Source organism: Budorcas taxicolor, chromosome 6, assembly GCF_023091745.1.
Source record: "Budorcas taxicolor isolate Tak-1 chromosome 6, Takin1.1, whole genome shotgun sequence".
NCBI classification, from domain to species: domain Eukaryota; kingdom Metazoa; phylum Chordata; class Mammalia; order Artiodactyla; family Bovidae; genus Budorcas; species Budorcas taxicolor.
Genome location: NC_068915.1, coordinates 12,705,729 through 13,282,444, shown reverse-complemented (window position 1 = coordinate 13,282,444; position 576,716 = coordinate 12,705,729). Strand labels below are relative to the sequence as shown.

The following is a 576,716-nucleotide window of genomic DNA, read 5'->3' as shown; positions in this document are numbered from 1 at the left end:
GGCCATGTATCTTTGAAATCTAGTTCTTGAAAGAAAGGTCAGGTTTTACCTTTGTCTTCTCAGCTGGGCACAGTGGCTGGTACAAGATGTTGCTTGTTCTCGGAGGGCAGTTCTTTCAAGGTGTAAGGTTAATGGTTGAAACTTCAAAGTAGAGTTTCGTTTGATTTTTTAAGAGAATACATTGTAGAAAAACAGAAAAGCATCTAAGTAATCCAAACTGAACTGCTTGTGCCTTGGTTTTTGGCAAAGCAATCTGACAAATCCTTTCATGCTAGCCGTTCAGGATAACTACATATTGTTGCCTGTCTTGTTTGTGACACAAGAATGCCCTTGAATGTGCTATCCAAGAGCTAATGCAAAATAGGTTTCTGAAAGTTTTACATATTAGATCTTTTCCTCATCTTGGTGTTGGAACATCAACTCTGCCATTCATAACTTTTCCTCATAACTCAATATCATTGGTTTTATAATAAAAGAAGCATTAAACCATCCCTAATGAAGAATGAAGCTGAGTTGCAAAGTGGATTTTGCACCATTTTACAGTCACATAATTATTTTGTTTTGCCCAGGAAAGCCTATTGGTCCTCCATGTTGTATATTTTATGCTTACTAAAACTGTCGGTATATAGAAAAGCATATTCTTTCCAGTTGTAAAGGGACTTTTGGAGTAATACTGCAAAATATTAAATACCACATCCTAATATTGTATGGTATTTAATTTCAGAATAAATTAAATCCTATAAGAACATATGACCCAGATGTTACTAATAAAAATAATTATTATTCTAAAATTTCGTACAGGGAATCATAACATTCCATGATTTTCTATTTGTTATGTACTCTGACTTCATTTTTCATTAGTGATTGAAAAGAAATTTGGAAAAAAAATTTTAAGAAGGAAGCGTCTTTGTGCTTTATAATCTCCCAATATGCTGCCTCAGTTAAGTCTAAATTGTTGCTGTAAAAAGACAACTATGCATTTGTGTTTAGGCACTAATCTATTTAAATTATTTAAAATTAAATTTGGGAAAAAGGCAAATCTTCTCTAATGACCCCTAGCCTGGTGTCTGTTAGCTGATCCACAGTTACCTGGGTTGAAAGGACACAGAATGATCTGTAGTAGCTGGATTGTATATAGGTCTCATTTGAATGTGGGACAGTTTTTAGTTTTTCATTTGGAGGACAATAGCTTTACAATACTGTGTTAGTTTCTGCTGTACCAACAATATGAATCAGTGTGAAAGTAAAAGTGAAGTCGCTCAGTCGTGTCTGCCTCTTAGCGACCCCATGGACTGCAGCCCATCAGGCTCCTCCGCCCGTGGGATTTTCCAGGCAGGAGTGGGGTGCCATCGCCTTCTCCGATGAATCAGTGTAAGTATACGCATACTCCTTCCCTCTTGAGCCTCCCTCCCCCAGCCCGTCCCCACCTGTCTGTCACGGGGCCCTGAGCTGAGCTCCCTGTGTCATGCAGCAGCGTCCTACTAGCTGCCTGTTTTTACACAGGGCAGAGTATATACGGCAGTGTTACCCTCTCACTTCACCCCACCCTCTGAATGGTGGTCTTGCTTTCCGCTTAACCACTGAAAAATAAACAGAAAAGATTTGCTCTCCTGAAGGAGGGCTGGAACACAGAAATATAAAAAGGATTGAACAAGAAGCAGCCAAACGTGAGGGAGTAAGTAAGGCAGATGATAGTAAGCTGAAGTGGCCTTCTTTTAGACCATAGTAGCTTTAAAACACAATACACAATATTGGATTTAACAGATGGCTGGAGATATCTGATTTTAGAGACATCAGGGCAATTTTCCAACATAATTGGAAGGATCCCAAAGTTAGATTAGTTTAAGCTGTGGCCGATAATCACAGTTAATGATTAATTTTGATGATACATGATATACCAGATGTCTATACATTGCTTTTTTTTCCTTTTAATTTCTGATTTATGTTTTTGAGTATATAATATAATATCTTAAATTTTCCCCTGTGGCTCAGTGGTAAAGGATATACCTGAAATGCAGGTAGCTGCAGGAGACATGGGTTCGATCCCTGGGTTGGAAAGATCCCCTGTAGAAGGGCATGGCAACCCACTCCAATATTCTTGCCTGGAGAATCCCATGGACAGAAAAGCTTGGCGGGCTGCAGTCTGTGGGGTTGCAAAGAATCAGACATGATTGAAGCAATTTGGCACGCATCCTAAATTCAACAGATACAAAAGGACAAACACATCTTCTTTCTTCCGTGTGCTGTAGTTGCCCTCTTCAGAGACAACTACTGATTTTAGTTATATGTGTATTTTCTGATTATATTTCATGATTATGTATATATATGTATATACTCAATGTGTACATATATATTAGCATAGTACATACACTTTTCTGTTTTTTTCACTTAATATGTCTTGAGTATTGTTCTATATCAGTATACACAAAGTTGCCTTATTCATTAAGCAAATATTTTATCGTGAAAAATACCAAATGTATACAAATTTAGGATATATAAGGAACTCCAGGTATCTATTATCCAGCTTCAACATACATATTAATATTTTGACAGTTTGAAAATATTGAGATTATCATTAACTTTGTTTCAATGATACTGGCCTTAGTTATTAAGTTAAAAAGAAAAATTCCTTATTGATTAGTGATACATGCTGATGTATTTATAAATGAGATGATATGTTGTCTAATGTTTGAAATTTACTTTAAAATATACAAGAAAAGATATCTGTAGGAGGAATAGCTTGAATCAAGATTGACAAAATGTTGAAGTTGGATGAATGCAGATTCATTGTATTACTTCTCTGCTATTGTGTATGTTGGACAATTTCCATAACAATACCTTTGATACTCTGATTTCATCTCTGCTGCTGCTGCTGCTGCTAAGTTGCTTCAGTGGTGTCCGACTCCTAGAGACCCCATGGACTGCAGCCTACCAGGCTCTTCCGTCCATGGGATTTTCTAGGCAAGAGTACTGGAGTGGGGTGCCATTGCCTTCTCCGGATTTCATCTCTAGCTCTCCTTTTTTCTCTGGAGTGTTTTAAAATAAATAGAAGATATCGTGTAATTTCACCTATAAATACTTTAGTTTGTATTCCTAAGGCATACTGAACAAAAACCCACTACAATGCTATTATCACACTCAGAAAATTGATATCTTTAAATATAATTTATGATAAAATCCAGTCTATTTTTACATTTCCCTGATTCAAGGATGTCTTTTTAAAGTTGTTTTGTTTAAATTAGGAGCCAAATCAAGTCCACATATGGCATTCATTAAAACTTTTAAACTTTAATAATTCTCTTCCTTTTTTAAAAAATAATTCTCTTCCTTATTCATTTAAGAAACTAAGTTATTTATCCTAAGTTATTTTGCCCCACCATCTGGATTTGACTGTTCCCTCCAGGTGTTGTTCAGTTTGTTCCTCTATCCCCATATTTGGGCTTAATTGTATTCAGATTGAATATTTTTGGCAAGAATCCTTCCTGGGTGGTGCCTGCTGTGTTCTGCTGTGTGGATACATCAGCTTAGGAGGCTCATAGGGCTCACTTTTCACTTAGAGTAATTCAGAAATTGAGCAGAGGGTTTGGGTGGTGTCGGTCTGATCTGCCTATTGTAAAGTTTCCCATCAACATTTTATCTAATGTTTTTGGCATCCTGTGATTATTACTGCCTCAGTCTCGGACACGACTGAAGCGACTTAGCAGCAGCAGCAGTCTATTATTCCATTAAGGTGGCAAAATGATTTTCTAGTTCTTCCATTCCTTTTTTGCATCTATTGCCTGCAAGTGTGTACAAAAATATTTCTCATATCAACTTTTTGGTTAATCTAAATACAGTTGGCTTATTCTTTTAAAGACCATATGGCATTTTGTTGTTGTTCAGTTGCTAAGTTGTGTCTGACTCTTTGCAACCCCATGGATTGCAGCATACCAGGCTTCCCTGTCCTTCACTGTCTCTCACAGTTTGCTCAGACTCATGTCTGTTGAGTTGATGATGCCATCCAGCCATCTCATTCTCTATCACCTACTTCTCCTGCCTCAAACTTTCCCAGCATCAGGGTCTTTTTCAAGGAGTCGGCTCTTTGCATCTCGTGGCTAAAACATCGGAGCTTCAGCCTTAGCATCAGTCCTTCCAATGAATATTCAGGGTTGATTTCCTTTAGGATTGGCTGGTTGATCTTCTTGCTATTCAAGGGACTCTCAAGAGTCTTCTCCAACACCACAGTTCGAAAGCATCAATTCTTCAGTGCTCAGCCTAAGGTCAACTCTTATCTCACTAAGACCTCATCTTAGTGAGGTCTTCATCTTAGATTTATGCCTCCACTTACTGCTACACTTACACTTTTTCTCTCTCACCCCTGTGGACTTTGGCTTCTAGCATCTCCGCTCCTTACTTTCTGATCTATCTTTCGATTCTCAGAAGCACCAAATGTTGATGAAGTAAGGAGACATTCTGCAGTACTCCTTTGTCCCTGTTACTGGATAAAACTGGCCTTTCTCAGCATTACCTCATTTCTTTTCTCCCATGTTCCTATATAATAGCTGACAAGCGCTTTTCTTTCACTGGCCCCAGGTTTTTCAGATATACAGTGTACAGGAAGGTTAAGTGATTTGAAATGATATGTTGACGATAATAACGGAGTCAGCACTGCGGACTGGAAAAGAACAGTTGGCTCCCTGATGCTTGATCAGGCCGTTTTCAATGAAATCTGCTGAAGGGGCACACTCATACTTTAGTAACAGTCTGGGAAACAAGAGGTACTTTTGGTAATTCTAGCGATACTCTATCTGCTTTGACAGAAACATACCATGAACATGTGCTAAGTCTTTAAAAAAGTGGTGAGGCTAAATATTTTGACAAATTTAAATGACTTTTAAGTATTGAAAAGTGGTTTTGGTTACGATGAATGGTGTATTAATGAGATTTGGAGCAATCACAAACTCTCACAGAATGGTTTTGTTACTTAAATGAAAAATAAAATATAAAGCAGAGGAAAAAGATCAGGAACATGGAGGCTGCTTATTTTTTCAGTGACTTTACAGTTAATCCATGACAAGTTAGTTGAGATGCAAATGACCAATGTTAAACAATAATGACCCATCTCTGCTCTTTAAACAAAAATTTTATGTGCCTAGGATGAAGGATGATATGAAAAAATTTATATGTAGTAGTTGAAATTTTGTCTTGCACATTCTTAGTACCTGGGACTTCTTCAGAGGAAAACCTCTATAAAATGCTTTCATGTTGTGTGTTCAGTTACATGACTAATCATTAACAAGTTTAAAAAATGTTAACAAGGAAAAATACTTCTGAACTCTGAGCTTCTGACATCAAGAGTTATTAGACTTGAGTTCTTTTTCAGGAGCTATTTAACATTCTTTCACATGTTGTACCAGCTGTCAGAGACCTGGCTTACAAACAGATCTGGAGTTCTCTTGAATCCGAAGGAAACTGATGAATAAAGGTGGCTCTCTGTCTCTTTTTTTCTGTAGAATGAAGACCAAGAGGTCTGCCATTTCTTGGACATTTTGCCCAGTGGCCTGGTAATGTAGACATCTTCCAGGCCTTCTTGTAGGAAGAATTACATGCACAAACCGTTATCCAAAACTGACCAAATCATTCTTAGGCATAGCTTTGCAGCATAAATACTTAGTCCTACATTCAACAATACCCCTGCCTCACTGGGCCAGCTTTTGTAGCTTCACTGAAAGGCGTGGTTGTTTCTGTTACTTCTGACTGTGAAGAGATGCATGAATTTCTGATAGCCCCCACTGAATATTCATTTTGTTAATTTCAGCTGTTTTCCATTAAAATAATATGTGCTCCTTATTAAAAACATTCAACAGAATACGACTCAGCTTTGCCAGCAGCTTTTGTGTGGGAGAAATTCGTATTAAATTAGAGCTTCTCCCTCAACTCTTCTGTTTTCATCCAAATACCAGAAGTTCCACTGAGGTCTCCCATTTGACTTATCTGAGGACACCTGACAGAGATGAGAAAAGGGCCCTAGAGCAGAATCTACCAAACTGGAGCTTTAGAGGTCCATGAAATGTTAAAGATGCTCTGTATCAAAGAGTGTTCTGAGGGAGTTCCCTAGTGGGCTTGTGCTTAGGACTTCCCACTTTCACGGTTGTGGCCCCAGCTTCAGTCCCTGGTCAGGGAACTAAGATCCCGCAAGAGGCAGGACACAGCCAAAAAAAAAAGTATTCTGACTTGAATAAGATTGAAATACATTGTATGTGCCTTCCCACACGCCTTCCTCTTTAATATACATTAGCATAAGGGAAGCTAAGCTAAGTCACTTCAGTCGTGTCCGACTCTGTGCGACCCCATAGACGGCAGCCCACCAGGCTCCCCGGTCTCTGGGATTCTCCAGGCAAGAACACTGGAGTGGGTTGCCGGTTCCTTCTCCAATGCATGAAAGTGAAAAGTGAAAGGGAAGTCGCTCAGTCGTAACCGACTCTTAGCGACCGCATGGACTGCAGCCTACCAGGCTCCTTCGTTCATAGGATTTTCCAGGCAAGAGCACTGGAATGGGGTGCCATCGCTTTCTCCGAGCATAAGGGAAACGTACTGACAATTCTTGCTATTGGCTATGATTCTAAATACATTTGACAATAAAAATTTTTTTCTATTTTAAAAAAAAATAATTATCAGTAGTCTTCTCGCGAATATCAGTGTATCATGTTCAGTAACTGTTGTTCTTAATGTGGTCTTTGATTCTAAGACTTAACTATTTTGCCCTGAAAAAATAAAATAAGAAGCATATATTAGAGTTGACTCTAAGTATCTCCTAAATGACATATTTCCTATTTAATTGTCTACTTATGTGGAACTTAGTTTATTTATATATATTTTTTAGTTTATTTAGATTTTAAGGCAACCAACTTTCATAATTGAAATTCAAAAACTGATATTAAGAATAACTTGTATTTCTGTTAATAAGTATTTAAAATAGTATTACATGCATACAAATGTTATGTGACTGTGACCACACAAACAAAATTAAGAAGGGAGATAGTATCTTGATTTTTTTCAAGGTGTGTAGAAAAATTGACAATTTCTGAATCACCAGACTACTTGAATCTGTTAATTTGTTGAAAAATTATATTCATCTTTTTCCTGTTTTGAGAAGACAGTTTCTCTAAAGGGGTCCAGAATGGTACTGGTAACTTATGTTGATTCTCCTGAAAGCTTCCAACAATGCTGTGAAGAGAGCTTTAGCCTCCCCTTCTGGGTTCATGGAAAGATGGTCCTTAGCATAGGTTGGCAGTGCAGTCTTTGTCAGATAAGACTTTCATTGTACTTTTTTGTTTCTTTCTTATGACACCAGTCACTTTTTAATCATGCATTATTAATTGTGTTTTATAGTTTATCTGTACCAAGTAAAGTTCCTGAGAGTATATATCCGTCATGTACCTGTTTCAGTGCTTTTGCCTTAGCCTGGACTGGACCAGTGTTTGTCAAATGAATGACTCAATGAATGAATGAATGCATTAATTTAGAATGGAAATCCTAGCAATATCAGGTGTGTATGTCAATTATCCATCAGTTGATCCATGCATTTTTATCCTTCCCTACTTAAAATTTGAGGAAACTCCCAAAGATACATATATAGAGAGATTAAGGAAAAAGCTAAATTAAAATTAGGTAAGATAATTACAGCAAAGAAAAGGGTTGGAAAGTAAAATGAGTAGGACTGAACCTTGTTCTGAAAAACATATCCCATAAAATCTTATGCATTTGCAAGGAGAGAACTTTGATTTGGTGTTAAACTTACTAGAAGTGTATGAAGGAAGCAGTTGATTTTCTGTATCTAGAAAACTATGTTGCCAGTTGCTCACATGAAACAGTTATTGCTGAAAGTATGACCAGAGAGAAATTCTTCTCATGGTATATCAGAAGGAGTTTACTGTGTAGTATAAAGAATAATGTATTCAGCTTGTCTTTAAGTACAGCAACGCATTTCAAAGAGTATTATATTACCCTTGGTTTATACTGGTAGCATCTTCACCATGACTTATATAAAAAGTACAGCTGTGGAAAGGGATAAACAGTGGTGCATGAAATCCTGTGATAAAGACAGAATTGGAAAATATCTGTTAAAACATTTTTTGCAAAATCTATATTTAGCAATTAATGTGGATATAAAGTTTCACTAGCAGGTAAAAGAAAAAAAATGTGGAAGAGTATAAAATGTATTATATCATTATTAGAATAAATTATAATCAAATAATAGAAACAGTTGTCTGGAGATGGGGCTCTAATATTGATGAGCATCATTTACTTTTTTTTTTTACTTTTCTATGTATAACTATAGAATGCAGCAAGCAGAGCTAGTTGTTAAACAGCAGTGAAAATTCAGTTAAATAGAGAATATATTTCTTCTTTAGGTTGTAGTTTAAGCTCCTTTTCAGTAGAAGGAAATGGACTGTAGTGAAAATTCAGATACCAGTTTTCCCAGAAAATGATTACTTAAAGAAAGGTGAGAATAGAAACCAATTAAAGAAGACCAGGCACCTGGAGTCCTCTCTTGGGGATGGGGAAAGTTGGATAGAAGTGTTGTAACTGCAGGGATGTGATAGCAATAGTATGTCTTTTGGGAAATTAACCATCACTTTCTTATGTACTTGTGTGGATTTTATATTGCCATCTTGTAACAGAGGCACCACCAATGTCAGTTTGGAGGTATTTGTCCACATGCAAAAATTTACTGAGGGCTTCCCAGCTGGCTCATTGGTAAAGAGTCTGCCTGCCAGAGTAGGAGCCGCAGGAGATATGGGTTTGATCCCTGAGAGGGGAAGATCCCCTGGAGGAAGAAATGGCAACCCACTTCAGTATTCTTGACTGGGGAATCCCTTGGACCGGAGAGCCTGGCAGGCTGCAGTTCCTGGGGTCACAGAGTCAGACACGACTGAGGTGACTGATCACACACAAAAATTTGCTGAAGCGTTTGATAAAATGTGACATCCCCAGAGTTAAATCTTGGGGACTCTTTTGGCTTGTTGTCTTAATATTAGAAATTCTGAGGTTGGGGTAAAACCTTACTCTGACCTCCGTCCTTACTTCTGACTTGTGGCGCTGGTGCCGGCAAGGGTAAGCAGACAGATTTAGGATGGTAAATCAGCCTTCTTATTTGGTTTCTGATTTCTTTGAGTCACCATACATTCAGGAGTTTTAAGCCACATAAAAAAATTTTAATCCTGACCCTCAAAATATTTTCTCCATCTCTCTTCTCTTTACTTTTTGAAACAGTAGTCTTGCCCAACTGTATCTCCTTCCTTCGTATTAACTTCTAATAGGCCGACCCCTACAATTTCACTGACTTTGTGCCAGCAAAAATCCCCAAGTTTATTAGCCTCTTTAAAATCTCCATCTTAGTTTTCCTGTGCCCCATTTTATATTTCTAAACCAGTCTTCTTCCTGTCTGGAGTTCTCTCCTCTCTCTTGACCTTCTCCTACCCCTGTGGTTATTTCTTTTTGGCCTTGTAAAGTGCCTTTCTTTACCTTTTAGAGATTATTCTTTTGTGTATTTCCCTAGGTTTTCTCTTTTTCTGGAAATCTCATTCATCCTGAGGTTTCCACTATATGCTGATGATCCCTGCAGTAGTTAGAGTGAGGCTAAGCTGCTGCAACAGAGAGGTAGACGGGTGATTCTGCTCCATCTGGTCAGCCAGGATCTCAGTTTTCTTCTCTCGTGTACCTTCACCATCTGCTAATGTGCTGTCTTTATTTGTACTGTCTGCAGTAGCCCAACAGCACCAGGAAATGAAGATCAAGAATGGCCTAAGGAAGTGACAGGAAAAAAAAAAACCAAACTATGCAGTGTTTCTGCTGAAATTGCATTGATGAGGATGTAGTCTGCTGACCCCCTGTAGTATCTAAAGGGGTTGGGAGTGAGCTTAATGACTAGGAGGATGAAGGGGGAGAAGGCAAAATTATTGGGCCCCAGAAAAATACCTTTAGCCCCACTCTCTGATGTTCCACATTCTCAGATCTGTCTGCTGTTTGATGTCTTCATTTTAAAAATATATTTCATTAGTTTTTTTTAAAATTTCAACTTTGTTGAGGTGTAATTGACATAAAATGATAAGATATTTAGAGTGTATGTTGTGGTGATTTGATTCCATAAACATTGTGAAAGAATCTTCTCATTTAATGTGATGTCTTCTTCTGTGTATCCTGTAGACACCTCAAACTCGTCGGAATGAAACAAATGTGAACTAATTGTTTTCTCCAAGTCTACTCCTCCTAGCAGACTTTCTCATTCTTAGTTAGTGGTCATTACTATGTTGCTTGAACTATAAAAAACTTGTTGTTCGGTCACTAAGTCCTGCCTGACTTTTTGAGACCCCATGAATTGCAGCATGCCAGGCTTCCCTGTGATTCACTGTCTCCTGGAGTTTGCTCAAACTCGTCCATTGAGTCGGTGATGATATCTGACCATCTCATTCTCTGCCCCGCCCCCCGCCCCCTTCTCCTCCTGCCCTCAATCTCTCCCAGTATCAGGGTCTTTTCCAATGACCTTTCTTTTTTTTTTTTTTTAATTCCCCATGGCAAATTTGCGACCAGGTTCTATATATTTTATTTTGGCCATGTTGCATACAGGATGCTAGTTCCCTGACCAGGGATAGAACCCTGCTCCCCTGCAGTGGAAGTGCAGTGTCTTATCCACCAGACCATCAGGGAAATCCCTCCAAATTCCATATATTTAAATTATTGAATCCATCCTTCTACCACTGTCCATGTCTATCTAGACCCTAAGAAACTTTATCTTGGGACTTCCCTGGTGGGCCAGTGGCTGGGACTCCACAGCCTAGTGCAGGTAGCCTGGGTTTGATTCCTGGTCAGGGAACTAGATCCCATATGCCACAACTAAGACCTCACCCAGCTAAGTAAATAAATAAAAATAAATATTTAAAAAGCTGTATCATGTATTATTTCTGAAGCCTTCTGACTGATCTCCAGTCCAAAAGTTGTTTCCTTAAATGTCTGTCCTCTCCACACAGCCACCGTATTTATTTTTCTAAAACACATATGGATGATTAAAATTCTGTAATGGCCCTCCATTTGCTGTGGGTTTTCTTGAAGTATGATTTTTAGAACTGGAACCCCTTTTCCCTTAAAATAAATACTATTCCAAATTCCCCCTATAAAAATATGCAGAATTCTTGAATGGGCATTGTCCTTAGAATGTCATTTGAAAATTACTGGCCTCGGGATTTTAATTCAGATTACTTGTTGATAATTAGAAGTCCCTCACAACCCAGTCCTAGCTGACCTTCTCAAACTTACCTTTAGCCAGTATTTCTATCATCTCTGTTCTAGTCACGTGGCATCAATCACTCCAACACGAGTCAGGTTCTCCTGGGTCTGATTTGCTCCTGTTTCTTCAGTCCTGAGTGGTGCCTCCCTGTTTGCTGGCCACACCAGTACTCACGTGCAAGAGCATGAGCTTTGGAGCTAGATAAACTTGGCTTCAGAGCTCATCTGAGCCTTGATTTCTTCTTTGGAAGAATGGATTAAATAAGAGAATCTACACAAAGTACCCAGGCCAAAGAGAACCTCAAAATGTCAGTTTCTTCACACCCTTTCTCAAATGTCACTTCTGTATTTCTGTGTGTGTGTGATTACTGCAGGAAGAAGTTGGTTTCCCCAGTCTGTGTTTCTATAGTGTTTGATAATGCTTCTGTGGGCTTCCCTGGTAGCTCAGTGGTAAAGAATCCATTTGCCAATGCTGGAGAGTCAGGTTTGATCCCTGGATCAGGAAGATCCCCTGGAGTAGGTAATGGCAACCGTCTCCAGTATTCTTTCCTAGGAAATCACATAGACAAAAGAGCCAGTGGGCTACAGTCCATGGGGTCACAGAAGAGTTGGGCATGACTTAGCAACTAAACAACAACAATGCTTCTATAAAAGAACTTTAAATTATTATATTTATTTATGTACATGGTTGTCTTACCTGTTGGACTTTGAGCTCTTTGAAGACAGGAGTCCTGACTCACTCACCTTTTATCCTCGGTGCTATGGAAAAACAGATATAAAACAAGTGTCTTTTAAGCTGATGTGCATTGAATTGAATTGAAATGAAATGGATTTGTAGTAGACCAATAAAGGTCAATCAGTTTTCTTGGCTCCGACTTACCCTTCCCATGAGGAATGGTAAAGGAATTGGATGGATGTGCATACGCTGTTTTGTAATAAAAAGGAGCAGACTTATGATTTTGAACATGAAATGGCAACTGCTGGACTGTGAAACAATCTGCAAAATTGCATTTATTCTGAAGTGTTTTGTTTTGGCATCAGTAGGGTAGAATGTTGTTTCATAGTCCATGTTTATTGAACCATGTAGGGAATTTACAGGAGCATCTGTTTGGAGGCCAAAGTTGAAGTGGGGCACAGTCCCAAAAAAGTGACATGTAAGACAAATTGATGTATTCAAGCATTCAGAGTTGACAACATAATCTGCTATTTTTATAGAGGGCATTTTGGCACTTGAAGCAGGGTATATATTTATGTGACAAAATCAGGCTTAACATCAGCTTCCCCCTATCAAACAAATAAATTATTCTTCTTTATTTCTTTTTTTTAATGTAGTAAAAAAAATATAACACATGATTTACCTTCATAACTGTTCTTGTGTGTGTGTGCTTAGTCACTCAGTTGTGTCCAACTGTTTGTGACCCTATGAACTGCCTCCTGTCAGGCTCCTCTGTCCATGGGGATTCTCCAGGTAACAATAATGGAGTGGTTTGCCATGTGCTCCTCCAAGGGATTTTCCCAACCCAGGGACTGAACCCATGTCTAGCTAAAAAAGGCAGATTGTTTACCGACTGATCCACCAGGGAAGCCCAAGAATACTGGAGTGAGTATCCTATCCCTTCTCCAGGGGATCTTCCTGAGGAATTGAACCGGGGTCTCCTGCGTTGCAGGTAGATTTCTTACCGGCTGAGCTGCGAGTGAAGCCTTCATAACCATTCTTAAGTGTATAATTTAGTGGTGTATATTTACAATGCTGTACAACAGATCTCTAGAACTTTTTCATGTTGTAACAGTGAAATGCTACACCCACTTAACAGTAATTATTCTTTTTGCTTTTTCCCTGCCTTTGGCAACCACCCTTTTAGTTTCTATTTCTGATTTTGACTTCTCTAGATACTTCACATGAGTGGTATCATGGAGCATTTGTCCTTTCGTGACTGGCTTATTTCACTTATAATATTCTTGAGGTTCATCCATGTGGTAGCATGTGACAAGATTTCTTCCTTTTTAAGGCTGCATACTATTTTCTTATTTGTATCTGCCACATTTTATTTATCCATTCACCTGTCAATGAACTTTTGGATTATTTCCATCTCTTGGCCTATTGTGTTAATGCTGTGATGAACATGGGTGTGTAAATATCTTGGAGATTTTCCTTTGAATTCTTTTGGATAAATACCCAGAAATTGGATAGGTAGATAATATGGTAATTCTGTTTTTCATGTTCTTTTCAGTAATGGCTGTACCATTTTGCACTCCCACCAATGTGCACAAGTGGTTTCAGTTTCTCTTCATTTTCACCATGTTATTTTCCTTTTTTTGTAGTGGCCGTCCTAATGGGAGTGAGGTAGTATCTCATGTGATTTTGATTTGCATTTCCCTAATGATTAGTGGAGAAGGAAATGGCATTACTATGAAATGGCATTACTGGAGAAGGAAATGGCAACCCACTCCAGTGTTCTTGCCTGGAGAATCCCAGGGACGGTGGAGCCTGGTAGGCTGCCATCTATGGGGTCGCACAGAGTCGGACACGACTGAAGTGACTTAGCAGCAGCAGCAGCAATAATTAGTGATGTTAAGTGTCTTCTTTGGACAAATGTCTATTCAAGTCCTTTGCCCATTTTTTAAATTGGATGTCATTGTTGTTGAGTTTTTCCTTACATTGGATATTAACCCCTTATTAGATATATGATTTATAGTTATTTTCTTCTATTCTGTAGGCTGCTTTTGTCACCCTATTGGTTGTTTATTTTGATCTTCAGGAGATTTTAAGTTTGACGTAGTCCCACTTATCTATTTTTGCTTTTTCTGCCTGTAGTTTTGGTGTTCTATTTGACTTTTTAATTTCTTTCAATGGCATTATCAGTCTTTGTGTTATATGGGTCTGAAGTTTTGAAGTTAGCCCTCTCTATTCTTCCTTGTCCCCTGTACTTAGTAGTTCTCTAGTACCCCTCAGTTCTGTAGTAGTTCATATTATACCCATTCTCTCTCTCTCCATCCACTGCACAGCTGGTCCATCAGTCCTCTCAGGATTTCTCTGTCTCCCCATGTGTTGTCTCTCACTTTCCCAGGCTAGTTGATTCACTGCCTCTAGCTTACGCTTCTTAAAGAAGCATGTGTCTCGTCATCGATCTGTTTAGAATACTTAATGTTTGCCCATTGCTATCCAGAAATGTCTGAATTTTTCTAAAAGCTGGCTCTGACTTACCTCTCTAGCCTATCATTTGTTCCTTTCTCGCGTTCCCTACACAGACTTTATAGTTTAGTCAATCAGGATTAATCGCCTTTTTTATGATGCCCCATAGTTTTCCGATTTTGCCTGTGCTGGTCTTTCTGCTTGGAATGCTGTAGCATGCGTTAGTGACCTGTGTTTGGTTATTCATCTCTCTGTCTGCCACCTTCTGCGCTTATTTCTTTATACTCACTCCTAGGGAATTCAGCTTTAACTATAACCTATATGTTGCTATTTCTTAAATCTGCATCACTGTGTATGGTCTCATTGCCTGAAGAACATTGCTGAGGTTTTAAGGGACTAATGACTGGCACTCAACTGCCACACCCAGATATGAGCTAGGTAAGAGAGAGATTGGGAGTAAGTCAAATGAAAGCAAAACACCATCTTTACTATTAATAAAGTTGCACCTGGAAAAAGTGGCTTATACTTAGAAATCCAGTTCCTCATACTGGGCCTGAAACTAGACAGTCCACTTTAAAACTTGAACAGGTGGAGGATCAGCAGGATGTACCTCCTCCTGGTAATTGCTGCCCAAGATAAGCAGAAAAAGGAGAGATGTGGGACTTGTCTAACTTTTACTCTCAAATTCCTCAATCAGCCTCATGTGGGAAGGAGTGAATGAGGAGGTGGAGTGAGGCTGGGGGATTGCACTACTGGACATTCTTCCACATGGAGGAAACGTCGGGAGTGGGAGGGACATTTCTCCTTCTCCCCTCACATACTTATCTCCTTATAAGTATCTCCTTATAGCCCAGGCTCATCCCAGATCCATGTTCATCACGTCCTCCTCAAAGACAGCTTTCCTTCTTGACTACTCTTATTACACTAGAACTTCTCAAGTAACTTGACTTTGCTCATTTTCCACAAGTATAATATCATTCAGTTCAGTTCAGTCGCTCAGTCATGTCTGACTCTTTGCAACCCCATGGACTGCAGCACACCAGGCCTCCCTGTTCATTACCAACTCCCAGAGTCTACTCAAACTCATGTCCATTGAGTCGGTGATGCCATCCAACCATCTCACCCTCTGTTGTCTCCTTCTCCTCCTGCCTTCAGTCGTTCCCAATGTCAAGGTCTTTTTAAATGAATCAGTTCTTCACATCAGGTGGCCAAAGTATTGGAGTTTCAGCTTCAGCATCAGTCCTTCCAATGAATAATCAGGACTGATTTCCTTTAGGATGGACTGGTTGGATCTCCTTGCAGTCCAAGGGACTCTCAAGAGTCTTTTCCAACACCACAGTTCAAAAGCATCAATTCTTCGGCACTCAGCTTTCTTTATACTCCAACTCTCCCATCCATACATGACCACTGGAAAAACCATAGCTTTGACTAGATGGACCTTTGTTTGCAAAGTAATGTCTCTGCTTTTTAATATGCTGTCTAAGTTGGTCATAACTTTTCTTCCAAGGAGCAAGTTTCTTTTAATGTCATGGCTGCAATCACCATCTGCAGTGATTTTGGAACCCCCAAAAGTAAAGTCTGACACTGTTTCCATTGTTTCCACATCTATTTGCCATGAAGTGATGGGACTGGATGCCTTGATCTTATTTTTCTGAATGTTGAGTTTTAAGCCAACTTTTTCACTCTTCTCTTTCACTTTCATCAAGAGGCTCTTTAGTTCTTCACTTTCTGCCATAAGGGTGGTGTCATCTGCATATCTGAAGTTATTGATATTTCTCCTGGCAATCTTGATTCCAGCTTGTGCTTCCTCTAGCCCAGCATTTCTCATGATGTACTCTGCATAGAAGTTAAATAAGCAGGGTGACAATATACAGCCTTAACATACTCCTTTCCTGATTTGGAACCAGTCTGTTGTTCCATGTCCAGTTCTAACTGTTGCTTCCTTTCCTGGATACAGATTTCTATCATTACTTTTCTTTAAAATGCTTCTTTTCTTTGTCCATTCTTCAGTATTGCTATCACTAACTCATGACAGGCCCTTATTTGTAAGCATTCTCATTTGCTTCTTATTGAAGACTGTTTACAAATCTGGGGTATTTTGGATTAAATGCACATTGGTATCTAAGTGGTTCTTCATTGCATGACATTCTTTTGTGACAGACTACAGCTTACCAGCAGCACTTTAGAAAGGAAATGCTTTTGGAACATTTCATGCTCATTCCTATTGCATCTTTGCCCAAGTGGACATTTATGCTTGGAAAAAAGTCCCTTGACCCTTTATATTCTTAAATTTCCAATTCAACTTCCATCTCTCCTGGATAGCTTTCTGTGTACTCTAGTTGGCATCTCTGCCATGGTACTTAAAAAATTTTATATTTTATAATTTCAAAATACTATTATTATTCTTGGTTTTAATTTTTCAACTAATTTTCTTGAAGTCAGGAGGATTTCCTTTGCTTATGTGTGCTCAACCTTACCCTACATATCTAGTATAGACTAAAAACAGAAACAACAAAAATCAGTGAAACTGATTAGTAGAGAAAGTTAGGATAATGTGAGTTACTTGATATATTTGAGATTGAATTTCCAGGCTAAATTGTGAGTCTTCCACATTTTAAAAAGTAAAAAAAAAAAAAAACTTCTCTGTTTTCTAGTTATGAATTTCTGTAAATGAATAGGCGTTTATAAGTGTCCTATTTAAAGTTCTGATGCATTCCTTGCTGGATTATAAGACTCTAGACCCTTTTCTTTGTTGGATCCTGAGAGAAGTATTGGAATGGAATATTGACAGGAAAAAAAAAAAAAACAAACCTCTCAAGATAACACATGGCCTCAATCAAGAAAGCATCAGAAGGAATCAAGCAGGAATTTGGAGAAAAGACATATTGTCATCTGGGCTCATTGATTTTAAAAGAAAACATTTGGGTACATTTAATATTTAAAGCCACCTTCTCGACCATTCATCTTGGAAAATAAAGTAAGGTATCTATTTATAATGACTCCAGTTTCTCTCTGCTATATGTAGTGATGTTTGAATGGACTGTAGAATAGCATAAAGCATCTGATGGAAAGGCCGACAAGTGCTCTAGAAATACCTACTACAATTTAGTTTACTAAAGCGAAATAGTAAAAGAAGGAGATTTTGTCTTACTTCAGTTCAGTCACTCAGTCGTGTCTGACTCTTTGCGACTCCATGGACCGCAGTATGCCAGGCCTCCCTGTCCATCACTAACTCCCAGAGTCCACCCAAACCCATGCCCATTGAGTCGGTGATGCCATCCAACCATCTCGTCTTCTGTTGTCCCCTTCTCCTCTACCTTCAATCTTTCCTAGCATCAGGGTCTTTTCAAATGAGTCATTTCTTTGCATCAGGTGGCCAAAGTATTGGAGTTTCAGCTTCAACATCAGTCCTTACAATGAATATTCGGGACTGATTCCCTTTCGGATGGACTGGTTAGATCTTCTTGCAGTCCAAGGGACTCTCAAGAGTCTTCAACACCACAGTTCAGCAGCATCAATTCTTCGGTACTCAGCTTTCTTTATAGTCCAGCTCTCACATCCATACATGACTACTGCAAAAACCATAGCCTTGCCTAGACAAACCTTTGTTCGCAAAGTAATGTGTCTGCTTTTGTCTTACTTACATCCATATAGTTGTTTTTTTCTGATAAATGCAGAACAGCTTGAGAGATTGATTCCCTAAGTTTTTATTGTTCTTGACTTTTAGTTGTTCCTTTTAATAGCAGAAGAACAACTATTGCAAGTTATCTCATCAGTTGAGTCTCCCATCTGTATGAGTGTTTTGGACAGCTAAGAATAAGAAATCTTGGAGAAACCTGGAATGTTTCTTAATGCACAGGATTTCAGGATCTTGGAGCAGGTGCCATGTCTAGGAATGACTACAAGAAGGTGTAGAAATAAATACCTTAAACATACATAAATGTCATTCATTCACTCAGTAAACAAGCACTTATGAGTCCCCAGCTATATACCAGGAATAATGTTAGGCACCAGAGATACTGAAATTGTTTAGATACAGTTCCTGTCCTCAAAGAGCCCAGAGTGTATTAGAGGGAGATGTGCCTGTAAGGAACAGAGGGCGATAGGAGTGTCATAGGGATTTAGCTAGGACTGTTTATTTATTTATTATTTTAGGTCGCTGGGTGTGGCTTGCAGGATCTTGGTTCCGCAGCCAGGGACTGAACCCCATCCCTCAGCAGGGACAGTGCTGAATTCTAACCACTGGACTACAGGGAATTCCTGAGGCTAGAACTCTCTATGACCAAGACTAGGGAACTGAAGGAAGGAATGGGCACTTCTGCAGAAGTTGTGGGATGAAGGAGGGATTGCAGGTTTGTAAAGGCACAGCAGTGAACATGATTCTTAAATAGAATCATATAAACTTGGGGTGAGGGTTTACTAGCAAGAGATTATGTAGATTGTAGAACTGGAGGAGGTGGGGTCTGGGAGCAGAGGAGGGAATCTTTCAGGCAGAATAAGATGCGTGCTTGAAGAACCAAAATTTTAAGAATCAATCTGGCATGTTTAAGGAACTTTAAGCCATTTGGTGTGATTAAGGCAGGCGGTAGGAGAGGAGAGGCTGGTTGTGCGGGGCAGACGACAGACAGACTGCTGTGCTGTGGGGACGGGATCACCTTGTGTTGCCGCTTGGTTGCTTTTGTAGAAGTGCTCTCGGTGGTGGCAGGCAGGCAGGAGATAAATTGGGAGAGTGTTGTAGACTCCAAAGAGATGATAAGGGCCTTTGCTGTAAGAATTCGAGATTAAATCCACGTGGTTCGGCAGTTTACCTGTCTGGAAGTGGTTCCAGGTTTCAGGAAAGTACCAAAGGGTTCTTGCTTAACAGAGTGAGAAATGGTTGACCAGACTGGAGTCTATCTTGGAGATTGGCTCTCCAAGTCAGTTGGATTCAGGAGCAAAACAAGATGACGGATTCATAACGAACTTGTGTCTGGGGGGTTCAGTTAGGACTTGGTGTGCACAGGTTGGGGGTGGTGTGAGGAAAAGAAGGGGAGGACTGTGTGCTGAAGGGAGGGGCTTGGCATGGGAGGAGTCGGGTAGCATGGAGGCGAGGTGCTCTGACTTAATTTTAATTGCTTACATTTTTGTATTACTTGTGTTTCTGATTGGGTGTTGAAGAGTTAGGTTGAAGGCATATAGCCAAACCTAAAATTTTTTTTTCAGTTTGTTTTTGAACTTTAAGCTCCGATTGAGACAAGTGTTGATTTTGCAGTTTAGTTTCTTAATCTCACAAAGACACTGAAGAAGACAGGCTGTCCACTCTCTGAGTATGGACCACAGCCTTGGCTTCTGAATGGCTGTCTGATGTTGGGCAAGTTAATGAGTTCTTTTCTCAATTACCTCATCTTGAAATGGGAAATTTTAGGGAATTTCCTGGCAGTCCAGTAGTGAGAACTCCACATTTTCACTGCTGAGGGTCAGAGTTCATTCCCTGGTCTGGGAACCAAGATACTGCAAGCTGCACAGCACGACCAAAAAAAATAAAATAGGAAAGTATATTAAGCAGGAATCTAATGTATAATACTTCTCTTTCCTGCATGAGTTATACATTAACTCGGTGACAAAGGATTCAGGCAAAGAGATAGCAAACTACTAACTTCAGTGCTGAAAAAACTGGGTGAAAGGATGTGGCTTACATGTGTGGAAACAGTGAGCTTCCTAAGCTTCTTTCTCTCAGTGAAGACCCTGGAATAGGTCAATTGCATTGTTGGCAGGGATGCTTTCTGCTGTATTTTGTGAAAATTAAAATCATTTGTCTGGGCTGAAGGCTGCATTCCCCGATGGACACACCCCTGGCCTCATGCAGTTGATGACTCCTGGTGGGTCACACTGCTTTCTGGGATCACCTCAGTGGCAGCACCTCTGGTCCAGAGCCCTGCGCCCATCTGCATCCTCTTGGCACCTACCAATCAGTCTGCTCAGACTGAAGGATGGCCCACATTTCCACTCGGTTGTCTTTGTGCAGTTTAAGCACCTGCTGGGGCAACTTTCAGCTCTGTTCTTTCCTACTTGGGAAATTGGAGCAATACTAGTTACAGTTTTTGTAGTGCCCTGATGACAGGTTACGTACGTTTTGACACGCACCTCTATTCCTCTTGTTTTCCTCTCATAAACTATATTTTTAGAGCACAGTTGGGTAGAATACAGAGTTTTTTCTCCAGAATGTTTATCAAGCTGCAGCAAAAATACTGTAATGATGATAACTAATATTTCTTGGTACTTTCTGTGTGCAAGGCGTTGCCATATTGAGTTATACATAATAGCTTCGCAACAAGCCTACGACATAAGTGTATCATGTAGGTGTGTCTGATATTTGTGAGGAAACTAGAGGCGCAGAATGGTTAGCGACTTATCTAAGATCCCACATCTGGTGAGTGACAGATCCAGGGTTCAGACTCTGGCAGTCTGGTTCCAGAGTCCCTGAGCTTAACCACACATCTTCAAGGTAATGAGTGAGTGAATGAAGTCTGACTCTTTTCGACCCCATGGACTGCAGCCTACCAGGCTCCTCCATCCATGGGATTTTCCAGGCAAGAGTACTGGAGCGGGTTGCCATTGCCTTCTCCAGGGGATCTTCCCGACCCAGGGATTGAACCCGGATCTCCCGCATTGTAGGCAGATGCTTTAACCTCTGAGCCACCAGGGAAGTCCTCAAGGTAATAGCAAGTGGGGAGTAATAGTGGGTGCAAAGGTCGCTTCCATTACCCTCCCCGTTCTTTGCTTTCTCCAGTCTTCCTGTTTTTCTAGTGCCCTCAGTGACTGCATTTTGTCTTTCTGAATAAATGAGATGTTTTTGTAGCTGCTGCCACTGGGCTGGACTCTCTTTGCCCTGGTAAAGAGGTATCTCCCCCCAGCCCCATGCACTACATGGAATGCCTCTTCTTATCCTCCATGCCTGTCCTCACCTCCTGTCACCAGTAGGGCCTCTTCTGCTTGACAGCACTTGACCGCTAAGCTCTCCACCTTCAAAGGAAAAGCAAAATTTCCCTAGTATTTTTTTGAGAGATGAGAAAGTAATGATGGTGATGTGTGAGAGTGTGTGTGTGTGAGTGTTGTGAATGCCAGGCCTTAATCCTTTCCTTTATAAAGTTCGCTGACTATAACATACCTTTCTTTCTCATCTCCTCCTTCTTTTCTTTCCCCAAGAAGTTGAAGTCCTCACTGTAACTTCAGCCGTTTTCAATGAGTGATACAGACTATAACGTTTAAAAAGTGGTTCTGTGGCAATTGTCATTTGGGAAAACTGTGGATTAAAGAAAGTTATACAAGCTCCTTTCCTTCAGAACTTTTCAGAACCGTAAATGCTAATATGGTTTAGAATCTTTAAAATTTATGTAACTATTTGATTGCACTGGGTCTTCAGTTGCAACATGTGGGGTCTAGTTCACTGGGCAGGATATGCTAATGAACACATGGGATTGTTTCAAGGAGGATAGAACATTCATTCTTTTCCAAGTTTATTTGATCAAGGTACCATTGTTTGGTTTTCGTTTTATGTATTTATTTATTTTTGAGAACATATCATTGGCTTGTGTTATATAGAATGCAGCCTTGGGAAAGACACTTGTGGATAAGGAAGCACCCAACCAAGGAGATGCCTACGACTTCATCTACTTTGACCTTTTTTGCTAATTTTTAGACTTGAGAGTATTTAGAGGTATTTTAAAGATTATCCCTAGTGAGGTGCTTGATGTGATGGGGGTCTTGTTATGTAGAGTGCCTGGACCTTTGTAAATGAACCACCCTGTCATCATTTTTATGGCCTTTGGAGGGACATGAGAAGAGTCCCCTGTTGTCTCATTGCTGGGCTTAACTTGAGCAGTAAGAGTGAAACTAGATGTGGGTACCTGCCCAAGAGATGAGTTAGTGCAGGATTAGTGGACCTCTGTTCAGCTTGCTCATTTCTGCTTATACTGTTGATACAAACAGAGATAGATCATTAGTATTTTGGGACCTCACATTTTTTATTTAGATGTCTGATTTTACTTAGACTGCATTTAGCATTCTGGGTAAAAATCACAACCTTGCATAACTTAACTTGTTTTGTTTTGGGTTAAATAGTCTCAGATATACTTTTAATGAATTCTGTTCAAGTTTCTGTTCAATTTCTGTAAATTCTGTTCAGACTGTTCCCAGTGTTTTACAGTTCTCTCTGTGTATGCCGAAGTTCTCTGAGTATGAATTCTTGACAATGTCTCTGTGTTCTGGCTGCTTCTCATTAAGAATTTTAAAAAAGTTTATTGTTAAAGACAAAAGTATTTTGACAGGTGTTAAAAGGGTGAGGAAGACTACTTAGGACTATTATGAAAAATGTCACGACTATTGTAGCAGAAGTGTGAGTGAGATCAGGCTCGACTTCCAATGTAGCAAAGAGAGCTGGGGATTTGAAGCCAATGAGCAGAGTGAGGGAGTCAGTGGATGGAAAGTAATGACGAGGAGACATCAAGGGTAAGAGAATTCTTGCAGAACTGACTTAACAGGAGTCTTGCTGAAGACAAGCTGAGGTGACTAGATATCAAGAGTGGGAGATGAAGTATTTGGTCAGATATGCAGGGTGGGAGATTTTCTAAACTCACTTAGCAGAATTCTTGCTGAAACTGATCTATCCAGTCCTAACAAGGATGGGGCCAAGACTAAGACTTAGTTGAGGGCTCAAAGGAACCTAACTAAAGTTTGGTAATGAGTTGTTGGTGTTTCCTTGCTAAGTTGTGTCTGACTCTTTTGTGACCCGCATGGACTGTGGGGCTTACTAAGCTTCTCTGTCCATGGGATTTCCCATGGACAAAAAACTAGAGTGGGTTGCCATTTCCTTCTCCAGGGAATCTTCCTAACCCAGGGATCAAACCTCCGTCTCCTGCATTGGCAGGTGGATTCTTTACCACTGAGACACCAGAGAAACCCTTGGAATGAGTTTTTGTCAATCAGTGTGAAAAAAAAAAAAAGACTTTAAAAGGACTGTGAGCAATAGATATGTGGATGAAATTACTTTTCTAAGAAATGAAGGCAGGTATTCCTTACACTTACTGAGCTTTTGTATTTCAAGAAGTCAGGAAATGTCAAGTCAACAGTGTCTACCTTCTGAGCTCACCCTCAGCTTATTATGTAAACTGTATTCTCTGCTCCAGAGACCATAGCCCAAGGGGCAGACGCTCATGGTTAGGCCAAGGCAGCTTGAAAAATCCATTGACAAGAATTTATTTGTTTATAATTTGACACCATGGATATTCTGAGCCTTGTACACATTGTACAAGGCTTGAGCTGGGTTTAAAAGAAGAAATAACAGATTACTATGCTGCAGTGACTGACTTAGTCACCTCCTACTGATTAGAAACAGTAACAGAATGCCCACCACTCCAAGTGCCATTAAATATGCAAGTAGAGGAATATGGGGGCTTCCCTAGAGACTCAGCAGTAAAGAATCCACCTGCCAAGGCAGGAGACACAGATTTGATCCCTGGGTCGGGAAGATCCCTTGAAGGAAAAGGCAACCCACTCCAGTATTATTGCCTTGGAAATCCCATGGACAGAGGAGCCTGGTGGGCTACAGTCCATGGGGTTGCAAAGAGTTGGACATGACTTAGTAACTAAACAATAACAACAAAGAGGATAGTTAGAGGTCCAGTGTCCCTCAAACTTTAGTGTCTATACACATCACCTGGATGTTGTTAAGATGCAGATTCTGATTCCATAGGTCTGGAGTAGGGTCTCAAATTTTGCATTTCTGTCAACCTCCCAGGTGATGCTGATTCTGTTGGTTTTTGGATTTGTAGCAAAGATCTAACTCAAAAGGAATAACACTAAGTGCTCTTTCAAGCGATTTATTAATATTTACTTGCCTCCCCTAAAATTAAAATGAGTACTTCCTAGTTTCAAACCATATATGAATTTGTAGAGAAAGAAAACCCTCTTCCTTCAGTTATTGGGATGTTCAAATTAGACTAAAACTGACAAAACAATTAACAGGAGAAAAAACATACACATTTTATTTGGTGTTAATGTTTTAATTTTAGGACACAGAGCCCCTTATAGAAAGAAAACAAAAATTTAAAGAAGCACTTAGCCTCATATACCATTTTCACAAAGCGCAATAAATTGTGGAGAATTGATTAAGTGAAGGAAAAAGGCTTTGGGTTTCTATGGACCGTCTTTTGTGGGAGAGTAAATATATACTGGGGGGGTGGGGTGGAAATAATGGAATATAAATGGGCTTCCCTGGTGGCTCAGTGGTAAAGAACCTGCCTGTCAGTGCAGGAGACACAGGAGATATGGGTTCAATCCTGGGTTGGGAAGATCCCTTGGAAAAGGAAATGGCAACCTACTCCAGTATTCTTGCCTGGAGAATCCCATGGACAGAGGAGCCTGGTGGTCTATAGTCCGTGCGATCACAAAAAAGTAAGATGTGACTTAGCGACCAAAGAGCAACAATAATGAAAGATAAAGGCTTTAGTAAGGCTTGTTTGTGCAGATCAGTCTTGGTGTTAAAATCTTTCTGTCTGCAGTAATAATGCTTGTTTTCCATTTCCTGGTATGGCAGAGGGAGGGGAGAACACCTTCCAAAAGGGAAACTTATGTTCCACTTTTAGGCAAATAAAGTGAGGGCAGAGATCTCTTTCTACATCCCATATTTGCTGTTGTTTAACCGCTTTCAGCTCAAGACAATTTTTATACAAAAGTGGCGTATTTTATGACAGGATAGTTTGATCTCCTTTGTGTTCTTATCACATGGTGAAGAAAATCAGAATTTTAATTTATTTCTCACTTCCAGGCAGTGAAGATGACTACTATTTCATGGAAATTTCATGAATTGTTTATAAGTATCGCTGCTTCCTTCATTCTAGGATCCCTTGTTAAGAGGAAGCATTTTTATGGACACAAGCTCCTAATGAGTGATAATATTATTGCTCACAAAAATAAGGTCAATAAGAAAAATAATAAAACTGTCATATATTGAGCACGGATTATGTGCTAGGCATTCTTTCAGGTGCTCTTTATATATTATCTTTCTAAGTCCTTATAAACACATTGCAGTTTAGTATTATTAAATGTATTTTGATTGATGGATGAGGAATCATAGTTCAGAGAAGTTAGGTACCTATAATGAAAGAAGGGAAATTTGAGCTCAGATGTGCTTGACTCTAAAGTTGTTTCTAATCATAAGAGCAGATTTGGGGGCGGTAATGTCAAAATTTGGGGGAGTGATGTCAAGGTCCCTTATTTTCTCAGGAGGATTCTATCCTTCACGCTCCATCTTAGTTCTTGTGTTGATTGAAACAGAGGGAAAATTAGAAAAGAAGACCAGCTTGGTTTAAGGATTTTGTTTGGGACCATGACTGTGAGTAACATCTTTGAAGACAAAGATGATTTAGAGAATATTTACCATCTTATTTTGTCTCCTTTGAAAGTTTCTCTTTTTTTGACCTGGAATATTGCTTCATGATCATGTACTGCAAATGCTAATCAGCCACTTCTGAAGTATATTAATACACATGCACAAATATTTTCAGTAGATTGCCACACTGGCAGCAAAATACTCTGCATAATTTTTTTTTTTTCTGGTGAAAAACAGCAAGAAAACTTGCTATATAAGCTGACAAGGCCTAAAGACAAAACACAAAGCAAAGGGCCTGATGGATCCTATCTACTGTAAGTTTTCACAGTTGACTCAACCTTCAGAGGCCATGCCTCCAGTCATCCTAAAATCCCACGATGCTTATCTTGTCAGCGATCAGTGAGATCTATCCGAGTACACCCACCATCACCACACGTCACTCGTGTATGGCATTCTTGTCTGTACTGTTTTACCATGCTGCTAACACACTTGGGAGTTATAGAAGTAAATGTCACTTCATAGCTTTTATAGGATTTTGGTTTAGAGGGGGACATACGTGTGGGAAATTTCCCACTTAACTTTGAGGTGGGCGGTGGTGGCTTCAGTGGTGCCTCTCTCTTGCGGTGTGGCCAGTCAGAGTTCTCAGGCTCTTTTTGTGCAGAGAGCAGTTCCTGCAAGCGGAGGAAACGAGTGAAAGCTGTCTTCTCTCCCATCTACAGCATCACTACCATGTGATGCGATACAGTGAGAGCATGTTCAGACCAAACGGTGTTCTGTGAACACACATTCAGCGGCTGGCAAGTACAGAAGCAGCCAGACAACCTGAAATGCAGCTGCTGTTCTCCACTCTTCCGTGCTTTCCTGCAGTCACCGACATGCGAGTTCTGTCTGAGGCAGTGTTATGCTGGTCTGGCAGCAGCGTTCCTGCCCGTGTAGTTGGCCCAGGTGACAGAATTCTCTGTTATGTGACAGATGCAGGAACACGTGAAGTTCTGCTTATAAGAGCCACCTCATAATTTCTATGCCACTAGGCTAGACGGGTGCTCGGCTCTATAGGGTAGGACTGTCCATCCCACGTTTCCAGCCCGTCCCCATTGCCTGAGCACCACGCAGTTCACCAATAACAGGTTGTATCGAAGCCCTTTGTGTTCATTTATGATGCCTCTTGCATAGACTCAGATGGAGATGCTTAAGTGTTTCCCCAAATAACCTTGGGAATGTTGACTCTTGGTGAGGGTTTCTCCAGTGCAGAAAACGAGCCCTAGGAAATGTGGCTTAGCTGCCCTCAGAGTGTGGATTAAAATCAGTTTGCGTGTTTGCATGCTAAGTCGCTTCAGTGTACAACTGCATTATCCCACCACCTACCCTGAAGTCTTTGAAGTAAAATGACAACCGAATATGTCTTGGCTGAGGGCTGTATAATTGCTGGGCTAAATAGTTCTTGGGCAAAGCTAAAGAGAGAACTTAGGGGTTTTCTGAGCACAAAGCATTTTCTCAAAGCATTATACTTTTGGATAAGATAATTACAAGCATTTGTTTCAGTATCTACATTAAAGCACCATGCCTTTTACACTCCTGGTACTCTTCTTTTATGCTTTCTGGATTTGGGAAAGAGTAAGGGCAGCTGGGTCCAGATAGATGTTGGTCTCTCTGGGTTTTATCTGGCCTCAGCAGGCTCCTCCTCCTCATGTCTAGGAAGGCTTCAGCCCTCAAGGGAGCTGTCTTGGCCCATGTTTGTCTCTTCTATTGTCTCTCATTTGCTGCCAGCTTGTATGGCAGGAAGCCGGGGATTTTTGTTCTGCTGCCTGAGGTCTTGTTCAGAAAGTCTCTGCTGAGGATCCAGTGTGTGTGCTCGTGGGTCAGCGTGGTGGCAGTTGCAGCGCTCCTCATCTGTGACCACCCTGCCTGGCCACAAGCCCTTTCTGGAGTTCCCTCTCACCTGGCTGACTTCCATTTAGTGGCTAAGAGCTAGCACTCTCCTGAATTGATGATCTTGATTGCTTGACAGAAAAAAAGCAAAAACCTGAACAGATGAAATTTTAGTACTAAGTTTGCCCTGGTTTCCATGGTGTTCGTTCCCTAACAGCTGGGAATACACAGGCTAATCTGCTAATCATGGGCTGACCACTCTCTGCAGGATGCAGAATACTATTCTGTACATCCATTGGGTGGTGTGGGCTTCCCAGGCGGCCCGCTGGTGAAGTCTGCCTGTCGTTACAGGAGTCACTGGAGATGCGGGTTCGATCCCTGGCTCCCCATTCTAGTATTCTTGCCTGGAGAATTCCCACGGACAGAGGAAACTGGTGGGGTCACAAAAGAGCTGGACACGACTGAGCACGTGTATCCTTTGGGTGGCACATCCCAGCAAATCTGGTCCATTCTGTGGGGAAAAGAGCTGTAGTGAAAGTAAGATTTGTGTCAGCGTTTCTTTCTTACAGTGTTGTAGCACTCGGAGAATAAAACATTTATTTGATTCAGTGCCGTTGACTGTGCTTCTTTTCTCAGTCACCCTCTCCTCCCACAGTCTCTTGGAGTCAGATTTACCATTTAAACTTGTGACTCAAGTTTTTAACAGAGGGTTTTTTTCTTCCTTTTTTTTTTTTTTTTTTTTTAAGTTTTAATTTGAACACTAAGAAATAATTGAGAAGATCTGGGTTTTGGACACACCCTGCTGCTAATGGAAAAGACACTTGAACCCTCTGGGCCTTAAGTTTCTGGAAAAATGAAGCATTTTGAGAAAATAATTACTGTATCTTTAGGTCTAAAATTGTGTAGTTTACATATACCATATAGTTACAACATAAGGCAATAGTTGCCAAATTAGGAGCTTCTTTAGTTTTGTGGGTTTAATAAGTATCAGTGGAATCTTAAAAAAGTGAACATTTTTTGAGTGAAAAGATTTTACAACAGCTAGTTTTTCAATGTGAGTTTTGCCTTCCAAGTTTGGGTGACTGGGGCTATTGTGATCTGGGGTCCTGAGCCATAGGGGCTGGCAAAGGCTACAAAAGAATTGCTGCACTGTTAATTCTGCCAGACTTTTCTAATGGTAAACAAACTTCCTTTGACATGCCCAAGTTTCCAAAGCGGTGCTTTCCTTAGGGAAGGTAGTTGCAGCAATAGGAGCAAAGCCTTTCGATTTAATTCAGTGGCTGAACATGAAAGCCAGGCATAAATCTTAGAAGAACTGTGCTTTGCTGGCAGGCAGAGAACTCTCCCTACACTCTGATGTGGGGATATGCAGGAGGAGCCCAGGAGGTCCCTGGGAGGGTGCAAACCAATTAAGTAAAAGTCTTGAGCTGAAATAGCTTTTTATCATCTGGGTGAGAAGCCACAGATTTAAAGAAAAGGGCTATTGTTTGACAAAGACCTAATTAGCTGGGCTACACTCAAGCTCTTGGATTTCTGTCTTCTTGGGAAAAGGAAAGGTTGAAATTGCATATGGACTTCTAATTAGGTTGGAATTCCTTGAAATTTGGAACTTTTAAATCTATTTCTGAGGAATTTAGGATTCTCCCAAAGGCTGATCATATTTGACTAACAAGGATTTAGATTGAGACCCAAACTAAACATGTGGTTTACTGAGGGTTGTCTTAAATATGCTCTTTACTGCAGGCATGGTAGCCTACATATTTTAGCCTCTTAAAGCACATGGACTCTGAAGCAAACAATAGGTGGGTTTCAAATTCAGCTGTACAAAATCTCAACTTCATAGCTACTAAATAGCTGCTTTGAGGGAAGCTACTTGAGTTTATGTCTAAAATGGGGTAAGTAAAGAGTTAATAAGAGGATTAAATAAAATTCAGGGACATGATCTGTGTCCCAAGGGACATGATGAGGCTTCTAATCTTTTTTTTTCTTTTCTTTTTTTTAAAATAGAAGTTTATTTATTTTAATTGGAGGCTAATTACAATATTGTATTGATATGATGTTTTAAAATGGAGCTCTTTCCTGGTGGCAACATTGTATCATAAATGTGCATTGAGATAATTCTTCGTTCAAAACAAGCAAACAAAAAGGTGCTGAGAGAAAGAGGAAAGAATAGGGGGGTAGTAGTCAAAGCTACATGGAGAACATAAAGAAAATTTTCCTTTTTCTGTAAAAGCATTGAGAACTCAGCGCTGAGTTCAAATCCAGAGTCAAATCTAGAGTGACTGGGGCAAGTTATTTAGCTTATCTGCTTCATTTTCCTCATCTAAAATGGTGAAGGTTAATAATACTCCTAGTGTTGTCAAACCCAGGCTTGTGTGGGGTCCAACAAACTGGAATGTCTGCGTTTGGAGCAGAGATTTATTACAGGACCAAGCAAGGAGAGCAGGCAGCTTGTGCTCAAAAGATCCAAACTCTGGCTTTCAGGAAAGGGTTTTTAAAGATAGTGTTAGAGGAGAGATTCATAGGATGTGTGAGCAACTCATGGACATTCTTCTGATTGGTAGCTGGTGAGGCAGTGGGGTGATGTATCCGGAATCTCACCCTCCTGGTTCCAGCCAGTCTGAGGTGTTTGTAGTCAGAATGCAGTCACCATCCTTCACCGGAGTGGGTGGGGGTCCTCAGTTTCTGCAGAACAACTCTGATATTCATCAGATCTATCTCCCTTCAGGAGGAGTTAGGAGTTTTGTGACTGTTGTCCTAATCATTAACTGCTTAATCCTGCTCTTTGGAACTCAGGGAAGGCCTAGGAGTCTAAAGCCACCCCCCTTTTTTTTCTAGAAAAAGAACAGGGGGGCACAAAAGGGATTTTGTACCTGGAAGGGCCTTGTGAGATCCTGCTCAGTTTCAATCCCCCTTTCCTTTGATACTCCTCAATTTTGAAGGGGAACAGCTGTGGGACAAGAAAGGAAAAGATTGGGGTAGAGAGGTTAATTATTAATTTGACAGAGGAGCTGAGTTTTAGGGGGTCTAGTTTCACTGGGGGTGGTAGTGAAGATGAAAGAAAGGTTGGAAAGAGAATATCTGGCATTTGCTCAGCGCCCAGTAAAAGTTAGGGAGCATCATCCCCTCCACCACTGTCATTAAACTGCTGAGCTCTCAATATAAAAAATAGGAACAAAGAGGCTTAATACAATGGTGCTTGACAAATGTAAGGAAGGATTCCTCCTCTTGGAGTAAATTTATTTCATTATTTTTTTAACATCTGATGATTACTTTTTGATTTCATAGAGATACAGATGGTTTGTCCAATGAAAGGAGTTCTAAGCTATGTTTTTAAACATGCTAATCTTCCATGTGAGAGCTGGACTTCATTATTTCTAGAGTGTTCCTGGCCAAAGCAGATCAGAGGTTTAATTTTTGGAATGCTAACAAGGGCAGCTGTATTCCAGAGTCCCAGTTGTTTTTATGGAATTTTAAAAAAAGCTCAGAAACAAAACTAGTGGGGAAAATGTTTATGGACTCTGCTTTGAGTCTGATTTCTTTGAGAAGGGTTATTTCTCCTCAAAGTAGATGGCAATGAAATTAGTCAATCAAATACTCAAATGTGAAGTCTTATGACCTAATCATATTGTTAGATTAACTAATTTATTTCTTTGCAATTATTTTATATATTTGATTTGGAAAACATTCATAAGGCATGAGATAAATGTTTTTCCTATGAATAAAAAAATTAAATGAAAACCATTTACTCTAGAGGATTCAGGCAATTCCAGAACTTGAATTTTCATATAAATACAGTTTTTATACATAAATTATCATGTGTACCTTTAGTAATAAAGCAAAGATTTTGGAATCTGTTAAATGTTTTACTATTTTATAATTTCTTCTAATTTATGTTTATGTTTTATTCTTGGAACAAAAGGTTAGCAAACTACCTCTTCCCTCCCCAAATATGCTTTTCTATTTAAAAAAATGACTTAGAGAGACAATAATTTCTACATAATGTGAGTGTAACTATGAAAATATAAAGAATGTTTCAATAAAGAAAAAGGCTAGGAGGAAGAGTGGCTATGTTTGGGTAGCAGAAATATTGATGGTTTAGTTTTTTTATCTTTCAAATAGTATCATTAAAAAATATTAATGGTCATGTATTATGTCCTAATTAAATAATTTGTAATTTTATGTAAGGTATAATAAATTCAGTGGCCCAAGATTTCAGCATTATCTTAAAGGTTAGAAAATTTTGTTTTTTTATTTTTCACTCCTGCACTGCACAATTTTGGGGAAAATATCTAACTTTGGGGTATCTTTATATATTTTTCATGTAGTGATGACTATTTTTTGTATTGTAAGGAAAACAATCAAATATTTGTAAACAAAGGAGGGTCAAATACTATATGATGAAATACTGTTTTTAAAGGAATTCAGTTCAGTTTAGTTCAGTTGCTCAGTCATGTCCGACTGTTTGCAGCCCCATGGACTGCAGCACACCAGGCGTGCTTGTCCATCACCAACTCCTGGAGTTTACCCAAAATCATATCCATTGAGTCAGTGATGCCATCCAAACCATCTCACCCTCTGTCATCCCCTTCTCCTCCTGCCCTCAATCTTTCCCAGCATCAGGGTCTTTTCAGACGAGTCAACTCTTCGCATGAGGTGGCCAAAGTATTGGAGTTTCAGCTTCAACATTAGTCCTTCCAATGAAACTCAGGACTGATCTCCTTTAGGATGGACTGGTTGGATCTTGAGAGTCTTCTCCAACACCACAGTTCAAAAGTATCAATTCTTCAGCACTCAGCTTTCTTTATAGTCCAACTGTCGCATCTATACATGACTACTGGAAACACCATAGCCTTGACTAGATAGACCTTTGTTGATAAAGTAATGTCCCTGCTTTTTAATATGCTATCTAGGTTGGTCATAACTTTTCTTTCAAGGAGTAAGCATCTTTTAATTTTATGGCTGCAGTCACCATCTGCAGTGATTTTGGAGCCCCCCAAAATAAAGTCTGACACTGTTTCCACTGTTTCCCCATCTATTTGCCATGAATTGATGAGACCAGATGCCATGATCTTAGTTTTCTGAATGTTGAGCTTTAAGCTAATTTTTACACTGCCTTCTTTCACTTTCATCAAGAGGCTCTTTAGTTCTTCACTTTCTGCCATAAGGGTGGTGTCATCTGCATATCTGAGGTTATTGATATTTCTCCCGGCAATCTTGATTCCAGCTTGTGCTTCATCCAGCCCAGCATTTCTCATGATGTACTCTGCATATAAGTTACATAAGCAGGGTGACAATATACAGCCTTGACGTACTCCTTTTCCTATTTGGAACCAGTCTGCTGTTCCATGTCCTGTTCTAACTGTTGCTTGCTGACCTGCATACAGGTTTCTCAAGAGGCAGGTCAGGTAGTCTGGTATTCCCATCTCTTTCAGAATTTTCCACAGTTTCTTTTGATCCACAAGTCAATGGCTTTAGCATAGTCAATAAAGCAGAAATAGATGTTTTTCTGGAACTCTCTTGCTTTTTTGATGATCCAGCAGATGTTGGCAGTTTGATCTCTGGTTCCTCTGCCTTTTCTAAAACCAGCTTGAACATCTGGAAGTTCATGGTTAATGTATTGCTGAAGCCTGGCTTGGAGAATTTTGAGCATTACTTTACTAGCATGTTAGATGAGTGCAGTTGTGTGATAGTTTGAGCTTTCTTTGGCATTGCCTTTCTTTGGAACTAGTGGCCACTGCTGAGTTTTCCAAACTCGCTGGCATATTAAGTGCATTACTTTCACAGCATCATCTTTCAGGATTTGAAATAGCTCAGCTGGAATTCCATCACCTCCACTAGCTTTGTTCATAGTGATGCTTCCTAAGGCCCACCTAACTTCACATTCCGTGATGTCTGGAATTTTAAAGGAATTAATAAAGGATAAATCGACAGTAGAGCCAGGGGTCCCCAAGAGGCTTACATTTATGTAGGAATGCATACAACCAGGAAAACTGTCTAAATGAGGCAGTCACAATAAGAAGAAACAGAGATTGAGTACAAGGCTCATCTGGAGGTGAGCCAGAATCATTTGTAGAAGGAAGAAGACAGATTCAAGATGATTCAGTTCAGTTCAGTCGCTCAGTAGTGTCCGACTCTTTGCGACCCCATGAATCGCAGCACGCCAGGCCTCCCTGTCCATCACCAACTCCCAGAGTTCACTCAGACTCACGTCCATCGAGTCAGTGATGCCATCCAGCCATCTCATCCTCTGTCGTCTTCTTCTCCTCCTGCCCCCAATCCCTCCCAGCATCATAGTCTTTTCCAATGAGTCAACTCTTCGCATGAGGTGGCCAAAGTATAGGGAAGACCTAAAATAAGGATTCTGGTTAAGAAATGAGTATTAGCATCCATTTAGCATTCAAGAAAGATTTTGTTCCAGGTGGGATCAAAATATCCTTTCATCAGATACATCACTGATTCTCAGTGCTGTCCCATTATTGTGATATTATTACATTTTGGGAAAGACCGATAACGTTTTCATTAAATGGTAAGGATTTTTTAAACCTAGGTATAATCAACATACAAAATGGTGGAATATTTAAAGTGTACATCTTAGTGATCTGATATACATATACATTGTGAAAGGGAACTTCTTTCTAGTTAATTAACATATTGATAAGGATTTTTAAAGATTTTTTTTTTTAAGATTGGCATTGCCAACATCTGCACTGATGACTTTCCTTTTGTTTTCCCACTATTGACGAATTATAGTTTGAAACAGCACATAGCACATTCTTACTTCAGGTATGTTCATATCTTAAATGAGATGTCAGAGTGTTAATGATCTCAGAGACTGCCACTTATTAAGTATCAGGCACTGATCAGGGCCCGGGAACAGGAGATATGACATTCCCTGTCTTGAACTTCTGCTACTCTGTCTCTAAGAAGAGTTTGCATTATGGGCTGATTTTATAGGTTAATTTTTGTGACTGTTGACATTATTTACGCCAGTAATAAAAAAAAAAAAAAGGCAATAACTTTTATTAGGGTTTTGAGCCCACACCTCCAAGACTTTTTTCTTGTGTACATGGTCGAAAGTGATTCATTAGCTCATGCTATATTTTGAAATTATATAAAAGCAACTAGGTTCTATGCTGATGACCCTTTATTTTGAGGGACTATTAGGAGTAACCTGGGGATTCGTTAGCCTTAGGAATGGCACTTGCTAAGACCTGTGCGTGATGATGACTCTGATCCACCCAATGGTACAGGTGACTTCACTTGCTGCCAAAGTAACGGGGAGAACTGTGGCTCAGCATTTTGAGTCATAATCTCCCCAAAGCTTTGTAAACAGTCCTGAAACTTAATGTAGAGAGTTTAAAAATTACAGTAAAGAAATTAACCTTCCCATCTTTTGTTTTCTCAAAAATTTGAAACCTAACTTGCAATTACAATGAATTTTGGTTTATACCAAACTCACCACTGTAGAAGGTCTCAATGGGAATGTTTGTGTACTGTTTTTAACTCAAGTTTTTTTTTTTTAATCTCTTTGAATCTGTGAGAGAATATATATGTATGTATATAACTGATTCACTTTGCTGTACGTCTGAAACTAACACAACATTGTAATTTAACTGTCTTTCAATCTTCACAACCCGGGGATCAAACCCGGGTCTCCCACATTGCAGGCAGATTCTTTACCACCTGAGCCATAAGGGAAGCCCAATTTAAAAAATGGTTAAAAATCTCTTTTTGAAAGATACTGGGGTATAAGTATAATATCACGTGTGTTTGTGCATGCACGCGTGTTAGTTGCTCAGTCATGTCCGACACTTTGTGACCTCATGAACTGTAGCTGTCCAAGCTCCTCTGTCTATGGAATTCTCTGGGCAAGAATACTGAAGTGGGTAGCCATTGCCTTCTCCAGGGGATCTTCCTGATCCAGGAATTGAACCCATATCTCCTGCATTGCAGGCAGGTCCTTTACTGTCTGAGCCTTTAGAAAAGCCCAAGTATAACATTACTGTGTTACATAAAAAGGGTGTGTTTTGTGGCAGTAATCTCTCTGTAGGTACTGCTAGGTTCACCCATGAAAAACAGATGATTGAACTGCTTACAGAATGATGAGGGCAAAGCATAATGTGGTGTGGAGTTGGGGAACAGAGTCAATAGAATGAAGTTTTGCTGCAGTTAGAATTCATAAAAGGTGTAATGATAGAAAACACTACAAGGTGTCTAATTTCATTTTATACCATAACCTTAAAAATACAGATATTTTCATTTACCTAAGATTTATTTTCTGACATATATACTTGAAACATTGAAGATGGATGCTTCACAAATTTCCTTGCAGTTTTAAAAACATCTGTTATTGTCAGAGGATGATCCACTAGATTTCTTATGTATTCATTCCAAAAAAATTCATTGCTCCAAGTTTTAAAGAAATTAATTACTCAGTTATTTTTCCATAGCAATGTGCATTTCAGTTATTGAATAGTGTTTTGTGGGAATCACTGCAGATGGTGACTGCAGCCATGAAATTAAAAGATGCTTACTCCTTGGAAGAAAAGTTATGACCAACCTAGATAGCATATTCAAAAGCAGAGACATTACTTTGCCGACTAAGGTCCGTCTAGTCAAGGCTATGGTTTTACCAGCGGTCATGTATGGATGTGAGAGTTGGACTGTGAAGAACGCTGAGCGCCGAAGAATTGATGCTTTTGAACTGTGGTGTTGGAGAAGACTCTTGAGGGTCCCTTGGACTGCAAGGAGATCCAACCAGTCCATTCTGAAGGAGATCAACCCTGGGATTTCTTTGGAAGGAATGATACTGAAGCTGAAACTCCAGTACTTTGGCCACCTCATGCGAAGAGTTGACTCATTGGAAAAGACTCTGGTGCTGGGAGGGATTGGGGGCAGGAGAAAAAGGGGTCGACCGAGGATGAGATGGCTGGATGGCATCACCGACTCGATGGATGCAAGTCTGAGTGACCTCCGGGAGTTGGTGATGGACAGAGAGGCCTGGCGTGCTGCAATTCATGGGGTCGCAAAGAGTTGGACACGACTGAGCGACTGAACTGAACTGAACTAATAACTAATTTATTAATTTAATTTACTGATTAACTAATACACATATATGTGTGTACATATATGTACACACGCACACTTTTGACTTTGCTTGATTGTTTGGTGAATCATTTTGCTACATTTATGAAGCATTCTGTTTTAAAAAGTCAGCACTACTGTTTTTCTTAAGGAAATACTACCCGTAATTGTTTTTAAATTGGGGTATGATATATGGTACAGCAAGGAAAAATTATCTTTTGGAGAACTAAATATTCTTAATTATTTGTTATTGGGCATACTTTGTGACTATAATTTATGTTCTCTTCAGTTCAGTTCAGTTCAGTTCAGTCGCTCAGTCGTGTCCGACTCTTTGTGACCCCATGAATCGCAGCACGCCAGGCCTCCTTGTCCATCACCATCTTCCGGAGTTCACTCAGACTCACGTCCATCGAGTCCGTGATGCCATCCAGCCATCTCATCCTCTGTCATCCCCTTTTTCTCCTGTCCCCAATCCCTCCCAGCATCAGAGTCTTTTCCAATGAGTCAATTCTTCGCATGAGGTGGCCAAAGTACTGGAGTTTCAGCTTCAGCATCATTCCTTCCAAAGAACACCCAGGGCTGATCTTCAGAATGGACTGGCTGGATCTCCTTGCAGTCCAAGGGACTCTCAAGAGTCTTCTCCAATACCACAGTTCAAAAGCATCAATTCTTCGGCGCTCAGCCTTCTTCACAGTCCAACTCTCACATCCATACATGACCACAGGAAAAACCATAGCCTTGACTAGACGGACTTTTGTAGGCAATGTAATGTCTCTGCTTTTGAATATGCTATCTAGGTTGGTCATAACTTTTCTTCCAAGGAGTAAGCATCTTTTAATTTCATGGCTGCAGTCACCATCTGCTGTACCTCCTGTAAATACTAGACAGGAAAAATCCTTAAGCAGCATGATGCAATAGTGCTGCTTATCCAGCTGCTGGTAAGAACATCAAAATCTTTACTGTGCAGAGGTCTAGTTAAGATCTTAGTCCACGTACCCAAGGGAACAACTTATATGAGATTATATAATGACATTAAAAAGACAGAGTTACTAAACCCAAACTGCAGAAGAATAATGATAAGAAGCAGAATACTCTTCAGGTACATAATTATATTTATATAGCACACAATATATATCATTGTTCTTGTTTATACTTTTTAAATTTAGTTATTACAGAAAATTGATATTAATAAAATATTTAAAATACACAAGCAAAAGGAAAATAATAAAGTTCATTTATTATCCAACCACCCAGAAATTAAGTTAATTTTTGATGTTAACACTGGTGTAAACTTTTTACGTGTTTTTCTTCATGTTTATTATTATTTTTTAAAGATATGGAAGCTTTATGTTGCGGTCCCAATGTTAAATTCTTAACTTTTTTCATAAGTAGCTTATGTCTATTATCCATCTACCTACTAAAAGACATCTTGGTTGCTTCTATTTTGTGGTGATAATGAATAAATCTACTATAAATAAACAACAAAAGTCAATTATATCTAGCAGAAACTATGGTCTTTTCCTTTTCCCTAACAATTCTACATTGTCTGCTGATAAACTTTTGTGGTAGTTTATCAGTCTTGGTCTGTGTCAGAAGAGTTACTTCCTTGTATCAAAGCTTGCCACAAATTGTAAATACATCTAAGTTTGTGTAATTACTTCAAATTACTTTTCCATACCATATAAAATTATTTGTATTTCTATAGGTCTAGCTATTTTCTAGATTTATGCTATACTGGATTTCTAAGTTTTCCTTTATTATACTCTAAAAAATCTTATGTTTTCTCTGTAATGTCCCCATTTTTCTGCTTTTATAATGATTTCCTTTTTTGAGTTCTGTTACACAGCTTGTGACCCTACTCCAGTACTCTTGCCTGGAAAATCCCATGGACGGAGGAGCCTGGTGGGCTGCAGTCCATGGGGTCGCTAAGAGTTGGACACGATTGAGCGACTTCACTTTCACTTTTCACTTTCATGCATTGGAGAAGGAAATGGCAACGCACTCCAGTGTTCTTGCCTGGAGAATCCCAAGGATGGGGGAGCCTGGTGGGCTGCCATCTGTGGGGTCGCACAGAGTCAGACATGACTGAAGCCACTTAGCAGCAGCAGCAACACAGCTTGTGGGATCTCAGTTCCCTGACGGGGATCTCAGTTTACTGACCAGGGATTGAACCCTGGGCCCTGGCAGTGAAAGTCTGGAATCCGAACTACTAGGCCACTAGGGAACTCCAGAGGGCTTTTAATTTTTTCTTGATTTCTACCAGCTCATGTTTTATCTCCTTTGAAAGTATTGATATCTCCTTATCTTCCCTAAGTACTTGTATTTTTAGTTTGTGCTCTTATTTTATAAATGCAATTAGTTTTAAAAGTTTAAAAAGGATATTAATATTTTTGATTAAATCTTGTCTGTTTGGGGGAGCATTTTTCTGGTGAATGATCTTAATTTGTTATTTCTGCTGTTTTTCTTCTTTTTTTGCATTACTTTTTGTATAAATTCCTTTTTTTAAAAAAAATTGAGTTATAATATGTATACCATAAAATTCACAATTTTAAAGCAGTGTATTTTTTAAAGCATATTCACAGAGTTGTGCAAATAACTCTATTTAATTCCATTATAATATTTTAATCACCCCCAAAGGAAACTCTATATCTGAAAACTCTGTACCTGTTAGCAGTCACTCCCCTTTCCCACTCCCTTCAGTTCAGTTCAGTTCAGTCACTCAGTTGTGTCCGACGCTTTGCGATCCCATGGACTTCAGCACACCTGGCTTCCATGTCCATCACTAACTCCTGGAGCCTACTCAAACTCATGTCCATCGTGTAGGTGATGCCATCCAACCATCTCATCCTCTGTCGTCTCCTTCTCCCACCTTCAATCTTTCCCAGCATCAGGGTCTTTTCCAATGAGTCAGTTCTTTGCATCAGGTGGCCAAAATATTAGAGTTTCAGCGTCAGCATCAGTCTTTCCAATGAATATTCAAGACTGATTTCCTTTAGGACTGACAGGTTCGATCTCCTTGCAGTCCCCTCTAAACCATGTTCTTTTTCAGTACTGTTTTGGCATTTTGGATACTCCTTTTTTTTTTTAATCCTCCTTTTTTATTCCTGAGTTTAGTAATTTGAGAATCCTTTTTTTTTTCTTGGTCAATCCAATTAAAATTTGTCAGTTTGTTGATCTTTTCAAAGAACCAACTTTTGTGTTTTTTTGATATTTTTTCTGTTGTCTGTTTTGCTTAGTTATTCTCCAATGTTTATTTCTTCCTTCTTTCTGTTTGCTTTTGGTTTATTCTGCTCTTCTTTTTCTAGTTTCTTAAAGTGAAACATTAGATTTTTGATTTGAAATATTTTTAACATGCATGTATACAGCTATAATTTCCCCCCTGCTATCATTCCAATCCATAAGTTTTGTTATGTTGTGTTTTCATGTTAATTCATCTCAAAGTATTATCTAATAACCCTTGTGATTTCTTCTTTGACCCATTGGTTCCTAGAAGTGTGTTATTTATTTTCTACATATTTAAAAATTTTTAATATTATCCTCTGTTATAGGTTTCTAACTTCATTCTCTTGTGGTTGGAGAATATTCTTCATATACTTTCAGTTCTTTTAAATTTAATGACTTGTTTTATGGCAAAATATATGGTGTATCTTAGAGAATAGTCCATGTGCAAAATGATTTGAAAAACATTTTTAGAGTTCATGTTTTTAAATTTGAATAGGATAAATATGGATAGATATAACTCATAAACTAAAGTTCTTTGAGGTTCTTCATAACTTTTCATAACTGTGAGAGGGTCCTAAGATTAAAATGGCTGATAACCACTGACTTAAAGTATTGGTGACAAATGACCCTAGACTCAAATTTGACTGTGATTATGAAAGATGATGATTGCCTTGCCAATAAGTATAGACTTTCTTTGTAATCTATAGGAAGTCCGTGGGAGTTTTTAGCAGGAATGAATAATTACAGTATCTCCTGCATTTCTGGGGCATGGAATAGTGCCTTCTACTTAGCAGCTCAATAAATATTTGTTGGATGATTGTTTGAAGTGTGGATTGAAAAACTGAGAGACAGGCAGGATAACTAGTCTGTTTTTAAAATTTTAGGCAAGACATGCTTAGACGAATGAAACCCTTTCTGAGAAATTATGTTTCAACTCTCTAATTACCTTTTCCCCTGTATTTATCATTAAAGCAAAGGTGAAATGCTCCTTGAATATTTGGAATTTTTTTTTTTCTGTAGCGTGTTCAGTGTCTTTCCAACAGTTTAAAGTGGTTTCATGAATGTGTATGGGCTTCCTGGGTGGCGCTAGTGGTAAAGAACTTGCCTGCCAATGCAGGAGACAGTGGGACGTGATTTCCATCCCTGGATCGGTGAGATACTCTGGAGGAGGGCACGGGGATCCCAGGCAACCCTTTCTAGTATTCTTGCCTGGAGAATGCCATGGACAGAGGAGCCTGGTGGGCTACGATCCGTAGGGTCACAAAGAGTCAGACATAACTGAAGTGACTCAGCACGTACTCATGCATGTCTGTAGTCAGTCCTTTGCCAATGTTGCTATTCAGATGTTGGTTGTTTAAGTAAAGAGAAAGCCAGTACATATAAACTGAGCACGAAACAGATGAAAGGGATTCATAAAACCCAGGGCTGATCTCCTTTAGAACGGACTGGTTGGATCTCCTTGCAGTCCTAGGGACTCTCAACAGTCTTCTCCAACACCACAGTTCATGCATTATGGTTGATAGCAAATTATTCCTTGAATGAGTAAATGACCATGCTTGGATTTTACTCAGTGGATTCTCATGGTGCCAACTGTCCTGTCACTTATTCCATACCTTAGTGACTCCAGATTTTCCTATAAGTGTGTGACTTCAAAATCTGTATGTAAACTGGTAACTTCAAACCTATATGTCTAACTCTTCCCCTAACTTTAGATACACACATACACACACATATAGACACAGAAATATATATTTGCTGCTTCTGAGATAGCTTCACCTGGTTGATCAGTTGAGTACTTCAAATTCAGCATTTTCCAAACCAAACTGGTTCTTTTCTCCATGATTTCTCTTTTTTCAGTGACTCTAATTTTTAATGGCATTCTGGGCATAAAATACTAAGGGGGACTCATTGAAGGAGAGATTATATTTTCTGACCAATATGAGAAGTTCAGGAAAGATGTCAGCTCTGAAATAGGACTTGAAAGGTAAATTTGGAAAAATAAAAGGTGGAAGTTGCATAAAAGATAGAATGGATAGGATTATGGTAGCCAGTTTCTAAAACGGCCTCTAAAGATTCCCACCTCCTAACATTTACGTCCTGTGTAATACTCTCCCGCACTGAATGGGGCTGGCTCCTGGGCACGGCATTGCCAAAACTTGTAAGGCTGGGTTATAAAAGATATGTGGCTTCTATCTTGTTCTGTTGCATCAGTAGCTCTAGAGGAAGCCACCTGCCTTGGTGTGGGCCCCTCAAACAGCCCCATACCTGTAGAGAGGTCCATCTGTTGAAGAACTGAGGCCTCCAGACAGCAGCCATGTGTGTGTCCCTTCCTGGATACAGATCCTCTGTCCTAACAAACTTCAGATGCTTGGAGTCCTAGCCTGTGTTTTGATGCAACTTCCTCAGAGACCCTGAGATAGAACCACCCAGTCAAGTCACTGTCCATTCTCTGACCCACAGAAACTGTGAAATAATAATTGTTTATTATTCTAAGCCATTAAGTTTTAGAGTAATTTGTTACATAGCAGTGGAAAACTAATACAGAAGGCTTTTTGCTGTATACATTTTAATAGGTATTGCACTCTTGAACCATGGGAATGTATTATCTGTATAAACAAACATAGCAACTACAAAGGGAGCTCTGAAAATTAAATCTCTGCCTAAATCCCCCCGTGGTTTCCCATTACGTTTCGAATTCCTTGCACTTAGCCAGTCTGTGTGATCTTGTTCCACTTCCCTCTTCAGTGTCTCCAGCTAGGAGGTACTTGATGCTGGTTTCCCTGGACTTTCGTCTGTATTCTGACGTTTCAGAATTCTTGGATCGACAAAGATCAGCTTCATGAATTGAGACCCCAGTTGTACACCCTAAAGCAGCTCTTTAATTGGTGAGAGAAAGAGAAACTTTCCTTAAGACAGGAATGAGTTTGGCAAATACTGAGTTTGAAGTAGCGATTGATCAGCCAGGTGAAGATACCTCAGAGGCACCAAATATAAAATTCTCTGTGTGTGTGTGTTTGTGTTGAAAGTTAGGGGAAAAGTTAGACATATAAATTTTTTAATAGAAGGGATATATCCTATGTGTTTCTAGCACAGTGGGATACACACACACACACGATTTTATAGACGTGTAATTAAAATGTAATAAACGGTACATATTTGAAATGGCAACCCACTCCAGTCGGGACTGGGGAGCCTGGTGGGCTGCTGTGTATGGGGTCGCACAGAGTCGGACACGGCTGAAGCAACTTAGCAGCAGCAGCAGCAGCAGCAGTACATATTTAAAGTATACACTTTGATAGATTTAAGATAAATCTGAAACCATCACCATAGTCAAGATAGTGAATATAGCCATTATGCTTAAAAGTTTCTTCCAAACCCTTTCTTCTCACATCATCTCTCTCTTCTCTTAATTATTTTGAACAAATTATACTTCTTTGGGGAAATTCTAAATGTTTCCATCATTATAGAAAGTTCTACTGGAAAGTGCCTGTGCAGGTCTGGTAAAGAATACCCCATTTTATTTTGTTGTAGTTAATATACTGGTTGTTTACAAAGTCCGTGAGCGTTGCAACCTAATCGTGTAGGGAAACAATTCTGTCTATTGACAGTTGTGATGAGATAGCTCTTGAGTTTTAGGGATGTGTTTGCCAGATTGACTGAGATATAGCAAGCTTACCCCATTATGCAGAGTGTGAAATGCTAACAGCAAATCATCATCTTCTTCCAGGAAACCAGCTCCTGACTGTAATTAGAAAAGTTAGCTTTATAGGTTGAAGAGAGATTTGTAGTTTTTGATTGAAGTAGGAAAATAAAACTTGCTGCTTCCATTTAGTTATCACATACAAATATGATCAGGGGATTCCCTATCTGTATCCTCTGATCCTCTTTCCTTTTCCTCTATTTGATTAGACTAGAGGTTGGTAACTTCCCTATAAATTCCTCAAAGAGATTGATAAATTAGGATTAGGTTAGGATTGATGAATTAGGAAGGATCTTAGTCCTTTTCACCTTCACCCGAAGCCCTCGACTGAGAGGAATATGGCATAATTCAGTGTTTCCCTGGAGAATAGCTCCAGTGGTTTGTTTCTTGGGGAATAGCTCCAAATCAGATGTACAGATAAGGTAAAAAAGAAAGTAAAAATCATAACTATGCCTAACATACAAAAATAGTTTTTCTTTTTTTTTTTTTAACAATTACAGTGTTATTAACTATTTTCTTATAAACTGAATTCTCATTCTTTATAAGAATGAAAATACACATTTTAAGTGTTATTTACCTACTGTATCATAAATTATTATGTTATCAAATATATTCTATAGCACAATTTAAAATAGCTAATGTATACTTCTTTCCTTTATTTTTTAAATCATGAAAGTATGATAACATTTATAGGAGACTTGGAAAATGCAGAACAAAGTTAGCTAATATATATTTTTGTTTAATGAAATTTGAATATCAGCTGTTGTGAATAAAGACATTTTTTCCTCTAAGCTTTTTACCCTTGAATTGTTTTTATAGTCCCACATACAGGGGAAAAAGTACAAAAGTAATTTCAAGCAATGTTAGGGTCAAGGTTGCCAGCTTAGTTAGAAAAGAAGAAAATATTAATTTTTAGTTGCTGAAATATTCATTTGTAGTTTAAAATGTGTTTTTCATTTCAGGTTCTGAATGATGTTTACTAATTGGAATGGCTGGAAACCTGATCTGGTAAATGGAATTTGGCAGCTGGACCATGGTTTAAAACAATAAGAATGTTGATTTAGGATCAGAATCAAAGGATACCATATCTAATTGAAACTTTGGAAAAATTGATGTAATTATCCACATTAGAATTGAGCAAGAATACTAGGTGTAAAGCATCAATAACTGAAAGATTAAAAAACAAAGCAAAGCAAAAAAACTCCTAGATTCTGTTGATTTCATCACTTAATATAAACAGAAAATATTTTAGGTTTTTTAGGAAATCTGAGAATATGAAATATTTCTAGACAAATTCTATGAAAATAACAGTGTCTTGTACAAAGGATGCAAGCCTTTCTTAGCTTGTGGCAGAGTACAGTAGGTGCTCATGGAGCCCCAGGCTGGATTAATTTATATAGTCCTTTCCCCTGGAGAATATGGTGAAGGGGGCCATGATGTGCTGAACGCATGTGGTGAGAGCCCACTCTCTGGTCTACCTGGGAGTTGTATGCGTACTCACGGTCACTTGTGTTTCTATTTGTATTTGTGATTGTAGTTATGCAAACATATGTGTTACAAAAGCAGATGAAACATATTTGATAAAAGTTATTTTTATGAAAAATGGAACGCTTTGGAAAGATAATAAAGGTGAGTCAAGGTGGGCCTGAAAACTAAAAGATTAGAGAGAATTTCCTCTTTGATCATGAAAGATCTATATTCAGATTGTCACACATCTGGCTTGACACTTTCCCTCCGCTTACACTGAAATCTGAAGTAGTAGACTCTCCTTTGAGGCTGTGGTGTATGCAAGGAAGAAGGCTTAAAACTTGATATTGCCGTCATGAAATTAATCAAGGGCTCTTGGCCTTACACAATGGTGAATAAATGACGTTTAATTAAGTTAAAGTGTTTAAGTTATTATATATACTTTAAACTGATTCTCCATTCTGACTTTTTCAATTTATCAGTCAATACTTGGACCTGATTTGTTTTAGATAAGGAGGTAAGAGAGTGAATTTAAACTGTGAGTGATTTTCAATAGGGATTTAAAAAACAAGAAGATTCTGTAACAGTTCAATCAAACTTGGTCTCATTTCATAAATTCCCCTGAGTAACTATAAAAATGTGAGTTAGACTCATCAATACTTTTGGTAATTATAGAAAAACTTGGAATTCTGATAAAAGGTTTCCAAAGCAGTGATAGATAGGATATAAATTTATAGCCTTTTAAAAGCTTTTAATTATTTTCTTGGCCTTGTCACACAGCATGTGTGATCTATGTTCCCTGACTAGGAATTGAATCCTTGTCCCTTGTGTTGGAAGCACAGAGTCTTAATCCCTGCACTGCCAACTAAGTCCCAAATATGTAGTCTTTAAAATTCTCTCTAGTAGTCTTATCACAAAAATGAAACAAACTGGCCTCTTTTGACTAAATAGTTAAAATTGTTGTTCTGTGGTTAATAGAATAGATTAGGAGTTTCATTATTTTTTGCCTGTGGGTTGCAACTCTTTTGGTGAAGAGCCAGATAATAAGTCGTTTTGACTTTGTGTATTATATGGTTACTACTCAATTTTACTCATACCCAAAGCAGCCTCAGACAACATGTGATCTACTCAGCATGGTTGTGTTCCAATAAAACTTTACTTATGGGCACTGAAATTTGAATTTCATATAATGTTAACATGTCATATATATTCCTCTTCTTCAGATTTTTTCCCAACCATTTAAAAATATAAAAACTATTTTTGGCTCGCAGTCTGTTAAAAGACACGTGGGTGGCTGGATTTAGCCCTTGGGCTCATTTGCCAATTCCTGATCTAGCCCTCATTCTAGTTACTCAACACTGCCTTTTCATGACCTAATCAGGATCTTTCAGCATCACAGAAACACATTGTGTTTATATTTGCTTACACTTTTTTTGCTCATATTTTTTCTTGCCTGGAATAATCTCTTTGTGTCTCCTAATCCAGAATTAGCTTAATTCCTCTATTCTTCCTCGTAATGTTCCCAGCTTCCCTCAGGTGTCTCCTTTGCCTTCAAATTCTTTTAAGTACCTTTGTTCTCTTTCCTATGATTCAGTTCAGTTCAGTCACTCAGTCCTGTCCGACTCTTTGAATCGCAGCACATCAGGCCTCCCTGTCCATCACCAGCTCCAAGGGGTTCACTCAGATTCACGTCCATCAAATCAGTGATGCCATCCAGCCATCTCATCCTCTGTCATTCCTATGATTAGTGTGAGTCAGTCCTTTATTATTGCAGATCTGTGAGCTTTGATTCTTTTGGTTATAACTTTTTGGACCAGGCTCATGTATTATACTCCCTCTAATTTCCCTCAGCATAGTAGGAAGCATACAAAAGATAAATACTTATTAGATTGGCATGTTTCTTGTCAAAATATAATATTTATTATTTTTTCACTAAATTTTAAAGCACTTTTGAGTCTTTGGTCTCAAATATCCTTTTCCCCTCGTCTTAATCTTTTCCACTGCCTTTCTTGTCCATCAGTTCAGTTCAGTTCAGTCGCTCAGTCATGTCTGACTCTTTGCAACCCCATGAATTGCAGCATGCAAGGCCTCCCTGTCTATCACCAACTCCCAGAGTTCACTCAGACTCAAGTGTCCATCGAGTCCGTGATGCCATCCAGCCATCTCATCCTCGGTCGTCCCTTTCTCCTCCTGCCCCCAATCCCTCCCAGCATCAGAGTCTTTTCCAATGAGCCAACTCTTCGCATGAGATGGCCAAAGTACTGGAGCTTCAGCTTTAGCATCATTCCCTCCAAAGAAATCCCAGGGCTGATCTCCATCAGAATGGACTGGTTGGATCTCCTTGCAGTCCAAGGGACTCTCAAGAGTCTTCTCCAACACCACAGTTCTAAAGCATCAATTCTTCGGCACTCAGCCTTCTTCACAGTCCAACTCTCACATCCATATATGACCACAGGAAAAACCATAGCCTTGACTAGACGGACCTTAGTCGGCAAAGTAATGTCTCTGCTTTTGAATATGCTCTCTAGGTTGGTCATAACTTTTCTTCCAAGGAGTAAGCGTCTTTTAATTTCATGGCTGCAGTCACCATCTGCAGTGATTTTGGAGCCCCCCAAAATAAAGTCTGACACTGTTTCCACTGTTTCCCCATCTATTTCCCATGAAGTGATGGGACCGGATGGCATGGTCTTAGTTTTCTGAATGTTGAGCTTTAAGCCAACTTTTTCACTCTTCTCTTTCACTTTCATCAAGAGGCTTTTTAGTTCCTCTTTACTTTCTGCCATAAGGGTGGTGTCATCTGCATATCTGAGGTTATTGATATTTCTCCCGGCGATCTTGATTCCAGCTTGTAATTCTTCCAGTCCAGCATTTCTCATGATGTACTCTGCACAGAAGTTAAATAAGCAGGGTGACAATATACAGCCTTGATGTACTCCTTTTCCTATTTGGAACCAGTCTGTTGTTCCATGTCCAGTTCTAACTGCTGCTTCCTGACCTGCATACAGATTTCTCAAGAGGCAGGTCAGGTGGTCTGGTATTCCCGTCTCTTTCAGAATTTTCCACAGTTGATTGTGATCCACACAGTTAAAGGCTTTGGCATAGTCAATAAAGCAGAAATAGATGTTTTTCTGGAACTCTCTTGCTTTTTCCATGATCCAGCGGATGTTGGCAATTTGATCTCTGGTTCCTCTGTCTTTTCTAAAACCAGCTTGGACATCAGGAAGTTCACGGTTCATGTATTGCTGAAGCCTGGCTTGGAGAATTTTGAGCATTGCTTTACTAGCGTGTGAGATGAGTGCAATTGTGCGGTAGTTTGAGCGTTCTTGTCCATAGTCATGCTCAAGTCTGCTCTTTATAGAAAAGCTAACAACAATAACAGTAAAATGTTCTGCTTATTTTGGTATATGTCTATTCTGTATTGAATTAAGGAATTAATTTTTTCCTAAGATAATATATTTTGGATATCTAAAGGGATGGGGATGAGGTGGCCCTGGTTTCTTTCTGGGAACACTTTCCTGCCATGACGTAAGGAGGTGGAGCCACATGGAGCACCGTCTCATAGGGCTGAGAAGGCAGAGATGAGAGCTTGAAACTGCTGGAGCAGCTGGGCTTTGTAGGGCAGGACTCTGGGGGAGTGTCATAGAAGTCTTCTTGGGGACTTACTGTGCATCCTTGACCAAAGGCAAGCCTGCATCTCTATAAGGCAAGATTCCAGGGGGTCCAGCGGAAATCTGCTGCAGGGCAGAGAGGTGAATGTAATACAGAGCTTGTACTATGCTGGGAGGTGTTCAAGTTCTGGTCCAGTGAGCATGGAGATACCACATTGGACACTTTGTGTTTAGTTGAGATTCCCTAAAGACCATGCTTCAGTGAGTGTGTGAAGCAGGGATACGAGCTATGGCTTATCCCTTCTCAAGTTTAAGTTCAAGATAGACTTGCCCTGACAAAGAATGCAAAATGGATCCTTATGGGACTAAAAGTGTTTGTGAATAATTTAACTGCCTTCCAGAAACAAAGTACAACATACTTTACGTGAAGATGACGTAATCCAGACTTCCTACAATATATCACCCACAATGTTCACCAGACATTAAAAATATTACTAGTTATGTGGAAAAGACGAACAAGATCCATGATCAAGAAAGAAATGCAGTCAAGAGAAAGAGAGCCTGAAACAACCCGGCTATCGCCAACCCACAAAAAATCTGTAGTGCCTTTTCCCATGTTTAAAGTTGATATTTAATACATCCTTCAAGATTCTATTTAAATGGTAGGAAAATTTCAAGAGGCGTCCCTAAATTCCTTCAACTTGAAGTAGTTTATTTCTCTTTTGACTTCTGACTGTTTTCTGTCTCTTCCACGCTACCTGATTATCTTATATTGTGGTTACCTTGTCGTATACTGATGTGAGAGTTAGGCCATAAAGAAGGCAGAGTGCCGAAGAGCGGGCGCTTTTGAACTGTAGTGCTGGAGAAGACCCTTGAGAGTCCCTTGGACAACAGGGAGATCAAACTAGTGAATCCTAAAGGATATTAACCCTGAATATTCACTGGAAGGATTGTTATAGAAGCTCTACTACTTCGCCCACTTTATGCGAAAAGCCCACTCATTGGAAGAGACCCTGATGCTGAGAAAGGTTGAAGGTACAAGGAGAAGTGGATGGCAGAGGGTGAGATGGTTAGATAGCGTCACTGACTCAGTGGACATGAATTTGAGCAGACTCAGGGAGATAGTGGAGGCCAGAGGAGCCTGGCATGCTGCAGTCCATGGGGTTGCAGAGTTGGATACAGCTTACCTACTGAACAGCACCCATCTACATGCATATTTTATTTTCTTGGTTGAGGTCAAGGATTGTATTTCCAAAAAGGTAATTGCTAATTATTTTTATCCTAAACGTTGAATAAATTTATTTACTTCTGTCTTCTCCTTTAGAATGTAAGCTCCTTGAAGACAGAGACGTTGTTTTTATCACCAGTATTTTCAGCAATTTGTGGCAGGTAGTAAATGCTGATAAATAGTTATTAAGTTTCTTATATTTACTGGTATTTGGCCAAACTTTGATAAATATATGGGCTTCCCTGGTGGCCCAGGTGGTAAAGAATCTGCCTGCAATGCCAGAGACCCAAGTTTGATCTCTGAGTCAGGAAGATCCCCTGGGGAGAGGAATGGCTATCCACCACAGTATTCTTGCCTAGAAAATCCCATGGACAGAGGAGCCTGGCAGGCTACTGTCCATGGGTATCAAAGAGCGACTAATACAACACCAGTATGGTACTCATTTTAGGGTTTCATGATAATTTATTTTAAACCATTTGAGTGTGTCAAGAAAAATCTTCAGAGTTTCAAATAATTTTTGTCTGAAATGACAATTGCAATATAAGGCCTATTAACTGACATCTACATTAAAAAAAATGAAATATTCATTTCCTTTACAAGATGATTTTAGCTGTAGATTTTTTTGCTTTATATGTATATCATACTGATGGTAATTTTATTCTCTCTTTAATAACAACTCACAAATTAAAAAAAAATCAGTGGGTGGGGAATTGCTAGTTATAAAAACAGTGGCAGTGGTTAATAGAATGTTTAATGTCCTCATATTTTAAAGTTAAAATGAACCCTGTAGACTCATCTAATTATCACATGTGATAAAATAAATTAATTCCAGCAAGTTAAAGAGAGTGGTTCACAGTCAGGAAAAGTTGATATTTTGGATAACTAATAAAACTTTTTTTAAACAAAAATGTATCAGGAAGTTTTTGGTTTTTTTTTTTTTTTGCATTCTGAGATTAAAGACATGTTTGTGTTTTACAATGTAACTAAGATAGATACTCAATATGAAAACATTCTTTTGGGGAAAATTTTAGCAAAATAAATAGCTCTAAATAATTTTAATTTTGAAATTTTCTTTCAACTTTACAGAAAAAGAGTCCTGTCTGTTTTCTAACCTCTCACCCTTCCACCCCCTCAAAAAGAAACTAACAATGCTCAAAGAGATAAATCCAGTCTTTGTTCCTCCAGATTCTTTCAACCTAGAACTGGCACAGCCCCTGGCCTGGTCTGATTATAGTTAATCCACTGCCTACAGCATGACAAATGTTTTCGGTCCAAGTTGAATGGCAAAGTCTTTTCAAATAGGAAAAGTAGTTGTCAGCTGTCGTTGTTGTGGTACCAACATGTATCATGTCAGGATAGCGAAACAAAGAAGAGGATGATTCAGAATGCTGACCGCAGTGCACTGAACCTTATTGACTCTGGTGGGGTTTTTGGAAAACTTGTTAGTAGTAATGCAAAATAAACACCAAAAAACAATCAGGGCATAAGTTCCACATTCTATTTGGTCCCTTTGACTGATACAAATTTATCTACTAACTTATATTGAGTGGTGTTACAAAAATGTGAATTGCAATTCCTAACTGTCCTATGAATGACATGTTTCTCTGTAAAATCTCAACTTATGAAGGTTTCCTTAAAATAATCATTCCTCAGTTTTTTAAGCTTGTTAAATAGAAACGACTTCAGTTAGCTCCTGAATTCTTTGAGTGCTATTTCTCTCGAAGTTCTCATTTAAGAAGATAAACTATAAATTCACTTGTACACTGTGGCTACTGTCAGTCTTCTCTTTCATGGAATATATTAGCTTTTCTCTTTGGAGTGAGTGATGCATGATGCTGCTTCTTAATAGAGTACTGTATAGACTGTCGCACACATTTATAGATGGGTGCTCCATCCTGCTCCTTCTAGGTACAGTGGGGCCCATAATTCTGTAGCGCTACACTGAATAGAACAGTGTAAACACTTACCTCAACTGTATTTTAGATATCACACTTTGGATTTCGGGGATGTGTTATTTTTTTTATATTTCTTTCTTTCTTTTTTTTTTTTTGCTTGGTTCCTGATTTTTTCCTTTTTTTCCTTTTAAAAAATAACCAGTTATTTCTACTTTACAAAATTAACGTGAGAAGTGAAAGTACACCATGATACTTTATTTATTAGTAAGTAATATGATGCAGTCAGTTTATGTTTTAATTTATCCTTGGAAAGAACTAAGTTTATGGCCTTTATTTCACATCCCAGTTGTTAGGGAATTACTGAATCCATAGGGAGTTACATGAATTAAGTAATAACAGGAATTATTTGAGTTTAAAGAAACACAATCACTCCCCAATATAATGATAGCCAATGCTGGATAAATCCACATTCTTCAAGGATTTAGGGTTCCAGAGGTTGGTGGGACTGTGATATTTTCTTAGTTTAGTGCTGTTCTAAACTTATTTCTTCTTTTATAGTTTGTTAGGTGAAAACATGTGATTCTTTGGCATCTTGCCTCACGGCTATCTAGCTAAGCCATGCTATGAAGAGAGACTACTGCAAAGATGAAATAAATATTTTTTCCTAAATAATAGGCTTAAGAAATGTTAACCTCATATTTAGTGGGTTTTTATGCATTCAGGTCCCCTCCATTCTTTCTTTCTTCTTTTTCTTCTTTTAAACATAGTACAAGGAGGTACAGACACAGTATTCCTTACAGAGTAGTTTTGCTCTTTCCTAGTGGGAGAAAAGGAAAGAACTTCATTTACCTTGCTGCTCTGGGATTTCCTTTCCTGTTCCCTCAAGATGTCTTGAAATTTGGTTCCTCAGTCTTTGAAGTCCCAGATTCTAGAATTAAAATGTGTATCCAAGAGTGTGGTGTGGTTCTGCTACTTCAGCCTACACGGTAAGACCACCTACAATGAGTGGACATTCCGGCTTCAGAATAATGTGTGGCCTTCAAGGAGTGCATTATGTAATGGATTCATTTTCATAAATAATTCCCAGTACTGTAACTCTGAAGAATAAAAATTATTGCAGGAATAAACGGTATAAATTTCTCTTGGCTCTTAATGTTAAATTCCTATCCCAATCCTGTTTAATTCTTCTAAGAATTCTTTTCCATTTGTAGTAGAAAAATCACATGGAATATAAGAGAAACTGTTCCAAGGAATAACTAAACATGTACTTTTTTTTTTTGAGAGCTTATCATATTCCACGTACTTTTCCAGCATAATCTTATCTTTGCATCATAGCCATGGGAGCTGGTGTTTTAAACTCTATTTTACAGAGAATATTAGCTGAGACTCAGAGAGGTTACACAACTTGGCCAATGCCACATAACTAAACTATAGCAGAACCTGGTCTTGAATCAAGGTCTATTGACACCTGTTTTTCTGTTTTTCCTTCCTCTCCATATTCCCTTTGTATCTTAATGACTGTTGTAGAATATTCTTGTGCTGTTTTCTCTTCCAGCCATGTCAAGTCAACTATTATTTTTTTATTGGAAATAGGATGACACTATAATTTATTCTTCAAAGAAGGACACTTTTGAGAGTGAAGTGGGGTGCTATTACTTATTCTGGGAAAATAGACTAATCCCAGAATTATCACAGGCAAATTAGAATGTATACATACTTTAATTATAAAAACAAACAAAAACCTCTCAAGCTGGTATGGCTCATTAAGAGGAGCAGCCCTCACGATAGAACTTAGTCAAGCAGAACCATGATTCTGCTATTTATTAGCCAAATAATTTTTGTGACAGTATCTCACCAGTATGCCTCAATTTTCTCATATATAAAATAGGAATAATATGATTAGTACCTGTTTTATAAGGCCATTGTTTTAAATGAAGTAATACTTGTATAGCACTAAAACAGACTAAAACATTTGGTGAGCATTATCTGTTTTTATACATAGAGAACTTTGAGTGCCATCCAAACACTTGTCAGATGATAAATATAGCTTCATTGGTTCTTAGAATTTAAACATTAGTTTTTGGAAAGTATTACATAGTGAGTTCTCAATAAATGTTAATTAAATGAATGAATGAATATACTATTCCAGATAAATAAAATGTGCTAGCATCCGTTTGTGTTATAAGGATAATTTGTATTTTAAAGAAACTGAAAGGAATGGAGATGAGCAGATAGTTTTTGATGGTGGGAGTTTGGGTGGGAGGAATGTGTGCAGCTCCTGGGGGGCAGACTCAGATGTGATGTGGGAGTTCTAGACGTGTTCTCTGGGCCAGTAAAACTTCTAGATTTCAGGTGTCATGAAGGGGTGGAAATGGAAGAGGCTTTTAGATAAATGTCATTTGCACAAACATTTTATTGGCATCATATGCTGGGAAAAGAGAAATAGCTCTGGCATGGTAGGAAAATTTGGCTCTTGAAATCAGACTGTCTTTATTAACCTTGAGCAAGTCCCTTGAGCAGGCAGACTCAGCTGCTTCACAGGAAAGCTAGGGATAATAATATTTCCTTTATAAGGTTGTTGTAGGATTAGAATGAAGTATGTGTGTGCGTGCATGTGCGTATACATGAATATAATGTTTGCTCATAGTAGAAATTCAGCAAATGACAGCTTTGTAATTTTTAAGGATCATAGCAACTACCTGCCTCATAGAATTTTGAAGTTAAGTACTTGAAAGCTCTTTGTGACTGTAGAGTGCTTTACAAAGATGTGGCCTTGCTATGAATGCTGACGTTGTCCTAGTTACAAGCCCTGGTCCTTGGGTGTGCTGGCCTTCGGAAACAGCAGTGCTCCGTATTCATGTGGTCAGAGTTGAGGCTGTGACTGATGTGTTTGCTAAGCGTATATTGAGGTTAAACTTTAAAGCATACTTACTTTTTAAATTCCCTCAAAAAAAATCCCTTAGTGCCCTGAGATCATAGGATATGGGGCTTAAGTGGTTTTGAGCTTAATTACAATCTTTGAAAAACCAGTTTGACGACACATATTCAACTATCAAATGTTGCCACATCAGTGGCCTTTAAGGTGAGAAAAGATGCAATCTTCATGCATTTACTTGAGCTTCAAGTATCTTATTTGTATTTTTTCTTACAAATTATTCATTAAAATAGATAATAGATCTAAAAAATAGCCATTTCAACTGCATTTTGGATAAATGTTTAAGGTTTTTAACTGTTTTTTTGTTTCCTTTAGAGGATTAGATTCTGAGATTCAAATTAATTTTGTAAATATACTTAGGAATATGAACATCAGTTTTTTCTGATATAAAATGGAGATACTACTACTTCATTTGGTTGTTGATTGAGTTAACACGATAAAAGTTATGAGATGCTTAGAAAAGTGCCTTATACCTACAAGTGTGAGATATTATTATTATGAATATGAATAATGATGCATCTTAAATCTTAGCATGCTATAAATAACCTCAGGAAGTGATAGTATCATAATAATTACCATTTATCAAATTCTACATTTTGCATATGTTCTTTTTAATGGTCTTCAAGGAAATATCACTGCAGTGGTTGAGATATTTATTCAATACCATACAGACAGGAAGTGGTAAAATCAGGATACAAACACAAGCCTGTGCAGTTTCCACCATGTCGTGTTCCTAGTCTCTAAGCTCAGTGATGTCCGAATTCAAGATGTCCTAGTTGACTGCATATGTTTTTTAGCCTAATTCTTTCATTTCTTGAGCATCTACTGTATACGAGGCATGTAAGGCCCAGTAATTCAGAAGTGAGTACAACACTGGCTCTATCTCTGGGAATTTCTGTGAGAAAGGAGGACTCCATGCATTTGTATAAATAGCTTCTGCTGGCCTTTTCTTTTCAAGGAGATAACTGTTATTGAGTGACATAAAATTTGGGGGGCTACTTATTTTCTCTGGGTGTGCTATAGAATGTTTCACAATTGCCAAGGAGATAGATGTAGAAAACACAGGAAAATGCAATTACTTACAGCTCCCTGTCGTTTCTCATTGAAGCATGATGTTTTCTTGGATTCAGTAGCTGCCCCAATTTTTCCATCATCCCTTGGCCATTCCACTGTGAATTCACCGGAATGGAAACAAGGGGGGAGTCTGTGATGCTCATGATTTAGGTGTGGTTTCTTGGAGTCACATTAATGAAACATGCTTTAGAACAGCCAAGCTCAAAGATATGATGAGGCTGCATGGGATGGGTATATATATTTTTCCCCCTCAGTTTTCATGACTAACAAGTGATAAAATTTCAAGAGTTCACTAAATGCTTGGCAGGGTTAATGTACCAGTTATGCCACTGGTGACATCAGGATGCTGCTGCATTAGACACATTTTGTGCAGTAGTTTTATGAGGTCACTTCCAATGGAGCCTCTTAGAAATGAAGCATCAATGTTCTGGTAAGTGACCTAAGAGTAATTCAGGTATCCTGAGTACTCTTAAACATATTTTCCTAATGGAAATTTTTATTGTGATAAGCATTGAACCACTTAGTTTCATTGCTATCATATTCCATTTGTCTGAGTGAAAATACAGATGGGACTGAAAACAGGCATAATGCCTAATTAGCCTAATGCCACAGTGCATGACATCAGTACAGTACTTAGGGAGAATTTGATACACTCACCGTAGAGCCTGTGAATCTTCTCTTTCACAGATTTGAGGAGGTAAGCCTCTTTTCAGTTTAACAGAAAAAAATAATCATTCAAAGCAGGATTTGCAAAAGGAATTTTCCTTCATTAGTGAAGATCAGCATTACTTTCCCCACCAATTTTATGGCCATTAAGGTGAAGAAAGCCATCTGCTTCTCCCCAGAGTAACAGAAAGTTATCATTGTCTGTTCTTCAGGGGAATTAAATAGATTTTTTAAATGCTCAAGTGAGGTCACCATTTTATGCCCATAGAGTGCCAGAGCTTGCAGATGCTGGCACTTCTGTAGTTTTCAGACAAATGATAAAACCCAAAGGAACACTTTTAATTCGTAAGCAACTGCATCGCATAGTTGCGTTACTTTGAAATTCTCCCTAACTGCGCCCTCCCGCAATCATGAGTCCCCAAACTGTTGAGAAATGCAAGATTCTAATGTTTAAAAAGTGCTGGCAAAGACAACAAACCGGGCAAAACATCCAGTCAAATCTATCTTCCTGAGTATTCATGAATTCCAGAATCAGAATATAAGTTACAGTGATTTAAAAATCATTTTCTTGGTTGGCAGTAATTTCCGGGGGACTGTTGGACTCTGAGAGTGTGTGTCAAAGTGAAAGTGTTCACATCGTCTGTGTTTCCATGTTGGCCCATTGTGGCCTCTACACTGCCTCTGACTGTGTTGTGTTTGTGAGTCAAAGTCTCATTTTTGTCTCGGCAAGCTGCACAATGGAAGCGTTTGTTTTCAGCCTCTTGTCACTACACTGCTTCAGTTCCAAGCCACTGTGTCCACACTCTGAGAAAGGAACTGACTTTAGAAAATGCTTCGAAGGGTCAGCAGAATTGCTGCACTTGGAGTAAAGCGCTGACTTAATTTACGCCAACTGGTTATTTTGAGAGCTTACCTGTTTGTATGTTGTTTTCCAGCCATAGGGGAAGTAACGTCAGTATACTTTCAAAAATTATTTCTTTTGCCACGGGTGATACAGACCATGGTTTGAAAAAGTTCTGTTTAGAGCAAAGCCATTTATTCACCAGGGTTGTAGTCTCAAGTGCAAGCAGGAATTTCTCCTACATTCCATGTGTTGCCAAGTCCTTTGCTTTGTCTAAGCAAGTAACATTCTGAGAGATAAATCTGTGCATTGGAAAGAAGGTTCAAACTGTTTTCACCAGAATAAAATAAAGAGCAGGGAGAAAGAAGGTTGAGGAACTCAGCACGAAGCTTCTCAGCTTGTTGAGACTTCTCTGTCCTTGTAGAAAGGATAAGTGAGTATCTGATGCTTTTTTGGGGGTGGGTTAAGACAGCGGGTGAGTTCTCATTTAGGGCATCTCAGATGCTGAGAAAGGGGTTAGAGAGCTTTCAGCCAGTTTTTATTGCTGCTATGGGGCTGGTTTGGACGAAAACTAGGAATGCTGGGCTTTGTCAGTTGTCACTCAGTTGTCATCAGCCTGAGACCTATTAGGGGCTTCCCCCTGTATTCAACCTTGGAATGTTGGCCATGGGCACTTTCCTGCTCTGCCTGGGTCATCACTGACTTTGTAGTCAAACTGTCCTTTGCTGCTGCTGTTAAGTCGCTTCAGTTGTGTCCGACTCTGTGTGACCCCATAGACGGCCGCCCACCAGGCTCCCCCGTCCCTGGGATTCTCCAGGCAAGAGCACTGGAGTGGGTTGCCATTGCCTTCTCCAATGCATGAAAGTGAAAAGGGAAAGTGAAGTCGCTCAGTCGTGTCCGACTCTTCGCCACCCCATGGACTGCAGCCCACCAGGCTCCTCCGCCCATGGGATTTTCCAGGCAAGAGTACTGGAGTGGGGTGCCATTGCCGTCTCCGAAACTGTCCTTTAGGGGAGAGCAAATCGCTTAACTCCAAGTGCGAGGATGCCGACGGAGCACGCGTGAACTATATGCAGAGGTGTCAGTGAAAGTGCGGCCTCTTGTTTCCCAGGTGGAGATCGTTCCTCAGTCACAAAGTCCTTTTTTCAGCTTCCCTTCTCCAGTGTGCTCTCCCACTGGTTCTTCTCCAGGCGGTGATATGACAAGTCTTCTTTCTTTTGCAGCCAAAGCTTGAGTCTCCTCTCCTTGAGTTTCTCTGGTCACTGGTCACTGAAGAAGGGGCCAGTTCTTTAGGGATTTGGCAGTGAGTATTCAGGGTTTCACTCAAGCAAAACAAAAACTGTATCTGCCTCCAAAAACATTGTATGACTCTGGCTTCTGGAGTTCATCACAGAAGTTAATCCCCACTCCTGGATTTTTCCTTGAGCCTCAAGTTTGCTGACTTAATCTGCCAATCCTCTCTTTCTTTGCCCAGTGCCTCTTATTGTGTCTTTGTTTTTGCTACTGTTTCTATTTTCCCCTTCTTGTTAATAGAAGTTCCAATGGAAAAAATCTTATGTCTCAAGCAAAAATTATTTGCGTACACAATAAAGAAAAGAGGCTGATTTTCTCTAACCTCTTAGAATCAGGCTCTTTAGTTTTCATGTTTCAGAAAAGTGTGGAGAGAACTGCTTATTAGTTGGCCATTAAAATTCCCTCATCTGTGAAAATGAAGGGATGAGAGCAAAGAATCTCTTAAGGTCTTTCTTGTGCCAAAAGTTGCCATGCACTGATGATGCTCTGTCTCCTTGTGGGAGAGGACAGATGGATCTCAGCTTCCATACTGCTCATCTTTTTGATCAATGCATTGAACATCTGTTTGAGATTTCTGACACCACTGGGCTACAGTTCCCACCGCTCTCCCTTTCAGCTGGCAGCAACAGAATGCCTGTCCAGAAGGGGTCGTGCCTCTTGTCTCTGGAAGAGTCTTTTATTCTTATTATTTCTGAGAATAATATAAGAGACACATACATGCAGGCTAAGTCACTTCAGTCACGTCCTACTCTGTGTGACCCTATAGACTGTAGCCCGCCAGACTCCTCTGTCCATGTGATTCTGCAGGCAAGAATACTGGAGTGGGTTGCCATGCCCTCCTCCAGTGGATCCTCCTGACCCAGGGATCGAACCTGTGCCTTTTATGTCTACTGCACTGGTAGGCCGGTTCTTTACCATAGCGCCTCCTGGGAAGCCCGATATAAGAGATAGTTTCCATTATATTTCCTTTTTGAGACTGGGAAATCTGTTTTGGGTAATGGAGAAAAAAAGATATATATTCCTCTCAAGTAGCTCAAAAGAACAGATATTTAATATCTAGTATAGTATTAATACATAAAGTGAAATGTCAATTTAAAAGGTAAGAATATATTTTGATTTATTTCATCAAGGAAGAAGTGAACCATTTTAAAAATTAACAGACTTTGTTTTTTAGTCGTTCTATGTCTACAAAAAAACTGAGCAGATAGTGCAGAGAATTTCGGTATAACTCTCTAACCCATTTCACCTATTGTTAACATCATACAGTAGTGTAGTACATTTGTTACAATTAATAAAAGAAATGACTATGAATTATAGTTCTTAGTTGTATTATTAATAGTGGAGTGGGTAGCCATTCCTTTCTCCAGGGGATCTTCCCATTAGGGAAGCCCAATTATTAGTGATAGTCCATAGTTTACTGGGTCCCCAACCTTGGCTCAGAGGGAAAAGAATCTGCCTCCAATGCAGGAGACCTGGGTTCAATCAATGGGTTAGAAGAGCCCCTGAAGAAGGGAGGCAACTCACAGCAAGGAGATCCAACCAGTCCATCCTAAAGGAAATCAGTCCTGACTCTTCATTGGAAGGACTGATGCTGAAGCTGAAACTCCAATACTTTGTCCACCTGATGCAAAGAACTAACTCATTGAAAAAGACCCTGATGCTGGGAAAGATTGAAGGCGGGAGGAGAAGGGGATCACAGAGGATGAGATGGCTGGATGGCATCACCGACTCAATGGACAGAAGTTTGAGTAAACTCCGGGAGTTGGTGATGGACAAGAAAGCCTGATGTGCTGCAGTCCATAGGATCGCAAAGAGTCGGACACGACTGAGCGACTGAACTGAACTGGACCATCATCTACATCTTTCTAAAAGGAGTTCTCTTAAAATAAAACCCATTGCACAGATTAATGTGCATTTACGTATTTTTGGTGTCATGCAAAATTATTTTTGTACTATTTATTTATATATTGCTCCATAAACGTTTTTTCTCATTTTGTCAATGAGTATTCACATTACTACTGCTTTGCGCATGTCATGTACAATTTCCTTCTTCCTTCTCTGGCCCACATTTATCTATATCATTTTCTTAGCCATTGGCACAAATGACAGGTTCAGAAACATGATTTTCTTTACAGAATTGGGTACAGAGTAGGCACCTAATAGAGGTAGCTATTTTATTATTATTAAAAGAAAGTGTAAGCAACGTGAGAAGTCTGTTTCTTCCTTAAAATTTCTTGGATCCACCCCTTGTGTAGTGCTACTACCTCGGCTCCTGCCATTATTTTCTCTGCTTTTCTTTGCTTAAGAACCCTGCAGCTAGAGTGGGCTTTCTCGATATTAAGTTTCGTTACATCCTTTGTGTCTGCACTGTAATTTGTTTTCATCTGTGTATCATGATGACTGTAGATTTGCTATCACTATTCTTCGTCCTGCCTCCCTACACGATGATGAGATCTCTGAGGCAGGGACAGTGTCTCATCCACTTTGAATGACAGCCCCAGTACATTGTAGACTCAAAAACCGTGTGTTAAATGAATAAATGAATGAGTTTAACTGTATTTGGAGGATATCTAGTGGACATCTTCATGCATTGACTAAAATATTAGCATTTGTTTTTATTTTATTGCCCACCTTTCATAAGCCTCTGAAACATCTTTGATGAACATTTTCAAACATGGATCAAAGGAAGGAGAATACTATAATGAATCCTCATGTATCCAGTAAGCTTGAAACTCAATATCATTTTGCTAATTTTGTTTCATCTATCTCCCATCTTACATATTTTGCATTTGATTTTGCTGGAGTATTTAAAAGAGAACACCAGGAGCTTTCCTGGCAGTCCAGTGGTTGAGACTTTGCCTTCCAATGCTGGAGGTACGTGTTTGATCCCTGGTCAGGGAGCTGGGATCCCACATGCCTCATGACTGAAAAGCCAAAACATAGAACAGAAACAATGTTGTAACAAATTCAATAAAGACTTTTAAAATGGCCCACATCAAAAATTTAGAAAAGAAAAATAAAGACTCCAAGACATCAGGTCATTTCACTTGTAAATATTTCAGTATGCCTCTTCTTGGTAAGTTCTTTTTTTCCCCACCATGCCATTAACACAGCTCTTTAATATAACTTAATACCAAATATCTAATATTCATATTTCCGTGATGATCCCAAATCTGCCTTTTTTTATGGTTGATGTGTTCAAATCAGAACCCAGATAAGACTTGTATGTTACATTCGGTTTTTATGAGGTCTTGTTTAATCTTCACTTCTAGAGGAGTGTGATTTATGTCAGTTCAGTTCAGTTCAGTTGCTCAGTCATGTCTGACTCTTTGTAACCCCATGGACTGCAGCACACCAGGCTTCCCTGTCTATCACCAACTCCCAGAGTTTACTCAAACTCCTGTCCATTGAGTCGGTGATGCCATCCAAACATCTCATCCTCTGTCATCCCCTTCTCCTCCCGCCTTCAATCTTTCCCAACATCAGGGGCTTTTCAAATGAGTCAGTACTTCACATCAGGCGGCCAGAGTACTGGAGTTTCTGCTTCAGCATCAGTCCTTCCAATGAGTATTCAGGACTGATGATGGACTGGTTGGATCTCCTTGCAGTCCAAGGGACTCTCAAGAGTCTTCTCCAACACCACAGTTCAAAAGCATCAATTCTTTGGTGCTTAGCTTGCTTTATAGTCCGACTCTCACATCCATGCATGACTATTGGAAAAACCAAAGCTTTGACTAGATGGACATTTGTTGGCAAAGTGATGTCTCTGTTTTTTAATATGCAGTCTAGGTTGGGTCATAACTTTTCTTCCAAGGAGCAAATGTCTTTTAATTTCATGGCTGCAGTCACCATCTGCAGTGATTTTGGAGCCCCAAAATAAAGTCTGTCACTGTTTTCATTGTTTTCCCATCTATTTGCCATGAAGTGATGGGACCAGGTGCTGTGATTTTAGTTTTCTGAATGTTATTTTAAGCCAATATTTTCACTCTTCTCTTTCACTTTCATCGAGAAGCTCTTTAGTTCTTCTTTACTTTCTGCCACAAGTGTGGTGTCATCTGCCTATATGAGGTTATTGATATTTCTCCCAGCAATTTTGATTCCAGCTTGTGCTTCATCCAGCCCAGCATTTCTCATGATGTACTCTGCATATAAGTTAAATAAGCAGGGTGACAATATACAGCCTTGACGTACTCCTTTCCCAATTTGGAACCAGTCTGTTGTTCCATGTCCAGTTCTAACTGTTGCTTCCTGACCGGCATACAGAGGCAGGTCAGGTGGTCTGGTATTCCCATCTCTTTCAAACTTTTCCACAGTTTGTTGTGATTCACACAAAGACTTTGGCATAGTCAATAAAGCAGAAGTAGATATTCTTCTGGAACTCTCTCACTTTTTTGATTATCCAGCGGACGTTGGCAATTTGATCTCTGGTTCCTCTGCCTTTTCTAAATCCAGCTTCATCATCTGGAAGTTCGCGGTTCATGTATTGTTGAAGCCTGGCTTGGAGATTTTTGAGCATTACTTTGCTAGCGTGTGAGATGCGTGCAATTGTTTGGTCGTTTGAGCATTCTTTGGCATTGCCTTTCTTTGGGATTGGAATGACCTTTTTAGTCCTGTGGGCACTGCTGAGTTTTCCAGATTTGCTGGCATATTGATTTATGTCAAAGATAGGTAAATGAAGGTCTGCATAAAAAGTGTATTTCTGCTTCGATTTTTCTCTGTTCTACTTAAACATTTAATAACAATAGGCCTAGAATTAGCCCTTTACATGATTGAGCATTCTGACTCAGGCATGCATTTCTTCAATAAGTATTTACTCATGCCTACTCAGTGTTAAGCACAGATGTTCATCACTTAATGTAGCAGTAGCTAGCAATCCCTACCTCATGGAACTTGCATTTGGGTGGCCAGAGCCACTGGAAGTGATAGCCCTAGACTTGACCTGGAGGGAAGAAAGGCACGTTTACCAATAAGGCCAGAATATTTCACTGATGTAGATTTGGCATTTAGGAATTAAGATGTAATTAAGCTTTGAAGTATTTTGCAGTTGACAGGTCCTTAAATCATTATTTTCATTGCAGTTACTTATCTCTAACTCTCATCCAAGCTGTCTGCCTACCTACTAGATGAATCTCTTTAAGACTCTATTTTGATCCTGTCATTTCCTTACTGAAAAACCTGAAGTATGATGCATCATATTCTATCAATAAAGGTCAAACTGCATAGCTGGACACTGAAGACCCTGAAGTCCAACCTTAGCTTAGGTTTTCAATTTTATCTTTCTCTTCTGTTAGCTCTACCTCAGCTAGTAATAACTCTGCTAGTCTCTTCAGCTTGCCTTGGATATTTGCTATGTATCTTGCTTGTTGTTGGTTGCTCAGTTGTGTCTGACTGTTTTGCAACCCCATCGACTGTAGCCTGCCCGGCTCCCCTGTCCATGGAATCTTCCAGGCAAGAATGCTGGATGGGTTGCCCTTTCCTTCTCCAGGGAACCTTCCTGACCCGGGGATTGAACCTGTGTCCCCTGCGTTGGCAGGCTGATTCTTTACAGCTGAGCCACTTGGGAAGCCTCTGTGCGTCTTGTGTGTGAGTTGCTCAGTCGTGTCCTGCTCTTGCAACCTCATGGACTGTAGCTCGAAGGCTCCTCTGTCCAGGAATTCTCCAGGCAAGTATACTGGGTGGGTTGCTGTTTCCTCCTCCAGGGGATCTTCCCGACCAAGAGACTGAACCTAGATCTCCTCCACTGCAAATGGATTCTTTACCATCTGAGCCAGCAGGGAACTTTAGGCCAAGAGTAACACATCACATGTTACATTTTCCTTTGGGTCTTTCTCTTCCCTCCCATCTCCTTCCCTCCAGTTCTTTTTTCTGTTCTCTCCTCTTAATTACTTCAAAGTTCAGCTTCATCACCTCAGTAAAGATTACACACCACCAAGCCATTTAATGCCTGCTCCACCAGTGATGATGGTGGTTTAGTCATAAGTCGTGTTTGACTCTTTGCAACCCCATGGACTGTAGCCTACCAAGCTCCTCTGCCCATGAGATTTCCCAGGCAAGACTAGCGGAGTGGGTTGCCATTTCCTTCTCCAGAGGATCTTCCTGACCCAGGATCAAACCAGGGTCTCCTGCATTGGCAGGTAAATTCTTCACTGCTGAGCCACCAGGGAAGCCCACCAATATGTCACTTAATTTACCTTGCCTTCATTTATAACCAACTGTGGCTAAGACCTAGGCTTTATAAGCCAGAGACCTGGATTTGATTTTCAGTCTAATCACTTATTAGCAGTACAGTCTTGGGCAAGTCCTTTTATTTCTCATATTTCTCTTTCCTTGTCTTAGAGTAAAAATATAAGATGATTTCATGGAGTTGTTTTGAACAGTAGCTTAGATAATGTATATAAAGTAGTCAATGTAATTTTTGGTACTTGGAAAATTCTATAGGCTCTATTATTATTGAAATAATTTTAGAAAATTCTACAAGTTATTGTTATTATTAATTTTTGCTTAATTATGTCATCTCTAGCTAGACTGAATGGCCCTTAAATAATGCCTAGTATACTCTTGATACTGCATATCATTTTATGGGCAATCATTTTTTCAGGTTCCTGACCTACCACCTTTAACCCTGGGGTTCCTCTACATAGTCATCTAAATATTGATCCACCTGTCCAGATATTATTTTTAGTAGTCAGTTGTGAATGGACAACTATAATGTATGAACAGAAACATACATTGTGAAAAATGACCAGAACATGAAGGAAAGCAACTGTAGCCATTTTTCCTATTTAAGGAGTTATTAAAATGAGGTCAAAAAGATTAAATTTGTGAGTCTTTGTCTTTACATGGGGTTTTCTATTAAGTTTAGGGAGGAAAGAGATGTTGAGAAACTGATGCTGAGAGATTCTGTCTTGTTAATATTTTATTTGTTGCAAATGGTTTTCTGAGTTGTTTCCTTGCCAACCTCAAAGCAAAATACTCTCCTTTGAAAGAAGAGAAATCAGAGTGTGATATATTTCACTGCAGGAAGCTATTCACAGTCAGAGGCCAAGAGAATCCAGTTGAACTATATATTTGGAAGAGGCCAAGAAAGTGCATTTTAAACTCAGCTAAGCACAGGACACTGCCTCATTAAGCGAGGAGAGTTACAGGCTCACAGTGAAGGAGAAAGCATGCAAACTGCTTTTGATTTTCTTGGAGAAGAATAAACACGTATGCAAAGGCCCAGGCACTGGTTTTCGGTTTCAAAAGGAAATCAGGCGTGTTCTTGTCAGAGGAGCTCAAACTATTCAAAGACTCGACAGAACAGCCCAATGGGAGCTAGATGCAAGGACTTCAAGCTCTGTGTTGGTGGCAGTCTCTTGAAATTGGGACAAAAATGAAAAGTAGTTGAGTGCAAGCAGTTCTAAGTGTCAGATGGAACACTTTGCTCGGTGTGTGGTGTACTACATTGGTTTTTCTGTTGTGTGAGATGTTGAATCAGGTCCTTGTGAGTACATGCATGAGTATTAAGAGCTGGAAAGCAACCCAACCCACAATTACTATTCTGTGATGTTATTGGCTATTTGTCTTGAACTTTAATTGGACAAGGTTTCTGTGAGCTTGTTTTCTTCTTTTGACACCTGGAGACGATGTTTTCCTTCTTTCAGTTTGATTGGCCCTTTCCATGGATACATCTTATGAATGCTTAAATGTTATACTTTCTAAATTGGTGCTAAGGCACAGAGAGGATTGCTCACCACAGACAAAGTGGACGAGGGGAGACTTTTTCTAAACAGCATTATGCAAACTGTGTGACCTCTATGGTTAGGTACATGATTCTAAAGCACTTTGATGTGATGGTTCTGGTTTAAGTGTCTGAATAACTCTGTATGATTTTGTCAGCTCCTAAATGATTGTGTGAATACAGACACTACAACTGTTGAAACTTTAATCTCTTCATCTAGACATTATTATGAATTATGATGTCACTCAGTCATGTCTGACTCTTTGTGACCCATGGACTGTAGCACATCAGGCCTCCCTGTCCATCACCAACTCCCAGAGTTTACCCAAATTCATGTCCATTGAGTCAGTGATGCCATCCAACCATCTCATCCTCTGTTGTCCCCTTCTCCTCCTGCCCCCAATCCCTCCCAGCATCAGGGTCTTTTCCAATGAGTCAACTCTTTGCATGAGGTGGCCAAAGTATTGGAGTTTCAGCTTTAGCATCAGTCCTTCCAATGAACACCCAGGACTGATGTCCTTTAGAATGGACTGGTTGGATCTCCTTGCAGTCCAATCTAGACATTATTATGAATTATGATGTCACTCAGTCGTGTCTGACTCTTTGTGTCCCAGGGACTATACAGTCCATGGAATTCTCCAGGCCAGAATACTGGAGTGGAGAGCCTTTTCCGTCTCCAAGGGATCTTCCCAACCCAGGGATCGAACTCAGGTCTCCCTCATTGCAGGTGGATTCTTTACCCACTGAGCCACAAGGGAAGCCCTAGTCTAGACATAGGGTAGATGAAATAAATAGGGCAGGGAAGAGAAATGGTGGGCATTTGATAGTATATGTATCAGAGAAGGCTCTTTCTTATTGGGAATTTTAAAGAGCCTCCTGGGAAAGTGAAGAATGACACTGCCTTGGCTCCATAATGGTTCTAGAATAGCCTGTAAGTAGGAAGGCTTGCTAAAACATATTATTAGGCCCATTCCCCAAATTTCTAATTCAGAAGACCTAGGGTGGGGCCCAGTATTGTGCATCTCAGTTCCTAGGTGATGCTGACATACTGCTGGTCAGAGATCACTGAAGTAAGGTAATGATTCTTGCCTTATTCTCTCAAACTTAAATATGCAGAAAGATCACATGCAGAGGTTGTAGAAAGTTGTTAAGTCTTAAAAAATTATACTGGAGTGAGACTCAAGGCTCTGTGATTTTAAAAAAAGACTTTAGTGATTCTGTTCGGTGATTTTGTAATTGGTCCAGGGAGACCAGTCTATGGGCTCCATGCCATTGGAATATCACTAACCCTTTAGTACTTGGGTCCTTCATATATTCCTGTTTATAGCTCAACTGTCAGTTAAAGACTGTTAAGAGTTCTAATATACCTTGAAGAGTAAGAGATAATAAAATGAGAACATTATACTATTTGTTTTATAATATTTTAATGGTTTAATGATACAGTAGGCCAAATCACATTTGATAAAAATATGATATATTGTGATATAATATGATGAGCATTTAGCAAAACCTGATATAACAAGACTTTAGCATGAAAAAGTTGCCTAATCTCCTGATATCAAGTAAAATATAAATAAATTTTTTGAAAGAGGCAGCAAAATGTAACAAACGAGTTTGCAGATGGGCAGCTCCTGACTTCAGCATTCAGCGCCTAGGCATATTATTTAACCTTCTGTCATCTGTGAAAGGGATTTAGTAATTCCTGTCTTACACGTTGGGCTTCCCTGGTGGTTCAATGGTAAAGAATCCTCTTGCCAATGCAGGAGATGCAGGTTCAATCCTTGTATCAGGAAGATCCTCTGAAGAAGGAAATGGCAACCCACTCTAGTATTCTTGCCTGGGAAATCTCATGGACAGAGGAGCCTGGCAAGCTACAGTCCACGGGTCGCCAAAGAGTCAGACACAACTGAACGGCTAAACAATCTTACATGTTACAAAGAATTAAATAGATGATACATAGAGAGACATATTGTCGATATTTAATAAATGGTAGTTATAAGGGAAGAGGAAATGACAGGACACAGGCATCTCTCATTTCAGTTTTTCTCACTGCAGTTTAGCTGTGAGACAGGAGATGCCTGTTCAGCTTAACATTCCTCGGGCAACAATTTCAGTCAATGCTTTTGTGTGAATTTTAGACCGACTCTGCAAGTAAACATCATTCCTCATGTTTCTTTCCTGTGACAATTATAAATGCAAAAACTTGAAGATATAAAACTCAGAAAATTGGAAACTGATTTTGGATATTATATAATAGAAAGCATGTCTTTCTTTGATTAAGTAGAAATATGGTAGATGCATATTTTCTGGAATGCTAGAAAATATTTAAACAAATGAAATGAGTTTTTAGATATTAATATTGGCATGGCTAAGGACCATGAGGCAAAAAACAACGTTATATAATAATCTAGTATTTATGAAAGTAGCTATGTGTATGTATATAAAGGGATTCTGGGAGTAGTGTGCCTCCTGTTAAGCCCGGTTCTTCCAAGAACAGTTTCCTCATTACTTTCGTATCCTTTGTGCATAGAATGTTCTTCTTTGTACTTTTTATGCTTCCATTGTTTTTAAAGAGAAGGAATAGGAAGCATTCAGCCAGGATTCTTTTTTTATTTTTATTTTTTAAGATTGCACCTTGTGGCGTGCAGGATCTTAGTTCCCTGACCATGGATCAAATCGGTGTCCCTGGCAGTGGAAGTGTGGAGGGGACTTCACCACTGACTGCCATGGAAGTCCCTCAGCCAGGATCTTGAAGAGATTTTAATGAAGAGATAGTTTAAGAAGATCTGAGTCAGGTTAAGGGAGCCATCAATGGGTGGTGAGGTATTGTGGGGGCAACCACCATCACCCTCAGGTTAGACCTGAAAGACTAAAGTGTGGAAACTGTGTTACTTGAATGTAGAATGGAATCTGTTGAATCTGATGGAATCTGTTGGTGCTAGAAAAATGCAGCTCTTTCTGGATGTCAAAGTAGGGAGGGAACATGAAGAATACATATGTTAATATCTCGCCGATTCTGCTTTGGGATCTGTTGCTGGAGCATTGTGCTGAGCAAACACAAATGGAAGTCAGCTGGTAGGAGAGCTTGTGAGACACACTGTGGGGTCAGCCTCATAGAATGAGGGAAGGGTAGAGAAGAAGAGAGAACAGATGGGAGCTCAGGGGTGCCTAGGAAATAACCAGTGCAAGCAGTTATTCTTTTTTAACAAGTTTAAAAAAAATGAATTATCTTGAGATAAAATATGGAGACAGGAAAAGGAGATAAACTTTTCTAAGTATGTAAAGAGGAATAGCAAGGAATTTGGTCTGTTTGTAGGATGAGTAAAGGGAATTAATGATAATGTTGGAAAAGGTATTTTGAGTCAAATAGATGATAAGTGGTTTTAATGACAGTTTCAGCATTATGGGCATTATTCTGTGGATTTTAAAATTAATTAGAAAAGGGGCATTCTTGATCATTTCAGTTAAAAAGAAATCTGTAGACTATTATGGAAACCCAGATATTAGTAGGAAAAAGTAATGAAAACAGAAGATAGGACAGAGAGCATTGTCAGCGTAGAGAGAACACTGAGGACCAATGTCAGTTGACTTTTTCTAAGCATCAGTGTTAACTGTGACCATGAACTTGTTCAGTATAGACTCTGACCTCATTCCTCATGGAAAGAGGTATTTCACATGGCTATTGTGAATTTAAATAAGTAAAAATATATAGAATGCTTGGGATTGGGTCTAGATATGGTCTTCTGTTATTGGATGATGATACCCACCAGTTTTTGAGTGTAAAATTTATGCCAGGTGCATACTATCTCCTATGTCTAAGCCCCCAACTAACCTCATTTCAGGAGGAGAACTCAGGCTCAGAGTTAAGCCATTTGCAAAGGGCCTATTGTCAGCAAGTGGCCAAGTCAGACCTTGAGACTGGACCAATAAGATCCCAAAGCCAGGCTCTTCCTATTAAATCACAGTTCCCGTGCTTTGGCCTTTTCTCCCATAAGGCACATATGCACTTAAAGTAGCTTTCTGAAAAAAGCCAAACCACATAATTGTATAGTTAAGTTTTATCTGAAAATCTGATCAGTTAAAACGATTTAGGTTGGTACTTATAGACTCCTAATGAAAAGGTATAAAATGTTTGAATATTATGTGGGAGGCAGCATAGTTTATAAGGTATAAAATGTTTGAATATTGTGTGGGAGGCAACGTAGTTTATAACTGGAAGGACCACTAAAATCAAAGGCTGCTTTGGAGATGCATCTCAGTAAGTCATGTTAATTGTCCTCATTGTCATGAACTCCAGATTGGTCTGAACACCTTTGTCTAATTATATTAACTTCTCTAATGGGAATACTCAGGAAGAACTTGTGAATTTTTCTTATGGTTTTAAAAGCTGTGATGTAATTAGAGAAATGTTAAAAATTTCGAGGAGCCAAGAAACTTTCTAAAGAGAATAAACACAAAAGTATATGAGATAATAGTAGTTATGTATATCAAGGAGAAAATGTAATGAGAGAGAAGTTCCTTTTGGAAATAGCAAGAAAAAGTATTAAGTAATTCAGAATGAGCTTAGCAAAGGGTGTGCCTGGACTATGCAAAGAATACTGAAACTCTTTTGGGAGATGAAAATAAGGGATGGATCACATGGCAAATAATTGTTAGGATGTCAGTTCTTATCAAGTCTGTTTATAGACTGAATGCAGTCCTAATAAGCCTAGTTGGAATTTAAGGACTTAAACTCTCAACAAATTGGCACTATACTTCAGTTGGAAAATACACAGGCATGAATCAGTTCAGTTCAGTTCAGTTCAGTCGCTTAGTCGTGTCTGACTCTTTGCGACCCTATGAATTGCAGCACGCCCTATGAATCCTATGAATCCAGCACCCTATGAATCCATCACCAACTCCCGGAGTTCACTCAGACTCGCGTCCATCGAGTCAGTGATGCCATCCAGCCATCTCATCCTCGGTCATCCCCTTCTCCTCCTGCCCCCAATCCCTCCCAGCATTAGAGTCTTTTCCAATGAGTCAACTATTTGCATGAGGCGGCCAAAGTCCTGGAGCTTCAGCTTTAGCATCATTCCTTCCAAAGAAATCCCAGGGCTGATCTCCTTCGGAATGGACTGGTTGGATCTCCTTGCAGTCCAAGGGACTCTCAAGAGTCTTCTCCAACACCACAGTTCAAAAGCATCAGTTCTTCGGCGCTCAGCTTTCTTCACAGTCCAACTCTCACATCCATACATGACCACAGGAAAAACCATAGCCTTGACTAGACGGAACTTTGTTGGGAAAGTAATGTCTCTGCTTTTCAATATGCTGTCTTGAAACAATAATAGAGAAGGATGTATCGTACCTGATGTAGGGACACGTAAATCAGCAAAAGTTAGGACCAAAGTGAAAAGGGATGAAAAAATGTGTATACACACATACTGAAATGATAATTTATAGAAATTTGACAAAAATTTTTCATTAGGACAATGACTTGAAACAGCACTGCAGTGCACACACTTGCAGATGTTAAAATGACATGTATGAACAGTAGATACAAACATGGGGAATAGTTATAAGTGTAAATTACAGGTAAAAAATGAATACAATATTTTGTAATTATAGTGTATTATATGTTCTCAATTTAAAGAAGAACATATTCATGCCTGTTTAAATGAATACCTGTTTAAATGAGTACTTATTCACATTTGTAGGTTTAAAAGAGAAAGAACATGAATAAATAAACCTGTTGACTTTAGTAGTGGAATAAGAATGATTTTTGTTGTCACTAAAATTGTCCTATTGTTTTTATAATGTTTTAACAACTTACTTAGAAGTTTTAGTATAGATTATGTAAACTTTCATATAGATGGTGCCTAAAGCATCAGCTGAAGCATATTGGCTAAATAATGTTTGTCATACTAAACGTGAACCAATAAAAAACAATTTGGAAGTATGAACACAGAATTTAATTTTGCTCTCAATTATCTTGACCATCTCAAATCTACTAATGTCGCTTAAAGTTCTTTATAATTAGATGAACATTTTCATAATTTTTAAAATTTGTTTTGCTTACTTTTCTGAGCTCTTGGAAGATTTAAATATTTTTGGCTGCTCTTTCATACTTCTAATAGAGTACAATTTTCTTAGTAACAGGTTTATCAATGTCTGCGACAAAACTTATTAGAAATGTGAAAGCTGTTCCTTAAGATAAATTGACATGATTTCAGACTTATGTTTTCTTTTTTGTTCTTTTAGGTAAGTAACTGAACAGGGACATGAAGAACTGACATTTCAAATGACAACCATGTTGCAAAAGGTACTTTTGGTATTTTTAATATTACTGTAGAAGGAATGCTATAAAGAGACACAGAGGTTGAAATGCATAAGTTCTATTTTGGTAAAGATTTGTGTGTGTATGTGTGTGTAAATAGATTTAAAGGGCTTCCCAGGTGACACAGTGGTAAAGAATCCGCCTGCCAATTCAGGAGACCCAGGTTTGATCCCTGAGTTAGGAAGATCCCTTGGAGTAGGAAATGCCAACCCACTCCACTATTCTTGCCTGGAAAATTCCATGGACAGAGGAAGCTAGCCATGGGGTTGCAAAGAGTAGGACACAACTGAGCATGCATCCCAATGCAAAACAGATTTAAAGATGTTATAGTTTTAATAATTTAAACATTTTAATTATGGGAAATGCAATATGATAGGGCTTTTCTTTCTGAGTCTGGGAAATTATTGTCAGTATTATTTAGGATTGGAAAGCTAAGTAAATTGATCACTTTATCTCATATTCATTGGTAGAATGAGGGAGATGGTGGAAAGAAATTAGATACAGTGGACAAAGTGAATACATTGGGATTTGTGCATCAAAATTGTCTGTTTTTCTCCAAAGGGTTATGGTTTGTTTTCTGTGATCAAAAAATTATCTTCAGAATTGCTCATAAAATTGATTGCTCTAAGTTTGTTAGTAAGACAATTTGATTTTGGGTAATTCAAACAGATTGCATCGGTGCGGAGAATTTTCCAGATTCTGTTACATGAAAAAAATTTTTAATAGAGGAAGAAAGAAATAATGCACTTAAAGAAATAATAGACTATAAAACTTTTAAATATCTGTCACATTCGTGATTTGGGGAAATCCAATTCCTTTTTGAAGTTATGAACCTTGTTTAGAAGAATTTCTTTATTTTCAAGAAGGAATCTTTAAAATATTATAGAAACCATGATGTCTGGTTACAAGGGAAACAATTGCATTAGGAACTATTAGATGAGCTGTGTGACTCCATCAGTGTTGGCAATTATGCACAGATCTGTGACATTTAGATGCAATGAAGCATGTATTGTCCCTTTATACTAAATTAAAAATTCATTCCAGTGAATAGAAGATACATGAGAATACTAAAAGAGGAGAAATTAGCTTAATGTCTACATAAAACCACAATTTATAAAACTTTTTAGTTTTGCTGAAGGACCTTGCAAAACCCAGGGCAAGTGCTCTGAAGAGGCTTAATTTGAAGCAAAGTTTAAAAAAAGTTAGGGAAATAGCTTTACATCAAAAAGTTCATTCTTTTCCAATGATGATTGTTTAATTAGCAAGAATTTTCTCTACTTTGTGGCTATTTTTTGAATGTCAAATGAGAACCAGGCAACTTTATTAATACTGATAATAAGAGAGCCCTAATTAGCTTGGGCTATTTTTAGACAAGGCAGCTGTTACCCTGTCTTATTATATTAATATATTATGATACAATTTGCTTCACTCGAAATACCAGTGATATTTCCAAGCATAAATGCTAAGCTGGCAGTTGGATAGATAGATGAGTCTTAGAAACTCAGAGCAAAGATCTATGGTAGATTTTGGAAACCATTGTCTCACAGTTGGTAACTAAGACTGTGGGAATAAATGAGACAAATTTAGTAGAGATTATAGTATGATGAAGAACAGAGGACCAGTTCTAATCCTTGAAGAAAAGGAGAGAATGATGAGACAGGTCAAGGAAGATGAAGACTTCGATAAACCCACTGGAATTTTCCACATAAATGTCCTTAGTGACTTTGGCAAAGGGAAATTTTGGGGGAATGGTGGGGGCATATGCCATACTGGAGTGGTTTCGAGAACAAATGTGAGGTAAGGTGATAAAGTTGGCAAGGAGATAGTTCTTATGAAAATTTTGTCTGTGAATAAAAGTAAAGAAAATCCAGTAGCTGGAATGGGATGGTGGGACGATAGAGTTTCAAACGTGTTTTAATGTTACTGGGAACAGTGGAGAGAAGGGGATGGATTTAAGGTGTGAGAAGGAAGGAAGGGACGGAGTAGCGGTGCAGGAAGGAGGACTCCCCGTATCTGATGGGAGGAGCCCCTCACGTACCTAGGGCAATGGCAGTAGAATGTGAACAGACACAGTTAGGCTGATAGGTTTGATAGAGGAAGTTTCGGGGAGTGTCAGCAAAGATTTCTGTTTTCTCCATCATTAGGGTGTGGCCAGAGTAGTTAATAGTGATTTGAGGAAAGAAGAAAAGTTTGAAGTAGTGTTCGTGGAGAAAGGGAGAGGGAATGTTGCCTTGGGTTGGTATCAATGACTGAAATTTGTAGTATGATCAAATTCCCTAAATTTTATCAGTGGACTAAAGTTTCCAATCTGTTTACAGTTCTCAACTGACCACTGTAGATCGTGACAAGCCTTAAGGTGGTGGTAGGAAGATTTATTTAAATCTAATATATAATGACCTCCTCCCAAAGAATTAAAATAGAGCCATATTTGAAGACATGGACCTAAGTGTGGTGTTTTCCCTTAACTTGCATGAACATATGTGTGTTTGTAAGTGAACTATATGTTGAGTATTTCTTCCTAAAAATCAGAAATCTGAGATATTCAGCTTGTAGAAAAGGGATAAAAGAAGTTATTGAGTCTTTTCTCAGGCACTCATTTTTGGTGTGTGTCTCCTAAGGATGGTGTTTTTACGGCAAAATTTAAGAACACTGTTTGACCAAATGATTTCTTTTTTTAATCCAAAATTTTGTCTTGTGTGCCATGACTGGAGAGAGCCTGCTGTCTGAAGCCACTCAGGCATGTGAAAGTATTAAACAGGCCCAAAGATGAAAAACTTCAGTTTGTTGACTTTGAATTGGGAGTATGTTAATATATCCATTTAATGAGAAAACTCTAAACTTCTATTTCCCATTTTGGTTCTTTTGAGTGTTTACTTGAGAGTGTAGAGATTTTTATAAAACTCGAAAGAGCTCTGGTTGAGGGACTGTCAAATGTTGTTTTAGCTGCAAAACCACATTGAAAAATAAAATCTGTGTAAATAAAGATAAAAAGAGAAGTATTCTGGTTCCAGTTGGCATGGGGGACCTGAACCCAATTGCTCTGGTCACCTCTTCCCCTCCTTCTTCATCCAATTTTGTGTAAATCCCCTGAGACATCACCATTGACCATTGTTTGAAAAATTGCACTTGTTTGAAGTGGAACATTGTTTGAAAGTTACAATTCTAGGTAGTCTCCACAGCCATACTGAATTTCACTAAAATATAAAGTTCTTAAGATAAACTAACTGTGACTTTAATATAATTTTTCTCTCTCCAACAGTCAGGTTAGTATTTACTTGGACTTTATTACTTTGTTAGTGCATAATTATCTTATATTGGTAACTTTAGTGATAATAGATACTGATTTTGGCCAAGGAAACTCCATAAAAAACGTTGCTATATATGTGCAAATCTGGAGTTTGAAAAGCCAGGCACTTAGTTTAATTTAAGTTTGTACATGGGGAGCCTTTTACTAAGTTCAGGCGTAGTCATCAAAAGATGGACATAGGACTGTGGCAGGGAGGATTTAAGTGCCTTGATCTTGAGCAGCCATGAAAGTATGTGATATAAGTTATAAAGATGTTGTTCTGTTAGGATGTGACTTTATCTAGGGCTGACAGTATTCATAGAAATAGAATGGGATGTTTTAAAGAAAACAGTAATAACCTTTTGGGAACTAGAGCATGGATAAGGCAGATACAGGGAATGGCCAAAAGAAAGCTAAATTAGTGTATGTAGAACTTGCTAGTAGAGTCATGAAGTCAAACTAATATGCGACAGTATTGAACGTATGAACAAATAGTATTTGTGCCACATGCTATTTCAAATTGTGCACTTCAGTTATTTTTGATAGTTATAGCACCTGAATGAGGTAAATATTATAACTTGATTTTGTATTTGATGAGTCTCCCAGAGGTTGAGCAGTTTGTCCAACTCACACAGTAAATGACCAGCAAGTGTAGTGGAGTCAAAATTGAGATCCAGATCATTCCACCACCGCATGGCCTATTGAAGTCAGACTCAACAGCCAGCTGGGATTAGAAGTAACTGAAGTGAAAACAATGCCCTCACTGCTGAGACACAGCAAGAAGACGGCTTGTCCTCCACACCAGTGCTTCTCAGGAAGTTAGGCGTCTCCACTAGCTCACCAAGAAAGAAGTGACTCTGACAGTCCAATGAGGATTTTTGTCCTTGGAATCTACTGTCTTTCTCATTACCTCCAGACAATCCTTCCTCTAAATACTGTGGTGATTAGAGGACTGTCTCTTCACGGCTCAGGTCACTTGGGGCTTTGTGCCACCAACAACTTTCAATAGTGAGTTCAGATGGGAAGAACTCTGAGTGGCGCAGGACTCCCCATGGTGTCCCTGACTTGAGAGTCTGCCCATCGATGGTGAGAGCTTTGTCTTTTTATTCCAGAATTCATTTCCTGGGGAAGGAAAAAGAGCTCAGCTCTGGGTTGTGCCCTGACATCTTTTATTCCGGTGTTGATCCTTGAATCACACACTGAGATCTGAATCTCCTAGTATGTGAAATCTTGTTCTGGCTATACAGAAGTAAGTAGCAAAAGGAAATAGCAATTGAAAAGTTAAGTATGATATCATGTGAGCCAGAGATAAAATTTACCATCTTCAGTTTTCAAAAGGCTTTTCAAGACTTGTTTAAAATGTGTAGGGTTACTGGGAGAAAGTAGCAAAGACTGATAAACTTCTGAGATGTTAGGGGATAGAATTTCCTGCATTGATACGATTATTGATGATGTGTGTTTTTGTTTGCCTGTGATACCAAATTTTTTATACTTAAGTGGTTCCAATTTCTTTTGTATAAATCAAATATAATATTTGAGACTTTGCTACAGTGCTGGAATATTGACCCTTTGTTCTGATCAGTAACTATGATATAATTTGCTTTAATTTAGAAAACTCAAACTCTTAAGCTCTGTATCTTCTGGAATACTTTTTTCTTGGAGAATGTATGTAATTAGGAGTAATGATAAAATTAGATTTGTTCATATTAATCCCTTAGAGTGTTACAAAGCATCAAATCAATGTGGCAGCTTCCTAGATGCTCTCTCCCTCTCCCCACCCCCCCACCCCTCGCCGGCTAAATTTAATAGATATATAATCTTTGTATTACTGGAATTGTATTTTACATACATTCTTACAACTGAGGAATATCCTTTTGTTTTATACTATTTCCTATTTTATTTTGGTTTTGGTTAAATCTATTTACAGTTGGCAGAAAATCCCTTTTTCTGTCCTCACTGCGAAAGAAGGGGAATATGAAAACTCAGTAAACCAAAGTACTACTGATTTTTCTGAAAGAAAAGAAGAGACTTTGGTGGGGGCGAGAATGGGTTCACTCCATGACAAGGTTTCTGGGAACTAATCAGTTCCCATGTCTGCGGTTAGTTTATGTGCAACACAACCATGGAGAAAGGATTGATATCTGGTATAATGAACAAAGCTCTCATGAGCTAATTATTTTTTTCCAAGCAAAATTTGCCTCCCCTACCCCCACAATTCCTTCATTTAACTTGTATAAATTATTCTAGCTGTGCTAATAATTCTTTATTACAGTTACTATATTGATCACATAATCAGGGACACAACAGTAAAATTTGTGTTATCTTTTTTATCAACCATATTCTCTAGTTTTTAAAATTTTGCAAACAAAGGAACAATAGAGTAAGCATGTTTGTCTTGGACAAGTTGGAGAACTTTTTTTTAAAATCACAAACTGATATGAATCACAGCGATCTACAGTGTCTGAGTCCACATGCTTAAGGGCAAAGGATATGAGGAAAGCAGGACCTTCCCCTTCAGTGGACTAAAGCTGGAAATCCTGATCTCACAGCAAAGATCATGCCCTTCTCAGCATGCATCTGGCCCTTTTCGTTTTGCTTTCATCAGCTGGAGCTGTTCAGTGGTGCAAAGAAAACATTGTAAAATGATTACAGCTTTTAGAAGTGCTTCTGAACTCTTCAAATAATGGTAAGAGTTGCAAATCTTATAGGAAGAGCCTATCATAGAAAAGCGTTATTCAACTCCACAGGGAATGGTGAATGCCAGACAGTGCGAGCTGCTCTAAAGTGAAATACTTATAAGAAGGGGATACTGAAGTGTGCTTTGTTGAAAAGCTTACAGGGAACAAATGTGTGTTTCATTGCACGTCTAAACCTAGTGTCTGTAAAGGGTGTCTGTGGCCGCCAACAGAGGGAGAGTGAAATTTTGCAGATGGATAAAAGAACTTTCAGCAGCCTAGCTTAGTTCTTTGGCAAAAATCCAGTGCACTGGGAATTCTCCAGCAAAATGGGTTGAACTTGGCAGATCTGCAAATGTGCATTTTTCTACTCAGAATAATCAGGCAAACATAAACTTCCAGAGGAACTAATTATCTTTTGTCTCTTTTACCTTAGAAAGAGGGTAATATTTGGAAGACAATTAACTCCTAAGAGGTTTTAGAAGCAACATTTGCAAAATGTTGAAAGAAAAATCTATATTTAACCTTTATCAAAATATTTTTAATACCCATTTATGCTCTTTAAATAGTTTATCATAATTAACAGAAGCCCAAGTCATATGGTTTCTAATTTGAAGACATTTATTTACTCTTTGCCATTTTACCCCAAAATTCTATTTCATTATCATTTGTTTTCTTGCTGTTTATTGCTTTAGTTTCATTGTTATGAAACCAATGCCATCATTTCTCTAAGTATGTATCTGTATGAAACAAATCCTGTCTACATGACAGAAAAACAAGTTATAAAAGAGTTGTTCAGTCACTTAGTCATGTCCGACTCTTTGTGACCCTGAGGACTGCAGCTCGCCAGGCTGCCCTGTCCATCACCATCTCCCGGAGCTTGTTCAAACTCATGTGCATTGAATCGGTGATGGCCTCCAACCATCTCATCCTCTGTCATCCCCTTCTCCTCCTGCCTTCTATCTGTCCCAGCATCAGGGTCTTTTCCAGTGAGTCGGCTTTTCGCATCAGGTGGCCAAAGTATTGGAGCTTCAGCTTCAGCATCAGGCCTTCCAATGAATAATCTCATTATAAAAGAGTAGAATGAGTTTACTCCAAAGAATATTTTCTAGAAAATGTTGGCATAATGAAAATGTGTTACATATATATTTATATAAATATTAACATACAGAATATACTTTATAGTATATGTGTTTGTGTGAAAATATATGAGATGGGTGATGACATGGTCTTTCCGAACAAATTATTATAGCAATTTAAAGTAATTTGATACAAGTGTTTTAAATTCAATATACATATTTTAAGTGTTTTTTTTAATCATACAGAGTTAAATCATACAAAACAGTAGAAAGGACTGACTTGTTTGAAATGTAAATCTTTGATTTTCACATATTATAGAATTTTTAGTTACAGTTGGGGTATTACAAAATATTTAATGTGGTTAAATTATAGGCATATTAAAAGAGAACATACATTTTTAAGAATGGATGGTGGATGAAGAGTTGTTAAAATAAAATGAATAAATTTATGTATTCTGAGGTGAAAAGATGGCCAAAGTAAAAAAAAAAGAAAAATGAAAGAAAAGAAAGTTTTGTAATGCTATGCTTGAATCAATTGCTGTGCCTGGCCACGGTAAATATCTGAAGGACACCAGACTGTTAATGGTGGCTGCCTTTGGTAAATAAGACTCTGTCAGTGGACATGGAGATTTTAATAAATAGATTCTGTATTGTTTGGATCTTCTTTCAATGAGTGTTTATTAATACATATATATTCAAATATACACATACACACCTATATATATATATATTTAAGAAAATACGTATATATTTTAAGAGGAATAACATAGTGGAAAGATTACTAGTCCTGACTTTGTAATTGAGTGTGTGACCATTAAAAAAAGTAAATAGATTTGCTTATTTTGATATTACGATTATTATTATTATTTTCTCTTAATATTTTATGATTATTAAGAGAATCATGGATAAGGAAGAGAAGATTAACTATTTTATTGTTAAATAAGGTCACTGACAGGTAGAAAATATAGCAATTCTATTTAGATAATTAGTCTAAGAACTTTGCAATTAGTGTAGAGTTATGATGGTGTCGAGAGTAGCACTGAAATAAAATTGTTTCTATTTGTAAATGTTACTCTGAATGAAAGTAATGAAACTGGAGAGTCACAAAAACGTCATGTGATAGAGAAGGTTATCTGTGATAGAGTGACAAAATTCATCATTAGCCATTGCTAGTGAGTGGGAAAATAATTAGCATCTAGCTTTTTTCCCTCATAACATATGCAGAGTTTTGGTTTGGGTCCATTAGTTTCACTTACTATAAATCTACATTAAAATTCCATATGGTCTGATAATGAATGCATCTAGGAAAGCATATTAGGGAAAAAATGTACTAGACTGAATATTCATTGAAGTCTCAAAGGTTTCTTCCAGATCTATACTTTTCTGGTATAAGAAGTCAATAAAGGGTTGGAACAAGATGCACTACACAGGCCCAGGTTACCTATGTCACAGCGAAAGAACTAATATTAGCTTGTAGTCAGAACTACATAGTTGTTCCCATCTATTGTTGCTGGTTCATCCCACTGTAACTATCCATATTATCTGGTATCATTCGAATAGTGCCATTTAAATATTGCCTGAATAACAAATATTTATATAATATAAAATATTTCGGTAAAATAATCAGTCATCAGCACTTCAGCATCTTTTTGCAGTACAATTTTTTGGCAAAATGAAGCTCATTGTAAAAATCTTTTGACCAGTATAATTCCTCTCCTTTTGAACAGGTAAAGTTATTATCATTCCTACTTTCTGAGCAAGGTAACTAAGATACTGAGAAAAAAAGAGATTTGCTCAATATAATAACTCTTAATAAAAGGTTTTTAAAATGAATCTGATCTCTGCCATTCTAAAAACAAACAAGGTGAAAAGGGGGGATAGGAGAAATGGAGGGAATGAGAGAGTGTATCATGAGTACTCTGTCAAGTCCAGATCTACCCCTTTTAAATGGAATATGTTAATGCTGAAAATTGATTTTAGCTTGTACTTTTAAATTATTTTCCTAACACATTGTTTTTGATCAGGGTTAGTTTGAATAATACCTTTGGAAAAGTGCATATTCTTGAATTTTCCCAGTTAGACTTTCAAATTTGTAATTAATTCCAACACCTTGAATTCTCTAAATGTTTCAAAACTCCCGTATCCTTTATTCTCTTCATCTGTATTGTTCTTATCTGTAAACTTGTTAGACTTGTACAGATGTAGGTGTTTTTATTTAGTAGCTTGAAAGCTCTGCTTGGAAACTAGAGAAGTTGTAGTGCAAGTCTTAATACACATGGTACAGTTTGCTATGAAATTTAGATGTAATAACATCTTCAAGATATGTTTTCTGTATTTATGTTTTCTTATATTAGGGAACTTTTCACAGAAACTATTCTGTGTTCTTTTCAATGGAAATGTTTTATTGCAGTAACAGCTGACATCTTTAGTACTTGCTGCTAAGGACCTCAGGCACATCTGACTTTGAGGTAGATGCTTACACTCATCTTGTAGAAGTGGAAACCAAGGCTTAGCATGGCTATATAGCTTGTTTGGATAACATCAGTTGTGGCATAGCTAGGCTTCAAATCCACATCTGTCTCGAACATAAACATAATAATGAAACATCCATTTGTGTAGCACTTACTAACCACATCCACTCGATGATAGAATTAACGTAGTTATGTGATGGCATACGGTTTCTAATATGAACTACAATCTGATTCCACACTTGCTTACTGTTGTTTCTGTCACCTGAGGGGGGAAACACCCCAGCTTATGCGTGTTCAGATTGAGAGGCAGTGGCACCTGTTGCTTCCTGTAAGTTAGAGCTTATAAGGGTCTTACAGAGCAGTCCAACCCCTGTTATCTTTAACATTCAAATCCCTAACTCACGGTTGAAATGATAGTCTAGGAAGAACATAATAATGTGTCTTCTGTTGGAGGTGAGATCTGTTGAGGATACATGAAGGAACATGTAAATTTGAAGATGTGAATCCTATTTTTGGAAAGCTTAATGCAACACTGTATTAATGGTAATGGTAATCACTGGGGCTTCTGAGGCTGAGTCTCAGTGACTGCTAGTTTCTTCTGAATAGTTAAAGAAATTACATCTAGACTAAAGGGTGTGACTAAATTTAGTGTCTTTTCCCAAGATAATGTCTATGACTTTTAGTGAATTGAATTGAGCTAAAAAATTAGATTTTGATTTCTTCTCTAGTTATTATTGCTCTTTCAATTTCCTGGTTTGTTTTCTAGAGAAAGCTGAAGAGCAAGAGTCTTGTCCATTTTCTTAACCTCAGGATTCTCAGTGCCTAGGAGCTCATGATGGAGCTTGGTAATCATATTGGGATAAACAAACGGCAAATGGCAAACTAGATTTAAATAAATCTTTGCCAAGAAACAGATTTGACAGGAAAATTAGACTCCAAACAGATTTTTCTTAAAAGAATAAGTTAAAATTGTCAAGCATAATATAGGATGGAGTTTATCTTGAATAATAATTTTGAGTTTTAAAAACTGATAACAATATAGTATAAATTATTTTTCAGTTTGTGTTAGGTTTTGGTCTTGCATTTGCTTTCATGATGTAGGCTTTGCAGTTTTGCTTCTGGGCACATGACTTTGCTTAGTATAATTACTAAGTTTAAGTGTACTTAGTATAACTTAATGTAACATTTGGCTGTGTATATATCCTTAGCTGCTCATTTGTGTCTGACTCTTTGAGACCCCATGGAATGTAACCTGGACAGTTTCTCTGTCCATGTGGATTCTCCAGGCAAGAATACTGGAGTGGGTTGCCACTCCAGGGGATCTTCCCAATTGAGGGATTGCACCCAGGTCTCCTGCATTGCAGGTGGATTCTTTACTGTCTGAGCCACCAGGGAAGCCCAAACATTTGCCTGTTAGCACAGAATTTTGTACCCAGGCCATCAAAATTAGCATATGGAAATTTTTTCCTTTCATGTATACTTTTTAGTGTTTTTCATTAATATTTAGCTTCTGCATTGAGAAAAACTGATGTATGACTTTCATTAAGATAAAAAAGTTGTTCAACTGTCCAATAAATATATTTGTTTTAGAGATCAAGTGACACTTTTGGTTTGTGGATTCTAAATGTTACAATTCCTGAATTAATAAAGCAAGCACATGAGTCTGTGGAATTTTTGTGTTCCAATGTGATTTGATGAGGAAATGGGCTAATATTAATATCTAATAGTTTATGGACATTGGTAATAAAAATCTGCTTTTGATTTCGTTATTGAAGGTTAATGCACTAAATGTACTGTTGCATCTTTACCACTGCGCAGGACTCTGAACCTCAGTAATGGAAACTTTGAAAAGTGGGGTCCTTTATTGAAAACTATAGTTATGAAGCAGAGGAAATTGATATATAAAAACTTGATGAATAACCAATGCATAAATTAAAATTTCTACCTTTAATCTATTAAGTATACAAGTATTTAATGAAATATATGTAGTTTATGTATATTTTATAGGAATTTGGTAATGAGAGTAAAAGTATCAGCTTTCTGCTAAGACTGTACTCCCTGTATATTCTTACGGTACACAGAGTACTGCAATGGTCAAGGTCATGTCACTTTCATATCTTCCATTCCCAGCACCGGGTCTGACACATTTAAAGGGTAAAAAACTAAAATCTCAATACGCATTTGTCAGATAAGTGAGTAAATGAACATATGTGAGAATATCTTCAACCATTATAATAGCATCAGGATTTCCATTCAGTGTATTTGAATGAATAATTCAATGATCAAATTACATATTTCCTTACTATATATTAATACAAAGTAATGTTATAGCACTTTAGTGGAATTAAGATGACTTAAACAGGGCTCTGCTTTTAAGGAACTTACAATCATAAAGGAAATATACAGGAACAACTTAAATTCCAATTCCATAAATGCTGTGGGAGCAGACAAGAGGGAAGCCTTGAGTGAAGGACAGTGGATATTTCAGAGGAAAGGAAAAGCGTTTGCAAAAGCGCAGGAATATGAAGGAAATGCCAGTTCCAGAATAGCAAGTGATTCAGAACAGTGAGTCCTCTGGGCCTATGGACAGGGTAAGTTTGAGTAGAGGGTCCAAGAGTCACATAGCTGCTTTCAGCCACCGTCTTTCTGCACAGCACCAAACACCACGTAAAAAAGAACTCCTAAAAATCTCTTTACTGATAGCTCTCTTGGATATAAACTACATTTAACATCCAGTTCTATAAGCTTTTGATGCTCCTGCTTCTAATGTTATTTCTCATTCTCCTATTTGAGATGTTGCTTCATGACTTTCGATATAATGCATCCTGTGCCCCACCACCAACGCTGCCATGAGTGGTACCCCTGCTGTTGGTACTAACTGTAGGAGGTAAAATTATAAAAAAGATGGGCTTAGATCACAGGGGACCTGTTTTCCATGTTGAGAGTCTGGTGAGAAAGAGGCAGCATTAGCAATAAACTTCAGCTGTTTGGTTGTTATGATGCATTATAAGATGGCATAGATCTCAGTGAATCCATCATGGTCTTGTATTGAATCCTTACTTTGTAGGATCAGGAACTAAGTTTGTTAGGACATCAAGAGTAAATCTCTTAGGGGTGAATTTCATGTTAACTGAACTCACAGAATGTGATATCTAAAACAGGATTCCACTATATTGTTACAGCTTTGGAATAGTGCTAACATGAGTTTGATATTCTAACTACTCGCAAATGAAATTATATGGGTGTCAAATATTTACAGAAGATTTTTCCATAAGCGTGAGACTAGAGGAAGAGGAAGATACTTATATAATTTAATTGTCAGGGGCATTAGCCTAGTATCCCAAGACACCATCTGCATAAAAGCGTTATCTGGCTAGTAGGGTAAGCGTGCAGGTGACCTGGGATCCATGCATCACTTCCCTTGCTTGGACTGGCACTGTCCACGTGTTTCTTCTTTGACTCTGCTTTACCTGTGAGGCCACCGTTGCCCAGACCCTCCTCTGGTCAGAGCATTCTCCTGATTAGCAGATAAATAGGTTTTATTTCATGGGCCATCTCCAGCTGATTGGAAGTTGCTATCTGGAGCTGTCTTGAGAAGGACTTGGAGACTCAGACAAGCTTAGAGGACTAGCGTGCCTGGAAGATTGTGATTGAAGAATGTTCTGGGCTCCAGGAGGGGAGGGTAGAGATAATTCACTATATTTTCTTTCTCTGCATGAATAATTCATATTATGTACTAGTACCTGAAAGAGCATAAACAGAAAAGTGACCTCATCAGATTTTCCTTTATGGAGGAACCAAGATAACGCAGTTGCCTCTGCAGTTTTGATGTACCCAGTATCACTGAGGGTAAGCTACTTGGGAATGGGTACGCTACTTGGGAATAGCCAAGGGAAATCGCAGAAACATCTAACCTTGGAGACTAGTTTTCTATAGTTGCCTTCATCATGATGGCATTTGTTGTGCGAGTGAATACTGTTTTTCCTATATGAAGAATAAGGAAAAACATATTAAAAAATATTGGCTTTGTTGAGCAAAGCTGAGGGCCTTTTCATAGAGGCAGCACTCCGCTGTTTAGTGGGAAATTCTTGCTTAATTCTGAGTAATGGTTAACTGAAAGGCAAGCCCATCATACTTCATGGCCTAAATCTACTGGCGCCTTTTAATTTGAACACTGCTAGGTATTATTCATGCCGTTCCGCTAAGTGCTTTTAATGCTCTCTCCCTCACTCCCATGTCCACATCTGAGGATTTATAGTTTTGTTTGTTGCTTTATTTTATTAGTAAGCGGACTCAGTTTGATAAAGCACTACCTAATTGATAAAGAGGGTCGTTTTCATCTGTTTTGCTGTAGGCAGAATTAGGCAGTCCCTGACTGTAGCAAGAGTTGAGGGCGCATCTCACTAACAATGTTGAGACTCTTTCATGAGCAGCTTTTTTTTTTTTTTTTTTTCAGACATAGACTTTTTAATGACTTGAGTCTCATTTGTCTGTTAAAGAGTATTTTTGTATATGAGGCACCTGGCTTAGGGATATAATTTATTGTAAGACATGGTGTTTTTGCAAGTAACTACCAACTAGTAGACTTGGGCCTTTTATGATCCAGAACTCTTTTTGTTTTTTGTTGTTTTTAGTTGATGAGCCAGACATCATAATTGATGCCTTTTTTTTTTTTTTCAAAATATTTGTATGTATTTTTGGCTGCACTGGGTCTTCGTTGCTGCGTGGGCTTTCTCTAGTCGCAGTGAGCAGGGGCTCCTCTTCACTGTGGCACACAGGCTTTCCATTGCTGTGGCTTTTGTTGCATAGCAGGGGTTGTAGGACACAGACTTCACAGGCTCAATAGTTGGGGTACACAGGCCTCGTCGCTTTGCAGCATGTGGGATCTTCCTGGTTCAGGGATCAAGCCCATGCCTCCTGCTTTGGCAAGCAAATTCTTTACCACTGAGCCACCGGGGAAGCCCTAATTGATTATTTTTGTGTGCTAGACACATAGAAGATACCAGAAGGTATACTAGCATCTTCCATTATCTGCTGATGGGCATTTAGGTTGTTCCCATGTCTTGGCTATTGTGAATAGTGCAGCTAGGACAGTAGGGATACATGTATCTTTTCAAATTACAGTTTTGTTTGGTATATGCATGGAAGTGGGGTTGCTGGGTCATATGGCAACTCTATTTTTCGTTTTTTGGGGAACCGCCATACTGTTTTCCATAGTTGCGGCACCAACTTATATTCCTACCTGTAGTGTAGGAGGGATCCCTTTTCTTCTCACTCTTCATCATTTGTTATTTGTAGACTTTGTAACAATGGCCATTCTCATTAGTGTGAGGTGATTCCTCGCTGCAGTTTTTTTTTTAATTAATTTTTTTAATATTTAATTTTAAAATTCTTATTTTGTAATAGCCGATTAACAGTGTTGTGGTAGTTCCAGGTGAACAGTAAAGGGACTCAGTCAGACATATACATGTATGCATTCTCCCCCAAACCCTGCTTCCATCCAGGCTGGCACGTAACATTGAGCAGAATTCCATCTGCTATTCAATAGGAATTTGTTGTTTATTCATTATTATTATAGCAGTATGTACATGACCTGATTTGCATTTCTCTAATAATTATTGATACTGAGCATTTTTTCATGTGAGAAGCATCTTTTGTATTAAATGATAGCAGCTATATGGAAGTGTAGTTTATACTTCCATTAACTTTAGTCAGAGTTCATTTATCACAGATCTTTTTCTTTATAGGTATTAACTATACTTTTAAAAAAACATGATATTTTAAATAGAAACTTAACATGAGAAGTCATTAATTGTCGTTATGTTGATTGAAATCCAACCTTTCAAGTGAGGAAATAATTAGTTTATTTCATGAAAGCCAATAGAGGATAATTGATGTAACTAACTTGGATATATATTATATTATTTTTAATTTTCCTAAATCCTAAGAATTTGAGTTGCATAGAGTTTTTAATAGTCTCTTTATTTTTCCTAAGACAAATGGAATAAGTGCATTATTTTGCTAAATAGCAAGCAGAAAACACATAAGCCAGCATTTTGCTCATACTTCTGTAATAGGAAATAACCTTTTATTTGCTTTAGTCATATTGTCTTGCTAATGCTTGAAAATGTAAGTGGAGCCAAACTAAAGTTCTAGTTGGGAAATGAGAAAAGTGAATTTTAATTGCATGAAAATGTTTGCCATCAATGAAAATTGAATGTCTTAATGAAAAAACTATTTTGTCTAGAAAACAATAAATATAGTTTTAATTAATGAATATATCAATCTGCTTATAGTATTTTCTCATGCAGATATTAATAAAATTTATTATATTTTAGAGTAGATAATAATAATATTATAGGATTTTAGTTCTCCTAGAAAAGACCCTTATAGATCATTCAGTCCAGTCATCTTATTTTAAGTGCATTAGCAGTGAAGGTTCTCCACTGGGCTAGCTATTGACAATGCTAGGTTTAGAACTCACACCTCCCATCTCTAATCTCAGAATGTTGTTCCTCACTCAGTGCTGCCTCTGATTATGGTATATAATATCGATGAAACCTTTCATACGACACAAAATCAGTCTGCATTTCTAATGTTGAGGAGACTCAACTCACTTTTCTTTCCTCGAATATTTGTAAAATACATTATGTATTGGCAACAACTCCTGAAATGGTGTCAGGTGAGAGACGTGATCTCATGACATTTGAGTCAGAAATGTCAATGTATACATACACCTTCCCACACTCAGACAAAATGTGTTCCCTATGGAAAAGCAATTAGCTAAGAAATGATAGATGTTTCAAAGATATTACACACATATCAGAGGATATAGAATGTAGCACTAAAGATTTGTTTTTTTATTAAGAGCCATGCTTTTAAAATCTGAACAAAATAAAGCAATCTCAATGAGTTTTGATTACAGATATACATTATTTTCAGTTATGAATAGTAATTTCAGCTTGAATATTTTATATTCTCTTGGAATTTTGAAGGATTTACCACAATGGTTATAAATAATGTGCAGACTGGCACAGAGAAGCCAGTTATTGCTTTCCTTCTTCATAGATACAATGTGTATAGACTTTTTGATAATCAAAGATGGTCTGTTCTTTTTTATTTAATTGAATCGTCATGTTTACTGTAGACTTGCTTTAATCCTGACTATGCCTATTGCACACATACATACTTCAGGGTAAAGAATTCTCCTTCCACCTTCTCTCGCTTTCTGTTCAGGGTTGCTTTAAATGCCAAATATAAAATTGTTAACTTTTACATTTAACATGCAACCTTAAATCAAAACTTTGGCTTGAATAGCTTAGGGATGTCTGGTTAAGAAATATTCAGGCAGTCTCCTTTATTTAAATACATCACGTTATCAGAGTGTTTTTAATGGTGATTAGCCCGAATGAATAATTCTAAGTATTGCCTTCTTATGAGAAAATTTTCTGCTTTAGGTTTCTTTTTTTTTTTTTATAGTCACTATTATATGCTCTGATTCAGAGTTAAGTAAGGTGCCTTGAGAAATATGAGATACCATCTCTCTCTAATTTTTATTAGGTTTTTTAAGAGCGACTTTAAATACAATTCCACATTTTTACATTTCTATTTGTTCCTGTGTTTAAATGTTTGTGGCCATGGCAACTAACAAGAATTTATTACTTGTTTCTTGTAAAATGTCCAACAGCATGATCTCCTATGTATAGTGCTTAGAATGCACAGCAGTTCAGCTCTGGGTCTCTTGATCTTGTATACATCTGCCTGGGGACTATTATCTGACACACAGCGGAGGGAATAGAAGTCTGGTCTGGAAGCTGGAAGACTAGTTCCAGCTGCAGAGCTGTTTAATATTGTGGCCTTGAACACCTGACCCACATGTTTAGGCCTCAGTTTCCTACATTGTTAAATAAAGGTGTAGGGCTGGATGATGGAAGAAATGCGAAGGGCAATCCCTGCGGGAAGGGGAGACATCTCACTGTTCACCAACCCAGAGGAAGCTCTCCAAACCCCCTATTTTGGGGATGTTTTTGGAACTTCATCATGTCGTATGATTCTTCATGAACTCCATTTTCAGCCCCTCTCCCTTCTCTGGAGAATGGGGGATGGTGGAGCTGAAAATAACAAGCTTCTAAACAAGGCTTGGTGTTTCTGCGGATCTGCCCCCATCCGGGATCTCACTAAGACTCACCTTTTTAGAACAAAAGGCACTCCTGTCTCACAGGGAAATTCCAACTAGTGTCAGAAACTGGGGCCAAAGATCAACTATTAGAACAGAAAGATTATCTTTTTCAGTTCTTGTTATTTACATGGATTTTAGGCTCTCTGTTCCAGGAACCAGTGAGAGACCTATATATATATATATATTCTATTATCTTACAACACCAAAGTGTCTATTGATTAAAGTGTGTTTGACTTGGAAATACTTGAGATCGTAGCAAAAACTGCTCAGTCTGGTATGATAGATTCAGAGATGGGGTGAATCACTTATTTTGAGCAAAGGTTTTGTAAAGAGATTACTTAAAGTTTCAAAAAGGTCTTGAAGTTTAATGCTGACTTAATACATTAACCGGTTCAGACAGCTCAATATCAATGTCGCATTTTAGTTAAGTATGGCCAAACTGAAAAAACAGCTGTAATTAAAAATGACTGTCTAATACTTATTGTCACTGACATCAGCCTAGCAAAACTCAAGATACAGAAGCGGAGGCAACAGAGTTACTTTTGGTTGTTTCTCTTTTTTCTAGTATTATAAAAGATAACTTGTTTTTAACGTTCCTTTGAAAAAAGAAAACTTACATAATGCTAGGATTATTTTTCTAACTTCAAAGAAAATAATACTTTGAATTTGTTGTTAGAGAAGCATCCCTGTAAATGTCATCGCCAGATAAGTATTAATAGTTTCAAAATGGAGGTCTGGTTTTTCATTAACCAATATATTCTATTGGACTTATTCTATTTTTGGCATTTTTGTATTTTGACATATAATAGTGCTAGAGTCAAAGCCAATCCCACTTAACACATTAATACTAAACTAGAGATTAGAGAAATGAAATTCATTTCTATTCCGATACTTTAAATAATTCCTATGGAAGATAATAATGAAGACTTTTTAAGAATGTCTTTAATGTTGTTGCTTCTTTGCCTTTCCAAATAAAATGCTAAAGCGATCGCTTTGGTAGAGAGTGTTGTATGTTGGAGGTACTTAAACTGCTAACTGAAATGTTAAACTCTATAGTATGGAACTCTATAGTATAGTTTTGGAAGCTGATTATTAGGCTAATTGTTGCCATTTTGTTTTAAATGAGTGTTGGGCCAATAAAATGCTAACAAATAGCAAGCTCAAGTTGAAGATGAAGTTGGGGGAAAATAACATGAACTAGATTTTTTTTTAAATAAAAAAGATTTGTGTTTTGCAAATATGAATTAACTATTAAGTAAAAAACGTGCATGACTGCTCTAAAATTAGAATGTTTATTTTAAATACTCCTAAGGGCCAAGTGCTGAGATTGGAACAAAATGGGAACCAAAGTATTAATATTAAGTCATCTCTTGAGTAAAGTTGTAAAAAAAAAAAAAAAGAATTGGTCACTTTTTCTATGTTGTTAAGGCATTTTAGGTATTGAAATAGAGAGGAATGAGGATTTGGAAAGAAATACAATGCAACGCCCAAATTCTTGGAATCTGACTCAGACCAAAAGGAAATCATCTCTGAAGTTTAGCACAGATTTAAAAATGATGGTTCTCCCACTTGTGATGCACTGTCACACCGCTGTTTTAATGGCCTCAAAGATACTTCTAGAAGTCTTGGTGTGAAAAACTAAGAGATGATATGTGTAAAACACACCTCTGTTTTAATGGCCTCAAAGATACTTCTAGAAGTCTTGGTGTGAAAAACTAAGAGATGATATGTGTAAAAATGTTTTTTCCTGTATAGTTAATTTATTTTTTAAAGAATCTTTCCCCCAATTTATTAAGAAATATTTGACATACATCACTGTGTAGATTTAAGGCATCCAGCATGATGGTTTGGTTTACATACAATGCAAAATGATTACCGCAATAGGTTCAGCTAACCTCTATCTCATATAGATACAATAAAAAGAGAATAAAGAAGAAAAGGGAAAAATTCTTCCTGTGATAAGATCTCTTATAATTTGCTTTCTTAACAATTTTCCTATGTCTAGAAAGGCAGTGGCACCCCACTCCAGTACTCTTGCCTGGAATATCCCATGGACGGAGGACCCTGGTAGGGGTCGCTAACAGTCAGACATGACTGAGCAACTTCACTTTCACTTTTCACTTTCATGCATTGGAGAGGGAAATGGCAACCCACTCCAGTGTTCTTGCCTGGAGAATCCCAGGGACGGGGGAGCCTGGTGGGCGGCCGTCAGTGGGGTCACACAGAGTCGAACACGACTGAAGCGACTTAGCAGCAGCAGCAGCAGCTTATAGCAGTGTTAACTCTAATCATCATTGTATATTGTATCCTTGTGCTTATTTATCTTATAACTGGAAGTTTGTAACTTTGACCAACTTCCTCTAATTTTCCCTCACTCCATCCTACATGTCTGGTATCCAGAAGTCTGATCTCTTTTTCTATGAGGTTATTATTATTTTTTAAATTCCACATGTTAGTGAGATCATACAGTGTTATCTTTCTCTGTCTGATTTATTTCACTTATCATAATGCCTTCAAGGTCCATGTTGTAGCAAATTCTTATTTTCTTTACAGTCGAATGAGATTCCGTTGTATTTATTTGTGCTGCAGTTTCTTTATTCATTCGCACTGATGGATGCTTAGGATGTTTCCATAGCTTGGCTGTTGAAAATAATGCTGCAGTAAACCAAGGGGTGCAGGGATCTTTTAGACTTAGTGTTGGTGTTTCTTTTGAACATATTCTTAGAAGTGGACTTGCTGAATCATATGGAAGTTCTGTTTATAATTTCTGAGGAGCCTTCATACTGTTTTCCACAATGGCTGCACCAGTTTTCAACAACAGTGCGCAGTGGTTTCCCTTTTCTCTACATCCATGCCAGCAATTGTTATCTTTTGTTTTTCTGATGATGTCCAGTCTAACAGGTATGAGATGGTATCTCATAATGGTTTCTGTTTTGATAAAAATGATTTTTAAATTAATTAAAAACTATATACTGATTTTTTAAAGCGATGAGCTCCTTAGATTTCTTGAAACATCTCCAGAAAATTCAAGTACTTTATCCATGGATAACACTTAGTTTTAGATGACTAGTGTGTAATATGGATAATGCTTGTTGAGAAAAGAGCTTTTTAAAAGCTGATTTACTATTTTATTATGACTCCAAATTAAAAATGATCATATATTTAATAATAAAGTGAAGTCGCTCACTCGTGTCCGACTCTTTGCGACCCCATGGACTGTAGCCTACCAGGCTCCTCCGTCCATGGGATTTTCCAGGCAAGAGTACTGGAGTGGGGTGCCATTTCTTTCTCCAGGGGATCTTCCCAAGGAAATTGTTAAATAAATTATGGTTTATCTTTATCCATGAAATGGAGTATTATGCATCCATTCTTAAAGTATCTTTTAAAAGAAAAGTTAATGACATAAAAATGCTCATTATTTATTAATTTTAAAATTCAGGATGAAAAAAATGCATCCAATATGCCCTCAACTATATTTTTCATATGCATAGAAACATACAAAAGAAATATGTATGTAAATAGTGGTTTTATTGGATACTTATCATTTTTCTTCAACTTTTTAATTTCAAATTTTCTTAGGATGAACACATTATTTTTTAAATTGCAAACTGCATTTTTTAAAGCTTATTTATTCCAAATCTTATTTCAAGCCACAGTGGTGAAATAATCATTATCAATAGTATATGTTAAAAGCTAGGTATTTTTCTGAATTGTGTGGGGGAAAAGCAACAGTGAATGCAAAAACACCTTTGTGAGACTGAAACTGGGATCAGTTGCTTCAGCTTACCTCTCAGATTAGCAGTCATGATCTTAGAAGAATAACATTCATCCGTTTCTATCTGCCATGGGAAATTGTATGACATTTTTCCATTAATACAGAAAATATATCAGCCTAAGGTAGGTTCCATTGCTTATATGAATGATGTTCTGAAAGGAAAATTGCACATGGTTGGAAGAAAATAATAGCTTAATTCTGGTAAATCCCCACCAAGATGAACCTGGCATAGTCCTCCTAATACATAATGATAGTGATAGTAAGTAACTCAAAGAAATTCTTAATTAATAAAATCTGATGGTGCAAATACCCTGTAAACCTTTTAGGGTTTATTACCTGAGTGTAATAAACTTGGAAGAACCTTGAGAGGTTATTCAGAAGAGTTACCTGGTACAGAATATAAAATTAATTGAAGTTGTAGAGCATGGAATAAGTTTCTTTCCTGGGCTTCTCTGGTAAGCAACACATTTATCTACTGTTGACTATAATTACGATAGTTACAGGAAGAAATTTGTAGTGATCATGAAAAGAAAATACAGTGATACTTTGCTTTTAATAGGATAGTTGCAACTGAAGTCAGCCATTAGTTTGTGTTCTGGACTCCCGCACAACAAGTTCAGAAATAACTTCTTTGAACTTTTTCTTTTCTGTCAATTAACAGTGTGTCTTTCCTGTGGTCACACATCAGGATCATTAAAAAAGTCCAGAGACTTGGACCCTATGCCTGGAGAACCGGATTCAGTAGATTTCAGTAGGATCAGAGTGACTATATTTAAACAAAACAAAACAGAAAATCCCCTCTAGTCATTTTGAAGTGTAGCCTAGATCAGGAATGACTGGGCTGTATGTGCAGATTATTGAGAATATGAAGAAGTAAGACGTCCACTCGTCCTCAAAATTGTTTACTCTCTGAAAGAGTTCAGAGTCTAATAGGTAAATACTTATTTTTTTCTAATAGAAAATATTATCTTTCTTTCATGAGTGCTCATCCCGCATATTGATAGTTTTTATGTCTATTGTCTAAGGTTCTACCGTGCCAGGAATACAGTGACAAAGAACAGGCTGATTGATTCAACTATGTCAGAATAAATTGTCAAAGATCTGAAATGGGCAGGAGAGATTTCTGGGTGTCTGTTCAGTGAAGTGGTAGGTGTTATCAAGGAGACCTTCCTAGAATTATCTGATGTTGTAAGGCTTTGCATATTTAATTCTCTTTCCAGGCCATTTTATAACTTTGTAGAGGTCGAAGTTAATTTGTAGAAAACTGATAGGAATGCAAATGATTCTTTTCCTTAAAAATGCTAAAAGACTTTGTCCAGTTTGAATATGATTAATTTCTGTTTTATATAAAAGATAATCCAAAACAATGTTTTTGTGTCAAAAAGGATAGCAACCAGTTTTGTGTATGCCAGCCAATTATCTCAGCACTTAGTGTACATAGTGATCCATGTGTAAGTCTGTTCTTCAGATTCTCCTCTGAACCAGTTTTACTGATCTTGTCATTAATTAGATACATAAAGTCTGACATGTATCATCAAATATTTGAATGATAGTTATGATTTTACCTTTTCAAAAATAATGCTTTCTCAACTGTAAATCCTCGCATGAGTTAGATTTGCCTTTGGAAAGGATTTCCTATCAGAAATATTTCTATACCTGCTGCTCTTCCAAGTGGTGGCTGTTTTCTCACTTAATCACTGCTTGGGACTGGAGTTGGAGATAGAATATATATCTTTCTTGCCTATCACTGCTTCTTTCATAAGCTGAGATGAGTCTGTCTCTGATATCACACAGAAAAAATTCTCAAAATCATCTACCTTGTCGTTTTCTAAAAACCTATTCTGGCAGATTTATTGACAAAAAAATCAACCATCCTGCAGCTTTTAATTACATCATAATCATTCTAACATCTTTTGCTAAGCTATAGTCATAAACCCCATTGTATTCACTAGAGAAACTTTCCTTGCTCCCATGGCAATAAGCAAAATATGTCAAAGCTATATGTAAGTTATAATTATTTCTTTGACCTGTTGTGTGGAGATGTGACTTTGCTTTTGAAACAATTCAAAGATCCTCTCTTGCTTTCCAGACCAGTAAACCTTCTCATACCAAATGATCAGAGCCATTATAAGGCTATCTCTAGATATTTTTCATGTTTAATTAAGAAAGTCTCTGCTGTGCTATTAGCCTATAAAATGTATAAGCATTTTCTGATTTTCTACTTGTCTTATTGGTTCATTTTATCTTAAAAAATAAAATAAATTAATATGTACACTTTGGGAAATATCAGGAAAAATTCTGCTGAAGAATAGAATCACCTGTGACAACATGTTTAAGTTTTGAAATAATAAGTATAGCTGCATTTTTAACTAGTGCAAATATAGAGAAAATAATAATACATTGGAATTCACAATAAAACAGTTGCTGTGGGGTGTTTTTTTGAATTAGCTTTTGCAATAATTATAATTGATAGGAGGAAGTGTGTTATTTTCCTAAGCTGATGCAGTTAGGAAGTGTTTTAAATAGAAAATGAATATATTCTCAAGTCATTAGCACTTCCAATAGAAAACACAAATGACATTATGAGATATTTCCATTATCAATCATAAAAATGTACATTTTTCTTAAAACATCTAAGGTAGAATATTTTGGAATAGTAACTATTATGGACTGAATTGGGCCCTCTCAAAATTCATATGTTGCAATTCTAAGCTCCAGTACTCCAGACTATATTTAGAGATAGATCTTTAAAGAGATAATTAAAATGAGATCATTAGAGTGGTCCTAGTCCAGTAGGACTTTTATCTTTGTAGGAAGAGATTAGGACACAGACACATCCAGAGTGAAAACCATTTGAAAATCCAGGGAGAAGACAGCCATCTATAAGCGCAGGAGAGAGGCTTCAGAAAAAACCAATCTTGACGACACTAGACTTTGGACTTCTGACCTCCAGAATTGTCAGGAAATATTTTTTCTTGTCTAAGCCACCCAATCTTAAGTTTTGTTTTGTTTTGTTTTGTTTCATTGAGTTCAAGATAGTATGAGGAACCATGTGTATTTAAGTTTATAAGTCGGTTGATTTGTGCTTACCAGTCAACATTTATTTGGCTCATCCTTTGGTCAAAGTTAACTTCTGTATTTAGGGAGTCCCTGATTTATACTGCTATATACCTCTTCATTTAAAGATGATCATATTATTCTGTAGGCAGATAACTATTCTAAACAGTTTGGTATGATGAAAGCAAATTGCTTTTAGGATTAGGGGAAAAATGAAGAAGTGATTGGAAGGGGCGTTCCTGACCTAGTGGCCTTGCTGTGACGAATACATATCCTGTCCTTTGGGCTCAGCCTGGAACTGTGTTCATGTGCAGCCAGTGCATTCGTCTTTCTTTTTTGTTTCTGTCGTGATCAGCCTAGACACTAGCCAGCTGGCCAGGCCGATTTTCCCCTTACCAATCTGTTTCTTTACCTCAGTGACTCTCTCTAGGGGAATGCAGAGATAAACGAGTTTGGATTACAATGAGCCATTGTTCTTACATCCCGATGCAGGCTCTCACCATAACCACCTGATCCACAGATTAAACCTGGATTCTCTGATGACCACAGGTCTCGTGATATCCTTCCATAGGATGAGGACTGGCATGGTGGCCTGTTCTCTCTTGTTACCAGAAAGTAGAGGCTTATATAGGTGTTGGAAGAACTCTCCTATACCCATTTACGATGAGTTGTTACCCAGCGAGGAGACTGTGATGGAGTTTCTGACTCATGAAGTGCAATCTCTAAGTGACTCTCTTGCCACTAGCAGAAGAATGCATTTTTTTGCTTCCAGACCTATAAAATGGAGCTGGTGAATAAGATGGCACTGAGAGGGTAGAGGAATAGAATATTTGGTGGTGGAAGTTCTTATCAGGATGGGAGCCCACCTTGTACAGTCATTTTCCTGATTATTGACAGTACTCAGGTGTTGTTTAGGGTGCCACCTATGAATACCAACCAGGGTATGAGGGGCAGAGAGAGAAGGTGAGATTGGACTGTATATGGGGGAAAAAAGTGAGATGTAAGACTGAGGCTCAAATTGATAAAGGACAGCAGGTAGGAATAGCAGGTGGGGTTGCCTTTGACAAGTGTAAAATGTCTTAGTGGAGAAACTATATTAAGCAAGGATTGAGAATAACTGCTAGATTTGGTCAGAAGAACACATGTGGAATAGGACACTGAGGTTTCAAGGTGTCAGGTGGAGATGAACAGAAAGTTTGATGTTTTGTAACAGTACTGTAATCCTTTCCTCTTGGTGATGGTTAAGAACTTTTAAACCCTTTATGGACTCTGCATGTGACTAGGGAGAAAGCCTGGGGCCATTTCTGGGAAAGTGGTTGAGCAGAACCAAGCCATGGAGACCAGAGTCTTAATGGTTGGAAATAGAGAGGCCGGAACCTGCAAAGTTGGTCTTCTCCTCAGTCCCATGTTATCATTGGCTCACAGCATCAATGAATGGGGGTGCGAGAAGCCCTGTGTTTTTGCTGGTTAATGATAACCTTGGTTGCATACTACTAATATTATGTACTATTGCAGGATTTCTACTTTAACCAGTTCCATAAAGGCTCTTCTCTCACTTGAAGTTACTGCAGGTTGGTCTTGATACCTTGATTAGAGAATCAAATGATGATTCCATCAGACAGCATCCCATACTGATTTATATCTCCAATCCTGCTATCTCTAGTTATCTTAATAGGAATTGCATATTTTTCCTTATAGACAAAATTATTTTTCACTCATATTTGGGAGTTGTGATGAAATCAAACACTCAGGCTTATAGGGACTCTAAAAAATTGGAAACTGCTGCTTAATATAGGTGCTGAATATTTGGTGTAATTCATATTTTAAAAGACAACAGAATATCATAGTGTTCCTACTGCCATTGACTAGCTGTCTATCAACAAGTGTTAATATGTTGTTTAATAAGTGCAAGGTTTAGCCTCTAGCCTGATGAAAGTGATAAAGGTAAAACATTTGGCTGAAATATTGAACAGTCTTAAACAAGCTGCTGCTGCTGCTGCTGGTAAGTTGCTTCTGTCGTGTCCGACTCTGTGCGACCCCATAGACGGCAGCCCACTAGGCTCCTCCGTCCGTGGGATTTTCCAGGCAAGAGTACTGGAGTGGGTTGCCATTGCCTTCTCTGAATATAATTTTCCTTCATTTAATCAAAGGAGTTAACTTCATGTAGCCTTTGATATTCTCCTATTTCTTCCTATATTCAGGAAAATGTAAATATCAGTTAATTGATTAATCAGTCAGTTTTCCCTTTCATCTTTGCCTCCTTAAGCATATCTTTTCCCGTTTTGTTTATAATTTCCATGGAATAGAAGAAATAAGAATGGATCAGGAGTTAGGGGTAGCCTGACAGGCTCCTGTGTCCATGGGATTCTCCAGGCAAGAATACTGTAGTCATTCCCTTCTCCAGGGGTTCTTCCTGATCCAGGGATTGAACCCTGGTGTCCTCCATTGAGGGCATATTCTTTACTGTCTGACCCACCAGGGAAGCCCCAGTTAAGGGCTATGACTCATGAAGAAAATTCATTGTAAAAAATCCAGCCATTTTGGATATAAGCAGAGAAATTAGAATATGGGGTGGATAATTAGGTGATATTGAGAAGTTATTGTTAATTTTGTTAGATGTGATACCAGTTCATGGTTATGTGAGCAGAAGTCCTTATAGTTCAGAGATGCATATTAAAAAATTTAGTGATGGAATGCCAGGATGCATATGCCTAGAATTTGTTTTAAAATACTACAGAATAAAATAACTTAGATGAAGCCAATGTTAATGATTGTTAAATGTAAGGAAAGAGATATGGGTGTTCACTTTATAAAACTCTCTGCTTTTTGTATGTCTTGAAATTTTTCATAATAGAAAGCTAAACAAAAACAAAACTAGAGACAGGTGTTTGATATTGGACCCACACTCTGGATATGTTAATGAACCCTTCTGATTCTCAGTTTTTCCAACTTAAAACTGAAAAAAAAAATGCATTGTACAGTGAGGATTGACCCATAGAACTCATGTAAAGAACTCTGAAGAAATAGAAAGTGTTTTCGTAAATGAGGTACAAGCTATAAACAATCATTTAACTTTAACTTATCCTTGTGCAAATTTTTTTTAAGCAAACTAGAAAATTATGATAGATATAAAGGAGATTGACTAAGAAAAAAAGGATGACTGGAAATTATATCCTATTAGAGTGGCCAAAGACATTGTGGAGATTTAGCCTAGAGGGAGAGTGTTTGGGGGAGATGGGGCCAGTTTGTTGCTTTTGAATATTTGGAGATTTGTGGAAAGAGAATCAGTACAGTTCTGGAAAGCAGAATGGGACCAGTTTATGGGAGTATAAAGTGGAAGGTTTGGGTTCAGAATTAGAAAGGTCTACTTAATGAGAATTTTTCCAGATAGAATTTGATTATCTTGTCAAATAAGACTATTTCTGTGGTTGAAGCTTTCAGTGGAAGCTAGTGACCTACTGTCAAGCCCCTTAGCAGGGGTGGGGGGTGGGGGTTGGATGCTCTTGAACCTTGAGAAAACTTGCAGCTGTTTGTGGTTTTGTTGATCCCTGTAGCTCCATATTTTTCTATTTTTCATTTTATCTAAGTCGTTATTCTCTCTCAACATTCTTTTCTTCTCCCTCTGGTCTCCTAATTCCTCTCTACTTGAGGTTTTAGTCAACATCTTTTTTTCCAGCATTTAAGTCAATTCAATGGTATTTTATTAGGTTCCATATTTTCTCTTTCTGTCGTTAAGGGTCACTGTCAATTCCCCTCCTTCCTTCTCCCAGCATTTACTGAATTTATTTATTCATATTTTGTTAAACACATAGTTATATATTAGGAAGATGATGGAAAATAAACTTAGAATAAATAACTATTGGGCATTTTCTACATGCCAGTGATATTTTAGGTATTGGAGGTACAGCACTGAACAAAATTAGCAAAAGATTCTTGCTCTCATGGAGTTTATATTCTTGGAAGAAGACAGAAAGCAAGCTAATAATAATATATTTGTTAGATAGCAAGAAGTGTTACATGTGAAGGATAGTTTATATGGAGGATATGTAAACTATATATGTGGGATAATTGTCGGTTTTTTTTTTTTAACATATAAAATGGACAGGAAAGTCCTTTCTGATTAGAAGACATTTAAGCAAAGATGGGGGCTTCCCTGATAGCTCAGCTGGTAAAGAATCTGCTTGCAATGCAGGAGACCCCCATTTGATTCCTGGGTTGGGAAGATCCCTGGAAAAGTGATAGGCTATCTGCTTCAGTATTCTTGGGCTTGCCTGCTGGCTCGGATGGTAAAAGAATCTGACTGTCATGTGGGAGACCTGGATTCAAGCCCTGGGTTGGGAAGATCTCCTGAAGGAGGAGGGCATGGCAACCCGCTCCAGTATTCCTGCCTGGAGAATCCCCATGGACAGAGGAGCTTGGCGGGCTACAGTCCATGGGGTTGCAAAGAGCTAGACACAACTGATTAACAAAGTGCAGGACAGCACAAACAAAAATCTGAAGGAAGTAAAAGAACAGGGTTAATGTTGGAGGAAAGAATATTCCATATGCAGGGAACAGTGAGGGCGAAGTCTTAAGTTGGAGTGTGCTTGACTTGTTCCAGGAATTCCAAGGGGTCCACCGTGGTTCAGTTCAGTTCAGTTCAGTCGCTCAGTTGTGTCCAACTCTTTGCAACCCCATGAATTGCAGCACGCCAGGCCTCCCTGTCCATCACCAACTTCCGGAGTTCACTCAGACTTGCGTCCATCGAGTCAGTGATGCCTGCCATTTTGCCTTTTCCTACTGTTCATGGGGTTCTCAAGGCAAGAATTCTGAAGTGGTTTGCCATTCCCTTCTCCAGTGGTTGGAATGGGGTAATAAGCAAGGGATAGTGAAGAGACCGCAGTCAGAGAGATGTGTGTGTGTGTGTAAGGGTACAGCTGGGGTGCTGTAATGTACAGAGTCAGGCAAGGTCTTTAGCTTTTCTCCTAGTGAGATATAGGGTGCCATCGGAGATTGCCAGCTGAGAAGTGACAGGAACCAAATTGCATCCTTTTTTATTTTGGCCTCACCAGACAGCATGTGGAATTTCCCTGGACCAGGGATCAAACCTAAGTCCCCTTCAGTGAAAGCTCAGAGTCTTAACCACTGGACCACTAGGGAAGTCTCAGATTGCATTTTAATGTTTTCTTTACTGAAGATTTATATTCTTGGAGGTGAAAGTAAAAAAACAAAACAAACAAAAAACTTAAGAGTAAAACTGTGAAGGCAAATATGATACAACTTCTTGTTTATTTGAATAAATATTTCGGGGCACAAACCATGGGACTATGGGGCTTCCCTGGTAGCTCAGCTGGTAAAGAATCCGCCCGCTCGATTCTTTGCCAGGACACCCGGCTTGATTCCTGGGTCAGGAAGATCCCCTGGAGAAGGGATGCGCTACCCACTCCAGTATTCTTGGGTTTCCCTGGTGGCTCAGAATGTAAAGAATCTGCCTGCAATTTGGGAGACCTGGGTTCAAAACCTGGGTTGGGAAGATCCCCTGGAAGAGGGCATGGCAATCCACTCCAGTATTCTTGCCTGGAGAATTCCATGGACAGAGGAGCCTGGTGGGCTACAGTCCATGGGGTCACAAAGAGTCAGATATGACTGAGCGACTAAGCACAGCACCATGGGACTATAGCGCCTACAACAATATCAGTCCTGAGAGAAAAAGAAGTCTAAGCCACGATCCTGCCTTTGAGACCGTCCACCTTGTCTTCTCAGTTCTGTGAGTTTTGGAGGCTGCGCTAAGCATAACAAGGATGACAACAAACGCCCTTTTGAGGTTTTTCCATCTATCATGACTGCTCTCAGCATCTATCAGTGACTGCTCTCAGCATCTATCAGTGGTGGATGCTTTTCTTCTAGAGCGTTAGGTTGTCATCTCTGTAATTGTGTTAATAGAAAGTTTGTAAATGGAGGAGCTTCTCTATTGTACAGCACTAAGTGGAAGATGATTTGACCACTAAGTGCAAAGAGTTCCTGTGATTTGAGAAGCGGAAGCAAAAAGAATATTGTTAACACTTATTAAGCTGTTACTAGGTGCTAGGTCCAATTCTAGGCGTTTTCATGTATTAACTCATTTCACTGTTGCAACCTGAAGGGATACTATGACTACCCCTATTTTACAGACGTGGGGGGTCAATAACTTTCCCTCAATCTTTTAACTGGCAAGTGGGAAACCAGAATTCTCCAAAATAGTCCACACTCTACAGAGGTCATGTTCCAAACTATTATTTGTACTTCAACAACTTTTTAAAAAAAATTACAAACAAATAAATCTGAACTTGCTTTCAAAGAGCTTACACGTATATGAAGGGTTGGATGAATAGTGGTAGTGTAAGTCAGGAGGCAGATGCCCCCTCCACAGCCAGCATAAAACAGCTGGAGATGCATTCCCTATGGACCGAAATTCCAGAATGAAGATAGCAGGACGGTTAAAAGCGGGGAGGCTGGGCCCTCCTCAGACCACACATTTCTCTAAGTCAGGAGATCTCTCTGACCACACATGCACAGAAGACGCTCATTGGAAGTCAAAGGGGAGTTATGTGTAGGGATGTTCTCTACCCATACGCCTTTTTAGTAAAACCCATCTTTGCTAAGAGATGCAAGCACACACATGGGAAGATCCTGCTGCTGCTGCTGCTGCTGCTGCTGCTGCTAAGTCGCTTCAGTCGTGTCCAACTCTGAGAAGATCTCAAGATGTACCAAATATGGACTGTGAACCAGGCAAATCAGAATGACTGGCCAAAGTAAACCCAAAAGAAATACTCCATAAAAGTAGTTCAAGCTGCCATGAGGTTGTGAGTCAGCTACTCTCCCTTTGCTTCAGTCCACCAGCGTGCCTGTCCACACATACAGTACTCTTTTCCTCTTAGTAAATGCTTTGTTTCATTACTTTCCGTCTTCTTGGAAATTCTTTTCTGCAGAGCTGAAGGCCCAGAGCCCTTGTCACTGACCACTGATCTAGGGGCTAGGATCTGGTGCTTCACTGCTGCGTCTCGGCCCCAGTCACTGGCTGGGAGCCCAGGCCCTACTCCAAGGTATTGCAGGATGAGGCCCTCTGAGATAAGTAGGTGTTAAAAATCTTACCTTTCATTTCTTACCTTTGGGATGGCAGCTGTATGCTGAAGCAGCTATAAAAGTACCCAAGATACGTGAGTAAGACTTTATTTGTATGATCACAGTTCTTATCTCTTTCAGTTTGGGCATCTTTAGGTCTGAATAGCTTGATTTCTGTATATGAAGCATTCATTACACTGTCATGTTCTGGAAGAAATTCCTGTTCTTTAGTCCTAGCATCAGAGAAGGCAATGGCAACCCACTCCAGTACTCTTGCCTGGAAAATCCCATGGACAGAGGAGCCTGGTGTAGGCTGCAGTCCATGGGGTCGCTAAGAGTCAGACACGACTGAGCGACTTCCCTTTTACTTTTCACTTTCATGCTTTGGAGAAGGAAATGGCAACCCACTCCAGTGTTCTTGCCCGGAGAATCCCAGGGACTGTGGAGCCTGGTGGGCTGCCATCTATGGGGTCGCACAGAGTTGGGCATGACTGAAGCGACTTAGCAGCAGCAGCAGCATCAGTCCTAGCATACCCTAAGTGTTCTATTGGCTATGATGTTTTCAGTGGTACAGTTCAGTTCAGTTCAGTTCAGTCACTCAGTCATGTCCGACTCTTTGTGACCCCATGAAAATAATAGCACGCTAGGCCTCCCTGTCCATCACCAACTCCCGGAGTTCACTCAAGCTCATGTCTATCGAGTCGGTGATGCCATCCAGCCATCTCATCCTCTGTCGTCCCCTTCTCCTCCTGCCTCCAATCCCTCCCAGCATCAGGGTCTTTTCCAATGAGTCAACTCTTCACATGAGGTGGCCAAAGTATTGGAGTTTCAGCTTTAGCATCATTCCTTCCAAAGAAATCCCAGGGCTGATCTCCTTCAGAATGGACTGGTTGGATCTCCTTGCAGTCCAAGGGACTCTCAAGAGTCTTCTCCAACACCACACTTCAAAAGCATCAATTCTTCGGCGCTCAGCTTTCTTTACAATCCAACTCTCACATGTATGGATGACTAGACGGACCTTTGTTGGCAAAGTAATATCTCTGCTTTTCAATATGCTCTCTAGGTTGGTCATAACTTTCCTTCCAAGAAGTAAGCGTCTTTTAATTTCATGGTTGCAATCACCATCTGACACTGTTTCCACTGTTTCCCCATCTATTTCCCATGAAGTGATGGGACCAGATGCCATGATCTTCGTTTTCTGAATGTTGAGCTTTAAGCCAACTTTTTCCCTCTCCTCTTTCACTTTCATCAAGAGGCTTTTTGGCTTCTATTCACTTTCTACCATAAGGGTGGTGTCATCTGCATATCTGAGGTTATTGATATTTCTCCCGGCAATCTTGATTCCAGCTTGTGCTTCTTCCAGCCCAGTGTTTCTCATGATGTACTCTGCATATAAGTTAAATAAGCAGGGTAACAACATACAGCCTTGACGTACTCCTTTTCCTATTTGGAACCAGTCTGTTGTTCCATGTCCAGTTCTAACTGTTGCTTCCTGACCTGCATATAGGTTTCTCAAGAGGCAGGTCAGGTGGTCTAGTGGTATTCCCATCTCTTTTAGAATTTTCCACAGTTTATTGTGATCCACACAGTCAAAAGCTTTGGCATAGTCAACAAAGCAGAAATAGATGTTTTTCTGGAACTCTCTTGCTTTTTTGATGATCCAGTGGATGTTGGCAATTTGATCTCTGGTTCCTCTGCCTTTTCTGAAACCAGCTTGAACATTTGGAAGTTCTAAAACCAGCTTGAACATCTGGAAGTTCACAGTTCACGTATTGCTGAAGCCTGGCTTGGAGAATTTTAAGCATTACTTTACTAGCGTGTGAGATGAGTGCAATTGTGCGGTAGTTTGAGCATTCTTTGGCATTTCCTTTCTCTGGGCTTGGAATGAAACCTGACCTTTTCCAGTCCTGTGGCCACTGCTGAGTTTTCCAAATTTGCTGGCATGTTGAGTGCAGCACTTTCACAGCATCATCTTTCAGGATTTGAAATAGCTCAACTGGAATTCCATCACCTCCACTAGCTCTGTTTGTAGTGATGCTTTCTAAGGCCCACTTGACTTCACATTCCAGGATGTCTGGCTCTAGATGAGTGATCACGCCATCGTGATAATCTGTGTCGTGAAGCTCAGTGGTACAGGGGCTCCTCAAACAGCTCCTGTAATGGTTGATTTATAGAAATGAGGTAGTCTTTGGGAAGAGATAAGCTCTGTCATTTAATAACTGAGTGACTTCTGGCAAGTTATTCTTGCTGTTTGTAACACAGTTTCCTCGGCTGTAAATGAGGATAATAATAGTATCTACCTAGTGTTACATTGAAAATATTAAGTGAGTTGATATTTTCAAAGCAGTTCAAACAGTTCAAGATAGATAGTAGATAGTAAACACTAATTAAAAATGCTATTTATTATGGTCATAATTCCAAAAATCATGTATCTTGTCCTAGCCAAAATATCTTATCAGAACCATATAGCTAAATGTGTTCTAAATAGCACTTTCACAGATTTTAAATCATTTGATCTTTACAAGACCCCCTTAGATGAGTAAGAAGTTCATGGTGCTTAGGTGAGTTGTCCCTGGTTGCTCACCTAAAGGTGGGTTAAAGGTGGGTTAAAGGTGAGCTAAAGCTAGGACTTGAACGCACAACTCTAGACACCTTCTGCTGACTTCTCTTCCATCATTCTAGACTAGTTTTCAGGGGTTCTATCCATTTGTGGTGAAGAGTCTATCCACTATTATATGCGTTGGGGTGTGGTTAAGTGATGGACCATACCTTATGTTAGAAGGTGGAATGTGTCAGCACACTTAGTCTGATAGGTCTTCCATTTCTATACTTTTTGTTTCCCCCAAATGGTATACTTTTAAATTGTGTTTTGGTCACAAAAAATGCAGGTTAAAAATAAAACCAAAGGAGAGACAGAAAGAATACATTGTGAACAACTAGTTACATTTATTCTGATCAGTGAAAACAGTGCCACCCAGTGGAGTTTTTCTAGACAGCTCTGCACCAAGAGGAAAAGTGGAAATAATGGAAAACAACGAAGGAAGGAAGGAAGGAAGGTCGCTCAGTCGTGTCTGACTCTTTGCGACCCCATGGACTGTAGCCTACCAGGCTCCTCTGTCCATGGGATTTTCCAGGCAATAGAAGGGGACATGTAATCACCGAGTCTGTTTACCACCTTAGAATCTCTAGTGTACTTTTAACCACCCATCAGTGAATATTACACTGGAATGTAAGCACAATATTTTTTCTCTTCTGTTCACTACTGTATCCCCAAATCCAGAACAGCCCATCACACGTCACAACTCAGTATTCATTAAATGAATTAATTAATGAGCTGACTTCTCATTTTTACATTAAAAATATTATTTGTATATTTTCTTTAGCTGGACAATTTTCTATAGTTCATATATAAAAACAAGATTGAAAGTCTTATTTGTACTTTAGAATTTTGAATTCTATCTCCTTTTGCACAGTCACTTTGCTAATATATAAACTTGAAGCATATTTTTTCAAAAAAACCAAAATAGGGCTTGTGGAAATGACTAGTTCGTTAAATTTGCTTGGAGAATGGCAAGTCAGTCAGTAGAAAATGGGAAAGCTCATGGGCAAAGTAATCAAGTACAGAGGAGTCCATTTAAAAAACAAAAGGTTAGGGAAAAATCATTCTTTAAAATTACAATTTTATTTTAAAATTGGGCAGTCGTTAAAGTGAGACTACCCAAGTTAGACTCAAAATTCAGAAAGTGCGAAAAATGTGAAAATCCTCCCTCCCTGTCTCTGTCTTTGAATTTCCCAGCTCCCTTACCTGGAAGCCACCCGTGTTGTTTTGCCGTGGTCTTTCCTGAGTCGTCTTAGATGTTTGCAAGTGAATACGCCTGTCTATAAGATTGTACCTCATATTATAAAACTGCTAGACAACTTAAACCTATTATTATAAAGAACAAAATTTGATGGAAAACTTAGTTACTTAGTCATCTTAACTTTCATAATATGCTTTTAATTATTAAAAATAGCAGTGTTTTCCCACTGAAAAAATTCCTTTAGGTATTCCCTGAATTATGTTTCAACAGGAGTTCTTATTTTAGTTTTGTCAATTTCTTAAGTCAGTTGTCACAGTACATTTGTACTTGCATGTACGTTACTTACACAGAGTCTCTGTATGTTGTTGGACAGTTTTACCAGGCGGTTGCGAATGCCCAGCAAGCACTTCATGTTTCCAGCGTCTTGGTAATTTGCTGCAATCATAGCAGCAGGCGGGAGAAGCACGGTTCCAGGCATTTTACCTTATCAAATGTTAGTTGCCTGTTAACCTGGCGAGGTTTTTGCCTAATTTCTTTATTTTCCTATTAAGAAACTAGGTGAAGACACAAGATACGTATTCATTTGACAAGTCATTCTTAAATATGCCTGTAAACCTAAAGCTATGCTAGAGACTAAAAATCACTTAGTTATTATGTAGACTATTTGTGGTAAAAATTCTACCTAGGGACACGTAAAAAAAAAACAAAAAACTAGTGACATTTTAAAACTTGGCTATATTTGAACACACACACAAGGAATGTCTAATTACTTAAAAAAAACGTACTGACACCAGATCACTTTCAGTCTTTGGATAATGAGAAGTGATGTCATGAGCTTTTTAAGACTCTTCCAAATGCTGGCAGCATTGTGCAGAAAACTTGGGTACCTTTTAATATCATGCAGTGAGTTTCAGACTGTCTGACACAGGGTCAGTTGGATAACTATTATGGGACTTCATTTAACACAACAGCCTCTGAATCATACCTGCAATGCCAGCTCAGTATTTGTATTTTGAATAAAGAACCCAAAGTTAGGGAATCTATTGAGAATCTTTGAACTTTTTTTTTTTTTTTTTTTGGTCTGGTTTGTTTTTGCATGGGAAAGCATTTTTAGTTCAGAGAGCTTAAAGCACGTTGATTTGTCCCTGACACATCCATCTGTCTTGGTGAAAGCATAGCCAAACAGGGATTCTTGTGTGAAGCTGTAAGATTTATTTATGAACTGGAGCACAAATCTTAATGCTTGATTTCCCATTAAGAACTTAAGAACAACGGGTGAAAGGGACAGATAAAATAACGGGTGAAAGGGACAGATACTTTCAACCCACCATACTGCTGTAGATAATATTTTGGCGTTTTAAAGGTTGAGAAAACATACTGAAACACCACTGTCGGAGGAGTTTGGCTACTTTGCCATGAATGTATTAAAAGCATCTTTAAGATGTTTATGGACTTCCCTGGTGGCGCAGATGGTAAAGTGTCTGCCTATAATGCAGGAGACCTGGGTTCAATCCCTGGGTCAGGAAGATCTCCCGGAGAAGGAAATGGCAACCGACTCCAGTATTCTTGCCTGGAAAATCCCATGGACAGAGGAGCCTGGTAGGCTACAGTCCATGGGGTCGCAAAGAGTTGGACACGACTGAGCGACTTCACTTCACTTCTGGTGGCTCAGATTGTAAATAATCTGCCTGCAATGCAGGAGACCCAGGTTTGATCCTGGGTCAGGAAGATCCCCTGGAGAAGAAAATGGCACCCCACTCCCGTATTCTTGCCTGGAGAATCCCATGGACAGAGAAATCTGGCGGGCTGTAGTCTATGGGGTCACAAAGAGTCGGACACGACTGAGCGACTAACACTGAGATATTTGTATTCTTCATTTATGTAATATGTACTAAAATTATATGGTACTAAATTATATGTTGGAGAAGGCGATGGCATCCTACTCCAGTACTCTTGCCTGGAAAATCCCATGGATGGAGGAGCCTGGTAGGCTGCAGTCCATGGGGTCGCTAAGAGTCGGACATGACTGAGCGACTTCACTTTCCCTCTTCACTTTCATTCATTGGAGAAGGAAATGGCAACCCACTCCAGTGTTCTTGCCTGGAGAATCCCAGGGACGGGGGAGCCTGGTGGGCTGCCATCTATGGGGTCGCACAGAGTCGGACATGACTGAAGTAACTTGCAGCAGCAGCAGATTATACGTACTAAAATTATAACTAAGAATAGTTAATAATACGGGAAAATGTTCATGCTATGTTGTTGAGTAAATAAAATGTATCAAAACATATTAGAAAAGAATATAAACTGTGTTAATCTCATCTGGTTAAAAAGAAAAACACTTATACATGCACAGGAAAAAACTGAAAAGTGTATATCAAAACTTTGATAGACAACTTCTCTGTGCCTCAGTTTCTTCAGTTTAAAAGTGAGATTAATGACAGGACTTATTTCATGGGGTTGTTATAAAGATTAAATAAAATAATAGTTATAAAATGCTTAGAATAGTGTCTTCTATAAATAATATCTATTATTATTGTCATCTTTGTTGCTATGAATAGTTTTATAGATTGTTGTGTAGACTTACTTTCTTTTTTTCCTTACTTTACTTTTTAATTTTTCTATAGTCAATATGTTAATTTTATGATTGTTATTTATTATTTAAGGACTTCCCTGGCACTCCAGTGGATAAGACTTTGCCTTCTAATGCAGGGGATGTGGTTCGTTCCCTGTTCAGGGAACTTAGATCCCTCATGCCTCATGGCCAAAAAACCAAAACATGAAACAGAAGCAATATTGCAACAAATTCAATAAAGACTTTAAAAATGGTTCACATCAAGAAAAATCTTAAAAAAAAACATATATATATATATATATAATCTATTTCTAGGAATTTTTTTAGTTCCCAAATGCTGTCATCCAAAGCTTAGTGAGGTAGCTAGGCCCTCATCACTCTCCTTTGCAGCCTATACTGATACTGTAATTCAGTATCTGAGGTTTGTTGTCAGTGAACCGTACACTTCACTGAGAGGGCAGTGAGAATCTTGCTGATTTTGGTTTCCTTTGTGTCTAATGCTCTTCCAGTTCCTAGTCTGTGCTCAGTAAACATTTGTTGAATGAATGAAAGCTAAGGATATGTTCAAAGGCATTTGTAGCCATTTAGTACTTTGTGCTATGTCATTTAGTGATATTGCTCCCACTTTACAGATGAGAAAACGATGCTGACTCACAATAAGCAAGCAGTGGGGTCAGGATTTGAACCCAGGTAATGTTATTAAAGGGAGCTGTCTCTCGTGAGAAAAATGAGGAAAAGTGATTAAAGCAATACTATTAGGAATTGCACCAATAATGTAAGACATTCTTGAAATATCTGTTGGTATTGAAAAAAATAAAACCGGGAAGAACAGAACAGAATGTGTGCCTATCTAGCATGCTTTCCAGATGGGTTTGCACGTGTACACATGCCACATTCTTTCCGTATAATTTCCCAAGCAAATCATTTCTATTTATGTCAACTTTATATTTATCTGCGTATCTCTTTATATTACCTGTTTCATAAGATATAATTAAGAAAATAATTTTCTCCATTAATTTCTTACATGCTATCTCTTCTGGGGGAGGGAAGCTTTTAAAATTCACAGTAATCAAAGTATTAGCAACAAGACAAATGGCAAAATGGAACCTTATTTTACTTGCCCGAACATGTAAATAATTAAACTTGGTAGCCATTTTTAAACAGACTCATTCATTTAACTATGGCTGTGCTGGTCGTCGTTGCTGTGCAGCCTTCGCTCTAGTTGGTTACGGTGGGGGCTGGACTGCAGCTGTGGTGCGCTGGCTTCTCGCTGGGCGGCCTGTCCTGCTGTGGAGCGCAGACTCCAGGGCCTGCAGGCTTCCCTAGTTGTGACACGTGAGCTTAGTTGCACCATGGCACGTGGCATCTTCCTGGGACAGGGGATGAACCTGTGTCTCCTTCACTGGCAGGCAAATTCTTTACCACTGAGCCACCAGGGAAGCCCAAAACACAGTAACCATTTGGCAGCTCTTAATCTTCGTTTTCTTTCTCCAGACTGCTGTGTAGAGGGAGATGGCAGAGTCTTAAGTCTCATATTCATTCTGCTGTGTGCTCAGTCACGTCTGACTGTTTGCCAGCCCGCAGACTGTAGCCCACCAGGCTTCTCTGTCCATGGGATTTTCCAGGCAAGAATACAGGAGAGGGTTGCCATTTCCTCCTCCAGGATCTTCCCGACCTAGGAATCGAACCTGCCTCTCTTGCGTCTCCTGTATTGGCAGGCAGATTCTTTACCACTAGGGCTACCTGGGAAGCCCAAGACTCATGCTGCTGCTCAGTCGCTTCAGTCGTGTCCGACTCTGTGCGACCCCACAGACGGCAGCCCACCAGGCTCCCCCGTCCCTGCGGTTCTCCAGGCAAGAACACTGGAGTGGGTTGCCATTTCCTTCTCCAATGCAGGAAAGCGAAAAGGGAAAGTGAAGTCACTCAGTCGTGTCCGAGTCTTAGCGACCTCATGGACTGCAGCCCACCAGGCTCCTGCGCCCATGGGATTTTCCAGGCTAGAGTACTGGAGTGGGGTGCCATTGCCTTCTCCCTCATAATAAACCTTTAAATCTGAGTTCAGATTTAAGCAGAAAGATGGGGCTCAGGGGGTAGCTAAGTCTTCTTATCCTAGATGCTAGATGCTGATGTCTCAAATGCACAGCTTGAAAGGAAAGTGTATCCTCTGTGAGAACTCATTATAAACATAGTTTCTCTCTGTGTCTCCTCGCTTCCTTCTTCCTCTGTTGGAGAAAACTAGAGGTTATTGGGAGAACCAGATTCCTGTTAGTCTCCTTTCTGTTTATTTTCACTTTTGACCGTTGTGCCCTGTTGGGAGTAACTCTTGACTAGAAGTCATATGATCTGGATTCTAGTCCTGGATTTGATTTCTGTAGGATTCTGTCTTCTCATCTTCACAATAACAGCATTAGGCATCTGGAGATCCTTTCAGCTTTATACTCTTCTAATTTGATTGTATATCAAAGGGGTGTGTATGTGTGTGTGTGTGTGTGTACACAATAATGTCAAGATTAATGACATTTTACAAAAATAACAGTAAAGTGGAGCCTATAATAATTTTTTCCTGTCTTCTCCTCTACCTCATTTTGCTATAAACATTTGGAAGATGGAATTGGGGTGGTGGAAAGAGATGATTACTCAGAGAATATAATTTAATTCATTTTCTGGCATTCTTGGGTAATATTTTTTGATTAGGAAGGCAGAGTTGGCATTCAGTAACAGGCTTTATGGATTCAAATCTAATTTGTATGTCCGATATAATTTAGATGACTTCAGACTACTTATGTGAAATGAGAATGGATTTTGGTAGCTCTTCATCAGAGAAGTCTAGGTCTTGTTTGGAGAATTTTCAGTCCATTGAACTAATATTTATGTTTAATGAGGACTAGGGAAAACATGCATCAGGGTTACCTACATAGAAATCAGCTTTTAAACCCACTTTCCATCCTGGACAAGCCTTTCACTTTATTGTTCTGAGAGGGCTTGGTCTCAGATGAATCTGTTTGTTACAGTCTGTTCCTAATTGACAAGATGATGATATATGGTATTAGCTGCTTTGTCTATTTGTCTACCATAATCTCACCCGCAGACGACTGTGTAAGTATTTCCATTTCCAGTTAATAAACAGGCAGTGATTTTTGCAGTTGATAGACCTACCAGACATAGTATTTTGTTTAACTTGGGTAAGCAAAATCTTGGGCTAATTTGGAATTTTTCCAAAGATGTAAACATTCTACCTCTTTGTGATGGGATAATGGGAAATTATTATGAATAAATACATTTAGTGAGTGATGTAGCACATAAAAAGTATCCTTAACTTTAAGAGCCTGGGCCTTATAAACTCGAATTTTCTCTTTTATATTCATTTCCTCCGTTGTTGATGGTGTAAATGGGTGAATTCCTGAGGTCTGATGAGCCAGGTGATTGCTTGCACATGGCAGTTGGGACGTGATTCCAAGGTTAAGGTGCAACGTAGAACAAGAAAGGAAATGACCGCTTATTTTCAGCAAAGAGCTGAGGCAGATAGTGTAGAATAAAAATGCGGCCTGTAGAGGACATTCAGTTCAGTTCAGTTCAGCTCAGTCGCTCCGTCGTGTCCGACTCTTTGCGACCCCATGAATCGCAGCACGCCAGGCCTCCCTGTCCATCACCAACTCCCGGAGTTCACTCAGACTCACGTCCATCGAGTCCGTGATGCCATCCAGCCATCTCATCCTCTGTCGTCCCCTTCTCCTCCTGCCCACAATCCCTCCCAGCATCAGAGTCTTTTCCAATAAGCCAACTCTTCTCATGAGGTGGCCAGAGTACTGGTGCTTCAGCTTTAGCATCAGTCCTTCCAAAGAAATCCCAGGGCTGATCTCCTTTAGAATGGACTGGTTGGATCTCCCTGCAGTCCAAGGGACTCTCAAGAGTCTTCTCCAACACCACAGTTCAAACGCATCAATTCTTCGGTGCTCAGCCTTCTTCACAGTCCAACTCTCACATCCATACATGACCACAGGAAAAACCATAGCCTTGACTAGGCGGACCTTAGTAGGCAAAGTAATGTCTCTGCTTTTGAATATACTGTCTAGGTTGGTCATAACTTTTCTTCCAAGGAGTAAGTGTCTTTTAATTTCATGGCTGCAATCACCATCTGCAGTGATTTTGGAGCCCAAAAAAATAAAATCTGACACTGTTTCTACAGTTTCCCTATCTATTTCCCATGAAGTGATGGGACCAGATGCTATTCCAAAGTCAGAGGATCACTTTTGGGGCTTTTCTAGGTTTGGAATACTGAATGCAAGGGGATGAGAAAGAATTACTCAGTTGCCTAGGTTGAGGATGGATTTTAAGTTTGAGACCCTATATTCTTAGAGAAAGTAATTCTGGGTTGCTGAAGAATTTTTGGAGGAGGGCCTAGAGGAGCTATCCCACGTTGAAGGTCAGGAATGGTGGCGGTAAGGAGATACCCCTCATCCAGGGTAAGAAGCAGTGGCTGTGCTTTGCTGGAGCAGCCGTGAAGAGATACCCCACGCCAAGGTAGAGGACATTAGAGGGAAAGAAAGGCAACACAGCCATCAGTGGACTAGTGAGGACGACGCCTCACCTTTGAGGAGTAAGATTCAGTGTAGGTATTTCTCCCTCTAGTGGCTGATTACCTTTTAGGAAAAAGCAGCTTATTGAAAAGGCCAGTGCTACAGTGAAAGCTAACATTCTCAGACCAAGGATTTGATAGCCAAGGTTTTATACAAGTTATTACACAGCATTGAACCAGCTGTGTACCAGTCAAAATGGACAGGGTTATCCTGAAATAACAGATGACGACAAAACTTAGTGATTGACAGCTACAAAGATTTAGCGCTTGCTTTTGTCACATGTGCCTCTTGGATTGGTGGGGCCTCTGCCTCACACTGCCCTCTTTCGAGGCACGGGTTCATAGAGCTTCCACCATCTGCAGTAGCACCGTGTGCCGTGGCACAGGTGCCGTGGCTGTCGACTGAGAGGCTGCTCCTTAGAGTAAAGGAACGTTACTTCTCCTCATGCTCTGGCTAAACCAAGTGCAGGACAAGGACAGATCCACCTTGGGCCCGGAAGGAGGAGAACCAAAAATACTGGTGAATTGCACCAAGCTCAACTGAAAAGAGCAAAGTTTACTTCCAATTATATTTAGTATCAAGATTTAAGGAAAAAAACAGACATAGTGACTAATCACAAAAAGTTATTTAATAAATCCCTGAGTCAAGGCTATTTCTTATCAGTAACCACATGGCAGTCACTTCGAGAAGTGTACCTGGGAATGCCTCCATGGACAACAGACTGAGGAACCCCAGTTTACGAAACTGAGGTTTTGTTTTCTGAAAGTATTAATTGCAAATTATCACTAAGGAAAAGTTTGTTTCCTTGGGAAAGGGGTATAATAATTCAGCATGAGTACAATAGCAGACACAGGACTGCACTCCCACCTGCAAGCCCCAGCCTCAAGAACTCAGATCAACAGACTCTAGTTTGAGAGATACAAGGCTGTATCCCATCGTGCTTATAATAAGTGATGGTGGTGCTGTGATGCCTATTTTATGGACATGGAGCCCAGGCTGGAAAAGGTCAAGTCACATCTCCCGAGTAGCACGGAGCTTTGTCTGTCTGGCCTCAAAGCACATGTGTTTAACCACACACTCCGCTAGCTTGCAGCAAGCCCAGCGGCATGGGACACCTGGCTGCCGGGGCCCTGGGGAGTCAGGAGACTGCCTTGGTATGGCCGGATCAGCTGACTCCCTGGGGAAAGAGTGACCGATCTTGGCACTCTGTAGTAGTTGTGCTCATAATCTTACCAGAATAAAGTGTTTTTAAATGAGTGACTTTCTAGACTCCTGCTACAGAAGCCCAGTTATTGTTGTTGTTTGTCCTGGGCCTGGGAGAAAGGCCTTGTCTGAGGCTGGGAGCCAGGGATCTCCCAGAAGGTGAAGACCAGAGCCCTTCCTGGAAAGAAGCCCTTGCCCGGCAGAGCTGGCTTCCTGATACTTGGATGTGGTGGGGTTGAGGGCGAGGTGGGCTTTTAGGAGTCAGAGCTCTGGGGAAATGAACAGGCTGACCGGTATGCCCTAAGTGCTGCCAAAGTGAGAGCAGGCGTGTAAATAGCAGAGGCTGTGAGGGTTCTTGTAAATTGAAGACTGTCTGTAATTTGATTAAGGCACAGTCAGCTAATGGACCTTTAAAGGGGTGCTTAAAGCAAACCAAGCGAGGAAGATAGCACTCAGGGAGGATTAAAAGGCAAATAGGGTGAAAGTTTCAGTCATCCAGATGTAGGTATCTATTATTCACCATTTCTAACTTACAGATAAATGAGGTCTATATCATATATATTGTTGTTGCTGTTTAGGTGCTACTGCTAAGTCGCTTTAGTCGTATCCGACCCTGTGCGACCCCATAGACGGCAGCCCACCAGGCTCCCCTGTCCCTGGGATTCTCTAGGCAAGAACACTGGAGTGGGTTGCCATTTCCTTCTCCAATGCATGAAAGTGAAAAGTGAAAGTGAAGTCGCTTAGTCGCGTCCGACTCTTCTCGACCCCATGGACTGCAGCCCACCAGGCTCCTCCGTCCATGGGGTTTTCCAGGCAAGAGTACTGGAGTGGGTTGCCATTGCCTTCTAAGTCATGTCCAATTCTGTGACCTCAAGGACTGTAGCGCACCATGCTTCTCTGTCCCTGGGATTTCCCAGGCAAGAACACTGGAGTGGGTTGCCATTTCCTTCTCCAATGCATGAAAGTGAAAAGTGAAAGTGAAGTCGCTTAGTCGCGTCCGACTCTTCTCGACCCCATGGACTGCAGCCCACCAGGCTCCTCCGTCCATGGGGTTTTCCAGGCAAGAGTACTGGAGTGGGTTGCCATTGCCTTCTAAGTCATGTCCAATTCTGTGACCTCAAGGACTGTAGCGCACCATGCTTCTCTGTCCCTGGGATTTCCCAGGCAAGAACACTGGAGTGGGTTGCCATTCCCTTCTCCAGTGGATCTTCCCAACCCAGGGATCGAACCCCATCTCTTGCATTGGCAGACAGAGTCTTGACCACTGAGCTATCAGGGCAGCCCTATATCGTGTATATATATACACCAGGAACAATATCAGTCCAACTAATTTTGGTGTTTGCAATAGTAAAAAAAAATCTGCTTTTTCTTAAAACTACTAAACAACGCCAGGTTCAGTTCAGTTCAGTTCAGTCACTCAGTTGTGTCCGACTCTTTGCAGCTCCATGGACTGCAGTACGACAGGCCTTCCTGTCCATCTCCAACTCCTGGAGTTTACTCAAACTCATGTCCATTGAGTCGGTGATGCCGTCCAACCATCTCACCCTCCGTTGTCACCTTTTCCTCCCACCTTCATTCTTTCCCAGCATCAGGGTCTTTTCAAATGGGTCAGTTCTCTGCATCAGGTGGCCAGAGTATTGGAGTTATGCCAGATATAGCTTGTTTTATTGACTTCTCACAGCAACCCTATGAGAGTTGTTGATTATGATTCCATTTTATAGGTAAGCGGACTGAAATTTAAGCAAATAGTTTTCTCTACAGTTATACAGCTGGAAAGTCATGGTTCTAAGCTTCAAACATCAGCTTTTCTTGGAAATACACTTGCCTAGGTGATTATTTTCAGTGCATCATTTCTACATTTAAGTTGAAGAATTACCTCTTTTCTCAAAGTCTCTGCTCACCCCACGTTTCTAGACTCCCTTTCCTAGTTAACACTGATATGAAACCAATGCAAAAAGAGCAGTATTTTCTCTCGAATGATTCACTCTTATGAATGGGTGCTGCATTAATTAAGTCCATATTATCTTACTCATAATATGCCCTTTGGGAGTAGGAACCATAACTAAGCAGTTATTTAACCCCATTATTAATCTCAGTGTGGTGCCTTTCAATTAATGGCTGATTTTATGAAGTGTAGTTCTTTTATGGTTGGCATTTTACTTATTTCATTAACTGATGACATATGCCCAAAATTTAAATAAAAATCTTTGCTTTGGGATCTTGCTGTCGAATATGGTGCTTATACTTTGTTCTGAGTTATGCCAAAAAATGAGTAGAATTATTTAATTTGCTTTCATAAAATCAAGATATGAGTGGTGGCACCAGTGGTAAAGAACCTGTCTGCCAATGCAGGAGACATAAGAGGCTCAGGTTTGATCCCTGGGTCAGGAAGACCCCCTGGAGGAGGGCGTGGCAACCTGCTCCAGTGTTCTTGCCTGGGAATCCCATGGACGGAGGAGCCTGGTGGGCTATGGTCCATAGGGTTGCAAAGAGTTGGACACGACTGAAGCCATTTAGTATGCAAGCACACAAGAGAAGCACGCAGGCATCTAGAACAAAGCCACAGAGGGACAGCCTCGGAAACCTGCACAACTGAAGATTGTCATCTTACTGTTTCCAGGCAGTTAGATAGTATATATTTAGCATAGATGTTATATTGATAATATATGTATGTATGTTTATATGTGTGTATATATATATACACACACACATCCCATGTCCACTTTTTGTTTATAGTTCATTTTTGTGAGAATTGATGTAAAATTTTAACTGTTTGGATTAAAGTTGGACATATTTGCTGTTTGTGATTGGGCAATTTTAAAGCAACAGTAATTCATCATTGAAATGGTCCCTGGTAAAGGGAGAGACAGACAGATCAATGAGCCAGGATAGAATCGAGAAAGAAATCCGGTTATATGATAGATGTGTAGCTGGCTTGATTCAATGAAGGGGTTGCACACAGGAAACAGCTTTGACTTTTCCCTAGCATTTCATTCAAGCTCTGTCATCCTTAGCTCTGGGTATCATCTCAAATCGACTGATAGCTTTTGGTCGCTTTCAGGGGCCCTTTTTAAGATCTTATTTTCAGACCTTTACAAGGTCTAGTCTATGTATATCGAAGCTTTATTTTGATATCTAGTCTAAAGGCGCTGTCTCCTTTCTGCTCAGGCGTGACTTTTGCTTGGATGTGGTGTCAGCAGGGGGTAAGGAGGAGTAAGGCCTGTGCTTTCACTCTTCTTGTTCCATATTACCCTCACCTCAATCTTCCCGGGTTGGGAGAAAAAGGGTAATGAGTCATGTCGTTTGTGGCACTTTCATTTTGTATCAAGCGTCCTCTTTATTTCAAGTACTCAGCTGCTGCCTCTTTTGTGAGGCCACTGTCAATAGAATTCTTTGAGGATCTTCCATGAGATTTCTCCAGTGAGTTTCCGAGTTTCTCTCACCCCTCAGCTTTTGTCCCAGACAATTCAGCCCCCACCATTTCCTGTTGGGTCCTTCTGTCCCACCAAGTAGCAGCCTTCTTGACAATGCCTGTTAGTTACTTAAGCTACTTGAGTCTAGTTTCATTGGTCTTAGTGTGAAAGAAAAGGTTGGTCTCTCTTTAGCTGGGTAGAACTTGGAGCCATCTCCCAGGTGGTTCTCTTGGTCCCTCCTTTTCCTACAAGGCTTGGTGGAGGGGAGATATCACAGAGGATTCTCTTCCCAAAACTGTCTTCAGAGAAACAGCCTTAATGTGTCTAGCCATCTTGTATATATTCACTGGCTGACTCATGTATTTTTTGATTCTTGAATCTTTTTATTGGTTATTTTTAGAATATTTGTAGACACCGCTGACCTACTGGGGCTTTGACTTAAATTCTGGGCCAAAACAAAGAGTTTTATTCCGTGGTATTTTTCGAATATAATAACCATACATGTTAGAGAAAGTTCTTTCCAAATGTTGTGGTATATCCTGCTGACCATTTGGAACAAAAATAGTATGATCTCTATTTTAATACCACATGCAAAAATAAACCTGAGGTGGCTTCATGATTAAAATGGTGAAAAAGTTGATAATAAAATAAATATAGTACAGAAAAAGAGATATTGATCATTTTAGTCTGGGAAAAGCCTTTCTAAATTTGATGCCAAAGTTAAGAAACTATAAAGGACAGTGATGCTTAATGAAGATATGCAAAAATTAAAGACTTTTGTACGATGTGCACCGTTTAAAAGACTAATTATACAATAGATAAATAATTTGCAAAATAGGCTAATATTCTCAATATATGAGATAAAAATAGAAACATGATAGAAAAATTAACAAAGGCTAGAAATAGGCAACTCGATAAAGATAAATATAGCTGTGATTGTATGTTCAGTCTCACAAATGACTTGCTGTTTGGTTTGTATTAAGTGTTTCCTTCCTTCCCTCACGAATTTTATAGGCTTGATCCTTTTCCTTCAGGTCTTCACTGTAATGCCCCTCAACTCCGTAGCACTCTGTGTCACAGCCTGCCTGCCTCTATTTGAATAGAACTTTCCAAGATCAGGAAGCTAATCTCTGTTTTGTTTTTTTTAACATATGTCTAGTGCTTGGTCAGGGTAGATTCTCAAATGTTTGTTGAGTAATTGTATAAATGAATGAAGGAGTTGATAGAAGGTGAATTGAAACATATAATATTTACCTATTGAATTGAAAAAGGTTGAAAACAGAAGGTGCACAGTGTGGGTGAAATAATGTATTCTCATAAACTAGCACAATATTTCTGCAGGAAAATTTGGTGGATGGAATCAAATTTTAAAATGTATACGTCATTTTAATCAAGTAATTTCACAACTTGGAATTTATTCTAAGAAAATTACTGGGCAAATTATGCACGGAGATATATGCATATGGTTGATTATAAAAGTATTACCTATAATAGGGAAGGGTTATTAGTAAGTAAATTAATAAATAGGAAATTGATTTGTTGTAGCACATCCAAACAACCTAATATTACACAGTCACTAAAAATGATGTATAGATCTTATTTCTTGGCAGAAAACAATGTTTGTGATACAGCAGGGGGAAAATAAAATTATAAAAAAGTATGCATAATATGATACTGTTTTTGTAAAATGTATACAAGGATTTTCACCAAAATATTGATAGCAGTTAATTCTTCAGTCATTTTATGGGCCATTTTACTTAATTTATATGGCCTGGTTCATTTTCTCAATTTTTATACTGAATGTGGATTATTTTGATAACTAGCTACTATACAGGCAGCCTCAAAAATGGTCACAATTTTCTTTCCCAGTATTATTTAATGAGTCAATTGAAAAAAAAAACAGATGAAATAATTTCTTTGTAAATTCCTTGTTCCTCTTAGTTTTCCTGTGATTTTCATGATTCTTGTTATTGCCACCTAGTGGTTGAGGAGTTGTTTACCATTTTACTATTTGAGATTATAGCTTCTTTTTTCTTTCCCAAAGATAGCTCTATTTTTAAAGCAGTTTTTTAAAAAAATGACCAGGGGTGTACTGGTAAATGTTTGACAACAAAATTTCCAAGAAACTATATATATTCATAAATTTTAACAAATTCTACTCACATAAAAGAAGCACACAATTAACGTAAAGGTAGCACACAATGTACAAGTGATAATAAAGTAGGAAATACTGTTTATTTGAGCTATACACGCCTAATGGATTATCACAGAATGCTTTCATTGATTTTTTTGCTGACATCATGTGTCTGTAGCTAAACGATGGCTGCAGTTCAACCATAACTTGAAGTATAATTGATTTACAATATTGTGTTAGTCTAGGTGTACAAGAAAATGATTTTGTTACATACATATGTGTATATACACACACATATATATAATTCGTCCCAGATTATTTTTCACTAGATGTTATTACAAGATGTTGACTATAGCTCCCTGTGCTACACACTAAATTCTTGTTGCTTCTCTATTTTATATACAGTAATTCATTTCAGTTCAGTTCAGTTCAGTCGCTCAGTCGTGTTTGACTCTTTGCAACCCCATGAATCGCAGCACGCCTGGCCTCCCTGTCCATCACCAACTCGCGGAGGTCACTCTCACTCACGTCCATCGAGTCCGTGATGCCATCCAGCCATGTCATCCTCTGTCGTCCCCTTCTCCTCCTGCCCCCAATCCCTCCCAGCATCAGGGTCTTTTCCAGTAAGTCAACTCTTCACATGAGGTGGCCAAAGTACTGGCATTTCAGCTTCAGCATCATTCCTTCCAAAGAAATCCCAGGGTTGATCTCCTTCAGAATGGACTGGTTGGATCTCCTTGCAGTCCAAGGGACTCTCAAGAGTCTTCTCCAACACCACAGTTCAAAAGCATCAATTCTTCGGCGCTCAGCCTTCTTCACAGTCCAACTCTCACATCCATACATGACCACAGGAAAAACCATAGCCTTGACTAGACGGACCTTAGTCGGCAAAGTAATGTCTCTGCTTTTAAATATGCTATCTAGGTTGGTCATAACTTTTCTTCCAAGGAGTAAGCGTCTTTTAATTTCATGGCTGCAGTCACCGTCTGCAGTGATTTTGGAGCCCCCCAAAATAAAGTCTGACACTGTTTCCCCATCTATTTGCCATGAAGTGATGGGACTGGATGCCATGATCTTCGTTTTCTGAACGTTGAGCTTTAAGCCAACTTTTTCACTCTCCTCTTTCACTTTCATCAAGAGGCTTTTTAGTTCCTCCTCACTTTCTGCCATAAGGTTGGTGTCATCTGCATATCTGAGGTTATTGATATTTCTTCCGGCAATCTTGATTCCAGCTTGTGCTTCATCCAGCCCAGCGTTTCTCATGATGTACTCTGCATATAAATTAAGTAAGCAGGGTGACAATATATAGCCTTGACATACCCCTTTGGTGCCTGTTAATCCCATGCTCCTAATTTATTCCTGCCCCTTTCCTCTTTGGTAACTATAAATTTGACTGTCAGGTCTGTGAGTCTGTTTCTATTTTGTATATAGGTTCATTTGTAATAGATTCTCCATATAAGTGATATCATATAGATTTGTCTTTGACTTATTTCGCTAAGTACAATATTCTCTAGGTCCATTCACGTTGCTAAAAATGGTAATACTTCATTCTTTTTTGTGGCTGAGTAGTATTCTGTTGTGTATATACCACATCTTCTGCCAGTTGTCAGTTGATGGGAACTTGGGTTGTTTTCATGTCTCACCAGTTGTAAATAATACTGCTGTGAATGGTGAGGTACCTATATCTTTTCAAATTAGAGTTTTTTTGGATATATGCCCAGGAGTGAGATTGCTGGATTTCATGGTAGTTCTATTTTTCATTTTTTAAGGGAACCTTCATGCTGTTCTGCATAATTGGCTACACCAATTTACATTTCCAGTGATAGTGTAGGAAGCTTTCCTTTTGTCCACATTCTCTCCTGGATTTTTTTGCAGACTTTTTGATGATAGCCATTCTGAAGGGTGCTCATTGTTGAGTTCAACCATGATTTGATACATAGAGTTGTGTTCCAATCCACTCTTTTCCCAGTTATATGTGATTTACTCCATAACTGTTTATCACTCTTGTATGAATTATGTTCATTAAACTCACATCTCACCTTTAGCACTAAACCAAGTCCCCTTTGTATAGCAATTGTAAATTTCTGCTGTGTAAATATTCCCACATAGTCAGTCTTGATCTAATCAATGTGGCCTTTCTAAACACAAATTTAGGAACAGATGCACAGTAGAACACCATTATACAGTATTTTCAACATAAACAGGTATAATAGTACAATGTAGTAAATGTGATAAATAGGAAGAGATAAGTTTGAAATACACAGTTTTCTTTAGTTTTAATATAATATTAAATTTTAATTGTTTTAAAATATTATTAAAATTAATAACTAAAATTATTATTAAATATTTCATTGCAAGTTACCATAACCTCAATAATTGTTACAGCTGACTTGCAAAATTCTTGAAAAATCAACACTTGGCTCTTGCAAGCCTGTGTTAGCCAGTTCCAGTACATCATTGAATATAGCTTTTATCTTTGCTTTCTGAGTTATCTTTATTGTTCTGGGAAAACTGCAGAACCATGAAAGAGAACCATTCTTTGAATTTCTAATTTGTGCAGCATATTATGGCTTGTCTTATTGTTATGTGCCTTTAGTACATGTTGAAGAAGAGTAATTACTTACTTAACATGCATTGATTAAGGAGAAGACTCTTGTTTGACTCATGTCTTTTAAATCTCTGAGCTTCTTGTTAAAACAGAAAGGTGGGAGGAGCTTCCTTGGTGGTCCAGGGGTTAAGAATCCCACCTTGCAATGAAAGAGACACCGGTCCCATCCCTGGTTTAGGAAGATTCCACATGCCTCGGAGCAACCAGACCCACGTGTGACCACTACTGAGGCCAAAAGCCACAACTACTGACTCCCACATGCCTAGAGCCTGCCTGTGCTCCGCAACAAGACAGAACCCACCACAAAGAGCAGGCTGCAAAGTTCAACTAGTGCAGCTAGTGCTCACAGCAACTAGAGAAAGCCCATGTGCAGCAACAAAGACCTACCACCATCAAAAATTAAATCTAAATTTAAAAAGGGGGAAAAAAGCATAAAGATACATGCAAAGTTCTCAGTTACTGAGTGAAATTATTTTCATGCAGACACAGTTATCCAAAATAAAATATCTCTTGGGGATAGTTTTATGAAATCTTTTACTTTTAAAATTGTTTCTTAATGTTGTCTCATTTGATCCTGTTAATACCCCATTAAGAGGGTATCATTACTCCCATATTATAGGTTAAGAAATGGGAATACAGAAGGTTAAGTGGCTTGACCAAGGTCAAGAGAGATTAGGAGAATTATAATAATAAAGATTATAGTAGTAGTATGTGAACCGAGAACTTCCAGATGTTCAAGCTGGATTTAGAAAAATCAGAGGAACTAGAGATCAAATTGCTAACATTTGCTAGATCATAAAGAAAGTGAGGAAATCCCAGAAAAACATCTATTTCTGTTTCATTGACTATGCCAAAGGCTTTGACTCTGTGGAACATAACAAAATATGGAAAACTCTCAAAAAGATGGGAATACCAGACCATCTTACCTGTCTCCTGAGAAACCTGTATGTGGGTCAAGAAGCAGTAGTTAGAATCTTATATGGAACAGCTGGCTGGTTCAAAATTGAGAAAGGAGTATGACAAGGCTGTTTATTGTGACCCTGTTTATTTAACTTATATGTGGAGCACATTATGTGAAATGCTGGGCTGGATGAGTTACAAGCTGGAATCAACAACCTCAGATATGCAGATGATACCACACTAACGGCAGAAAGCGAAGAGAAACTAAAAGGCTGCTTGATGAGGGGTGAAAGAGAAGAGTGAAAAAGCTGGTTTAAAACTCAGTAATAAAAAACTAAGATCATGAAATCTGGTCCCATCACTTCATGGCAAATAGAAGGGGAAAAGGTGGAAGAAGTGACAGATTTCTCCTTGGGCTCCAAAATGACTGCAGATGGTGACTATAGCCATGATATTAGAAGACAATTGCTTCTTGGCGGGAAAGCTACGACAAACCTAAACAGTGTATTGAAAAGCAGAGACATTTTGCTGACAAAGATCCATATGTTCAAGTCTGTGGTCTTTCCAGTAGTCATGTGTGAATGTGAGGGTTGTGCCATAAGGAAGGCTGAGTGCTGAAGAATATAATGCGTTTCAACTGTGGTGCTGGAGAAGACTCTTGAGAACCCCTTGGACTGCAAGGAGATCCAACCAGTCCATCCTAAAGGAAATCAACTGTGAATATTCACTGGAAGGACTGATGCTGAAGCTGAAGTTCCAATACTTTGGCCACCTGACTGAACCTCTGACTCTTTGGAAATGACCCTGATGCTGGGAAAGACTGAAGACAGAAGGAGAAAACAGTGACAGAGGATAACATGGTTGCATGGCATCGCCAATTCAATGGACATAATCTTGGACAAACTCCGGGAGATGTTGAGGGACAGGGAAGCCTGGCGTGCCACAGGCCATGGGATTGCAGAGTCAGACACGACTCGGCGACTGAACAACAACTGGAACAGCAGAAACAGTGTCACTACAGGACTTGTTGGCCACCAACTGGAGATACACTAAACGTTGTAGGTAGTGTTTCATTTAATCCCTTCAGCAAACCAATAAGTCTCCATTTTTCAATTAAGGAAATCAGATCATAGAAGAAGAGCAATTTGTGCAAGATTATAAAAGAAGTGACAAAGATAAAGTTTCACAGCCAGGTGTGTCTGACTCCTGAATCTAATTCCAAGAGTCTCAGCTATCTCCTGCCCCCCCCCCCATTTCTAACCTGTACTCTGTTTGTATTCTATGCAGATAAAGAACTGGAAATGTTTAAGATCTGACTCATTTCTCAGGCAGGTCTAATTTACTATTTATTTGAATGTTACAAAAATAGCTCCAGGGAAATATCATTAAATACTACCTTTCTCCTTAAACAGGATTGTTTTTCCTTTTTATTTTCCCAAATTTTGGTTATTTAAAGAGCCTCTGAGGAATGTTTAGTATCTTTCCTTTAAATAAATAAAGAAATCATGATGGATGGCTTTTAAAAATATTTTCAAGTTTGCGATAGAGATAATAGTGCCTAAAACTTACTGAACTATTTTTGAACCATCGTTTCTGTTTTTGTTTTTAACAGTATTCATACTTTTTCCCCCCTTTTCTTTCTTCAGACACTTTTAGCCTTATCTGAGTGTCTTCTTATCCAAGCTTTGATATGTGTAGTAATTTCTCTTCTTTAACTATTTTAACACCCAGGGGTAAAATACACCATAGCTGTTTTTTTTTTAATATCTAATTAAAGCTGATTTCTTGTAATAGATATACTTTGTTGTACCACATCTTTGTAGAGTTTTGTTTGCTCATTGACTTTTGTTGCATATGAGTTTCTCTCTGCTAACTTACTAAAGTTAATATTCTGCTATTTAGAGGATTGTATATTTTCAAACAATTAGCCACTCAGTAATACAGCTTCATTGTTCTCAGTTTCTATTTTGCATCATTCCAGAAAGAACGTGCTGAATTCAGGTATTTGATTCTTTGTGAAACTCAAAGGCTAGAGTTCTTTTCTGAGGGTCCAGTGAGGGAGATGGTCACACATCAGAGTGGGAGGCCACTCTGCCTCCCATTCCTGAGCCTCCTCACCTGGATGTAGGGAGAATCCCACCATTAGCTGTTGAGAGGATTACTTGTTTCAGTTCAGTTCAGTTGCTTAGTCGTGTCTAACTTTTTGCGACCCCATGGACTGCAGCACGCCAGGCCTCCCTGTCCATCACCAACTCTCAAACAGGATTTAAACCCAAACAGGATTTTATTGCCTAATTGCTATTCCTTTATGAATAATTTGGTTCATTTTTATGGTATTATATTAGTCAATGGATATTGATACCTCCCTCTGCTGTCTTCCTCCATCTCTCCCCCTTCCTTCCTTCCTTTCTTCCTCCCTTGCTTCCATCCATTTATCTATCCATCCCTTCATCCCTTCCTTCCTTCTTCAGTTCAGTTCAGTTGCTCAATCGTGTCTGACTCTGTGACCCCATGAATTGCAGCATGCCAGGCGTCCCTGTCCATCACCAACTCCCAGAGTTCACTCAAACTCATGTCCATCGACTCAGTGATGCCATCCAGCCATCTCATCCTCTGTCATCCCCTTCTCCTCCTGCCCCCAATCCCTCACAGCATGAGGGTCTTTTCCAGTAAGTCAGCTCTTCATATGAAGTGGCCAAAGTATTGGAGTTTCAGCTTCAACACCAGTCCTTCCAATGAACCCCCAGGACTGATCTCCTTCAGAATGGAATGGTTGGATCTCCTTGCAGTCCAAGGGACTCTCAAGAGTCTTCTCCAACACCACAGTTTAAAAGCATCAATTCTTTGGTGCTCAGCTTTCTTTATAGTCCAACTCTCACATCCATACATGACTACTGGAAAAACCATACCTTTGACTAGACAGACCTTTGTTGGCAAAGTAATATCTCTGCTTTTGAATATGCTATGTAAGTTGGTCATAACTTTCCTTCCAAGGAGCAAGCGTCTTTTAATGTCATGGCTGCAGTCACCATCTGCAGTGATTTTAGAGCCCGCAGAAATAAAGTTTGACACTGTTTCCACTGTTGCCCCATCTATTTCCTTCCTTCTTATATTTCCATAAATCAATTCAGTAATACATCAGCCCTAAAAAGGCATAGTTCCCTCTACAGAGTTAAAATGGCAAAAAGCACTTCCATTAACTTATTTCCTGAACTGAGGCAGAATATTATTTGAACTCAAGTTATGCCATTTATTGTCCATGAGAATAATGTGATTAAGTGTTTAAATGGAGGGGATGGTGCACCAGGAGCCCTGATGGCTCATATCTAACACACAATTCAAATATAAGCACAGTAGTAAGAGCTCTAAACTGTTAAACAGGTGGTTGTTTCTGGGCTTCATTCAGTAGAAAATTGTACTAGCTATCTAAACTAGTAATTCCTGGTTTTTAACCTCCATTGATTTCTTAATAGATTTAATTTTATTTGACCATTAGCTGGCATTTACTTCTAAACAAAAAGAATAGCAGTATATAAGTATAGTCTCTAAGAAGACATCTTGATAAACTAGAAAGGCACTAGATTTAGAAATGAAAAAGTTCAGAGAATTGAAGAGTAATCTCTGCTTTTTGTTTGTAGGTACAAATTCTGTGTAGATAAAGTATTATAAATAGGGTTTGCCCCCTGGCATGAGCATAAGATGGGTAATATTTTTGGATAATTATTTTGAAATATGTATTAAAAACATGAAAGTGTACACAAGCAAGAAGTCAACGTCTAGGAATCAGCTCTGAGGAAATAATCCCAAATATATTTTAAAAAACTCTACATGGCTAAATATGTTTATAATTGTGGAAAATGTAGATCTCTGGCAAGAAATATGAAGTCACATTACCTGTGCTCATATTACAATTATATTAACACAAGCAAGGCAACAAAATGAAAATTTATGGCAATGTAAGTAAAAAAGAAGGCAAAAATCATTTTCTTTGATACAAATGATATAAAGGCTCACTAAAAATAGGCAAAAATTTAAACTTTGTATGGAAGAAAATGATGTATTTAATAGTGATTGTGGCCTAACATTTTTTTTATTAAAAAGATCGTATTACTTTTATAATAAAGATCATGAAAAATAAGAAGCTGCATTCCTCATTCAGAACTAGGCATCTGATTAACCTAGGCCTAATGATTTGTACAAACCATCTTTCATCCCTATAATAATTTAAGATTATACTGAAGGTAAGAAGTTTTAATAGTGAAAGGGCCAGAACTTTAGAGATCACATATTCCAAATTTCCATTTGATATGTAGATGTGACAGCAAAAAAGGCTAAAACTTTAGTCTTTTAATTCTTAGTCTAAAATCTTTTAAACCCCAAAACATCTTATTGTAAAAACCTTTTTAAATGAAAACGAAGTTTTACTTGATTGCATAAGGAATTACCAATTTACTACATGCATACTTATAGCCTGATACAATGGGATTCCAGTTTGTAATGTCATGAGTGTTATTTACTAAAAACAAGCATAGTATATGCAGTAATATGCTGGGCATATAAAACATCAATTATGTAATTGCCAATATTTATGTACTAATCTTTAAATAATAGGATTTGAGGGATGAGGGAAAATGAAGGATCTGTGTCTCTAGTTAGGAAAGTTTGTATGGACGCCACCTTGTTTCCTTAAGAATTTTTTTTGTTGCAGCAATACAGGCATTTATTAATTTATTCATTCACTTAATAGGTACTTATCAATCACCAGTTGCTGTATTTAGTGCAGGAAAGATAATTATTGGCAAAAACATTAAAATGATTTTTATTTTTATTCTTCCTTCAAAGAGAACTGTTGCATTTTACAAATATTAGGCATCCCAAGATAATAATTGTGGATGATGTCTAAGTCATTTTCTCTTGGGGTCTTGGTGAAAAAGCTAAAATTCAAAGAAGGGAGTAAAGTGGATAAAGACATTGAGTGCTCTGGGTATCAGTTAAGTATAATGGCTGAGGATTGGAAGGTGGACACTATCTATACTATGTAGTTGATGGCATATTTCTTTAAAGTGGCCTCTTAAATTTCAATATAGTGTATCTGCAATATTGCCCTTGTCTTGAAGATTTAATATGTACCACATAAGGTTGAGTTGATTACTCTTGAAAAAGAGTTAATGATAAATTACTCTTAATATATGGAGCCAAGTGTTTTTCCCTATCCAGTGATAATAGTTTCTCTTATTGGGCGAAAAGGAGGCTGAAATTCAGACTTAACCCCTAAAGAAGCAGATTTTCTGGGGAAAAAAGTGTCAGGATATGAAATGTTATTTTATTAATGAAGTGTTCCCTACTGCCACAAATAAGAGGATGTTCCTTAGGGATATTAATAAATTATTTTTGATTCTCTAATGCTTTAATCAATGTTTGCCTAAATGAAGTGATGCAAAGGTGAAAAATAAAGGCCTAGGATCTTCATGGAGGTATCATAAGACACATATATGCATATGGATAGCTAGATCGATACTAGCTTATTTTACTTGAGTTAGTCTCTAACTCAAGTACCACTTTTTATGATCAGAATTCTTTCAAATTTGTTGATGTTTAGAAACATATGTACATTCAAGTTTTCTTGTTTGCCATTACTGAAAGTGCTGGCAGTAAGATTAAAGAATGGAAATAAGAAATACTAGCTGATGAACTCTAGGAATATTGGAGAAGAATTGTAAAGTCCAGGCACCAGTACTTGTGTGGTCCATGAGGAGCACCTTGGGACTTCCCTGGTGCTCCAGCGCTGCCCTGGTGCTCCACTACTCTGTGCTTGCAATGCAGAGGGCAAGGGTTCATACCAGGTCAGGGATCAAAGATCCCGCATGCTGCCTGGAACAGCCAAAAAAAGAAAAACGTGAGGAGAACCGTATGTCAACCCAGTTTGAGACACTCCTGTTTGATATCTGCCTCAGAACTGTCAGCCATTACAAATGCTCCTACAATCTGGAGGTCAAGGCTTAGACTGATTTAAGATTAGACAGCTGAAATGCCTTGAAACCAGACAGAGAAAGTGCATAATGGAAACTCTGATGAGCCTTCCATTGTGTTGATCTCCTATGGTGACATTGGTAATAATTAAGAATTTATTTCAAATAACCTGCTGCTGCTAAGTCACTTCAGTCGTGTCCGACTCTGTGTGACGCCATAGATGGCAGCCCACCAGGCTCCGCCGTCCCTGGGATTCTCCAGGCAAGAACACTGGAGTGGGTTGCCATTTCTTTCTCCAGTGCATGAAAGTGAAAAGAGAAAGTGAAGTCGCTCAGTCGTGTCCGACCCTCAGCCTAGGTGAAGACAAAAGACTGCATATCCATGCCTAACGACTTGGATGCATAGTATCATCTAAGAGGAAAGCTTTTGAGAAAACCTCACTATAATAGTACGAAGCCCATCTGAGTCAGGAATGTCAGGAGGTGCCCCTAGGCTTTAGGGCCTACATGTATTGTCAGAAAGCCACTTTCTGAGGGCAAGGTTGTCTAAACACGATGACCGTAAATGAAATGTGTGTAGATTCTGGTAGATTCCAAACCAGAGAAGGAACAGTGTGAATGCTGCATTTTAAAACATACTGTTATCTTTTGGTATCTCATTTCCAAAGTGACTCAAAATGACAGAAAATAGTTGACCTTTACACCAGACACATTTGTTATTCAATTACTCAGTCATGTCTGACTCTTTGTGACCCCATGGACTGCAGGATGCCAGCCTTCCCTGTCCTTCACCATGTCCCGGAGTTTGCTCCAATTCATGTTCATTGAGTCAGTCATTGCCCTACAGCCTTGTCCTGTGAGATCTCATCCCATCCACCAGACACATAGAAAGTTTCTATTTTCTAATATGGTTTCTCTGGTTCCCAAGTATAATCCCTGTTTGCTTCTTTTCTAATTTTTTAAAATGTTATTTATTTACTTTTGGAATTTTTAGAGATATCCTTATTTCTTTCATTCTCAAGTATGTCTCTACAGCCATTAGAAAAAGTATGTGATCTCTATTCCCTGTTATAACTGTTTGCAATGCAGCTTGCAAGTACCATGTTAAAAAATGAGATATAATTGACACCAGGGCATTGCAATAGAATGGGGCATAAGATGATGGTCATATCCCAGGTCTCAGGTGAGTCCCTGAGACATGCCACCAAGTAAGGGTTCTTGGTTTCTTGCTGGAAAGAATTCAGGAGTGAAGTAAAATGAAAGGAAGTTTATTTAGAGAGATACACATTCTATATATAGAACATAGTTCAAGTCAGAAAGTGAGAGTGATTCGTTTGTTTTTTTTCTGCTTTTTTTGTTGTTTGTTTTTTTAAGAACCAGAACTCAAAACATCTTTTATTTTAGAAGAAATTACTAGCCCTAATCTTGAATGCAATCATAATGCCTAAAATTAGATTGTGTTTAGCTCAAGACCAGAATTAAATCAATTTAAAATAAGCAAACACTATTAGGTTGATAAATATATTCTTTAAAATAATAAATTAGTGATAATTCTTAAAATAAAATTTAACTCTACCAATATTTTCCTTAACTGCACCATTTTTATAGTATTAAGAGTAATTTATTTTATATATTGGCTTGCTAAGTTTCCTTCCGTGCTTTTTCCCTCTTAACCTTTGTAACATCCCCATGAGGATATTGAGGATAGGTATCATTACTCTAATTTTACCAAAAACACCAAGGTTCCTCAGAAAATAATAATTTGCTTTTTTCCTTAGGATGTAAGTTCCAGGTTATTCTCAGTTTGCCACATTGCCTTATCATCAGATGCTTTTACAGATCATCAGATTTGTAAGCTATTTGCAAAGCTCAAGTTCTATGTGAATCTGTATAGCATGGTTATTTTTTAAGATTATTGTTAATTCTTTAGCTTATGTAAATTATTTAAGTAATTGCTATTATAATAGTGGGCTAAATTGAGGCAAATAGGTTACAGATAAAATTCCTTTACAAAAATTCCACTACAGAGAAGAGTTCTGTACAAACAGCTATTTCCTTGCTTGGGCAAACAGCCCATGGAAAGTGTTTGTCTGATCTAGTTGCAATGAATTCTGTGTGAAGAAAAGCAAGTGCAGTACATCATATGCAGCAACACTCCTGTGTGCTACCTTCAACATTGGTGGGAAAAGGAGAACTGACTTAAAGGATTTTTTTTTTTAGGTATACAAGTGATCGTTACTTCTTTCCATCTCAAAGATACTGTCAAGCAATCTGTTTTTACACCAGAATTACCAAAACAAAGTTATGAACATAAAGATTCTGAACATAGGATGGAGAAGGGAAAATTCTGTATTTAATCAGCTTATTTCTTTAGTAGGTTCTAAATGCCTTAGAGACTGAGCATTGGCTTACCTGTAGGTACTGTAGCTAGACAATAAAATTTGCTTTTTGCAGACTATGATTTCTATAACCAAGATGAAACCATGTTGCATTTGCCTTCATTTTTAGACCATTGAACCATGTGTCTTTGGTCAACTTCTCGTTAACAGTTTTCTCCCATTTTTCAGTTAATGTAAGATAATATGCTGATGGAGCTTTCCAGGTGGTGCTAGTGGTAAAGAACCTGTCTGCCAAAGCAGGAGACGTAAGAGACTTTGGTTTGATCCCTGAGTCAGAAAGATCCTCCCTGGAGAAAGAAATGGCAACCCACTCCAGTATTCCTGCATGGAGAATCCCATGGGCAGAGAAGCCTGGTGGGCTACAGTCCATGGAATCCCAAGAGGTGGACTCGACTGAGCGACTAACACTTTCACATTCACAGAGTAGACTTAAAAGCTTTCAAGAAAACAAAAGAATGCAGTGGTTCTCAACCTTGTGTGTCCATTGTAATGACTTGAGGGGCTTTAAAAGCTACTGGTATTTGAGTCCTTCTTCAGAAATCTCTGATTTAATTTGTCTGGAGTGGGACCTGTGCCTAGGAATTTTTGTGAAGCTTTCCTTTGGAAGCTTCCTACCTACAATATGCTGTCAGAGTTAAGAACCATTAATCTAGTCTTTAGTCTTCAAACCTTGGTTCCCTGTAGATGAAAGTTACAGCGAGTGTTAGTTGCTCAGTCTTGTCTTAGCCATGACTCTTTGCAACCCTGCAGCCCGCCAGGCTCTTTGTCCATGGGATTTTCCTGACAAGAATACTTCCTGTAGATAATTGGAAAACTAAATATGGAATATATATCTAGTTTAGGTCAGTTCAGTCCCTCAGTCATGTCCAACTCTTTACAACCCCATGATCTGCAGCATGTCAGGCTTCCCTGTCCATCACCAATTCCCGGAGCTTGCTCAAGCTCATGTCTGTTGTGTCGGTGATGCTATCCAACCATCTCATCCTCTGTCGTTCCCTTCTCCTCCTGCCTACAGTCTTCCCAACATCAGGGTCTTTTCCAATGAGTCAGCTCTTTCCATCAGGTGGCCAGATGTTGGAGTTTCAGCTTCAGGATCAGTCCTTCCAGTGAATATTCAAGACTGATCTCCTTTAGGATGGACTGGTTGGATCTCCTTGCAGTCCAAGGGATATAAAAATTTACTATTATAAAATTTAGAAAATTATTCACATTAGTCACATTAGCCACCTAAATTAGTGTTAATGTTTTATTTTTCTTTCTAGTCCTTTTAAAATTATATATATATAGGTCTCTCTCTCTATATATATAATTAGGTCTATATATAGACCTATATATATACTTTTAAAAGCAAATTTGTGATCATGTTGAAAATTAATCTTTCAAGTTAATTATATAATAGGAATTTCTTCATGTTTATAAATATGCTCAGAAAATGTTATCAGTATTGCTTTTTTTTTAAACTATTTCAAGTAGTGCTACAGTGAATATTTTTGTACATAGAGTTGATTTTTAGAAAATTAAAAATATCTATGCTTGAGTATGACTGAAAACCATAGCCATGTGTAAGATGGTATGTGTAGAAAACCATGTATTCTATATAAGACTGAAAATCTATTATGAAATTGTTTTATAAACAATTGAAAAATCTTAATTGGTGGTATTTGGTTGACAATGCATAAAATGTTGTACAACCTATTAAATAAAAGTGTTACTCTTCTGGCCCTTTCCTGTTGGAATGGCAAAATCTCATTTTCAGCCTGAACAAGCACTGTCAATAAATGTAAGAAAGCTTGATGAGAGCCTTGGGGTTAGCATGTCCAGCAAACTGCAGGTTCTTTTGGCATAATAGTTGTTTGGGGATGTTCTTAAGACACACTGAGCAGCTTTGAGTGGTAGGAGAAAATATATTCTCTAAGATAATTTAGAAATATCCTTAGTTGATCTCATCATGAAATAAGAGATCTCTTAATGAAATAATTTTATTATTTTAAAATGTTGCAATATTATGGTATTGTACTGAGTTTCAAATAAGAAATATAAATGATGTCATCTCCACCCACCAGGAGGGTATGCTTTGCATGTTTGTGCACATGGCCTGGCTCTCCTTTGTCAGGTACAAAGGCTGGATTATGGTTTTTGCCTTTCCAGGGCTGAAAACCAAGACTCAAGATCAAGATTAAACTAATCCAGATCTTTTTTTTTTTTTTTTGAACATGATTTTTAAAGAGGTGAAACAGTCTTCCCCCAAGCCACATTATTCTGTGTCAGAACTGAGACTTGCATTTAAGGACTTGACTTTGCCTCGTTTCCTCTCCCCACCACTTAGACGGAGGTTCAGAAGTCTCTTTCCTTTATTTGATAATCCAAATAGTAATTTAGATGAGAAAAGTTGTCCATTTTTAAATGACTTTTGCCTTTTTAGAAAAATCTGTGAAAATGACTACTGAAATGTTGTATACATTTCCAAAGATGTAAATAATAAAAATGAACAGAGATGATACCAAAGTTGTAGCAAGTCGAAAGGATTAATCGTTTCATATTTCTCCTTAAAAACTATGTCAAGCCAATATGTTTTTAATGGTATATTGATTTTTATTTTAGTTCAATCCTTTATTTTTAGCTTATTAGTCATACTCAGACAGCCCTTAAATGCAAAATCCTTAGATGTGGGTGGCAGAGAGACAAGCTTGCTTATTTTAAATTTAATCATTTCCCCTCTCAGTCTGAGGTGAATAGACAGATACGTGTGGACATATCAAGGAAGACTGTCAAATCCATTGTCTCTCAAAATAGATAAAATCTAACTGATCCATTTTGTTTAGCATCCAGACATTTCCCTAGAAGTTGATGGTAAATTACATATGTTAGGAAATAAAATTAGATGATTCTTAGAGTGATTTTTATTCATTTTTGACATTTTAAAATTTATTCCAGAGAGATTTATTTAGTCATAAAATATGTAAATTTTGAAGGCATTGGACTTTCAGTTGATTATTCGTCTGAAGGACCTTCCTATGAATCATTAATTATAATTTAACATGAATTATTAGTGGGTTAGTGAAATTCTTAAATTAAAATCTGTATCACTGCACAGGGTTCAAAGAGGTAGTAGTACTATTAAATCATGGTTAGATGCATTGATCCTAGCAGGCACAGATTTTATTCTCAGATGTTAGAGCAGTTGACTGGGTATCTGTCACCTCACCATTGACAGGGCTCGTCAGACTGGCTGGTCGGTGCTTTTCCCTGTCTCAGCCCTCCTATGCCATGCTCTTGGCTGAAAGGGATGGCCATCCCAGAGAAGAGCCTGAGTCCTTGGTTGAGGAATTGCTCATGTAGCCCTAGGCTTGGTTTTTTCTTTTACTTCTCTTTAGGAAATTTATCCTGCCCCCAATATGAAGAACAGAGGGATAAGGATATAGAATTTCTGCCAAGAGAGATTCCCTATAGAATAACCTCCTTTTTTGTTTTTCCTCTTTTCCTACATTGTGACCACTGTTGCCAATAGCAACTACTGTTATAACACTCAAAGCAATTTTTACTACAATAGGAAGGAATCCCAAGTTAGAAATTACATGCTTTTTCCATAAGGGACACAAACATTTATTATATAATTATCTTAGTATAGGGTTAAAGCATTAAATGATATATCCTAGAGAGTTTAATATTTAACTTACTGTTTAGGTGCTCATTTGTTTATTGATACTGACCTTTCTTGATTTTTTTAAACTGGTCCTAGATATCTGGAGGAGCTGGTTTTTGTGTGTGTGTGTGAGTCTTGGCCTCAGATTCATCCCGGTAGCCTGAACTCAGAATGGCTCTCTTCCTTAATAATAATTACAGATTAAAATTGTTTAACTAGTAGTTTGAATAGCACAGGAACTACACTATAAGTTCTGCATACGTTGTCTAATCTTCACCTTTATATTGCAAAGTGTGTGTGATCACCCACATTGTACACATGGGAAAATGAGGGTCTGGGCCAATGGTGGTGGTGTTAGTGGTAAAGAACCATCCACCATTGCAGGGACATAAGCGATGCAGAATTCTGCAGAATTCTTCCAGATTCCCTGGGTCTGGAAGATCCCCTAGAGGAGGGTATGGCAATCCACCCCAGTTTTCTTGTCTGGAGAATCCCAGGGACACAGGAACCTGGAGGGCTGCAGTCCATAGGGTCTCAAAGAGTTGGACACGACTGAAGGAACTTGGCAGGTACACACATGGTTAATAAATGGTGGTATCTAGATCTCTCAGACTTCAGGCACTGAAGCTCTTTTTTCTTGACTCCACAGCTCTCTAGTGAGAGCTACTTGCGTCTCCACTTAGATTTCAGGCCATAAAAATGCCCTGAATATTTTTTGCCCTGGACATGCAACATTTCATTTTTCCTGGGGAAGAGGCTACCATTTCCTCAGTGTCCTGGGAAGAGGTATGGCCTTTTCCCAAAATTTTCCTTCTTATTTTCAGATCTCTCATTTTAGTTCTTAGCCTTCTTTTTTGACTTCTCATGCAATTGGCCTTGCCCAGGACTTGCATATTGAACAGTTTATGCTGTTTCCAAACTATGTTTAGATGTTTCAAGGATAAGACTTAAGGAAAATGAAGTGGTAGGGAGGGAAAGAAAAAATGGAAAAGAGAGCTTGAGGCTGATGTTTTGGAAAGGTGGAATATGAGCTGAATGGTGTGGAGGAGAAAAACTCAAGCAAACCTCATCTCAGTTCAGTTCAGTCGCTCAGTCATGTCCGACTTTGTGACCTCATGAATTGCAGCACACCAGGCCTCCCTGTCTATCACCAACTCCTGGAGTTCACTCAAACTCATCATATTGTTTTAATTGACAGTGCTGCCAAACTATATATATATGTACATATATGTATGATATAAATCTCTTTTTATATGTTATCTCTATATAAATGATATATGACACGTAAATGCTAAATGATTCAGGAGAGCTTACGAAAGTACATATAACAAAATGGTAAAGCATACATGGAGATTTAAAATCTTGATCACATAAAATATCTTAAAGTGATTTTAAAAATGAAAAACCCTAATTCAAGAACGTATAAAAGGAATGCATATTACAGATGTCATTCATCATATTAATTGATGAGGGAGCAAGTAAAATGTTAAGAATCAGTCCAAAGAACATTTGGGTTTTACTAAATTTATTGCAATTTATTAGATTACTAAATTAGATGCAAAATCGGTGGCTGTCCAACAGGGCTATAAACCAAGATATTCTGGTTCCACTGGACAGAAGTTATTTGCAAGTCTATTGACAGAATCTACATTTTAACTTCTGTCTCTACAGAGCTGTAAACAGTCACTAAGTAGAATGTCAAGCACAGTACTGCACAAAATCATATGCAGCAGTTTCTTTTGCCTATTTCAAGTTTGATAATTTTTCTTTACGATAATTCATAAAATTAGTGTAAATGATCAAGTTTAAAGGTGGGACATTGACTAAAAGTTCATAGACTAGCTGTAAGGTCCTATATAATTGATATGTTTGAAATCTGTATTTAGTTATAGGTCTTCTCGGAGAAGGCAGTGGCACCCCACTCCAGTACTCTGGCCTGGAGAATCCCATGGATGGAGGAGCCTGGCCGGCTGCAGTCCATGGGGTCGCGAAGAGTCGGACACGACTGAGTGACTTCACTTTCACTTTTCACTTTCATACACTGGAGAAGGAAATGGCAACCCACTCCAGTGTTCTTGACAGGAGAATCCCAGGGATGGAGGAGCCTGGTGGGCTGCTGTCTATGGGGTCGCGCAGAGTCTGACACAACTGAAGCGACTTAGCAGCATAGGTCTTCTGGTATGCAAAGAGAATAGAAGATAAGAAAGGGTGGAAGATTTTATGGCTGAAAAGAATACATCAATTCATAAAAAAAAAGACAAATTTATCCTGGGGAGCCTCTTATTAGGGGTCAGGGAATGGGAACTTGGAATTTTACATCTCAGTCCTCGAAACAGTTCTCCAGAAAATGCAATAACAGATGTCATAGAGCTGTCTTCTTAGTGCCCTGTGATGGAGGCCTCAGAAATGATGTTAAAATCCACCCAAATAAAGCAGTTCCACCGGGACTGACATAGGGTGAGAATGGAGTGGAAACAATAATTATAGTCCAAGGATCTGACTTTAAGATGGCTTATGCGATCTACCTCTAGTAACGATGCTTTTCAAGGAGATGTAGAAGAATCACCCAAGGTTCAGTGAGCTCTTTTTACAGTTGAGCCAGGAGCAGTGTGAAATTTAAGGGAAAGGAGTGAACGCTTATGGTGAACGATGTCGGATTTGTTATCTCCGAAGCAGAAGATTTAGCTTCGGGACAAGAGACCCGTGTTGATCACTCAAGAGCTTCTGTGTAGCGGAGTTTCATTAAAGTTAAAAAGGGACAGAGAATACTTCTGACAGACATCAGAGGGGGCACGGAGACTGCCTCCCTCGCTAGCCGTAGCAAAGGGAGTTATATACTTTTTCGATCGGTTATTACAATAAATCAAAAGACTGTTTCAAGGTTGTAAAAGTCTTACCAGACCCATGCACACAATATACATTTTAAGATAATGGGATTAGAACTAACAATAGAAAGGTCTTAGCAGACCCACTCCCATAATATACATTTGAAAATGACAGGATTAGCTGGAAGGTTTTCAGGAAGGAGAAACTGTCCTCAAGCAGGATACCTTGTTGTTATATAATCCTTAGTATAGAGTTTAAACTGAGTTGTTTGTTGTGTAATCATCAGTTCCCTTAAAGAAAAAAATTTCTTTATGTGACTAAGACTAAGGAATGTAGAGAAAAAAAGACATGTGTCCTTTCCCCCTCCTTGAGAATTCCAGACCCCTTTCCCCTCCTGCTATCAACCTGCCTAGGAATTGCCTCTCTCAGGAGGCCTGCCAGGGCAGAAACAATAAGGTGGTATTGAAAACCTATGTTGTACAGTGCCTGACATGAGGTAAGGGCTCAGTAAACTAACTGCTTTTTCATCGCTGTCATTATTATTCTTATTATAAGGTAAGCTTAGCCGTGCTTCTTAGATATGCAGGTGGGGATGTTAGGTGGACTCAACTGACTGAGGTTCAGAGCAGAGAAGGGATCTGGTGGTGAGTGTCGAGAGTCGTCAGGCAGAGATGCTGCTCTCGGCCAGGGGAGGGCCTGGATGCGAGGGTGAGCGGGCGGCAGTGGCCTCGGCCGTCGGGTGGCACAGGTGATGCAGACAGTCTTCCATAAATGTAATTCCCTCCGTAAAACTTCCATATGAGTAGGGCAACAGAAAACCGAGGTCATTTTCTCTGGAATGCATGCTTTTCATGGCTTTATTTTTAAACTCGAGTGAACAGATGCAGTTTGAGTTTCACAAAACTCTAGCAAATAGGTGTGGTAGGGTATTTTTATAGTTTATAGTTGACAGATTATAGAGAAGCAGAGTGATACACTCAAGACTCATATTTAAATATATGTTTAAAAATATATATTTGTGCTATATAATTATAATGATAGTAAATAATGTATTATATATTTATCTGTAGATGGCAGAGTTAGGCCTTGACCTCAGAGCTCTGACTAGCTTAGTGCTTTTCTCTCTTCTCTTTCCTCCTCCGCTGTGTCTATCTGTACTCTCCTTGCCTAGTTCTGTTGTGTTGCTTTTGATAAGGACCCAATGAGACATGATCCCAGAGAGCTGATTAGCATTTTCTCAGGTGCTGGCCACTGCCTTCCTCCAAACCTGGCTTCCTCTTCAGACTTAATAAGCATGCCCTTCGTGCTGTCATTTAGGATACTGTCTGAAATGTTAGCTCATCCAGTTGCGGGCCACTTCTTGCCATTGTTCCTTCGGTCTCAGTTGTCACACTTTGGGTGATGGGTTGTGTGATGTAGGTTGTGCTCTATTGAGGAACAGGATTAAAATCGGAGATGTATTTCTTACAGGCCACTGCACTGTTGTTAAGGGTCAGTCACTGTCCATCTGACTGGATAGATAACTGAAAGTAAGAAATACTTCATTATAATCTTAGGAAAGCCTCAAATTACTTATGCCACCAGCTCTAATACTTGAAAAAGCAAGTCATTGAAAGGTACAATAATTAAAGCAGTGCCTCACCGTGACCTTGTCACTTGATTCTCTGAGACATAAAAATTGTTTGCAACCTCAGTCAGCTTTTGATTCGTGGTGTCTTTGAAGAACAGTTCGAATCATGTATTGGAAAGAGGCCAGGAGACCCATCTGCTTAGAGTTTGTCCTTCTAAATTGGGTGCAATGCGTAGTGCTGAGGGAAATGGCACACCTCTCTTATGCATGTTTTCATGAGCCTTCTCAGTCTCTAGAGAATCCACCCATGCACTGTTAAATTGTGTCATTTGTGGAAGCACAATGACAAGGGCCTAAAGTGGAAAGCAATATAGAGTTAGCAAGAAAACATTTTCCTTTAAAAGAGGACCTTGCTAATTTCCTATGTCCAATATAAAGAGCCTAGAGGGATCAAATAAACATAAAATGCTAATTCGAAAGGCCTACTTTCTCTTGTTGCTAAATTAAAATACCACTTGACATTTCATATAGATCATCACAGTGAAGTGGAACTGTAAATGTTTGCAAGGAAAGGGAAAAGAAAATTAAAAGAAGAAAGAGGGGATATAGATGATTCTGGACTTGTCTTATTTCTCCTTCTACCTCCCCACTATAAATAAACAATAGCAATAATAGCCAGAATTTATTAAATGCTTTCTATGCAGCAAGGCCTACATATGGATTATCTCATTAATCCTTGGGATAATTTTATCATTTCACATTATAGATGGACACAGTGAAGTTTAGGGAGATTAACAAACTGGTCTAGTCTCATTTCCCTAATTAGTGTTCTTTAAAGAACTCACAAAATCCATAGAAATGTCATGTCTGTTTCTTCTCTCCAAGTTAGACCCCAGTCTTGCCTTGGCAAATGTAGAAAAAGGAGAGAGGAAGTTAGCATAGGTGTATCCTGTGCTTACTTAAAAGTGGAGAAGCAGGGTTATCAAAAGAAGAGAAGAAATATCATAGGAAGGAGTTTTCAGTTTCTGTAATCCAACATTTTCATTTTCAGATGTTTTAACTATACTTTCAAGATAATAAAATAAAACATTTAGTTAGAAGTAAGCCTGGACTTGAAACTAGTGTTGCCCATTTCCAGTCTAGTACTATCCATATACTGTATTACGTTGCTTTTCTTAATTTCAAACTGAGAAAATGCCCCCTTCGCAGACAATTTAAGTTAGATGTGGTTATGTATCTGTCTGACATAGACTTTTTGTAAAGGCATATACTGGTTAGGAACTTCCATTCAGTTACTTGTATCAGTATATTTTATTGATGTTTATGTTCACTTAGCAGGAATTGTAATTTTCTTAAGTTCATGATGATTATTTTTTACAATTTTTTCTTGCTAGAGTAAATTTGAAGTTGCCATTGATGCTTCAAATAAAATAATATAGTTTGCAGACTGTCAAATATCATTGAAGTCAATATAAACTTGGAAGGAAAAAACACTGGATCCTAAGAGATTTTTTTGGAAAACATTACATAGAACTTCAGATGATTTTTCCTTGTTTGGTAGTATGGAAGGGCTTCCCTGGTGGCTCAGCTGGTAAAGAATCCACCTGCAATGATGGAGACCTGGGTTCAATCCCTGTGTTGGGAAGATCTCCTGGAGAAGGGAAACACTAAATACAGAAAAAAAATGGGTTTAATTAAGCTAGAGGAAATAAATCAAAAGGAAGGGCTGACAGTTTTATCTACAGTGACCTATTAATTGAAGGCAAACATCATCAACCACTCTAATGTTTATTCCCTCCATAAATAATATACAGCAGAATTGGAAGCAAACTCTCTTTTAGTGTTCTCCACTTTTTTTTTTTTTTTTTTTTTACACAAAGGCTTTTCTCAGTGTTGACAGCAATCAGGAGGCATGGCTTACAGTAGTTCTTCTATATTGTGGTAATCAGATAATTTCAATTAAACTATTAGATTATTAGATTACAGCAGCAATTAGTTACTTTTTAGAAAATTCTCTACACATGGAGAATGGCTACCATTTGTGGGTATATTTGAATATGCCAAATCTGTGTCTAGTGTTAGTTAATCTTTCTTTCTTTTTTTTTTTTAATTCAGAAAGCCTCAGAAGGATAAGGGGTTGTTTCCGTTTACTTTTAATTGATGTTTCTCAATTTGAAAATATGATATACCAAAATTTGCTTCTGACATTTTTTTGTTTCTTGCAGACTTGTTTCTGCAATCCACAGTTTCCCTATGCCTTTGTTTTGTGAATATGTTGGTGTAAGTGCAGTGAGGAAGCAGTTTAGGAATTAAAAGAGTTTATCGTGAACAATCCTGGGCTTCCCAGGTTGCTTTTAGCGCTTCCATGGTGGCTTAGATGGTAAAGAATCCGCCTGTAATGCAGGAGACCTGGGTTCAATCCTTGAGTCAGGAAGATCCCCTGGAGAAGCCAATGGCAACCCACTCCAGTATTGTTTCCCAGAAAATTTCATGGACAGATGAGTCTGGAGGGCTACAGTCCATGGGGTCGCAAAAAATTGGACACGACTGAGTGCATGCACACGCGTGCACACACACACACACACACACACACACACACAGAGGCCTCCATGGGTTGTTTATATCCAGCAGTGTGTGAGGAATTGCTTAATAAATTTTACGATGAAACATAAGGTGATATTAGAAATGTAAGGTGATACTACTATTTATATTGGTTTTTTTCTAGACATCCATTCCAAACTATGTACTGTGCTGTGCTTAGTTAGCTCAGTCATGTCCGACTCTTTGCGATCCCATGGCCTAGAGCCCGCCAGATTCCTCTGTCCATGGGGACACTCCAGGCAAGAATACTGGAGTGGTTGCCATGCCCTCCTCCAGGGGATCTTCTCAACTCAGGAATCGAATGCAGGTCTCCCTGATTGCAGGCAGGTTCTTTACCGTCTGCATCACCAGGGAAGCCCATTCCAAACTAGAGAGACTTGTAATTTTGATTTTTTTCATTTGCCTTTAAGAGGGCTCCAGAATCACCGTCTTCAAGGTCTTCAAGCTGACTGCTTCTTTGGGTCCCTACTGTACTTTGAATCTACCTCTGTTGTGAAGTCTGCTTCTTTGAATCTCTGCTCACAACATAGAGATGCATTTACATGCATGTTTGTATTTTCCAGAGACTTAGTTCCTTGAGAACAGGGAGAAAAGGCCTTAGTCATCTTTGTAGCCCTAGAATTTCATACTGGGTTTTGCCAATTGCATGCTCTTGCAAGTCTCTGTTGAGTTAGATTTAATTTGCAAGACAAGAAAGCAGGGATTATGTATTCTATTCTTCCACTTGTTTATCTTTTCTTAAATAAAACAGAGGTTTGCTCTGCTAAAAGAAAGTTTATATTGAGCCAAATTTATTTTAAAGATTAGGTGTTTATGGAAGCAGAAGCTAATAGCAGGTGTTAGACTAATCACTGGAGAAGGAAATGGCAACCCACTCCAGCATTCTTGCCTGGAGAATTCTGTGGACAGAGGAGTCTGGTGGGCTGCTGTCTGTCCATAAGGGCTGCTGTCCATAGGGTCACATAGAGTCGGACACGACTGCAGCGACTTAGCATGCATGCTTGCATTGAAAAGGAAATGGCAACCCACTTCAGTATTCTTGCCTGGAGAATCCCAGGGACGGGGGAGCCTGGTGGGCTGCTGAATATGGGGTTGCGCAGAGTTGGACACGACTGAAGTGACTTAGCAGCAGCAGCAGCAAACTAATCTTATAGCTTTCTTTCATCTTTATTGTAATCTTTAAAGAAATGAATTGATCATGTCAAATATGCTGTTTTGATATGGAAATAGTTACTTTTAAGTTATTTGTTATGGATAATTACCTTTCTCCCTTAGGGAATATTGTTGAAGTTAACAATAGCAAAGTACACTTTTCTTCATCAACAAGGTACAAGCTGTTTTGAATTCAGTTTCAAGAACAATTTATATTAACTCTAAAACAAAGAAATTTGAAGTTAGTTTGAATCATTGACTGTAATGTCTTTTCTGAATTTCTTTTAAATGTGATTCTTTTTCTAATGTCTGTCATCATTCTTCTTTAAGTACTTAACATTAATTTGTTCATTTTTTCATAAAATTCTGATAAAAAGTATTTATTAGTCTTTTTTGAAAGTTTGTTTCCTGTTACTTTCATTTAAAAATTCCTCTTACTCTGAATTTGCAAGGTAGTTTTGATCTATTTTTAATTTTATTTTTTAAATTTACCATTTAAGCATTTTTCAGTGTATAGTTCACTGGCATACCACCATTCCTCTCTAGAACTTTTGCATTTTCCCAAACTGAAGCTCATATCCATTAAATAATAACTGCTTTTCCTCCATTTTCTCAGACCCTGGCAACCACCTTTCTTCTTCGTACCCGTATGAATCTGATTATACTATATACCTAATGTAAGTGGTATGATGTTTGTCATTTTGTGACTAGCTTATTTCAGTTATTGTAATGTCTTCAGAGTTTATCCATGTTGGAGCGTGTGAGAATTTCCTTACCCTTTAAGGCTGAATAATATCCCATTGTCCGTGTATACCATGTATTGCTCACTCATTCGCCCTTCAGTGGACATTTGTGTTTCCATCCATGTTGAAAGGAAAAACTGGGAACTGTCATTTTTTTAGACTGAAGTGGGCATCTTCATGGAGGACATTTTGGAAGACATGGTGAAGGATGAGGTCATTGAAACAAAAGATGATAGAAAAGAAAATTTATCAAAAGAAGAAACTTGAAGACATGTTTCTGTTTTAAAGGGAAAGGTAGAGAAAGAGGAGAATGGAGGAGGTATGATCACTGAGAGGTACACGGAGAAGCAGAAAGCTGATAAGGGGAAAGGCTTGCGTTAGAGGTCAGTGATCTCAAGGATTAAATTTTGAAAAAGGATCGTCATCTTTGACAGACACTGAAAAGCCACATTATTGTCTCATATACAGCTATCAATGTGAAATAATCAGAAAAACAGAATAATCTAGTTTGTATGACTAGCATAAATTGAACTTGTCCTGTAGATGGGGAGACAGTGACATAAAAGCTGGCCAAATTTGAATCGAACCACCAAGAACACACTGTTTACACCTTTAGCAGTTCTAGAAAGTACCATCATTTAGTGTATATTCTGTTACTCCTGACAGTTGAAGGAAAAAGCAGATATGGAAAAGCTGTTTTGCAGTCTGTGCAGTGGAGTTCATTCTTTCAGTCTTTGTTATCATTGCAGAACTGTTTCATCCTCTTTTTGGAGAATGCAACAGTCTGCACCATGGCAACCAGTATACCAGACCCACACGGTATTTCAGCCACTCCAACAAGACTAATAATAGGAGTCATTTTCTCTTCTCTCATTAACTCTAAGTGATATTTTTAGCTATCTTTAAAGTCAAAATACTCTTTATTATCTTGAAGGAAAACTGTCATGCTGAATTAGAAAAGAATACTCGTTTCTCAATATAATGTGTTTATTTCCTCGCATCATTATATATTTTATTTTATTCAGCATGCTAGATTTTTCTTATTTTATAGATCATGTATATTTATATAATTATTCAGATAATGACAAAAATGATTATGTTTCCTTGGCATTTGTGTGCATTAAATCTCTATCTGAGGGGCATAGACTTCTAACATCAGAGTGTAAAATGTGGGCTAAAAAAATTGAACTTCCTTTATAAATTTATCTCCTGCAATTTCTTTTCCTCTTTCTCCCTATTTTAATAGATAAAATGGAACAGACAGAACTGAGTTCTAGAAGAGTGAACAGCTGTTTTCCCCTTTTGTCCCTTTCATCACCATGATTCAGGAGCCACTTTAGAAATTTTGGGGACCTCAGGGCCATCATTCAACAACCCAAATATTTTTCAGTAGATGTATGGAAGTTAATATAGAGTCTCCTTAAAAGAATTTATCTATATTTCTAATATTCTGAAAAAGAAATAGTGATGGTAATTTGATATCCTACTGCCCAAAAGGGATTTTAACAGTTCTATACAGTCCTGGGCAACACTCTGCTGCTGCTACTGCTAAGTCGCTTCAGTCGTGTCCGACTCTGTGCGACCCCATAGACGGCAGCCCACCAGGCTCCCCCGTCCCTGGGATTCTCCATGCAAGAACACTGGAGTGGGTTGCCATTTCCTTCTCCAATGCATGAAAGTGAAAAGTGAAAGTGAAGTCGCTCAGTCGTGTCCGACTCTTAGCGACCCCATGGACTGCAGCCCACCCGGCTCCTCCATCCATGGGATTTTCCAGGCAAGAGTACTGGAGTGGGGTGCTATTGCCTTCTCCAGGGCAAAGCTCAGTCAATATCAAATCATAACCAAACTTCTCCTACTCTGTGTTCAGTTGTGTAGAATTGAAATTAGTGCAATACTATTTACAATAGCCTAGACTTGGGAGCAACCTAAAAGTCCATTGACAGAGGAATGGATGAAGAAGATACGGTACACATATGCAATGGAATATTAGCCATAAAAAAGAATTAAATAATGCCATTTGCAGCAATGTGGATGGACCTAGAGATTATCATACTAAATGAAGTAAGTCAGACAAAGACAAATGTCATATAATTCACTATGGAATCTAATTAAAAATAATACAAATGATGGTGGTGATTTAGTTGCTAAGTCACGTCTGACTCTTGCAACACCATGGACTGTTGCCTGCCAGCCTCCTCTGTCCAGTATTCTCCAGGCAAGAATACTGGAGTGGGTTGCCATTTTCTTTTCCAGGGGATCTTCACAACCCAGGAATTGAACCCAGGTCTCCTGCAGTGCAGTCAGATTCTTTACTGACTGAGCTACGAGGGAAGCCTCTGATACAATACAAATACAAATGAACTTATTTATAAAAAATAATAATGCAAAGGAACTTATTTATAAAAATAAGCAGACTTGTAGATTTCAAAAACAAACTTATTGTTATCAAAGGGGAAATGTTGGGGGGAAGTTTAAATCAGGAGTTTAGGATTAGCGTACACACGCTACTGTAAATAAGATAGATAATCAACAAGGACCTACGATATAGCACAGGGAACTCTACTCAATATTCTGTGATAACCTAATGGGAAGATAATCTGAAAAAGAATGAATATATGTATATGTATAATTGAATCACTTTGCTGTGTACCTGAAACTAACACAGTATTGTAAATCAACTATACTCCAATAATGTTTTTTAAAAAAGGAACATCAAGAATGCTTCAATAAATTAAAAATATATTTTCAGAGGAAAAAATAAAAATTAAAAAATTGAAATTAGTGTCTTTGTTTTTCTGATGTATGGGGAGAGGATCAGGAAGATTGAGAGTGTAAAGTGGCAGAATCAAGATCTGAACTATGATCCAGAGCCCAGGTTTTTATTACTAGATCCCTGCTTTCCATGTAAAGAATAAAGATGACTAGGTGTGTAGAGCCCCAGAAATTCATCTAATCCAAGTAGGTTACTATTTTTTTAAACTTTCAGCTTTACTGAGATATAATTAATGAATAGTGATTTGATATGTGTTTTAATATACATTGCAAAAGGATTTCCCTTTTTATCCGTTAAAGAAATTTCTATTGTTGTTGTGAACGTTTGTGTTTTACTCTCTTAGCAAATTTCCGTTATATAAAATGTTATAAACTCATAGTCCCTATGTTTTACGTTAGGTCCTAGAACTTAGTCATCTTACAGATGAAAGATTGCACCCTTTTGCCAACCTCTGCTTGTTTTCTCACCCCCTGGCCTCTGGTAGTCAGTTTTCTACTTTCTCTTTCTGTGTGTTTGATTATTTTTTAATATTCCACATATAAGTGATAGCATTCAGTATTTGCCTTTGTCTGGCTTTTTTTTTTTTTACTTAGCATAATGGCCTCAAGATCCATCCATGTTGTTGCAAATGTTATTGACTGTTATTAAAGTTCATCCTAGCAGTCAGGAGTGAGCTCATACATGCCAACCTGCAGAGAACATTCAGCCCGCCTTTAGATTCGAGCTGCTCAATTGTGTTACCAGTATGTACTGAGCCACATGTAGCCCTAGATAAACAAGCTCAGTGAACTAACTCCTCTGTAGTGTGGTTTTTCCTCAACAGTGTCTAACATTTTATTATGAAAAATTCAAATATATAGAGTAATTGTATTGTGAATGTTCATATGCCTACAACCTATATTCTATAATTAAATTTTTATATAAATTTATCTATATCTGCTGTTATCAAGTTAGCAATATTTGTATTTCTAGCCTACCTACTGAATCACTGAAGGGCCTCCCACAAAATACCCACATTTTTTTTTGGCAGTGCCATCTGGTTTGCAGGATCTTAGTTCCCCAATTAGGGGGTTGAACCCATGCCCCTTGCAGTAAAAGGGCAGAGCCCTAGCCACTGGACCACCAGGGAAATCCCCAAATCTACTTTCGAATTCTGTTCTATGCCTAAGCCTCTCCTACTGAGATGTGTGTGTGTCTGTGTGCCAAGTCACTTCAGTTGTGTCTGACTCTTTGTGACCCAATGGACTGTAACATGCCAGGCCCCTCTGTCCATGGGATTCTCCTGAGTAGAACACTGGAGTGGTTGCCATTTTCTCCTCCCGGGGATCTTTCTGACCCAGGGATCAAACTTGAGAATCTTATGTCTCCTCCATTTGGCAGCCAGGTTCTTTACCACCAGCACCACCTGGGAAGTCCTACTGAGATATAGTTCCAGCTATTACCAGTTGAGTGTTTTCTGCAAACTTGTCATGTTGCACTCTCACAGGTAAGAAATTTGTATTACAATTGCAACTACCACACAACACCCACCTGTACCAGCATACTAAGAATGCTAACACAAGCCTGTTTTCTTACCCCCTTCTCTCTAGTCATTTTTCTAAGGGTGAAAGATAGGCAGTGAGTACAAAAGGGCTTCTAGAGAAGGCTCTCAAACAGTGATGTGCTTTCCCTCTGAAGCTATGTTGTGGTTTTAACAGAAAGAAACCTCTTTCTGAGCTTTTATTAAGAATAGTCCTTTTTAAATTATTAATAAAATGGTTCTCCTCTGGAGGTTTATAAAGATATTCACTCTTCCACAGGGACCTGATTGGTTTAATGTTAGTTCTTTGAAGCTACTAGCTTCAGAAGACATCTGTATATTACTTTAGTAATATAGCAGTCTACCTGTAGTCTCATTATTCAAGTTGTTGGAGGGCCGTTCTGATTAGGCTTCACAGCTCCCTTAGGAGGGCAGGATTTGGGACTGAAGATCTAGGGACCCTAGGCTCTGATTAAAGAAATATACTCTGGTCTAAGTTAATAGAATCAGGGTTTAAGATCCCAGTAAAGTCAATTGGTTTCTGTTTGTAACTAAGCTGTACAATATATTTAGAAAAATGTACAATTCCTGTATCAGTTTTAGTTCAGTTGCTCAGTTGTGTCTGACTCTTTGCAACCCCATGGACTGCAGCATGCCAGGCCTCACTGTCCATCACCAACTCCTGGAGTCTACTCAAACTCATGTCCATTGAGTGGATGATGCCATCCAACCATCTCATCCTCTGTCGTCCCCTTCTCCTCCTGCCCTCAGTCTTTCTCAGCATCAGGGTCTTTTCAAATGAGTCAACTCTTTGCATTAGGTGGCCAAAGTATTGGAGTTTCAGTCTCAACATCAGTCCCTCCAATGAACATCCAGGACTGATCTCCTTTAGAATGGACTGGTTGGATCTCCTTGTAGTCCAAGGGACTCTCAAGAGTCTTTTCCAACACTATAGTTCAAAAGCATCAATTCTTCAGTGCTCAGCTTTCTTTACAGTCCAACTGTCACATCCATACATGACTACTGGAAAAACCATAGCCTTGACTAGACAGACCTTTGTTGGCGAAGTAATGTCTCTGCTTTTTAATATGCTGTCTAGGTTGGTCATAACTTTCCTTCCAAGGAGTAAGCATCTTTTAATTTCTTGGCTGCAGTCACCATCTGCAGTGATTTTGGAGCCCCCCCAAATGAAGTCAACCACTATTTCTCCATCTATTTGCCATGAAGTGATGGGACCGGATGCCATTATCTTAGTTTTCTGAATGTTGAGCTTTAAGCCAACTTTTTCACTCTCCTCCTTTACTTTCATCAAGAGGCTCTTTAGTTCTTCACTTTCTGCCATTAGGGTGGTGTCATCTGCATATCTGAGATTATTGATATATCTCCCAGCAATCTTGATTGCAGCTTGTGCTTCATCTAGCCCAGTGTTTCTCATGATGTACTCTGCATATAAGTTAAAGCAGGGTGACAATATACAGCCTTGATGTACTCCTTTTCCTATTTGGGACCAGTCTGTTGTTCCATGTCCAGTTCAAACTGTTGCTTCCTGACCTGCATACAGATTTCTCAGGAGTCAGGTAAGATGGTCTGGTATTCCCACCTCTTTCAGAATTTTCTAGTTTATTGTGATCCACACAGTCAAAGGCTTTGGCATAGTCAATAAAGCAGAAATAGATGTTTTTCTGGAACTCTCTTGCTTTTTCCATGATCCAGCAGATGTTGGCAATTTGATCTCTGGTTCCTCTGCCTTTTCTAAAACCAGCTTGAACATCACGAAGTTCACGTTCAAGTATTGTTGAAGCCTGGCTTGGAGAATTTTAAGCATTACTTTTCTAGCGTGTGAGATGAGTGCAGTTGTGCAGTAGTTTGAGCATTCTTTGGCGTTGCCTTTCTTTGGGATTGGAGTGAAAACTGACATTTTCCGGTCCTGTGGCCACTGATGAGTTTTCCAAATTTTCGGACATAGAGAGTGCAGCACTTTGATAGCATCATCTTTCAGGATTTGAAATAGCTCAACTGGAATTCCATCACCTCCACTAGCTCTGTTTGTAGTGATGCTTTCTAAGGCCCACTTGACTTTACATTCCAGGATGTCTGGCTCAAGGTGAGTGATCACACCATTGTGATTATCTGGGTCATGAAGATCTTTATCTACAGTTCTTCTGTGTATTCTTTCCACCTATTCTTAATATCTTCTGCTTCTGTTAGGTCCATACCATTTCTGTCCTTTATCGAGCCCATCTTTGCATGAAATGTTCCCTTGGTATCTCTAATTTTCTTGAAGAGATATCTAGTCTTTCCCATTCTATTACTTTCCTTTATTTCTTTGCACTGATCACTGAGGAAGGCTTTCTTAATTTCCCTGCTATTCTTTGGAACTCTGCATTCAAATGGGCATATCTTTTCTTTTCTCCTTGCTTTTCACTTTCCTTTCTTTCACAGCTATTTCTAAGGCCTCCTCAGACAGCCATTTTGCTTTTTTGCATTTCTTTTTCTTGGGGATGGTCTTGCTCCCTGTCTCCTGTACAATATCACGAACCTCTGTCCAAATTTCATCAGGCACTCTATCAGATCTAGTCCCTTAAATATATTTCTCACTTCCACTGTTTAATCATAAGGGATTTGCTTTAGGTCATACCTGAATTGTCTAGTGGTTTCCCCCACTTTCTTCAATTTAAGTCTGAATTTGGTAATAAGGATTTTATGATATGAGCCAAAGTCAGCTCCTGGTCTTGTTTTTGCTGACTATATAAACTTGTTCATTTCCAAGGCAAACCATTCAATATCACAGTAATCCAAGTCTATGCCGCAACCAGTAATGCTGAAGAAGCTGAATTTGAATGGTTCTATGAACACCTACAAAACCTTTTAGAAGTAACACCCAGAAAAGATCTCCTTTTCATTATAGGGGACTGGAATGCAATAGTAGGAAGTCAAGAAGCACCTGGAGTAACAGGCAAATTTGGCCTTGGAGTACAGAATGAAGCAGTTCAGTTCAGTTCAGTTCAGTCACTCAGTCGTGTCCGACTCTTTGCAGCCCCATGAGTTGCAGCACGCCAGGCCTTCCTGTCCATCACCAACTCCCGGAGTTCACTCAATCTCATGTCCATTGAGTTGGTGATGCCATCCAGCCATCTCATCCTCTGTCGTCCCCTTCTCCTCCTGCCCCCAATCCCTCCCAGCATCAGAGTCTTTTCCAATGAAGCAGGGCAAAGACTAAAAGAGTTCTGCCAAGAGAACGCACTGGTCATAGCAAACACCCTCTTCCAACAACGCAAGAGAAGACTCTACACATGGACATCACCAGATGGCCAACACTGAAATCAGATTGATTACATTCTTTGCAGCCAAAGATGGAGAAGCTCTATACACAGTTACTGTATATAAATAACCAAGTTTTTCTAACCGAACACAGTCATGACTGTATATTCCATTCATATGCATTTTAAGGCTCAAAAGCTTCATTTATAAAAAAAATATGAATTTATAGTATTTGAAATGCTTTCAATTCTAGTTTTAAATGAGGGCATGTATTCTGGTAACCAACATGAGTATAAAACCAGCGAATTGTAAAAACCTCAGAAAGGTGGTTAGCAGAGGGTTTTTCTCCTACGTTACTCTAGCCAGGGAAGTGCTGAGAGTGGAAGAAGAAACACATGCATAGAAAAAATGGCTTTGACTTTGGAGAAGACTCTTCCTAGTTACATTCTGCTTGGAAAATCCTCAACATGTCTGAGATGCCCTATATATGTGTGACTGACTGCAACATATCTCTCTGTAGGTGACATTTTTCCAGAAGACAGTAACAGAGTGTTTGCTTTTAAGGTGTTTCACTATTAAGCATTCCAGTATTTTGGATTTGTGAGACATCAAATTGCTAAATGGTATTATGGGTGTACTATCTATCTATCTAGATAGATAGTAGAGTAATAGTATTTTGGGTGATAAAGTTGGTATAGCTGTTCAGAGGGAACATTTAGTGCTTGTAGACAACAACACTGTGCCATGTTCCACCTTTTCTGTTCAAATTTCACTTGCACTTTGATACACTAGATGGTATCAACACAGATTGCATATATCTAATTCAGTTTTTCACAAATCAGCTGCCCAGTTATTTCAAGATCTTGCATGGTTCTCTGGTCCCGTCTTCCCATCTTGTTCATCCTAGGTTGGCATACAGGGCAGATGTCTGCTCTTCTGGCTGAGACTCCCTCTCCTCTCGTGGGCAGTGCTGGGCTGTAAGCAGGTTACGTGCTCACCTCTCTAGGTGAGGTTAGTGGAAGAAGAGGGCGATAGAAGATGAGATGGTTGGATGGCATCACCGATTCAATGAACGTGAACTTGGGCAAACTCTGGGAGATGGTGAGGGACAGGGAAGCCTGGCATGCTGTAGTCCATGGGGTCACAAAGAGTCAGACAAGACTTGGAGACTCAACAACAACAACAGCAGCCACTTGTCCTTTGTTTCAGGTACTAGCCTGGTTCAGATTGGAGGTTGGCTTTGGGACCCGCCTTTGTTAGAAGGTGTCCTGTCTTGGGGAAGGGAATGCCTGACTAAATGTGGCAGGACACAGGAATGACCTTCATTTACTGGATAATAAATGAATTGAATGATAATAATATCATTTCAGATTCCAGGAAGTGACAGTATTAGTGTGCAACAGAATAGGAAATAGGCCAGGGAAGGTGACTCAGGTATCAGAGCAGAAGTAGCGTAAGAAAGAAGGAATGGGCTCCAAATTAGGATTTTATTTATGCTATAGTGCTTTCTCAGTGCCCTAGTGAAAAGAAATCAGTCCCTTGCACTGCAGACTAATAATAGCTACACATATGTGACTGCTATGTGAGAAAAGAATCTTTTCGAAGTTGCTAAGATAGCATACTTGAATAGGTTAATTTGTTCACTAGACATTCACTGGGCACCTTTTATATGCCAGGATGTTCTCTGGTGGCGCAGCCTGTAAAGAATCTGCTTGCAATGCGGGAGACCTGGGTTTGTTTCCTGGGTTGGGAAGATCTTGGAGAATTCCATGGACAGAGGAGCCTAGCAGACTACAGTCCTTGAGTTTGCAAAGAGTTGGACACAACTGAGCAACTTTCAATTCACTTCTGTGTGCCAGGCTCTATTCCCACAGCTGGGTGCGACATTAAACAAAACAGAGAAAACCCTGTGTTCACTGGCCATTTACATTGTGGTAGGAATCAAGTGTCCTCAGCAGAGCTTGTCCCTGTTATTCTGGTGACCACATTAGAAGCATTGCTTACAGGATGATGGCTGAAGTACTCTGAGTGGGGGATCTACTTCTTAGTTACGTGGACTTGTTATTCCATGTTTTACTCTAACCCTCCCCTTGGGTAGATTCTGAGATGTGGAAGTGAGGCTTTATGAAACCAGCGGAAAGAAGGATTGAACTGAGAAGAAATCCAGCATATACTTACTCTCAAAGCAAGAGGAAACAGTTTACTACAGGGCAAGCAGTCACCTCCAGTCTCTAGACTTAGGCATGGAAACTGGAGAATCCTATCCGGAGAAACAATGACTGATTAACTTGGGATATATTTTAGCTTTGTTTACTTGTTGTTTGTTAAATTGCTGTTGTCGTTCCATCACCGTGTCATGTTCATGTTTGTTAAATAGTAACAGCTAAAATACATGCAGTGCCTTATGACCTACAGTCTCCTTTCACCTAATTCATGCTTTTAGAACCTAACAGAAACCCTATAGGTGAATGGAAAAGGTCTGTTAACCTGTATGTGTGTATGAGAACATACAGATGAAATAAAGGTTAGAGTCTTTATTCTGCTTCTAACTTTTAATCAACTTTTGCTGGGTAACCCAAATGGTTAAAAAAATCTGACGGGTGTCAACTGCAAATAAAGCACACCCTAATATTTGAGAATTATTATTTTTAAAATATTGATTTATTTATGTATTTATTTGGCTGTGCCAGGTCTTAGTTGCGGCACTTGGGGTCTCTTAGTTGCTGCATGCAGGATCTAGTTCCCTCATCAGGGACCTAACCCAGGCCCTTTGCTCTGGGAGTACAGAGTCCCAGTCCCTGGGAAGTCCTGAGAATTATTTTCTATTCAGCAGACATACCAAGAGGACTTGGAAGACCGCCTCTCAGACAGCTGTGAGGGACTCTTCTGAAGAGTTAAGGAGCAGCCACGATATACAGGCATTTTTGGCAACAAAACACTGGTGGTCCGAACATCAGAAGATTGTTGTTAATTAAAGAAAAACCAGACATCTCAGGTTAATGAACTTCGCATTTTTCAGTGCATGGGAAGATTGCAAGAGTCTGTGCTCTCTGAAATCATTCTTTTGATATGCACCTTTACTGTCTAGGGTCAGTATCCTGTTTCCTGGTTTTTTTTTTCCCCAATCTGAATCCCCTCGGGTACACATGGGGCAACTTCAGTTGCTAATGGCTTGATGGACTGCAGCGTCCTTTGATTACTGACATGGGAGGTGACTTTCTTCATCCACCTGGGAGAGAAAAAGAGCTTGGTCTTAGTCTGATGGGAGGAGGCAGATTTTCTAGGTGAGCCACATGCCAAGAGAATGATTGTGCTCAGCTCTCTGTAGACAAATGTTACTTTCATTTACGTGTAGATGTATCTCCATGTTGTGTTTTTCTTAAAGAGGATAAAAGCCAACACATGACTAGAGGTAACCCTGGAGATCTAGTTCTTCTCATACTTTAATAAGAAAACTGAGACACAAAGAGGTCATCAGTTTCCCAAGTTAAAAATTTCTTAATAGTATAACAGAAACTCATAAAATAGGACAATTTACATGATAATATTGATGAAAATGAAATCTGTAGACACAAACATATGGTAAAACATGTGGTCTTACCGATTCATTGATTCCTCTTAGCCATAATGTTTACCTACCAAATTTCTTTCTCTTTGCGGTGCTATTTTATATTTTTTGTAGCTAATTGATTCTGGGGATAAAAATAAGCCCTAGTGCCTCTGACTCAGTAGCCTCATACAGTTCGTTCTCACTATAGTTTCATAAAATATGTCTCAACTGGGCAAATTTTAAATGAGTAGTTTTAGAAAATACCCTGCAGCCTCGTGGTGTAGTCTTGTCAACTCCCCAAAACGGTGGAAATTCATGAGAGGTCTTGGAAAGAGAAGAGTTTTAAAGGGAATGGTGAGAGGCCAGTGAGCTTGATGGTTTAATGGTAGTATAATTGTGTGCCAAGTTTTGTATTGTGGGAATAATACCGGCTTTTAAACCAATGGATCATAAGGAAATATTTTTTTTTTAACTTTGGATAATTCATGACTGTATCCTTCCGAGACGAAATTGAGAATTAACATTGAATTCCATAGCTCAATAGGTGTTGTTGAAATTACAATATATTAGCAAACTGAATTAATAATTTTTGACACTAATGTATGTATTAAGCCAAAACAAGAGCTTTGAGGCCCTGAGAAGGCTGGCCTGAGCAGAATCTCTAAGAGGGTAGATGACACTCTACTCTGACTATTATTTTTGGATTAAGCCCAGATACTTCTTTGTTCTCTGATATCCAGCATGTTTGTGGTTGTATACCTTCTATATGTCATGCATTGTCACGAGTACTAGGAACACAGGGATAAGTGAAACAAAGTCCCCAGGTACATTGATCTTATGTGTTAGCGGCAGTTGCAGTCCTGAGCTCAGCCGTGCATACAGACATATTTCTGTTCGATGGACTGTCATCTTATCGGAGCATCTAATTCATTGCTAGGTAGATCTGCATGCTGATGCTTGGACCTGAGTGGATCAGGGAATGCAATAATAAAAACAGATATTAACCAATTTTCTAGTGGTCGTTTTCACTTTATCTCAGAGACATCTTTACAGGTTCTCTTTGACACTGAGGAAAGGAATTTCTTCTTCCACGCTTTTGTCACATATTGCAATAAACAAGTAGATAGATAAAATCCCTTTCACTGGTAGATTCATTACAATTAATAGCAAAAAGAAAAATGATGTGACTGTTTACAGAATTTGAAATTCATATTCTAGGGCCAATAATTCATGAGAAAATTAGCGAAGATTACTTTGGGTTTCCTCTACTGTTAATAATAAAGTTTGGCAGCACTCAGACTGCAAGATTTTATGAGTAAGTTCTTCATTAGTTAAAAAAAATTCTCTGTGATCTATATGTTGAATTTTTGATAGTATGGTCTATTTTCATGGGATATTGGTGAGGATTCCATGTCTTTTCCAACTTTCATACAATGCTGGTGGGAATACAAAATGGTACAGTCACTCTGGAGAAAAATATGATTGTCTCTTAAAAAGTTAAACACACACCTACCATACTCAGCCATTTCACTCATAAATATTTACCCAAGATAAGTGAGAGCATGAATCCATACAAAGATTGCTGCTGTTGCTGCTAAGTCGCTTCAGTCATGTCTGACTCTGTGTGACCCCATAGACGGCAGCCCACCAGGCTCCCCCGTCCCTGGGATTCTCCAGGCAAGGACACTGGAGTGGGTATGCAAATATTTACAACAGCTTTATTTGTAATAGCCACAAACTTGAAACAAGCCAAATATCCATCAACTGGCAAATGGGTAAACAAAAGGAACAGACTATTGATTTCTACACCAACATAGATGATCTCAAAATAATTATCTAAGTAAAAAAAACCAGACATAAAACAAACACATACTGTATTATTCCATTTATATAAAACTCTAGAAAATGCCAACTAATCCATAGTGACAGAAAGCAGAGTTGTGAGTTTCTGGGGACAAGGTTGGGTATAGAGAGGGTCGGATTACAAAGAGACATCAGGAAATTTGGGGGAGTGATGGATATGTTCATGATCTCAACTGTGGTGATTGCTTAACATATGTTACATGTATATACATAAATTAAAGCTTCTGATTGTATACTTTAAATACATGCAGGTTATTTTACATAAATTTTACCTCAATAAACTATATTAAAAAGGAAAAGCATATATATTTATTTTACACATCAAACACAGACTGGGCTCATAGAATGCAATAGGAATATTTTCTTTTATTGCACTATCCACTTAATTTGTATCCTAATATTTCATTCATTTCAACCCACATAAATTTTAGAGTTCTCTTCTAGTGCTTTTGTGCTAAGTGTATCTTCACGAGTCAAGAGTGTCAACTAAAAAGATGCACAATGTGAGAGTTGTGAGTTAAGTTTTATTGGGGGCAAAAGGAGGACTGCAGCCTGGGAGACAGTGCCTCAGATAGCTCTGAGAGAGGAGACTGCTCCAAAGAGGGAGTGGGGGAAGGTCAACATATAAGATTTTGGTGAAGGGGAGTTCAATGCAATCAGTTACTTGCTTTACAAGAGGTTTTCTGCTGGTCACAAGGAGCTGATGTCACCATGAAGGGATTTAACGCTTTTCTAGATATGAGGAGATGCAAGGATTGGGATCATGAAATCAGTTCCTGAGAATATCTAACCGTCTAAAGACCTGTCCCATCAGTGTCCCTGGCGCACAGAGTGCCTCAGTCTCCAACCTGAACTCCCTTCAGGTCATGCTGAAGGTCAGTAGCTGCAGTAGCATAGGGTTCAGTCTCCACAGAGGCAGACGGCAAACGTCCTTGAAAAGCGCATTTGTAGGTGACAGGCGTATGATGGAGTTTCTTTTCCAGTAGTAAGAGTAGTAAAAATTTTCCAATCGAACATGTATCGCACTTTGTGGAATCTGGCAGAATCAAATCAAATCTAGGAGCTTGTCTCCCCTAGCCCCCTCTCCATTTCACCCCTCCTCCTTCCCCCAGGAAACCGCTGCTAATACAACAAGCTTTAACAGTGTCAACCAGGTCTTCATCTTGAAACCCTTCAGAGGCTGAGGTGATTTCTCCATCACAGTTCAGTTCAGTTCAGTTCAGTTGCTCAGTTGTGTCTGACTCTTTGCGACTCCATGAATCGCAGCACGCCAGGCCTCCCTGTCCATCACCAACTCCTGGAGTTCACTCAAACTCATGTCCATTGAGTTGGTGATGCCATCCAGCCATCTCATCCTCTGTCGTCCCCTTCTCCTCTTGCCCTCAACCCCTCCCAGCATCAGAGTCTTTTCCAATGATTCAGCCCTTCACATGAGGTGGCCAAAGTACTGGAGTTTCAGCTTTAGCATCATTCCTTCCAAAGAACACCCAGGACTGATCTCCTTTAGAATGGACTGGTTGGATCTCCTTGCAGTCCAAGGGACTCTCAAGAGTCTTCTCCAACACCACAGTTCAAAAGCATCAATTCTTCAGTGCTCAGCTTTCTTCCCAGTCCAACCCTCACATCCATACATGACTCTTGGATTTTTCACCCTTGGGAACTCATTTCTACTCAAACACTAAAACACTCAAACACTAAAACACTCAACAGAACTCCCTTGTTCTTAGAGGGTATAGCGTTTTGTTTTATTCTCATGGTATGCATGTACACAAATACTTTGGCCATTATTTTCTAATTGTAGCATCAGTTTTCACAAAACTTTTTTGAATTTTATAGCATGTGGAAAATTGTAACGTACACCAAGGTCATCTTTTGGGCATGATGGTCTTTTTTTTTTTTTTGACTAAACATGGTGGTCTTAATTCCTCATATTTTATTCTCAAAAGTTAAAAGAAATTTTAAAAGGTCCATTAGTTGAGACTAATATTTTTATAGAGTCTGGCACACTTTGAGTTTTTCATAAATCTCAGAAAATCCATTGGTAATAAATAATTGCCATTTTCAAGGTACATTTGGCTGTTTTGCCAAGGGCAAACTGACTATTTCAAGCAGAAGTCAATTATGCTTGCCTCATATTAGGTGCAATTTTCCCCTCACCCCCTAGGCCCTGAGGGTATAATTCAGAAGCGGTTTTGTGTCCAAAATGACTGATGGTGTTTAACAACTGTAATACTTTGTACCATTTGCCAGAAGTGTCCCTCTGCCTTTCCGTTCGATCTCAGTCACGTGGTGGCATGTTTCGTTTGCATTTGTCAGGGTTTTCCAGGATGACTTTTAGGTTGAAATGTTAGTGAGGAAAAAAGAGCTCAGCAAGCCTAGTGTAGAGTCAACACTGGGTGTCTTTTATTTTATAATGACTGTTTCATATTTTGAACAGGTTTCTGCATTTCCTACATTGTATTATGCCGAATACTGGAGGTTCATAAGCTATTAGTAGGCGGTTAGTTTAAAAAAAATGAGTGTCATGGTTAAATAAATTTGGGAAACTGTGTTAAATGAAGTTGAACAGATTCCTCTGTTGCAAGATTTCTTGGAACCTTTCATAAGTTGCTGTATTTTTAATCTGTAAAATAAGCATAGAGTCCACAGTACAGACTAAACATATTTGATCACAGCACATTTTTTTAAATTAAAAAATACCAATTTTCATCTTGCAGAAAATAAACACACGTCTAAATTAATTTGGAGAAATCTTTCTATATATGCTCCTTTTCCTATATATTTTGTTGCAAATAGAAAAAAGGAGAAATCAGGAAGATAATCAGGAATTTAGCAAGAGTAACCTTGTTTCTATTCTTGTATATGTATAAGGTATACACATATATAAACTATTGCAACACATCTATTAGACAACTCTGTATGTGCACGTTATGCCTTTTTAAATATTAAAATTGACATGCATTGTACTCTGCCATTTTCCTGTGTGATGCAGATAGATGCTGAGATCATTCCTCATGGTTGAAAATATTTTGCTCTATTTTAATAATAAAATAGTGATAAAGAATATAATTTCAAAAGAGTAACTAATACTCTATATTGAAAGTGAAAGTGAAGTCACTCAGTTGTGTCCGACTCTTTGTGACCCCATGGACTGCAGCTCACCAGGCTCCTCCGTCCATGGGATTTTCCAGGCAAGAGTACTGGAGTGGCTTGCCATTTCCTTCTCCAGGGGATCTTCCTGACCCAGGGATCGAACCCGGGTCTCCCGCATTGTAGGCAGACGCTTTTACCATCTGAGCCACCAGGGAAGTCCTATACTCTATATTAGGATGTCACAGATTACCAAGCAATTTTAAATGTATCTTAGTCCTTGAAATCAAACTGTGGAGTAGACAGGTCCAGTCTGACTTCCTTTTACAGTTGAGGAAATGGAGATCAGAGAGGTTAAATGACTTGCTGAAGACCACACAGCCTGATCTAGGCCTGTCTCTCAGGAGGCAAAGGGATAAAAATTCCTAAAGTCTATATATAGCTTTGAAATACTCAGTTCGCTGTTTTGGTTCACTGAAGAGTATCTAAAATCGCATACTGCAAAAGCAGTAGGAGGCTTCCAGCAATATACCGTCTTCCCTCCTCTCCTCCCTCCACTTCCCCTTCCTAAAAAAATTAAAAAAAAGAAAAAGAGAAGAGCCCATGGAATACCAACCACGAGGGGTTTTGCTGTGAACTTTAATTTTATTTGAGCCTCCCGGAATCCTTTCTGGCTTTTCTTGACAAACATCATAAGAAAGTTGATTTGGGGCCGTGAAATCTAGAGGGTCTTAGAAATGACTACGGGCTAGAGAGCTAAAGAGACTTACTCAATAACATATAATAAAGCTAGGGCAATCTAAGGTTCTTAATACACCACCCAGTATTTTCCTCATCATACCACACTGGCCAGGGTGTTAATGGAGGATGATAATCTGATAAGTGTGTGGCAAGTTTCAGGGATATAGAAAGAAATGAAGAAAAGTTGAATCTGGTAGCTAAAGACAGAGTCAAAATTTGAGTAAACCAGGAAAACTAGATTTGTGCACACAGCTTCTGAGGAAAGCATGTGGGTGGTTTAGATCAACTACCAACAAATTGACTCAAAACTCCAGATGCCTTCACGTGGCTCCTTGTTATAGGTTCATGACCAAACAATGTTGATTTTATGATTCTCTGTATTACCCAAACCATCATCACTGTAAGGAAGATCGTAAAGACATAATTATTTGTCACTTTTTCTAAATGTTTACAAAAAACACAGGAATAATTTCTACAAAATTTTGGTCTCATGTCTGTGATGGTAAAGATATGAGATGAATGTTGAACGTTTCTTCCTTTCCATTGCATTTTTCTTGCTTCTGTTCTTTAAAAACAGTGTGAACCGTTTAATAAAAATACTTCTTTTATACAGAAAAACATAAAGCAAATGTAGTTTATGAAGCAAAACTACCAAAGACAAGACTGCAATCAAATGATTGACATATTCTTGAATATTCTGAGAGTGTGTCAGATTAATAAATATTTAACTAAGATTTTTCCTTCCCCATCCCACTCCACCCCCCAGAACTAAGCCACTCAAGTGCCCCTATACTTCTGATGAGATGAAAATTATTCAAATATTATTTTACCTTTGATGTTGGTGACCACTCACTCTTTGTGAGTTTGGTCCTGCACTGGATTCTGAGACACCGCTGAGTCAATTCCACTTACAATTCTGCCTATTCCTCAGTTTCACAAGGATTCCCTTCCTCCACTGGACACTTAGAGTCTGGAATTTCCTAGGTCTCTGCTGTCACACCTGTCCCCTCTACCTCACCACTCGAGTGAATGGTGATGAGGTAAACCACCACCAAATGAGTATCTTGACTTTGACAGTGTGTTTCATCTGTCTCCAAATATTTACTGTCTTGATGTTCTCTCTCTAGTCCTTGCCTGGTACATGCTCAAGGCAGAAAGCTGGAATCTTCCTTCTTTCTTTACGTATTCTATTATTTATAAGTCCTAAAATTCAAATTCTACTTCCTGAGAATCAATTTAATACGTTCATTGAACTCCATAGTTCAGATCTTTGTTATTTCCTATCTTTAAGTTTGAAATATTCTCCTATTTTCCTAATTTCTGGGCTAGCCCCTAATTTCTGGGGGTACTTTGGACCTTTTCTGTTTCTAACCCTTAATATCTATCAAGTTTAAACACATTGCAAGGACACAGAGGTCCCTTGTGATTGGACTCTTACCCACCTTTTCAGCCTCATCTCCTCCTAACTCTCTCTAAGGTTCTGACAGATTTGCTCTGAGAAACTATTTACAGTACATCAAGTCACCTCTCTCTCAGGCATCTGTACAGATTTTTCCATCTGAAATGCATTTGGTCTTTGGGGACTCCTCTGTGTGCTAATCTCCATGGTCCCATTTTCATAGAGTGCTTTTACAGACTGTTTAAATGGCACACATCACATTATAGGAGTTAAACTCTTTTTAGATATCTTATCGTGCAATTCTTTGTACTCCCAATTAATAATAGCAACAGAAAAGATAAAATACTTTAAAGTAAATAAAACAAGGAATGCATGAGCTTTTATGAAAAAACAAAAAGTTATATCTATTCCTGAAGTATCAAAGATATGAACAAATGGAAAGGCAATACCATGTTTTCACATAGGAAAATTCAATATCATATACATTTTTCTCAGGTTAATCTATACATTTAACATGATGCCCAAAATAATATTATTGTTTCTTTTTTCTATTTCTTTTTTGAGCAAGACAAGCTGAATCTAACATTCAAGTGAAAAAATAATCAAAAATTGCCTAAAAGCTTCTATAAAAGGTGAACAATACATGGGGGAAGAGAGCTGTGCGTGCGTGCTGAGTTTCTTCAGTCGTATCCGACTCTGCCCACCAGGCTCCTCTGTCCATGGGATTCTCCAGGCAGGCATACTGGAGTGGGTTGACATGCCTCCTCCAGAGCATCTTCCAGACCCAGGGATTGAACCCACGTCTCTTACATATCCTTCCAGTAGCGCCACCTGGAGCCTGGATATTTAAAATATTATATTAAATATTTAAAATGTTAAATATTTGAAAATACTATAAAAGCATGAAACACAGAACATTAGTTTTGGAATACGAAAAGAAACAAGTCAATGAAACCAACTGGAAGATGAAGAAATAGACTGGAATACATATGAGGACTGAATATATGATTAACATGACATCTCAAATCTGTAGAGACCACTGATCAGTTAGGAAAAAGAATCTTATGTGATACCACAATAAATGGCAATGAATTAAAGATTTAAATATGAAGAATGGAAGCATAATATAAATCCTTCAGTAAGCCACAGGAGAATATTTTTATACAACTGGAGTAGGGAAAAATCTTTCTAAGTATGACATAAAAACAGTAAGCCATAAGAAAGAAAAATAAGTTCAACTACATATAAAGAATTTCTGCATGCAGAGATCACCATAGTCAATTCAAGAAATAATCTCTTAATAAGGGAAACATTTGCAACTTGTGTCATGGACTTAGGACTTATTTAGGAAATATATAAAGGACCCTCATATATGAATAAGAAAAAGTCCAATGAGCCAATAAAAATAGGTAAAAGAAATGAGATAGTTAACAGAAAATGAAATGTCTTGGACATATGAATAGAGGCATGATTTCACTCACAAGAGTGGTACACATTGAAGCTTATTGGTCTATCATGTATCATCTTTCTGATTAGAAAAATGAAGAAAATTCTGATAATTGTGCTAGAAGATGTGGGAAGACAATTTTTCCCATGGGTTGTTGGTAGGACTGTAAGTGGGTACAACTTTTATAGAGGGTAGTTGGCAAAATTTGTCAACATTACAAGTAAATATGCTCTTTGATTAGGTATTTTTACATGTAGGGATTAAATTCACAGATATAGTTAGAACTGTGTTAATGTATTTCCTATATTAAAATATAAATACAACTTTATTTTATTTTTAAAAACCTTTATTCATAAGATTTTAGTCCAGCATTGTCCTTTTCTCCCTACTACATTTCTCCACCACCAGCTAGGGCAATGTGTCTCCCTATATTTTGCTTCAAACATGTAAGACTCTCATGAATCCACCGTGAATCTGACGAATGCATTTCCACAGAAACTCATACTTTAAAGACTGCTAGCAATTAGAAAATTTACAGAAGGAAAAGAGTTGCTCTTCCTATCTTCTATTTTGAAACTGAAATGCTAGCATTTTATTTAGCCTGAGCAAATAAATGGTCTAAAAATTATAGGTACACCATACACTGGCAGGTACTATCCATTGCTTTTCTAAAATATCTGTTTTTAAAGAGAGTTGTGTCTTTTAGGGTACATGCTTTGATTTTATAATACAAATGGAAAAATATATAATACATGGAATTTCTTGACTTGTTTTGTGGAGCTGTTGGTTGTAAATACTTTGACCTTGGTCATGGCCTCTGGGGAGTAGAGTAAGCTTTAAGCTTTTCAAGCAGGTGGCTAAGTCTGACCCTGGCCCACAAACCCCTAAAGATTTAGCCCTACCTGACAACTATATTCAGAAACTGTGAAGAATCAATAGTTCCATTACAGGACACCCAAAGTGCCATCTGCTGAAGTGGGTATATGTATTTTTTCCATGTACTTTATTCAGAGTGTTTTATTCTCCCCATCCCAGGAGAAAACTATTACTCAAAGAAAAGAAAGAGCTCTGAAGGACTTTGATGTAAGAAAATATTATTTAGCGTCACATCACATTAATGATTTGGGTTGCTAAACAGAGAACATGCATACTGAATTTATGAACAGTGTGCAAGTTTGTATCTGAAAGTACAACATTAAGATTTAAAAACAGACACAAAAAGATAGAAGTTAATAAAAAGGCAAGGTTATATAAACACAAGCATAACTCAACTGAAAGCCAGTATTAAAGTAGGTTGCAAAATAAATGTGGAACAATACCATCATATGGTAGTAATATGGCATGAAAAAATGAAAATGCAGCATACAGAAATTATAGAGTGCCATTTCTCCACACCATATAAATCCAGCTCGTGAGCTTCAGGATTCCAGTTCAGCTACTCTAAAATCTTCCAGGGTTAAGAACAGCAAATATTTTCTTCCTTGGAGCCACCATCATGTACAGTTTTAATTAGTACATTTTAGAGTAGTTTTTACCCTGATAATATTGTATCTGCACCATTCACTTCTTAAGCTTTTTTATTTTCATTTTTTTCCTGAATGGAATTTTTTCTTTTTCCTTATGAACTAAGTTTTAATGGAAATAAACTCAGGTTATGACTTCAGGATTTCTCATTTGCATAGGACTGTAAACACTGCTTAAAGCCTTGTGTGCTACGCTTTATTGGCTATTAAAGGCAGTTAAGTGGAGGTTTTTCTACAAAAGTCTTGTATTTGTAATTAGAGGAAAACCTCACATGGTTGTCATCTGTTTGTTTTTGCAAGTGTAGCCTTAGCATTTAGTTCTGATACGCCAATAGGAATGTTATTTTAGCTTTAGTTAAGATTGAAGTTTTTAGACAGGAAATTTAATTCTCATACCAGAAAGAGTATTTTTGACCTCTGATTATAGCCAGTTTTAGGCTAAAAGTTTGAAAATCATTTACAAAAAAAATGTAATAGGTGATGAAAGAATTTAGTTTAATTCATGCTTATTATGTAGTTGGGGGGGGAGTTCCCCTGAAATAAGCCTTTGGTATTTGGTATTTTAATGTGAATTTAAAAGAAATGAGGTCCTCTGTAGAAAAGTTAAACATAAGTGTATCCAAATACTATTGGGAGAACATTGGGCAGAAAATTATTGAATCAAAGGTGATTTTTCATTTTGTATCATTAGTGGGACAATTTTATTATCTAATATCCCAGACACGCCATTACTTAAACAGCATGCTCAGTGGCCGTTGGCAGGTGTGGCTCTGGGGTTCTGTATTCCACGTCTGGGGCAAATAGGAGCAGTGCCGTCCAGATGCTCCCCAGCCCCCAGACCCAGCCTGTTCATTAGGGAAAAGGGCTCAGTGACCAGAGCTAACAATGACACGCTCGGAAATAAAGCAAAAAACTTGCAGCTGCTGGTCTTCAGCTGCCTCACTTAAGGGGCCTCAGAGAAAGAATTCTGTGTTCTAAACAGCACGTTTTAAATAACAATGCAACACACCTGCGCACCATAGTCTAGGCAGAGGGCTGGCGGGAACTGATTTCTCCACCAGGCCTGAGCCAGAGATGTTTAATTATAACCATTGCAGACATGCAGATAAAGGAGAACTCTGTTCTGGTGAGTGATTTGGTTTTGTTTTGCTTTTTGAGCCGCTGTTAGAGAAAGACCTAAGTGAGATAGATGTGGTGTCAAATGATTCCTCAAAATGATAGCAAATATGTGCCGTTCTTGATTTAAACGTATCCTGGAAACTATAGTGTCCACAAGATCCGGAGCTGTTTTAAATATCATTAGTTATTTTAGAATTTGATGTGTTTAGGATGTATTTCTTCATTGTCCTGATACCTTTTCAGTTGAAGTACCTCTAATTTCATAGCAATGGTCCCAGGTACATTAAAGGTACAAAATACAAAACAGAGTGTGCAAAAAATACAAAACAGAATGTGTGGAAAACAGTGTGTGGTAAGTCTGCAAACACTGGGATATTTCCAGGTAGTTTCCTGAAAATGCTTTGGGAGGTTGAAGGAAGCATATTGAGAATGTTTTGTGTAAATGTGGCTGTAATATGATGTAGCTTTTCTGTTTCCAGACGCTCTGTAGTTCTCGAGGCTGTGGGTGGCTGGGTCAGAGGACAGGGCGCTTTCTCTTGCTCGGTGCTGGACTGCTTCTCAGGATAAAATGGGTCTTGGCAACGAATTTGGAAATTTTAGCATTTGGTTGTATGTGTCCTTTGTAAAATGATCCACAGTAACTCAGCATGATGAATCCATTTTAGAAATGCCTCCTTGTGGATTTTAAAAATGTTTTACCTTTATGAAGTAGGTTTGTGTTTCTAATTCTCAGCCTCTCTTCATCAATAGGAAGAGAGTTGTTTGGCCCAAGGTTTTTGGTAGATTCCGTGGTTTTCAAGGCCTTGTTGTTGGGAGAGATCGCATATACACATGTACACACACCCGACATGCTGGTGGTACAGTATGGGGGTAGTGCTTTGGTTCGAGAATTAGGCAGGAGAGCAAATAACATAATAAATCCACAGCTGGTGAAAAAGTGACAGTTGGAAACAGTTGAAGAAAAAATGTACAACATCTAGAGAGGTTTACTTTTTTGTTGTTGGAGTAAAATCGCTTGACAATGTTGCTAGTTTCTGCTATACCACAAAGTGAAGCAGCTGTATGTACCTTAAGAGAGGCTTACTTTTATCTTTCATTTTTATTCTGTGTGGTTTCTCATTTTGGTGGAGCTGTGCTGTGTGGTCCTGACTTGAAGAAATTCTTGATTGTTGCGACCTTTTTGTAATAGTAAGTGTTTTCAGAGAAGTGTTTGGTGTGAGTGAAAGTCGCTCAGTCATGTCTGACTCTTTGCGACCCCATGGACTCCATGGGATTCTCCAGACCAGAATATTGGAGTGGGTAGCTGTTGCCTTCTCCAGGAGATCTTCCCAATTCAGAGATCAAACCCACATCTCCGGCATTGCAGGGAGATTCTTTACCAGCTGAGCCATCAGGGAAGAACGTTTGACGTAATGTGAATCAATTTAATCACGGACAAGCATGCGTGTGTGCTAAGTTGCTTCAGTCATTTCTGACTGTTTGTGACCCTGTGGACTATAGCCTGTCAGGTTCCTCTGTCCATGCGGGTTCTTCAGGCAAGAATGCTGGAGTGGGTAGCCATGCCCTCCTCCAGGGGATCTTCCTGATCCAAGGATCTAACCCAGATCTCCCATATTGCAGGCAGATTCTTTACTGTCTGAGCCACCAAGGAAGCCCAGTTGTGTGAGGCAAATAAGGTCTCTGCCCTCCTAGAGCTAGTTAGGGGGAGACAGTCACTAGATTGCAAGCCAAGAAACAAATGAGATCACCAATGGTTATAGGAAGAACCGTGAAGGAAGAATAACCAGCATGTGTGGTGGAGAGTAACTACAGGGGTTTTCTTTAGGCTTAGATGGGAACCAACTCCGAAAGGAGACTTAGGAAGTCCAGACCTGAGGGATGAGAAGAAGCAAGTCATGTAAAAGTCAAGAAGAGAGTATGTCAGGCAGAGAGAACACCGGGTATATCACTGTCCACATTTTCTTTGTTTTGGTATAGAATTGAGGAATTTTTAAACTTTTGAAATGTAATATGGTTAAATTCAAATACTAGGAAACATTTTCAGCAGTGTCTATGGTAGCACTCTGCAATCAAACACATGAGTATTTCTGCAGTGAACCATAAGAATAATCACACTGTGTGAGACAAATAAAGCCTCTGAATAGTCTCACTTCCAGTTAGATTTTGGTGTTAAATGAGTCTGATCAGATCAGGTTTTTCTGCCAGTTAAGTTATATATAAACTTTCGATTTTTCATACTTTTTAGGTTTCAAGATGACAGGTAAGAGGGTTGTGGAGCAGGATTTCATGATACAAGACACCATAATTAATTTAGTCAATGCCACGTTTTTATATATTTAGACTGTTTCCAGTGAAGTTATTTGTTATTTTTGACTGCTGGGTTAAACATTCTTCTAACCATGCGTATGTGCACGATAATAATTTTCTTATATTAAATTTTTATATAGGGATGTGCAAAAAGTTTTCAATGCAGAATTAAGATAGAATTGAAAATTTAAGATAAATATCAAAATTGGAGACCTCTCAGAAGGGTTTTCTAATTCTGTCTCTTAGCTGAGAGTCATTATTTTCAGAATATTGTATCCATGTCTTAAATTTAATAACTTTCAAAGGCAATGACAACAGCAGCAAGAGATTCTGATTATTTTTCACCTTAATTCCTTCCCACTGTACTCCTCTATTTATAACAGAAATGGTATATATATGGAGAGACTGGGTTATTAACTGCCAGAGTATAGCCATTCAGGGGAGGCTAAGAATGTAATTGGGCTCTTTTCCATATCAGAACAGAATGATTCAGAATCTCAGTTTATAGAAAAGCATCCTTTATTTAGCTATAGAATCATGGACTGTGTTTGTAGCTTTCTGGGCTGTTGTTTTCTTTTCTGAGCCTTCATAGATCTGATCCTGCTTTTGACCTTCCTGTTATGATCAGCCTGGAGATGACTGCAGAATTTGGTCTTCAAAATCTTATCCTGCTCAGGATGTGACAGGTCCTTTCCTGCAGAGCAGTAACTCAATCCATCCCTTGTATCAGCTCTGGCTTAAGCACATGTGATAAAGGCAGTATTTTTGCTGTGCCCCCTCATAATTAGCCATACCCTCAGTCTCATTAGTGGCTGTGGTTTTTCAAGTGTGATACCAGTTTTGATGAAAGCTTTAGAATCAAAATGTCAAATTGTTGCTGTAGGTCGCAAACATGAAAGTTTATTGTTATCTCTGTTAATTCAATATGAAATATACTATTTGAGAAGCATGTAAACTTTAGTTACTACAGTATGAAATTGAAAGATTCTGCTGGTTTACATATACTCCAAGGGCCAAATGAAACATCTTCAGTTTTTAGCCATGTGGAATACACTTTTATATGTGCTTATTGTATGCATATAGGATGTGTTCAAGGCCCAGGTATATTATTTATTTACTTGCTATTTCATTGGATCTCACAGGCCTCTCTCATCCATAGATGTCTGTCACTGAATTCTGTATATTTTAGAGATTGGAATGTCAACATTATTCTTCTTGGAATAAATGAAGGGACTCCGTGGGTGTGAGTTGTGGCTGGTTGCTAAGAATATCTAATCAGGTTGCATTGCTATAGCAACAGTGTTGCTAGGACTTTAAAGTTTCCCTGCAATCAGTTGGAATTCATAAGTGAAAGACATTATTTATCTCAGTGGTATTTTAAAGTGATCCTAGCTAGCATAAGGCAGGAACTCCATACTTTGGAAAGGAACTGATATCCCCAGCGAAATGCACTCTAGTTTATGGTTAGTTCAGAGTATGTAATCTTCAGTACCAGGGTGGTAACTTAGCAACCTGTTTTTTGGAGTGTCTTTATTTCACAGATACTACCTAAGTCAAGGTCAGTACCATCTGACTCTTCTAAGGGCTCACAAAATAGTCAGACCATCAATCTTCACACATTGATTATTTGAAAGCAAAACTATTATTTCATATGCTGTCATACATCAGAATGCTTGAGGACTCCAAAAATAATATTTGTATTTCTCTCTTTTTCAAAATGAAAGTGATTTTTTATTTTTAATTATACATATTACATATTTTTAACCTAAACTATAGAAAGTTTAGATTAAATAAAGCAGATAAAAATCTCGTAGAGCTAACTGCTTTGTGCATCTTGTGGTAAAAATCATGTATATCTGTATCTGCTAAATAAAGAGATGTACAATATGTATTTGTTTCCATGGCAGTGTGTTTTTAAAAGATATCTACATTGAATTATCTTGTGGTTTTGACATTGTTTTCCCTTCACAAGTACAGTGAAACATTGAAATGGTCAGAGCTTAGTCATAAAGTTGAAATCCTTTATGTTTACTAAATATCTGTTCTGTGCTGTTTCAAGAGGTATTCAAAATATTTGGCTTAAGGATTTGGTTAATCACCATCTTAATAGAACACAAAGCCAGCATTTTTTCTTGTTTTTGTCACTAAACTTTTGAACCAGGGAAAGAGACTATGCAACTGTTTTATTTCAACTTTGTAATGAAGAATTTTAGTCAATTTATGGAATTAAAATAAGTACATATTTTAAGAGGTTGAGCACTGAAGCCTGGAGAGTTGGTTTTAGGTTGACTGAATATGGGGTTGAGTCAGCCATGAACCAGAAGTGGCATCCTCTATCTGTTGTTTGTCATTTCATGGAGACCATGAATGAAAAATAAAACAGCATATCTTTGATGATTTCATAGGATGATTGGCTAATCAACAAAAATTGAGATGCTTGTGAATCGAAGAGAAGTTACTAATAGCCAGTATTTTTTGAGAACTAAGTATGTGCTGTGAAGCTCGCTCAGTCGTGTCCGACTCTTTGTGACCCCATGGACTGTAGCCTACCATGCTCCTCCGTCCGTGGGATTCTCCAAGCAAGACTACTGGAGTGGGTTGCCGTTTCCTTCTCCAGGGGATCTTCCCAACCCAGGGATCAAACCCGGGTCTCCCGCATTGGAGGCAGACGCTTTACCATCTGAGCCACCAGGGAAGCTCTAAGTATGTGCTAGACACTCTTAAGAAGATTCCATCTCTATTAATAATAATAACCCTAGGAGAGTTCTATTATTATTCCTATTTTACAGATAATAACACTGAGGAAGAGTGAAGTCGAACACCTTTCCAATGTTACATGACTACTAAGTATTAGAGCCAGAATTCAAACCTGGAGTGTACTTCAAGACCCCTCTTCTAAAACCTCTGTGCTTTGCTCTGAGGGATACTAGATGGTTGTATTAGGCCAAGCCATTCATTCTCTTGGGGATATTCATGGCCCATAATTTTGTTCGTAGTTTTGCTTGTACAGACCTTAGTTTTTGTATTTTTGTTAATTCATCCAGGGGCATACTATTTTTAATGGTGTGCTCACAGTAAGTACACGCACAGGGTATGGATTGATTAAACCATTCACAAAATAAGATACCACTTTTTCGGATAGACACGTCATCTTCACACCTTGTTTTTTTTTTTTTTTTTTTTTTTGTGGAAAGCTACTCAGGGAACCAAATTACAAATCAGAAAGTTCTGATGAAAATGAAATTAGAATGACTATTTCTCAAAGTATGTTTTTCAATTTCACTGTATCTGGTTTTCTTTAACTCTGGGGATGTATTACTATCAAAGAATAAAAAGTTCATGTAAGACCAAAGCACTTTCACTTCACAATGGTACCGGATAAAAACTAGCCAATTCGTATTAACTGGCTGTTCTTCATGCATTTAGCTTACTTTCTGTTATGAAAAATGAGAGTTCAGATCATTTGCTGACCTACCTGAAGAGGTAAAAGCAATATTGCAAAGTGGTTTAGGATCATGGCTATTGTGGGCCAAGAGACTGGGTCCAGTCCTGACTCTGCCACTTAGTAGCTACGTGTCTTTGATGAAGCTACTTCTTTCAGCTGTTTTTGGACATTTTTATATATTATTTTACTGAAGTTAGTTGATTTACAATGTTGTGTTACTTTCTGCTATACAGCAAAGTGATTCAGGTATATATATATGCATATATATACACATACACATTCTTTTTTATATTTTTTCCATTATGATTTGTCATAGAATATTGAATATAGTTCTCTGTGCTATACAGTAGGGACCTTGTTGCTTATCCATTCCATGTGTAATAATTTGCATCTCCTCACCCCAACCTCCCTCTTTGTACCCCCCGATCCCCACCAAGGCCCATCCTCCTTGGCAACTACAAGTCTGTTCTCTATGCCCATGAGTCTGTTTCTGTTTTGTAGAGAGGTTCATTTGTATCGTATTTTAGATTCCACTTCTGAATGATATCACACGGTATTTGTCTTTCTTTATGACTTTACTTTGTATGATAATGTCTAGTTGCGTCCATGTTGCTGCAAATGACATTATTTCATTATTGTTTCTGGCTGAATAATATTCCATTGTGTGCATGTACGTCATCTTTATCCACTCATCTGTCAGTGAACATCTAGGTTGCTACCATGTCTTAGCTATGTAAATAGTGCTGCTGTGAACATGGGATTGCATGTATCTTTTTGAATTAGAGTTTTGCCTGGATATACATCCAAGAATGGGATTGCTGGATCACATGGTGATTCCATTTTATTTTCTGACGAACTGCCATCCTGTTTTCTGTAGTGGCTCTACCAAAATATGTTCCCACCAACAATGGAGGAGGGTTCCCTTTTCTCTACATCCTCTCTAGACACTAATTCTCAAAGCCTCAGTTTTCTCATCTTAATAAATGGAAATAATAAGTAACTTTCTGCTATGGATTGGCTGTGTTTCCCTTGTCCCCATTCATATGTTGAAAACCTAATCCCCAAGGTGATGATATTAGGAAGTGAGCTGTTTGGGAGGTGATTAGGTGATGAGAGTGAAGTTCTCATTAGTGGGCTTAGTGCCCTTTAAAAGAGACCTCAGAGGGCTCCCTTACCTCTTCTGCCCTGTGAAGGTACAATGAAAACTCAGCAGTCTGCAACTCAGAAGCAGGCCCTCACCAGAACCCGACCATGCTGGCTCTCTGATCTTAGACTTTCAACATCTAGAACTATGGAAAGTAAATTTCTGCTGTTTATAAGCTAGTCTAATACCCAGTCTGAGTATTTGTTATAGCAGCCTGAAGGGACTAAGATACTCACTTACAGTTACTGTAAAGATTAAATTAAAAAGTGTATATGGAAACCTTTCATTATTTCTGTCACTCACGTAGTGCTCTTAGTACATAGGAGCCAACATTCTTGTCATATGGATTAGACTTATGAGATATCATTTCTGTAAATAGAGAGCATGAAAAATTTTATCTATTGTTTATGGAGGAGGTTTAAAGAAATTTTAGAAAGTATATGGCTTCTGGCAAACCCCTAGCCTCTTTTAAGCCTTAGTTTCTTACTTTCTTTGACAAGATGTAGTAATACCTGATTTTCAAGGTTATAATAGAGTTTAAGGATGAGATGAGAATAGACTTAGCTCAGAGCCCTAAATACATGGTTAGGACTACTTTTTAATAGTGTTCAGTTCAGTTCAGTTCAGTTACTAAGTCGTGTCCGACTGTTTGCGACCCTGTGAATCGCAGCACGCCAGGCCTCCCTGTCCATCAGCAGCTCCTGGAGTTCACTCCAACTCACGTCCATCAAGTCGGTGATGCCATCCAGCCATCTCATCCTCTGTCGTCCCCTTCTCCTCCTGCCCCCAATCCCTCCCAGCATCAGGGTCTTTTCCAATGAGTCAACTCTTTGCATGAGGTGGCCAAAGTACTGGAGTTTCAGCTTCAGCATCATTCCTTCCAAAGAACACCCAGGGCTGATCTCCTTCAGAATGGACTGGTTGGATCTCCTTGCAGTCGAAGGGACCCTCAAGAGTCTTCTCCAACACCGCACTTCAAAAGCATCAGTTCTTCAGCACTCAGCCTTCTTCACAGTCCAACTCTCACATCCATACATGACCACTGGAAAAACCATACTAATTGAAATTTCAAAGGCTCTTATGTTCCTGATCATATGCCCAAACTTTGAGAGCGTCTAACTCAGCCCTCTGTGTGCTGCCCATTGCATTTTCAGCTGTTGAATTAAATGTCATGATTTAATATGTTCATGAGGTCATTAATATGAATTTATTAGTTTCCTTTTTTGCTGCCTGCAGTTTTGTTGCTCTTTCTTCTACTTCATGAATAGTGTAAAGTATATGGGCTGTTGGAACATATTGAATCATGTTCTGCTTTCCATGCAAACTACATGGTCTAATGATTACTGTTAGGGAGGATGCCATTTCACAAAAGCAATTTCGAAGTCCTGTGAAAACTTGACAGATTTTAAATTCTCAATTGTGCATATATTTTTTGGTCCATATGTTTATTACTTTCATGAATTTTTGCTCATTTTCCTAGAGAGTTAAAGACAACTTAGCATAGATTTTAAAGGTTATGCTCAAGGTTTGAGGAATAATGTCCTGTATAACTGGTGAGACAAGCAAATGATTAATAAGGAGATGATGGTATGGCCTTTTAAAAGTCAGCATTTGCAAAACACACATGTAATATTTTTCAGGGAAAAAAGATGTAGAAGCATTTGAGAGAATCATCAGAGAAAATGATGATTTTCCTCACATTGTTTTGTTTTTTCCAAGCAGGCTTCAGTCTTTAAGGGTTGTTGGAGAATGATCAAGTGGGCTTAGCAAGATGGAAGCCCATAGAATCTTTCATGTGCATTCTTAATGTTCAGGAAGCACAAGCTCTTGTAGATTCTTTATCCACCAAGTTTCTGTTCAGCAACTGGTAGCTTTTATGGTGATGCAAGACAGTTGTGGAAATGGCAACATTGTCATGTTGTTTTGACAACCACCTGTTTCATTTTCAGAGCTAGAGTCGGACACCACTGAGCGACTGAACTGAACTGAACTGAATGTCTCTTCTCTGCTTCAGGATGCTCTTCCCAGGCCTCCCAGTCTTCCCTGGGTTGCCACCTGGGCCCTGCAAAGGCTATATACTAGTGAAGGGTTAAGTGATAGTGTGGCACCTCCCTCTGCCTCTGGTGGCCCGGACCTTTCTCCTCCACCACAGGGGTTTTGCTTCTTAAATGGTCAAGACCCAAAGGAATGAAAAGTTACACAATAGGAAAGTAGGCCCAAGGTAGCAGTGTGAAAAGGAAGCTGGATCCTGGTTCTGTTGCAGGAAAGGGGACTCCTTCCAGGGTCCGAAGGGCTTCCCTTGTGACTCAGCTGGTAAAGAATCCCCCTGCAATGCGGGAGACCTGGGTTCGATCCCTGGGTTGGGAAGATCTCCTGGAAAAGGGAAAGGTTACCCACTCCAGTATTCTGGCCTGGAGAATCCCCTGGAGTGTATAGTCCATGGGGTCGCGAAGAGTTGGACACAACTGAGTGACTTTCACTTCACTTCACTTCCAGGGCTTGAAAGGGAGCGCTTGTCTAACACTCGGAAATGAATTGTCCGAGGAGACACATGTGCTGACAAAGGAAAAGATTCCTGAGCCGAGAGCAGTAGAGCGAGGGAACCCAACCCAAGAGATCTGCTCTGCCGAATGGCTCGACGGTGATGGGATTGGTTTCTGTGTTGTCTTTGGCCAATCGTTCTGACACAGGGTCCTTCCTGGTGGTGCTCACATTGCTCAGCCATGATGGATGCCAGCGAGAAGGATTCTGGGAGGTGGTCAGACACGTGCAGTCTCCTTTTGAACGTTTCCTGGCTTGTTAGTTCTGTGTTCCTTACCGGGATCTCCTGTTATAACTCATGCAAATGGTTACTATGGTGCCTGGCCAGGGTGGGCTATTTCAGTGAATTTGCTTCTCTAACAGTTCTGTAGAACCCACCTATACGTTCTGCCAGAGAGGCTGTGGGAGGTGTTGAGGGAGAGATGAGAAGAGGCTCTGTCTCTGAGGGTCAGAAGCGTGTGGCTTGCCGCTGATCGCCCTACCTCACAGCAACAATAAAGGCTTAGGGGCCACGTCTCCATACCCCCAGCCCGACTCCTCTCTCCAGCAGACAAAGGAGGATTACCATTATCATTCTCTACCATCCCCTTCATTTCTAAGCAAGTGTGTACTTAGAAAGGTGGCAGACCACTTCTGAAATAGCAAATAAGCAGCTCTTAATTTCTAATGTAAAAGTATCTCAAAAGACTGTGTGGCTGATTTTTGATCTCTATGTACACTACTGAATTTTCTTTTTGCAAGGGTTAATTTTCCTGTTTTGTTTAGCTAAATATTAAACTTTCATATTCTTTGAGTACATTGTGTAACCTAAAATTTCCCAGTACCCATTGTACTTTCAAGAAGTATCTTGGTTGTTTGGAAACTCTGACTTGATCAGTTTTCTGTTTTTTGAATAACTATGGTTGTTATGACCAACCTAGATAGCATATTCAAAAACAGAGACATTACTTTGCCAACAAAGGTCCATCTAGTCAAGGCTATGGTTTTTCCAGTGGTCATGTATGGATGTGAGAGTTGGACTGTGAAGAAAGCTGAGTGCCAAAGAATTGATGCTTTTGAACTGTGCTGCTGGAGAAAACTCTTGAGAGTCCCTTGGACTGCAAGGAGATCCAACCAGTCCATCCTAAAGGAGACCAGTCCTGGGTGTTCTTTGGAAGGACTGATGCTGAGGCTGAAACTCCAATACTTTGGCCACCTCATGCAAAGAGTTGACTCATTGGAAAAGACCCTGATGCTGGGAGGGATTGGGGGCAGGAGGAGAAGGGGACGACAGAGGATGAGATGGCTGGATGGCTTCACCGACTCGATGCACATGAGTTTGGGTGAACTCTCGGAGTTGCTGATGGATAGGGAGGCCTGGCATGCTGCGATTCATGGGGTCGCAAAGAATCAGACACAACTGAGCGACTGAACTGAACTGAACTGAATGGTTGATGGTATGAACTGTGCAAAAAATAGAAAAAACAAAAAGTGAAGCCTAGTGTGCTGCATGTATAGCCTGGTAGTCTTTGATCCTTTTACATTAAAGAGAGAATTTTGCAAGACTAAGACTTCTACTTTGGCCTATCACAGAAGAGATAAGCTAAACCAACATTGCAGAAATCAAAGAACCCTAATACATTTCCCAAAGACTCTGTAATTTAGTTGATGGAGTCTCTCTTCATGAAGTATGCTGCAAGTATAAATCTTTTAGAGACTCATATTATTTGGGTTCCATCCAAACCTTGAATTTGCATCTCTCATTAACATGCAGATTTTCATGTGGACCTTTAATGCTTCAGTTGTTTTAAGTGCACCTAAAAATGGATTAGAAATACTTGGCTAATGGGGTTGAATTTTAGCTGCAGCATGCAGTTTTTACAAAAGCCCTTATTAACTACACACTCTGAGCCAATGGTATATGATGCAATGAGATCCATACCAATTGCTCTGAAAAGCTTTTTCTCCCTACGTTTACTTCAGCGTCAAATGGCCCAGCAGACCTGATCATTAGATACAGAAAACATTCACTTTCTAGATAATTGGATGTGGTGAGTGTGAGGGCAAAGGGCCACTGAGGCACTCCTTCTTATGTGAATTTAATGGATACAAAGAAGAAAAGTTCAAAGTCATACATGTGAAAACAATGGGGATTTATCACAATTCTCTGTCATACTTCCCTTGAAAATAACAAGATGAAATGTTCCATGTTTGGTTTTTAAAGAGCGTTTTATTTGTCAGTCATTCTCGATGTCTCTGTGTTCAAACTGACAAGACCAGTATTCTGCTGCCTGAGGCAGCTGGCTGAAATTAATGATATAAAACACAGGCAACTTTACAGGAAGCCATTTTGCAAAGCTAGTGGTTGTGACTTGGAGGAAATTTGAAATTAAGTCTGTCTTGGGGTGAGGGCCATCCTTTGAGGGATATTAATCATTGACCATCCCTCAAAACATCAGCTTGCAGTTAAAGTGCATAATTTTGCTTTGGTAGCACAATTTCTAAGGCACCATTGTGTTAAAAATCAACATCATAGGAGTGGGTCCTATTCTCTTAGGAGCAAAGCCTGTATGAACGGAAGAAAAATTAAACCATTCTTTACTCTGTGATAGCTCACCAGTCCAGAAACTTAAGAGTTTAAGTTTAGAGTCGAAAGGGTGCTTCCTTTAGCACTTCTGCCAAATGTGGTGAGTGAGATGATTTTTTTTAAGGCCGTAGCCAGGGCTAATCAAAGCACAACTGTAAGAAATAAAGCAGTTCTAGCGTCAGCATGGTTTATCTCTGATCATGTCACAAATCAGCGGAGCCCAAGTCTTGGCGGCTGCTTCTTCAGTGTGTCCCTGGGTGGCACTACTCTCCTCACTTTCCACATTTCCTTGGGATGTAAATGGACAGAGTTGGGTTGATGATTCTTGCAAGAATATAAATTTCTTGTTTCATTCTGCAATTCCCTCTGATTATCTATTATTCTTTTCATCCAAGTAGACACATAAATTCAGGGTGTAGCTGAATGTCCTAAAATATTGGACTTCTCAGATTAACCAACTGAGGAGAACTATGTGACTTCCTTATTCTTGAGCATTTATGATAGGATTTCAAACACTTTTATTTAGGGTAACAATTAAAGGTGTATGTTCATATTTATTTTAAAGATATCTGTACTTACAGATTCTGTGTTTAAGAAAAGGTAGTTAACCTACTGCCGGTAGGTTTGAAAGAAATTAAATATTTTAGTTAAGATATTCTGTATTTTTCAACAATATTTATTTAAAAATTCTCATCAGTTCTCTGTCACTATACTTATAGTGTGAAATAGATACACAGATACTTTAATCACACTTTTAAATAAAATTTGAGCACACATTTTATATCTAAAATCTGCCCTATGTATAAAAAGTCAGTTCTTCAAAGCAAAATATTTTCAGTTAAATGTTTTTGTTTGATTTTTTTGAACAGAAAGAAATCAGGTGAAACAAAACACACAAAATATTACAGAAAAAATCATTTTAGTTTTTAATGACTGAGTAAATGCAACTATTTTTGCTCATATTAGTACTTGGATCCTTTTTTTAAAAAATTAATCTTAAAAAGGAATGAAAATATGGATGTGTATTAAAAATAATTTTGAACACAAAAATACCTTCTGTATATGAAAAATTATAATGCTATTCAAAAAAATTTGAGTACTTCAGAGAATCTTGTTTTGTAGCTTTATAATGTTTTAGGGAGAAAAGTCCCAATTTTCTGTTTTATGAAAGAGATCACTAACTTAAAATCTGAAGTAGCCAAACTTTTTTTTATGACCATAAAAATCCAGAAAAATAGTGAATATATTGCTAAATACAACTAAATATATTTATGCTGTAGATTTTATTTCTGAACTAAATATAGATTAGTAAAGTGTTCTCTATCATCTAATAAATATGTAGATGCAATTGTATAGATAAGGAGCAAACTACAAAGACTAGATCTTATTAGTTGCATCAATGATATATTGGTCCTCCTGTGATTCGGAACATCTGGGTAACTGGTTAGGCTTTCAGTGATAAGATTGTACTAGCTGTGCAGAATTCTTCTGTTTTGAATGTTTGTCATTTAAAAACTTTATATGCAAGACATTTCCCATTTTCACAGTCTTGAAATTTTCTTCTTTATATTTTTTGGCTCCCTGAGACAAAGAAGTCTTTTTCACTTTTACTTATGAAACAGCTTTAATGATAAAATATTTCTGGTCTGTATTGTAGCAAAAGACAAGGAAGGATTCTTAATGAATTTATTAGAAAAATGGAGAGAATAACATAGCAGTTCATTTAGAAGATAGGGATGAAAAATAAGATATTTCTTTGGGTTGGGGAAATAGAGAAAATGTAACTTTTCTCCTTTTTTTTTCTTTTTGACATATTCGTTCACTGTAAGGCAGGAGCTATAGCATTAATTAATAAATAATGACGGAATGGAACACATTCTTTGGAATGCAGTTTATGGCTTCTTGCCCACGATGGCAGAACAGCTGTTTCTGCTGAATTATTGGAATGTGAGAAGAAATGATGTAAACGCTTCAAAGCACAGAGAGTAAAGGGGATTTTTTTTTTCTCTTAAGTCCCAGTGAATAGAAGCTTTTATACACAAAGAAAGAATTCAGAGAGCCCTGTACTCTTTGAGCACAACACTTCTCCTTGTGCATTCCCATTATTCTGCCAGATCCTCAGGGTACAATGTTTCAGGGGCTTCTGGTTGCACAGGACTATTCTGTTCTCCCACGGATCACTCAGAACCAGAAGACCCTATATTCACCTTCGGGTGAACCTCTATAAGATCTCTGCAGGGAGAGGGTGGGGAGCAATGGCAAGCTGGGGCAGGGCTGGCAGGGGATGCAGTGGGGTAGTTAGGGGCTCTGGAGTTGAAAGACCTCCAAGCAGACCCCAGATCTGCTTTGTAACACTGGGACCTCTGTCAAGTTAATACAGAGAGCATGTTACTCAACTGTACCTCTATGCTTTATCAATAGCATGAGGATAATAATAGAATTGATCTCATAGAGTCTTTAATGAGTATTATCAGAAATGATTTATGTAAGGGAAAATGTCTGGCTCATGTAAACACTGAATAAATGGTAGTCATTTTTATTAGGCATTTTATTCCACAACACTTCTGAATAGGTCTGTTGTACAGAAGGTGACATTTATGGCATTGAATAATTTCTATACTTTTAAAAAAAGATACTGAAATGGAAGTCAAACCAGATCCTGATCAGACACCACTAAATACTTGCTGTGTGATTTAGCAAAGTCATTTAAATTCTTCAAATCTCAGTTCACTTACCTGAAAAATGAAAGTAATGATTTCTATAGATTCTATGCTTATTACATTCTAGGTGCTGTGCTAAGTGCATTATAGGGCTTAACGAGGTTTAATCGCCTTAACAACCTTAAATAATAGGAACTGTTGCAACATTTTACAGAGAAAGAAACAAGTACAGAGAAGGAACCTGACTCTATTCACTTAAACAGTATAGGCTGAGGCCCTGTTACCTGTTAGATACCTCTTCTTGATGCTCGAGATGTAGCCGTGAACAACTCAGACAAAAAAGGCAGGGTCTTATAGGCCTGTGTTCTAATAGGGAAGGGGAATGAAGAATTAAAAAAAAAAAAAAATATATATATATATATATATATATATCATACATTGGAGTGATAAGTGCAAAGAGGACAGAGAAAAAAGAAAAATAAAGCTGTGAAACATGTGGGATGACTTATAATTTTAGGTAGGGTCACCAGGGACAGTCTCACAGTAAAAGGTGGCATTTTGGAGGTAAAAACCTAAAAGGATTAAGGAAGAGTCCCAGAGAAAAGAAAGAAGCAAGTGTTTGCATTTTCAAATGCTCCCTTATGTTGCTGGTATAAATCTACCTACCTCTTGGGGGTCTTGAGAAAATCAAGGGAAATAATATGATTAAACTGTGTAAACAGTAAAGCACTAGGTAAGTGATAATTATTACTATTCAAAAGAGGAAGAGAACATTGCGATGCAGTTTAGTATCAGACAGAGGTCTATCAGGTTTTCTCTACTGTTTTCCTGTCCTTTTGTTCCTTAAAACTACATTTTCAAAAAATGTTCTAGTACACACGATGTGAATTCACTTCCTAAGGCAATCACAATAGAAAAAACACATCACTGCTGTTCCACCTGATACAGACTCATCACTGAATTTCAATAGCTCTTTAGAAACATTCAGAATAGTTTTCTGCCTGTAATGGAGACCAAACATTTTTTTATAAAACCATTCTTGGTTTCCCAAATGAAGGCCATTGGGGATATCAGAGATTTCCTCATCCTCTTGCTGATATTAGCTTCAGTGAGACAGCTTGTTCAAAGTGACAGATTTTTATTAAAATGCTCCATTAATTGTTAGGTCACCCATATGATTCAGTCAAGCCTGACTGAAAACTAGCACTGAAAACACTTGTAAATTTTATTTCATGATTCTCTAATGACCCAGTTGAGACCAAGTTATTCAAAATGACTGACAGCTTACTCCTATGATTGAATCTGGGATCCTCTTATTTTCTGTTCTTGTTTTCTTTTTTAAGGTAGCTTTAAGTAAGAATTCTTCCAATATATTTTCTGAAGTTCAGGAGTCTCAAAATAAAGGGATTCATTAAAGAGAAACTCATAGAACTGAAAGAAGGTTTTCTTTCAAGGGTGCAAAACTTGCAGGTCATGTAACCTACAAGGTACAAGCCCTTGTTTTAATTCTAAAAATAGTGAGTACTACTCTCATTTAAGTAACTGTTAATACCCAGCGTGATGCTTCATTTCTTTTATTTTATTAAAAGGAACTTAAAATATAAATATTGATTTCAGTTTTGTGGTCAAAAGGCCTCCCAAAGGCTGGGAGAGGATGATATAGAGAACTTTGGTGATGGATCCTGAGCTGAGAAGGCATATTCATGGTAGAGTCAGGAAGGAAATTCAGCCTGGATTTTGGAGGAGAGGGAGATGAGTTCTGTGGACATTTTTTATTTACCCTAACTGGGTTAGATCTCATTTTATCTGTTTTGTATGATTTTTTAAATGTCAAGAAACATTATCTTGAGAAATAACTTTGCCATCTTTATAAGGAGATGCCTTTCTGAGACATGTATAACTGTTTATTACTCATTGATTGGGACACAGTATTATGTGTTTATGGCAGCCTTTCTCCCTATGTGACTGTTAAAGCTGGCTTACATATAAGTTGTATTAGGTAATGTGAGCCATGGCTTTTGAGGAGCTTGGAACCTAAAGGGAAAGAAAAGACACTTAGATAAAACTGTTGTAAGAATTAACTATGTTTTAAAATATTAATAACAAGTTATGTTTAAACAATGTAACACTAAGCTTCCCACTTTGAAGTCAATGGTCTGGATTGCTTTCTTTTATTTCCTCCTTTTCCCAATCTTTTAGAACTTAGAAATTTTCCTGAAGTTTGGATAATTTTATATTAATAGATAAAAGCTTTGGGATTCTTTGGTCAGGGCGTCCAGCAAGGTTGCTTTTACAGAGGATATATGTGTGTGTACCTGGATGAGTTTGTTTGTGTTTTCCCCCTACTGGGAAGGAAAACTAGGGTAGATCATCAATTTGTCCATGTGATGTTACTGATCATATGTATTTGATACCATACATGAATTAACTGATCAGTGTGTTTGGGCAAGTTCAGCAACATTGCTCCTGTCATTTATGAATGCATGTTTTCCCAGCTTGCAAACTAAAGCTTAAGAGAAAAAGCATTACTTTTATTAAAATCTATTCTAATTCCTCATCCTTAAATTGGACATTCCTAACCCATATTGTGTTTGATAATCAGTTCCAAGATAACAGCATTTTCCAACTGGAAAGGGGCTCAACTGCAAATTCATCATTTTTCACAGTGACTCAGAGTGGTTCAGAGATTTTTCTAGTTCTTGGGAGCCCTAGAATCCTGGTTACATCCTACAGGCACTTGACCATTCCCTGCCAGGAGACACTGTCTTTATGTGAATGAATTTTCAGTTGAGTTCAGTTCAGTTCAGTCATTTAGTTGTGTCTGACTCTTTGTGACCCCATGGACTGCAGCACGCCAGGCTTCCCTGTCCATCACCAACTCCTGGATTTCACTCAAACTCATATCCGTTGAGTCGGTTATGCCATCAACCATCTCATACTCTGTCGTCCCCTTCTCCTCCTGCCCTCAATCTTTCCCAGCATCAGGGTCTTTTCCAGTGAGCCAGTTCTTCACAACGGGTGGCCAAAGTATTGGAGTTTCAGCTTCAGCATCAGTACTTCCAATGAATATTCAGGAATGATTTCCTTTAGGATGGACTGGTTGGATCTCCTTGCTGTCCAAGGGACTCTCAAGAGTCTTCTCTGACACCACAGTTCAAAAGCATCAATTTTTCTGTGCTCAGCTTTCTTTATAGTCCAACTCTCACATCCATACATGACTACTGGAAAAACCATAGCCTTGACTAGATGGACCTTTGTTGGCAAAGTAATGTCTCAGCTTTTTAATATGCTGTCTAGGTTGGTCATAACTTTTCTTCCAAGGAGTAAGCCTCTTTTAATGACATGGCTGCAATCACCATCTGCAGTGATTTTGGAGCCCCCCAAAATAGTCTGTCACTGTTTCCACTGTTTCCCCATCTATTTGAAGTGAATTTTAGGGTTATATCATTCATTTAGGGCTAACTATGATAGAAAAATTTAAAAATGTAAAAATATAGTTGCTCCTTGTCTCAGTGTGGCTGACACTATTTCACTTAACCTTGAGGGGGTTCAGGGAGTGGCCTATTTTTAGCAGAGACTTCATTGCACCTTTCATTGGGTAATGCAGTGATGATGAGTCCAGAAGAATTAGTCAAATTTTTATCATTATGCTTTCTTCTATCCTGACAGGAGCCGTGTTGCTAAATTTCAAGAGGTTAGCATAATCAATACAGTGAAGCTATAGCAAAAGAGATGATTTCTCCTTCCATTACTTGAATTTTTATAAAAGTAATACATGTTCGGATTAATTAAAAAAAAATCTGTGTATAGCTCCGGTGATGTCTATTATTAAAAAATGGTTTAAAGTATGGGTGGGATAGGAAATTAGGAGTGAGTCAGTCCAAGAATATGGGGCACAGAATAGAGTGAATTCAGATCACAGCTTACAACACTGTTCTTTCTCATTAAACCCCCATCTCATTTCACAGGTTCCACACCAGCAGTCTAACCCAGCAGGAGCCAGGCTCTCCATGGATGGCCCTGGCTACCTCAGCCCCATCACTCTCTGCCTCCTATCCTTCACTCCATCCACCTAGACTTTCTTGGTCCTCAAGTTCTCCATGCAGGCATATTCTAATCTGCTGCTTGGAACGCCCTGTAAAGAAAGATGTGCTGGTGGCTGGTTCCCACACTCCATTCAGGTCTTTGAACAAAAGCCGCTTTCTCAGAGCCATTGTGTCTGAATACCTCATCTAAGACCTCTCCACCCTCACCACACTCTTACTGCCTCACCCTATGTTGTCTTCGTGTCACCACTGGCCATATTCCATCTTCATTTGTTTCCTGTCTCTTGGCTCTGTTATTCCAGCTTCATGAGTTGGGGTCTTTGTTTTGTTATTGTTATATCCCCAGCATCTAGATCAGTTCCTGGTACTTAGTAGGTGCTTAATAATAATTGGAGTAAAATCAGTGAGTTCCTTCATGAGAAGATAATTTTGAAAGGCAAACAGTGAAGGAAACCAGCAAAGTTCCTTCCTTCATGGAATTTAACATATTTAGCCTCTTATTTTAGTAACTTTACCTACATTCTAGTCTATTAAAGCAGAACATATATCAAGCGTAGAAACCAGGAAATGAGAATAGAAACTGAGAAGAATACATATAAAGGATTTCTTTAACTTATTAACAGCAGAAAATTGTATATTTACTCAAAGAGCATCTTCTTCCGCTGCAGAAGCAGGGCTTAGTAATGAACAGTATATGTTCATCAGTTTAATTTAAGGATTATAAACATACTAGATCTTCTCTCAGAGACACAGGTGAGATAGTCTGTTGTTCAATTTTAGGGTACCAGATTTCTTTTCTCCCATTAAAATGTTTTTCTCTCTACTAATTTATTTTGTTAGTTTGTCACATGAAGAAAGCACTCTTAAAAGGATGCAGAAAATTTCTTTTATCTACAAAAACAAACAAACAGTAAAAGTTAAAAAAAAAAAATACAGCAGTAGTCACCTGACCCGTGACCGGCAAGATACTGTGAAGGTCGCCAGGACAAACAATTCTCTGTGTCTTTGTGAGGAACGCAGAGCTTGTAGATTAATGACCCTGAGGACATAATGCAAATTTAAATACACCTCCGGGGGAAAAAAAAAATACACCTCTGTTTCCTAGCCTTACAAAGAACATACAGGGAACGCCATGTATAAGTAATTGTTTGAGACTGGAAGCTAGTACAATTTATGTTATTGGTTCTAAGTATTTGTTAGTCACAAAATTTCAGTCCCTGTGATAATAGCAAAAAGTATGAAGAATGTATTATTCAAAATGTTAAAGGTTAATATTTTCCAGCATGTACTTTCGTTTATGTTTCAAACTAAAGGGAATTTCTTTATTTAAAAAAAGAAAAAGAAACTATTTCTTCATTTTGACTACACCATGCAGCATGCAGCATCTTTAGTTCCCCAGCCAGGGGTGGAACCCGAGCCTCCAGCAGTGAAAGTGTGGAGTCTTAACCACTGGCCTACCAGGAAAATCCCCACACTGTTTTTTTAAATTTGTTTTTAACTGGAGAATAATTGCTTTACAATGATGTGTTGGTCCAAACTATTTCCTAAAAGCAGTTCTAGGTTCACGTCAAATTTAAAAGTAAGGTACAGAGATTACCCAAGCAACCCCTTATCCTTACGTTCATGGTTAATCTACTTGTGTCAACTTTTAGAAATGAATATTTTATGTTAGTTTTGTATCTTTTTTTTTAAGCATACAATTGGTTTATAACTCTGGGAAAGTTATTTCATTATTATTCAAAAACTAAAATTCTGAAAGTCATCTTTTCCCTCCTAATTCCTATTATATCCTCAATCCTTGTTCAAAGTACCCCTCAATATTCCTCCAACTCTTTTCTACTTCTTTTCTTTTGCTCTTTTTCTGCTCTCTTTCCCAATTTCGGACTTCCCTGGTGGCTCAGACCGTAAAGCGTCTGTCTACAATGCGGGAGACCCGGGTTCAGTCCTTGGGTCAGGAAGGTCCGCTGGAGAAGGAAATGGCAATCCACTCCAGTACTATTGCCTGGAAAATCCCATGGACAGAGGAGCCTGGTAGGCTACAGTTCATGGGGTTGCAAAGAGTCGGACACGACTGAGCAACGTTCCTTCCCCAATATCTAAACATAATAGCCAGCATCAATCTTCAGATGCCACTCTAATCACATTGCATTTTTTTTTTTTCAACAAGGCAACATGGCTAGAGTGGTTGCCTCTGTGAACTCTCCACTCTTTATCCCTAGCCACACACACCGGAAATGTAAGAATCATGATGTAAGAGTCGTGACAGAGCAAGGAAGTCTGTACGTACTCGTGGACTTGGAGAATCTCCTTGGTTACTGTGTCTTTTTTGTTTTTAGAGTTTTTTTTTTTTTTTGATGTGCACCATTTTAAAATCTTTGTTGAATTTGTTACAATAATACTTCCTTTTTAGGTTATTTTATTTTTTTGCCTCAAGGCCTGTGGGATCCCAGCTCTCTTATCGCACCCCGTAAACTGGAAGGAAAAGTTTTAACCACTGGACCACCGGGGAAGTCCCTCCTTGGCTGTTTTTTACATCACTTCACTGCTGCCCCCTCCTTCACACGTGTTTTACCTGACAGGCCCATCTCCAGTTGTATTCTTCATTTTGTTCAAGCAAATGTAAATTTTTCTTTTCTTTGAGCCTTTATGGATAATATCCAAACTCCTGATAACATAATGTTTCTCCGATTCAAAGCATTGCTAAAAATTAATCTCTGTGACACTTTCTAAAGCTTCTTTTTAATCATACTCACATTCTTTCAAAATGAATGTAGCTATCTCCTTACGCAATTGTAATTAGCTCTGTTCATTCTTTCTTGGGCTTCTATGAATGGTTAATGAGTGCTTCTTTCTCTTTGTGAAATCTGTAAATATAAATTGTTAAGGGGATCCTAGGGGGTTGGGGGGATGGGGAGCATCTCACTCTGATGGAGCGATCAGGGATTATTTTCTGGGAAAAAATGGTTTTCAGGGACGTGGAGATATGGCTGTATAACTAATAGCTGTGTAACTTTCAATAGTGAGCAATGATACATGGCTGAACTTGTGTGCGTGCTGTGTGCTTAGTTGCTCAGCCCTGTCCGACTCTTGCGACCCCATAGACTGTAGCCTGCCAGGCTCCATGGGATTCTCCAGGCAAGAGTACTGGAGTAGGTTGCCATTTCCTTCTCCAGGGGATCTTCCCGACCCAGGAATCAAACCCAGGTCTCCTGCCTTGCAGGCAGACTCTTTACCGGCTGAGCTGCGAGGGAAGCCCATCGTTGAGCTTACGTAGGTTATTTCATCTTTATGTATGTGAATGTCCTAATGTATAAAATTAGGAGGTCAGGAATATAAATTAAAACAGAAACAAGCATGTTAAATAAGCAAATGAAGCTGCATGGGCATAAGAAGCATTTCATTGTTTGTTGATCATTTTGCACTTTGACATTTAATAGCCACAAAGGATGAAATAAATTTCTTAAGGGAAACCGCCCCACAAACGCAAGTGCTATGATGTATGGCAGCTGACACTTGGGACCTGATATGTGGAAAGCAAATGCCCTGTCTGAAGGAAACTGTAGCAATTTAGCTCTACTTATTGTTGTCATGTAGAATTGTGAGCTCAATGTGTCTAGATCTGAATTTTCAAAAGAATTAAGAAATTGGAATTTTGATACAAAATCTCTTGATTTTTTAAAGTGACCTCTAACAAAACAAAGCTGTGTAGACCAAACTAAACCCAATGAGGTCACACAATGAAGGCATACCCAGCTAAGGGCCTGCCATGATATGTTTCCTAAAGACTAGATCACTCTAAGATTCATTTCGATGCTAGAGAGGTCCATGCTAAGTTCTTTGAGGGCAGGAACTATCTATTCTTTAACTATATAAAAAGCATTGCTACTGTGGATCAGCAACTGACAAAAATACTTAATCAGAACTTTCCTTGGATTGAATTTTTATGGGGAAATTTGACCTATAAAGGTACTTTTAGTGGACAAAGAACACTGATAGTTATGAGGGAAGCCATTTTTAAGAAAGAGCCCAAGTGATAAACTCTGGAACCTATGTTAGAATCTGGTTAGAAAAGATTTAACAGGATGCAAAGGAAAATGACAAATAGCTGGAGTATGTCTGGAAGTACAGGACAATGGGGAATCAAGGAGAAGGGAGTTATTCATAATACTGGACTGTGCTGACCGGCTTTTGGGAGTGAAGAAATCAAGTGATTAGTCCAGGGAAGAAGCAGTTTGATTTGGCTGAGAGGCGGTTATTGGAAACCTTGGAAACGGTGGCCCTTTGCATGAGATGAGACGGAAGCCAGCTTGGAGAAGGTTACTGGAGTTAGCGGTGAGAAATTGGAAGCTCCGGAAGTATGCGACTTTCTCAGGAGTCTGGATACCAAGAGACTTAGGAGAGAGTAGCGGGGAGTAAGGGAGAGTAGCGGAATCCATTGGTTTCAGGGAAGACAGTGTGTTGGAAATGGGGAGTCCCTGTGCTCGCTTGAAGCTGGATGGTGATACACTCTCTTCATTGTTACTGGTATACTGGACAGTAAGTGACCTCTTTTGACTAGCATGCCTGGTGACTTATGTGAACCCCTCTCTGGTGTGCAGAGTTGAAACATAAAATTTCTTGCTAGCCTCTGCATGAGATAATTAATAAAATTATGACTCATCACTTGAGCATATTTGGAGTATATTCACAAGTTCAGTACCTTCACTATCTCACAGGTTGTCAGAAATCAACTGTCTCTCCTATGTTTGAAAGTCACTTTAGCATGTAATAGTGTCTCCAGACCCATGGGTTTAGTTCATTAACGGTGGCTTGTACTTTAAGAAATTGACTGTGGGGCCAAGCTGAGCCCAGAGCTTTCTGTGGTTATTTTTGCAGGCTGTGCAGAACGGGATCTCTACCTGTCTATGCATAGCCCTTCCTCTGAATTCCATGTCTGTCCCCTTCCTGGGGCCACTATTACCTAAGCTGACCCACATGCTCTGGCCTTGGACTCCATCATAATATCAGGTTGCTAAGAGCTACGGAAGAGCTCACATCCTCAGGTGTCTTACAGCCATTTCTTTTTTTTTTTCTTCTACTGAATAGTACAACACACTTCTGTTTACACAAAGTTTAAAGTTCCTGTTAGCCTATTTGCAGAAATTAAACATAAATCCTGTGTTGTATGGTATATAGGCAATACATAGAAATAGAAATCTGTCTTTTTGGTTGAAATTCCCTAAAAAACACATAAATAAAACTTGTATACAGGAGGGGAGACTAGTGGATTTATCTTGAAATGGTGACTTTGGATGAAATGATTGATTTTCTTGGTTATACTATTGTGTTGTGTAATGTGACATAGTTTTATTGATATTAAGAATAACATAAATGTGATGGTGTAAAAATGTGCATTCCTCCAGCAAATCCATTTATTTATTTCAAATTTCAAATTAACTTACTTCAAATTTATTTCTTCTTTTCTGGTAAAGGTATTAAAACAGGTGACTGGGAATTCCCTGGCAATCCAGTGGTTAGGACTTTGCACTTTCATCCCCGATTGGGGAACTAAGATCTCACAAGCTGCCTTAATGCAGCCAGAAAATTAAAAAAAAAAAAATAAAAGGTGACTGATAGTTATCCATCCAACTAGCATTTACTTAGCACCTTTGTGGATTATGCCCTGGTGCTGATGATAAAGCATTTGAATGTATTTATGTGTATCTAGCAGGGGACATGGTCAATTAAGTGACTGCAATGGAGTGGCAGGTGCCGTTCCACAAGAACACAGAGTGAGCAAGCAACTAATCCTACGGGACAGGGCTTTCTCAGAGGAAGTCCCCTGTGGCAGAAGACCTGAGGAGCATCGGAGGGAGCCAAATGCGGGGTGTCGGGCGAGGGTTCTGAACAGAGGGAGAGGCGGATGACACCGTCCCAGACTCCAGCCAGACACAGCAATTCAGAAAATGCAGAGAACGTTTGTTAGCTCTCATTCATCCAACAAGCAGATATATTAAGCACCTACAGTGTGCCAGGCACTATGCTAAAGTCAGTTATAAAGTCAAAGCAACTATCTTCACGTGTTTGCTCTGTAGTCAGGAAGTAGTATTAACACATTAACAAATAATTGCAGGACAGTATGTAAGTAGTGGAATAGACAGACATGTACAAAGGCTGCAGTGGAACAAAGGAGGAATAATCAGTTATGTTTAGAGGTTTGAAGGAAGGCTGGAGATTCTTTTTTTTTACCACGGTCCAAAAGTTAAAGGGGCTTTTTGTTCAGTTTTTACTTAGGTGCTTAATTCTGAATTCAAGATTGTACTACCCAGGTAATATGTTTGCTTTCAGCTGGTTTCAGAATAAGACACCTAGAGTAAGTGCTTGTGGAGTCTACTCATTCTATTTGGGAGATTGTTTCCATAATGGAGAAAATGATTTGCTAACTCAGATGTTGCAGGAGAAACTTTAAAGGCCATCTACTTCCATTGCATTTTGCTTTATGTAAACCCAATACATGTAGTCTCCTTAGGAAGAAGATTGAAGTAAATAATCAACTCAAGTACTCTGTATTAATATAAATTAATATCTTGGAATGATGTGTTGCTCAGAGTTTTTTTTTTTTTAGTACATTTCAGCTTCTAAAAGCTTGATCATACCTTGTGTCAATACAATTGAATTAGTTTAATACATATTTAAAAAATATTTATTTATTTACTTGGCTGTGCCAGGTTTAGTTGTGGCACAATGGATCTTTATTTGCAACAGGCCAACTCTTAGTTGCGACATGTGGGATCTATTCCCTGACCAGGGATCCAACTCAGACCCCCTGTATTAGGAGCATGGAGTCTTAGCCATTAGACCACCAGGGACGTCCCACAATTGAATGAATGTAGATGGTTAAAATGGAAACCTGGATTCAGAGTAGCTGGGAAAACTATAAGCACTATTAACATATAAATAAGAGTAAATTATGTTGATTCCTAGAAATTAATTCCTAGACAAATAATATTTTAAGTAAACAAAATTATTCTAAAGCAAGGACTTTTTTTGTTTTCTTCTAAGGAGCAAGCGTCTTTTAATTTCATGGCTGCAGTCACCATCTGTAGTGATTTTGGAGCCCAAGAAAATAGAGTCTGTCACTCTCCACAATTTCCCCACCTATTTGCCATGAAGTGATGGGACCAGATGCCATGATCTTAGTTTTTTGAATGTTGAATTTTAAGCCAGCTTTTTCACTCTCCTGTTTCACTCTCATCAACAGGCTCTTTTTCAGTTATGGTTTCCTCAGGGTATATGCCCAGTCATGGGATTGTTGGGTCATATGGTAGTTTTATTCCTAGGTTTTTAAGGAATCTCCACACTGTTTTCCATAGTGGCTGTATCAATTTACATTTCCATCAACAGTCGAAGAGGGTTCCCTTTTCTCCACACCCTCTCCAGCATTTATTGTTTGTAGACTTTTTGATGATGGCCATTCTGACCGGGGTGAGATGATAACCTCCTTGTATTAATAGTTCTGATTCACATTTCTCTAATAATGAGCAACGCTGAGCATCTTTTCATGTGTTTATTAGCCATCTGTATGTCTTCATTAGAGGAATGCTTGTTTAGGTCTTTTGCCCACTTTCTGACCGGGTTGTTTGTTTTTCTAGCATTGAGCTGCATGAGCTGCTTGTATATTTTGGAGATTAATCCTTTGTCAGTTGTTTCATTTGCAATTATTTCTCCTGTTCTGAGGGTTGTCTTTCCACCTTTGTAAAGTTTCCTTCACTGTGCAAAAGGTTTTAAGTTTAATTAGGCTCCATTTAAAATTTTTTTTATTGTCATTAATATAGGAGGTGGGTCATAGAAGATCTTGCTGTGATTTCTGTCAAAGAGTGTTTTACCTATGTTTTCCTCTAAGAGTTTTATAGTTTCTGGTCCTACATTTAGGTCTTTAACACATTTTGAGTTTATTTATATATACGATGTTAGGAAGTGTTCTAATTTCATCCTTTTACATGTAGCTGTCCAGTTTTTTCCCCAGCACCACTTGTTGAAGAGACTTTCTTTTCTCCAGGGTATATTCTTCCTTCCTTTGTCAAGCATAAGGTGCCCATAGGTGCATAGGTTTATCTCTGGGTAAAGAAAGGACTTTTATGATTTATGGGGATTTAGGGATTTGACAGAAGGTACTGCAAATAAATATGGCAGACCTTTCCCTTAAAAAATGGACCTTTAGCACTTAAGAGGCCAGAGTGATTAGTGAGGCCCATTGAGACCCAGCAAACTGGAGTTTCCTGTTCAGAAAGACACATCCACGGTCGGGCTCACCTGCGCACCTCCTCGCTTTCGCCTGTGCTTGTCCTCTGTGCCTCCAGGCTTCAGAATGACGTCCTCATCTTGACAGCCCAAGTACCCAGTAGAGGAAGGAGAGAGATTAAAGAGGTAGGGTTATAGGGATGTCTGTTGACTTGTTCTTACATTTAAAAGTGAGAGAAATAATAAAATGCACGTACCTTATCAATTAATATTCACACAATTTTACATGGTTTTCTCCTTGTTCTATTTGAAATTGGTGTAAAAATTTCAAAAATTTGAAATTTAGTGTAAAATCTGGTTTACTTAAAAATTTACCTGCTACTAAAGTATATTTTTTCAATGAAAAATAAATCTATTTGTTATTTAGAATAAAAAGATATATTAAAAATAATGTCAAATAGACTGGCAGTATGGAAAATAAAGCATGTATTTCATCTGTGGAACTAAAGATCAGAAGAAAAAGTACAGGCTTTATATTGTAGTAAAAACCATCAGATAACTTAAAGGAGGGGTCAACCATCTAGTGGGTGGAAAGTCTTATGTTTGACATCACTTGATAGGTGACTCAGGAATAAAGAGTCCTGCCGATGCAGGAGGCACAGGAATTGCGGGTTCAGTCACTGTATCAGGAAGATCCCCTGAAGAAGGGAATGGCAGCCTGCTCCAGTATTCTTGCCTGGAAAATCCCATGGACAGAGGAGCCTGGCAGGCTACAGTCCATGGGGTTGCAAAGAGTTGGACACGACTTAGTGACTGAGTATGCATGATAGCTTCCTAAACAAAGCAGTTGTCTCCAGCCAGGCTGACTGTTGGGCAGAAGAGTGACCTTGAAGCAAGAACCTACACAGTTCTCAGTAGCACATTTCCTTTCTTTCAGAATATCAAGCAACTGGAATGAGTTTGGGGCCACTTGCTTTAGCATCTTTAGAGAGGACCTAGAGAAAAGAATCTAGATTATATTTGTCAGGTTTGTACTTGATGTAAGGCAAGACGCCAAAGGATAGAAGTAAAGTTCAAGTTGTTTTACATACAGAGAAGTATGGTGCTTTTGTAATTTAAACATATAATTTGACTCAGCAAAAGAAAAGAAGGAAAAGACCAGGGGAAAGATCTGGTATAAGTTGAATCTTAACAATACAATGTCATTATTTTAAAATGTCTGTTTCATGATGATTGTAGTTTTTGTTAATTCTGTATTTGTGAAAGGCCAGTGTACTTTAAGAACTAACAGGTAAAACTGAAGATTGCTGAAAAGTAACCCAAATGATATAAAAGAAAGAATAAGAAGGTCACACATGAGTACATATTTAAGAAATCAGGATGGTTCAGTCCAGAAAATTAAAAAAATAACAAATGAGCTTAAAAATTACTTAAATAGATGCTTTTAAGTACAGGAAGGAATTTTTTAAGTAAGAGGAAGATTGATTATTTTGTCTTTAAATTGAAATGGAAGGAAAAGAGTTTCAGTAAAGGCAAAAAGACACTTTGATGACTATCAGATTGATAACTATTAGAGAAGACAAGGAGAATAGTGAAATTACCGTCCTGGAAATCTTGACTGAGATAATGAATGGTTGTTTTTCCTGAAAATTTGAGATATTTACTTACTTGAAAAATACTTGGTAGATGACTTGAATTGTCTTGTCTACCATTCCTGAGACTATAATTTGAAGTTTGCCAAAAACTCTGAAAAAAATGATAAGTTTTAATTGAAACAAATGAAATGCAGAGCTATGTAATGTTACTTTTGAGACTCCTATGAGATGCATTAGGGAAACTTACATTTTATAATTAATTTCTTAATTGCCTGAAAATTTCCCTTTCTTTTATCCTTTTTTGGGGAGATACTCATCTCTCTGTGCAGTAGTCATATATCTTGCCTTAGGTTTATTCATTTAAGGAGAGGGAGGGTGCCCTGGGGACTGTTGGAGAATAATGGGCAGATGGGCTGATTTCTAGCTTATTAGTAAGCTGGAATGGTTTGACTTTAAACTTCTTCCTGAGGGAGAGGAGCCACTTAAAATGAGGTTTACTCAATCATGGAAATGTAATTAAAAATAAAGATATTATTTTGTCTCCCCCAACCCTCACTTATTTCTAATTTTTGGTATTCTGGCTTGATTTGGTGACTTAGTGTTATCACTGATGAATCCTTAAATGGACCAGTGGTTTGTTCTTTTGTTCTTTTGTTATCAGGGTAGGACAGATGTAACTGCAGGGTTCAGCGGGAGGTAGCTGGGAGAAGCCTCTCATTAAAGAAGAACTGGGAAATCCCATCTGAACGTCCTTCCTCCTATTATTTTGTGAATGTAGAACACATGATGAATAAAACAGTGAGATCCTTAGAATCAAATGCAAGGGTGTGTGAGAACTCAGTAAACCCTGTGCTTTCTTCCTTCTTTGTCTTTCTTTTTTCCTTCCCTTAAACAAAACCTTCCTATTTACTCAAGCGTAGCAGGATTTGAGGTAGTCCCATTTGATGTAATTACTGTGTGATCAAATTGAAGTGTAATCCCTCTATGAGCCCAATAGAGTACTTTAGAAATCAAGAGCTTCTCAAACCAAAGCATCCCAGATATCCTTGGCAGAGATGTTAATGCCCTCACACATGAATCAAAGCATTATCTTGACTCTAATCAACAGTTCTATTTACTGTACTACTCTGGCTACAAACACTATTTGAAAACCATTTGCAACTGTGGTTTGGGGGAGGGAGAAACACATGAGGAATGTTTTGAATCTCTTGTTTTATTCTATAATTCCAGTTGGCTTCTACATTTAGAAAACCCGTTATCCCGTGGATTTGTTCCAGACCTGGGGCACATGGAAAGTCAGGGGCATGGGTTAAATATAAGGAAGGTGAAAGAGTGGAAATGGGAACTGGAGGACCTGCATTGAAGCCTGTCTCTGCCACTGACTGGGGTTTGCTTTGGCTAGTACTTAACCTCTTTGAGCTACAAGTCTCCTCCCATGTAAAATGAGAGAACCAAAGAGAACCTCTTCATAGAGGGTTCTGGTGTTAGACCGAGGGCAATAATCTAGGTGAAGTCACCTTGTGAATGCCATGTGCTATGATACCAGTTTGGTTTCTCACTGGGGAACTGAACTCCATTTTCCCATTGGGGCATAAGAGGGATTCCAGAGCAACAACAAATCAATCTTTCTTTCTCTGAGTCCTTTTTCTATTACCAGTTATTCTTCATTCCTGTTTTTACACTTACTCATTTTTGATCATCTCTAAGTTTTATTTCTTAATTGAATTATATTCGATTTACAATATTGTGTTAGTTTTAGGTATAGTACAGCATAGTGGTTCAATATTTTTATAAACTCCCTTTAAATTTATTACAAAAGCATGGCTATGTTTCCAAATGCTGCATAGTATATCCTTGTTGCTTACCTGTTTTATACATAGTAGTTTGTATCTCTTAATCCCCTACCCTGTCTTGTCTCCTCTCTCCTTCCCTCTCTGCAATGGTATCCAAAAATTTGTTCTCTATATCTGTGAGTTTGTTTCTGTTTTATTTTTCAGATTCCACCTATAAGTGTTAACATACAGTATTCGCCTTTTAACTGTTTTCCCAAAGGGATTCACTGAGAGTATAGATTATTAATTTCCCAATCTGGTAATTTTGGTGTTGAGATTCTGGAAATAGATGGAGAGATGTTTGTGTGGTTCCCAAATCTTTCCCTTAGCAATGAGGGAAGGCTGTAACATGTCTGTGAGGTGTTTTCAAAGGTAGCTGCTTCTGTTTTCCAAAGTCAGTGCTACCAGTGAAAGATGTAAGAATCGGTTTAGTACAGCCACCCATACTGTTTTCTTTCTCATAGGATAGTGTTCCTAAGCTGAGTTAGAATACTCACTTAAACACTTAAATATCTTTTCTGAAAATATCTGCTATCAGACAGGTGAAATATTGTTCTCTTACCCAGGAAAGCAATGAGTTTCTCCCAGAAGAATCAAATTTTAGAGTGAGTTTTGGAAGAGGGTCCAGTTGACATTCACTATACTACAAAAGAGCTTCCATTAGCAGAAGCATCTGCACTCTGGTGGAAAAGCAAATGCTGCTGTTTGCCCACGTGGGTCATTTAAATTAGATTACACTTGAGAAACATCAACCAGCCTCTTTCTGATGTTTGAAAAACCAGTTATTATCTGGACTTCAGAGACATGGTAAATAATCATGCAAGGAATACCATGTGGCCACCAGTGTGACGCAGGATACATCATGATCTTGTATTACATGAGGTGAGAATGATTGAGTGTCTTCCAGGGTTACAAGCTTGTAGAACAACCCTGGAAATCATACCTATAGTTTAACTTTCTTATTTCAGAAATAAAGACACTGAGCTTCAGGTAAAGTGACTTGCCAACCATCATAATATCATTAGTGGTTGATCCAGGAATGAGATTCTTGAGTCTTGACTGCTTATCCTGTGCGTGCACGTGTGCGTGCTCAGTTGTGTCCAACGCTTTGTGGCTGCATGAACTACAGCCCTCCAGGCTCCCCGTCCATGTAGTTTTCCAGGCAAGGATACTGGAGTGGGTTGCCAGTCCAGGAGGTTGTCCTTCCTCCAGGGAATCTTCCCAACCCAGGGATCAAACCTGCTATCTAGGTGTCTCCTTCATTGGCAGGCAGATTCTTTACTGCTGTGCCACCTGGGAAGCCTTGCTTATACTGTACAGCAGACCAAAAACTCAAGGTGAATAATGGATGATAGGGGGGGAAAAAAGGGCTCTCTAGGGAATTAAACCTTAGAAAACAGAGAAATACTATTAAAGACAAAGTCAAACAAAACTCCACATCAAATGTGAACTTTGTATTATTATCATATGCCTTTTATTATATTTTTGGAGAGAAGAGATTTCTTTGCCTAGTAATAGCTACTGACAATTTGAAAAAGAAGTTTGTGGATTCGATTTCAAGTTGGGTCAGATGGAAGTTGTCATCTTCACGACTGCTCTCATTTAATAGTATCCTGAAGCCCAGCCAAGTATGTGACTCTTTATGGTAAAAAGCAAATTAAGTGGGCATTTTCCATTTGTTTTAGGTGTATAGGGTCTAAGACAGACAGCACTGTAGAGACAATCTAACTGCCATGTGTTACTGGCATTTGACCCCTATATTGACAGTCTCCAGCAGTCATATGCCTTAACCTCCTACATTGTCTCATTACCACATCTTGGATGACTGGTTGAGTCATCCAAGGAATGAGAGAGTGTCGTGACTTCCTCATTGAGCCTCCTGGTAGAATCCAGTGTGTAGATCTGTTTTCCTGCTTGCTGAGGCCAATCTGTTTTCCTGCTTGCTTCGTTTTTTTCTGTCAGTATGCTGTCATGTCAGATTAGCTGGAAGAATGGAATAAGTAAATTTGCTGCTGCTGCTGCTGCTAAGTCACTTCAGTCATGTCCAACTCTGTGTGACCCCATAGACGGCAGTCCACCAGGCTCCCCTGTCCCTGGGATTCTCCAGGCAAGAACGCTGGAGTGGAATTACCAAAAAATTTCTAGAGGAAGAGGCTCTGAATTCAAGGGAAGATCCAGGTTGAATGTTGAAACAGGAATGCCTTAAAGATGGGTGAATTTGAGAATGAAATGATACTGAGGGGAAATCAAGATTAATGTAAGTATGTCACAGATGTTCTCTAGATAGGCCAAAAAAGAAGAATCTCTGCTGTCTATTTGTATTTTTAAGTAGCTTATAACCAGATGGAGTTTTTTCAGTTAAACTTATAGTAACTAAGTAGTCTAGATTTATCTGCTGTCTATTCAATTGATATGCATATTCAAGAAATATGCACTGTCTGCTGAGTGACCAGCATTATTGGAAAGAAAATACTGATGAAAAGATACTGTGACCAATACAAAGGCACCTCCTGGAGGTGGTTTTAACCTTCCTAATTTATAGCGAAGGTGGGAACAGAGAGTTTCAATGAGAAGAAACCACCTTTGTATGTACCCTTGAAGGCAAGACATATTTCTTAATTATCTTTGCATCTCTAGAATGGAGAACAGACCCCAGCACTTAGCAGGTATACAATAATGTTTGCTGAAGGAGTATTGACATCTTTTTTGGACAAATGTAAAGAATGAGTAAATGACTTGATTCTTTTCCACCTAATGACCTCCCTCTCTCCATTTCCCCCTATTTCCCTGCTCAGGCTACCATGTTGAGGAAGTGCATTTTGGCATCTCTAGTGGAAAATGAAATTCACTTTCCTATGGAAGACATGTTTAAAACAGCAGTTTGGATGTAATTGAAAAACCATTTGGGGGAATGCAAAGAGTTTTATGGGTTATCCATCAGGTCACATATATTTTCTGGGACCAAATATGTTCAAACTTGGGAACCCAATCCTTTTTATAAATTAGGGTCTCACATCCACCTTTTATATATATATATATATATATATATATATAAGTTTTTCTACTGTTCTTACTGCTTTGACTGTAGAGGGAATAAAAATATCAAGTGCCTTTCACTCAGGATAAAAAGATATTCATAAAGGGATAAGTGGTGGTGTGGGGAGTTGTTCCAAGTTCATCCATTGTTTTTTTTATTCAACATTGCAAGGCATTTAGTTGGGCATAAAAGATAGATATATATCAAACAGTTAACTAGCTTGTGTGATTAATACACAGAAGTAGCCCAGTAATCTTGAGAGAAAGAAAGTTCAGTGTACTTTGCAGTTAGAAAAAGCTCCATGATCAGTTTGGGACTCGAGGTGGGTAGATTTTAGGTAGAAAAAAGAAAAGAAGAATAGGTATTTTTTTAAACTGGGAATTATTCACAGACCCACCTTATTGATGCAATTCATAAACGCTCATTCTAAAAAATCTGATAACATTTTCTTAAGAAAAATGTGAACACATTGTATTGTGATATATCTATCTCCTTTAAAATAAACCATTGAATAAAACGCTTGAAGACAGAAATATATAGATGAATTTGAGTAATAATTGAGGGTATTCAAACTTTATTCTGAGGATGATGAAGACTAGAAAAAATGTTTTATGAACAACAGAAGTACAATAGTCTGCAGGTCAGATTGAAGGAGGAAACCGGAAGGTAATGAGGCAGCCAATTCTGTTGATTTAAATAGTTCAGGTGGGAAAAAGAAAGTGGTGGCACAGTGGCGACAGGAAGGAGGGGAAGACAGAAGAATACATAAGATTTCCAGGGTAGAGACAAAAGACTTTACTTCCTGGGTATGAAAACCTGAACAGAGAGAAGGGGGAAGTGACAAAAGTTTCTAGCCTAGTAGACATTTTCTTTCTGTCCAGACTGGTGGGTAAAACTCCACAGCATCCTTATGAGTGCCAAATTTGTTTTACAGCTCCACATAATTTGTATTATAACTGTCAGCATTTCTGTTTTCCCTAGTTATTTCTGACTTCATTTGTTGACCTTGAGTAAAGTTAGGTTCTATAGTCTCATGTGTTTTTCAATGTCTCTGTTTTCTATTAGAAGAAAGAAAAGGAAATGGAAAATAAAGACAGCCACACCACGTTCTGATTGATACTGAATCACTGGCTATTTAATCTGCAATTAAATTCTCTTTGAGGCATATTTTGTCCTCTAAAATGTAGGTTCATAGATTCAAGGACTTGTGGCAATAAAAAAGAAATAGAGAATTATCTAGGAGAAAAATAAGAGAATGAACATATATTCAGAGATGTGGAAACTAAGGTCCAGGTAAATTATATGATTTGCTGTGAGTCATGTTGTCAGTTGATGACAGCATGCTGATGAAAACCCAGATGTGCTGACTTTCAAACCGTTGCTCCTTACTGTGTGTTATAGTAATATTGGCAAAACTACAAATAATGTGTGCTGCTGCTACTGCTAAGCCGCTTCAGTCATGTCCAACTCTGTGCGACCCCATAGATGGCAGCCCACCAGGCTCCCCTGTCCCTGGGATTCTCCAGGCAAGAACACTGGAGTGGGTTGCCATTTCCTTCTCCAATGCACGACAGTGAAAAGTGAAAGTGAAGTAGCTCAGTCGTGTCCGACTCTTCGCAACCCCGTGGACTGCAGCCCACCAGGCTCCCTTGTCCATGGGATTTTCCAGGCAAGAGTACTGGAGTGGGTTGCCACTGCCTTCTCCAACAAATACTGTGTAAAATCTTCCAAATGTTTATAACTAAGATAACTGTTAAAACTTATTGCACAGACATGTATGTAGAGAATTTGCAGGAAATCTTGTTCAATTTCCACTTAAATTTAGACAGTCACAAAGAACAACTTGGCATTTATCTCATCTGTATTTTTTAAAAAACTTTCTGTTGAAGAGAGAATTTCTGTTGGTTTCTTACACTTCTTTACATTTCGTCCTGGTTTTCTTTGTTTAGATTATTTTTTCCAAGATGTTGGTATAGCATACAGCCCTAGAAGATAGCAGAGCAAAGATCAGACTTGCTTATTATCCAGTATAATAAAGATAATGACTCCCTGTGGAGCAAAGTACAGATATGCTTATTGTCTGCTATAAAAGATTCAGGATCCTAAGAGTTCCTCTCCTGTGTATAACCCATTGAGTGTGCAGGTATGCATTTGAGCCTCTGTGAAAATTGATAGTAAGGAAAATTGACACAAGTATATTGATGTCCCTGCTGCTTGCTATGCCATGAGTAATAAAGTTCTTTGTCTTGGACCCAGGAATTTCATATCTTCTACCAACATCCATGAACCTGTAGCAGGCTAACTTGTTAGCTTGCAAGTAGGATCTCAGACCCTTCACAATTCTTAACAGTTTCTAGGTAGAGAGGTTAATGGACCTTGGAAAAGTCTGATAATTGGTTATGCATAAAGGAAATTTGCCTAGGCATAAAGGAAATTTGCCTAGGCATAAAGGAAATTTGTCCATCATGTTGATAGACATGAGTTTGAGCAAGCTCTGGGAGTTGGTGATGGACAGGGAAACCTGGCATGCTGCAGTCCTTGGGGTTGCAAAGAGTCAGACACGACTGAGCAACTGAACTGAAAGGAAATTTTAAGTGCTGTATATCAGTTTTTACTTGTTTAGACTTCTATAATTTTAGATAGAATAGTCATAGATCCATGTGTGGCATTAATATCCTGGGATTCACTGATAGAAGCATTTGTGAAATAACACTTTCTTTCACCCTTTACAACATATAGAGCATTGAATATATTATTCTTGTTATATTCTAAAGGTTTGTGTGAATTGACATAGTGAAAAAGTTATTTTGGGACATTTATGCAGGATCAACTGGCAAGTAGATATTATATAGTAATTTATATAGATAGTCAGTGTGATCAAAATGGATGGATTGACTATACCCTGGTTCCTGAATTTTGCAAAAAACTTCCTTGAGGAAGATTTTTCTTCCTACCTGAATTTGGAAACTCTCTTTCACTTAAGCTTATCACTATACTATCAAGACCCAAGGCACAATTTGCTCTTGATAGTTAAGCAGATTGAATAATTAAAATAGATACTGTCTGTTTTAGTTCTACCACCAAGCCATAAACACTAAATGTGAGGCCTAATTAGAATAGAACACTAAGAATATAGATTGATAAAGAAAACCCATTAGACACTTAGAATTTGTTAGGGCCCTGAACAAATATAATATCCAGCATTTATATATATCAGCCCTACAGACTAAATTTTGGGCTGTAGTAACAGTGCAGTTAACAAGTTAATAATCTTGTCTCCAGTTATTTATAGGGTTTAAACAACGAATATGGGTGCAGTGCACACCTTTCTCTTTAGACATTCAGTTCAGTTCAGTTCAGTTCAGCCGCTCAGTTGTGTCCGACTCTTTGCGACCCCATGAATTGCAGCACACCAGGCCTCCCTGTCCATCACCAACTCCCAGAGTTCACTCAAACTCACGTCCATCGAGTCGGTGATGCCATCCAGCCATCTCATCCTCTGTCGTCCCCTTCTCCTCCTGCCCCCAATCCCTCTTTAGACATTAGCTGAAGTTAATTCTAAACTATAACATTTTCATTTTCTTTTTAAGCTTTTTTATTATCATATTTTTTATACTGTGAAATTTAAGGTTGTTATGAGGCACATTGATCTTATATGGAAGGATAGAATGGATGTAAGAGTGAGTGAGAGGTCAAGGAGAATGGAAAGAAAGAGTAAAAAGAGGAAGTACAAAACAAGCTGCACTTCAAATATACAAAATACTTCCTGTGAATTTATTAGCCACAGTGGGTCACAGTCAGAAAGTGTCATATGTGAGACTCATCTTCAGTGTTCAACAGAGACTTTGCTTTAAGAGGAAATAGTCCAGTTTGACTCAGTAATATATAGTTAATCATTCCAGAAATTAATATTGATGACTTTTTTTGTAATAAAATAAATGAAAGAATGCAGAATACAGCATTTATAGCTAGCAGAGTCTGTTCATTTGGGAAAAGACCTTGTGTTTATAGTGTGCAGAATCAGCCCTTGTACTTCACCTGCCACATTGCCTATGTTACTTGCCAGCCGTCTACGGCAGGTTGCATTTTCCAAGATGGCTTGGAAAATGGTCCCATATGGTCTTCTGTCAGGTGACCTTGCCACCCTTCTCATCAGGAAGTGGAGTCCATTTCTTTACCTTCTGAATCTGGATTGGCCTTGTGACTGCATTACAATATGGTAGCACCCTTAATTGGCACTTTCCACAGCCTACCTCTTAGAAGCCGGCTGTCACAGAAGGATACAGTCACCTTGAGACCACCACACAGTGAGAAGCCACAGCCTTGTGCGACCTGGAAAATGAAATGCCACGTGGATAGAGAGAGACCAGTCAGTACCAGATGTACGAGTAAGGATGCCAGTGTGGGAGTGGAGCCTCCAGCCCTAGCTGTCTCACTTGATACCGCATGAATACGAATGGATCCGTCAGCTGCGTGCTTCCTGAACCCCAGGCCCACAAGTCTGTGAGCCAAATAGAACTATTGTTTTAAGCCACTTAGTTTATGAGGTGGTTTGCAACAGCAATAAATATTTGGAATACCATCAATCTGGACAGGATGGTAGTTACAAGTCAAAGCACTAATAGATATAAACTCTTCACTTTGACCTTGTTTTAAATGGACGGAATAGTAGTGGTCATTCATTAATAATTCATTCTCATCTGCCTTTTTAAATTATAGCCATTTGTTTAATGTCTCTTTGAAGCTTTAAAGTTCATAGTATCACTAATTTTCTGTCATTTTTTTAGTCTTTGGAGAAGAGCAACATTGTGGGAAGAAACATTCCTCCTTTGCCCTCTCCTGTGATTCTGTTATAGTAGATGTTATACTAAACTCTGGTCCAAACTTGGGATATTTTGCAACATTAGAAAATATTTTGTCTCATTTAGTTCTCTACTTCTCATGCCTGAAACATTTATGCCTGGTGTATAAGGAATCATATAATTTTTTCTCTGTTCTTTGAATAACTGGGCCATCACTGGGCCTATGTGTTTGCTGAGGAGGGAGGGCTTCTTGAAGTCTGTTTTAGTAAAGAGACACCCCACTGGAAGATATCAGTCCTCGGTTAGGAATGAGAAAACTTCAAGTTGAATTCGAAGCGCTAATAACTGTAGGTACAGCATTCAGTAAGTAGCATACAAAGTTGGGCTTCAGTTTTCTTGTTAAAAGCAAGGAGCTGGATACAACAGTCTCTAAATTACCTTCTAACACTGTAATTCTTTGTGGTTTGTCACTTGTGACCACTGTGGTTACACAACTTCTAAAATATGATTTATATTTGTATGAGACTTAAGCCTCTGGATTATTTTAATGTGGGGTATTTATCAATGGCCACACGATTTCTCTTTGTAGTTTAAAAAATTGTTGTAACTTATTTTCAAGCTGGGTTAGGTTAAGGTTTAAAATGTTTACAATAATAAAGTTAAATTGCACTGGGAAAATGTCTGTCAAGGACACAGCCTGCCCGAATGTACCATTTGCATCTGCAGAGAAACTCAATTATAACAGCTATTTTCAAGAACTCATATCACTGGAGACTGAGCAGAGTCACCCTATGAGCAAGCAGATAACAGTGAGTCCTAAAAAACTGACCTAGACAGGGACATGTACATGGTGAGCTCACCCGTATTTTGTTATTCGCGCATAAAATTCTGCCTTTGATCTAAAGTATTGTTGCTGATATTGATGTAAAATGAGACTGTAATTAATCACTATGCTAATTTTTGGGCTTCCCAGGTGGCTCAGTGGTAAAGAATCCACCTGCCGATGCAGGAGACACAGAGACACAGGTTTGATCCCTGGGTTGGAAAGATCCCCTGGAGAAGGAGACTCACTCCAATATTCTTGCCTGCAAAATTCCATGGACAAAGGAGCCTTATCAGCTATAGTCCATGGGGTTGCAAAGAGTCAGACATGACTGAACACACACACAGACACACGCTAATTTTAATAATTAGGTTCTTCAGGTTCCCTGATAGCTCAGTTGGTAAAGAATCTGCTTGCAAAGCAGAAGACCCTGGTTTGATTCCTGTGTCAGGAAGATCTGCAGGAGAAGGGATAGGCTACCCACTCGAGTATTCTGGGATTCCCTTGTGGCTCAGCTGGTAAAGAATCTGCCTGCAATGCGGGAGACCTGGGTTTGATCCCTGAGTTGGGAAGATCCCCTGGAGAAGGGAAAGGCTACCCACTCTAGTATTCTGGCCTAGAGAATTCCAAGGACTGTATAGTCCATGGGGTTGCAAAGAGTCGAACATGACTGACTAACGTTCACTTTCACTTTGCAGGTGAAGTGAGGTACTCAAATTGTTTGCCGGGGGTTCCCAAAGCTCCTTTTTATGCTGGACATGGTATATTTAGCAATCAAATATCTCTTTGGTAAACCCTAAAGGGGAAGAATTAGGTCCCTTATCAGTTGTTGCTGATGCTTCAAGATACATCTCAATGAAACATTTAATAAACCTGCTTCAATCCAGGCTGAACACATACCATTTTACATGAGAAACAAGGGTCTTTCTTTCCAATCATTCCCTGAGAGTCGTGGTTGTTCAGTGAACTAATTTCTCTCTAATTTCTGTTACATCTTCTGTAAATAATAAAAATAGCTAAGATTTGACATCAGCTTTCTAAGTGCACCCATGTGAAGATTACCATGGTATAAAGGCTGCTCAGTGAGGTGGCGTGAGTCCAGGATCCTGGTCTTCCTTCAGCTACTAACTAGTCATAAAAGCTTGGGGACAGTTTCTAATCTTCCTGAGTCTTGTTCTTTCTTTGTTAAATGAAATGGATTTCCAAAATTTTTCTTTGAGGCCTTTGCTAAATATAAATCTTCACTGAAGAGGAGGTCTCTTTCTTCTTGTGTTTTAGGCAGGATGTCTCCTCATTGCCCCCTTCTCACTTCCTCCCAGAACTTTAATTTTTGTTGGTGTTGTTGGGTTGCTCAGTCATGTATGACTCTTTGTGACCCCATGGACTGTAGCCTGCCAGGCTCCTCTGTCCATGGGATTCTCTAGGCAAGAATACTGGAGTTTTTGCCATGCCCTCCTCCAGGGGGTCTTCCAGAAACAGGGATCGAATCCGGGTCTCCTGCTTTGCAGGCAGATTCTTTACCGTCTGAGCCATCAGGGAAGCCTGAGTATATATTCTTCCTAAGCTAAAAGGGTCAGGTATCATACTTGGATGGAGCTTCCCAGGTGGCTCAGTGGTAAAGAATCCACCTGCCAATGCAGGAGAGGCAGGTTTGATCACCGAGTTGGGAAGATCCCCTGGAGAAGTAAATGGCAACCCACTCCAGTATTCTTGCCTGGAAAATTCCATGGACAGAGGAGCCTGGCAGGCTACAGTTCATGGGGTTGCAAAGAGTCAGACACGACTGAGCGACTAAACACACAGGCATGATCGCACTTGGATACCTCCAAGGGGCAATAATCAGCCTGTGGACAGGTAGATTGGTTGAAACATTAAGGCCTAGGATGAAGTGGTTACTACAGGCCTGACTGGGGCGACCATACAACAAGTGGTCCTTGTCTCAACTGCAAGGGTGTTACATAGCGTTACTTCAGGCCCACCTCTATGGTTGGGGCTATTCTCAAAGAATGGCAGTTGTGAGCTGGGAATGAACCTGATTGGTATTTGATATAATAGGTATTCCTATTAATTCTACACAAATGATTCTCTCCAGTTGAAATGAAAAGCCTGAGGGCCAGCTGAGTTCTGGGCACCTTGCTCCCTCAGCGATGACAACTGGGAAGGGTCTGGGATCCTGAGGGTGCCACCAGTTGAGATCTGCCTCTTTAGTCATGCCTGGGCACTGGCAGGAGGACCCAGACTGGGTGCTGAATGAATGCTTTCAGACAGGGTAACTGGTCTGTACAGGGACTCCCCTCATCTTAAACGAAGACTGGACCTCAGAGGGTAAAAGTTGAGCCTCAGGACCTTGCCCTTTCTGCTCAGTACAGAGCATAACATTTGTTTTGGTGGAGGTGAACAGAGCATCGTGACCTGGCTGTGACCTGACCTCAAAAACAAAGGATCTGACACCAAAAAGTTTACAACAACTAACCACAGCCTTCCCTCACCTTTCCTATAAAAGGGCTTTGCTGAAAGCTTTTGGGTAGTTTGGGGTTTTTAAGGCACGACTCATTGGAAAAGACCCTGATGCTGGGAAAGATTGGGGGCAGGAGGAGCTAGGGACGACAGAGGATAAGATGGTTGGATGGCATCACCAACTCAATGGTCATGGGTTTGGGTGGACTCTGGGAGTTGCTTATGGACAGGGAGGCCTGGCGTGCCACAGTTCATGGGGTTGCAAAGAGTCGGACAGGACTGAGCGACTGAACTGAACTCAACTGAAGGCGTGATCCACTTGTTTCCTTGCATGGCCCTGCAATAAACCTTTCCCCTCTGTAACTCTGATGTTTTAGTGTTGGTATTTGACCTCACTGTGCAGTGGGCACATGGACTTGTGTTCCATAATGCTAGAACAAGTCATATGCCTGGGTGCATTTGCCAGGGTGGCTGGTAAGTGTGGTTGTATTAGTTTCCTAGGATTGCCATAACAAAGGACCATAAACTGAGCAATTTAAGATAACAAAGCTTTATTCTCTCACAGTTATGGAGGATAGAAGTCTGAAATCAAGGTGCTGTTAGAGCCTCACTCCTTCTGAAAGCTCTAGAGAAGGATCCTCCCTTACCTCGTCCTAGTTTCTGGTGGCTGCTGGCAATTGGTCTTTCTTGGCTTGCAGCCGTATTACTCCTATTTCTGCCTCGGTCTTCACATGGCTGTCTTCCTGCTGTGTGTCTCTGTGCCCAGATTTCTCCCCCTTTATAAGGATACCAGTCATTGGATTAAGTCTAACTCTAATCCATCATGACCTCATCTTTACATGATTCTATTCACAAAAGGCTCTATTCCCAAGGAAGGTCACATTCACAGGTGCTGGAGGGTAGGACATAAATCCTTTTTTTTTTTTTTTTGGAAGAGGGGACAGTTCAACCCAGGACAGTGGTCTAATTGGCCAGGAGGAAAAGAGATTTTCTGATGAACCACTGTCCAATCTCTGCCTAGTTGTTAAGATTCTCTGCTACAAGTATAGTGAGTAGGAAAGATTTTTGAGAATTTTGGAGAACTAAGCCTTTATTGATAGCATTGTTTCTGTGAAAAAAATATTTTTAACACCAGGCAACTTTAACTGACAAACTTTTGGAAGATAACCTATCTTTAAGACACAATTGCCTACATTTCAGGGAAATTCTCCCCACTCAAATAATGCTATAATGTGTCAGTATGAGTGTGTATATATGTCAGATTCTGTAATGCTGTTAATTCAAGTGGTTTTATAAAACATACTAGGCATATTAAAATTAATATAATTACCTCTAAAACTCCATGCTTATAAAATATGCTTAAAATAAAACTAATAAAGATTTCCTTTTTCTACTTGGATCATTGTCATCTGACTATGGTTTCTGCTCTTGGCATTTTCCATCTTACTGTACTTGATTAAGTGGCTGCTCTTCGTTGAAGCAAGCCATGATTTAATAAAAGAATAGTGACATTAGAATTAGGAGACGTTGAGCTCTGTATCTTATTAACCTTGTTACCTGGGGAAAGTCACCCAAACTGCTTTTTACCTCGGTTTTTTCACCTGCACTGTATTGATGTTAATCTTTTTCCCTGTGTGGTTGTGAGAGCCCCATAAAGTCACTAAATAATTACGTCATCTGCCAGTATTGTTATAAGCCCTCAGGACAGATCAGTGAGCAAAGAACTCAGTCTTTATGGACCTTCCATTTTGGAGCTACAAAGTATATAAATTGTAAAATGCTTTAAAATGTAAGGTAATATCAGTTCAGTTCAGTTCAGTTCAGTTCAGTTCAGTTGTGTCCGACTCTTTGCGACCCCACGAATCGCAGCACGCCAGGCCTCCCTGTCCATCACCAACTCCTGGAGTTCACTTAAACTCATGTCCATCGAGTCGGTGATGCCATCCAGCCGTCTCATCCTCGGTCATCCCCTTTTCCTCCTGCCCCCAACCCCTCCCAGCATCAGGGTCTTTTCCAATGAGTCAACTCTTCGCATGAGGTGGCCAAAGTATTGGAGTTTCAGCTTTAGCATCCGTCCTTCCAGTGAACACCAGGGCTGATCTCCTTCAGGATGGACTGGTTGGACCTCCTTGCAGTCCAGGGGCTCTCAAGATACTATCATCCCTGCTGTTTTATGTGCTGCAACTCTAGCTTCTCAAATATCTTTAAAAATCTTACTTGAAATTATGCTTAGCTCCTAGATGTCAGAAAGTACACAAAATATGAAGAATTCACCCACTGGAAGTTTAGCCATAAGTATAAATTCATGGTAAATATTTAAAATGTTTCCTTATTGCATTTAAAAATCAGCCATGGGCCCCTATTATATACCATCCAATGTCTTAGGTTCCACGTGGAATGCAAAGACAGTAGTCTTGCCTTCAAGAAGCTTCATGTCCAGCTGGACAGATGCCCACAAAAATTGCACTATAAGATTGGAAAGGGAAGAGTGTCCATTAGAGAGGCAGAGAGAAATTGATTGAAAGCTTCAAAAGAGAAATCCACACACTCACAATACTATAACACGTTGCCGATAACCTCTATGGGTATAAAATTCACCTTCTAATATTGTAATGCATGTAATAGTACTAGCACCTGTTTATCTACTTGCTGAGAGGTTTATTTAACACTCTGGATATGGGTGCTTACCTCTGCGGTATGCTGGTCTAGTATGTGTACTTTACTTTCACTCTGTAAAGACAGTGTATTATGGAAAGGCTTAGCATTTCAGAAGAAGCACACAGTGTCCAAATCGGAGGCCCGCGGGTGTGTGTCTAAGCTGTGTACTATGTATTTGGATATTGAGAGAGAAGGCAGTGTTACAAGAGGTGGGTTCAAACACAATCAAAAGTTGCTGATTCATGAAGTAATGAAATATGAAGTACATCTGTTTGTGATTTACATTGCAGAGATGATATAAAAACAATGATTAGGTTCCCAATTGGGCTACCAAACCCATTGATTGAAAAGCACATTCTGGCATCAAATGCGAATAAAGGGTATTAATAACATATCTCTCCTATAGATCCAGTTTCTGGAAAAGTTTTCCTTTTTCCTTTTTTTCCCCTTTTGGAGTATCATAGTTTTTCTAATGTGTTTGACAAGAAATTCCCATTTCAGGACTTTTGAACTGCTTTTCTCTTTGCCTTGAGGGCAAGATTAGCATCTATCTATAAATCCCACATGGAACCTAACACATTGCATGGCATATAATAGGGGCCTAAAGTTCGTTTTTAATGCAATAAGGAAACATATTCGTCCTCCAGATAACTGCTTTGCTTGGTTCCTAACCTCATTCAGGTTTCTAGAGACTGTTCTGTCAGCAGCTTATCTATAATAGCATCTGTTCCCCATCATTCTTTACCCTACTTCTCCCCCACCCCCCATAGCTCTTAGCACTGTTATTTGTGTTTACTCTCTGTTTTCCCTGTTAGAATATAAGCACCATGATTGCAAAAAACATTGCCTGTTTTGTTCACCATTGTATCCCTGGAGGTTAGGACAGTGTCTCCCTAGTGGTTAATTCCTAGCACATGATAGGCATTCAATAAACATTTACTGAGTAAATTAATACAGTTTCCAGGCTGAGGGTGCTCCTAAGAAAGGTCAAAAAGGAGTTACTATGGGAACAGGTGAGGGAATGAGTGAAGAGCTGGCTGAGGAGATAGTGGAGGAATGGGGGGATATTGTGAGGGATTTTGGCGTGGGCTCTGACAACAGTGGGGGTCAGGCTTTTGAGGCTTTTGTAGAAGTTCTTGTAGGATTTCATTTAGGAAAAAAGAGTTCCGTTGCCTCTGTCCTGTCTGTGGGATCTGAGGAATCATGAGGGACGCGTTTGCTCCCAATTTTGGTAGCCATTTTCCTGTAGGAAACATTTTTAAGGTAGATTTTTCTGAGTTGAAAAGTACCTATATTTGTAATAATAATAGGATTACAAACATTTATATGAAGTGAAGTCACTCAGTCGTGTCCGACTCTGTGCAACCCCATAGACGGCAGCCCACCAGGCTCCCCCGTCCCTGGGATTCTCCAGGCAAGAACACTGGAGTGGGTTGCCATTTCCTTCTCCAATGCATGAAAGTGAAAAGTGAAAGTGAAGTCGCTCAGTCGTATCTGACTCTTAGCGACCCCATGGACTGCAGCCTACCAGGCTCCTCCGTCCATGGGATTCTCCAGGCAAGAGTGCTGGAGTAGGGTGCCATTGCCTTCTCCAACACATTTATATAGGAGCCTTCAGTTTTCAAAGTGTATATATATAAAATCTCACTGATTTAATCCTTTACTCCATTTTTTACATTTAAGTATTCTTTGTGTTATCCTTTGAGTTTGTTTTCTAGGAATAGAGATGAGTGTTAAGTATGTGCTTGTGTGTGTTTGTACAACACATGTTGGCCTCTGGTTGTATCCACAATTTACAACAAATTGTGACCACCTCAATATACAAATATGGCCACCACAATCCAATAGGTGAAGTTGTTTTTTTTGTTATAAAAACAAACGGTGATTTCTTTTCTCATCAAGAAGAATTCTGGAACTTTATAAACTCCTGGAGAGCAGGAATTATGTTTTGTTCATCAGTTAGTAGAGAGAATTAGGTTAAGAAGACATTTAAGATCAGCTATAAAATGTTTCAGCTCTACGACTTTCTTATATTTATGTTACACACACACACACACACACACACACACACACACTATATCTCTGGCTGTAAGAAGCTCCTGGCCTGTCAAAAATAGACAGCTGGGTGAACAGTTGGATAAGCTGTTACAGGTGCTATGTCAGAACAGTTCAGGGGAAGGAGGAGGCAAGGAAGAGGAAGTGGTCTGAGCTACCTGGTTGCTGGGGAGCCTGCTCACAAGGCTTTATAACAGAAATCATCTTTGAGCTGAGTTTTGAAAGATTATCATCTGGAATCAAATGAATAACATCTTAAAAATGTAGCTTACCGTAACTTTAGAATAATAATGGCTAACCCTTTTCATCGAGTAGCCTGTTCGCCAGCTAAAATGTACCTCTTCAGGTTCGGAGACGCATTCAAGGATGTCACAGTTTTCTCATTACACATTGTGTCTGCTTGGTGTTGAAGTACCTGTAGGAAGAAAATTAAGTGCAGGTTTTGCGTGTGGGTGGAAAGCCGATCGAATTGCGGGTGTGTCAAAAACCAACCAGCAGAGTCCCCAATCATTCGAGTCCCTGGCGGTTTTTTTTTTTTTTTTTTTTTTTCTGAAGGCTTTCTTCATTGTAACCGGTCCCTGATGGTAATTGGTTGAATCAGATTTAACAATGCAGTCAGATAAACAGTTGTGGCAGCTGCTGCCATGGCAACGTCACCGTCCTCACCCTCCCAGTGCGCGCCCCTTCCCCACCCCTCGTCCTCCGCCTGCTTTCCTCCAGTAAGTGCATACTCGCTAGTGGTCTGTGCCGGCGGCAGGGTTTAATGGCAGAGCTATTTTCTTTCCAAACTGTTCAAAATGATGAACGAAGATGCAGCTCAGAAAAGCGACAGTGGAGAGAAGTTCAATGGCAGTAGTCAGAGAAGAAAAAAACCCAAAAAGGTAAATTGCTGCCGTATAGAGGTGTGGTTGTGTGTGTGTGTGTGTGTGTGTGTGTGTAATATTAGTGAGGCTGTAGAAACCGTGGAGCGTTATGAGTAACTAGAGACTATAACTGTGCCAAGCATTGCATTTTAAAGAGGCAGGTGCAAGCTGCTGCTTTTTGAGAAGAGGAAAAGAACTGGGGTTCATAATGGATAGGTTGACTGGAGCATGGTGAGGAGCACAGAGTTAAGGTGTGTTCTGCATACGTATTTGTGGCCGCAGATGCTTCTGGCAGTAACTGGGTACAGAGAGAGTCATTTTATGTTTTGAATGGGTGAGTTCTTTAGGAAGGAATGGGTTAAGCAATGTGGAGCAGAAGGAAGATTTGGGGCCAGATGTGTTTGCTCCGTGGTGATCTTGAGATGGCTGGACAGCGAATGCCTTTTGCCTCTGTGCTAGGTGTATTCTTCCTAAAGAGAAAAGACTGTTGTGACAGGAGAAATTTGATCCCCACCATGATATTTCTTTGGTTTGCTTAGCTCCTCTGCAGTTTTCCCAGACATTAATGTGATAGCTCTTTCATTGATTAAGGTAAACAGCTAACAGTGTTATGGGGGAGGGGGTATTGGGCACACAGAGCGATATGTAGGATTTCTTACCCTGGCGTACATTCCCACATCTGTGATTATCATGGAAATGATACCAGTGAGAAACAGTGGGAAAAGATGCAAACTATTCGGCCCCACCCAATGCCAGCACTTCTTTCTTTATGGCCTGACTCCTGGTAAACTGTTGCAGCCTCACAGAGCTCTTTGAGCTCCACCTCTGAAAGAGATGCCTTTTAAATAGTCTCCTAAAATCTTTTATTTCCTGAGTCAATAATATGGGCCGGATCTGTGATTCTAATGTAAATGGGTTCCAGTGCTAGATGGTTTAGGGTTTTGAATGAGCAGATTAAAAAAATAAGTATCTTGAAGAAGTGAATATTTTTTTATTTTAATAATGTAGAAATTACATGGTGTTTGAAGTGATAGATCTGTGATGTACTAAATGTCTCATAATTAAAAAAATTCAAAACCTCTGATATCAAAAGATCACTGTATAAGCAAACAAGGGGTTAGTATATTTGTACAATGCCATGTAATTTGATAAAAATAAGTATGCTCACCTATGACAATTTTTAGATAATAGCATGAGGATAATGATGCAATCTGATAAAGGCAAAAGGATAATTCAGGGCAGGCAGGAACATTGGTAGAATATGCTTTTGTACTTAAAGATTCTGGATACCCCAACCCTTGAGGTCATTTTTATAGTGTTAGCTAACTGATCAACATTAAAAGAAAACAATTAGAAAAGAGAAAGAGAGCAAGAGAGAGGGAAAAGGAAAAAGGGAATTTTTGCTTGAATTCACAATATCATTCCAAAATCCTCTTAATTTCTCTCTGAAGGGCCTGGCCTATATTAGAAACAATATACTCAGAACTATTAAAGGGTTTGAGAATGTATCTCAAGGAGATTTTAAGCTCTGAGTGATGATACTAAATTCATACAAGCAAAGCCATCTTAAAGTGTTTGAGGGGACAGAGGAGACAAAATCATCATATGTGATAACTAAAATATTTTTAAAGCTCCACCATTTTCTCAAACATATTTACTTTAAGAATAAATTCTCTTCCACACTTGCAGTCAAAATGATAGCAACTGATAGCAAGCTTTGAATATGTGTATGTTTGTACATACATTAATAGGCATATATTAAATGAACTGTTAAGATAGTAAATTTTGAGTATTAAAAGTAATTTCATCTAAAAAGAACACATACACACGCATAAAGATCCTTCAGTTTGGTAAATCAGACATAAGTGGGTTGTAATCTTAATTCTGTCCTTTCATATTATGTTTGGAGTCTATCACTAATTTCTCTGATCCAGGTCCTCATTTGTAAGATGTGAATACTTTTTGGTATTTTGTGAGGGTTAAAGATAATGTATATAATATTGTTTGAGCAGTATTTAATATATTATTGACAGTAACTTTTAGGTGTTGTTGCTGTTCCCTTAAGTGGAAATTATTTATTGGAATAAAGCATATAAAAGGAAAGTCTATATATAGAGACTATAGAGATTATTTTAGAGAGGCATAATATACTATTGGTACTTTGCAAAGGCTTATAGTCACTTTTCAAAATGTCACAAGTTATATTTAAAATCGGAAACTTTTGATTTCATACAAATTATTGAGATTTACAGAAATGTACCCTAGGTCTTCAGAATCCTGCTTCACATCTTTTGCCCAGCAGGCAACTTTAATTTAATATTTAGAAACTTTTAAATTGTCCAAGCCAGAAAACACCAGCCATCCCTCTCTCCTGCTAAATTCAACAGACCATTAAATGTGCTTTGATGAGGAAATAATAATCAAGAAATAAGCATCCCTAATAAGGATGAAATCTGAGAAAAGGATGAAATCTGAGAAAAGCAAGAACTGGAGCAAAGTCAATGCCGTATATCACTTTAATTCAGTTGTCTGCTTTATACTAGAGGTTTCTATTGAATCCTCCATAGGATTCTATACAGTATCCAGGATTACAGACCACCAGGCTCACTGTGGCCTGGGTGTTGATCTAATATGTTGAATCTTAATTTTTGGAAATATGCCTCTTCCTCAAGTAAATATTTAACAGATGAGCGCAATCCACCTGTTTATTCTACGGCTCACAAAAGTAACTCTTCTGAGGGTCGAAACTAAAGGGTCCTTTGCCATAAAACCCACCATGGGAGAAAATAAACTCAGGTTTATTTTGTATTAGAAATTTAGTGAGTATCTGGAAGTTAGAAATTCTTTTAGCTTTTGTTAAGAATGTCTGTTCTGACTTCAGTCACTGAGTTTGTTGGTGCTCTCCTGCAAAGCCCCCCAGGAGCACACATGTGGTTAGGTGTGCTGGGATTACAGCCCATTGCACTGAGGATGGATGTTCATCATGGGGAACTGAGTGTGAAATGACCCATTAGATTTGGGCCTTGAATGAGTGATCTGGAGGAGGGTCCAAGAAAATGAGGACTCACTCTGGGTTGGGTGTTCTCAGGAAGCAGAGGCAGTTTTATGATTGTGTATCCCAGTAAATCTTAGCTCTAGGAGAGCAGACTAAAGCTGAATCAGTAAAGAAGTGGCAGTCTCTCAGAAGTCTGGAATCTTGTGGCTTGGACAGTATTCATGTTTTGTCTGTGTTTAGACATGATAAGAGAGTGGTGTCATTTTTGTCCCTCTCCATCACGGTCACATAGTGGCCTGGTCTGATGATGGGATGCTCTGGGAAATTATTTATGTTCAGCAGCAGAACACCAAGGTCACGCTGATAGGAACAGACCAGTTCCTGGATGTCAGTGATAGCTTTTTCTCAGGCTTGTACACAAAGATGCTTTTGAGAGAGACAGATGTATTTATTATTGGCTGCTCCTTAGTGTCCAAAGAAAATAAATCAGATAGTGTTGTTGCCAAATTATTCATAGAAACATTTTCATTTAATGCTCCATCAAAATAATTTCCTTAAGGCCCAATTATTTCACACAAATATCAGTGAATCTTAGCTAAGGCACAGATTTGGGGTTGATGTTCTAGTGAGGTTCAATGGAGAAGAGGACATGGAAATGCTGGAGTTCTCACCTGGTATCCTGAACGAAAAGGAAGCATTGACACTTGTGTGATGTATCAGGGTGAGTGTTTAGCCTGTTCTAAATCCCAACCAACTCTATAAAAATTTCTTATCCCAGATAATATTTTGGCAGATTAGATGAAAATAATCCAAGACCATATTCATGCGCAGCATCCCACACTTTTCAATTCTGTGTCAATGACGTTACAATGGATTTGCCCTGAAAGAGGCTGCAAGAGCCTTAGGTGATTTGCATAAATGGTAATGGAAATGCCCAGACATCAATCACATATGGCAGAGCCATCTGAAGCCACTAGGTTTGGTGAGTTCTTCTAAAACAAGTAAATAATTAAATGGCTTTATAATTATTTTCCTTGTTTGGTGAAATGAATATAAAGATGAAGTTGAAATATAAATGTGTACTGTAGTTTTTAACAGAATAGTAAGATAAAATGGCTTTATATATACCTTATATTCATTTAAACAGGTTTGACCTGGACCATTATTTGAGAATATTTATGAGCATTGCAACGTTATTTTGATTTTATATAATTTTATTGCTGTTTACTTGCCACTGCCTAAATGGAGAGATGAAAGTAGTGCCAGACATATGATTGAAATGCTGCCATTTTAAATTCTGCCATTGAAGCATGAGTGACAAACCTAGTGAAAGGTTTATTTTTATAGCAGCCACAGCAAGCATGACTTTTTTAGTGGAATCAGGTAGCAGATACAGTGTTTGGGTGTTGGCTCTGGCAGTTGTCTGGCAGTCAGATTAGTTTTGATTTCAGTTAGTGCCTGATCTTGTTCAACCAGGACTAGAAAGGCTTCAATGTATAATTCTCCCAGAATAATACCCCATTTCTTCAATTTTCCAAAAACTTATTATTTACCCTTTATTTTACATTAGTTTATAATCCAAAACAGTGTGTGTTGCTGGAAGACAGCAGTTCCCCATCAGTGAAGGTACTTAAAATGACCATCTGTCAGAGATGATGGAAATATTTTTACTGGATGGAAAAATCCCGTGCAACTTGATATTCCATGATTTTCTTTCTATATCTGTCACTCATTTCTATTTCTTTGGACTCACCTTCATGATGCTTATTTTTTTTTTCCACTGCTGATTTTATATGCAATAACTAGAAAATTAATCCTAAAATGTGCTTTTTAGAGTAAAATGCTGTCTGCTGACCACAGCTACCAGAATTACCTGGGTTGCCTACTAAAAGAATAAAATTCTTAGGATCCACTTTAGATCTGCTCAATCATTTTTGGTGAGTTTTGATAGGCGTCCCACTTTTTTTGACGTGTGCTGGAGTTTAGAACCATTGCTTTAGAATGTGGTCAGCAAGCTGAGTTCCTTTAGAAAGAAGAATCTTTGATTTCAGTTAGATATGTTAAATTGCTTCTTGGCTATTACATTTGTTTATTTTAAGTCTAAATGGCAATAGTAATGATACAAGAGAAGAGAAAGGATTTTTCTCCTATTGTGTTCTTATTCTACGTCTAGAACCTTGAATGCTTCACAATAACTCCTATCGGAGGACTGTTATCCCAGTTTTGTAGATTAGCAACTGGAGACTCAGAAGCTTCATATAGAGATAGTGATAGAGAAATGATGGACATTTTCCCCACTAATCAAGAAGTGACATATTTTGAACCATTTTTCCCATGCAAACCAGATGCTAAGTTATTCTATGCTAAGCTATTCCTGTGTCTCTAGCAAAGCTTCTAAGCTATCTATAGTTTCGTCTTCTGCTAAAATATCCTCCAGATTTTTTCCCCCAATGTTACTTCCTATCTTTCATCAGTTGATCACGGTTTCCAAAATGCCCACTCTAATCCCTGGAAATAATATGTAAAGAGGATATTTGTCCTGACTCTCTGAAATATTCTTCTAAGCAGGACTTCTCTTCCTGTTCATTTTGCTTCCATTACATCTTGTGGCATGTTTGTGTAGATGTTCCTTTCAGTTTACACAGACAATGTACTGGACTTCGAAAATCCACAAAAATGAATGGAACACCAAAAAAAAGTAAACAGGTATCTTGACGTGGTTTAGGTGTGTTAAATTAAGCTAGCATAAAAAGTTGATCCTACTTTCATAATGTGAGTTCTAATTATTCTTTTGAGGAACTTTGTTAGCATGATATTCTCAGTAATTATTCTATAGAAGACTGTTCTTCATGTACTCTTTTATGAAGTGTTTGAGGTTTCTTTTTCCTTCTTGATAAAGTTTCTAAAGAGACAAGTGATTGCATATTGAAATAGAATTAAGATCTTTAATCTGCATTTGTTAGAACATGCTAAATTATAAATGAGTCTACAGTTGTGTTTCTTTCCTGCTTGCATTCTGTAGTAGCAGAAACAAAATCACTATTTTTATCTTAGTTGGCACTGAGCAGATTCATCACAGCAAATAAATTTACCATCTCAATTTCCTTTGACTTTGGAAAGTCAGAGTTGGGATTGCTACCAAATGAAACAATTTTTTGATATAAAAAAATCTTTTGTATACTTGAGACCAAGTAAATATGATAGGGCATTTCTTTTCTTTGAAATCCATTAATGCCTTCCAACCCTTCAGGGAGGGTGAATTTTTTAAAGCTGCTGGTGGTGATGGTTTAGTCGTTAAGTCATGTCTAACTCTTCTGACCTCATAGACTGTAGCCCACCAGGCTTCTCTGTCCATGGGATTTTCAAGGCAAGAATACTGGAGGGGGTTGTCATTTCCTTCTCCAGGAGGTCTTCTCGACCCAAAGATTGAACCCGTGTCTCTTGCATTGCAGGCAGATTCTTTACCACTGAGCCACCAGGGAATGAGATAGTAAGAAATGTTCTAGTTAATGATACACCTAAATCTAGAGGGTAAGCTTATGCTTAGTTACCAGACCTGTTTTTTTTTTTCCTCCTGGTAGCTCTTAGACAACTATCATCTTCTACCCACTAATTTGTGTTTGTGCTCATTAAGACAAAGACCTTGATTTCTAACACTTACTTAACGAGCTTCAATTTCTAGGAATCAACTTGTTTAACTTAGCTTAATTTAGATGTTTCTTCCTTTTGCATAGAAAAGTTCCTTTAATTCAACAATGGTTTGCTAGGTGTATAGTCCTGCAATAAATGCTGTGGTATTAACTAAACTGAAAGTCGATGCTTGATACCCTTCCTTTGAGTTTATAATCTGGTTGAGCAGACATTTCTATTGAAAAATAAGCCATTTGGAGAATTGTGTAACCTATGAATAATATGTATAACCTATGTTATAATAATTATTATGTTGTACATTGCCAAAAATTAATTCTATAAGAGCTTGGAGGAGAGCAAGAGATCAGTGTGATTTTGTTAAAACACTAAGCCGTATGAGTGGATGAGCAATAGCCCTAAGCCTTGGATTTCAATGAATACTTCAGTATGAAGGAACACAGGCAATCAGATGAAGCAACGTGGGCCATATAGTTTCAAGTTACACCCGTGGCGGATTCATGTCAATGTATGGCAAAACCAATACAGTGTTGTAAAGTAAAAAAAATAAAAAACAAAATAAAAAATAAAGAGCAAAAAATAAAAAATAAAAATAAAAAAGTAATAAAGACTAAGAAACTGTTGAGCCATTGGTGGTAGCTCACAGCTATAAACTTTGAGAGTGAACTCTCGCTGTCGTGTCCTAATGCTCTGAACCTTGATCGGTTCTGGGCTGGCATCTTGCAATCCATTTTCTTTGGGGAATTTTACTGTGTCCTTCTCTTCTATATCTCTAGTCACTTATTTATGAAGGCCTTGCCCCATATATATTTATATTTATACATTATTTCTGTCGTCAGTAGTAAATTCCAATAAATAAACATTGAGAACATTTTTATAAATTATCCGAATTATCAGTTTCTGCCTTTACCTTAAGAGATACTGATATGGTGAACTCAGGACTGTAACTACCTAGAACACTTATACAGGAATTTCTAAGATTTTGCATATTAGCTGAAAATGGCTTTTCTTATTTGGTTATTATTATATCCGTTGTGCATTAGCCTGCTTTGTGTATTGGCATACTTCTGAGTTCTCTCCGCATAGCTAGGTCCTGTTGTATTTTCAGATCTTCGACTATGAAATTCATGACTTTTTCCTTTGTTCCCACTTACCTGGTCTGTCTACAGGTTTCTGCGCTTGGTCTTTGTCCATCTTCACTGACAGGCAGAGTGACTCATGGCCAATTATTTTACCTCTAGCTGCCTTGGACTTTCTATCCATAAAATAAGGACAGTAATAGCTACTGCTACTTCAAAGAACACTTAAGGTTTGAAGAGGAAGAAGTAAGGGAGTATTTTCTAAGTAAAACTATGAAGACAGAAATAAGTGTTAGGATCTGTGTGGATTTTGCAAGTTTGAAGAAGTTAAAAATGAAACGTGGACCATTCTAGAATGTTTAACCAAGTTCTAGTAAGTGATACCTTTTTATAAGTATTTTAATGTAATCATTTATTGTCATGCTGATCTTTAGTAACAAATATCTCTGGCAAAGTGAACCAGTTTAGACGAGGGTGTTCTAACTTTTAAAAAATTATTGAAAGTTTTAAAAATCAAAACATTATGAGAACTATATATGAGAAGTCTGGTATTTTCTGTGTCCAGATTTCGGTTCTCTTTTCATAAAATGTGTATCTCTAAAGATTCCTTTTCCTAGGTGTTCTAAATATTTGCCCTGATTTGAGAGGGTGTTGTGGCAAGATGCCCTCCTCTCTTATTTTATAGCATTGTCTCATTGTAATCATTACATAGAAAGGTGGCAACAGAGCTAAAAACCAATATTCTAAAATGAAAATCAGGAAGAAAAGAAAAAACTAGAACAAGTACAGATACTTTATATTCAGTAATTTAGAGATACAGTTAGAACCATCCATCCTATTGGCTTATTAAAATGAGTCTGAGTATCTGCTTTCATTAACTCACATCCAGTGAAATCTGTGTTAGATGTGTTTCACTTGCTACAATTGTATAGTATTTTCCATGTAAGACACAATAAATCATTTCAGTGCCCTCTTAAATCCGTCAGATTCAAAAGACAAGAGGAATTTGGTATGCATATGTTGTCAAGAACTGTAGTAATATAGTCCAGTTAACAATTGTGTATGCAACTGAGGCTTAGTGTGATTTATCATGTATCATCATTTGTGTAGAAAAGTTGTTCCAAAGCTTGTATTTAATGGCCAAAGAGTAGACTTGGTAAATAGCCTATAGGAATCAGTTCTGTTCTGCCTCAGCATGCAGATGAGAGGGCTATCATCATAGTGTGTCTGTATGAATTATTCCTCTGTCCCAGGACTTTGATGTGGCTGTATGCCACACACCTGTTGATTGCTGGGTCACACAGCATGTACTGGGGATGTGTGCCTGTGACAGTATTGACGCAGATTTGTCATATTCAGGGTTGTGATGTTTCTTCTGAATCTCCTGAAGAAAGCTAATATGACTTTTAGTATGATTGTCAGCTTCCCATCCTCTATAGAAAGTCAAGGTGCTGCTCTGCCCTGATGATGCTTTATCCTATGTAGTACAGGTAAGGAGAAGGATGGAGGGAATGTCCCATGGCCTCTTCCACCCATATCAGAAGACATGCATCAGAGTTTGTAGATTCAGCAGGATACAATACATTTGCAACTAGAGTTTATCTGCACAGCAGATTTTTTTCTTTTGGTATGGGTTTCAAGGTACTATAATTGTTCATTTTGAACAAGTAAATCTGATATTAGAATAGAATCTACATTACAGAGTTTACCCTCTAGTTCTAACAAAGGGATTTGGTTCTCCCAGGACAACATTCAGAACAAAATGAAACAAGTGATGGGGATAAAATAAAGTACATATGTAAAATTCTTTTTGGAGAGTTTTGTATCTGTACATTGAGAATTCCAAAATTGGCAACAGTTTCCTCATAGCCTGTAATTTATAGTAGTGATTAGGAAAAGTCTTAATGTCAATTACCCATTTATTTTAATAAATTTAGACTATTTTGAAAACCGTATTGGAGTAATATTAATAAAATGTTTGTGAGTAATACATCAGTCTGTTCTAAGACTCTGAATAAGTCCATATACTGAGCTTAAGCCTTTGACTGTGTAGATCATGACAAACTGTGGAAAGTTCTTAGAGAGATGGGAATACCAAGACATCTTACCTGTCTTCTGAGAAACCTGTATGCAGGTCAAAAAGCAACAGTTAGAACCCTGTATGGGACAACTGATTGGCTCAAAATTGAGAAAAGAGTACGACAGGGCTGTCTGCTGTCACACTGTTTATTTAATCTATATGCTGAGCGCATCACGAGAAATGCCAGGCTGGAATAAAGATAGGCGGGAGAAACATCAACAACCTCAGATAAGCAGATGATCCCACTCTAATGGCAGAAAGTGAAGAGGAACTGAAGAGCCTCCTGATAAGGGTGAAGGAGGAGAGTGAAAGAGCCAGTTTAAGACTAACTATTAATAAAACTAAGATTGTAGCATCTGACCCCATTACTGCATGGCAAATAGAAGGGGAAATGGTGGAAGTAGAGACAGATTTCCCCTTCTTGGGTTCCCAAATCACTGCGGATGGTGACTGCAGCCTTGAAATCAGAAGACAACTGCTTCTTGGCGGTAAAGTGATGACAAACCTAGACAGTGTGTTGAAAAGCAGAGACATTACCCTGCCGACAAAGGCCTGTATCAAGGCTATGGTCTTCCCAGTGGTCACGTCGGTTTTGAGAGCTGGACCGTAAAGAATGCAGAACACCAAAGAATTTATACCTTCAGACTGTGGTGCTGGAGAAGACTCCTGAAAGTCCCTTGGACAGCAAAGAGATCAAACCAGTCAATCTTAAAGGAGACCAACCCTGAATATTCACTGGAAGGACTGATGCTGAAGCTGAAGCTGCAGTATTTTGATCATCTGATGCGAACAGATGACTCGTTGGAAAAGTCCCTGGTGCTGGGAAAGATCAAGGGTTGAAGGAGAAGAGGCCATTGGAGGATGAGATGGATGAATAGCATCACCGATGCAATGGACATGAACTTGGGCAAACTCTGGGAGATAGGGAGGCTTGGTGTGCTGCAGTCCATGGGGTCGCAAAGAGTCAGACATGACTGGGTGACTAAACGACAGCAATAATGACACTGGGGTTTTAGGATTAATAGTGACTGGGTTTTGGTTTGAATTGCTCAGCTATTTAGGGCATAGTGCTAGTCTAGCCACTATATTCCATATAGACCAATTATCTGTAGCTCAAACCTTGGACTTCATTCTTAACCTTAAAGAGTAGTTGATTGAAGGGAGGCAGAGAAGGAGAATACTGCTAGATATGTGTAAATCCAAATCCATTACCCAACACATACACTTTAAGAAATGGATATTCTGTTGAAACATTTATGTATCAGTATTCCTCCCTAATTACTATCTTTCTCTTCAATAAAAATGTTCTCTTTTGTAGAGGATCCACATGAAGAGTAAGTTCTCTATGACTTATGTTTGCCTAAGTCAATTAATTATGCTTTTTCCAAGAAACTGAGCAATTTAATAATAGAAAAAATATTCATTAAGAAAAATAGTTCACCTCATTGTAACAACATTTTACAAGAATAAATAAAAAGCAATAATTAAAAGTACTGAGAGCTTATAGTATTAGGTGCTAGCCACTGTGCTGAGTTCTGCATAGATTAATTTTCTCTTCACAATTATTCAATGAGTGGCTGACCATATAATCTTCATATTAAAGATGAGGAAATTGATCTAAATGGATTGAAAACTTCCAAGACTGAATCTGTGTAGCTATCCCAGATGTAACCCGAGGTCAAACCTACCATTTTGCCCATCTCCAAAACCCCCTCATATGCTGATAGAACAGTTTAAATAATTAAGATAGGACCCAAGAATGAAAGAGATAAAGGTTTCTTTATGTGCTAAACCCATTGTTACCAATATGCCTTCACTGATTGGCCAATGAATCTAAAAAGCTATTTTGATTGAATTTTTTCAAAAATAGTTCAAAATAAAAATATAAATCAAAATAGGAAAATGTTTTTTATGTAGTTGTTGACTAAAATTCTCAAAAGCTTTCATAATATCCAAGCCAGAGGTGAATTCTTAGTCTTAGCTCTGGAACACTGAAGAATGAAGCTTTATCCATTGGTATTTCCATCTGTGCTTCAGCTATTTTAGTCAAATGACTGACACTATTAACACAGCCTCTCCAATATAAGGAGGAATTTGTTAGTGAGTTTCTGTTGCTTGTCCTAATTTGAAAGGTCACTAATCTATCATGTGTTCCATAATCTCATTACACAGCAGGGACCTCTTTCCAGTTGTTAAAGAATCAGTAGGAGTGATTGCACTATTACACGGGGCCAATCAGGCCCCTGGCCGTGGAGTAACCTGGACCTTTTGAGAGGATAGGAGGTCCATTTCCATACTCTTCCAAATGGCCTAATCCCAAGTGGCTTCCATGCCTGATTTGTGAAGATAGTTCTTAGGTAACAGCAACAAGTCCATGTGATTTGGGTACTTTTACTTTTGACAGAATACCTTGGTAAGACAAAGAACTACTCTTGGAACAATTTTCTGAATCACTGGCCAGAGTTCACTGAGATACTGCAGGTCCTTTCCTTATTGCTTCTTTCTGATTATAATATTAAGGGATGATTATTTTTTATTGTAACATCTGACTTATACTTTATCTACATGTGAAGACAATTAGTAGAGTGGAATTATTTTTTCCTTTGCAAAGAAATTAATTTTTCTTTTCTAAAAGGATATTAGGAGATCAACTTTTTATAGGTTGCCTATACAGCAATGTCAAAGGGTCTAGGAAAAAATTGTATACACACATACATATACATTTTTATTATTCTGAGTTTCAGCTATGATACTATTGGAGATGGCTTAGAAACTTTTGATTTGAAAAAGATGTTATAACCATACTCTAACTCACATTTGCCTGGATGTTTGAAATACCTTTATTATTGGTGTTGTCCTAAAAAGTTTCTGTAATGAATTATCCTCATTCTAAAAAGCTAGTGCTATGCCATATACAGATTTTAGATTCTTGTGTACAACCGGATTATTAATTTGGAAGTAATAAATTGAATTTCCAAATGTCCAACAAGTCTTCCTTCCTCTTATGGTGGGTTAGACTACTTTTATCTGTGTATGTTGGAACCTATGAACAGTCTCAAGTTCCAACCCAGGAGTCAAGATCATGTGGAAACTATCATGGGATAGCCTATGATTCAAATATCATGTACAGCTCACCTTAACACTTTAAAATAAAGAAAGTAACATTAGTGTGCGCTATGGAATTTTTACTGTCTGGAATGATTTCTCATTCATTTCAAGGTGATCAGTGAGTTTAGGTTTTGTTATATTCTTTATTGGCTACAAGCTCTTTGTATATTCCTATATGAATACATATCACCTTTTCATAGTACCTTTTTTTGACCTCCAGAGGAACTTTATTTTGAGTAAAGATTATTTAATACTATATGAGATGCAGATGACACCATCTTTATGGCAGAAAGTGAAGAGGAACTAAAAAGCCTCTTGATGAAAGTGAAAGAGGAGAGTGAAGAACTTGGCTTACAGCTCAACATTTAGAAAGCTGAGATCATGGCATCTGGTCCCATGACTTCATGGGAAATAGATGGGGAAACAGTGGAAACAGTGTATCACTTTATTTTGGGGGGCTCCAAAGTCACTGCAGATGCTGACTGCAGCCATGAAATTAAAAGACGCTTGCTCCTTGGAAGAAAAGTTATGACCAACCTAGATAGCATATTCAAAAGCAGAGACATTACTTTGCCAACAAAGGTCTGTCTAGTCAAGGCTATGGTTTTTCCAGTGGTCATGTATGGATATGAGAGTTGGACTGTGAAGAAAGCTGAGCGCCAAAGAATCGATGCTTTTGAACTGTGGTGTTGGAGAAGACTCCTGAGAGTCCCTTGGACTGCAAGGAGATCCAACCAGTCCATTCTAAAGGAGATCAGCCCTGGGATTTCTTTGGAAGGAATGATTCTAAAGCTGAAACTCCAGTACTTTGGCCACCTCATGTGAAGAGTTGACTCATTGGAAAAGATTGATGCTGGGAGGGATTGAGGGCAGGAGGAGAAGGGGACGACAGAGGATGAGATGGCTGGATGGCATCACTGACTTGATGGACGTGAGTCTGAGTGAACTCCGGGAGTTGGTGATGGACAGGGAGGCCTGGCGTGCTGTGATTCATGGGGTCGCAAAGAGTCGGACACGACTGATTGACTGAACTGAACTGAATTGAGCTGAAAAAGTGAACAGAATTCAATAAACTGAGAATATGGGACCCAACATGGAACTCCTAGAACCTTTTTGATACAAATAATTACATCATGGAGGTGGTTGATACTTGAGCAGATATGGCTGACTACATATTTCTATATTTCTACATTTACTATACTGAATGTTCTGGAATATGAAAATGATTCCTTGCATCTGCTCAATGGCAGTTGTCTAGTACTTATTCATCTATTACTTAACCAGTAATTTCAAGACTGTATAGCTGAGATATTTAAAAATAGATTTGATATTTTTACCTTTTCTTTCTACAGAACTAATTTGATTAGTGCCACAGTGAAAAGTAATTATGTCTATTGACCCGAAAATGACCTTGAGAAATGAGGCGGTTATACCAATTTAGGTAACAAATGATATGTTTGTATTATCAGTTCAGTTCAGTTCAGTCACTTAGTTGTGTCTGACTCTTTGCAACCTCATGGACTGAAGCACGCCAGGCCCCCCGTCCCCAGAATTCACTCAGACTCATGACCATTGAGTCGATGATGCCATCCAACCATCTCATCCTCTGTCGTCCCCTTCTCCTCCCATCTTCAATCTTTCCCAGCATCAGGGTCTTTTCAGATGAGTCAGTTCTTCACATCAGGTGGCCAAAGTGCTGGAGCTTCAGCTTCAGCATTGGTCCTGTCAATGAATATTCAGGACTGATTTCCTTTAGGATGGACTGGTTGGATCTGCAGTCCAAGGGACTCTCAAGAGTCTTCTCCAGCAATTCAGTTCAAAAGCATCAATTCTTTGGTGCTCAGCTTTCTTTATATATTTATGTATTTCTTTATTTTTGTATTGGTCTGTATTATAGGTGACCAAAATTCAAGTACTGTAATGTATTATCTACTTGAATCAAAATTTTGAAATTGAATATGATATTTAGTAAAAATATATTCAGTGGAATAGATATGAGCATGTATTTATATATATATGTATATGTATAACAAATATTTGGATATTGCCAAATAATAGCAAAAGAGACCATAAAATTTGCTACCTTTTCTAAGTTATAGTACTGGATTATCATTTAGTAAAATCATACCTGCAGCCAACATTGCAGGTAAGATAATATCTTTAACAGTCATTATTAAAATAAATTCAGAGGAAGAGGGATTTCAGTATTTTCTCTCAGAAAATATATTGTAGCTCTTGCGTTCACTTTCACTATATGTCTAGTCAAAATTTGTATTTCTTTAATGGGGCAGATGTCATTCTCCATTGTAAAAAGAATTGCGTTTTGTTACAATAAAAAGACTTTTTATGTGGCCACTTTCTCAGTTGGGAGAAGATGGAAGACCAAATAAACTGGTAAATAGTAATCTACATCTATGATATTTATTAGAGATTATTTTCATTTGCTGGCAGTAGTTGTTTTTGTGTTTTAATTTCAAAAATTCTTAAAAATTAATGTACATATGAAAATCAAATAATTGAATTATGGAAAATGATATTTTGTCTCATAATAAAATACTTCTACTTTTTAAAATTATGAAACCAAAATCAATGCAAATGTAAAAGTAAGGCTGAAAACTAAACCTCTGGTCTATTTTGAGTAGACATTATAATAATTTTCAACTAAATTCATTAGAATTTATTTAGGTTGCAAAGGGAAAGATACGTTTCTGCTTCTGTATTTCACTTGATGGCTCAAATGGCACTTTATTTATGGAAAACTCACCACTAATAAACTCACTCATACAATGTTTTATTTTGGGGTTGACCTAAAACATTAAACTGAAATTGATTTTTTTAAAAAGACACACAAAAATTTTTATTTTTTTTTTCCCAGTAGATATGTGCAAATGACTTTCCTTCTGTTGAAAGTCATTTTTGGAACTTTTAGCACCGTGCTCCAGTTTAAATTGTATTGTTTTTAGGTATTAAAGATGTATATGACTTACTTTTTGAGAAATTTTGACTCAATTCTTTATGAATTTGAAACCCTTTAGGGTTTGATATGACATAAATGCAATTCACTGCAGATCTAACAGCTAAATAAAAAGATCCCTTCCACTTACCTCATCATCTCTCTGTGTGGATTAAGTTCCCTCAACAATACTCCTCGGGGCTTATCATGATGATAGGATTTTGTGCCTGCTTTAATTGTGTTTCCCATATGCAGGTGCCAATTGTTCAGTGAGTACATACATTACAGCAGGCGTGCCAGTCAGGATTTAGCCAGGATTAGCCAGGAGACTCTATGCTCCACTGTGGCACAGAGCCACCTTTTGTTTTTCCCGTGCCAGAAGCCCCCTGTTACTCCATTTTTTTTTTTAGAATATCCAGACTGTTGTGAACAATATGACCTTGTATGATTCTTTGAGAAGTAAGCAATCTTTTATTTATGGTTTAAATCATAAATTGCCATTCAGTTTCTGTGTATCTGTAGAAGCTCTACCAAATAAACAATTTTAGAATTGAAATTTAAACAAATGTAATACCTCTCAAATATCCATAGTACCTATCCTATGTGTATAATACACAGGATAAAGGGTAACATTTTTTATTATTGCAAAACCAATATATTTATGAATGCTTAGTGTCTCTCACTCTCTTGTGTGTATGAATATGTGTGTTAATGTGTATGCATCCAAGTGACTTTACTGTGTGATTCTTACTAATTTCTTTGAGAGTATAAACTTTAGGGCTCCAAGTAGCTTAAAATGGAGCTGAAATTAGCTTAAAATTTCTAAGTCCACATGTCTTATTTTATATGAGGACACTAACATGTGGAGAAATCAGATATGTTGGCCACAATCATGTCATTAATGGCAGACCTGGACCTAGACGTCACGTCTCCTGACTCCTAGAACAGTGATCTTTCTATTGCTTGGGGGTCGTCTTAAATAGCAATCAGAGCCTAGTAATGAGAAGAATAAAAAGTTTTGATTTTGAGCAAGGTAAAACTTTACGAAGGCCCCTTATATGCTTATAGAGGAGACTTAGGTCAGCTGACAGGCCAAGCCATGTTTCTAATGCCAAGTGATGTGCTAAGCTTTCATCTGCAGTGTTATTAGGCAAAAGCTAATTTCTCGATATTTAGTATATTCAGACGCTTCATGAGAACTTGCTATACTAGTGCTCTCAATCTAGGGCAGTCTTGGGACATGTGACAAGGGGGCTACTTTGCCGGAGTCACTACTTTTGTGTCCACTGGGTTCAGGTATATATTTTATAATACGTGAAGGCCTTTAAAAATTAGAACTTTAAAAACAAACTAAAAAAGGTAGCTGGAATCAAAACATTATTAGGAAACTGTATGTGGATTTGTTGAACCATTAACCTATATCCATCTTATCAGCGGACTTAGTTTTACTTAACAGACTGTGTATTAATAGCTTCAATTTTAAAAAATCAATTACTCTTGGATTTATTCTAAATTATTAGACTATAAGATCTGTTGCACACACTTTACATTATAACAACCCACAGTTCACAAGATCTTTTTCTGTCCCAACTCCACCTTCAAGCTTCAGCGTACATTTTCCCTCCTTCTCTATATCCCCAGTGGAGTACATCCTGTCTCTGTTCCTTGCCAGGCTCACCAAATTCAAGATAGATTTTTATAACACCTAAATGCTTGTAGTATTCCCAGTCAACAGTTAATATCAGATGTTGGTGTAGTATTATTTAATATTCCATTCTTTGATGTTCTTGTAAGCATCTAGTGTTTAAGTGTAAACTTTAAATTTTATCTGGAAGTATATATCGAGTTTCCTTGGTAACTCAGTGGTAAGGAACCCACCTGCCAATGCAGCTGATGCAGGTTCGATCCCTGGGTCAGGAAGATCCCCTGGAGAAGGAAATGGCAACTCATTCCAGTATTCTTGCCTGGGAAATCCCATGGACAGAGGAGCCTGGTGGGCTACAGTCTCTAGGGTCGCAAAAGTTGGACATGAGTTAGCAACTAAACAACAACAAACAACATATATTGACTTGCTGTGACTACAAACCCAAGATGCAGTAAAAGTGCTAGAAGAGCTTGCCAAAAGGTTACTTCTAAGAGCCTATCAAGCAGCTTTAATATTTTATTTTGGATTACGCAACGTTTATAAATAAGACTGTTAAAAAATAATGGGGATGAGAAGACTTTCTATCACTTTATATCTGAGTAGAGGGAATAAAATGGGAGTTCATATCTCTACCCCATTGGGCAAGGACTGAGGACATGCAGCTTCAATTTTTAATCTCTTCCTACTTTGATTCATGTTGTCCTCCCCCACCTCCCAACACACACACACGCGTACACACACATGTGCGCCTTACGGTTCTTGTAAGCCTTCTGCAGGGGCTAATCGATTCATTCTGCGAGTGTTGACATTTTTGTTGCTCTACTACTCTTATTAGGAAAGGCTCTTGGTTACTCTTGCAGGGTGCTCTTTATTTATCCAGGTGCTATGAATCCTTCACTCAACACACATTGATTGAATGCCTCTGGACACTATACGGTGCAAAATAAAGAATACTAATTCCTTGAAGCCCAAGAATATGTCTCCCTCACTTAATAGCTGATTCTCAGATGATAACTGATATGCTGGCAGTGTGCATAGTCTAGGACACGAGCACAGAAAGGCCAGGCAAAGCTCGTGCAAGTGATGGTGACTGAGCTGAGCTCTGGGGGATGAGTGGGAGTGACCCGGGCACAGGTGCAGCAGAAGCATTTCCGACAGAAGTTAGAGCATGACTCACGTCATGGAGAAGTGAAAACAGGCCCGCTCACTGGAGAAGAAGCGCAGAATGGGGCAGAGGTCAGAGTCTGGAATGGGACAGGTGCTCTGCTGTGTGTGAGGTATGTAAGTTTGGATGAGCAATTTAGCTTCTCTGTGTTTTACTTTCCTCATCTGTAAAAATGGAGATAATTATAGAACTTGCTTACTAGGGTTTCTGTGAGAATTAGTGAGTTAATATATGTAAAGTGCTTAGAGAAAGACTTGGCAATAATGGACATCACGTAAGTTTTCTTTCGCTAGATTATAAAGTGGAAAGTAAGTCAGGCATGTGATAAAGGCGGCTGAAGATACGGGCAAAAGGAAAGCTGTTGCGCCTCATGGTGGTGAGCTTGGACTGTATGTTGTGTAGCTAAAGGGGAGACTTTAAAAGGCTTTAAGCAATGAGGTGATGTGACCAGATTTAGTTTTTCCATCACTCTGGAGACTGAATTGGAAATTGTGCATGCGTGCATGCTCAGTTGTGTCCGACTCTTTGAGACACCATGGACTGTAGCCTGCCAGGATACTGCCTGTAAATCTGTCCATGGGGTTTCTCAGGGAAGAAGACTGGAGTGGATTGCCATTTCCCCCTCCAGGGTATAGGGAGAATTTATTTAGGAAGCAATAAAGCTTGGGAAATGTGATATGGGAATAAACTAAGATGTCATAGTGGTAGGTATGGAGAGGAAGGGACGTAAACTTATATGAGTCTGATTGTGGATAGTGGTGAGGTGGATTAAGGGAAGAGCAAGAGTCAAAATGACTCCTTGGTGTCCAATTTTGGTGATTTGGTGGCTGGTATTGCTAACAACTGGCATAGTAAATAGCACAGGAGGAGCAGATTCAGAGGGAAAGGTGTTGGGTCCCAATTTTCACCAGTAGGGCTTGTAGTTCCTATAGGATATGCTGAGGGAAAAATCCAACAAACATTTGAAGTGTGATACTTGGGGGAACGATCTGGATAGGTGTAATTTTAAGAACCATCAGCATGGTGAGGTTGAAATCGTGAGCAGTAATGAAATCACTCATAGATGGAGGATGGAATCTTGGAGACACTTGTAGTTACAGGGAAGGCTAAGAAAGAGATTCTCAGGATAGAGACGAGAGGAGATAGAGAGCTCCCAGGAGAGCTGGGAAAGTGCAGATGCTCATCTTTGTCTCCAGGTATGATAATGCCAGGGCAAACCATGAGTCTAAGGTTGCCTGGTTTTCCACCCAGGCTGCATGGCTTATAGTGAAAATGCTAAGTGATCACATGTTTCTCCTTGGTTAGGTGGACCAAGCTCATTCTCTTGTCCATTGATCACATTGTGTCTTTGGGGCCATTGAGTGATGCCAGTTGATTTTCTAAGCATGCTGTATCATTGGGGCATTAAGTAGATTGTTTAGGTAGTTATTCCCACACTAAAGAGATCACTAAAGATCATTTGGGGAGGTTCAAGAGGGAGGGAATGTATATATACTTATAGCTGATTCATGTTAATGTATGGCAGAAACCAACATAACATTGCAAAGCAGTTATCCTCCAATTAAAAATAAGCAAATTTAAAAAATGGGTAACCAACAAGGTCCTACTGTGTAGCATAGCTGCGCTTAGTCGCTCAGTCATGTCTGACTTTTTGTGACCCCATGGACTATAGCCTGCCAGCCTCCTCTGTCCATGGGATTCTCCAGGCAAGAATACTGGAGTGGGTTGCCATTTCCTTCTCCAGGGCATCTTCGCGATCCAGGGATGAACCCAGGTCTCCCACATTGCAGGCAGATTCTTTACCATCTGAGCCACCAGTATAGCATAGCAATCACTGCTCAATATCATGTAACAAGCTAAATGGGAAAATAAATTTTAAAAGAATAGACACACATATATGCATCGCTGAATCACTTTGTTGTGCACCTGAAACTGACGCACACTTCATATAAAAAGTTTTTAAAGAGTTCATTTGGGCAACTATTCCCAAAGAAATTCAGATCATCTCTATGATATTTTTCTTCAGTTTTCTCCTGAGTGTGGAAAGACCTGAACTTTATAGCTACATCTTTGCAGAAAAACAAATCTGCTAATAATTGCCTGTGAATACCAGATAAAAATCTTTAAGCTATTCCTGCCTTTGTGAGTGAATTTCTCCTATACAAGGAAAAAATTGTAAAGATGTACAAAATTGAGGCAATTAGTTATGTATATACTGGATGTTTTGCATGTAAGTGATGACAGAAACTATTATAAGAATATTTACCTTGTTATTTTAAAATAATTTGCAAAATAGAGATCTCTGGAAGTCCTTTAAACTTGTGCGTTACCCTTGTTTGCTTCCACCAGTTGCTGTATTGTGAATGTTATACAAACAGGCATCCCCTAAAAGTGTTGGAAAATTGTAACTTGATGATATATGATGAAAAGCAAATAAAATTACACCATTTTAGTAATGGAATAGAAAAGTGCCTACAGGAGCACCTGCATGTATTTTCCAGATTTCAGATTAGAGTTTGATATCAGATGAGGATCAGTGCGCTTCCTGGGTAGCTCAGCTGGTAAAGAATCCTACAATACAGGAGACCCTGGTTCTATTCCTGGGATAAGAAGGGATAAGCTACCCACTTCAGTGTTCTTGGACTTCCCTGGTAACTCAGATGGTAAAGACTCTGCCTGCAATGGGGCAGACCTGGGTTGATCCCTGGGTTGGGAAGATCCCCTGGAGGAGGGCATGGCAACCCACTCCAGTCTTCTTACGTGGAGAATCCCCATGGACAGAGGAGCCTGGCAGGCTACAGTACGTGGGGTCACAAAGAGTCAGACACAACTGAGTGACTAAGCACACACAGAGAATCATGAGAATGATCCAGAATGACTCATATGATTGTATACTTGTTACCAAGAGAATGATAACATGGCTGAGAGTCCCAAAATGTAGGCAATTGTATAATAAATAAATAATAAAGTAGCAGTCTAGATTTAGGGAAACACTAAAAAGATATAAAATCAGGTAAGGGCTGTCAGACTCAACAGATGAGGAAAGTTAGAAATGAAGCCCAAAGTCCTGGAAGGCATAGGTGATGTGGACAGATTGCAGGGGACTTTGCAGAACAAGGAGGGAGCTTTGTCTCTGGGCTTGTAATCAGCAAGGTCAGGGAGAAGGGAAGAAAAGAACATTTATGCCCTAATTAGCCAGCAATTTGTTGTAAAACAACCTTGCCACCTGGAGAGCAGAACTGTAGTGTCTATTGGCGTAAGCCATCAAATGAGCCAAATTAGAGCAGGCCAGCATCCAGGTCTCCAGGACAAGATGCAGTGGACGATTAGCAGAAGCTGGGAGCGGGGCGGGGGGCGGGGACTGGGGAGACAAGAAAGGGTACTTAGTAAAAGAAGGGACAGTGCAATCCAAGAAGATCCATGAACGTTCATGAGACTTCCCTACTGCAGTCAGCCTTCCCCCCGCCCCTCCCCAATTTTTTGCTACACTGTGCCACCTGTGGGATCTTAGTTCCCTGGCCAGTAATCCAGCCCTCGCCCCAGGCAGTGGAAGCACAGAGTCTTAACCACTGGACCACCAGGAATCAGTCTTTTAAAAGTCAAATAATTCACTTGGCCTTTGGCACAACTACTGTGTGTGTTATCTTAAACTGAGTATTTTGCTACTGAGTGAAATTAAATAGGACAAGGAAAGAGCTGCTCATCTTTTTATTGCATCATCATTTATGCTGAACTTTTTCCATTAAAGGGTATTGTTTCTCTTTAACCGTGGGGACCACATGTGACTCACTGCTCTTCTTATGCTAAATAGCCAAGGTGTCTCTGTAGCTCATCACTTTCACCTTGACCACAGTCCCTATTCATTTTTCCTTCTCTGGCCTTCCTCAAGTTCTACAGTAGTGCTGCTGCCAAAGTTTTGTCTTCTGCTTGACTCTGTTAATCTCCTCCCTTTCATCTTGTTTTCTCTGCAAGGGGGCTTCAGAGCTTTATATCATGCTTTAAATGAATTATCTACCTCCGTGTTGACACTTGACCAGAATAACCTAACCCACCTTATCCCAAGCCCAGTTGGATGTCCAGTCAACTGGAGGTTCAGCCCACATGTCAGTCTTTACGCCAGTTGTCTATTTTGTTCCTCATCCTGGGAGAACACTGTGGAGAACTGGTCCCTAAATTCTCCTCTCCATGCATTTCTGCTCAGAGAGAATATGCGTCATACTCTCCAAATTAAAAATGTAGCCTCGAGTATCCATTTCTCTGGTTGTGGAATGTTTTCCCTTCTAGACAATGCTGATCAGCTTTTCTTTGTCCTCTACTGAGTTCCATTCCTAAAATACCAACATTGTCACTTTATCATTAAATTCATGAAACTGTGGGTCTTAATTTGAAGTGTAATGGCGATTCTCCACACACATAATTTCTTGGCATCTTTTACTCTGGAAATAATCAGTACAAATGGCATTGCCCCATGTTTGAATTTTTTCTTCTGATTTCAACTGAATTTAGTGACTCAGTTTGAATTCCAACAAAAATGCACTTACTTGAATTTCCTGGAAATTCAAGGTGTGTTTGAAAAATCACTGCATTTGTCTGAAAGATGGAATGTCCGCCCTGTGAGTCTGTCACTACACTTCTGGAGTCAACCAGTGCTTGTTTTCTTGGGCAGCAACCATTCCTGCTCAGTGAGATTGTGCATTTCCTTGAAAGGCGATCCAGTGGCCTCATTCCCCTATGTGACTTTCCTGACTTTACTTGCTGTTGCCATTGAAGGCACTGAATCTTTTGAAAACACTTAAATACTAATTACATTAATTTACGGCATGTGTCATTAACATCCCATCCTGCCTTGGTCTTTTCTAAGACAATAAGCCCTTGGGACATTTGCAATGCTTTTATTTACTTGCCTAGTAAACCCTTAGTAATCGATCATGGTATCCAGTTTTGATGACTGTAATGGTGGTAGATAGAGGACACTATCACACCCCAGAGAAGTTTTGAGCAAGAATGTCTAGTTAGATTTATTTAGAAAGAAGTAACAGACAGGAGAAAGCCTTAAGAATAAAATTAAGTTCATTTTAAATTGAGATGACAATCATCGCATAGTTCTAAAATAATGATTGCTTCTAATATATACTGTTCTGTCTTAATTACCTCACATTTACTTAAAAACAGGCCTAAATGAAATAGGAGGTGACAGAAGCTTAGGCCTGATGTCTTTTCACTCGGATTAGCAACAAGGAATGGCAGATATAACAGCGTGGTTTCCAACGTCAGTCAGCAGATAGGATGGAAGGCTAGATAATAAACAGCGCTAACAGTTCATTTTAATGAAGGCCATGCTACATATTTTTGAACAGTGGTATAGAAATGTACAATACCAACTTCTACTCAAACTGAGGGATCAGGTATCACTTTGTGAACATCTCCACGTGTTTCGTGCCTGTACCTTACCTGGACTACTTACTTACCTTGGTTGGCAAAAAAAAAAAAAAAAACCTCTTCCCAGACTTAAATCCACCTTCTCCTTAACGAAGCTTCCTCATTCCTTGATTGACTAACATGCTTACTTTTCCCTACTCACTACCCATCAGTTCAGTTCAGTTCAGTCGCTCAGTCGTGTCCAACTCATTGTGACCCCATGAATCACAGCACGCCAGGCCTCCCTGTCCATCACCAACTCCGAAGAATTGATGCTTTTGAACTGTGGTGTTGGAGAAGACTCTTGAGAGTCCCTTGGACTGCAAGGAGATCCAACCAGTCCATTCTAAAGGAGATCAACCCGGGGGTTTCTTTGGAAGGAATGATGCTAAAGCTGAAACTCCAGTACTTTGGCCACCTCACTACCCATACCCCAGTAGAATTCATTGCTTCCTTTTTATTGCTATTGCTGTTTAGTTGCTAAGTTGTGTCTGACTCTTGTGCGACCCTGTGGACTGTAGCCTGCCAGGCTTGTCTGTCCATGGGATTTCCTAGGCAAGAATATTGGAGTGGGTTGCCATTTCTTCCTCCAGGGTATCTTCTTGACTCAGGGATTGAACCTGTGTCTCCTGCATTGCAGGTGAATTCCTTACTGCTGAGCCACCAGGGAAGCCCTTTTGTTGCCATAATAGCTTTATAATCTGGTCTAGGCTTAGACTGTGGAACACCCTTGCCTTTCTCTCTTTTTAATAAAATCTGCTCCATACAGCCAGAAAGACAAGTACCTTGACGAGGCATTTACAAACTAACCTCTCTACTCTTACCAACGCTTCTGCCATTGTCCTATTGATGTAAGTAGGAGTGGCCTTTGGCTTCATGATAACCTAAGGGCTACTTGGTATGGGAAAGAAGGCCAATAAAACACAGCTTCTGTAACAACATTTCTATGCTCATACCAAATCCTCTATGAACATACCATGTAGGGTTACCCAAGATAGACGGGTCATGGTGGAGTGTTCTGACAAAATGTGTTCCACTGGAGAAAGGAATGGCAAACTACTTCAGTATTATTGCCTTGAGAAGCATATGAACAGTATGAAAAGGCAAAAAAAAAATGATACTGAAAGATGAACTCCCCAGGTCGGTAGGTGACCAATATGCTACTGGAGAAGGGTGGAGAGATAACTCCAGAAAGAATTGAGAGATGGAGCCAAAGCGGAAACAATGCCCAGATGTGGATTTGACTGGTGATGAAGTAAAGTCCGATGCTGTAAAGAGCAATATTGCATAGGAACCTGGTCCATGAATCACAGTAAATTAGAAGCAGTCAGATAGGAGATGCTAAGAGTGAACGTTGACATTTTAGGAATCAGTGAACTAAAATGGACCAAAATGGGTGAATATAATTCAGATGATAATTATATCTACAACTGTGGGCAAGAATCCCTTAGAAGAAATGGAGTAGCCCTCATAGTCAACAAAAGAGTTGTAAATGCAGTACTTAGGTGCAATCTAAAAATGACAGAATGATCTCTTCATTTCCAAGGCACACCATTCATTATCACAGTGATCCAAGTCTATGCCACAACGAGTAATGCTGAAGAAGCTGAAGTTGAATGGTTCTATAGGTCTTCAAGACCTATAAGACTTTCTAGAACTAACACCCCAAAAAGATGTCCTTTTCATCATAGGGGACTGGAATGCAAAAGTAAGAAGTCAAGAGCTACCTGGAGTAACAGACAAATTTGGCCTTGGAGTACAAAATGAAGCAGGGCAAAGGCTAACAGAGTTTTGTCAAGAGAATGCACTGGTCATAGCAAACACCCTCTTCCAACAACACAAGAGAAGACTCTACACATGGACATCACCAGATGGTCAACACCGAAATCAGACTGATTATATTCTTTGCAGCCAAAGATGGAGAAGCTCTATACAGTCAGCAAAAACAAGACTAGGAGCTGACTGTGGCTCAGATCACGAACTCCTTATTGCCAAATTCAGACTTATATTGAAGAAACTAGGGAAAACCACTAGACCACTCAGGTAAGACCTAAATCAAATCCTGTACAATTATACAGTGGAAATGAGAAATAGATTCAAGGGATTAAGTCTGATAAGAGTGCCTGATGAACTATGGATGGAGGTTTGTGACATTGTACAGGAGGCAGTGACCAAGACCATCCCCAAGAAAAGGTGATGCAAAATGGTTGTCTGAGGAGGCCTTACAAATAGCTGAGAAAAGAGGAGAAGCTAAAGGTAGAGAAGGAAAGATATACCCATTTGAATGCAGAGTTAAAAGAATAGCAAGGAGAGATAAGAACGCCTTCCTCAGAGATCAATGCAAAGAAATAGAGGAAAACAATAGAATGGGAAAGACTAGAAAATTAGAGATATCAAGGGAACATTTCATGCAAAGATGGGCACAATAAAGGACAGAAATGATATGGACCTAACAGAAGCAGAAGATATTAAGAGGTGGCAACAATACACAGAAGAACTGTACAAAAAACATCTTCATGACACAGATGGTGTGATCACTCACCTAGAGCCAGATATCCTGGAATGTGAAGTCAAGTGGGCCTTAGGAAGCATCGCTATGAACAAAGCTAGTAGGGGTGATGGAATTACAGTTGAGCTATTTCAAATCCTAAAAGATGATATTGTGAAAGTGCTGCACTCAATATATCAGCAAATTTGGAAGACTCAGCATTGGCCACAGGACTGGAAAAGGTCAGTTTTCATTCTAATCCCAAAGAAAGGCATGTCAAAGAATGCTCAAACTATCACACAGTTGTGCTCATCTCACACAGTAGTGAAGTAATGCTCATAATTCTCCAAGTCAGGCTTCAAAATTACATGAACCATGAAATTCCAGATGTTCAAGCTGGATTTAGAAAAGGCAGAGGAACCAGAGATCAAATTGCCAACATCCATTGGATCATCAAAAAAACAAGAGAATTCCAGGAAAATATCTACTTCTGCTTCATTGATTACATCAAAGCCTTTGACTGTGTGGATCACAACAAACGGTGGAAAATTCTGAAAGAGATGGGAATACCAGACCACCTTACATGCCTTCTGAGAAATCTGTATTCAGGTCAAGAAGCAACAGTTAGCACCAGACATGGAACAACAGACTGGTTCCAAATTAGGGAAGGAGTACATCAAAGCTGTATATTGTCACCCTGTTTTATATGCAGAGTACATTATGCGAAATGCTGGACTGGATGAAGCACAAGCTGGAATCAAGATTGCTGGGAGAAATATCAGAAGCTTCAGATAATACCACCCTTATGGCAGAAAGTGCAGAGGAACTGAAGAGCCTCTTGATGAAAGTGAAAGAGGAAAGTGAAAAGGCAGTCTTAAAACTCAGCGTTCAAAAATCGAAGATCATAGCATCTGGTCCCATCACTTTATGGCCTGTAGATGGGGAAACAATGGAAAAAATGACACACTTTATTTTTTCAGGCTCCAAAATCACTGCAGACGGTGACTATAGCCATGAAATTAAAAGATGCTTGCTTCTTGGAAGAAAAGTTATGATCAACCTAGATAGCATATTAAAAAGTAGAGACATTACTTTGCTGATAAAGGTCTGTCTAGTCAAAGCTGTGATTTTTTAGTAGTCATGTATGGATATGAGAGTTGGACTATAAAGAAAGCTGAGCTCCAAAGAATTACAGCTTTTGAACTGTGGTGTTGGAGAAGACTCTTGAGAGTCCTTTGGACTGCAAGGAGATCCAACCAGTCCATCCTAAAGGAAATCAGTCCTGAACATTCATTGGAAAGACTGATGCTGAAGCTGAAACTCTAATACTTTGGCCACCTGATGGTAAAAACTGGCTCATTGGAAAAGACCCTGATGCTGGGAAAGACTGAAGGCAGGAAGAGAAGGGGATGACAGAGGATGAGATGGCTGGATGGCATCACCGACTCAATGGACATTAGTTTGAGCAAGTTCTGGGAGTTGGCGATGGACAGGGAAGCCTGGTGTGCTGCAGTCCACGGGGTCGCAAATAATTGAACACGACTGAGCAACTAAACTGAACTGAAGCAGATCCTCTGTCCAGGGCATCTCCAGCAGGGAGAGATGAGAGGTAGATTTGTATGGAGTCATTTAAGAAGCAAACTCAAACAACATAGACAATTGTATTTTTAGGGGGAAAACTGTGTCTTGAATGGTCGAGTTCAAGTGGCAGTATATCCAGGTATTCAGATGTCAGTCTTCTTGCTAGACTGGTCTTGGTGACATCCAAGTAAAGTAAGTATGAGATAGTCTGAAATTGAGAAGAATCTCTTTTAGAGGTGTTGGCGGTGGGACTGGAGGTACTAGCTGGATAGGGAAGTAGTGGTAATTGTTCAGGCAGTGTTGTTGTTTAGTCGCCAAATCGTGTCCAACTCAGCATGTCAGTCCTCCCTGTCCTTCACCATTTCCCAGAGTTTGTCCAGGTTCATATCCACTGAATCGGTGAGGCCGTCCAGCTATCTCATCCTCTGTTGCCCCCTTTTCTGTCTGTCTTCAGTCTTTCCCAACATCAGGGTCTTTTGTAATGAGTCAGCTGTTTGCATCAGGTGGCCAAAACAATACCTTATTCAACTCAACCGAAATCTGAGAAATTACCATGATGGCTCTGATTGTAATTTCTATTTTCTTTAAAGGCTTTTTACTTCAAAAAAAAAAAAATTTTTTTTTTTTTTGCTATCCTTCCTTTCCAGCTCCTAAAGCTACGTTTAGATTATTTCTGGGTGCTTAATTAAAAATACTAGTGTCTTTATTCAAACCCTATTATAGAATTTATGACAGTTGAATAGTATTGTTCACAGACCTGCCTGTTTTCTCCACTGCATCCGTTAATTATCGCAGTTTTGCGCAACTTGGCACATAAATGTTGCCCAGTTAATTTCTTTTTAGTATAATGAGTAAATTAACTCATTATTAATTGAACATGTACAATTTAGATCTCTACTAAATAATATTGAAGAATACTAGAATACTGAAGAATACTGGATAATATTGTCAGGGCAACCCAATATACCTGGGTCATTTGTGTAACTCTGGTGAAACTAGGACTCAGCCTGAATTGTTTAAATAATCCCCCTGGTGCTTTGTAGAAGACTGTAAGGCAGAGGTAGAAGAAAGCAAAGAAAATAGCATTCTTGCCTCCAGCTGGCTTTTCAAACACCCTACTTCCTTGTTTCTATATAAGAAAATCTCCTGGATGCATTGCCAGGAGAGTCCCCTTAGGAATTTGAAAGAAGAAAGAAAAGAAAGCAAGATACAGAAACCCATTGCAGTGTTTTCTGAAAACAGCTTGGCTCTCCTGCTGGTCACCCACGGCTGCCAGGCCGTAGAAACACCGCATCTGATGGCACCCAAGCCGCCTCTACTCAGCATGCTGGAAGCTTGTGATTAATTTTGTTTGACAGTGGCAAAAAGTGCGCCCTACCTTGGATGTCAGCTAATTATTTCCAGTATGGTTGCTGCTGAAAATTCCATTAATGATTTGTAATATCTATTCAACTTGAAGAGAGGAGAAAAGTGCTTGTCCGAAAAAAGAAAAGTAAATTGGACCCAGTCTTATGGAAAATCTTAATTTACAGAGTGAACATTTGAGTGGAGGAATATATCAGCAATTTCACCTTTTTTGTCTTTTTTTTTACAGAAGGATTTGTTCTGTTATTGACTGTCTATCACTAAAGAATGTGTTGTGAAGAATAAAACTTTTTTGATTGATATGCTTTCCTTTTCTTCCCAGTGTTCAAGTATGGAAAATTTACATGTTCAATTTGATGTGTATTTATTAAATGCCTACTGTGTTTAAGGGCCTCAGTAAATATTTATTGAGTTGAACTGAGTGTACTGTTATGAATATTTATGCCTAAGACCTAGTGCGGCCCTTTGGAGAGCCTACCATCTAAGATAGTGATTCTCAACTGTGGCCACATGTTAGAATCTGATGCCTGGTTCTCACTCCCCAGATACTTTGATTTAAGAAGCCTTACGTGAGTCTTGTGGCCTCAGTATTTTTCATATGTCTCCTCATATACAGAATGTGCCGCTGGATTTGAGGAAGGACAGCTAGTCTAAAGGAAGTGACAGGTACATGGCCAAGTTCCAACAGATGTTTAAAGGACAGTGTTTTTAATGGTCTGTCTGTTTGAAAAGTATGAGGATTTAGAAGAGGGATGAATTACATTCTATTGAGGCCATCAGGAAAAATTTCATGAAGGAGGTCATATTCAATGGACTTGACATGTGTGAAAATTTGATTGGCAGAGTTGGGCATCCAGGAAGAGGGTCAAAGGCAAGGATGGGAAAGAATGGGCCCAGTTCTGAGAACACTGAGAATGATTATGGTAAAAGGAGTACACAGTTGATTGTTGTTATGAAAAGTACTATGGATTTGTATTAATTATTTTGGGCTAGCAAGAGCTCAAGTACATGTATGAAATGATGGGATATTTCAGCAACCTTTTTTCTCATGCTCTAAGAGTTACTCCTACCACAAGGTTGAAAGTGTCTCATGATATAATAGATATCATGATAGGCATAGATACAAAAATGCACTTTATACAGCATTGTAAATTATACTTCAATGAAACATGGTAATGAAAAATGTACTTAAGTAAGTAAGTGTTAGTCGCTCAGTCGTGCCCGATGCTTAAGCTCCCAGGCCAGGCCGTCTCCCTGTGTATATCAGGTCTGTTCTGGCATTCAGGTTTCCGGGGATAAAGTTTCACAGGCCTGTCTTCTTCTTTCCCATCTGCCACATGCCACCAAACCCATGTGCAGTGGAATGGCAGTGGCACATTATATTGGATTATAATGGGTTTCAGAGGTGAGTTTTGAGGACATCCATTTGAAAAGGAAATATTATCAAGGTCTACAGTTGTAAGATCCTCATTTAAGATATTACGACGGGAACTAAAGAGGAAAACTTCTTCAAAGTCACTCAAATTTAAATGTACAGTAGTTTTGGATGGGGTGATCTGGTTAAATATCCTTAGGTTGATATTTGGCAACAAGAGCTATTTTGCTTTATGTACCAAAACCATCTGCCTTCCTCAGTCTTTAGCATGCAAAAGAATTTGTGAGGAAGTTGTTAAAAAAAATTATTCCAACCTTACTGAGATTCTGATCTAATAGCTTAGAAAAGGCTCAGGTATCTGCACTGAAACAGGTATTCCAAGACATTCTGTTGTTCTTAGTTGGTGCTAATAGTACTTACTATATTTGAAAAAACATTGCTTGTAGGCATTATAACCTTAGGAATTAATAACTTTCTTCCGGTAGCAGTATTTCTAAAACCCACTTGTCAGGCTATTACCTGAGCTTTGTAAACTGTAGATTGATCCACTTGATCAGGCAAACTTTCTGAAGGAGATGATATTAAGAAATGACTTTTTAATTCACTGTAGAATTTCCTATTCTAAGCATTGAAATGTACACTCGATTATATTTGAGTTTTGATCATGTTTCATTTTTGTAGAAAATAGTTCAGTACATTTTTTTGGTAAGAAATCTACAATTAGCATCTGATTTTCCGAGACTGAAAACTGTTTTGTTGGTTTGGTTTGTTTTTTCCATACTTACCATTGTAGAAGGGAGGAAAGGTAGGAGAAAAAAAGCGAAGTGATGTTTCTGTCCATCTGTGGGCTGAGAAATATTAGATAATTAGTTATCTTATTGTAAATCTGCTGCAGGATCCGTGTTGAATTTTATCTTGGAAAGTGAGGAGTTTGTGCCACTTCTCATGCTTAATTTATCAGTGAATTTTTGCAACTGTGACTAGTCAATGACTTCATTGCATTTCCATGTAAAATGAAGCTAAGAGAATTTGTAATATAAAAGGATAGTCTAAGTCGTATCCAACTCGGCGATCTCATGAACTGCAGCATACAAGATTCGTCTGTCCTCTACTATCTCCCAGAGTTTTGTTCAAATTCATGTCCATAGAGGGAGATACAAGAGTTAAAATACTCAGGTAGACAAATTTGAAATACCTTTTTGACAAGTAAAGATAAATATATATTTGTTGTGTGTATTTAAGACACCAAGAAATCTTTTATGTGAGATATGATTAAATTACCTCCATGTTCCATTTCACTTTATCTCTGTTCTTAACTTTATTCTGCATCAAGTGACAACAACAAGTGTTTGTAGCATTTTAAACTTTGTTATATTCAGTCTATTCAATCATTCATGTGGGATTTTGTCAAGGGAGGATGTAAAATCCCATTCTCTGAATATCTTTAAAAATAAAAGACAAATCAGGAATACTTGCAAATTTTTGTTTATTTTTATTATTGTTTTGACTGTTTGGGTCTTCACTGGTTTGCCGAGGCTTTCTCTAGTCGTGGTGGGCAGAGTTCCTCTTTGTTGAGATGTGCAGACTTCTCACTGTGGTGGCCTTTCTTGCTTTGGAGCACAGGCTCTAGGTTTCTGGGCTGCAGTATTTGCAACACACAGGCTCCATGGTTGTGGCCCACAGGCTTAGTTGCTTCATGACATGTGGAATCTTCCCAGACCAGGGATCAAACCCGTGTTGCCCGCACTGGCATGAGGTTTCTTATCCACTGTGCCACCAGGGAGGTCCTACAAGCTTTTGGATAAGCAAATTCAAACATGAATATAAAACATATTATTTAAAGATGATGAAGGTTAAGAGTCCCTCTTATATATTGCTGGTGCTTTTTTGAAAACAAGAGTCATAGTTGTATTAAAAAATCTGTGTGTGTGTGTGTGTGTGTGTGTGTGTGCTTAGTCACTTTAGTCATATCTAACTCTTTGTGACCCTGTGGATATAGCTTGCCAGGCTCCTCTGTCCATGGGGATTCTCCAGGCAAGAATATTGGAATGGGTTGCCTTATCCTCCTCCTCCAGGGGATCTTCCCAACCCAGGGATCAAACGCATATCTCCTATGTCTCCTGCATTGGCAGGTAGGTTCTTTACCACTAGCACCACCTGGGAAGCCCCCCAAATCATAAACTCTTAATATTTCCTCAGCTAGTAATTCCCTCTGTAAGAATTTAAGGAAGTAGTCATTTGAACAAATTTGAACAATCATCTCTGTAAATGGATGATCATTGCAGCTTTCTTTGTCGATAGCAAAGTGAACTTTACTGTTGAACCATAGAAACAAGGGTAAACATATTCTGTCATATTCGTATGAGAGAAAATGCAAAATGTTTTTAAATAATTTATTTTTTATTGAAGGATAATTTCTTTCCAGAATTGTGTTGGTTTCTGCCAAAAATCAACATGAGTCAGCCATAGGTATACATATGTCCCCTCCCTCTCGAACCTCCTTACCACCTCCCTTTCCACCCCGCCCCTCTACTTTGTTACAGAGCCCCAGTTTGCATTCTGAGTTGTACAGCAAATTCCCACTGGCTATCTATTTTGCGTATGGTAATGTAAGTTTCCATGTTACTCTCTTCATACATCTCAGCTTCTCCTTCCTCCCCCAAACCCATGTCCGTAAGTCTGTTCTCTATGTCTAGTGTCTTCTTTGCTGCCCTGCAAATAATTTCACCAGCCATTTAAATTTAATATTTTTCAACAGTATTTAACAGGAAGTATCTCATCACATAATCAGGCTTCTCTCATATAATGTTAAGAGAAAAAACAGGATTAATAAAATTAATTTTGAGAACAAAAATAAAAGCATACACATAAAAATTGAATAGAAACAAAACCAACAATGGTCATATCTAGAGTATTGGATTTTAGGTGACTTTAATTTCTTTCTTGATAATTTTCTGTATAGTTCAAAATCTTCTCGGTGAGCTTATGTGGCTTTCATAATTAGGAAACATTTGAAAGAAATTTAAACATTAAAAGTCTGAAGTTGTGTGAAGTGTGGTTCTCCGAATGACAGGAGGAGGAGTGAAATGGACCTTTAGTGTCCCTTCAATTTTAAGGACCATCTGTCCAGTTCTGTTAACCAGTAACCATCGAAAGAAGTCAGACCCAGTTAGTAAAGGCTAAAAGAAATGTGTCTTTGTGAGTTCTATTCTTTATCCCCGTGCATATCTGCTGCCTTACTAATGGAGCTATTTATTGAGTTCAAACTGTCCCCAAGGAAGGCTGCTTTCTACTTTGCTTCTATGCAAGTGTTGTTCACTTTTTACAACTGGCTACTGAATCAAAGCCAGCAGCTGGCCATCCACACTATTACAGAGAACAATAGTCCAAGCCCAAGCTTCTCAAGAGGGGCCCTGCTCCCATATCTTGAATATGCCTGCGTGAAAGGCAGACACTACTGAGTACGGTTTTATCTGCTCCTGCTCATCCAAAAATACAGAAACTATGAAGACAAAATGCAGGATGGCTACATCTTGTTGAGTGACCTTGGAAAACTCAAGTGAACTTAAATTTATTCATCTTTAAAATTGGACTCATAATGGCTTTCTCCAACTCCTGTAAAACATGTAAGAAAGAAGTTTGTAACCTACATTTCTAAAATAGTTGTTAGAGGATTAGGTTCACATTTTTCTCGTGATTTCTTTTCCTTTTCAAGTACATGGTGATGCTAAGGAGACAGTAAAATAGCATCAGACCTCCTGCCTTGCCCAGGACTTCCTGCTGCTTTGTAATGTGATCTCAGAATGGAGTGCAACTGGATGGCCCGATGCTATTTATTATCACCACTTAAAGTGAGTCCATATGCCAGAAGCATATTGAGCTGACAGGCTGTGATGTCATTGGCAGGAGCAGCACTACCAGAAGGCAGAGTGGCTGAGGATTGTTTGTGACATTATTCTCTCAGCATATTGGATGCCGCTGGTCAGTAGTGGCGGTGATGTCTGGGGAAGTAAGGTCAAGTGAAGCACCATATTACTAGTGATTTAGTGGTTACAGCTACAGCCTGTCTGAGGTGTAGGCTGAACACAGATGAATTATGATTTCTTTTCCTAAAATTAAGCTTAAACCTCATAGAGTCATCAGCACCGAATTCTTTGCCTTCTAAAAGTTGATTAATTTTGTGGTAGATAGACATTTTCCTCTTTCTTGTCAGAATAGCCTGTCCTGCTGTGTTTTCTTTAGCTGTTTTATTACTAAATTTATAGAGCAGTAGTCCTACCTGTTTGAGAAAGGAGAAATACTATTGATGTTTTTTACAGAACAATATACTGTTCTGATTCTCCTTCTGCCTGACTGATTAAACCTTGCCTGATGCTCTCCATAAGATCTTTGTGATTTTTTTTTTCCTGGTATGCAAAGAGGTGAGCAGGCACCATATTTTTTGAGATCCTTAAAAACTAAGGTACATTGTCCTTTAGGCAATGGAGTTTCAATCAGGAGAGGAAATTATGGCAGTATTTGTAATTATAGAAAAGTCACTTTGGCAGCTATGCAGGCAGGGAGACATATAGGATGTGATTATCATCCAGGCAGCAGATGGGGACTTCTTCAGTGAGGTACTGGAAGAAGAATGCAAGAAACACTCAGGAGGTGAGATCAAGAGATAGAGATTGGGTGTAAAGCTGACTGCCAGGTCTCTAGATTGGGGGTCTAGGATGACACATTAACAAGTAGCTGTCAATATTCTCGGTCTAGTTACAGTCTAGCAGAGAAAGGTAAAAACGTGTAAGGATGTTTTGAATTCAAAACATGAATTGAACAATTCGTGTGCCAGACATTATGCAAAACATACTTTGTCTCATTGATCCTTCTCCTCAGTCCTGTGATATACTGCTGTTACTGCTATTTTAAAGAAGAAAGCGAGGCTATGAAAAACCTGGCAGTGCACTCAAGGTCAATGGACCAAACTTTGGAGCCTCCCAGGTAGACTGATTGTAAAACCTCTGCTGCACAGTATCTGGCAATGTCTACCTATAAATATTCTAAACAAAGTTCAAAAAGGAACATTGAAGCACTTAGAAGGCCCAACTGCCAGAGGCTATTTTAGGATTAGTCATTCATGTAAAAATAATGCAAAGTAGTAAGCTGCTTTCTTCTTAAACTCATAGCTTAACATCCGAATAAAATTGCTAATTCTCAAATTAGAGACTCGTAGAAGGGAGTTTCAAATGGAGTTTCAGATGGAAAGTTGCAGAATATTTCATATAAACCATTGCTTTCCTAAAAATGAAAAATTAAAACCTAGAGAAAGCTCACTTGCTCCAAAAATTCTCATGGTGAAACAGATGGAACCTACGCAAGAACTAAAGCAAAGAATATTCAAACCTAATCAGCGATGAAAGCAGAAGGCACTTTTAACCATCGGAGAGAGAGCAGCCAGCTGCCGCCCTGACATTCTTCATGTCTTGCTTCTGGTGGATACAATTCTAGCTAATTTGGCTATGGTCCTTCATGACTTCCAAGAATTATGAACTTGCCAGTGGTTAGCTGGGCTTTAAGATGATCTCTAGAGCAAAAGAGTTGCTATTGCTCCCCTAAGGAAGATATTTGTGTGTGGTTTATTAAGGTAGAATTGGTTTTGTTTGTTATAGCAGTCTGTTGTTTCACAATCAGCCTCTAATGGTTGTATTTTTCATTGTTATTCTTTATCACTAGAAGACTTTAAAAATCAGGAATAATAAAATAGAGTATAAAAACCCTGGGAGGCCTTTTAAGTTGTTTGATAGAAAAACAAGTAAGTGCACATTCTGGAAGCCTCCTTCCCATATCATTCTGAGGGAATGTACCCAACATAATGGATATAGACTCTATTATCTGTAGACCTTAGATTCTAACCAAAGTTAAAGATCACTTTCCAAATTGAGCTGTAACCAATTTATTTATCTATTTTTATTATTTTATTTTGTAAAAGTTGAAATATAGTTGACTTACAGTGTTTCAGGTATACAGCAAAGTTACTCTTTTCCATTATAGGTTATTGCAAGATATTGAATATAGCTCCTTGTTCTATGCAAAAGTTCCTGTTGTTTATCTATTTTGTACATAGTAGTACATATCTATTAATCGCAACCTCTTAATTTATTCCCTTCACCTCCTTTCCCCTTTGGTAACCGTGTTTGTTTTCTGTGTCTGTAAATCCCTTTCTGTTTGGTACATAAGTTCATTTGTATCGTTGTTTAGATGATACATGTATAAGCGGTATCACATCTTCTTTATCCATTCTTTTCTTGGTGGACACTTAGGTGGCTTCCATGCTTTAGCTATTATAAATAGTGCTGCTCTGAACATTGAGGTGCATGTATCTTTTCATACTAAAGTGTTTGTCTTTTCTGGATATGTGCCCAGAAGTGGGAATGCTGGATCATATGATAACTCTATTTTTAGTTTTTTAAGAAACCTCCAAGCCATGACCTGTTTTTAGATGATTATAATTGTGACTGACTAAGTTACACAGGAAAACTGATTTCATGATTTTATGCTCTTATAGGTTAAAATTTTCAAGCCTGGAATTAGTATAGGTATACGCAAGACTTTTAAAAGCCCTTCAAATGGAAGGCAAGAAATTCTGCTACTTGGCAAGAAAATCTGTTATACCTGTAATTGGCTTAGTCTCTTCACTAGTTTTCCTGTTTGTGCCATCACCTGGTGGTTAGTGGGCAAGTAACTCACTGATTTTTTTATTTTGTATAGCTTTGTATTTGGAATCAGTCTCCCTAGGACAGAAAGGCAAAGGGGGGTGTGGCAGAAAGTGAAACCAGGGATACTGTGAACAGGAAATAACAGGGGTGGAAAGGGAGAAGCTGACAGAGAAAAAAGATACAGCCAAGCCAGATAAGGACAGTGTGGTAACCTCCACACTGATCCATTAGAGACACATTGACCGTATGAACAAAACTGTGTGGGAAGATTTTAATCTATAAAATACACGAACAAACTATTTTCAAGCTCTTTAAAGGTATTACTTACAAAACATATATCAGACCCTGCTGCTGCTGCTAAGTCGCTTCAGTCATGTCCGACTCTGTGTGACCCCATCGATGGCAGCCCACCAGGCTCCCCCGTCCCTGGGATTCTCCAGGCAAGAACACTGGAGTGGGTTGCCATTCAGGAAAATATTAGTTTGTGTTTTTTAAAGAAGTTGAATTTCTTTTTAAAAATAATATAGAGATTTCACTAACTCGACTGTCTTTTCATTTAGTTAGGCCTGTTAATAAGATTTTTACTGTGTATATCTAGTACCACTTACCACTTTAGATTTTTAAGCTCAGCATAAATGGATATCAGTGGGAATCTCCTATGTATATTCATTGCTTTTAAGTTTAAAATAGTCGTTAGTTCCTTCAAAGAACATGATTCCACTCTGGGGTAGCAGTCTTCGATGCCTTGCTGGAATGACTGGGCATTTTTTCCCAATTAATAAAGTTGGCTTCCATTGAATTTTGAGTTCATCACTAATTTGATCCTAGCAGAATGACTTTAAGGACTGTTTAGTAATAAATTTGGAGAAGGCAATGGCATCCTACTCCAGTACTCTTGCCTGGAAAATCCCATGGACGGAGGAGCCTGGTGGGCCACAATCCATGGGGTCACTAAGAGTCGGACACGACTGAGCGACTTCACTTTCACTTTTCACTTTCATGCATTGGAGAAGGAAATGGCAACCCACTCTGGTGTTTTTGCCTGGAGAATCCCAGGGATGGGGGAGCCTGGTAGGCTGCCGTCTCTGGGGTCGCACAGAGTCGGACACGACCGAAGCGACTTAGCAGCAGTAGCAGCACCAGTAATAAATTAATAAGAAGCCGAATATTTAATTGAATTTAAAAAAAAGACCTGTTCTTTGGTGTGAAAAGTTTTTTTATCATTGACAATTCTTGGGGAGATTTTTGCTGTCATGTCAACTATTCATAGCAGAATCTTGCCTTATTCTTCTTTGGGACCAAGGTTTTGATGGTTGAATAAATTATTTACATCACTTGTGGAGAACATGTAATCATTGTTGGTTCAGACTTCAGATAGTTTTATAAGTGCTTTTAATGATGATGAAAAATTATTTATTAATGACAGGCAAAATTGGCAAGTCTGTCAAGTCTTGGGTTAGATCCTGTTTCCCAGGGAAAATCTTTTCTACTTAAGTAAATTCAAGCATTCTATACTTTTTCATCTTGCTCCCTGTAAAATAACTTGATCCTACTTATATTCCCAGCAATTAGTACAGTAGCTGCGCCTTCTAAGTACTTGATAAATATTTGCCCAATAAATCCTACATGAAAATCTGTAATATACAAAAATTTTACATTTTATACCAACTTGGATTTGGATTTGTATGATTGACATTTTTGTGTTTAAACATGCAACAAAATGTATATAGTAACTCAACTTCATTTGGTACAAGAATGTATTACTTCTTATTTCTGTAGGATTACTTTTATTTTCAGATTTTATAATAGTTAAACATTTTAATAACTTATTTAATAATATTATACTACTATTAATGATGAAATGCCATGATTATTAAAGTTTAATGAAACATGTTTAGTTTTAGCATACAGTTTACTCTTTCCATTGTATCCACTGGACTGTTTACAAAACCAATTCAGTTTTAGTATTTGAAACATGATGAGATTATTCCTCTGTTGTGGATAACTGCTTCAGTTGAGAATATTATACAAGAGGGGAGAGAAAACATGGTTCAAATATTCTGACTCAATATACTTTTCATCTTATGAATATTACAAAACAATGTCTCTGTAATTTATTCTAGTTCTCTCTTTAAATTTCATATATTTAGGGTTCATTGTTATGTTTCTTAAAATATTGTGTAAATTTTGTTATAAATGTTGAGCCATCTATGTGAAACTGATTCTGCTTAAAACTGCAAAATCTGTCTGAATCTCAAAGGTGGAAACATGTCTTGGTAGCTTGGGCGCAAGTAGTGTGAGTTTCTCTCGAGCTAGGAGGGTGTAATTGGCACACGCCCTCAGCTTCATCTGGATGGAACAGTGCATTTCCATATAATTTCCTTTAGAAGTAACTTCAATTAGATTACACAAATGACTTGCATCTTGTTCTTAACTCCATCTTCTTTCAGAGTCACAAACCAGGTCCATGACGGATTAAGGAGTGGGAAAGGGGGATTAACAATGTATTCCTTCCACTGTATAATCTGTAAGGCCCTCTGAGCCAAGCAAAATCATGTGGGCATTGAATTTCAAAGCTATAACATAGATGTGTTGATTTATAATGACAGCATTGATTAGGAAAGAAGAAATCTCAATCTCATTAAAGATAGTAGCCAGTAGCAAGTTTAGTACAGAAAATATTTATGTATCTGGAAAAATCATTCATTCATTCATGTTATTTGTTTTTCCTGAAAATTCTCTTGGCTATTTAAGATTTTATGCTAAATTTAGGTGATATAAGAGGGATGGTTGATGGTCACTATCGTATAAAAGCCTGAAATTTCATGTCTTCGCACAGAAGCAGCTTAGTTTTTGTTCACATAAAGTCTAATGCAATGATGGTGGATTGGGAGTTAAGGTTCTTACGTCTTCTGCATGCCGTTGTCAGAGACTTGGCTTTATATGCGTTTGTTTAGAGACTCGGGTTGATAGAAACTCTGCTTCTTCTAACATTGGGCTCCTGAGGTCTCCCTCAGGGTTTACCAACTAAGGAAAATGTGGAGAATTGTGTAGGATATTTTCATCTGAAAGGGGTGTATTCCTTCTATTTGGGTTCCATAATCTGTCTTACTGTTCATGGGGTTCTCAAGGCAAGAATACTGGAGTGCTTTGCCATTCCCTCCTCCAATAGGAGAAGGGGCGACAGAGGATGAGACGATTGGATAGCATGTTGACTTAATGGACATGAGTGTGAGCACGCTCTGGGAGGTAGTGAGGGAAAGGGAAGCCTGGTGTGCTGCAGTCTGTGGGGTCGCAAAGAGTCAGACACGATTTAGTGACTGAACAACAGCAATGTCTTATAGTCTAACCAGATGTAAAGGGAACAAGAAGACAGGGTCTTCAGCGGGTGGCCATTTTCCAAAAACAATACTTCTCTGTGAAAGGACAGCATGAACTTTTAGTGAATAGCTAGCTTCCTCTGCTTTGGTTGGAAGGTGATTATGATTGCATATTCGAGCAACAACTGAGAATTGTCTTTAGAGTAATGGTATTAAAAATAAGGCTATTTTTAAAAACAACAGCTAAGCATTATCAATGCATAATTGAATAAATTTAGGACTATTGTTTTAGAACTACATGGGTTGTGTCATCAAGTAGAATCCCATTTAAATGATTATGGAGATATTCTTAAATTTCAGAAGTTTAAAATAGTTATTTCCTTTTTTTCCCGCTCTGGTGATTGTTTTGAAGTAACGCAATAAAAGCCGTCTTTCTGTAGCTGCTTAAATAAAATTGCTAAGCAAGATGATAGTTTTATTTAGAAGATATATTCAATACATCGTTTTGTATTGTAATGATTATGACATATAATCATTCTGTGCTGCTAAAATAAATTTCTGTGATTAAGAATAACTGTGTCCTTAGAGTACTTTTCAAAGTATTTCTGAGTCCTTATACCACTTGAGACAATCAATGAGCCTTTGAGAAACATAGAAAAGGTGTTATTAGTCCCCTGTTTGGATAAGAAATATAGACTCACAGTGTTTAAATAACTAGCTTAAAATCCTTTGGATTGTAAGTATTAGATGCCTTAGAAGTATAATCTTGTAATGCTGTTTTCTTTACTTGCGTGACTGCATCTATCTGAACACTGGAAAAGACCATTAGTCTGAATTTTTCAGTTTGTACAATCTATAAAAATGACCACTGATGCAGGTGATGTGAGAATCGCAAGGTGACTGAAAGAACAGAGCAGCATTGTTGGGCTTACTCATTTTTGCTGGTGTAGGCATATCTCGTGTATTAGCTTTTAAATATTTATAGAGTAGAATTCCAGCAGTGGACAGATCTTAAGGCTTTTTCTTTTAATCTAGAAGGGCCATCAAAACTGTAGCTCCAGTGTATTTCTACATGAACCCAGAACTCCTCTATATTTTTCAAAATGCTTTTTTTAGTATAGTTGACTTTTAACCTTTTTGTTCACTGATACATTGATGAGCTAATAAAAGCCTAAAATTGTTGTTAACAGATATAACAGACTAAGTCACTTTTCTCAAGAAGATCAGTCTCATGAGGTCAGAGAGTAAGCAGAGACTTCTAAATCCATAAAGATGATGAGAGAAGAATATTCAGGGAGCCTTATAAGCCCCCAGAGTAGGGTGGGATGGAATGGGTGGGATGGGGTGGGTGCTATAGAAGGTGATGTTTGAATTGGTTCTGGAAGGATGAGTAGAAGTTCAAACCAGACATGGTGTTTCTTAAAATATAAAATACAAAGTTCAGTTACACTATAATTATTTGACTTTAAATTCTGAAATAATATCAAAACATAATATCTACATCTGGGCTTCAGAAAAGGAATTTGAAGGATGGCTCAGTAGAGAGCCATTGGTTCAGTTCAGTTCTGTTCAGTCGCTCAGCCGTGTCCAACTCTTTGTGACCCCATGGACTGCAGCATTCCAGGCCTCCCTGTCCATCACCAACTCCCAGAGTTTACTCAAACTCATGTCCATTGAGTAGGTGATGCCATCCAACCATCTCATCCTCTGTCATCCCATAAACATTGGGAAATAAAACCAATTAAAAATATAGGATACTGTAGTAGGCATGAATTATGGTTGGGTGTGTGTTAGTCGCTCAGTTGTGTCCAGCTCTTTGTGACCTCATGGACTGTAGCCAGCGAGGCTCCTTTGTCTATGGAATTTCCTAGACAAGGAGACTGGAGTGGGTTGTCATTCCCTTCTCCAGGGAGGGCAATCTATTCCATAAATATAAATCTATTATGGTTAGATCTATAATTAACTTGAGCTTATTCTGTGCTTCCTCACGAATAGTGACCTATGTGTATTTCTTTGCAGTGTATCCTTCTCTTTACTCTGTCTCTGTGCTACCTCTGGCTGCTGCTGCTAAGTCACTTCAGTCGTGTCCAACTCTGTGCGACCCCATAGACAGCAGCCCACCAGGCTCCCCAGTCCCTGGGATTCTCTAGGCAAGAACGCTGGAGTGGGTTTCCATTTCCTTCTCCAATGCATAAAAGTGAAACGTGAAAGTGAAGTCGCTCAGTCATGCCCGACTCTTAGCGACCCCACGGACTGCAGCCCACCAGGCTCCTCTGTCCATGGGATTTTCCAGGCAAGAGTACTGGAGTGGGGTGCCATTGCCTTCTCCACTACCTCTGGCTAAGCCTGCATTAATCATTTCCCGTGCCTGCTGTGATGTACTTCTTATGTGTAGTTTTTTCCATGTGGGTAACTTAGACCCAACTTTATTGTGTTACTCCTTGTCCTTTACATGTTTCTGTAACACTTTTGTTTCTGCAGGCTTTGATTTTTTTTTTTATTAATTCCAGTGGCAATATTTATTGCCTTCCTAGAAGTCACCAATGGATGCAAATTGTGACTTTGCATATTAAGATTCTATGGGAGATCAGAGAAAGTTCATTATAGAGAACAGACCTAAAACACAAGTTTGTAACACTGTTGAACCCTCTGAAGGCCCTGTTAGCAGAGAGGCTGGCTGTGAGGAAAGGGGTGGGGAAGCCTTACCACCCCAGACTTAGATACAGCCTAAGAGGTTGAGAGGAAGGAAGGACTTTCAGTCGCTAGACTTTGTAAAACCTTGACCTATTTTTCCTTGAAAAAAATAGTTTCTCATCATCTGGACCAGTTTTCTTGAAGCGCTGCATAAATGTAGGGAGGAAAGATGGACAGAGTATATGTAGAGGGAAAGATGGACAGAGTGGAGGACCTAGCAAGACTGCTTTTAGCTTCATGTCCTTGTAAAATCTGTCAGCTGGCTAATCGGTTTTTCCTTATATATGTCCCCAAATCTGTTCCAGTGTTATATATTTTTTGATCATTTATCAGAAGATTATAGTAGAACTAGTTTAATATATCTAATATAAACATAAAAACTGCCTCAGAACTCATTGAAGAGTGCTTCCTTAATATATACCTTGAAGGCATCTTGCCTGCCTTTGACATGAGTTTCAAAAGTCGATAAAAGATAGTATGTCTGCAGGATTCTCCCTTCGTTTTTAAAAAACCATTTTGTTTTTTATTGAAATAGCAATACAGTAAAATTATAGAAAAATTTGAAAAGAGGTTAATTGCTATATTATCTTAAAATCGAATTTATATTCCATTCTTTGCACTCATTGATATTTTTCTAGAGTTGCGATTCAGTTTAACTCAAGCATTGATCATTCATTTATTCAACAAGTGTTGACTAAGTGCCCAGCCTGTGACAGGCCCTGTTCTGAGTGCAGAGCACACTGCCGTGGATAAGGCAGTGTCCCTCCCCTTATGGTGATTACGTTTAGTGGAGGAGGGGTAGGGTAGACAGGGGAGACACCAATCAACAGACAGACAATGTTAGGTGGCAATAAATTCTATGACCAAAGCTAAAACCCAGTAAGGGGCTAGAGAGTGATATGTGGCTGTTTAAACTAGGGTAGTTAAAGAAAGGACGCATTGGTCACATTGGAGACCTGAGAGGGAGTAGCCTCTGTGACTCTCAGGTACGCCATTCCTGGCAGAAAAACAGTAGTTCCTGAAAAGGGAACTTTCTTGGCATGCTTGATGAGGAGCAAAGGGTCATTAATTCTGAAGCATATGAAGCAAGAAGGAGAATGGTCAGAGGTAAAGTCAGAGGTCACCAGGGGCCACACTTAATTTCTGCTCTAGGTGGCATGTGTATGCTGGGAGACAGAAATACAGAAGGGACTAACACAGCCCTTAGCTGCACGGAGCTTACATTCAAATAACACATGGATGTAAAGTGAATAAATGACATTCAGTGTCTTAGGTGCCATTGTGAAGGCAGGAACAAGGTGCCGTGGATAATATAGCTGACTGCCCTGGGGGGACAGTGATGCCGAAATGGAACCTGAAAGATGAGGACGTGCTTTCCAGGACGGGAAGGGAGGAGCATATGCCAGAGTCAAGGTGTATTTTTAGATTTAACAAAATGTTCAGTGAGATTAAGATAAAGCCAAACAAAACCCCCAAAGATGTATATTGGAAAGTAATGGGAGATGAGGCTGGAGAATAGATTAGAATCAAATTGTAAAAGTTCCAAGTCAAAAGAAAAGAGAAAACTGAACATTAAATATCCCAGACAGGTTTTCCTTTTTAATTTGAGTTACTTTATGCTATAGAAGTTTAAAATTTTATCAATTACATTAAACTCATTGTTTTTCCTCTGTTTTGTTTTGGGGGGGCACTCCTTAAAAGTAGGGCAAACTGTTAACAAGAATTAATAATATCAAAGATAGATCAATTTTTCTATTTCTTCAGGGCAGGCAAATAAGAAGAATTTCCATGTTTGCTTTAACTTTCAGTTTGGGGGAAAAAAAAATCAAGATCTCAAAGCTGTATCTACTTTACTTAATAATTACTTTAAAAAAATGATTGATTTTCTAGTTTCCTCACAGAAATTGAGTTAGTTCTAGGGACATAAATATAGTAATCTATTTTTTAACAACTCTTTCTTGCTCAAGTAATATTTTCAGGAGATTCCATGTGATTTGAATGACTGTTAGCATTATTTAAAATTTATTTGCTTTATTGTCTTACATCCTGGCTGGAAACTTTTAGAAATGAATTGTAAGTAAATTCTAGACTCTGAACATAAACTTCCCAATGCAATATTTTCATTGGTATTATTTCTTATTGTTTGTCTAGCTTTGATTTTGTAATCATAAACCTAATTCTATAATCCAGCTAGACCCACATGGAGACAGGAAAACATTGACCTTGAAGAACTGCAGTGAGAGCATGATTATGCGATATTGCCTGCCAGTGAGGGTGGAAGGGTGTTCTCCTGAGCTGCAGGAGGAGGACCTGGTGGTTAAGGTAATACACAAGTCAGATTTATTAGAAGCACTCACAGTGGACATTGGTGAGCTTCTTGGTGGTCCTGCCAGTCCTTGACCAAAAGTGCTCCACGACTTCTAATATGTACCTTCTTTTGCCTTACTTGCATGTGCCGCCCGCCCACTCTGTCTTGACAGTACGAGTGAAAAATGGAACTTTTTGTGTTGGCCCAGTATTTGCCATGGACAAGATGCCCAGCTATGCTTCAGGAAGAAGTTTGCATCATCAGATTTCTCCCCCTACAGGAACTTGCCACTAGTGCCTTTACCATGTAATTCTGTGAAAGCAGCACCCTTTACAACCAAATCTTCTCTCTCCAGGGATCAGAATGCAAATATTCTGCGGTCTTTGGAACTTTGTTTGCAAATAGCTTGAAAGAGATGTGGCTGAAGGTCTCACCCTTGACTGTGATGTCAAAGAACAGGATGGGTTGACCTTGGCTGGGTGTTGACGTTGGTGGCTTCTGCAAAACCTCATTGGTACTGTTTTTGAAGATTAAAGTGCTCCTAGAATTCCTCTAACAGTGCTGTTATGTTGTCTATGAGAAATCAGAATTCACTCGTGAATGTTGTTCACTGGGTAGGTTTAAGGCTGATAAATTGCTGAGTCAAACCCTCCCTTGACACTCTTCATTAGAGTTGAAAGTACTGTGTGAAGTAATGTCTTGGGAACCACAGGCTGTGTGGAACCTGAGCTCAGGGACTCTGAGGTTCTTCAGAGCTGTAGGCAGCCCCATAGAGGTACAGTCGGGTCACTGGGAGTTTTTCCTGGGCGCCTCTCTGACTGTGTGAGAGAGAGGCCTTTCTTTAGTGGTTGCCAGCAGTTGCAGTTCACCTAGGAATGATCAGATAACACTGGTATTTTAGAGTATGTATGTCCTTGTGAACAGAACATTAGCATCTTCCTTAATCTTCAAACATCATTTTAAAGTGGAGATTTTCAGAGCACATCATCATCCACATTTGGCCTCACATGCCTAAAAGCACGACTGTGCTCTTTCTTTAATAAGCTTTATGTAATAAAGCTCAAAATCCCAGAATATTAATCTTTTACAAAATGTTATTTAGAAAAGAAGACCATTTTATGTCTCCAAAAGACAATGAAACAGAAGAAAAATGACCTAAGTTGGGAAGGCAACCAAACTGTATTTGGTTTTTTTGCTTAGTTCATGTGTCACAATTTGTTACACAGACATCGTTAGCACCATATTTTACAGATGAGTAAACTGAGGCTCAAGGAGAAGGCAGTGGCACCCCACTCCAGTACTCTTGCCTGGAAAATCCCATGGACGGAGGAGCCTGGTGGGCTGCAGTCCATGGAATCACTAAGAGTCAGGCACGACTGAGTGACTTCACTTTCACTTTTCACTTTTATGCATTGGAGAAGGAAACGGCAACCCACTCCAGTGTTCTTGCCTGGAGAATCCCAGGGATGGGGGAGCCTGGTGGGCTGCCGTCTCTGGGGTTGCACAGAGTCGGACATGACTGAAGCAACTTAGCAACAGCAGCAGCAGCAAACTGAGGCTCAAAGACACTGGATGACTAGATCATGAATCGGAATCCAGCCTTTCTGGCTCTAACGTCCATGGTCTTGCCTATCATGAGTCCTGGTTCTGCTTAAACACATCATGAGTTTGTTCTGAGCCTTAGTTCTGCTCTAGTTAATTACTGCAGTCTAACAAACCACTGGAACACTTAATGGTTTAAAACAACGGCAGTTTAAATTCTCTCATACTCTAGTAGACTCAATCAGTTCTTTTTCATGGTGGTCTCAAGGCAACAGAAAAGAAGGTAGAAATGAACGTTGCACGGTGTCTTGAGACCTGGGCTCTGAAAGTCCCATGGTGCCACTTTACCACATTGCACCAGTCAAAGCAAGTCACAGGGGAAGCCCAGACTCACTGGGATGGAAAAAGATTTCGTCTCCTGATGGGAAGGACTACAAACATATTATGATCATATCTAATTGGTTGCTATTCTTTTCTGTTTTTGACATTTAATATGTGATATTATGTTGCATTATTACCAAAACACTGAAGAATGTTAGAAAATGATGCTTTAGATTCTTGAATATATCTCCTAATTTTGCCCTACTTTACCATTTCAAAGGAGATTTGAGCATCAAGATATCTTGAGTTCAGTTCAGTCGCTCAGTCGTGTCCGACTCTTTGCAACCCCATGAATTGCAGCACGCCAGGCCTCCCAGTCCATCACCATCTCCCGGAGTTGACTCAAACTCATGTGCATCAAGTCGGTGATGCCATCCAGCCATCTCATCCTCTGTCGTCCCCTTCTCCTCCTGCCCCCAATTCCTCCCAGCATCACAGTCTTTTCCAGTGAGTCAACTCTTCGCATGATATGGCCAAAGTACTGGAGTTTCAGCTTTAGCATTATTCCTTCCAAAGAACACCCAGGACTGATCTTCTTTAGGATGGACTGGTTGGATCTCCTTGCAGGCCAAGGGACTCTCAAGAGTCTTCTCCAACACCACAGTTCAAAAGCATCAATTCTTCAGCACTCAGCTTTCCTCACAGTCCAACTCTCACATCCATACATGACCACTAGAAAAACCATAACCTTGACTAGACGGACCTTTGTTGGCAAAGTAATGTCTCTGCTTTTCGATATGCTATCTACGTTAGTCATAACTTTTCTTCCAAGAAGTAAGCATCTTTTAATTTCATGGCTGCAGTCACCATCTGCAGTGATTTGGGAGCCCCCCAAAATATAAATAGAGCCCTCTGTAATTTAAGATGTTATGGTTTATAAAAGATGGTAGATTTGTAGTTAAAAGGAATTTTCAATAGATTAAAACAAGATTAAAAAGAAATTGAAACAATGTCTAGTTCATAGGGCATAGGAATTTTCTTCTAGACTTACAGAAGTATTAATAGTTTACTGAAATGCAATGAAATGTGATTTTCTTTATTGTATTTTTTTTTTTTGCATAGAAACAAGAAATAAGTAAAAGCTATGTGAAGTCCAACTCTTGCCATCCTTTAGATGGTTAATACTATTAGATCCAGTTGTTTTTATATCAAGAAGTCTATAAAATCATATTATGAGCATGGAAAGGTTCTGGCTAAATGAGGAGAGGGCAACAGAGGATGAGATAGTTGAATGGCATCATCGACTCAAGGGACATGAGTTTGAGCAAACTCCGGGAGATACTGAAGGATAGGAAGCCTGGCGTGCTGCACTCCTTGGGGTCGCAGAGAGTTGGGCACAACTGAGCGACTGAAAAACAAACAACAACGCAGAAATGCCTGCTAACTCCAAAGGTTTTCTCCCAATATAACATTTCTCAATGACATCCTTTCTTTCTAATAATTATTCTAACGTTGAATATGACTTTCATAAAAACATCAAATAATTGATAAGCTTCCATTTTGTGTTATAAATCATGACTCTTAACTCTTAATTAAGACGCAAACTCTTAATGGTTTGAGACTGAATAGAAATTGCGCTGTTTGGGTAGGGTGAATGCAGTGTTGGTCACTATCACCCCTTCTTCTTATGCTTACATAACCTGTTTACCTCTAGATGCATTTTGAGTTTGAGATAGCAGAGGGCTTATGGCTGACGGGACCCGAACACCCCTGTGATGTTTGAGAATCAAAGACTTTGGAGGCTACAGTGGGGTTTCAGTGGTAGATACGTGACTGAGTGTGGAGACCATCAGGTGTATGGGCACAAAAACAAATACCAAACAAGAACCTCTGTCTATCCACCTCCTGATCGAGCTCCGAGCTGCAGTGGTACAGATTCTGTCTGTCTCTGAACCGTATCATAAACCTGATTTTGGCAGTAATACTTCAGGGCTAGATTGCACCTGCTCTTTTAAAAATACTTATCAGTCATCTTTAGCATCATATTGAAACGCAAGTCAACATAGCCTGAAATTGTGATTTCTCTGAATACTCTTCTAAAGCTATAAAAAATAAAAAAAATATAATTTCAAGTTACCTTGAATTCTGAATTCAGGAATCTAGGCAAACTAAATAGTGGTCAAATTCTTTCATCATATTTTGGATTGATATCCAAGCCTCTTTTTATGTATAGTTCTTCTGTGTATTCTTGCCGCCTCTTCTAAATATCTTCTGCTTCTGTTAGATCCATACCATTTCATTGATCACTGAGGAAGGCTTTCTTATCTCTCCTTGCTATTCTTTGTAACTCTGCATTCAAATGGGTATATCTTTCCTTTCTTCCTTTGCCTTTCACTTCTCTTCTTTTCACAGCTATCTTTAAGGACAACCATTTTGCCTTTTTGCATTTCTTTTCTTGGGGATGGTCTTGATCCCTGCCTCCTGTACAGTGTCACATACCTCTGTCCCTAGTTCTTCAGGCACTCTATCATATCTAATTCCTTGAATCTATTTGTCACTTCCACTGTATAATCGTAAGGGATTTGATTTAAACATACCTGAATGGTCTAGTGGTTTTCCCTACTTTCTTCAATTTAAGTCTGAATTTGGCAATAAGGAGTTCATGATCTGAGCCACAGTCAGCTCCTGGTCTTGTTTTTGCTGACTAGAGCTGCATAGAGCTAAGTGGGCCTTAGGAAGCGTCACTGCGAGCAAAGCTAGTGGAGGTGATGGAATTCCAGTTGAGCTGTTCAGATCCTAAAAGCTGATGCTGTGAAAGTGTGGCACTCAATATGCCAGCACATTTGGAAAACTCAGCAGTGGCCACAGGATTAGAAAAGGTCAGTTTTCATTCCAATCCCAAAGAAAGGCAATGCCAAAGAATGCTCAAACTACTGCACAATTACACTCATCTCACACGCTAGTAAAATAATGCTCAGTTCTCCAAGCCAGGCTTCAGCAATATGTGAACGGTGAACTTCCAGATGTTCAAGCTGGATTTAGAAAAGGCAGAAGAACCAGAGATCAAATTGCCAACATTTGTTGGATCATCAGAAAAGCAAGAGAGTTCCAGAAAAACATCTATTTCTGCTTTATTGACTATGCCAAAGCCTTTGACTGTGTGGATCACAAGAAACTGTGGAAAATTCTTAAAAAGATGGGAATACAGGCGCACCTGACCTGTCTCTTGAGAAATCTGTATGCAGGTCAGGAAGCAACAGTTAGAATCAGACATGGAAGAGACTGGTTCCAAATAGGAAAAGGAGTACGTCAAGGCTGTATATTGTCACCCTGCTTATTTAACTTACATGCAGAGTACATCATGAGAAATGCTGGGCTGGATAAAGCACAAGCTGGAATCAAGACTGTTGGGAGAAATATTAATAACCTCAGATATGCAGATGATACCACCCTTATGGCAGAAAGTGAAGAAGAACTGAAAAGCCTCTTAATGAAAGTGAAAAAGTTGGCTTAAAATTCAACATTTAGAAAACTAAGATTGTAGCATCTGGTCCCATCACTTCATGGCAAATATATGGGAAAACAGTAATAGACTTTATGTTTTGGGGCTCCAAAATCACTGCAGATGGTGACGGTAGCCATGAAATTAAAAGACGCTTGGTCCTTGGAAGAAAAGTTATGGCCAACCTAGGCAGCATATTAAAAAGCAGAGACATTACTTTGCCAAGAAAGGTCCGTCTAGTCAAGACTATGGTTTTTCCAGTGGTCATGTATGGATGAGAGAGTTGGACTATAAAGAAAGCTGAGCGAAGAATTGATGCTTTCGAACTGTGGTGTTGAAAAAGGCTCTTGAGAGTCCCTTGGACTGCGAAGAGATCCAACCAGTCCATCCTAAAGGAAATTAGTTCTGAATAGGAACTAATAGGAAGGACTGATTCTGAAGCTGAAACTCCAAATACTTTGGCCACGTGATGTGAAGTACTGACTCATTTGAAAAGACCCTGATGCTGAGGAAGATTGAAGGCAGGAGGTGAAGGGGATGACAGAGGATGAGATGGCTGGATGGCATCACCAACTCAATGGTCATGAGTTTGAGTAAACTCCAGGAGTTGGTGATGGACAGGAAGCCTGGCGTGCTGCAGTTCATGGGGTCGCAAAGAGTTGGACACGACTGAGCAACCGAACTGAAGTGATCCAAGCCATTACGATATGTGTTTCTTGATCGCTCTATTTTAAAATGCTATGTGTTCTGCCTTGTTATTATTAATTTTTTCCAGAATATAGTTATGAATTTCATGTCAATTTTAAGGTTGTTTAAGAAGAAAAAAATTACCAAGTTTCTCTTGTTCTCCTTTTTGAATCAAAGAATGGATCACCATGAATAATTTTGAAAATGATCAAAATTAGTTTTTGGTGGTAGTAGCTAACATTATTGAGTGCTTATTACATGCTAGTATTTAAAGTTCCATATTAATTAACTCATTTATTCCTATTAGAGAGCCCTACTTTATAGATTTAAAAAATTGAGGCATAGAGAGGGAATAAAATCTGTCTAAACTCACAGAGCACAGGAATGTGTTTCCTGGCAGTCTGTATTCCAGATCTGCTCTTAATCACTCTTTTCTACCACCTCTTGCCTGGTTTCTCTGACACGCATTCCAGCCTCTGCTGAATTTCATAAAGGCCTGTTTCCAGATGTTTCAGTAATGTGCAGGAGTCTACAGTGTTTGTGGCTTCTGGAACATATTGTATGAAACTTAAAGAATTTTCATCCTAGGTACTATGTGTGCGTGTGTGTCAGTCTCTCAGTTGTGTCTGACTCTGTGACCCACTTGATCCACTGTCCATAGGATTCTGCAGGCAAGAATCCAGTGAAGTGAGTCGCCATTCCCTTCTCCAGGGCATCCTCCTGACTCAGGGATGAAATCAGGGTTTCCTGCATTGCAGGCAGATCCTTTACCACCTGACCCACCAGGGAAGCCCTGTAGGGACTATAATGACAGATAACAACAAGATTCTTCAATCTGAAGATTTGTAGAATCTTATAAAATAAAACCATGTGTTTCTACTCTAAACATTACTTTTCTTCTCTAAGATGGCTTGAATAGAGTCAGTGTGCATTCTCAAAGTTATTCTTAAAATGTGGTAATGTGCAAGGATGAGAATGAAGGTTAGAATGTTTGAATTTACCTAGGGCTTCCCAGGTGGTCCTCGTGGTACAGAATCCCCCTGCCAGTGCAGGAGATGCAGGAGACACAGGTTCAGTCCCTGGGTTGGGAAGATGCGCTGGAGAAGGGAATGGCGATTCACTTCACTGGAAACTGCAACACACTGCAGTACTCTTGCCTGAAAAGTTCCATGGAAAGAGGTGCCTGGCAAGCTCCATGGGGCCACAGAGTCTGATATGATTGAGCGCTTGAACACAGAGCACAGATTTGCATTTGTTTAGAATGGCATCTGGTGATAGGATTAAAATCCATGTGGTCAAAGTGTTTACCATACAAGATAGCAAAGGTATATACTACACTTATCCCAGTGCAGAACTGCCCTTATCCCTGACTGTGGGGACTAGGGTTTAATAAGTATTAAGCTTAATAAATATAAGGAAGAATTAGTGAGAAGTAACTTGACGCAGAGGTGGAAACAATGGTATAAATCCTTGCTAATCAAAGTATAACCATAGGCCAGAAGCATGGGCATTCCCTTGTAAAAACTGCATAATCTCAGATGCCAGCCCAGACCAGGGAATCAGAACCTATGTTTACATTAATGGGTGATTCATGTACCTGCTAAAGTTTGAAAAGCACTTGGCTAGAGATATTGGATTCCACCAGTTATTAGCTGTGTAATCTTTAGTAAGCCACTTACTATGCTCATATTTTAGTTTCCTCCTTCCTTGTCACTTGCCACATTGATTCTGGACAAATTATTCTGTATCTCCATTTAGTTGCTTGGAAAACAGAGGTAATAATAATACCTACCTCACCCTATTGTGAATATTAAATGATGTAATTGTTAAAAGGTGTATGGACTATCGTTCACTTGTTGTATGTCGTAAATAAATGCGTGCAGTGATTTTTTTCCTTTTTTCTCTGATGTACTGTATTATATTGCCTTTATCACATAGCAAGTGCAATAATACACTTATTTCAGAATTCCCTATACCTATAGATAGATATGTTTTATGCATGTTTTCAATTTTATGAGGTAGTACAAAATTGTTTTCCGAAGTTATACCAATGTAAATATGCTTTTAAAAATTGAAAGTGAAAGGAGCAAGATTTTCCAGTTAAAGAGCCCAGTGGAAGAACATTGTGGTGGGAATTAGACAAACTATATTCTAGTCCCATTCTCTTGACCTTGAACCTGAAGTCTAACATCTTTGGATGTCATGACTATTATATGAGAACATAAAATGCTATAAAATGCTTATAGTACTCTTTTACAGATTTTATAGAACTGCCAAAACCACTTATCATCTTAATGATGAGAATTTGTGTTCCGATGACTATTCTCTTGTGGTACTATATCGGGTACTTTTAGAAGTTTCAGAAAATCATTCAAATGATTGTTACTGTTTCCACCACACATATATGCTCTAATTACCCATATCTACAGAGAAGGAAATGGCAACCTACTCCAGTATTCTTGCCTGGAAAGTCCCTGGAGTGCTGTAGTCCGTGGGGTCGCATAATATCGGACATGACTGCGAGACGGAGCATTCACGCAATCCATATCTAATCCCAAATCCATTATTTCTATAGGAAATAACTTGCTATTTGAAAATGCAGTCGCCCATTTACTAAAGCTTGGAATAGAAGTTGGCTGTCCTCTTCTTTTTCTGTCACCTTACTGTCCAGGCTCTATGTGAGCATATTGGCTGAATCATTGCAAACACACAGCACATCTTCACTGGATGAGAGACAGAACCTTCACTCTAATTGTCTGTTTTCCATTGGAAATTCTCTGAAGTTTGTTGCTTCTCTTTTCCGGTTATAAAGTTTGTAGCAAAATTTCAACTCTATGATAACCAAGTTGTTTTTGGTTTGGAGTTCATTAATTCTTCTTTGCCTGAAAAACCTCTCCCAAATTCCTAATCAACTCAGTCAGTGTTTATGTGGAACCAGAGCGTATTATGAAAGTTTTATAAATGAATAGAACTTCTTGGACCTTTCTTCATTTGCTGCTTTCAGTTCTCTTTCTCAGTTAGTGATGATAAATTTTCCTGGTGAACATGTGGCCAGCACATTGAATAAATATTTAAACTGAGTTGCCTGTTAACGTGAATACAAATTCAATGGGGTCATTTTTTCTGCTTATTTTAATTTATCTGCAACTCATATCCCATTGAGGTACTCTGCGATTTTTAAAAAAGGGTAGTTTTTTAAAAACCATGAGAATACTGTTTTGCTTAATTGTCAGACTCATAAATAAGTAAAGGCTTTACTTATCAACAGATCTCTGAGGCAGAGACTTTGTGTCATTAGAAAAGAGACAGTCTCAAGGGAACCATGTTTATATAAAGTTTAAAAGTTTGGACATTCATCTGGAGAAGGGACTTTGGTTATGGATGCAAAATTATTACTTCAATACTGAGAAGGCCAGAAAACGTTTACTGCTATGGAGAGGGAGTGTGTAGCTCTTGTGTGGTTGTGTGTATCTTCTTTTCTACTGGGTGTGTGTGCTCAGCCGTGTCTGATGCTTTATGAGTCCATGAACTGTAGCCTGTGAGGCTCCTCCGCCCGTGTACTTTTCCAAGCAAGGGTACTGGAGCGGGGTGCCATTTCCTTCTCCAGGGGATGGGGTTGAACTTGCATCTCTTGTTTCCTGCATTGGCAGTTGGTTTCTTTACCACTAGCAGGGCCACCTGGGAAGCCCCTGTGTTTTAGTAACAGCTTTTAAAAATGTAATTGACATAAATATTTAGTGTAGTGTACAATATGACAGGTTTTGACATTTGTGCAAACCATAAAGCCGTTACCACAATCAAGATAATCAATATATTTAGTTATATTTGGATTGATTGAGATGTTCAATTGAAATATCCAAACCAAATCCCATCTCTTCTCCAGAAAAAATGTTTTACTGTTATGTTTACCAGTATGTGTTTAGTCACAAATAAATGTGCACATTTATTGTGTACATTACAACGTATACAAATGTATACGTTTATTGTGTACATTTATTTGTGTTTAGTCACTGTTTTTATAAGTGTCGTTTAGGTACAAATATATTTTTAATTTAGGGTGTGGCTGCAATTTATACTGTAGCATGACTGGCCTCCAGTGGTGTCTTGGCAGAATAGCATTGCTGCTAGATTGAAAGCAACAGAAGAATATGGAGACCAATGATACATCAGTTAAGATCATGCATCACGTGCTAATCGGCAGGGCTGGTGAAAGGGAACATCAGGTCTTCCATAATGGGAGGTCAGAACTGCCTTCCTCTAATCTTGGGATTCCCCCACCATGGGAAAAGCGTTCTGATGCTGGGGGTCACTTTAATGCAGTTGTTGCTCAGGCCTGTTTCACAGAGAAAGTTTTATACTGATTTTCTTTTTCTCAGTGAAGAGACTTATTTCTCTCTGGCTATCTTCTCTCTGCTATGCTGATAGTTCTCCAAGATATACCCTTATTGTATTACCTGTTTTTGCTTTTCTGCCTTTTTCTCTGGCAGCTTTTAATTTTGGCTAGGTACTCTAAGAATTCTGAAATGGTGCCTATATAGGTGAAAATGAAGGATCCACATAACAAGAGCCCTATTAATTTGAATTAATTTAAACTTAAAATAAATGATAGTGTGGGTAACTGAGAGGTTTGCGTGAAGACAAAGAGTATTAGACCTTAAACTGTTGTTTTGGCATGTCCTTTCTCCTTATTCTTTTTCTCTATTTTTCTATAGTCCCCAGAAATGACACCTCTTGTCACCATGAGTAAAAGGATACGGACCAGGGAAAGAGCCTAGATTAGAAGAGGTGAAGCAAATATTGTATTTTTTTTTAATTATAAATGTATATTGATTCTTATGTAGAAAGTCAAATTCTTCAGCATTTTGAACGGAGAACCTCAGCTACCAGTTGGACTGGTTAGGACCAGCTGCGAGCAAATCTGCACCACTACTGAGTGTTTTCCAAGATTTTGCTGCTCGCCTCCTGCAGGCCCCCGCTGCTACATCCTCTTTCTCCTTCTGCTTTCCTGGACCAGGAGCTCTGGAATCTTCTTCATCCCTTGCTTCAGTCTCTCATCTAGATACATTCATACTGTATATCTCACTGTTTCTGCTCATATTTATTTTCTTCTGTAATTTATGTGGCATTTTGTTTTAGTTAACTAAAACAATGGCAATGGCTGACGGAAACCACATCTGGATTCCAAACGTTTTTAGGCCTCACCAGCCAAGGATACAAATGAGGTCAGTTTAATAGTCACGGGTCTTCTTTAATGACCCGTCTCCCCGTCTCAGTCTCCTGAGAAGCCTGCTGTCCTTGCCCTCATTCACCACTCTTGCCTTTAAGGGAGGGATCACGGGTGTGGTCTAACCAGTGTTCGTCTTCCAGTCCGGTGAGCCAGCTCATTGGCTGTTGTGAGATTTCTGAGCACGTCACTCCTTTTCTCCCGCTGCCCACTGCTCTCTCACCAGGCTCCACTGATGCGTCAGTGCCCTTGAGGCACCAAGGAACTGACTGGAACGCATTTCCCACCGTGCCAGACGCGGAACGGCAGCCGAAGCAGTGTAGCTTGTGCCCCAGTGTCTTACGAATTTCATTCCAGTTCTTTCTGTAAAGTAGCTGAGTTAAATATCTGTGACAGCTGCCAGCTCTTCCTGTTTCCTGAAGATGACCTTGTTACTGCATGAACCTTCTGTGAATCACTCCTTTTTCTATTTGAATGAGTTATTTTTTTTTAATTGTTGCAGTATATTTGATTTACAATATTGTGTTAGTTTCAGATGTGTGGCAAAGTGATTCAGATATCTTCTCTCTCTCTAAATGTATCTTATATGTGTCATATATAGAGAAAGATATCTGCTATATATATAGATACAGATATAAATACAGATTTTCAGATTCTTTTCCAGCTTCATTTCCATTATAGGTTAGTACAAGATATTAACCGTAGCTCCTTGTACTATATATTAGGTACATGTTATTTTGTATATAGGAGCATATATCTGTTAATTCCAATCTCCTAATTTATCCCCTCTTTTCCTTTTTGGTAACCATAAGTTTGCTTTCTATGTCTATAAATATGTTTCTGTTTTCTAAACAAGTTCATTTGTGTCATTTTTTAAGATCCCACATACAGGTGATATCACACGATCTTTGTCTTTCTCTGACTTACTTCACTTAGTATGATAATATCTAGGTCCATGCATGTTGCTGAAAATGGCAATGCTTTATCTTTTTTATGACTAATACTCTTGAATATATGTACCTCATCTTGTTTATCCATTCATTTGTTGATGGACATGTAGGTGGCTTTTGTAAACAGTACTGTTGTGAACACTGAGGTGCATGCACCTTTTCAAATTAGAGTTTCCATCTTTTCCAGGTGTATGCCCAGCAGTGGGATTGTTGAATCATATGGTACTTCTATTTTTAGTTTGTTGAGGAACCGCTGTACTGTTTTCCACAGTGAGTGCACCGGTGTGTATTCCCTGCAACAATGGAGGAGGGCTCCCTTTTCTGCACACCCTCTCCTGCATTTATTATTTGTGGAGTTTGTTTGATGATGGCCATTCTGACTCTTGTAAGGTGATAATACCTTGTAGTGTTAATTTGCATTTCTCTAATAATGAGTGATGAGGAACATCTTTTCATGTGCCTATTGGCCATCTGTATGTATTCCTTGGAGAAATATCTATTTAAATCTTCTGCCCATTATTTGATTGGGTTGTTTGTTCTTTTTATATTGAGCTGCATAAGCTCCTCATATATTTTGGAGACTAATCCCTTGACAGTCACATCATTTGCAAATATTTTCTCCCATTCTGTGGGTTGTCTTTTCATTTTGTTTATAGTTTCTTTGCTATGCAAAAGTTTATATGTTTGATTAGGTCCCGTTTGTTTATTTTTGCTTTTATTTCTTTTCTTTGGGAGACTGATCTAAGAAAGTATTGCCGTGATTTATGAGAGAGATGTTTTGCTTACGTTTTCTTCTAGGAATTTAATGGTGTCATGTCATACATTTAAGTCTTTAAGCCATTTTGAGTTAATTTTTGAATATGGTGTGAGGGAGTGTTTTAACTTCAATAATTTATATGCAGTTGCCCAGCTTTCCCAGCACCACTTGCTGAAGAGATTGAATGAGTTGTTTTTCATTTTTAACCTAAAAGTTCCCTGAAAAGTGAAAGTGTCAGTCACTCAGTCATGTTTTAGCCCATCAGGCTCATCTGTCCATGGGATTCTCCAGGCAAGAATACTGGAGTGGGTAGCCTTTCCCTTCTCCAGAGGATCTTCCCTACCCAGAGACTGAACCTGAGTCTCCTGCATTGCAGGTCAATCTCATCATTAATTAGGATTAATTAGCTTATGATTGATTTATCATTGGAACCATTAAAAATTCATAGTAATAGTGGCCTAAATGAGATAGAAGTTCATTTCTGTTTCACATGAAATAATCTGGGGCTGATGAGGGAATTCCTGGGTCAGGAATCCAGGGTCCTTTTATGTTTTTGCCCAGCCATCCTCACTATTAGTCTTCCTCATAGCCTGGAATAATGGCTTACACTCTAGTCATCATATCTAGCAGTTAGGAGGGGTATTCATGCCTTGTCATTAAGGACACTTTGAAAAGTTGCAAGCAGTCATTAAAAAAAAAAATCCTATTGGTTAAAAATCAACTTATCAGGATCAATTAATGTTTAGATCATTCTCAGAGCTATCTGCTTTTGGTACACATTTATTTCAGGAGGCATTATGTGGTTGAAAAAAATGTTCTAATTTTTGCCTAAGGCTGATCCTGTTTGAAGGGAAATTAATTTTTAGATACAATCAAGAGAAATTGTAGACAGATTCAGTAACATCATATGCTGCAGATATTTGAGAACTGCTAATCATTTTACCTTTTAGAATGCTAATTTTGAAATTTCAGTTAGCCATTAACTCAGAGGAAAAAAAAAGAAAGCTATAGGCATTTTTCTTTTGTACGTACACATAAGCATATATACATGTATGATTTGAATAAAGTGCTACACAGGTCTAACATATCTTAGTGATCAATAAATTCTATGCATGTTTCAGAGTTTATATTGCTTTTCTATATTTGCCTATATGTGTGATAGGGGCTTCCCTGGTAGCTCAGCTGGTAAAGGATCTGCTGGCCAGTGCAGGAGATGCAAAAGACATGGGTTCAATCCTTGGGTCGGGAAGATCCCTTGGAGAGGAAAATGGTAACCTAGTCCAGTATTTTTGTCTGGAAAATTCCATGGACAGAGAAGCCTGGTGGGCTACAGGTGTTGGAAAGAGTCCAGCATTGCTGAGCACACGTGCACGCACTCATGCATATGTGTAATACGTGTTGAGTTTCATTTGAAAAGTTCAAAAATCCAGATGAACAAAACAAAACAGCAAGAACAGTGCTAAGAAGGACATTTATGGCCTTGAATGCAGTTTTAGAAAAGAAAATCCAAAACCCAGTAATCTAGGCTGCCACCCTAGGAAGCTGTAGGAGGAAGAGCAATATAAACCTCAAGCAAGCAGAAGCAAAGAAATAATAAAAACTAGAGCAGAAGTTAGTGAAATTGAAAATAGTAAAACAATACAGAAAATCAACCAAACCAAAAACTGGTTCTTTGAGGAGGTCAGTGAAATTGATAAAATTCTAATGCTTGGGACATCCCTAGTGGTCCAGATGTGGGTTTGATCCCTGGTTGGGGAACTAAAAATCCCATGTACTAATGGGCAGCCAAGCCCACCAGCCACAATTAAACCCTGATACAGCCAAAAATAAATAAATAAATTTTAAAACTTCTAACTAGGCTAACCAAGAGGGAAAAAAGGGAAGACATAAATTACTAATATCACAAATGAAAGAGGGACTATCAATACTGACCCCATGTACATTAAAAGGAAAATAAAGAAATATTTTTTTATTGAAAAAAGAAATTGATTAATTCACTGAAAAATGTAATTACCAAAACTCATATAAGGAAAAATAGTATGAATAAGCCTGTGCATACATGCTCAGTTGTATTTGACTCTGCAACCCCATGTACTGTAGCCTGCCAAGTTCCTCTGTCCTTGGGATTTTCCCAGCAAGAATGCTAGAGTGGGCTGCCATTTCCTCCTCCAGGGGATCTTCCTGACCCAGGGATCAAACCTGTGTATCCTGCATTTACAGGCAGATTCTTTATGACTGTACCACCTGGGCCTATGGATAAATCTATATCTATTAAAAAATTATATCAATAATATCTTTTCAATAAGAAAGCATCAGGCCCAGATGATTTCACTGATGAAGTCAACAAAACATCTAAGGAGGGAATAATATCAATTCTCTACGATCTCTTCCAGTAAATATCAAGAGAGAGCACAGCCTAAACCATTCTATGAGACCATCATTACTCTAATACCAAAATCATGACAAGAAAGGAAGACTGCAGACCAATATCTGTCTTGAAAATAGATGTAAAAATCTTTAATAAAAATATTGACAAATAAAGTAAAATGATGGTATACGAGGTTATTTCAATAGTGAAAAATCAATTAAAATAATCCATTACATCAATAGTCTAAAGCAAAAATATTATATGATCGTATCAATAGATGTAGGAAAAAATGTTTGACAAAATCAAACATCCTTTCAATATGCTGAGTTACTAATAAATCATTCATGCATTCATCCATCTGTCAAACAAAAAGACTCCATATTATGTGCTAGTAAGCGTTTGTGGCACCAGGAACTTGCCTTCATGGAGTTGACATCCCAATGCGGGGGGTTGGGGGGGGGAGACATTAACCAAGTAAGAACCTAATTAACTGGATCATTATAAATTATGATAAATGCTATAAAATAGACTACAGATTGTTATAAGAGAGTTTTATAAGAAAACCTAATTTGGCTTGGTTGAGAAAGTTAACAGAGGAACCTACTATAAGCAAGTAACCCCGAATCTGTGATTTGAAAGATGAGTGAGGAGAATGAAGACACCATTCTAGGCAGAGGGAAGTAGATGTCCTCAAGTGGGACAAGGCTTGTGGCGCACAGGGACAGGGACTGAAGTAAGATCAGGTCACTGGAGCAGAGTCAGGAGAGAGGAGCAAAGAACAGCCAGATCATGAAGACTTTGAGACTGTTGCTAAGCTCAGTGTGAATTCCTTGGAACTGTTTAGGCATTTGCTAAGCAGGATACAATTTATACTTTGACCCCTTTTTACTGAGAGTAAGGCAAGAGGGATGGAGGGAAAGTGAGGAGTTAATAAGAAGCTATTGTGATTGCCTTGGTGAGAGGCAGTGATAATAAAGGGATGCGAGGAACATATAGACGAAGATACATTTAGGTGAGAAGGCACGGGTTCGAGATGGATTAAATGTGGAGAATTCCCAGGGTGCTGGCTGGCTGCTCTTCATGGTGCGTGGTGCTGCTGGGGAATATGTGTAGCATGAGAAGAGGTGAGACCCCAGGACAGTTCTGAACATCTGAGTTCAGATAGTGGATAAGGAGGACACCTCAAAGGAGGCTGAAGCATAGCTAAAATGATGGGAGGAAGAACAGAAGTTTCTAGAGCCAGAACTGAGGAAAGAGAGTTTTCTGAACGAGTAAGGAATATTCAGGTATATGAAATACTGTTTGAGAGTCAAGTAATTCGAGGACTGACAGCCCTCCATTAGATTTGGCAACATGGGGGTCACTGGAAACTTAGGAAGGTATTTTGAAAGCACATAACTAGACTGAACTGAATTTCTAGGACATCCTCATCTTTATCCTTTTCACCTTTGTATCGTCACCAGGGAATGACTGTATTTTCTGTTCCACTCCAACTTATCCTCCCCTATCTAATTTTTCTTTTCTTTTTTTTTGAGCATAAAGAAAAGTATGACACATGGAGAGGGCAGGCAGGGAGAATGGAACAGGACAAAAGAAAAAGTTAATGCAACACATGTCCAATATATAATTATTTTCTACTGTCCTTCATAGAATTACTTTTCTTCCTTTTTATATTAATTTACTTACCTTCATCTACTTAGGAGAATCAGTAATAAAATATTATCTGTTTTATCAAACCCATGTGAATACATCCTTATTTTGTCTACTCCTGGCGGGTTAAGTCACAAATAGAGCTCTCTTTGCAATGTGATTTGCTGGAAGCCATTGTATAAAATGAAATTGGCCTCAATTTGGAACATAAATACTAGACACGGCTTATGTCATGATGACTTGAAATTTCTCATATTTTTTCACTTATTTAATTTTTTGTAACATTCATAGAAGAAAAGACATGGCATTGAAGGCTAAGAAATTAATGCTTATATGGCCAGGAATTGATGGCAACTTTGATGTCATTTGTGGTACAAAAACATCAAATGTTTTAAATGTAGTATTAAATATAGTGTTGCTGCTGCTGCTGCTGCCAGGTCGCTTCAGTCATGTCCGACTCTGTGCGACCCCATAGATGGCAGCCCGCCAGGCTCCCCCATCCCTGGGATTCTCCAGGCAAGAACACTGGAGTGGGTTGCGATTTCCTTCTCCAATGCATGAAAGTGAAAAGCGAAAGTGAAGTCGCTCAGTCATGCCCGACTCTTAGCGACCCCATGGACTGCAGCCCACGAGGCTCCTCTGTCCATGGGATTTTCCAGGCAAGGGTACTGGAGTGGGGTGCCATTGCCTTCTCTGAAATATAGTGTTAATTATAGTTAAATGTAGTTTTAAAGATAGTGTTATCTAAGACTGAAGATTTCTTCTAAGTGGAAAACGTTTCTTGAGATAAAGAAGAATATTAGTGACATTTTCAAAGCAATTTTTGGAAGTAATCAAAAGTTGCTCCAGTATATGCATCATTGTGAATTTACTGTAAATGAGTTAAATAATCTAGAATCTTGCTTGACACTAAGCAAAATCCAGTTAAAATAATGCTTAGTACTTTTGAGACAGGTAAGATTTCTGGAAATGCATTCCTGGATATAATTTGTGCCTTGAATGGTTGATTCTCATTTAGGAATATTAGCTTTTATTGCCACTGTTTTAAAAGTCAGCTGTATTAAGTTGATAGAGCATATACATTAGATGTATCCATTAGTCATTTTTAAGGACATTGCATAAATTTTGCATGAAATATTGAATGTTTATTTAATATTTATAAACATTTGAATGTTTATTTAACTACAAAGTAAGAAGAAGATGTTTAAGCCTAGTTTTATAGTAAAAGATTAATAATATTTGGATTTTAGAAAGTTAAAAAAGATGAATTGTCATTTTTGTCCCTATCCTCCTACATGCCTTTCATTCTTGTCCTTGGAAAACAGACAAAATGCTGACTTGGGCAGTGCTTTTTAAAATATCAAGGCTCTAAGAGACCTGAGGTTTGATGAATATTTGTTAACGTTAGAAGCAGATTGAAGGGTAAACCTGCTTTGTCCACGTGACTTTTCCCCTAGTCTGTTTCTTTTTTCAGTATCAGGCTAAGAATGTAACCCCTACTTCATGTTACTGTTCCCCAGGTGGAATGTCATAGTCTTTCCCCCCAACAGTTAGTGATTTATGATTTGATGAAGACATCATGGGACTTTTCAGTTGGGAAATAAGGAGAAAAGCAAAAGCAGACTTTCACCTTAAGAAGAAAATTGAAAACTTTAAGATCACAGAAGAGCTGTATAAATCTGGACAGTTGTTTTGAAGACGAGTGAAAAGCATATAGAATGGAGGAAAACCTGAAGGACAAGGGAGGATCGTTAAAAAAATCAAGTGAAGCGTCATGTGATTGAATATAAATGAAATAAAATATAATGGGTGAAGGTGAAGAACAGTATTTTGGTAGTGAGCACAGTACCTTGGGACTCCTCCAGCAGTGTCTCATTAGGAACAGTGAGCAGCAGAAACAGGAAATAGTGAGACTTGGTGTACTCAGTAGTTAGGGTAGTGGTAGAAAATGGCCTCAGGGAATATGTGATAATCCAAACGTATTGAGAGGATCTAATGTGTGTGACAGTGGTGTCCCAGCAGATAGGTAAGGCATGGAGATGGAAATTTGGGAGGAGAGTTGTTCCCGGTATTTGGTAGAATGATGGGCAGTTGGTGACAGGCACCTGTGGAACCCAGGTGTCCTGCGTTGCAGGTGGATTCTTCACCATCTGAGCCACCAGGGAATCCCTGTCAGTAGGTAGCACTTCTGAAGTCATAGGCATTTTACTAAGCCCGGTTGAGATTAAATTTTAACATTAAAGCATAAACCAAGTTATCTAAACTGAGATATAAAAGTGAGTTGGTCCTGCATTTTAGATAATTGGAAATTAATTCCTAAACCCTTTTTGCCTTGGGACAAGATTAAAAGAATTTGAAAGTGAACATCAAGTGGCCTCTGCTGGGAGGATGGGAACACTGAATATTGGGGACTGGATAAAACCTCATCAGTTAGTTTTAGGAAGCAGTAATGACAGGGGCTGGGCATATGAAGAGGATGGGCATATCCCATCCCCAGTGATACAACAGGAAGATTGGATACGTGACGTAAAATAAAATTCAGTTCAGTTCAGTCGCTCAGTCGTGTCCGACTTTGCAACCCTATGAATCGCAGCACACCAGGCCTCCCTGTCCATCACCAACTCCCGGAGTCTACCCAAACTCATGTCCATCGAGTCGGTGATGCCATCCAGCCATCTCATCCTCTGTCATCCCCTTCTCCTCTTGCCCCCAATCCCTCCCAGCATCAGGGTCTTTTCCAATGAGTCAACTCTTCGCATGAGGTGGCCAAAGTTTTGGAGTTTCAGCTTCAGCATCAGTCCTTCCAATGAATTAACCAGAAATTAATCCAAGTTCTAAAGAGACTATTTCAAGGCTCATTCATTTTTAAGGCTTACTACTGAGGTTTCAAAATATACAACAAATAATTTTCCAATTGGGTTTCATAAGCATGAAAGTTCATTTGTGAAACAGGTTTTGGAAAAATAGTATTGTTCTAGGACCTGGCTTGCTTCAGAAATTGCACATCCAAACTAAGAGTTGAATATTCTAAAGTGATTCTATCATCATGTTTAGAAATTTACTTTAAGCAAAAAGCCTGATTATATTTTATTAGTCAAATGTATGTAAGATTGGATCTCACAGTGCATATTACTAAACAGTTTAAGACTGCATCAACAGGTAATTTTTAATTAACAGAAATCCTGGTTTGGGATTTGACAACTGAGAACATTCAAATATATTTGTTGTCTGCAAATTTTACTTGCTTTGTTTCAATTTCTTTTTTAAGAAAACTGCAACGTATTTTAATAATAATCTCCATTATATTCGTCTAGTTAGATGTTAGATTACATGGCTTGGCAGAGAGGATATTTCCTGTCTCTCTTCTGCAATAACAGAAAATATCCACTAAACAAAAATACGCCTATAGTAAGCATTAAAGCAGTCCTATAATCCGTATGAAAACATTTCATTCCTCAAATAATACTTTAGAGCAACTGGCTTTAATATCTTTCAGCCAGCAGAGGGCTACCAAACTCTATCAATTTCTACTTACACACATGACTACAAATTTACATAGTTTATTTCTCTGATATAAACTATTAAATCCAGTTGCTCTTAAGTATTACTTGAGGAACTGAATGTTTTGATCCCAAGTGGCACAGTGGTAAAGAATCCACCTGCCAATGCAGAAGGTGCAAGAGATGCGGGTTTGACCCCTGGGTTGGAAAGATCCCCTGGAGAAGGGAATGGCAACCCACTCCAGGATTCTTGCCTGGAAAATTCCGTGGACAGAGGAGCCTGGCGGGCTACAGTCCATGGCATCTCAGAGTCAGACAGACAAGACTGAGCACAAACACACCGGATTTCAGTTTTCTAGTTTTTGTTTGTTTGTTAAGCACCAGATCCTTTTCCTAAAATGGAATTTTCCAACACATAGAGGAGATACATGTGGAGCTGCCTTAATTGCAGAAGAGCCCCCGAATGCCTCTGCAGAAACCCCAGTGAGGTGAGGAAAATAATCGAAACTCTCTGCTCTGATTTATCCAAAAATACTCTTCCAAATTCAAAGTCAGCTCTTCTCGAGCAGTGTCGTAAATATTTTTCCCTCTGTGACAATCATAATGCTGACACAGCAGGAAAAAATAGAAGCAGAATAATGTGTGAGTTACGAAAGTTCCTCACACAGGTTTTTGTCTTCAGTTATAATTCCGACTGTGTGGTTGTAGGTCTTGTTTCTTTTGTTTGTTTGTTTGTTTTGTTTCAGGAAAGATGGCCGTTTTATTTCCAGTCTTAGGAATGGAAAAGACTTTTTTTTAACTATTTAAATTGGAGTATATCTGATTGACAAGTTCAGACGAACAGATGAACGGTTTCAGATGAAGAGTAGAGGGCCTCAGCCGTACATATACATGTATCCATTCTCCCCCCAAACTCCCCTCCCACCCAGGCTGCCACATAACATTCAACAGAATTCCCTGTGCTGTACAGTAGGAGGCAAAGGCATTTATTTTGACCGATTTTCTCAGTTTTCATAGGCGTGCCAAACTGATAGACTGTTTGTGTACTTGTAAAACTATTCCTGTAATGGGGCCAGTGGTGCCCTTTACTAAAATTGAATTTTAGGGATTAATTATGAGAGTGAAAAAGCATTCCATCTCCTCCCAGTTTCTTACTTTGCCTTGGTTATAAATCTATTTACCAAAGAAACCATTACAGAACCTTCCATTTGGAACTGTGCCTCCCCAGTAGCCAGACGGTAATTGTTCTTTGTTTTGTTTTTCCAATCAGAGTGAAGCTTTTGTAGGATGTTCCTTTATTCTGATTGAGGCCTGGTCTAATTCTTTGGTACTTAATTTATTTAAGCAACACAACTATAAAAGTCGTGCTTTCATAGGGGCTAATGAATACTTTCCGAGGCACATATGTTATCTGCATCTATTCAAGGTACGGTAACAAAATACAGACTGGGTAGCTTATAAGCAACAGGAATGCATTCTTAGAGTTCTGGAGTCTGGAAGTCCGAGAATAAGCAACAGGAATGCATTCTTAGAGTTCTGGAGTCTGGAAGTCCGAGAATAAGCAACAGGAATGCATTCTTAGAGTTCTGGAGTCTGGAAGTCCGAGATCAGGGTGCCAACATGGTCAGGTGAGATGAGGGCCCGCTTCCAGGTAGCAGGCTTCTTGTTGTATTCCCCCATGGTGGAAAGCAGGCGGGGAGCTCTCTCGGGTATCTATCACAAGGACATTGATCTCGTTCATGACCTAATTGCCTCCTGAAGGCCCACCTGATAATATCATTACATTTGGTATTAGGATTTCAACCTGTGCATTTTGGGGTGAAGGAACAAACATTCAGACCATATCACATGTTCATTGACTTTAAGACTTTTTCTGTGTTACAAGGACTGTGTTGGCTTTTGTTATTCATATAGTCCTGAGAAGTGAGTTTATTAATGGTGTTGGTTATCCAAAGTGATCAGCATTTTCTATCTACACACACTGTTTTGAAGGGTTATTCTATCTCATGTCCTATTTCCTGTGTTTCTGTTTTACAGGTTGAATTTGCTTCCCTTTCATGCGTTTATATTCATGTTTTTCTTTTTTCCCTCAGAACAGATGTTATATGTGCACGAGTTCTCTTGGTTCTATTTGATAGACATTATCCCCATTTATAGGACTTTCCTGGTAGCTCAGACGATAAAGCGTCTGTCTACAATACAGGAGACCTGGGTTCGATTCCTGGGTTGGGAAGATGCCCTGGAGAAGGAAATGGCAATCCCCATTTATATAAAAAGAAGACTGAAGTCTTTGTCGACTAGATAATATACCCAAAGTTATAAAGCCAAAGTTGGAATTCAAAACCCAAACTCAAGACCCTTTACTACACAAAAGAAACTCTATTTTCTAACATTATCAAAACTATTATTTTATCCCTTAGTAAAAAAACAAAAAGATGGTTAATGTGGAGAATCAAAAACAAGGATACATACATATATAAAACATTTTATTTTAACTTGAAATGTATACATTGGAATTTTTTTTACCAATGGTTTGATGTAAGATCATAACATTTCATTTAAGAATATTTTGTTTACAAACTTGCCACTGTTTGGGGCTTCACCTTATCTTTTTTAACAATACATACTCATAGGTATTGTCTCATCTCTATTTTTCAGTTTGATATCTTTTAATTGGAGTCAGAACTTAAAGACATTTTCAAAACAATTTGCTTGGATAATTTCTAGATTTTCAAAGCCACTTCCCTCATCTTTTACATTTGTTTCAGCAAGTATAATAATTATTTATACCTATAATTCAATAACAGTATTTGTTAGGGATTCATCTTTATCAAGTCCTTACAAAGCATTTATGTTAATTTCATAAAACAATTCTTTTGCACCCATATTTCATTAGAAATGATTTATTAATTTATATAATCACAATAAAATTAAAACTGAGATTAAAAAGATTGTTAATAAATGTACCTGGCTCTTGGTAATCATACAACTTTACTGGTAGGAGAAGAATATACACATAGTATTCAAGAGCTAATAAGCTACAAGCTTTTAATATTCGGTGAGCATTAGTCAGTATTTATAGAGAGCATAGAGACATTTTATTAAGTAAAGGTTTGTTAGAACTTCTACTCCATGCTTTTTAAGAAATGAGGGGAGGAAGAAAACTCATTCCCTTTCTCTGAAGACACTGAAATCTAAATGTATCACAGACTTGAAACATTAAAAACTCTCTATGCTGCTGCTGCTGCTGCTAAGTCACTTCAGTCGTGTCCGACTCTGTGCGACCCCAGAGATGGCAGCCCACCAGGCTCCCCTGTCCCTGGGACTCTCCAGGCAAGAACACTGGAGTGGGTGCCATTTCCTTCTCCAGTGCATGAAAGTGAAAAGTCAAAGTGAAGTTGCTCAGTCATGTCCGACTCTTCGCGACCCCCTGGACGGCAGCCCACCAGGCTCCTCTGTCCATGGGATTTTCCAGGCAAGAGTACTGGAGTCAGGTGCCATTGCCTTCTCCAAAAACTCTCTATAGTTCTATTTTACATTGTTTGGTTGAACATTGCCTAAAGTTTCTACCTAAGCCATCAAGTTTGTTTTTTGTATAAAACTTCTAACTTGTGAAAAATATTTCTATTGTATTTTTTCAGTAACATATTTATTCGATTTTGGTGCCATTTTTGAATTATCAAACATTGAAGGATGAAATTCTTTATTAAGATTTATTACTTCATTGTTAAAACTTTTTATCAAGAAATAATTATATTGTTCTAAAGCCCTATAGTACATATTGCTTCTATAATTCATTTGATGCTTATATTGCCCATTTATCTAACATTTATTGTTATTTGTTCTTATGCAAATAGTGTAGTTTGGTGGAAGGGTACAGAAAAATAAGAGATAAGACTGTGCTTGAAGAGTTCAGATTATTTAACTTCTAATCTGCTTAATGCTACTTTGGGGAACCAGAACTGAATATTTTTTTCCTTTAATTTATCTCTTTTGTGTCTGTGCCTTGTCCATAGTTCCCTTTTGTTCAAGTCTTTATAGGTCTGTCTCTCTGCTGTGTGGTTTTTGCTGTATGTTTGGTTGTTTTTGATTGTGGGCAGGTCACTGTACTTGAAAAATTATTTATGTAGATAATTTGAGGCCTGAAGGTAACTTCTTCAGAGAAGATACATATTTAGTTCTCCCAGGCTCTGTGGTCACAAATCATTTGGAAATCACCCTAATCCAAGTTCAGGGTTTGAGTTTTGTTGAAACTCCAGGCAATAAAACCTCTGCTGAAGGGCTGCTTATTTATTATTCTACTCCTAGCTTGAGAATATAGCTTTTTGTTGTAGGGAGGCACTTATTTGATTCTGCACCTTGTTTAGACATTGATTGCTCTTTGATTTCTGCCTTCCTTTTTAAAATTACATTTTACTGGAGTACAGTTGCTGTACAATGTAGTGTTAGTTTCTGCTGAACAGCAAAGTGAATCAGCTGTATGTCTTAATACTGGGTTGGCCAAAACGTTTGTTGAACTTCTTGGCCAATCCAATCTTTCCCCTCTTTTTTGACTTTCCTTGCCACAGAGCATTGAGTAGAGTTCCCAATTTCTGCCCTCTTGCTGATGAACTTTTCAAAATGAAAGTTCAAATTTTCTAGGAAATACACTCAGGAAAAAAAGGAATTTCTCTGCTTTTTTATCTCCCAGTGTTTCCATTTTCTTTCAGTTTTGCCTAGGAATTCCTTGTTATCACGTCAGTTATTTGTTGCTGTTAAGAAGTTCTTTATATTTCATCCAACATGGCTAGTGTGTTTCAGTAGCTGGAAACACGTACTATATATGTTGGTGTTTAGTATTTCCATGATTGATTTGATTTCAAAGTGATATTTGATTTCACCAGGTCACAGAAAAGACTTGACCATGCCTTACCTCTAAAATGTGGTTTCCAAAGAAAGTTTGATTAAATTTTATACTTTGGCTCCCTATTCATGGACTATGACTTTGCATGAGTAAGTATAAAATGAAAAGTGCTGGTCATGCCTAAAGCAAGAAACATCGACTGCCTACCAACAGATTTTATTTATAGGTTAATTAAACAAAGGTTGCAATAAAAAGAACATTTTTTGGAAACAGTTCATGGACACTCAGTGAGTCAGAGACGGGATGGCTAACTATATGGAGTAGCACCAGAAGCAACAATAATCCAGATCTTCATAAAAATTTCTAACTACCCATGGATACAATGGTAACACTTTATGGTACTTCAGTTTTCTGGTACCAGCAATTCTGCCACAAGGGGATTTTTTTTAAGTGTTTGTATTATTGAAACACCATATTTTATGTCTTTTATACCTATTGAAGTATCTACTACACAGAAACTCTACTGGGCATTAAAGTGGTTGTTGAAACTCTGGAAAGTGTTTATGTGCATGTTTTAATGATAAGTGCATTGGGTTGGAAAATCAGAGATCTGAAATGTCTATCACTGATTTGATATTTGATCTTCAGCAGATCTGCTTATACTCTAAGATTACACTTTGCCCTTTTTATATGGTTAATTTTGAAAAACAATGAGACCTTATGGCTCATAATTTAGTGGCTGGGATTAATGAGTTAGACGGCTACAATTCGTGGTCCATAAAAAGTATAGAATAATAGCCCATTCATTCAAACCCCCACTTACTGGCTTTTAAGCCTTACTGATTTAGAAGCAAATATGTTATTTCACAAAAATTTAGGATATACATGGCTTAATTTGGATTCACACAAAGAACAAGAATTAAAAATAATTTTGTCACAATCAAGAAAATAATCTGTTTTTGTGTCTAACTAAAACGTGTTCTGTCAAACTATTTCAGTGGCACTTCTGTAATTGACATTGTACAAATATCAGCCTTCAAGTAGTGACCAGACTCCTCTCTCCCTTACCAATAACTTGTTTCATTTGAGATGCTAAAACTACTGTCAAATAATAATTCCTGAGTAAAAGTAAAATTTCTTAAAACATAAATTCCTTTATGGATAATGCTGCTGCTGCTAAGTCGCTTCAGTCATGTCCGACTCTGTGCGAACCCATAGACGGCAGCCCGCCAGGCTCCCCCGTCCCTGGGATTCTCCAGGCAAGAACACTGGAGCGGGTTGCCATTTCCTTCTCCAATGCATGAAAGTGAAAAGTGAAAGGGAAGTCGCTCAGTCGTGTCCGACTCTTAGCGACCCCATGGTCAAGATTTGGATATTCATAGTGTAAGAAATTAGATAATACAAAGGGACTGAGATGCTGCAAGGAAGTCTGAGAACATATTAACAGCTAGACTTTCTCCTCCATGAGGGCGGAGACTGTCTTTTTCACTAAGGGATCCCCAGTGCTCCTTGACTGGCTCTTAGGGGCCTTCAGTAACTATATTTGATAAAAAGATGGCACCAGAGACAAGCTGTGCAGTAATGAGGTGGGGACAGGGAGAAAGTTTTTATTTGAAAAATATTTTAGAAGTGCTTTTTAAGATTAATTCCTAGGCTTTTAATCTAAGATATTATAGAGTAGATTAAAAGGAAGAAAGATTTTTAGCATTGTGGGGCTTTTCTGATTCCTGAATGAATTTGTTTCTTTATTTCCTGTCCAACTGAGCTCGAGAAAATAAATTTGAATAAGAAGCCTTGATGGAAGGGATTTTCTGTCGAAGTTTTTCACAGTGGGCAGATACAACCCATGCTCACAAGCTCCCATCTTCACCAGTGAGGCTAAGGCACAGTCATCTTTGTTCATCTAAATTTGCAATTGGGGAATGAATGATTGGAGATGAGGGTTGGCAGAATTCAGGGAGAGATGGGGTGTGTCTCTCTTTTTCTTCTGAATTGTGGCTTTTTCAATTTTCCCTTCTCTGTCTGTGCTTTCCTCTTACCTCTCCGTGTTACAGATGTGGCTGCTGCCCATGATCCCCTGACTGTCCTCATAGAGCCGAGGCCTGTGCTGACAAAATGTTAGCTATTTATCTCCTACAGTTTGTGTGGCTGGAAGTTTTTCACTCCTTGTGCCCTTACCATTGTTACCAGCTGGAAAGTTTCTGGGAAACCTCAGAAGTGCTGTGAGCTTGTTTCAGAGGCTGGAAGGTGAGGGCCTTGGTGCCGCTTCTGCTTCTCCATCCTGAGTTATGTTGCTTTTGTTCAGTGGCCCAGTTGTGTCTGACTCTTTTGCAACCCCATGAACTGTAGCCAGGCTCCCCTGCTGATGGAATTCTCTGGCAAGAATACCGGAGTGAGTTGCCATTTTCTTCTCCAGGGGATCTTCCTGACCCAGGGATTGAACTCCAGTCTCCTTCATGGCAGCAGATTCTTTTACCGCTGAGTCACCATCCTGAGCTATGGAAACTCTTTGTTTCCATTCCTCAGGCAGAAGTAGAAGGAAGACGCGATTTGGGTATTGTAATTGTAACCAAGGCATCTCCCTACAGAAAGTATTATCAATAGAAAGTAGGACCTATTACACTACTAGCAAGCTCTGCTATATTAATTTGTGTCATCAAATTGACTTTTGGTTTGGCTCGAGTAAAACAAACTGGGGGCTTCTCTGGTGGCTCAGGAGTACAGAATCCACCTGCCCACACAGAAGACACGGGTTTGATCCCTGGGTCAGGAAGATGCCTTGGAGAAGGAAATTGCAACACACTCAAGTATTCTTGCCTGGGAAATCCCATGGACAGAGGAGCCTGGTGGACTATAGTCCATAGGGTTGCAAAAGAGTCAGACATAACTTAGCAACTAAACAACAACAAAACAAATTGGGCGGAGATATAGCGATGTAGTCACTCATTCGGTCTACTTTACCTTACCCTGACCGTTCATCTGTCTGAGAACACACGTACATTTTTAAATATGGATAAACACCCTTGAACTTGAATAGAATGAGCTCTTGGTTCATAGTTCAAGTTCGCAGAGCCTTTTAATTTTTCCTGACTAGGTGATATTTTAAGTCTTTGTAGTGCCTTTGCTTCTTTTCCCATTTACCATCCACTTTCCATTTGTGGAGGAGTGACAGTATATGCTGTTTAATTGTATAGCTGCTCCTCCTGGGTGAGGCTGGGGAGAGAGCAGGGAGATTAAATTGCATATGGCTAGCTCAGTTGTTATTGACAACGTCCCGACTGATGCCCGATGTCTGCGGAGGATTTTCTTGGGATTCTGGATCAATGGAACGCTAGAGACTGAGAACAGCGAATGGCCGTTTTCCCTCCTGTCTTTAAAGTGAAGTATGTCCTCTCTGGAGGGCAATCTGTCTAAGCTGGCTCTCAAGTTTAAATGTAAACGACAGTGCTTTCCTTACTTTGAAGGCAGACACAAGCTTATCCCAATGATGGCCAAAATGCTTTGTAAAAGGAAGCAGCTTTTGTTACAAGTTCAGAATTCAGCCAGTATTCTCTCTCTGCTGGAGGCCTGATGGGAAGACTCCTTTTTTTGTGGTACACGCATCATTTAAATGGCCCGGAGCTCCTGGGACTGGAACCTGGTGCCCTGTCTCTGCAGAGGTCAGCTGGTGAGTGTATGCTGCTCTTTCTTCAGAAAATTGAGACATTTTTTTCCATTCAAATAGAAAATCATAGGAGGGTGTGAGCAACACAAATATACAAGAAGGAATGATTTTATAAAATGATTTTATCAACAGTTTACTATTAAATAAGTCAGTAGTAGAGAGAAAACATCATCACTGGATAGGAATGTCCGGTCTGACGCTCCAAAAAGGATTATGTGCTTCTATCCATCTTATGTGGGAAGAAAACTTTCTGTGATTGGGAAAAGGATGAGTGAAAAATCACAGGCTAATAAAGAACTTGTGATCAGTTTATTTTATTTAAATGTATTCATACTAGTCTGAGATTTCCTATAATTTGAATAGGAGAGCCCACAGTGAGGCTTTCTGGGTGCGTTCCTTCTCCTGAGATGGGCTGATTTAAAAACACAGAACCTCAGCCTTCCTGCCATGCCTGGGGAGGGCTATCTGGAGCAAGTCATTGTCCTTCTGGGGTCCTCAACTGTAAAATCACGGTGACTTTGCTCCCTGAGTTGCATCCAAAGATATTATGAGAAAATGTAATCAAAGCAGTGTAATTATTGTTTTTAAAGATCTGGCAGTCATGGTGCTTTGTGGAAGATTAATGTCAAACTAACATCTGATTTATTACCTTCTCTTCATGTGACAGAATGAGGAAAAGAGCTCTCATACTTTTTGTAGAAAAATGGAGGGAATCTAGAGGATTAAGACTTTGTTAACTGTGCCTAAAATCATTTTTGTAAACTTATTAGATTGCAGTTTTAAAAATGTGTAATTCTCCTGGCACTAGAAAATCATATAATTAAACCGATATTGTCCAGTTTTTACAAGTAGGTCTATTGAGTTCATTAAAGGCTCATGAAACAAGCAAATGTTTTTAACAACTCCCCACTTTCTTCTCTAGCTATGCTTGTGGTTTTTCATTTTCCTTTGGGGAGGTTTATAGAGAGGAGAAGATATTGTGATCCAGTATAAGCAGGTTCTAAAGGGGTGTGGGAGAGGCATCGTCCCAGACAAGCCCAGAAAGATTCTCACTAAAGAGAATCTGCTTTAGGAGACTCAGGTACAGTTTGTTGGGATTCATGTTATTAAGTTAAAAGGATATTCACAAATCAAGTAAGACTTGTTGGTTGTAAACATTTTAAAAAATGATTAGAAGAAAAGAGAATGCCAGATGGCGTTAGGATCACCCTGTGCTTCAGTCTTGTTACTTTCACTGAACCACTTTCATTTCTAACAACAGCTTTGATACCATCACAGATGATTATCTCAAAGTCCCTCAGAGGAGAAAATGTTTGAATTATCTTATATCAAGTGGCAGGTAATGACTCACCTGGTCAAGGAACTTAAATATCTATGTATGTTTCTTTGTAAATACGTACAAGATTTTCCAGAGGCGGGAGTTAGTAAGAAGCTGATTTTTTTTTTTTTTTAGAAGATGAATTCTCAGCTGCTCATGTCAGAGAAAGTTATGCTCATCGTATATAAAAAAACTGGTAATGCTGGCTGAAAGTTAACCGACCTGTGAATCTTCGTTGTGCCAATACAATGCCGGCTCATGCCGTGGCAATTATTTCTATTTTTTGACTGACTTGAGTCCAATTTAAGTGCAGGGTTCCCTGTATCAGGGGTCCCCAACCTCCAGGATCTAATGCCTAATAATCTGAGGTGGAGCTGATGTAATAATAATAGAAATAAAGTGTACGATAAATGTAATATGCTTGAATCATCCCCCAAACTTCCCCCCCCATCCCAGTCTATCAAAAAATTGTCTACCATGAAACCTGTCCCTGATGCCCAAAAGGTTGGGGACCACTGCCTTGAACTACCATGAAGTACATTTTGCTTGCTTATGGGATATTGTATTAATCCTTTCTTTCAACTTCGTTTAGGTAAAAATGAAAAATTACAAATTATGTTGTAATAGGTCAAAACATGTAGAGATGACCCACAGTATAGAAAATTAGTATGTTCCCTTCCAGAAGAGTTACTCTCTTCATGTAGTATTGGAAATGAAATGTTACATTTTCCTTTATCTAGGTAGATATGTCATAGAATTAGGATACAAAAATATGCCATTTTGTAAAAGAGCACTTTTAATATTTTACCTTTTTCTAATAATAGGATCTAAGTAGGATAGGATTATATTGTTTAAATGTCAACAATTATAGTACAAGTCAAAAATTTTCTTCTAAAATGAGACAACTGTGTGATTATATGTAGGGATGGGGGTTCCATAATCCACTCTGTACAACACAGTGTTATGACTCTAGAGCCCAGAGATGAATAATTAAGAAAGCAGTGACATTTTTTTGGCCCTAGATAAAACTGTAAACTTCTAAGAAAAAAGACTGGTACTGTAAGCAATTGAAACACTATACAGAACTGCATCTTCTTGAATTAACAGGTTGTATCCTTTCTCTTCTTTCATTGCGTCTCTTTTTGGGTATACATACAGGAACATCCCGAAATATTAATCCTGTGTGACCTCATCACGTTAATTTTGTATTTAAGGAAAGCCTTTGGTAATGAATGATGAGTACCTGTGTGCCTCTCAGAATGATGGAGAGTGACTTCAGGTGTTGCCTGCTTCTCTCTCTCCCTTTCTCTGCCTCTGCTCTCCTCTCTCTCTTTGGAGGGCCCCTCTTTCTCCCAGGATAACCTGGCTGAGTCCAGATTATGCTGTGTACTCGCTGACAGCTCCTTTCCATTCCCTGCTTAACGCAGCTGCCTAATGCGGGCTCACGCCTGACAGTACTCCCAGCCCTTCCCAGACGGGCTCACCCCCGTGTTTCTCTGCAAGTGACTCCAACTGCGCTCCTCTTCCCCCCGAACTGCAGCGTTGATCTTCCCTCTTAAATGACCCTTGGAGAGGGGAAGGGCTGAGAGATTTAAGAGACGGGAATTCATGTCATGTGCTACAGCAGAGCAGCCCTAGCAACGGCAGTAGCAGCAGCAGCAGCAGCAGCGAGTCATTTAGCAAGACTGCACCATTTTCTTCTCACCCTGCACAGAGGTGTGGTTGCAAGCGGCAATCAACTACCCACCCCCTACCAGTTCCACGGAGGTGGCCTCTTCCTGGCTCCAGTCGGAAGACACAGACTGTCTGGAGGAGTCCCCAAAGACCGTTCCAATTGGTGATGTGTGTCTAAGAGGAAGGCTTTTTCAACTAGTAGGATGCTTGTCTGCCCTTGCGGCCATCCAACGGCTGAAGAGCTCGGAATCTAGTGCTCCGCCTTCCCCGTGGGACCATTTCTAAGTGTGGGCGCCCACCTATGCCCGCGTGTGTGCAGGTGTGCGCTCCTGGAGGGGCTTGGCCGCGGACCTTGGTACCTTGTGAATTATGAATGCTGCGGAGGCTGGAGCAAGATTCCGACCTAGCTCGGGGGCGGAGTGGATTATTTTGTGAGTGTTCTGGCTGCCAGCCATTGCCCTGGTGGGGAAAATCTCCTCCCCATCTAGCTCTAATATCACCTGGATTGCTGGGGAGTGGAACCTGAGCTGCCGCAACTGCTCCTGCTGCTCTCCTCTGCAAACATGGCTCACGCTGCTGCTTCTATTAAAAAAGTTCGAGAGGCTGAACTGGATGAAAAGGAAAAAAACCTTGAGAGAGAGAGAAAAAAACAACGGAAAATCCCCAGGGAACGTATGGAACGGAAAAGAAAGGTATGAGAAGCATCTCTTTAGGCCCTTGCTTCTGAGGCTCAATGTAGAACCATCAGCCTCAGAGCTGGCAACTTCCTCCTCCCTTCCCTCCATCATTACCCTGCACCATTTCCAAGCTCAGTTTGCAGGCTATAGCTCATGCCTAGATTTGCTGCATTGGGAGGAGATGTCTGAGCAGGGCAAATTTCCTGGGCTTAACCAAGTAAAGAAAAACAAAAAAAGTCTCCACTTCATTTTTCTGCTTTTCCTTAATATCTTTATTCAGTCTCAAAGCTAGGTGTTTTTTTTTTATTCCTCCAAGTGACTCTGAACACTTGTCACAGAAGCAGGAATGGTTGGTTGGAGGGTTAAAGTATTTTCTTCTTGCTCATCACCTCTACTACAGGATCTTTAGCCTGTGCCTTCTCTCCGACTTTATGTATCTGCTGTAGATCTCTGGTGAGAATAAACCGCAGGTTTTATTTACTCTTCCCCCACCCCACCTTCTAAAGGTTGACATTGATCCATATAAAACTGAGAGTCTTGATGCAGTGAGCTGTGTCTCAGAATTTTTAAAATTATAATTTTAATTAATTCACTTTTTGGTTTTCATGATTAATCTTATGATTTTCTTTTCTGACTGTAGCCACTAAGTGAAAAGACCAGGGTTAAGTAAATGGAACAAAATGTTGATTCCACTTACATTAAAGTATAGAATCATTGTATTTCTCTTTCTGTCTTTTAAAATATTTTTTTCTTTAAGACAGAAACAATCTTACAACTTGATGGAACTGAACTATTCCGTTAGCTAGTGGTCTGTTTCTATAAGGCAAGGAGATCTCTATAAATGCTTTAATTAACAAAGTGGGTCAGTGAATAATTTCAGAAGATGATAAATGACATATTACATTAGCAGAGCATAAAAATAGTGGTTTGTACACAAGCTGTTAAACATAGCTCTGGGATTAGGGATGCACTGGGGATCCATAGGCTTAATAATCCATGTGCTCAGTGTCTTTTGTTTCTTCAGTAATAGATGCATTTACCTTTTCATTTGGGGGTTGTTATCTTTGCCTTACTTTTGGAAGGACACTTGAGGACCCACATTAAGTTCAGATCTTACTGCACAGGGACTCCTTACATTTCAGTTTTACTACTTATTTCATCAGTAGTTAGATCAAATGATTGTCATTAGGCGATACAAACAAATAAAAATTTCAGTATATTATTATTTTCCTTCTGGGGAAAACTTTAATACTGCCTGCCTGACCTTTAAATGGCCTTGTTTTAAGGATGCATTCATTCTGTTTTATAATATCAAGAATGTTATTGGCCATTTTGGTGGGAGTCGGCTCCCTTTTTGACAGCTACTGCAGTTTTGTTTCTAATTGTCTAAATGGAACACTGTGCCGTAAAGTAGTTTCTTGTAATTATATCTTTTTTTAATCTTTTGTTCTCTGAAACACAGTGTATTATTTTTTGGCCAGGAGTGCTTGTTTAGCGTATACTGTAACCTAATAACTTTGCTTACCTAAAGTACCACTCCCACCGCTCTCTCGGTCTGCCTTTGGCTTGCTTCTGTATCTAGTTCAAGCTTCTTCTTTTTCTGTACTTTAGTAAAATTGCAAAGCCACATCATTAAGATGGAAGAGTGCCAACAGTTGCCGAGTCTCAGTTGCCTGGGTGCTGCATTGCTTTAGCTTGAATACAGCTCGGCAGAGAGAGATCATTGGTTGATACTGTGATCATATGATGGGATCATCTGATCTTCGTATTTAGATAGTATCATTAAATTAGGGAAATAATGGCATAGCTACTATTTGTTTTTGCTCCTCCTCTTTTAGGGGGGATACACAACTCTATTGGTCCTCTTCCCTTTTCCACTGCAGATGCATGTGGCATCACACAGCTATTCACACAGCACAAGTGCTTGCTAAAAGAGTGGCTGGGTTTTTTAGCTGTGTCAGGTTTATCTTCTCTATATATTTCCACCTCCCCCTCCCCTGGCCCCATGCGCACATAACCAAATTGAGTTAGTTCTAAAATTTGGTTTAAAAGAAGAAAGCTCTACCTCAAAATTACTCCTTAAGGTATATATAATGGTAATTCAAAAAGAAATGAAAAAAGGATGGTTGCTTATTAGCAGCACTCTGGAACACCATCTCTAGAAATTAACCTAAAAATGATGATACTTTATTTGCTGATGCCATTTTATAACCATAAAGGAATACATCCGTTGTAGAGATGATTGAGTTTATCAGTTACATATCCATTTGTAAAGTGTATTGTAGATGAACCAGTTTATTCAAAAAATTCAGATGAGACATGCCCTGGTGGTGTTAAAACCAACTGTGGATTTAAAAAAAATTAACTGATTTTGAAAACACTTTTACTGAAGTAAAATATTATAGAGTATTAAATCAATTAAGCATCCTCATATTTAGATTTCATTTTAATATTCTTTTATAAACTTGCTATTAATTAAAATAATCTTTGCATTGTTATTTTATATTCCATAAAACATTTTAAATAAGTTTTAATTATTTGTAAAGTTAAAACACTTTGCATGCTTGGCCGTCACCCCTCTACCAGTTTCTCAGTGGTACGGTTTTTGTAAACGCTGGATTTGTATACTGAGGAACGTAGTTTCAACTTCATTACAAGCAAGATTTATCTTAGAATAAAATGTTCAGGCTTCTTTGGACTGTTTTAAATATAGTGTGTACCAAACCATATATGGTACATGTGTCATACTGTGGTAGACCAAGAATAAAACCAAGCTTCAAGCAAATGGACCAAGAGTAAGATCATTTGAAGCAAGCTAATTTATCATTTATTTGTTCAAAAGAGTACATTGATATTCTAGCTTTTTTACAGAGATGAGAGCTCATTATTTGCTGATTAACTTAAGTCGTTTCTGTATATGTCCAGATATATAGTTTTCATACTAAACTCTGAGAACTTTAGACTTGAGGATTCCAAAAGGAATGCTTTCTCACAGACTTCTAAGACTTTGTTCTAGAAAGCGATTTTGAGTATAATATTCATTCCACAGTCATATACTCTTTCCCAAATGTATTTTTTTTTTAAATTTGGAAAAATGTATAATTTTCAGAGGATCACTAAACAAAACAGTTTCGTTCTTGAAAGGAAAACATATGTTTAAATTATCTTTGTCATTTAAAGTTATGATTACCAGTTCAAATAAATAGATGTATTCTCCATTTTTCAGCACGGACAAACCATTTTCTAATCCATCATACTGTCTGAAATATTTATTTAAATCATATAGCATGAAAGGCAATTTGTATGACTAGTTCTTGGCATTGTAATGCTAGAATTATTCCTATTATTTTTATTTATACTATTAAAATGCCAAAGTTCATATTTTGTGTGAAAATTATGGTAATATTTACTGAGTCCAAGGTGGTCCCATGTCTGGCACACACATTGTACTATTTAATCCTAATGGCAGTTCTATACATTAGATATTCTCTCAATTTCACAAGTGAGGAAACTTAGGGTCAGCATTATGGAACTTGCTTAATCATATCCAACTAGTATATGGCAGAGTTGGGATCTGAACCTCAGGCTCCAAAATTCATTGGGAAAAAAGGAAGTGTGATTTCTTGGTCTTACACCTACCCCGAATCTAGAGCATAAGTAAATCATTTAGTCTGCCAAAGTCTCAATTTTCTAACTTCTAAAATATTTTCATATAACTGAGAGAAATTTAATTACTGTGAGAATAAGATAAATGACATATTTTAGAGGAAACTGTATAAATTTAAGGTTATGCTTCTACTATAATTGCACCAAAATAGTCCATGAGATTTTTTTGGAAAATCAATTGTTAGAAGTCAACATATGCTTCTTAAACATAGCAATTGCTGTCAGTGATAAATGATTATATATGATCAGTCTTTGTTACAGTTTTATCAAGACATCAGATGTATTTGCGTATTTACACTTATTTAAGTAACACAGAAAGGTGATTTTGCATAGAATTAAGTAGAAAATCGGAGAAGGCAATGGCAACCCACTCCAGTACTCTTGCATGGAAAACCCCATGGGCAGAGGCCCCTGGTAGGCTGCAGTCCATGGGGTCGCTACGAGTCGGACATGACTGAGCGACTTCATTTTCACTTTTCACTTTCATGCACTGGAGAAGGAAATGGCAACCCACTCCAATGTTCTTGCCTGGAGAATCCCAGGGACGGGGGAGCCTGGTGGGCTGCCGTCTATGGGGTCGCACAGAGTCAGACACGACTGAAGCGACTTAGCAGCAGCAGCAAGTAGAAAATAAAAGCAAACTTTTTTCCAAGTCCTTTTCATTGACTCTCATAAAAAAGGGTTTTGATCAGTTATTTGCTTTCTTTTAAAAGTATATAATTATTATTTTGGAAAGAATAAGACTTATTTCTAGGATAACTTTTGGGTACTGTCCCAACCATATTCTTCTTGTCCATTTTGTTATTGATGACAATGAGAAGTCTTACTGAGTATATTTAATGGACCTATCACTAAGTTGTAAGGGAACATGGAAATATAAAGAATATTGAAAGTTAGTTTGTTAGTATACTTTGTTAAAATGGAGAAATGCTTATTTACAAGTGTGGAGAGGAATGTATTCTGTAACTTTTGAATTATGTTATGGGTTTAAAATAAGCATAAAATACAATGACCAGCTGAGCCTGCTTTCCTGGTGGTCTGAGTGCACTCAGTTGTATAGGAGGAAGAGAGGACAGGCCAGTCAGCTCTCCTGTGCTGGTCCCTTCTGCACGGACACCCAGCCTGCTCCTGAAGGGAAGCCCTCCACTGAGATGAGCAATGCTTAGTTAAGAACCATGTATGCAGTTTTCTGGATACTAAACTAAATGCAATATGATTAAACGTACAAATCACAACAGAATGATGTGGGTCCTATATACTGTATTACATTCGAGAACTCTTCAAATATGGAAAATTCCAATAATGTATGTTAGCACTTGTATCAAACTGTCTTCATATCGTTTCGTATAACCCCTTCAGCAACACATTAGCACTTCCAAAAACCATATTTACATAAAGTAGATTGCTGAGATCTTGAGCTTGATCTGGACAGCTTTCTCTCTTTTTATGTCTTAATAGTCACTTGAGTCTAAATAAGTATGTTCAGGCATATCTGTTTACATGGGGAAGCTTCTATAGAATCATGATTTTTTAAAAACCTATATATTTTTTCTTTTACATTCCTTCTATCCTCCTCTCTTAGTTCAATTCAGAAACCCCTTCCTGGCTAGGATAATTATTTTTATGTAAGTGACTTGCACTATTAATGGTACTCTTGAATAGCACAGTAATCTAAGTTTTTATTAGTTTTTAATTATAAAGAACCTCTTTCAACCACTTGAGTGGGTGACTAACTACTAGTTTAGGATTACAACTGTCAAATTTGTGGGATTGTGGCAGAAATAGTCCCAAGTATATGGCTTGAGATAAGTTTTCAAGAAGACTAAAAAGACAAAAATCTTAAATAAGCTACTATGAATGGGTTCATTTTTGGAATCTAAATTCTTTAAGCATACCTCAGTGGAATTCGCCACCCCCTTTTGTTTATGTTAATCTGAATTCATATAAATGTTTTAATCTTTATGAAAACAGATTTCATTGGTGACCTTTATTAAAAAATTTTTATTAGTTACTGTATTCATTTACTTGGATAAAAGTAATGCTATTTATCGTACGTTTTTACATCATAAAGAATACTGAAATATTTTGTAGAAGTATTATAGGAGTCAGTGAAAATACAAGGAAGTTAAGAATTCAACTCGTGCCATATTTAATGATTTTTTGTGTTTGTATTTTTCCATTATATCACTCTTCTCATTTGTATTTCTCAAAATAATTTCTTCACAAAGAATGACTACCTTTATTATCAGAGACAGAGATATAGTATATTAAAATAAAGAATAGTACAAAAAAGGCACTTCCCGAATTTTGGAGTTCTACAGAAATTGTTAGTGGAATCATCAGCTGTTTGAGTATGACCCTTTTGCTTCAAAGGTGACTTGTCATTTTTAAATGCATATTGTGGAAAATCTCATTAAAGTCATCTAGCTCCATTCCATTCATAATAAATCAGGATCCTGGGATAGGCTAAAAAGGAAAGAAGACCATAAACTATATACATTTAAAGCTCCCCTGGTGATTCCAACCAAAATTGAAAACCACTGCAATAAATACTTTCATCTCCCCATCATCCCTTACTCTACCCACCCTATCTTTGAATTTGAAGCAATAGCAGACCTGCTTTTAATAATCAGTATGATTCCACATTGCGATTGAGAAAAAATTTTCCATGTGTATATATGAGACACCATAGCGATTTTTTGAATGTTTAATGACATGAATTGGTCTATCTAATAACTAATTAATTTTTTGGAATCTTAAAAAATTGTAGGATAAAATTGCTTTACAATGTGGTGTTAGTTTCTGCTGTTCTTCAGCGTGAACCAGCCATAAGTATACATGTATCTCCTCCCTTTTTGAGCCTTCCTTCCACCCTGCCCTCCAGTTACCTTTGAGCATGGAAAAGAGGAGACAGTTTTATCAGATAAGTTGAGAGGCTGTATGATCTGCATGAAGTATGACTTTCTCTGTCCTAGTGGTATGATCTTCAGGAATGAGGCTGTGTGCTCCTGATACATACATATATAACTAAGCTCATAGAGGCCCCAGGTGTTACTCAAGCTGAATTTTTGAAAGAAGACCACTAAAGTGTGATTTAAAAGCTCTGCCTTAAATAGACTGTGCTGTTTTGAATGAACTTCGATAAATATCCTGGGGATTTAATTGGTAATTTGTCAGCCTTGGAGACCTCCAACCTTCAGAGACATCAGCAGTTCTGAAACTCCTAAACACAAGACAGCAACTACTTTTTGTTCTTTGTCCTTGACTTTGGTAGATTTTCTACATCTTTAAAATAGTATAAAATCCATGGATGTAGGGAAGAAAGAAGGAATGAGCAGCTCATAGATTCATTCTCTCTCCCAGTCCCTCAGATACCTCCTTTTAATAGTTCTAGCTCAACAAGCTCTTTAGATGCCAGGGTTGTGTGTGTTTGTTTCTTTGTTATATTTTTGGTTACTTGCATGAATGTTACCACCTGTTCTCTCACTCTCGTCCTCGCTCACCTCACCGGAGCTTCCAGGGTAGCCAGAAAGGGATTCCCCACCAGGTTATACAGAATTCTGAAATGGACTTTTCAGCATGTATAGCTGGACTATTACTCCCTCCATTTTCCTTCACTTCATTAGTACCTTGCCAAAACTTTTCCCATTAGATCTGCGTTGATGCCAACTTAGCCCTTTACTAGAGATGTCCCTTTACTGTATATTTATCGTTACTATACTGCTCATATCATGAGGAACACCTCAATAAAAAAGTATGTATTATTAAGGAGAAATATCAGGGATACAAAAATTATTATGAACATATCAACCTCATCTTTATTTGGTTAGAGAAATAGTATCATTTTACATTAATAATTTCACATTAATGCGTATTTCTTGGCTCTCTATATATTTTGCATGCATGCGTGCTTGTGGCTCAGTCATGGTCAGCTCTTTGTGATCTCATGGACTCTAGCCCCCCAGGCTCCTCTGTCCATGGGACTTTTCAGGCAGGAATGCTGGAGTGGGTTGCCATTTTCTCCTCCAGGGGATCTTCCTGAGCCAGGGATAAAACCTGTGTCTCCTGCATTGGCCGGTGGATTCTTTACCGCTGACCCAAATAGAGACCTGTTAATTACCAATTTTAACTCATTTTTTCACAGTTTGTCTGTAAAAAAAGGTTGAAATCAAAACTGACTTTGACCTCTATGTATCTTTATGTGAATAATGATGGTCTTACCAAATATCTTTTTTTTTTCCAAGGGAGTTATTTACTCTCTAGATCAATTTTTTTTGAGAGTTTTGTTTTATTTGTTGGGTATTCTTAGGACTTCAAGCCTAGGAGACAGCATTTCAAGAGACCCTGAGAGAACTGCTCCAAGGAGGCAAAGGGAGGAGCCAGGTTATATAGAAGTTTTGCAACAAAGAAACTTAATTTCAAGTGCTAAAGTAATATTTGATCCCTATATATTAATGAAAAGCCAAAGTAGATTATCTTAGAGTTCATGTTTGTGTTACTAATGTAATTTTAAAAAATCAAATCAATTAATATTGATTAGATTTTAAAAGTAAATTATGTTAGCATTACAAACATGAACTCTTAAGAATCTACTGTAGTTTTTTTAATTAATTATAGGGATCAAATATTACTTTTGCATTTGAAACTAAGTTTAGCTGCCAATCCTTGCAAGACATTCAGCACGATTGGAGGTGGATATGGTACATAGGGTTATAAAGAACAGAAAACATACTAGAAAGCTGTTTACTAATTTAACAAGTGATATTTGCATAAAATTACCAGATACTCCTAAAGCTCCATAAAGACAGATTCAGGAGATCTGTATATGATTGCATCTCCTAACTGTGACACTGGGCAAACTATTAACCTGACTTTAGTTTTCTCACATGAAATGATGTGGCCCTGAAATCTATTAGCGGTCTTTCTTGTTCCTATATGATTCTGCACTGTTTTCAATTGTTTTTGCTTCTCTTTATTTTTGTAAGTGATTGAGGTAGTTCCATTGAATTTCCAAATTTTTCTTCATATAATAGGAATTGCTTTGGCCTGACACTGTGTCCCAGACACAGTCCCTGCAACCAAGAAGCTCTCATACCACTTGGGGTGATAGGTACAAATAACAAGAATAAAATGTTATTTGGGCCATTAAGTTGGAAGGGAGATTGTCTATTTTTGTGTATATGACGCAAGTTTTATTTAATAGACTGTGTATTTTTGTAAGCTCTTATTTGGCAGAAAAAATAATGGAAGAAAGTAATTCCTGTTGTGGTAACACTTGAAATTTTCTGGAAGTAGTTAAGACAGAAGATACAGAAAATGAAGTAATCTTATGAAGCTGTGCAGTTGTTTTTGTTTTGTATTTTAGGAACTGATTTGAGTCATTTTGCAGGAAGAAGTTTATTGTGGTTCCATTATTTTCTGTTAGAGCCTGTGTATCCTGATAATGCCACATCTTATAAACCCACAGCAAGTATCATCATGGTGTTAATCGTTTTACAAAGATCCAATGATAGTGATGATAGCTGCCTTTGAACTAGAGGGTGCTATGGCGAAAAGAGCCCGTGGTAGGCACTTAAAGGAACCTCAGCAGTTCACAAACAATTCAGCTGTATAGCTCAGTGAAAATAAGACATCTCCTGCATTCTTCTAGGGGTAGTAGTACAAACTTCCTCCTTGTTTCCGGCTTCTGCCTCAAACTGCTCAAACTGTGCCAGATGCTTACATCCTAGCATGACTGAAACCAAGAAAGTATAAGTAGAACAGGTAACCTGGAAACATAACTCCTTTGAGGAGGTCACTTAGGAAATGAGGAGCTTTTGCTCGGGGCAGTTACCTACCAAACATGGGGCTGCAAAGCATGTGGGCTCTGAAGGACACGAGTCAAAGGCTGGGCGTGGGTGGTGGAGAAAAAAGCCATCTGTGGAAGCACAAGTTGTCATTAATGGGGAGGAAGCAGATGACAAAGGACCCAGCAGCAGATGCCAACCCTATAACTACAAACACTTTATCAGCCATAGAAAGGACTTTGTATATAACATAAAACACTCACACTCACCCATTGAACACAAGTGGCGATATTTCAGAACTTTCGACTTTTATACTAGAAAACAGCACTGGAAGAAGAATTTATAGTAAGCTAGTAAGGGCAATCTTTTTTGCCATCAAAGGAAGCTTGGTAACTGAGATGCATGTCTCTTTAATCACTGTAATTAGCCTTCACACAGGAGCCTTCTGGGTTATGTATTCTAGAGTAAGTTGCGTAAGAGCTTACAAAACAATTTAGTCCCTCCAATGATCTTTAAAATTCTGTGAAACTCAATCAATCAAGAAACTCAGATGATTATGCTAGAAAGTTGAACATTTTCCACTTAAAGCCACCCAGAAGCTTTTATATTGTACTTATTAATTTCTCTTCTTTTTTATGTTACATTAAAAAATATTATCACAATTCATTTCCCATTAATCCCCTCTCCATTTCCATTATGAATGCAGATATACTTCAGCATATTGCAGTACCTTGGATAAAATAATTATTAAGTGAATAGCTACTACGAACTAGACTTTGAGTGGTAAAGATTTTTGGTTGAATAAAAAAAGAATTTATATCAAACAACGTCTCTTCTAGACAGGTACTTGAGTTTGTTTTGGTAATGTGTGTAAGTATATTTATTTGCTGGTAATAAAATTACATTGGCAACTAACATTTGCTGAGCACTTTTCATCCTCCCATTGGTGTGCAAAATTATAATTTGACATAGTTTGAATTCCTGGGATAATTGTACTACTTCCTGCCTCTTTTGTAAGTTGACACATACTGTGAATCTGCAGAACCTATACAGTACGCTCCTGCTGTTGCAGTGGTAACAGCGTATGTCTTGAGTAGCCCTTTTTCTACCTTGACTATGAGAATTGACTTTGTCTTTGATTTACCATACTTAATTCTCTGATTATTTTCAGAAGCAGGCATCTGCTCTCCACATACAGATAATAACTTCACAAATTATGACTCAGTCCCTGGTCCCTCCCAAGAGTACACTTCGTTTCTAGTTTCAATTTACTTTCCCACTGAATGGTCAAACTCAGTAAATTTTTTCCTTTCTGATTTCTTTGCCATTAGTCGTCCGCTTGCCTACCTCAGTCTAGCTTGATAAAATATTTAGATGTGTAATGTTGGTTCATTTATATGTGTAATGTTGGTTCACTCTTGACACTAAATTCATCGCTATGATCAAGGGTATGATGACCTTGTAAGCTGAGCTGTTTTCAACAACCTCCTGTAGAGAGCACTTGTACTCTGATCAGAACACACACAAGTACTTCTGTTAATGTACCGTGCATTTTTCTCTGTGTAAGTGACTGCATGATATAGTGATAACTAAATGTGTTTACCTGGGAGGACTAAAGTTCTTTCTTTAAGCCTACGTACTTTGTAGTTTTAATTTATACGATGAGAACAGTGTCCCACATACCCTGGTGTCCTGGAATTTGACCAATTTGCTGTGTCGATAATAATGGCTGATTTTCTTCCTATACTGTGTCACCATTGCCTAAGACACAGTAGATACCCTACCAATTCTAAACACCTAAGTACTATTTTTGTGTCATCAACTCTAATTTGTTATAGCTTAGTCTTCTGAAGCAAACCTAGGAAGAAAAATTTATTTGGTCAACTTGTGGATTGTAGCATAAATAGTTATCACAGAATGAAACAGAACCAGAAATGTTAACATTTTGTGAAAAACTATCCTCAATTACATTTATTAGCAGGGAAATAAAAGATATTATGAAGGGTGGGACAAAAATTTTTCTAGAGGAATATTTTTTATCTTCCTTTGTATGTTTAAAAGTTAATGCACAGAATTTGCATCTTAAAAATCACACTAATGTTTAAACCTATAAATTAATAATTTTGTAAACTATTACTTTCCTGTTTTCAGTGCAGATTCCCTTGTCTGCATAGTATTTGAAACTTTCCTCTGGGGTGCATGAAGTCTGCTGCACTAGGCTGGCAACACTCTCTCATAACTCCTGTTTGCCCTGTTTCTTCTCTTAACCTTGATCCTTGTTCACACATAATAATGGCACACTTAGCTGGCCAAAGTCAGTAACTGTTTCTGTTCTCTTCCTGCTCTATTTTGATGAATGCGACCCAGGCTCCTGTGATGAAGTGTCTTCATGCCAGTGACCCATACATGTAGCTTGTTTAGATATAGGCTGCTCTACTGAAATCATGATTTTATCCTTTGTGAAATATATCAAGGTTCCAGTGATTTCTAAAACTTTTGAAGGATTTTCTCTTCTGTCTTAGCACACATGCATGCATGCTAAGTCGCTTTGGTCATGTCTGACTGTTTGTGGCCCCATGGACTGTAGCCCACCAGACTCCTCTGTCCATGGGATTCTCCAGGCAAGAATACTGGAGTGGGTTGCCATTCCCTTCTCCAGCAGATCTTCCCAACCCAGGGAGCAAACCCGTGTCTCTTTTGTCCCCTGCATTTACAGGCAAGTTCTTTACCACTAGTGCCACCTGGGAAGCTCTCTGACATGTGTGGGTTTCTCCAATGGAAAGCTGCTAGAAAGTGTACACATCATTGTAGTGCAAAAATAAAGCAAGGAACTGTGAAGCTCATTTAGACTTTAAAGACTCGCAAAGAAACTGTGGCATGTCAGTGTATTTTATAGACTGTCAAGTGGAGACCAATCTGCAGAACAGAACACCAAAGGCACACTTCTGTTGCAACAAGCAGTATATTGTAACCGAGTATAAAACCTTCTAACATTCCTGTACCCAAAAGCATGGTGGAATTAAATGGGATTCTTCATGAGTCTTCATATTCTGAAGAAGCAGTTTTTTCCTTTGTGAAACCACATTCATTTTCATGGAAGATTCAGGGGGTAAAAACACACACAGGCAAGATATAAAAATGAAATATAGACTTCATACGAAAGCTTCATACAGCTTTTGTAAAGATAAAAGCTTTAATGGTTCAAAGGCTCTTCCCACCCCGCTTTTTTCTGTGAGTTCAATGATTGTCTAATTCCTTGGAGTACATAGGTCAACAGTACTAGAGAAGTAAAGTTGACTAGGAAATTATCATATAAAAGAAAAAGTAGAACACTGTTCTGAGATGTCACAAGATGATAAATTCTATTGCAACTTGATTAGAGGTTTTTTTTTTTTTTTTTCCTTCTAACTAGCTTATTTGAAGTAGTATCTTTTCTGAGAAAACCTTTCCTTGGAACTCTGTTCCTAAGGTATGATGTATATGTATGCACATAGGATCTAGATTCTATACATCTGTATTTCTCAAAATTTTATTTCTCTCCTCTACTTTTTCTCCCCCTGAGTTTTCAGTATATTGAAGTTACAGTGTTGTCATCTTATTGTAGTATGTACTTCAAGTGTACTTAAGGGAACGATCATTTTAGTAAGATTTAACAACAGAATGGATCCATTTCATAAGTATGTGAAATTAAAAACAAATTTTGGAAGTTCAAAAGTACCAACATTTAAAATATAGAATCATTTCACAGCACTACTTTCTATCTTGCAATGCTGGCTTGAGGCCTGATGACATGGTCTCAGTGAGACAGCCCATAAGATGGATGGGAACGTTTGGGGTCTGGCTTTAGACCCATGGAGTTGCAAAGTCTGGGCCCAGACAGGTATGCCAGGCTTTGCTGTTGTTTAGTCACTAAGTCACGTCTGACTCTTGCGACCCCAGGGACTGTTGCCCTCCAGACTCCTGTGTCCATGGCATTTCCCAGGCGAGGATACTGAAGTGGGTTGCCGTTTCCTTCTCTGGGGGTCTCCCCAGCCCAGGGATTGAACACGGGCCTCCTGCACTGACAGGCATGTTCTTTATCACTGAGCCATCTGGGAAGCCCATGCCAGATGCGGCGTCACACAGTCACCTCATCCACAATGTGCAAAGCAGCAAACACTGGGGTTTTTATTGGGCAGGGGAATATAGCAGTGGGGAATTTCAGCCGCTTGGCAATCAAGCAGGCTTCTCTTGTTGGCCAGGATGATACGACTCCATGTTACAGATTATGGGACAAAGCTTTGGTATTGGAGAGGAAAGTGTCATAAGTGTACCTTGGAAGCGATACCACCTACAACCTTCTTCATGACAACCCTCCAACCAGCGAGAGGCACACAGACTAGATTTAGAAGGAAGGGTTACTCCTTTTCAGTGACAACATGGACAGAAAAACGGAGAGGAAAATGAAGTTATATTTGGGGGATGACATCATTACTGGTTGTCCTTAGATGCAGACGAAGCTTCAAGGACTTGCTTCCAAATGGTTGGTAAATGAGACAGGGGAGCAGGAGGAACTTTTCCTGAAACTGACTTCATCGTGAGCTACCACTAGGTGGAAACCTGAGGAAGTTTGACCCATTTGCTTTGAAATTAAGGATGAATGGAGGCAGCAAATGGGATCTAGAGAGAAATAAGACCATATAGCCTCTGTAGTTTTTTAAAAAAACAATTATTCATTATATTATTTGATCCCCACAACAAAGTATATTTTCAGCTTCATTTTTCAGGTGCATAAATGAGGTTGAGAAAGATTAATTTTTCTTCCTCCAAATCTCAGAGCAACATCCCAGATATCCAATTCCAGAGCTCATGCCTTTTCTCTAAACCATGCTGGTGTGTACTGTGACACAATATCTAATTTTTCAGCACTTTTAAATTATATTGTGTATGTGCTCAGATGCTCAGTCATGTCTGACTCTTTGCAACCCCATGGACTGTAGCCCCCCAGGCTCCTCTGTCCATGGGATTCTCCAGGCAAGAATACTGGAGTGGGTTGCCATTTCCTCCTCCAGGGCATCTTCCCAACCCAGGGATCAAACCTGTTTATGTTACATCTCTGCATTGGCAGGTGGATTCTTTACCACTGCTGCTGCTGCTCTTAAGTCGCTTCAGTCATGTCCAGCTCTGTGCGACCCCATAGATGGCAGCCCACCAGGCTCCCCCATCCCCAGGATTCTCCAGGCAAGAACATTGGAGTGGGTTGCCATTTCCTTCTCCAATGCATGGAAGTGAAAAGTCAAAGTGAAGTCGCTCAGTCGTGTCCGACTCTTAGCGACCCCATGGACTGCAGCCTACCAGGCAGGCTCTTCCGTCCATGGGATTTTCCAGGCAAGAGTACTGGAATGAGGTGCCATTGCCGTCTCCATTACCACTAGTACCACCAAATGGTAGAACAGATAAATAAATACAAGTGCAATTCAAACAAAGAAAAATAAAGTGAGGAAAATTTATCATAGCTAACATTTCCTGAACAATGCAATGTGCCAGGCACTATGTTAAGTATTTATATGGCAACTATTTCAACTCTCACAACACCATGAAATAGAAATGATTATAACCCCCTTTTGTCAAATGGAAAAATGAGGTTTAAGGAAGAAGAAAGAGAAAGCTCTTGACAACTTGTATCTGCACTTCTATTTATAATGCTGGAGAGAAAAGTAGCTGTGATGTAGGATATATAACACCAAGACACATGAAAATATTTCTGACATTTCCAGGAACAAAGCAAATAGGATAGAGCAGCCTCTTAAGAGACATGATGTGGTTTATACTATATCAAGTTCTTCAATAGTAAGGTTATAGAATGAAGGACAAAGTCATTAAAATTATTAAGTGCTCAAGTATGACTTGCATCTCCAACAATCCAAATAACTTCAAAGCAGATGTCGAAGTCCTAGATGTCTCTAAGAGGAATATGTGGTAAAAGTGGAAGACAGATGAGGTAGGTCTCGTGGAGCTGTGAGTATCAAATAGCTGATTAATTTGAAGGCAGTTTATCAAACTGTGGATGCAGCTGGTTCTAAATTTTCTTGAAAGTTAGTTTTTTCACTGGACCATAAAGAGAACCCAAGGACAAAAATACAAAACAAACTGGAAAAGAAAGATCACGGAGGCATTGTTGATTCTGAGCACAAAAAGGTATATAGCACATAAAGGTCTTTGGGTGGCCTTTCGGCTTTGCTGAGCAGTGAGGACCAGGATCTGTATGTTATCTGTGTAACTCAGAGAGATCGATTGTGCTGTACCTTAGTGTGGGCTATTAATAAACTGAACTATTTTGGGTTCCAGAGCAAAGAGAAGCAAACTTTTAAGAAATGATTTTTAACATTTGATCCCCAAAGCAGCTAAAATCAAATGTTATTAAAATAGAAAGAACTTATTTCGGCAAAATTGACATTTTAAAATGTCAGTGGTTAATGAAAGCTACATTTGCACTTATTGATGTCATAAAATGCTTCTTAGTCAGTCAAATAAAACATTACCTATGTGTTTATTAAAATTTGACAAAAATCTGATTAGAATCTTGCAATATAATCCTATGAGTTATTAAAATATGAAGTTAGGAATAAATGCTATTGCCATAGGGATTTAGAAATTGTAAATTGTAATTTCAAGCTTTAGAATTATCATAAAAAAGGCAAGACTTTGAATTTTTGTGGTGCTCCTTTCTTGAGGACACAGATTTATTGCAATTAACATATATCAGAATCACTGGCAGCTAATAGTGGCAAATATCGGAGAGTTCCACTTGAGAACTTTAATTGATTATTTTTTGTGAACTAAAGTTGAAAGTGCAAATCTTTTCTCCGAGTACCTACTGTAGACGGATCCCTGTGGGGTGATTTTGCACTGCGGATTTACTGTGCTATTGATTGTTGTCTGCAAATGTTCGTGTTTTTCACTGAAGGTTAGATATGTGAGAAGTAAGGGTACGTGTGAAGAAATAAAAACTGGCGAGAGGAGATGGAAGTGGGTTTCATAGATTGGAGGCAATGTCAGAGGAGCTCCTGACTGTATAGAGGTGATGGCCATGAAGAGGATTAGATGTGACAGTAAAGGCAGGGATTTATTGATAATCTATCATCATCAATAAAAAAGAGCCAGTAGTGAAAGAGCACAGAGCAGCACCCCAGGTGGAAAGAATGGAATGAAAATACGTTTCTACCACAAGTAACACATTAGAGACCCAGAGAGGCCAAACCACAGAGTAGTGTGAGGGTGTAAACATTCACTGTAGGAGTAATCTATTTGGGCCTCTAGACAACAGTCATTGCATTTTTCTGGCATTAGCAGTGATTGCTCTCCATAGGTTTTAGCCATGGATGAACTATCCATGATAAAAATCAGTAGTTTTTCTCTTACTTAATAAACCATATTCTGGTTTGGGGCTACTTTTGTGGTCATTTGTATTTTTGTTCTTTTCACGCCTGCTCATATGCTAATGATTACCAGTAGGTTCAGTGCCTAGACTATTTCATGACAAAAATTAAACATCTGAAAAAACGATCATAAGAGAACTGACAGGATAATCATATGAACAAAACCAAGGAGCATTAACTGGTAATTGAATAGTTTGCTGTGGATTGCCATTCTCAGAGATTTATTGAAGGATTTCTGTGTGTACATCAGAAATATTACACATTTGCCTCTTTTTACAAAAATGATATATTTGAACCTGGCTTATACTGCTGAATAAATATTAATGAGATGAATGAAATAAATGTTTTTAAAAGCCAATTTTATTTTAAATGTGTTAAGGAAGATTTTTATTTTTTAATGTATTCAATAATTACAAGTGGCTGCTATATCAGAGGCATTATCAGAAGCACTGGAGACAAATAGAAAAATAATATATAATGAACTCATACTATGGTGAAGAAGACAGGCATGTAAAAAGATGATTACAGTTCAGTGTAGCAATCACTGTGATAGTTCTGTTGGCAATAGGCCCTAATCCTGTTGGCCAGGCAGGGCTTCCAAGAGAAGTCTTGAAATATAGAGGGAGGGAGGGAGAGAGGGGATCCAGATGGAATACTAGTTGTTTATAAAAGTCTGGAAGAAATTACAAGAGAAAAGGCTAAGGTGGAGGGAGGAGGGGACCAGATCATACAGGACTCTGCAGACCACATTAGAGATTCTCCCTTTTATCAGGAAAATTATGAGAAGTGCCCTGAACAGGTTTAAGCTTTGGAAAGATCACTCTAGCTATGGTGTAGAGAATGGATTGGAATAGAGCAAGGCTAGAAGTAGGAAACTGTTTAGGAAGTGGTTATAGTAAAGCAGCCAGGAAATGATAAATTCCTGTCGTAACACAGTAGCAAAGGGGTGTACAAAAGTAGCCTCTTCAGGCCTGGGTGTATGGAAAAGGGGACGTTAAATACATCAGCAGTTTCCAGCTGGAACACAAGGTGTGCAAGGGTGCTGCTCAGTGAGCTGGAGAAGACAGGGTCGGGAGTGGGTTTGGGGGAAACAGTGGCTCAGAGGAGAGAATTTTAATGACCTTGGAAAGCCCTGAGCATGTTTAAATGCCAACTTTTAAGATCTATTAGAAAGGAGAAACTTTTTAAAAAGATTTTTAAAATAACCTCTCTTAAAAATACTCAAGATTTCGAAACAGATCTGTGTTTTCATATCGTATTTACGTTCCCTCTTTCTTTCCTTCCCTTCTTTCTTATCTGCTGCAGAGAAGATATCATTTGCTGAGCTCATAGTATGATTTATAGATTACAACTCTAAAGATTAAAGACATACAAGTATTAGTATAAGAGTCTGTTTACCGTAGCTCATTATTATACAGGTAAGAATAAATTCCAACATGGCAGCTAGCAGCACTCTGTTCAGTATTCACTCTTTAACAACACGTGGCCAATAACATTGTAGCTCAGAGGACGTTAAGACCACACTGACACTATGAAGACTTGAGTTTTCAATATTAATTTTATGATATTTTAATTTTTATGGTTTTTGATTGGCTATAAAATTATTCTGCCATCAAAAGATGTAAGACATTATTAAAACTTAAAAAACTTTCCACTTTTCAGGGAGAATAACTGACATTTAATCAGGATATTTATTTATTTAAAAAAATTTATTGGAGTATAGTTGATTTACAATGTTGTGTTACTTTCTGCTGTACAGCAAAGTGAATCAGTTACACATATACATGTACTCACTGTTTTTAGGTTCTTTTCCCCTATAGGTCATTATAGAGGGCTGGTAGTTTCCTATGCTATGCAGCAGGTTCTTTTAGTTGTCTATTTTGGGATTTCTTTGGAGGGAATGATGCTGAAGCTGAAACTCCAGTACTTTGGCCACCTCATGCGAAGAGTTGACTCACTGGAAAAGACTCTGATGCTGGGAGGGATTGGGGGCAGGAGGAGAAGGGGATGACAGAGGATGAGATGGCTGGATGGCATCACTGACTCAATGGACATGAGTCTGAGTGAAGTCCGGGAGTTGGTGATGGACAGGGAGGGCTGGCATGCTGCGATTCATGGGGCCGCAAAGAGTCGGACACGACTGAGTGACTGAACTGAACTGAGTGTGTATATGTGCTTCCCTGGTGGCTGGGACAGTAAAGATTTGCCTGCAGTGAGGGGAGACCTGGGATCGATCCCTGGGTTGGGAAGATCCCCTGTAGGAGGAAATGGCAACCCACTCTGGTACTTTTGCCTGGAGAATCCCATGGACAGAGGAGCCTGGCAGGCTACAGTCCATAGGGTTGCAAAGAGTTGAACACGACTGAGCAACTTTCACATTCACATGTGTATATATCAATCCCAATCTCCCAATTTATTTCTGCCCCCATTGGTTGCCGTTAGATTGTTTTCTATATCTGACCAGAATATTCTAGTATAAATAACATATGAAAAGAAAGTTGTTTGTACTTCGAGGTGCATAGAATACATTTGTTCTAGAGAGAGCTTAAAATAGATTCTAAATTAATTATCATTTGGACAATGAAATTCAGATGCTTTCTGGTACTCTAATTTATCACAGCCTTTGAAATAAATTCAATTTAGTCTATCATCTTGTAGTTCATTTAATTCTTGATTAAATGCACACTCAACAAGTAGTTTTAAAAGAAAACTAGTGATACCATAGTTTACAGTCAAACTTGGATGAAACTACTTGTTTCAATGTTTTAATGTATTACAAGAATATTGGGTACCATACTCATAATAATTCAGTTTAATTTGTAACTTTAATAAATACTCATATCTGCTCCAATTTGGTTAGATATTTAGTTTGAAGTTGAATTTGTTCTTGATTGATCAATACTTGGCTATAGCCTGACAGTCTGTTTCAAATGGTGTGTGTGTGTGTGTACATCTGCTCTTATTTTGTTTGGAAAATATTATTTTAAAATATTTGAGACCAACAAATTAAAATATCTGAGTATATGATTGCATTGAACTGGACTCTGTTTTACAGCTGAAGACATTCTTGCAGTAATGACAAGTCGATTAAAACATTTAAACCATCATATTGGATGGCAAAACCCTCAAAGTTGATGAAAAGTTGCTATTTCTCTGGACCCTCCAGGGTGAATGTACAAACTGAGACTATAAATGCATGTGGTTTAACGCCTGTGAATCATCAAAGGAAAACATTGTCCAGATTCTGAGTGAAGTGAGAATTGAGAAGTATGGAAAGGATAAGTAAATTTTAATTTTTTTTGTCTCAGTCATGGATAATTAATTTGAGCTTCCTAGTGGGATTTCCTATATGCTTAATAGTAGAACATTATTTGAAGAGATTGATTATGAATTCTTCCTGTTTATCTTGTCCTAAGGTTCAAGTCCTGTGTCTAATCGCTGTGGTGGTCAGAGGCCTCTTTGATAGGCAGGTCTAGAGAACCGTGGCAAACAGTGGACAGAACAGAGCTGGTCAGCTTTCTCCGCAGCCTTGGAGAACGTTGTTCCTTTGAACACTAGCCTTTCCCCATTAACTGATCCACAGCTGTTCTCCACACCATTCATTGATTTTTAAATCACCTTAACAGAATCCTTTTCGGATTCCCTTTGTCAGCTATCTTTCTAGTTTATAGGTGGAAATTTACAAGAAGTGTTGATAAACTAAAGCCAGATTGTAGTAGAGCCCTCTTCCTGCTTTTTTATTTTTGTCACGTGGTCCTCTCTATAAACAATGCTTGTCGGGAACCCCTGCTTTAGTTGTTAACCTCTTTCTGAGTATTATGTACACACATAGTTTTCTTCAGAAAAAGTAGCAGTGCACAATGGCTAAATTGTTTTATTCATGTTGTGTTTCAAAATCCAGTTTAATATGACAGGGCATAGAGCTGGTCAAATGGCCCTTTAGACCGAGTTTGCACACCCTACAATTCTTGCCTCATGGTCTCTTTAATGTTAGTCAAAGACATTTATTGAGTGCCCACTTTGTGGTGGGCATTGTGTGGAGTAGCCTTTAGAAAACTTCTCAAGTTGTTAGCACTGTTTATTAAAGAATGTCCTCCTTTATGTACTAGAAGTGAAGAGCCAGCAGTCTGGAATGAAAATAATCACTGGCAGGAATGTAAAATTAAATTGGTTAATTGATGTTTGTGGGCATATAAATAGCTTGGCAATATTCATCTTGATTAATTTATGTATAGCATAAACAGTAAAACGCCTTTGCACTGACCTCAATTAGAAAAGTTATGCCACATGTTACTACAGGGAATCTAGCGTGGATCTATAAATTATGCAATGGTTTTTCTGATCGATCAATTATATAACAGTCCCGACTGGTGAAAATCATTATATATTTAACTTCTAGTCAAAGAAATGACATTGAATGTATCCAGACAAGGGAGAAAATAACATGCTGCCTCAGTTTTTGCACAAAGTGTTCCAGTTTTATTTCCACAGGTCAGTGGTTCCAAAGTTAGAAGAACCTGTCCTTGGTTTCGTGTGGTTGGGCATGGAGAATTTTGCACACAATAGGAGTAACAAAATACTACTCTAATCAGATAAATACATTCGACCATAACAATTAGTCTTGAATTGGGGGAAAAAAAGCAGAAAGAGATGGTTTGTAATTTAAGCAGATTTCTAAATTCAGCAGAAGTAAAATAAATCTTACATATTAACAGTAGCCTTCAAAATACAATCAAAGTGTTAACTAAATATCATGTTAGAACTATACACTTTGTACATGATAGTTCAGATTAAGAGAGATTTTACCTTGAATTTTTCATCTAATAGATATTCCTGAAAAACCCTTACTACTTGGAAGAGAGGGAAAAAATTAATTTCCATGATTCTGAGTGAATTTTTCTTTCTGATTTGCCACTTTTAAGAATTTTGGCAAAAGATTTTTCTTTCAGTATTTTCAATATGATAGCACTTGCCCTTTAAGAACAAATGAATCAAAATATTTGAGGGAAAATGAAACCCCTGCTAGTATTTGCAGTTGATTTTCAAACACGTGTCCTACAGAGTCCTATGAAGCTATCCTACCACGCCCATTTTGGTGAATGAGACCATTCCAAGTGAAAGGTCTGTTACAAATTGTGAAATATAGAATAGTGGCAGGGTGCAGTTTCCAAAACGTTTGAAAGTTTTCAGTGGGGCTAATATTCAGAAAGTGAAAGAAAGTGAAGTCGCTCAGTCGTGTCCGACTCTTTTGCGACCCCAGGGACTGTAGCCCAGCAGGCTCCTCCCTCCATGGGATTCTCCAGGCAAGAGTGCTGGAGTGGGTTGAGTCTACTTCCTCTATGCCAACAAAGAGTTGGCCATATCTCACACTATGGTCCTTTCCTCTTTATTAGTCTCCCAGGGAAATGCTGTGCGTCATAGTCAGCTCATAGCACAGGGGCCCGTGATGCAAGATGCTGAGTACTTATTCTTTTTGTTTGTTTTTAATGCTAATGAACTAAACAGATGTCACCTTCACTCATCACCTGGTGTTAGATGTGTGTTCAAGTGTTAACTTATTTCATAGAAGTAAAGAGCTTCAGAGCTGGAAGGAATCTAGCAATCAGTCAGTCTAACCCCCTTATTTTAGAAAAGAGAAAATGAAAGCCCTGATTTGATATAGGTTACACACATCTGCACAGGTGTATTAGTAGTAAACCCAAAATCTAAATTAGTTACTCCTAGCTATGAGGTCTTTTCATGCCTCTGCAGAACCTGTGATCTAACTCTATAGGTTAACTTGTAGAACCTTGACAGGTATTTCTTCTCCAAGGTGTTAGTTTTCTGATGATTCTTTAATCATTGCTTCTTACTTAGGAGGTGAAATGTAAAACTACAGGGGGTGGTTTTCAGATTTGCCACCATAGGGACTACAGGAGCTACTTTCAGAAGATTAGAGCTGAGAAGATGGCCTTTGTTCTCAGTCCTGAATCACTTCTCTCTTGATGGATTTGAAACACAGCAATATAGGTGGAATAATAACAGTACAAGTGCCTGAGGATTTATGAAGATATTGCAAATACGTCACATTGCAGGTGTCTTTAATTTCACTTTCTACATCATACACCAAGTTCAAGTATCCTGCTCCAAGTGTGGCCAAACATGCAAATATTTGCTTTCTGAGTAATTTGCCCTAATGACTTTGGAACATTTTTGAGAAACAGTGGTGACATTGTTCTGCCCTAGCAGAAAACATACTCCTTGTTGTATCCATAGAAATCCTAGCACTCTGTGGGCATACTGTTAGGGCATGGGTGCTGCACAGTACACACTAACTTATCTTCTAGATGACACCGTGTTAGGTATATACATTGTCATATCACCCGAGGCTTTGTCACAGACTTGTCTGGCGGTCACTCTGACTTAAGCACTAGGTGTGAAACTGGAAATGTCTTAACTTCTGAAGTAACGCCTTTTTCTGTGGACCCTTCCCATCGTTTTGTTTTGATCAGACTGAAAGCATCAGACCACTGGCAAAGTTTGGAACGTGAAAGCTATTTGTTGGAAGTTCTGTTTTTAGTAGCTATTATATCTTCCAAGTCAATACTTTAAATCTAAAAGCCAGAAAATAGAAAATGTCAGCAGTTATAGGAGCACCAGTCTTGTGTACTTTTCCTTTGCCCATTTTTGTTTAGCCATTGACCTTTGGCAATGGGATTTTGGTACCACTATGGGACGTATTTTGGGCTGCTCGAATGATAGTAGCGTGGATATTATAGTCAACAAACGTGACATTTCTCTTCTAGGAAAAGAATGAGAAGATGTCCCTGGAATAAAAATGTAAGAAAAGGGTTGAAGATTGATTGCTAGTCATTTAGAAAAAGTATCTTCTAAGAGTTGTTAACAGCTTCTTTGTTGGAATTTTTTTTCTTTTGTAACAAAGCACTACAAATTCTTTTCTAGGTAGATTCACCCAAACAATGTTAATATTTTTTTTCAAAGACTAAAAAGGGTGTTTATTGCAGATCTGGAAATAAAATTAAAGATTTGTCATGTTTAAAATGTTTATAATGATTAAATCTATCACTGTTAATATAGGAAAGGAGAAGTTTAGGTCAGTGTAGTCCAGTTAAATATTGATGTTACAAATTGTGCTCCTATCTGCGGCTACCTTTTATTCATTTACTTAACAAACACTTAATACTCTTGTGTGGGTTTTACCTCTGAGAAGGTCAGTGAGAGAGATGAAGAATATTATATAAAAAGACAAGAGCCAATGGTAGTCTCAACTTTATTCAAGATAGAACAAATAGAAAAAGAGACTACCATAGATGTAATTAAGACTTCCAGAAGGAAGTGAATTTTAAAAGTTTTGCAAAAGACAGTGAACTTGTACTGGCAGGGAATGGCAAGGCGTGCTTGGCTGAAAGAGAAACAAAATCTAAGGCTCAGTGGTGGTAGAATGGGTAATGTATTAACGTGGCAGAAACATGCCAGGAAAGACTTTATGCTGGTGAAGCACTGTAAAAGTATTTTATCAAGCACCGAAGAACATCTCTTCCAATCTGGAGTAGTTAATTTTTTCCTTTTTTTCAACTTGGTTTAGTACTGATTTTCAGATCTGAGCTCAGTGAAGGCTCAAGAAGGCTAGAGAGAATTTTTAGGATTTGCTTTCAGTTATTAAGTTGCATAATTCTATATAAAAGAATTGAATATTAAATTTCTTGTTTAAAAAAAGTCAACTAGTTGATTCTAAAGGTGGGGCTAAATGGCTAGTGAAACCTTGATTTATATTTTGAATAAAATAGTTCATATATATTCAGGAAGAAGCAGCCATTGTAAGAGTTTGTAATGCATTGTAAGGCTTTTAAGTGCCTTCTAGAAAAGAGAGGGAAATTTCAAACATATTCTTTTGATAGAATTTATAACCACATCATTAAACATCATAGCTTACCTTATTCCTGCAGAACATGGTTCAAGTACATGGAACATTTGATGAAAAACTACCATACCATGCAAATAGTTTATTTAAGGATAATTCAGGCAATATGGAAGGCTTTTCCTTGATATACCTCAGTTACCAATCCAATCGTGTAACTGATACTGAAGCTCCATCTTTTTTAATACCTTCATCCAAACCTTTAACATTTAAAGTGTTTACATTATGTTCCTCTTTGACGTGGATGAAGAAATCATGTCCACCCCTCCATTGTTGTCCTAATACTGTTGGTTCAGTCAATTAAAAAAAAAGTATATATATATACACACTGTGCTGTGCTTAGTCACTCAGTCGTGTCCACTCGTTGCGACCCCAGGGACCTCAGTCCGTGAGGCTCCTCTGTCCATGGGGATTCTCTAGGCAAGAATACTGGAGTGGGTTGCCATGCCCTCCTCCTGGGGATTTTCCCAACCTAGGTATCAAAGCAGGGTCTCCTGCATTGCAGGCGGATTCTTTACCAGCTGAGCTACCAGGGAAGCCCGTATATATGTATCCTTAAAGCTGATTTGATCCCTGGGTTGGGAAGATCCCTTGGAGGAGGAAATGGCAACCCACTCCAGTATTTTTGCCTGGAGAACCCCATGAACAGAGGAGCCTGGGGGGCTACAGCCCATGGGGTTGCAAATAGGCGGACACAACTGAGCATGCACGCAACACAAGCAAATAGCTGATTCACATCGTCGTACGGCAGAAACTAAGACAGCATCGTAAAGCAGTTATCCTCCAATTAAAAAAAAAAAGAAAGAAATCAAAGGGTAAAGAAAAAACAAAAACCAGGATTGGTAAAAGAAAAGCAGTGTGAGGCTCTTACAAAAGTCAACAATCCAGAAGTATCATTCTCAGATTTAAGTTCATAGAGTTTTGGACAGCAATATAGAGTAATAGACTATTTCAGGAATGCCATTTTTAATGGAAAAAAATGACAAAGCGTGTTTAGTGTTTTTTTTTTTAAATGACAGATTGAAAGGTGAGCTCTAGTTATCAAGTGTAATGTGTTTGATTCATAAGTATCTTCCACATCCTGTTTTCCCCAAATTATTATTTTCAATTCAGTTGAAAACATTTAAGCATTTACTATTTAATATGTAACATATGGATGGATGATATAAAAATCAAAACTGGACCCTACAAGTGAATAGTTTAAAAACCTATTTGGAAGAGAAAATATGCATACACAAAACAAATAACAATTGAGGAAGGATAGAATGACTAAAATAACTAAATATATAAATTTTAGAGGAAGTTCTATGGAGGGAATAAAGTTCAACCCATAATATGTGTTAGTCGCTCAGTTGTGTGCGACTCTTTGCCACCCCATGCACTGTAGCCTGCCAGGCTCCTCTGTCCGTGGGACTCTCCAGCAAGAATAGTGGAGTGGGTTGCCATTTCCTTCTCCATCAACCCATAATAGTCTATAACAAAGTCGTGATTTTTTTAAAAATCATAATTGGCTTTAAAAACCTATGGTGTATTTGCTGTGCTCATCTCAGTGGAGAACAGTGTCTTTCAAAATCTGTAATGTGGTTTCAAAGATAGTATGTATTGTGTTGAAAACCATTCTTGAATATCTATTATAAAGCTGAGTGAAGCATTTTCAAAATAGTACAAATTAAAACAAATTATGTAAAAAGTGTTATTTACTCAGTCTGACTCTGCAACCCCGTGGACTGTAGCCCGCCATGCTCCTCTGTCCTTGGAATTCTCCAGGCAAGAATACAGGAGTGGGTTGCCATTCCCTTCTACAGGGGATCTTCCTAACCCAAGGATCCAACCGTGGTCTCCTGCATTGCAGGCAGATTCTTTACTTTCTGAACCGCCAGGGAAACCCAAAATGAATTATAAATGAAGCAAAATGTTTTTTCTTCCTGAAATGCTGGCAGGTAATGAAAAACTGTGGATACCTTATAAAATTTCAAACATCCATATTGGTGTAAAATGAACCATTTTGATGGATGTTTTTCCAGTGGACTTTAAATGCTGCAAGGATGGTTAATTGTCTCCTGTAAATGATTATGAAAAAAAAGCTATTTAAGCCAAGGGGCTGCTTCTTGGTTTATGCAATTACAAAAGTAATTTTTACCTGTTATGTTGGTGAAGTGAGGTTAGCAGCTTTGGTGTTCTGTGTGAGTAGAAAGACTGAGGGGAAAAAAATCAAAGGCATTCATTGGGTAATGCAGGAATTCTATGTAGAGACATTTTACACAGCAGGAACTTAAGTCCATGTGTAAAGCAGGCTGCTCGCATGGTGAAAAACAAAACAACACCGCCCCCTCCCCTGCCCCGCCTCGGCCTCGCCCCCCCTCACTCCATTGACATGCATAGCTGGCCTGGTAGGTGTAAAAATAGACTGGCAGCGCCTGAATTGGAAATGGTCACTGAAGGCAGCCTGCAGTTGCTGGGGTTTTGAGTTCTCTCTGACACCAGCAAGCCAGCCAGCAGATGGGGAGAACGGGTGAGGGGCGTGTAGGGGAATTGAGCAGAGGAGCCAAGGATCGCCTGGATGAATTGTCCACGTTAGTGTCCCCCTGGGAGCCCTGGACAGAGCACAGAGGGCAAGGCCGGGCCTACTGACAGCAGGAAGAACTGAGATGGGGAACGCAGCTCTCTGCCCGTCTTGCCAAGCGGATAAGAGCGTAAGAGCACAGGGACACTTGCAGGAATTGGACAGAACCCCAGACTACTATGGCTGTCACGGCGAGGACACCAAAGAACTTGGGCCGCGGGTAAGTTCTGAGCTCCAGACCGGAGGAGAGGAGGATGGTGGCATAAGAATCAACATTGGACCTCATTGGTTGAACCTCTGAACTTCCTGGAAGGAAGCTGACAGAATAAAACCAATGTGATCAAACCAGCTGACTGCCTCTGGTTCTGTGGCCTGCTGCTGCTTCCTCCTCGTGACCCGCAAGGTTCATGTTTGTACCTACTGACCTGACTTTAGTGATGAACTGACATTTGGGGGTATTACAAGGATGCCATCTCTTTAATTTAAAATTTGCAAAACTGAATATATATTTTATTACAGAGTGACTTGCAGCAGTACTGCACAGATCACTTACATTCAACCGGTTAATTTATTTTGCCTGTTGATATATTGATAGTTGATTTTTCATTAGAATCACAGATTATTTTTGAAAAGCTCATGCTAACTTCAAATCTCAGTTTCAGCCTATAAAGGCATTTTTTCTTCTAATATTTAATTGACCTCAGTGGAAAGCCCTTTAAATACTGTTCCTATTATGATAATAATATTTTGTTCAGAGTCCTAGAGAAGTTGAGCCATCACTTATTTAAGTTGACTTACATGCTTTAATAATTCAATCGTGGTGGGTTCCCTAAACTGGTTACAAAGGCTTATTGTGAATTTTTTTGGTGGTGGGGGGGAGGGCCAGAAATCTTTCTGAAATATTTTGATTTTCATTTTTGCTGGAGGATAAAGTGTATCTTTGATCTGTCAGATGCAGGAATTTGACCTGCATTGCAAGGCATTTGTTTCAGAGTGAAACCATGAAACTAAGATAAGGAGGATTTCCGAATCAGAGAAGCATGCTTTGTATTAACACTTCGAAGGGTTAGCCTGATATTTCCAGGAGTGAGGACTTTGAGGCGACTCCCTATGCTCTTTGGCTTTTACTCTGACCTGGATAATTTCATCATATTGTAGCTTTGAAATTCTGTCAGCCCACAGTGAAATGGAAAGAGAAACTAAGAATTTATCAATAAAAATAACGTGCAGGGCCAGCGTTTGCAGCTCCAGTGAAAAGGGTCTGTCAGCACTGTAGCGCAAAGGAAGATGGTGCTCTGGAATTAGAAAGACGCCACCCCGGGCAAGAGATGAAGCAAAAAGGTGGGGACGGAGGTGCTCCCCTGTGGAGGGAAGCTGCCTGCCTTTAAAACTGCCTTAAAAATAGCTTGGGTTTGCGACCCAGGGCTGTCGCAGGTTATGGTTTAAGGTTTAACTTTCCCACATCCACCAGCAGTGTCATTCAGAATTTCTGAGTAGCCACTTGGAGTCCAGTTATCACCTGAAGGGGCTAGAGAGGGTGAACTTTTGGGTAACTGTTCAGCAGCCTCTACAAGCTTGCTTAGTTGCATTATATATTTATATTTTCTAAGCAGTGACTACCTTGTTCAAAAAATAACTTCTAGGGATTTTTTCCCCCGTAATTTATCATTTAGGCCATTCTTTGAAATATTAACTAAGACTTCCTTCAATATTTTTAAGTTACACAACTCTATTCCGTGTTTTCACCTCTTAAAAACCAATAAGGAAAATGTAAAGCATGAAAATAAATTAAAAGTACTTTAAAAGTCCAATATAAAGGCCTATTTTTAAAATGTAGAGAAGAGACAGTATTCTGATGCACTGATGGTTTCTTTCAGGTAAAGAAGAGCAAGTGTTAGAGTTAGTGAGTTAAGAAGAGCAAGAAGAGTTAGTGTGATTTTGAGATTCAAGCGCTAAAATAAATTCATTTAAAACTTCTGAGTTCAGAAAATGATTTAAAAAAGCTTTTTAAGAAGAAATAATCATTCCCTTGTTAAAAATCCTCATATCTCTTGTAATATAGATATTAGCCCTAAAAAACTTTTGAGTTGATTTTTTAAAAAATAATTACAGTCTAATTTCTGTGAATTAAATAATATACTTGTAGCCTGCTGATAGTTAAATAAACCCTTCTGTCAAAGATTTTACAGGCAGGAGCATATAATGATTGCTGTGATATGGAAAGAAATGGCAGAAGTGAAATGCACCTGTTGTCTGCCTTATGTAGTGATATTCTGCTCAGGATTTTATCACTTTAATCATGGGCAAAATGATTAATTAATACCAATAATAGCAAGCAAAATGTGTGGTTCTCTCTAGCTTAAGTTCCCCAAATTTAAGTAATCTACCATCTTTCTTTACTTTTAAATAGGTACTGTAAGACTGAAGTCACTCACTCCTTAGGCCATCTAAATAATTACATATCTTAATTAGTCTCTTTTTGTATCATTCAGGCTTATCACAATTGATGATTCAGTTAGGAGATTCACGTCTTCTTATCTTATATTTTTATAATATTCTTTTTTTTAAGGGGAAAACCAGAAACAGAGGTCCTTAGCACTTTTTTTTCTTCTGAAAATTAACTTATACGTGTTTTATAGAGTTTGTTGTGTTTGGGGACCCACAATTTCCCAATAAATAAATCTCCCAACTTTATTCATAATCAGAGCTAAACTCATAGGGAAAATATAAATTTAAGATTCTAAAATTGCTGGGCTTTATGTAAATTAATACTTCATTCTTTTCCTTAAGTTTTTATTTAGAATTTTGAATATTCTGACATTTGTTTGTATAGATAAGTATAGCAATGAGGAATAAGTATGTTACTAGCAATTGTGTTGGAAGTAAGCAAGCAAAAAGAATTTCTTCTTGTGTGTGTATGTTTGAAATTTCACTTATAGACTTATCCATTTTTAAAACGTTTTTAATTGGAAGAAAATTGCTTTACAGTGTTGTGTTGTTCGTTTTTTATAAGATAAAAAAAATCAGACCAGAATAATTTCCAAGTTTGTTACATAGTTAAGCCCAGAAGTTATGCCAAAAAAGTAGAAAATAAAAGTAAATATTGTGGCAATATAATAACTTCCTAAGCTTTAAAGCAACTTTAAAAGATGATAGCAAAAAAGATGAACAGTTCATACACCGCTGCATTTAAAAATTCTACAGCTGGATTAAAAATAGGTTATTTTATAACTTATGTACAAATTAATGCTTAAATTGCAGAGCCAAATTCAACAAACCCCTTCTGTAAAGGGCCAGAGAGTGGATTTTATAGGCGTTGTGGGCACGTGGGCTCTGTTGCAGCCTCTCTGCTGTGTTTGATTGTAGAGAAAAAGCAGTCGTAGACAGGAGACAGATAGCTGGCTGTATTAAAACAGTTACTAAATTTTTAAATTAAATTTTTGATTGCTGGTTTTTTCAGCCACTAAAATATTAATTTTAGTTACTTTTTGCATTTTGTAATACTATCCTTTAAAAAATAATAAAATAGCGTTCTATTTGTAAACAAAGAATATAGTGATATTCAGTGTCAGAAGAATGCTTTGAGACTGGTAGACATTCCTGGGTGTGCTGTAAACTTTTTCTAAATATTTGGAATGCAATCTGGGAATGTATTTCAAACTAGTTACAGTGTCTCTTTTCATTTTGCTAGTGCAGTGAGGACTCTAGTAGCAAGGAGGTATTTGCATGGAGAAAAAGAGTAGGCAAACCTTCTGGGCAGACTCCTAGCCCCAACTACACTGGACTCCAACCCCTCTATTGTGAGTATTCCCAAGCCTACCCCTCCCTTACTGCAAACTTTAAGGGTGCCAGAGAACTCTACCCTCAGAGACCTTATTCCAAATCCACCGAGAAAAAAATGTCTGGAGAGGTAAGACTCCTGAGCGTATGTTAGGGTTTTCCTCTGAAGTGTGGTTGTCTCTTAAATCAGTCCTTAAGGCTCCACAGTCTGCTATTATCAGTCAGTTTGACAGTTCCAGAAAGAGGAAGCATGTGGGGCAGGAGAGAGTCAAGAACAAAATTCAAGTTCTTACTCCGAGTAAGTTCTAGTAATAGTTCTAAATGTTTCTGTTGATCACAGAAGGGAAAATGGGATCATTCTCAGATACTTTTTCCTTTTCATTTACGCAGATGACTGGTATGTTTATTCTAGGTTCACTTATTAAAGAAGAAGTTCTAAGAGATACCTTATAGAATTTGTCCTGGATCCTTAGGGGAGCTCTATCAGGGACATAAGTTTGCAAAGCCATGCAGGGGCTGAGCCGGCTTCCAGAGAGACAGCTTCCAAGTTTGCAAAGCCATGCAGGGGCTGAGCCGGCTTCCAGAGAGACAGCTTCCCATGCTTTGGTAAAGTGCAGTCTAGAGCAACATCAGGAATGTATCTTTATTTCTTGTTCTTGGCTTGTGTTTTTGTTATGGCATCATTTATAGATTTGCATTTTGGTCTGTGTGTTCTGTATATTTTTCTTGCATTAAGATCGTGTACTTTTCATTGTAGTTTCTTTACTATTTCAGATGAATTTGTCTTGTCCCAAGAGCAAAACCATAAATATGATGCTTCATTGCAAATGTTACTTAGATTATCCATCCTGATTTTTGAATTATGATATCCTTGTTTTATCAGGTTTTTTCTCAGAGATTTTTATTTTCTTGTTTCATTTATTTATTTCCCCAGTTATAGCAAAGAATTTTATTCTCTTTATTTCAGGTTTTTTGTTACTGTATAAATTTTCTGTGACTTTAGTCCATGATCATGGAACTCTGATGTTATTGTGAAAACAATTCAGTACTTTTCTTCTGTGCTGAATCAAAAGGTAGTAAGTCAGTCAGAAAATATTTTTTGAGCTAGGTATTGATCTGAAAGCTGGCGATATGTTGATGAGACAGAGTAAGGGGAGACAGACTTTAACCATGCTTAGGGAGGTTTGGGGAACATGCTGCCCAGCTGAGGTAGGAGTGTGTTGGGTTAATTTAAGGTGCAGAAAGACAGTGTGGTTGCAGCATTGTGAACAGAGGGGCTGGCAACCAGGTCTGAGAGGTGGACCCAAGCCTACCTTGGCAGACGTTTAGCTTTCTTTCTAATTGTAGTGGGTCTTGGTAAAGGACTTTGGATTTCATTTAAAGTACAGTGGGAAATCTCGGAAAGGTTTAGGGAAATAGTAGAACCTCTGTTTTGCTTCAAAAGATCTCTGTGTCCCTCCTCCCACTCTTACTCCCTCCCTATGTCTCTGTCTCTGCCTCTCTCTTTGTCTGTCTTTGCTTGGTGGAGAATGGGTTGTACATTCTATCAAGGGAGGAAGAAGGGGAGCTGATTTGAGCTGCCCAGAAACCCCTGAGGTAAACAGTGTTGTTTAGTTGCTAAGTCATGCCCAACTCTTTTGCAAGCCCATGGACTGTAGCCTGCCAGGCAAATGATGACATAGGATTAAATTAGGGTGTTATCAGTGGTAGTGCGAAGTTGTCAATTTCTCGGAGTACGTTTTGTTTTTATCAAAGGTTGTATCAGCATATAAAAGAAAGACGAGGAGTTATTGGTTTAAGCAACTGGGTACCAGATGGTGCTGTTTACTAAGATGGAGTGGCATGTGCAAGAGTGTGAATGAATGTGGTGTGTAGGTGAGAGAAAGAGATAATTCCTTATCCATGAAGTACACAGAATGTCAGAAGGGTTAAACTTTCCAAGTTTCAGTTCTAAGAAGACAGAAATAAGAGACTTTGATATTGTGAACGTTACCTTGTGAAGTCTTTTTATAACGGCTAATAAAAGGTCCTTCCTATAGTTTTGTTATTAACCCTAAAAAGATCTGCAAGTATAATGAAATTCTTTCTGGTAAAACATTAAAAGTATAAAATGATACAGAGCATGGTTATGTAACTTTTAGATGATTTATTAAAGGTAAATATTGAAAGAAGAAAGATATGGCTTCTGTCCTCTAGGAATTTTCAGTCTAGTTGTAGAAGCAGGGCTTATTCACATGTAATCACTGAACCCTCAGTAGGAGAGTAGGTGGCACTGTGGGTGGTGAAATGAGTACCTACAAGATGCCAAGGAAGGAGAGGAACGGCACAGCCCACAGTGTTTGGGGGATAACCACAGACAGGGCTGAGATTCAGCCAGTATGGAGGAGAACAGCTGCACCAGTTGTTTCCAGTTTGAAATGTTTTCATGCAGACTAACTAAATAGCTGCTTCTGTGAGCTCACCAAGCTGTTCCTTCTATAATGCCTACCTGGAGCCCACCCCAGGATGCTTCAGCTTACTTCCAACCCTAACATGAGCAAACAAAGGATTACTGTGTGGGCCAGCTAGGGGCCTTCAGGACCACTTTCCTCCAGTGCTACAGCCAGCATCCATTGTGATTGTTTGATGTGTGAACTGTACCAGTTGTTACATATTCTGAATATCCAGTCTGTTAATGGATATGTTATAGCCTGTAGTAGATTTTTTTATTTTTTAATGTTTTTATTGCAGTACGCTGCTGCTGCTAAGTCGCTTCAGTCGTGTCCGACTCTGTGTGACCCCATAGACGGCAGCCCACTAGGCTCTCCCGTCCCTGGGATTCTCCAGGCAAGAACACTGGAGTGGGTTGCCATTTCCTTCTCCAGTGCATGAAAGTGAAAAGTGAAAGTGAAGTCGCTCAGTCATGCCTGACTCTTAGCGACCCCATGGACTGCAGCCTACCAGGCTCCTCCGTCCGTGGGATTTTCCAGGCAAGAGTACTGGAGTCGGGTGCCACTGCAGTATAGTTGGTATATAATATTATATAAGTTTCAGGTGTACAGTGTAGTGATTTACAGTTTTTAAAGGTTATACCCCACGTATAAGTATCACAAGATATTGGCTGTATTCTCTAAACTATACAATATATCCTTGCAGTTTATTTATTTTATATATAGTTTATACCTCTAAAACCCCTGGCCCTAACTTGCCTCCCCACCCTCCGCAACTGGTGTTGACCAGTTTGTTCTCTACGTCTATTTCTTTTTTCTTATATTCACTAGTTTGTTGTATTTTTTAGATTCCACATAAAAGTGATATCATACATTACTCGTCTTTCTCATTTCACTTAGCATATTACCCTTTAAGTCCATCCATGTTGTTACAAATGGCAAGTTTTCATTCATTGTTATGACTGGGTAGTACTCCATTGCACACATTATATAGATATGCTAACCTGCAGTAGATCTTGGAAGCAGAGTACAATCTTGGTTCCTGTTGGGAAGAAGGGACGTTTCCTAAGCATTTTTTGAACGTCTATTGAGTGCCAGGCACTGGGCCTACCAAGATGAATAAGACTTGCAAGCTTTACTTGAAGGAGCGTGATCCAAGGATGGACAAAGCAGGAGTCCCAGTACTGTGTTACAGTGTGGTGAGAAGGCACAGGGTGTGTGGAATACCTTAGAATGACAACCGAGTCTCAGAGGGTTACAGAAAAGTCAAATGTTGAAGCGTAACGAGCAGATCACAAACTCCGTCTTGGAGTCAGTTGTAATGTTAGAATGATAGAGAAGCAGTGTATGAGTGCCCCTGGAGGTGACACCTCATTTTTATTGGACATATGTGGAATTTGTGAAATGTGGTTAGTATTCATGACATCAGGCTGTCAAGAGCTTCATAAGCCAAGCTTCAGAATTTGGCTTCTGTTCTACTGAAAGAGCCCTGACAAAGGCCTTTTTAGGAGAACCAGTTGGATTTTGGAGAAGGCAATGGCACCCCACTCCAGTACTCTTGCCTGGAAAATCCCGTGGACGGAGGAGCCTGGTAGGCTGCAGTCCATGGGGTCGCTAAGAGTCGGACACGACTGAGCGACTTCACGTTGACTTTTCACTTTCACGCATTGGAGAAGGAAATGGCAACCCACTCCAGTGTTCTTGCCTGGAGAATCCCAGGGATGAGGGAGCCCGGTGGGCTGCCGTCTTTGGGGTCGCACAGAGTCGGACACGACTGAAGCGACTTAGCAGCAGCAGCAGCAGCAGCAGTTGGACTGTGGTTTGCGTATCAGAAGCTTCACTCTGTTCTCAGTGCCTAACAAGCACCTAGCACCTAACAGACGCTCAATTAATGTTTTTGGAAAATATGAATTAATTGATAGCTAAGAAGTCACCCAAGGTAGCAAATCTAGTTGTGGGCATTTTGTAGCTACAGGTGACCCACAAGCCCCTAGATGAAACCAGAGGCTGTGAAGATTGAAAAAGTGATAAAGATACAAAAAGCATTTCTAAAAATATTTAAAGAACATGGAAAAACTAAGAATTGAAACTAAGAAGTTTTAATTATAACCTTCTGCTCAAAAAAAAAAATGTACTCTACTACAAGTGCACACACATTACTGCTATGAAATAGTAATTGTATAAAACATATTTACTATAATAATTTCTTGAACTATTATGCATTCTCCATACAAAATTATTCAAAAATGGAATAGATGCCCTCAGTGAGAGATTACACTGTGATAAGAGGAATCATTTTCATAATATAAAAAATCAATATATATACTATTTCTGCTATATTTTTCTTACAGTGATGTTCATCCAAACCAAATTTGAACGATGTAATAATTTTTAAATCTTCTCTCTGCTATGTTTAATAAGATTGGGTCTAGCAGATATACAGTGGCCTTTCCAAGGTCACAGTATGGTGGAGCTGAGAAGACTCTGTTGAGAGACAGCTGTCTTTTCAACCGTGTTCTGTTTTCTTCCCACACAGGCATCTGCTGTTTCTTACCTACTTTCAGTTGCTGTTTTGGATTGAATGCCCTTTTAATGGGTGAAACTTAAAATTTATTTGCCATAAGAAATAGCTACTGGCTTTCTGGTTTCTTTATTTTCATTTAAAGGTTTCTCTTGGAAATTTGGGGCATATAATATTACATTTTTATTGCCAAAATTTTAATACTTTGACTTTTCAAACCTTACATTCATGTCATATTTATTTGACCTTATGTGATTATAGTAAAACTTCCCTTAATATTTGCTTATATGAGGTAAAATGTTACAATGATCTTCAGAATCATAATCATTTCAATGGTGTCTTTGAGCTAATGAATTCTATCTAAAAGCTATGTGAAAGCCAGGTGTTGAATAGAGATTGTAAGCTGAAACAGTGTTTTTGATTAATTATAAATGTTGCTGACATATTGTTTATTTTAAAATTTGGATTTTTCTACTCTTTACCTACCTCAGTTATCAATGAGTTTCAAAGGGGGCTTTGAAATATAATCTTATGTTTTACCTGATACCATAGCAATTTCTATATCTAGTATAACAACTCTATTAAATAAACATATATAGTTAAAATTAAATCTCTAAGACTAATCATTTGTTTAGTGAGGAATTCTTACTTTATCATGGGAAGGATCACGTCAGGCAGAAATAATGCATTAAAACTAGAGTTGAAGCCTCTTTAGATTTGCTACTTTAGAATCATATCTTTTAGACTGTCAGCCTTCTGAGGGAAATAAGAAAGCATGTGTCAATACTGAGACATCTAGTAAAACAGAAGTAAATAGGAAAATTTCTGGTTCTTTTTCTTTTTGAAAACTGCTGGTTGTCACATATAATTTTTTCTTTAGATTTACAAAAGAAAAAGCTCATTTTTCAGAAGTGAAACCCTTTTAACAGTTCTCTATTAGTAAGGTATATGTTTCATAAAATTGTCCATATATCTGTAGTATATGATTATTTCTTTAGAAATGGCTTATCGTTCAGCTTCTTATGCATTCTTACCTCATACATTCTGACTGCCTAAATGATTGCGGATGACATAAAGGATAAAGTGTATTTGGGTTGTGTAATAAATACATAGAATGAGAGGTCTAGTTAATCCCTTATGTCATCACCTCTCAAAGTGTGTTCCTTGAACTGCTCTCATCAGAAGAATCACCTGCAGTGTTTTAAACTGATGTAGATTGCTGAGCTCCACTCCAGACCTTCAGAATTAGAAGCTCTGAGGTGGGAGCCAAGAATATTTATTTAACAGGATTAAGCATGATCTCTAAGTAACCCTTAAGTGCATTAGTGTATGATAACCACTGCTTTATGTTCTAAGTGGTTGACTTTACTGAAGAGATGGGGCTGAATATGTAACAACTGCACATAAGGGCATATGAGTATAAAAACCCTTCATATTATATTAAGTTTCTTCTATTTCAGGTTAATTCAACAATTGCCAAATTCCATTTCCTGACAAAGACACCAGGACTACACAGGACTTGGGAACCAAGGCTACTTTGCCAGTGAATGGGGCTTCCTGTAGTCCCGTGCGTTATCTTAAAAGTAAAGGTGTTTGCATTGTATTGCAATGAAACTTTAAACTACAACTCTTAAATTTAAACTCTACTTCTAAAAAGTAATCATCGATATATACCTATATAGAGTCCTTTCATTGCTTAAGTTTATAAGCTTCCATCAGAAACCTAGACACTGAGGTACCGTAAGACATTGTTACGAAAATGTGCGCCCGATTTTTTGTAAAAGTCAAAATTTCATTCCATGTTGAGCTAGAACAGTAAGATTGTTCTGAATGATTTGATCCTCCCGTGGAATTGAGTCGAGTATAATTTCCTGGCTCAGTTCCACACTTGTGACTAAAAAGTCATGTTGCGTGTGAGGGACGATTGACAGTTCTTCTGGCCTTATTAAAATTTCTTAGTGAAATAAATTAACTAATGTGAGGTGTTCAGTATTCACTCTGTTTATTTTCAGTCTTTAAAAGTATATGTGCATTTCTGAAAGACCTGTAAAATTAAGTATTAAATCAGGTTTCTTCCAAGAAAGTAAATAGTGAACTCCATTGTGTACATACTCTCTTCTTTCTTCCTTTTGTGACACAGCATGAACATAGAAATACAGGTTAAAGAGCCTGTCTTGTCTTTGGTGTTGGTTTGTGTAAACTTACTAGTGAATTCTTTGAAGAACTGAGCAGTAATCCAGATGGACAGGCCAACTTCCATTTCCATTTAAAGTGACTCACGCAGTTCTAGCCATGCGTCAGACCCTGGCCATGAGATCGCCAGCCAAGTTATGGATCCTGGGGCGCCTTCTGGTCTGTGGCTAACTGCTTGATTTGGCATTGGGACTGGATCTGTTCTTCTGATAATAAACAGTTGACTTAGATGTGGAAAACAGCAGGAGAATAAAAAATAAATAAAAGGGTGTAGAAATGTCAATGCATCTATCATTTATTGAGCTCCTATTGTTTGCTGGGTTATGTAATGCTGGTCTACATACCATTTATATATACAGCTTTCATTTACTCCTAACGATAGCTCTGTTAATCACGTATTAAAATGTACTTTTACTGAGTGTCTGCTATCCCACTGTACTCTTCTTAGGGATTTTACTTGTATTTCCTAAATTAGTCCATATACGTTTTATGAACAAGTAAACTGAGGCTTATTTGAGTTCAGTACTTTGCTCAAGGTCGTATAACTCATGGTAAGTGGTAGAACTAGATGGAAAAGGTAGTTCTTCACATTTCTTCTTCTTTTGTTCTCTTGTGATTTGATGGTTATCTTTAGTGCTATGTTGGATTCCCTTTTCTTTTCTGTGTGTGTATCTATAACAGATTTTTGGTTTGTGGCTGCCACGAGGTTTTATTTATAACAGTCTATATATGTATTTGTGATTGATTTCTTAATTTTAAATGCATTAAAAACCCTACATTTGTAGTCTCCTTGAAAAGATAGTTCTAAGCTCATTGTATTGGACTTTTGGAAGAAAGCAAATTGTACAAAGGAAACATGAAAGAAAATTAATAGTGGGTTCAATGATTTTCAACAATTGAAAAAATTGCCCACTTGGGAAATTTCAAGTAAGATCATTACTTAAACTCTATACCCAAACAAATTTCAGATAATTAAAAGTTAAATGGAAACAAAATATTTTTTTAAACCTAGAAGAGAATGAAAGGAAGTATTTCATTGATTTTAGGGTTGTAAGACATAAAAGCGATGGAATAAAAATCTAGAAGTAGAAGTTTATACTTTTAAAATTTCCATTAAATAGAAAACTTGGAAAAATTCGCAACAAATATGGCAAAATATTATCTTGCCTGTATGGAGTTTTTTAAAAATAATTAAAAAAAAGACATTTGAAACTCTAAAAGGACAAAAATATGGGCAAGTCAAAGAAGACAAAAATTGCAATAGGCATTAAATGTATGACTGAGTTTTTAAACTCTTCAAAAATAAAAAAGGTAAATCAAGACCATAATGATAGACATATTAATTGAGCAAAGCAGATTTGAGCATGTGACTGAGTTGAGAAAGACTATTCCACAAACATTTATGGTGACGTCTGCTTCAGCCTCTCTCAAGGATAGTTTTGCAGTATTAAAATATGTATCGACAATCTGCATCCATTGACAGCACTATTCCTTATTGAGGAATTTGAACAGTGGACATAATCAAGGCAAGGACAGAGACTTGGGTATATAACTTTTGGTCCTAGCAAGCATTCTTTCTCCATGTGGGATCTTAGCTCCCTGATTAGGGACCAAACCTGTGCCCCCTGCCTTGAGAGCACAGAGTCTTCACCGCCGGGCTGCCCGGGGAGTCCCTATGGTAGCGTTCTTGACAACAGTGAAAACAAAGGCACTATTCTGCAAATAACTAGGGAAAGCTAAAAAAAAAAAAAAGTTGTAATCCAACTATAAACTACTATATGAGATTTTGAATTTCCTTTACAACTTTTGAATGGTGTGAGAAGTGAAAGTGAAGTCGCTCAGTCGTGTCCGACTCTTTGCGACCCCATGGATCGTAGCCTACCAGGCTCCTCCCTCCATGGGATTCTCCAGGCAAGAGTACTGGAGTGGGGTGCCATTTCCTTCTCCAGGGGATCTTCCCGACCCAGGGATTGAACCGAGGTCTCCTGCATTCCAGGCAGACATTTTAACCTCTGAGCCACCAGGGAATGGTTGTAGGCATTATCAATTTGGTAACGTTAGTTTTTATTTTTATTTATTTATTTAAATTCACTGGGTTTACTTTAATTTACAGGCTTTTGAAAATAGACCATCCACTCAACAGATTTGCTTGAACAGCTCGTGTACATCAAGTAATGTTAGTTTTTGAAAGTAGAAGACTAGGTATTATTATCCCAATTTTGTAAAAATATTACTTATATGCATAGATACAGTGTATATTAGAAAACTTCTAAAAGAAAGTACATCGAAGGGTGGGGTGATTTGGGAGAATGGCATTGAAATATGTATAATATCATATATGAAACGAATCGCCAGTCCATGTTCGATACATGATACAGGATGCTCGGGGCTGGTGCACTGGGATGACCCAGAGGGATGGTACGGGGAGGGAGGTGGGAGGGGCGGTTCAGGATGGGAAACACATGTACACCCGTGGCAGGTTCATGTTGATGTATGGCAAAACCAATACAATATTGTAAAGTAATTAGCCTCCAATTAAAATAAATACATTTAAATTAAAAAAAAAGAAAGTACATTGAAATAAGCAGTGTTAAGTTTGAGTAATGGAACTAGAGCTGCTGGCTGTTTTTCTTTAATGTATGTTTTATTTTTTAATTTATTTTTTGGTTGTGCTGTGAGGTTTGTGGGATCTTAATGACCTGACCTGGGATAAGTGCAGAGCCTTAACCACTGGACTGCCAGGGAGTTCCCTTTAACTCACTGTTAAAATGTTCTGTGAGAATATGTATATGCTTTTATAGTGATTCCCCCTGGTTTTTTTGTTTTTTTTGTTTTTTGTTTTCCAAAGAAGGGAGATTTAAAAAACAAAAAAGGACTTAAAGAACCTAGAGAGTTATATGTGCATGCTAAGTCACTTCAGTCTTGTCTGACTCTGTGCAACCCTATGGGCTGCAGCCTGCCTGGCTTCTCTGTCCATAGGGTTCTCCAGACAAGAATACTGGAGCAGTTTGCCATGCCCTCCTCCAGGGAATCTTCCCAACCCAGAGGGATCAAACCCAAGTTTCTTAGTCTCCTGCATTGGCAGGTGGGTTCTTTACCACAAGCGCCCCCTGGGAAGCCCAGAAAGTTATACTCCGATGGAATATGCTTTTCTGTTTCCTTTAGGTTGCATAAGAAATTCTTATTTACTATTCTACATTTAACTTTTCAATTAATTTGGAGGAGAGGACTTTTTATAGGTATACTTTACTAAAGTTTTACTAGGAAAACAAGATTTACTATTATGTTTGTATAGGTGTAACCAACATTTAAATAGCAGGTATGGTGATTAATTAAGAACAGCTGAGAGAGATTTTATCCACTTTGGAAGCAGTCCAGGTTTAAATCCCACTCAGGAAAATGTATCAGTAAGAGCTTGTAAAAGTCTGCATGCTGCTTTGAAAACAGAGGAACAAATGCTGTCTTTGAAGCCTACTGCGCTCTGGAGCTTGAAACTTTTTCCCTGTGCATCGTAGTAATAGCAAGCGTGATGGAGACATTGCTCTGGATTCACTTGTTGAATATAGTATGCAATAATATTTTGAAGTACCGTGGTTGAGTCCCTGAGAGTCACAGCTCTCGAGCTAGCATCATTAAAGAAAAGAAATCTTGGTATTCCAGCGGTGTCAGTGCCATGTGCTCAGACTTCAGGCCCTGCCCCGGGCACAGGTGAGGGAGTTGGGTGCCAAGGGAAACCAGAACATGATCATTGGGGCCACCAACGCGACTGCATTAATTTGCCCCCAGAACAGGAAGCAGCAGACACTTCTACAAGGCATTCAGTAGTAGAAAGATATATGGCACCTTTGGGCAGAGCCTGGGAGGTGGTATCTTATGGTGATATGATCATGGCCTCTGGAGTAAGACTGACTGGGTACCGAACACAGCTCTGACACTTATTACGAAATATCCATGGACAAGTACTTTTTCTTTTTTTTAAGTAAAGTATCTTTATTATATTAAAAATAAATCCAAAGAAATCTTTCATGTAAAACACTGGGGAAAATCACTTGAAGTATTTATCTTCAGGGCCAAACCTAAGTTTGGAGGTAGAATAGTCAAAAAGTGAGTGAAGTTGCTCAGTCGTGTCCGACTCCACGCGACCCCATGGACTGTAGCCTACCAGGCTCCTCTGTCCATGGGATTTTCCAGGCAAGGGTACTAGAGTGGGTTGCCATTTCCTTCTCCATGGACGAGTGCTTTAATCTAACTATACCTCAGTTTCTTCAATAGCATGTTTTATTCAATGAGAACATAAATATTTTGGCATATAGTAGGATTAGCCTACAGTTAGTATTGTAGTAGTAAGTGTGAGAAAGACAAAAAGTACAAACTATTATTCATTCCCTCAGGGAGCTGACTAGCCAGAGTGTAACCACACAGAGCAGACTGCACATCACACAGTCTCATGAGTAGAAGAACGACTTAGAAAAAAGCAGATCTAGGTGGCATGTAGAATTCTCTTTTTGTTTCGTTTGATTTCTTTTTGGCTGCACCATGTGGCATGTGGAATCTTAGTTCCCTGACCAGGGATTGAACCTGGACCCCCTGCAGTGGAAGCAGAGAGTCTTAACTACTGGATCGCCAGGGAAGCCCCATAGAATTCTAATATGGTATATGTCAGTTCATATGCTATCAGAAAATCCTTTTTAAATTTAGGAAAAAATCACTAAAACGACATAAATGTGCACGAACCTTGTAAAAATGGTAAACAATTGACTTATTCGGTGTGCCTTTGACAATTATCTTTGAATGGAACATAGTGAACACAAGTGTGGTGACCCTAATCAAAACATGTGTAATTAATTCTCTTACTTGAAATTATAACCAGAAGAGAAAGGCTTTAGGTCAGGATAATCTTTGTAATGATTTCTTTATATAATTCATGTTAAATTAATAGTTAAGTCTATGAAAAGATGTCATTAGTAGAGGGAACTGAACTGCTGAAATATGCCACACTTACATGTGGGAAAGTGTTAGTTGCTATCGTGTCTGACTTTTTGGGATTCCCTGGACTGTAGCCCCCAAGGCTCCTCTGTCCATGGAATTCTCCAGGATTGTTGCCAGGCAATGGATAGCCATTGCCTTTTCCAGGGCATCTTCCTGACTCAGGTCTCCCGCATTGCAAGTAGATTCTTAATTGTCTGAGCACAATTGAGGAAAGCCCAATAGGAAAAGGAAACCAAATAGATGTGGAGCTTCTCCAACTATAAAGGACGTACCTTGTTGGGATGCCACAGGATTTTAGTATATACCCAAATTCTCATCAAGCTTCATATTATGTGCTGGGTTCCCATATTAAACATTGCTAATCGGAAGTGGCACAATCTAAACATCTTTTGATTTTTGTTTTTATTGCGGTATAGTTGATGTACTATATTATATAAATTATAAGTACAGTGATTCACAATTTTTAAAGGTTACACTCCATTTATAAATAAATTTATAAAATGTTGGCTGTATTCCCTATGCTGTAAATTATATATCCTTCTGCTACTGCTAAGTCTCTTCAGTCGTGTCCGACTCTGTGTGACGCCGTAGACGGCAGCCCACCAGGCTCCCCCGTCCATGGGATTCTCCAGGCAAGAACAATGGAGTGGGTTGCCATTTCCTTCTCTAATGCATGAAAGTGAAAAGTGAAAGTGAAGTCGCTCAGTCATGTCTAACGATTAGCGACCCCATGGACTGCAGCCCACCAGGCTCCTCCGCCCATGGGATTTTCCAGGCAAGAGTACTGGAGTGGGGTGCCACTGCCTTCTCCAGTATATCCTTCTAGCTTATTTTATACATAATGGCTTGTATCTCTTATTCCTGTACTCCTCTGCTCCTCTGCTCCTTTAATCCCCCTCCTTTCCTCTCCCCATTGGTAACTACTAGTTTGTTTTTTATATCTGAGTTTGCTTCTTTTCTGTTACATTCACTCAGTTCAGTTCAGTTCAGTTGCTCAGTCGTGCCCGACACTAGTTTGTTGTATTTTGAATTCCACATATAAGTGATATCATACGGCATTTGTCTTTCTGTATCTGACTTATCTCACTGGGCATAATACCCCCCAAATCCATCCATATTGCTGCAAATGGCAAAATTTCGTTTTTTATGGCTGGATATTATTACATAGTGTGTGTATCTCTATATATGTATATATCTCAGCTGCTTTATCCAGTCATATGTTGATGGACATTTAGGTTGCTTCCATAGCTTGGCAATTGTAAATAATGCTGTTATGAACATCAGGGTGCAGGTACCTTTTTGAGTTAGCAGTTTTGGTTTGTTTCAGCATGGAATTTGTGAGTCACATGGTAGTTCTATTTGTAGTTTTTTGAGAAACCTCTATACGCTTTTCCACCATGGCTGCACGAATTTACATTCTCACTGACAGTATACAAAGGTTCTCTTTCTCCACATTTGTACCATTTGTTATTTGCTGTCTTTTTGATGATAGCCATTCTGACAGGCGTGAGGTGATATTTCATTGTGGTTTTGATTTGCATTTCCCTGATGGTTAGTGATGTTAAGCATCTTTACATGTGCCTGTTAGCATCTGCATTTCTTCTTTGGAAAAATGTCTGTTCAGTTCTTTTTCCCGTTTTTTAAAAAATTGAATTGTTTGGTTTTCTTTTTCCCCCCTGTTTTTTTTTTAAATTGAATTTTTTTTATGTTGAATTGTATAAGCTCTTTATATATTCTGAATATTAACCCCTTGTCCATCATATTGTTTACAAATATTTTCTCCCACTCAGTAGGTTGTCTCCTTCACTCTCCACACAAATTCTTACACACACACCTCACATACACCTGTGCACATAAATGTTGGTTTAATTTTATATATCGTGTAACAGATATAAGAATGTGGAGGTGGAAGTACATATATAGTTTCCCTATGAGTGAAGTGAGGTGTATTTTATATGCATAGTAATTCTAAAAGAAAATAGCCTCTCTCATTGGTATCTTGGTCAAAATAATTTAAACATGCCAATCATCTCTTTTATTTAGAAGTTAGTCTTATTGTAACTACTGGGGTTAGTGCAGTGTATTACTATGTGTTGTTATACATTATCATGCCTTCTTCTTTGGATAATTTTTGCAATAATGGAAGCTTAGGTTACTGCTTTATGTAGTTTCCCCCTCCAGAAAAGAACAATTTTATAATAATAAAACAATAACAATTTAAACAATTTTTATTAAAAATCGTTTAACAATTTGAGCAATAATAATTTTATAATGATAAAATTATAGTTTATTATTTCTGAGAAACAGAATACTAATAGTTCTATGTAGTCAATATCAATAAAATACTTTTTCTTTCTGTGTTTAATTTCTTTACTAATGTCATAGTTGGCAGTTATCTGTTAAACTAATTAAGCTCAGAGAATGTTGAGTCCATGGCCTATCTAACCAATTCCACTGTTAAGTTTTCCCATGATTTCAGCTGTAAGATAATAATGATACAGATGGAGGGCCTGCATGCGTGTTAAGTAGCTTTAGTTGTGTCAGACTCTTTGCGACCCTATGGACAGTAGGGTGTACCCCGCCAGGCTCCTCTGTCCATGGGATTCTCCAGGCAGGAATACTGGAGTAGGTTGCCATGTCCTCCTCCAGGGGATCTTCCCAACCCAGGGATTGACATTGCATCTTCTGAATATCAGGCAGCTTCTTTACTGCTGAGTCACTGGGGAAGTCCCATAGTTGGAGGGCATCCTGACCCCATTACTCTATATTCACATACCCTTAGGAAGAGTTAGGCAAGATTTGGTTTTATTGTGGTTATCGAATAGAATTATAAAGGTGAAATAAGTATAAATGTTGCTAATCAGGATTTTAGTTTTTAATTTATTTTTTAATTGGAGGAAAACTGCTTTACGGTGTTGTGTTGGTTTCTGCCATACAACAATAATCAGTCATAATTACATATATAATCTCTTCTTCTTTAGCCTCCCTCCTCTGCCCCCATCCCATCCCTCTAGGCTTTCACAGAGTGCCAGGCTATTACATAGTGTGTGTCATATGGCAGTTTGCCACCAGCTATCCATTTTACACATGATAGTGTATACATGTTGATTTTAAACCAAGTTTTAAAATTTAGTAAGTCTGTGAAAATGTACTTGATTCACCAAAATTTCATTAGTTTAATTCATAGTGACCAGTGCTGTTTCATGTGTCTATTTGGCCAGTTTCACTTTGTTGAACTTCTTCCTTTATTTTATCTTATTTCCACAAAGGTTTATTGATCTACTCTCTGTTAAACCCTGTGCTGGGCCGTGGAGACACCCAAGATGAATAAGTGATGGCCTCATCTATCCTGGAGGGTCAGGCTAGTTTGGGAGATAGATGTGTCAGCGTATATTTGGGGATCCTGCTGTAGCCATTCACAACGTTTAGTGCAGTGTTGTTTTTACAACTAGTAGTCAATAAGCGTTTATGAATGACTGAATGAGTCTCAGGGTGTTATGGAACCCCAGAGTAATGGAACTTGGTCAGACTTGAGGCGAGAAGGGTGGGTTGGGAGGGTATTGTGAAGACGTTTTCCCAAGCCTCTGCAAATAGACCCACAGGATCCACTTAATACAAATTCTTGTAGAAAATTGAAGGCGGGAGGATGAGATAGTTGGATGGCATCACCAACTCAGTGGACATGAGTTTGAGTAAACTCTGGGAGTTGGTGATGGACAGGGAAGCCTGGCATGCTACAGTCCGTGGGATCGCAAAGAGTCGGGCATGACTGAGCAACTGAACTGAACTGAACTGTAGAAGTCAAAGAATAAAAAACAACTAATAGAGAATTCTCCATTTCTCATTAAACCTGGCTTAAGCTTAATTTTTAAAAAACAGTCTTGAGCATCTGAACTAAAGCTTAGTTTCATGAGATGAATTAACCCTGCTTTTGTTTTTAGTTCTGTTTAAATTAGGAGATCCCTTACTTTTCAAAATTCTCTTTGAAGTTGATGCCAATACTCTTACCCCAACAAATCAAGAATTTGTTTTGAAAGCTGCCTCAGAAGAAGTTCAGATATTCTGTGAAATGCAGTAATAACTGGAGGGGTTTTTATTGACTGATTTCCAACAGAGATTTTGTAGTATAAGCTAATTTTTTTTTTTAAAGGCAGTGCAAGCTACAGGTACTTGATTTGCTAATCCTTTCCCACTGCCATGTGTCAGATACTATAATTAATTAAACACATTTCTTTCTTTCTTTTTTTTTTTTAGTTGGATTATTTGTCTTTTTATTGTTCAGTTTTAAGAATTCTTTTTAAAAATTTTAATTGTGGATTAAAAAACACCTAACATAAAATTTACCATCTTAACCATTTCTAAGTTCATTTGTACAGTTCAATAGTGTTAAATATACATATTCATATTGTTGTACAACCAGTTTCCAGAACTTTTTCACCTTGCAAACCTGAAACTCTACATCCATTAAATAACTCTCCACCCACCCCAACCCCCAACCCCAGCCTCTGCCAACCACCACTCTGCTTTCTGTTTTTATGAATCTGACTACTCTAGGTCCTTCATATAAGTGGAGTCATAAAGCATTTGTATTTTTGTGATTGGCTCTTTTTCACTTAGTATAATACCTACATTTCTTTTTAAAGCCACTTTTCCATGCCTTTTTTATATTTGAGTGTAAAGTTAAGGAATCTCTTTACCTTTCATAGAATTAGAACTGAATAGCTGGAGCCATTCTAGACAATTATAGTTCATACATAGCACAAGGGTAAATTTAGAAAGTTACAGCAGGTCACATCCATTGTGGATAAAGCGGTACTTCAGTTGTGCCCTGGTCTTATGGGGAAACGTCAGCTGCATGCTATTAGTATTCTAAGCTCGTGAGAAACCTCCCGTACAGATTTCTGTTTTAGTCTCACTGGTATATGCATATACATGTATACTGAAGTATACATATACATTGCAATTTGTATTTTATCAGCACTTCCTGGCATTCATGCAAGATGTTGATAGGTCAGCAGTATTTGCTTCCACAGGCAACACAAGAAGTGCTTTCCTATTCTGAGGAGGCTTATTGACAGAGAAATGGTAAGGAATGAAGACAAATCCAGTATCACTGCAAAAAACCCCAGACCATGTCCCAGAGGTTACACTGTGGCCTCTGTCTATAGTCCATACACTCTCCTAGACCTTTCAGTCTTGCATTTTGAACACACTACCATGCTGGGATAGCACATCAGATTTCATTAGACCAAAACCACACTGTTGTGTTCTCTCCAATTTTAGGTATTGTTTCCCCAATTTTCTGATCTTGATTAGTATTATTGCTGATTATGTACCAAAGCTAGACGTTTCCAAGCTTTCCTTAATTTCTTCTTTTCTATAAATCCTTAAATTCAGTTCTCCCAAGTTGTATAACTTCTTTCCCCTGCATGTATGACAGATCACTTCCTTTTTTCACATTGCTGTCCCTGAAACGTTGCTCACTAGGACCATTGCAATAGTATCCAAACTGTCTTACAGACTTCATTCTTTTTACCTCTAACTCGCCCTCCACATGTGACTCCAGTGATCATCTTGAGGACAGCATTCTGATCTTGGCAGTTCCTGCCCTTTCACCTAAAGGGTAATAGTCAGTCTCCTTATTATAGCATGTAAGAACATTCATAGGCTGGGCCCTGCCTTACGTTGAGAATTTTAACTTCTTTGTCATTTCCAACTTTATAATTCACCACACTGCATTACTCATAGTTTCCTGCATACTGTCTTCTTCCCTACCACTATGACATTTCACTTGCTAGTCCTATGCCCGCTGTGTCTTCCACCTAACTTATCACCAGGAACTGTGTAAAATACTGTGTTGCTATTCCTATTATATGTTCCAAATGTAAAATATATTGTAAAACACACAAGCATTTATTGCTTGGACTACTGTTTCTGAATGGATATCCATGGATCCATTTTTGCCCACTTCTATCTGATTCATGGACTATGTTGCAGCTGAAAGATATTTTCTAAATGCAGATCTTAAAATCTTTTGAGGGGATGTATGTGTGTTCAGTCGCTCAGTCTTTGTTACCCCATGGACTGTAGCCTGTCAGGCTCCTATCTCCATGGAATTTTCCAGACAGAGTACTGGAGTGGGTTGCCATTTCTTACTCCAGGGAATCTTCCTGATCCAGGGATAGAACCCAAGTGTCTTGTGTCTCCTGCTTTGGCAGGCAGATTCTTTACCACTGAGCTACCTGGGAAGCCTTTGAGGGGACAGATCATGTTTATTTTTTCTGCATTTAATTCTTTGCATTTAACACACTGCTGGACTTCAAAATTGTCTTATTCTCAACTAAATAACTTCTTATAAAGAACTGGTTAAATTCTTTTAACTATTAAAAATTTTTTTTATTGAAGCATAGTTGATTGACAATTTTGTTAGTCTCTGGTGTACAAAAAAAGTGATTTACACACACATATATATTCTTTTTCATATTCTTTCCATTATGATTTATTAAAGAATACTGACTATAATTCCCTGTGCTATGCAGTTGGACCTTGTTGTTTGTCCATCCTATATATATATTTTATTATCAAAAACAATCTGGTTTTAGACTAATTTGGTTTCACTTTTTCCAAACTGAAGCTTTGATTTTTCCAGTATGTACACATTTATATCTTTTCAGTAATTTAATCAAGTTAATGAAATGAGTCAAACTGGGAAATGATTTCCTTCTTATACAGTACACATATTGTGTATCCTTTAGGTATTTTTTAATTTAACTTTAAAGTTTTGTGCACCACTGGGCCAGCATAGAGTCAAGAAATGAGTGTAAAAAATGACTTTGTATGTTATATTTAGCATAATGCAGACTTTTTGAGAATTGGAATTTTGCTTTCCATGTAGATCATCACAAATGTACACAAGAGTCTGAAAACTGTGTACTCCTTTGGGACCCACATGCTTTGGAGAATGGGTTGAATAAACAACTTCTCAAAAATTATATGCACATTAGAAGGATTGACTTTTGCCATTTTGTAGATAACAATAAACTTAAGAACAGTTTAACCAAAGCGACTAGTGACTCAAATTATTTCCAATAAGCAACATAATTATAATGCTGAAATTCCTGACGCCCAGTAATTAGAAAGATTTCTAAAAAAACAGAAATGCTACGAGTGGCACAAATAGAGATCTTAGGTCTATTATTCCTATAAAATTAAAATATCATCTTGGGACAAAAATGGTACTAGAAAGTAATGAATTCAAATTCTTTTTTTATTCTGGAGTAGATATTAATATTATATAACATATGTACTCAAAAAGGTAAAATTAAAAAATTGAGTTACTCAGTTTTGATTCCTTTCCTCTAAATTGGTCTTTTATGGGAAATGATTTCCTATAAATGGGAAATGAGTCCAGAGTTACGTTTTAAACAAGTAGAGTCAGGTTATCACTGTGTGTGGTTGGTAAGCTGTAAATAAGTGATACTGTTCTAGAAAATCAATCTGACTGACAATTACAGATATACACTGGACTATTGTAAACAGAAAACTCTTCTGTATCTGCATGTGAGTTTTAGGAGGGCCACACTAAAATTAACAATGTAAGAATCGAAAAATATATGCAAGTTCTTTTAAAATAGTGGTCATATTTTAAGGTAAGCCACTGTGAAGCTTTCCTTGGAAGAATGTATTTTCTTGTTCAGTCTTGAATAATTCAGTGCTAGAGAAGCAATCAGCTTTTTTGTGTGTGCAGTGTGTGGGGGTGCGGTCAGTGCCTCCTTTGTGCTGTGTCAAGAAGCTGCTTTTGACTGAGTGATGTCTGCTTCAGAACAGATGGTCTAAAGATGAATAATCAGACCAATGGGGATAGAAATTCAGTGCCTACCTCAAGGGGGCAATAGTAAATTAACACTGTAGGATGCCCAGCATAATAAAGAATTGATGAAAGACATTTTCACTTGGTTGGGTTTATTTTTTTTCCTATCACGACAGTTCTAAAGGCTTTCAGGGAGACTAAAACCTAATTCAGGTTCATTTATCTTGATCCTTGAGTATAGCAGTGGGATAAACTCTAATATACCTTTCCTCCCAAAGGCTCTGTAATATATTAACACACGGATTAGTCAGGGAATGAGAAGAGTTTTGTGTAGAGAATATTTCTTAAAGAAAGAGTTAAATAAACAATTGTTACCAAATTATATCAAAAGCTCTGTCTTTTTTCTTCTGACTGGAGTGTTATTATGGTAGGTTATTATTCATTTATGAAACCTACTCTTATGGACAGTGCTGGGCAAAGGGAAATTCCTTTGGGGATTTGTGTATATGACAGAAAGCTTGATAATCTCTTCCATGCTTTGGCCCATGTTCATTTAAGTTTAAGATGCTGGCAGAACATTTTTACGGAGATGTCCAGCTCATTGAAAATTAGGAAAGATATTAGGCTTGGGATACAGATTGTTTTAAAAATATGTTTTCAGTGTTTTACTCTCAATTAATGCTGGTTGGAGTTCCCAAAGCAATAGTAGAGAACTGTTTAGAATTCAATCCTATTCAGATGTGGTATGTGCTATTAAATTTCTATCGTGAAACTCTAGGTTTTCTTTTTTTTTTTTTTAATTGGAGGATAATTGCTTTACAGTGTTGTAGTGGTCTCAGCCATACATCAACACAAATCAGTCATATTTATATATATCCCCTCCCTCATAAGGGGCTTCCTTGGCGGCTCAGATGGTAAAGCGTCTGCCTGCAATGCAGGAGACCCGGGTTCAATCCCTGAGTCGGGAAGATCCCCTGGAGCAGGAAATGGCAACCCACTCCAGTACTCTTGCCTGGAAAATTCCATGGATGGAGGAGGCTAGTAGGCTACAATCCATGGGGTTGCAAAGAGTCGGACAGGACTGAGAGACTTCTGACTTGCATTTCCTCCCTGGTAAGCCTCAGCCCGGCCCGCCACACCCCCGCCCCCCGTTCAACCCCTCTAGGTTGTGGGCGTGCCAGGCTGGGGCCCCTGTGTTGTGCAGCAGTTCCCCACTAGTTACTTACGTTACACACGAGCGTGTATATATGTCCATGCCATTTTCGCAATTTGCCCTACCCGCTCCTTCCTCCAGTGTTTCCACCAGACTGTTTGCTATGTTTGTCTCGATTTCTTCTCAGTAAATAGGTTCACCAGTGCTATTTTTCCAGAAATCAGAAAGAGAAAGCCAAATATCAAATATTAATGCATGCATATGGAATGTGAGTTTTTATTAATTTTGTTGTTGGCATGTGAAATGCAGATTTCCATTATACATCGGCTATTGAAAAAATTAGCGAATATTATGGAGGAACTAATATTCAGTAATATAAGATGTGTAGAATATTTTTGCTGGCCTTTGCCTTGTTAATAAATAAATAAACAAATAAATAGAGCAGAACTTTTCAAATCCATCAGTTCAGGTAGTCATGTGAGGGGTGGTGTGTGGCATGAAGCCATAACGTGACAGGATACCTCTACACCAAGAGGAACCTGAATGGTTGAAAGTGGGGGTCACAATCTCCTGACCATATGCCACTTTTTTCCCAGTACGATATGCTCTTTAGGGAGGAAGAGTAACTCCAGATAAACAGTTTAAAGCAATTATTAAGGTGCTTAGCTCACTGACTGTAGTACTACCTTTAATCTGTTTGTGTAATTGAAACCTCCCAAAGAGCTTCCCTTGTTGTTCAGACAGTAAAGTATTCCCCTGCAGTGCAGGAGACCTGGGTTCCTTCTCTGGGATGGGAAGATCCCCTGGAGAAGGGAAGGGCTACCTACTGCAGGCCTGGAGAATCCCCATGGACAGAGGAGCCTGGTGGGCTACAGTTCATGCGGTCCACAGAGTCAGACATGACTGAGTGACTATCACTTTCATACTTTCACTTTCACAGAGTTTCTTATCCCTTGGAAAAATCTGAAGCATTCAGTTGCAGTGTTCTAAAATTTATTAAAGTTTTAAGATGAACCTGAAACTATTAAATCTAATGTCTGACTTATAGCTATGGCAAAATATTTCCCTTTTTTCTGATTTCCTTAGATTTGTAAGTATTGTGGTGGAGCCATTACTATCTTCCCATTTAAATTCAGAAAAAAAAATTGACATGTACTTTGTGACAGAATTTCTGAGTTCTGTAGGCGTTTTGGAGTCATAGGCAGAACATATAGCTAGAATACAAATAATCAAAATCTGTTGATTTTCCTGACTTAGGAGAAGTTGTTTTAATTTTCAATTTATGATAATGTTCAGTAGAAAACTGAAACTTATAACCACTTAAGAAAGTTTCTACCTTTTCTTTGTAAAAGTTCCTGTTTTAGTTAAGGTTTCAGTATGTCTCATTTGTAATTTTTATTAAACCAAACTCATGTCAGCAAAAGAGTTACTTTTCAGGTCAGACTTCTACTGTCTGAGGATATACTAACTGAGGAATTCATACTTCTTCTGTTTAATAATTATTTTTAAATGGATATATCTGTGTATAAATCACAGGGAATCTGAAGTATAAAATAGTTATCAATCAAATGTACATTATAATTATTTTTTTGATATAAGGTCTTTGTTCCTATTAGTTGTATGTTCTTGCCATATTTTTAATTTACTGAGGAGAGATATTGTTACATTATTAGTATTTTGACTCAGTGTTCATAAATGTGATGCAGAAATTTTTTTAAGGTATAAAATTATCTCTAACAACTTACTTCTATTTATCCTAGAAGACTTAACAATCAAGATCTTTGAGCCATATCCAGTCTTCCTGGATTCATGTTAAATATTTCTGAAGACCAGAGGATGCTATTAGAATAGTATAGTAAAAAGATGCTCTAGAATTTGACTCAGCATCACAGTTTGAGTTCAAGGACATAGCCATGCGTACTTAGTAATCTGCGTTGTTTCTTTCTTGCCTGTGTGGCACCTTGAAAGTAAAAGAGCAGGTCACTCAGTTGTGTCTGACTCTGCCACCCTATGGATGGTAGCCCTCCAGGCTCCTTTGTCCATGGAATTTTTCCAGGCAAGAATTCTGAAGCAGGTTGCCATTTCCTGCTCCAGAGGATTTTCCCGACTCAGGGCTCCCTCTCTTGTTCTCTTGGTCTCCTTCATTTGCTGCTGGTTTCTTTACCTCTAGCGCCCTGCATAATACGAATAATCTGCATTAGGAAAACTGCCTCCACAGTAAAAAAAAAGATATTGCTTTTGAATACTAACTTTTTCATCTATTTACTCTGCAGTGATTTTGTCACCATTGTGCAAGTTAGGAACAACTAATTTGTCAGTGTCATCATCTTTTTAAAGATGATGTCCTATGGTATCCTATAGGCAGTTCTTCTCATGGATAATAATCTCAGGGGAAACACTGATAATGAAAAGATTTATTTAGTGTGCTAGTGCAAATCAATGTCAAAATGTCATATGAAGTTAAGGAAAAAATCTTTGTCTTTATGTAAAAGTAATTTCAAAGGATCTTGCATATCAGATAGGTATTTGCTTGAAATATTCAGGTGCAATTTATTTAGATAAATAAAGTTAGATATTGTTTTGATACAATTCTCAATTTTATGTGTTAATCATTAATTATTTTAAGTAATGTTTTAAAAGTAAAAATAGAACCACCTGTATCGGAACTAAAATTCTTAAAACATATGTCACTGAAGTAAAAACAACCTTTCGAGAGGTTATGTTAATTCTTTCTGAAGATCAGAGCTCCTTCAGCATTTTCCATTTAGTTGCAGTGTAAAGACCTGTTAAAATGACACTAAAAATGTAGTTTGAGCTGCAGTGTACAAACTTAGGTTTTATTGTAATTTTTGTTATTAGTGGCCAGCTAAATTGAAAGTAAGTGGGGTTTTAACACTTACTTTAACAGTTAGGACACTTTAACAGTTAGGACACTTTAATAGTTAGCAGGATATTTTCAAATACTCTGGTCTTCTGGCAGCACCTTCTTATTTAAAGAAGATAATATGTATGCATCTATCCTTTGATTTGCCATTGTTGTTTTGCCTTTATAATTTACAAGATAAACTGCAATTAAAAAAAGCTCAGTCAGTGTCTACTGTGCCTGTCATTGGGCTAAGCACTTTAAATCATATTTCATTCTTACAGCAATTCTATAAAGTACATTTATTTTTTTGATAAGGAAATTGAGACCCATAAAGACTCAAGATCATACAACTTGTGATTTGCTGGACATAGTTTTAACATTCCTAAGAAAAGACCTAAGGAATTGTAGAAATGTCCCTTATTTTATTATGTTCATATTAAGATTTTTCCCCTCAAGTGATTTCAGTATATTTTGTTTATTTTGTATTACTGTAAAAATGTAGATCTCCGGGTAGGCAGGTAAATGATCCCGTTTTTTTTTTTTTTTAAAGAATAACTGTATCCTAAGAAAATAAGCAAATTCCCTAAGTTTCACAAGGAAAATGTGCTTTCTTATGGTTAATTGGTTGGAAAATATTTGTGGAGGGTACAGGATAAGCCACAGACTGAGGGGAGGTACCCAGTGTCACTTGCTAGGTTAGTTGAGGCTGGTGGCTAATTCATCCTAGAGGATGTGAGTGTCTCAAATATTAATAATATATTCCTCTCTTTGAAGTATGAAAATAGTTTGTAACCTCTAGTGTTATGTTTATTAGACTAATAATTAATTTTTTATTAAAAACATTTTTTGGGGGCCTCACCATGTGGCTTGCAGGATTTTAGCACTCTGAGCAGGGATTAAGCATGGGCCCTTGGCCTGTGAGAGCTTGGAGTCCTAACCCCTGGACTGCCACAGAATTCCCTTTAGTGGTAATTTAGATGTAAAAATCAAACTACATAAAACTCTTTAAACTCTTAGACCATTACTAAAATGAAAGTTGTACAAATTAAGCATGAACAGAACTACAAAACTAGTATTATTCAAAAAAAAATAGCGCCAATGTAATAGAATGGACAGAACTGTGTAAAACTAAATCACAGATGTTGGTTTAATAGTAAAAAGATTTAACCTTGTATTTCTATAATGTATTTCTGAATTTGCCCTAAATAAAAATACAGAGCATACATTTTTAGAAGCATGTCATACAACCATTATTAATACATTTAAACTTTTGTTTCCTACTTCAGAATAAAAACATAAAGCTATCAGAGAACGTCTCCAATGCCAGTATTGAAAGTGAAAGTGAAGTCGCTCAGTCATGTCCAACTCTTTGGAATTTCCAGGCAAAAGTACTGGAGTGGGTTGCCATTTCCTTCTCCAGGGTATCTTCCCAACCCGGGGATCGAACCTAGGTTCAACATTGCAGGCAGACACTTTACCATCTGAGCCACCTGGGAAACCAATTTTAAAGGCATGCTATTTGATAATCATTTAAAACTCTCTTCATTTACTTGGTGATAGAATTAGTATTGTGCTAAAGATATGTACCTAAGCCAATAACACTGCAATTAGGAACTGAAAAACATTTTACTCTGGATTTTCTATTATGCTTACTGCCAATAGTCAAGGCAAGTTGGACCACGCAGAGATAGCATCTGAGCCTATTATTTGTAACTTTATTTTTTTATTAGTTTTTTTTTTTTTTGGCCACTCTGTGCAACACGTGGGATCTTAGTTTCCTGGGCAAGGATCAAACCTGCTCCCTCCACAGAGGAAGTTTGGAGTCTTAGCCACTGAACTGCCAAGGAAGTCCCTATTAGTATGCAGGGTCTGCAGCTCAGTTAGTAAAGAATCTTCCTGTAATGCAGGAGACTCAGGTTCAATCCCTGAATCAGGAAGATCCCCTGGAGAAGGAAGTGGCAACCCACTCCAGTACTCTTGCCTGGAAAATCCCATGGACAGAGGAGCCTGGCGGGCTACAGTCCATGGGGTCACAAGAGTCGGACACGACTTAGTGACTAAACGAACACTGATGCGCTACTGTGTGCTGTGCTCAGGTTCTTTAGTGCATCCTGCCGTGCACGATGGCCAGATTCTCTGACGAGTCTCAGTTCTACGGCAGAATCTTTTGCATATTGTGCATCTGTCTGTGTTCCATCTCTCCTTCACCTGTTATGCATTGAATTATAAACACAAAGTCACAGACCGAAGATAGATGGCTGTATTCAGTAAAAGGGTAGCCATGCAGAAGACCTGGAACATGCTTATATTCTCCGTGTTAGGCTGTTATTGACCTGTAAGCATAGACGTTTTGCAAAATCTTGGAGCAAACTCAAGGACCCCTGTGAGTGAGCCCCTGGATCTTTCGGGGAAGCACTCCTTCAGGCCGAAACGCGGCTCTGTGGACGCGCATTCCTCCTTGCCTTTCATGTCCGCTCTGCTGGATGCTGAGGAAGTATTGTTTTTCTAACATTTGGATCAAAAAACGTACAGAACTGTGTCAAGAAGAATTGAAGAGGAAATTTTTCTTTCTCGGCTTGAGATGCCACACTCGGGTTGTAAAAGGGACAAGTTTTAATGACATCCATCTGTTGCAGATTAAAATAAGTGGAGCTCAGCGTTTGAATGCCTTGTTCAGAGTCAGACTTTATATAGGCATAAGCACAATTCGTTTTAGGATCCAGAGTTCTAGGGACAGACAGCAACAAAGCATAAAAAGTTAGTCTGTATGTCAGACTTTGCTCTCAAAGGAATTGCTGTTGCCTTCTTCTCTCTTTCTCGTGCTTTTTGTGCGTGAAATCTCCCGGGTCAAGCCAAGAGACAACAGTCTGTTTTGAAAGCATCCTTCTCCCACTACTAATACCTAATTTTAATTTTTAAGTTCTTACTTTTGTCATACTCAGAGGGAAACATAGCATGGTAAAAATTGCTGCGTCTCTCACCAGGAGTCCCGGAATCCTCTTTCATCTCTGTGTTGATTGAAGGTAACCAGACTAAAAGCTGTTTATCCTAAGCTCTTATGTCAAGAGCTTTAATCACAGATTGACCTCTTTGTAGTACAGGGTTTGCAAGTGTTTATCTGGAAGTAGGAGAAAAATATATACTTCTGTACCAATCTATACTTTTAACCTTCAGTAATGCCAGGATCTACATATACATTTTGAAGTTTCATTTTAAGTTTGTTCTTGAAACTCATGATCTGAAAGCATTTTATAATAACACACTTAGTTGTATTTGCAAAATGCGTTTCTAATGCATTTTCTTACTTCGGAGAAACTAAATCCTTTAATGGGGTTCTAGAAGAATACAGCTTATAGCAACATTTACTGTGACTCAACTGCTGAAGAGACCCTTGCCAGGATAGCTCACGTGTTTCCTTTCCATTGGCTCTAACCTGTCTAAAAACCGGGAAACTATTTTTTTGTTGTTGCTAGAATTCCAGGGACTGGCCTTAAATCTTTTACTTGCCTTTACTTTTTAGGAGTTTGATTCAGAAAAGAGAAAATTAGTTATTAAAACTTGTTATTATGTAACAGCAAAAGCAGTCCTCAATGTCATGCCCAGCCCCTACAGAAGGTTCTGACGGGGTCTAATAGGCACCCCTCCATGACACCTGAAGTCCCTTCAGACCAACAATAGCACCCCCCACCCCCAAGCTTCCACAGGGTGTCTCTGGGTGTTTCTTCATTCCTGCAGGGTCAGCTACACCCTCTGTCTCTACTTCATGGCTTTCTTTCTTTTTTTTTTTTTTTAACAGGGATGATAGTGAACCCTGATCATAGTTTGTGAGTTTGATCATGTTAGACATGTAGAGAAAGACAGTCAACTGGCTTTTTAATGCAGAATGTACTTTACTGTCTCTTTCCTTATTCCGAAGTGAATGTGTTTCTAAGTAGTTTGTCTCAAGCCAGCTCTTCATTTTTCTAGGTGCATAGATGGCTGATAAATTTGAGGCTAGAGCTGTCAGCCAAGAATTCTCTCTCTAGCTAAGGCGCTCTATCAAGCAAGTGCCAGGATTTACAGAGCAAATAGGTAGACCAAGGGCATACTGAGGTTATCATAAACAAACTAAACCTATAGCTGAGGTTAGATAGCTACAGTAACATCTGCTTTGATACTTTGCACAGATGAGGCAGAACAGCAGATAAGACTTGCTGCTTTGAGACTGAGAAACAGGAGTTAAACCTTGGATCTTCCACTGAAAAATTCTGTGACCTTAAAAATTTTCTAAACCTCTTTCCTCACCTATTAAATGAGCATAATAATAGTTGCTTTCTCCTGATATAATTGTAGTCACAATATAATGCATATGACTTCTTAGCTCTGTGCCTGACCCACCGTAAACATTCATGTGCTCAGTCTGACTCTTTGTGGCCCGATGGACTGTAGCCTGCCAGACTCCTCTGTCCATGGAATTTTCCAGGCAAGAATACTGGAGGGGGAAGCCACTTCTTACTCCAGGGGATCTTCCAGACCCAAGGATTGAACCTGTGTCCTGCGTCTCCTGCATTGGCAAGTTGATTCTTTACCACCAGCGCCACCGGGAAAGTGCTTGACATTCATAAATGTTACTTATAATTATGAAGCCTTGTGTACTGGATGGAAGTACTTTCTAGGCATCATCTTTAATATAGTATGGAGTATATGTGCGTACTAAGTCACTTCAGTCATGTTGGACTCTTGTAGCCCGCCAGGCTCCTCTGTCCATGGGGATCCTCCAGTCAAGAATACTGGAGTGGGTTGCCATGCCCTCTTCCAGGGGATCTTCCCAACCCAGGGGTCGAACCTGCATCTTTGGGTGAATTCTTTACCACTAGTACTACCTGGGAAGACCAAGAATATATATATAGCATGTGGATTTGTTTTTAAAAACCTAGATATTGGAAATAATGCTGTCATACTTTTTGTGACCTAATGTTATTTAATTGCTGTTTTGTAATAACTAATGTTTCTTGTGGGATATTGACGGAGCATAATGGAAAGTATTATCATGTTTCACTTCTAAGTGCTAGGGCAAGAAACTTGAAGGAGGAAAATCTTCCTGGAATTTAGAATTTGCTACAAATCACAAATACGTCCATAGCATAGGCATTTCAAAATGAGTTACCATTCAGTCCCTGCAACGTTGCAGATATGCCGGGGGCACCCTGCCATGAGCATAGCTTTCAGGAAGGGTGAAGCGTGAGGCATCCCAGCAGAGCGGGGAGGAGGAAGGCAGCACTATGTTAGTCACACCGGGATATGTTTCTGAAGGCTCCGAGCATGCAGTCCAGATGTACAGATTTTAGTCGTACCTTTTGACTCCTCATAAATTATCTATCAAATTCGTAAATATATATGGCATTGTGGTATTTGGCTTAAATGTGAGGTAATTTTGTCTTAGGGTGTTCAGTCTTTCCCAGTGCAAATCATTCTAACAGTCTGCAAGTAATTCCGTATTTGAGACTCCCAGAGGAAACACTTCCATTTCTATGTGTGTACTTCATCACCAGTCATAATAAACATGTCCAAGAATATGCCAAAGGCCCTTGCCGAGTCCTTTCAAGAGAGAAGGAGGCAGCAGTGTAGCCTACTGGGGAGAATGGTGGATTAAGAGCCATCCCACCTGCATCTCCCTTTCTAGTAGGTCCCTTTTCGTAGGGATCTATTCTTGTAGGTAGGTTGCTGTTTTCTCTTTGCATGTGTGTGTGTGCTAAGTGGCTTCAGTCGCGTCTGACTCTTTGCGACCCTATGGACCATAACGTGCCAGTCTCCTCTGTCTATGGAGATTCTCCAGACATGAATACTGGGCTGGGTTGCCATGCCCTCCTCCAGGGGATCTTCCTGATCCAGGGATTGAACCCACATCTCTTATGTTTCCTGCATTGGCAGGCGGGTTCTTTACCACTAGCGCCACCTGGGAAGCCCATTTCCTCTTTAGTCAGATGTTATACCACAAGATCTATAGAGTGAGGCCAGTATCTTGGAACCTAATGAAGTTTTGTATCATCATCCTTGTGTTAAGGTTTGAAAATCAGACTTTGTCAGCAAGTCAGAGAGGCAAGGTGCCTGTGGCTACGTCTCTGAAATAGCCTCCTTTGGACATATTTTTTGGTGGGGGTGGGGAGATTCAGTTGATTTTCCCAGGATCAGGTTTTGAGAGGAATGGACTCAAGATGAGGACTTAGAAGGCAGTTTCCACTCGGACTGATCATCTTTACCAAGAGATTTGAATCTGGTATTATGTCAGCTGGCTTAAATTTAATCTGTTCTTCCAGAATCACTACGATCACAAAATTTGCATTGGCCCAGTCCGCACCTGCCAGCTAGCACTATCTGCTTTCCTCAAAGCATCCTTGCAACTTTCTGTTTTTCCCCTATCATAAGGACAGATGACTTCCAGGTGACCCGTAGTCGGTATTCTCCCTCAGATGCATCTGAAAACCAGTCAAGGAAGAAAGAAGAAACCCAGAACCTTTCATTTCTTTGTAGTTTTTTATTCCTTTTTGGCTTCATACTAGGCTCAGTATAAAGTCACTAGCTTCCTGAAGCTAAAATGAATGGGTAAAAGTGGATTTGGGGGTAGTATAAATTCATCTTCAAATTAGCCAAAGATTTGGAATAAAGCAGTAAAATTATTTTTATTTTAATGATTCTTTTACACTCTTTAATAGAGCAGAATGTATTCCCATTGACATTAATGTCCTTAGCTCTCTAGAAATGTTGTGAGGTTGCTCACTTGTCCTGTTAATTATTCTTAAGTGTTTTAAACTCAGGTTTGAATTATTTTGCAGCCAAAGCTTTTCTGATCTGTGGTGCAAACATTCATGTGTCTTTGTTTTTGTTATGTTCTCACTTTATCAGTAACTCACTGAAGCTCTTTTCTGTTTCTCACAGTCTGACAGCAATGCAAGCTTCCTCCGTGCCGCCAGAGCAGGCAACTTAGACAAAGTCGTGGAATATCTGAAGGGGGGCATAGACATCAATACCTGCAACCAGGTAAGCGCCCTGCAGCTGCCTGTGAATTATACGCCGAAGACACTCCTGTTACCTATAGATACACTCAAAAAACCCAGCAGGGGTTTTCTCTCTTGTTAAATTTACTGAAAGAGCACCAGTCCAGAATTACGAAAGTTCATTTTTGCCTCCTTACCAACTTTTAAAGCCTCAGACATTTGTATCTAGAGCTAATAATACCAGCAAAGTAGATAGATCAAAAATGATTGAACATCAGGTTTGCCTATGAAATGATCTGGGCTGCCCTTAGCTGAAATACTGCTCATTTATTATCAACTAGTTATCCGGATGCTGGCTTCTATTCTTGTCTGCTGTAAGCCTTTTATTCAGGGGGTAACTGATTATTACAACTTGCGAGAGAGAAATAAAAGAATAAAATCAAAATTATGCACCTACTTACCCCTTCCCACCCTGCCATTACTTTTAAAGTATGGATTTGAGTGAGAAGAGTTTGAAACTGTTGGCTTAAATGAGGTGTTTGGATTATTCATTTATCACATCCATTTGCTAAGGACTTTAGATGGTATTATACATTCTGGATATTATTTGATCCCAGGGATGTTGAGATTTTTGTGTTTTCTGTAAGATTTTAATACCATGAATAAAAGTGTCTCATGAACGCCAGTATTCACTATAGTGTGCTAAATGTTGCTGATGTGTATGTGTGCATGACAGAGCTAACTGGGAAATGAATAATCCTGCCTAATTATAAGCTAGCAGGAGATAAATTTCATTGTCTAGTTCTAAATCATCTATAGAATGTCGTGATATATACTGATATATATATCCTGATGTGTATTTAGCCCAGTTATGTTCATTCTGTAGTCCCTTGAAATTAGTGAATCTTTCAAATACAACTTCTCAAAAACTGAATCCGCTGTCTTGTCATACTCAGACTTGCTCTCCTCCCAAATTCCTAACTGCTGATTTTCTTTTTGTTGTTCAGTCGCGAAGTCGTGTCTGACTCTTTGTGACCCCATGAGTTGCAGAGTGCTAGGCTTCTCTGTCCGTCACTATCTCCCTGAGTTTACTTAAACTCATGTCCATTGAGTCGGTGATGCCATCTCATCCTCTGTCACCCTCTTCTCCTTCTGCCTTCAGTCATTCCCAGCATCAGGGTCTTTTCAAGTGAATTGCTCTTCCCATGAGGTGGCCGAAGTATTAGAGCTTCAGCTTCAGCATTAGTCCTTTCAATGAATATGCAAGGTTGATTTCCTTTAGGATTGACTGATTTGATCTCCTTGTTGTCCAAGAGACTCTCAAGAGTCTTCTCCAGCACTACATTTCAGAAGTATCAATTCTTTGACATTCAGCCTTCTTTATGGTCCAACTCTCGCAAGCACACAAGACTACTGGAAAAACCATAGCTTTGACTATATGGACCTTTGTCAGCAAAGTGTTGTCTCTGCGTTTTAATACACTAAGTTTGTCATAGCTATCCTTCCAAGGAACATCTTTTAATTTCGTGCTGCAGTCACCGTCTGCATTGATTTTGGAGCCCAAGAAAAAGAAATCTGACACTGTTCCCATATTTTCCTCATCTATTTGCTATGAAGTGGTTGGACTGAATGCCATGATCTTTGTGTTTTGAATGTTGAGTTTTAAGCCAGCTTTTTCACTCTCCTCTTTCACCTTCATCAAGAGACTCTTTAGTTCCTCTTCACTTTCTGACATTAAAGTGGTATCATCTGCATATCTGAGGTTGTTGATATTTCTCCCGGAAATCTTGATTCCAGCTTGTGCTTCATCCAACCCAGCATTTTGCGTGATGTACTCTGCATATAATAAGTTAAATAAGAAGGGTGATAATATACAGCCTTGACATACTCCTTTCCCAGTTTTGAACCAGTCTGTTGTTCCATGTTTGGTTCTAACTGTTGCTTCTTGTCCTGCATACAGGTTTCTCAGGAGGCAGGTAAGGTGGTCTGATATTCCCGTTTCTTTAAGAATATCCCACAGTTTGTTGTGATCCACACAGTGAAAGGTTTTGGCATAGTCAATGTCCTTACTAATACTTAGTTCCAACAGGTTTCTACCCTTGTCTTCTCCCCTACTTCAGTCCAGCACGCCTTTCCTGGTTCATTTTCCACATCCACAAATTTGCATTAACCCACAGTATGGTCACTTACCATAGTTGCCGTAAGCCCCTGCTTAATTAGGTTCTCTCTTCATCTCGTCACTCTGGTCAATCTCTATGCTGTCTTGAGTCATCTTTCTAAAATAAAAATATTTTTATGGTACTCCTCCACCCCCAAACTTTCTATGGCTTCCAATGCTTAGATCAATGTGGTTGTCATATAAAAATTACCTGCAGACTTTTGCAAAAGGTGCAGGAATTTCCTTGCTCCTCCCAAGACTTTCCACCATAGGAAGTATTGTCACCAATGGCAATATTTCTTGTCCTTTAGGGAAGTATATCTCTTGGCATAAAAAATATTGAGTGCTGCTTGCTTGTAGGAATCAATCTGCTATAACCCTGAGCATCCCTATGTATTCCTTTGGGTGTGACAAGAATGAAAGACACTGAATGCTGTTTATCTGGGGCATATCTCAGGGTAGTGTTTGCAGTGAGCAACCTTAAGGGATTAGGTAGCTCATTCCTTCAGAGAAAATGTAGGCTTATTCATTTTTAGTTTAAAAGCTGTGAATCCCTGAAGGTTAATTCTTCTTTAACACAACCCACGGTATGCACAGGTATCCATGTTCCTCTGTGTAACTTCCTTGGGATTGGGAGGGGACATAGGGAACTGATGTAGGCAACATGTTGACAGCCAGCCGATTCTTTGCTGTGAACTATGAAGTCCATTGAGCTTCCCTCGTGTCTCAATAGTAAAGAATCCACCTGCAATGCATGAGCCTCAGGAGATGCAGGTTCAATTCCTGAGTCGGGAAGACCCCCTCAGTAGGATATGGCAACCTACTCCAGGATTCTTGCCTGGGAAATCCTATGGATAGAGGAGCCTGGTAGGCTACAGTCCGTAGGTCGCAAACAGTTGGACACAACTGATGCAACTTAGCATGCATGCATGAAGTCCATTGTCTCTCATCTAGGAGACTCGGGTCTTCTTCTAGCATTAGGAAGCCGTAGCAGTTTAACAGTTTCGCTTATAGGTAAGATAAAATAGCAGACCTTACATAGTTTTTGGCACTGACATATGGAATCAAGCCAAATGCCTTTATCCTAGTATATAAGACCTTCACATTTTATACTTCCATTTCTTATTTGTCTTATATTTCGTTATGAATTCTTTTATTTGATATGTTTCTAGTAGTTTTTGAACAAATAATTTGGGGTTTTCATATATTAAAAGAGAAAGAACATCCAAATTCTTATTCTTGTTGTTGTTCAGTCTCCAAGTCATGTCCAACTCTGTGACCCCACGGACTACTGCTGTCCTTTACCATCTCCTGGAGTTTGCTCAATTTCATGTGCATTGAGTCGGTGATGCTATTTACCAATCTCATCTTCTACTGCCCCCTTCTCCTTTTTCCTTCAATCTTTCCCACCATTAGGGTCTTTTCCAATGAGACAGCTCTTCATATCAGGTGACCAAAGTATTGGAGCTTCAGCTTCAGCATCAGTCCTTCCAATGAATACTCAAGGTTGATTTCCTTTAGGATTGACTTGTTTGATCTCCTTGTAGCTTAAGAGATTCTCAAGAGTCTTCTCTAGCACCACAATTCAAAAGCATCAATTCTCTGGCACTCAGCCTTCTGTATGGTCCAACTCTCATATCCAAACATGACTATTGGAAAAATAAAGCTTTAACTATATGAAATTCCTATATAGATGTATGAACTTCCTCCAAATTCCTATATAGACATATGAACTTCTTCCAAAACTGCCTGTGAGAATGAATATAAATTGTTTAAATATTTTAACATGCTTTTTTAGAGTTTTTTCAAGTACATTAAATACATTTTCCCAATTTTAATACCAATTCATTAACATTCTATATTTGTAATATGCTAGAAAAAAGGCATGAAACTGTCTGAGGTATTAGTTTATTTAGATAAAATCTTCATAAGTGATGCCAGAAGAGAAACTCAAGGAAAACGACATTAACTTCAGTCAAACCAAGTCCACTTTACCCTAAAATATAAGAAATATCTTAATCATATAAAAGATCTTTGGATTTTTTTAAAAGAAAAACTCTCAGCAGTAGATGCTGACTTCTTATCTGCTTTATAGAGTTATGAACCTAACTTCTTGAGTTACCTAGAAAAGTTTTTAGTAGCTTAACATATTTTTTTGTGGTCCAGTGTCCACTAACACATTACTATAAAAGGGAAGAACATTTGTTTTTGTGAGAAGGCAACAAAATGTCATGAAATCACACAGAATTTAGAGCCCAGAGGCTCAAGTTTAAGTTCTGTCTCCACTTTCATCAAGTCATTTCAAGTTAGAAAGTGACATCTTTCTAATCTCTAGGACAAGAAAATAATAATATGTTCAATTTTACACACTGAGCAGCAATGTGAATTAAATATGAAATACGAAAGGACTTTCTAAGGTGTACATATTCTAACTGCTATTACTGTGTATAATCTACTGAGAACCAGTAAAATTGAAGTAGACCTCCTTGCAAAGTATGACGTTAATTCGCCTCAATCACCAGAATTTAACCAGGTAATAAAGTAATGCAGAGTTGCAAAGAATAGCAAGGAGAGATAAGAAAGCCTTCCTCAGTGAGCAGTGCAAAGAAACAGAGGAAAATATCAGAATGGGAAAGACTAGAGATCTCTTCAAGAAAATTAGAGATACCAAGAGAACATTTCATGCAAAGATGGGCTCGATAAAGGACAGAAATGGTATGCACCTAACAGAAGCAGAAGATATTAAGAAGAGGTGGCAAGAATACACAGAAGAACTGTACAGAAAAGATCTTCACGACCCAGATAATCACGATGGTGTGATCACTCACCTGAGCCAGACATCCTGGAATATGAAGTCAAGTGGGCCAGAGAAAGCATCACTACAAACAAAGCTAGTGGAGGTGATGGAATTCCAGTTGAGCTATTTCAAATCCTGAAAGATGATGCTGTGAAAGTGCTGCACTCAATATGCCAGCAAATTTGGAAAACTCAGCAGTGGCCACAGGACTGGAAAAGGTTAGTTTTCATTCCAATTCCAAAGAAAGGCAATGCCAAAGAATGTTCAAACCACCGCACAATTGCACTCATCTCACACACTAGTAAAGTAATGCTCAAAATTCTCCAAGCCAGACTTCAGCAATACATGAACCGTGAACTTCCTGATGTTTAAGCTGGTTTTAGAAAAGGCAGAGGAACCAGAAATCAAATTGCCAACATCTACTGGATCATCAAAGAAGCAAGAGAGTTCCAGAAAAACATCTATTTCTGCTTTATTGATTATGCTAAAGCCTTTGACTGTGTGGATCACAATAAACTGTGGAAAATTCTGAAAGAGATGGGAATCCCAGACCACCTGACCTGCCTCTTGAGAAATCTGTATGCAGGTCAGGAAGCAACAGTTAGAAGTGGACATGGAACAACAGACTGGTTCCAAATAGGAAAAGGAGTATGTTAAGGCTGTATATTGTCACCCTGCTTATTTAACTTATATGCAGAGTACATCATGAGAAAAGCTGGACTGGAAGAAACACAAGCTGGAATGAAGATTGCCGGGAGAAATATCAATAACCTCAGATACGCAGATGACACCACCCTTACAGCAGAAAGTGAAGAGGACCTAAAAAGCCTCTTGATGAAAGTGAAAGAGGAGAGTGAAAAAGTTGGCTTAAAGCTCAACATTCAGAAAACGAAGATCATGGCATCCGGTCCTATCACTTCATGGGAAATAGATGGGGAAACAGTGGAAACAGTGTCAGACTTTATTTTTGGGGGCTCCAAAATCACTGCAGATGGTGATTGCAGCCATGAAATTAAAAGACGCTTACTCCTTGGAAGAAAAGTTATGACCAACCTAGACAGCATATTCTAAAGCAGAGCCATTAGTTTGTCAACAAAGGTCCGTCTAGTCAAGGCCATGGTTTTTCCTGTGGTCATGTATGGATGTGAGAGTTGGACTGTGAAGAAAGCTGAGCGCCGAAGAATTGATGCTTTTGAACTGTGGTGTTGGAGAAGACTCTTGAGAGTCCCTTGGACTGCAAGGAGATCCAACCAGTCCATCCTAAAGGAGATCAGTCCTGGGTGTTCATTGGAAGGACTGATGTTGAAGCTGAAACTCCAGTACTTTGGCCACCTCATGCGAAGAATGACTCAGTGGAAAAGACCTGATTCTGGGAGGGATTGAGGGCAGGAGGAGAAGGGGACAACAGAGCATGAGATGGCTGGATGGCATCACCGAGTCGATGGACATGAGTTTGAGTGAACTCCAGGAGTTGGTGATGGACAGGGAGGCCTGGCGTGCTGCGATTCATGGGGTCGCAAAGAGTCGGACACGACTGAGCGCGACTGAACTGAACTGAAAGTAAATATTGTTGTCTGGTGTTCACTCTGTTTTATTTTTATTATTTTTATTTTTTATTTTTTATTTCTGAAACAGTATTTATTTCTGAAAGGGTATTTTTTTTAATAGTTTTTAATTTTTTTAATTTAAAAATCTTTAATTTTTACATGTGTTCCCAAACATGAACCCCCCTCCCACCTCCCTCCCCATAACATCTCTGTGGGTCATCCCCATGCACCAGCCCCAAGCATGCTGTATCCTGCGTCAGACATAGACTGGCTCTGTTTTAATACCATTCAGGAATGTACCTCAAGTAGAGGTTAGGCAAATGAAGTGACAAATGCTAATTAATTAGTTACTACATATCAGGCTTTGTGTTGATGGCCTGATACTTCATCAATCAGCAGAGACAAATGTAAGGGAGACACTCCCCTGAGTACAAATACAGGAAGAGTCCATAAGTAGTTCAGTGATGTCCTCAGAGTCACAGAGGTCTGTTCTGTTTCAACTTGTAATCTTCCTGAGATGTTTGAATCTGCCCTTCAAAATTTGCCGTGGTGCTGCCCTTTATTCTAAAGCTCAAATCTTATTTTTAATGTAATGTTGCTGGTATAAAAAGGACCTTATTCATCCACAGATTAGCATAATATGCAATTAAGGGAACTTAAGTCAAAGAGCACCACCACCAGGATTACTACTTAAACTCAAATAAAATATAGAACAGAAATAATTCCCAAACATCCAGGAGAGCAAAAGAGGCAACTCTTTAGCCAAAGTATTGCTATTTCTAAATACATAAAATTTCAAAGCTAATATTGCATATCTTGCTCATAAGCCTGAGCTTCTGGGGAGCATTATGACATGTAACATAGAAACCAGGACTTTCTGTACCATGTTGTATTTCTCAATGAAAGGCAATCTGGGCTGTACCAGCTTCCCAAAAATACCATGTGTGTTGGCGTGCTAAGATTCCTTAAACTAAAATATGGATGAAAGTTCTTTTCTTTATAAAATTGGTGTCATAACTACCATGAAAATTTTCAAATTTAATTGAAAAATGCCATTTGGCTTCTACTTGCATTTGAAGGATATGAGGAAAATTCAAAATATGGCATAAGATAGATTTCTTTAAAAAAACTGAATTTTCATTTTTCTTTTTTCATAGCAATCACAATTTTTTTAACTTTCATTTTTGTTAAAAGATTAAGCTGGTAATGTATTTTCTATCTCTTGTACTTTCAGAAAAAGAGAATAAATCTTAGCTTTTGTTCCCTATTTTTGAAACTCATGTGTACTTATTTTATATTTACTTAGTAATTATTCATAAGATAATATTATAAATAAAGTTAACATCTAGATATTAAAAATTGCCTCTATGATCTTTTCATAAGATTTTATAGCCAGTCTGTGGCTCAGACGGTAAAGAATCCGCCTGTAACGCAAGAGACCTGTGTTTGATCCCTGGGTTGGGAAGATCCCTTGGAGGAGCGCATGGCAATCCAGTCCAATATTCTTGCCTGGAGAATCCCCATGGACAGAGGTGTCTGGCAGGCTCCCAGTCTATGGGGTCACAAAGAGTCAGACCCAACTGAGCAACTAAGCACAGCATATACATCAATAAAAGCCTCTAAGGTTCAGATACTTTCACCATGTACAAAACTTATTGGTTCCACTGCAGTGACTTCAGAATGAAGGATATCACATTCATTTATTGGACATAATTCTAATTATTACCTTAAAGGTTAACAGTTCTTAAAGTGTTCTGATTTTTGGTCTTGACATTTTTACCACTGAAGTGATAAAGTGCAAAATATCAGTTACAGCCTATGTTTCATTTCTCAAAAGCAGAGGGCAATGTCGGTGCACCCACCAATGACTTTATCATAAGCTCACATAGTTATGACTCAGACCACACAGCCTTTTTGGAAGCCACATTAAAAATGTGGGTGCTCAAATCCAAATTCTCATTTTAGCCACCTCTCAGCTACCTGACCCTGGGCAGTCAACTTCTCCTAGACCTGTTTTCTCAAAATAGTGATCATAACAACACTGAAGTCATAGGGCTTTTATGATAATTAAATATGATGTTTGCAAAATGCTTAACAGAGCAAGTATTCTAAAATTATTAGCAAATTATAATCCTTGTACCAGTGTAATATTTTTATATTGATTCTCAACCTGAGCTTTAGTGAAAGTAATGCTGGTTCTCACAGGCGGAACATAAAAGGTATTATCATAGCCTGTGTCATCAAGTAGGAAAATCCCATTTAGTAGCAATTTGGTAACAGTTACTGTTTATATGGGTTATTTTAAACTAAAATCTTTTTTGGAACAAGAATCTTTTTTATGAATGTCATTTGGCTCCATCTGGTCAGAACTTCTTTTTAAAAATGCCAAAAACAATTGTTAGCCTGGGACTTTATCAAGATAAAAAGAGAAATGAATAGCTGAGAACTGAATTCATAAAATTAATGGAATATGAAATGAACTACACACAGTTTTCTAACAAGTGAAATGAGGTACAAATATTTGTACAAATAATCTAGGTGTATATCTATGAGTTCATTGTGACACCTCTTTTAGAGGAAGCAAAAGGTAGTGCCTTTTTCTGATTCAGGTTAGGTACACTTTTGTTATTGGATTCTGCATCAGTCTCTGATTTTCTTCAATACATTAACACTAATTCTTGCTTTATACTGAGTAGTGTTGACTCAAATTGGATTTGAATGATGTCTGCCAAATAATTTGAGCACTTAGAATTTTCAGTTTCAGAGTTAAGTCATTCAATGTAAAGAAATTCCAATAGAAACTTTTCCTCAGCTACTTCTCCATAGCTCTAAAAAGCTTTGTTTCCATGTGTAACCACCCAGATTTACAAAATGTTTGAAATGTAACTCTCCTTTCACTTTAAAGCAGCTTTCCCTGGTTGGCTCAGATGACAAAGCATCTGCCTGCAATGCAGGAGGCCCGAGTGCGATCTCTGGGTTGGGAAGATCCCCAGGAGAAGGGGAGCTCCAGTATTCCTGCCTGGAGAATCCCCATGGACAGAGGAGTCTGGTGGGCTACAGTCCATGGGGTAGCATAGCGTCAGAGAAGACTGAGCAACTAACACTTTCACACTTTTCATGTAAAAACTCCCAAGGGTAGCTTCCTGCAGATTATTCCCGTCACTGTCTTCTTAAAAGTACTTTGCTAAGTGATTTAGACTGAACAGAACACTTTATATTCTAAGAATATTCTTCAGTGCTTGCTTTCTATAACTTAAAAGATGTTGATTTTTAAACATAACAACCAGGCAGCTGCTCATTCCTCCCTAGGTCATCTCAGATTTTACCCTCATGGCAGCCTTTCTGCCAGCCTGAATGCAAGCTTACCGTCTGTGGATCTGTTTATTCAAGCACATATTATATGTTTACTGTGTGGCAGGCAGAGTTCTAGGTGCCATGAAGGGAGGGGCAGAACCCTGCCCTCATGGAGCTTGCAGTCTGCCTGAGAGGAGAGAGATGGTCACCAAGGGAAAAAGTAAAGTATGTGGGAAGAGAGATGGCAATAGATGACAAGGAGAAAAATACAGCCAGGACGAAGAAAGGGAGGGGGATGGGGAGCAGCATGTTACTGAAGGCGGGATGGTTAGAAGACCTGGAAGAGTTGAACAAGGAAACTCGGCTTGTTTGGAGGGAGTACATTTTATTTTATTTTTTACTTTTTCTTGGAGTGTAGTTGCTCTACAATGTTGTTAGCTTCTGCTGTACAGAAAAGTGAACCAGCTATAAATACATATATCCCCTCTTTGGGGGGTTTGCTTCCCATTTAGGTCACCACAGAGCCCAGAGTAGAGTCCCCCGAGCTCTGCAGTAGCTTCTCGTTAGTTATCTCCTTTATCCATAGTATCAGTAGTGCATATATGTCAGTCCCAGGGAGTGCTTTTTAATAGAAGCCTTAGCAGAGAGAAAGCCCCAAGTGAGGAGCGTGCCTGGCGTGTTTGAGGCCAGTGTAGCTGGATTAGCATGAGGGAGGGGAAGAGAAGGTCAGGGGAGAGCCCAAGGCAGCACCAAAGAGCATATAGGCTATTTCAGGAACTTTGGCTTTAATTTGAGGGAAGAGGATTGATTAGGGGTAATAGCAAAGACGGGGCATAAACTGACTTTATGTTGAAAAGTAGCCCTTAAATTGAAAGGGAGCAAGGGCAGAAGGAGGAAATGCTTTGGAATACTTTATGAAGAGGGAATGTTATTCTTTACACAGAAGCATGCATTCAGTTCAGTTCAGTTCAGTCACTCAGTCGCGTCCGACTCTTTGCGATCCCATGAATCGCAGCACACCAGGCCTCCCTGTCCATCACCAACTCCTGGAGTTCACTCAGACTCACGTCCATCGAGTCCATGATGCCATCCAGCCATCTCATCCTCGGTCGTCCCCTTCTCCTCCTGCCCCCAATCCCTCCCAGCATCAGGGTCTTTTCCAATGAATCAACTCTTTGCAGGAGGTGGCCAAAGTATTGGACTTTCAGCTTTAGCATCAGTCTTTCCAATGAACACTCAGGACTGATCTCCTTTAGGATGGACTGGTTGGATCTCCTTGCAGTCCAAGGGACTCTCAAGTGTCTTCTCCAATACCACAGTTCAAAAGTATCAATTCTTCAGTGCTCAGCTTTCTTCACAATCCAACTCTCACATCCATACATGACCACTGGAAAAACCATAGCCTTGACTAGACGGACCTTTGTTGGCAAAGTAATGTCTCTGCTTTTGAATATGCTATCTGGGTTGGTCATAACTTTCCTCCCAAGTACCTTTTTAATTTCATGGCTGCAATCACCATCTGCAGTGATTTTGGAGCCCCCCAAAATAAAGTCTGACACTGTTTCCACTGTTTCCCCATCTGTTTCCCATGAAGTGATGGGACCAGATGCCATGATCTTAGTTACACTTCTGTAATACCTTAGGTGAGAGATGAGGTGTTCTGTTCTAAGGCATCAGACTGGAGAGATATGAGAAGTGGTTGGAGTCTGGATATATTTTTAAGACAGAGCTGATAAATGTTGTTGATGGATTTAATGTAGTCTGGGAGCCAAAGAGAGATATTGGGGATGAATATTGGGCTGCAAGGAGACTCATGAGGGTTGAAGATTTGTTACTGGAGAGGAGAGAGAAATTGTGAAATGATCATCTAGGAGAGTGGAAGAGAGTGATGAAGGGTAACCGAATGATTGTGTGTGTCTGTGCTCAGTTGCTAAGTTGTGTGTGACTCTTTGTGACTCCACGGACTGTAGCCTGCCAGGTTCCTCTGTCCATGGAATTTTCCACTCAAGAATACTGGAGGGGTTGCCATTTCCTTCTCCAGGGGATCTTCCCAACCCAGGGATTAAACCCGAGACTCTCCCGTGTCTCCTGCACTGGCAGGTGAATTCTTTACCACTGCACCGCCTGTGAAGTGAACGGTTGCCAAGCAGCGAAGTAGAATGAGTGGAAACAACAGGAGTCGGCAATGAAGGTTGGGGTCACAAGATTAGTGAGGGTTAAAAGTTTCATTAACTGAGATGGGAAAGACTGTGATTTGAGTAGGTTTAAGGAAATAATCGTAAGTTCAGCTGTGAATATAAGTTCAGTTCATCTATTTGATATCTAAAAGTTGAGCATGTGGTTGGGCATATGAGTCTTGGGTTCAGAGGAGAGCTTTTTACCAGAGATACGTATTTTGGAGCATTCAGTGTTATAGATGTTATGTAAAGCCATGAAACTGGACCATGTCCCCAGAACAATATATGAAAATTATGTGAGAAAACTGAAGAGGTCCAAGGACTGAGCCTTGGGACACTCCAACTCTTAGAGGTCATGAAGATGAGGTGGAGCTGGGAAGGAGAATGGAGAAAAGTGCCCCGAAAAGTGGGGGAAAACCTGGAGTGTGGTGTCCAGGAAACCGAGTGAAAGGTTTATTTTCAGGTGGAGAAAAATGCTCTGTAAAACACTATTCAGATAAGCTGAAGGAGGGAACAAGAGCCTTAGTAAAGTGGTGATAGCTAATGACTTGATTAAAGCTTTCTTGGTTGTCTGGTAGGGTGAAAGCCTGACTGGGATTGATTCAGTCGAAATGGGAAGACCGGATACTACTGCAGGGACTCTATAAAGGGAAGGAGAAAACAGAGGAGGGAGCTGGAAGAGGAGGTAGAATTGAGAGAGGCTTTAAAAAAAAAAAAAAATGAGATAAAGTATAGCGTTTTTGTCTCATTAATGGAAAAAATAAGCAGGGGGGTGAAAAGTCAATGAGGCATGAGAGAGAAGGGAGAAATGCTGGATGCTGCCCTGAGATGGGTGAAAGGGGACGGGGCCTGGTATACACAAGGGGAGTTGGCCTTTGCTAAGAACAGGGCTAGTTCAGGAAAAGGGAAGGGTTTACGGATAAAAGAGCAAGAAGCACTTCAGAGGAGGTGCTGGGAGCTGGATGTGGAATGGAAGTTCTTTTCATTGCTTCTGTTTTTTTTAGTGAAATCTGAATGAAGGTCATCAGCAGAGAGGAGAGATGGGAGAGAGGTGGTATTGGAGATGGAGGAGAGAGAAGATGTGAAATGATCACCTAGGGGAATGGGAGAAACAGTAACAGAGTATGATTGCCAGGCAGCATGATGAGCAAGCATGTATGCATGGGTTCTTCTGCAGCCGCATTCAGACATGGTGTCAGATGGAGAGGTCTGTCACCAGAAATGTGGTTCAGCTAAGCATGTATGGTATAGCTAGAGACGATCAAGCCAACTGAGGATGCCTGCAATGGAATGAATAAAATTATTTTAAAGATTATGCATGGAATTTAGGCTGAGTGAGGAAAGAAATGGAAATGGGCACAGTAAAGAGGTGAGCAGACTCTAGGTGTCAGGGACTGGAGGATTGTTGGATTTGGGTCAGGAGATTGGCAAGAGAGTAAATGGTAGTGAACAGATTCGATGCTTGAAGTTGAAATCCTGGAGGAAGATTCTGTTACTGGATATGACTGTGGAGACAGTAGATGAGGTAGAGAGAAGGAAACATTATTGATAGAGAAGTCAGGATCCTGACAGTGGTTTTGGAAAAACCACCTTCGTATTTGTTGGAAAAAGTGGCAATAAACTAGAAGCAAAATCTTCAAGAGATGAGGATGGAATCTGAAAGATACAGGCTGATGGCATCTGGAGATTTATGTAAAAGGAGAAGGAAAAATAGTTTTGAAGAGCAGTGAGGAGCAAGAAGCATCAACACAGCTCCACCAAGTCCAGTGGTTAACTGGGGCATGGGGGATAAATACAATATTATCACTTGAGTGGACTTCGGGGAAGCAGTGGTTTTGAGTTTGTTAGAACAGAAAGGTTAAAAGGAATGTTCAGAGAAGAGATTTAAGGCACAGAGACACTGCTAATAACCACATGCATGTGTTCTAGAAGACCTTATGTAAGAGTTTCAGAATATGGGAGGTGATCAGAGATGATCAGAAAAAGGGACGCGTATGGGGGTTGCATTTGGAGGGATGAGGATTGACCTGGTGACTGGCATACACAAAGATACAGGGTATGGTAAGTTCTGTTAAATTTAGTTTATATAGTCCCAACCAGATAGTGATGGTGAGATAGTGAAAGTTGCCTGGAAAAAGATGAGGCAGTGAGAAGTCTAACCAGGAGCCCACAGAGCTCTGGAGTCCTGCCTTGATTTTGGCTTTGGAGGGTCAAGAGAGGGAAGATCTTTATCCAAACATGTATTCAATAGAGCTCTTCACAGCAACCAAACACAGGTGGTGTGTGAAGTGAGATGTATTTAGATGCCATTCTTGTTTAGTCATTTTTCTGCTTGGTTTCTTTCCTTGTGCCATTAAAAATCAGCCAGCTCTTCTACAGTAGCTGAGGTTTTGACCACTCCTGGTCTAACAGTCTCTTTCTTTGCTAATCACTAATTCCGGTCTTTTCCTACTCATCTATAGACGTTTCCCAGGCCTTTACCATGCCTGTCTACCCTCGTAATTTTCTCTTTCTCCTGTGTGTGAGTGTGTTTTGATGATTGTAAAGGAGCAACCCCCAATCCTAGGATCTCTAGTCTTCAAAGTCTTCTCTTATGGATAAGGAGTAGGAAAGAAAAGGAAACCCTGTTTTCAGTTGGCAACTTCTTCAGATTCTTAGAAATGAGGAAAACAGACATGTAGACGAGAATTCAGCAGCTCCATGTGGTTGTCCATTGAAATGGACATGATCGGGAGCTACCTGTCTGTTGATGAGCCTGTGTATGTACAGGTGTATAACTTGATGTAAGTGATTGATTTTAGTACCATACTGTTTTTTCTTCGTTCTCTTCCCTCAGAAATGAAAGGTCTTCAGGGTAGGATAAAAGAGTCTAAAATGCAGATGGACAAGGGCTCATAAGGGCGCACCTTGGAAAAGGTAATGCCTGGCTCTTCCCTTCCACTGACGCCCTTCACTGCCACCACCACCACCAAAAAGAGTTACCAACAATACAAAGAAGACAAGGTAGAGAGTGCCGTGAGGACAATCTGATATCAAACCCTGCACCTGATCATGTACACAAACCCATTGCTGGGGTGAGAGAAGGATGCTACTGCTCTTGGGAAAGAGGTTTATTGGAGAACCTGTGATGTGATATTTCCCTTAAGGAATGCAGGAAGACAGCAAAGGTGGCCATGGGAGGCAGGGGAGAGAGGTAGGGATGGAAGGAAGCAATTTATCAGGGAGATGAGAATATATTTTCTCATCCAAAGCAACCAAAGAGAAGTTGCTTAAGAGATTTGCTGTTCAAGTTCTCTTGAAATTATTAATTTGAAAAACAAACTAGCTATGATCTCTATAGCCTTTTTTAATGACTCCTTTTAGTGGGATTTTTATGTCTCTAATGAAGGCACTATATCTTTATTAACCATTTGTATCCAGAGCTCACAATTTAGCAAAACACAGAAAGAAATGAATGCACAACCCACAAACGGAAAACTTGGAACATTAACAGCATAGAAAGATTAAGGGGTTTAAAAAAGAGAAGTCCGTGAAGTATAGCAATCGAAATATGGTTACTGACTTATATGAACCAGCTCACAAAGAATGATTTATAAGCTAAAATTTAAGCTTCAGTGTTGTTTAGTGAAAAGGGCACTTTGCTGGAAGGACTGGCACACAATAGGTTTCCAATTAATATTCACTAAAGAATAACTGGATAAATATGGATATTGAGCCATTCTCCTAAGTCATTCTGAATCTCATATTACCCAGTCATGAAATGGGAAATAATACCTGTGGTATTAAATAATACTTTATTGCATGCCGGGTACATGCTCGTCACTGTCTATGTACTTTATATATGTAATAACCTTCACAGTGTAGTTCTCTTCCTCAAAGCAAGACTACTTTAGGCTCAAATGATATCAGAGAAAACCCACTGTGTTGCACACACTTATTCAGGGGACAAATTATGGCTGTGTTAGTTGCAGTTGGATAGAAGTTAACAAAAATGTTGGGCTGGGCACAGTTACTGATTTCACTCAAGCTAGAGTAGCTGGATGGAGAAGGCAATGGCAACCCACTCCAGTACTCTTGCCTGGAAAATCCTATGGACGGAGAAGCCTGATGGGCTGCAGTCCATGGGGTTACGAAGAGTCAGACATGACTGAGTGACTTCATTTTGACTTTTCACTTTCACGCATTGGAGAAGGAAATGGCAACCCACTCCAGTGTTCTTGCCTGGAGAATCCCAGGCATGGGGGAGCCTGGTGGGCTGCCGTCTCTGGGGTCGCACAGAGTTGGACACGACTGAAGCGACTTAGCAGCAGCAGCAGCAGCAGAGTAGCTGGATGGACAAATTCTGGATAAATTCTAACAAGTGTATTCCTTCCAATATGATCAATATTGTCAGTATTCATTTCAGGTAATTTATAATTCTCTGGGACATAGTAAAGCTTCTAATGCTTAGGAAGGTTCTTTTATTTTAATTGGAGGATAATTGCTTTACAACATTGTGTTGGCTCCTGCTGAACAACAGCCCCCATCAGTCATATATGCAGGGGCCTCCCTCTTGAGCTTCGTTCCCCTCTCCCATCCCACACCTCTCGGTCATCACAGAGCATCAGGCTGGGCTCCTTGTGTTACGTAGCAGCTTCCTACTACATGCTTCCTTTTACACATGATAGTGTATGATGTCTATGAGACTTTCTCAATCAGTCCCGCCTCTCTCCTTCCCCTGCTGTGTCCACAGGTCTGTTCCCTATGTCTGCATCTCCATTTCTTCCCTGTAAACAGGTTCATCTGTACTCGTTTTCTAGATTCCATATATATATATATGCATTATTATATTTGTTTTTGTCTGACTTCTATAACAGGCTCTAGGTTCATTCACCTCACAACTGACACAAATTTGTTTCTTTTTATGGCTGAGTAGTTCTTATCTTGCCTCCTCAAGCATCTGTTCTACTTTCTAAATGGAGCAACCCAAGTTTCATTAGGTTATGTTTACGAACCATCTCTCGAGGCCATATTTCTTCTACTTAGAGAAGGAGACTATTTTGAGAACCGTGAGAATATATCTGTATGCTTGAGGTTCAGAAATACTGCATTAAAAATTCATGTTCCTTTAAATGATCCTTGGGAATCAATCAAGAATATGAGAACAAGAAATTGCTAGATGGTATTTAATTAAATGTGATTATTCAGATGATCCAGCATATATGTCTATTAACTTTACGATTGGCACTTGCATGAAAATGCCAAATTAAAAAAGTTCTCAGAGAATTCAGAGATCCTTAAGAGCACATCCAAGGATTTCAGGTTGAGAGAAACCACTTTAAGTATTTATCTCAGAGTCTGATTTGCTGGTATATATGTTAATGTTAACCAACTTCAGCCTCAGAGAGTGCACTTTTCTTGATTGTATTTCCAAAGGCTAAAGGTGGATGTAATTGTCCCTGACTTGTCTGTGCACCCGTCGCATTTACTGACAAAATGCACAGTTATTGGGTGAATTAAGCTAACTCTTGTTTACCTCTGCATGGCACTTACTATTTATTAGCTCATTCATTGTAAAAACATTACTGCAGTGTCCTTCCTCTTGTTCCAGGTACTATGTTAGGTGTAGAGTTTACAAGGTTGAATAGATTTGACTGTTGTTCATGAGAAACCTTGTTTCTCATAGAAGATAAACAGGAAACACACAATACAATCAATTGTGAAAAGAAACAAATTTTGTGATAGGGCAAAGGATAAAGTGACTAAGCCAGTGAGTGTATCTGAGAAATCTGAAACTGATACCAAGTGCAAATTGCAGGAATCATTTTATGATGATGTAAAGCAGTGATGATGAGCTGCTTAGAAGACTGCTATAAGCTAACTTTTGTTGTTTGAGGGTTCCCTCCTCTCTCTTGCCGTAGTCTTGTAGAGCCCAGGAAGCCAAATTTGGCTTATTTTTAATTAAAATTGTAAAATGGGGGGAGAGATGATTAATTATTAATTCCCTAATAACATTACTAGATTTTTTTATGGGTACCTTGAAATGTAGACTTGGTACCTAGAATGATGCTTGGCATATAATGCATGTACAAAACTGTTTAAATAGTTGAATAATTGATATTCAGTTATTATTAATTATTGAATTTAAGCTTTCTCTAGTCTATATTAATATAAAACTCTGTGCCAGGTTTAACAGTAGCAGGACATGGTGCAACTGGAATGAACTGTGTGGGACCTTTTAAGGATCTGTTCTGTGTTACTTCCTTCCCTCGGAGATGCTGCCACTCTTTCCCTCTCTCACTTCAATTTTACCCTTTACCCCTGAATGCACATCCAATTCAGGCTGTCCTACTAGGGGAGTTTTTTCATTTCATTTTTTAAAAAAGAGATTGCTGGTTAATTCTGATGTAGACTCCTTCCCCTGCTTCTAATCTTGATAAATTCAATGTCAGAAGGAGAAGAGCCTTGTTTTTAAAGTTTTCTGTCAAGATGAGTTGATTGAAAAGTTAAACAAGTGATAAATATACGAGGAGAAGACTTGTATATTTATTCATCTCAAGGATACTTTCCTTAAGTTATCTGGAAATTATACTCTCATTACTTGTTATTTAAGAACCAAAGAATTTTATTACTATATACAACTTAAAAGATCAACTACACTGAACCTGCTTAACCAACTAAGTTTGGCATGCACGTGACACAACAGTCTAGAACTCTCTATAGAATTCATTTCTAATTTTGACACATTTAGACATTGTAAGTGTAGAGGCCTAGAGGAAATCATTTTTCTCCTTAACTGCTGACTTATTATCAAAGGCTGAGATATTTTTATTCTAAAAAATACCAAATAACAGTTGATGAGAAACTGAGGTCTAAAGGAAGTGAAATAAAATTATCATAAAGGGCCCATATAGTTTGCCTTTATCTTGATTGTAGGAGTGGAGTATTGTTTCTGAGCTAGAATCACCAGGTAGTTCATAACTCATAATGTTCCATTCAGGGTTAAATGAGTTTATGCAATTAAAAGGTTAGAGTCAAGCCTAACACAAGGGCATAAATTTGAATAAGTTTTAGTTATTATTTAAATGATTTGCTGCTGACTTGTAATGTTTAAATTGCTTTAAACCATGATATTAGAATAAGTAGCTCAAGTAATTTTCTGTCTGTGAGTGTCACGGTAAATCAGCTGTCTTGCTTCAGCACAAGTCAGATACTAAAATAATTTATCATTTCTTACAAAATTAAATTAACCAAAGACCATGTGAAAATGATATTTAAGTTTAGAGAGTTAAAACTCAGAAGTAAAATAGCAGTTCTTTGAATTATTGACAGGATGGCTACTAATGGACCAGGTTCCCATCTGCTTTTTGGGGGTTCATTAGAATTCTAAAAAGATAAAAATGAGGCGTCCCAGGTGGCTAAGTGATAAAGAATCCACCTGCCAATGCTGTAGACAGGGGTTCAATTCCTGGGTTGGGAAGAACTACTGAAGCAGAAAATGGCAACCCACTCCAGTATTCTTGTCTGGGAAATCCCATGGACAGAGAAGCCTGGTGGGCTGCAGTCCATCGGGCTGCAAAGAGTTAAACACGTCTGAGTGAGTGACTGAGCACACACACACTCGCACACACATAGATAGCAGTGCGTTAAACACGTGTGTGTGTGTGTGTGTGTGTGTGTGTGTGTCTAAGCACGCAGAATTCAAAATACTTTTTAAAATAATCATTTCTGTTTAAATTAATAATTTTCCCAGCCCAGGTAAACATTATGGGTTGGACCCCAAACACTCAAGACTGGTTTGCACACGCTGTGCTGTGGGCTTTAAAGATGGAGAAAGGGGCCACCAGCCAAGGAATGCAGGTGGCCTCTAGAAGCTAGAAAAGGCAAAGAAACTGTTCTACCCTAGAACCTCTGGAAGGAATACAGTGCTGCTGACACCATGATTTTAGCCCAGTGAAATTCGATTTCAACATCTGACTTCGAGAATGCCATTTGCTTGTGGTCCATTTCATGAAAGAAAAAATACTCAGTTCAGCTCATCATCCTTCAACCAAATGTCTGTGATAGAAAACAGAAGGAAAGACTTAGGAATATGTGTGAATTTATTACTATTTGCATCTAACCTACTCTTGCATGTTACTTCATAGATTCCAGACGACAGAAACATACATTATTTTATATTCTCTTCTAAGTAGCTATCTGAAGTAAGCAGAATGGAAATGTCCCCATTTTATACTAGCGAAGAAACTAAATTATATTGTCAGTAATAAGAGACAGGATTGGGTCCCTAACATGTGTCTTGTCTACTATACCACAACCCTTCTTAGAACTCAAAATGTGGATGTCATTTAACTGTGATTCTGCCAGTAGTTTCAAAAGAAAGAAATCTTGTTTGTGCCAATGTCATTTATTTTATTTACATCACAACACTCATCTAAAATGAAAATTACTTTTGAAATTTCATGAAATTTCTGAAATTTTATTTCATAAAATTCGAGTAGACATATCATAAAAACCATTTTTCTTTTAGAATGATCATTTTATCAGCTTTTTAACTTACTTGTTGGTCTGAAACAACATCTTGTTTTCCCAAGATGCTCTCATGTTTTGGGTCTTCAAGCTTTTCTTGTAATGTAGAGCAGTGTGCGTGTACACATACACACACAAACACAGGTGCACACTGCATGCACACCCAATGTAGATGTGTGCACATGTGTTCAATTCAGTTGCTCAGTCATGTCTGACTTTTTGCAACCCCATGGACTGTAGCACGCCAGGCTTCCCTGTCCATCACCAGCTCCCGGAGCTTACTTAAACTCATGGCCATCGAGTTGGTGATGCCATCCAGCCATCTCATCCTCTGTTGTCCCCTTCTCCTCCCACCTTCAATCTTTCCCAGCATCAGGGTCTTTTCAAATGAGTCAATTCTTCACACAGGTGGCCAAAGTATTAGAGTTTCAGTTTCAGCATCAGTCCTTCCAATGAATATTCAGGACTGATCTCCTTTAGGATGGACTGGTTGGATCTCCTTGCAGTCCAAGGGACTCTCAAGAGTCTTCTCCAACACCACACTTCAAAAGCATCGATTCTTCGGCGCTCAGCCTTCTTCACTGTCCAACTCTCACATCCATATATGACCACTGGAAAAACCATAGCCTTGACTAGATGGACCTTAGTGCACAAAGTAATGTCTCTGCTTTTTAATATGCTGTCTAGGTTGGTCATAACTTTCCTTCCAAGGAGTAAGCATCTTTTAATTTCATGGCTGCAGTCACCAGCTGCAGTGATTTTGGAGCCCCCGAAAATAAAGTCTGTCACTGTTTCCAGTGTTTCCCCATCTATTTCCCATGAAGTGATGGGACCAGATGCCATAATCTTAGTGTCCTGAATGTTGAGCTTTAAGCCAACTTTTTCACTCTTCTCTTTCACTTTCATCAAGAGGCTCTTTAGTTCTTCACTTTCTGCCATAAGGGTGCTGTCATCTGCATATCTGAGGTTATTGGTATTTCTCCCAGCAGTCTCCATTCCAGCTTGTGCTTCTTCCAGCCCAGCATTTCGCGTGATGGAGTCTGCATATATATTAAATAAGCAGGGTGACTATATACAGCCTTGACATACTCCTTTCCCAATATGGAACCAGTCTGTTGTTTATTGTCCAGTTCTAACTGTTGCTTCTTGAACTGCATACAGATTTCTCAGGAGGCAGGTCAGGTGGTCTAATAGTCTCATTTCTATAAGAATTTTCCATATGTGTACATGTGTATGTGTACGTAATGTTTCACCAAAAAAAAACCAAACCCGAATAATATCAACACTTGCCATCCACACTGTACTCCGTTTTTCTTTGTTCTACTTCATGTTTTGAAATACGTTGATTGGCAATCCATTAAATACATTTTAGATGTATTTGTGCATGATAACCTACCATTTGAAACACTAGTGTAGAGCTACATTGTTTTCAGTTCAGTTCAGTCGCTCAGTCATGTCCGACTCTTTGCGACCCCATGAATCGCAGCATGCCAGGCCTCCCTGTCCATCACCAACTCCCCGAGTTCACTCAGACTCACGCCCATTGAGTCCGTGATGCCATCCAGACATCTCATCCTTGGTCGTCCCCTTCTCCTCCTGCCCCCAGTCCCTCCCAGCATCAGTCTTTTCCAATGAGTCAACTCTTTGCATGAGGCGGCCAAAGTACTGGAGTTTCAGCTTCAGCATCATTTCTTCCAAAGAAATCCTAGGGCTGATCTCCTTCAGAATGGACTGGTTGGATCTCCTTGCAGTCCAAGGGACTCTCAAGAGTCTTCTCCAACACCACAGTTCAAAAGCATCAATTCTTCGGCGCTCAGCCTTCACAGTCCAACTCTCACATCCATACATGACCACAGGAAAAACCATAGCCTTGACTAGACGGACGTTAGTCAGCAAAGTAATGTCTCTGCTTTTGAATATGCTATCTAGGTTGGTCATAACTTTTCTTCCAAGGAGTAAGCATCTTTTAATTTCATGGCTGCAATCACCATCTGCAGTGATTTTGGAGCCCAGAAAAATAAAGTCTGACACTGTTTGCACTGTTTCCCCATCTATTTCCCATGAAGTGATGGGACCGGATGCCATGATCTTCGTCTTCTGAATGTTGAGCTTTAAGCCAACTTTTTCACTCTCCTCTTTCACTTTCATCAAGAGGCTTTTTAGCTCCTCTTCACTTTCTGCCATAAGGGTGGTGTCATCTGCATATCTGAGTTTATTGATATTTCTCCCGGCAATCTTGATTCCAGCTTGTGTTTCTTCCAGTCAAGCTTTCCTCATGATGTACTCTGCACATAAGTTAAATAAGCAGGATGACAATATACAGCCTTGACGTGCTCCTTTTCCTATTTGGAACCAGTCTGTTGTTCCATGTCCACTTTTAACTGTTGCTTCCTGACCTGCATACAGATTTCTCAAGAGGCAGGTCAGGTATTGGTCTGGTATTCCCATCTCTTTCAGAATTTCCCACAGTTTATTGTGATCCACACAGTCAAAGGCTTTGGCATAGTCAATAAGGCAGAAATAGATGTTTTTCTGGAAATCTCTTGCTTTTTCCATGATCCAGTGGATGTTGGCAATTTCATCTCTGGTTCCTCTGCCTTTTCTAAAACCAGCTTGAACGTCAGGGAGTTCACGGTTCACGTATTGCTGAAGCCTGGCTTGGAGAATTTTGAGCATTACTCTACTAGCGTGTGAGATGAGTGCAATTGTGCGGTAGTTTGAGCATTCTTTGGCATTACCTTTCTTGGGAATTGGAATGAAAACTGACCTTTTCCAGTCCTGTGGCCACTGCTGAATTTTCCAAATTTGCTGGCATATTGAGTGCAGCACTTTCACGGCACCAACTTTCAGGATTTGAAATAGCTCAACTGGAATTCCATCACCTCCACTAGCTTTGTTCATAGTGATGCTTTCTAAGGCCCACTTGACTTCACATTCCAGGATGTCTGGCTCTAGATGAGTGATCACACCATCGTGATTATCTGGGTCGTGAAGATCTTTTTTGTACAGTTCTTCCATGTATTCCTGCCACCTCTTCTTAATATCTTCTGCTTCTGTTAGGTCCATACCATTTCTGTCCTTTATTGAGCCCATCTTTGCATGAAATGTTCCCTTGGTATCCCTAATTTTCTTGAAGAGATCTCTAGTCTTTCCCATTCTGTTGTTTTCCTCTATTTCTTTGCATTGATTGCTGAGGAAGGCTTTCTTATCTCTCCTTGCTATTCTTTGGAACTCTGCATTCAGATGTTTATATCTTTCCTTTTCTCCTTTGCTTTTCGCCTCTCTTATTTTCACAGCTATTTGTAAGGCCTCCCCAGACAGCCATTTTGCTTTTTTGCATTTCTTTTCCATGGGGATGGTCTTGATCCCTGTCTCCTGTACAATGTCACGAACCTCAGTCCATAGTTCATCAGACACTCTATCTATCAAATCTAGGCCCTTAAATCTATTTCTCACTTCCACTGTATAATCATAAGGGATTTGATTTAGGTCATACCTGAATGGTCTAGTGGTTTTCCCTACTTTCTTCAATTTGAGTCTGAATTTGGTAATAAGGAGTTCATGATCTGAGCCACAGTCAGCTCCTGGTCTTGTTTTAGTTGACTGTATAGAGCTTCTCCATCTTTGGCTGCAAAGAATATAATCAGTCTGATTTCGATGTTGACCATCTGGTGATGTCCATGTGTAGAGTCTTCTCTTGTGTTGTTGGAAGAGGGTGTTTGGTATGACCAGTGCATTTTCTTGGCAAAACTCTATTAGTCTTGGCCCTGCTTCATTCCGCATTCCAAGGTCAAATTTGCCTGTTACTCCAGGTATTTCTTGACTTCTTACTTTTGCATTCCAGTGCCCTATAATGAAAAGGACATCTTTTTTGGGTGTTAGTTCTAAAAGATCTTCTAGGTCTTTATAGAACTGTTCAACTTCAGCTTCTTCAGCGTTAGTGGTTGGGGCATAGACTTGGATTGTTGTGATACTGAATGGTTTGCCTTGGAAACAAACGGAGATCATTCTGTCGTCTTTGAGATTGCATCCAAGTACTTCATTTCAGTCTCTTTTGTTGACCATGATGGCTACTCCATTTCTTCTGAGGGATTCCTGCCCGCAGTAGTAGATATAATGGTCATCTGAGTTAAATTCACTCATTCCAGTCCATTTTAGTTCACTGATTCCTAGAATGTCGACGTTCACTCTTGCCATCTCTTGTTTGACCACTTCCAATTTGCCTTGATTCACGGACCTGACATTTCAGGTTCCTATGCAATATTGCTCTTTACAGCATCGGACCTTGCGTCTATCACCAGTCACATCCACAGCTGGGTATTGTTTTTGCTTTGGCTCCATCCCTTCATTCTTTCTGGAGTTATTTCTCCACTGATCTCCAGTAGCATATTGGGCACCTACTGACCTGGGGAGTTCCTCTTTCAGTATCCTATCATTTTGCCTTTTCATACTGTTCATGGGATTCTCAAGGCAAGAATACTGAAGTGGTTTGCCATTCCCTTCTCCAGTGGACCACATTCTGTCAGACCTCTCCACCATGACCTGCCTGTCCTGGGTTGCCCCATGGGCATGGCTTGGTTTCATTGAGTTAGACAAGGCTGTGGTCCTAGTATGATTAGATTGACTAGTTTTCTGTGAGTGTGGTTTCAGTTTCAGCTCTCTGATGCCCTCTTGCGACACCTGCCATCTTACTTGGGTTTCTCTTACCTTGGGCCTGGGGTATCTCTTCACGGCCGCTCCAGCAAAGCGCAGCCGCTGCTCCTTACCTTGGATGAGGAGTATCTCCACACCACTGCCCTTCCTGACCTTCAACATAAAGCATGAGTTTGGAAATCAGATCTAAGTTTGAGTTTTTTGTCTTCCTCTTCTTAACGGTAAGGATCTTTGAGGCAAGTCCCTTGGCGTCTTAGGGTTTTAGTATCTTCATCTGTAAAATATTATAATGTGATATAATATATGTTCAGTGTAGAATATAATAATGATATTTATGTCATAAGCTTATCTTTCATTCATTAAGTATTTATATCTCAGCTCCGATAATATTTTCATTCTACTTGGTAAGATTTTGAAGGATTTCTGCAACTCTTTCTTCTCTCAGGTAACTCACCATCATATTTAGTGTCGTTCTCTATCTTTGGGGATTTTACAATAGAAACATTTGATAGGGCTGGACAGGGGAGACGGACCAGTGGCCATAAAGGGAGCTACCAGCTAGGGGTGCTAGATAGGCCTTCCACTATGGTTGAAATGGAGATCCAGAAACAGGCTTTATAAAGTAGTATCTTCAAAGCACTTATATTCTCACTTTTCCCTATAAAGTGAGTCACTAAATTTCAAGCCTCATTGTAAATATTTTTAAATTAAAGACTAAGTAAATCCTCATAAATATTTATCATTTGGGAATTAAAAAGAAAGTCTTTAGGATTTGAGAATAACTCACTAACAAAACAATATTCCTCTTGGATTATCCCTAGCTTGATTTACTTATTAAATCAGAAATCTTTGGACATCAAGACACGGTGTTGTTCAATCGCTCAGTCGTGTCCGACTCTTTGTGACCCCGTGGACTGCAGCCCGCCAGGCTTCCCTGACCTTCATCATCTCCTGGAGCTTGCTCAAACTCATGTCCATTGAGTCAGTGATGCCGTCTTGTCTCTCTGTCATCCCCTTTTCCTCCTGCCTTCAGTCTTTCCCAGCATCAGGGTCTTTTCAGATGGTCACCTCTTCACATCAGATGGCCGGAATATTGGAGCATCAGTCCTTCTGATGAATGTTCAGGATTGATTTCCTCTAGGATTGACTGGTTTGATCTCCTTACAGTACAAGGGACTTAGTACAAGGCTTGACTACAGTAGAAGAGTCTTCTCCAGCATCACAGCTCAAAAGCATCAATTCTTCGACAGAGTAAGACCAGTTAAACTGATAAGGATGACACATGCTTTACTTTTCCTTGTTTTCGTGAAAACTGAATACATTCTTAATTCTGTCACACAGTGAGTACTCTTAGTTTAGAGCAGCCACCGTGAAAGAGATGGGAAAGGTGCAGATAGATTCTGGATGAGTTTACCGAGTGGGAAGTGGATTGGGAATATGTAAACAGTCTTTTTCGTTTTGAGTCTGATTTTTTTCTTCCCATTATAGGTGATTCCTTTTATCAGTGTCATTTATGCTAATGGCAGAGTAAAACTCTAAATGGTGGTGTTTTATTTACTAAGTTGTGTTTGACTCTTTGTCACCGTTTGGACTGTAACCCACCAAATTCCTTTGTCCATGGGATTTTCCAGGCAAGAATACTGGAATGGGTTGCTGTTACCGTCTCAAGAGGATCTTCCTGACCCAAGCATCTCCTGCTTGGCAGGTGGATTCTTTACCACTGAGCCACTTGGGAAGCTTGAAACAGTAAATAGCATTTCACAATTATTTGCATCTCTATATGTTGGCATTTAGTTGCTTTTGAAAAGAGCTCCTGGTTTAGTGTCTCTGACACAGGAATCCCATTAAGAGTGGGGGTGGGATGGAGGTTAGGGACCAAGTTTTGCTTTCTCCTGTTATTTGCCTTTTGATGTATCCATCTTTTTCCTTTAATATTTTTCAATAACTCATGTTTATTTGCAGTTGCCTCCTTTCAGATATTTAACTATTAATGTTATTAAGGAAGTTATATAAGTTAGTTATACTTTTCAAACAGATTGAAGAACCTTTAACTCTACATGTAAGATTTGCAAATTAGAATAGAGAGAGATTTGAAAAAGTCATGGACAAGTATATGTTAGTGCAGAAGCAATTTTCAGTAGTTTAATAATGAATATTTCAGGGCTCTTTGGGGCTGGAAACTATGCCATGGGTCCTCCCTTAGCACCTAGCATCTAGAGCTGATCACTTGGTCGGAATTTAGCAAATGCTTGTTGATTAACTGCTAAGTTTGTATTAATTACAGATTTGTCCTAGGATGCTAAACAGTTTAATGGATTTCAATGCTTTTAACATTCAGTTATATTTAGCTGTTCTTCTTGAATCTGTTCCTCAACTTTTAGAAATGGATTAATCTATGCATATTCTGTATGTGTCAGAAATGTAAACAATTGTCAGTGGCTCTATAAAATTTTATTGACTGTTTTACCTGGGTTTTCATCCACTAGTTTTATATGATCATGGAAAAGCAGTCAATGGGCAAAATATCTCATAAAATCAGTAAGAGAAATGGAGAATAGAGCTGATTGTAAAATTTAGTTGTAAATAAAATAGTACAATATTACTTTAAAAGTGCTAATCAAAAGAGGTAACTCTATCCTTCGATTAATGTACACATGGTTGTTTCAAAGTAGTGGTAAGATCTTATTTTTTAACTATGTGGTATATTTAGTCATTTTAATGATATTATATAGAAATAGCATTAATCCAAAAGTTGTGTAGATCAAGGTGATGTCTTGCTTGGGATTCACAGATGTATAAGCCCAATCAGTATTTTGCTCTCAGTAAGCCAGCTCAATGAATATTATTTCATTGTTTCAAAAGACTCAAGTTCATATTTTTTTGCTTATTCCTTTTTCTCAAGTTCATATTCTTTTATCAACATTAACTTACATAAAGCCAATATCAAAGAGTTATCAACAGTAGCCTGTTTTGGTTGGTCCGTATTCAGGATGCCGCCACAGTAAAGACATCAGCTGGCGGGTCAGCCTCACAATTCCTGGGTCCACAAGGACCCCTGGTCGTGGGCCCTGGTTCCAACAGCCAGGCAAGGGCAGCAAGGAATGCTTGAAAGAGATGGAGGCAGAGATGGCCCTGTTTCAGCAGGCAGTTCTGGGGCTCTGGCAACCAGAATCCCGACTATATACCTGCTTCACCTGCAGTCCCCATAGGAGAAGCAATGCAGGTCCCAGCAGTTCCAGCGGCCTGCCCAGTGATGGCAACCCACACCTACTGGCAGGCCCACACGTACTAGCAGGCCCACACGTACTGGCAGGCCCACACCTACTGGCAGGCCCACACCTACTGGCAGGCTGCGCCAGTTCCAGGCAGCCGTTGTAGCCGCAGTGGTTCCTCCCATGGCGGATGACCCTCTGTTTGTGGACTTGGGTACGTTTAGCCATGGTCATTGGAGTCACCTGGACAGTCCAGTGGCTTGAGACGCCCTGTTTCTGCCACCAGCAGCTGTGGCCACCTCGCCCGAGGGCTCCTCTCCTGCATCCAGCCCTAATCCCCCGCATGCTACAGTGAGCACCATCTACTCTTTCCTCTACAGCGGGTGGTCCTCACCCCATGGCCTTGCAGCTCCATCACTAGGCCCACGTGGGCCTCCTTTTCTGCCTGGGCCATCCCTGGACTACCTCTAACACTGCTTCCAATGGCTTGGAACCCTGGGCCCCTTCTCTGGGTTCCACGGCTGCTCTGAGACCTCTCTTAGAAGAGCCAGCAGCGCCTCAAGAGGTGGTCGTTGGTTTGGGATTAATCCTGAAAGAGAAGGAAGGGGCAGTGATGATATTTACTTCTTTGCCTCTTTGAATCAAAACCATTGGAAATTAGTCTCTGTGAAATTAAGAGCTTCAAGCTAATGCAAAAAGAGAGAAAATGTTAGGATCAGAGTCTGTCTATCCTCTGGGTTTTATTCTTGCTTAATATCAGCAATGGTATGCCTCATCATCACTCCACTTCTGAGCCTTGTTGCTTTCTCCTTTCAGAATGGACTCAACGCGCTTCACCTGGCTGCCAAGGAAGGCCACGTGGGGCTAGTTCAGGAGCTGCTGGGAAGAGGGTCTGCTGTGGACTCTGCCACCAAGGTAATGTTTGTGCTGGTTATATTTATCTCATGGTAAAGAGGAAATAATTTAAACCTTCTTTTCCCTGGCTGTATATTTCAGAGGTTTGCAGGAATACCAAGATTCTTCACAATGCAGAACTGAAATTGAAACCCCTGTTCATTAAATCTTGCAGAGTTTGAATTGTTTCCTTTAGGGGCTTAACAGAGACTAAAGAATTCTGTATCTTTAGTTTTTAATATTTTATCTTTTATTTTCTCATTTGATTCACATAGAGACTAGATTAATATAATCCTCTATAGACAAAAGCACCTATTTTCCCAAGATTAATTCATTTTTAACAATAAATTGACATAGTAAACTACTTGATGGAAATGAGCAAGTAATTTTCATGCTTTCAGTAAGTTGTTATAACTTTTAATATATTCATTTAACTTGGTAGAGAATATACAGATACTTTATACTCTAATGGAAAAGAGATTTTTGATCATAGGTTGAATTATTAGGGCAAAACTAGATTTTTGTCACTATAATGTGTATTTGTAAAGAAATTGAGCTCATTTTTAAAGGCGTTTATAAGATGCTCAGTACACTAGTACCTGTTACTTGATGCTGTTTTTGGTGAAATATATTTGAACTTTGGGGGATCATTTCAGAAACAAGTATTTTAAAAAATATCATCAGTGGTGACAAATCTTTATCTTTAGAAGGTGAAAATTTAATTTGAAAAAAAAAAAACAAACAAACCCATAGCCAATCAGAGTCAAGTCTGTTGACTAGGGCTGAAGTATGACAATTTGATTGTGTTTGACGCAGAGAGAGGTTGCAGGCACCCCAACCCCCAGCTGGGTCATTAGCCTAGTCAGGAATAGACAAAAAGAGTGCTGGAGTAAATTAGAAATATGACCATTTAACCCGAATTTCCAATACCTCATACATAATTGCCAAAATGTGGACTGACACTACCCCCAGTGTAGTATACAGCAGTTCCAGTGGAAATATAAAAACAAAACCAAGTGAAAAACTCTTTGGCAATTCCAAAGAAGTTAAAATATAAGTTCACCATATGCAAGAAATTGCTTACTTTTAAGTCTAAAGAGAGAGTAAACATTTTTAACGTTTCTCTTGAGAACGTCAAATAAATGTTAAATATTTAAAGAATGTAAATTTGTCATTTTCTTCACCACTTAAAATTCCTAGGTTTCTCTACATAATGAAATGAATTCAGATAAACTTTTTTTTTTTTTTTTAGTTAACTTTATCTTTAGGGTAGGACTTTTTTTGTTGTTGATTAAATAACATGAATGGTAATATTGTCACTCACACACATGTATGCACACGTGTCCCAAATTATTTACTTCAGTAAGATCTCAAGTCTTTCCATGTTCTTAACATTAAACCGGGATTGTACAGAATAGAGAAGGAAAACGTTGTATAGGATGGCCAATGTTTTGATGGTAAAAATTATTTTTTCCTGAGCTGGGCTGCTATCTTAACAGAATAACAAGTTTTAAGCACTTGAAATAATCAGCAAAATTGAAAATATCTGTACATTTTGATTTCTCCAAGGTTTAGAAGCCTCTAACATTTTCTATTTTGTTTCAAAACAGAAAGGAAATACTGCTCTTCACATTGCATCTTTGGCTGGACAAGCAGAAGTTGTCAAAGTTCTTGTCAAGGAAGGAGCCAACATTAACGCACAGTCTCAGGTATTACATTCTGATTTTCTATAATGTAAAGAAATTTAAATTAACCTTGTGAAATTGATGTAATATGTTTAGCCAGCTATTGGGTACATAAATTTACTATAAACACTCTGTGATTTATTTCAGCCAAGTTATTTTACTAACTCATACCATTTCTGATTTTCGTTATGTATCATCATCTTTCTCTTTTTTTCTAGCTTCTTTCCTTTTCTTTTTATTTTGGTTGACATTGTTATGTTAATTTCTGCTATACAGAAAAGTGGTTCAGTTTTACATATATTTGTACACATTCTTTTTCATATTCTTTTCCATGGTTTATCATAGTATATGAATATAGATCCCTATGCTGTTTAATGGGACCTCGTTGTTTATCCATCTAGAGATGTAATAGTTTGCCTCTGCTAATTCTGGACTCCCAATCCATCCTTCCTCCTCCTCCTTAGCAACCACAAGTCTGTTCTCTGTGAATCTTTTTTTGTTTTGTAGATACGTTCATTTGTGTCATATTTTAGATCCTACTTATAAGTGATATCATGCGGTATTTGTCTTTCTCTCTCTGACTTATTTCACTTAGTACATCATCTTCCTGTTAATATAACTTGAAAATTTGACAAGTTCACAGTCTATCATTGTCTTTAAGTGCATTAAAAAATGATATAGTGTTTTTCCTTGAATGTAACATCTGTGAAAGATGAATTATTCATGCAAGTTATATCACTCTATAAAGTATTTTCTTTCCTTAAATTAAAAAAACTTATCAAAAAATTAGTAGTCCAGTGGAGAATCTGCTATAAAGTGGGAATCATACTCCTTTGGGTAGTTTCATGTCAAATGTGGGCTTTACAGATCTCCTTAGGGAAATAGGAAAATTCGAGACCCATAGCCTTATGGTGCATGTAATACTAATTATATGGTATAGAGAATGATAATCTTAAAATGAAACTAATTACAATTTTAAAATAATAATCAAAATGCACCATACTACAAACTTGATCCCTGTTTTTTCTGGTTGAAAGGTCGAGAAAATATTGCTTTGCCAAAAGCTTTATTCTTAGTTTCTATTATATATTTTTGCAGAAATTGAGGTACATATCTTTCAAATCCATTCGTTCTGTTTTTAAAGTTTTTAGCCTTTCTAATAACATAGACCACACCAGAGGTGTTACTGGCAAAATAAACCAGTTCCTCTCTGTCTGTTCCTTGGGTTAATCTCTCCAGCTTGCCTTTGAAGACCTTTGTACAGGAATACATATTACCTGTACTCTTCATTGATTCATCACGCAGACATGGCTCTGCTTGTATAAATGACTCAAGTTCTGGACCCAGAAACACTAGTGGGTGGAATTTAAAATCAGCCCTATTTTCTTTGACCTTAACTGTAGGGAAGAATCTGTTGAAATTACAATAGATAAAACATTATAAATTTTTATCTCTATACCATACTGTTTTGAATAACTACATTTCCCTTGATAATTCACGTTTTTAGTTAAGTGTGTATCAGTATTTTAACACTTATTGAGAATATGCCATATTCTAAAATCTTTGTTAAATGAAATTCTTTAAAATAATCGGTATCATTGTAAAGAACTCTAATATATTCCATAAAGTATAATGGCATCTTGGGCTTAGAGACATAGAACACTACAAAATTGACTGCTCCAAAGGAAGGGATAAAAACTTTCATTCATTCCTGTTGATGTTTGGTAGAAACCAACACAGTACTGTAAAGCAATTATTCTTCATTTAAAAATAAATACGTTAAAAAATTAAAAAAAAAACAAACAAGCAAACTTTTCTTCGTAGCTAGAGAATATCTTTTGGCTTTAGAGCAGAGTTTCACAAACTTTAGCCAGCATCACCTGCATGACTTGTTAAAACACCTGTTTCTGGGCCACACCTCAGAGCTTCTGATTCAGTTCAGATGAGGGACCTGAGAACTTTCATTTCTTACAGATTCTCAGGTAATGCTGATGTTGCTGATCTAGGGACCACACTTTGAGAACCTCTGCTTTGGAGAGAATGTAAGAGAAAACTGAGTGTAAGGATATTGCAGTAAGATTGTCTAAATACAGCTTCAACTGCATATAATAAATCAGTAGTCTGTGACCTTAAAAAAGGCATGGAAACAGAAGCCCTCCTTTGCCCATAGGAGGTTGCTTTTGATGGAGAGTTCACATATATGTTGGTACTGTATATCTATCCAAAGAACTTGCCTACTTTCCTCAAAATGGTCAACTAAGCATAGTAATTTCATATAAGCTGACAGGTATCAAATGCTGTAAGGTAAAAACTTGTTAAAAGTTATATCAGTTATTTTACTGTCTGTTAGATATTATATGCTTTGGAGACTTTTCAAAGAAAACAAATCATTTAATCAGTGATTTACTTTCAGTGTCAATGAGGCTGTTCTTTATAATCACACCATGCCAGATTATAACAGATCTTAAAGGAAATTTTATATTGTCTTTGAGATTAAAATAATTTTTATTTATCTGTATTCAGTTAACTCAATTTAGGTTTATAATGTAGGGAATCCTGACGGATAGCTTCACACTAATTTCTATATTTTCATATATTTTTGTGAGAAAGTTTTAGAGTAAGAAAAATTCATAATTAAAATTTAGTTTTTCGAATGCCTAAGTCATTTGATAAGATCTATAACACTATTTGATATATTAAATTTAGGTAGCCGTCACTACCAATTAACAAAAATTATTCTGAGAATATTTTATAATTTATAATTGAACTTAAAATGCTGGGATTTATGTAAAACAGATTGATTATTTGCCATGTGTGTGAGCAAATTGCAAAGGCATCATTTTAAGGATTGTTGAAGGAGAATGTGAGCCCTTCTCCGTGTATGATTCTTGTCAGTGGTGGCTTGTTAAGGTACAGATTTCTTGTGTGAGAACAGTGAATGTCAGGTGAATCAGTAGGAACTGTGCTTATGATAGTTGGACACTCACTCCCTTTTGAGAACCATAAAAAGAGCATAGGAATCCCAGATGTATAATGTTAAAGCCTGAATTTTGTACTTAAATTACGTCTTCTACTTTTTTGTGAGAACCTAATGCATGGCGAATGCAGAATAGTCTGTTACTATAGCGTCATGCACTGTAGTTTGCCTTTGACAAACTTCTGAGTTATTTGGAAATGGAGCACTAAGGTTATTGTTGAATTGAGAAAGTAGAAAAACTCTGAAAGGCTCCAAGGAACCATCACTGAATCAACATTTACAGACTCTTAGGTTATGGAGATGTATGCCTCTATGGATTCTTACGTATTCTCTACATAAACAGTGATCCATGGGAGGCTTACCTTCATATGGCACTGTGCCACGTTTGGTAGGTAGTATCCTTCATTCAAGAAGAATTCCAGAAAACCAGCAGGAACAATTTAAGTGTTTTAAGTAGAACTATGTGATGGATACAAAAACAGTCAACAAATGATTCTTTGTTCAGCAGTGGTAGCAGTGTGGTCTCTACTGAGTCAGTTCTTGGTGTGATTTTAATCCTCGCCTTGACCATGTAGCTCCTTGGCTTGGTTCTTTGGTCTTCTGGATTTAGTGGCGTGAAGATCTCATCAAGACCTCAGTTCTACCTTCACTACAGACCCCAGAGGATAATTTTTTTTCTTCTGGCTGAAATCCTATTAAGGTCTAAATAAGCTGATTCTCTTGAAGCAGAATCCCTACAAAAGGTTTAATATGAAAAAATTTTAACTAGTATTTGTTGTATAAATATACAACAATATATAAATGTTATATCTTTGCAGAAAGTTCAAAACATGAACATGTGCTATTTCTACAAAGATATGTGGCCTGAGAAATCTCCCCTATTTAATTTCCTCTATCAAAATGTGTTAACAGAGAAACATTTCTCTATCAACTCTTGTTCCTCATATAAGTGTATGTTTTTAGATCTTTATTATAGTCTCTATATATAAAATTATTAAAATAAGAATGCTGCTGCTGCTAAGTCACTTCAATCGTGTCTGACTCTGTGCAGCCCTGTAGAGGGCAACCTACCAGGCTCCCTGGTCCCTGGGATACTCCAGGCAAGAACACTGGAATGGGTTTCCATTTCCTTCTCCAGTGCCTGAAAGTGAAAAGTGAAAGTGAAGTCACTCAGTCGTGTCCAACTCTTAGCGACCCATTCGACTCATTCCATAGTTCATCAGGCACTCTATCTATCAGATCTAGGCCCTTAAATCTATTTCTCACTTCCACTGTATAATCATAAGGGATTTGATTTAGGTCATACCTGAATGGTCTATAAAATTGTAAGTTAGTTGAAGTGTACCACATGATAATTGGTTATATATATTCTTTGTGAAAGGATACCCCCACAAGGCATCAAGTTAATTAACAATCCATCACCTCAAATATTTCTTCCTCCCTTCCTCTCTGTCTTCCCTTCCCTTCTTTCTCTCTTCCTTCATCCCTCCCTTCCTCCTCTTTTTTCTTTCTTTCTTCCCTTCCTTCTTTCTTTTATAAGAACATTGAAGTTCTATTCTCTTAGCAAATTTACATTATACAAGTGTTATCAGGTATAGCCACCATGTTATACTTTAGCTCCTCAAACTTTATTCACCTTATAATTGAAATTTTATACCCTTTTACCAACCTCTGTTTCTCTCATCCCCCAGCTCCTGGCAGCTACTTTTCTTCCCTCTGTTTGTAGGAGTTTGGCTTTTTTCTTTTAGATTGCACATATAAGTGACACCGTGTGGTGTTTCTCTTTCTCTGTCTGACTTACTTCAATTAGCATGATTTCCTCCAGTGACCTGTTCTCTTAAAGAAAGGAGTTAATATTACTATTAGGGATAAGAGGAGATAGTGTGTGCTACGGCAAGATGAAGTAGCGCATGCATGAGCCTAAAAGAAACCTGAGGGTTAAAACATTAAGGGGAAAATGAGATATATATGAGGCCTGAGAGAGAAAGTGAGAGCCTATGGGACCCTGTGAACCATGCTGAGGACTTTGTTTTAAGCTATTTGTCCTAAGCCCATTGTGAGGTGGAGATGGGGGATAACATGAGACTTAGGTTTTGAAAAGGTCACCTGGTGCAGTTAGAGAACAACTGGGAGGGAGGCAGGACAGATGCAGAGCAAACTAGAGATGATTGCAGAGGCCGACTCTAGCCAATAGGTGATGTTAGCTCAGAGTGGAGTGCTTGCTGGTGCTTTGGGTGATGGAGAACGGGAACTGCTTTCAAGGAGATATAGGACCTCGTTCATCACTTGGTCATGGTGGCATAAAGTAGGTGAGGAAGAGGATGGTGACAGTGATGGCTTTTGGATTTCCCATAGCAGACGCTGGATAAGGACAAGGTTTTGTTTTTGTTGTCAGGGGTGGGGTGGGTAAAGAACATGAGTTTTAGGTGCTACCTAGACATCCAAGAGGAGGTTTTAATGGGAAGCTGGAGCTGCAGGTCTGGCGTTCAGAGAATTCTGGAATGAAATGAAGACATTTATGGGTCATCTGACAGATGTAGTTATTGAAGCAGCAGACTTCAATGAGACTGCCAAAGCAGTGAAGCCAGGGAGAGCTGGAGGAGGGTGTAGGTTTCAAAGACATTTTTCATATTGAAGAAAACTTGGGACATAGGGCCAAAAACTGTAAAAATGTTATAGTAATTTTCTTGAGGATTCTGGGTCCTTAATGTAAAGTGAGTGAAAAATAGTACATTTCGAAGAATTAGAATGAGAACCATTTAAGACCAGTGTAATGAGCACTTGATTTAAAGTTGGACAGACTTCAGTTTAACAGTGATTAAGAGCATCAACTCAGGAGTCATAATCTAGAATCCTGAATCCTGCTTCACTGACTAACCTTGTGATTTTGAGCAAGTTCCTTACCATATTTGTGTCTGGGTTTACTTATCTGTAAAACAGGAGTAACTATAGTACATAAATCTAGGATTATTATGAGGATTGAAGTATGTAGCACAATCCACGGTACATTGTTGTTGTTATTTTTATTCTTTTTGTTGTTGGCTTCATGGGCATGGGAAGGATATTGCTCTATGTGGGAAGCAATGGTTCAGTTGTTACTGATTCATTAGGTCCTAAATTACTTTCCCTCTTTTTATTAAATTTATTGATTCTTAGGAATAAAAACATAAGGTGCAATCTAAGTTTGCATTCACAAGTCAAGCATAGTGTAAAAGAGAGGAGAGCAGGGTAAGGACCACTGAAGGAAACCTGGGAACCACTGAAAACCAAAAAAAAAAAAAAAGAGAGAGAGAGAGAAGCCAAGAGAAAACCCAAAATATGAAACTATATCAAGGCCTTTTAAACAGATCAGAGATTTGCAACTTATACACCTACTTCAATTCTGATTAAAAAGTGGTTCTTGTATCTGTGTGCACACCATGTATTGTATATAATGACAAACATTCTAACAGTCATGAGTTTGTTAGTTGTGCCAGTTTATAACTCAGACATTTGATAAACTGGACCAACTGCAAAGACTTTGGAGATGGCCCATCTTTTCCTTTATTCTAATGTGTCATTCATTAGCAGTTAAACAGCTTTGCAGTTTGGAGCTAGGTTCAGTATCCTATAGAGAAGGAAATGGCAACCCACCCCAGTTTTCTTGCCTGGAGAATCCCATAGACAGAGTAGCCTGGCAGGCACCAGTCCATGGGGTCGCAAAGAGTCGGACAGGACCGAGCGACTGCCACTTACTCCCTCATTCAGTGTGTTACACCTTACATGGATACTGTGATGTTTTTTCTATTTTATGAAATTGTTTTGAAGAGCTTTTGACCCTCTGTATTCACTGTATTTTGTGCTTTAGCAAAAACAGTAGAGGTAATAGGGTGGGGACAGTATTCTATTTTGAGGGTAAGTCTCCTCTAATGAACTATTAAGCATTTGCTTTATTTTGGGGCTGTGAGTTCCTAACATTCTCTCCTTATTATGTCCCTCACCAATTATTATAGTTTAGAAGTGAAAGAGTAGTATTAGAGACAGCCTATCTCTAGCACTAATTATAGGAATCTGAGGTCTACAGAGCCAAGTGTCCTACCCAAAGTCATATTGGTGTCACTTGTCTTCTGACATCTGGATAAATACTCCATGTGATTTGAGTGTCTAGCTATCTATCTTAACAAGTAACGTGAATTTATTCTTATTGTAAACAATCAAAACAATGCAAAAGTATACTTAAAATGCACTAATTCCCATTTCCCAGCTACCATGCCCTTCCTCAGAAGTAATTATTTTTCTAGTTTCTTTCTATGCGGTTAAACTCTCTTTATACTATTGATACATTATAATACTTCATAAGTAATTGTATTTTTATTGGCCCTTCATGGAATTTTTTAGGTATGTGTGTCTGAAACTCTGAAGAGCACAAGGAAATTTATTGAGAATATTGTATGATTCCTCGCTGCATTATTTGTACAGAGATCAGCCATTTCTTCATTTTGGAGAGAGGAAATTGAGAGTTTAGATAACACTCATGGTTTCAGTGATTTTGTTTATATCCCAAACATTGATTAATTATATAACCATAATTGAAGATGAAAATTAGCATCTACATTATGTATTAATTTTTTAAACTTTCATATTTGGTACAATTCCTCATAATTCTTTTCAAGTGTTATTCTAACCAATATCTTTTAAAAATTTTTATTTACTCATTGTTCGCTGTGCTGGGTCTTTATTGCTGTGCACCGGCTTTCTCTGGTTGTAGTGAGTAGAGGGTTATTCTTCACCGCAGTGCGCAGGCTTCTTACTGTGGTGGCTTCTCTTGTCGCAGAGCATGGATTCTAGGTGCATGGGCTTCAGTAGCTGCAGCTTGCAGGCTTAGCTGCCCTGCAGCATGAGGAATCTTCATGGACCAGGGATTGAACCCATATCCCCTGCACTGGCAGTCAGATTCTTAACCGCTGGACGGCCAGGGACGTCCTCTAACTAATATCTTAAGTATTCATTTATTTTCTTATTTGGGAAAATTTGTAGCACCAAATATGCAAGAGGCCTGGGTTCAGTCCCTGGGTTGGGATGATCCCCTGGAGAAGGGAATGGCAACTCACTTCAGTGTTCTTGCCTGGAGAATCCCATGGACAGAGGAACCTGGCGGGCTACAGTCCAGGGGGCCACAAAGAGTTGGATATGACTGAGTGACTAACACACACACACACACACACACACACACACACAAGCAGTGCCCAATAATGTACTGCACAAGTAAAATACTACAAATTTATATGTAAATATATTACACCTTTGGGGCTTCCCAGGTGGCCCTAGTGGTAAAGAACTTGCTTGCCAATGCAGGTAGATGTAAGAGACATGGATTTGATCCCTGTGTCTGGAAGGTCTCCTGGAGAAGAGCATGGCAACCCACTCCAGTGTTCTTGCCTGGAGAATCCCACGGACAGAGGAGCCTGCTGGACTATAGTCCGTAGGGTCACAAAGAGTCAGACACGACTGAAACGACTTAGCACTGGAACATATTACAGTGTTAACTATAGCTTAACTACTTATGTGTTATAACTGAAGTCTTCGGATTGTTTCTACTTTTTATGTCCACTCTTGAATCCATGAAATCAAATACATGTTTTTAAGATATTAAAATTTCCCATGACCACTTTTGACATTGCATAGGTAGGCAGCATAGGGAAGTGGATGAGAATACAAATTCTGAAGCGAGATTATCAAACTCTTCTACTTTCTACTCATGTAACCATGCTTCAGTGTCTCCTTCTCTAAAGTGAAAGTGAAAGTGAAGCCGCTCAGTCGTGTCTGACTCTTTGCGACCCCATGGACTGTAGCCTACCAGGTTCCTTTGTCCATGGGATTTTCCAGGCAAGAATACTGGACTGGGTTGCCATTTCCTTCAGCAAGAGATCTTCCCAACCCAGGGACTGAACCCATGTCTCCCGTGTTGTAGGCAGACGCTTTACCGTCTGAGTCACCAGGGAAGTCTTCCTCTCTAAAAGGGGCATAATAATAATAGTACTTCCCTCATAGAAGTTGTTGTGAGAATTAAACTAGTTAACTCATGTATAGCACTTAGAATGAGGCCTGGCATAAGAACTCAATGACTGTTGCTGCTGCTGCTGCCAAATCATATCAGTCGTGTCCAGCTCCGGTAGGTTCAGTGACAGTGCATTTGTGTAATAACGGCCACTCGGCATAATCAGTGCTGCCTGTTCTTAGCAAAGTGAAGAATGTAACAAAATCAGTTCATTGACGTAGATTAAGAGATTGCTACTAACAGTGAAATCTGTAGATCACGTGACTGGCTTTTTCCACATGCTCTTCAGAACACTGCCATTTGGCTGTAGTTATTCTAAGCATAGATGCAATAGTAATTTGCTTGGTTAAGTAATTGAATGATCAGGTCTTTTAGCGTATAAACATTGATTACCTAGAGACCCTCGCAGCTTCATACTAATGGATTAAAGAATGAGAATTCTCAATTTACATATTCTGGATAGTGAACACTGAAGTACAAATAGCAAAATGTGGTTATAATGAAATGTCATTATTTTTGAAAATTACTTTCACTGGAAAATTCCAAATGTAGAAAATTCTAAATAGAATACCATAAACCGTATCAGGATGGTTTACATTTTGCTTATAGTACAATAATGAAAAAATATTTCTGAAGATATCTAAAATATAGTGCTAGTACACCTTAGTTAGAACAAGGTATCAATGTTGCTAAAGTCTCAGGTTGAAGAGAAAGTTTAAATTCTTTAAAAAACATCCAGAGTGTTTGATTGATATGGACTGGTTTTCTTTAAAGTTCCATACTACATTTATTATTTGGGCAGATAGCCCTTTTCAGGATTAATTGGTGGTACTTTTAAGGGTCGTTTTAGTCCTTTACTACTCATATTTTGTATCTAACATTGTAGTATCATTTTAAATGATGTTTCAAACATGTATTTAAATTAATAAATTAAATTTAATTTTAATAATGTAAAAAATATTCAACTAGTAATATTAGGCTGCTTATGAAGGAATATACCAAAAACTACTGAAATGTCAGCCTAAATGTTAAAATATTAGAAGTATTCTCCTTAAAGTCTGAAACAAATAAAAAGACTCTTGTTTGTGATACTATTCAGCATTGCATTCAAGCCCTAGCCAATGCTGTGAAATAAGAAGAATATGAATGAGAAGAAAAGACAATATGGTTTCATATAAGATTTAATTGTTTAGATAATCCAAAACTAATCAGTTGTTAAAATATTACTTTCCTTCACTAATTTATTAAGAGCTTACTACCTGCATAATTCTATCCCATGCCTCACAAAGTTGTCCTTTTGTGAAAATACTATGATTTTCAGCAGTATGAAAGCTGAAACTTTTTTATTCTTTAAAAAAGTTAAATGTTAAAATAAAGAAGCAAATTTCATATCTAAAAATGATAGATTAGTACTTTAAGGGCTTCTGGTGGCTCAGTGGTAAAGAATCCACCTGCCAATGCGGGAGACGAGGGTTCCATCCCTGGAATGGGAAGATCCCTTTGAGAAGGACATAGCCAACCACTTCAGTATTCTTGCCTGAACAGAAGGGCCTGGAGGGTTAAGTCCATGGAATTGCAGAGTTGGACATGACTGAGCATACATGCACAGAAGACTTTGAAGATCTTAAATGAAATTAGATTTCAGAAGTACAAGCAAGAGAGTTCCAGAAAAACTTATACTTCTGCTTTATTGACTATGCCAAAGCCTTTGACTGTGTGGATCACAACAAAATGTGGAAAATTCTTGCACAGGTAGGAGTACCAGACCACTTTACCTGGCTCCTGAGAAATCTTTATGCAGGTCAAGAAGCAATAGTTAGAACCAGACATGGAACAACAGACTGGTTCCAAATCGGGAAAGGGATACGTCAGGGCTGTATATTGTCACCATGCTTATTTAACTTCTATGCAGAGTACATCATGCGAAATGCCAGGATGGATGAAGCACAAGCTGGAATCAAGATTGCTGGGAGAAATGTTAATAACCTCAGATACGCAGATGATACCACCCTTATGGCAGAAAGTGAAGAACTAAAGAGCCTCTTGATGAAAGTGAAAGAGGAGAGTGAAAAAGTTGGCTCAAAGCACAACATTTAAAAAACAAAGATCATGATCCAGTCCCATCACTTCATGGGTAATAGATGGGTAAACAATGGAAACAGTGACAGACTTTATTCTTTGGGGCTCCAAAATCACTGCAGATGGTGACTGCAGCCCTGAAATTAAAAGATGCTAGCTCCTTGGAAGAAAAGCTATGACGAACCTAGACAGTATCTTAAAACGCAGAGATGTTACTTTGCAGACAAAGGTCCATCTAGTCAAAGCTATAGTTTTTCCAGTAGTCATGTATGGATGTGAGAGTTGGACTATAAAGAGAGCTGAGCCCTGAAGAATTGATGCTTTTGAACTGTGGTGTTGGAGAAGACTCTTGAAGGCGGGAGGAGAAGGGGATGGCAGAGGATGAGATGGTTGGATGGCATCACCGACTCGATGGACATGAGTTTGAATAAGCTCTGGGAATTGGTGATGGACAGGGAAGCCAGGTGTGCTGCAGTCCACAGGGTCATAAAGAGTTGGACGTGACTGAGCGACTGAACTAAACTGAACAAGTTAAAGCTTTATTATAGTGTGCTTATATAACTCACTTCAACCATATTTTCTGTCCTTTTCAAATCATTGGTAAATTTAAAAAATGATTTTAAAATGTCACAAAACCTTATCACTGTGCAAGTATATATATATTTATTTACAACCAGCCGTCCTTTAAAATTTTGGATTTTCAGAAATTGAAACCCATGAGAACCAAAAATGTCAGCAAAAGATATTTATTATTTTTCCAGTTGTACTAGGGGCTGTCACACATGCAGTTTGAGCCTACTTGGTAAAATATTTTAAAATCTAACCATTTAAACATATCGACTTAAAGACTCCCACATAGCAGAAAATGTAAGCAGTAGAGTGAAACGTTGACATTAAAATGTAAAACAAAGGTGTATCATTTCAGGAGAGCAAGATAAAGACTTAACTAGGTGACCACAAACACAATTCCATTCAGTTCAGTCGCTCAGTCATGTCCGACTCTTTTCGACCCCATGGACTGCAGCACATCAGGCCTCCGTGTCCATCACCAACTCCCAGAGCTTACTCAAACTCATGGCCATCAAGTTGGTGATGCCATCCAGCCATCTCATCCTCTGTCATCCCCTTCTCCTCCCACCTTCAATCTTTCCCAGCATCAGGGTCCTTCCCAATGAGTCAGTTCTTTGCATCAGGTGGCCAAAGTATTGGAGTTTCAGCTTTAGCATCAGTCCTTCCAACGAATATTCAGGACTGATCTCCTTTAGGATGGACTGGTTGGATCTCCTTGCAGTCCAAAGGACTCTAAAGAGTCTTCTTCAACACCACAGCTCAAAAGCATCAATTCTTTGGTGCTCAGCTTTCTCTATAGTATAACTCTCACATTCATACATGACTACTGGAAAACTATAGCTTTGACCAGATGGACCTTTGTTGGCAAAGTAATGTTTCTGCTTTTTAATGTGCTGTCTAGTTTGGTCACAGCTTTTCTTCCAAGGAGCAAGTGTCTTTTAATGTCATGGCTGCAGTCACCATCTGCAGTGATTTTGGAGCCGCCCCGAAAATAAAGTCTGCCACTGTTTCCACTGTTTCCCCATCTGTTTGCCATGGTGTGATGGGACCAGATGCCATGATCTTGGTTTTCTGAATGTTGAGTTTTAAGCCAACTTTTTCACTCTTCTCTTTCACTTTTCTCAAGAGGCTCTTTAGTTCCTTTTCACTTTCTGCCATAAGGGTGCTGTCATCTGCATATCTGAGGTTATTGATATTTCTCCCGGCAATCTTGATTCCAGCTTGTGCTTCATCCAGCCTAGCGTTTCTCATGATGTACTCTGCATAGAAGTTAAATAAGCAGGGAGACAATATACAGCCTTGACGTACTCCTTCCCCTGTTTGTAACCAGTCTTATTCCATGTCCAGTTCTAACTGTTGCTTCTTGACCTGCATACAGATTTCTCAGGAGGCAGGTAAGGTGGTCTGGTATACCTGTCTCTTTAAGAATTTTCCACATTTTGTTGTGATCCACACAGTCAAAGGCTTTGGCATAGCTAATAAAGCAGAAGTAGATCTTTTCCAGGAACTCTCTTGCCTTTTCGATGATCCATTGGATGTTGGCAATTTGATATCTAGTTCCTCTGCTTTTTCTAAATCCAGCTTGAACATCTGAACGTTCACGTTCACATACTGTTGAAACCTGGCTTGGCGAGTTTTGAGTATTACTTTACTAGCATGTGAAATGAGTATAATTGTGCGGTTCTTTTGAACATTCTTTGGCATTGCTTTTCTTTAGTATTGGAATGAAAAGAAACTGACTTTTTCCAGTCCTGTGGCCACTGCTGAGTTTTCCAAATTTATTGGCATATTGAGTGCAGCACTTTTACTGTATCATCTTTTAGGATTTGAAATTGCTCAACTGGAATTCCATCACCTCTGCTAGCTTTGTTCGCAGTGATGCTTCCTATACCCCACTTGACTTCACATTCCAGGATGTCTGGCTCTGGGTTAGTGATCATACCATGGTGGTTATCTGGGTTGTCTAGATATTTTTTGCATAGTTTCTCTGTGTATTCTTGCCACCTCTTCTTAATATCTTCTGCTTCTATTAGGTCCATACCATTTTCGTCCTTTATTGAGCCTATCTTTGCATTAAATGTTCCTTGGTATCTCTAGTTTTCTTTCAGAGACCTCTAATCTTGCATCTATTTCTCACTTTCACTATATAATTGGATTTGATTTAGGTCATACCTGAATGGTCTAGTGGTTTCCCCTACTTTCTTCAATTTAAGTCTAAATTTGGCAGTAAGGAGTTAATGATCTGAGCCACAGTGAACTCCTGGTCTTGTTTTTGCTGACTGTATAGAGGTTCTCCACCTTTGGCTGCAAAGAATATAATCAATCTGATTTCGGTGTTGACCATTTGGTAATGTCCATGTGTAGAGCCTTCTCTTGTGATGTTGGAATTTACTGTGACAAGTGCGTTCTCTTGGCAAAACTCTATTAGCCTTTGCCCTGTTTCATTCTGTACTCCAAGGCCAAACTTGCGTGTTATTCCAGGTATTTCTTGACTTCCTACTTTTGTCTTCCAGTCCCCTATAATGAAAAGGACATCTTTTTTGGGGTGGTAGTTCTAGAAGGTCTTGTAGGTCTTCATAGAAGCATTCAACTTCAGCTTCTTCAGCATTACTGGTCAGGGCATAGACTTGGAACACTGTGATATTGAACGGTTTGCCTTGGAAATGAACAGAGATCATTCTGTCATTTTTGAGATTGCATCCAAGTACTGCATTTCAGACTCTTCTGTTGACTATGATGGTTACTCCATTTCTCCTAAAGGATTCCTGCCCACTTTAGTAGATATAATGGTCATCTGAGTTAAATTCCGTCATTCCAGTCCATGTTAGTTCACTGATTCCTAACATGTCGATGTTCACTCTTGCCATCTCCTGTTTGACCATTTCTAATTTGCCTTGATTCATGGACCTAACATTCCAGGTTCCTATGCAATATTGCTCCTTACAACACTCCTTATAGCATCCGACTTTACTTCTGTCACAGTCACATCCACAGCTGGGTGTTGTTTTTGCTTTGGCTCCATCCCTTCACTCTTTCTGGAGTTATTTCTCCACTGATCTCCAGTAACTTATTGGGCACCTCCTGACCTGGGAAGTTCATCTTTCAGTATTCTATCCTTTTGCCTTTTCGTACTGTTCATGGAGTTCTCAAGGCAAGAGTACTGAAGTGGCCTTTCCCTTCTCCAGTGGACCATGTTTTGTCAGAGCTCACGACCGTGACCCGTCCGTCTTGGGTGGCCCCACACAGCATGGCTCATAGTTTCATTGAGTTAGACAAGGCTGTGGTCCATGTGATCTGACTGGCTGGTTTTCTGTGACTGTGGTTTTCAGTATGTCTGCCCTTTCATGGAGAAGGATAAGAGGCTTATGACAGCTTCCTGATGGGGGAGACTGACTGAGGGGGATAAGTGGGTGTTGTCACAGGCACAGGAACCTGGCAAATTTTCCATTACTTCTGAGTAAGAGATAGAAGGCAATGAAATATGTTCAATTAGCCCTGGAAAACTGCACGCGGGGCTGTAGACTCCATGAGAGACGCTGTAGTCTTTTGGCTATGAACCCCTACTCTGTGACTTACTATTTGTATGACCTTGGGCTTGTTACTGAAACTCTCATTGACTCCATATTCTCGACTTTAAAATAGGGATAATTGTATTTACTGCACAGGTTAAGTATAAAGATGAAGTGGGTTAATACATGTAAAGTGCTTAGAACAAGTACCTGGTACACAATAAACGCAGTATTCTGCTGTTGTTTGTTTAGTCACCAGTCGTGTCCAACTCTTTGCCACCATGTGGACTGAGTCCACCAGGCTCCTTTCTATCCATGGGATTTCCCAGACAAGAATATTGGAGTGGGCTGCGATTTCCTTCTTCAGGCTGCTGCTGCTGCTGCTAAGTCGCTTCAGTCGTGTCCGACTCTGTGCGACCCCATAGACGGCAGCCCGCCAGGCTCCCCCGTCCCTGGGATTCTCCAGGCAAGAACACTGGAGTGGGTTGCCATTGCCTTCTCCAATGCATGAAAGTGAAAAGTGAAAGTGAAGTCGCTCAGTCGTGTCCGACTCTTAGCAACCCCATGGACTGCAGCCCACCAGGCTCCTCCGTCCGTGGGATTTTCCAGGCAAGAGCACCGGAGTGGGGTGCCATTGCCTTCTCCCCTTCTTCAGGCGATTGTCCCAATCTAGGGATCGAACCCATGTCTCTTGCTTGGCTGGCTGATTCTTTACCACTGAGCCACCTGGGAAGCCCAAATGCAATTTATATGTTAGCTATTATCCTAATTATTAGATATATTGGTATTACCTGCTTATTATTGAGTTATTGAGTGAGAGATAAATGGTATAGAGATCAGTTTAGGACAATATCTGTTAGTTTGGATGATTGTCCATTCCAGCTATGAGGTCATTATATTATCCAGAGAGAAGCAGAGGAAAGATTTGACAAAAATTTTATCTTTAGTGATTAACAATATATAACTTTTTCTTGCTATAATGTAGGTTCAGAGCAAAGGGCATGAAGTTGAAAGATGAGAAAAGGAACTTTCTCCAAACAGCAAGAAAGAAAAAAGACTGTATTCAATGAACCCATACCATATGCCAAGCATTGCTGTTGCTGCTGGCAGTGCAAGAGAAAGAATCTGTTTTATCAACTTTTTCATGGTTAAAACAACCAAACTGGAAAGTATTACCTTTCTCTTGTATCTTTTTAGAAATTTATTTTTAATTGGAGGATAATTGCTTTGTAATATTGTGCCTTGTGTTATCTTTATCTAATAATTAATTTTCTCTTTTCCATTATTTCAACATAACTTCCACTTTAAACGGCAGTATTTAACAAATTTTCTTAAATATGATTTCATAGTGGAAAAAGCTGTTCTTTTTATCTTGTTACACATGAAAAACACATTTGACGGCCAAAGATAAGAAAATCACTTGCTTAGAAAAATCTTATTTTTTCTTTTTCAACTGTTAAATTAAGCTACCCTCTCTACATTTTCTTGGTATATTTCAAGTCCCACCCTCTTAACTGTTTCAGCTCAAGTTAAAGGATGCTGTGAGCGACCTCACACAGTACAGGCTTTCTCAACTAGTGTAGTTTATAACACCAGGCAGGAAAAGCACTGTCTATTGACAAATCAGATTCTAAGTTTAGACCTGTAAGCGTGCTTAGGTCTTAAACAACCTGATTCTGTACTTACATGATTTAGTAAACATTCACTTGCCATAGCCAAAAGAAAGATAAGAATTCTGTTCAATGGCAATGATGATGATTTATGAACAGAAACTAGTAGTAATCCTTTTGCAATTAGATCTGTTAAGACATCATCATTTGGAAACATAATAATTATTATTATCTCAGAGACCATGAGAAGTGTGGGAGGGCATGCTTCAGAAACACATCTAAAAGCTGGTTGGTTGCTGCTGTGTACTGTTTGAAGCCACCATTCAGGAACGACTATCAGAATGTTTTTGTTCAAAATCTGATGTTTAATGGCAGAATAAGGAATGGATTGGACTTCCCTGGTGGCTCAGAAGGAAGGAATCTGCTTGCAATGCAGGAGACACGGATTCTATCCCTGGGTCAGGAAGATCCCTTGGAGGAGAGCATGGAAACCCACTCCAGTATTCTTGCCTAGAGAACTGCATGAATAGAGGAGCCTGGTGGGCTATGGTTCATGGAGTTGCAAAGGCATGACTGAATGACTAACACTTTCACTTTCAAGGAGTGAATGGGGCATATTTATATCCACATATGAGTGAACTTGAAGGGTACATCTTCCCTCAAAATAATTTGGATAAAAATTTTAGCTTTTCTATTTTGAGATCAAGAATTCCATGCACCCAAACTTTTTAAGCAGATCAAACACAGTTTTTGAAGAGAAGGGTTGCTGTTCGTACGTCTAAGTTGCAGTAAGGCAGCCTCTGACTCAAGAAGGATATATCACGCTCATAGCTTTCAGGAATAGCATGAATCAGCCTTGTCACCTCAGATGCTAATTAGAGTTTATTTCCCTGGAGGAGAACTTGCTGTCCATTCAGTGACAGTTCTTGCCTTGACATTTTTGTACCCGAGACCACTCTCCCAAGGAATAAATAGCCTCAGGAATGCTTAGACAACCAGCTTCTGTGTCTTCTCTGTCTCTTGTATGAAATCGAGATTCTAGAGTACAATCAGCAAGCTTCCTTTTTCCAAAAATATGGCAACTCCCACCATCTCTCACATTTCCCTTATTTCTGTGGCTGCAAAAATTCAAGTGTTCAGTGATCACAGCCAGCTCATTCTGGGCCCTGCTTATCCTCACTAGATTTCTGCAACTAGTTTGTTGATTGAAGGCCTTTATAGCCCTATCTTAACTATAGGTATATATGTTAACTCTATGTGTATATGTAACCTAAAGTCCTTTGTGAATATGAATATATTTCAAATTATAAATAACACTCCAAGGGACACCAAGTCTGAGTACATGACTGAGTGGTTTCACATGTTATCTACATGAGTTTCTGAATGATTACATTATTCATTCTTTGAGGTTATATCTTTGGCAAGTTGTGAACTACATGTATAAAGCAGCTGTTAAATATTGAGTATATCATGTGGGGCTGGTTTTTTTAATGGATCTATTTTCTTTCTCAGTCTCAACACTGCCTGGAAGCACTGTCTGCTCTAACTCCATGGCAGCTTTTAAGAGAGGTTAGATAAGGGTAAATCAACACAGATAAAACCCCATACTTAGTAAGGGAAGAGTTCCGTATTAAGGCTTTTGTTGCCCTGCTGCTGCTGCTGCTGCTAAGTTGCTTCAGTTCGTGTCCAACTCTATGCGACCCCATAGACAGCAGCCCATCAGGCTACACTGTCCTTGGGATTCTCCAGGCAACAGTACTGGAGTGGGGTGCCATTGCCTTCTCCAATGCATGAAAGTGAAAAGTGAAAGTGAAGTCGCTCAGTCGTGTCCGACTGTTAGCGACCCCATGGACTGCAGTCCACCAGGCTTCTCCGTCCATGGGATTTTCCAGGCAAGAGTACTGGAGTGGGGTGCCTACTACTCTGTTATTCAGACATTACCGAACCTGTTTATATTGCAGAGTTTTGTTCTAATTTCTGTTGGTGTAATATGTCTAATATGATACAAAATGGTATGTTATTTATATCAAACAAAATGAGATGTTATGAGACGTTATTTATATTTATATAAATTGTTACTTATATAACAATTTATATAAAATTGTTAACATTGGACAAGAGGTAAGAATAGCAGTGCAAGTCTGACCACTATTGAGTGACTAAGAAAACTTATAGCAAATATTTTGGAAACAAAGAAAAGGAAACTTTTACTTGGGAAAATTAAGAAAAAAATGTTTGAAACCCAGTGGGGTTGGGTGTCTGCATGTTCTCAACTATATGGTTTAATTTTTATATTAGCTTGCAAAGTACTTTAATTATTAAATGGCAAAAAGTGACTGACATCACTGAGGGAAGCAATGATGTCGTTTGCATTAAATATTTAAACTTTCTGAATACGTGTCTCAGGTGATAAAGAAATGCTATTTGATTGCATTCTATATTTGTTAACAAAACTGTTTCCTAGTTGCAGCTGTTGACAGGATTATGAGAAATATGGCTTGACATTTGTTGGTCTAAATGAGTCACATATTGTTCTGATGTTAGGTGTATTTTTAAAGACTTAGAGCAGCATTTTATTTTCTCAAAGGCAGCTGAGTAGAAATAAGAGAACTATTTAGTAAGCATTAATTTAATATTTTTGTATAATGTGCAAGAGAGGTACTTATTACTCCCATTATACTTATTTTGAGTATTTTAATCTGGTGAGTGAAAATTCTTTGATCCTTATTAGATTTAATCAACCTCAAAATAATAAAACAATAATCAATTAAGTTAGTGCTATAGCTTAATTTGGGGCTTCCCTGGTGGCTCAGACAGTAAAGAATCTGCCTGTAGTGTGGAGACCGAGGTTTGATCCCTGGGTGGGAGAATATGCTGAAGGAGGGAATGGCTACCCACTTCGCTTTCCTTGACTGGAGAATTCCATGGACACAGGAACCTGGCCAGCTATAGTCCATGGGGTTGCAAAGAGCTGGACATGACTAAGACTAATGCTCTAACTTTTCACAGCTTAATCCAGGGCTTCCCAGGTAGCACTAGGGGTAAATAACCCCCTCTGCCAATGAAGGAGAAGTCAGAGATGTGGATTCGATCCCTGGGTCAGGAAGGTCCCCTGAAGAAGAGCACGGCAACAACCCACTCTAGTATTCTTGCCTCGAGAAACCCATGGACAGAGGAGCCTGGTTGAGCTACAGTCCATAGGGTTGTAGGGTTGCAAAGAGTTGATACAACTGAAGCAACTTAGCATGCATGCATAGCTTAATTCAAAATAATTATTTCAGTTTTAGGGATTTCTGCTGAGGGAAAATAAAAGCACCCCTCCAGTGATTGTTATTGGCTTAATTTTCTCCATGTCATGGACCTGTACAATAGTCGATATTTTTGCTTTTGGAGGTGATACATTTCTTCTTGCTTCAAAAGTTTTGGGTCATTATGAAGCTGCCACAAAATGCACACTTTTTTAAAGCATCTGCTACATATACCAAGTAAACTGTATTACAAACTAAAGTTCTGAACCTAATCATCTATATTATTCAGCAATTGGAACATTTAGAAAAGTGCACTTAAACCCTATGTATCAGATAATTAATTTCCACGTAATTTCAGTATTCAAATATTAATTAACTTTATGTTAAATTTTCATCTTTGATGTTTCAACATTTTTATTACTTCTATAGAGATAAGTTCTACTCAAACATCTGCAAATTTAATTTTTATCATTAAAATCATTTACTACACATGCAACATAAAAGCATTTGTATAGATTATTATATAAATTTTATGTGATTAGTGAGAAAGCATTTAATCCAGGGATACATAAATTTGCTATTTCTATCAATAATTTAAATAAAAGTTAGCATTTATATGTGCAAAAACAGTAATGGGAGGAAACTTACCACTGAATACCTTAGTATTTGCCATTCACACAGAAATATTTTAAATCTTATTGCTTGGAAGAGCAAATATATTTCCTTACTGAAAATGATCTACTTGCCTTTTTGTAGTTTAACCTCATTCTTAAAAATCTAATTATATTTTTTTTTTCAGTTTTATTGATCACCTAAGCTTAAGGTGTATAGTGTGATGGTTTGATTTACATATATTTTGAATAGTTACCACATAGTATCAGCTGACATCCACCTTTTCATATAGATATGATAAAAAGAATAAGAAAGAAAATAAAAATTTTCTCCCTGTGATGAGAACTCATAGGATTTACTCTCTTAACAGCTTTCTGTATACCATACAGTAGTGTTAGCTATAGTCATCTTGTTGTAGATTGCATCCCTATTAATGTTTCTACTTCTGTGATATACTTTGTAATACTCCGGATTTCCTGGAATATGCTTTATTTTAAACTAATGGCAATATAAGCTTTATTTTAGTGTAGGTGTCTATATCAATTAGGATGCCTTCGATTGCAAACAAGAAAAAACTTACTTAATATTTGGGTAAATAAAAAAGGGACTTTCTTAGTTTTCATGAGTACAACGTTCAAATGCAGCTATGCCATGCCTGCTGCTCAGTATATTCAACTCTTTGGGATACCATGGACTGTAGCCCGCCAGGTTCCTCAGTCCATGCAATTTCCCAGGCAAGAATACTGGAGTGGGGTGCCATTTCCTACTCCAGGGATCTTCCTGATCCATGAATCAAACCAGCATCTCTTGTACCTCCTGCATTGGTAGGCAGATTCTTTACCACTGTGCTACCTGGGAAGCCCACAGTGTTGAAACAGATAAATGCTCAACTCCAGCACTAAATTATTTTTGTTGTTTCCCCCCACCTCCCCCTGCCAGGTATTCATAGCCAAGAGCTCAGATTCACTCTTTCTCTTTGCTGTGGTTTCTGCAGCTTTATTCTAGACTGGGTTTCCTTGTGGACCTAAGATTAAAGCCAGGGATTTTCTTGCTCAGGGTTAAAATAAGGGAACTCTGCTCCAGCTTTCCATAAGAGAATCCTGAGTCTGACTGACTGGGCCATCTTAAACTCTCATGCCCAAACTTGAGACACTGATTATATGTAAGAGAATGAAAAGTGTTGATTGTCTTAGGTCATCTGATACTCTTCCTGGAGCTAGACGATGAGGGGAGAAGTTCAATTTTGTTGGAATTACGTGAACTGTGTCAGGAAAGACACAAATATCTAGAGTATCTCTTAGATATTCTAAGACGAAACCAGAATGCTTTTTTAAAAAGTGGAAGATTTCAACCATAGCATCAATTAAAACTATGTATTTTAATCAACTGAAAAAAAAAAGTGGAAGGCTCCTGGGTAGGCATTAACCTACTGCCATATCCTGGGGATTGCAATAAAAAAAAATTCAGTTGCTTTCTTCAGTTTTAAAATGTCATTTACTTTCTTTTAAAATGCATTTGCTTCCTCTATGTTTATTTAAAAATTCATTTGACTCCTCATTTTTTGTTTGCAAATTCAAGAACATAAACTGTGTAATTATTCAGTAATGGCTTAACAATGTAATGAGGTATCTATTTACCTTTGTAAAGTAAAACACAGAGATAAATGTTTTCAGTATTTTGGAGTTCTGTGAGAATGAATAAACATCACCAGCTACCTTAGCTCCTTTGTAGAATGAACTGGTGCTATGTCACCTGTTAAATTGAAAATTTAAATGAGAAAGGAGAAAAGCACAAATCTAAGCTCTTGGTAGTTGTCAGGAACTGAGGGTAAACTGTTAGTCAGAAGCTGTGTAAAGCTAGTGGGGGTGATGGAATTCCAGCTGAGCTGTTTCAGATCCTGAAAGATGATGCTGTGAAAGTGCTGCACTCAATATGCCAGCAAATTTGGAAGACTCAGCAGTGGCCACAGGACTGGAAAAGGTCAGTTTTCATTCCAAGCCCAAAGAAAGGCAATGCCAAAGAATGCTCAAACTACCGCACGATTGTACTCATCTCACACGCTAGTAAAGTAATGCTCAAAATTCTCCAAGCCAGGCTTCAGCAATACGTGAACCGTGAACTCCCTGATCAAGCTGGATTTAGAAAAGGCAGAGGAACCAGAGATCAAATTGCCAACATCCGCTGGATTGTCGAAAAAGCAAGAGAGTTCCAGAAAAACATCTATTTCTGCTTTCTTGACTATGCCAAAGCCTTTGACTGTGTGGATCACAATACACTGTGGAAAATTCTGAAAGAGATGGGAATACCAGACCACCTGACCTGCCTCTTGAGAAATCTGTATGCAGGTCAGGAAGCAACAGTTAGACCTGTACATGGAACAACAGACTGGTTCCAAATAGGAAAAGGAATATGTCAAGGCTGTATATTGTCACCCTGCTTATTTAACTTCTATGCAGAGTGCATCACGAGAAACGCTGGGCTGGAGGAAGCACAAGCTGGAATCAAGATTGTCGGGAGAAATAACAATAACCTCAGATATGCAGATGACACCACCCTTATGGCAGAAAGTGAAGAGGAACTAAAAAGCCTCTTGATGAAAGTGAAAGTGGAGAGTTTAAAAGTTGGCTTAAAGTTCAACATTCAGAAAACGAATATCATGGCATCCGGTCCCATCACTTCATGGGAAATAGATGGGGAAACAGTGGAAACAGTGAGAGACTTTATTTTTGGGGGCTCCAAAATCACTGCAAATGGTGATTGCAGCCATGAAATTAAAAGATGCTTATTCCTTGGAAGAAAAGTTATGACCAACCTAGATAGCATATTGAAAAGTAGAGACATTACTTTGCCAGCAAAGGTCTGTCTAGTCAAGGCTATGGTTTTTCCAGTGGCCATGTTTGGATGTGAGAGTTGGACTGTGAAGAAGGCTGAGCACCAAAGAATTGATGCTTTTGAAGTGTGGTGCTGGAGAAGACTCTTGAGAGTCCCTTGGACTGCAAGGAGATCCAACCAGTCCATTCTAAAGGAGATCAGCCCTGGGATTTCTTTCTTTCTTTTTTTTTTTTTTACTTTATTTTACTTTACAATACTGCATTGGTTTTGCCATACATTGACATGAATCCACCATGGGTGTACATGCGTTCCCAAACATGAACCCCCCTCCCACCTCCCTCCCCATAACATCTCTCCAGGTCATCCCCGTGCACCAGCCCCAAGCATGTTGTATCCTGCATTGGACATAGACTGGTGATTCGATTCTTACATGATAGTATACATGTTTCAATGCCATTCTCCCAAATCATCCCACCCCCTCCCTCTCCTTCTGAGTCCAAAAGTCTGCTATACATGTCTGTGTCTTTTTTGCTGTCTTGCATACAGTCATCATTGCCATCTTTCTAAATTCCATATATATGTGTTAGTATACTATATTGGTGTTTTTCTTTCTGGCTTACTTCACTCTGTATAATCGGCTCCAGTTTCATCCATCTCATCAGAACTGATTCAAATGTATTCTTTTTAACGGCTGAGTAATACTCCATTGTGTATATGTAACACAGCTTTCTTATCCATTCATCTGCTGATGGACATCTAGGGTGTTTCCATGTCCTGGCTATTATAAACAGTGCTGCGATGAACATTGGGGTACATGTGTCTCTATAGAATCCAACAACACATTAAAAAGATCAGACACCATGACCAAGTGGGCTTTATCCCAGGGATGCAAGGATTTTTCAATATCCGCAAATCAATCAATGTAATTCACCACATTAACAAATTGAAAAATAAAAGCCATATAATTATCTCAATAGATGCAGAGAAGGCCTTTGACAAAATTCAACATCCATTTATGATAAAAACTCTCCAGAAAGCAGGAATAGAAGAAACATACCTCAACATATTAAAAGCTATATATGACAAACCCACGGCAAACATTATCCTCAATGGTGAAAAACTGAAAGCATTTCCCCTAAAGTCAGGAACAAGACAAGGGTGCCCACTTTCACTGCTACTATTCAACATAGTTCTGGAAGTTTTGGCCACAGCAATCAGAGCAGAAAAAGAAATAAAAGGAATCCAAACTGGAAAAGAAGAAGTAAAACTCTCACTGTTTGCAGATGACATGATCCTCTACATAGAAAACCCTAAAGACTCCACCAGAAAATTACTAGAGCTCGTCAATGAATATAGTAAAGTTGCAGGATATAAAATCAACACACAGAAATCCCTTGCATTCCTATACACTAATAATGAGAAAGTAGAAAAAGAAATTAAGGAAACAATTCCATTCACCATTGCAACAAAAAGAATAAAATACTTAGGAATATATCAACCTAAAGAAACTAAAGACCTATATATAGGAAACTATGAAACACTGATGAAAGAAATCAAAGAGGACACTAATAGATGGAGAAATAAACCATGTTTATGGATTGGAAGAATCAATATAGTGAAAATGAGTATACTACCCAAAGCAATTTACAAATTCAATGCAATCCCTATCAAGCTACCAGCGATATTTTTCACAGAACTAGAACAAGTAATTTCAAAATTTGTATGGAAATACAAAAAACCTCGACTAGCCAAAGCAATCTTGAGAAAGAAGAATGGAACTGGAGAAATCAACTTGCCTGACTTCAGGCTCTACTACAAAGCCACAGTCATCAAGACAGTATGGTACTGGCACAAAGACAGACATATAGATCAATGGAACAAAATAGAAAGCCCAGAGATAAATCCACACACATATGGACACCTTATCTTTGACAAAGGAGGCAAGAATATACAATGGAGTAAAGACGATCTCTTTAACAAGTGGTGCTGGGAAAACTGGTCAACCACTTGTAAAAGAATGAAACTAGATCACTTTCTAACACTGCACACAAAAATAAACTCAAAATGGATTAAAGATCTAAACGTAAGACCAGAAACTATAAAACTCCTAGAGGAGAACATAGGCAAAACACTCTCCGACATAAATCACAGCAGGATCTTCTTTGATCCACCTCCCAGAATTCTGGAAATAAAAGCAAAAATAAACAAATGGAATCTAATTAAAATTAAAAGCTTCTGCACAACAAAGGAAACTATAAGCAAGGTGAAAAGACAGCCTTCTGAATGGGAGAAAATAATAACAAATGAAGCAACTGACAAACAACTAATCTCAAAAATATACAAGCAACTTATGCAGCTCAATTCCAGAAAAATAAACGACCCAATCAAAAAATGGGCCAAAGAACTAAATAGACATTTCTCCAAAGAAGACATACGGATGGCTAACAAACACATGAAAAGATGCTCAACATCACTCATTATTAGAGAAATGCAAATCAAAACCACAATGAGGTACCACTTCACACCAGTCAGAATGTTTGCGATCCAAAAATCTGCAAGCAATAAATGCTGGAGAGGATGTGGAGAAAAGGGAACCCTCCTACACTGTTGGTGGGAATGCAAACTAGTACAGCCACTATGGAGAACAGTGTGGAGATTCCTTAAAAAATTGCAAATAGAACAGCCCTGGGATTTCTTTGGAGGGAATCATGCTGAAGCTGAAACTCCAGTACTTTGGCCACCTCATGCGAAGAATTGACTCATTGGAAAAAACTCTGATGCTGGGAGGGATTGGCGGCAGGAGGAGGAGGGGACGACAGAGGATGAGATGGCTGGATGGCATCACCGACTCGATGGACGTGAGTCTGAGTGAACTCCGGGAGTTGGTGATGGACAGGGAGGCCTGGCGTGCTGCGATTCATGGGGTCGCAAAGAGTCGGACACGACTGAGCGACTGAATTGAACTGAACTGAACTGTGTACTCAGCAGAGTCATTGCTGTGGAAGATTCTGAACAAGTGTGAGGCAGGAAGCTGCTTTAAAAAGTATATAGGCTATCTGCAAAGTCCAGACAAGCACACAAGGAAAGGTAAATAACAGAAGATGGTAGACAATCTGATATAACTTGTATGGAACAGGCTACATTCTAGAGAGGCTTCCCTGATAGCTCAGATGGTAAAGAATTCCTCTATTATGCAAGGGACCTGAGTTTGATTCCTGGGTTGGGAAGACCCACTGGAGAAGGGAATGGCTCCCCATTCCAGTATTCTTGCAGGAGAATCCCATGGACAGAGGAGCCTGGTGGGCTACAGCCCATGAGGTCAGAACGAGTCGGACACAACTGAGCGACTAACACAACCACATAGAGAGGAAGGTTGAAATTGGCTAAATTCTGTTAATGAAAAGTTCTCAGAGGATTGAGCCCAGCATTGAGAAGGAGCTAAGGTCTGCCGAGGGGAAACTGAAACAGAAGGCTTTCCACATGGGAAGATTAATTACAACAATGGCGGAAGGTACAGTTGAGCTTGGTGAGTGTAGAAATGCTGATGAGAGGCTGGTTTGGAATGACACTCTATTACGCATTGAAAGTTTGTTCTTAATATGATAGTGGGTGAGGATAGAAACGGTCTTTGTCCTTAGCCGTGGTCTTTGATTATGGTCAGTAAGATGACAGTCAGTGCAGGAAAGTGTTGAAAATAGTTTTAAAGAAATTGGTTCAGGTTGATGTATAAGGTGCACTGGAGTAACTTGAAATATGTGATAAAATACTGTCTGTCAAATTTGCTGCTAAAACACATGGCAGATTAGTGTAGGAAGAACATGAGCTCTAGAATTAGTTATATGTTGGTTCAAATCCCAGCTCTATGTTGTAATGGTGTGAAAATTTAGGCACACTTCTTTTTTATTTTAAGTTTTTTTTTTTGATGTAACTATTTTAAAAGTCTGTATTGAATTTGTTACAGTATTGCTTCTGTTTTTTGTTGTTGTGGTTTTTTTTTTTTTTTTGGCCATGAGGCGTGTAGGATCTTAGCTCCTAAACCAGGGATTGAACCCACAACCCCTGCATTGGAAGGCGAAGCCTTATTCACTGGACCACCAGGGAAATCCCTAGTCATGCTCCTTAATCCCTGTGAATGTTACTTAATTTGAGTCATATAGAGATATATGACTTATTTCACTCCACTGTTAGGGTTAAATAGCAAATATGAAGTATATAGCCTTCTCTCTCCTCACGACCCCTACCTTAAATTTCTTAGTCACTGGAAACAAAGCCTGGAAGAATTCTTATGCCTAAGAGTGCACTTGGACATTCTTCATCAAGCAAGGCAGCATTTCTAATGCTGTCACCTCTAGTGAAGAGTCTAAGAGAAAGCTCGTTGTCCGATTACTAGAGAGAAGTCTGTTCTCTGAGGCGATGGAATTCTGGTTGAGGGGGACAGCTGAGGGGAGAGGAGGGAGCGCTGCATTTGGAGTCATTCAGGCTTCAGACCCTGATCGTACCACTTGTGGTGTGCCCTTGGGTGAATGACTGTGAACTATTATCTTCTTTTTATTTTTTTAATATTTATTTATTTGGCAGCATGTGGTATCAGTGTTGCATCATGTCGGATCTTCTGTTGCAGTACACAGACTTTCTAGTTGTGCGGCTCAGGCTTAGTGGCTCCAACGCGTGTGGGATCTTAGTTCCCTGGCTCGGGATCAAACCTGTGTCCCCTTCAGTGCAAGGCAGATTCTTAACCACTTGAACAGCAAGGACGCCCCAGCCATCGTCTTAAATGACGTTAATAATATAGGGTGGGGATGAAACACGATGACATAGCAAACACTTCATAAAGTTTAACCTTCCTAGAAAAATTTAGTATTGATCATTTTAGTGTCATGTAATAGTTTAGCTATAATCCTTTAAAGAGACCTTTGGAGAAAAGATGGTTATAACAGATAATATCCTAACCATTGTAAGGAACTGGCATGTTTAGATTATCTGAGAAAATTTATATGACATTTTAATTAATAAAATGCCTTCTTAACTACTAAGGAAGTGTATAATTGTATCTTTTGTTCTTTTGCCGTAAGCACACTCCCGAAGTACACAAAGTAGCCTTCATTTTTGTGACTGCAATTAGTACTCATTGGCTTTTTGCATCCTTTGCAGCTGTGCATTTACGGTGTATTTAGGCAAATAATTTGAATCATCCTGACTTTAAAGCTATGTGATAATTTGGGGATGCTTTCTAACCTTATCCCTCACAATGCTAATTCAGAATAAGATGATACATAGTATTTGAAATAGAAACTAGAGGAGTAATTCCTAACCAGTGCTAACTGGTATATGACAAACAGCCTCGGAGCACGTCATAGCTGAGGCTGCTGAAGAATTCTGCTCTGTGAAAAAGCTAAATCTTGATAGTGACCTTCCTGCAAAAAACAGAAGGTTTCATTGAAAAGGAAATTCTACTTTTGCTGAGTTCAAACCCAGAGTTATTTATGTGCTGTCGTGTCCGACTCTTTGTGGCCCCATGGACTGGAGCCCACCAGGCTCCTCTGTCTTTGGAATTTTCCAAGCAAGAATACAGCAGTGTGTTGTCAGTTCCTTCTCCAGGGGATCTTCCCTACCCAGCGATAGAACCCAGGTCTGCCGACTCTGATGTCTCCTGCATTGACAGGTGGATTCTTTACCACTAGCGCTACCTGGGAAGCTCAGAGCTATTTATACCTATTACCATTTTCTGCTTTTAGAACTGATTGTGTAACTTGTTGATGAGTTTTCCAGTAGATATGGAGAATATATGTAATGTTTTTATCCACTGGCAAATGACACAGGGAATTAAGAGTATTATAAATATTTAAAGCTGCAGGTTTCAAACTCTCTGAAATACAGATTGCTCCATCTAAGCAAATATATGCAAACTGCCTACTTCACTCATTTCTTCTTCTTATTGCGAAGACCATATCATTTTTAAATGCAAAATACTAAAGGAAAAGTAACACGACTATGAAATTATGCTGCTCTGTCTTTGTTCAAACAGTGATAACTCATAAAACTCACTATTCTACTAGGAGGAACCCTGATATACCTCCTGGGAACACAACAGTTTATAAACGATTGTCCTAGTAGTCTGCAAATAAGGAAGACGTTGAACAGTTGTAACTCTCTCAACATCAAACAGAGGACCCCGTTTATTTAATATTTTATTTTCAAAATTTTTAGGTTAGATAGCATTTGAAGAAAGTTGTATGATTCGAAAATTTGAAAAAAAAAAATTAGGATCTGAATTTCTTTTGTAAACAGAAAGGGGATAGTTTAGAGTGAGAGTGGAAAGAGCCGTGGTCCGCAAGGTAGACCACGGCCCGATCACGTATGGCTTTGTTGGACATGTGTCAGTTAGTTATAGCTATGTAACAAATTATCCCAAAACGTAGTGGCCTAAAACAGTAACAAACACATGTTATCATTACCGTATATGTGAATCAGGAATTCATTAGTAGCTTCACGGTGAATTATGGCTCAGAGTCTCTTAGGAGGCTGTAGAGAAGAGGCTGACCAGGGCTTTCCTGAGGCTGGAGGATTCACTCCCCAGAAAGCTCTCTATCATCACATGGTTGACAAGGCGGTGCTGATTGTTGGTGAGAAGTTTCAGTTCTTTCTCTTGTGAGTCTCTCCACTGGCTGTTTGAATGTTAACATGACATGGCAGCTCATTTCCTTCAGCGCAGACAACCCAAGAGAGACCTGGTAACAGGACAGGGACTTTAAACTGGGGCCCCAGGGGTCACACATGTCAGTTCCACCCTAATCAGTGCATTGGAAACAAAGTATTAAGTTGGCCCACCCTTGAGGGAACGAGAATTATGCTCCACCTTTTGAAGGGAGGAGTGTCAAAGAATTTGCAGACACGTTTTGTTTTATTTTTGTGTATGAATTTAAAATTTTTACTTATAGTTTTATTTTAGATACCATTGCCAACAACACAGTTCTTTTCCAGAATTCTGCCATGATATGTACATAAGATTTGAGCTTTTAGACATATGCAGTGCTCTTTTTTGGTAAATTTTTATTTTATATTGGCGAATAGTTGATTGATTTACAGTGCTGTGTTAGTTTCAGGTGTACAGCAAAGTGATTCAGTTATACATAAACCAAAGTCTATTCTTCTTGGGGATTTTCATATACACACCACTATGTATAAAATAGATAATCAGTAAGAACCTACTTTACAGCATGGGGAGCTCTACTCAATATTTGTAATAAACTTTATGGGAAAAGAACAGGCAGACGTATTCTAAAACCAGGACAGACATAAACAAATCTTGGGTCCTAGTCCACTTTATTGATTCATCCATTGTTAAGCATTGTTATGTGTGTGGATGAGGCCTCCCAGGGAAAGTGACACTTGTATCAGGGCTTGAAAGATGAGAAGGCAAGGGTTACAGATCCTGAGCATCTTTGCCCCTGCTGTGCCATTTATTTCCAACTGACCTGTTCCAGGCTTCCCAGGTGGCTCAGTGGTAGAGAATCTTCCTGCCAATGCAGGGGATGCGGGTTCGATCCCTGGGTTGGGAAGATCCCCTGGAGAAGGGAACGGCAACCCACTCCAGTATTCTTGTCTGGGAAATCTCATGCACAGAGGAGCCTGGTGGGCTACAGTCCTTGGGATCACAGTTGGATATGACTTATCAACTAAACAACAGCAAACCTTCTGGTCTCTGCTTAACCTCTTTTGCTGCCCTGTCCACTTGAAAGTTCACTCAGTCTCTGGGTTAAAATTTCCTCAATTGTAAAATGATGAATCTCCTTTTAGATAGAACATCTTAATCTAGAAATATAGGGCAGTTTTTTAACTCATTGAAATATACTTAATTTTAGTAGCATAGAACTGAAATTAAGAACAAATAAAATGATAACGAGCAGTTATAAGGAAATTAATTTGTACATCATTTGAAATTTCCATAATAATTTTCTACTCTTTTAGCTCACTCTTGATATATAAAATTACCTAAAGTATATCTTTAGCTGGGTAGTAATATGCTAAATGTGAATTGCAGTTTTCTGTTAGAAGCCTAAGAGATCTTTGAATTTTTTCTTTTAATTTTTAGACCTGTAAGAATCTTTTGAGTTTTCACACAAAAATCACATCTCTTGAGAGATAGAGAAAATGAAACAAGAAAAAAAGAGCTGCAAAGAATGTTTCATTTTCTCTAGATCTACCCTCTTGATTTCATTAGTTCCTAATTTCCTCTCAGATCTGTGTGCTTAGGCCAATGATGCCATTTTTCCATGTTAATTGCTCACTCTTTAGTGCCCTGAAAGCATTTTATTCATGTTTCTCTTTTGGCAATTATAATGTCTTGTGCTATGATTCTGTATATGTGTAGTAATCAATGAATTCTGTTGCATTTTCTGTTCTTGAGGGCAGGAACAATATTATATTCATAATTGTTGCTCTCAAAGCAGCTATTCCAGTGCTAAAGTGAAAAACTTTAGAACAAATCTGGTGCTGTTAAAAAAGACCTTTTTTTGAAGTTTTCATTATTATAAAAATTACGATCTTAGAAGATAACTGGACTTACTTTGTTAATCACTTCTCAATATGTATAACCTGTAAGTCCTTATGTTATGCACCTGAAACTAATATAATATGTCAATTTTATCTAATTTTAAAAAATACCTATTGAATTGAATGGTAACATTGACTCTTATGTTAAGATGAAAGTGATTTGGTATGATCAACCATTTCAAATAATCCAACTGATAAATCTTAATTTGTGTAATAGAAGAATAAGGTTATATGTTCTGGCACAATTAAGTCTGAAAAGTTAAGATTTGTTAAAAATTGGTGATAATGATAGTTCTTAGAGTTTTGGTCCTTATCTAAAACTTTGATTCTGATCCATTCATTACTTTTCATACTCACATTATCTGTTGCTATATAATTTCTTTGAAATGACATATACATAGCAATAGATTAATTGCAGTAAAATGTTCCGAAAACTGCAATAAATCTGTATTTGATAGGAAAATTATTAGCTCATGTTCATTCAATTTTCCAAAATAATCCAATTACCAAAAAAATTTCTCTCCAATAACTAAACCCTCATTACTGGTTCATAGCTATATCACTAATGAAAGTAGGAAAAATATTTTTGGTAATATTGCAAGTGTTTGAATTCTCCAAAATATAATTTCTGGATTTGAAGAAAAGTCTTTTAACTTTTCAATAAATCTGAGAAATGTTATAATGACTAATAAATTATGCAGACTGAAAGCACTTCCAATCTTTAAGTAGCATATAAATAGTTAATGACAGTTCAAAATCCCCAAATCATATTAAATATTTCTAATCCTCATTTCGCATCTGAATTATTACAAAAATCTTCTTTCTACTCTTCCAGACTATTCTCTGACCATTTTCTAATTCATCCTCCCCATTCTGGCAACGTTATCTCTTTAAAATGCAAATATGAATATGTCAAACCCCTGTTTAAAACCCTTTGTGTGTGCATGCGAAGTCACTTCATTCATGTTCGAATCTGTGTGACCTTATGGACTGTAGCCCGCCAGCCTCCTCTGTCTGTGGGATTCTCCAGGCAGGATTACTAGAATGGTTTGCCATGCTCTCCTCCAGGGGATTTTCCCAAGCCAGGGATCAAACATGAGTCTCTTAATGTCTCCTGCACTGGCAAGCAGATTCTTTACTACCAGCGCCACCTGCTGCTGCTGCTGCTGCTAAGTCGCTTCAGTCGTGTCCGACTCTGTGCGACCCCATAGACGGCAGCCCACCAGGCTCCCCCGTCCCTGGGATTCTCCAGGCAAGAACACGGGAGTGGGTTGCCATTGCCTTCTCCAATGCATGAAAATGAAAAGTGAAAGTGACGTCACTCAGTCGTGTCCAACTCTTAGCGACCCCATGGACTGCGGCCTACCAGGCTCCTCCATCCATGGGATTTTCCAAGAGTACTGGAGTGGGGTGCCATTGCCTTCTCCTAGGAAGCCCTAAAACCCTTCAGTGACTCCCAAGACTTTAGAATAAAATTCAGATGCCTTTGTGTGAGGGATGGGTGCTGATCCCTGGCCGTCTCAGCCTGTTCTCCTTACTTGTCACAGTGAATTTTCTGGAAATCCCTATACGGTCAGGATTTTCTCTTCTCATGGGCTTTCCTCTGTTTGGAAAACCTTCCCTACCTCTGTGCCTAAATTCTGTGTTTTTTAGCTTAGCTCAAGCCAAATCACTCCCAAGTTCTTCCAAGTATCACTCCCAGGGTTTCCTTCAGATATAATTTTTTTATTCCGTTGAGTTCTATGTCCCTTTATGTTCTCCTTGTATCCAACACATAATTTTTTTTTAAAGAAACTTAACTAGATATGTGCTCGCTGAATTGTAATACTGTAGTTTGCTTACTTGTCCATCTTAGCCTCTGAACCATAAGCTCCTCATAAACAGGGAGCTTTCATTTCTGAATCACTGGAGCTGAGCACAATGCCTGGCAGTGAAGTCACCAAACACAGTTTTGTTTAGTGAATAAATATAAATGAATGGCAAATAATTAATAATTGCTATGGAGAGGAACAGCATTCAAAATATTTAATAACTAGTTGGTAGAGGCTTCTGTTGGTCACCTTGGAATTACTCTGACAACAAATATTTAACTTATTGTATTTATTTATTTTAAAATATGTATTGATTTCTTCATCTGTGCCAGGTCTTAGTTGCAGCATGCAGAATCTTTAGTTGTGGCCTGTGGGATCTAGTTCCCTGACCAGAGATTGAACCCATATGTATTTGTTTCTTTATCTGTGCCAGGTCTTAGTTGCAGCATGCAGAATCTTTAGTTGTGGCCCGTGGGATCTAGTTCCCTGACCAGGGATTGAACCCAGGGCCCCCTGTATTGGGAACGTGCAGTTTTAACCACTGGACCATCAGGGAAGTCCCTGTGACTTTGATATCAACAAGGAGTAAATATCAAATGTATACTTTGATGCCTACATGCAGTCAGACTGTTACAGAAAAACATGGAGACATAATTTATTGGAAAGTACTTGTATACACGGACGCAGGAGCCAATAATCCTGTGTTGAGGACCTGTCAATGTAGGAAGATAAAAGCTTCCCTATAAAACTGACAGTGGTGTTAAAGTGTCATGCCCTTTCCCATTTACCCAGAGATGTGTTTCATATTGTCTGGTAGACTAGTTCTTACTAAATAGCATCAGTAAGTGAAGGAAGGATAATTTCCAACATCTTTAGCACCTGTAGTAAATCTTTACTGCTTCTTAGTTCACACAGTTAGTAACAGTAAATAGCTCCCCTTCCTTCTTAGCAAAGATGATGTCTTAGCTCATGTGTCCTTCATCTTTTCCATACACTTTCTCAAATATTGCAAAAGCTGATTAATCCCATATTTCAATTTCTGTCCCCTACCATCCCAAACCAAGGCATCTGTGGTCACCAGAGTGACCTTTCCAAAATGCAAATGTGATCCCTGCCAAAAGCGTTGTCCTCTTCTGCATTGCCTATAACAAAGTCCTAAAGGTAGTTAAAAAAAAATTTTTTTTTAATGCATGTGTGTTGATTTCCTATCTGGATACTCCACTTCAGGGGAGGCAGGGTAGTCCCTAGGCTTTCTTACAAGTTTCACAGGAGATTCTATCACACAGCCAGGCTGAGAATCCCACATCCACAGGATCGGGTCCTTTGTAGGGAGGAAGGCTCTCCGTGGACTGCCTCCTCCCTGTCGCTTCCAGTTCACGTAATACCTGTGAGATTTTGGCAGGGTTACCTAATACTTGAGCCCCAGCTGCCTTATTGCAAATGGGGATAATAATACCAGTGTTACAGCACAATTTTAAATATTCAAGATAGTGTTGGGCCTGTTATCACCTGAACTGAGACTCTGTTAATAATTACTCCAAGATATTATTCATAACTTAGACCATCCCAGGCAACTGAGACATGTGGTCATAGTAATTTGAAGCCTTATATTCAAAGCATTTCTCGCAGTGAATGATATGTAGCGTGTGTTCAATAAATCATTTTTATTTTCATTGTTCTTCACATCTGCATCCCGCACTCTGCTGGAAGCCCTTGCACGCTGAGGTTGTGGCACAGAGAGCAAATGGTGATCAGGGTGCCCCCTAACTAAGATCCTGGACATTTATCATTGCCTTCCCCCCTAGACATTATACACTGTCACCATTGATATTTCTCTGTTTTTAGACTTTCCCTTTTCTTGTCTATTATTCTAGCTACCGTTAAAGTCACAGGGCCCAGGACAAGAGTGCGAAAGAGGTCCACTCATAGCATATTTTTAAATTAAAAGTTAAGTATCAAGCTAATACACTATCAAATCAACCTCCATTGGGTTTCCCCAGGGGCTCAGCAGTAAAGAGTCCGCCTGTGATGCAGAAGATGCAGGAGACACGGGTTCAGTCCCTGGGTCAAGAAGATCCCCTGGAGGAGGACATGGCAACCCACTCCAGTATTCTTGCCTGGAGAATCCCATGGACAGAGTAGCCTGGCAGGCTGTAGTCCATAGGGTCGCAAAGAGCTGGACATGACCGAAGCAACTGAACATACACACATCCTCCTACAGTGATAAATATATCTTTCTAGCAATATGATAAGTCTGAATTTAGACTTCTTAAAAATCCTGGAGTTCATTTTTTGCAGGATTGGGACTGATTCTGGACTCTGGCTCCTTCCCCTTCCTCACCCTAGGCTCCATCCATACCACAGGAACATCATGTGTAAAGGTGTAGACACCCCAGCCTGTACATTCAGGCTCTGTTCATCAATTACTGGCACCCTTCCTCACAAAAACATCTAGTAAGTGTGTGTTAGACTCATGTTGCTGCTGTAACAGTTATCACAAATTCAGTGTCTTAACATAATTCATTTTTCGTATATTAACACACGTGTATACAGTCTAGAAAGATGGTGCTGATGAATCTATTTGCAGGGCTGCAGCTGCTGCTGCTAAGTCGCTTCAGTCGTGTCAGACTCCGTGCAACCCCAGAGACGGCAGCCCACCAGGCTCCCCCGTCCCTGGGATTCTCCAGGCAAGAACACTGGAGTGGGGTGCCATTTCCTTCTCCAATGCATGAAACTGAAAAGTGAAAGTGAAATTGCTCAGTCGTGTCCAACTCTTCGCGACGCTATGGACTGCAGCCCACCAGGCTCCTCCGTCCATGGGATTTTCCAGGCAAGAGTAGTGGAGTGGGGTGCCATCGCCTTCTCCATTTGCAGGGCAGCAATGGAGCTGCTTTTAGAAAAGGCAGAGGAACCAGACATCAAATTGCCAACATCTGCTGGATCATCAAAAAAGCAAGAGAGTTCCTGAAAATCATCTATTTCTGCTTTATTGACTCTGCCAAAGCCTTTGACTGTGTGAATCACAATCAACTGTGGACAATTCTGAAATAGATGGGAATACCAGACCACCTGACCTGCCTCTTGAGAAACCTATATGCAAGGCAGGAAGCAACAGTTAGAACTGGACATGGAACAACAGACTGGCTCCAAGTAGGAAAAGGAGTATGTCAAGGCTGTATATTGTCACCCTGCTTATTTAACTTATATGCAGAGTACGTCATGGGAAACGCTAGGCTGGATGCACAAGCTGGAATCAACATTGCAGGGAAAATATCAAAAACCTCAGATATGCATATGACACCACCCTTATGGTAGAAAGTGAAGAGGAACTAAAAAGCCTCTTGATGAAAGTGAAAGAGGAGAGTGAAAAAGTTGGCTTAAAGCTCAACATTCAGAAAACGAAGATCATGGCATCTGGTCCCATCACTTCATGGGAAATAGATGGGTAAACAGTGGAAACAGTGTCAGACTTTATTTTTTTGGGCTCCAAAATCACTGCAAATGGTGACTGCAGCCATGAAATTAAAAGACGCTTACTCGTTGGAAGAAAAGTTATGACCAACCTAGACAGCATATTCAAAGGCAGAGATATTACTTTGCCAACAAAGGTCAAGTCAAGGCTATGGTTTTTCCAGTAGTCATGTATGGACATGAGAGCTGGACTGTGAAGAAAGCTGAGCGCTGAAGAATTGATGTTTTTGAACTGTGGTGTTGGAGAAGACTTTTGATAGTCCCTTGGACTTCAAGGAGATCCAAGCAATCCATCCTAAAAGAGACCAGTCCTGGGTATTCATTGGAAGGAATGATGCTATGGCTGAAACTCCAATACTTTGGCCACCTCAAGCAAAGAGTTGACTCATTGGAAAAGACCCTGATGCTAGGGGTGGGGGGGATTGGGGGCAGAGAAGAAGGGGACGACAGAGGATGAAATGGTTAGATGGCATCACCGACTCAATGGACATGAGTTTGGGTGTACTCCGGGAGTTGGTGATGGACAGGGAGGCCTGGCATGCTGCGATTTATGGGGTTGCAAAGAGTCAGACATGGCTGAGTGACTGAACTGAACTGACTGAACTGAATGGAGTTGCAGACAGAGAGAAGAAACTTGTGGACACAATAAGAAGGAGAGGGTGCGATGAATGGAGAGAATAGCATAAAAACATGTACATTACCGTATGTAAAATTAATGACCAGTGGGAATTTGCTGTATGTCTCAGTGAGCCAAAAGCAGTGCTCTGTGACAACCTAAAGGGGCGGGATGGGGTGGAAGGAGGGAGGTAGGTTAAAGAGAGATGGGACATATGTATACCTCAGGCTGATTCATGTTGATGTATGATGGAAAGCAACACAATATTATAAAGCATCCTTCAGTGAAAAATGTCAAACTGTAGTAAAAAAAAAAAAAAAACCCACAATTTATTTTTTTATTATTCTTTTTTAATTTTAGAAGTCTGAAGTTTAAAATCACTCCTACAGGGTTAATGCCAAGGTGCTGGCATGGCTGATTCCTACTAAATGCTCCGAGTAAATCTTTCCTTTCTCACTTGCTGCCTCCCTATGGTAAAAACCTTTTTTGATTACATCAAGCCCACCTTCGTAATTCAGGTTAATCTCCTCATCCCAGAATCTTTAACTTAATCACATCTGCACGATTCTTTTTGCCATTATAGGTAATATTTACATGTTCTGGGGATTAGGATGTGGACATATTTGAGGACCACTTTTCAACCCCTGCAGGGAGTGCTTGCCAGTGGACCCTTGAGAGGATGATCCCAAGGAAGAAGTCTGAGCCAGCGCTGAAGCACGCTTGGGGCTGCACGGGAGGGAACTCTGGGCGGCAGCATGTCTGATGTGTGATCTGAGGGCAGGGGAGCTGCAGGATCAGAGAGGGCATGTCCCCTTAGCCTCTGGATCCCTTACCCTGCTCAGCTAGAGGAGGTCCCTTTAAAGTCCACGACCCAAGACAGAAGCCTAAGGATGGCCCATTGCTCCTTCCCCCTGCCATCTGGCAGCCACAGTCTATTTACCTTTCTCCTGATCCACATACAAGGTTCCGAGGGAAACATGTAAGCAACTTATTTTATTCTGTTCAAAGTTCTTTTTTTCTTTTGGCATCTCTGCCTTTTACTTGTCGTGAAAGAGCCCCAATCCACACCCACTCATTGTTTGTAACCGTCCTCACTGGCTTTCCCTTCCTCCGAATCTCTAATTCCATCCTTCCGCCACCTCTTCAGTTCTTAAAATACACAAGAGTTCACCTGTTTTCTGTGTTTTTTAAAAAATATGCTCTCCAGCTAGCAAGTTATTCCTGAATCCTACAAAACCGGCAGTTCATTCCTGTTGTAATACTTCTTTGTTTTAACATTTCCACCATCATTTGAAACCTACAGATTTTCTTTTGTAACCAAATTTTAAATAGCTTTTCTTATTCCACTTGTGTCTGTGTGTGCATGCTCAGTTGCTCAGTCATGTCTGACTCTTTGTGACCGAATGGACTGTGGCCCGCCAGGCTCCTCTTGTCCGTGGGATTTCCCAGGAAAAAATACTGGAGTGGGTTGCCATGCCCTCCTCCAGGGGATCTTTCCACCCAGGGATCAAACCCATGTCTCCTGCATTGGCAGGTGGGTTCTTTACCACTGAGCCACCTGAGAAGCCTATTCTACTTATACCCTTGTGTATTTATATTTTGCTGTATCTTGACCATTTTGAATCACATTTCCACACTTACAGAATGTATACGGAAGAATTTTTCAAAAAAGCTATTTTTCTTTCCTTGTAAGTTTTTGAAACTCCCTGAAGTTTCATCTGTAGGTTTACTTATTCTCATTAATGCATTCAAGTTTTAAGGGAACCAACTGTGTTTAAGATTCTGACATAATTTTGAGAGAATGTTGAGTTTTGATAGTTTATGAATTATTTCATGTGTTTTTAAAAGTAAAGCTTTATGGGTTTTTACCTTAATAAAATATTACATATTGCAAAGGTCCTAATGAAAAGAAAATTTGCCAGTTTAAACTTAGTTTCGAACTCATTTATAAAATGTAAATGCTTTGAAAAACAATGACTACATGATATTGTCATATTACTGTGGTATGTTCTCCAGGAGGGTGGATGTCTGTCTTGTTTGTGACCATTTCCCAGCAATGGCCCAGCTCCCAGTGCTTGGATTTTTGTAAATAATTGAGTAAATGAATATGAGAATTAACAAATAGTAGAATTTCAGAGTAGATTTTAAAAAGTAAAGAGGGTTCAGTATAAATCATGCTACCTCAGTCAGAACATTGAAATACAGATTTTTAAATTTTCAGTCAGATTTATAATGTCTCCCAGCCTATTTTGATATGAGTAATATTTTATACCTTTAAGAGTGTTGAAATGTGTATATTCAAGATAATGATCATCTGTTTAAATGATTTATGAGTTGATAAATATAGGAGATATTACATAACATTACTTTATATAGATAGTATATATAATGAGAATTCTATATATTATAGAATTATATAGATATTTAGATACTAAATATCTTTAGTTTTAACACAGTGTTGGGTGATAAGAAATGTGACTCTCTGATACTGAAATGAAGGCAGGAAATGAGGGGGATATTTCCTCCATTTCTGCTCCTTCTTTGAAATATCTTCGGTGGGAATTGGTTAATTTTGATTTTGTCTAATTTTATGATGGTAAATGCAGGTATGACTTCTTCAGTATGAAGGTATGTTATTTGTTTCAACAGTTCAGAATTTTTCTCCATAGTGTTCATTCTTTCCTTGTCTTGCATTCTTCCCTGCTTTAAACTTGTCAAATGACTGAAGATGCCTGTTTCACTGTTTGTCCTCAGAATGGCTTCACTCCGTTATACATGGCTGCTCAAGAGAATCACATTGATGTTGTAAAATATTTGCTGGAAAATGGAGCTAATCAGAGCACTGCTACTGAGGTAAGACTGTCAGCTCTGAAGACTTGAATTTTTCTGATGTTAATGTCCATTTTCTTTGTATCTAACTGTAAAGGGTCTCCGTTATCTTTATTTTAGGAATGTTTATGTCACTATTGTAATCTACAACAGTGGCTGTGAACGAGCAATCCAGGGCACAGTTCAATGAGTTTATAATTTGGGATTCGTATCAATTTATTCTTATGTGAAATCACACGTCCATCAATTTTGCCATTCTGTAGCCTTTTTGGAGCTTTATACCATTCTAAAATCAAATTATAGTAAATTCTACCCATCTCTTTTCATCAATATTTTATCTTTGTTAGAATCTAATACAATTCCTTAAAGGGACTTTTTTTTTAGTGATAAGCACTGATTCATAGTTCTTTGTATTTGTACAGTTTCATGAGGAATAGAACATCAGAAAGGTGTTTTTGTATTTCTGAAGTTCAAATTATGATGTGGTTGTATGACTGTGCTTATGGCAGCAACTGAGTAGAATGTTCAAAATCAATCCAGTCTTCAAATATTCAGGACATCTAGAAATAGAAATGGTTTTGGAATTAGCCAACATGGTGTATCACTTTCCTTTCCCTGTGTGTGTTCTCCAATAAGCAGAACCTGCTTTGTATTTTCCTTCTGATTTTTGCCCTAGGCAGATTAAGGAGTGACTTTAGTGACTGTTTGGAATAGTGATTTGTACCTGATGGTCAGGATGTTTTCGAGCTTGGGGAAAATGCTCAGGGGCCCCTGGAAGGTTGGGAGTAGGTGACACAGGAGAGGAAGGGAGGAGACCTCCACTGGGACATGCCTCTCCTCACCCATTTCAATCAGCTTTAATTTCCCTGGTTCATGTTCTGTGGCTCCACTGACAAAACTTTAAAACTCCTGGCGAGGAGTGAAAGATGACTAATAGAAACTGTCTTGTTAATTTTTAATGTCTAAATGACCTCCTTTATGGGCAATTAAATCTCCAGATGAAATAAACACAACCTGCACTCTAACCTGCATTGTGGGGAGAGGTCATTATAAGCTATTGAATTCATGTCCAGGCCCTTTGATAGAAAACTTTTTGTGGAGCCTCGTAGTAACTTTCTGACCGCTTATTCTCATCAGTTAAAAACAATCCCAAGACATCACTATTAATGAGAGCACGTTTCCTGCTTATAACTAGAAAATACAACTACCTAGTGTGAAACGATTTCATATTCTCTACTAAGCACACACAGGTTTCACCCTCTTACCACATGAGTACAGTGTAATTTTTACAATTACGATTTTATGATTGATTTTATGACTTCCTGAGATACTAGTCCTGTCAATGAGTGCTGTGTGACTGTCCTCAGGCAAAGCTTGGCTAACAATAGGAGACTATATCTCTGCATCACATCCTCTGAGAATTGTAGCTATATATGCTTATCTGCATTTGTTTTATTTCCTTGAAAACAGATTCATTTACCTGGAGAAATCTTTACACTACAGAATTCTGCCGATCATATAGACTTATTATTTCTAGTGTGTGGTTTAGGGAAGCGGGGCCTGCCAGCACTCTCAGCCGTCTCATGGCTCCTCCAGGCTAGACCTCTGTACCATCCCAGTCTGTTTCCAGAAATATTAACACCTTTTTATGTGTGTTGCATTGGTTGAGTCCATGTCACACTGTGGTCCTCAGAAAATGAAAGTGGTCTTTGATTTCCACACAGAAGTCAGTCTTGCAAGAAGAGCCACCGAAGTGGCTCTTGCAAGTCAATCGCATGGGGTTTTGAATCCTGGTGTAGATTCATTTACACCTGTTGTTTCATTTTTTAATCATTTGCGTTAGGAATCCTCGGTTGTGTCCGACTTTTGCAACATCATGGACTGTAGCTGTCCAGGCTTCTCTGCCCATGGAATTTTCCAGGTGAGAATATTGGAGTGTGTTGCCATTTCCTCCTTCAGGGGATCTTCCCGACCTGGGGATCCATCCTATATCTCTTGAGTCTCCTGCCTTACGGGCGGATTCTTTACCACTGCACCACAGGGGAAGCCCCTTAATCATTTAAATAACTATAATTTTTTCTGAGTGGACATATATAAACTTAATTGGTTATTCCACACCACTGGCCTTAATGGTTATCAGAAAATGCACTAATGGAAAACTCTTTGCATGTTTCCCCTTAGTCTATTGGGCTTCCCAGGTGACACAGTGGTAAAAAAATCCACCTGCCAATGCAGGAGATGGGAGTTTGACCCCTAGGTCGGGAAGATCCCCTGGAGGAAAAGATGGCACCCCACTCCAGTATTCTTGCCTGGAAAATTCCATGGACAGAGGAGCCTGGCAGACTACAGTCCATGGGGTCGGAAAGAGTCAGACCCAACTGAATAGGCACGAGTGCATGCTTTAGTTATCATTCTGTGAATAAATGACATCTTCACAGGGCTTTATAGTTGATTACTATGTGATATTTTAGGCTGTATTGCTAAATACCTTCAATGATTATGTGTGCATGTATGAAAATACCTAAAGAAGACACCCTGAACCCATTAACAGCCCTAATTTGCAAAAATTACTAAGCAAGACATTATGACCAGTTTATCAGATAGTTTGAGATCATTCAGTATGGCAGTGAAACTCATATTTGAAAAGAAATATTTAAAGTTTTGAAATTTCCCATAATTATAGCAATTGGCATTGGTAAATAGATGGTGAAAAATGAAGCTTATTAAATTTTAATATTGGTTTCCTTTTCATAGAGTTAGTGGAGAAACTTGAAAAAAATGATTTCAAATATTTACTCTTCTTCCATGAAGTGTAGATTAGAATGAAATCATGTGGTGGAGATTCAAAGTTAAATTATCTGCAGGGAGTTATCTGTCCATCCAGTATCATTTTTATAATTTTCTATTTTCTTCCTTCTTCCTGAACGTTGCCAAAATTGAAAGCTAGGGATTTTTAAATCAGGCCCTGTACTGTCAGCAAATGCCTTGTCCCTAAGGAAAAAATAAAGTTCACACTCTTTTAATATAAGCTATCTCACTCTTACAGGGGGAATCAAATTAAATATGTATGATAATCAGCCTGTTCTTTCCTCCTTCACAGAGGACTTGATTTGTGCCAAAGCTCCAAATTTAGGCTACTCTCTTTCATCTTACAACACTACATGCTTTACGCTTCCATTTCATTAAGTAATGTGTTGATTTGAAATTCACTTCTAATTTTGAAAATTCAGTCCTTATTGTGGTAGTGTTGCAGGAAGGGGGACCCCTTCCAGGGCCCGAAACTGGGCTCTTGTCTAACACTTGGAAATGAATTGTCCGAGGAGACACATGTGCTGACAAAGCAAGAGATTTTATTGGGAAAGGGCACCCGAGTGGAGAGCAGTAGGGTAAGGGAACCCAGGAGAACTGCTCTGCCGCGTGGCTTGCAGTCTCGGGTTTTATGGTGATGGGATTAGTTTCCAGGTGGTCTTTGGCCAGTCACTCTAATTCAGAGTCCTTCCTGGTGGCGCACGCAGCGCTCAGCCAAGATGGATGCTAGTGAGAGGGTTTCTGGGAAGTGGACGGACACGCGGTGTCTGCTTTCTACCCTTCCTGAACTCTTCCGGTTGGTGGTGGCTTATTAGTTCCGTATTCCTTATCAGGATCTCCTGTCATAAAACAGCTCATGCAAATGGTTACTCTGGTTCCTGGCCAGGGTGGGTGGTTTCAGTCAGTGTGCTTCCCCTAACAGCAGTGCATATATGATATGTACACTTGAGGAAAATAATTTTCCCTCCAAAGTCTACAGTTACCTTTTTTAAAAGTTAGTTAATTAATTCACTTATTTTTGGTTGTGCTGGGCCTTTGTTGCTGCGCAAGCTTTTTCTCTAGTTGTGGCACGCGGAGGCTGCCTTCATTGCACTGCGCAAGCTTCCCTTTGTGGCGGCTTCTCTTGCTGCAGATCCCGGGATCTAGGGCGTGTGGGCTTGGGTAGTTGTGGCCTGTGGGCTCAATAATTGCAGTTCTTGGGCTCTAGAGCGCAGGCTCAATAGTTGTGGTGCATGGGCTTCGTTGCTGACGGCATGCGGGATCTTCCTGGACCAGGGATCAAACCCGTGTCTCCTCCAATGGCAGGCAGGGTTTTTTACCACTGAGCCACCAGGGGAATCCTAAGTTACCTTTCTAAAAATTTTTCTTGGAAACAAATGGAGCAGTTAGATGCGGTTAAATAGCCGTTGTCTCTGGTATGCATTTGTTAGACGTACCATCCAATTCCTCTTGTCTCTTCTATGAGTGGAAACTTTTAACTCTGAGACTTATTTGAAGCTTTTGTGAATTAAGGGAGGTTTTCACATTAACAGAGTCTAGAGTATATTTTTTTTTCTACTTGTCACCTTTCCATTTTTGAATACATGTTTCCAGAGAGAAAATATAGCTTCCCAGTTTTCCAGCATGGTTATCCATCTACCACTAAGACTCCTCTAACTTTGATGATCTGTGCTATTTCTTTAATTGTTTTTTAAGTTTCAAAGTGAAAGGCTGATTTTCTACATTATTTAGCACAATTTTATATTCAAAAGACATTATATAATTCAACTAAGTGCAAAATTAATGAATTAGCCTTATTTGCCAAAGAATTTTAGATCATATTATGTCCCAGGTTTCCCAAATTAATTGGGAATAGACCATCCCATTAACAGTTGTTGTTTCCCCTAATCAATACAGAGATATTTAGCAGCTTTGCAAAGTTAATCATGTCATTTATTTCCCTGTGTTGGCTACCATATCAGTCAGACTTGGTTTTCATTATTTCTCCCCTTCCCACAGTTTTCCTTGTATAAGCAGGCATCACTTTGGGTTGCTTCTAATTTTTATTTTCAGATTCAAAACATAATTGAGCATATCCTGTGTGCAGTATGCTTCATTAGGAAATGCAGATGTTTTTAAATATATATATAGAACAGATATTTTAAACTATCTGATGAAGTCAGTACATAGTATAATAAATGACTATAATTTGCTGCAGTCTTCACAGTAATATTTATTCCTTCCAATGTTTTTGTCAATCTTAATCTCTAATTTGAAAATTAGATGCACTGTTTCTTGGAGTTGAATCCCAGGCTTCCCAAAGTTGATGGAAATTTTTTCCTTCTGTCTTCCCAGGATGGCTTTACGCCCCTGGCGGTGGCGCTCCAGCAGGGACACAACCAGGCAGTGGCCATCCTCCTGGAGAACGACACCAAAGGGAAGGTGAGGCTGCCAGCTCTGCATATTGCAGCCAGGAAAGATGACACCAAATCTGCCGCCCTCCTGCTTCAGAACGATCACAACGCTGACGTACAGTCCAAGGTAAAAGCTGCATGTATTTGTGGACAGGAACTCTTCAGCTGCCGGCTTCCTCCTGGGGGATGATAAAGAAGTAGGCCATGGTGATAATGCAAAATTACTTCTGGTCATCAAAAGAGAGAAGTTACTTTCAGAGGTATTTCAGAATAAAGGGGACTGTCTGCTGGGTACAGCAAGAAAACAAAAAAGAACCCTATAAGATAATTTTCTCTAAAAGGTGAAGCTTTTTAGAAATCTTCTTATTTATTCTGTTTATGATAAAAAAATAACAGGAACAGAAATAGAAAGATACAATCGTATAGTGTTATGGTTGCCTTTGCTAAATAGAATGCATTTTGGCATGCTGGAATGGTGTAGCCAGTTGCAGAGAGCAGGTTGATTGTTTCCTTAATTTTGCACTATGTAATATCTTCCCTCTTTTCCCCACACAACACTGCTTCAGATGATGGTGAATAGGACAACCGAGGTACAGTATTGCGGTTATACCAAAATATATCTTTTTAAAAATTTTATTGTATTTTTTGTCCAATTAGAATAAATGCTCACTAATTCATACTAATGATTAGAACTTTCATTATTAGGAAATTAATTTGGAAACTTTGTCCATAATTAGGGCAAATAGGTAATTCAAAAATTTTAATATAACATATTTTTGAAACATCATTAATCAGTATAACTATTTAAATAGCTCATTAGAGTAGAGCATGAAACAGTACTGTTCCATAATATTTATTTTACTAAGTGAGCTTTATTATTAACTTTTTGCCAATGAGAGATGTGACCTCCTTCTCTTAATGAGAATTCTCCATTTAGAATCTAGTGAAGTGTAATTTAAGGAGGTTGCTCTGCCAGTGTTTCATCCTCTTATCTAATTGCAACTGCCCTTTTTTGTATTTTTTTATCACGTTCTATATAATCAGTAATGATGTTGAACATATCATGAACAAAATATTTTCATCATCTTGCTATCTGATAATAGTTATCATGAAATCATCTGTTTTTCACATACCTAAATAAGTCCCATCCACCAACAAAATCAATAAGAGCATTTGGTTTAGAGTGTGTGTGTGAGAGAGAGTATGTGTGAGTGTGTGTGTGTAGTGGTCTCTCTGTTTCTATCAAGGGGCACTAATACAAAAACCGTTGAAAGTGTATTATAAAAATTAAGCTGTATTATAAAATTTAACCTTCAAAGGCAAGTGACTGTTTCTGTAGATGATTTTCACTTTGCTGAGAAAATTCTCTAGATTAACATTTCATATGATCACTGGGTTGTGGACCTATGGGGATTTTGAGCATTTGTGCTTAGTATAAGCAGTGTATTTCTAAAACTAATACCTGTTTATTAACAAGTTTATCCATTGAGATGTGAATAGACTTAAATTATTCATATCATTTCTTCTGTTCCAAATCTTAGGTCAGAGACTTTAAAAAATGCCCAACTGCTTGGTGAAATTGCTCAAGACTGGAATAATACAAATTGATATATCTTAATTACTGATTTTAATATTTTTACTTTTAAGTGATTTTTGGTAATTATTTACATTTTTGAAAGCAGTGTTGGTTCTAATCATTATGCAGCAATTTGAGTAGATATATACTAAGTTAGAAGTGTTTCTTCAAGGACAGTAGAATAACAAAGAAGAGAAACCCATTCATCCATAGTCCTGTAGAATCGTGACCTGAGCCTTCCTTCTCCCTGTTAATCAGGGAAGGATTCCTGAGGGGCTTAAGCCAGCCTCATGCTAATCCAAAAGTCACAGCCTGAGGCATCACTGTGGATTTTCAATGAGGCTGTGTCAAGCAATAAATTAGTTTATTTCTGAAAATGGGAAAAATAATACTATTATACTTGAATGATTTGAAAATGATTCATCAGTGATCTCTGTGTTTTTCTGAAATTAAATTGTAACTCAAATAATAGATACATGTTCAGGATATGACTGGGTGACAGGAAATATCAAGATAAAAATGAAAAACATCTAGTCAATTATTTCCTAAAATATTAAAGTTTGACATTTTGTAAAATAGCCCCCAGGTTGTAGGCTGATTTTTTTTCTTCTGTATTGACATGAATATTTGGCATCATGTAGACACAAAATAAAAATATCATGATTATAAGCATAGGCTTTGGATTCATAGTTGCTATTCTTATTTTGTATCTTGCTTCGCTAGAGTCAGAAATTATTTGCAGCTAATTTGGCTACTAGCACAGAGGAATTTCTGTTACCTAAGGTATCTGAATACTTATTTAGGCCATTTTAAAAGCAAAGTCACTAAGTGAATAGGAAAATAATGGTTGTGATGTGAGTAACATTTCTTAAGAACAATATTGTGTATATCAAAATTCATTTCAAACAAAAGAGGGCAATGCAAAATGGTCTCAGAACTGCAGGATTTGATACCCAGCTTTACAGGAACAGTCTTTATTGTTCCTGTTATTTTTATTAAGCAATGGAAATTATGGAGAGCAGGAACAATGCTTTTTTTAATACAGTAAATAAGAAAAGAATCAATATGCTTCTGCTGTGAAAATGGCAGAAATTTCTAACTACGCTTTCATTAGCAAAAATGAAAGGAAATATGCTTTTCTCTATTTAAGATTTTCAGACTCATTTTTAAAACACTCAGAGTAAACCGTTCTCTAATGCTCATATGATTTAATTTATTTTTTATATTAGTCTTACTGATAAAATTTATTTTAATTAAATTCAAATTTGGATTCCACTTAATTTATTTTATATTCATATTTATTCTACTGTATTGTTTAACTATTGCTTTTTAAACTTTTTTTCATAACAATATAGACTGACAAAACTCAGTTGTTAAAGAGGATAGAAATATCAGGATAGTATAAATGATGTGGGATGAAATTGTATATCTTCTGTAAGAATTTCTCACAATATATTCATAGTTCCAAAGATTCAATTATCAACTAATGCTATTTTTCATTTTGAAAAACACCCAAACTAAAACACAAATTTTAAAAATAGAAGATGTGAAATTTTCTCGGGAAAAACATTCTTTATTCATAGTTATATTCTATGGCTGAAAAGATACTGTTGTTTAATCATATTTTGTTTTGCTTTAAAGCTAAATCAACTCAGGAAACATGGTTTTATATAAACAACCAATCTCATAAATAAATAAATTGTTATAGTAATTAGAAATAATGTTGCCAAGAAATATAGGATATTTGTTTACCTTTCTATGTTGACTTATTTACCACTAAATTTAAACAATACCACTCAAACTTAAAAATCTTACTAAAGCATTTATGACCTGATTTACTTTGCCCACATGTCAAGTAGACAGTTACCATGTGATTTTCTTCACTAATCCAGTGACTACAACACATGGCGGTAAAATGCTTTGCTGACTGCTGTTTTCTTTGCTTTCCATAGAGTGGATTCACCCCTTTGCACATCGCTGCCCACTATGGAAACGTCAACGTGGCAACTCTTCTTCTAAACCGGGGAGCTGCTGTGGACTTCACAGCCAGGGTATGGATTCAAATAGTTTCTCTTTTAATTTAATTTATTGGTTGATTGGCTACATTGTGTGGCTTGCAGCATCTTGGTTCCCTGAGCAGGGATTAAACTGAGCCCTCAGCAGTTAAAGTGTCCTAACCACTGGACTGCCAGGGAATTTGGCATTTCACTAAAGTAAAAATAAACAGTAATAAAGATTTTATTTATTTTTTTCTTAATGGATTTATCTGTGCTGGAGAAATTAGATTTTCCTTTTTTTCTTTTCTCTTCAAATCTTAGGAAGTCATTATGAGCCAGCAAGTGAAAAGTAGTGTGTAAATTCACATGCATGCAGATCATTTTCGATAAGGAGGATGCTGATTCTGACATCAATATGAGCAGTTACACTTAAAGGTCACACCATGAATCGTGAATGAGAAGCTTCAAGTCAACAAAAAACTGTTAAAATGTTCAGTATAAAATATATAAGTACATTTATACTATGTCCTAACAGTGATTATAGGGAACATAATTTGACATGGATTTTTTAAAATAAATTGAGAATTTGGTCATATGAGGAGTCTTATTAGCTAAAGATATTATGATGTGTTATAGGTTTAATGGTCTACTTTCATTGGAAAGAATTCACTTACATGACAGATATAAAATTCAGTATACTTAATATACTGTAAACGCAATACTTGATTTTGCAAAATCATAGCATACCAAAAAATCAGTTACATATCCTTGACATCATGATGATTATAGAATAGCCAAGAAAAGAAATATATATAATTCCTGCTTACAGTGTTTTTGTCCTTAGAAGTCTTCTGCCCTGAAACTGTATTGAGTTATTTTCAAGTTTCTCGTTCTGAATTATTCTGAAGATGTTTTTAAGAATCATTTTTCCATTGGGTATTTATTGGCATATGTGTATTCCATTTTTAAGCATAGCAAACTTTAGGATCCCAGAATCTTTAAGTGCATGAATGTTTTAAGAAAGATAGACTTTGGACTAGGTAGGATCTTAAATTTTGCTTCTATTAACGCAAAATTGCTTCCTTTGTGTCTTGACTGTGATGTGTAGATTCAGTACCTATGTTGTAGTTATTGGTTAACTTAGTTATGCAGTTTTATTATGTTTTTCATTCTCTATAGTGCTATGTAGTTCCTGTACTTTTTTTGTTCCTTAAAAATCAAAAGCATTGAAGCCATAGAAACCTTGGATAAAATTGCAAAATAGGTCACAATCTCCTTTGTGCTCTTCAGCACAAAGCCATCACCACCATGCCCTGTCACACCCAACATGCTCTTGTTTGGTCTCTCCACTTTGTAGAATGGAATCACTCCTCTGCATGTGGCTTCCAAAAGGGGAAACACAAACATGGTGAAGCTCCTACTGGATCGTGGTGGTCAGATTGATGCCAAAACTAGGGTGAGTGTCTCTGTTCTTTCAATTTCCTACCATTATTATTTTTTGTATTCTTTTAGTAGACACTTTAAAATGCCAGTCCCTAAACACAAGCAATGCATTTTCAAGGAAATCACCTTCTTGGATTTGATTTAAAATTCATGCATTATATAAAGGTTTTACATGATAAAGTGGCATTAATATTTGATCATAAGTACCCAGAGAAGCAAAATGCTAGCTCCTCAACGAGACAGTTTTTCAAATTCTTGCTTCCTGATTTTCTGGGCACAAAGATCAAAGATTGAACTTGCTCATCTGTGATTTGGCTAGTCATAAATATCAAGAGCCCAGACTCATTAGGACACATTAAGCTACGAGAGTGTGGTTTTTACATAAAAATATTTTAAAACATGTTGAACATCTTTTGGGTTGAACTTTTCAATTCCTAAGTCGTTTTTCTTAACTGGTTATACTGTAGGGATCTGAGCAGGAGGTCTCTGGTTATGCTTATGGAAAAACAGGCATACAGTTATTGCTAGGTTGCACGTTTACTCATGTCGACTTGCCAAGAGGCAGTGCCCTTCATTCATTTCAAATTTTTTGAGTGAAATATAGCTCTGAGTTTTTATGCAGTCCCCAAAACTAGATAATAAGATAGCAGGACAACACAACTGTTTAAAGTGCAGACTCCGAATGCAGAGTACCTGATTTCAAATCCTACCTTCTGCTTACTAGCTGAGTGATATTAACCTTTTACTTGTCTTCTCTAAACTTAGTTAGGCTAATAATACTACCTGCCTCATAGGGCTGTGTGAGAATCAACTCTTAGGTATTTTTTTAAGTGTTTTGTGGTTAGTCGCTCAGTTGTGTCTGACTCTTTGCAGCCCATGGGCTATAGCCCACCAGGCTCCTCTGTCCATGGGGATTCTCCAGGCAAGAATACTGGAGTGGGTTACCATGCCCTCTTTCAGGGGATCTTCCCAGTCCAGGGATCAAACCCACGTCTCCTACATTGCAGGTGGATTCTTTACCATCTGAGCCACCAGGGAAGCCCAAAAATACTGGAATGGGTAGCCTATCCCTTCTCCAGAGGATCTTCCTGGCCCAGAGATCAAACCAGGTTCTCCTGCATTGTGGATTCTTTACCAGCTGAACTACCAATAAATTACTTAGCTACTAATAATTCTTATCATGTTATGGAAATGATGTACAATTACTTGCTTAAACATTTAACTAGTACTTTAGTGTTAATTCTCGAGTACATTTGATTAATCATAGACTTAAGCAAAACTTTAAACATCCCTATTATGTAAAATTCTGAAATGTATGGTGGAAGAAGTCTATATAAGTTAGTAGATAGAATATGTCCCTTATGATATTTTATTATCACTTTGTTTAATTCTGGGGCTTTGCATTCTCATAGTTGAAGGAACAGAGATCTAATTCCCTTGCAAATCTTAAGTCTAAAAAATATTTTAATAAATCATCATCTTTGAGCTTTTAGAAACTATACCAGTCCCAGACTATACATTTTGGTTTTTAATGACTTTAGACTATGTTGCTTTTTACATCTCATTTCTCTACGACATTTGGTCCAGAGCACCTGGGTCATCATGTGGGAACTCTGAAATGGTTTGCTTTGTCTGTGAAGATCTTTGCTGTGATGTCTAGTGTCTTTCATCAGGGTTTTATGTGGTTTCTGCCCTTTGCTTTGAGGGCATGCCTTTTCTCTTGCTATGCTGTAGGTATGCAGAAATTGGAATAATTACATATAATGTCACATGCTTTGCTTACTTGTTCTCTGTATTTGAAAGAAAGAGTTTCAGTGCCTCCTTCTTTAAATCCATTATTTACATAATGAGTCCCTTTACACTGACCTGTCTGTCTCTACTGAGACTCTCTAGTAACTGAGAGGACCAATGTAAAGATAGCACTTTGTAAATGCAAAAAAAAATTATCTACGTCAGTGTTTTAAGGATGCATGTTACTCTTACTAATGCTTTTCTGGTATATTCATTCATTATTGGGGCGATTGATTTTGTTTTTTTTGATCATCACAATATTTGCTTTGTCCTTTACAACATGCTCTAATTTGCTTGCCCTTCATACATTTGCGTATATGATTTAAAGGGCTTCCCTTGTAGCTCAGTTGGTAAAGAGTCTGCCTGCAGTGCAGGAAACCCGGGTTTGATCCCTGGGTTGGGAAGATCCCCTGGAGAAGGAAATGGCAACCCACTCCAGTATCCTTGCCTGGAAAATCTCAAGGACTAACGACGGAGGAGCCTGGTGGGCTGCAGTCCATTGGGTCACAAAGAGTCGGGCACGACTGAGTGACTAACACTAACACTTAACACTATATGGTTTAAAAGTGTAACTGCAAATGAGCATTGCTTTTTCATAAAAAGGGTTCTGAGAAATGGATTTTTATGCTGGTTCTGTCAGTGTAAGCATTGCTTTCTTCTTCTTACAGCGAATATTTGGACTGTATTTCACCCAGTGTAGCTTTTAGATATAGCAAATAAATAGAATTTCACTCAGGAATTTATAAAGTGAAAATAGACTTTCTAATTGTACACAGTGTGCAGACATTCTGTTCATTCCTTCCTTAAATAAATAATTATTGATTTCCTACCTGGTGTTATGAACCCTAGTGATACAGCTGTTAACAAAGACAGACTAGATCTCTGTACTCAGAGATGCATATCAAGAATACCCAAGGGAGCGGTTTAGCAGCATACTGGTAAAAGTTTAATAATAAGCTCTTCAAAAAAAATAAACTATAGACTCTGATTTGTAGCCTTTCCCTCTGGTGATTCCCATGGTGTAAATACTTCCATACTTCTATCATGGCCAACTAGAGCTACCAATGTCATATCACTAACGCAGAACTGAGAAAAGCTAGGCAAAAAATTGACTCTCACCGATTTGCGCAAACTGATTCCAGTGTACCCTGGGATCAGTTACAATACTGAAGGTGGCACTGAGCTGTTCCCGTAAGTGAAAACATTTCCTCATTTCTCAAGTAGAATTTTAAAAGCTGTTACATTCTTTAGGTTTGGGCTATAATTATTAGACCCGTATCCTTCTTACCAAAAGTAAAATCTCATAGAGGTAAATGCTGAAAATCCAGGATGATGTCTGGAATCAGGAGGCCAATTCATGGTTTGTTTTTTCTTTTGTCCTTTAAAAATATATTTTAAAATTTTAAAATGTTGTATTTGTTTTTGACTATCTTTTTAGGTAATATAATAATGTGTCTATAGATGAATTTTAAATAATATAAATGTTATTCTGTAATATTATATGTAAAGGCTTTGGGGCAATTAAAAAAAATCGTACCCACAGTTTCTCACCACTTTCACCAACATTATGTCAGTCATTGAGACATTTTGCATCTCAGAGGCATTCTCCTCATTGACTAGAATCTCATGTGAAACTCTAAGACGTTTTCACCAGAGCCTTCGTTTACTAGTGTCTGAAAAACCTCATTTTCATGTTAAAACAAATGTTATAGCTAGTTAAACATGATATTATTAACTCAACTTTTATTAAAGGCATTGTTCTTTTTTATTTTTAAACTTATTTTTATCTAAATGTGGAAATACTTCCTATAAATAAGGATTATGGTTAAAATATTGAAATATGTATTTCAATGCAAGCAATAAAAGTATACAAAAAAACATTAGAGGATGATAAATGAAAAACAATGCATCAGAAAAAGAGATCACCCTTGCTACTTATTATTAGAAGTAATAATTAAAGTAGTAGTAGTGGCTATAAGTTATCATATACACATGCTTTTCTAGGCACCCTGTTAAGTACTATGCTAATATCATCTTAATTCATCTTCCTAACAACCTACCAAGTATTATTGTTTTCTTGTTGAGAAAATATGGTGGTTTTAATTGAGAAATGAGACTACCAATGTGAAACATGAGTTTCAGAGGAGTTATATAACTTAACCAAGGACACACAGCTTAGTAATTAGCAGAGCTTATATTAACACATAGACTTCAGGATACATTGCTGGAAGAATAATCTAAGCTGACAGGGAGGAGAGGAAAAGATAAGAAGAGAAATGGTTGTAAGAAGCTAATGCTGTGGGTTCCTAGCCAGATACATGGTGTCCTTTTAAGGATTACATACATCGCGGTGTGATTTGAATGATTCCAGTGTGGTGGGGGGAAGAGAACACACGGAAGGGGCCTCTGAAGCGGGAGAAAAGGTAATCTTCAAATAGTCTTAGGAATGTAAGTAAAAAAAAAAAAAAAGGGTAATGAACAGGTAATAGCTCCTAAGAGTAAAAAGAGTTTAAAACATTCTTGAATATAAAACATCTCGATAAAGATTTGGGGCAGGGGATGAGACACTGTACTTTTTAGAATATATCCAAAATCTTCCCAGATTGATAATGTTGGGCAACTTGAATTTGATACAATTTACATATCATTTATACAGGCAGATAAATTACATCACTAAATTGTAATATTTATTAGTAGAACCAATTATTTAACCCTTACTTGCTCCTTGATATTCTGGTGGGTTTATTAAGTATTCTCCATATTTTCCTATTATTCTGAGAGCATTTTGGAGGTTTCAAAATGATTATGCAATGAATCTTTCATGTAATCTTTAGAAAGCAATACTGCCTTTTCTAAAAGTGATTTAAAATAGCATCCCTTCATCTTTCGAACAAGGCTGTAAGTTAAACTGGGAAAGAAAAACCATCCTCATTCAACATATCGTGAAGCTGAGCCTCAGGCAGATTCACCCAGAATCTGGGTTGATCCGAGACACACGCACACCCAGAGCTCAGTGGTTCCAGAGACCACTGGACATGCCAGACTGTGTGCATCATGTCTTCATTTACTGTGTTGGATTTCTCAAGCTCTAGATCTCCATGAAGCCCCCACCAAGAATATTTTTGAGATATAAAGTTGCATCTGATTGCTATTTCACTTATAATAGAGCAACCAGTGCTCAGTATGTCCACCACCAGTCACTGGTACCAGTGTACAAATGCGTCATCATGGTAATCACCTTGCCCACACAATTTTTCTTTTAAGTTCTTTTTGGCAAACTTTAAAATTAATTGGCATCTCAACTGCAGTAGTATATATATATATATATATATATATGTATATTTTGCAGAGAAGACAGTCTTTTCATGCTAATTCTCAGATACCCCAAAACTGCAGGGTCTATTTTGGTTGCTAGTATCTCAATACTGGCCAAATAGATTTAACAAAGCAAGGAATAGTTATCATTAAGGTCCTAGCCAAAATCAGAGGACACACTCAAATTTGATAATTTGACTAGAGATTATTCAAGGGCTTATTTACTCCATTGTAGCTGGACTGAAGGGGAGGCAACAGGGAAGGTGGCATATCCCTGGGGCTAGTTGCCCACAGGGCTCATTACCAACCCTAGGTCTGAAAGGTGAGAAGTAGAAGAGGTCACCTGCCCTTCAAAGGAGAGAGCTGTACACGGAAGGCTGCTTTGGTAGGAGTGCACACTTGGTTAAAGAGTCACTGCCAGACCCAGCAGACCCTTCAGGAAGTTGCTTTCATATCTTGCTGTGTATCCCATTGGCCAACCCCAGCCAGAAGCCAGGGGGCAGGGTAACCCACGGTGGAGAAGGGTAGAGCACAGATCTGGGTAGCTAGCTTAGACATCGCAGAATGTTGGACCAGGAAGAGTGTTGCAAACCAGATGAGTGATATTCATTAGGAGGAAAACATAACCCAGAGATAGCAGTCATTGAAGCAGAAACACAAAAGGTAGGCCATTAAAATTCTGGATAAATCAGAAGCTTCTAAAGTCCTCTTAACTGCTTGTCATCCCTCATTTTCTCAAACACTACATATCTTCTCAACCTCTTTTCCTGAGACAATCCTTTTTTTGTTTTTCCTTTAAATCTGAAATCACTAGTAAATTTATGTACTCAGGGTTTTATTTTCTGTTTTGCTTCTTACCCATTGTTCTTATATCTTGGTCTATATATCTTGTACCATATTTTCCATCTAGTCTGCTCTTGGGCCATGTTACCCATAAAGCCCAAAAGACAGAGGGTACTTGGAGATTCAGTTCAGTTCAGTTGCTCAGTCGTGTCTGACTCTTTGCGACCCCGTGGACTGCAGCACGCCAGGTTTCCCTGTCCATCACCAACTCCTAAAGCTTGCTCAAACTCATGTCCATCGAGTCAGTGTGGCCATCCAACCATCTCATCCTCTGTTGTCCCCTTCTCCTCCTGCCTTCAATCTTTCCCAGCATCAGGGTCTTCTCCAATGAGTCAGTTCTTCACATCAGGTGGCCAAAGTATTGGAGATTGCCCTAGAGTTAAAAACTACCCGTGACATTATCAAGGTCAGAAACATGCAGTTGTGTCATGATTTTGACAGTATTTTAATGCTATTTACTGATATTAAATTTAATCCTTGAAAAATAATTATGTATTTTGTAAAATGATGAAAATATGAGCAGAAACCTTTAGAAGAAGGTGAAAAAAATTGACCCTTTTTTTTATAAGCCTCATGGAGCATTTCAGAAGAATTTATCAAAAGTGACCAATCAAGGAGAAGATAGATGGACAAGTTAGATTAAGAAGAATTTTTAGGAGCTGTGTTAGAATAACCAGAATGAAAATAGAATCATTAAATATCATCTCTGGGGGTGGCTCCAGGCAAGTAGGACTTTGAAGTTCAACAAATGCAGCACACTTTGCTTCTCCATCTTCCTAAATATGCAAATTCATGACCAGCCACAGTTTCTTTTTTTTTAATGTTGAACCTCCACACATGAGATTTCTCTTATTCTCTCCCTCTTTCTGCTTTGTCTTTGCCTTTCTCTTTTCTCTCTATCAAGATCTCTCTATCTTGTTTTCTCTCGTAAGTTTTCTTCTCTATCACTTAACTGATAGCAATTCTATCACTGATCTGAGTCACTGGGACTGAATTTAGGAAACCCTCTTTTCAAGATGGCAGTAGATCCAATCTTGGTTGGTTTGTTTTAAGTGAACTCAGGCCTGTCTTTCATTCTTTTGGCAGGATGGGTTGACACCCCTTCATTGTGCTGCAAGAAGCGGTCATGACCAAGTGGTGGAGCTTCTGCTGGAGCGGGGCGCTCCCTTGCTGGCAAGGACGAAGGTGAGTTGTTACGAGGAAGACGGTATCCAGCAAACTCTTTAATACATTTTTTGATAATATCTATTCTTGAAATCAAAGCATCAGCTGAGCACATTCTAGTTTCTCAATAGTTGTGTTTGAGGAATGAGTTGTAGGTATCAACCTTTAAAAATTATTTTTAAAAATACATGCATTGAGGTGTATTAAATGTGTCAGTTCAGTTGAATTGCTCAGTCATGTCCAACTCTTTGTGACATCATGGACTGCAGCATGCCAGGCCTCTCTGTCTATCACCAACTCCAGAGTTTACTCAAACTCATGTCCATTGAGTCAGCGATGACATCCAACCATCTGATCCTCTGTCCTCCCCTTCTCCTCCTGCCCTCAATCTTTCCCAGCATCAGGGTCTTTTCCAGTGAGTCATTTCTTCACATCAGGTGGCTAAAGTATTGGAGTTTCATTCAACATGAGTCCTTCCAATGAATATTCAGGATTGATTTCCTTTAGGATGGACTGGTTATATCTCCTTCAGTTCAAGGGACTCTCAAGAGTCTTCTCCAACACCACAGCTCGAAAGCATCAATTCTTTGGCACTCAGCTTTCTTTATAGTCAAACTCCCACATCCATATATGACTACTGGATAAACTATAGCCTTGACTAGACAGACCTTTGTTGGCAAAGTAATGTCTCTGCTTTTTAATATGCTGTCTATGTTGGTCATAACTTTTCTTCAGGGAGTAAGCATCTTTTAATTTCATGGCTGCAGTCACCATCTGCAGTGATTTTTGAACCCCCCAAAATAAAGTCTGTCACTGTTTCCACTGTTTCCCCATCTATTTGCCATGAAGTGATGGGACTGGATGCTGTGATCTTAGTTTTCTGAGTGTTGAGTTTTAAGCCAACTTTATTTTACATTAAATGTATAACTTCCAATTATTTCTGTATTTTTACCTGCTGTTCTCTCTGTAGATAGAAATGTGAATATTACTGTATTCTGTGTAAATGAGGATATTATATATGTGATAACATCTCTAAACATTGTTAGTCTACATTTTTATGATACTCTGAGATGGCTGTAAAATGCATATAAAATTATGTTTTAAAGAAGTACAAGTAACAATACAAGAAAAGATTGTATAGGATAAGCTGTCCAATCTTTATTTGTTAGACAGTACTATTAAAAAGAATTACTCACCAGTGGTGTTGGTTGATTATAATTGGGATTAATAGGTGATATGAAAAGCAAAAGTTAGGATAGTCTAGCTACAGAGAACCATTAAACAAGCATAATGTTCTCTATGGCATAGTACATCTAGTATATTTTGGTCTCATTTCATCAGTGTTCGTAGCCATGAGGAAAACTCTTATCCATACAAATAGAAACAGAGTGATGAGCTGATTTATTGGATATTTTCTTTGGGTTACCAGAAGATATCGTGAGGCACAGTTTGAAAATAATCAAACAGAGTTATTTAATGGGAAATGTAACAACACTTGGATCCTTAAATACAGCAGAAATTTAGACAGGGGGACGTTTCTTTTATTTTCTCCCTATTGCATTTCTCCCATCCCCTGAACATGATTCATATCAACTGCTGCTGTAACTAGGGTAAGCTGAGAAAAATAAGGCAGTACACAAGTACATATTTTTCAATTTATGTTATAATTAAATATTTAATTGAAATCATTGGAGCAAAACCCAGCCCACAGGTTCAAAATTTGTATAGAATGAACTCAGTCTTTAGAGATGTGCCTCATAGGTCCTGAAAGAGTGGTTTCAAATCAGAAGTATATGAAGACAAAGAATAAATCATCTGCATCATTTTCATTCTCATATCTATACTATGAATGTTGTAGAGATCTGCCTTTAAAATGCAACCTTTGGGGCTGGGTAATGCATACATAATTAAGGAAAATATTTGTTGAGGAAATAGATTGAAATTTAAATGGAAGGAACAAAGTTTCACACTGGTCATGCTATAACTAATAAAAGACCTGTATCAAATGGAGGATAGGCAGATAGACCAGTCCACAAACTATAAAATAACCTCATCTGCAGAATTCGCCTGTAATTGTAATCACTAATGAGGACTATGGATTACCTTGATGGAATTTTTTAATGGCCTACTTGTAAAAATCAGATATCATTCATATATCATCAAACTGGTCTTCCCAGGAGACTCAGTGGGTAAAGTATCTGCTTGCAATACACGAGATCCAGGAGACGCAGGTTTGACCCCTGTGTCGGGAAGATCCCCTGGAGAAGGTTTTGGCAAACCACTCCAGTATTCTTGCCTGGAGAATCCCATGGAGAGCGGATCCTGGTGGGCTACAGTCCTTAGTGTTGCAGAGAGTCAGACGTGATTGAAACGATTGAGCATGCATGCACACGTGCATCATCAGTCTATCGTAGTGAGTAGCTGCAATGTGCCAAGCAGTGTTCTGAACACCAAGGGACTGTCAAGAAAAATAATATGCCATCTGTAGTTTCAAGAAGCTTGGAATTTACGTGGGTAAGATAGACAAGGAGTTAGCTACAAAAAGTAGAACTATGTTTATGGTAAGGATCAGAAGAAAGTGAATTAACCATCTTGGAGCGAGGTGACAATACTAGCCTGGAAAGGGCCAAGGCAACTGATACCAGACTAGCTTCCCTCCCTCTCCATATCTCCCAGCTTTGTGTCATCTTTTATTCCTCCTTCAAGCAAATATTCATCTATCTAGTTGTCACCCTCCCTCTTTCTTTGAAAATTCAAATTCTCAGTAAACTGTGACTCTTCTCTACAACTCATCCTTTAAAGAAAAACACAACACAAAACATGTATCTATTATTTATTTGGATGCACTGGGTCTTAGTTGTGATGCAAGATCGAGTCCATGACCAGGGATCAAACCTGGACCTCTTGCATTGAGAGTGTCGGGTCTTAGCCACTGGACCACCAGGGAAGTCCCCACAACTCCTGTTCTAATTGGTGATTTTAACAATCTTGGTGAGAGCAGTAGATGATCCTCATACTTGGCCTCTCCGTTTGGTCACTGTAAAGCCTCTGTAATTTTTGTGTTTAACCTCCCCTTTGTCCAACCGCCTCCTTCTCTGTTTCAGTGAATACTCTCCAGAAGCCCAACTCCAGAAAAGTGTTTATTGTGCTGGTGCCATTAGGCAGGTGTTGAACTGTCCTTCATTCACCTTATGCCCTCACCTCTATGCACCAGGAATTCCCTGGTTACTTGTACCACTTCCTGACATACTCATACACACTTGCTACATTTCACCCTGATTAAGTCCAACTCCCATTTTTGAGGCTGAATGGGGCTCTCTTTAACTTTGTAATCCCTGATGATCCCTGTGATCCCTGAGTCAGCCTGATGCTGCCTGACTACACACTGTATTTTTCCTGCCATCTGATTATTGTATACATTTTCATTTTCCTTCAAACTTCTTTGTGAAAAAAATTTTATTAGAGTATTGTTGATTCTCAATGTTATGTTAATTTCAGATGTGAGTGTTAATTTCAGCAAAGTGAGTCAGTTATACATACACCCACTGTTTTTTAGATTCTTTTCCCATATAGGCCATTGCAGAGTACTGAGTAGAGTGCCTGTGCTACACAATAGGTCCTTATTAATTATCTATTTATTTTTAGTAGTGTGTATATATCAACTTCAATCCCCCAGTTTATCCCTCTTCCACCCTTATCCCTCCATAACCTGAAGTTTGTTGTCTGCATCTGTGATTCTGCTTCTGCTTTGTAAATAAGTTCATCTGTGCCCTTTTTCTAGATTCCACCTATAAGTGATACCATATGATATGTCTTTCTCTCTCTTACATTACTCAGTATGACTAAAATGTGGGCCTGGTTTGGTTTTGATGTGCAGAATGGGCTGTCCCCACTTCACATGGCTGCGCAGGGAGACCACGTGGAATGTGTGAAGCACCTGCTCCAGCACAAGGCGCCTGTTGATGACGTCACCTTGGACTACTTGACGGCCCTCCACGTTGCTGCACACTGTGGCCACTACCGTGTAACCAAACTTCTTCTGGACAAGAGAGCCAACCCGAACGCCAGAGCCCTGGTAAACCTGGCCCAGTCCACGTTAAATGAACACACATTGACACCAGCAAACCCACACTGATTGATCAATGGTTGCAGACAGCAGCAGTGCATGGTTACAGATACGCAATTAATTCTAAATTTGTCACCTCCCACAAGTTGCCTGCCTGCTTCATGCCTTCACAGTTTGCTGTTAAATAATGGCAGGGATAGGTTTAAGAGAACACCCAGGTAACATTGCCATAATTAGCAAGTCAGAGATAATATGAAACCTCTGGAGTGATAAGCATTTTTAAATGGAAAATCGGAGTTGCAAAATAGGCAGTTACAAAAATAAGTTCTATACACCTCTATATAGAGTCAGAATAAAATTGTAAAAAAGCTAAACTTTATAACCTTTGGGGGGAAAATGGTTTAAAGTGAACAGATTTGACTGTGTAAGGTAATGTAAAATGCAAGGTGTAAAGAATTCATTCGGAGAGGTTCCTTATTGACCTGATTACTCAACCATAGACTAATAGAAAAGTGATGCTTGTCATCTTTTTACTTCAGGAAGCATTTTATATGAACTATTTCAGCAGTTGCTCAAGAGAAATCTGCAAGTGGTTGTCCCTAGAGCACCTTCTGTTTCCCTCACGGTCTAATATTGATTAAGTCTCCTTGCTGCTCTTATATCTTAACCATAATCATTGGAAATATTAGGAGTGTATTAATTTATGCCTCTTGTTTCCTAATTCTCTAACTGAAGGCAAATCCTTTTTTCTATTTGTTTATGTCAGTTAAATTAGTCTTCAGGCAATCAATATTTAAGAGAATGTATTAGAATTAGAAAATATTGGATCTTACTTTTATGAGAAATTTTCCATTGGAATCAACTTATTTATTGTTGCTTGGGAAACAACTATGCTTTTGGGGTTATGTGCAATTACATGATGTTTGTTTTCTTATAAAGAAAAAAGTACTCATTTTTAATTGGATAGTGGCCAGTAAGCTTGTAAGATATCATACTCTAATCATTGAAGATCTTTTAAGTGCTACATATACATGTGGTTATTTATATCTGGCTTGTTACATAGCTAATAGATGGGAAATTAGTTTTAAAATGTTGTGAGTAATAATGTTATAGGTTAAAGAAAATTATATACTTTCCCGAGAACTGTTAATGTAGCAAAATATTTTCTGATAAAAAGTCCCTATTGGGACATGCAAAATTGTTAACTAGCAGAATGGATACAGCTATTCTATATAGAGTCATCATTGTTCAAAGAAAAATATAATACTTAAACATAACACATAAGGATTAAGCATGGGGTTAACAAATTTTCATGTAATTTCCCCCAATTCCTGCACATTATTCTAGTATGGAAAGTTTAAAAGTACCTTAAAGACTTGTCCACATTTCTTTGCTTTTAAGAGATATCTTCTTACAGTTATTTCAAAAATTCTTCTTACTATTTTTGAAAATATTTCAGCCCTTATTAATTTCTTTCTAAAACAATGTATCTTGATTGGCATGTTATAAAAATATTATATTAAAAATATAAGAAATATAACATGGCTATAAAGATATTATCAACATAAATAATGATTTCTGCTAACATGCAACAACTCCTCATAAAACGTTTTAAATATAAACAGTATAACTTCTGGCTATAAAAAATGATCAACACAAATAATGATTTCTGTTAATTTGTAACACCTGTTTCCTAAAAAAAAAAATCGTAGCTAACCTGAAACATTTATTATAAAGGTAGTCATACATCTTAGATTTTCAAAATAAGACAGGTAATGATTTTCCGCTCTAAGAAATAGCCCATCATCAAAAAAAAATGTATTCTTATCTTTGAAGCATCTTTAAGCCATTTCATAATCTGTCCTATTAGTATACTTTAAACCATTTTAGAACTAAACTATCATTATGTGTGTTTCTTCCATCTTAGAAGAATAGGCCCACATCCCTTTTGTTTTCTCTGTAACCACACAACAGTGCCATACCTGCCCCCCACATATGACACAAGCCGCCAGGAATATACACCATCACTGTCTCTCTAACTCCAACAGCTACAGCATTTGAAGAAATGGTAACATTATGTGACGATGTAGCATTACTGCCTGCAGTGTGCCAGCATGGAGTTGTGTGAGACTCGTTTCTGCATGTTTTCAACTAACTTGATTGTCTTTTGCACAGAATGGTTTTACTCCACTGCACATTGCCTGCAAGAAAAACCGCATCAAAGTCATGGAACTGCTGGTGAAATATGGGGCTTCAATCCAAGCTATAACAGAGGTAGAAAAATGTTTCAGCTTGTCACGAAACATTCCTTGTCTTACTCCTTCTTCCCCTTCCTTCCACCCATCTTCTGTCCTCTCCGAGTCTGATTTATCTGAAGAAGCCCCAAGGCCCCCACCGGTGCAGAGGAGTAAAACTGCTGTCGCTTTGTTTCGCAGTCTGGCCTCACACCAATACATGTGGCTGCCTTCATGGGCCACTTGAACATTGTCCTCCTTCTGCTGCAGAACGGAGCCTCTCCAGATGTCACTAACATTGTGAGTATGGCTTGGGTCAGAATAACCACAGGAGAGAGAGCGAGAGGACGTGTGCGGCTGTGTGTAGAGGTGTGTGTGTGTGCGATCAAAGCTCAGTGGCCGGCCGAGCTTTGGGAAGCACCCCTGTGATAACTTTTATTGAAATAATTGCTAGAATGTCACTGAGGAGAACCTCTATAGGGTAAGAAATATTTCCCACAGTACATTGGAAGCTGTGGAGCAAGACTGTGTCGGCTTCCTGATGCAGACGAACTGGCCACACATCTTAAATACACTTATTAAAACAAAATGTGTTGTAAGAGGTTCTCTGAATGTGAATGAATTATTGGTTGGAATAAAAACTTTATGGCTCAATATACTTGTTTTGAGTGAATCATATCCAGGTAATTTTGGTTAAAATGTTGAGTACCATAATTGGTTATATCAAATGATTAACCAGAGGTAGACCAAGAGTTGTTTTGGGTTTTTTTTTTACTTAATATCAAATTCTCCCTCTTTAAATTACATAGATTTTCCATTTTCTAAGCTTACTCTGATTTTTCCTTTTGATTTGATTCTGTTTGCTGAAATAGTTATACTTTGCAACTTTTTCACATATCCTAAAGTCCATGTTGGTCTCCAGACAACTTTTGTTCTGCCAATAAATGCTGGATATTTCAGAATTCTTCTACATAATCTAAGTTAGGATTTTTATTTCCCATTTCTTATTTCTCTCATTTTCTTGGAGTCTGCCCAGTTAAACTTTGATCATTGAACGCAGATTTTCTTTTGAACAAGAGAACTTGCTCTGTACAAGGTGATGTCAAGTATTTGAAGCTCACCAGGACCCACTGAACCACTGAGAGGCTTTAAAAAGTATTCAACAGAAATACCTCCCCCAATACATGTTAGTGTTTATTATTAAAGTGAATCATGCTTTCAAAAGCAGTTGGTTTACTATGGCTATTAATTTTGGGTATCCCATTCCTTTTAGGTTGTAAAACAGAATGTTCAATTTCACTTTTATTCATATTCCCTCTCACTTTCTCATTTCCTTGTGTTTTACACATTGTTTCCATGCTGAAGATTCTGATGCGTGGACAAAATCCATATGAAATAAATTCATTAGATTTTAAATATGATTTAGTACCTCTCCATATTCACAATTGGAGTATAAAACCACTGAAGAATTGAAATCTAGTCTATATTTATAATTCCCCTACTTATACCTTATTGATCCTAAAGTAATACTGTATGCAAATTTTAATTTCTCCCTTAAAGATAAATTTCACAACATGCCAACTTGAGTTTAATTTATGGTCACTTCTTAGGACTTCAACAGAAATCAACAGCATCATTTTTTGTGTTCAGTAATGACTGCCTCTCTTTTTTTAAATTGAAACCTGTACAATCCAGTACCTGTTAAAAGAAGTTCTCTGAGTACTTTCTCACTATACTGTATTTTCCTTCTCTTCATTAAAATGCCTACAGGATCTCAGGAGCAATGGGGATACTATGTTAATTACATTATCATGCTATAATGCTATAATAATATAGATAAGTATAGTCCATGCAATGCTTGATTGAAACTCCCTATGTTAATCTTTCTGAGGGGAGACTTTTTGGAAAATCTTTTTGAGGGGAGATTTTTGCTAAATATTTTCTTAATCAAAGAAATCCACAAGAAATGGTTGTATGATTCTGTGGCACTCTTAATTTGGTTCTTAACTGACCAATTCAAAATTATTTGATGCTATGGATTTACTCCATATTGATATGCTCCATTCCACAAAAAACAAACAAACAAACAAAAAAACCTGTGTAGGCTACATATAGATTTTCAAGTAAAAATAAATAGCAATTAAAGCAATAAAAATATTGACATCTTTAGGTTCTTAAATACTCCCAAATTTGGCAATTGCTATATTAAACTTTAACTTCCACCTGTTGGTCATTATAAAGTTCTTCATTCTTCATCTTCTCATTTGTCCATCCATACTCTTTTCCTTCAAATCCTTCAAAATAAATATTGGAGGGGCACCTGCCAATGTAATCCTCTCCTTGAACATGTTTCCTAGTTGCTTTTTGTTTGTTCATTTTAAGTTTTGTATGATGTGTCCTTCAGGGAACAGATACCATATAGATAGGATTGCCAGAAAAAATACAGTACTCCCAGTTAAATTTGAATTTCAGATAGACAACACATAATTGTTTTTAGTATACCCATTCCCCAGGCAATAGTCTAGACACACTTATGCTAAATTAATTATTCTTTGTCTGGAATTCAAATTTAGCCGGCCATCCTGTATTTTGATTTGGTAATTCTGGCAACCCAACATTTAGAGGAATCTAACTTTCTCTAGCAGTGGGATGCCTGTGAACTGATGTATTCTCAGAACGTGAGGCATAGCTACTGGATCCAGAACTTTTTGCAGGTTGATTAAGAAACCATGTGAACACTGGCTGCCTGCTTGCTGTGTCAGAGTTGGTCATTTCCTGACCCCAAAGTACCCACCCTTGGAGCCTTTGTGTGTTGCCTGAAATCATGTTGCATTTTTGAATGCAATGCTGTCTGTTGTGCTTTGATGCTTTCCAACTGATGTAGCCAAAGTGGAAGTCAGCGTAGCTGTCAGCAGAGTCGGTCTTAATGACGGGGAGGGGGCGCATGACATTTAGTACCTGCTTTGGACATGAGCATACTCATTCTCCTGCCAGTCTTGTTTCTGTCTCAAAATTCACTCCAAGTTTGAAGTGTGCCAACAACTCAGTCATATGCAAATATTATTACTGCAAACTTCCCTTTCCAGAAAGCTCACAAATGTACTTTAAAACCTAGAAAGCTGAGCCGACAGTTGTGATACATCCATAATCCAAAGTACGCATTGACAAGCATGGGAGTAAAAACCCCAGCACTCTGGGGGCTGTCCAGACTGCAGTGTGGGGGACACAGAGGTTTCTCTTCTTAGAGTTATTCAGTGGGTTCGTGGCTTAAGTTCACACTGCATATTATATTTAAGAATGTCCCCTAATCCTTAAGGTTAATTAGCTTAAGATAAGGAAAACAAGATCCTTGAATAAGATGAGGTACCCAGTAACTAAGAAATGGAAGTTACTGATTAAAATAATATATAACATCTTTCATTTTCTTATTTATACTTAACGTATAAACAAGGATAACATAAAGCTAAAAGAATAAGGACAATTTACGATAAAAGTAAATTATCCAAAAGTCATTAAATAAGAATTGAACACGGCCGTTGTTTTAAAGCAGACAGACGATTTGCGTGTATATGTGTGTAACTTTTCTTTGAATATAATGTTTAATATTTTAGGCTTTATATCTTACTTATCAATTTCAAATGTGTAAAAACTATAAAAAAATAACTTATTTTAAGTACAAATAAAGATATTGAAAATACTAAGACTAATACTGGAAACACTACCTTTTGAAAACCCCTTACTGATAAAATTTGGCTTGTAAAGGAAACATAAAATTCATCATTAAGTAGGTACTCCTGAGACCGCTTTGATTTAACTTCTTTTAAGAAAACTTATTTTTGTCTTCATTTCTTCCAAAATGAGTAAAATTGCCATATTATTATAGGACTCTGAATAAAAAATTTGAGGCTTTTTTTTTTTTTCCCCTAAATCAGAAGATCTTGCTTCATCTATTTAGGGACAGGTTTTAAGTGATACAGAAAAGTTAGAAATTGTGGTTGGCTGAAGAGGAAAAATCTTCCCATACATCCAAAGGGTAGAAACAAATACAGCTATTCTGATAATGTTATTTGATGTGATAACATACTCCGATACATTTACAAAAGTCAAAAAAGAGCATCAGAAAATAAGGCCATTAGACGATAAATGAATCACCAACAAAAAGAAAATTAGTTAGACATCCAATTCAGTGCTTTTAAATTCAGATCATTGGAAATGAATTTCTTATAATTTCATAAGGAGTGGAACACTGAACACTAGCAAAAAATGAACTGTGAGCTAAGTACCAAACTAAAGTTTGTCTTAAATCTTCTTAGTCTAAGTGTTTGCTGTGCAAAGAATCAGAAGACATTATCCAACGGGATTTGTCAGGTGTTATCCAATTACCTCAACCAACTTTGAAATCAATTTAGTCTATTTGGAACGGTTTACTTTACCAGGTTGAAGTCAACCTTTTCTAGTATAGTTGTGGTGACAAAAATAACTTTTATTCTAGAATCTTATTCTTTTGTAATTGTAAAATTGTTTAACAGAATGAACCCCTGCTTTCTTTAGAACTACTGTGGTTTTAGTATGCTGACTGGAAAAAAAAAAAAATCTCTCTCTTAGAGGCAGTAATTAACAGGCTTCCTAATGAGAAAATTCTCTTATGTCTAACCATCATCCTTCATGCTGCAGGGTAAGCTGCCTTTTCCTGATAGGTGTGTCTTCCTTGATGTAGCACGGAGATGCTTAAGGAGAGACCTGAAGCTCAGTGCTGCCCACCTCAACCTATGGCATTGTTAACACTGCTGTACTCACTTCTGAGTGGTTCTATCAAGTAACTGTCTGTAATTCAACATGCTCATCAGTGATAAGCAGGAACCTCCTGGGCAAATCAGATTTCTCATAGGAACTGTCTTTAGTCTCATTAACACCAAGACAAATGTGAAGTAATAGCTTATTTCAGAAGTAAATGTTGAATTCTGCGAAGGAATGGCTTCCGTATGGTGCAGGTGCTGCAATTTTTGGTGTTGACTTGATCTTTAGCCTCTAGAGTTTCGCATTAGTAATAACAGGATGAAGTCGTAATAACAGGATGAAGTCGTAATCACATAGGCAAGTGTGACAGATTTAGGTTTGCTGGATAAAAGATGACTTCATGTCACCAAAGACAGTTTAGTTTATGTTGGTTACAAAGTCAAACCTCAGGGTATCCTGGATGTTTGGGTAAGTTCACTAGCTTTTTTAAGGAGTGAAGTGAAGTGAAGTCGCTCAGTCGTGTCCGACTCTTTGCGACCCCATGGACTGTAGCCTACCGGGCTCCTCCGTCCATGGGATTTTCCAGGCAAGAGTACTGGAGTGGGTTGCCATTTCCTTCTCCAGGGTATATTCCTGACCCAGGGATCAAACCTGGGTCTCCCACATTGTAGGCAGACGCTTTACCATCTGAGCCAGAAAAATACATATATAAACATTTGTTCTATCCTTATGAAGATGGAGAAGATACCAAACTGTGTTTTTCCAGACTGAAGAATTATGAAGTAATTGTGCATTTACCTAGATTTCTTACACCTTTGGATATAATGCTATCTTTCACAAAAAGGCACATGTTTATCGTGTGCCATCCAGAGCGATGGGTTTGCTTAAGATTCAGTGATCTCTGTTTCCTGGCAGCGCGGGGAGACGGCCCTGCACATGGCGGCCCGTGCAGGGCAGGTGGAAGTGGTCCGATGCCTCCTGAGGAACGGTGCCCTCGTCGATGCCAGAGCCAGGGTAGGTGCTGGTGCTTGGGGCTTGCTGCTGTTACGCGCATGACTTCCATCTCCAAGGGATGCTGCTGTCCTTCATCTCCTGATGTGGAAATGCCAAGGACTGTAGGTGAACGCATCAATTCAGTAACAGTTTTTCAGGCAGAAACGAAATGGTACAGTGAATATACACAATGGAAAATACACTCCAATTTTAGAAATGTTAACATTTGAAAAAAATATACAGTATATAAGAAATTTGGCATTAAGTAACATTTTAATGAGTTTTTTAACCTATGAAAGCACTTCCACAAATATCTTCATTTTCATGAGCTTTAATATTTTTATCTATATTATAAAGATACTTACATAATAGTTATTTCTTACCACCAAAGCTGATCAAATTTCCATAGACATTTCTTACTAGTTACTGAGAAACAAATCATGTTCAAAGTTTTCATGTTTCCCCTTCATCTGCTTTACTTTCCTCCTTTTTGTAATGAGTTCTACTTTTCTTCTTACTCTGATTTTCCATATTTAGACGTTCTGCCCTTCCACTCTTCCAAAATATGGGAGATTGTGTGATTGGATTCTTCCATTTCTAATTCCCCCACAACTTGATTTTTTTTCCCTCTTCTTTTAAAAAAAGTTTTGCTTCCCTGTTGCTTTTTTCACTTTCTTCCTTTACACTGAATATTTTAGCAATATCTTCTGTTTCCTTTTCCACGCTGTTCTGTTAACTTTTGCACTAGCATCTTTCGGATTCTCATAGAATATTTAAATACTTTTTCTCTCCTTGTTCAATATCTAAGCTAGAGCTCACTTCAGCATGAATCCCACCATTGTGAGTCCATTTCAGAAACATTAGTGTACTGGAATGAAAGCATTCTACTGGAGTCATACAAATTGTCATTTTAGGCAAGTCATTTCACTTCCAAGTCTTTATGCTTAAAATGTAAGCTTGGCCTTAGAAACCTTGAAACTCCTCTAGACTTCCTTAACATTCTCTGACTCTGTGGATGTTGCAGCATTTTTTCCTGCAGACCTTCATGCAGAATGCAGTGATACATGGGCAGCCTTGACATTACTGTTGTGTGTTTAGATTTTATCCACCTTTCTATCCACTGTACAAGTAGTGTAACTTGCATTCTTTGGTAATCATTATTATTATTTTATGCTCTTATGGATCAAGTGTTTTGTTATTCAGTCTCTATTCTTCCCTGCCTTGGCATTTTTCTTGGTTCCCTCTCCCCTCCCTGACCCTTAAAGACTATTTTTTAAAAGCAGTGTTAGTTTCACAGCAAAATTGAGAGGAAGGTTCATAGATTTCCAAAAGGCACCTGACCACATAGTCTCCAGATTGTCAGCATTCCCCACTGGAGTGGAACATTGATTATGAACGATGAACCTACATTGATACACCGTGATACCCCCAAGCCCATAGTTTACACAGGGGTTCACCCTAGGTGTTGTACCTTCTCTGGGTTTGGACAAATGTATAATGACAGGTATCCATCCTTAAGGCATCAAACAGTAGTTTCTCTGCCCTAAAATCCTCTGTGCTCTACCTATTCTCACTTGCTTTTAAGTTTGCCTGGCAATTCAGCTCTTAGAAAAAAAATTATGGTCAGTCAATGCCCTCTGAGTACTATGAACTTCACTAAGTTTACCAGAAATTGTGGTAGTGTTCTGGTAAATATTTTATAATCCATGCTTAATCGTAAAAGGCCTTCACATTTATCTCTCTTAATATGAAATGAAGTGAAAGTGAAAGCTACTCAGTTACGTCTCTTTGCGACCCTTTGCGACCACGGAATTCTCCAGGCCAGAATACTGGAGTGGGTAGCCTATCCCTTCTCCAGTGGATCTTCCTGACCCAGGAATCGAACCAGGGTCTCCTGCGTTGCAGGTGGATTCTTTACCAACTGAGCTATCAGGGAAGCCCTCTCTCTTAATATGAAACTACCTAATAGTTTGAGTCAAATTCCCACATGCATGCACTTCTGAAAACTCCCTCTCTTAACCTAATACCATTGTGCTAAAATTCACTTTCTTACAAAGGGGAGACAGTAAAGTTTTACCTGGTTACCACACTGATCTGTGTGCTTGCCCCACCCCCGGCCCAGGTTCTTTCTCAGCCAGCGTCCACCGTGGATGGACCTAACTGGGGGCGCTGCTAGGACCTGCGCTTCTGGGAGCTTTCTAGCTTTAAGTGCCCACGTTCTGTTGGCACAATATGGGGGTCTGGCATTTTCTTTAGGTATTGAGCAATCACAGGGCTCCTAATTTAAACTCACTTGAAACTTAATGAAGATTTAATTAGCTGCCAGCAGATATGGTTCCTGGGGATCTTGTTAGCTAGAAACTAGTAGCGGAAATTTTCTCAAACATTTAAACCCGGTCCCAGCCATTGCTTTTTTGTCGTTTTGGTAAAAGGGGTTGGGGCTCAGAAAGTCTTCCTGACTTTTCAAGCTAGTAGTGATGGTAAGGCTGAGCCCATATCTGCCTGGATCAGGCTGTATCACAGTCAGTGATGCTTTATGATGAGAGGATTGCTGCCCCTCATACTGTCGATGGTGACTGCAGCCAAGAAATTAAAAGATGCTTGCTCCTTGGACGAAAAGCTTTGACCAACCTAGACAGCATATTAAAAAGCAGAGATATTACTTTGCTAACAAAGTTCTGTCTAGTCAAAGCTATGGTTTTTCCAGTGGTCATGTATGGATGTGAGAGTTGGACTATAAAGAAAGCTGAGGGCTGAAGAATTGATGCTTTTGAACTGTGGTGTTGGAAAAGACTCTTGAGAGTCCCTTGGACTGCCAGGAGATCCAGCCAGTCCATCCTAAAGGAAATCAGTTCTGACTATTCACTGGAAGGACTGATGTTGAAGCTGAAACTCCAATACTTTGCCTACCTGATGTGAAGCACTGACTCATTGGAAAAGACCCTGATGCTGGGGAAGATTGAGGGCAGGAGGAGAAGGGGACGACAGAGAATGAGATGGTTGGATGGCATCACCGACTTGATGGACATGAGTCTGAGCAAGCTCTGGGAGTTGGTGATGGACAGGGAAGCCTGGCGTGCTTACAGTCCATGGGGTCCAAAGGGTCGGACACAACTGAACGACTGAACTGATAGTTGGAGGAGACCGAGAAGGTCAAGATACACACAGTTTTTCTTGAATATCATCTTCTCTGCTTTCCCAATTCTTTGTTTTGGATTGAATTAGCTTTAACTGGGGGTGGCAAATTAAACCTTTGTTATTCAACAGGAAAACAACAACCCGCACATTCAGAAGTCTTAGAATCTCTGATTTCAGGTGGAAAAATTTTCTTATTGAATCTGTATGTTCTTTCCTTTTCAATTTTCAGATAGGATTGTACCAAAAATTGAAGAAATTAGGCAAGAAAGCTTATTTCTTAACTTTAAAAATAAACAAAAAACAAGTACCTTAATGCTCTATGGTCTAAGAACCAAGAGACACTGATAATTTAGCCAGTTACTCAGTCACCACTAGTCAAGGTTTGTCGCTTCCCAGCTATGGATTGAGCGGTTATCATTGCCCCAACTCTCTCCCTTGCTCACTGAAAACACATGTTAGAGTGTGTCACGTGCAGAACCCTCCTCTATCAAAATCTGCTGGGCAGAAGTCCAAGAAAGGACACCCAGAAACGACAGATGTTCATGATTGCTATCCTCAAGCTCTTTGGTCTTTTGATTGTTGCTGTTGGTTTTGCTCTCCATTTATTTGGGTAGTTGTTAATTCTCTTCACTCGTCTCTTATCGCCTCTATATTTCAGAGAAAGTTGTATCTTTTAAAGTGTTGTCAGTTTCCTTTTCTATCGAGAAACCCCCATTGTCCTATTAGTTTTCTTATATGTGTGCTAAGTTGCTCAGTCATGTCCAACTCTTTGCGAACCTTTGGACTGTAACCCACCAGGATCCTCTCTCCGTGGGATTTTCCAGGCAAGAATACTGGAGTGGGTTGCCATGCCCTCCTCCAGGAGATCTTCCCAGCCCAGGGATCAAACCCGTGTCTCTTATGTCTCCAGTATTGGCAGGCAGGTTCTTTACCACTGGTGCCACCTGGGAAGCCCATTAGTTTTCTTAGTGGCCGTCATATTGTCTCTGTAGAATGAATAGACAAAGAAATGTCTTTAGAATCCATTGCCTAAATTCATGTTCTGTTTTAATTACTGAGTGACCTTGGACAGTCCTGGAGAACTCATTTAATTCCTCTGGAAAAAACCGACTAATACATCCTACACCTTCCTTTGACGTCTGTTATAAGCATAGGACTTGTCGAGTACATGAAAGACGTTTAGAAAGTGCAAATTTTTCTAAAATCCCAGTTCTATATAATTCAGTTCAGTTCAGTCCCTCAGTTGTGTCTGACTCTTTGTGACCCCATGAATCGCAGCACGCCAGGCCTCCCTGTCCATCACCAACTCCCAGAGTTCACTCAGACTCACGTCCATCGAGTCGGTGATGCCATCCAGCCATCTCATCCTCTGTCGTCCCCTTTTCCTCCTGCCCCCAATCCCTCCCAGCATTAGAGTCTTTTCCAATGAGTCAACTCTTCCCATGAGGTGGCCAAAGTACTGGAGTTTCAGCTTTAGCATCATTCCTTCCAAAGAAATCCCAGGGCTGATCTCCTTTAGAATGGACTGGTTGGATCTCCTTGCAGTCCAAGGGACTCTCAAGAGTCTTCTCCAACACCACAGTTCAAAAGCATCAATTCTTCAGTGCTCAGCCTTCTTCACAGTCCAACTCTCACATCCATACATGACTACAGGAAAAACCATAGCCTTGACTAGACGGACCTTAGTCAGCAAAGTAATGTCTCTGCTTTTGAATATGCTATCTAGGTTGGTCATAACTTGTCTTCCAAGGAGTAAGCATCTTTTAATTTCATGGCTGCAGTCACCATCTGCTGTGATTTTGGAGCCCAAAAAAATAAAGTCTGACAATTAATGTTTATTATTTTGTTCTTAGCATCCTGGAATGCATAGACGCTATTTCATCTCTTCTTTTCACTCCCTCTTAATACTTCTTTTCTTATAACTTTAAGATACTGCGTTTTTTGAACAGTTCTTCCCCACTCTATCTTCTCTGTTCATTCTTAGCCCTGGAAGCTGGCCCAGCTTTTCCTCCTTCACCTTTGTTAGGACACGCCCTTGGGCAGATTAGAGATACCTCTTTTCATCACTAAGGTTACCCACAATTTTCTTTTTATAAGAGAATAGTTTGGCCTGGTTTTCTGAACACTGAAAACGTTTTCCTGACCACACATTAGAGTCAGGTGTTTTCTTGAGCCTCCTTGAATGTGTCCTTCCTGTCTCTTATACTAGCTATATCCTCTCCCTTTTTTAAATGAAAAGCACTTGGCAAATTCTTAACCCCATTATCTTCTTGCCAGACTTCCATTTGATCTTTGAAGTCCTGGATGCAAGTCCCAGACCTGTCTGCTACGTTTCCTGGAATGACATCTTTTAAAATTAGATTATGATATCTTCTTTATCCACAGTCTCTCCTTGAAGAAAATAACCAGCATGAGTATCCTTGGCTTGCTAAGTGGAATAATAACAACATTTTCCCAGCATCCTTTGTTCTTTTTCTCTTGATACAGTTCCCAGAACACTGTCTCTTGGTGAAAGCTTTTGGATGAGAATCTAGGTCTTAGGACTTCTGGACTAGATTTCTTTCTTATTCAGAACCATAAGCTGGTTTATATTTAAACATCAGTGAGCGCTGAAGCCTTAATGAGTTGAGAAGCATTTTGGCATGTACAGAAAACAATGACCAAGTTCATGGAAATATCTACTTTTAAAAAATCTGAGGAAGAGTTTGTCATTCTGTAATAAGATGTAAGTTGTGGTCAGAGTTGAAATAATTTCCTCTGGGGTAGAGGTTCCTAGAGATTCCGAGGAGGCGTCATGAAACATCTGGGTGAAATGCACTATTGGTAAAGTTCGGTGTATCCTGGCACTAACTTTTTCCTTCACTTGAGTTGTAGGAGGAACAGACGCCTTTGCATATTGCCTCCCGCCTGGGTAAGACGGAAATTGTTCAGCTGCTTCTGCAACATATGGCTCACCCAGATGCGGCCACTACAAATGGGTACACGCCGCTGCACATCTCTGCCAGGGAAGGGCAGGTGGACGTGGCCTCGGTCCTCCTGGAAGCGGGGGCAGCCCACTCCTTGGCTACCAAGGTAAGAGGAGTGGCTTCCCACCGACATGGACCAGGAGCAACCCTGAGTCACAGAGGCAGGGAGGGTGGAGCTCCCGTCAGCCTCCCACTCACTTCTTTCTCTTTGCATGTTTTAGATTCATTTTCCAGATGACCAAGGGGGATTGTGAGATCACATATAGTGTCTTCAATAAAGAGGGCTGGATTTTCTTCTTCTGATTTAATGCCAGTGTTATTTCTAGAACTTTATTATTATTATTGTTTTGGCCAGGCTGTCTGGCTTGTGGGATCTTAGTTCCCTGACCAGCAATCAAACCTGGGCTCCCTGCAGTGGGAATGTGGGGTCCTAAACACTGGACTGCCAGGGAATCCCCCCTAGAACTTTAATTAAGATGATTTCCATAAAGCAGGGGCTACATTCTCTTCACTTTCCATGGTAAAATCTGTTAATATATTGCCACAAGGAAAAAAAATACTATTTCCCAATAGCATTGAGCTAGTATTACTAGTGAGGAAAAGAACATTGCATTAGATTGGCAGTACTGTATTTGTTAAGAGTTACGAGTTTGTTAAGAGTACCACCTAGAAGTTCACTTTATTTAATCTTGCATTTTCCCAACCTTGGTATCAGCTATCACACCTTTTCTGGTTTCTACTTAACCAGCTCACGGTGGTTCAACAGTGGACTAAACAGAAGTGGGCTGCAGAATCATACTTTATTAGTCACTATTGTCTAATATAAAATTAGACAATTTAAATCACATTCTAATCTAATTAGAAAATTAGATTTTCTAAAGAAAATCTATATCACAGAATTTTACTTATGTTCAAAGTTTAATGCTAAGGCAGACAATTTTTTTTCCACTTGACGCATTCTATTTGAGATCCACTATTTGAATGTGACTTAGAATGAAAAATGAACACAATTTACCGGAGCAGAAGAAATGAACTAGTCCAGAAGAGGAGAATGAGCCATGTTACAGCCTACAACAACTGAATTGCTTGCAGGGCAAAACAATCCCGACAAGTCCAACAGTGATTCAGATTATTAAAGAGACACCTTCAATTTGCTCATAATAAATAGACATAAATACTACATCTAAGAGAGAAGGAAGTTTTCAAGTATAAACTGAAGTATTGTCCTCTTAGCTGTAGAAGCAGTCCATTATCCGTTATGAATTTGATCCTTGAACACTGAGGAGGTTAAGGGCACCCACGCTTCATGCAGTTGAAAATATTCATATAGCTTGCAGTCTCTCCTCGCATCCGCACTTCCTCTGTATCCTGGTCTCTTCCTTGTCCATTGTGCAGCCTTGGATTCAACCAAATGCAGACTGTGCAGTACTATAGTATTTGCCATTGAAAAAAATCTGCGTATAAGTGAACTCCCACAGTGCAAATGCATTTTATTCAAGCGTCAACTCCATAATAATAATAGCAGCAATAGCAACCCAACAGCAACCCAAGAAAGGTTGGGTGATTGTCTCCTCAGACAAAGGTGATAAATAAATGAAATTCAGATATGCAAAATACAGAAATAGGGAATAAAATATAGTTGTCCCTTGTCTTTCAAAGATTTTTAGAATTAAAGAGATATCTAAAGCAATATTAAATTACGACAGTTAAATAGAAGAAACTATTAAACCAAACAGTTCCACAGTGGAAGTGCCTGGGGTTCTGAAGAGGAGTTGACTCATCATTATTAAAGCTATTTGTGTTTATAAATATCAGAGGGCAAGTGAAATCCTGATGAGATTAACATAGGGGAAGAAGGAAAATGTGTGACTCAAGAGAGATTTTCCACCCTCTATTTTGTGATTCTACAGTAAAGATTCTATGTAGTCTTGTCTAATAATAGTTTCCAAATTTACGAAGGGGCTGGACCACTATTCCAGCGAGACTTTAAGGATAAAAGTTTAGTTTTTTTCTTCTTTACCACGTGGTTTGTCTCAAAGAACTCTACTTCACCCTGGGGGTCACCCTGGTCATTGTGTGTAGGGAGGAGAGTATTAATAACATATGTTGGCTTAAATGGACTTCTTATATTCCTCCCACACTTGCAAAAAGCAGATTTACTCTCCTCCAAAGACTGACTAGTACCTAAGGTTCAAAAAAAGCAAAAAGAAAAAAAGACATCTTAGTTAAAAATAATGTGTAAAGTGATACCATGAGAAAGCAGTGTTGTTTCTTGAGGGATGTTCTGTATTCTGATGAGGGCCTAAGTGCTCTGGAGGATAGAGCATATCTTAGACCACTTAACCCAGGCATGTTTGTCGTGTGTGTTTTGCAAGGCCTGGTTAGCTTTAGAATCCTCCCACACCCACCCCAGTGCCAGAGGAGCATGTGGTTAGCCTGTCTGGCCAATAGGATGGATTTGAGATCATGGTGTAGGAGCTTGCCATCCTAGAGATCTGAGCCCAGGAACTTGGCTATATTTGTAACGGACTGCTAATTACAGAGTGATGTGGATTAGGCACACAAGACATTGAATCTGTACATACAAACGTGTAGGAGAGCAATGGTTAATCTGGTGTTAATCAGCTCAGTAGAATGCCAGAAGTAAAGTGTATTTTCCAAAAGGTATTAGATAAAGGGTGGGTCTTCTGAGAAAAGGGATAACAGTCAGGAAGAGAGGTGGTTTTTAAGGTGAACACTTTTTGTTCTGTCCACCATTCATCTTGCTATTTCTGCAGAAAATGCTATCAACTGAATCACAAATCATTTTTTTTTATCATGACTGCTAAAATACCCTAAATCTTAGATGAAGAAATTTGGAATTCAGATATTATGAAAAGAATAGGAAAAAAGAGTCTGGACAGAAGGCACTATTGGTTTAATCCTGTTAATTTTAGAGGTAAGAAAAAGGCAGGAATTTTTTTTCACTCACAGATCAGAGCCATTTTACTGACCCTTGCACATTCCAAGCCTATAAGGTCCAATTTCAGTCTCCAAGCCCTCAAAATAAGATTTTTTTTTTGTCCAGTCTATCAAGCCAAACTCTTGCTTGTTAAATTTTATTCCTTATTCTAGTCCTTGTTTATGACTAACAGATTTAATGTTTCCAGTATTTTTCCCAAGTGGAGAATCAACATAGTTTGCTTAATAGTTTTGTTAAAACGATTTTGTTAGCAGTCACAAAGACAAATGCTGCATTTTACTTTTGTTCTTCCCATTTTCAGAAGGGTTTTACCCCCTTGCACGTAGCTGCCAAGTATGGAAGCCTGGATGTGGCAAAACTTCTCTTGCAACGCCGTGCTGCCGCAGACTCTGCGGGGAAGGTAAAAGTTTTCAGTAATGCATGTTTGTTCTTAGCCTGTAACTCGGTTAAGTTGGAAACTTGGGGGATCGCTGTTTCAAGATATTTTTCTCAGTCTTCTGAAAGAAACATCAATGTAATTGTTGAAACTATGCCAAAGAGACATGATGCAGGTGTCTGTCCATGACCTGTCCACATACATACCGGATTCTGAAGGTGTTTAAAGAAGCTGTGCCTCAAACGTGTGTTGGTATCACAACAGGGTCCAGAACTTCTGTATATTAAGAAGAATCCTTGCAGTGTTAATGTAATAATTCTTACATGGCATTTTAGACGTTTTTTTATGGTCGAATCCAGATGCTCTGTGTTACTCGTAAGCTCAACTGCTCATTTTCAGTTTTAGTTACATTTCTAGCATGAAAATCATGAGATATTTACTTTGATTTTTTCCTATTGACTATATTAATGCATTAACATGAACTTAATCTGTATCAGTTTCCATGCATCCTGGCAGCTTTACAGCAGCTAATGCTAATTTATTAATACTGAAACTTAAACACACCCATTACAGAATGGCCTTACCCCGCTCCATGTTGCTGCTCACTATGACAACCAGAAGGTGGCGCTGCTGTTACTGGAGAAGGGTGCTTCCCCTCACGCCACGGCCAAGGTGAGGAGCCCAGAAAGGGCTTACAGATGTAGGATGTAACTGATCTGACGGCACGTGGGAACTGGTTTTTAAACATACGGTATTGTTATAACTGCAACTAGTACTGATAGTAGCTTTTGGTATGAACATTTTTTCCCTTCCATTTGATTCCACAAAACCTTTAAAAATTTTTTTACAAGTCGGCAAATATTAAGGAGATGGGCCCAGGAGCCAGGAAAGATGACTCTTTCTGCCAGGACTCCGTGTTTTAGACTCAGAAGTATGAGTTTTGACTTAAGAAAGTTCAGGTTTTTCCTTTTCTTGTATAAACCAAATGTTGTGATACACCCACCCTTTTATTTGCTCATTTTTTCTCACCACTGTGCTCTATGAGATGTTCTTTGGTTTTTAAATGTTGCATGCTTGTTAACTATAGCATACATCCTTTTAAACTTCTAGTCTAGGAATGCATTTTGGGGAGTATGTGTAGCAGCAACTCATAAAAGAGCTCCAACTAAGACTTGAACCTTTGGATGATGTTTCTATCATCCGAGCTGCCTCTTTATTACACTGAAAATACACGAGTGTCCTATAACCTAACGTCGTTATTGTCTGCTGCATTTATTCATTCAGCAGACATGTACTGAAAACATGTCAGAGTTTATTTGTTTATTTAAAAAGAAACTATTTATTGTGGTGGAAAAATATTCATGCTATATTAGATGACATAGCAGAGCAACAGCTGTTAGCATCTGTATGCCGAACACTTGCCAAGCAATGTCTCGTTTACTTTCATAATGATGCTGTGAGATTAGGGTAATAATTTCTATCTTACAGATGAGGAAGTGAGATTTAAGTAGGTTGGTTTGTAGGTCCAAAGTCACATGACTAAGAATTGACAGAACAAGGATTTGATCTCAGACAATCGGACTTTAGAGCCAGCACTCTTAACTACTAGGGCTGTTGTGTCCCAAAGCATTAGAGAGAGAATTATCCCGCTTTTGGTATAGCAATATGTACATATATACTCACATGTCTATTTAAATTATATACATTATACATACGTAAGAAAATGGAATACTCTATTTAGAAGTATATTTTATACCAAATATTTTGTATATAAAAATGTTATATATGATAAACTATTACAAATACTTAAACTTTGTACCCATACCTATATATGTGCCTATATAAATATATATACACATATTTTATTGTTACAAATGTATAGCTTGTGATGTTTATCAAAAGAACAGGGCAGATTTTATTATTGCACATACTATTCTTATTTATAACCCCTGTTCTCTAGAATGTCATCAATTCTGCATTTGTCATAAAATGTCTTTCCTCTTACTAGACTATAAACTATTTGAGGACGGTAATCATGTGATATTCACATTTGCATGCCTCTGAGGTGTCTCATACAGTTGTATGTTGTTTCTCAATACATTTTAGTGAAAGAATGAAGACTGAGCAACTATCCCAATGGAATAAAAAATACCTGCTCATTTAACATCCCAGTGTTTTTTCCATTAACTTTCTAGGCTGACCATTTTGAACAAAGATAGAAAGACTTTGTCAATACCCAACACAACTCTTTATCTGGACTCTTCATATGTGTAAAGAAAGGGTTGTTGTAAAACTATAAAATGGATGTTCTCCCCCCACAAGAGACTCTCAATCTACCAGGGAGAGAAGACCTAACTTATAAAGTGTATGATTTTTCTAAAGAGACAAATATAGCCTTGATCTCTCACCTGGACAAAGTGTGGTCCTTACTCAGGAGCAAACATACGGAGTCCCGAAGACTGGGGAGAGCAGCCTGTGCTCCAGGGTTTGCAGTGGGCGGGTTTCAGAGGCTCCTCTCGTGTCTTCTGCTCACCTGTCCCGGCTTGTCAGGGAGCATGAGGCCTGCAGCTCTGAGGCTGCTCCAAGAGGCTGCCAGTGGGCGGACCCCAGCGCTGCCACTCTTGACCGTCTGCTCACTACAGCGCCCTAACCCCCCCAACCCCATCCATCCCCCACCCCAAACCACCCCACCCCACCCCGCCTGCCACACACACACACACACACACACACACACACACACACACACACACACGGTGGGCGGACCCCAGCGCTGCCACTCTTGACCGTCTGCTCACTACAGCGCCCTAACCCCCCCAACCCCATCCATCCCCCACCCCAAACCACCCCACCCCACCCCGCCTGCCACACACACACACACACACACACACACACACACACGGTGGGCGGACCCCAGCGCTGCCACTCTTGACCGTCTGCTCACTACAGCGCCCTAACCCCCTGGACAGTCAGACCTCTTATACTGCTACAACTTAACATTCTCTTTGATCTCTTGTGTTGGTTTTTTTTTTTATTTTTTAAAACCTCTCTGTCCTTCTCTACATGAGTCCCGGATTTTACCTAACCTTGGTAGGTTTACTGATACTTTGCTTAGCTTTGGTAGTCTGTGCTACAGGACTGGGGAGAGTTGGGGCTGAAGAAAGAAAGCCCACTGCAAAGAAAAAAAAATTGTAAACTTACAGGGTCCACAATAATCTATGTGCTCTTTTATTCAGTAGAGCCCATGGTTCAAGTGCAGTGTTCTAGATCACGTGGAACATAAGGGGCCTGTGAAAAGACTTCCAGGAAGAGCTGCTGAATTTCCCGAGCAGCTCAGAGGGAAATGTCCACTGGAACTGAAAGATGCTTCTGTTGACTTGGAGAGAAGGAGACAGTGAGATAACGTAGGGACGTGTGAGGCTCCAGATTTCATGACTACACAGAGGCCTTTTAAAGTCTCAAAGCCCCTTTTCATTTTTCAGTACACTTTGCAGTTAGACTTTAGGAGTCTCACAAGAAGCACTTCATCAGTATGCTGTGCTTCCCTTCAGCGTCTCACAATTAATGGCAAGTCACTGTTTTTCATGAAAAATTCTACCAGAATTGACAAAGAGAAGGAAAGGAAACAGTGTAGGTTCCAGACTTCACTTGTTCCGGAGTTTTGCTAATCTGTTTGTCCTTTTAACTAAGTATGAGGTTTAAACTTAGGCTGTTATAAGCAAAGTTTGAGTTCTCTGGTTTCTGGTTCTCTCCACAAACTCCCACGTAAAACTAGTAGCCTCATATTTCTACCTTTGAGCAGCTTTTAGAGACAAAAAGGAGGTTGAGGATTTTAGTTGGCCACAAGATTAATATAAGCTGATTTTATTGTTTAAATTGAAGAAAGTAGGGAAAGCCACTAGGCCATTCAGATCTAACCTAAATCAACCCCCTTATTAATATACAGTGGAGATGAATAAATTCAAGAGAGTCAATCTAGTAGACAGAGTGCCTGAAGAACTATGGACTGAGGCCCATAATACTGTACAGGAGGCCATGACCATAACCATTCCAAAGAGAAGGAAATGCAAGAAGGCAAAACAGTTGTCTGAGAGGGTTTTACAAATTGCTGAGGAAAGAAGAAAAGTGAAAGGCAAGGGAAAGTGGGAAAAATATGCCTAACTGAATGGAGAGTTTCTGAGAATAGCAAGGAGAGATAAGAAGACCTTAAATGAACAATGCAAAGAAATAGAGGAAACCAATAGAATGAGGAAGATCAGACTTCTCTTGAAGAAAACTGGAGATATCAAGGAAACATTCCATGCATGAATGGTCATGATAAAGGACAGATGCGGTAAGGACCTAATGGAAGCAGAAGAGATTAAGAAGAGGTGGCAAGAATACACAGAAGAACTATATAAGAAAGGTCTCAATGACCCAGATAACCACGATGGTGTGATCACTCACCTAGAGCTAGACATCTTGGAGTATGAAGTTTAGTGGGCCTTAGGAAGTATCACTATGAACAAAGCTAGAATTTGTTCTAGCTTTGATGGAATTCCATCAAATGACGATTCCATCATTTGATGGGATTCCAGCTGAGCTATTTCAAATCCTAAAAGATGATGCTGTGAAAGTGCTGCACTCAGTATGTTAGCAAATTTGGAAAACTCAGCATGGCCACAGGACTGGAAAAGGTCAGTTTTTATTCCAATCCCAAAGAAGGGCAATGCCAAAAAATGTTCAAACTGCCACACAGTTGTCCTCATTTCATATACTAGCAAGATAATGCTCAAAATCCCTTAAGCTAGGCTTTGAGTATGTGAACTGAGAGCTTCCAGATATACAGGTTGGATTTAGAAAAGGCAGAAGAACCAGAGATCAAATTGCCAGCATCCATTGGATCATGGAGAAAGCACGAGAATTCCAGAAAAAACATCTACTTCTGCTTCATTGACTAGGTGAAAGCTTTTGACTGTGTGGATCACAACAAACTGGAAGTTCTTAAAGAGATGGGAATATCACATCACTTTACCTGTCTCCTGAGAAATCTGTATTTGGGTCAAGAAGCAACAGTTAGTACTGGACGTGGAACAACAGACTGGTTCAAAATTATGTAAAGGAGTATGACAAAGGTGTATATTATCACCCTGCTTATTTAACTTATATGCAGAGTACATCATGCGAAATGCCAGACTGCATAAATCACAAGCTGGAATCAAGATTTCTGGGAGAAATATCAACAATCTCAGAAATGCAGATGATACCACTCTAATGGTAGAAAGTGAAGAGGAGCTAAAGAGCCTCTTGATGAGGGTGAAAGAAGAGAGTGAAAAAGCTGGCTTGAAACTCAACATTTAAAAGATCATGGCATCTGGTCCCATCACTTCATGGCCAATAGAGAAAAGGGGGAAAAGTGGAAACAGAGACAGACTTTGTTTTCTTGGGCTCCAAAATCACTTCTCACAGTGACTGCAGCCATGAAATCAAAAGGCTCTTGCTTCTTAGAAGGAAAACTCTGACAAACCTAGACAGGGTATTATAAAGCAGAGACATCACTTGGCTGACAAAAGTCCATATAGTCAAAGTTATGGTTTTTCCAGTAGTCATGTACAGATGTGAGAGTTGGACCATAAAGAAGGCTGAGCCCTGAAGAATTGATGCTTTTGAATTGTGGAGCTGTGGAAGACTCTCAGACTCTTGAGTCTGTTGGATAGCAAGGATATCAAATCAGTCCATCCTAAAGAAAATCAACCCTGAATATTCATTGGAAGGACTGATGCTGAAGCTGAAGCAGCAATACTTTGGCCACTTGAGGCTAAGAGCCAACTCACTGGAAAAGACCTTGATGCTAGGAAAGATTGAAGGCAAAAGGAGAAGACGGTGGCAGAGGATGAGATGGTTAGATAGCATCACTGACTCAGTGGACATGAATTTTGAGCAAACTCCTGGGGATGGTGAAGGACAGGGAGGCCTGGTGTGCTACAGTCCATGGGGTCGCAAAGAGTTGGACATGGCTTAGCAACTGAACAATAACAACAGAAATCTTTTTCACCACACCACACCCACTGACTGGCTATGGTAGGCACCTACTAAATAATTGTTATATGATTAAAAAGTACACTCCAACTAGAAGCACATTGGTAGGGGTGTTATAACAAGATCATGGAAATAATGCTGTTTTATTCTGTGTTATTAAAATCATATTTAAAGTATATTAACAAACTAGAGTCAGTCCGAAGCAGGTCCTCCTCAATGGAGAACTCTAGAAATGGGGCTTCTGTCAGGAATCGTTGAAGGAATGGGAAATTTAATCTGAAAAAAAGACTAAAGGGAGATATGAAAACCATCTCCAGGTATTTAAAGGACGGTGATGTAGATGAGGAATCTGGCTTGTTGTTCTTCAGGAGTAGCATTATGATGGGGAGATTTTAAGCTTTGGGGCATTTGTGTCTATATCTGTCTTATAGTAGAATGGTTTGCAAAGATTTGGGTGTTATTGGACTGAAACTTATGATGAGCAAGAATTTGGATTTCCTATAACCTTACTTTTTAACTTTTCTGTTGATTAGAGATTCTTATTTCCATTAGGCGTACATCAGGGCAATTGCTAAGGTTACAACATAGGTGTGTTTTCATTTTTTTAGAATGGCTACACTCCTTTACATATTGCTGCCAAGAAGAATCAAATGCAGATAGCTTCCACACTCCTGAGCTACGGAGCAGAGACGAACATCGTGACAAAGCAAGGGGTCACTCCACTCCATCTGGCCTCGCAGGAGGGACACACAGATATGGTCACCTTGCTTCTGGATAAGGGAGCCAATATCCACATGTCAACCAAGGTATTCCAGTTTGGCCTCTTGCTTTCGTGAAGAGTCTTTTGAGTGAACATAAATAGAAACCAATCTAAGACAATTTGAAACAAAAAGGGGGCGTGTATTGGAGACAAACAGGGATATCTTATAGAATTCAAGGGAAGCAAAGGAGTCAAGCGTTATGAGGGGCTGGAAAATCAGATGGAAGTGAGGGGCGAGGCTCACAGACTCTGCCTGGAGGACTGTCTGGTTGTGTTCTGACTTTTCTGGCAAGTTGGTATCCTTTTCCTCTCTCTGTGTGCCTGCTCCCTTTGCTTCTCTATGTCTGTGACCAGAGAGGCTATCCTATCGCTCCCAAGAGTTAGTATCACAGTTCAAGCAGCTGTCCAGGTTGCTATAGAACCTGCTGGTCCTACTTCCAGATTCCAGAGAGAGAGGAGACTTGGCTGTTTCATCTGGGGCCCAGTCCAAACACTTGCTTCTGAGCTGTCGTTCTGTGCCTGCGACCCAAGTCATTCTCAACGGGGCTGAGCATCAGAGGCACCTGTTGATCAGTAGCGGGGAACTCAGTAAAATAATGATTTCTGCTTAGCTTGGGTGGTTATGGTGGTGGTCAGAGAATCAGTGTTTTTAATAAAGCTTCTCTCCAGAGAATAGCCTTTGTGGACAAGTGTATTAACTATAATAGAGCAAGTCAGGGACATATTGGAAAAAGATATTAAAATTTTTGCAAGTACATGCCAGTCTTTCTCCATATATATCCATAACCCTGTCTATTTATGTATCTTATCTTTTTTTTTTTTTTACACTTCTTTGTACTCCATTGGAACCAGCTGCTGAGAAACAAAAAAATTGGAGCTTGTTTATAAGTTAGTCGTCATTTATATCTTCTGATGCTTTTTTTTTTAACACATGGTGTGGGTTTAGTGAAAGTTAAGTTTCTTAGGATTTCCCACAAATAAACAAATAAGATATTTTCCACATTTCACTGTTGAGTTAATTATTACTTTTGGAGACTCAATTGTAAGTTGGTCTTAATAACATTTGTAAATAGGTTATGTAGCTTATGTCCTTTAGAAAGGGCTGTGAAAAAGACAGATTGTCTTGACAGCCTCCAGAGTCCTATTCTGTGCCTTAATCCCTCAGAAGTATTCCAGTACATTTCTTGCCCTTATGCATTTCTCTCTTCTCTATCAAAAGGCCTCAGAGATCCTTTTTTAAAGTATGGTGAGACAAATTATAGGCTTAACCCTCCAAAAGATATTTGCATTTTTAACAAGAATGAACATGAAGATGCTTTACGGTGAAATTCAATGTGTCAGCCAGACAATCCTTAAAGTCTGGGGCATGGATTTCCTTGTGATTGTTAAAATCATGGGACTCAAGGGGTCTTTTAGCTCACTGGGGACAGTCTCATCATGAAACCAGTGGTAGAATATTTCATTTTACATCAGTACACAAATGAGTCATATGTTTATTGACCATTAAAAACAAATCTTCATTTGAGAATAAACACAAGAAATCCATAAACGAATCATGCAAAATTTTGAGTAGAATTGACATTTTGTGAAACTGATCACACTGTGCTTCTGATGGTGTAATTTTTAATTCATAAAAATCACACACATCTATCTAGAATCAGTTTGCTGTGTCCTCCCTGATGGTATTCTTCTAAATATATTACTTCTTTTGAGACAATTTTAGCAGTCAACAAATACTTAATGAGTATTTTTGAATATTTTCTCCACTCAGCAATGGAGAAAAATATTCCATTTGAACCACAATTTATGTTATCTGTATAATGTGATTTCAATACTGGGTGATTTCCTAAAGATCAACGATGATGTATTTGTTACTGGAGTAAAACTTTAGTAAATATGTTAAGATATATCTAAATAACAATATGATATCAAAAAATATAACTTTGCCTTTTGGTTGGTGTTACTTATTTTATAAATTATAATAATAAATAAATTTATATGAAATAAATACAGGAAAATGCAACTGTGAAGGTATCTTAGATAATAAGCGCAGCTGATAATACATTTTCCATTGTTCTTTTAAACTACATACATATATTCTTTTTCTATTTAAGACCAACTAAAATCAGGGACTTCCCTGGCGGTCTGGTGGTTAAGAATCCATGCTTTCACTAAAGGGCACATGGGTTCAATCCCTGGTTTGAGAATTAAGATCTCTCATGCCACTCAGTATGGCCGAAAAGAAAGAAAGGTCAACCAATATCAACTAATATGCTCTAAGTGGCTATTTCTCAGTAAGAACTATAATACAGAAATAGATGTTTCATTCCTTATCCAATCACCCATCTAATAATAAAACCAATTGTCGAGTCTACCAGTGCGTCTTAGGAAATAGATTACTTTTTTTTTGAAAAGAACTCTTTCAACATCTTCTGTTTTCTTAATTTATTAGGAAGGTATACATAATTAGATTTAGGCATGTACCTTTACCATAATAAACTGTAGAAGATTTTTACACTGGTTGTTAGTTTGCCATCTTATATTGTAAAAAATCCATTCTGCAAATAATATAGCAGTCAGCACATACATTTGAAATGCCATTGAAGATGTCTTTGAGACATCTGATGATTACTTCATTTAATGATCACTTCAGTAACATTTTTAAAAGACTGATTATTTATTTCTAAGGGGAAATAATTTTATGTTTGCTATTTTAATATAGAGAATAACAGTATGAAGAAAAATCTGCTTTGTCCTAATATTCATAATGTTTGTACTTTAGGACTATATACTATTTGTTTAGAAATGGTAACATTTTAATGCAGAAGGGTGTATCTTCCATCTCATTCTTATAGTTTGTGAAACTCAAAGCTGAGCTCAGTCAGAACTCCACGAATTAAAAGGCCTCAGACTTAAACATAAAGCCCTTTCTCTAGTTGGAGAATCTTTTTCTTTTTTTTTTTCTCTGTAAATATTACTTCGATTTTTTAAAGGTCAGAGAACTTGTCACTTTATAGAAGTAACATCATGGCTAGAGAGCATGAATTTTGAAGAACATGGTTTAGATTTCTCAACCCAAGCAGACTGTAGGAGAGACGGCCTGCAGGCCATAGTTGAGACACTTTGATTGGATATGAGCTCGGGGAGTGAGAGTGCCAACTGAGAGGACAAGTAGGATAGTGCAGTATGGAGATGCAGGATGCACCGGGAGAGGATAAATACACTAGGTGTTTGAACGATACAGCAGGAGATGAACATATTTTATGAATATCCTGTTGCTGCTGCTGCTGCTAAGTCGCTTCAGTCGTGTCCGACTCTGTGCGACCCCATAGACGGCAGCCCACTGGGCTCCCCCATCCCTGGGACTCTCCAGGCGAATATCCTGGTAACTGGAATGTAAGTTCTGAAAGGGCAGCAGCTTTTGTTCACTGATGTATTCAAGTGTCTAGGACACTTCCTGGCATATGAGAGGTACTCAAAAAACACGTTTTAAACATACAAGTGATTTAGGTTTTAAAGATACCCTTTAAATTTCAGTTTTGCTTGATGGGAGATACTTACATATGTAGTGAGGCTGTCATTGACAATAAATCACTTTCCCCTCCTTTCTCTATTCTTTTATTAATTCTTAACTGTACTTTATCTGCATGCCTAATTACTTAAAATAATTACTTGATGTACCTTATGCCAGGAAATTTACATATAACTGGCCAAATATATGGTGTGATATATGAGTGATCGGGTCACTATTTATCACTTAGGTAAATCCCTAAAATAGTATCCTGTCTTTGGGTGCTGGAGAAATTTATTCTGAACTCATTTCCTGTAACTATGGATGTTTTTTACACTGATGTGATGTTTTACTGATGAAAATATACAGTATTGCTGCAGTTATAAAGTAAAAGTAGTAATTGGTTGATCAGTTATTCAAGTGAATAAATAGATTCAGCAGGAGAATCTGAACGGGTTTGAAATGAATGTTGTTTGGAAGCTTATTAGCTGGGTTATTTTAAAATCTCACATCGTAATATAAGTACCCAATACAGAAAATGTAATTTGAGGGCAGTGTTGATTAACTTAGAGAGCATATCTTTGATGGAAAGTTATATTCACTTGGAGGGTTTGTTTTAGATATTAAAAGATGCAGTTTCTAGGGAGCAGTTCTGAATTTTCCAGGATTTTTTGCATGACATGCTATTACAGATGCTACTGTGTATTTTCTTCTTCAAATGTAACCCCTTTGTTTCATTCTCTCCATAGAGTGGACTTACATCTTTACACCTTGCAGCCCAGGAAGATAAAGTGAATGTCGCTGATATTCTCACCAAGCATGGGGCTGACCAGGATGCTCACACAAAGGTAAAGCCAATCACTGTTGATATCAGGACAGGTTCTATCCTGGATGATTCCCAGTAGCCCACATTCATGTCACCCCAAGTCCAAGTCCCCGCCTCTTCAGATGGCCATTCTGATTTAATTGTGGCTCTCTCTGCTCACAAATATATAATGGTGCTCCATTTTTGCTGGAATCAAGTCAAATGGATAGCAGAAGATTCCAACTTTGCAGGCTTAAGTTTACCCTTTCCCCTTCATCACATCGGAGAAGGCAATGGCACCCCACTCCAGTACTCTTGCCTGGAAAATCCCATGGATGGGGGAGCCTGGTGGGCTGCAGGTTGAGTCTGACACGACTGAGCGACTTCACTTTCATGCATTGGAGAAGGAAATGGCAACCCACCCCAGTGTTCTTGCCTGGAGAATCCCAGGGATGGGGGAGCCTGGTGGGCTGCCGTCTATGGGGTCGCAGAGTCGGACACGACTGAAGTGACTTAGCAGCAGCAGCAGCCTCATCACATCTGTTAGGCAAAATGAGTTGCCTTCTTCTTTCTGTGTCGGCTTGCCTCCATGTCCTTGATTTCTAAACAGCTTTTCTCTCTCTGTGTCATTAAATTCTACGAGCTCATCTTATTCTCATAGGTGAGCAAAAACAAAATTTTCTGTTTTCTGTGCGTCTCCTCTGGATCCCATTAGACTCAGTCTCTCTTCCTTGCTTTCAGATCCTATTATCTGTGTCTTTCTCTTAGCTCTTTGTCAGGTTAAGTTGCCCAGTGACGGATCTACTGTGCTGCGTTAAGTTCTTGTGCTCAGAGGTCTGCTCTGTGTCTGTATCTACAGGATGCGTATATCATCTGCTAATAACATCTGTACAAGCAAACAGAATTTCTACCAATCCTTCCAGAACTGAAGTTCTCCCTAATCCCTCTCCCCTTCAGTTTTAACCACTGGAGTAGTAACTTACTTATTATTCTTTATAGCTTGGTTACACTCCTTTAATTGTGGCCTGTCACTATGGAAACGTGAAAATGGTCAACTTCCTTCTGAAGCAGGGAGCAAATGTCAACGCAAAAACCAAGGTAAAATGCTTGTGCTCATTTCTGTTTTCTGTGAACCATTGGTTCAGCCACAGGGACACTTCACTAGCTCACCATAGTTACATATTTTCCTCTTAGTGCTTCTAGTGATTTTGAATAAGCCATGTAGCTTTGTGCAATTGTTTGAGACTTTTCTTTGTAATAACCTTTGACAGCCATGTAGGTCAGCTTCAGAACTGCTTCTGTTAGGAAGTTCAAGTAGCTGACATTGATTTAACAATTCGCTGCAGGATGCAATAGATGCCGGCAAGAACATCTTGATGTTCAGGCCGATTTCCTTTACCTTGTTTCAGAGCCTTGACCCCCCCTTCCCCCAGCCCTCCTCCCTTAGTGAGAAAATACAATTAGGCCGCCGGGACTGCCTGCCTTTCATTTTAATGAACTCTTGTCACATTTGGAATACCACGTGGTGGTGCTCAGTGAGGCAGTAATACGTAAGCCTGGGTTGGGAGTTTTCAAGGATAATATAGAGCTGAGTATGTTTCCTAGTGTAATCTGAAGGGGTCTATCCTGCAAAGCATGATGGGAACATAACACCACACTTCAGTACATTCAGGTTATTTCAAGGGAAGAGAACTGGGTGAAATAACTATTGGTACTATGTATAGTGTAACCTACGAGCTCTGATTTTTTTTTAGTCCAAAATGTATGTAATTGCATCATTTATGTATCACAAATCCCCAATTTTCAGCTATGTGAGTAGGCTCAAGTAAATTACTGTGAGCACATTCAGGATTTTTCAAAGTCATCATTCAAGACGATACTAATTAGAAACATAAACAAATTTCAGAAGTTAGCTTTTTCATATCCTCTTTGAAGCATAAACAAAAGCATGTCTATACATAAGCATATTTGTAAGTGAATTAAAGTTATTTTAAAATTATACTATTAACATTTGAGATACAAAACTTCTAATCTGACTCAAGCAACAATGGTGACTGCCTAGTTTCTGAGAAGTTCTTGAGTTCTCATGAAACTGTACTTGGAGACTTATTTAAAAGCTCCAATATGAGGTCTCCCTCAGGCATTAATGTGTAATACCATTTTGGCTGTGTCAGTTCACGTACAAGTACTACAGGAAAGACTTGGAATCCAGGTATTCTCTTGTAAGGCCTAATGCAGCAATGCAAAGAGATTTTGGCAGAACTTGAAAATATTTACTATATTTTTATCTTAGGTGTTTGACGGTTGAAATAGTTATAATATTGAGAAGCCAAACATGTGGTCTAGATAGCATCATTTGTCTCCCTTGGGTTTGATCTGCATTCAAATGGACATTTAGAGAAAAATCTCAGTTTAACTTTTAAGGTTTTTAAAAAGTGAACTATGTAGATTTTACTTGCAGTTGGAATTCTCTTTTCATGTATCTTCAGAGGAGTGGATTGATCCATACCCCAAAGGACAGTCTTTTAATACACTTCAGAATGTTTTCACATAGAATGACACTTTTGGAGAAGAAATTTAGTTTTCTTCCTCACATCTCCTATGTAACCATAGTTACTACAAATTGTTTTGTTGCTATGAAAATATGTGTATTTCCTTTACTCTTCAAACGTTCATCACTTGGTATAAAAATTTGGAAAAGTTTGTAAAACTTTGGTGTAGTATTTATAAATGCAATGGAAAGGGAAAAAAAATTAAGAAATATTACTTATTTTATGCTCCTGAAATATCCATGGATTGCCTGATTTGAGAGCAGAGTGCCTGCAACAGCTATGTTTTCAGAGTCCCTGAAGTTGATTTTTATTTCCAGGTTTCCTGGAGTCATCCCATTACAGGGCTACATAGCAGACAAGGCTGAGCTGATGACATTCCAGTCTGAGAGATCCTCAGACAGACTCTCACACATACGGTACATCCCCATGGATGGAAAGGCCCAAGTGAAAGCATAGACGGAATCATGTGGCACCCTGTGCATTGCTTTTTTAAAAGTCTTTAAGTCAAGTAAATTTTAAAGCTCTAGTTGGCTTTATTAAATGATTCATGAATCGGTGGCATCCATCTAGCAAGTAGGGAGGAGTTCCCAAGGAAGACAGAAAGGGAAGGGTTTCTAAATGCAGAACAAGGAAGTCGTAAAGAAAAAAAAAAGTAACCTATGTATGGCAGACAGAAGGGGTCTCAGTGGCAGATTACCTCATCTTCCTTGTATGCAGGGGGCCCACGTGGCAGATTATCTCCTTGGTGCTGACTAGAAAATTCCTGACTGACAATTAAGTCGACATTTCTGGGTAGGTTGAAGCTTCTATTAGGTTAGGTGTTAAGCCCCAATGTGGTGGGGTTGCCTGGCATAAGTGACTCTATTTTGGGCCTGTAGTGTTCTTTTTAACAGCACAGAGATAGTCAGTTCATGTAGACAGGAGAAGCAAATGTGCATGTGGGTCATGAAGAGGTAGTGGCACTAGAAATAGGGGATGTATACTCTTAACACGTTTAAGGTATGAATGGGCTGCTCAGAACTTAGAGCCCAGGACTCAGGGCTGAGGCAGGTGGACAATAAAGTAATCTGATGGTCGTTGTCTTCATGATCTTCTACCTAGGATTGGAACCTAGAATGATTGTGAACAAATGACTTAGCCCCGTTATTTTCACTTTCATCATCTCTGAAATAGGGAGACAGTTCTTCATTCACTCATTTGTTCATGGATTCATTTATTAGACACCTACTATGTACCAAGCACCCTCATTTTCAGAATGGTAGTAAAGATTAAGAGAATAAAGATAAGATCCAATATCTGGCATAAAGTGGGTCCTTAGGACACGACAGCTATTACTGTTTCACTGTGCCTCCAAGGATTCCAGTGCAATTTGCTTGTATTGATGTGCGTATGCAACCAATCCGGAGAAGGCAATGGCACCCCACTCCAGTACTCTTGCCTGGAGAATCCCAGGGACGAGGGAGCCTGGTGGGCTGTCGTCTATGGGGTCGCACAGGGTCGGACATGACTGAAGCGACTTAGCAGCAGCAGCAGCAGCATGCAACCAATCTGTACCATCCCTAGCACTCCTAGAGTTCCGAGCAAGATTGGCTTCTCACTAACCTCAGCTACAATTTTTCACAAATCACAGTTGCAGAACTTTCATCTAAGTGAAAGTTTAGACCAGAATGTTTAAAAGAACCTACTTTTAAAGGAGTTTTTATTTGAAACTGGGCCACTCAGCTTCCAATGAAATCTTCTGTTCAGTGTGTACATCTTTGACTGAAGATTTTCTGAAAGGAATAGAAGATTTCGATGTACTGTCACTGGTTTAGAATTGCTAAAGCTAGCCCAGAGGTTAGTGACGCAGGAAGTCACAATGAACAAACTGGTTTGTATGATCCTCCTAGGTTTCAGTTAAACAGTTGATGCTTCCATTTTTCCTAGGGAAGGAATCACTTTGATAATACTCTTCCTCATTATAAATCTCCTCACTCAGCATATCCATTGTGAATGCTAATTAGAATGCTAATTGGTGAAAATATAATATTAGTTACCATTTGGAGTCTGTTGATCTTGCTAATTTCAGAAGCCAGCCTCTTTGTTTAGCGGACCATAAGGTGTGAGGGAGTTTTGCTGCTGAGAAAATGGGTTGCTGGTGATATCTTGCTCCAGAGAAACAGGCCTCCGCGCCGACTTGGGTGTAAATAAGACTAAGAAATTCAAAATGAAGGCTAACTAGTTTTCCTCCTTCTCCCGCACACCCCTGGCTGGGTCCGCCGCCGCCGCCGTCGTCTACAGAATGGCTACACGCCTTTGCACCAGGCCGCCCAGCAGGGCCACACGCACATCATCAACGTTTTGCTGCAGCACGGGGCCAAGCCCAACGCCACCACCGCGGTAAGGGGGCGCCGGCTGCCCCTCACCACGCAGCCCCTCTTTCCCTTTGATTAACTTAGAATCCCCCTTCCCGGGAGCCGCTTGGCCGAGCTGAGTCCCCCAGCCCCCCACATCCTTCTTAAACCTCCGCACTCGGGGGGAAAGCCCGGGATTTCCAGAAATCAGCATGTGATTTCTGAGAGCGCTGGTCCCGGGAGAGAGCGCAGAGGCCTGACTCAGTTTTCCCTCCCGGGAGGGAGGCTCGGGCTGCGGAAGCAGGCTCGGCTTCCAGCTGGCTCTCGGCTAGGAGCGGAGTCCACCCCTCCCGCCCGATCTTCTTAAGGGAGTACGCTTTCTGAGGCCGCTGGCTCCGACTGAGCTCTTTGGGATGTGGAGCTATTGAAATGTAAACTAAGCGGTGCAATTAAACCAACCGAGATCCCCAGTGGCCTGGCCTGGGGCCTCAGTTGCTTGCTTGTGTTCTTTCGCTGCACGGAGAGCTTCTGCACAGCTGTAGCTAAATATGTTGCCGCGTTCCCTGTGGTAACATCTTACCTGCTGCAGATGGCCTGCCTTCTGATGAGGACTGAGTGTGCCTGATTCTTGTTCTTCGGAGGCCTCCTTCCGGATTCAAAGGTGACTCTCCTAAGCACAGTACAGAATTCGGAGCGCTTCCTTGACAACCTCAGGGTTAAAGCAATCGAGTGCTTCTTATTAGAGCAGGCAGATGCAGCTTGTTGTGTTACCATGGTGACCTGGGCTATAGTTTGAAGAAGTTACAAAGAAGATTCAGATGTAATGGTAAAAACTAGTGATTTTCCTAAGCTGTGCCTTGTTTTGGAAGAAAATGCTGGCTCATGTGGAGCCGCGGGTGAGCTCATTGGCTCACCCCGCCATCCCTCCACTCCGCTCTCACTTCCCTTTCTCTCTCTTTCGCTCGCTCTTCAGAATGGCAACACTGCCTTGGCGATTGCTAAGCGTCTGGGCTACATCTCCGTGGTGGACACCCTGAAGGTTGTAACGGAGGAGGTCACCACCACCACCACGGTAAGTAAAAGGAACCCATCGACTTTGGCTCCGTTGTTGTGGTTTTTAAGCCACAGGCATTTTCATTTACAAAATGTTTTGAGTGTTTGAACTTCTTTGTGTGAACAGGTTGTAGACACTTTGGGTGAACATATTGTAAAGAGCCTGTGTACCTTGAAGTATGCAGATGTAAACGCATTTACACAGCTCACACAGGGATTTCAGCTTCCTTTTGTCAACGTAAATCCATATAAAATGTGTGAATGCAATTTTATACCACTTAGCCCTTTTTCTGTGACTCACTTCTTTTTCTCTGGCTCTTCTGCCCTGTTGCTGGGGTTGGGTGTGACACCCGCTGCTGGCAAAGTGGTAGGACACTCCACTTTTCATCTCAGCCTGAAGGTCACTCCAGACGCTGGGAAGACCTTGACCCCTTCTTAGCTCAGGACTAGCTCAGATGCATTTGCAGTGAGAACAGTTCATCCTGATTTTCTTCCTATTTCTGAGTATTTTTTTTTATTCAAAAAGAAAATTGAGTGTGCTTAGGAGAGAAACCTAAGTGTCTGCATCTTGACAGAGTGTATATTTAATTGTTTTTTCACTGTATGGAATACAAGTGCTGATTCTTTAGGCCAGTGATCCTCTGGAATAGTGAAGACCGTGATGCAATTGTTCCTAACGCTCTTGTGCTATTCAGTTGGAGCAGAGCTTAAAGGAGGCCTCCTGAGAGGGAGACTCACAGCTAACAGTGCTCTTTGCTTTTCTTTATTAACTTTCCTCTTTGAGCGAGAACAACAGCTCTATAATTTCTGTTCCTAAACTAGAAAAGTAGAGTGACAGCAGATCACTAGCTGTTCCTTAGAGATGAGATGAGATCCAATGAGATCATGAATCAACAAGTAAAAAATTCTGAATGAGGTTCTAATACATGCTCCAAGCTAGGAGTGATGCATATAGTTTTAGAACTCTTGCTTCTTTTGATAGATGTGAAGAAGAAGAGAATTTTGTTCTTCAGGCTGACAGCAAGTCCCTGCTGACAGACCTTGAAGCAGTTTGACATGAAGTTTTAAGTAGAGTGGAAGGATGATGTATTAATGAACTGCAAGACACAGACTGAATCTAGATAAGAAAATGGCACTGCTTGTTTCCCCAAGCAAAATCTTTGGCCAGTATACGACAATATTTTTAAAGATTTAAAGCATAGCATTCATAAATTATATAGGAGAAAAACAAGTCTTGTCACCATCTAGCGCTGTCCTGAGTCACTGTATATGAATGTATCGTAATGGCTTTTTCTTGCTGTATGGTTTCTTATACCAGGAGAATCTTCACATTAGGGACCTTTACATATGTCTTTATTTGAAACCTTTGAAACAGTGTGCACATCACAGATAAGTGGAACTTTAGGTGGCAAGACTGGCTAAACATTTGTTCTAGTCATCTCTCAACTTTATAGCCTCTTCTTTCTAGGAGTCATGTATATGCGTTTTTATCAAATGGCCACTAGATGGCCTCTTTTTGCTATCGTGACCTGCTTTTCTTTCATTTAGTGTTTATTGGATATAAAAGGTGGGTTGGATTCCGTGCTGGGTGCTGAAGAGTCATCAGTGATAAAAACATTATTCCTCCCGACCAATAACTTACAGTGTAGGGGGAGTGGAAAATGAGATTTTAAGTTTTGAAAGAAAATCTTCTTTAATATCACCAAAACTATAAAATTTACATGTTTCAAAGAGATCTCAGGCTCATAAATATTACTTAGAGTGATACTTTAACCATTCAGAGCTTTATTTTAAACGAGGAGCAATTGCTTTTAAATTCTATTGCCACACAAGTTCTCAGATACCTTGTCACAAATCAGACATAGGTCATATCTCCACATGTAGCTCTAGGGGGATGTGAAAACTCCTCAAAGCTCCTCTGTGAGCTTTTTATCTTGTGTCTATTATTCTTTACGCTGCCTCGCTAAGCATGGCTCCAATAAAAACCACCGTACTTAGCAATCAAATTTCTGTGTGAAAAGCCAGCAAATAAATATAAAACATAATAAAATGTTTTAGATTGTAACCGCTTTCACTACGCAAAATAATAAATCATCGCCCACGTTAACCACACGAGTACCCCCTTTCTCTAAATGGGTAGTTTTACCGGTTACATGCTTTGCTACTCTCCTATCTTTATTTTCTGCTTCTCTTAGAATTGGATTCTTAGAATTATGAGTTTCATTGTTTTATGAGATGGAATTTGGGTCTAAGGATTGAAAATACAAACTTATTCCTCCTGTGATGTAGGTCTTACGACTTTATACTCTTTTTCAGAAGGGATTTTCATTCTTTCTTTTTCCACATAATGATGATATTTAAAGCTATGACAATTATTTAGTAAGTTACAAATATGCCAAACATTGAGGGTAGATCTAAGATTCAAATTTAGGTTGTCAGATTACAAAATCCAGAGTCTTAATCTTTCTGATATAATTGACCTTGGCTTTACTAAAAGTAGTTTAATAGGAATTTTCAACTTTTAAAAACTTACATAAATATTACCCTTTATTGATTTTCATGGAAGGATCATATTCAGTATCATTTTCTAAAGTCTATAGATTAACTAAAAATTATTTGGAACTACTCACTGGTGGTAGGCAAATAGCATGAAGCAATTTAATAATATGTAAAATAAACCAAATTAAATTTAATATTATTACCATTTGAATGTATTAGCTGAGCTACAGCCACACACCTAACATACAAACCTCACATCATTCACTTAGTACAGTGTGCCATTTGAACAGCCATGTGAGCCCTTTGCCATCAGAGAAAGTCTCCTTAGCTATTCCTCCTTCCAGAGTTCTTACCCCAAAGTATGAATAAAGTCATTGTGTAGAGAGGAGAGTGAGGTAGCAGTTTGTAAAGGAAAAGTCATTGCTTCAGAAATTTGTGAGACATTTTGGGATTGCAGTTTGTTTCCTTAACCTTTGCTTTTCTAGCTTCATAAGACGCAGCAGGGAATATGAGGCAGTTGAGCATTCTCCAGGGATTACAATTATTGTCTGTTTGCCGGAATGGACATCAAAGTGGGAGGGACACATTTCTGGTCACAGAAGCCAACAAGCTCAATCTCCTAATGCAGTTTGGAAGAACTGTGAGATATGACTCATCCTTTTGTTATTGATCGTGCGTGCTAAGTCGCTTCAATCCTGTCCAACTCTGTGCGACCCTATGGACTGTAACTCGCCAGGCTCCTCTGTCCATGGGCTTCTTCAAGCAAAAACACTAGAGTGGGTTGCCGTGTCCTTCTCCAGGGGATCTTCGACCCAGGAATCAAACCTGGGTCTCCTGAATTGCAGGCAGATTCTTTGCCATCTGAGCCACTAGGGAGCAGTGGCTCAGATGATTGATCAGCAATCATCAGTTATCTGCACAGTTTTAAAGTGTTGTGTTTTGTGTTGCGTATGATCATTGATATGTAGGGCATACATACTGAATAACCTAAAATAAAAATGAAAAAATAATAAAAGTAATAAATAAATAAAAATGTTATCTTAAAGAGATAGTCTGTGTACAGAACTTTTTAAAACTTTTGACTCAGAACACTGAGTCACACACTCAGAACACTTTGATTCAGAACCTTCTGCAAAAGGTTTTTAAACTTTTTAAACTTTTGACATATTTTTCCCCAATGTGCTATAATTGTCTCAACCACATATGAGTAGCGGTTATTTTTGGTAATTCACCTTCGTTGAGACTTTCCAACCTTTAATAGAAAAATATTACTTACATAGTACTTAAATTATATACAGAAATTATGTTAACATGTACAGATGGTATAAAGGTTGGGCTTGTAGTACTGATGGGAGACTGTGGCCGCTGGAAGGCGGTACACTAGCTAGGGTCGCCCCGAATGCTGTGACTTGCGGAGTGTGTGATACTAAGGGAATGGTTGGCCAGGGGGCCATATGGAGGGCAGTAAAGCACGCTTTTTCTTTCGCATGAAACAAACCAGGCATTATCCCCCATTTATAAAAATAACATGTTAAGGACTCATGTTTTATTTTCTGCATTATTATGTAAGTTAAGTCTGCCGAGTATCACATACTTGTTTTGCCACAATATATGATTTAACTATATCCTATTAAACTTACGCTTTGTGCACTACTCATTTTAATTTTAAAGTTGTTTCTAGTCTTGACCATAGAATCTGAGATTCTATAGCAGAAGAAGATGCCTATGATCATTTAATTATATCCTTGTTTTCTGTGGACTATTCAGATGGAGTTGCCCAAAACTATATTTATGTTTGGCTAATCAAGTTTTCAAAGGACAGTTCATTTAAAGGGATGGGTTTTTTTTTTTTTTCATTTATCATTAGTCATGAGTACAAGACTTATTATTATCCATTTAACAAATATTTACTGATGATTTTTTAAAGGTCAGACACTATGTCATGTAAAAATGCGTCCTATATTTACTGCTTTGTAAATAGAAGGCATTTTTAACATCTACCAAAAAATATCCATGACTAATATGATCAGTGTGTTACTTTTTCTGTTGCCACATATATTTGCTGATAGTAATTTTAATAGCATGCAGTAACCAAACTAATGCAAAGCCAGTTCCACTGTCACGAGTTCAAAGAAAATACAGTCACATCATCAGCATCTGAAATAGAAACTGAGAATGTTGGGCAATATAAGTTACCTATTTAAAGTATATTTCTATCAGTTTTTAAGTTGAGACGCATCCTCTTGTGGAACTATTTCCAGTGAAGGACAATTACTCTAGAACGTTTCTGCAAAAACTGACTTTCTAGTGTAGTTTAATACAGCAGATATCCCTTAACTTTTTAAATCATTTAATTTACACTTAGACTTATTTTTAAAGTTTCCCCAGCAGTCATAATTTAATAGGATCTCATTATCTCTATCCTATATATAAAATGCAAAAAAAAAGTCATTTTTCTGCAATCTATGTACTTTCTTAATACAGGAAAAGGTAACAGGTTGCAAATTGAGTTGCACAATAGACCCACCCGAAGAACATTTTTTAAACACCTGTAATTGGTTCCTCTCTTGAACGATACAGATTTAATTGACTGTGTTGAGACCCAAGCAATAATATGTTTTAAACTTCTCTAGTAATTATAATACACAGCTAGAGTTGAGAACCATTGATATAGAACTTAGATTATCATCTTTTTGTGTTCAATTCATAAATTAATGTTATAACTAAACAGTGTATTTTTAAAAGTTGTTAATTCATCAAATACTTATTTACCCCGTTAGTCTCCATAATTTTGGATAGGTGCTTTTGTCATTCCTATAGTGTTTACTTTGTTTTCAGTGAATAAGACATTATGGAACTATTTGAACATCAGAAGCAACATTCTGGAAAGCTGAGCTTACTACTGGAGTCTTCAGTGTGCCCTCCTCTGGATAACATAAGGCTTTCTCCATTTCTTCCTTTACTTTTCTTCCCCAGAGGAAATCTACGTAGTCATTACGTGAATTTTAAATGTATTTGCATAATTTTATGTCATCGATTTGTTCCTCTGTGTATTTGAGAAGCCCCTACTATGTTTCTGGTTCTGTGGAAACCATCTCTTTAATGACTCACACTCAGGTAGGAGGCGGCTGAGGCATGCACAGGTGTGTGTGGTGTGGCCCACATGATGTTGTAGGATTAAGTAGTAGCAGATAAACACAGCTAAACAAATACATTCATTGGGGAGGGTCAAGGAGTGTTTCTCCAAGGAAGTTACATCTTACATGAGCCAGGAAAAGAAAAAAAGAACATGTCTTGTAAAGAAAAGGATATGGGAGGAAAACGGAGGCGTAAGAGAACGTGGCTGCCAACACGGACGCAGGGTTGGGGGAGCGATGTGGTCTCCCTGCCTCTGGCTACATCACCAGGCACTGTCGAAGCCAGTTCATCTGACTCCCTGACAACCTAGGCAGTTCATCCAAGTGAAACTTACAGTCAGCCATGCCCCGTCCCGCATCCATGGATTTAGCCAACCTCGGATCATATAGTAATGTAGTAAATACTTTTGGAAAATAGCCTATGTAAGTGGACCCATGCAGTTCAAACCTGAATTATTTAGGGATCAGCTATATTAAGTGTTTTCTGAAGAAAATGGGAAGCCACTGAAAAGTTGTTCAGTATCATGTTATAATTTAATCAGTCCCTCTTACTACAAAGAAATTATACCTGTATATTGGCCTTCCCTGGTGGCTCAGACGGTAAAGAATCTACCTGCAATGCCAGAGACCTGGGTTCGATCCCTGGATTGGGAAGATCCCCTAGAGGAGGTCATAGCAACCCACACCAGTGTTCTTGCCTGGAGAATTCCATAGACAGAGGAGTCTGGTGGGCTACAGTCCTTGGGGTCGCAAAGAGTCAGACATCACTAAGAGATGAAGCACAGCACACATATAAATATATTTTCAAATTAATCAACTGAATTTCCCTATAAATATATTTGAAGTTCTTTAATGCTTTTGGAAAGAAACGAGCTGGTAATGAGATACTAAAGACAAACAAGTCTGGAATATCTATGCAGCAAAGCTTAAAAACCTTGACAACCTATTGACTGTATTTTGGTGTCTTTAGTTGAAGATTATACTCTTTATTCTGAGAGATTAGTATTTGAACGTTGTCATGGCTATGCCAATTGATGTACTTAATACACTTTCAATACAGAATCAAGAGACAGGGATACAGAAAAAAGAGACTGAGCCATCTCTAAGTGATATTTAAAGTTGTGGGATTTGACTTTTTATCTCTAGTTTTTAATCACCTTGGTATCCCTGGTGTCTCAACAGTGCCTATCATGGAATAGGCACTCAAAATGTTTCTTGAGTGCCTGAATGACTAAAAAGTTCAGAGGACCTTTGTTTTTAAGACTAATTTAATATCAAATTATGATAAGTTATGCTAGCTAATATTTATTGAATACTATTATATTCTAAACTCTGTTCTTAGAGCTCTTCTATATATTGTTTCATCTAATCTTCATAACAGTTTTAGGAACTAGTAGTATTATTCCCATTTTATAAATGAGGGAATTAAGGCATGGAAAAATAGAGGCTTTGCTAAGGCCTCATAGCTGGTGAGTGATGAAGTTAGAATCTGAACTTAGGCAGCCAGACTCCAGAGCGTGATCTCGTAACCCTACCTGGTACGTCAGGGCTGGAAGGCAGAGAATTTGGCAGCTCTGGGGTGCTACTGTGGAAGGCGGCTAAGTAGCAAGCCAGAATTGTAGCCCAGTGAAAGTCTGCAAGGATGGTTGGCCATCCACTGTTGATCTTGGTCCAGAACAGATGCATCATATTTTCTGCCCAAGCCTGTCACATTGCTTACAACTTCTAACCAATGGTTTTGTTTGTAATAGATTGCCTGTGTTCACTGCTTCCTTTTGAAGATTGTCTAGAGACATAACTTAGTCCATTTTAGGGAAGCCCCGAAAACACGAATCTGCTTCCTCCACATGGCTTCTAATGCCATTGCTAAAGAATGTGTTTTGCAAATGGGAACTCGAAATAATGAACTTTCTCTTAACAACTTCACTGGAATAAATGGTCATTTATCTTCAGAAAGAACAAAGGAACTTCCGTAAAGGAGAGTAAGAGAGTAAGTTTCCAGAATGTCCACGTGGAGGAGACGGCGTGCTCGGGGCCTGATCACTTGCTGATGCTACTGACTGTGTTCTCCTCTAGGATTCTTCTAATCCTTTGTTTTAAGTTGAACATTAATGATTTTTGTCTTTCCAGACTATCACTGAAAAACACAAGCTAAATGTTCCTGAGACCATGACTGAGGTTCTTGATGTTTCTGATGAAGAAGGTAAGACTTTTATTCAATCTCCTATGACATCTGTCACGATCTTACATGAAGGAAATCATCTTTTTTTTTCAGGGATGAAGCTGGTACAGTGGGTGTAGGTGACAACATCTTAGCACTTAAAGTCACTTTTTCACCTTTGTTTCAGTACATTTATTTTTTCAGTTTGGGGGGAGGGAGGACTCTGTTAATGTATTTTCAACTGGTGTTATCTTTAATGACTTACTAAATAACAAGACTGGGAAAAGGGAAACCAACTGGAAATTGACCATCTGTTAAAATGTCTACCTGATAACACAGTTGTTGTTAGTATATTTTAACTGTGCTGAAATATGTTCTTTATTAAAATGCCTGAAAGTAAAAGAACTTAAAGCATGTTTTATCGAGGGTACATTGAGAAATTTCTGCTTTCTAATTGGCTCAATCACACAGAATCTACTTTAAATCCAGAGGAAAATAGCCTTGGAGAAGGTTAAGAATAGCATAGAAATTAAACCTGAAATTTGATTCATTAAGTCAGAAAATGTGCCTGCTATAGTTTAAAAGTTGATAAAAATTATCTGAGCCAGTGGATTTCAAAGTTCTGAGAAGCTCTGTGAGGAGCGCTAGGGACTCTCTGGGGTGGGTAAGAGGCATTATGCTTGAGGTCCAGCCAGCAGGTTTCCACTACTGTACTTCACCAGAGTAGTTGACTTTTCTTGAACAAAAAGAAAAATCTAAAAAATTTGTGAAAGAATAAAGTGAATAACCAAGTTTCAGTAGCACAGCTATTGGTCAGGCATACATGTTTGAAAAACATGTGTACATATGTATGCACATAGCAAGTGTATATGTTTGAAAACCTGTTGCCATACTGGCCCTAGTAGTGGGCCCCATGCTAATTGCTTTTATGGAGAAATATTAAAGATATTTCTTTAGGTTCTTCAAGATAAAATCATAAGGCCAGACTTTCCATTGAGATGCCCTCATTTGAAACCAATTCATTAATTCACTTATCAGTGACAGACATTGAGTTGTCTCAACTTTTGTAAGAACTTATGAGAAGAACAAACAAATGTTGGGTCAAATTAAAAGATGTTGCAAAAAATAATGGTTCCAGGTATTTATTATGATGATTCTGTCTTCCATCCTAATACTTGCCAATTTTCTGCATTCGTATTTGCACACTATATTTTGCTTTGTGTGATCATCTTTCTTATCTTCACTTACATGTTGAACAGCTTTTAAACAGTTTGGTGACCACTTTATTGATGGGGAAGTCCTTAGTGATTCAGGTACCTTTCGAGGAAATTGTTGGAGTGAAAGCCTGTCTTTGCTTTAAATTTTTCTTAACTGGCTAGAAGCAACTTGCTTAATATTTACATCTGGGTGCCTAATACTCATCTGTTTTTGTTTTTGTTTTATATAGCACGTATAATATGAGTGGAATTGTTTACATGTGCATTTGAGTGTGTGGATTGTATTAATTTGGAAGTTTAATGCCATGAATTGCTTATACTATAATACTAATGATTTGAAACTATTATTGAGACCTATTAACTAATTACACTATCTAATGACACTATAGAAATATTTTTAGAAACTGATATTTCTTCTTAGAATACAAATTTAGAGAATTAATTTTTGGCAAGTTGACATTGAGTTAGCATGAACATATTAACTTCATTAGACTGCTTGAATATGTAGTCATACCATTCTTGGATAAAGATTTGTTTTAGATGTAGTTAAAAATATATTTGGTTAGTAATTATAATCTAATTTTTTTAATTACCTAGAAATAAAGTAATCTTTAAAAATTTAGGGGAGACTTTGGCACATAGGGAAAAATGAATAATGTAAAATATCCTTTCTATCAAGAAGACTCCAAAATACATGTGGTACCACTTTAAGGAAACCTATTACATGAAAATCTAAATTTATAAATGAGATAAATTAGGTAGTGATTATTCAATTTAAAAATAAAGAATTCCAATGGCTAATGCTTCCAAAGTATTTACTGAGGTTTTAGAAATTTCATTTGTATGAAACAACCTCTTGAACCTACGCATTGCATAACATAAGATCTAGGTATAGCATCTTATATACTTTTGCTAAAACTGTTTTAAAGTTATTAGTGATAAGAACTCTGAAGGAATATTGGTGAATGATCACGAATATCTTTCATGGTGAGAGAGGTGGCTGCCTGTGTGCCAAGTCGCTTCAGTCGTGTCTGACTCTTTGTGACTGCATCCCACCAGGCTCCTCTGTCCATGAGATTCTCCAGGCAAGAATGCTGGAGTGGGTTGCCATTCCCTTCTCCAGGGGATCCTCCCGACCCAGGAATCAAACCTGAGTCTCCTGCGTCTCTTGCACTGCAGGCAGATTCTTCACCTGTAGCGCCACCAGGGAGCATTTTTCCCTACTAAGAAATTCAAGTCGAATAATTTTCTCATGTAGAATATAGCTAAGTATTGTGAAGTAACGTTTTAGTACAATTAGTATAAAAGAGTTTGACTAGTTGACATTGGCGATCCTTTAATTTTTTGTGAGTTTCAGATGTTTTCTTGGAACCTACCGTCATTTATATGGGTGAAGTACAGCTGCATGTGTTTGGACAGTATCAGCTAATCCCTGTTTTCTTTACAACGCTACTGTTTTAATAATAGTCTGTGTATCAATAGTCAGAAGAGTATTCAAGCCAAGTATAGATGTCCTAGCAGGCTAACTTGCTATAGTGAAATCAGAATTTTCCATTCATGAATCCAGTCTACAGATGGTGAAAGTTATGTTACTGTGTGTAAGCTCTGTGACTGGTACTGAGGCAGAATCAAAGATGAACATGTATGGAGATTCAGTGTATAAATTCATGAAGCACAGCTGAAGGCACTATGTCATCCGCTTTTCGTATGTGCCTGGGAACATCACGAGCAGGACCCAGCACGGTCTCGTGGACTTGCTGAGAGACGAATAGGAGGGTGGCGCAGGTTTTAGGGCATGAAAAGGAACAGGACGGAAGGTCCTGAGATAGGAAAGTACAGAGGGGGACACAGAGTGGATCTAGCCATTCAGTGTGGCTGACGCGTTAAGACATGCGGATTTCGCTGTGGAAAGCAGGTATCTGAGGGAGAAGAAAGCAGTAAACATCACAGCGCTAGGAGCGTTATCCCATCCCCAAAGCACCCATATGAGATCAACTGTGGATTTCCCCGCATTTTATTTTCAGGTGAGAAAGACTCACCTAAGGATGAGGAGACTAAGGCTTAAACATATTCAGTAGTTTGTTCAGTGACACAGAGCTACTAAGTGGTAGATGTGGAATCTAAACCCACTTGGAAAGCTGCTAATAGCTCAGTCAGGATGTAAAATAAGTCAGATGGCAGAGAAATGGGAATTCCGTCTAAGAATATTCTACTGTGCAGACTAAAACCAAGCTGTCAATGTAATCCTTTACATCTTCATAGGATTGTGAGCTGCTTCCTATCTTTGCTGACTCAGCTCCCCAGCCGTAAATTACATGATGGGGCTCTGGGATTATAACACCTGTGTAACTAAATTAGCTGTGGAAATATGACCCATGTGTCCCTTATACTCAGGGATTTGTGAGCGGGAGGTTTGTACAGACTTCTCCACTAGTTCTCTGGGATGATGTGTCCTAATAATCAAGAGAACTCCAGAGTGGCTGAGTGTTGGGATGAATACAGAGGCACACCTGTCTTTTCCTTTTGACCCACTTCCACTGTGGACACTTGACCCTAGGACGGCACCTCCCCCAGATTTCAGTTCTTTACACACTTAACTGCAGAAGTGCTAAGTAGTCTTAAGAGGGAGAGACCTCAGGAACGTTTCAGAGACTCTCCTTCTTCCTGGCATTGTGAAGAGTTGTCAGGAGGAAGAATCCTGGGCCCTTCCCGCTGTGCGTAGGTATCTATTCCCATACTCTTGTGATCTGTGCCCTCTAGAGACTGACAGTGGCTCAGGCCCTGAGGACTCTTTAGTTTCTGGATATTAAAACAGGAAACTTTGAAAGCAAGCAATACATGAATGCTGTACAATTAGTAGGAAAGGGTTTTCATGAAGTTGTTTGGAATAATTGGAGAATACAATGAAAAACAAGTTAACTCCTAAAATCTGGAAGTCAGAATTCTGTGAAGTAAGTAGAATTCTGTTAAGTAAGTAAATATGTAATGTCAGGGAAGGGGTTGTTCAAATATAAGAAACAGAAAGGAAGTTCACTTTAGGTTTGTTATGACGCAAAAAAAAAATTCTTTTTGAGTAATTTGCTTTTTACTTATTTTACAACAAATAAGAAAGTTGATAAGACAAAGAATTCTAGGGTATAACCACTCTGTCATGAACTCTTTCCAAGCCTGTAGAACTGTACTTGAACAAATAAGGGTTAAGTATTTAAATTCAGAATCTTATTTGAAAGTAGCCCTACATCCCTTTTCCCCGCCTTGGCTCACGTAGGGAAGTAGTTGTACTGTCTGTTCACGTAGGGAATTTGCAGAGAGAAGCAGATGGATGGAGAGGATGGTGGGAAGAAGATGAGTCGGGGGTCACTATGCTGAACCCGAGACGCTTATAGCAAGTTCAGGTGGGGCAGCCCAGGAAACATTTGAATGTGCGCATTGAGTTTGTGAGAGAGGTTTGGGATGGATGCAGAAAGTGTGTAAGCAAAATGTAGGAGATCTTTGACGTGTTAAAAACACATGATTATGTATCAAATAAGAAGAAAGTTTGGAAGGGAAGTATCAACATTTAAGGAGAGTGGAGACTGGAAAGAAAGACTCAAAGATGTAAGGGGGAAGACCAGGGAGGATTTACGGTCAGAGAAATTAAGGAGGGTAGTTTTGCAAAGAAGTCACCTCTTGGCCCCTGATTAATTTGTAAAAACAGAAAGCCTCTCTTTGTGAAAGGAAAAGGACTCAGAGTATGAAATAAAGAAGGCCTAAGCATTGGAGGAAGAGGTTACTGTATTCCAAAGAGGGCAGAAACATGGACGTTTCTGAGGAAAGACAGGGCTGGCAGAGAAGCAGAGGTCGAATAAAGGATCTAACAGACAGGAGTTCAGGAAGATGAAAGAAGATGAGGGTTTAAAGGCCGGGATAGGCTCGCCTTGGACTGTAGAAGTCATCTTACTTACCACGTTGAAAGGCAAGAATATGATTGTCTTATTTTTTTGGACACTATAATAACATTTAAAGCATTATCTATCATGTTTTCCCCAGACTTATTTTTCATTAATTTCTATAGACATTTCTGCTTTCCATCCCACACTACAGACACTATCAAATAGCATGGTTTATACACACATGTCCTGGGAGAGGAGTTTTATGGAGAGAATAGTACCTAAGTACATACCTTTCCAGATAATTCCAACATTGGGTTAGCATCTGGCCACTGACACCAGCGTGTTGGGATTCTGCGTCTTTGACCATTTCTCTCTGAGACATAAGTGTTCCCTGGTGGCTCAGATGGTAAAGAGTCTATCTGCAATGCAGGAGACCTGGGTTTGATCCCTGGGTCAGGAAGATTCCCTGGAGAAGGGAATCATAACCCACTCAAGTATTCTCTTTTTTATTATTTTATTTAAAATTTTTATTTTATATTGGAGTATAGCCAGTTAGCAATGTTGTAATAGTTTCAGGTGGGCAGCAAAGGGACTTAGCCGTACATGAAAGTGAAAGTCAAAGTTGCTCAGTCGTGTCTGACTCTTTGCAACACCATGGATAAAGAGTCCATGGAATTCTCCAGGCCAGAATACTGGAGTGGGTAGCCTTTCTCTTCTCCAGGGGATCTTCTCAACCCGGGGATTGAACCCAGGTCTCCAGCATTGCAGGCAGATCCTTTACCAACTGAGCTATCAGGAAAGCCCACCAGCCATACGTATACATGTACATTCTTTCCCAAACTCCCCTCCCATCCAGACTGCCACATAATGTTGAGCAGAGTTCCAAGTGCTATATTGTAGGACCTCCGCTCCAGTATTCTTGCCTGGAGAATTCCATGGCTAGAGGAGCCAGGCAGGCTACAGAACATGGGGTCGCAAAGAGTCGAGTTGGATGCGACTGAGCAACTCTGAAACATAATCGGGCATCAGGATAGACACAAGGCCACCGTAGGGGTCTCTGAACCCTTGAACTTCACATTTGGTAATACAGAGCCTAGGACGCAATTTTGTTTTAATGTAGCAGCTGTCTTGGGCAGATAGCATTGTAATAAAACCATCAAATTGCAGAAATGTGGAAGAATGTAAAGGACATCCACTCTCTCATGAACTCAGTGAGATAAGGGCTCTTTCAGTTGTGCATTGACGTATCACCACAGTCACTCAGTTTGATATATTTGATTATAAGTGTCCTCTTCCAGTTGCTTTCTTTCTGTCTTTTAATATAACTACATGCACAGGAGGGGAAGGCTAAGTTCATTTGCATCTTCTACAAGGTGAAACTGCTGACACTGGGCCTTGCTTCTCCAGACGGGGAGTGAGTCCAGCTAAGTGACATTCTCTTCTCTTTCCTTCACCATGTAAACCTTCTGTCCACTTAGGGATGACAAGAGGGGAAGAAGAAGGGGAGGAATAAGACAGAGAACCTGAAGTGTAAGCCCTACTTTATTAAGGAATTTTGAGTAATTTGGGGGCTCTCTTGGTGGTTCAGGTGGTAAGGAGTTTGCCTGCAATGCAAGGAGACCCAGGTTTGATCTCTGGGTCAGGAAGATCCCCTGGAGAAGGGAATGGCAACCCACTCCAGTATTATTGTCTGGATAATTCCATGGACAGAGGAACCGGGTGGGCTACAGTCCATGCGGTCGCAAAGAGTTGGACCTGACTGAGCGGCTAATGCTTTCACTTGTGAGTGATTTTAAGAAGAAATTGAAGCTCATTGTGACTTGTCTTTGTTCTCTGTAACCATCTTGGTTGCTAAGAGACGGGTGAGAGCTGGCAAATTATGAGAAGCAAGATGAAATGCAAAAGCCCATTGACTCTGGGGATGGGTAGGATGCCTCAGTCTGGGTGAAATTAGGAATTTGATGCTAGAAGGCAAAGCTCAACTATTTGATTGCTGGAGCTTAGAGGAAGGTTGGGGTAGTAGAGTGGGGGATAGAGCAAGAACGAGAGAGTACATTCAAGCACTTTTGGGTTTTAAATAGTTCTGTAGGCCTTTTGCTCAAGGGATCCATGAAGTACAGCTTGTTTTATATGTCACCGTGAATTCAGCCATTCCCTCTACTTTTTCATAAATAAGGCTTAGTTTTCTCAAAGGTTCTTGCATTTTCTTTTCTGAAATAATTTAGGCTTATATCCCAGACAATACTTGTGTTTTAATAAGCCAAGTCTTAGAATTGATCTTAGAACTTTTTGTCTCCCAGAAATAAACCAAGGGGGAATCCCAACTTATTTGACTCATAAAAATACTCCTGTGTAAAGACTTACCAGTTATACAAGAGGGAGAAAGCGGAAAGTCCCACAAGTCCTGTAATAAAATGTCCAAGCTTCCTGATCTCGTTGCTGTGTTCAGAGACAGACTTTCTTCGTAGATTCTTCCCATTGCTCACCAACATGAACACTGACTAATGCTAAGTCATTCCACTTAGTATTCTCTCAGTAAGTAATGCATGTTACTCTTATATTCATACTATTTTTGCTTCCCTCCATGACCCCTCACACACCAGCCTCTCACTTGAAATACACTCATCTCTGCCCATCACACAACCCACTCCAGTGCTCTTGCCTGGAAAATCCCATGGGCGGAGGAGCCTGGTGGGCTGCAGTCCATGGCATCGCTAAGGGTCGGACACGGCTGAGCGACTTCACTTTCACGTTTCACTTTCATGCATTGGAGAAGGAAATGGCAACCCACTCCAGTGTTCTTGCCTGGAGAATCCCAGGGATGGGGGAGTCTGGTGGGCTGCCATCTGTGGGGTCGCACAGAGTCGGACACGACTGAAGCGATTTAGCAGCAGCAGCAGCAGCTGCCTATCACAACTGCCCCCAAGCAATTGACCACCTCCCATTCCTTCTTCAGCTATTCCTTTTGCAGCTTCCCTGGAATTTCCTAGGACTACTGCAGCAAAATCACCACAGATTTATCCGCTCACAGGTCTGGAGGCTGAAGTCCGTGGTGCGACCATGCTCACCTCCGAGAGCTGCAGGGAAGAACTCTTGATCACTGCTTCCAGCCTCAGTGCCTGTTGGCAGCCCTTGGTGTTCCTTGGCTTAGAGACATATCTCTTTAACGTCTGCATTCGCATGGCATTCTCCTCTGAGTCTCTTTGTGTCCTTCTCTGTCTCTTGTGAAAACATTCTTTTTGAAATTATCCCGTATGATCTCATCTAAATCCTTCTTTAACATCTAGGACCCTGACTCCACATAAGACCACATCCTGGGGCTCCAAGTTGACAAAATGAAATTTCGGGGGGACACTGCTCAACGCACTGCACTACAAGAGATCTCTCCCTCCTTTGGCCTTTTTGGTCCTTAAAGTTAACTAACATCATGCATTTCATGTGGATCTATATTGTTATTTATCTATGGGTTGCTGCTGTTGCTATTGGAGAAGGAAATGACAACCCACTCCAGTGTCCTTGCCTGGAGAATTCCAGGGACGGGGGAGCCTGGTGGGCTGCCATCCATGGGATCGCACAGAGTTGGACACGACTGAAGCGACTTAGCAGCAGCAGCAGCTGCTGTTGCTGCATCTGGTTTTGTGAGGGAACACTTTAAAGAAGAGATTATATACAAGAGTTGAGGGGGAACCAGTTTAACAAAATTAATTTTAAAAATTTACTCATGTTTTCATTAGAGTTACCATATTTATGAACTATTTAAGCAGTGAAATTATATTTTTCTTTATATATTTTCAAAATTATTTTGTATAAATGAAGTTTAGCTTATATATCAGTGTCAACACTTTAACCATTTTGTGTTAACAAAAATAATACCTAGTAATATTATATCCTAGAACTCTATAATATGTCCTTATGTATTATTTAATTCAGATCCCCAGCATGTGAGATAGATTATTAGTATCACTCTCATGGGAAGATTAACTGGCCAGTAAGTAGCAGAATTAGAATTTTAAACCAGGTCTATCTGATTTTAAAGACTCAACTTTTAATTACTTTTCTGTGTAGCCTCACTCAACTAAACCTAAATAAAAATATAATTCTTTCACTGAGGAAAAATAAAAAGTAATTTTAATGATGAGACTTGTAACTGCCAAATATTAAGTGTAATGATTCTGAGAAAAACCTCCAGTGGTGAATAAATTGCATCTCTGTTCACTGGAAGATCTTTTGTTCAAGCTGTCTTTGGCTTTAAGTAATTTAGAAAGCTAATAATCATTTGATTATGGGCTCTTCGGCTCGTGTATACAGGAAAGTGATGAAATGCTGAAGACATGCTTCTTATGGTTCTTTGATGCTGTGTCTTTATAAATAAGTTAGTGCTGATTTGAAACAGTTATTTTAAACAGAAGAAATTAAAATAATATTTAACTTATAAGAATGAAGTACATTCCTGCAAGTTGACTCTTACATAGGTTTTCAGGCTTTGTGTGATTAGTGCCCCTCAAAGATCTTCAAACGTAATTTCTCTGAGCTAAATTATTCCCCCATTCTAGCACATTAAAGCTTTAGAGAGCGTTTGTGTGAGTGAGGTATCATTTACTGGATTTCCTGAAATCGGTATTTTTGAAAGTGCTCTATTCCAGTTCATGGGCAGGGAATGTACTCTCGCCATCTGTGCTTCCAAATGACAGCTACAACACTTAGTCATCTCCTTCTGCCACTGCTTCATTACTTGGCTCACTTTTCCCTGGTACTTCACCTTTGGGATGGCTTCCTTTCTAAGCTCGGTAATGTTTTTAAAATTAAATCCCTGGTTTTTTATTAAAATGTCACAATCTGCCCACTTCGTTGTAGTGTGCTTTTCCTAACATGCGTTATTTTGCTAATATCTGTATATAAGCCGTATTAACTCCATTTAGTACACTTCTTCTTTGTTTTAGAGCAGTAGATATTTCTTAGCATGTTGTTGATTACATGAAGACTGTTAATGCTGGCTACTGTGTATAAAATTATGGAAACCACATTCAGAAGCTAAGTTGTACATATTGTACTAATTACTAAGTTGAATATAAAGCTATAAATCAGCTATTATGATAACAAATGAGTAAAGAAGGTTGACTGATATTAAAAGAATTCCAATTCAGGTAATTATTTCTTCTTGTTAAGTAATAGGAAAATGGGTCAAATATTGTTTCCCTGAGATTCAGCACTTTTTAATTGCATGTGTTCCGTTTTTTCCAGTATGCAGTATTTCAAGTGATGTCAATGCTATTATGCTGATTTTTTTCACAATTATAATCGTATTTTGTAGTTGATATTACATTCAACAAATAAGTCTCCATCTCTCTCTGTTTCAAGGTGATGACACAATGACGGGTGATGGGGGAGAGTACCTCAGACCTGAGGACCTAAAGGAACTGGGTGATGACTCCCTCCCCAGCAGTCAGTTCCTGGACGGGATGAATTACCTGCGATACAGCTTGGAGGGGGGACGCTCCGACAGGTATTCACAGAAAGCACTCCCTTTGCGATGATAGTAATAAAAAAAAAAAGTAGACATGATCATTGACACTTCAGAGGTGTCCTATCCTCTCAGCAGTTAAAGTATTATCTTATGGCATTCTCTAACAACTTTGTGTCCATTTTAAAGGAAACTGAGGCCTAGAGAGATTAAGTCGTTCAGTGAAAGTTTAACTTTGTAAGAAGCAGAGTCATGACAAATAAAGAGCTCTGAACCATTAAAGTATGATACTTCTAATCATCTACAACTTTTTCTCGACATCAATTAAAAGGATGGTTTTGCCTTATGGGCAGTCTTTACTCAGTGGCAGTTACAGGTACTCCCAAACCCCCTTGGGGTTTTTGTTAGTAGAATCATTTCTGTGAACCAAACTATATTGTGAAGAAGGATTTACAAATAACAAATTGAGAAGGAAACATTGCCTGGAACTGACTGTTTTATGAAAAAGAATTGGAATAGAATCCCCCAAGAGGCTGGATACCAAGAGCAATCTGAGCAAAATCTGAAGGAGACCAGGTTTTATCACCAGATCCAAGGAGGTTTACATTTTATTCTGAAATAGACAATCGATTTTGGGGGTTATTACTAACTAGCACATCAGGTGTTTATTATTTTTTGAGACAAACTGACTAAGAACATCCCATGGTGCCTCATCAAAAGTATGACTGCCAATTTAGATTGTGTGTGATTGTTCATATAATGTAATATCTTTTGCCAATCAATCTCAGGTTTGTAATTTTAATATTGGCTCTATTTTTGGCTATATCCAGCAAATGTGGAGTGTAAGAAATAAATACCTTAAAGCCTAGTCAATTTTAAAGGCATAATTAGCAAAAACAAGCCTACCTTGGGTTTTTTCCTTGAGTACTAATGTCTCCCTCCTATCTTTTTTTTTTTTTAAATTCAATGTGCATATAAGTGCCTTTCTGGACTGGCTTTGTGGTAGGTGCTGGAGGTACAAAAATGACCAAGATATGATTGCTGAATTCACAATCTAATGGTGTGAGAGAAAGATGAGGCCAGTGGTACCAGTGTCCCTGGATCCCTGAGGCTCAGGCTTCCTGGAGCGGATGAGCCTAGATCAAGAAGGAATGAGTAGTAGTGGTGAGGAGAGGCAGGGAGGGCATTTGAAGCTTTAGGGAGGTGAGCAAAGGCTTGTGGTGTGTGAGAGAAACAGCAGTGTAGTGCGGCTGGGGTGCAAGTGTGAAGGAGGGGAGGCCTCGTCTGCATTTTGGATGGATCTCTCTGACAGTGAGACAGAGGGTGAATTTCAGCGGCTTTGTCAAAGGGCCACCCACCTCTGGCAGTAGTGACCAGCTGAGAAGCTCCTGCTGCAATGTTTGCTGGAGTAGCTAGGACAAGACTTGAACTTTTAACCTGGGTGGTAGCAATCCTGGAGAGAATTTTAGAAGTGAAAAATTTGAGAACATATCAGTGAGGCAAAACTGGCCAGATGCGGTGACAGGTTTTATGGGGTGCGTGAGGAAGAGGAAGAAGACCCAATTGGCTCGTTGGCTTCAGTGACTTAGATGGAGAGGGTCCTTGGGATCAGGATATAGGGGGAGCTGCTCAGAGAGTGAGGGTAGGGGAGCTTGTGAGGGGTCAGTGTTCTAGATTCTGAATTTTGATACACTGATTGATTTGAGCCTTACAGTCTGAGATTCTTGAAAGACTTTAAATTGCAATAAAATATTTATGGCCTTGCAAAAATTCACAGTAATCTGTGAATAATCATATTACTGTTATCTAAAAATCTTTTTTTTTTTTTCAGCTAGATTTCTCTTTTGTAAGAATAAGTGCTTAAGTTGATCCTTTTGCCTACTTTGAAATACTTAGTGCGGAGAAAGATTTAAAACAATGCTTTCTATAAGACTAGTATCAGTGGTTTGAGGATTCTACCTAAACTGAATACTTCTCAGCTTGTAAAGACAGGGGATATGAAACAAGGAAGACATGATCAGTTGTCTGGGGCCACGCTTGCATTTGTAAAACACCAGATGCATTCATCCTTTCCGAGTTGGCATTATAGTCAGCGTTTCATTTTCATGATCGCTTTTTTTTTTTTTTTTTTAGTTTTGCTTAGCCAATTGAATATGCTATCTTTTTCGGTAATCATTTTTTCCTTCTCATTTCCTTATTTGGTGTGCTTTCAATAGTACCATGCCCAGGTAGGTATTAATTGCATACCATGAAAACGTGACCTTCCTGGATACACCCATGTTTCCCTGCTCACTGCTCAATATATGTGTATTGTGTGTGTTTGTGTGTGCGCGTGCGTACACGCATGCATATATGTTTTGGCAAGGATTGCTTATATTCTAGAATTATGGATTTATTCTCAAATTAGGATTTTTGTGTATTAAATTGAGTATCTATTAATATTTGAGCTAGAGGAGGGGGAATATTTTACTAGGATGAAAGTCTGTGACATGCCCCCACCCGACTTTATTTTAACTGTCACAGCTCCACCTTGTGGTTGATCAAACATTAGCATGGCTTCCCTAAAAGAAAGGTGTTTGTGTTAAGTCACTCAGTCATGTCCGACTCTTTGTGACCCCATGCACTGCTGCCCACCAGGCGCTTCTGTCCATGGGATTCTCGAGGCAAGAACACTGGAGTGGGTTGCCATTTCCTTCTCCAAAAGAAATGTAATTAGCCTATTCATAGTTGGAGATGACAGAGAAAATTACTCTGATGCCTAAAATGTATATGGATGCAGAGGAATAAAAAAAGCTAAACTTTGATTACATTGAATAGGAACACAACCAAGATCTGATTAGTTGGATTTTGTTTCCATTTTATTTTATTATTGCTTACGAATTAAAAAGTGCCATTCAGAGTCAGTGCAGAACTAAATAACAGTGAACCGCAAAAGCTTCCCCATGTATTAAAGCAAACACATTGAATTTTGGGATATTCACTTGTTATAACAGCTTTGAAAACACCATTAATTGAATTTCTGATAAATCTTGCAGCTTACTAAGATAGTAATTATTATACTTTTCAGTGCAATTACAAACTTTGATACTACCTAATATGTGTCCATAAAGCAGCTGTATCATGGTGAAAAAGTTTAAATTTAAGATTATAAAAAAACTTTTGCCTCATCCCTTAGCTGAACAGCAAGTAAAAATTTACACTTCTATAGATATGTTATTGCAAATTTAACTGAACAGCACCACCTCTGACGTAATTTTTAGAAAGTGGCAATTCTGTTGCAAAATATTTGAATTTACTTGCAGTGTTTTAAACCAGAGTAGACAGTTTCTGATCCAGAGACTTGAATCATAGTCATTAGTCCTTTAGAGAGAAGAATTTCCTTACTCTTGGAATATTCTAACTTCATTAATTTCATTTAAGTAGATTCTTTGATATCATAGAAAAAAGAGCAATTGGAACTGTAAACATTGATTAAATACCAATTAGCATTTTAGAAGGCAGTAAACAGAGAGAGCTAAAATAAAATCAGAGGGTAGAGATATTCAGACATGTGGTTTTAACTTGCCCATTCTCTTCATTCTGTCTCTCTAACTTCCCTCACTCTCTGTAGATCCTAATATCATTTTCTCCCTACCCTAATCTCCTTTTCGTGATCGTTTTGTCTGTTTCTTTCCTGTCTTCTCCCTCTGTGTTTCTTTGGTGTTTGGGCTCTAGGAAAGACAAAAAATAGCACTAACATCCCTTTTCTCCTCTTGGTTCAAAACCAATTGAAAGGTAGACCCAGGTATTAGGTCGATGGATATCAGTAATCCACCTTTATTACTGACACGCTTACTGCAGGATGTGGCTTTAAATTCGCGTTCCAAGGAACTCTTAAAAACCTCATTAATACCTCTTTCCATTCACACCCAGAGGAGCCCTTAAATACCTCGTTCCTAAAGCAGACACACCTCCACTCGGTTATGGGGCCTCCCTGAGAGCGGCAGTTGAGGCCTGGCTGCCCTCTCTACAAGTTTATACTTTTACAGTGGTGGCAGCCACGTCACTGGGTCTTAACTGAGGCATCTTTTTTTTTAATCCATTCGATTTTTTCCCATCCAAGCTAAATATCCATTTTCCCTTTGAGACCTGTGTTTCTGCTATTGCACGGCTGCATTTAAGGGTAAAGTCTACACAGTGATGGAGTCTCTCCTTGCTGTTATGAGCAGGCATTTTTATTCCTGTACTCCAGTGCCTGTTGGTCCTTCTGTACTGTTCATTAATATAAACCTAGCACTTTTAAATGTATCAAGTCACCATCTGGATCTATGGATTTCAAAGCCGAGGGTAGAGACTATGTAATTAATACATCTAAACCCAGTAGATCTTGATGGGGGAAGATGGATGAGCCCATAGACAACATATCATTCCAAGAGGTTGACCTCTCTACTATTTTTTCCCTTCTTGGTTCCATTCAAAACAAAATAAAGGAGACGAGAATTTAAGAGCTGTTGACGTAGTGCTGCCTGGTATGAAACACATACAAGTGAATCTTTAGCTATCTTTGTAGTTTAAAGCAGGAAAAAAAAAAAATACTCAAAAAAATACTCAGTCCACCAGTTGAGACAAGCTTTTGCTGAGATTAAAGACCCCTATTCCCAATAGTTTAATCCCTTTCCTGTCCTCAATTTCAAAGTCAGGCCAAGGTTAGCCACAGTAGCCTATTTATGAAGTGCACCATCAAAATCTAGCTGCATAGCTGTAAAAATAACTATAATATAAGCTGCTTCCAGGTGCCAGAACTAAAACCCCTGTGGAGAGTTTGCTTGGCATCCAGGCTTCTCCTGCCACGGCCATGTCAGGAGCCTCTATCTTCCCCAAGAGCCTGTAGGACATAAAATAGTGTATTGACAAATTCTATTTAGATTTAATTGTATTATAAACACAGAGACTTATATAGGTGTAAAAACATAGGATCAGATAATTTGACTTTTTTGATTCATGTCACTTACCCTCTAATATTCAGCATTTACTTTGGGGGCATAGATCCTACAGCAAAATAGGAGAAGGCCCCAAATTGCTATAAATTATCTACCAAGTGATGATTTCCTCAAAGATAGATGGAGATATTGACGCCTCTCAAAGATGACAATATGTGGCTTACAAACTTAGGTATATTTGCAAAAGAAAATAGTTTCCACTAATAGATCTAACTTGATGTTTAGTCCATAATTCTACAGCGCTTCACTGGCCAAATACCTACTGGCTAAAAGTAAATGAAATCTTGCTTCTATAAATAAGGTGAAAGTTTGCCTATCTCTTTATTTTCCCTTGTGGGCTTTGGGCTAGTATTTTGAATACAGATCTTTAATTCTTGGGCTAACCTGTATAAAACATAGTTTATTTAAGATACCAACGTGTTTGTCATTTGATTAGACAAATTGACTAGGAAGTAAGGAAATTGCATCTATGCACATATTGAGTTTCACCCATTACATATGAGTATGTAATTCAGAACTTTGAAATTCAGATTTACCAAAACTGTAAAGCATTGCTTATCAAGGCCTAAATCCCATTGTGAAGCCAAACCTCAGTTTTGGTCAGTGTCGGCTGGCAATTCATTTTCACGCTGGCAGCTGTGTGTGCGCGCGTGTGTTGTGGGTTGGTCTTAGAAACGGTTTTTCGTGCTCTTGCATCTCATTGCCACAGCAGCCAGCATTCTTTGGTGCTTCACTCACCACACACAGGACATGCACCGGGAACAGTGCTGCCCTTTGAAATACCTTTATTGGAAACACCAGAGACAAACAGGAGAAACACTGCTTCCACAGGAAGCATGCATCTGGCCACCATTCATCTCTCTCTGTAGCTTCCAGGGGTGTGCCCCAACATTCAGTCATTCACAGCTGGAGAGGAGGAGAAAGAGGTGTGGAGAGAAAGGAAAATGAGTGAAAATGAAACCTCTCTCCGAGGGCTGTCTTCTACTCTACTAATATTTTTCCTAGCTGCAGGGAGATTTACATTTAACACAGATTTAAGCAGTCTATCCTGGGATTACTTTCTGTGTGAATTTCTTATACTAGCAGTAAGCTACAGTTGCCGGTTTAACATTTCTGGGAAGAAAATGAATCAGATTAGGAGGATCAAATTTTATCTTCTGGATTCCCTTGTGCCCTGGCCATTGAGTGGTAGGAACCAGTCAAAAGATGTGTTAGTTTAGTTGCTGGACAGAGAGGTGTGGCAACACAGAGACCCGGGTTTCCTTCTTCCACAGTTGCGATTTATGTCCCCCTGGAAGTTGCATCGTTAGCTAATAGCACGCTTTTCTCACTCTCCTGCTCGGCTCATCATTCCATCCTCCCAACCCTACTACTGCTGTTGGTATATCACCATGACCTCCTGCCAACCTACCAGCCTTCGATCCTTCAGTTCCGACAGGTCTCACACCCTGAGCCATGCCTCGTACCTGAGGGACAGTGCCGTGATCGACGACACAGTTGTGATCCCCAGTCACCAGGTATGTGACTTTTTGCCTTTGCGTTTCTGTTTTCTGGAGGCCTTTTCAACATTATCTGATGTTGGAAATATCTGGAAGATTTTTAACCTTAAAAAACACAAACAAAACTGTCTTAATTCGGATGATAAGCCTAGGATAAGAGATTTACAAGTGTTTCAAAAGCATAAAGAATGTTTGCTACATTTCTCAATGAGCAGAGTTTTTCTAAAATAATATACTACTTGTGTCTTCAGCTATACTGGATTCTTCTGTGAAGATTATATATAAAACTCCGTTTCTTTGTGAAATCTCTATTAAAGGAAAATGTAAGGTTGGATGCATTTTAAAGTATAAGATGAACGGTACAGGTTAAAATATGTCTCTCAATATTTAAAATTGTTTTCTATGAGAAAAGGTGTAGAATTTGTTATGAACTCAATTTTAGATATGATTTTTATCAGTTTTGACTGTTTCCTGGAAGGAAGTAGATGAAACCTATGTTTTTCAAAGACAACTACACAAGTGTAACCCTACATCAATAATGTAAGTTGAATCGGAATGTATTTTAAATGCCTTAGTCTCATATCATATTTTTAAATGAATGTTTTTCCATGTAATACCACTTCCTGTGATTCCAATTATTGAAGTTCATTATATTTCAATTTAATTGGAAGAAAGTCTTTCTTATTAAATCCAGTGTTCTTTGTGTTCAGGTGACAACTCTAGCCAAGGAGGCAGAAAGGAATTCTTATCGTCTAAGCTGGGGCACTGAAAACTTGGACAACGTGGCTCTTTCTTCCAGCCCTATTCATTCAGGGTGAGTAAATCAATATTATGTATCCAGATCAAGAGGTAACAAGAGATGAGTGAAAATAACAGCTTTGTCCAGTAGCTTTAGCTGATGGCTAGCTTACAGGGGAAGTGACCTTTTTTAAAAAGGTCATGCTTTATCCGCCATGGACTCTCTCTACACAAACAGACCAGCAAAAAGGGTTGAATTCCGCACAGAAGAACGGACCATTGTTTTAAAATAACACATAGAACTGCGTCAAATAGCTTGTTAACTAACCAGAGTATACCTGTGGCCTCCTTATTGTTCATATTTTTGTCTTCAAGATACCTTGAAAAGAGGGGCAAGAGCATTTGCTTTTGAAAGTTCTGTTTACTAAGATTGACTAGTTTAATAAATGCCTTTCCTTGCATATTAATGCATTTAAAATAATGTTCACAGGAGTCTGAGTCATACAGATCTACAAAGGAGTTCACATGATGGTTGAAGTAGGAATATATTAAAAAGGGAGGTTTGAGTGCAACCAGTTAGGTTCTCAATTATCATTCTAAAGTCATTCAGGTAATATATATGACACTACTTAAGAAATGCTGCCTATTTATATTATCTCATTAAAAAATAGGACTTTGAGTTAATGATTTTAAATATCCTTAAAGATGATCTTAAGTTAGAAGAATTCAATTATTTGGAATATAAATTCCTTAAGGGGCTTTAAATTGTAATACTCTTCACAACTGGTCTTTTTCTTACATTTTAATGGTTTCAAGTTGTATAGTAATTCCATAATTATGAATAAACTTTTAAAATGTTTTTCTTTAATTACTTTTTAAACCCTGCTCATATTTTATCTAACTAAATATAATATTTTGATTTAAATTATTATCCCAAACTCCTTATCCATAATCCCCAGAATGATTTTGAGTGATGGATCCTTTCTTGTTTTTATTATTCTAAAATATTCTCCTTTCAGGAAAGCATTCTAAGATACTGTAGTTTAAAATTTGGGACTTCTTAATCTGATCTGTTAAAGGCTTGTAAAATTAGTTGCATAGATATAAAATTAGTTACATAGAATATTGAAAATAATTATAATACTCTTCTATGTTAAATAAGTAAAAGCTAGTTCTTGATGCAAATGTTATTCAGGGGAATAAAAACCAATTAAACCTCGTTCAAATTTACTTGTTTTAAGTAGGAAATGAGATAATTAAAATCTGACAGCTATAAGCGGTTCAAAAAGCATAACATCACATACTAAATTTTTCAACAATAAGATGAAGAAAAAAACCTTGGTCCTAGAGTGTTGATGGATAATAGATCAGAATTTAGAAACTATAATCTAGTATTTGAAGTCCATGTCCAGCCTACAAAGTGACAAGATAATTTTAAGCAAAATGTGACATAGAAAAATTGTCTTATTGCAGACCAAGATTTTAAAGATCCTAATTTTTTTTACTATGAAACATGATCACTAACTCTGATCCTCAACTCTGGCTGTACATGGGAATCACTTGGGAGCTTTAAAAATGCTGATGCCCAGGCCCCAGCTGAAACCAGTTCTATCACAGTCTCTATTGTTGGGGCCTTGCCATTGGTATTTTCTACAAGCACCAGCTGTCAAATATATTTGTTTTATATAGGCTATTAGAAAGGAACACTATTGCCTAATAAAGCTTCGACTATAAGTTTGGCTTAGGTAATTAACATATGACTAGTTACCTCAAATATCTTTTTATCCTTTCCATTTACTTAAGTATTCTCTCTTCACACACTGTTGAATTCTGCAACGCACCAAATTTTGTGCCAGGCACCAAGGAAAACAGATGAGTAAGTCATAGCCAGTACCTTTAAGAAGCTTGCTGATGTGTTGTTATTTGAATTTGGGAGACAGTCTCCAAAAGAGCAATAACATGATGGTTAAGAGTGTGCTTTGGAATCATATCAAACAGAATTCAGATCCCGGCCCTAACATTCAATATGTGACACTGGGCAAGTTGTGTAAAGTGTTTCAGTTTATTTATCTATAAGATGAATATTATATTATAGACTCCATAGGGGAGACTTAAGGATTAGATGCTTCTGAAGTAGTTAGCATTTTGCCTAGAAAGAATAAGTACTCAATAGATTTTAGCCATTAGTATTTATACAATCCACACACACATCTTTCGCAAACTTCCAGTTAGTGAAACAAAAGTATCCTGAATTCTCTAAATGGGAATAACCAATGTGGTACAATTCATAATGGCAGTGTTTGACTTATTTTTTATCAGGTAATCTATCTTAAGGTTGTGTTTCTACTATAGTATTTGAATGAATACTGCAAAAGATGACTCCAAAGAAATGGATAATTACCACTAAAAATTCAATATTTCTGAGCGTGACGGTATTTGAAAGCTACGGTGATATTAATATAAATACTGTTTATAATATATCATATAAAAATGACTTCTTAGAATTTTATTCACTATACACCAGGTTCCTGAGTAATAGTTTTTATGTAATTTACAAGGAGCTGAGTTTCTCTTTAATTAATTAGGTGAATTCCTAAGCCACTTCAAAGCCTGCCCAAATTTAAGAAAAAAATAATTTTTGACAGAGAAGATAATAAAGCTAGCTTTTATAAGCATATGTCACTAATTTGTGGATAATGATCTATTAGATTAGATGAAGAGATTTTAGATTAACAGAAGACACAACTTCTACCAATAAACACCATTATTTTCTTTTACTTCTACTGTTTCCAATGACTAGTGTTCATCACAATAGGAGAATAGGTCTCGGTGATTAAAAAATCTGTTCTGACCAATAAATACAGCCAGTACCTAGCAAAAGAAAGGCTGACTGTAATATTGTTGTTGTTGTTGTTCTTAAAGAAGTTGCCTTACTGATTCACAGCGTGATGATTATTTCTAGTATCCTAACCATGATCACATCCAATGCAAGCTTGGACAAGAGCTTAAATTTTACATTTCTTCCCCATTTCATAAGTGCATAATGAATCAACAGATGTAAGCCACAAATTCCTATCAATAGCCAGTTTTGTGACTCATTTTAAATATTATTTCAAAAGTCTTTATTGTTATAGTTTTTTAATGTCAGCCAAGTACCAACAAATAAATGCCAGTTCATAATGTCGTATATAAGACATAGTAACTAGAAGTCAATAGGAAAGTAATCTTTTATAGGACTTCTTTTTCATAAAAACATGTTGAAGATGGTTTCGCTGTGAACCTAAAACTACTCTAAAAAATGTAGTCTATTTTTTTTAATGTAAAAATGTTAGCTCATATAGTGGAAGTTGATATTTGAAATTCATAGAAATTAAAGATGTTTTTCCTTTGATGACATCAATATTTATCTAAGTACCTGTGGCAGTTAATTTAGTTGTTCATGTATTTCAAACACTCTTTTTTTTTAATGGTACACGAAGGTAAATTCTTTGGGGTGAAGAAAATTGTTTCATAAAACAACTGCTTTGTCAAGTTAGGTTTCTGGTCCAGAGGATACACATATCCATTTGTAAATCATCAGGTGTTGAAAACCCAAGTGGACTCGTATGAAAACGTACGGAGCATTTTGAGGAAGAGCAGATTCAAGTAGAAGAGGCATGAAAGACAGGACCGTAAAGCAAGATCAAACAATGTGACCAGTGAGGAAGACAGGGAATGGAAGTCTTGAGAAAGCACTAAGACTTCGTTCACCTAGTTTTTGTTACCTGTAGTAGGTAATTAATGTTACCTACTCTGCCTTATAGTTTATGCTACTGTTTGTCATTGGAGCTAATTTTTAAATAGCACCTTTTCTGTTTGCATTTCTTACGTAGCAGCCCAAAGGGCACTACCATTATTTTGAAAGTATTAAAAGTGTGAGTGAAAAGCTATGGGGGCAAAACTATGTCTATCAAATCAAAGACTTTTTATCTTTCTTTATACTGCCCCTTGATGTTGTGTAGCTTCTTGGATATTTAGACTTTGAGTACCCACATACCCCAGTGTTGAGTAAGGCCACAAATCCCTCTCCAGTGATTTTATATCCCAGTTCCCTAACCTGGGAGTTACTCCATAGCCCCCATATCTGGGTCTTCTCTCAGCCTTTTCATAGAGCTGTATCTCATTTGTATTTCCATCCTTTTTTTCAGTGGATACGGTATTGGTATATAAACATTTCATTTGAAAAGTCACTTCTGATTTCCTTCTTTATATTTCACTTTATCCATTCCTTCTCTGTGCTAAAGTATCTATTCTGTTGCAGCCGCACCTCTCCATGTCTTGATCGTGACAACAGCAGGTGAACTTCTGTATAATTCCTACTCTGAACATGTTGCCTCTCCTCTTCCCCTTTCTCCATGTCCTTCTCCCTGTACCTTGCCTCGGGATGCTTTAGTGTGACCATACCTAGCCGGAGAGAGCAAGAGAGGGAGCACACAAGGGAGAATGGTGTATTGCCTCCACATCATGACCATTACTGAGTTCCCCATTATGGTACAGGGACAGCGAGTATTTGTTATTTTGTTGGAAATAAGTGGGGTTATGCTAAAATGAGTGTAGACCTAATGTGAGAGGCTGTCTTCCTCATAAGTCTCCGTATCTCTGCTTCTTTTGAGAGAAAAAGGGCTACATAGAGCTGAAAGATGTTATTCCCAGCAATTATGCAAATTGGTTAAGCTGTTTTCAAGTTAGAGTAAAGGTTATGATTTTAAGTGTCACTTAGCAAGAGTTTTTTAAAGCACAGTCTAGGGGAACCAAAGTTTATTAATAGTGCACTTGCTTGCTAGGACGCTTTAAATGCAACTTTTGATATTTTGGAAATTGTACTATAGAATGATTCCAGTGTTCTAAAAATATCTACGCTTCTATGTTATTTTGATAAGCTTATTTTTAAAAGTTCTTATCAGACGACTGGTTATAGTATTTTTATTATACAGTCATGCATCAGGATCAGGATACTGAAGATTGTCTACAAATCAGACAATTTTCAATTTTGACAAATTTATATCCATTATTTTTTACTTTTTCTGCAATACCCACTAAATATTTTGTGTCTATACATGAACATAGTGATAAATACATTTTTGGTGATTTTAACAGGTTTGAGGCACTTTATTTCAAAGCTGTTTTCATCAGTTTTTCAGTTGATGGAATTTGGAAGATTAGGAAGAAATTAAGGAAATTATAGAGGACAGGGAGCTCACGGTACGGTTTTCTCACAGTAACCCAGAAATGAGATTTGATTCAAGGCCCTCTTGCTATGTATGTGTAAGTCACTGAAGCACCCTGATGACAGATTTTTTTTCCTGTTTTCACTCAATAACTAACTCTGAATGCTGCAATCTCCTCCCCATCCTTACCCCATGGTCCTGGATGAATTAAACGTAAACCTAAGGATTCATAACTTTTGGGGTGGAGGATATAGTCCTCAAAAGACCAGAATCATTGTTTTCTGCTGCCTCCACTGAAGCATGTATCTGTCTAGCTAATCAACTACATATTCCTAGGCAAGTCATCTGCATAATAATGGTGGATTGCTTTTGCTTTTATCCCTTTTAAATTGTGATAACAGTGTATCTCACAATTTCGAAAACTTCAATAAGGATTTCTACTTTGCATGACTGCTGAATTTCCTTTGAAGAGTAAGATAAACAATTAAAACCAAGTATGTTATGTGATGTTTTTTTGTCTGTACAGTCTGAAGTCAATGTTTAGTGTAGTATGTGTATAGATTTTTTGCAAAACTACTCTTGATTGTTTTAGCCATACAGCAAAAATAGTATATATTTCTTGGAGGAATGGCAGTTTGTTTTTCAAATAGTAATGCTTCCAGAACTTATGAAATGGAACATTCCAGTAGGTCGCCTAACCTAGTTAGAATTTTAATACCAGAATGCCGAATTAGAGTTTGAGTTTAATCAAAGTCTCTCATTTTGGGGATGAGAAAACTGAAACCTAAAGATGTTAAATGACTTGCCGGAGGTTACAGCAGAAATTCAACACAGGGTTAGATCTCGTGATAGATCCAAGCTGGAGCCAGGAAAGCATGTGGTACTTGTTGAATTATCTTGTGCTCTATACTAATAGTGTTTTTTACATCTTCTTTAGTACAGTTCATAAACTCATCAAAACTCCATATTAAATTACTTTAGCAAAGTTCTGGGTTCACTGTAGGTATTTAATAAATGTTAGTTTCTCTGTTTAACTTTGTATATTATATGATAATTTTAAGACATTCAAAATATATAAAATTATATGCATTTGTTGAATTCTATCTGCTTGACCCACAATGATTTAATTCTCATTCTATCCTTAAGTGGTGATAGGATTATCCCTCATTGACAGATGAGGTTTCAGTCACAGCTCACAAACAATGGAACTGAACTTCAATCCATTTATCAATACATTTTACTTTAGTTCTTTTCATCTCCCAATGTTAGGGTTAGGGTTATCTTGTCCCATTTTTAATCTCCTGAAAATATGAGAAAATCAAATTTACTTAATCAAATCTGGTATGTGAACTAATTTCTCTCATGATTCACCCTAACCTTTCACTTTTTCCTGTGATACAAAAAAAAAAAATAGTCTCTTAACATCTGCTTTTTGAAATTGTTATACATCACAAAATAACTATCCACTAATCTATTACCTCAGCTTTGCTGGTGGCTCAGTGGTTAACAACCCACCTGCCAATACTGGTGACGTGGGTTTGATCCCTGGGTTGGGAAGATCCCCTGGAGAAGGAAATGGCGACCCACTCCAGTGGGAAATCCCATGGACAGAAAGGAGCGTGGCACACAGTTGGACACAACTGAATGACTAACACACACATCCAAGCAGTAACACCTTTGGATATCCTGATATTTTTAATGAAAATATTCAAATGCTAAGCCAATTTTATATTATAAACTATTGGGATTCACTGACTAGCATGTTGACTTTTATCAAAAGACTTTGTATCAGTACCTAGAAAAAAAAATTGAATGGTTACTTCCCTTATTCTCCTTTAGTTGAAGGAAAGACTTTTATATATAATTCTGCATAGTCAGCTTTTTAATTAGTTGGAGAAGGAAATGGCAACCCACTCCAGTGTTCTTGCCTAGAGAATCCCAGGGATGGGGGAGCCTGTTGGGCTGCCATCTGTGGGGTCACACAGAGTCGGACACGACTGAAGTGACTTAGCTTAGCTTACTTTAATGAAGTCTGACTGGTGTTTGGTCCCTGGTTGTCCAGGGACCAAAGAATTAAATAACTTTCTACTTTAGCCTTCTTTTCAATTAGAAATAAATATATACAGCTTCTCACAACTTACCCTTTTCACTCTTCCACCATTCACTATTAAGCAGCATCTACAGTTACACTATTTGAGTCTGATTTGCTTATTTTCTTACTAAATTTGTAAACATTTTTATTCATGTTGACTATCAATATTTAGCTCTTTCATGACTTCCCATCCTTTTGTTTCTTTCTTGATATCTTTGTGATTTACTTTCTTCTCTATCTGCCTGCCCCTCTCTTCCTTCATCTCTCTCTCCCTCTCTCATCTAATAATTCCCTCAATAGAGCTTGTTGTTTTTTATTAGCCTAGTGCACTTCCTTTAGTTATTTCATAAAGACACAAAAGCTTGTTTCTGTTGGAAATTTTCTCTGAATTAGACACATTGCCACTTTAATTTTTCAAATTTGCTTGCTGTTCTGGTATGATACTTAAATACAATTTTCTAGATCTATGATGACACCAAGACATATATAGTTAGATTTATTTACTGCAGCTCCAGTCTTGAAGTCCTTTTACTTCCCAGTCTTTGGTCTTTCTTCATATAGTTTTCACTCCTAACAAAATCATTACTTTAGTGTATCCAAACTCTTGGTTTTCTGCTTACTCTCATTTTCTACTAATCCTCTATCAAGGGAATTAAATATGTTCACTCTGTCATTTTCAAGCAGGGAAATGCCTGTAGAGGAATATTTAATATTGAAGACAATCCTTCTCGTCTATTTAGCTATTTTATGAACTGAAATGTCTGAGTGTAGTAATTTGAATGAGGTCTGACTGGATTGGTTGTCCAGGAATCAAAGAATTAAATAACCTTCTACTTTAGCCTTCTTCTCAATTAGAAACAAATATATACAGCTTCTCACAACTTACCCTTTTCACTCTTCCATTCACTCACTATTAAGCAATTGCTTATTAACTGCCTACTATGTGCCCCATTCACATTGCACTAGGCACTTGGGACACACAGGAAGAAACACGGAGCACAAGGTCACTGCCACTGTGACACTGATATGGACCTGTGTGTGGTTTAGTTCCTTCCTCCTTGACCAGGAGAGTAACTGGTTCCGAGTAAGTGAAATCATCATGTGACATTTGGGGCTTAGACTGTGAGCATCTCGGCAGCAATGACTATGTCTTTACTTTCTGTATCCTTGCTAAGTTCCTAGCAGAGCACCTGGCACTTTCAAGAAGTGTACAAAATGTGACATGAAAAGCAGCGTGGAAATTTTGGGGTACATGAGAACAAACGAAAATTTCAAAAGAAAGTAACATAGAAATCAGAGAAGGTAATCAAACATGTAGGTGCTTAGACATTGTTACAGCCAAGTATATAGCTACTTCAATTCACTCCTTACAGAATGCACCACTAGAAGATATTCTAAATGGAATATATAGGCTGTGAACCATTACTGGAATAAATATAGTGAAAATATAATAGCATGTACCATGAATGGGGAAACACCCTGGATGCTTTCCAAAAATACAGATAATGTTGGATATTGATAATATTAATCAGATGTATTATAATAATTCCTTACTTTTTTTAGTCCCTGTTCTTCAGCAGTGGTGCTAGTAATCAAAAGATGAAAAAGAAATCAAAGAAAGTAGAGAAAGTCAGAAATACAGCATTGAGTTTGAAATAGCACCGGTTGATACTTCAGTCATTTTTTTCTAGTTTTTATAAAAATCAACAATAAATATCATAGTCAAATGAAAATAATAAAATGGAAAATAAACCTTTCTAGTCATCTAGACGTTTTACCAGTTCTTTCATTCTTTTGAGCGATAGTGCATTTTAAAAAGCAAATAGAAAATAATTTAAGAATTCCTACTTAAATGCTAGTAATAAGAAAAGCAGCCAACATTTTCTCATTGCATTTTGATAAAGACCGGAAACATCCACACTTCAGAGCTGACCTGTTGCTTATACTCCCAAGTTTGTGCCCCGTACTAAAAGCTGAGAGGACGGGGTTGGAACTGGTAGGTCTAGACTCGCTCCTGCATGGGGAAAGAAGAGTGAGACCTCCTCTCTTGGTCTCGTTCTGCATGACTTGCTTCAGATAGGCACTCTGGGCTACTTCACAGACGTCTGTATTCCTAGCAGCAGGGTTCTGTTCAATAGCATGCTTAATGAGTTCTGTGTTCTGCTATGAAGAGGATGCTAAGGTATTTTTCGTTCACTTATTTAAAAAGAACACAAATATATTGTGCTTCTATCCCGTAACTTACTTTAACGAAATGCCTTTCAAATGTTTTACGTGTTTGTCATGGATGTAATGTCTGAGTGTGATGAATCTAGAATAGTTCTGTGCTGATTAAGCTATCAGTAGATCTTACTACAGCTGTGTATTGCTTTCCTCTTTCTGTTTTGGTATAAAATTCTTGCAAGTGCAAGGAGAATTGGGAAAGACAGTAATGTTTGTGAGAGGATGTGCACATTATTTGTGTGTGTCTTTGTGTATATGTATACCACCAGCAGATTGCCTGGTTTAATTTTTCCTCCTTGACAAAGTGAGTGCCTCCCAGACTTTGAGTTTTACACTCAGCTAGTGAGACGAACTCAAACTAAGCTGCAGAAACATCCTGAAGGAACCAACTTCAGAGTTGAGACAAACCCTTTCTCTTGGTACAGTTAAAATAAGCCAAATTACCTTGGATCATTATTCCCCTATTCATGAACAATTAGGTTGGCAAAAAAGAAGCAAAAGAAGAGATGCCTTTACATTTCTGAATTACTAGCTATAATTTTCCATGTTTAATTTATTATAATTTGGGGAAAATCACAATGCCCAGATGTCTTCCATTAGCATGAGCCCAGGATTTCCCCCTCAAAACCTAGAGCAGAGGGGATTGATAATCATGTTTTCTTTCTCTCCTATCAATTACAATGGTATAGAAGAGATATTTCTACTTAAGAAGTGAAAAAGCACCTTTGAATCGGTAAATGGGCTCTTCCCAAAGCATTTGATTATTTTGGTTTTCCTCTTTTTCAGAATGTAATCAGTTAAAAACCCGCATCCTGGGTATGACAGTGTTGGAGCGGGATGCATGTACCTGGATTTGGTCTTGAGAGAAAGCCTCATAGAATTATGCTAAAATGATCTGGACATGATGTGATTTTTAAAAGTCAAGTTGAGTTAACTTAGAAAAGCTACAATTTAGTCTTTCCTCTCTGCTCTATCTTTATATTATTTCAAACTATGGATTTTTTAGGACGCATATAGAGGGAAGCAAATGCCTCTGCATTTAAAACAAAAGGAGACTCATATTCTTTATGTAATTTCATTCCACTTTCTAAGTCAGATGGATGTATGTTTAATTTACAAGTTCATGTTTAATATTACCATTGTCAAATTAGGAGCAGAACTGTTCTTTAGTAACAGATCAAAAAATACAAAAGTTAAAACAGCAATCAAACTGAAGTAAAGGCACTGGTATACAGTAAAATTACTTTTTAAGGGCATGCTTTTGGCCACCATGCATATAAATAAGAAATGTTTGAAGAACAGAGCATTATGGGAAAAAAGCTAACTTGACAAAGCTTGTTTATCTGCCTTCGATATTTCAAAACACCACCTAATCTTCCATTTTAATTTTTAGTTTCCTGGTTAGTTTTATGGTGGATGCCCGAGGTGGTGCTATGCGAGGATGCAGACACAACGGGCTCCGCATCATTATTCCGCCTCGGAAATGTACTGCCCCAACACGAGTCACCTGCCGACTGGTCAAACGCCATAGACTGGCGACAATGCCCCCAATGGTGGAAGGAGAAGGCCTGGCCAGTCGCTTGATTGAAGTCGGACCTTCTGGTGCTCAGTTCCTTGGGTAAGGGTTTCTGCTAAACCTCCCAGTTAGTCAACCGGTGAGCTTGAGTCCTCTACATGAAATCACTAGGATGGAGTGGAAAAAGGTACGTCAAGCTTTTGAAAGAAGATTGGCCCCTATGAAATTCTTTAAGAATTGAAAGTAATGCCTCAATGTTTGACTGCACTTAAATGCCTCTTATTTTAAGGCATTAGTGGGTTAAGCATTCAGGTTGATTATTACTCTTTCTCTTTGGATGTGATAGTAGCTGCCAGGCTTCCACTATGAATAATCATACTTTGGTTGATGGTAGGTATTTTTTAATCTGGATTTCAGTGGGAAAGTCGTAGAGAAAAAATACAGTTGGCCCTTGAACGATGCAGGGGTTAGAGGTGCTGACCGCCCCCTACACAGTCGAAACTTTGCAAACACCTGAGGGTTGGCTCTGCCTGTAAGAGGCTCCTCCACATCCCAGGTACTGCATCTGTGGATCCAACAACCACTGATGGACCACGTGGTTCTGACCCATTTGCCGTTGAAAAAAATCAAATGGACCTGCCTAGTTGTTCAAGGGTCAACTGTACTAGTCTGTTCTGAACATGAACTTGACGTCTTGTATAGTTACTACAAACAGAATCATCATCTTCGCTTTGGAGAGCAGTGTTCTTTATAGCACATACAAAAATTTAATCTATGTGATTTGTCTTTTCTGTTATCAAAATTGCTACCATGAGTTAAAAATTATCCTGGCAGTTTTATTTGGCATAGATTTCATTAAGAGGACAAAAATCCAGAATGATTTTACCATGCTCATTTTAGCAATTTTGAGCAGAAATAAGCTTTTCTTCTATTTGTACTGCTGCTGTGATATTACCTGGTATCTCAGTATGCCAAGAAATGAGTAGCACCTCCTGAAAACTGACAAAACAAAGTTTTGGAGGGGGACAAGTTTCAAAATATTTTGAAACAAATCAGTTGTATTTAAGTCTTGTTATATAAAGTCTTTGTGCTGAAAAACTGGGAGAAAATCCTATTCATTATGAACTCTTTTGCTTTGCCAGTGTCATACTGGGGAAGTGGATTTCTTCCTTTAGAACTCAGGAAACTGTTCTAAAGCCTCATAATTTGGAGCAAACTGTTAACAGGTTGTTCCAAATTATGTTCACACCTGAAAAGGTGTGTGTATGTATTTCCCAGTTATGGAAACTACCTCCCATGTCCTCCAATCAGACAGACCACAGATTTAGAAGGAGCCTGTGAAGTTCTGGGTTGCATCAGAAAATTCCATTATGGTTGGAATAATCCCCCAGTGATTTCTTTCATATTCTGTACAAGGTCCTTTCTCCTACAGATAGTTGTAGGCTTTTTAATAATTGTCAGATCTGTTGAGAAATACCCATGAAAACTTCTGGCCTCATTACAGAGTCAGAGTTTTTGTTGTATTCCCAACAGCTTTGTCTTTCCTGTGGAGCATATTTTATTTTACTTTTTTTGGCTCATGCCCTGGCGGTGAACCTAAGCAGGAACAGATCCGACCCCACGCGCCCTCCTTCCACGCGCCTCCATTGCACACTCCGGGTCTCTGTTCTTGCTCTTTGTGGCCAATGGAGGGGGCAGAACCAAACGCAGTGTGAAACCAAACCACTCTGTTCATCAGCTGGTGACGCTGGGGTTCTGTGGAACACAACACCTGAAGCTTACCTATGTTCTTTCTTTCACTGCTGCTTTGGATGTACTCAGTAAACTTCACCTGCCAACGGCTCCTCCCCCACTTAATGAGGGAGAAAGTTTGGTCAGCCGCATCCTTCAGCTGGGGCCTCCTGGAACCAAATTCCTTGGGTAGGAGTGACTTAAAACAAATTGATGGCTGCGGGCCCCCATTCTTCTCCTTCTTCTGCAGTATGATTTCTCTTTTTGTCATTGTGCCCATGACATGTCCCTCTCTATGATTTAAATTCTGTACAACCTATCTTTAGTGGACCATTTCTGACCCTTGTGGTATGTGACTTTTATTTTTGAGTGATGTTTTTATATCTTTTCCCTTAAGTGCTGTGACCTTCATTTTCGTTTAAAGCATGAGATTTCTGCCTAGTTGTACTATGTGCTAGTTACGATGTTGTTATGATAAATTTGGAGTCTGTATCAAAGCAACCTGGACTGAAAAAAAAATCAAAAGCCTCTCTGGATTTCGAGAGTGAATGTGACCGAAACACAGTAGGGCCGTGCATGTTCTGGATCCTGAATAAAATAGGCACTGGACACAGCCTGGCTGCCTGCTGAGCGCTCCTGTAGCGCCGCCCTGTGTGCACATGCCTATGTCTCCTTGAATGGAGGAAATAGACGGAGAGAGTCCTTGAGTGCATGCCTCTCGAGTTCCGAAGCAGTTGTCTTTTCTGACATCTCCTCATTTATGGCACATGAAATTACGCAGTGTATGAGCCATTTTCCCTCTTAAACCATTTTGTCATTTTGCACCTTCTAGAAAACATTTAAAGAGATTGGCATACCTCATAGATATGCATGTACGTTTCTTTTGGTTAAATGTGTTATCCTTACGTTTATCAAAGGAGAAGTTCCAGAATGCCACATGCACTCACAGGGAGACATCATTGGCTTAAGGTAGCAGCATGGCCCCGAGGATTGGTGCCCCTGAGGTGGAGTGCTAGCTGCAGGGCTCTGGAGGATGGCCCCGCTCTGTCCCTGTCCCCAGAAAGAGAAGAATTCCAGGTCACTTTGCAACAGACCGCATCGAGGTGCTTGTCTTGCTGGTGGTTAGCTGCTGTCCACACTGAATGTTCTGCCTTGCTGTGTCAGGCCTGTGATCGTGGAGATCCCTCATTTCGCGGCCCTGCGAGGAAAAGAGAGGGAACTGGTGATCCTGCGCAGTGAGAACGGGGACAGCTGGAAAGAGCATTACTGTGAATACACGGAGGAGGAGCTGAATGAGATCCTGAATGGCATGGATGAAGGTACTTCATCCTGAAGGTTTTAAAAGGACTCTGAAGTGGAGGCATGATAGTGATGCATTTGTATATATCCTAGGGGGTGTGTGTGTGTTACCTAACCCAATTTTCTCTGCTGGCGCTTGCACAGTAAAGCCTGCCTGTTGACACGAGGTTGTGGTGAAGGAAATAATACCAGGTTATTGCAGGTGCCAAACAAGAAGTCTGGGTTTTTGAGCACTAGCTGCCCAGACCCCTTGTTTAGCACCAGTGACTCAGTGGTAAAGAATCCATCTGCCAGTGCAGGAGACGTGGGTTTGATCCCTGGGTTGGGAAGGTCCCCTGGAGAAGGAAATGGCAACCCACTCCAGTATTCTTACCTGGGAAATTCCATGGACAGAGCAGCCTGGCAGGCTACAGTCCATGGGGTTACAAAAGAGTTGGACATGATTTAGTGACTAAAAACAATGGAGTGTTCTGGTATATTACCATGGTGATGCATTGGAGTGCACAGTATATTTGCCTTGTCTTATTTTTGTTGCATTCAGGAAAATGAAATTTTTTAATAGTAAATATCTTGGATTAATAAAGAAATACAGTCCCTCTCTATCTTTCATGCAAACTTTTCTAAAATACATATATATGGAATTTAGAAAGATGGTAATGATAACCCTGTATGCGAGACAGCAAAAGAGACACAGATGTAAAGAACAGACTTTTGGACTCTGTGGGAGAGGGAGAGGGTGGGATGATTTGGGAGAATGGCATTGAAACATATATACTATCATTTAAGAAACGAATCACTAGTCTAGGTTCGATACAGGATAAGAAAAAAAGAAAAAAAAAAAAAAAGAAATAGAATAGATGCTGTTTCCAGAGAAGGCAATGGCACCCCACTCCAGTACTCTCGCCTGGAAAATCCCACTACAACCTGGTAGGCTGCAGTCAATGGGGTTGCTAAGAGTTGGACACAACTGAGTGACTTCACTTTCACTTTCCACTTTCATGCAGTTGAGAAGGAAATGGCAACCCACTCCAATGTACTTGCCTGGAGAATCCCTGGGATGGGGGAGCCTGGTGGGCTGCCGTCTATGGGGTCGCACAGAGTCGGACACGACTGAAGCGACTTACAGCAGCAGCAGATACTGTTTCATAACAAAATGAATAGATATTGGATAATATATCCATGATTTTTAAAAATACCTAATCTGAACATTTAGATATTTAAGACTGATAAAAAGTGCTAAATTTTTCTATAGGAAAACTTACATATACCCATAACTACTACATTATAGGACAATATAATTTTTTCTTTCCTTAACATATTTTTCAATTGGAGGAAAATAGCTTTACAATGTTGTATTGTTTTCTGCCATGCAACAATGCAGATCAGCCATATTATGCACATACTGTGTGTGCTAAGTTGCTTTAGTCATGTCGAACTCTGCCACTCTGTGGACTGTAACCCACCAAACTCCTCTCTCCGTGGGATTCTCCAGGCAAGAATACTGGAGTGGGTTGCCATTTCATTCTCCAGGGAATCTTCCCAACCCAGGAACTGAAACCACACCTCTCACTTCTCCTGCATTGGCAGGCAGGTTCTTTGCCATTAGCGCCACCTGAGAAGTCCTTTACCTCTCTCTTATGCCTCCCTCCCCTGCCCCATCCCATCCCTCTAGAGCATCACAGAGCACCAGGCTGGGCTCTCTGTGCTATATAGCAACTTCTCACTAGAATAATACTTTTAACTTTCTATTAAGGACTTAGGAAAATTAAGTTCACTCACAGTTTACACTTTTTAAACAGAGAGTTAGCTACGGTTGAATTTCATATGCACACTTACACATATAGTGAAGGATCGTGTTTTTCATTAGGGCTTTAATCTCTGTAAATCTCAAATCCTAGTTTAGGCCATTTAGCCTCAGGTTGAAATACTTGAGTTTGGCTAGAGGGAGGTGTTCTTTCTTAGACTTCCTGAGGTTGCACAGAGATGAGGTGTCAGTCCTGATAACCAGAGATATGTTCCACTTTACGTGACTACACAAATAGGCACTTTTTTTTTTTGCCCAAGTGCCAAGAACATACCAAAATTTGCATTGACTTGGGCACACAACTGTGTGGCTGTTTGCCAGATTTTATCAGTCTTCCAGGACCACTAACTGTAGCTTCATGTGTGGCTCATGGATAGTGAAGTGTAGCCTGACAGCAGCTGCTTTAATGTTTCTTCCTGTATCCTGCTGAGGGTTAGTAAGAAGAGAGGCCATGGAAGAGGAAATTATGCCTCTAGATGTGTGGGTCAGTATTTTCCAATTAAGATGAAAAGATCAGGATTCTTACTGATAAAGCTTGTTCTGTCCTGTATTTAGCTGCTTCTGCTCCTGGGAACCATTTCTTTTGCGTGCGTTGAGTTTAGGATATTTCCCTCTGATATATTTACCTGTCATTAACAATGCCATGTTGTCCTTAGATGGGGACCCACTCTTATATAATTTTTTACATAAATAAAAAGCTCATTTTGAAACAGAATTGAATTTGTATATTTTTATGTTTGTTATGTTTGTTCTGTGAAAACCTGTTTTTTCATAAGTATATGCTAGTAATTGCCAACGTATCAGTCTTCAGTCATGAATGATCAGATGCTGGGACTTCTGACTTTTGCTATCTAGTTATATTCAAGAGTCAAGAAGAAGGCACTTGCTGTTCATGCCTCTGTAAGAATTGTAAAATGCTTTCTAAAAATGAATAGCTTTCCATAATCTCTTTAAAATTCAGTAATCTACTTAGTTCAAAGTTTCAAATTTTAAACCAGTTGGATTTACTGTTATTGCCCTACATATCTACACTAATGCAATTTATCAAGAGTCCATTATCCCATTCTCCTGATGTTAGATGATCTGCTTGGTAAGTTCATGATTTCAGGGGAATATTGAAACCCTAAATTTGCAATCAGTGATCTTTTTAAAATATCCACGGTGATTATCTCAGAGACAACCATGCCACTGGAATGAACACACTGATACAAATCTCACCCTTCGAAGACAGATTTTATTCCCACACTACTCCCCTGAGAACCAAAAGGACCATATTACTTCTGAAAACCACAAATAACTAGTTTTGAGCTAACTTTGAAATTTGTAAAGAAAGGAGCCCGTGGTCAATTTCCTCTTCCTCACGTTGAGCCAAAAATAGGACAGGTTTGTTTCATTGCCCTCAAACCCCCTTACTTACAAAGACGGCCTTGCAATATTGCACCTGGAACTAAATGCTTTGCTTAAAATGTGCCAACCAAATGCTGACAAGTCTTGAGAGATTCTGGTATTGTTAGGATAGCCTTGCTTTTAAAATTTTCCTATTATTTAAAAAAGGGTTTTGCTGCCACATCTGTTCAGTGTTAACCTATGCCAGTGAGTTTGCTAGAATGTTTTCAAAAGCGAATCCTTGCTCTGTGAAGATGGGTCATTTCTTATCTCAGTGCTGGATACCCCGGAAGACCTAGAAAAGAAACGGGTCTGCCGCATCATCACCCGTGACTTCCCACAGTACTTTGCGGTGGTGTCTCGCATCAAGCAGGACAGCAACCTGATTGGCCCGGAGGGAGGCGTGCTGAGCAGCACCGTGGTGCCCCAGGTGCAGGCCGTGTTCCCCGAGGGGGCACTGACCAAGCGGATCCGCGTTGGCCTACAGGTACGCCCACATCAAGACGCAAGTTAACCTAACATGGATTTTATTCCGGTGATTCAGAATCAGCTTTTCAAAAGAGGATTAAATGGCTAAAGCATCCAATTATTCTTGGGTGAGCAAAAGCTGCCCTTAGAAGTCATCAGTGTCATAAAGTTTTGTATGAGTGTTTGGTAACAGTAGGAAATTACAGTTGCCATATTTGAAGACACAGAACTGATTTATGAAATAAAAATGTATTAAGAAATTTGACATGGAATATAATGATGTATTGTTTATTTTAATATTTTTCCTTTGTTTTAAAAGGCTCAACCTATGCACAGTGAGTTGGTTAAGAAGATTCTGGGTAACAAAGCTACCTTCAGCCCTATAGTCACTTTGGAACCTAGAAGAAGAAAATTTCACAAGCCAATTACCATGACCATTCCTGTCCCCAAAGCTTCAAGTGATGTCATGTTGAATGGTTTTGGGGGAGATGCACCAACCTTAAGATTGCTATGCAGCATCACAGGTGAGTCACCTAGGACTATTTTGTTAATAATAGAAAGTTCTGGAAGAAGAAACTTAGATTGTAAATGCTAAATTACCTTTGTTCTAAGATGCCTGCATCTTACTAATATGCATTAATTCAGGAAAAGCACACTGACTAGGGAAGTGAGAGGGGATAGGAAATGAACTAATATTTTCTAAATAAAGCCTGATGCCAGCCAGACTTTTAGACACTTCAAACACATGGTCATTTTTATCTCCAAAGTAGCCCTCTGAGGAAAGTTTAATCCCCTTTTACTAGAAAGGAAACCAAGACTGAGAGAATTTTTTTTACAATTTGCCTGAGATTATACTGTAAATATCTGACAGAGCTGGGATTCAAACCCAAGTCCATGTACCTCTAAACCCAAGCTTTAAGCCTTCATTGAAGATATCACCTTATACCTGTGGCAAACTAAATGATACCTTGAATAATTATACCAACTATTTCAAACTTTTCTGTCCAGGAATTGGTTATGACTTTATCATTAATCTGTTGGCTAACTATGGGAAAAGGAAGGGTATTTAGTCTTCTCAGTTGGAAGTTGCAATAGCTTTCAGTTAACCATCAAACTCCAGAAAGATATTCCCAGGACACTGGTTGTCACAGACCAATAATACTACCACAGATGGTGAGAGAGAAGAAAAACCACACAAGTAACCTGTGCTGGAACTACATCATTGAGAATTTCCCTATTTAACAGAAACTGAATGGTACTAGCATTCAGTAAATATTCATACTGTTTTTAGTAGGAATAATAACCATATCTGCTTCAGTATTACTGGATTTTTTTTTCATTTCTCCTCATTTTAGCAGGAATGTTCATCCTTCTTTTATCCTCTCTCTCATTCTTCCTTCTTATCAATGTTTTTTTTTCCTGTACTCTTGATAGCAAACCATTGAGACTTTACCCCATAAGTTTAATAGTATGACATAATTTTAAAGTACATGGGGGTTTCCCTGGTCATCTAGTGGTTAAGACTGTGCTTCCAGTGTAGAGGGCTCCGGTTTGATCCATGGTTGGGGGAACCAAGGTCCTACATGCCACATGGCATGACCACAAACAAACAAACAAAAAAAGACACTCAAAACCAAAACAAAGCAAAAATAATAAAAGAAAATACGTGCCCTAAAATGAGAGTAGTGAGAAATCATATGCTTCACTCAGGGCCTCTCCCAGTTATTCATGTCTGCTTATTATGTAGCATTCCCATACTTACGGATTCATGTGTATGTGATTAATCATCCTATAATATGCTATGTAGCAGCGCGGACGCAAAACAAGTCAGATTGAAAAATGTCCGTGGCACATCCTGCCCTTCTAGATGATCAAATGAAGATACCACCTGGGCCTTGACACCATCTAGTCTAGTTATTCTGGGCCTCTGTCTTGGGATGGATTTGTTCTGAACAACTTCTTAAATTTACTTGTTAATTTTTACAAATATGTTAGTAGATTTTTGGATTTTTGTGTTTTGCTCTATTATATAATTCTGTTTAGAATGTATATTTTATGGGCCTCCTAGAATAAGGAATTTTGATAACTCATTCCCTTCTTTAACAATCCTTTAGAGTCAAAATTTGTTTTCCTCTCAAACATATATTTCTCCTGCAATGCCTGAAGACAGTTTTGTCCTTATTTATGCCAACTTAATTTCTCAGTAGAAGTGAAAGTCAGCATCACCCTCCAGTGATGTGTCAGTGTACAGAGGCATTCACTCATTTGCTCTTTCACTTTGATATTTACTGAGCTTTTAATATTTTCCAAGGATTTTTGCCAACCTTCAATTGCAAATTGAAAGGAAATTTTGTTTCTTGAAAATAATTGCCTAAAATATCAAGTGAAAGAGTATTTGGATTTTTGCTTTAACAAAGCATTCAGCTCCTTGGTTAGTCGAAGGATCTTTTAAAATCATCAACTGAATACAATTCAAAATTATCTTCAGAAACTAGCAATTACAATAAAAAAAAAAAACTTTAGAATGTCAGGGAGAGAAAAGAGCACCTAGTAATTTGAAGCAGTTATTCAAATGACCTCCCTTGAATTTAGTTCCGTGAAATGTGGTGTTAATGTCTGTTTTCAGTGTGTCATTTTCTTAGCACGTAGTTTTCAGTCACTTTGTTTCCAGGGTGTCATCCTGAAGAGTGAATGAACGTAGCCAGAAGCCAGAACCACAAAGCCTTTATTCTATAGCACCGAGTTTGGAGTTCTGCCTAATTTTTTTTCAACAATCCTGTTATTTCAGGTGGAACCACCCCTGCTCAGTGGGAAGATATTACAGGAACTACGCCATTAACATTTGTCAATGAATGTGTTTCCTTTACAACCAATGTGTCTGCCAGGTATGGTTTTACTGCACAGAAAAACCATTGGGATTGTGTGCCCAAATGTCTTTTGTTTTACTTTGTTTCATACATTCTTTAAAAGTAATTTTTTTGGGGGTTTGGTTTTAAAAATGGTCTGCATTTACTTTGATGTCTTAAACCAGACTTGCCAGTAAATGCAATAGTGATAATGCATTAATGAAGTATGAAGTACAGCCATTCAGATTAAAATCTAAAGAAAGTAAATTATTGCTGGCTATTACTGTATGACCCAGACTCTAGTTTTAGCAGCCACAGCCAATTTTTCCAGTCCTGAAGGACTTAGGAATGATGAATTTCCTACTGTCAACAAAATAGCCTGAACTGGTTTTTTTTTTTTTTTTAAACAGAATGATAACCAAACCACAGAGCATATCATGGTTTGCTTACACAGTTTAGAGTTTTCAGTGACTTCTATGCACCATAGCATATTTACACATTATCCTTTTTGTGTCACATATCTTTAAAAAGCTTAAGCTGTTTAGTTTCATTGCATGTGTGTACACCAACTCACTAGTTCTCATTTGCTTGATCTTTAATGGATTGCCAAGTGTTTTCCTATTTGTTTAATTTGATTACTATAAACTCTTGTGACTTAAGAAGAGCAAGAGGCAATATGTCCATTTTCTTTTATTTTCTTTTTCTTTTTTTACTTTATTTTACTTTACAATACTGCATTGGTTTTGCCATACATCAACATGAATCCACCACGGGTGTACACGTGTTCCCAATCCTGAACCCCCCTCCCACCTCCCTCCCCATACCATCTCTCTGGGTCATCCCAGTGCATCAGCCCCAAGCATCCTGTATCCTGCATCGAACCTAGACTGGCAGTTCGTCTCTTATATGATATTATACATGTTTCAGTGCCATTCTCCCAAATCATCCCACCCTCTCCCTCTCCCACAGAGTCCAAAAGACCAATACAGTATGCTAACACATATATATGGAATTTAGAAAGATGGTAACGATAACCCGTATTCGAGACAGCAAAAGAGACACAGGTGTATAGAATATGTCCATTTTAAAGATGAGAAAGCTGAAGTTGAGAGTAGTTAAAGCTTACATTCTTATTCAGGGGGTAAAACGATAGATGCATGAATAACAATGCACAGCAATAGCTGGGTGTGGTGATCCATTTGTAGTCGGAGCCACCCAAAGGACTCACCTGTGAGTCTCTGGTTCTGTGTGTCTGTGTGTCCTGCCATTCACTCATCTCCACTCTAATGCCAGAAAATGACAAGTTTTGAATGGAAAGATACAAAAGAGTTACTGAAAGAATTCAAAAACGGGTGTTCACATCAGAGTGGTCAGAGAGAAGGTAGCCCATGAGATTGACAGAAACCTAACAGGCAGATAAAAGTGGAAAAGAAGGTAACATGAGCTAAGATGCAGAAGGGCATTGGAGGCTGGCAACAATGGAGTCTGTAATTCAGAAATAATGCCAGAATGTTGGTTAACATTATTTACAGCAGGCCTGATAGGAGAGACAAAGAAATCAGGAGTTATTATATTATTATAGGAATAATATAATTCTTTCAGACAGTCGAAGAAGCAGTGAGTCAAGGATAGTTGAATCAGTATAAAGAGGAAGGAGGTAATACTGAGGGCCTGCCAAGGACCAGGAACTAGGCTGCCTTCAAAGCATTACAGTAAATGAAATAGGCCAGACCCAAAAGAACAAATATTGCATGTCTCCACATAAATGAGGTACCTAGGATAGGCAAATTCATAGAGACAAAGTTTAATAGAGTTTACCAGGGACTGAGGTGAACAGGAAAGTTCAAAGTTACTGTCTAATGGGTATAGTGTCTCTTTGGGATGATGAAACATTTCTGGAAATGGAGAGTGGCTGTGGTTGCGTAGTATTTTAAATGTACTACTGCCACTGAATTGCGCACTCAAGAATGGTTAAAATGACAAAGGTTATATTATCATTAGTGCACACAGCCCATTTCTTGGAGTTGAGGCTGCCAATTAAATTATATTTTATCACAATTAAAAAGTAGAAGAGGAGAGATGGATCAGGAACTTGAAGGAAAGAAAAGCTAAGAAGATAAGGAAATTTCCAAATCTTTAAAGATTATGAGCAATGAGTCAGGAAGGAGGGATCAGTGATGGAGGAAGGTTTCAAAGTGAGAGGATCTGGAAAAAAATCTTTGACGTGTATAAAGAGCAAATTGAGAAAATGTGCATCTGATGGTTGCTGCTTTTTCTGTGAAGTTACCTTTCTGAAGGCCTGAGGGATGTCATGAAGGTTTAGCAACATTACTATAATGTATAAAATGATATCTAAGGAAAAAAATTACCAAAATATGTCACAGATTTGACTGAAGCTAGAAATGATAAATTATTCACAAAGCCAATAATTTCTTGTATGGATTATATTAAGCAGTATTTAGGAGTTCTGAAGCAAAAGCAGATTTTTTTAAAAAGTAGTTTGGTTGATCCAACCTTGGTGACTATGAGTCCTTTGGAAAAGAATGATGAGATGAAGAAACGTTAGGTAGATTTTGTTGAAAAGAGTTTTAGGAAATGAAATGAGGAACAGCAAGGGTGATCAAAGAAAATAGAAACTCATCCAGCAAGATACTGGTATAATACCAGGGTGCACCACAAAAGGATTCTAGACACTGAAGATGTATTTCAGAAGACTGAATACTCAGAAGACTTCCCAAGGAAGAAAGTTACACAGTGTTTAATATTTGGGCTGAAACACCTGCACATCCTTGTCTCTCCCTCCTTCTCATCCATCCTCCTCCATTTCCCCCTCCCTGTCTTTCTTTCCCTTTGTTTTTGCTTTCTCTCATTATCTCCCTCTCTTGCTTCTCACTTTTTCCAAGAGGCATGCAATGATTACTCTGATTGTATTGAAGGAACTGATTTATTTTTCATGTAACTGACTATCCTTTTTCACAGTTGTGGAGTCCATGGATACAGAGGGCCGACTGTGTTCTGCCTTTTTGTAAAATGAACCTGAGCATCTGTGGATCGCGATATCTGTGGAGTTCCAAGAACCAATCCTCCGTAGATACTGACGGATGACTGTAATTAAATTTCAGATAACTGACTTTGTTTTATTTTATAGGTTCTGGCTGATCGATTGTCGACAAATTCAGGAATCTGTTACCTTTGCATCACAAGTGTATAGAGAAATTATCTGTGTACCATATATGGCCAAATTTGTAGTGTTTGCCAAATCACATGACCCCATTGAAGCCAGATTGAGGTGTTTCTGCATGACTGATGATAAAGTGGATAAGACCCTGGAACAACAAGAGAACTTTGCTGAGGTGGCCAGAAGCAGGGATGTGGAGGTACTGTGTTTCAAAAACCAATTTATGTTAGCATGTTGTTTACACCTCTTTTAATATATTTAAAATAGTATTTAATAAATGTTATTCAGTTGCTAAGTCGTGGCCAGCTCTTTGCAATCCCATGAACTGTAGCCCACCAGGCTCCTCTGTCCCTGGGATTTCCCGGGCAAGAATACTGGAGTGGGTTGCCGTTTCCTCTTCCAAGGGATCTTCCCGACCCAGGGACTGAACCTGCATCTCCTGCACTGGCAGAGGGGTTCTTCATGCTGGGCCACCAGGGCAGCCCATCTAATAATTAATGCCATCAGAAACAGACCGGTCAACATCCTGATCAGCTAGAAGGCCAGTGTCTACAACGTGCCATTTTCAGCCAATTTGGACCCATTCAGTAGGGATAAAAGGACTCTTTTAAAGATTATTAAGGGAGAAATTATGCATTATCAATAAATTATAAGTATATAAATGGATATAGCAATTTACATGTTGTTATGTTTCCTTGTTCTTTTTTTTTGAGGTGACTATTTATTGGATTTTTTTTCCCCTATTATTCTTTAATCATAACGAAAACAACGTGGAGGGGTGGGATGGGTGGGATGGAGGTTCAGGAAGGAAGGGGCAGTCAGGACTCCCGTGGCTGACTCATGCGGATGTACAGCAGAAACCAACACAATATTGTAGAGCAATTACCCTCCAATTAAAATTAAGCAGATTTTAAGGAAATTTAAAAACTAGTAAAGGAAACAGCCCAGGAGGTATATCCTTTGTGTAAACGCAAAAATACAATATCCAGGGCTTTGCTACACTACTCTGTCTTATTTCTTAATTTTCCATAAGTGTGTATTTTTGATATCGAATTCAAGTAACCCAGTTCATTGTGATGTCAAACATATACATTTATGATTTAAAGACATATTGATTTGGGAAAATAACATGGTACAGTGTTAGAAATGAGTACAGTAAGATTAAATGCCCACATGCATTTGAAGATTCCTATTACTAGTAAGGGACTTCCCTGGTGGCTCAGACGGTAAAGCGGTAAAGCATCTGTCTACAATGCAGGAGACCCGGGTTCGAGCCCTGGGTTGGGAAGATCCCCTGGAGAAGGGAGAGGGAGTGCTGGTCCATGCTTGTCACAGATAAGACAAAATGTCAGTCAGGATTTTAAAGATTATTGTATGCACATTTTAAGAATTTTAATGTTCCAGTAATGTAATAATTTCAGCGATGGTATTCTTTTTGTTTTTCTCTATTTTCGTCAGGTCTTAGAAGGAAAACCCATCTATGTTGATTGTTTTGGCAACCTGGTGCCATTAACCAAGAGTGGCCAACATCATATATTCAGTTTTTTTGCCTTCAAAGAAAACAGACTTCCTCTCTTTGTCAAGGTAATATATATATGGAATTTGGAAATGTGTTTTATTCAGCATCAAGTAAGGCTTGACTTCCTTTGGTAGAAGAGAATATTTGCTTTTCAATCATTTCTAATGATTTTTTGTAAGTATTTCTATAAAATTTTAAACTCCTAAAAACTGTTTTTTAAAATTTCAGATTCAATCTTGATTTTTAGTTATAGGCTAAGAATGAGGGACAAATTGCCTACTGATTAATTAGGAAAACTGGTCATTCTTTTCCAAATTTTAAGAGAAGCCTCTCTATTTTTTAACTATTATTTCTTTTAAATATTTGTGCTTAAATTTTTTTTTTGATATATGAACTTCACAAACGTGGAACCAAAAAGAGTTCTTAGTGACAAATTTTTATAGTAAAAGCTCTTAAAAACCCAGTTAATCTATCAAGAAATTATCCCAGGTAGAGCAATAGACTGGATATACGTTCATAAATTCATTCAATAAACATTTGTGGAGACACTTCAATGTACCATGAATTTGTTGTCCCTGTTTAGGAATGTTAATCTAAGTTAGGAATTTATCATATTTAACATATACAATTTATCATAATTTAACATATGCAAGTTACATTTTAGATACCAGTTCTAAAGAGAACAAAAATGAGTATGAGGGAGAGATTCATGAAATAAAAGGAAATAATAATTCTATTTAAGTTTTAATGTCTGTTTTCTCAAGATCTCTACTGAAAGCCTTCATTGTGCCATTTCTGGTTTAGTGGTTTTCCTGATTAAAGATAGGTTCTTCTAAGGGGTAATGGATCCATTTACTATGCTATGTAATTATGCTAATATTTGATATTGTTGGTGGGCAAAAGTTTTCAAATACAAAAATAGGAAAATGACTTAAACATTTCTCTAAAGAAGATGTACAAATGACCAATAAACACATGAAATGATGTTTAACAGCAGAGAAATTCAAATTCAAACCACTATGAGATACCACTCAGTACTCATTAGGATGGCTATTATCAAAAACAAAACAAAATAGCAAATATTGGTGAGGATATGGAGAAATGGGGACCCTGATGCCTTGCTGGAAGGAATATAAAATGGTGTAACCATTCCATACTGTGGAAAATAGTATGACAGTTCCTCAAAAAGTTAAAACATAGAATTAGCATATCATCCAACAATTCCCCAAAAATTGAAAGCAGGGACTCAACCAGTTACTTGCAATATTAATAGCAGCATTATTCCCAATAGTCAAAAAGTGGAAATACTCTAAATATCCATCGACAGATGAATGGATATACAAAATGTGATATATGCATACAATGTAATATTATTCAGCCTTAAATGCGTAAAATTAGCCAGACACCAAAAGACAAATATTGTATGTTTCCTCTTATATGAGATACCTAGAGTTGTCAACTAGTCAGAAAGTAGAATAGTGGTTACCAGGATATGGGGGAAGGAAGGAATAGAAAATTATTGTTTTATGGAAACAGTTTCAGTCTGTGAAGGTGCAAACATTCTGAAGATGCATGGTGGTAATGTTTGTACAACAGTGTGTATGTGCTTAATCCTAGTAAACTATACATGTAAAAAGGGTTGAAATGATGTTTTATGTACAATTTAACACAATTTTTAAAAAAACGAAATTCTGGTATATATTGCAATGTGAATGAATCTTAATAATATTATGCAACCTGAAATAACAGATACAAATGAACAAAGATTGTATAACTCTGTCTATACAAGGTACCTAGAACAAGCAAATTTATAGGGACAGAAAGTTAAGTAGAGGCTATTAGGTGCTAGAGAGAGAGGAGAATGGGGAGTTATTGCTTAATGGTATAATGTTGCTGTTTGGGATGATGGGAAATTTTGCACAGTAGTGATAATCACATAACTTTGTGAATGAGCTTCATGCCACTGAGTTGTATGCATAACAATGGTAAGAATATAAGTGGAAATGGTCAGTTTTGTGTTACGTATACTTTATCACAATATTAAAAAAGCTGAATGATTTTTTAAATCGTTGTAAATGATAATAGGAAAGGGGAAAAGGAACACTTCCAAATCCTCGATTAGCATCACCAAGTGAATTTTACTTTTCTCTGGTTGTTTTGAGTGTCATCTCACTAAAGTAAACAGTGTTTATCACACGTGAGTGAAGCATGTATGCCTTTCTTGTTCAAGGTACGTGATACGACTCAGGAACCTTGCGGACGACTATCATTTATGAAAGAGCCAAAATCTACAAGAGGCCTGGTGCACCAAGCTATTTGCAACTTAAACATCACCCTGCCAATTTATACGAAGGTATTATAATCTGCTGTAGTGCAGTTCAGGCTGTAGAGGATTTGATTTTCAAATCCTTTAGAATAGATACAGGCAAAGACACTGAATGCAACCATGTGTAATAGTCATTTTTGATACCCTGTCCAGTTTGTGATTTTCCATTTAAGTAGGGAAAAAAGTAGCTCTACCTTATTTTGCATTAAATTCACTTTGATGGAAAAATTTCTATAAATATGTATTGGATATGGAAGAGAGAAGATTTCAATGTAAGATGTAACCTTTTGGACTGATTTTGAACATGAAATTACTCACTTTGCCTTCCTTATTGTTTTTATGCGCCCTCCTGGCACCATGCTAGTAGCGCTTTCGGCCCTGCCAAAACATTACGAGTCTATTAGCTTCTGTTTACTGCCAGTTCACAGGTGGATTATGTATTATGAAATTCAGAGCAACTTCAGGGTATTTTACCTTGTTGCTAAAATAATTATGTGTTCATTTTGTAACCTGTACTATCTGGGGAGCATCAGATTCATTGTTCCAACTATTTTAACATGATGAGTATACAAAATACTCACATATTATAGGAATAGATTTGAAACATTGTTGAAAGGAAAATTAATACTTGACCCAAATCTACTAGAAGTTTTTCTTTCTAGTCAAACTTCTCCTCTTTACAGAATTCCTTGATTACTCTGATAAAATCAAAGAAGACTAGGGAATAGATTAAATGTTGGGAAAAGCTTCTTTTATTTTTCGAAAAATTTTGACCAGTATTCCTTTTTAATGGAAAGTTCCCATGTGGCAATTTATAGAAGGTTATAGCAAGTTGTCAGAGTGTATTTCAGAGGTTGAGAAGTGGGATACTAGCAGGTGAGACTTGGAGGAGAGGTGAAAAGTGAAAGTGAATGTCGCTCAGTCGTGTCCGACTCTTTGCGGACCCCGTGGATTCTACAGTCCATGGAATTCTCCAGGCCAGAATACTGAAGTGGGTAGCCTTTCCCTCCTTCAGGGGATCTTCCCAACCCAGGGATCAAACCCAGGTCTCCCTCATTGCAGGCTGATTCTTTATCTACTGAGCCACAAGGGAAGCCCAGGAGAAGAGGTAGAAACATATTTAAAATCCTAAATCTTAACTCCGTGAAAGAGAACATTTTCTATGTTTATTTTCATTCACCATTTTTCATGATTAATTATTCTTACAAATTAGAACTCGGTCACATAGAGAAAACTAGGTAGCATCGTATTTAACACTAAGTTCTTATTTAATGATCAAAATGAAATGCCACAATCTGCATATGTAAATTTACATGTTATTACAAGAATTAAAATACAGCGGTAGGGATATGCATCCAAATAACTGTTATCTAATAGCATTCCAGTGGTAAAGAATGTACTTTGGGGGTTGTAGTACTGAGCACTTTTGAATCACTGAAGCAGAATGCCAAATAAGAACCACAGAGAAATATGTAGATGCTGGGGCAATCCATCTGAGTGATGTGTAAAGATGAATGAGCTTTGTCTCTGATTCAAATGAGCTTTCAGTATGCTATAAAAGAAAGCATTTAGTTCATTATTCCTTTTTGTATCTAAGTCAAGATATATCCGGCAGTTATTAATTCTATGATGGTCCAGGACAGCTCTCCATTTAGTAACTAAAACAAAAAGAAAACATTGACAAACATGGTAGAGTTTAGATATATTTTAGAACAGAGTAGCTCTTTATTACAAGAGAACTCCTAAGTATTGCCTGTGTATTGAAAATATCTTCAATGCATGTTCATTTGTGGCTTTTACATGTTTAATCAATACCTGTAATGGCTGAGATATTCAGTTCAGTCAGTTCAGTTGCTCAGTTGTGTCTGACTCTTTGCGACCCCATGGACTGCAGCACGCCAGGCTTCCCTGTCCTTCACCAGCTCCCGGAGTTTGCTCAAACACATGTCCATTGAGTCGGTGATGTCATCCAACCATCTCATCCTCTGTCATCCCCTTCTCCTCTCGCCTTCAATCTTTCCCAGAGTGAGGGTCTTTTCCAATGAGCCAGTTCTTCGCATCAGGTGGCCAAAGTATTGGAGTTTCAGTTTCAGCATCAGTCCTTCCAATGAATATTCAGGACTGATTTCCTTTAGGATGGACTGGTTGGATCTCCTAGCTGTCCAAGGGACTCTCAAGAGTCTTCTCCAACACCACAGTTCAAAAGCATTAAGATATTATGCTGAAATATTATCATCACCATTTCTGTAGACATATGCCATCAAATCCACGAAATGTCACACTTTGTGACTGCTGGTAACCTATATCTGAAATGAATACATTTATATTAGTTCTTTTGTCTAATAGATTAGTATATTTATAATTTTGGTTCTTTTGTCTTTTGAATCTATAGATGTTTGCATTTAAATCAATCTTCTTTAATTTTTGTGCTTGTCTTCTGTAAACTGTTAGTAAGAAAAAATATGTGAATGCTAACTGTATGCTTGCCTGTTGATGTTTATTGTCAGGGTATTTAGTCTTGTCTTTTCTTCTAAATACTCTCTGCTCTTCCTGCTCTCTTTCTCCACCTTGCATGGCATCTTGGGGTGGCCAGGAATCAGAGTCAGATCAAGAACAGGAGGAAGAGGTAATTATATGGCCTTGTCGCTTGTTAATGGCTGTGTCATTGCTGTAACCACTGATAAGAGCACATGATTAACAGAGAATGGTTATACAGTTGTTTTTAGTAATTGAAGGGTCACAGTTTTACTTAACTCTCTGAACTTGTTTTCTCATGTTATGGACTCATTTTATAGGACACTAAGACTTCTCTATAAATTATTACCTGTCTGTGCAATAATACAGATTTCTCTACCAATTACTGAAAATCAAACCACAATCTCAGTGGTTCTCAAAGGTTGGTCAGGAGATGCCAGGAGGATAAAACCATTTCCTTAATACTGAGTCATCATTTGCCTTTTAGCCCCCATATCCTCACAAGCTACACAGAAGTATTCCAGAGGCTGCATTGCATATGATGACATTATCACCCCGACACTATGGAATGTGTGCTTGTTTACCCTTGGGTTCTTGTATTTTCTCAGCTGTCATTTATAATACAGATACATATTTATATATATTAAACATAAGCAAAAGTTCTTCAGACTCCCCAGTATTTTTTTAGGAGTATAAAGGGAGTCTTAAGAACAAAAAGTTTGAGAACCACTGAAATCAAAAGGAGCATGTAGTTCATCCATTTTACTATACTAATATTATAATGCAGAACTCTACTAATAATGAGCGCTTCTTATAAGGTAGACGCTTCATTAAGTATTCCACATACCCCGTCAACAGCGATCTCACAGTCATGCTAAAAGATGTATGTTGTCATACCATAGGGGCTATATGACAGAGGAAAAAATGAGTCTTAGAGAGGTTACCTTGAATAAATAGCCATTTGAATTATACCTGCTTTGATAGTCAAAGTATTTTGTTTTCCTAATAAAGATCTGAAAATGCCTAAGCATTATAGAAACAAAAGAAATTATTGAAAAAGTTATTATACTTAATTAACATATTGCTTCATATCTCTAAGAAAAATGGAATTGTTATTTATTTCACATAAATGTTTTCAAATATACCAGTTTTATTTTTTGATGTTATTCTGATGGATTTGAAATACAAAACCCTAAAGAAAAACATAATAATACCTTGTGCTCACCAGCTTAAAATTTAAGGCCTTCATCTGTTCAGAGACTACCCCATCAATTCCCTTCTTTATTCATACCAGCCGTGGAGCAGGATGAGAGGGGTAATTGTAGACTCCCTGTCCTACCGTGTATGACCAGCTGCACAATAAACTTACAAGACTGAAGCCATGCTTACCCTCAAGTGTACGGTCACTCTTTGCCTCACATATTCAGTTTCCCTTCTGTAGCTGATGACTCGATCCCCAGGCTGGTCAAAATGACACCTACATACTTGGTTGAGAGAGCAACACAGTTATGAAACCAGCTTTGCTATTATATCCAAATGAGTTTTTCTATTAGGCTTGCGATTTTCTGTTGAATATTTTCAGGAACTATTCAGTGCAATAGATCTAGTTTGTGTTATTTTGGGGATTTGGAATTCTGTCTTGTAACTAATAATGAAACTGTTTCTATAGAACATATCACCCTGGCATGTTCTTTGCTTTTTCTCAACTAAATTGACACTGTTTTATACCTACTTCACTTTTTTTTTTCCTGGCCCTTTTCTCTAATTATGTATTTCTAACAGCAAACACCTCTAGGTCTTATCTTCCCAAAGAAACATGTTGGGAAGGACTTTCTACCCATAGAGTCTAGAAAGCAGATTTGTTTTTTCCAAAGCTAGGATAAGAATCAAAGACACTCTTGGGGAAGAACTGTAGCAAATTACTCTGACCTTCCTATAACTTATGGTGTCTCCCATGTTTATAATTATGATAGAGTTTATTGTGTACATTGGGGATGTGGGACACAACACTATTTGTAACCATTCAATTTATGTATCTTTTCTTTCAGATCGATATGACATCAGAAAAAAGTAAGATTTCAAATAAAACTGAGTTTGTTTGAAAGCTGGCTACAATAAAGAAAAGCATGAATTAAGATGCAAGCTAGTTGCCATTACTAACCATTATAATAATTATATTTTTATATTATCCTTATTAATCATTAATATATTTTTAGAGAAGCAGCTTGGCCAGTTAAATTATGAATATATCTAATTTGTGAGCAAATTATCAGTAAAATGCAATGATTATTCATCTAAGCATTCACTTTCTTTTGGATCCCTGTTAACCCTGCTTTTGCTGTTATGCTTGTTTAGAAACTCACCATACCGTTTTTGTCCATTTGTTAGCATAACATTGTCATCTCATTTTTTTAAGCTCTGAAGTGACAGTATCACTTTTTATATCAAGCGACCCTGACATCAGTAGAGAGCTCATTACTTATGTAGGCCACACCTGCAAAAGTGATACTGTCTTAATAGTTCTCAGCTAAAGCTAGTGTTCCCCTCACACCACCCCCCGACCCCTTGCACCTCTTACTGTGGTGAAGTGTAACTGATTTCTCTAGGGCTGAGGTCTAATTATAAAAGTGTTCTGAAAAAATTAAGAACCAGGAAAAGCAAAAATGAAAACCTCCTGGATGAAAATACTAATCATAAGAGTATGTCATAATGTCATAATAGGGCTAATTTTAAATAATGATGCAAGGCCTAAACATAATATAGTACAGAAAGAACTGATTTTTGTAGACATTGAGAGAACTATCTTAGAGCTCATTTTAGGTTTGTAACATTCAGTTAAATTTTCAGTTTGTTGGCTTGTTTCTGGTGACTAGGTTCTTGTGTGGAAGAAATTGAGTTTTTCAGGATTCTTTCTTACTCTTATGCCCCAAATGCTTTAGAAAAAAATCTGATTTTTAATGTTTATTCATCTAAAGATTTATTTTGATTTACTGTATTTCAGAGTGCTATTCCTGAAAGGAGAAAACTTAGAAGTATGTTTAATATGGTCTTTAGGCCCAATGCAGTAATCTTTGGACTTTCCCCCCCTTTCTTGAAGTCCTAGCACAATGTTAATTTACTGCTAAGTTTTTGAAATACTTTTAATTGAGTCTCTTTACCCTCTTAAATATAAGGGTTAAGATCATGATGTAAGATACAAGCTAGTTGCCATTATTAACCACTATTACTAACCACTATAAATCTTTGTTTAGGACTAGCATATTTAAAATTCTGGATGTTTTCATTGTTTTATATCTGAACAAATCTGTATTAATATAAGTTAAATGTATCTTTATATATGCATTTCACAGAGTATATCTCAACAAATATTCTCTCAAGAGAAGGCACTTATGTTTATAAAAAATTTTACATTATTATTGATTTCATTAATTCCTTTTTATAAAGAGATTTTATTATTCCACTTTTTTCTTTGGTACTAATGTTTATTTAAATGACCCTTTATTCCTTGGATACAAGCTTATAGGAATTAAAAATTCATCCATCTGGCTCAATCATTTAAAAAAAAAAGGTTACTATATTGATATAGTGCCATTAATCCTCCTGAATGAATCAAGGTATCATGACTGTTTAAAAATTTTCAAATATAGGCTTACATTTGGCCTCCCTTTGCGGGGGCTACACTGTGCAGCATGTGGGATCTTAGTTCCCCGACCAGGGATCAAATGCTTATCCCCTGTAGTGGAAGCTCTTAACCACTGAACTGCCAGGGAAGTCCCATGTTTGGCTTTCTTTTAGTGTAAAAACAATCATAAAATAATCTTCATCCAGGTATGAAATAATCTCCAAAGAAGAGCTCTGTTGAAAGGGCTTTTTGAACTAAGGTCTTTTCCTGAGTACATTCTAAAAGAGTTTGAGTTTTCCTCCTTGCTTTAATGGGTGCAGGCACCCACTGCCCATGCCTCAAGCATACTGCATTGAGCATCTTGTGTATGGACTTTTAGGGAAATAACTATGCTTCACCACAGTCGTTTTCCACATTTGTTCTAATTTCTCACCATCTTCCCGCCCGTGCATCTCCGCAAGGCTGCCTCTCCCACCAGTTTTAGTGCACCTTTGCTTTGCATGGAAATAACTTGGCTTACATAAACTGTGCGTGTGTCCCGTGTGACTGTCTCTGATTTGGGTTGCCATGCATCACATTTTAACTTTGGACTCACATATAAGTTTAATCACAATCGTTTTTGTTGTTTTTCTTTCCTTTCCTTTCTTTCCCTCCTTGGTCTGTCCATTATGTGTCTAAGCAAGGAGGTTGCTCCAAGGAAAGGACCATGCCTCTCAGCACAAGACTGTTTGTTTCACTGTTAGGTGTGAATTTCCCTTAGATGAAATGCCGGTTTGCAGCTGATTCAGATATATTTTATATAGTTGTTGTATATTGGCAGAACTAAACATGCTGCGTTCCAGATTTTTCTATGATTAAATAATGTATATACATCATTAGGAAGTATTCTGAGTTTGCTACTACTGGCTTTCTCCTAGAGGAAATCAACTTTCTGCGATTTCTAATGCTTTTTTTCCTTTTTTTCCCATATTCATTTTTTTTCGACATTGATCTGTAACATCTGAACAATCTTGAGATATCTCTGTGTAATTTCACTGCGTTCGTTCTTTGTTTTGTGATTGTGTGTGTGTCTTGATTATTTGTTAAAGCTTTGTTATATGTGTGGATGTGCTACAAGTGAGAAAATTAAGCAAGTTATTTCCTGCTCATTTTTCCTTTTCAGTTTTTTTTCCGTTAGCCTTGCTTTGCTTTTGTATCCTGAGACCTTGTGGATCCACCATTCCCAGCCCATTTTGTTGTCCCTCCCGCCACGACAGGAAAAGACACTGTGTCGTTTCAGTCCTGATTACATTTGCCAATATCTTTTTTGATTTCCATTTTACTTTCGATGTTTTTCCATTCACATCAAAGATGATGAGACAGAATCTACAGAAACATCTGTCCTGAAAAGTCACCTGGTTAATGAAGTTCCTGTCCTGGCAAGTCCAGACTTGCTCTCTGAAGTTTCTGAGATGAAACAAGATTTGATCAAAATGACCGCCATCTTGACCACAGATGGATCTGATAGGGCAGGTTCCATCAAAGTGAAGGAGCTGGTGAAGGCTGCCGAGGAAGAGCCAGGGGAGCCTTTTGAAATTGTTGAAAGAGTTAAAGAGGACTTAGAGAAGGTGAACGAAATCCTGAGAAGCGGAACCTGCACAGGAGATGAAGGCAGTGTGCCGAGGTCTCAGCCAGAGAAAGAGAAAGAGGAGGAGGAGTGGGTCATTGTCAGTGAGGAGGAGATAGAGGAGGCTAAGCAAAAAGCATCTTCAGAGATCACCGAATACCCATGCGTAGAAGTTAGACTAGATAAAGAGACCAAAGCAGAAGTAGAGAAAGACTCAACGGGGCTAGTGAACTATCTTACTGAGGACCTGAACTCCTACGTGCCTCCTCACGAAGAGCAGCCCCAGAAGGAGCGAGGTATGGTAGGGGAGAAGCGTGAGGCTCAGGGTCCCAGCAGGCGCTCAGAAAGTGAGGGCAAGGATGCACCCTCAGAGGAGACACAGAGTACACAGAAACAGCCCAAACCAAGCCTGGGGATAAAGAAGCCGGTGAGAAGGAAATTAAAAGAGAAACAAAAGCAGGAGGAGGACAGCTCACAAGCTAGTGCAGAAAAAACAGAACTTAAAAAAGGGAGTTCAGAAGAGTCATTAGATGAAGACACAGGTTCAGCCCCCGAGCCTCTTCCCGCTGTAAAAGCTACGTCACCTTTGATAGAGGAAACGCCCATTGGTTCCATAAAGGACAAGGTGAAGGCCCTTCAGAAACGAGTGGAAGATGAACAGAAAGGTCGAAGCAAGTTGCCTGTCAGAGTCAAAGGCAAAGAGGATGGGCCAAAAAAGATAACCCAAAGGACACATTTGGCTGTATCCCCCTCTCTGAAGTCAGAGAGGCACGCGCCAGCATCCGCCTCCTCTAGAACAGAAAGACACACTTCTCTTTCCTCCTCTGCCAAAACAGAAAGGCACCCTCCGGTATCACCGTCGAGCAAGAACGAGAAACACTCACCCGTGTCACCCTCCGCGAAAACGGAAAGGCACTCCCCTGCGTCATCTTCAAGTAAAACTGAGAAACACTCCCCCGTGTCACCCTCGACCAAAACGGAAAGACACTCCCCTGTGTCCTCTTCTGCAAAAACAGAAAGACACCCACCTGTTTCGCCGTCAGGTAAGACAGATAAACGCCCCCCTGGATCTCCCTCTGGGAGAACCGAGAAACATCCGCCAGTGTCTCCTGGCAGAACAGAGAAACGCTTGCCGGTGTCACCTGCTGGAAGGATGGAAAAGCATTCTCCTGCCTCAAGCTCCGGGAAAACTGAGAAGCACCTGCCAGTGTCACCTTCTGGGAAAACAGACAAACAACCACCTGTCTCCCCCACCTCAAAAACAGAAAGAATCGAGGAGACCATGTCGGTTCGGGAGCTGATGAAAGCTTTCCAGTCAGGCCAGGACCCGTCGAAACACAAGACCGGACTCTTTGAGCACAAATCTGCAAAACAAAAACAGCCGCAAGAAAAAGGCAGAGGTCGGCTAGAAAAAGAAAAGGGGCCGATAGTAACCCCAAGAGAAGCGCAGAAAACGGAGAGTCAGACAATCAAACGAGGCCAGAGGTTCCTGGTCACGGGACTCTCAGAGCCCAGAAGAGCAGTCCGTGCTTCCTCCACAGGGTTTAAGAGAGAAGATGGGGCTGGAGAAAAGGAGAAATCTCTCAACCACAAAACACCGGAACCTGTTCAGCCAGTGCCTGAAGAAGAAAGCCATAAAGATAGTGAAGTCCCCAAAGAAAAGCTGGCCGACGACCAGGGAGACATGGATCTCCAGATCAGCCCAGACCGGAAAACCTCCACTGACTTTTCTGACGTCATTAAGCAAGAACTGGAAGACAATGACAAATACCAGCAGTTCCGTATGAGTGAGGAGCCTGAGAAGGCTCAGCTTCACTTAGATCGAGTGCTCACTAGTCCTTTCAACACGACATTTCCACTAGATTACATGAAAGATGAGTTCCTCCCAGCCCTGTCTTTGCAGAGTGGCGCTTTACCTGGCAGTTCTGAGAGCCTGAAGCCCGAAGGGGTGGCCGATTCTCCGTGTGGCAGCCTGATGGAAGGGACCCCTCAGATCAGTTCAGAGGAAAGCTATAAGCATGAGGGCCTAGCCGAGACCCCCGAGACAAGCCCAGAGAGCCTTTCCTTCTCGCCAAAGAAAAGTGAGGAGCAGACTGGGGAAACACACGAAACTACCAAGTTAGAAACAGCACCAGAAAGTCATTCCGAAAAAGGACATCCCTCAACCAAAGATGTTGCTGATGGTTCTGAAGGGCAAGGCGCTGCAGTCACCGAGGCAGCAGAGTCCTCTGCTGAGTGTCAGCTGACAGAGGCCACCCCAGACCCTTCCAAAGACATGTGCCCCCCACAAGAAGGCGACAGCCTCGGTGGTCAGACTGTATCATTAGCAAAAGAAACACCCGAAGGACCGACTGAGGAAGCGACCTGTGACGAAGGTCCGCTTGCACACATTAGTCCATCCCACGAGCCGCAAACTGATACCGAAGCTCAGGAATCCACAGCCACCAAGCCCGCAGAGGAGGCAGAGGCCTCGCCGTTGTCAGAGGCTGCTGTAAAGGCAGGCTCAGGGACTGAATCAAAGCCCCAGGCAGCCATTAGAAGTCCGCAAGGGTTAGAACTCGCACTCCCTAGCCGCGAGAGTGAGGTTTTCAGCCCCGGGGCTGATGAATCCTTCGCTGTGAGCCACAAAGACTCCCTGGAGGCCAGCCCTGTGCTGGAAGATAACTCCTCACACAAAACTCCCGATTCTCTGGAACCGAGTCCTCTGAAGGAATCCCCTTGCCGTGACTCTCTTGAAAGCAGCCCCGTTGAACCAAAGATGAAGGCTGGAATTCTCCCAAGTCACTTTCCTCTTCCCTCAGCTGTTGCCAAGACCGAGCTCTTCACGGAAGTGGCCTCTGTGCGGTCCCGGCTGCTCCGAGACCCCGACGGCAGTGCCGAGGATGACAGCCTCGAGCAGACGTCACTCATGGAGAGCTCGGGGAAGAGCCCCCTTTCCCCAGACACCCCCAGCTCCGAAGAAGTTAGCTACGAGGTCACGCCCAAAACCACAGACACACCAAAACCAGCTGTGATTCCTGAATGTGCGGAGGAGGACGACTCAGAAAATGGGGAGAAAAAGAGGTTCACACCGGAAGAGGAAATGTTTAAAATGGTAACCAAAGTCAAAACGTTTGATGAACTTGAACAAGAAGCAAAGCAGAAAAGGGACTACAAAAGGGAACCCAAGCAGGAAGAGTCTTCTTCATCCTCTGATGCAGATGTCGACTGTTCAGCAGACACGGATGAACCAAAACACACAGAGAGTGTCGAGGATGAAAGTGACGCTCCTGTGGTAGTAACAACAGAGGGCAGGAAGGCTTCTTCCTCCTCAGAAAGTGAACCTGAGTTGACACAGCTGAAGAAAGGTGCTGACTCAGGTCTCTTGGCAGAGCCGGTTATTCGAGTGCAGCCTCCTTCCCCACTTCCATCCAGCATAGACTCAAATTCCAGTCCTGAAGAAATACAATTCCAGCCCATCGTTTCCAAACAATACACTTTTAAGATGAATGAAGATGCTCAGGAAGATTCAGATAAATCAGAAGAAGAAAAAGATTATAAATCTCGCTTACCTGAAGACAGTCATGCTCTTCCCACTGATGGACCAGAGATATCTTATGATGATCTGAATGGAGATACTTATCAACCAAAACTTTGTGATAGCCTTGGGTGTGAGATTGGGAGTCCTACCAACTCAGCCGCTCCTGTCTCTTCAGGTCTCCGCAGTTCCCCTGGTGACGATGTCAGTGAGCAGCTAGTTATCCATAAGGAATCACTAGCCCTCCAAGACACTAGTGAGAAAGACCTAGAAGAAGAGCTTGATGTTCCTGGAGTCGAATCTCCACAAGCAGATCCCCCCAGTGAAAGCTCTCCATCTTTCTCCTCTTTACCTCTTTGTCCAGCATCTGAAGCAAAAGAATTAGATGAAGACATGGTCTCTACAGCTTCTGCTACAGAAATGGAGGTCACAAAAACTGACCAAGCTTTTGAGAGCTTACCAGAGGACTGTTCCATGCAAGATTCACTCATTACTACTCAAACTGATAGATCATCCTTGGATGTTCCGGTGTCAGACCCAACAGAGACGGATGAAATCTATGATCCTCAAGTCATAAGCCCATATGAAAATGTTCCTTCTCAATCTTTTTTCTCTGGTGAAGAAAGCAAAACCCAAACAGATACAAGACACACAAGTTTTCATTCTTCTGAAGAGTATTCTGTTACCATCACATCCTCTGTTGAAGATGTAGTAGAGACAAGCTCCTCTGACAAAACTGTTTCAAGTAAAGAAGCTAATTTTGAGGACCAGGTCTTGGAAGTAGAATCCAAGCAAGAGAGTACCTTGCAGGAAGTACAGTCAGATGGAGCCTCCTCATCTTTGGAGACAACTGTACCAAAAACATCAACAGTTGTCAGTGAACAGATAAGCAAAGTCATTATCACAAAAACGGATGTGGATTCTGATTCCTGGAGTGAAATCCGTGAGGATGATGAAGCCTTTGAGGCTCGAGTGAAAGAGGAAGAACAGAAGATATTTGGTTTGATGGTAGACAGACAGTCGCAGGGTACCACCCCTGACACCACTCCTGCTAGGACCCCAACTGAAGAGGGGACCCCAACCAGTGAGCAAAATCCATTTCTCTTTCAGGAAGGAAAATTGTTTGAGATGACCCGAAGTGGTGCCATTGATATGACCAAAAGGTCCTATGCCGATGAAAGCTTCCACTTTTTCCAAATTGGGCAAGAATCCAGGGAAGAGACTCTCTCACAAGACGTGAAAGAAGGGGGTACAGGTGCTGAGGCCCCACAGGTGGAGACATCAGCTGAGTCATTAACACTCTCAGAATCAAAAGAAACAGTGGATGATGAAGCAGAGTTACTCCCAGATGACCTGAGTGAGGAGGTAGAAGAAATACACACTTCACATACCCCACTTAGCTCCCAAATAGACATTTCATCCTCCATAGAAACATCCATGAAAGAGGCTACTTCTACAGGGCTTGAGGACCTACCCACCAGGCAAATGGGTGATTCCCTTCCTCTCTCCAGCGTGAAGCAGACCACTTGCCCTGACTTCCCTGAACAAGTTGTACAAGTTCAGTTAGATTTTTCCACAGTCACTAGGTCTGTATATTCAGATCGGGGTGATGATTCTCCCGATTCCTCCCCAGAGGAACAGAAATCAGTCATTGAAATCCCTACTGCACCCATGGAGAATGTGCCTTCTACTGAGAGCAAATCCAAAATCCCTGTAAGGACTATCCCCACTTCAACCTCAATACCTCCGTTGGCGGAATATGAGAGTTCCCTTTCTGAAGATTTTCTACCCGGCCTGGATGAGGAAAGTAAAGAAGGTGAAGCAAAACCAAAGTCTAAAATCCCTGTGAAAGCACCTGCCCAAAGAGTGGAGCAGCAACCTTCACATCTAGACTCACCTCTAAAGAAGACAGATGGTCCCCAGGGACAGGACTTGACAAGCAGCGCACCAGATGATAGAAGCAAATCTGAATCTGATGCCAGTTTGGGCATGAAGACCAAATGCCCAGTAGAAACTAGAAGTTACATTGAGACAGAAACAGAAAGCACAGGTGAGGAAGAGGAGCTTGAGTTAGAATCAGAGGAAGGGGCCACAAGACCAAAGATATTTGCATCCCGATTGCCAGTAAAGAGCAAAAGCACCACATCTTCCTGCAGGGGGCCCACAAGCCCCACAAAAGACAATAAGGAGCATTTCTTTGATCTTTACAGGAACTCCATAGAATTCTTTGAGGAGATTAGTGATGAAGCTTCCAAGTTAGTGGATAGACTTACACAGTCAGAAAGGGAGCAAGATTTAGCTTCAGATGATGACAGTAGTAGTGCCCTGGAAGTTTCAGTAATTGAAAACCTGCCACCTGTTGAGACCGAGAACTCAATTCCTGAGGACATCTTTGACACAAGGCCCATTTGGGATGAGTCCGTTGAGACTCTGATTGAACGCATCCCTGATGAAAATGGCCATGACCGTGCTGAAGGTATTTGCCAGCCACTGGGATTCCCTGTGCTACGCATGTCATAAATTTGATATAGTTTTTTTTTTTTTTTTGTATGTCTGTTTTATTTGGTGATTTGTGTCTCATTTCCTTTAAGCTTTCTGTAGTGGTTACTATGTTTGTGTAAGCCCTTTGTGTTTTGTGCTTTCTCTGTATACTCTTGTCCGTGGAAACAATCTCAAGATTGAGTAATGAGAATGCTTATGGAAAACATAAACATGATCGGCAGGCAACCAGGATCTTGCCTTTTCTCTAGCTGCTGCACGTGAGGCCATGCAAGCTTTGAGTTTTGTTGTTCTGACTTTCCAGGCTTAGCCTCAAATTAAGCACATCGATTTATTTGGTTTGGTTTTGTATTATGAGGATTCATTGCTTTCTCTTCTTACCTTTGTGTACTTTGAAATAATTAGTACTTTGCAATTTTATGATCACTAGAAAGCCGTTTGCACAAGATGATTTCACATATCATGAAATTCTAATTGTTGCGGATTTGTTTTTGATTTAGAAAGGTTGGATTTCAGATACCAATGGTAAATACTTTAAGCAGTCATAAGGTAAAAGCATGCTTTTCATTTATGCGACAGATGAATAGAGAATGGACTCTGATTAGATGCGGCAGACAACGAAAACTCAAACTTTGCATGATTTAAGTTGACTGTGAGGGGATGATGACCCTTTGAATTATGAAAAAAGGAAACCATAAATGGCTTTGAGAAGAAGCCTCTGGTCTTCCAATATCTCTACAATAAAGACTATTATCTTAAATTTGGATTATAAAAAATGTCATGATACCATGACCGAAAGTGCTGCCCATCAATTAATGGAAGTTGAAAGGCAAAATTTTAGTCTGTGGGAGTATTATCTGAGTTTACTTAGTGATAAGCAGACAGAAACTTTGCCCGAAAAACATATATACGTACTAATGTAAGGTACACATACAACTATGCACATTTTATTCTTCCCTCTTCCAAGGTCACCAGGACCAGGAGAAACGTTGTTTCTGGCCATATGGGAAAGACCGGGATGGTCCGATCAACCGGCGGTCTAGATCTCTCTTGAATCTTGGAAGTGATTTTTTGCTACGTGACTCAGAAGTGATCTTATACTCCCACAGGCAATGTTAGGAAGTCCTAACGAATTACTCCACTTCTCCATCCCATTTATGATTTTTCTGCTGTTTGATGAGCAAGATGATTATCTTAGGGTGGGCAGTATCCTCTCAGACAATTTAAGAGGAAAGTCGTAAGAGTACTAGAAATCAGTAGCTTATGCACTTACGTCCAGTGGCTAGTCTTGATTAAAGAGATATGGAAGCAGATGGTTTCCATGATTTTTATTAAATGTATCCCCCCCCCCCATTCCATTCCAGAAATCAGGCAAACACACAGTTTAATATGATTTAAAATGTAATCGTTAACTTGTGCTGTAATCGAATATTTGGACAATTGACTGTCTTTCTTTGGATGATCAGTACTGTGGTTCCTCTCCTGTCATGGACAACTTTTGGCCATTCTGTTTTTGACCTTCTGTAGATCAGCAGGATGAGCAGGAACGGATTGAGGAAAGGCTGGCATATATTGCTGATCACCTTGGCTTCAGCTGGACAGGTAAAATGCATATGAACCATTTCTTCAACAAAACCTGCTTGGTTTGAATGACATAGTTTGCATCAGCCAAGTGTCATTAACAGTGAAAAAGGTCTTTTTTTCCCCCTTTGAAGAAGACCACATGGAATAGTGAAAAGAATGATAAACTGTGAACTAAAAAATCCAGGGACCGCATTAACTCACTGTGTGAACCAGGGCAAGCCTTTTATTGTCTCTGGAATTTTGAATAATAGAACTTAAGATTGAGAACAAAACAATTCCCACCACCCTCCTTTGGATATCTAAATTTTGGAGAGATTACTGTGTTAGATGCAGTTGTCATAAAATTTAATTTGAAATTCAACCAGAATTTAATTTGAAATTCAATTTGAATTTCTTGTTTTAGATACCTTGTATCAGATATTTTCATTGTAAACAGTACTAAATGTAACTTCAAATGAAAGTTAAAATACATATAAATGAGATGTTCAGTAATTTTCTGAGAAATAGGAATGTTTCAGTTTAGAAATTATGTTAAATAATTTTTCTGATGCGAAGTGAATTCTAAAATCAATGTGGCTTATTTATAAATCAGGATTTAAAAGGTATACCCTTTCATCTTTCCTATGATATAACATACTAAAGCAAGATTGTCAGGATTTTTTGCTTTTTCCTAGTTTTTTTTTGGTCTGACTTTTATGTCATTTGTGACTACTTAACTTAAACAGTATAAGCGCTTCCCTGGTGGCCCAGACAGTAAAGAATCCGCCTGCATTGTGGGAGACCTGGATTCGATCCCTAGGTTGGGAAGATCCCCTGGAGAAGGGAATGGCTCCCCACTCCAGTATTCTGGCCTGGAGAATTCCATGGGCAGAGGAACCTGGCAGACTACGTAATTGAAACATTATAAAGTTAATATTAAGCTCCTTTAAGTTTCTTAAAGATTTAGTATGAAGTCATAATACTCTTAACAAAGATAATTGATAATGTAGAATAAATGACTGAAATAGTTTAAAGTAATCTAATAATACTGATCATATTTATTTAATTGAGGAACTTAGAGGAAGGATCTCAAAATATCCCTAGTTGACTTATTAAATAGGTAGCATTCCGAATTATTTACTTTGCCTTTTAGTATGTATGTATGTATATGTATGTTAAATGCAATATCTATTATAGTTGGTGAAAATTCAAACCTTAAAATCATATGGAATGGTATAAAATGTAAACAAGTCCCTCACACTGCCTACATCTTATCTTCGAGCTCCATTCCTCAAGGGTAACTGCTAACACTTTCTCATGTATTCAGACAAAATCTGCAGTGCTCTCACGTCTATGCCTATTATTTAAAAAATAAAGCTGTGTAATTAACAGTATTTCTCATACATAATCCATCAGCATAGAAATATCTATGTAATTATTTTAAATACATATTTAACTCCACTGTATAGGAGGCCGTTTTATCAATGGCCTTTGTTGATGGATGCCTAGGTTGTTTCTTGTTAGTGGCAGTAAATACCTTTGTGCACTGGTAGTTTTGTGGCTGTGTGTGCAGGGTATGGGCTTCTCTGGTGGCACAGAGGTACAGAATCCACCTGCTAATGCAGGAGATGCAAGCAGTGTGGGTTTGATCCCTGGGTCAGGAAGATCCTCTGGAAAAAGAAGTGGCAACCCACTCCAGTATTCTACCTGGAGAACTCCATGGACAGAGGAGCCTGGCGGGCTACAGTCCATGGGGTCGCACAGAGTCAGACAGAGCACGCACGCACTGTAGGGCATACCCCTAAAAGGAAAATTGCGGGGTAAGGATATGTATATTTTTCATTTAGAAAGATATTAGCAAATTACCCTCTAAAGAGGACACCTCATTTACACACACACACCCCTGAATACATTAGCATCCATGTAGAATGTTAATGGTATAGACTTTAAATAAGAACTTTGTGGCTTCTTCCCTAGGTCAGTTAATGCTTCCCAGACCTTTTATTCATATGACTTAATGTTATAGAAAAGAGTTTATCCAACCACCATCATATAGCTTCAACCAGTATTTATCCAAGTACTCAGAAACAGGATTTATAGTATTTGAAAATTACCTAATTATGATTAAAAGTGATACGTGGTCTCTTCTACTGTTTTCACTCATTTATTTTCCATTATCTTGGTTAAGAGTATAAGCCAGTATTAATGGTCTCTTCTCAATTTTGGAATTAAATGGGCCTGAATTTACGTATTATTTAGTCATTGTTTCAAACTTAATTTTCCACTGTGACAGTGATCAATTCTAAACCCAGTTGTAAGGAAAATATCTGGAATTAGTGCTAGAAGAACAAAGGCATATGAAAGTCTTTTCTAACAGGAAAACATAAAGGAACTCTGTTACAGCAGTACAAAGAACACATCATTTGCAAAATCACAAGACAAGGTGCTGCGACTCAGACTTGGAAGCTAATGTGTTTACAAAGAAGTATTTTCTCTTCTAGAGTTAGCAAGAGAACTGGACTTCACTGAAGAGCAAATTCATCAAATTCGAATTGAGAACCCGAACTCCCTCCAGGATCAGAGTCATGCACTGTTGAAGTACTGGCTAGAAAGGGACGGGAAGCATGCTACAGGTAGGTGGGGTGCTCTAACTAAAAGGCAGTAGGATGGAGGTGGAAATAAGCCTTATTCAATGCCTTTTTATGCCAGGTGCCACCAATCTGAAGTGCTGCTATAAGCAAATGAGAAGAGGTGATAACATTTCTCAAATAACCACATTGCATGAAACTCCTTGTACTGTGTTTCTGTGAACAGCATTAAGTAGTGAAAAGTGATCCTAGCACTGGTTGCTAACAGGAATCTTATTTAAGGAATCCTTAAAGTTTCTAAATATTGACAGCAGACACTTGCTTTATTAGTCATTGTTTTATTGATGGTAGATTACATTCAGTTTCTGCTTCCTTTACTCCTAAATGACTAAAATGGGGGAAAAACGTCAAGTGGGTATTCTGACCACATCAAATAAAATGGGAAGTAGCCATAACTGCTTCTTATCCTTCAGCTGGTCTAAATTTGCTATTTCCTTTAATATCTCTTTGAAGACCTTACCTAGAGACTTCCAGCCCACATTTATCTTTCCTTCTCTTACCATTTTTCTCAACAGGATTGCCAGAAAATAAAAATAAAAATAGAGAGCACGCAGTTAAATCTAAATTTCAGGTAGTCAACAAATACTTTTTCTAGTATAAATATATCCCACGCAGTATTTGGGATATACTTTTGCCTAAAAAATTGTTTTTTATCAGAGGTTCACATTTGACAGGACCTTCTACATGTTGTCTGGTAACTCTGCTTTTAGGGCTTATTACCATGCTGTGTCACCCATTTTGTGTGTTTGTCTTGTTTGTTTGCTTACAAAGATTCTTAGTTGGGCTTTGGCTGTTTGGGGTACAGATATCAAAATTTTAGTAAACTTTTTCCTATACTTAAAATGTATCAACAAAAAAATTCACTAAGACAACTAAAGGAAAGGGTTTAAGAGACTAACCCTCGGATGTAATCAGTGTTTTTTCTGTAATATCCCAGATACCAGTCTCATTGAATGTCTCACCAAGATCAACCGAATGGATATCGTGCATCTCATGGAGACCAGCACAGAGTCTCTCCAGGAGCGCATCGGTCACAGCTATGCAGAGATTGAGCAGACCATTACACTGGACCATAGTGAAGGTCAGACAGCTTGTGTGTATGAGTGTCTGTTGTGTACGGTTAATTCAGGCAATGGGACCCACCATCTTCCTTTCTCAGAGGGTTGCCTATGGTCTTCGGTCATATGTTCTCCTCACTACCCTGAGACTTCCTTGCCCACTTTAGGTACCCGAATACTGCTCATACTTCGATATTTCCTCACCATCTCAGTCATCGTGGGCTGCTCCAACAGAAAACCATGATCTCCAACAGAAAACTATGGTAGCTTAAACAACAGAAATTTATTTCTCTTGGTTCTGAAAACTGCAAGTTCAAGGTCTGGGTGATAGCATAGTCAGGGTCTGGTGAGGGCCCTCTTCAGGGTGGTTCATGGCTGTCTTCTTGCTCTGTCCTCACATCAAGGACAGCCAGCTCTCTAACCTCTTCTTATAAGGGCACTCACTAATCATATTCCTGAGGGCTCTCCCCTCATGACCAATCCCCTCCTAGGGATACATTGTCCAGATACCATCGCGCTGGGACTAGGGTTTCAGCATATGAATTTGAAGGGGACCCAACCAATGTTCTCAGGTGGCTCAGTGGGTAAAGAATCTGCCTGCAATTCAGAAGACACAGGCAGATGCAAGTTTGATTCCCAGGTCAGGAAGATCCCCTGGAGAAGGGCATGGCAACCCACTCTAGTATTCCTGCCTGGAGAATCCCATGACCAGAGAATCGGGTGGATTACAGTTCGTGAGGTCGCACAGTTGGACATGACTGAAGCGACTCAGCGTGCGCACATGTACTCAAATAGTCCATAGCAACCATCCACACGGGTGACCCACCCAGTGCCCTTTCTTCAGCTCCTTGGTGGCACTTCTGCTTGTGTCTTTTACTCTACCTTAGTAACCGTTTCTATGCCTGCGACCCAAACTGAGTCCTCAGTGACTGTACTACTTCCAAGTCCTAACTTGAGGTATTACACTTGCATCATCTTTTGCTTCTACACAGTCATCTTCAAACCCACTGGACCTCCAGCCATTGTTCCTGCCTCATTTTTGATACTAAAATTTCCCTAATTTACCCTCATTCATTTCCATTCTCACTGACTGTTTCTCCTTCTGTCTGTCTCATCACTATTTTTGCACTTTCTCTTCTTTCATGCCTCCAATATTTCTCTTCTTTTCGTTTTTTCCAACCTGATCATAATTCACATTTTTAGAAAAAATAACTATAAGCAAATGTCCATATCCGTTCACCACAAAATCTCCCAACTTACGTGCGTCTCAGTGCTTGTACTCTACCTTCCGTGCTGTATGAAATGGCCTTGCTTTGCTAAAACCATCATCTCGTCTTTCATACTGGATTTCATCCCCTTTACCAGCTATGGGCTTCTCTCCTGCAGTGACCCACTCTGTCTTCCTACAACCATGCTCTAGAGCATTACAATGTACTTCATAGATCCCAGCTTTAAAAAACAAAGCAAAGCAAATCCAACATGTCCCCCTGATGGTTCTGTTTCTCCAGCCATTTCATGGGAAATCTCTTCCAAAGAAGAGTCTAACTTTCCCATCTCTACTTTTCCTCTTCCTGTTCTCTATAGAACTGTCTCTAGAATCCATACAGGCCATGTGTGGTCATCACCACTCAACAGAAAAGAATCTTGCAAAATTCACCAGTTTCTCCTCATCACCAAATGCACTGAGCAACTCAGTCTTCATCTTCCTTTACCCGCTTGTAACATTGGACACAGAAAATTAATCCCTTCTTCTCCTTCTTAAAATGATACCCTCTCTTCTTTTTTTCCCCTGTTTCACAGGGTAGTCTTCCTCAGTGTCTTTGTGCAGTTTGCATTCTGTAAATTCACACAGTGGCATGTATTATTGTCAGCGGGAGCCTCATAGCTTGTCCTGTCTCCCTTCTCTCCCTGTCTTTCCAAGTCCGAGACACCTGACTTCTGGGCTGCTCCCTGAGCGCCTCCGTCTTCTCAGGCTTCTAGGCTCTGGTGCTTTCTGTCTCCTCTGTTCTGAGGTATTCTTCCCTCAGATCATCAGGTACCTTTTTCTCTCACTTTATTCAGGCCTCTGCTCAAGTATCAGCTCCTGAAAGGAGCCTTTTCTGACAAGTTTATCTGAAACACTGGCCCTGTTTTACTCTGTACTTTTCCCCTGGCTTCCTTGCCCCGTAGAAGTTATTATAAATCTATATCTGCAGAAATGCAAATTCAGTGAGGCCAGAAACTTTTCCTGTCCTGTTTACTACTATGTATCCAGCATCTAAACACCTAGTAGATATAAAACTCAACATATTATATCTGTTGAGTGAATAGAGAGAGAGATGAACGTCAGTCACATCTCTGCCGAAAAATTTTTCAGTTACTCCTTACTGCCTTTGATGTGATGAAATTCCGTGGCCTGGCCTAAGAGACCTTTTTCATAAAAAGAGTGCTCACCTCAGAGTGTTTGTTTAATACATGTTCTTACTTGCAAAGCACCTATAATAGTTCCCGTGCTGTGCTAGGTCGCTTCAGTCGTGTCTGGTTCTTTGCGACCCTATGGACTGTAGCCCACCAGGCTCCTCTGTCCATGGGATTCGCCAAGCAAGAATACTGGAGTGGGATGCCATGCCCTCCTCCAGGGGATCTTCCATATCCAAGGTTCAAACCCGTGTCTCTTATGTCTCCTGCCTCGGCAGACAGGTTCTTTACCACTAGCACCACCTGGGAAGCCCATAATGGTACCTGATGTGTAGTATAAATATTCAGAATGTGTTAGCTAGTAGTAGTAGTATTTTTATTACCATTCTTCTTAACCCTCTTCTTACTACGTAGGTTTATGCCTTGACTATTGCAGTGGATTCCTGCTTATCTTTAGGTCTCCTGAAGATGTCGCACCCTCTGCATTTCCTTTCCTGATTGTTTAACCCTGTGGATGAACTTCCCTGGTAGCTCATCAGCTAGCACTGGTGGCCCAGTCACTGTGCATTTTCATATTTCTTACTTGCCTGTGCTTCCCTAGATGGTCAGTATTAGATGGAAAGCAGACACGGTGCCTCTATCAACTTTGTAACCATGAACCTATCACAGACGTGGCATAGTTACTTAATAAATACCTACTTAATATAGTTAAGCTTCAATTAAGCACTTACTTTGAGTCATTCTCCCCTCTAGGGTTCTCAGTACTCCAAGAGGAGCTATGCACTGCCCAGCACAAGCAGAAAGAGGAGCATGCTGCTTCTAAAGAGGACGAGGCCTCTGACCACCCTCCCATCGTCTCGGAGGAAGACATTTCTGTTGGTTACTCCACTTTTCAGGATGGCATCCCCAAAACTGAGGGTGACGGCTCTGCAACCGAGCTCCTTCCCCAGACCCAGAAGGAGCAAGTTCAACAGGATTTCTCAGGGAAAATGCAAGACCTGCCTGAGGAGTCATCTCTTGAACAGCAAGAATACTTGTGAGTTCCAAAAGAAAGGCTGTGCTGGGTCAGTCCAGAGATGCCAGCCAACTTGGTGAGGGTGCCAGCCATGTCCAAGCGTAAAGCATTTTCAGATAGTTCTCAAGTGACCCCACAGATAACAAGTGCCAGAACTAGAGGAAAAGAAGCAAGATATTTAATAGACGTCGTGTGACAGCATTGCACGGCACAAGTCTGCTTGAACCACTTTCCAGTTCGGTGACCTTGGATGAATGCCTAAGCCCTTTGAGTTTCCGTTTCCACATCTATCGATTATGATAATAATATCCACTTTACTCACCTCACAGGGTCAGAGGTCAAGGGTGTGTCTCTGAAGGCACTGTTGACGCTGTAGACCGTGCGGCCATGACTTGTGTACCAGGCTGCACCTCACCTCTGTGTGTGCGTGCCGGTTGTGTTCTGACTGGTGCAGAGTGTGAACAGGGCCAGTGCAGGAGAAGCCACCATGTGTATTTCAACAAAGCTATGAGATAGCTGACAATAAATATAGAAATGCCACACAAATTACGCACACAGATTGAAAGACCGTTCGAGGTTGGAATGGGAATGAAGAGAAGTCGTCTAGAGAGCTTCTGGATAAAGGAAGCTGCAGAGTGCAGTGAGCTTAGAACTCAAGCTCTGGGCTTCCTAGAAGCAAAAGCAAAAGCAAAAGAAAGTTTCTTAAATGACACTTGTCTAGAAAACCGACCAGATCATGAGAAAGGCAAGCATGTCCCTGCCCTGAAATGTGAGAATAGTGTGTCAGGAGGCTCTTTGTCATTGACTGAGCTTTATGCTGAAATCACTGGATTTGGAGAAGAGGGTAAAATGGGCATTAAGATGACCTTGCCTTCCACAGAGCACCGCCTTCTCACCCACCCACCTTTAGATTGTAGGGGGGAGCATAAAGGAGAGGTCAGGAAAAGACAGAAGGAAGAAGGAAAAGATGGGAAGCAAAGAGGGACTATCAGAAAAGCACTCGGGGCATTTAACATCTATAGCGTGACAGAAAATTATAATAAAGTAGGGGAACTTTTTTTTTTCTTTTAGAAATTGAGATGATAGGACCATCCCTGGTAGTCTAGTGGCTAAGACTCCATGCACCCAATCTCTGGTCAGGAAACTAGATCCCGCGTGCCTCAACTAAGACCTGGTGTAACCAAATAATTTTTTAAAAAAGAAATTGCAATTATAAACATTGCATTACTTAAACTGTATCAATAGAAAAAGTTACAATACCAAAAGATCTTATCAAGTAATAACGATTTTCCAGAGATACAACAAGAATCTCCCTCTATTTATGATTATGGTAACTATATTTAACATGGGGTTTATATATTGCTTTTTAAAATTTTTGCCAAATTTTGGTCTTGCTTCAGAAAGCTTATTGTCCATGGATCTTTCTTGTATAAACCTCCTCAGATCATCAGTATTACCTTGAATTATCAAAGAAAGATGAAATTATTTATTTATTAATATCTCATATTATTTATTACCCTACTTTGTAGAGATTAGGAAATGGTAATACATTTGAGAATAATTTTTACCTTTTTAAAATGCATCTTTCCCAGTCAATGCAACATCAATGTGCTGTAACTATATTTTACATACAATATTTGTTCACAGTTCATTTCTTGGCCAAATTTAGAAAACATATTTATACTTCCATGGACTATGAAGACAGATTTCATCTTCCCTTCCTTCAGCGGGGGCACAAATGCCTGTGTTCTCATGGTATACTGGGGCTTTTCCATTTCAGTGTGACAACCCCAGGGACAGAAATGTCAGAGACTCAGAAGGCCACGGGAACATCAGGCTCTCTCGCCAAGACACCCGAGGAAATTGTCACCCCTCCCGAGGAGGAGAGGCTGTATCTCCAAACCCCGACATCGAGTGAGCGGGGAGGCTCTCCAGTTGTGCAGGAACCTGAGGAGACCCCCGAAAGCAGAGAGGAGAGTTCACCTCGGAAAACCAGCCTCGTGATCGTGGAGTCAGCCGAGGACCAGCCTCAGGCCTTCGAGAAGCTTGATGAAGATGCTGCTTTTCAAAAGGTAAAATCTCCCCCTCTGTCTCTTTGCCCACATGGAACAAAGCTCCACACCCTCTCCCATGTCCATTTCTGCAGTGACCTGTTTTTCTCACAGAACAGCTTGCCAAATTAATTAACTTGGGCCATGGGAAGCCCGCCAATCCCTTTTAAAACCTGAGAACCTGTGAATCTAGAAAAAGAGTACTACATGGTTCTGATTCTAGCTCTTTGACCATCAGCCCCAGTTTTATAGTTGGAAACCCTTTTGCTAAGAAAAATGAGCATTGGGGTGAAATAATATACCTGATATTACCTTTCAGAATTAGTTATCTTATAAATAAAGATGACTAGTGAGGGGAATTTACCAAGCATCAGGTAAGCTGGCCAGCCGTGGGAGAGTGCTGGAATCTGCCCTCTTGGCAAGTCTGTCTGTGCGGTCAGGGGATAAGCACACCAATTGTGGGTACTGAGTGGGGTTTACCTCCCAAAGCAAATGTTTCTCATTAGAGGAAGTATTATTTCCAAGTGAGAGCTCCTATTTATTTTAAGAATGACTCAGAAAAAGGACATTACACCTACATTGATGGCTGGTTCCAAAAGTCAGCAAACCAATAGCAGCATGAGGACGTGTCACTGTCTTTTCTTTGTTTTTAAGTGAGGTTTTGATATTGTGAAGAGAGGTGGAGACCATCTTAAGGAACTGAGTTGAACCATTTATTCTCAGAACACGGTCTGAATGGTTCGTATCGCTCCTTCCTCAGAACTCCTGGATCAGAATGAACCCAGGGAGGGAAAAGGACAAGAACCAGCATTTTCAATAGCTCCCTGAAGGAGTCACACACATACACACACACACACACACACACACACACACACACAAGTGTGAACATCTTTCTGAATTAAACAATATAAATAAAATTAGATATATTTTTCCTTTTTTGGATTTAAAAACATTTTATATGTCAGAGTATTTTTAAAGCATGCATATACATCTTTTAGGAAAGAATGTTTTATAAAAGAATTAAGACTGGAGGGAAAATATCTTCGGGCTTAGCATCTACATTTGTTTTTGTTCACTCTGAGTGTGATGTCTGCTGGCAAGATTTATCTAAAATCATAGTTTAAAATTAGGGGAGATCCAGGCAGATAAGAACTGCTCCAAATTTTGGCAGCTATTTTAAATAATGAATTCATCCCATGAATGGATGTTTATTCCAAGTTTGCCTTTGTACAGCCTTTATTCGTCTCTCAAGTTCTTGGCTTAAATGAATTTCTAGTAAAAATGTTTCATAGATGTTGTCTGAACTTAAAATTTGCCAATTTTAGTCTATGAATATATAGGCTAACTGAACTGGACACTTGAAACAATTACCTGGATAATTCATATATTTAATCTGTCCTATGCACATGAGTAAATTTTGATAAATTGCCCTATATTCCACATTATTTATGTGGGGCTATTCTACTTATTATTGATGAATTTCTAATTCCTTCTCTTAAGCTTCCTATTTTGACCCTTTTCATCTCATGACCCTGACTTAAGGGTCCAATTTCAGTCACTTTTCTTACTGACCATATTTCTAGGCAGTAGGTTCTTAAGTGTACTTAAAGTATAATTTGGCTGGAAATTTACATGTTTTCCTGCAGCACGAAAGAATATGGAAATATAAGTGAAATTTTAAAGTATGTTGACAAAATTTAGTTGAGTAATCTTTTCTATTTTTCAATAGAATTTTTAAAAATAGCATTCCATTAGGAAAGAATGATTCAATATATGGCTCCCAAGAGATATGTTTTCATCTAAAGTTATGACCTTAGCTCCGGCTCTGGCTTTGGGTCAGACCCATAAAATTGGATTGGCCTCTGCACCTCAGCTTCTCTGCACAGCGAGTCTAATACTATTCATAGCCTGTCTTCCTTGATGGCAGGGAAACTCACTACTGGCCAGATACTAGCTACAGGAAATTTTGGCTTCCTGCAGAAAGTTCTTCTACAAGCATAGGCTATTTCTGTGCCTTTGGTGGGTCACTCCACGCCTGAGCCCAAGAATCAACAGCTCACAGGTGTTTTTTGAGCTGCCTGTGATCTGTGCCTGCATCAGGAGTTGAAGTCCAAGAAGAGTGGGCAAGTTGCTTCTTTCTTCTGATGCAGTTTGACGGATGGGTGCTCAGGCCGCTCTCAGAATTTCAGATTTTTTTTTAATTCGGTAAACAAAAGGCTATATTCTCACTGAAGTCTGAGCCCAGCATGTGCCTTTTTCACCCTTCCTGGCTTTTCTACCGAAGCCTCCACGAATAGAACTTGCAGAAACCAGTGTGAGCTAAAATAGAAACCTGTAGTGAAGAGACATTCCTTAGCATGATAAACAGAAACCCTGCTTCCATGCTTCCACCAGGAGCTAACAGAGGAATTAGGTGAGCTGGAGGCCAGCTCAGATGAGGAGGCGATGGTAACAACCAGGGTTGTCCGCCGACGAGTGATTATTCAGGTACCAGTTGTTCCGTTACTGCACGTCCAGGACACTTCTGTCCCCATAACCCTTTGAGAGTGAGCAGCCTGGAGTGGAGGGCTTGGCATGCTCCTTAGGTAGTGCATGGCCTTCAGAAAGCAGATCCTTAACCCTCCTAAGTTCTGTTTGTAAAGAAATGCAGCAGTAATGACATCCACAGCCTCCCTCTGAGAGAACGAACAGCAAGAGCAAGATTTAGCATCCCCAGCTCTACCCACCTCACCTCTGGCTGGTCTATTTTTGTTTGTTTAAGTTTGAGCTAACTTTGGTCAGATTTTCTAGCATGTTATTACCCACCTTTTTTTTTTTTGGACTTACTACTTGACAGGATTTGGCATCTCAGCAATGCTTCTCAAAGCTCCTTTAATTTTCTAACATTCCTTGCATTATAAGCACTTGGGAGTAGTTCTTTAGCACTGATGTTAAACACAGAAGTGACCCTTTTCTCTCAACTGTGTAGGGAGATGATATGCCTGACATACCCCCAGAAACAGTCACAGAAGAAGAATACATCGACGAGCATGGACACACCGTGGTAAAGAAGGTATTATCTTAAGTATCTTAACATGATAGATTCAAGTTTTCTGTCTAAACGCGTATCAGTACCCTGGCACTGTCCCTTAAAAACAAGTTACATGAATAAAATGTCTTCTAGGTTACTAGGAAAATTATTAGGCGGTTCATCTCCTCTGATGGCACAGAGAAAGAAGAGATTACGATGCAGGGAACTCCACAGGATTCTATCAGTGTTGAAGAAGGGGATGGCTATTCCAAAGTCATAAAACGCATTGTACTGAAGAGTGACACCGAGCAGTCAGAGGTGAGCCCATAACGTCTCCAGAACTGACTTTGTGGAGAGGTGTAAAAGAGAGCTCACAAGAGCTGGACGAGATAGTTTAATCCTGTTGGCCTCACTTCTCCCCTTTGTAAGGCAGTCTGTGTTTAGTTACACATTGATTTTTTTTGTCTTTGTGATGTAGAAAATTTTTAAATAACCACGAGGGAGATTTGTAACCACTGTACTGATTGTCTTTGGTCCTTTTCATTCCCACTTTCTCATTAATTCAATTGACAGGAGCAGACATCCAAAAGTCAGAATTTTAAAGACAGCAATCCTATTAGCTGGCAAGTGGTAGATTCTGAAAAAAAAAAAATTTGTGCAAATGCACTGTGGTGCTGTGCCCAGTCAGTCACCGCAGCCTTCTCTAGGGCACCTTTGATAAACACTGGATTTCTCAACTTCTGCATTTCAGAGTCACTGAAATCAGGATCCAGAAACTCCCTTGATTTGTAGTTTTATTTCTTCCTGTTTTACTTCCCTCTTTCAGAAGCGTATTTACTCTCTTTGACATGTAGTTTGGGACATTCTCACCATCTTGCATCCATTCACATCCTCAAAATTTTATTATTATACACATGAGGTTCTCTAAAAACCTACATTTTCAGTTTCTCGTGTCTCTCTAAGTTCCTTCTTTGATGGTTAATTTTGTCTTCATAACATCAGAACAACCCATTTACACTTGGGAAAAGAGAGTTCATCCGTAGGGCACTGTGTCTGCACTGAGCAGCCAGTTCCTCAGTCATGAAACTTCCTGATCAACCTCTGTCCAAGCAGCGAATTAAGTGGCTGATTTGGTGCTGTGTCTGTATGGTCATTACATAGATGTTACCAATTGATTGTAGTTTTTTTCTGCTTCTTGTGGACAAAATGCTGTTTTTAAGATACACCATTGTAGTATGTGGGTTTTGGCCTGGAAAAATTCATCATTGTTACATTTTGGTCATCAGAAACTGTGTATTGTGTGTCCTTCATTCATCAGGTAACTTTGTCTGAGCCCAGCATTTTGTCCAGTACCTCACAATTTCAGGCTGAACCAGTGGAAGGCCGTAGAGTCAGCAAAGTTGTTAAGACAACTGTGGTCCATGGAGAGAGGATGGAGAAACATCTGGGGGATTCTAGTTTAGCCACTGATCTTCCTTCAGCCAAAGATGACTTTGAAGAGGTATAGAAGCATCATCACCTTGTCTTTATGTGCTTTCTGTTTGAGAAGAAAATGATTTATCATTGTGTCATTCCATACCTGTATTCATGGAAGGTTGCAGAATAATTCAAGAGCGTAGAATTCCTATTTGAATAATGTGTACAGTGAAATAATTTTCCTCAACATGTGTTCATTTGAGCCACCTGAAGAGTTTTTAAAAATGCATATGACCAGAATTCACTTCAGCTCATTCTGGATCAGAATCTCCAAAGTGGGGGCATGATGGTACCTCTTGCCTTAAAGTCTCAGAACTGACATGTACTTCCAGTTCGTAAGGGAAAAAATCAGATATTGCCCCTTATTTTTGCTCACGGATATTCTCAGATATTTCCAATGATAAGCATTAAAGAAGATTCAGATATCTTTCATAACCATAAATAAATCAAGCATTTATAATTAAGTTCTGATTTTCAATAATTACAAAATGGGTCCATAGTGATATCCATAAACACTTACTACAATACAAAAACTCCTCAAATTTTGAAAACCAAAACAAATTTTTTCAGATAGTAGCAAGCTAGTTTGGCAGAAAAACTTAGTGTGAACTGACAAGGAATTGTAATGACTTGGAGTCTTTTTTATTCCAAAAGAATGAATGTTTGTGTTTTTCTATTGATATATTAATGGGTATGATTTCAGGATGCTGTCCCTAACCCAACTGAGATATTAGAATATACCATGTATACCTCATATTACCTAAAATCCAAAAAAGAAAAAAACCTGAAATTTGAAACACATTTGGTCCCAAAGATTCAGCTAAGGGCTGGTGGGCATGTGCCAAATACGTCTATGAAACATTCTTCGCTATTGAAACATTTTGAAGTTAAATGTTATGTGTTGCTGCTGCTGCTGCTAGGTCGCTTCAGTCATGTCCGACCCTGTGCAACCCCATAGATGGCAGCCCACTAGGCTGCCCCATCCCTGGGATTGTCTAGGCAAGAATACTGGAGTGGGTTGCCAGTTCCTTCTCCAGTGCATGAAAGTGAAAAGTCAAAGTGAAGTCTCTCAGTCGTGTCTGACTCTTAGCGACCCCATGGACTACAGCCTACCAGGCTCCTCTGTCCATAGGATTTTCCAGGCAAGAGTACTGAAGTGGGGTGCCATTGCCTTCTCCAAAATGTTATGTGTATGCCCTCTTTTATACCCACAGTATGCACTGAGATTATATATGAATGCATTAGGATATTAAGAGCATACTTTATTTATAATACTTTTAGTTCTTCACATTTTGACAACTGGTGACCTTGAACTATCAAAAGAAGAATCCCCTGAGTTATACACTTTGGGCTTTATTTGTTTGTTGCTTGTTTTTGCCTCTGGTCATTATTGATTGTATTTGTCATTAAAGTCTGCGTTGTGGAAAGGAGCAGGGTGAGGCGAGGAGGAAATTAGAAATCAACCAGTATAGGCAGGGACAACTGTAAAGTAGTTGAACAAGTCTCCTTCATGAATGGAAGAAATTTTACAGACCTGTTAAATAAAACCTGATCCTTAGATCTGCTCCTAAGAATTGCTTTTCTTTATCCTTTCAAGCATGTATTTCTATATTGACTATCCATTAAGCAGAGTGGTAGATTAAGTTAAAGTCTGTGGTTTATGATGGACTTTGTCTTGTTCTGTTTTTTCCTTATTTCAGGCTTTGAGTTACACAGGTAGCCACATGAAAGTCTACTCCCCCAGTTTAGTAGAGAATGAAGTCCTGAAGGAGGATGGATCAATAATTAGAAGGTTTGGGTTAGCATGGGGTGATGCTTTGCCAACTAACACTTTTTAAAAGTTTTCTAATTTTAAGAAAAGATAAATAGAGTCCTCACATCTACCCTAAAACCTTTGGGAGCTACAGACTCACCCTGCATTTTAAGACTTCCGTCAAGTGACACTTCTGTCGCTGTGTCATTCCTAAAGTGTTCTCCTGATGCTTTAAAAGTAATACTCAGGTGCTTCCCTGGTGGCTCAGTGGTGAGGAATCCACTTGCCAATGCAGGAGACCTGGGTTCAATCCCTGGTCCAGGAAGATCCCACATACCACGGAAATGAAGACCCAGCACAGCCATAAATAAATGAACAAATAAAAAAATTTTTAAGTAACACTAAGACATGATAATAGATGACTGTTAGACAGTCCCTTCCTAGATTTCAGCAAGTCACCAGTTTCATTGGGCCAACCATCTGGGATATTCCATTGTAGAACAGAGTAAGAGGAATCCAATTAAATTGCTCACAAATTAATCTAGCTGCCTTCAGCTCAATCTTGGTAAATCATTCCTTTGATGGGTTTTTGTCTTTAACAAGCTGTTTCATGATCCTGCATGTGAGTGGCAAATAACATGAGCATGAATTTGATACCCATGAAGCTGAATGTACCTAGTGAGGCTGAAACCGGGGGCTCTAATAAATTCAAAAAGTATTATAAAAGCAGTAAGCAGCTCATATCTGTGCATATGAACAAGAATTCACTCTGAGGCTTTCTGGTCTACCCTTATCCCCATCGCCTGTTCGATGTGTAAACTTGGGCACTTCTTTCTGGACTTCTAGCAATGTCATGTGTATTAACAAAATGTTCTCAGCTTCTCATTGAAGACACAGTGGAAATTGAAGTTACTGCTGTGCTTTTCATTTCAGTGAAAAGAAAAGAAAGACGGTCATTTATAGTACTCTACAAGACTATTTTTAGCCTTATAGAACATAATAATTAGAACAGTGAAATTAAAGGTTCTGTCACAATTCCACCCTCCAACCACATGTGAAAAACAGCCCCCAGCTAGGAATTTAAGAGAGAGTAATTGCTCACAGAACTTTAAAAATGCTATATGAATTAAGGATAAAGTGCTTTTTATACTCTGAACTTTTACGTCTTTTTACTCAGTTATTCATATGGGACCACGTAAACCACGCACACCCTAGCATCATGAGATCTTAAGATGGAATTAGATTGAGACCAGTTCATCCAAAACTGTCAGTGACAGCTGGTGAATTTGAAGCCAGGAATATAGACATCTCAGTCCAGTCCCACAGTTACTTAGTTTATGGAACTCTATTTGTGATCCACAACACTTTATCTTACATGTTGCTGAAGACATTTGATCATACCCACTGCTCCCCTGATAGGCATACAGTTCATTCCACTGTTTGAGTCGTATATGTAAGTGTATTCATAAACACATTGATTGACGTTTGTGGACACAAAACACCAAGCAGTGTCCTCTGATAGAAGCTTAACCCCCAACGCCAGCGCCCTAAAGGTTTATGCTAGATCTTGGTGGCAGCAGTCAGAAATTTGCATTTTGGGCGAAAAAAATATATATGGATGCTGAATAGTGATAAAACAATCTGATTTCACCCCTGGCACCAAATTTGACATTTTACTCAAAAGGAACAAATGAAAGTTTGCTTTCAGATACCAAATAATTCAGGTAAACTCAAAGGAAAGGGGTGATAAGACAACACAAGAGACGGAAGGAGACAAGATGTCCAAAGGTAAGCCAGAAGTGTTTTGACTGAAGTCAGCCATTTAAAAAATCAAGGTGTTCTTGACAGATGTGTAGAGATGTCAGAAGGAAGAATAATGCTTAAGGGCAGCCCGTGGGCAGAACCCTCAGCTTCTTGACACTAGGAATCTGTAAGGAAAATACTGGGTAAAGCTTCAAAAACTGATACTTCCAATGCTGGTATAAAGTTGGTCTCTGTGGCCTCATGGTTATAGATTCAAATCCTGAAATCTTTGATTTTGGGCCCTGCTCCCTAGTAACTGAGCTTTTTTTTTTTTTTTTTTGGAGCATTGCTTAAATTCTCTGAGATCCAGTTTCCTTACTTGCTATTATAATAATAGTACCTGGTCCATAAGACATGTTCACCACTTATTTGTGGAGTGAAGAATTGTATTTACAAGTAGAGAGGGAACAAATCACAGTGTGATCACTTTGCAGTAAGGATGCAGGAAAATAACTGTACCAATATAACAGTACTTCGAGATGAAGCAGTGCCCTAATCAAAACAGGCATGATTGTACGGTTAGTTCTTAAGAGAATCATATGAAAGCAACATTTAATTTATTTGAAATATTTCTTAAAGTTAAAAAAAAAATGCTCCTTGTTCCAGAATACTTTTTTGAAATCTCATGAGTCATTTAAATAGGAGAGCCATGTTTAAAAGAAAGAAGTGCAGAGATGGCAACCGCCCAGTACAGAGGCGTCGACAATAAGTACTGCCTTCGTGTCTTGGGTCCCCTCCTGCCAAAGGTAGTAGCTGCCTTTAGCAGTAAAGAAAGAATGTAACATTCTCTTGTCTGCTTTCCTCCAGGACAACAATGAGTAAAGCTAGAACCCAGAAGAGGGCTGTGGTGAAGGACCAGCAGGGAAAATGCATTTACTTGGAGCACCTGGAGGATGTCCCAGAAGCCCTAGACCAGGATGACCTCCAGCACGACCTCCAGCAACTCCTTCGGCATTTCTGCAAGGAGGACTCGAAGCAAGAGGCCCAGTGAGGGGCTGCCCAGTTCTCACACCAGAAACCACACCTTCACTCAATATGCAACGTCCCGTTTAATTAGAGGAGTGACCTCACTGGCCTGATTAATGGGATACCCTGACATTTCACTTCTAGGAAACATGCGGCATTTGGTTTGAGTTTTCCCCCATCCTCTTTAACTGTAAGCTAATTTGTGACCAAAGATAGCATCCCTCACTCTGGATGCTGTATCCACTACTCTGTTGTGTCTGTGCTGACCTGGGACCTGGCCACCTCCATTGTTCTTCTTGGCTTCTGCACAAGCTCCATGAAAATCCATTCAACGGGAGAACTTCACCTGCAGACCTCTTCAAATGATGACACATAGGAATCCTTCCAAGAGATACCCGTGTACGATGTATATAGCTAATGCTCAGATGAACACTATATTAAAATTAAAACCACTGCCTATCATGACTACACTGGGCATCACGGAGTAAAAGGCCTCTAGAGGGATTGCTGAACCATGGTTCATTAAGATATTGCTAACACAATCGAATGATAATACAGTTCTACCACAAAAGAAGCACTTCAGACCTACCATGTCCTTAGAATTTCCAGAGTAGCCCTGGCTCCTAGTTAAAGATGGGTTCATAACCTTGAAGAACTGTCCTAACTAAGCACTTACTGCTGGTGGTGCTGGCCAGCCACGATTTATGACTCTCCAGCCGTCATCGAGGGTGGGGAGGCGGGGAGCCGAGGCAACGAGATGAAGCAGTGAGGTGTTCAGTTGCCAGCAGCAGCATCCCACAGCTGTCCAGCATCTTCAGGTCCTTTAGATTTGGGACATGTTGGCAGGGTATTTTAAAAAGCTATAACTACTGTAGTTTCCCAGTTTTCATTGCTGCTTTAGCAAACCACGCTGTCTTATTGGTGGTACTTTCTCCTGGCCACTGCACTGTAGATAATTCATCGGAAACAAGATTTGCCCAACACAAATGGTTGAACTCCTTCACCATGTTGAAGTGGTTTCTTCTTCTTTTTTTTTTTTTCTCTCCAGGTTTATATCTTCTCTAATACCTGCATGTAGCATTTAAGAATTGAACCACAAACCCCTCTTCTAATCACATCGATGGTTTTTGTTCTTTTTACCCTCAGCAAGCACTTTTCACTTTTCTGCTAGGTCTGTTTTTTAGCTTGCAGACAAGATCGAGAAATCCTGAAAATTTTGGTTTGGGTTTAAAATTTTTAGTTTATTTATTTGAAATCCGAACTCCCTTGGAAACTCGGAAGTGCGTTTGTGCACGTTCCTGTCTGTCTGTTTCAAAGAAGGGACTTTAATCATCTGAGTGGTTTCCATGTCCTACCCCTCACTACTCTAGTGGTTGAAGCTGTGTAGCATTTTAACATATATATATATTCACAAATATATTCATATAAACAGTATACATTTTGACTCAGTTATTTGTTAAAGAAAAGTATATTCAATGAAGATGAAATTTAAAAATTTTAAAAACTAGAGTCTATCCTCCAGGGATTGAACATTTTCCAATTCTATCTGGTCTTTTCCTGTTGTGCGAAAATGACTCATTGTTCCGAATGTCAAAAACAAAGATGACAAACAATGGTACTTCATCATTTCAAGTAATGTTGCCAAGAGAGAAAATTTCCTGGGAGGGAGGTTTCCCACAAGCCAAATCTCCTAAACCTCGAATGATAGCACTTTTTGGCAATTGGATAGGAAATAAAGCATTCTTCGGCAGCCAAAATGAGGGAGGCCAGTGGTGAAACTTTTTGAGCACACCATGGCCTTCTTGTCCAAACCTTCACTGGAGCTCAAGAAAAGCATTTCTGTTGTGTTATTTGCAGTGCAGATGATGTCTGTGTAACAACATAATGGTTATTCACCTTTATTTCTTTTTTTGGTTTTGATTTTTGCTGTGTAATCAAAAAACTTGAATACTGTGAGAAGAAGTGAATTTTCAGTTGATGAATCAGCATCTTGTTCCCATGGTGATAACACTAATTGAATATATCTTTGAGGGCATGTATTAGTTAACGGAAAACATACAACACTAACAATACATAGCTGCAATGTGTACAATGGCTGATTTAATTAAATAAAATGTACAAGTGTTAAATGTGGCAACAGTGATTTGTTGTTCTTTATCACTCACCTTTGATTCCAGGAGATTACAGATTAATATTAAAGAGATGAAATAGATGTGAAGCCTGAAGGAAGACACAATTTGCTTTTGTTCTTGTTTGGGAACTGAATATTCTTCATGCCCAATGCTGTTAAGCACTGGGAGAAACAGACTATTCTGTCTTGAAAAATTTTTATTGTTATGCAAAAGGAGAAAAACAATGATTTATTTTTAGTTTTTGGATCACAAGTAAACGAGAAATGGGAATTTGGGGGCCTGGAAGAGATGTGAAGAGGGGCCATGATTCACTTCTCTTCTGTGCGGTCATGGTGCTCAGAGAACACCTTCTGCCTTTGGGAGTACCATTTAGCTCTGGGGCTTTACTCGTCTCTCATCGACTGAGAGTTAGAAATGAAATGGATCCTTTAATGCAAATAAAGAACAGGGCAGGGATGTGCAAAGCTGAAACCAGTTGTGTTTGGAGAGTATCTTTGGTTTTGTTTTTGGAAGAAGTCCTTTAGTGCTGCTATAACGTTTTTACTGCAAAAACAACAGAAAGACACAGCTTAAGAATTGAGTCATTTTATTTATTTCATGCTCTTTTTTATAGAAGTATAATTGCTTTACAATGTTCTGTTACTTTCTGGTGAAGTGAATCAGCTCTGTGTATACATGTATCCTTTCCTTTTTGCACCTCCTTGCCATCATCCCCCACCCCTGGTCCTACCCATCTAGGTCATCACAGAGCACCGAGCCGAGCCGAGCTTCCTAAACGTTGTAGCAGGTTCCCACCAGCTATCTAGCTTACACGTGGTAGTGTATGTATGTCAATCCTAGCCTCTCAGTTTGTCCCACCCTCCCCTTCCCCTAACCCCGTGTCCACACGTTCATTCTCGGCATCAGTGGCTCTGTTCCTACCCTGGAAATGGGTTCATTCCAACCCATTCATGTAGGGCATTCTCAGTGCCCTACACAACTGAGCGACTTCACTTTCACTTTTCTTTTTCATGCATTGGAGAAGGAAATGGCAACCCACTCCAGTATTCTTGCCTGGAGAATCCCAGGGACGGGGGAGCCTGGTGGCCCGCCTTCTATGGGGTCGCACAGAGTCGGACACGACTGAAGCGACTTAGCAGCAGCAGCAGCAGCAGTACCGATTTTATAGTTTCCACATGTATGCATTAATATACAATGTTTCTTTTTCTCTGACTAACTTCACTCTAGGTCCATGCACTTCTCTGCAAATGACCCAGTATCATTCCTTTTTCTGATTGAGTAATATTTCATTGTATATATGTACTATGTCTTCCTTATCCATTCACCTGTCATTAGATGTTTAGTTTCCATGTCCTGGCTACTGTAAATAGTGTTGCAGTGACATTGGGGTTACATGTGTCTTTTTGGATTATGCCCCAAAAGTATATATGCTCAGTACATATGCCCCGTATGGGGATTGCTGGGTCTTATGGTACTTTTATTTTTAGGTTTTAAAGGAAACTCCATACTGTTTTCCACAGTGGCTTTATCAATATACATTCCCACCCATAGTGCAAGTTCAGTTCAGTTCAGTTGCTAAGTCGAGTCTGACTCTTTGTGACCCCATGGACTGCAGCGTGCCAGGCTTCCCTGTCCATCACCAACTCCTGGAGTCATGCCTGTCAAGTCAATGATGCCATCCAACCATCTCACTCTCTGTCATCCCCAGCATCAGGGTCTTTTCTAATGAGCCAGCTCCTCTGCCTTTTCTAAATACAGCTTGAACAGCTGGAAGGTCTCTGTTCATGTACTGTTGAAGTCTAGCTTGGAGAATTTTGAGCTTTACATAGTGCAAGAGGGTTCCTTTTTGCCACATCCTCTCCAGTAATTTATTATTTGTAAATATTTTGATGATGGCCATTCTGACAGGTCTGAGGTGATATCTGTACTTTTGATTTGCGTTTCTCTAATAATTAGTGATCTTGAGCATCTTTTCATGTGCCTCTTAGCCATCTGTATGTCTTCTTTAGAGAGGTGTCTGTTTAGATCTGCTCATTTTTTGATTGGGCTGTCTGTTTTTTTGATATTGAGCTGCATGAGGTGTTTGTATATTTTGGAAATTAACCCTTTGTTAATTGCTTCATTTGCAAATATTTTCTCCCATTCTGAGGGTTGTTTTTCATCTTGTTGTGGTTTCCTTTGCTGTACAAAAGCTTTTAAGTTTAATTAGGTCTCATTTGCTTATTTTTGTGTTTATTTTCGTTAGGAGGTTAAAAAAAGATCTTGCTGTTGTTTATGTCAGAGTGTTTTTCCTATGTTTTCCTCTAAGAGTTTTATAGTGTCTGGTCTTACATTTAGATCTTTAATCCATTTTGAGTTTATTTGTGTGTGTGGTGTTATGTAGTGTTCTAATTAATTCTTTTACACATAGCTGTTCAATTTTCCCAGCACCATTCATTGAAGAGGCTGTCTTTTATCCACTGTATATCCTTGCCTCCTGTGTCATTGATTAGGTGGCCATAGATGTATGGGTTTATCTCTAGACTTTCTATTCTGTACCATTGATCTATATGTCTTCTTTTGTGCTGGTACCATACTGTCTTGATTACTGTAGTTTTATGGTATAGTTTGAAGTCAGGGAGCCTGATTGCTTTGTTTTACTTTCTCAAGGTTCCTTTGCCTATTCAGGGTCTTTTGTATTTCCACACAAACTGTAAAATTTTTTGTTCTAATTCTGTGAAGAATGTGATTGGTAATTTGATAGAGATTGCATTGAATTTCTAGATTGCCTTGGGTAACATAATCATTTCACAATATTGATTCTTCCAATCCAAGAACGTGGTATATTTCTCCATATGTTTGTCATCTTTGATTTCTTTCATCAGTGTTTTACAGTTATCTGAGTAGAGATCTTTTGCATGCTAATCTTTAATTGTTAGTATATAGGAATGTAAGATATTTCTGGGCATTAATTTTGTATCCTGCAACTTTACCAAATTCACTGATTAGCTTTAGTATTAATAATTTTCTGGTGGCATCTTTAGGATTTTCTATGTATCGTATCATGTCAGCTGCAAATAGTGACAGTTTTACTTCTTTTCCAATTTGGATTCCTTTGGCTTCTTTTTTGTCTGATTGCCATGGCTAGGACTTCCAAAACTGTGTTGAAAAGAGTAATGAGACTACACATCCTGTCTTATTCCTGGTATTAGAGGAAATGCTTTCAGTTTTTCACCATAGAGAATGGTGTTTGCTTTGGGTTTGTTGTATATGGCTTTTATTATGGAGGAGTAGGAGGACATGGAGTTCACCTTTCCTCGTAACTTAGGGTGCCTACCAGATGCTGGTAGGGGACCTTGACACACAAGGGGACAAGAGGAACTCCCGAGTGACCAGGTAGAATGTTGGGGTGGGGAGGAGTGGAGGTTAGGACTGGCACCCCTGGCTTGGGGAAGAGAGGTGTTCCCACACCTGGAGAGGCCCCTCACTGCAGGGGGATCAATGGGGATGGGGAGAGATCTTCCAGGATTCAGAAAGTCGGGAAAATGCTGCTAGTGTTTCCCCTACCCACTCAGGCCCTGGGGAGCCTGCTAGGGTCCTAAGTCCCGCCCCCGCACCCCAGGCCCGGAGCCTGGACCCCACCCGCTCCCTACACCCCACCCTCACAGCCAAGGCCTTTTCTGGTCCTCTGTTTTGTTTTTTTTTCTTTTTGCTATTGTGGTTCTGTTTTACCTTCCAGTTATTTTTTCATTTCTATTTTTCCTAATATATCTGTTAGCTTTATAATTTTAGTTTTTATTCTTTGTTATTGTTCTGCTCCCTTTTGTTTGGCACACTGTGCGGCTTGCGGAAATCTTGGTTCATGACCCCTGAGCTCCTGTGGTGGGAGCACTGAGTACAAACTGCTGGACTGACAGAACCTCAGACCCCAAAGAATATTAACTGGGGTGAAGTCTTCTGAGGGTCCTCATTTTGGCACCAAGCACAGCTCTGCCGAACTGCTTGCAGACTCCTGTGCTGGAGGCCTCAGGCCAAATATCCAGTAAGACAGGAACACACACACACACACAAATGAGATGA

The 576,716-nt window shown here is 38.8% G+C and overlaps 1 protein-coding gene across 1 annotated transcript; it reads left to right on the top strand.

The window, feature by feature from the left end:
* Window positions 1-321,578: 321,578 nt before the first annotated feature.
* ANK2 (ankyrin 2) lies at window positions 321,579-572,648 on the top strand. The gene is made up of 51 exons (XM_052641694.1): window positions 321,579-321,903; window positions 356,340-356,441; window positions 385,561-385,659; window positions 387,249-387,347; window positions 428,003-428,101; window positions 433,220-433,405; window positions 433,845-433,868; window positions 436,807-436,905; window positions 438,209-438,307; window positions 445,330-445,428; window positions 449,285-449,482; window positions 451,649-451,747; window positions 451,909-452,007; window positions 457,360-457,458; window positions 463,450-463,647; window positions 466,805-466,903; window positions 467,453-467,551; window positions 473,503-473,700; window positions 477,915-478,013; window positions 478,970-479,068; window positions 482,803-482,901; window positions 483,829-483,927; window positions 491,675-491,747; window positions 492,965-493,018; window positions 502,153-502,297; window positions 508,649-508,751; window positions 509,444-509,547; window positions 513,772-513,807; window positions 520,387-520,611; window positions 522,331-522,429; window positions 523,405-523,559; window positions 527,005-527,216; window positions 527,517-527,721; window positions 529,986-530,082; window positions 533,192-533,420; window positions 534,680-534,805; window positions 536,971-537,093; window positions 539,660-539,692; window positions 541,590-541,611; window positions 544,514-550,762; window positions 552,313-552,387; window positions 554,850-554,981; window positions 555,934-556,077; window positions 559,205-559,487; window positions 561,247-561,538; window positions 563,912-564,004; window positions 564,486-564,569; window positions 564,681-564,845; window positions 565,846-566,028; window positions 567,704-567,795; window positions 570,367-572,648. Exons 1-51 carry the CDS (start codon window positions 321,769-321,771, stop codon window positions 570,548-570,550), a joined length of 12,543 nt encoding a protein of 4,180 aa, XP_052497654.1. The 5' UTR covers window positions 321,579-321,768; the 3' UTR covers window positions 570,551-572,648.
* Window positions 572,649-576,716: the final 4,068 nt, after the last annotated feature.

Coding starts and splice junctions, on each gene's coding strand:
- ANK2 (XM_052641694.1), top strand. CDS start 321,769: ATGGGGAACGCAGCTCTCTGCCCGTCTTGCCAAGCGGATAAGAGCGTA. Junction 387,348..428,002: donor ACATTAACGCACAGTCTCAG/GTATTACATTCT, acceptor GTTTGTCCTCAG/AATGGCTTCACTCCGTTATA. Junction 564,005..564,485: donor GCCGACGAGTGATTATTCAG/GTACCAGTTGTT, acceptor TCAACTGTGTAG/GGAGATGATATGCCTGACAT.